General features: G+C 46.8%; 1 protein-coding gene, 1 long non-coding RNA gene and 1 pseudogene across 11 annotated transcripts; 2 read left to right on the top strand and 1 right to left on the bottom strand.

Moving 5' to 3' along the window:
- Positions 1-37,341: 37,341 nt before the first annotated feature.
- Positions 37,342-42,887, top strand: LOC109275789 (uncharacterized). Its single transcript, XR_002084374.2, has 3 exons — positions 37,342-37,659; positions 41,974-42,084; positions 42,367-42,887. It is a non-coding gene; the product is annotated as an uncharacterized LOC109275789 (long non-coding RNA).
- Positions 42,888-58,341: 15,454 nt separating this feature from the next.
- On the bottom strand, positions 58,342-399,971 carry NEDD4L (NEDD4 like E3 ubiquitin protein ligase). Of its 10 annotated transcripts, XM_053902769.1 has the most exons (32): positions 399,571-399,971; positions 293,487-293,560; positions 214,667-214,748; positions 211,980-212,018; positions 209,009-209,062; positions 143,133-143,183; positions 134,545-134,606; positions 134,269-134,371; positions 132,404-132,570; positions 124,527-124,659; positions 122,953-123,129; positions 119,688-119,762; positions 117,997-118,056; positions 112,736-112,867; positions 112,113-112,232; positions 110,831-111,028; positions 105,388-105,465; positions 103,821-103,875; positions 103,658-103,711; positions 97,895-97,953; positions 90,899-90,964; positions 88,927-89,156; positions 87,273-87,394; positions 84,862-84,932; positions 82,789-82,884; positions 75,783-75,856; positions 73,118-73,178; positions 71,845-71,904; positions 70,311-70,418; positions 68,968-69,064; positions 68,063-68,135; positions 58,342-63,322 (listed from the first exon to the last, which is right to left on the bottom strand). In XM_053902769.1, the coding sequence occupies exons 1-32, from the start codon at positions 399,616-399,618 to the stop codon at positions 63,220-63,222; spliced, it is 2,982 nt and encodes a 993-aa protein (XP_053758744.1). In that variant the 5' UTR covers positions 399,619-399,971; the 3' UTR covers positions 58,342-63,219. The 10 variants fall into 10 exon arrangements, with proteins under 10 accessions (XP_053758744.1, XP_019319477.2, XP_019319479.2 ...); XM_019463932.2 differs by lacking the exon at positions 103,658-103,711 and having other exon boundaries at positions 399,571-399,970; XM_019463934.2 differs by lacking the exons at positions 103,658-103,711; positions 117,997-118,056 and having other exon boundaries at positions 399,571-399,968.
- LOC128777172 (U4 spliceosomal RNA) lies at positions 201,967-202,085 on the top strand (annotated as a pseudogene).
- Positions 399,972-529,756: the final 129,785 nt, after the last annotated feature.

Here is a 529,756-nt window from a genome sequence, read left to right as displayed (position 1 = left end):
GATAGATTTCAACTACTCCCTGACCGTACCGTTAGGTCACCTCTGAGCAGCGTCATCGCTGCTTCTCAAATTGCAAGTTCGCACGGATCACCCGGGGCTCTTGTGAAAATGCAGGTTCTCGTTCAGTAAATGTGGGGATGGGGGCGAGGTTCTGCATTTCTGGCACGCCCAGGGGCTCCCCATCCAGCCGGGGACCACACTTGGAGAGAGCGTCACACCACAGATGGAAGGGTCCTGAAATGCCGAGGGGCCGGACCTCCTAGAATTCAAACAACAACGCCCTGTAGGAGCACCAGCGGCCTCTCTGCAAGGATTTGTGAAGTAGCTGTTTGGCCACAAGGAAGAAACCCCTGGGCGGCACCGGCTCCAGGCCCTGGAGTACCTTGGTGGCTCCCCCCGCCTCTCTTGAGGCCCGTGGGCCTCAACAGAAGATTTCTGGCTTCTTCTTCCGTGCGCGGGCACGGGCTTTTGACAAAAAAGAGAGCATACACGGGAGTTTTGTTTTGAAAAGGCATTAGGAGGAGAAAACACTTCAGTCAGTCACCTGTCCCTTCAGAAAACCCATCTCTAGCCGTCCTTCCGAAGTGATTCCCTGGCTACAGATGAAAATGCTCATTTTACTATCAGGCAGCCTGTGGCCTGCTTTCCCCATACAGATCCCACAGAGGTATTTAGCACAGGAGTTCTAGAAGGTTCCACAAGAGCAAAGAGGTGCAGGGTGCCTTTTGATCAGAATGAGTGTATGTACACACACATACATACCCACCTGAGTGTGGGTGTGACCAGAGCCCTCTGAACAGACCACGGTACTTTCTTTAGTAATAATTTGTAATTATAAAAATAATATCAACATAAGTAATAAAGAAAAAAAAATAAAAAATTCTAGAACGGTACAGAATGAAAAATCAAAGTACCCTGTAACTGGCTTCCCCTCTGGCTGGCTTTGAAGTTGAATTTGGAGAGACAGTCAAGGGGAAAGGATCTTCTCCGAGACTTTGCAGGTGACAGCTCATGGGGTGGCTCCCTCGGATGGAGCTGTCCTGTCCTCCTTTCGTGGATGCTTAGATTTTTTTCCCCGCAAAATGCCTTTATTGTTTATTGTAATCAGATTTCATCTGTTTGAAAACATTTGGAGGACCAGGGACAGAAGGGGATCCAGGGCTCCCACGGACAGACTTTGTGGGGTGGCGTGGCCATCTGTCCACCACCCAAACCCTGACCTTCTGTTCTATGATGAAAGGCTGTTTTCCTTGCACAAATAAAGTGAGTGGGCGCTCTTAACACTAAGGATACCATTTTGGGGCCTCAGAAATGCCCACATTCACGGCCATTGTTTTAGCTCAGTTTGCACACGTTGAATTTCTCTTGATTTTCCTATTTGCCTTCAGAAGTATGCAGCGTTAGGTCTATAAACACAACACTCAACCGAGGCACTGAGCCGGGACACCCTAGGGGGGCCAGCTGGGGATTTTGGACTCGATGCCTGGGGGGTGGTCATATACATTAAGTGTCTCAAGTTTCCTAAAGGGCTCAACAGTGGAGCTCTGTGACGGGCAGATGACAAAAATAAACGTGCGTCTCATTAAAACGAGATTGTGTTTTCAACAGCAGGTCTATCGCTAAGAGAATGGCAGAGATGTGATGCCTTCTTGCCACTGGGCATCGTGTTCTGGAGGGGTCTGGTTTGGGATGTGCAGATGGCTGGCTTGTGTTAATATTTCAGGTTATCTTACTGTTCCGGTGCCTCCCCAGCCACACTTCTGATAAGCCCCCTATTAGTGGAGGGTTTCAATAGATTCATAGTTAAAGAATGCCAAAAGAAGCAACAGTCATTTTCTAGTTGTAAAGTGCTCTCTTTCGTAAGTATCCACAGTGTTTTGTGTGTGTGCTGGGCATGTGTTCGGCTGGAGGCACGTGGGAGGAGCCGGCCACAGCCCGGTCGGGCTCGGTCCTTTCAAGTATGCTCTGTTCTGCTGACCTTGGGTGCAGAAGTGAACAAATTGGCATTTTCTCCCCCACTTAGATCTGCAGATGCCACTTGGGCTTAAATAGATTAAAGCAATATATCAAAAAGACGCAAAACCTCTTCTGCCTCCCAGCCACAGGGTGTGTTTTCTGACTCTTTGCTGTAGCAGCGCTGAAATCCTTCGAGAGCCTGCTTGCACTAAAACTGTTTGGTTAAGAGCCTCCGGCAAGATGGGTGCCATGTCTGCGTGGTCACGTGAGCACAGACTTGCACTTAGTGATGCAATGAACAAATATTTACAAGCGCTCACTGTAGCACCAGATCAACAATGATTCAAATTCTGCTTTCCACGAGAGGCCCCAGTGGTTCCAGCTAGAAATCATCTCAGAGGCTTTTGTCAAAATTCACATGTTCTTGATCGGATTTGCCCGTGAAAAGCCAGTCTGTCCGCTTCTATTTTAGGGGAAGGAAGTTTCCATCTTAGTAGCAGAAGCAATTCTGATGGGTAGCTCACCTCCACCTTCCTCTCCATTACATCACTTCCTCTTTCTGCGTCTACTTCCAGGAGGAGTGAGAAGGCAGCGACTGCTTCCCACTGGTAAGTAACCCACGGTATTGTCTCTGGCGTCTGCGTCAGTCTTGGGGGGCTGTCATAACAAGGGACCACAGACCGCGTGGCTCAAATAACAGAAGTGTATTGTCTTCCAGTTCTGGAGCCCAGAGTCCTAGATGAAGGTGTTGGAAGGGCCCCAATCTCAGGAGGTGCTGAGGAAGGCTATGCTCCGGGAGTCTCTCCTGGCCTGGCCTGTGGGCGCACGACTCTGGTCTTTACGTGGTGTTCACCCCACGTGCACATCTGTGCCCAGATGTCTCCCATATAAGGACACCAATCGTATTGGATTAGGGCCCACCCCAATGACCTCATTTCACTTGGTTAAGACCCTGTCTCCAGGGGTGCCTGACCGGCTCATTCAGAGGAGCATGCAACTCTTGATCTCAGGGTGGTGAGTTCGAGCCCCACATGGGGTATAGAGATGACTTAAGTAAATAAAAGGTGTAAAAAAAAAAAAAAACCACCACTATCTCCAAATAAGGTCGTGTTCTGAGATCCCATGGGTCAGGGCTTCAACATATGAGTTTTTGGGGAGACAATTCAAGCCATAAGTGTCCCTGTCTTTCACTTCCCACATTCCTGGCCGCTTGCCTGGGCGAGGAGGGGCAGGCCAGAGGAAATAAACACAGACCTCACGGTGGGGATCAGCCCCTAGGAACTATCCTGGTTCTCTTGGAGCCCATCCACACCTCCAGCCCTCATCATTCCCGGAGAAAGAGCTTCATCTGGGTGCCTCAGTTTCCTCTCCCACAGTCTTAGAGGAATCTCTCCCCTTCTCAAAAACTGGAAAAGTAAGCATCGTCATCAGTAGCCACTGAATCCAGGGCCCAAGGGACTCTCCCTGCCCCGCCCCCCCCCCCCCCATGGCGTGACCCCCACATCCTAACTGAGCAAACCATCCCGGTGCCCCCTGGCTGCCCACCGATTTCAAACCGTGCCCCACCTTAACAGTGCTCATTCACGTCCTTTCTAGAAGCCCCCCTGTGCCCACGTTCTGATACGCTGCGTGGTGGACTCATTTATTTTGTTCAGTGTTGATCTTCCCCATTGGAGTGTGAGCTCTGTGAAGATAGAGATCTTCGTCTTCTCTGTTTACTGCGGGATCCCTAACTCCCTGAAGTGCCCGGAACATAGTAGATGCTTAATAAATACTTGCTAAGTCAATCATGCCCAGATGTTCACGGAGGATGCTGTTTTCGGGCTGTGATTTGGATCGTAGCTGCTTTCCGGTTTCTCTGTGTATCAGATACACTTCCGTATACTTCATTCCTTTTGTTCATTTCGGCAAATTGGAGGATGAGGATTAGAGAAGACCCTCTTCTCCCCTCCCCCTATTAATCCCATGAGAAATGTGCTAACTCACCCGCCCACCCTCTTCGGCCTCGCAGCACCCCGAGGTCACCTCCTCTCCCATCCGGCTCCGGTTGGTTCTCCCCACAGGAGGCTCACCAGGTAGAGCGCTTACCTCACTTGCGGCCTCCCGCCTCTGCCAGCAGCCGCTCTCAGCCTTCGTCCCCCCAACACCCTCTTTCGGTGGGTCTGGAAGCGACCCGCCAAACCCCGGCCTCGATCCTGTCTCCCTGTCCACCTGCTGATTCCAGGATCCCTAGGGATCCAGAGGCACAAAAAGGTGGACTTAATCTGGGCAGGGCCACCTCCTTGCCCAATTCCAGGGGCCGCCGTTCACCCAGGAGAAACGGGACCCTTGTCCCCCGAGCCGTGCCACGGGCCCGAGCTGTGCCCTTGCGAACGGTCCCAGCTATATGCCTCCGACTCCGAGATGAGCCTCCCTCTGAACTCCAGACCCAACTATCCACTCGCCTGTTCAACGTCCGCCTCTGGGTTTCCAACTGGCTTGACCCAGAGCTGCTGCTCCCAGTTTCCCTCATCTCAGACAGCGGCAGCCCCAGCTCCCCTTCTAGGTCAGGCCCCGCACCGAGCAGTTATTCTGGTCTCTTCTCTCCCCCTCAGGCACAGCACGTCACCCATCGCCAAGTCCCATTCCCTTCCCTTTGAGTGTATCCAGAATTGCCTCTACCCCTGCCTTCTCGGCCCAAGGCTCCATGATCGCCCGTCTGGCTTTCTGCGGAGGCCTCCTGGCCGGTCTCCTCAATTCTGCCCTTGAGTCCACCTCAGAGCGGCCAGAGTGACCCCAGGAAAACCAACATCCTAAGATGCTGTCTCCTCAGGACCCCCCGACACCCCGACAGCTTCCCATCTCCTGAGCGTGAAGGTCTGATCTGTTGCAGAGGCCAGCAAGACCCCGCGCTCTCCCCCAAGCCCCCCGTCTCACCTCATCCCAGCGCTTGCTCACGCAGGTCCAGCAACACTGGAGTTGTATTCTTCGAACACTCCCGCCTCAGGGCCTTTGCACTTGCTGTCCCCTCTGTCTGGAATGTTCTTCTCCAGACACCCACCACCTTCTTCAAGTCTTTGCTCGAAAGTGATCTTCTCGGAGTCCTTTCCTGGCCACCTGCGTTTCAATGACTTCCCCTCCCTGATTCCCTTATCCCCCTTCAGGGCTTTATTTCTGTAGCTTTTAACACCATGTGACATAATATACATTTTACGTGTTTTAAACTTGCCTCTCTCCCTCGCACCAGAATATAAGTTTCCAGAGGGCAGGATTTTTCTTTTCCTGGTTTATTCGTTGCTGCATCCCAATAGCTAGAAGATGTCTGGCACACAGAAGACCCTCTGACGAACCTTTGTTCGCTGCGCGAATATCTCCGACCCATCCCTGTGGCTGTTCTCCTCTGACGGAGAGGCAAGGCATCATTAGTGATGTCAACCTGATCTGACTAAAATCTCCACCTTCCCTTGTGACCTTGGCATGAGATTGGCAGGGCTGAAGGAATCCCAAAGCAGGAAGGCGGTATGCTGGGACACATCTGGAAGTCTCTGGATCAGACTGGGGTCCAGTCTGGGCTCTAACGCTTAGCTGCCATGTGAGTTTGGCGAGTGATTTCATCTCTCTGAGCCCCAGCTTCCTCATGGGATAAATGACTATAATAATACCTACCCTTCAGGGCTGTGAAAATTAATTTACGTCTAAGAAATAACTGACCTAGAGAGCCATTCAATAAACCTGAGTCATTATTATAACGACTAAGCTTTCGCATATATTTTTAGCTCAGAACAACTATTTACCTGTAAATATCTCTCTTAGTTGTAATAGAAAAATGAGTTTTATAAATCATTTTACTCTTCCCTGGGAGAAAATAGCACCACACAACGTCACCTAAAATGACCCCCGGCTGGAAATGAACTAGATGTCCCCCTGTTGTTGATATTAAGAGAAAAATGAGAAGAAATCGTGCCACACGATGGGTTTATGTCATAGGCTTTTTCAGAGTTCAGTTTTTACAAGTCGTTTCACACTGTTTTTATCAGTCCCGTGCTCAGAGGCCCCTCCATTAACCCCAGCCATCCAGTTTCTTAAGGGGGGGGGGGGGGGTGAAGCAACCAAAGTTGTAATAACTTGGCTACACATCTCTTTGAAAAACTCTCACTTTCAAGCACCAGGCGCCCTCTCTGACTGGCAACGGTCCAGGAATTACCGACAAGCCCGTCTGCGTTGCCTTCATGCCATTTTCAGGTGAGCGTGGCTTTGATCATCTTTCTGGAAGAGGTGAATTTTGAGCAGGGCATCAAAGGAGGTGGGGGACCAGCAGGGAGAAGAAAGGAAGGGAGCCCCCATGGCGGCGGGGGGCGTCTCAAGAACCCAAGTTCAGAAGCAAGGAGAACACCGGCCTTGGGCGACCCCGAGCGAACCTGCCTGAAAACACAGGAGCTGTTCCACTGAGAGAGGGAAGGAGAGGCAGGCTGGGGGCATGAATGGAGGCAAGGTCTTTGCAGATTTTGTGCGGGAATCTGGGCTTGTTTTCGAGGCTTCACAAGGCGCCGGAGGCGTAGCTGGGGACCCAGCCTGAACAGCTAGAACTTGGGGAGTGTAGTGCTTGCCCAGGAAGGAGGTGGGAGAGGAGCAGAGAGGAGGGCACCTCACCACCTGAGGCAGCCAACACGCAGAAGGCACCAGGTCACCTGAGCCCCGCAGGAGAGCGGGAAGGGTAGCCACTGGCTGAGCTGGGGGCTTCCCGGCAGCCTCTGCTGGGCAGATGAGTTTCACCAGCGGGAGCCACTGTTTACCGGGAGTCCCGGCTACTTCTCAGAATCAAGAGGCCACAGAGAAGTTCACCCTGGATAACCAATTCACTTGGTGCTGCTGTGGCTCTCTAGGATGCTGTCCTGCTTTGTCATTGCTTCAGCCTGCCCTCATGTCTGGGGGCGCTGGCCATTGTCTGATCCTCAGGCTAGCGTTACCTAAAGAATAATCATTTTTAAGAGGCGAGCAAGGCATTTTTCTCTGAATTACTGGAACAATCCCTTCCACGCTTACCTTTCACTGGATGTTTTTTTTTCCAAAAACGTCTCTTGGTGCTCTCCTTATCTTTTCGACCTTTAGTCAAGAGTCATTTTCTCCGAGTATTGTCCTTCACTCAACAACGAGGTTCTCAGCCTTATCTGGGCACTGCAGCATCAGGGGCTTCAGAAAACATAGATGCTAGGTTCTACCCCACCCCACCCCCCCACCTTCTGATTGAATTCTTCTGGGGTGTAGCCCTTGCAGGGGGATTTCTAGACTCACTTTCAGTTACTTTGGGTGGCGGGATGTGATGCAACCCTACTCAGGAGACTGGCCCACAGGGACCCCTCGCTTATATTCAGGGTTCAATGTGTTTTTCCAACACCAGCAAGCAATTCAGCAACACCAGCTGGATGTCCTACTATTTAACTAAATTCTGGCTTTATCTACACGGAGACAGCATCGGATCCCACAGGTTAAGAGCTCAGCCCCACAAGACGGACTGTCGATTGGAGGTCCCAAAGCCCTCACCCCTGCCTCGGGTTCCATTCATTTGCTAGAGCGGCTCCCTGCCTGAACTCGGAGAAGCATTTTACTTACTGGATCGCCAGTTTATTATAAAAGGATATAACTTAGGAACAGCCAGATGGAAGAGACGTTTAGAGCAATGTATGGAGAGATGGGCGTGTGCAGTCCCCATGCCCTCTCCCGGGCGCCCTTCTACAGGTTCACCAGCCTGGAAGTTCTCCTAACCCCATCATTTTGGGGTTTTATGGAGGCTCCATCACATAGGCAAGATTGATTAAATCATTGACCGTTGGTGATTGATTCAACCTCTAGCTTCCCCGAAACACACCGCCCACCCCACCCCCCGGGAGGCGGGGAGAAGGTGGTAAAGGATGGGGCAGAAAGTCCCAGCCCTTTACTTACAAGGCTCGTTTCCCTGGAAACCACCCATCCTTAGACCGCCTATGGGCTTTCCAAAAATTACCTCATTAAAATAACCAAAGACGCCAAGGGTGGCTCCCCTCTCTTCGGAAATTCCAAGGGTTTGGGGAGTTCTGTGCCTACCAGAGACAGACACAGGGACAAAGACCAAATATATATTTCTTGTGCTAAATCACAGTATCACAGAGTTGCACGTAGCTATGGCCAAAGCTTATCAGGAGTACCATCCCGACCCTGCAACTTTCCCTGAGATATGATAGCATAAGTGACCAGTACAACACCCAAGAGGACACCTCTGAGTGCCGCCGCCCTCAGCAAAGTCATCAAGGAGGCACTCCAGGTCCGGAATTCCCTACAAGGAAGGCAGTGACTTGGGTAGAGAACATTCCGGGAAGCAGCCCACACTCAAGCTTATTTTTCTGAAATTTCCGGTTCCACCAAACTACAAGTGGTAGGCAAGCAATGTAAGCAGCACTTTCTAAAAGTGAGAGAGCGTCTTCTGCGCAGTAAGGCGCCGCCTGTGTGGCTGGAGATCAGGGGACCAAATGCTCACCTGTCACGAAACACTTGCTTTGTTCAGAAAGTCCCCCTTTGGGGTGAAATGTGTTGCGTCTCAAGCGACGAGGCAGACAGACTGCCTGGGAGAATCACCTCTGCCCTCTCCTTCCATGGATTGTTGGAAAGCTTGGCCCCAGGGGTGGTGGACCCGGAGATGTGGAGGAGAGATGGGAGCCCGACAGGAAAGCAGAATAACACCATCCTCCATGTGTATACAGCTGTCAATTCTTGACAGTGTAGACTATGCCATTTCAGCTTGATGACAGTGAGGGAGGACAGTCGTTCCGGCACCCGAATGCCTCCTTTCTCAAGATGATAGCTGAGTATGGAGAGGACGTTCAGTGAGTTGGCGGCGCTCATCCGTGGCTCAGCCCCGGGACCACCCCCTGAGATCAGATCTTCAGCTTCATCCATCGCTCCGCCTTCCAGGCAGGTGTTTTGGGTGATATTCCCCAAAGAGAAGCCTAAAGCCCTAGCTTCTCGTAGCCCTAGGATCCTCTAAGAAGAGTATCAAAGCAGGGGCGGGGCGGGGCGGGGGGGGGGGGGGGGGCGGGAGGGGGGTGGGGAGACTCACAAAGGAGACCACCCCCAGACCATCCTAGCTGATCTCTCCATTTTGCTGGGGTCCCACTGTCACTGCCCTCAAGCTGGCCTCTGAGGTCACTGGCTTCAGTGCTTCAGGTATGTTTATTGCCTTCACACAGGGGGTGAGACTCAGAGACCTCCCTGGATGGGTCACCCCATTCGTCAGCATTACATCTTCCAGGGAGCTTGTGAGATGTTTCCCCAAAGAACCTTAGTGTGTTCTATTTTTATCCTTTTATCTTTACTGCACAACAGCTGGAGGGAATTGCCACAGTTCATGTAAATATATGTTTATATTTATACCACGTATGGATACACACGCTGTGCAGTCGGTCCTAAGTGCACAGCACGCGAGTGGGCGATTCAAATGTCACTCTGCCTTCTCCCAAAGTTGTGAGCCACCCCTTTCTCACTTTGTCTAAAGCTGGGTGCTGGGCCTGACTGCCCGACAGTCCTCACACTTAGCCGTACTGGGGTCCGGGTGAGGGGACTTTGCCTTTGGTACCCTTCCTGCAGCTCTGATCAATGAGATCTCGGCAGGAGTCTCTAGGAGGGGCTTCCAGGAATGTTCTTGAAAGGGGATCAAGCTAGACTCCCTGGGAAGATGGCTGAGTAGGAAAAGCCTAAGCCCTCCGACAGAACATCCACATCAGTGTCAATAACCCAGAAAATGACCCAAAGAGAACACACTCTCCGCAGCCAAATGTTCAGAAGAGGCCACACTGAAGAGGCTAGGAAGGGCAGAGACTTGAGGGACTAGCCACAGGAGGGAGGGATGTGATGGGCGCCGGGAGGGGAGAGGAGCAGACCCCCTCCTGCCCAGGCCCAGGGGGAACCAGCACAGAGAAGACGAATCCCCATAACGTTTGGCTTTGAAAACCAGAGGAGCCTAATGAGCAGTAGGGCTTATCACCAGGAATTTTAAAACCCAGCAGCTCCGGGAGAGCTGGAGGTGGTAGGAAACTGAGTCCTCGCCCTTAAAGAGACAGCACCGCAAACAGCCCTACAGAGACACAGCATAGAAGCAGCGGTTTGAAAAGCACCCGGAGTATTCCGGAAGGAGATTTACTTACAAAGGAGATTTGTTTCCTAATCTCGGAGCATGTGCTGGAGACACAGGCACCTCGAGGGGACCGCTCCAAGAACAGAAGAGCTGGTGGTGCCATTCCCTCCCCCTGCACCCAGCCTGGACACAGGGACACCTGAGGAACGGGCTCAGCAGGAACAGACTCCCCAGACTTGCTAAAAGTGCGTGCCCTGCCCCCACGTTCACACACACACACACACACACACACACACACTGGAATATTACTCAGCCATGAAAAAGAATGAAATCTTGCCATTTGCAATATTATGGATGGAGGTAGAGAGTATGGGTGAAGCTAAGTGAAATAAGTCAGAAAAAACAAGCAAACAAAGAAAAAAAGAGACAAACCAAGAAACAGACTCTTAACTATAGGGAACATATTGATGGTCACCAGAGAGGAAGTGTGGGGGGAATGGGTGAAATAGGTGAAGGGAATTAAGAGTATACTTATGATGAGCACTGAGTAACGTAGAGAATTGTTGAATCATTATATTGTACACCTGAAACTAATACAACACAGTATATTAACTGTACTGGAATTAAAATTAAAAATAAAAGAAATAATAAGGGGATTGAGTTAGCAAGCAGCTACCCTTTTTTGTCCTTCAGCCTTCAAGTTTTCCTTCCTGGAGAATGAAGTTGATAGCTGGAGCCCTAGCAACCACATTGTAACCATGAGGACAGGAAGGCATGGCCATCCAGAGAACCCAAATTGCTAAAGACATTGTAGAGCCGCTGCCCCAGTCCTAGGCTCTTTGCCTCCTGATTGTTTTTCTAAATGTTATTTATTTTTGAGAGAGAGAGACAGGGGGCAGGGGAGGGTCAGAGAGAGAGAGAGAGAGAGGATCCGAAGCCTGATACAAGGCTTGAACTCATGAACCATGAGATCATGACCTGAGCCAAATCAACTGACTGAGCCCCAGGTGCCCCAGCCTCCTGAGTTTGTTATTAAAGGAGAGAAAAAGAAAGTTCCAGTTTGTCTCTCTCGCTTGTTACCTGATACATACATTTTATGTGTGTTTCTCCTATTTAAAAATAAGTTTTCCGTCATTCAAAGCAGAGGATCTCGTTAATACCTTCTCTTACAACTGCAGTGCCCAATTTTGGCAGTGCATTCGCATCACCTAGCGTGCTTTAGAAATGTCCGTGGCTGGGTCCCCCTCAGAGACTCCTGTGTCATTGTTCTGGGACTTGGCCTGAGCACTGGGGTTTTCAAAAAAACCCTCAGGGTGATTCTAAAGTGCAGCCAAGGTTGAGAACATTCTGCTGTTCTCTTTTCAGAGGCAAGAGGGACTGGTTGATTGATTCTCGTTGCTGTCTCATTAAACACTAATAAATGCCTCAGTGGGCCAGGCCTGTAGCTCCAGGATTCAGCAGAATTGCGAGGGCCTGGGCGGGCATTGGTGGTTGGGGGGTGGGGGGGGGGCGGTGTTCAAACACAGGCTGTGGGCCCCACCCCCAGAGTTTCTGCTTTAAGGGGTCTGGGCTGGGCCAGAGAATGTGCATTTTTGGCAAGGTCTTAGGTGATGCTGATGCCACGGGTCAAGGGTCACAGCTGAGGTGTGGTTTCTCTTGTCCCTATGCCTCCCCCTTTTGTGACTTTTTCTGGTTCTGCCGCCCCACTAGGCCCCAAGTGCTGTCTGGTTTGCTTTATTCTTCAGGCTCTATTGAGAGCAGAACGAAAAATTGGTTTCCTTTTAAAAGACCTTTAGGTGGCAGCACCCTAGACACCTATGGCAAGACTCTTCCCTCCTCATTTGTCTGAAACACCTCTGTTTCCACTTACATGTCACCTCCTCCAGGAAGCCTTCCTTTGAGCCCCACGTCTATGCCCTCAGAGCCCCTGATACCTCTATCTCCTTATCCTTGGGTGCAATGGCTTCATTGATTTGCTATTCTCCTAACGACGGAAATACGTCTTTTCTCCACATCCCCGGGGCCTGGCATGGGTGGGGACTCAGTAAGTATCGTCCCTGCATGAAGGGTGGGCGGGGGGGGGGGGGGTGGCTTCAGGCAGGTTGGGCCTCGAAAACAGTAAGGAGGAGCTGGGAGGGGTCCCAGCCGAAGCCAGAGCAGACAGAGGCCCCGGTGTGTCCCTTGTGACCCGAAGACGTCCCTGCCAAGCCCAAACCCGCCCTCTGTCCACCCCTCCCTGAGACCCTTCCCCGCACCCGCATGGTTGCATCCCTCCTCGTGTTCTCTGACTCCCAGCCCAGCTCTGCCCTTGCTTCTCTCTTGCTCACCCTGCAAACATACTTTGCTGTGTGGGCCATTTGCTGTTATCGGACTGACTTCAAGATTGGTCTTCGCCAGCAGCCCCTCTGAACCTAGTGTCCTCCCTACCTCTCGTCCCGAAGTTCCCAGCCGAGAAGGACAGCTGCTTTAGGGCTGTGGTTCTCGACGGCGTGGGATGTTGTCCCCATGGGATATTTGTCTGCGTCTGGAGACATTTTTGGTTTGTCAGAACAGGGAGGATTCTCGAGGCATCCGGTTAAACGTCCCAGGGTGCTCAGGACAGTCGCCAGTAACAAAGAATTCTCCAGCCCAGATGTCTGTGGCTGCGGTTGGAGAGACCCTGGGGGCGCGCTTCCCTCCCGCAGCCTCAGGGAGAATGTGGACGGCACCCCCGTGTGCCCGTGTGCCTGGCAGTTCTGGCTCAGCCAGCTGGTGTTCCGTGGGGTCAGTCAGCCTGTAAGTCACAGCAGTCCCCGGGCTGGGCCCAGAGAGCCCTGGAACTCTGACCTGGAGGTGATCGAAATGGCAACAAAGGGCAAACCTAAGAGCGGGCCCCAGGGCACGGAGGGAGCTGAGCCGAGTGGGGGCCTCTGTCCTTGCCTAAGAGACTGCCAGCCGCTGCCTTTGCAGGAGAGCTTCTTGGAAAAGAAGACCCTGAAATCTGGGGACAGGGCCGAAGGGAGGAACCTTCCAGCAGCAGAGAGCATCCCAGTGGCACCAGCTTGAGTACTAAGAGCACAAGCATCCATCACCACGAGGTACTGGAGAGCGGAGGGCGCCCCACAGGGGGGCCTGTAACAGACTAGACAGCGTGGCTCACAGTTAACTCCCGTGGCTTAAAATCAGAGCTCCTCGGGCTTTCCGAGGGTGGAGGACGACGCTCTTGGCCATCAGATGACAGCTCATCCTAGCCAAGGGCATCGATGCATACACTGTCATTTGTCGGCTTCACAGGTGGAAGAATCACCCTGATTCCACAGCTGGGCCCAGGATCCGTCCTTAGGACGCTGCCTGAGAAATGGCAGCATCTCAGGTTGGCATCTGGCACGAGACATCCACAGAGCAGATGTGCAGATGGTTAAATACAAGGTGTTTGGCAGGAAAAGAGGCCAGTGGATGCCAGAGACAGGCAGCTATGGAATTGTAACAGGACCAATATTGGCTACAATAAAATATTGATTGGTGGAAATATGGTCCAATGAGTGGGGACGTGGCCCTGGAGACACGCATAAGATTTTTTTTTAAGTTTATTTATTCTGAGAAAGAGAGAGAGAGTGCGCGTGTGCGCATGCACGTGCACGAGTGGGGGAGGGGCAGAGAGAGAGTAGAGAGAGAATCCCAAGCAGGCTCCACGCCGTCAGCGCAGAGGCGGATGTGGGTCTCGATCGCACAAACTGTGGGATCATGACCTGAGCCGAAACCAAGAGCTGACGCTTAACCGGCTGAGCCACCCAGGCCCCCCCCCCCACGCATAAGATTCGTAACTTCACCGACCACTTATTTATCTGACAAATATTTATCGCAAACCCACCACGTGATCAGCACTGCTCTGTGAGCAAGGATAGAGCGAGGTCCCTGTCCCCATGTGCCAGACCTTCTAGTAGAGACGTAGAACATAAGTAAATAAGAAATGTCAAGAAGGAAAGAGTGTTATGCTGAAGGCACAGGCTTCGCTGAAAAAACAACTTTGAATTGAAACAGGAATGAGGTGAAGGAACGAAGTATGCATATATCTGGGAGACAGGGTCTGGATACAGAGACCAGTAAGTGCAAAGGTCCTGAGGCAGGATTACGTTTGGCATATTTGGGGAACAGCAAGGGGGTAGGAATGGTGTGGAATGAGCCAGAGGAAGAGAAGGAAAAAGATGAGGTCTGCCTGAGAGGGAGGCATGGGATCTAATTCCCAGTAGGATGGGAAGCCATTGAAGGATCTCGAGTGGGAGAGTGACACAATCTAATTTAGGTTTCAAAAATGAATCAGCTTCCGATGGAGAAAATAAATAGGCATAGTCAACACACTCATTAAAGTAACAATCAGTCATATTCCGTTGCCTTATCAGATAAATGATCTACGTTTTCATTGGTCTTGATCAGAGGTCAGCAAACTTTTTCTATAATCAGCCAGATAGAAATATCTTAGGCTTTTTGAACCATATGGCCTCTGTCATAACTACTCAAGTTTGTCATCGGAGCATGAAAGCAGCCACAGACAACATGTAAATGAGTGAGCCTGGCTGCCTTCCAAGCGATGACCGTCCCAATTTGCTCGGAACTAAGACAGTCAGTTCCCAACTGGGCCAGTCTGGGCCAATGGGAACGGTTGTAAATTCCAATAAAACTTTATTTATTAACACTGAAATTTGAATTGCAAATGAATTGCACATGTCATGAGATAGTATTCTTCTTTGGACTGCTTTTTCAATAATTGAAAAACACAAAAATCGTGCTTAGTTCTTACAAAAGCAGGCAGCCATCTGAACTTGGATCCACAGGCTGGAGGCTGTCAACCCCGGGCCCTGATGAGCCATCAGCAAATTGCACGACCGTGAAAAAGTGATGGCCATCATGCCTGCCCACCTCACCTGTCCCTCCTCCCTCCTGCTGCCAGGGACGCCAGCCCCCCAGCCCCTCTCTAGCCTAATCTCGGCTTCCTAATCACACTCCTGCCACATCAGACAGCTTCACGCTCTTTGGCTGCTCCAAACTCTATCTCACTAGGACTTCACACATGTCAACTCCCTTCCTTGAGAATTCTTTCCCGACCTTTCCATCTGGAGAATGGATAGCCCCTGCTCGGAGTAAAGTCTACATATGAAGTCCTGCGTTAGACTTCCTCGTACATACCCCCTTTGTTTTCTCCTGCCCCAAAGGTTGACCAGCAGCCTGTCCTGGCTTAGAGGGAAAGCTCTACGCCAAGGGGAACACACAGCTTAACCGAGTCAATCAGTCCTGTGGCTCCGGGCTCCAAACTGGAGATACAGGGAGGAAGGAGTCACTTGTTGGCATGTAGAGAAACTGAAATGACACCACGCATGGCAGGCAAGTGGAGGCCGTTAAGTAGCGGGGGCCATTGAGACCCCAGAATTAGCAGAAGATATGAGAAAGTAGTTATAGATCAGCAGAAACGGTGGGTAAGGATGGACAGAGATATGATAACAGGGAGAACAGAAAAAGGGAACAAAGGAATCACCTTAATGGTAGAGGCTTAATTTACTTCTAATTTTTTTTTAATGTTTATTTACTTCTGAGAGAGAGAGAGAGAGAGAGAGAGAGAGAGGAGCAGGGGAGGGGCTGAGAGAGAGGGAGACACAGAATCCAAAGCAGGCTTCAGGCTCCGAGCTGTCAGCACAGAGCCCGATGTGGGGCTCGAACTCACAGACCGCAAGATCGTGACCTGAGCCAAAGTTGGAGGCTGAACCGACTGAGCCACCCAGGCGCCCCAGAGGCTTAATTTATTTCTAGAGCCTTGGGGGAGACCAGACACCCCAGTCCCTGGAGCACTCATGAATCCTGACTATCTGCCACTTTCTACGAGGCCCAACCTGGTGACCAGGAGCTTCTGGGTGATTCCCGTCCCTTTCTTGCTGTGTGGCCCCTGCCAAGAAATTTTCTGCACCTCAGTGCCTTATATCTAGCAGGTACTTCAGAAGCGCTGCCGTAAGAATGAATTGCTTGAGATAATCTAAGAAAACATTGCTTCTTGCAATCAAAATGTCCTGACACACGACCTACATTTGGGGGTAGTCTGCTGCCACCTCCTTTTGGTTTCGCATACAGCGGCCCTTTCCCTGTTTTACCCAGTCCAGCATTACCCCTGCCTCCAATTGCTGAGATGGCCTGAGCTCGTGCAGAGATGTAGACGAGACCTGGGAATTCTCAGGCGTAGGGCTCAGGGAGAGCGACGGTAAACACAGCATCCGGTGCATCCAAATAGAGGGAGACGACCTCCGACTTCTTTGCACCCAACTGGAATTGGAAGCCAAGTGGAAAAGCGCGTCAGGGGGCGGTGCTTAGAAGACAGGCAGCCTTAAGAAACAGGAAGGGCTGTAATGAGCTTTTGTCCGGGCCAACAGTGCCAGCGAAGAGAAAAGGAAGGCACTTGTTCTCTAGGTGGAACCAGATTAGTTCTTGCCTGGTCCATTTAACAGGCCAGCGGACACTCGCTAGAACGATGGCTTCCGCTGCTCCCTCCGTCCCCTTCAAGCCTTTGAAAACTGACTTCTCAAAGAAAACGCCCAATTCTGCTGTCAGGGAAGCTCTGAACGGAGTCAAGTGGGAACGCTGGGGTAGCAAACTTGAAACCCTTGGGGGCGCCTGGTGCTCTGACGTGCAGGGGCGTATCCTACCACGAGGGGGCAGTATTCCCAAGTGCAGGGCATATCCTACCACGAGGGGGCAGTATTCCCAAGTGCAGGGCATATCCTACCACGAGGGGGCAGTATTCCCAAGTGCAGGGCATATCCTACCACGAGGGGGCAGTATTCCCAAGTGCAGGGCATATCCTACCACGAGGGGGCAGTATTCCCAAGTGCAGGGCATATCCTACCACGAGGGGGCAGTATTCCCAAGCGTGGCCCCAGGCTCAAAGGGCGGGTGAACAGGAGGATATTCACTTCAGCCCAGGTTGGAGATCCACCTGGTCTCCTTCTGGCGCTTGCCTTTCTGACCTTCCACCAGCGGTATTTCCTTCCTAAAGGCCCCCGTGACACCCCACACCTACCTCAAAGAATCTGAGGCTCGGCTCTGCCGTTACCCATTTGCCCGTCTGTGTCCTCACTAGGTTGCCAGCACTCTATTCTGGAGGAAGCATCTTATTTTTAAATTCCCGGAGACTAGCATAATGCCGGACACATAGTAAGAACACGGGGCTGAATGTTGCTTGAATGAGTGAATGAATGAATGAATGAATGAGTGCATGAATGCCTTGCTCATCTGTGCATCCTACGCACGGTGTCTAAGTATTCTGTGTCACGTCCATCTTTTCTTTCAGGACACGTATGGTGACCCTGCCGTCTAAAGTAGGCTATCTTACGACCAAGCCCTTTGGAATTTTCGGAGGCCGTCTACTTTTTTTTTTTTTAATTTTTTTTTTATGTTTTATTTATTTTTGAGACAGAGAGAGACAGAGCATGAACGGGGGAGGGGCAGAGAGAGAGGGAGACACAGAATCTGAAACAGGCTCCAGGCTCTGAGCCGTCAGCCCAGAGCCCGACGTGGGGCTCCAACTCACGGACCGTGAGATCGTGACCCGAGCCGAAGTCGGACGCTCAACCGGCTGAGCCACCCAGGCGCCCCATACTTTTTTTGTAAACCCGGATGGGCTTTGGAACCTTTCCTTTTCCTTCAGAAAGCTTGGAAGGAAACCGGGATGTCAAAGAGAAGCAATGGCACACCTTGGGTGCGTGGATTTGTACCCGGCAGCTTCCTCCAGCCTGTCCCAAGGGAGGGGAAACTGAGAGCGGACATTCTGCGCTGGTCTGGGACGAGGCTTTGTGTGGTGGGCCAGGGGGTAGCAAGGGAGGAATCAGCCTGATGGCCTGGTGGTGTGAAAAGCAACGCCGACCGCACTGTGGAAGACAACCGGCTCACAGCCTACCCAGCTCCTTCCAGAAATGCAGATTCCTCAGACACCGAGTTGAAAAGTGCTCTACCCCATCCCCCAACCCCTGCGAGGGCCCCGTCAGCACTTCCTATGCTGTTCACCATGCTCCCCGGTTGCAAAGCAAAAGGAAAAAACCTTTATGCGCTCGGCACAGCCACCCGGTGTGCAACAAAGTGCCCTTTATCTATAGCCTGTTGGCAACTGTATCACCAAAATAAACGTGAGTGATTATTTTCCAAAAAGGAGTATAATGTCAAAGATTCAGTGTGTCTGAACCAGGGCCAGTGGGAACCAAAGGCCCTGTTCGCTCGGATGCCTGCTCTCTGGTTCTGTGATGGCGTCTAATATGCTGAGGTCTTAAACGTCTTCGTGGAGACCACTGTCCAGCTGCTAGATTGAGAGCAGAGAAGGGACGCAGCCTCCTTTGTGTCCCCAGAGCTCGGTACGTTACCAGACACAAAGTAACCAGTCAACCCACGTCTTTCCAGGGAACGGCAGATGATGTTGGGAGCGGGGGGAGGCGAAGGTGGACCCATCCACCAAATTCTAGAATATCACACTCGGGAGCGTCCCTTTGAAACCTAAAGGAGACAGTCCTCAGAGGAATAAAAGGAAACGGGACTTTACAGGGCCTCCAGTCCCTCGTTCGGCAAGTACTGCTTGACCTCTCTTTGTGCTTATTCTTGGCAGGCAGTAGAAACACCAGAAAACACCACAGGCATGAGGTGGCGAAGCCTGGGCCCAGCTCGCCCACAGACGAGTTGACTGGCCTTGGGCACGTCCCTCAACCGTTCTGGGCTTCAATTTCCTCATTGGAACAAAGCCGAAACTGGTGTCCAGTTTAACATCCTAGTGTCTTCTGATTCAAAAACCACACCAAGTGGAAAAATGAAGAATTAAAAAAAAAAAAACGTGGGGGCACCTGGGTGGCTCAGTCGGTTGAGCGTCCGACTTCGGCTCAGGTCACGATCTCGCGGTTCGTGAGTTCGAGCCCCGCGTCGGGCTCTGGGCTGACGGCTCAGAGCCTGGAGGCTGCTTCGGATTCTGTGTCTCCCTCTCTCTCCGCCCCTCCCCTGCTCATGCTCTGTTTCTCTCTGTCTTTCAAAAATGAATAAACATAAAAAAAAATTTTTTTAAAAAACCACACCAAGTGGAAAATATAGATTTAAGAATAGTGCAGGGGAAAAAAATGTGTCGAAGAGCCAGTTCACAAAACTTCCTCTGGGGACGCATGGGACATGGGACAGGCTCTAAGCGGCAACCAGCACATTCGCGGGTCACGTCGGACTAAGATGAAGCTCGTTGGCATGGCTCACAGGGTAAGACCTGTGTCCGGGGGAAGAAAGCACCTCAGCGCGGCCACCTGGGCCCTCTGCCGCCTCTCAGCTCGAGTGTGACCTTACCTGCATTGCCAAGTGGACCCTTGCCTCGTACAGCCTCTACTGGGAGTCAGGAAGTGTCCCCTGGGAATGCTTTGTTGGAGAACCCTGCAGGAATCACGTCCCGGGCAGTGGGGAGGAAGAGAGCAGAGCCACAGAAGGATGCACAGTGAGAGATTTGAGCAGCGGGGTGGAGGGAGACAGGGCTCTCAAATGGGGAGTGGGGGCGCCTAGGGGGCTCAGTCGCTTAACCGTCTGACTCAACTTAGGCCCAGGTCGTGATCTCACTGTTCCTGAGGTTGAGCCCCACGTCGGGCTCCGAGCTGACAGCGCTTGGGACTCTCTCCCTCCCTGTCTGTCTGCCCTTCCCTGGCTCATGAGCTCAAGCTCTCTCACTCTCTCTCTCATCATAAATAAATCAACTTCAGAAATAAAATGGGGAGTGGGTTTGCCTTCTGTGTGTTCCTTAGAGATCTATAGGAAACGGTTCCCAACCTCAGATGCAGAACTAACCCAGGCAGGAATCATAATGAGCCACTTGGTGAGCCAACGGAGGAGAAAAGATGTAGAATGTCCTTCCGTTTGCTTCCTGTTTAATTTTGCCTGAAGAAAATCTCAGGGCAAGTGGGAATGAGGGACAGGGGTGCCTGAGGCCATCTCTGCGTTGTCCCTGAGCCTGGGAATGGCCCACATCCTGAGACTCTGGGTCGGGATGTGCCACATCAGTTGGCCGGGTCACTCCGCGTCTGGGCAGTTAGGCGCCCCCCCTCTGGACCCCGACACTAACTCTGGGATGTTCCCTTCCTTCCACTTCACGATTATGGTGTTTCGCTGCTTTTGACTTTCTCTGCATTATGAACTCTCCCAAGGAAACACTGTCATATGAGTCATCTCTTAGTTGACAGGCTGTCCCTCAGAGTCCCTTGACAGAGCAGACAGGTGACCAGCTTCTGGGCTATGAAGCAGGAGGTTCTGTGGCGTAATCAGGGCAAGGAGGAAGGCCACAGGTAAAGGACAGACCTTCGGATTTAGGAGACCCATGTTGACCTGCGGTTGCCCTTCTAGAAAACTCCAGGGCCGTTCTCAGTCTCAGCTTGTCACCGGTGGAAGGAACCCCACGCCTGTCATCTTTGCCGTGTTGCACGGATGGGACGAAATAGTGTGCGAGGGGGCGACCCGTATACCCCAGAGCCCTCGATCATCACTTCCTCAGTGAGTGATCTTTCCAGAAGGACAGACGAAAGAATGTCAGTGTATTAATTATTTCGGGGTGGGGGAGGCTGGCTCTCCTCCTGACAGTGGATGATGCCAGGAGGGAAGAAGAAGAAGGTGGAAGGAGAGGCCGACCTCCTCTTTGGATGGAAGTTTCTCGGGACCTTGGAGCCGTTACAGTGTATCATTGCTGTATGGACTGCACTCCCCGTGGTGCCCTCCAGCAAGGGGCTTGGAGTTGTTTGGCACAGTTGGGCTCGTTGCTGGAAAGGATGTCAGACACATTTCACTTAAAAGTATCCGCAGGGCCTAGGGCAGAGCCAGGCACGTGGTAGCCTCTTAATACATATTTGTTTGATAAATGAATGGTTGAATGATCGAATGACCTTGTTTCTGAGGGTTGTTCCAAACCTTGCAGTTGGATTAAACATATACGAGCTCGTTTAGCCAAGTCTGGGGGAAAGAAGCTTCAGGCCCGCACAGAACCCACTCCTTACTTTAAACGCCTCTCAGAGAAGAAAAAGAGAAAAAAAAAAAAAAATGTGTTTCAAACAAGAACACCCAGCTGGTCCAATTTTCCCGGAAGCTGCTTGGGTTTAGAATGTTCAGATTCGCTATGGCAACTCACACCCAGTTCATGTGTAATTTCCTGATGGCAATTCATTGAAACCTAAGGAAAAAGAACCTCGCACGCGCATGAGGTAATCAGCCTCGACCGTGGTGAAAATCCGTGGAGATCGAACACGTCCTAGAATTTCGGGAAGGTCAGTGAAGCCACGTGAACGTTTATTAGAAGATTGCTTTTGTGTGATGCAGAGTGAGGAACCCGCACGCCTTACTTTTGCTCCTAGAACCCTGTGGTTTATTTATCCTAGATTTGACCCACTTTTTGCTTCCGCATCTCACATTTCGCTCACTATTCAACTCAATACGCACGGGTTGAACAACGACCGCTCGCCTGCCCTTGTGGTGGGTGCTCTGGGGAGCACTGCCCTATTTTTTATTGACTCCAGAAATCAAGAAAATTCATCCTCAGCTAAAGTATTGAACAACAGCGTGTGAGGGGCAAAGTCTGGGTGATGTACGGGCTCTGAGCGCCAACAGGCCTGAATTCGCTCCGGGATTCCAGACTGGGAACACACACTGCTATAACATAAACCTTCTTGCCCAAACCGAACGGATGCCAAGGCGTTTATCGAGCGGAGGGATGGCCTAACAGTAGCTATTTAGTGTGATAATGGCGTTTGACAGTTTGGACACAAACACCATTGTCACACTCCACAGCTCTGCTAAGGAAAATCTGTAGCCACGAAGGTGCTAACATCACCTCCACATTCCACCATTGCCCGTGGCCACCATCAGGGAAGCTTCCCAGCTCCACAGAGTGACCTGAGCAGAGAAAACAGGGGTCACGACCGGGGAGCGTCTTGAGCAACAGGAAGGCAAAGATGTCAGGCTTCTGTCGGGAACAGTTGAGCAACCAAAGGGACCCGCTGCCTTGTGCTTGGTTACCACCCCCGCAAAGGCCTCCCACCGGCAGGAATGAGACACCCTATGGAAGTGGATGGGAAATCTGTTTGCATCGATTTGCTAAGAGGGTTAAGAGCCAGAGAATCCCTAGCGGGAACTGATTTTAGGAGACAAAGACTCCGTGGAAGACCGTATTGTAAACTGTAATAATATGACCAGATCAATGGGTCCTCCTCAGCTCTTACCTCCTCGTCGATCCCCATCCATTGCCAGTAAATTCTGCAGTCTAAGGAGATTGGCATTATTTTGCATGGGGATGTGGCGTTTGAATGTGCTGTAATTTACTCTCAGGAACATATATCGGATGCGAAGGCATCCGATGGTGCTCAGGTTTTAAATCTTATTCGCCATGGTCATTTTCCACCATAGTAGTGGGTGGGAGATGAAGGGAGGTGAGGAGAGGGGGGAAATGGAGAGAGAGGAACTGTTCAATTTTTTGTTAATAATACTCATTTTCTAGCAAAAGGGAGCCTCCTATGAATAAATCCCTTCTGTTTTCCTGGGTTTCCTGTTAAAAATGGTTTCTAACTGCTATTTGAACTCCTGCCCACGATGGAGAAGAAGAGGAAATAAACCATTTTCACCTGATCCTTTATTTTCCCCCAAATGCTAGGAAAGGCAAAGGTTGGGGGCCGGTTTCTTTTTTCCCCCAGGATAACTGAGTGGTTACCATTTGGCCAGAACCTTGCTGTGGCCATAAAACTGCCTCCTTTTTAACAACTGAATATGCACCCTTTGGCATTTTTTTTCGTAAAAATGGCTCTTATTCATATGCAGACCACGAAATCACCCTCTTCAACCTAGAATGTGCAGTTATTAGCACATTACAAAAGTCTCTCAGTCTCCATGGGATTGGAGGTTGAACCCTGCCTCCTTTTTTCCTTACCTTCTTGAGTGTGTTGATTTGCTTACCCTCCTGCGAAGCGACTGACTTCTTCTGGTTCAGTCCGAGACTCTCACTTGCCCTGACAGGGTGCGGTCATTTGCAAGGTAGCAGGAATGTGCCACATGGCCCACTGGTAGCCCTGCTCTCTCCAGACGGCTTTGCCATGACTCACACCGAATACAAACTCTAGAAGTCCAGATGGCCCCAGTCACGCCAACTCTTGGCACTCTGGGCACAGCCATGGTGGACACGCTCTTGTCATGAACTATCTCGGGTTCCTCCCCCATAGTCAGGCTCATCTGCTCTGGCTTTGCCTGCGGGACTTAGAACAGAAACCCCCACTTCCCGGCCTCTCATGGGATGTTGTTGACCGTGACAAGAGACTCCAGAAATGTCCTGGCCTCAGTTAGGAAGAAGCACTGGGAGGTGAACTGGAAGAGAACTTGCAGAACTCTCCATCTGGCAAAGGCTTGGACCCATTTCACCTCTCAGGCTCTTGCAGCGGGGTCTGAGCGTGTCTCCAGTTCTCCGGGTGGCCCCCGTGTGCCTGAGGCGTCTCCACAATCTGCAAAAGACAGAGAAGGGAAGCAAGAGTAAACAGGGAAGAAGAGAGGAGGAAGTTCATGCGTTCCAGGTAAAGCTTGCCAAACCGCTTTCTATTTACCAAAACTTCTATTTCTTTGGTCCAAGAAATTGTCTCAAGGAAAAAGCCCTTGAATTTGGAGAAGAGATTTTCTTGTCTACCAATGTGCAGACAACCTGTAAGGTTGTCCACAGAGGCACTGTGTACAACAGCAAACATTACAAGCAACCCAAATGGCCAATGAGAGGAAAAAGGTAGGTAATATATGTAGAATATAATCTGGTCGTTGAAGGTGACATTGTAGAAAAACGGTTGCTGACTTGGAAAAAGATTCAAGGTATTTTATTTAATGAAGCAGGTAGTTTACAAAACCACAAAGGTAGTATGAGCTCCTTTCAGTGACAAGTGCATATAAGCCTGGGGCAAAAACATCAGATGTTAACCCTCGTTATCTCTGAGTGGTGGAATTCTAGTTTGGCTTTTTCGCCCTCCTTTTTGCTTCTCTGCCTTTGTTCATTTCTGCAATCAATGTGGTACTTTCATAATGAGAACACTAGAATTCAATTTTTTAAAGATTTTCTTTCTTTCTTTTTTTGGCGGGCTCTGTAATAAAAATTCCTTCTTGCAAAAACACTGTTCTGAAATTGGGAGGTTAGAGCTTACGGTTCTTTGGGGACAAGCTTTCAAAGTTAGTGCTGTGCAGAGAGAGAAGCTTCAGGCTAATTTCCTGGCAAGTTATTAGTGAAAGACTTTATTATGCAGAACAATTTTATCGTCTTATTGCATCCATCGAAAAACACGTATTTACTGAGTGCCTATTATGTTTTCAGCCTTGTGAACGATTTTTAAACATAGAATGGCCCTCATCTTTCATTATTTCTTTGTTTCTGTAGGAGCGGTTAACATGTCAATTGGCAAAACAGCATAAACAAGCAAGTAGAATGTTTTCAGTTTTTTTCAAATGCCATCCAATAATATACCATAATTGAAAAAATTAGCAGTGGTTAATGCCAGGATCTACTTGGATCTTTTTTTTTTCTTTCTTTTTTTTTTTAATTTCAAAGACATTTCTCATTGGGCAGCTTGAAAAAAAAATCTTTTGTTCTAGTATTTTCAAATTTAACAACTGCCCTTAAATAGTACCAGTTAATAAAGAACAGGATGTTTAGAAGCAGGTTGGGAAATGATTACACCTGTTACTTCCTGTAAAAAAAAAAAAGTAATGCATGAGGCAAAGACGTTGAATGTTATTCAGGGTAACGTGTGCAAATGCCAGCAAAGTTTTCTGCAGCTGGAAAGGCCCTGAGGGGGGCGCCTGGATGGCTCAGTTGGTTAAGCGTCCGGACTTCGGCTCAGGTCATGATCTCATGGTTCGTGGGTTCGAGCCCCGCGTCGGGCTCTGTGCTGACCGCTCAGAGGCTGGAGCCTGCTTCGGATTCTGGGTCTCCCTCTCTCTCTGGCCCTCCCCTGCTCGTGCTCTGTCTCTCTCTCGAAGATAAATAAAAAGCATTAAAAAAATTAAAAATAAAATAAAAGGCCTGAGGGATCCTCTTACTTCTGGAGAGAGGTCGCGTGTGAAGCATTCCTAAATGGCTGTCTATTAAAATTAAATTTCTGTGCAGTGGTCCCCTCTCTTGTTCCTCACCATCCCAACCTGGACTGAACGTCTAGACATTTTTAGTTGCTGTGGTCAATTCAGAATGCAGTTTTCCCACTGAGCCCGGGGTGTGAAACACAGGCTAGCCTGGGTTTGCTCCCTTTTTTATGTGATGGATTTCTTTTCATAAATGGGGAGGGCGAGTTCATTAAGGAAGAGGCCTTTGTAACTGTAACTATTCGTTATGCCTTGCGACTCCTTGCAAATTGTCTTAGATTCCAAAGTACCAGATAGACCCCAAAACTCGCCATTCTTTCTCACAACGGATCTGGGTGCGAGCAGCTTGTCTTTGCTTTTAGATTTTGTTTCCCACGGGCTGAGAATGTTCTAGAGCCAACCCCAGAGGACTGAGTGCTTGCTGGGTCTGTGAAGTGTCACCTCACTGCAAACCTAACCCATCAGCATTAAAACCAAACATTTCTTTAAAAGCAAAAGATAAATGGAGATGCTTTTTCTGAATTCCGAATTCACAATTACTGTCATTTCAAACAGACGTATTAAAGGCATCAGCTTGATTCTTTTAGGCTGTTATAGTCTAGATAAAGGCAAAGGAAGTCAGTATCACATACCTGAGCCTTGTCATTTTGAAAGTACATGGAAATTTTAAAATAGAATGTTCTTGTCAACAGAGAGCAAAGACCCATTTCTTTCTTTCTTTCTTTTTTTTTTTTTTCATTGCAATCCATCTACAAGGGAAACATCTGGAAAGTTCCTTATGCCTGCATTTATTATCCACATTTATTGCCCACCAGGAGTGAGGGAAGGATCATGGGGAAAATTCTCAGGCAAGTTGGGGTCTCAACAGGCTCTTTTTAAAGAGAATTGCGGAGGCTTGGGGATTCCTAGAAACCGGTTTTGTTTCTGTGCGAGCGTCCAGCTGTTTTCAAGGCTGTCCAGGGAACCGTAGGCTGGACAGAACGACTCTGAGGCTGGCGTTCCAGAAGCACCAGAACGAAACACGGGGAGCCTTGCTGGCATGCTAGCCCCAAAGCATGGGGAAGGGGTGGGATTCCTGGCCAAACCCCCTCATTCCAATTATCTTGCTGGTGGGGTCTTGTTTGAAGGTCTGGTGTTATTGTTAAATCAGACCATCATAAAACAGGAAAGGGCTCCGTGTTGGCCCAAGGACACAAAAGTCCAGGCCGCCTCTGGGCCCTCGACTCCCCCCTAGCTGCCCTTTCCGCTGCTGGAACCCCCAGAAAGGTGTCCGGCTTTCTCGGGCTTTCTGGAGAAACACAATCATCACTGCAGACAAACTCAAATAGGCTGTGGTTAGGTAACACTTGCCGCTGCTCAGGTGCCGTGCGGGGTCTTTGGAAACCCCTGGGACTCGGCACACCTCTGTTTCTGAGAATCTGTGGCCCCCCCCCCCCCCCCCCCCCCCAAAGAACAGCTCCGTTCACACAGGGGAGTTGTTAGGTGCTCGGGGAGGGGACGCTTACCTTCCAGTCTGTGTCTGTCTTGCCTGGGCCTGGGTCTGGGCCTGGGCCTGGGCCCTTCTCTGGCCAGTGGATGGCACCTTCCACCCCCCCACCACCCCCCACTTCTGCTGGGCTGTGCCGGGCCGCCTGGGCACAAGCCCCGAGCTTCTGTGGGTTTTAGGTCTTTCCCTCTCCCTTTATGGGATCCGGGGTTTTAAAGTAAACAGTTCTCTCTCTTTCTGATAAGTCACATTAAATTATTGATTGGGAGGCAGGGAGAGCATGACCTTAGCCCACTAAGTCATCGTCACCTTTGGTCAAGCACGCTAAGCCAGACCGGAAAGCCCAGCGCCCGCCTCTGTCCTGTGGCGGCGTGAGGTACGGCAGAAACGGAGGCCGTCGGGGAAAGCCGGCCCGTGGTTCCTGGTGAACACAGGCTTCCGCTCAGAAACCCCAGCGTTTTACTCTTTCCTTACAGGAAGACTGACGTTTATGACATTGGCGTCTCCTCAGATTTCTTAGCGTCAGAGAAGCCACTTGGTTATAGGAACCTATTAAATCAAAAGATATATTCTTGACTCATCCTACTTGGAGCTCTTGACCGATATTTGGCAGCCAGGCTCCTTCTCCTCTCGCCCGGGTCATCTCTGACGTAGTTCCAATCTATTTGTTCCCGCCAACAATTATTTATTAAACTCCTCCTTATCTGCTAAGCTCTGGTAATGCAATGGTGAGCCAGACTGACAGGGTTTACAGACTGGTAGGGGGGACAGTAAAGTCAACCACCGCGGGGGCTGCCGTCGGTCCTAAACGTAGTCTGTGAGCTGCTGTGATTCTTATTTTTAAAATTCGTTTGTTTTTCATCCCCGTATAATGACCGTATAGTGTTGTATCAGCTTCCAGTGCACAACATAGCGACTCAACGATTCTGCACGTCGCTGCTGTTACTTTTAATGCCTCTGATCATTTCTTTCCCTCCTCGGGCCACGTTGTCATTCTGCTTTCTTGAGCTGTTTGTCACCCTCTCTGGTAATAAATGCAACGTAAAATGACGGCTGGTTATCCCGGTCCGAGCTCGCGGCGATCTGAGGCACTGTGCGGCCTTAAGTAATAGGTGTTTTCCTTTCGCCCTCCCCTAACTCTTAGATACCCCCCGTTTCTTTCCAGGTGAAAGCGAAGATGCTGTGCCATCGTTTCCTCTAAGAACTGGTCCCAAGAAGTGACCCCAAAGAGCTGCCTGCTGCTGGGTCCTGCCACTGCTCCCTAAGTGCCTGGGGGGGTCCCCTCCCCTGGTGGCCCGAGACCACCTGGGGTCACCCTGCAAACTCACTCCTAGAAAAGACCAATCTTACCCAGGAGGGCTGAGGGGTTTGGCTGTGACCTTCCAAAGGCCGACACATTCCTATGGCAAAAGCCCAAATACTCATCCCGAGATGGGAAGCTTCCGGAGCCCCGTGGAAATCGCCAGGGCCTGTGCGCTCCGGCTTTGTTCCCCGGCTACGGCGACAGCGTGATATTGTTAAGTTTGTGTGGCGGGCACTGCCTGTGGTTAACTTGCTTCTTAGTTTTCAAATTGTTCTCCTGGTTGCAACGATCGTATTTCTTTTCAGAATCACTGTTGGTTTTTCTCCTTTAAAGGGAAACGGGTTCCCCCAGAGCCTCCCATGGAGACATTCTTTCAAAGGGCAGGACAAATCCCTCTCACTCCCGAGCTTCACTTCACCGCAGAAAACATCCGGGTCGTTTTCACCAGCTTCTCTGGTCCATGCAAGTTGCATTTTTGCCCTTTGCTTGGAAAACCGTGACGAAGACGGATGTTCAACTTTTAGATGATTTCCTTGAAATTCCCAGGCATGGCATTTGCAAGGATTCTGGACTTCAGAGAAAGGATAAATTATGTCCTATTTAGAATCTTTAACAAACTTCTTCCAGCAAATGACACAATCTCCACCTCAGCTGCCTTTAAAATTGACTTTAAAAAAAATTTTTTTTGTTTTTTTTTATTATTATTATTTTTAACGTTTATTTATTTTTGAGACAGGGAGAGACAGAGCATGAACAGAAGAGGGTCAGAGAGAGGGAGACACAGAATCCGAAACAGGCTCCAGGCTCCGAGCTGTCAGCACAGAGCCCGACGCGGGGCTCGAACTCACGGACCGCGAGATCGCGACCTGAGCCGAAGTCGGCCGCTCAACCGACTGAGCCACCCAGGCGCCCCTAAAAAAATTTTTTTTTAAATAAAAGGGGATGCATTCTTTTAAGATAAGATAGACTGAATCCTGCAAGGTTGAAGTTCAACTTGGCATGTCTGCCTCCCTAATGTTTGTACTCGGATACAGGCCACGAGACAGGGCTTCTGGAACAGTGAAAAACAGAAGCAGGTAAGTGTCCCCTGGCGGCAGCTGGAAAGACAGACCCCACCCCCTGTGGGTGACTCCGTTTTCTTCTCTTTTGGCCAGGAGCAGCAGACTTTTGGAAATGGAAAACAGCCTTCCGTTTGAGTGAAGAATGCCGAATTTTGCCGGGAGGGAAGCAGAAGTTTGGGGGCTGGAAATCCTGGGTCTCGTGTGAGATTCTTTGCCATGTGGCTTTCTGCCTTTGGACAAGACACTTTATATTTCTGGGACTCTAGTTTCCTCTCCGAGGAGCAAAGCTGGGAACACTTGCTTGTCATTCGCTCTGAAACCTTGGGTGAAACAGATGAATTGGTTTCTATTAATGAGTAGAGAAGAACAAAGATGGGCAGAGAGCGATGACAAAGGGCGTGAGCTGTTGAAAAAAGTGGCGCTTTATTGGACCAAGACAGGAAGAGACTGAAGGAGTCGAATTTACCCGGTGTGGGAAAGGACCAAGCACAGAGGGACGGGAAGGATGCCGAATTGTGACAGCCTCAGATTTACTATCTAGAGAATCAAAATCGTTTTCAGACCAGTGTCACGGTCCAGGGCCCCAGTGAAAACACACAGTTCTGACAGCGAGTACCGGTTTTATCACTTTAAGTCCCATGCAGGTCACTTTCTCCCACTAAAGGTCCCGCTCTCATGGTGGAAACAGGCTCAGAACTCCAGGAGGCGTGGGGGGCAGGAGCCTGTCGGGAGTGGGTGGAAGGCTAAATTAACACTAATTCCCTAATAGCATCTCATATGTAGCTCGTTTTCAAATTTCCCAAGTATCTCCAAACTCTTTTGTAGAGCTTCTTTTCTTTTCTCCTTTCTTTTTTGAAAACTACGATCTGGTCAAGACTTGTGCCTTGTCTTTGGGGTTTTTTTCCCCCTCACTGCTTATATGACAAAACTAATCTAGATGCTCACAGCCACTGTCAAATGGTATGTTTCCATGATAGTTTTTCCAGGCATTGGCCACTCCTCTGGGACTCCTAATGAGAGAGGCCCAGATGCAGACCCTTTAAGCCTTTTAAAAAATCTTTAGGGGAGTCTGGGTGACTCAGTCCATTGGGCGCCTGACTCTTGATTTCAGTTCAGGTTGTGATCTCACAGTTTGTGAGATCGAGCCCCAAGTCAGGCTCCATGCAGACAGTGTGTAGCCTGCTTGATATTCTCTCTATCCCCTCCCCGCCTCTGCCCCTCTCCTGCTCGTGCTGTCTCTCAAAATAAATAAATATTAAAAAAAAAAAAATCCTTCAACCTGGCTTCCTTCTGCCTCATGAAATTGAGCAAATACTCTCTAAGTAAATCTTCTATAAACATCAAACAAGAATCTCCAATGAGACCTCATTCACTTATTCATCAAAGAAAAACTTGTTGAAGGCCAAAATGGTCTCAGCACTATCCAGAATAATGCCAAATATTCTAGAGACTGGATATACAGCAGCGAAAACCAAGCAACCAACACTATCCACTGAAATACCTTCCCTTGTGGGGCGCCTGGGTGGCTCAGTCGGTTAAGCGTCCGACTTCGGCTCAGGTCACGATCTCGCGGTCTGTGAGTTCGAGCCCCGCGTCGGGCTCTGTGCTGACAGCTCAGGGCCTGGAGCCTGCTTCGGATTCTGTGTCTGCCCCTCCCCTGCTCATGCTCTGTCTCTCAACAATAAATAAATGTTAAAAAAAAAAAAAAAAAGTGAACCCTGAGGACACCAGGGAGAAGAGCAATTCCAGGCAGTGGAACCTACGTGGTTGGGTCACAGCAGGAGGAAGGTCCCTACGGCCAGCGTGGTAGGGAGAGGGGAGCGTCCGACGTCCCTTACCCTGTGGGATCCAACGCCGCCTCCGGGCAGACAGTGTTAGAACTGAATCGTAGGACATCCACCTGGTGTCTGAGAATTGCCTGGTGGTAGGGAACTTCCCCGCCCCCCCCCCCCAACACACACACAAAACACACTCATACACACTGCAAACTTATGGCCAGCATCTTAACCCCACGCTTCGGACAATCTCAAATGCACTCCAGGTTCAGAGTCTCTGCTACAATTTCTTGAAGGTCAAGGCCCGTTCACAAAGCAATATATATACTTGCATGGCTTCCTTGAAACGGAACCTTGGCAGGAAATCCTGAGCCATTGGGTCAGTGTAGTAACCCGCCCTCTGCCTCCCTCGAAGTCCAGGGTCAGGCTGAGAAGTCCGGGGGAAGATCCTGGGTACGTGTTCCTTTTATGCACTGGGGCCGGCGTGCTCACCCCTGAGCGTGTTTCTCAGAGACCCCGCTTTGAGGGAGAGTTCTCTAAGGGCCACCTCCCCCTGCCACACACACACACACACACACACACACACACACATCCTTTTGTGCAGGTCACTTTCTCCCCCTTCTCCTCTCCTTGCTCCCTACCCCCCAGGGCCTTTCCCCCCCTGGCTGGCACAGGGTGGCCTTCGAGAGCTTTGACCTCCAACCCCGGGTCTCCCCTGAGGTCTGTCCACAGCACCACCCAACCAAAGCTTCTCTACTCTCATCGTTTCCTCTTCAGCCCGCACCCCCTCACCACCTGGCACACTCAGGTTTTGATAGAATCAACCCAAGAATTACTCTAAATGAAAACGGAGTTTAAAGTGATTTTTTTTTTAATTAAGGTACTTTATTTGCCTTCCATCCTGGCTGCAGCTGCTTCTGTCGCACCTTCAGATGCGAGCGGAGTCGGCATGCGGTTTGTCTCGAACGACAGAGAGACAGAAGCCAGAACTCACTCAGCCAGGTGCCCAACTAGCTCTCAAGGAGCCCCCCGGTGAATTCGAGACAGGGCTTTAGAACTGCTAACTCACCCTGTGTTCGAGGTGACACGCACACGAACCCCGCAGCGGCTGGTAGGGACGGGACCCCGGGGTCAGAGCGGTGGTCTCGGACCAAGGCGCAGCCAGCCCTCCACGGGAGGGAGGCAGTCGTAAAGCCCGGGCCTGGGCTTAGGCCAGGTCGTGCATTCACAAGCACAGATCCAAGCATTGCCCGGCCGTCAGGCTGAGGAGAAGGGCTTAACTCAGCCAGCCGTGGGGAGCTGCCGGACCCAAGGTAGCACTGAGGAGACTTGATCTGCTAATGGTGGGCGCTGGGGATGATGGGAGGAACAGGGGGTTGTGGGTGTCACACGGGGCCGCTCAAGCGCTCCTGTTGTGAGCACGAGACATCCTGGGAGGCACAGGGCTTTGTGGGAATTACACAGGGCCGAGCACCCGCCGTGGGCACAGGGCACAATGGGAGGAATGGGAGGTACCTCTTTCATAGTCTGCTTGGTGTGTAAGTGGGAAGGGGAGGGAGGAGGCGGACGCAAGAAGCAGGAGTAAAATGAGAGTAGAGGAATTGGAAAGGAGTGGGCAGATAGCAGTCAGGGGTCTTTGTTCCGAGAAATGTACAAGTAGTGGTTAAGAGCAGGGGGTTTGTAGCCAGAGAACCTGAAGTTTTGAGTCCTGTGTCTGCCCTTTCCTCTCTGGGTGAACTTGAGCCTAAATCTCCTAATCTGTAAAGTTCAGATAGTAACACCTACCATTCCAGACTATGGCCGGGATTAAATGAGATGATGTACACAAAATGCTTAGTATGCAGTGGATAAATATTACTACTCTTATTAAGCAGGTATTACAGAAGAAGGCTTGAGGGGAGAGACCCTCAGTTGGTTTGGGGCGGTGGTGGGTGGGGGTAGAAATGGTTTATCATCATGGGCGACCACGGGTCTATTCCTTAATGGCTCCTGCCTTCTCTGCAGCTGGGACCTTAGACACCAGTTGCTGAAAACTGCCTTCCTCACTTGGCTAAGGAAGAAAGACCCTGGGGTCTGAGGTTTGGAGCCAGCCTAGAGGGCAAATCGGGGTATTTCCCTCAGCCCCGAGGATTCCCCTCTACCCGAGTCTCCCAAAAGGCCAGGGCAAGTTCCCGATGATAGAGGAAATACAAATCACGTGGGGGCACCTTACCTGTCTGTTGATACCTTTTTGGCCACAACCATTCCTCCTCCTGTTGCTCAGATAGTTCCTTTGGCCCTTGAGAGGGACAGCCTGGGAGCCCTAGACACCGTGTGGAGCCTTCTCAAACTCTCCCTGCCTTCTTTAGCTGCCTGGACCCCAGCCTGGACTGGATCAGAAGTCAACAGGACAGCCATGGAGCCACAGTCCCCAGCGCCGGGGTTGGGCTCTCCTCCCTCGTTCTGCCCAGGCTTCCCTGTCCCTGGTTAACTGGCCCAGAAACAAATTAATGCTCTTCCATTGCTTTACTTGGCCTGTGATAGGCAATCTTTTTGCACATCTCTCAGTTACGAAATACAACAAAACATCACACCCCTTCATCTACTCGTATCTTCCTTCCTGGCTTCTGTAAAGCACTCAGTTGTTTTTGCTTTGCAAGAAAATATGTAACTGTGATTGTTTCTCCGTGACAACAAGAAATTTTTTATCGCTAAAATAATATTTGGGTCCTTCTATTTTGTTTTCATGCTTCTGCATAGAAAATAACTTAAATTTTTTTTTAATGTTTATTTTTGAGAGACAGAGACAGAGTGTGAGTTGGGAGGCGGGACAGAGAGAGAGGGAGACACAGAATCCAAAGCAGGCTCCAGGCTCTGAGCTGTCAGCACAGAGCCTGTCGCGGGGATCAAACCCACAAGCCACAAGATCACGACCTGAGCCCAAGTTAGACGCTTAACTGACTGAGCCACCCAGGCGCCCGAAAATAACTTTTTATTTCGGTGACGAATTATAACGTACTCTTGGAAGACATTCGAAATGGCAAACTCAAAACATGCTGTCCCAACTATGCAGGTCACTCCGTTGAGGAGACACCATGACCAGCAATGACGGAGCGCTCGTGCGCACACGCGTGACAATTACATCCTATCTGCCACCTGCCGCCTGTCCAAGAGCAAGGACGACATGATTAATCCTAAAGGCATCCTAATTTCAGAGATGTTAAAACACGAGGGACAAAAGTGTGCTTTAAGAGACAAAACACAATTGCTTTTGCAAAAATATGATAGCTTGGCAACCCGTATTTTTCATTCAATATTCTCTCCTCAACATGCTTCCGTGTCAAGGAGTATCCGTGTCAACACTCTTAAAAAATAACCTTGGATTCCATTTTATTTCATGGTGTTCCATTGGCTGAATTTATTATTCGCCAAAACCCTATTTTGGAGTAAGTCAGGGGCTTCCTTTTTTTTTTTCAGAATTATTAACAATGATGCAAAGACGATCTTTACAGGTAAATAATTGCTCACAGCTTTTGTAATTTTTACGACTTTGATACATACTGTGCGATTAATGTTTAGTGTGATGTCACTCCTTGCTTATGAGATCTTAAGTGTTACACGGTGGGAATCACAAATTTGTTGTACCTATTGACAGTTTCTCCTCAATTAGAAATGTCAGATTTAGTAAAAAAAAAAAAAAAAAAAAAAAGCACACGATACCCAAACTTTAAAATTTTAAATTAAATTTTAATTTCAGATGAATGTTTAGTATACATATGTCCCATGCAATATTTGGGGCATAGTTATACCGAAACTTATTCATTATTTATCTGAAGTGCAAATTTAACAATATGCTGTATTTAAACATTTTTGTTAATGTTTATTTATTTGAGAGAGAGGGAAAGAGCGTGAGCAGGAGGGGCAGACAGAGAAGGAGACACGGAATCCAAAGCAGGCTCCATGCTCTGAGCTGTCAGCACAGAGCCTGACGCGGGGCTCGAACTCACAAACCACGAGATCATGACCTGAGCTGAAGCAACCTCCATTTCCTACAAAAAAAGCAGGGAATAACATCATGACTCTCCTCAGTCTTGCTACCTAAAACAGCAATGGGCTGATCTACAGAAAAGGTTTTTACGAACTGCAAAACTCCAAACTTTATAGTCTGAACGTCACGGTAGAAGTCCCATGATGCCAGAAACGTAGACATACTGAATCTTCCCGGGTTTGTGCCGCTGGGGTTTCTTCTAATAGTCACCTGCCCGGCACCCCCCATTCACCCCTTGCGCCCGCAAGTAGAAAGCTACTCCACAGGCCATCAGAAAAACACCCACGGCTCTTAGGAATGGTTCACCTGAAGGCGGGGCACGCAGAAGACCAAAGAACACTGGAGAAGTCATTTCCTCCCAAAGCTTTAAGAACAGCGTTCAAATAGATTCTTATGTTTGAAAACCAGGATTTTAATGAGACCTGAGTTTATGGGGTGTCTTCTTCAATCCAGGTTGTGTAAAGGGCAACAGAAAGTAGCCAATAACCTAGCTGAGAGTTTGGAACGAGGGGAAAAACAGATTAGTTGACTTAATCTCATGTGTATTGGCTATTTTTTAATATTTATTTTTATTTATTTTTTATGTAATTTATTGTCCAGCTGGTTAACATACACTGTATACAGTGTGCTCTTGGTTTGGGGGTAGATTCCCGTGATCCGTGGTTTCATACAACACCCAGTGCTCGTCCCCACAAGTGCCCTCCTCAATGCCCATCCCCCATTTCTCCCCCTCCTCCACCCCCATCAACCAACTTGTTTTCTGTATTGAAGAGTCTCTTACGGTTTGCCTCCCTCCCTCTCTGGTTTGTAACTATGTTTTTTCCCCCTTCCCTTCCCCCATGGTCTTCTGTTAAGTTTCTCAATTTCCACATGTGAGTGAAAACAGGATATCTGTCTTTCTCTGCCTTATTGTGGCTGAACTTGCGAGCAGGGGGAAAATCCCAGCTAGCAAAAGGAAGATAGGCTGTCAGCATTCTGGTGAAGCTGTGATATCCCAAGGGGGCCAAGGAGCGCTAAACACTAGGTTGAACCTTCACAACAGCCTGCAGCAACTGTCCGGCTTGTGAAAATTTATAAAAATGTGTATAATCTGGGGCCAGGCAATGCATTCTTAGCAGCACGCAAAGCCTAAGACCAAGGATTTCTAACATTAGAGGATTAAAATGATAAAGTCAAAAGACAAAAAAAAAAAAAAAATAGCAGTACAGCACTCGACTCCATTTCTTCTGTTTCCAGAGCATTCCTCGAAATCCGGATTGAATAATTCAACGTGAAAATTAGGAAGGGATACGAACACAGAGTTTACAGAAAAAACAAGCCCATGAAAACACGGTCAACTTCACTCCTGACTGTAGAATGTAGATGATGTATCAATTCTCGGTGAGCAGCTAAGCAAAAATTAAAAAGCTGGTCAACATCCAGTATTGGTCGGGCCGCTCGCAGCCTGACCACTCTCAAACACTGTTGCCAGAAGTGTTGATGGTCTGCTTTTTATTTTTATTTTTTTTATTTAAAAAAAAATTTTTTTTTTTAACATTTATTTATTTTTGAGACAGAGAGAGACAGAGCATGAACGGGGGAGGGGCAGAGAGAGAGGGAGACACAGAATCGGAAGCAGGCTCCAGGCTCTGGGCCATCAGCCCAGAGCCCGACGCGGGGCTCGAACTCACGGACCGCGAGATCGTGACCTGAGCCGAAGTTGGACGCTCAACCGACTGAGCCACCCAGGCGCCCCGATGGTCTGCTTTTTAAAGGATAACTTGACAATGTCTGTTAAAATCGGAAGTACCTCTCTCTTGGTCCAGTAGTTCTGTAACTGCAGATTTACCGCACAGATATATTCACAAAAGGACACGAAAACATGGATAGAAAAATATTCACCGCAGCACCGTTCATAAGAGCAACAAATGGAAGCAAACTATCTATGGGAGACTGGGTAAGTAAATAATGGAGCCCTATGATATGACAACATAATAGTAGAGCTATGTCATGTAATATTGTGCAGACATTTAAACCGAAAAAGGAAAAGACTAGAAATTCGGGTAAGGATGATGACTACTGCTGTGCTTCTCGAGTCCAAAATGTATCAGAATACATTTGGTATAAATAAAAAGGATCCGAAAAAAATACTTAGGTGCATGTTATATATGTATTTTTTGGGTGGAAATAGTTTACTTTTCCCTTTCTTCCTTAAAAGACACAAAGAACTTAAGTGATGGTGGGCCTGCGGGGAGTGGGCTAGGGGCGGGGAGGTGGGGTGGGGGGCTTTTGCATTTGGGGTTTTACCTTGCTGTCCTTTAATTGCTCGGAGGGTCAGAAGCAGAGCTCCAAGGCCTCTGAACCTGGCAACAGATGCAGGAGGACAGGGTCTCTCGTCGGAAGCTGAGAACAGAGGCAGCGAGACATCAAAGAACTAGGATCTCTGTATAGACAAAGGCCGGGTTGGCTTGATGTGAGAGGTCACGGTGAAGCTGCAAACACAGTAGAGGTGACCTCCAAGTGGAAGCAGAGGGCTTTGACCCTCGGCAGTGCGGGGGCCGCTCAGAGCTGGAGTTAGGGGAGCTTTAACTTGATCCAAAAGGGAGGCAGACAGCTCAGCGTGTTAGCAGTAAGTGTCGGGGGCGTCAGGGGGATGTACTTGGAGGCCTGACCTAGTCCTGGGGTCGTGAAACGGTTCGTCTAGGAAGCCATGTTTGGCATGAGCCGCTGAAGGAGGCGTAGGAATTGTCTAGGCAACAGCAGGGACTGGAAAGATACCAGGTACAGGGAACAGCATGTATGAACGTCTGAGACAGAGACCAGAAGGTGAGCCGATGGGGTTGGAGCAAATCCACTGGAAAAAGGCGCAGGATGAGGACACAAGGTAGGCAGGGTGCTCTCCCATGGGACTTGGGAAAGCAAAGGTTTAGGGTTCATCGTTATCCCAACAGCACTGGGAAGCTTTGGGCTTTTTCTGTTTTTTTGCTTTTGTTTTTGTTTTCGCTCTGGGAAGCTTTTACAGGGTGTTCATTTCACCAAGACAGGATCACTTAGTCAGCAGGGAGAAGAGGGGTGCGGGGAAGGATAAGAGAGGCAGTTTTGAGGCTCTGGTGAGGCCCGCTTGGGGGGGATGACCGCGGTGGGGACAAAAGAGCTGGTGCCACGTTGGGTAGAAGTTGATGGGTGTCCCTTGGGATCTCTGTTTCAAGAGGATGGCACCAGGTAGCACGACTTCCGTTCCGAGCTGCCTTGCAATGTGCTCGTGGGGATGGGCACCAAACGGGAAGGTGGGGGGAAAGATCCACAGATCTGAACACCGGTCGTGGGAGCTGCAGACTCTCTGAGACATCGGCTTGCAGCCCACATCCCCATCTGTGCTCCTGGCCTCCCTCTTCTCCCTGCTGACTCAGTGATCCTGTCTTGGTAAAATGAACACCCTTTAAAAGCTTCCCAGTCGAGCCGGAATACACAGAGAGGGTGATTATTTTTACGCATCAGCACTAGACTTCAGGGGTGACGAGCCACTAGAATGAGAACTGGTGCATTCTGGGGGGTTAATTGCCTTTGCAGATATTGATTACATTGCTCCCCCCACCCCCCCATTTGAGCCTCATTCTTACTTTTCACCAAGCGTGAAGGACAGGACTTTCCCTCGGCAAAATTGTGAATTAGGAGAACCTGAGTCCCCCGGCTTTTGAAAGTTCTCTCCTGCCTGAAGTACATCATCCCTTCCGAGTGGCAGACGTGGGAGGCCTCAGAGAGGCTGCCAAGGCCTGAAAAGCCACATGCACACCAAGCCTTTGAATATATGTGGGTGCTGTTGTGATTGATGACATCGGCATTTATTGCAATGTCCCACTGAATTCAACATAACTTTGGTCATTATGCATTGTCTTAACCAATAGATTGGAAAAGTCTAACCTGTTATTATGTGGGTGGGGGGTTCTGTGGGTTTTTTTTTAAGAGGTCATTAGACTTAAGAACTACTAGTCTAGGGAGAAGGATCTGGTATAGTAGGCCGATGTGTTATTCATTCCGTAAATAGTTATTTCACGCTTCCTGTGTGCAGAGCACCATGCTGAGCCCTAGAGATACTCATGAATGAAACACACATAGCCTCTGTCCTCAAGAAATGTACAGTCTGGTGGGAGACAGAGGTCAGTCAACAGCAGTTAGGGACTGGCACACTGGCGAAAAGCTGGTTTTAAGTAGCAGATTAGGTTGAGTTTTAGGACTCAGGGACGTGATGTCCTTCCTCCTTCCTCAGGGATATGGATGTTGAAAGAGGATCCTTGAGAGGGGTATAAACATTAACACAAAGGTCTCCGTTCCTGCTGGTGGGATTTCAGGAAAGCCATTTAAATAGCTAGACTGGAAGACAAATCAGAACCTTTGCTAAAAGAATAAAATATTGTCCAGAGTATACATGTTAATAACCAATATCATCAACATACTACCCAGTTAGTGTCTGATATTGATTTATAGGCTGTGCCTGTGTGGGGGACTCTGTCTCCATATATTTAAAGATACACATCTGAGAATTGCACCTGATGCTATTAGAATGTCAAAATAATGCTTACTGGGTCTGGAATGATGCTAGAGATTGGTGGCTATTAGCCGGTTGTTGGAATTTGAGCCTGACATGCACAGCAAGGAAAGCCCAGTGATAAAATTACCAATAATGGAAATAGAATCCAAAGCATTTTTTTTTTTTTTTTGGTGAAAAAGGATTTGGGACCTAGCTGGCTGGGAAGAGATAGCACATGACAGTAAAGCATCACGTGTTGCTGGTGGTAATAATACACGGTAGGGGCTTTCTTACTTAGACCATCAAGATCCTTCAAAAATCATTGAAATCGTCCTGAAGGGTATTCTTCCTAATTGATATGACTCAAAGTGTATTTTTGTCGTTAACGATTATCGTGTTGGAAGGGGTTCACAATACTCCCACTGGGGACCTATGTGCCAAGGCATGTGCTCCCGAGGGAGGCTCATCTGAGTACCATTAAGTTTGGCTTGATTGGGAGAAGCATCCAGACCTTCCATAAGCCTTCTGTGTCTGCATTCATCCATTGGGTTGGTGTCATAGCATACTTGAAGGTGAAGGAGAATGTTTCAACCAGTCATCGTAAGGCGGAGAGGCCAATTTCTCTGAAAGTCATACAGCCTTGCTGTGAGGCATCCCAGATCAGTGGAGGTCCGCTCTGGATGGTAGAGACTTTGCTCCGTGATGAGTTTCCCCCACCTGGCTGCCCTCAGTTTTCTCAGTGGTGACATGCAGAGACTGGTTGACATAAGCCTCCTGAAGCTCTAATATTGGGGTTTTCTGATTCAGTTACTCTGTGGCCAGTACAGTGCTCCTCTCACCCTCTCCTCCTAGCTTCCCTTCTCCTCCCATGAATATCGGTCGCATGGGGTGGCCAGGTTGGGCAGGGAGGATTTGTCACACAGAGAAGATCGAGATGCATTAGGATCCCTTAGCTGTTTACAGACAACGGGCCGTCGCTCGGTCATTCTCTGTCGGGGAGACAAGCCGTATCTTCACCTGTCCCTCGGGAGGGACAAACAGCATCGGGCAGGTAAGGGGTCAGTTCTGGCCCCTGACTTCACTCTGGTATCTAAGCCGCGACAAAGCAGAGTGGACGTGGCTAGAAAATGGCCTGACGCTGAACAAGGGTAACAGCCAGCTTTGTCTTTAGAAAGCTAAAGAGAAGTCTGCCTTTGCTGACCAGAAGGCCAGAAGACAGGGGCCAGAGGCCGTTACAGGGGCTCCAACACATCAAACCACCTTTGCAGGCTGTAGTGAGGGGAGGGGGGAGGCAAAGACGGAGACCTCCTCTCTCGGACCTCACGATCTTTTTGGAGAAACCAGACCCCTGCCAGTAGAGAGAGCATTAATCATTGTTGGCACCTCACCAGGCTGTATGCGAGAGAGTCAACAGGCTACCCGGGCGTGGAGATCAGCAAACCTGGGCAAGTGCCTATGAGCACTTGAGATTGACTCACGTGCTTGGATGTGACTTCCCCTCAATGAAATGCAAACATATCTTGGCACCAGCCTTAAGGTCATTGTGGATTCGGGGGCGTTTCTGCTGGCTTCACCCTGGCAAGACTGAGAGGTGGGTAGAGCTGGTCTCAGAGCTTCTCATGTCTCTTGTGGCAGCCACATTTCTTCTCCTGGGCAGCTCCCAGTGCCTTGAAGCTTCTCTACAGGCACCAGAAGCTTCTCTACTATCCACCCCACGCAGGCAACCCTCTTGCCTCTTGCCCACTGTGGAAACGTACTAGCTCGGGGCGCATGGCTGGCTTAGTCGATTGAGATTGAGAAATCGACTCTCGATTTCACCTCTAGTCATGATCCCAGGGTCATGGGATCAAGCCCCACGTCGTGCTCTGCGCTGAGTGTGGAGACTGCTTAAGATTCTCTCTCGCTCTCTCTCTCTCTCTCAAGGAGAGAGAGAGAGACAGAGAGACAGAGAGACAGAGAGAGAAATCTAGCTTTCTACAGTGTGGGCAAGGGTATGGGGAACTGGCACCCTCATCTACTGCTGGTGAGAATATAGACCAGTATGGATTGCAAAGCAAATTATCAGGTTTACAAAAGCCCATATCTTTTGACACAATTCTACTTTTACGAATTTCTCCTACAGATGTGCCCCAAATCGCAGTATTGCTCACATAGAAAAAGATTAAAAACATACCAAATATCTATTAGAAAGACACTGGTCAAATAACATAAGGTATATTCATAGAGAGAAATATTCTGGGGCCATTAAAATAATGTCAGATGTATTGGTGTGTGTGTTTTTTTAAAATTTTTTTTTCAACGTTTTTTATTTATTTTTGGGACAGAGAGAGACAGAGCATGAATGGGGGAGGGGCAGAGAGAGAGGGAGACACAGAATCGGAAACAGGCTCCAGGCTCCGAGCCATCAGCCCAGAGCCCGACGCGGGGCTTGAACTCACAGACCGCGAGATCGTGACCTGGCTGAAGTCGGACGCTTAACCGACTGCGCCACCCAGGCGCCCCAGGTGTGTGTGTTTTTTTTAAGAAACCTGTGAATCAGTCTCAGAGATCTATTGTTCTGCTCAAAGTGTTACTGAGTAAAAAACCCAGAATGCTTGGCTCTGTGTATAACCTGTTTCCATTTCAGTAGAAAAGGGAAAAGAGTTAACTATGTCTTTACTTGTCTGGCAGGATGTCAGAGAAGTTGCTCGTGGAGGTTGCCAGGGAGGAGGACAAGAGATGCCTGGGGTTTGGGGAACGGTAGAGACATCTCGGCTAAGCCTTCATCTCCAGAGGCCCCTGGTAAGTTCCAGTATCTGGGCTGAGAGTATGACCCATTCATCCCTTAGCACTTCAAAGTAGACTGAACATTGTTCCAGCAATAAAACAGAATGAGAAAGGATCAGATAGCAAATCTGGTAAGATTTCTGACACTACGGGGGGGTTGATATTAAATCGATGTGGCTCAAAACTGGAATTATAAAAGGCAGCATGCATCAGTTGGTGGGGGCTAGACGGAGAGAGGGCACATGGTGGGGTTACTGTGTATTTCCGTGGCATCCAGTGGCTCCCTGTTCCCTTCAGGGCACGCGGCTCCCAGGAATGTGTGTGGAAGAAAGAATCACCCTCAGAATTACAAAAAGCACCTGAGTCTGGTTCTCCGCTCTGCCACTTACTGGCTGTGTGACATGACTAAGGCAGCTCTCAGACCCAAGTGTCCTCATCTACAAAGTGGCTGTGGTGTTTGAATGAGACAGCATATGGCCAAGGATTTGTACATGAGTCTGTGAGCGAAATCCGTGCCCAACGGAGACAAGCGTTTCTCTACTTCTCCGCCTTTCCATAGGCTTTTGGATTTTCCCTCTGGTTTAAGGATATGAAATCACTGGCACCTTTTATTGTAAGCTGTCTTCTTTAGAAGTTGGTGACACGTGGCTACCAACTTTGTTTTAGAACGTGGTAACACGCATTTTCCCTTGGCTGGCACCGGTGCCCTCTTCGTCTACTGTGTACCCCAAGTTGACGATGTCCGTTTCCTTGCTATTTTGTTCATTACTCTCTTTTGCTAAATGGATGTAATTTGGCCTCCTCTCTCTTTCCCAGCGTAGGGGAGATGCTTATCTCTAACTGGGTGGCTGCTTTGAACCATTCACAGAGGCCTTCACTGAAAGTGGGGCCCCACGTCCCATTCCCAAGACAACCATTGTTAGTTCTCGTGTAGACGATGAACATAGACACAGGTATGTATGGTTTCGCCACATTTTAAATACAAATCCACGCCATAGTATCTAGTATTCTGAACCTTGCTTTTTTATTTCACAATGTATCTTCGAGATCACTTTGTATCAGTGCACAGAGAGACTCTTGACTCTCTTTCTTTGGTTGAGTAATAGAACGTTGTGAATTGTTAAAGGAGTTGGAGTTTTACAGAGGACCGGACATATTTCAAAAACGGAACCTTGAAAAATCTGCCCAAGTTGGCCTCAAGGGAGAGTAAAGGGAGATGATATATAGGCCAGCTGCAAACAATGATTTTGAGGGGACATTACGTTTACACCCCGTGAGACTTCTCCGTGGACCCCTTCCAGCCACCATGCATTCTAGGGGCAGGGTGGATCGTAATTTGTTTAAATAGGTCCCCGGATCCCTTCACTTGTTGCAGGTTCCAACAACACTGCCATGAAATTTCCTACCCCAACCTGGAGCCACGTGTTTGGTTTGAGTCGACCCGCAAGGAAATTCTCCAGAGCGCACCTCCGGAATTTTCTTAACCCAAACACAGCCCCTGCCTCTTGGAGGCCATTGTCCTTAGAACTCAAACCCTTTTGGCAGCTGAGTGCCCCAAAGCCAGACTGCTCCCCCTTGCTGGTGGCCTGAACTTGTTCGTCTCGGTGTGGGATTTGGGGGGCAGTCTCTTCACTCGGTCTAAGAGGGCTGGGAAAGGTGGAGTCCCAGGTCCTCCCGACAGGCCATTTCTTCCAGCGGCCTTGCTCTCGTCATTTTAGGGACCTTCTCCTCCCTCTGCGTCTTCAGGGGCAGAAAGCTAACTGTGGGTTCCCTTTGAGGTTGAGTTCCGGCTCCATGTTGCTTAGCGGCTCTTATGGAAGAAGGAGACGGTCTGTGACAGCCCAGGCTTTGCTTATGCAATAGACCAGAGTAAGAAACCTACAGGTTTGGTTGACAGAATGAGGGCCTCTGAATTCACTGATCTGTCTTGGGTGACACCCTCCGAGAAGCCACAGCAAACCCTGACTCACTGTAAGCACCTAGAAGAAAACCTGATGCCTATCTGAGGGGGAGCAAAGGAAAGTCAGCTGCTTTTCAGAGCTCGGAGCACAGCGGCCCCGCTCAGCTAGCAGGACGCCTGGTCATCTGACACTCGTCTGTCCCTGGGTCAGGCTAAGGGCAACACCAGGCGCTCCCCCAACTATTGCAAAAATACTTGAATCTCACAGATGCTGCGGACAGACCAACGAATGACTCGACTTGGTTCTGAGGCACATGGAGTCCATCTGAACGTCTCCCATGCTGGAGTTCATTCTGACGCTGCACATACCCAGAAGCAGAGGCAGAGAACTCCCAGTAACCTCCAGAAAATCCAATTTCCGGCGATGTGCGACAAAACCACTATTTAATAGATGCAAATGTCAGGCTTGGATATTTTTAGGCTTTCTTGTCAGTGCGTGAGTCATTTGGAGTGACAGATTGCTTTCAGGTGGGGCTGGGGGGAGAGCAAGGATCTTCTCCGAACCCCGTTCCTTCGCTGATTTATTGCGTACCTTTGACTCTCGTGAACCCTCTCGGCAATATTACAGGAAGCCGCCTGGCACTGACACCGCATCACAAATCAATTTACCAAATCAGTTAAACAGAACTGTGGCTCAGTTCCCTTTAAGGAAAAAGCAAGTACGAAGATCTGGTCGTGCCCTGTCTGCTCTGCACACGTTTCAGACTCTCTCTTTTTGGTGGCCCCAGACCCTGGAGGCTGTCGCTGGGGAGGCTCCGCTGGCCCTTTTGCCCGGGTAACAGGTGAGGGAGAGTGACAGTGTGACAGTGCTCGGTCACCCTCGCTCTCCTCTCTCTGCAGCGGGAGAGACGGTCTGAGGAGCCCAATCAGGTAGACCTGGGGTCTGTGACTTCCACAGCTGTGCCTTCAAGTGATGCCTCTCAGCTTTTGCTGCTACATCATTCGATTCACTTGGGGAGGTTTTTAAACTACCCATGTCTGGGGGCGCCTGGGTGGCGCAGTCGGTTAAGCGTCCGACTTCAGCCAGGTCACGATCTCGCGGTCCGTGAGTTCGAGCCCCGCGTCAGGCTCTGGGCTGATGGCTCGGAGCCTGTTTCCGATTCTGTGTCTCCCTCTCTCTCTGCCCCTCCCCCGTTCATGCTCTGTCTCTCTCTGTCCCAAAAATAAATAAAAAACGTTGAAAAAAAAAATTTTAAACTACCCATGTCTGGACCTCGGTCGCAGAGATTCTGTTTTGACTCATTAGGGGTGACCCCACCCGCACTGTCCTTTCTGAAGGGAAGGGGGAGGAAGGGAGGGAGAGACCACGAAGGATTCCCATGGGAGCCCATCGAAGGAACGGACGAATCTTGTTATCGGTTCGTCCCCAGGTCCTGGCCCATCACTTGGTACCAGAAAATACTCCAGAAAGAACCAACAAGAGGCTGAATGGATGGTTGAGAATGGGAACTAGAAAGCTTTGAAGACAAGCAGGAGGCCAAACAGTGTGGTGGGAAAACGGCTTCGGGGGGAGCGAGCTCTGATTTAGTGCCGTCATTTGCAAACTGGGTGCTTTGGGTAAGAAGCCCCCCTCTCTGACTCTTAGTTTTCTCATCTGCAGAGCAAGGGGTTCGGAGCAGATAGTTTCTAATGTTCCTTCTCTGTTTCCAAAGCCCTCTGAGTAGATGGTTGCTATGCCTACCCATGGCATTTGGCTATTTTTATTACACCATGTGATTCCAGTCAGCTCTGAATTGGCTTAAGCTAGAGAGCGGTTGTCCTTGAACAAGAAGTCTGGGGCCATCAAAAAGAGGTTGCTTGGTGACGGTTTGTGCAGCGACGACAGACACCCAGTGTAAGGGGAGAAGGCAGGGTGTTCCAGAACATTCTCTGAGGCCCATGGTAATTCCATGGTGGGTGGGTGGGGGTGGGGAGGGAACACACAAGCCCGGAGCATTTCTTTTCGATGTGAGCTGCAGGTATGCGGGTAGAAACACGGAGGCCCAAGCTGGCTTCAGAGACTTAAAAGTCCAGGTCGACTCTTCTCCTGACCCAACTCCCTTCAGCATTGCCCAACTCTCTCCAAACACTGCTCCATGGCTGTTTATGTGCAGATGAAGGAAAGCTCTCTGTTGACTCTATTTCCAAACCCTGCCTTTTGGAATTGACACAAGAAGAGGGCAAACTGCTCGCCAGGGTTGACCATCCAGTCAGCTGGCTCCAACCCCCTCTTCCAGCTTTCTGGCTCTGTCTCCTCAAACAAGCTACGGAAACAGACATCGATAACGCAGATAAAAAGCAGGGCCCCATGGGCTTTGAACCCCAAGGCCAAAAGGCTTATTGCAAACGGGTCAGCTTCTCTCTGTGGCTTCCAGCCCCCAGGGGTGAAAGACCAAAGCTCCCCTCCTTCCTTCCTTGAGACCCTCCCTGCTCACGGTTGGGTCCCCATGGGTGGGGGACCCGAGCGTGACCTGTACTTTCAGGGATGCTCCCTCGGTGCTCCAGGTGGCCAAAGCCTCAGGTCTGCTGTGGCCGCAGGGGAGAGGAAGGCCGTAGCTTGGGACACATGCCTCCATCAACGCAAAGGCAGTATTCCATTCCGGTTAAATGCGCAAGCTCTGTAACGAGAGTGCTCGGTCTCTCTCTTCCAAGTCCTGTGACCTTGGATGAGATTTTTCTTAATCCAGTCATCACTTTCCTTCTCCCATCTGAAAAATGGGAATAATGATGCACCCGTCTAGAAAGGCTGTTCAGAGGATTGAATGTGTTATTTCTAGGAGCGCCTGGGTGGCTCAGTTAAGTCTCCGACTCTTGTTTTTTAAATTTTGAAATGTTTTTATTTATTTTTGAGACAGAGAGAGGCAGAGCATGAGCAGGGGAGGGGCAGAGAGAGAGGGAGACACAGAATCTGAAACTGGCTCCAGGCTCCGAGCTGTCAGCACAGAGCCTGACGCGGGGCTCGAACTCACGAACCGTGAGATCATGACCTGAGCCGAAGTCGGCCGCTTAACCGACTGAGCCACCCAGGCGCCCCTAAGTATCCGACTTTTGATTTTGGCTTAGGTCATGATCTGGAGGTTCGTGGGTTTGAGCCCTGCATCAGGTTCTGTGCTGACAGCTCAGAGTCTGCTTGGGATTTTCTCTTCTCTCTGTCCCTCCCCTGCTCATGTGCATGCTCTCTCTCTCTCTCTCTCTCTCAGAATAAATAAAATTTTTAAAATGTTCTTTTTTTTTTTTAATGTTTATTTTTGAGAGACAGAGTGTGAGTGGGGGAGAGGCAGAGAGAAAGGGAGACACAGAATCACAAGTGGGCTCCAGGCTCTGAGCTGTCAGCACAGAGCCCGACGCGGGGCTCGAACCCACCCACGGTGAGATCACGACCTGAGCCAAAGGCGGAAGCTTAACTGAATCACCCTGGCGGCCCAAAATGTGTTATTTCTAAAGCAGCTTAGAGCACAGCCTGGAAGATGGGGTGTCTCAAATAAATTAGTGGTTCTCAAACTTGAACACGAATAAGGATCTCCTGGGAAGAGTGCAGCTGTAAATAGAGTCTGTAGGGCTCCATTTTCTGGGAGGCTTTGGGTGAGGGGTTCTTGGCTTTTGTGGGCACCGCCTGGTCCCTGCTGTGCCTGTATCTCCCAACCAGGCAGCACGACCCTGCTTCCCCGGCCGCTGGCCCTGGTTGCCTCGTGGCCTGAGTCTTCCCAGATGGCTGTCTCACGTGCCCTGCAAAGTCCTTCCTCTTGACCAATCGATGCTTCAGATTTCAGCTCAGGCAATATCTCTTCCAGGAAAACTTCCTTACCTGACTTTTGGGACGCACCTCCGGGCAGGGGCACAAGCCCTTATTTGCCATTGCCAAATTCAGTTTTTATAAATGTGAAAGCAATCTCAGTGGGGGCAAAAACCTCATTTGAAAATCTGCATTCCAAAAATACACCTGGCCCCAAGAGCTTCGGATTGTGCATCTGTAGCACATTTTGCTCTGATTATTGGCTTTCTCCTTTGCCTTGCCACTAAATGAAAATCCTAAGGGCGAATGTTTGGTACAAATAATGATCAATTAGTATTTCTGGGTTGAATGAACGAATGCATGCATGTTTTTTGTTTTTTTTTTTTGCAGGGAAATGGTCTTTCTTATCCTCTGTGGCATTCTGCACCACTCCATGATATTTGTGGTAGGGTTTGTAAAATTAATTTCACATGGCTCTTTGGTTCTTCCTCCTTGGGACCGGGACTGTAATTGGGTAGGCTGTCCCCAGGTTGGGATGGGTAGGGCCTGGGAAGAATGCGTTTCAAAGAGCTAGACTCTTCCATTCTCCATTTATTTGAATAGGGTTTTGATAAAGAGGGAGCATTTCTGGGGCATTGGCATGTCTTTCATAGAAGAACTTTCCAAGACTGGGGAGGACGAGTCGAAGTGTTCACTCCTGAGATCCTCTTTTCCTTCTTCTCCCCCAAGAGAAAACTCTACCTGTATCATACGAAAAGGAGAGGGGGCGCCTGGGTGGCTCAGTCGGTTGGGCGTCCGACATCGGCTCAGGTCATGATCTCGCAGTTTGTGGGTTCGAGCCCCACGTCGGGCTCTGGGATGAGGGCTCGGAGCCTGGAGCCCGCTTCAGATTCTGTGTCTCCCTCTCTCTCTCTGCCCCTCCCCCACTTGTGCTCTGTCTCTCTCTGTCTCTCAAAAAATAAATACAAACATGTAAAAAAAAATTAAAAAAAAAAAGAAAAGGAGAGGATACTCCACCAGACCCGCTCCTCTGGACTTGATAAAGGTCAAGAACTCCAGGGCAGGAAAGTGGGACAGACGCCTCGGCAGCTTCCAGCTGAGTTATTAGACAAGGAGAGGATGAGGAGGCCCAGACAGAGTTATGAGAGTTCTGGCTCCCAGTGTCCACGAGCTAAAGCATGCAGGCCTTTGGGATATACTGTGACAATGTGTTTACGTTCTAAGTAAAGAAAAATGGGAGAATTATTAGATAACTTAAGTCCAAATCTCACCTTGGTCCAAACTGCCTTTGCCCATGTGCAGACGTTGCAAACTCACATGCTTACCTGGGCCAGGCAGGTACTCTAGGTAATGAGTTAAGTGGGCCAGATGGAGTACAAGAAGGAGTGGAGGGGAGTGTGGCCAACTGGACGGTTTCGGCCCCTATTCAGCTCCCATCCATTGACGGCAGGCCTTCGAATTTTTCATGAGAAATTGGGAAACCTGATTTTTGGGCGAAATGTTCCTCTTAAAAAAAATCCTGGGAAGGCCAAGTAAAGTTCATGGGTAGTCAAACCCATCGCCATTTTGCAATGTTTGTTTCCATACGTTCCGGGTGCCGTATCTCAGGGAAGTCAGGTGATCTTGGGGAAGTCGGTGTGTGAATTCCTAAAATTTTCTGATCGCTCTGAGCTGTGTGGAGGCTGTCATTCTCCTCTGCAGCTCCTCACTCTACTCTCACACCAAAAGGCAGAGTGGGCTCCCCTCCTCCTTTTCCAAACACAAGGGCATTTTACCCGTGCCCTTGGTCAGCACCCAAAAGAGACCGCTGAGAAGCCGGCAGAAGTCACTTGCGAGGCACCTCTGCTTAGACAGCCCCATGTGGCCGGGACGCCTGCAGGCTTCGAAGGAAACGGCCATCTCTCGAGAACCACGCACAGTGTTGCTTATGCCATGAGGCTTCAAGATCGTGTCTGAAAGGATGGGAAGCAGAGCGAAAAGGCCACACGTTCATTCCCTACCGTTTTAGGCAACCGGAGGTCAAGGCGGCATGACTCTCTTAGACCATTTTCGGGTTTCAGTCTTTTGCTGACCGTCTCCTTGTTTCCTCTCCTGTTCTCTTGCCAGAGACCCCACATGCCTTTGTTTTTTTTTTTTGTTTTGTTTTGTTTTTTTTAACAATCAACCGGGTCTGTCTTCAAGGTCATGTGGTGGAAGACGCTGGTCAGCCTGGCCAACATTTGATTGTCATTTGGGGGGTGGACAGACGCAGGAAACAGTGAGCGTTCTCTGAACTGAAATCCACAGACAACCTCCAAGCTCGCTGCAACCAGCAGCTTCACCCCACTCCCCAGACCGCTGTCCAGCTCCTGTTATTCCAGATTTCTTGAGCATCCAAGGTGCGGAGGACACGGATAAAACCCTAGGCTACCCGGTTGCTTATGGTGATGTGTAGGAAGGAGACCATTACATCAACAACCACCACAAGAGGCAGAAAGGGGCCAGGAAGGATGGAACTCCATTTGGTGGGGGCGCCAGGAAAGGTTTTGCGGATGAAGCAACATCAGAGATGGACGCTGAGGTCCGGGTAGAGCTGGATGTGTGTGGGAAGGTCACTCCTTGCAGGGAGGACAGTGTGAACCACGACAAGAGGGGAGGAGTGCCCGGGGTGGGTGGGGAGACACTCTCTGGGAGTGAACAGAGGGGCAGGAAGGGAATGTGAGTCTGCAGCCTGACCCTGGCTTGGAGTGCTTGGCTGAGGAGTTGAGATTGTCATGGGTGAGCACCGGTGGCTGTTGAGGGATTTCTGCAGGGGGACGCGGTGACTAGCGCTGAGCCGTGTGCCAACTGGATTGGGAACTGGGAACAGGGCGAGGAGGAAAAGGGGTGTGCAGTCAGGGGGTTACTGTCCTCACGGGGAGAGAAGTTTCTGAGGCTGGGAAGGTGGAGGTGAGGGTGTCTGCACCCTCCTGAGCCGGTAAGGGTGTTCCTGCTGTCCTCTGCCCCTCCCCCTTCTCCCGAGCCCCCACTCTGGTCAGGTGTTTGCCCCTGACTCCCCCCAGAACCTCTGCTGTTGAGATCACCAGGGACGCCCGGACGGCCGCTTCCAGTGGGCATGCCTCAGTCGCTTCTTGGGGATCTTCCAGCAACACGGATCTTCCTCTACTCACGATGGGGTTACGTTCTGATAAACCCATCGTGAGTGGAGCGTATCATTAAGTCAAAAATGCATTGCTACACCTGACCTATGGAACATCAGAGCTTGGCCCGGCCTCCCTCACCCGTGCTCCGAACGCTGATATGAGCCTGCGGTTTGAGAACCAGGTGTTGACTGTCGCATGCGACGCGCCGACCCCGGCGCTGAGGTTGAAGAACAGGACGGCGTGTGGGGAAAGACGGTTGTCAGTGTGGCGGTCATTGACCCTCGTGCTCACTGGCTGACGGGGGGCCAGGTCACTGCCCCCCTGCCCAGTGTCACCGGAGAGGCCACCGCATGTCACTGGCCCGGGGCATGATCGATATTCAAACTTCCAAGTATGGTTTCCACTGAATGCCTGTGCCTTTTGCACGATCGTAAGGGTAAAAAATCAGTAAGTTGAGCCACAGTGAAGTCGGGACTGTCTGTAACGGACACACACAGTCTCCCCACCTTCATAAATAAGGTCTCTCCCTGTTTCTGGGACCCCACCGGCTCCCGGTTTTCCTCCCACCTCTGGCCACTCCATTCCTGATGGCCTCACCTTCCTGTCCTGGGACCCTCCTTTGCAAAGGCTCGGAAGGGCTTTAAATTCCGTCGACATGCTGACGGCACTTACGTTGGCATCTCCAGCCCGGACCCCTTCCTGAACTTCTGTGTTCAACTTTCCACTTGACCTCTTCTCTGGGTTGTCTAACAGATGTCTCACATTCGTATATTGCAAGAGGGCCTTGACCTTCCTCCCCTGTCCTGCTTAGAGTCTCTGTGTTTCTGTTCCTCGTCCCCACGTGTGTTTCCCCATGGAGCCACGTGGCTCACCCTCCCACCTCCTTGAGGTCTTCACCTTGACCCACCCCGTCTAGGCTTGGACCCTCCCACGCTGCCTTCATCCTTCCTCTACTCGCTTTCCTTTCTTGCCTTCAACGTTTAAGGCCATGTGCATTTTATTTGTGTACGTGTTTCCCATTTGTTTGCCTCCACTAGAATATACGTTTCCGGATGGAAAGGATTTTTGTTTTGTTTCGCTTTGAATTGCGGTATGCTGAGATTTTGGATGTGAGAGTTGAGGGCTCTGGGTCAGGCTGGGGGAGGAGGTAGATTTGGGAATTGCCCACACAGAGGTGATGACTTTAAGCCATGAGAGGAGGAGGAGGAAGACGAGGGGGAGGAGGAGGAGGAGGAGGGGGAGGAGGGGGAGAAGGAGGTGGGTGGGGTGGTGGGGGGGAAGAGAAAGAGAACCAAGACCAAATTATTGGGGAACATCATTCAGGGGAGGAGAAAAACCAGCATGAATAGTTAGGGGGAGAATAATCAGGAAGGTGAAATGTCATGGCAATCAAAGAGCATTTAAAGAAAGAAGAAACGGTTGCTAGTGTTGAACACTGTACAACAAGGAAGAGTGAAGACTGGGGAAAGGGGAGAAGCGGCCACCCCGAGACCTGCTGTCCTATTGCCCAAATACCCCGGATGGCCTGAGCACCAGGCAGGAGTACTGTGGGAACTGGTGGAGATTTTGTACATAGCAGAGCGGTGCAGTCAGAGCTTTGTTGGAGGCAGGCTAACAAGAGTACAGGTTGGCTGGCAAGAGGAGAGAAAGAAAGAGGACACATTCTAGAAGGGTAATTCAGCCATCCCAACTCGAGGAGTTCTGGAGTCCAACTTCAGGGTTGGTGGCTTCAGTGTTTAATGCTCGTAGAGCAAGCAAATGACTGGCCCGAGGTCCCTGGGGTCCTTGGGTTGCCCAGACCCTCAGGTTGGGTATGACCATCGCTCTTCCCATGTCACCAGCAATGGGTATTTCCCAATGCCATGGCCCAGCTTCCACAGCTAATATTTGTCCCTTATTGATCCAGTCGCCAGCCTGTTATTTTTTAACCGGAGTCCAGGGTTCAAAGGCCTGACTTCTGTTTAAACACTCATTACCCTGGGGAGGGCATGTCCCTCTGATAATCTCAACTGATGAATAAGCGAGGATCTTCTAAGTCAATATAGACAGTAAAGAAGGCAAGAGGGGGTGAGGACAGAGGGGGAGGGGTTAGGGGTTGGGGGTTGGGACAGTGGAAAGACCCTACTGGCAGAGGAGCCCTCAGAATTTGTTAAGAGAGCTAAGTAACTAGGACTGGAAGGACCAATCCCAAACCCAAACCCAAACCTTCTGTCACAAGTAATATTAAATATGTTGTAAGAAATCCTTTATCAAATAGAAACTCTAAAAAATATAACAACATCCTGGTGGTAGGGGTAGAGAAATCCTTCTTAGGGGTAGAGAAACCGGCCCTCAGGCTCTGGTCTGTTACGGCCTTTCAAATCTGTCGGACAAAGGGGGGTTTGTCTTGTCCCGGACGGTATCCGGAAAACACGCACTTGCTTTTGCGGGTGGAGAGAGCTCTGTCCTGTGGGCAGGTGGAGGCAGTGTGGCTTCCTTTGAGGGCCTGGGGTGGGGGCTGCTGCTGAGAACAGGCTGGCTTTTCAGGTGCGTGTCCCTTATGAATTTTACGGCCCGAAGCATGGCCCCCGCCCTCAAAAGTCCCCCTCTACTCGGTTTGCCGATGGCTAACGGCCATCGTTTCAATCTTTGCTCCTTTTCGTTTAAGCCAAGCAGCACCTCTGGAATTGCTTAAGGTGAAAATACTTCTGGTAGGGGTCATGCGTTCGGTCTTATCAATCATCTACATCTTGGTGGAAACGAGTGTGGTGGTTCTTCCCTCCGAGAGGTTTGGCGGAGGGGAGGCAGAGGGGCAGGGGGGCGCAGATCTGGCTGAATGGAGGCCTGCAGCCAGACGTTCTGGGCTCAGATCACCCCTTCGCAAGTCTCTTCACCTCTCAGTCTGTTTCCTCGTGCGCAACTTGGGCCTACTGACACCGGCCTCGTTAGGCTGACGTAGAGATCTATGGTAAGTACCCGTAGTCTTATCCTGAGAGTCAACCGAGGACTTCAAAAGCTTGGCAAATGGCAGCCAGGCCACCATTCCACGGGGAAATTCACTCTGCAAAGGGATGCCGGAGGCCGAAGATACACCAGGGCAGCATTTGGCTTCTTGTTCCCAGACTCCTTCACCTTTCCTCTGGGCACCACCAGAGATTTCCCAGCCTCCTTTGCAGTGGGCAAGTGGGGATGTCCCCCCTCCAGACCGGGCCCTCCTGCAGTCCTCCAACCTCTGCTTGTGGGCTACAGACGACCGTGCCCCAGGGGATGGTGGACCCATGAGGGGAGGTGCCTGAGTTCTGGGGGACTTTGGGAGCCGAGTGTCCCCTCTAAACTACACAGGGCCATGGGGAATAAGCCTTTATCTTAGTAAGAAGCCGCTGGGGGGTTCCTTGTTACAGCATTAACTTGCCCTGACTGATAAAACTCCTGTCTCCTTCCCTCCTCAGGATGCATTCACGAGGAAGGGGGTCGGGGGGCTGGGGCGGGGGGCAATCCAGACCACCCTCTCCATCTTGAGGCACTGATGACCGACTGCAGCCAAACGTGCCTGGATTTCAACCTGTAAGTTCAAGACGATCGCTGCATGTAAACAACAGGCAAGAACATCCTGCAAGGTGATTGCATCTGTTTGAAAAGTGGAGATTCTCATAATATATATGAAACAGGGGATACTATTTGGATATTAAACTGTTGTCTTTTTCATTCATGATGACCTATGGCTTCCCACCCATAGGCTTAATGGGTTTTATGGTTCTAAGGCCGTGTAGACACCTGCTAGAATTGAAAAAGTCACCGTAATAAGTCGCGTGCTTCCATTTCTATGAGATTCAGGAACAGGCGAAAACTAATCTATGGTGGAAAAAATTCAGAACAGCAGTTACTGGGGGATGGGGGGAGCGCACAGGAGTGGAGATTGACCAGGAGGCGACATGAAAGAACTTCCTGGGGCAATGAGAATTTGGGTTACATGGGTGCACGCCTTTGTCTAAACCCAGTGAATGTACACGTAAGATTAATTTCATCGTATGCGAATTTTACCTCTGTTAGAAAGGGGACAGCATATCCAAAATGGAGTCACTTGTGCCAAGACTTAATACCTGATTTAGGTGCAGTCTCATCCCCTCCCTGCACTCCCAGGAACGTGACCTTTAACCAGCTAACCTGGAACTTCCTGGGTCAGCACTAGGGGGTAATTCACGGAGACCCCTTCTGTTCCCCTTAGGAGGGTGACTTATCTGACACAATGCATTCTTTGCTAATAATGTCCTACCCCCCCCCCCCTTTAAAACCCTTCCTTTTTGTACCGCTCCTTGGAGCTCTCTTTGTTAGATTGGATGCTGCCTGATTCAAGAGTCGTTTAGTAAGGCCAATTACCTCTCCAAATTTACTCCACTGAATTGTCATTTAACGCCTCCAAAGGAAAAAAAAAATGCAAATGATAAATCTAGTTAATGACAGGCATGCTGAAGGAATTGGGGGGGGGGGAGACAACGGTCCCTGCAATTTACTTTGCAGGGCTCCAATAATCACCATGAATTAAAGGATCGGTAGAGAGGACTAGGGTAAGGCAAAGAGTGAAACGCAGCGGCAGAACTATGGGGTGGGGGTACCGTTGTTCACTAGAAAACTCTTTCAACTTTCCTGAATGTTTTCGTAACAAAATGTGGGAGGGGAAAAAAAGTTGCGCTTTGGGACTCAAGGCTGATGGTCCTTAGTACTAAGGAAAATGGCATTGCCACGCTCTGATAAGAGGCAGATTTTTGTTCATTTTGATAAAAATGCATTTATTGTGAGATAGAAAAAGCATCTGATAAGAGGCAGATTTTTGTTCATTTTGATAAAAATGCATTTATTGTGAGATAGAAAAAGCACGAGTGGGAGAGGGCCAGAGAGGGAGAGAGAGAATCCCAAGCAGGCTCCACGCTCAGCAAGGACTCCGATGTGGGGCTCGATCCCATGAACTGTGAGCCCATGACCTGGGCTGTATCGAGAGCCGGACGCTCAAAATGACGGAGACATCTAGGCACCCCGGTTTTTGTCCGCTCTTAAATCTTCTCTAATCCAGAGCTAAATCTAGACGATTCATAGTTTCTACCTTTGGCTTGTATTGTTATTCAGTCTCCCCAAGGCCAAGCAGGACTGAAAATGGTTAATATCTGAATTCTGGGAACTCTGTACCACGTCTGTGGCAGGATAATACTTAGAAATTGCCCCAAAGTACATCACCCCTTTAATCAGAGGGATGTGCCTCTCACACAAGGCTCTCTTCAGTGCTTCATCTATTTGATGTGGGAAACAACGGCAAAAGAAGACATTGAATTGCCTTACAGCTTACAGCCCACGGACGGACGTGTTCTTGAGGCTGGCCATGACCTTCCTCTACGAACTCAATTGCCTTGATGTTAATTCTTTGCTAGAGGCAAAAGGCAGTCTTAGCTTAACATTATCCCCACCTCCAGGATCCTGTTAAGTCTTACCATATAAAAATTCCTTGGTCTCTACCCCCCCCCCCCCCCTTAAGATATAGGTCAGTGATCAACTCCAAGCATATGGCCCCCTGATATACATCATGATGAAGGTTCTACTAGACAGTAGCAGATGACCCAGGCCCTTCAGGGTCCTGAGAACTTTGCTTCCAAAATTCCCGAGACTTACCCTCTCCCTAACCCCCTCCCAACTTGAAGGTATACAAACCCGCCACCCATCACAACCCCAGGGCAGCTCTTTCTGCCCAGGGGTCCCCATGTGCTAATAAAACCACCTTTTTGCACCGAAGAGGTCTCAAGAATTCTTCGACCGTTTGCTCTGAACCCCAAATCTCCACATCACGTCCGTGTTGGCGTGCTGTGTGCCGTGTCCCACACCCCTTCCAAGCTAACTTGTCTGCAAGCCAGCTGCACCCTTAGGGGGGAAACAGAGGCTCTCCTCAAACACTGGGGTGCGGTGAGGCAAAGCAGAAAAGCTTTGGGAGAAAACCGGTGCCCTCCTCTCCTGCCACTCTGGCCCCAAACCCCGGTCTCTGTCACTCTGTACCCTGTTCAAATAGGGAGCAAAGTGCCCAGGCGGCAGAACTGGCGATGGGGGCCTCATCCATGCGTGAAAACGGCAAGTTTGCTGGGCACCTGGCTGAGAGTGGGGTCAGGTCAGAACAGGCAGCTCACACTTCAAGAAGTCACTTAGGTGGACGCATCTCCCGTGGGGCTCTGCAGAGGGGCGGGCAGGGGTGGGGCTGGCGGAGTTCACCTTTTTTCCTGGTCTGGCCTGAGACAGTCCCACAAAGGGAAGCTTCCTTCTCACGAAGTCCCCACCCGTGGGCGTCCCCCAGGTCGTGACAGGGTCCTGCAATCTACTAACCAAGGAGACTGGGTCTTCAGTAAACTCCCCAGCGAGATGTTTTCCCGTCCAAGTCCCATAAAGACCTGCTGAGGGTCCGCCGCCTGAGTTCTGTGGGAACCTACCACTTCGTGTTCTCTCCGAGGTGAGGGATCTGCAGGTGGTTTTTGCGCGCTTACATCCGGGGACCATTGGCCGTGGCCCCTTCAGAGGCAAACCTCGGGGATGAGAACTCTCGGATCCCCGGCGCTGGGCACCGACGCTCCTACTGGGGGCTTTTGCCGTGACCGAGGGGCTCAGATCGCTCCTGGGCTTTGGCGCAGGTCAAGAGCTTATTAACCGAGCAACCGTGTAACAGATACACGAGAACTTCTTTCTTTATTCCACCCCTTGTCTTTTTCTCTAAGAAAGAACATCCGCAAGTCTGGAGCTGTGCCCCCCACCGGCACCTCCCTCCCTCGCCTGTGTGCATCCGGCCGGAGGAGGCAGGCCTGCCCAGCAAGGTGCCATCTGCTGCTAAACTGAAAAAGGACTAAATTATGTCCTGCTTGGATGTTACCTCCTGGCAGTCCCTGAGGGGACAGGCGAGGGCCATCAAGAGGAGGCTTTTGTTCTAAAAAGGAAACTTTTTTTTTTTTTTTAATTTTGAAAGAAAACATTTTTAATGCTGACAAACACTAAAGGTTTAGAAAAAAATACAGTAAAAAGGAAACGTTTTTGAGGAGGCTACCGTTTTCACCGGGAATTGACAGGAAATCTGGAATCTGATAGCATCTTTCTTCTGAGAACCTCTCTGGGCTTCATTACTGAGTCTTAGTAACTCACATTAAATTGAGAGTTGGTTGCTTAAAACCCAGAGGTAAAATATGCCCTGCTAGGGATGGACTCCTATGAATTATGCAAGTGTAAAGTCACTAATTCTCAAATTTAATAACAAGAGGACAGATGGCTCAGAACAGATGCGCATTCCAGCGAGTGTAAGCCTTGTGCTTTGGGCGGACTTTAATGATTTTTTAAAGGTGTGGGGCTTTGAGGGATATTAAGGGAAAGAACGTCCTATAAATCTGCAGGCATTTAAAACCCCTGAAACAATTAAGACAATGCGTTCACCAAGAAGCTTCAAATCAAATCAGACAACCCGTAATACTCGGTGTAGAAAAACGTTCCAGCTTCCATAATTCTTTATTAAATATTTGACAAGTTGTATCACTTCTTTACAACGACTTCATTTTGTCACATTACTCTTTTGCTGTCAGGAAAACAATCTACAATTTCTCTTCAGATCTCTTAAGAAAAATGAAAAGCAAAAAGGATTTGTACTTAAAACTTTTCCTGTATCAAATTCAACCATATTTTAAAGCGATTCTGATTGTGAAAAGGAGCGTTATCCGTAAGTTGTCTTTAAAAAATTTCCAAGTAGTTTGGTTTTTAGTCACTGTATCAAATAGTACTTGGCTTTGTATTAGGAGGTGGGGTTTATAATAAAAAGTTACGAAACATTGAGAATTCATTTGGAATGCTTGAAACTCTTTTCACCTTAAAAGTCACTGTTGTTTTCATGTTTCATTTGGTAATAAATCCTGAATTAGGGAATGACAGCATATTAGCATCATTTTCCTGGGGTGCTCTCAGGCTCCGAGGGTCAGAAATCTCAGGACACGGCTTGGAGAAAACTGTAGAAGGACTAAGCTCTCACTCCCTTTCGAAACCAGATTGCTCAAGAAAGGTGTAAAAATGCTATACAAATATATACATATATATTTGGACAGCATACGTACGTACGTATGTATATACATATCACATAAGTAGTAGTAAAGGGAAAACAAAGTCACGCGAAGTTAACATGAAGGAAACCGTGACAATCTAGGTGAAATCAGTCTGAGTAAGAGGGCAAGCTGGCTTATACAAGAACACGGATGTCTGCAGACACAGGGTTATGGTCATCAGAAAGGCTCTCAATGCTCTGACACAAGGTTGGGATGCAGTACACAGAGGTCTGTCGCCAATGTCGTTAGATTCCCATCGGAAACGTGAAACCGACAAACAAGACACGCACCTTAAACACGCGTTACTTTGCGTGTAACGCCTTTCACAAAGGACGGATGTCTAGGGAGAAGTTTTACTGGAAAATTTCATACAAACAGAAAGCGATCCTCTCCTGAAATAAAACAGTATACAAGCTCACGTCCTAATGCTACAGCATTGTTTCTGACACACTGAAAGCACGCCGGGGTGGGGATGTGTGTATGCCAGTGTATATACACTATTCATTAAGGCTTAGATAAATTTAAAAAAGTGGTCCAAAGTATATCACATTTTCTTCCCAGTTTTAAAATCTAAAGTACAAAGTGGAGTTTATCAGGAGTTTTAAAAACGCATCTCAGACCTGAAAGTGGCAGTTTTGACATGACTTATCAGGATGTACCCCAAAGCCTGAATGAGACAGAGGTAGTGCTCAGATCTCCTGGGGGCCAGGGAGGGAGCAGGCCAGACAGTTACTCTGCACAGCAGCACCCCCTACTGACGAGGCAGGAAATGACACCGGACAGCGGTGACCTCTCCCTGTCAGGACACGGGCGTGGAGTCAGCAGAAAAGAAAGAGGGTGCCTAGCACAGTGGGGAGGGGCTTGGGAATTGATGAACCCACGCTGTCTATAGATTTTGAAAGTTCGGAGGTGAGATACAAGACTTAGGAAAATGCTCGAGTCGGGTGTTAAACAATTAGTAACTGTTGGGGCAATCAGTAATTTGCTACACATGAACGTGGCTTTCAAGAGAGCCGATCTGGATCTGGCAAGATCAAACAGCAATGGTACACGCTGTCTATTTAACAATGTGAGATGTAGAAAGTGGTTCAAATATTTTGCAAAATCATTTCTCCGAATCTGTCACTGCATCCTTATGTGGGAGGAATAACCCATGTCAGACGCTTTGGAGCATCTGTCATCTGACCATCAGGAATAGCTCATGTTCGACCAAAGGGCCTTGTAAACAAAAATTAAAGAAGCATCTTACATTCTTGTGATCTGGTACAGAGTATAGAAAAGTCAATAACGGAAAATGCGTTAAAGCGGAATACAACTTTGAAACAGACAACTGCCTCATTGTCTCCCGTTCCAGAGGCAGCGGTGGAAAAGCAGCGCACTATGGGAAGCCAATCCAGACTTTCCAAATTCGCCTTCAGGCCAACAAGGGACGGGGATCGAAATCCTGTAGTTGTGATAACTCATGTCCATCATGCAGTTGCCCTGGAACCAGCTTCTTAACCTTGCGGCAAAATGACCCATAATAATGGTACCTTCTTCCGGAAACTTAAAACAAGCCAGACTCGGGGAATTTTTAAGAGAACGGGGGGTGGGGGTGGGGGGGAGGGACCGAGACCTTGGACTTGGGAGAAGGGCCACTGCTAGGGGGAACAGGAAGAGGTGGCCCACCCTCCCTGCCAGGCCTGTGGGTTCCAACGGTGCGTTTTCTTAACCACCACCTGTGACTCTGTCCTGGAGGCAAGGGACAGTGGTTGTCAGGACTTGGAGAAAACAAGATCTAGGACTGTTTTAGACAGAGTGAAGCCTCAAGAACTGCTGAGACTGAGGGAACCTCATGTGTGGATTAAAAGCAAAACAAAACAAAAACAAACCCCAAACCCAGCACTATTCAGCCGTTACTGCAACCCAATATTTAGTGGCAGGTGAACTGAACCGTCATTCACAAATACGTCATTCAAGTATTCAAAGGGGTCCAGTTCGATAATTCTTATCTGTTCCTGGTACAGGAAGTAGCTTAGGATGGGTTTTTCTTTCACATTTTTAACACTTTGCCTAATTTGCATTTACTAAATATTCTGATTTTTTGAGTATACAGTTTGCAAAATGACAGAATCCCAGTTCTTCAACTAGAATCGTAGGCTCTCTCCCCTATAATGACATGATCACTCTCAGAATCCATCCAAGCACTGGCTTTGGCGTGAGTCTAAAAAGAAAGCCCTCTGGACAGTGAGGGGTTACACAAAGGGGGTTTTTTGCCATGCGACACTGGTTATATTGACTGTAGGGGGGAAAAATCCCACAAGTAGATAAAAATAATAAGCAATGTTATTTTTTCTGATTACTCGACATCTAAGCTCTCTGATCACTGTTGGGTATTTTTAAATCAATAGGAAAGGGGAGCCAATCCTCAGCTCTGCAGAAATCCTTCTTCTCTCAGACACCTCCGACCTCTGCACCTCTATAAGGCAGTTAGTTCATTTATAACCACAAACGTTCCTGGTTTCTCACGAGCCACCCGGAGCTGGGGAACAATGAATTTCTTACACCAAAAGGTCCTTCTTCCGTAACAAACGGGGAGGCCCTGAAACCACAATTTTCTGTCTTTATCTACGAGTGGCAAGGGATCACATCTCTAGAGTCCCCCCACTCGCGACGGGGTTTAGAACAACACAGGTGAAAAGGACAGCAGGGCTGAACTGCCCCGCTGCCTCAGGCTTTCTCTCAAAACACCACGGAATCCCGCAACGAAGGCTCACAAGTGCCAAAGGATCCCGACGGCGCGGAACCCTCCCCCCGGGCCCCGCCAGCTTCGCAGCGCGACCGCGGGGGCCAAGTCAGAGAGTTCCTGCTCACTTTTAATCCAGCACAGAACAGACACAACTCAGGCGGTACACAGTATTGAAGCATGCAACGTGTCCTAGGTGACAAAACCCGGTGAGGCAGAGTGCGCATTAAATTAATCTTGCTAGCGGGGTAGAAATCACAAAACAATTGGTGAGGACAGGTGTGTAGGCTCAGCTTTACATCCAGGTTTTATACACCAGCAGCCAGATTCACAATGGACAGATATTGCACCAGAAAGATGTGTGCAGGGAGAAGAAATCATCATCACATTTAATGCCTATGATTTACAAACAACGACCACCCATCAACAAAACCAGATACGACCCCCAGGGAGGACATAAAGTGCCTTCAGAACTGGTGCAGTTGGGACAGAAACTGGTTATTTAGCTACCGCTAGCCAACGCGTACAAACGGGACACGACACAGAGCTGGTTTCCCCAGTTTCAAATCAAGCGAGTGTCGAGGCCCATTCAAATGTCTCTACGACAAACAGCAAAGAGTTTGGAAAAGGTAATGAAAGAATGGCTGTACAGCATCACGGAGGGTTAAGTGATTTCTCTAATGAGAAAGGACAGTCCGACCCTGCCTCCGATGTGTTCTAGCACACGGAATTACTTCTAAGGAATAACGGTGTGGTTCCTTCCTTCAAGCCAACACCAAATTTGTCATGCTATGTTACAATTCTCTCAGCCTGGAGCTATTACGCTAAATTTGCACACACACACAAAATGTAATATCCAGTTTGTTTTCCATTCTCTCAGAGTATGGAGAAAAGTAGCATTATGTCTAATGTTCTATTTTAAATTCTCTCAAAGTACTTGTCCATAGGTATCTGGACCAAAAAAAAAAAAAAAAAACAACAACAACAGTCTTTCAATTCTAATAACATAGGGAGTGGGGGGGGGGGCGGTCAAAGTACTTCAAAAATAAAAATGTCACTGACATTAAACCTGGTATGAAATTCAAATACAAAAAAAATATGCTCACTTTTCCAAGTACACGAGACATCTTTAATTGTAATGAAATAAAATCTGAAGATCGGTCTAAATCATTTTAAAAAGTAAACATGAGTTGTAATACTATACCTGTAGAGTGATTAATCCCATTCATTGTCATTATAAAGTATGTAAAATATTTATTAAGGGCTTTGCCTACAGAGGCACAACATAAATAGAATAAGTCCTCCTGAAATGTTATTAGTGTACACATCAACCAGTTGATAATTCGTGGTGGAAAATGCAGGAACGCGGCCTGGGACCGGGCTCCCGCGTCTGAACCTGGGCAAGTCGCGGGTGGAGGCCCCGCCCCGGGAGCCAGGCCGCCGTGTGCGGCCGCTCTTCCGCCTCGGTCTCTGCAAAGTCAGGTGTTGGGCAAATGCAAAAGTGCAAGCAGGACTCGCTCGATGAACAACCACCCCGAGGACGGGGGAGCTTAATCCACCCCCTCGAATCCTTGAGCGTTTTCCACGGCCATGAGAAGTTTCTCTCGTAAATCTTCGAAGGTTTCATACGGAGGTAAGTCAAGGCGATTAAAGCTGCAAGAGTAACAGAAAGAACAGGTAAAAAGGCATCCTTTTTGCCCTGCAGTCACAACGGCATTTCCTAGGTTTGCCTAAGGAGGCATCTGGTACCTGAGCAAGAGCGTGCAGAGGTCTTCACCAACCATTCTGACTATCAACAATAAATGCCAGCGATGGGGGCGCCTGTCGGTTAAGTGTCTGACTTCGGCTCAGGTCATGATCTCACAGTTCGTGGGTTCGAGCCTCGTGTTGTGCTCTGTGCTGACAGCTCGGAGCCTGGAGCCTGCTTCGGATTCTGTGTCTCCCTCCCTCTCTGCCCCCCACCTCCCTGCTTGTGCTCGCTTTCTCTCAGAAATAAATAAACTTAAAAAAAAAAAGGCCAGCAATGAAATCGTCCACGCCAAAGAGGCTGCAGAACCCACGGGGGAGAGTAAGGAATTTTCTGGGGTCACTGACATCCGTGCCAAGTTCCAAACCCTCGAACACAAAGAACTGACATGTTAGGGATGAACCAAAACCAAGGCTGAGTCTATTTCGAATGCTCTCGCTTATTCTTATTCTGTGCTAGCTCCCAAGCTAAGTGCTTTTCCCGGTGGTAACTCAGGTTGTTTTCATCACGGGCCTCTGAGGCGGGTAATGGTTTCTCTAGATTCAGGTCCTGGAGCAGAGAGGAAACGTCAAGGGGCCCGAGCTCTCATTCCCAGGAAACCAGGCGGCTGGCGTCTCCTGAATTCCAACGCTAAGCTGCCTGCTCAAAGCAAAGGCGAGCAAGTCATCGACATTTGGAGTGGAAAGCCGCATTTACAGCAAGCCTCCAAATATCTAGAGGCTTCAGCCTGGCGACAGGGAAGCCTTCAGACAAACAGTGGCCTCCGTGGGCGATGAGGCACACCCGTCTATGAGAACAGGTTCAGATACTGGCTCTGCGATGTGACCTTGGGCGAGTTACCTTACTCTGAATGCGCTCGTCTGCTTTTTCTGTGAAACGGGGAAACTGCTCCCAAGATGCCAGGAAGGTCAAACCAGAAGGCATGTAAGGTGTTCCTCGCACCAAGCAAGTGCCCAAAGATGGCGACCATAGTTCTCTGTCACTCACCTCTCACTGAATGCCTGCATGGGGCACAAGGCGTTAGAATCGGTACCCATGGGAGTGCCCTGCTGACACGTACCGGTCATGAAAATGGCCACATGCACTTGCCAAGGCTGGTGATGGCTGGAGTAAGAGTGAGTGAATGTGCAGCACGGCAGTCACCACTGTTAAGTACTCTTGGCCTACTACCTCAGTGAATGCTAGCAATCACCCCTATTCTAGAAAAGAGGAACGGAGGCACAGAGAGGTTAGGTAACTTGCCCAAGGTCACGCAGTAAGTGGGAAAACCAGGACTGTGCCCCAGGCTGGCTCCAACACCTGGCTCAGACCGCTGTGCCGCCCCAGCATTGAAAACTCCCTCCTGGCACTGACCTATGATTCCAAACATGAACAGCACGAGTCCTTATGTTTCAAAAACTAACAGTTATCAGCAGCCAGTAGAAGCGGACACACATCCACGGTGGGCCCTTTAGAGACCCTTAACATGTTTCACAAGACCCACCGAGCACTCAGACTTTTAAGTCGCTAAACGCCAAAGTTACAGCAGAGGACAACACGAGGCTTCTCAAACTGGACTTCTCAGAAACCCAGGAATCCTGAAGACTAAGTCCAAAAGGGTTTTCGGTTTGATAATGGTCTCAAACGTTACCTTCCCAGCTGTCACCACAGAGCTCCACGTTTGCAGACTGCACTTAGAAACAGCCTGTCACAGAGGCGCCCGGGTGGATCTGTCGGTTGGTTAAGTGTCTGACTTCAGCTCAGGTCACGACCTCACGGTTCGTGGGTTTGGGCCCCGTGTCGGGCTCTGTGCTGACAGCTCGGAGACTGAAGCTCTTTCGGATTCTGTGCCTCCCTCTCTCGCTGCCCCTCCCCTGCTCACACTCTGTCTCCCTCTCAAAAATAAGTACATATTTTTTAAAAAATGAAAAAAACCCCACCCCAAACCCCAGCCTGTCACAGAAGCTGACTTCAGTCTGACCCGCAGTTGGTCTTACACAGTCCGGGGCCTGTGATCCCTACGGGGCCTAGTGATGCATTCTCGAGGATCTGTGACCATCTTTCTGTTGTGTGTGACCGTTGCTTCCAATTATCGTGATGGTCATAGGAGTTAACGCATCTAACGTGCTCAGGACAATGCCTGGAACACAGTAAGTGCCTGGTAAGTGTCTGATGAGCCAGGAGCCTGGCTGGCTCTCACCTGCCACTGGCCAGCTGAGTGGCCTCCATATTCTCGGTGGGACCCGCTTCCTCATGTGGAAGACGTGTGGGCTGCCTGAGGTCATTTTTAGTCTCCAAAGAGTGGGTGGGTCTGTGAGTCTTTGAAAAGTATAAATATCCAAGCAGTGATCTTTGATGGGACAGTGAAATGAAGCCCTTTCAGTCATTTCATCTGAGAGGTTTATGAGCTCTCCGGGTAAATCGGGTTTTTATTCTGAAGCTTAATGGTCGATTTAACATTTTCACAAAACCTGGATGAAATCAGACCTATCTATAGCTAAACTGGACGGTGGCACTGCTGCCGTGGGCAGCCGGCCAAGTGCAGTCTGGGGGCCAGGCTGGGAGCAGAGCCACCCAGAGAAACAGGCCCACCCCTGCCCGCCGGTGCTGCCTGCAGCCTGCCCTCTTCTTCACCGGGTGGGAGTCTGAGCATCAGCATGCCGACGCCTGTCACTTGATTTCTGGGACCCACACAGGAGCAAAGAGGCTCCGCTAAGAGCCCACTGGGCTGCTTTCCTCCCGTGGGCAGACCTCCGTCCTCCCTAGGGAAGGGCAGGGGTTTTACACTCTGTGTGCCAGGGGCTCCCGGGGAGTTCTGAAAACCCCACAGCTCAGGCTACGCCCCAAACCAACTATGTCCAAATCTCTGGGGTCAGGACCCCGGCATCAGATTTTCTGAAAACTTCTACGAGGTTCCAATGTGCAGCCGATGCCGGGAACCAGTGAGTTCGGAGATCGTCTCTGGGCAGCACCATGTTTCAGATGTGATCCAAGCACACGGACTCGGAAACGGAAGAAAAGGTCAACAGTAAAGACGTCTGTCCACAGGGTCACGGAGGGACACAGGCCGGACGCTCGAGTATTTGGTTCTCTTCAGAGAGTCTCCAAAGAAAGCGAACTGCAGCAATAAAGGCAGCAGATCTAATGCCGTGGTTAGTGTGCAGATCCCGATTCTGGCGGAGCTGAGTTCCAATCCTGTGCTCTGGGAGTCTGTGAGCTGTGTGACCCTGGGGCAAGCGTCCTGGCCGCTGATGGGGATGCCGGCGTCCCGTGAGGCCGCCACCGAGACTCACCAGTGCCTGGCCCATACAAGACGGCTGTGCTGGTAGTTCAGCCCTTACTCCCACCTAGCTTTACCAGCCCGTGAGCTGGGGAGTTCTGCATCAACCCCAGTGGTCCCGGGGCTCAGCGCAATGCTGCCTGCCTTCCAGACGCAGGCTATCATAACCCAGAAAACTACACTGGGCTTGGACACTGTTTGGAATCCAAGCTCCAAACCACCAATGCATTCTCCCTCGAGAATAAAGGCAGAGGATCACGGCAATCACCGCTTCGGAGAGCCACCAGCTTTAGGTGGAGTCAGCCTGCTTCCGAGCGTCGGATGGGCAAGGACCACGTTCACTGCATTCAGAGCCCCATGACTGGTATAAGCGGGGAGGCTTTCTCTCCAGCAAAGGCAAGGGAATCGAACGACCTCCCTCGGCCAATTTTCCGCAAACGCGCTTTCAGGAGAATTGCCGCCTAGCGGGCACTTAGAGGGCAGGGGGGCGTTTCCCTATGATAAGCATTCCCGGGCGCCCTGCAGCCCCTGGCTCTGGAAGGCCCCCTGCTGGTGAGGAGAGCAGGGCTGTGCGGCCCACCTTTCCAGAGGGGCCATCTCCACCCGCTTCCTAAGAGCAAGACACGGAAGTCTGTGGGCGAAGCCGACGCCGGGAACGTCGCGCCTGGCTTAGCAAGAGCGCCCTGAGAGCTGCTAAGTGTCATTCTTGTGCCGAGGGTTTAGGGGAGCCTTCGGAGACGGCGGGGTCCCCTCCTCCCGGCCCCCGCATCCTGGAGGCTGAGGGCTGCTGCCTCGCTCCCACCCCCGGGGGACGCGGGCCTCTGTCAGACCTCTCCGGCCCACCAGCCACCGTCGTGCTGTTGCTCAATTCCAGAGCCTTACGAGGTACGGATGGTCATGAGAGGTCTTCTAAAACAGTGTTTCTCCAGGGAATTTTAGCGCAAGTTCTGGGAATAAAAACCATCTTCAGGTTGCAGTAAAAACCCAGTCTGTCAATGGGGTCTGAGAACAGCCATGACCTTGTACGGTGAATACACGGTGCAAGGTGCGATCCGTACTTCTGGAGTACTGAGGAAGGATGGGGTCTGGGGGCGACGCCCACCAGCTTGGGGGGTGGGGCCTGGGGACAGAGGTACCCGCAGGGGGGTGGGGATTGGAGGAGGAAACCCGCCCCCCAGCGTGGGGAGCAGTTAACCCTTTATATGCCAAACACACCGGGTCCATTCAGACCATGGTTTGAGCTTTACCAGCCATTATTCTAGAATCTACACTTTGTCCGCTATCCGTGGGCAGGCAACACGGCACTCTGTAACCTCCAGCCCTGCATCGGCCCCACCTGAGCGTTTCAAACACGATGTGTGGACAACTGGGTGTTTTTGTCACTCACCACGTGTGAGCTCTGGGCAGTTTTTCAGGACTCCCCCATTGCTCTATTGTAAACAGCTGAGGACCATTGGAACCTAGGCGAAAAAAGAGAAATAAATGCTAAGCGTGCTCAAGGTGGGAGAGCAAAGCTGAGGTGGGGCCTGAAGGAAAGGGAAGGAGGTGGGCGAGCGTCGTGCAGGAGACGGAAACACCGTCCTGGCTCCGGGCAGCACTGAAGCCCTGCTGTCGGGAGATACAGGGGCCTGCACAGCCTCGCACAGACCCTGCACCTCCTTCAGAATGGAGGGGCACCAAGTTTCACAGCAAGCCCCAGTGCAGCCGGCTGCAGCCTCTCAGCGGAGCCCGGAAAGCTTACACTTAAGGCATTGGGGGGGGGGGGGGGTGAACTCCAACCTTAAAGCAGAGCAGAAAGAGTGATTTCCTAACATCTATATAGTAAGCTCCAAGGGATTCTGTCTCCTGGAGGTAAGCAGTCCTTCCTTCAAGATACACCAAGATACGAAACGAGAGAGAGAGAAAAACGGGGCGCCTGGGTGGCTCAGTTGAGCGTCTGACACTTGATTTTTGGCTCAGGTCATGATCTCAGTCATGGAATCGAGCCCTGCACTGATGGCATGGAGCCTACTTGGGATTCTCATATTCTCTCTCTCTCTCTCTCTCTCTCTCTCTCTCTCTGCCCCCCCCCCACTTGCATGCTCAGTCTCTCTCTCAAAATAAGCTTTAAAAAAAAAACCAACACAGACAGACCAACTTTTTTCTGTACTAAACCCAAAGCCCTCTCCCCACGAGTCCTTTGACGGGACCTACGGGTGACACATTCTGGGAGGCAGAGCCGTGCGGGGCCGCCGCGGAAGCCTGGCTGCAAAGTCACAGGAGGAGAACTGAACCCATCGGTGCCCCGCTCACCATAAAGTTCGGCGAACCCATTCATGGGTACTCGCGACGTCCCGGTGACAAACTGCAGCAGCCGGATCCGCTTCTCCGCGTCCATGAGCAGCACGGCCTGGGAACGGAGGCAGAAGGTCGTTACACTGCGTGGGGCACCCGGCCTGGGCTGCGGTAACCCAGACAGGCCAGACGCAGTCATAAATACTGCAGCGTAAGACCGAGACCGCTGACTGAAAACAGAGTCTGTTTTTTATGGGCCCCAGAGTACGCCTGTGTGATCTCAGAGAACGAGAGATCGCGACGTCTCTTTCTTCTTCTGCCGACAGGTCAAAATAAATGAAATACAAAGCAAACTCTTTGGTGGCACGGAGCTCACGCTTCCGTGGGCGAGGCGTGCCAGCCCCCCCGCGGGCCGATCATACACCCCCAGTGTTCGAGAAGCGCCAACATCAGGAGGCCAGGTTAGGAGGGGAGATTTCAGACCCAGACAGATCCTCTAAAGGTAACATTTTAGAAAAAGAAAGGACAGCAGAGGCCAGGTCAGGCCTCTAGAAAAACCCGGGTATGCTACGCATCTGAATTATGACAAGAATTGTGTAGACAGGCGGACTGGGCTTTGAAGATCCTGCTTTTAAATTTTTCTCTCTCTTCGGTTGGTTGAGCGTCTGACTCAGGTCACGAGTCTGGTTTAGGCTCAGGTCATGATCCCAGGGATCATGAAATTAAAACAAGTTTTGGGATTTCTTATTTCTGGAAGTAAATAAACAAGCTTTCCCCCCCTGAAACTGTTCTTTAGAAGGCAGTTTATGGTCTCTTGCCTGGACTTAACTCACTCCTATTTCGCTTCTCTCCTCAGCTAAAGAAAAAGCAAACGTTGGCCCTAAGATAGTACATCAAATTTCATTTGCATCCTTGACTGAAGGATATAAAATATCAAAATATTTGTTGGAATTAACCAAGAAAGGGGAAAATGATTTTTTAACCAAAAATGGCATCTTGGCACAATCTCAAAGCATGCTTTGCCCCGAGAAGCTTCCCATTCTCATTTATACTTTGGTGGACCAGTTCTGACTCTCGAACCCAATTACCGACTTCATTGTACTCAGTGGGTTCCTCACATAAAGCCGCTTCAGTCAGGCGGTCAAGGAAGGACAAAGTACTTTGATAAGGATGGACCGTGTGCAGGATAACTGCTCACCAGAGTGATGGAAACACAGCAGGAAGGGCTGCTTTCTCCCCCCAGTGGCCCAAGTGCCAACAGAGTCTTGGGTTGCAGAAGCAGGACCACGGGAAGGCAGCACAGAGCCCTCAGGCCCAAGCCAGGCTGGGGAGAGGGACCGCCCCAGCAGCCACGGCCTTACCTTCCAGAACCACTGAATGACAGGGTGGTTTGGGCAATAGCCATTCTTATAGATAGAATGTTGTCTCCAGTCGTTCACGTCCACGTCGCCAAGGCCGCACATCAGCAACTAGGAGAGAGAAGGACCAGATGTGAACGGGCGCATGTGAAGGCCCAAGAAATCACCCACGGAGGAATGGCCTTTTCTCAACACCAGCACTTTGTCATGGGTAAAGCAGGTACGCCAGGAGCTCTTAAAAACAGGTGACGGGGACAACATTCTCCTCCACCTCAGGTAAGAGGCAGCGCGGGCAAGGAGGGGGACCCAGTTCTAACGTGTGTTCAGGCCACAGCCACTCACGGTGCAAATACTACTCCACGTCTGTCTCTTGCCCACCCCTCTAATCTGAGCTGGGTGTTCAGATTTTCTCGGGCTCCGTTTACAGCTGCTCATTACTCCAGCCGTCTTCCCTTCGGAGAGGTTATGTGTCTCCATATCTGAAATGTCTCCCAACCCACAGGAGGACTAGTGCTTTATGGCAGCCAGAGCCCCGCTCAGTCCACTTGCTGACCAGAGCTGTGTGCGTGTGGACCTGTCCTAATGTAGTGACCGGGGCAGTGACCGGGGCTTAGGGCTCGTCTTACTACCTGACCCCCCCAGCAGGAAGGATTCCTGGGCACAAGAGCACACGACGCTCCTGCAGAGGCACCAAAGAAAAATGGAAGGAGAGCTAAACCAGACGCCTGAGAATGGATCCTAGGTGTGACCGTGCCCAAACCTTGTTGGGTAAACGTGGGAGGTCATGAATTGCTCCCTGCCTCAGTTTCCCCACCTACTAACTGAAGGGATTACGACATATGACTCAACATCATCGGCCTTGAAGTTTCTATTTCAAGATAAAAGAACAGAAGGCTAGTCTATGAGAAATGCTTCGCTGGATGTGGTGGCCTGGACAGACGGGGGACAGCATCTCAGTGGACACAGTCTTCCTCCTTCTATTGCTGTGGGCAGAACGAAGGGTGAGAGGTTCCTAGTTCTCACCTAGGTCAACACAAAGAAACTGAAACAATCCTGTACCAATGGCCTCCTGCTACTGCCTTGGTGTCTCCCAAAGTTCTCCCTTACTCAATGTGCACCACGTCAAGTCCACAGAGACACTGTTCCACAGCCCCTGGTGCTCGCGTCCTGGCCAAGGCCCAGTTCAGCTACCCCTGTGTGGGCGGGAGGCCCAGCCAACGGGCCGTCTCAACCTTGACTCTCTCGACAGCAATTCTCCTTACCCTGTGCACCTGGCCACGAACCCAACTCAGCTCAGCAGGCCTCTACTTGTCCCGTGTCCCAGAACTGCCCTCTCCCGGGTGAGGAACCGACAAGGGACTGCTTTTGCTACTCTCTCCTCTAAGGTCGACAAGCACACCCTGTGAGAGACATATAGTGCAATCCATCTAAGCTCACTCCCTAAGACCTTGCGGACCAGGAAATAACATCTCATTGGTGAGGTAGTGAGGACCACTTTAAAAATACCTACTTTACAGAAAACGTTTAAAACACAAACCTCCAGCTCATTTTCATCGAAAATTTTAATCAAATCAATAGGAAGCAGTTCTGTGAATCCCTGAAAGAAAAAAAAAAATCACCGTCAACACCTTTTTCCTTGAAAGAGACAAATTTCACAGAAAAAACAAAGCAGCCAGGAAAAACATTCTTCGCTGGTGATTTATGTGTCAGCGATAGTATCCGGTGACTGTAGTTCCGACACGAACGGCACAGTCACAATAGAAACGTCTTGAAAAGCAGGAGGACCTAGAGGGTTCGGATATTTGAGTAATCTCAGAAACCCTTGGAAAATACGGGTTACTGGAGGCAGGCGAATTCCGGAAGCCATCTATGACAGAGCGATGAGTCAATGTGTCCTGAAACACCCGAGCCACAGATGTGCGAGAGAACGTGTTTCACAACAAGGTACGGAAGGCACAGAGAGGCGATACGAGAGGAGGTGATGTGATCCGGGACAGGAGAGAGGAGCACAGAGACTCAGCTCTGGCTCCCGGTTCGCACCGACCCCTGGAGGGCTCCAGAGCGGCCTGCTCCCTGCCGCTGGGTCTTGTGGGCAGCACCTGGTTCCTGGAAGTGGGATCCCTTGGGGCAGGGCCAGGAACCTGCCTCCCGGGTCTCTGACGTAAAGAAAGCATGAAACTCGCTGTGCTCTTGTACGTCTAACTCACCCTTTTATGCCGCAAGTCCCTGAATTTTGTGAGTGGCCTAGGGCTCTACTTGCTGCTGTGGGTGACCGAGCTGGGGCAGGCCAAGGAGGGCATCGCCTAAGGACTCTGCACTGGTTCGGTGTGCACCTGGGGCGTGGTCTCGTGTTCTCTTTACTAAAGCTGCTATCAAGGCTTCAAAAGGAATTTCGCTTTTGGTCCAAGTGAACCATTTTTTTAAAAAAAACGATGAATCCCCCCCACCCTCCGCTAGGGGCTCGGGAGCACCGCTGACATCACGGATTTGGATCTGAGGAGTGTCTGCTTCACCCTCTAACAGGGTGAACGCTGGCCCAAGACGGCTCGGTGTTAAGATAGAAACCCAGCCTAAGCAAAGGTGTTCTACGTGTGCCTGGGTGGAAGTCTGTGAGGAATTCAGGCGGAAGCGTAACAGGAGAACATCCGTGAAAAGAAAGGGTGGCCCACGGGGTGAGCCGCGCAGGCCTGACCTTTCTGCCGCGCATCCCCACTCCCTCGCCATCTTGCGGTGTGCCAACAGCGCCCCCGCGCCACCCCACGGAGGAGAGCCATCCTCTCTCAGGCGAGGACTGGCGGCCCAAGACTTACCTCCAAGAAGGCGTTCATTTGCTTCTGGACCCTGTTCACAAACCTCCACTGGATGACTAAGCTGCAGGAGAAATGGGACAATTTGCATCCACCCTCGTCACCACGGGCACACATTCGTTTCTTCACACCTTCTCACCGGGGGAGGGGAAAGTGGAGAAACCCCACTTTTGATGGGGGGCAAAGGGGAGGGTCTAGAGTTGATGCATTCGTTCTTTCAAGGGTGACTGGAACATGGGTGGGAAACCTAAAGCCTGAGCATTTCAAAAGTAATTCATTCCCTCCAACCAAGCCTTAGTTTACCAAAGTTGCGTATAAATGCGACTATGTGGAGAAGAGGGATAAAAAAGGCTGTGGAGTATGGATGTATATGCGGATGGTACACGTATACACACGTGAACTCACATATACACACATCCACGTATACATAAGCATGTACATATATTTTCATTTTATTTTTTTAAGAGAGGGAGAGAGAGAGTGCGTGTGCGCATGCAAGTGAGCGGGGGCAGAGAGAGAGGGAATCCCGCACAGGCTCCGCACTGTCAGCACAGGGCCCGACGTGGGACTCGAACTCACGAACCTCGAGATCATGACCTGAGCCAAAGCCGGAAGCTTAACCGACTGGGTCACCCAGGCGCCCCAACATGTACGTTATGTTTTTAAAAGGAGTACTCAGTACAACATATCTCGTGAGACAGTTCATTCTGGAAGCGCTAGCCAGTGTACTGGTTTTCGACGACACATAACTTACCAGCAAAATGATTTACACTAACCCTTTAATACCAAAATTTGGAGGCTTAATGATAAGACCTCCTTAAATAACAGAAATCCACTGAAACCATCTTCTCCGTGACAATGTTTAGTGCACAGCAGAATTTACTGTTAGGTGAATCCACTTTAGATTCCGGCTCAAGTCCTGGAAATAGCACGAGGACCTTATCGGAAAGGCTCTCCCCTACCAGATGGTACCCTGGCAACCCTGGGCCGTCGAGGCCCAGCCCCACTACACAGCCACTGCTTGGCCACATCAGGCTTCCCTGCACCTGCTGTACGCATCAGCCCGAGAGCCTTCGTGCACTGGGGGAACCCATGTGTCAGGGGGCAGGTGGAGATTTTAACCATCTTGTCTTTTCCCACCAAATTTGAAACTTAAAAGAACTGCAAAGGATGATGTACAACATGCATGACAATGTCCACACCCTCAGACATCTGACCCCAATCCCCTTCAGGGCAGTGTTTTTTTTTTTTTTTTTTTTTTTAAAGTTTTTTTAATGTTTTTATTTATTTTTGAGACAGAGAGAGATGGAGCATGAGCAGGGGAGGGGGAGAGAGAGAGGGAGACACAGAATCCGAAGCAGGCTCCAGGCTCTGAGCTGTCAGCACAGAGCCTGACGCGGGGCTCGAACTCACAGACTGTGAGATCATGACCTGAGCAGAAGTCGGACACTCAACCGACTGAGCCACCCAGGCGCCCCAGGGCAGTGTTTTAAAAAACCCATTCAAAGCCTGTACCTTCAAATGAAGACAATGGCATCCGCCAAGGTGTCACCCTGCCTGAGACTGTTCGAGTTCGGAATAAGTGTGCCAATTAATGTGAACAGGTAAGGACCGGAGTATCTTACTTCTAGTTTGTTTGTTTGTTTGTTTTTTTAAATTAAGCGCAGCAAGCTTTTAGCTTGTGAGGGGAGAAGTCTGCTACTTAACAGCGCATGGTCTGTCAGGGTCTCTAGGCAGAGGCTCCGACACTCTCCGTTTCTTGCTAATTAGGAAGGACAGGTTTTTCTTTGTAGAGGACGCTAAAAGATGCCAAGACTCTTGACCAATTCTCCAAGTTCAAGTCCTCTGACCGACAATTACGCTGAGAAGAGAGGAGGGAACCGGCTTGACGTAATGGAGTCCTGAATGCAGGTACGGGGCTCAGGCCACGGCCGCAACCGGCAAGAACCAGAACTAGGACCCGGGAACCAAACACCGGTCGGCTGCACTGACCCTCTTCCCTGCTCTGGGGCCAGCAAGGAGGATCCCGGACTTGCGTGCCAGAGGCAGACACGTGTACCAAAGAGGGAAATGTAACGTGCCCAATAGACAAAGGCCTTCTGACGGGCAGAAATGCCCTAGGATGACTTAACAGTTGGATTTCCAAAGGACTAAACACGGTGTGCCACCAACTGAGGCTGAGATTAGGTTAAGAAAATTATAGCTATCAGAAACAATTCATTATGTTTGCACATATGAATTTTCCTACCCATTTTAACTATGTTCTTACATTTTTATTATGGAAATGAGGTCGAGAGAGATGCAATATTTTATTTCTGGTTGTTCCTAATTTTACCCCACTGGCTGTTGACACTACGGTTCATCACTGCAAATCTCAATTTTAGACCACATACCCACGTACTCCCGTGGCGTGTCTGCTGTATTACTCGATACCGTATACTTTTTTCTCCTTTTGTGGCTCCTTTGTACAAGGCAGCTCACTGAAGTCATGATACAAGTCAAACTTTCCACCCTATAATTTGACTTCCCGTTAGCCCAAGCCAGAAAGGAACTCGTATTGTTGAAAAGTATGTCCCCGACACGCATGAGCTGTTTTGGCAAGGGACACGAACCAAATATGCCATTCAATTTAATAAAAAGAAGAGACTGTAAATATGTGTATACGTACTCAATATATTCCCTTTTGTTTTCATTTGTTACCATTATTTCTGACCCATTGGGCTTCAGATCCACTTGATAGGTCTGTAATTGCAAAGATAAGACAACGATCACCATCGTGAAATTATCCTGCACATTACTAATAACGTCTTTCTATAAAAGAAGATAAGCAAAATTCATTCGGAAACATTTCCCAGCAAATGGGCTCCGTGTACAAGAGATTATCCAATGAGGCTTTTATGTCATTGAGATGTTACACATTTAAAGATGTTATCATCAAAGGTGAATTATTTTGCGGTTATTTATGAGTTTTAATTGTTCTCGTACATGACCAACAATGGAGAGGAGCAACATTTTTTCATCTGCTATCATTCGTTTATCAAGAAATTAATTAACTACATTTAACAGAAATGACAGGGTACGCTTATCAAGACTACAGAGATCCAAGTTCGAATGCACTTTGTTTCTGAGAATTCGATTTTATAATCCTAAGAAAAGATGCATGGAGTTTCTTTCAAAAAGGCAAAGCACAGGGCCTTAAAAAAATAAAAGCAGCTTCAGAAGCAAGGCTGAGGGATGGATTTCCCTGCTGTTCTGAGAGGCCTTGGCCTTCTGTGTGCATCCAGACACATCCTCATCCACTGCCCGGGCAGGCTCCCTCCCGCAGGGCCACCCAGGATTTTAAGGGCAAAGAGGCTGGAAGCAAGCGTGGCCTTTTCTGCACTTCATGCCGGCCCTAACTCAACATCATGGCGTATAAAGCACTAACTAGCAGAAACCAAGGGAGGAGGGGACTTACTATTTTATAAATACAATGCTTACTCTTATAAAAATTTTAGGGGGGGGGAGGAGGAAAAAAAATACCACCCCCAAGTCCCATATTCAACGACAGCTACGTTGATGTTTTGCTGGGATCCCTTTCTGCCTTCCCCCCCCCCACCCCCATGCATAACTGGCTATTTCTGAGAATGAGCCAAGCCTGCGGAAAGGGTTTTCCAGAGTTAAGTTTCCAGGTCACATCCATCACAAGGGATAGATTGCAATCTGTAATGAAATCTTCTGCTTTGGCAGAGGTCCCCCATCAGTGAGGCCTCACCTCCAGGCCACACACACCCAGGGACAGACTGAGCCTCTCTGGCCCCGAAACTCAGACCTTGTTCTCTGGATTATGCACTTGATTACTGCTCTTGGTCATGATGAGATAGCTTTTTCAAAGCACGTTGGTCATCCATTTTCCTCTCTTTTCTACTTCTCTTTCTTCAGGGAGGGATCTGGTGTCTCTATCACATGACTGAACTCCATTTTCTACGATGTTACTTCAGCTCTTTATTGTCCGCGATGTGGATTTTAATTGTTACTGAAGTTTTAAGTTTTCTTCAAGCTCTTCCTTACTTCCCACTTTCCCCTTCTCCACGGCCGTGGTCCTGTCTCCCTGGTTCTCCCTGCAGTTGTCTGCCCGTCCCGTAAGTGCCACGGCAATCCTCGAGGATGGTGGACGGTTACGCGTGGGGTTGAGATGGGCACGTTTCTTAGAAGACAACCTTTTCAGTTCTTTGACCGCTCTCTAGAGGTCTGTGGACCGTATTCATTTATCCTGTATTTTGTAATAAGCCCCCGATGGCTTTTCTTTTCTCCATTTATTCCTCCTCGAAGACTGCACTGCTGTTCCCTTTCAGTGACGGAGTCTCCCCATCACATTCACACCAAGCAAGTCAATACATCCAAGCCCAGCCCTTGGGACTGAGAGGTCTCACGCACAGTTCAGCAACACTAAGGTAGAATTTTTTCCGGGGACTGCAGCTTCCAGAGAGTCCTAGAATGAGAAGATCAACCACAGGGAGAGAGAACGGGGCATGAAGAGGAGAAAAACACCTCTGGGGCCTCCAAAAGGAACACGTAGTGAGGAAAAAGAGCAGCCAGCCAGCAGGGCTGACTGGAGAGAAACAGTTCTTCCCCACTCTGCTGGTGGGAGTCTAATTACTTCAACCTTTTGGGAAGATCATTTAGCAACAGGCATCAATTTTAATGGGCACAGCATTCCCTGTCATAATACTTTTAGAATTTATACCACGGGGAAAAAACTGGTCAAATGTACAAGATGCATACTCCCAAGATTATGATCATTATGCTGCCTGTGTAGCAAAATAATGAAATAGCCTGCACGCCTAGCGATGGGGCCTGGTAAAAAAATGTACGGTCTAGGAAATGGAATTCGGTGTAGCCACTTTAATGGAATACATCGACATTTCCTGACATGGAAAGGTATCTGGGATATATTCAAAGCGTATATATGCACCGTACAATCCCACTGTGTAAAAATAAAAAACCTTGTGGGCATGTGCTTACAAAGAATAATTCTGGAAGAACATCAAAATTTTAATCATGAACCTTCTCCAGGTGAGAGGAACTATGGGTGATTTTTATATATAGTTATTGTAACGGTTTACTACTTAAATTACTGTTTTATAATCAGATACATGAATATAATTGTTGTGCAAAGGGAAAAAAAGAGAGGGATCATGCTGTCTGTGCTAAGTAAGGAGGTCAAGCAAGCAGTGAATCTGTGGGCAGCTGTCTGGTTTCGTGGTGAATTCTTTTTAATTTTTTTACTTTATTTTTTTGGGGGGAAGTGAGGGAAGGAAGGAGAGAGAGAGGTGGAGAGGGGGAGAGAGATAAACACGCAAAATTCAAAGTAGGCTCCAAGCTCTGAGCTGTCAGCATAGAGCCCAACGTGGGGCTTGAACCCATGAACCATGAGATTACAACCTGAGCCAGAGTCAGATGCTCAACCGATGGAGCCACCCAGGAGCCTCTTGTGGTCGATTCTGAGGGCGGGTGTCTCTGGGAGGCAGTGAGGGTGGTTTTCGGGTCTTGCTCCCAGAGCCTGGCAATCGGTGTCCGAGCCCAGGCTTTCGGTGTTCAATCTCCGTCCTGCTTGAGCTCCTCACAGACAGCACTTTAGTGGGTAGTAGGGGCTGCTGTTACCATTCCACTTTTTAAACCGGCTTCCAAGGGCCAGACGCAGTTGGCTTCCTGTGGTCCAGGCACAGCGTTAGGCTCGCCACAGGGGCTATCACTAAACTGTGCCAAAGAGGCACGTGCCATCACCTTCATTTTCTCACCGAGCGGGGGGACTCCGCAGGAAGTGGAGAGAGCCAGGGTGAAGCCTAAGTTCATCTGACTGCGAAGCCCACACCCCGGGGGTGGCACCTGCCTGACCCTCTGCCCGGAGATTTCTCGGGCCAGCCTCCATCTCTGCCCATACACGTCTAACCAGCGTCTTGAGCTGCTCTGTTCCCGGAGCTCCCCCCACTTCACAGTAAGTTCAGACACAGTGGCTCCAGGAGGGCAGGGACTAAATGTGCTCTTGACTACTTTCTCAGCCTTTTTTCATGCTCGACCCCTCAAGAGCCCCTTGAGACCCCCTCCCTGCCCCTTTCTTCCCATTAAAGCTTAATAAACAGATTCACAGTATACCTGTGGTATATACTGTATGGCCTTTTGGGAGCAAGGCCACAAACCATTGTAATGGCTGAGACTCTCTTGTTCTCTAAGAACTAGATTTTACCCCCTCCGGGGTGTTATCCCTTCAGTTGAGAATGTACACCTAACGTATGTCTGGCCCCGAAGAATTTTCCTGCAGGCTGCTGCCCATTCTGCTCCCCTCCCTCCTGCACGGTTTTGTTAAGAGTCCACCCTTCCAGCGCCTCTGCAAAACCACTGGATCAGATGCTAATTTGCGGAGCAGGTGATGAAGAATTGCTACTCGTTGCAGCTCTGAAAAAGTGACCGCTCCTGCGGGGTATGGGTGCACCTGTGTGCAGAAATGCATGGTTTATTCTTCCTGCTTGGCACAGGAGGATGGCCCAAGAACTGAAATTTGTTCAGTGGCAACATTCATAGGAGGCCCCAGAAACCAGCGGCTCCAAATTCTTGCCAGCCAGGGTGAAAAGACTGCACAGTAATGACAGCAGCTGCAGTTTCTTTCCATGAAACGACGGCTGCCACCCAGCTTTGCGGCCCGATGTTTCCAGTTGTGGAAGGAAAACACGGCGAATGGCACCGAGGCCGGCCCGCCGCGTGTGCACTCCGCTTGGGTGGTAACTTCTCGCCGTTGAAGAGAGTATTGTGTTTTGGCACAAGGGAGGCACGAGCTTCCTCTTGGGTTCCAATAAATGGCGACGAGTGGTGCCCAGTTTTGCAGAAGGCCGGGAGAGGGGAGAGGCTTGCACGTTGGTGGAGGCCCATGCTGGTTCAGTCGCTGTTTGGAGCATCCGCTCAGCACCAGACGCTGCGCGGGTGAGTACACAGTGGTGAGCAAAATGTACACCCAGTGCTGCCACCAGGCTGCACTCAATGCCGCCACCGAATCACACAGATAAACGCACAGACATCCGTGCTATGTGCCACAGGGAGACAGGGACATACTCTGAAGGATTATGGCCGGGGGTCAGGGTCGGTTCCCTTGAGGAAGGGAGGTTTGAGCTGCAGGTAGGAGGCTGTATGTTCCCAAAAGATGCAACACCATGAGCCAAGGTCCTGAGGCGAGAAGGGACCTGGTGTGCTCAAGAAGTCCAAGGAGACCAGACCCAGAGAGCATGAGGGACAGCTCTGTGATGCAAAATGCCATCTGAAGACAGAGAAAATGGGGCAAGGCCACGCAGGACCCTCATGGGGCCAATCAAAGAGCTGGATCTTTATCTTTCTGGCAGAGGAATGACACGATGACTGGTCCATCCCAAAAAGACCAGTCTGCCATTATAGGAGGCCACGCTGGAGAGAAAAGCCCAGCTAGGAGTCTACGAGACGAGACGGTAGCTTAGACGTGGGTGTTGGGGTGACGGGAAGGGAGGACAGACGGATCTGAGAAGTATTTCGGAGTTGGAATGAACAGGGCTAGGGGAGGGACTGAAAATGAGGGATGCGACCAGTACGTGGCTGCTTAATTCCCTCTAAATTTCTTCCCAGAATGCAAAATAGGGAACACGAGTTCCCCGTTAATCAGGTTAGCACTCTGAAAGGGGAAGGCAGTCGTTCAACAAACAGGGCACCTGATCTTTCTCCCTCTCATCTTGTGAGTCTGTTTTCATTACTGTGTTACTCCACCTGATGCAGTCCTAAAGTCAGAAGAATCTACCACCTCAGAGGAGGTCTGAGAATTGTTTTTAATGAATAATTGATATGAACTATAATGATAATCAGAACGTTTATTAGAAGACTACTTAAAAATCCAAACGTCTTGTGCTTGGTTTTTGTTTATTAGGTGGAAACAGTTCCAATTTACTGTAACCAAGGAAGCTTTCCCAGTGCATCTCTTTCTAACTCTGGCATAACGAATGTCTTCTGAACTGTGTTATTTAAGTTAGTCATATGGTTTTCTATAAGTGGATGTAATTTTTTTTTCAGTCGACACACAAGATTAAGTCTTTCTGGGTTCCTTATTTCTACTCCTTCCTTCATGTGTTAAAAACGAAAGGAAGACAGTTCCAGGATGAGGATCCACGTGTTTACCCTTTGAAAATTGGCAGTTAAGACCCTTAAATAGGTCCCGCTTAAAAAATGAAGTCATAGCAATTTCTTCTGTTTTCTCACACTTGGAGTTTCTGTTACTGATAACATTATTAACTAAAGAAGAGAAAAGAAAGAAACTAAAGAAAACTAGGTTAGTGCTATTCATTCATCTGCTTGGTTAGCATTTAGGAGACCTCCGCTGCATGCTGAGCACTGGAAATACCAAGATGACGTCAGGTTGAGGTCGGCTCACAGGACACAGTAGGTGGGTAACGATCAGGGGACCCGCTGAGAAGAGTTACAGGAGAGAGGGGGGTGAGAATGCAGGAATGGGGATGGCGGCGCACAGACAGCGATCAGGCTCAGAAGCATCTCTGGGGACAGGGTTATAGGCACACAATGGTTGTCAAGGTGAGCAGACAGAGGGATCAAAAGACAAGGCTAAAGGTGGGCAGCACTGGGTCACAAGCTATGCTTAAAAAAAAAAAAGGTTTTAATTTAGACTGAAGGTCACAAGATGGTCAACAAAGAATTTTTAAGTGGAAGAATTACAGGATTGTATTTGCTCTCTAAGGCTGTGAACCCAAGAGGGCAGGGACCTGATCTCCTAGCTTCACCTATAAAACTGAGCACAGCAATGTATAAAGCCAGAGGCATTTTTTTGAGAGCAGAGTATACTTTTAATAACCTCTGGAGCAGTAAGGGAAATCAATTTCATTTTCTATTTGACCATCCTTCAGACGGGCTCCACGTCTCATGAATTTCAGGGTCATGTAGATCTGGTCTGGGAGACGAGTTACGATCTCTGGGCTTTTGTGAAATGACAGCTACCAGGGTCGGATAATACTATTGAGAACACCTCCCTAAAAGCACCGTTATCACCAGGGACAAATCAATCAGATGTTTCAGGTTTAAGACAAACACATCCTATGGAACTTTAAGATGAAACTGAAGGTTCCAAGGAGGCACCTGTAGCTTTGAAATTGACCTTTATGATTAAGTCAGCCTAATGACCGTGTGGGCGCAAAGCAAGATGGGAATGTTAGAAAAACCTGAGCCTGCTGAGCCCCAGCAGACAAATTTCACCACGACGGCAGAACCGTTAGGCAGAGAGACCACCCCAAGGCCCCCCAGACATCAGCTATCCTGGTCATGTACTTACACCACTAAGTAAACACACTATTTTTCTGAAGTACTTAAAATTCTAAAACCAAGACCCAAACATTCACGTTCAGATTTGCTTTAGGTGAGAAGGTGTGCTTCATGCCCCAGAGGCCTCAGAATCAATCTCTAACTTTGCTGGAAGACAGAACAGGCAGGATTTGGGACTTAGCTTCCTGGAAGGACAAGGAGGTACTGATATACAGAGGTGCTTAATTAACTAATATCTGAAGCTCTCCGAGGTGGCCTCAATGGTCTAGTGAAGGAGTCCTGTCACAGCCCTTCTGTGAAGAAGCCAAGACCCTGAGAATCAAAGAGGGATTCCTGGGGATGCCAGCACCTACCTGTCCAAAATTTTCTTCATCGATACAGAACATGAGGTCCAGTTCAGTGGGATCATTTTCCAAGATCCATTTCAAAGAGTTGTAATATTCACTATCCTATGGAAATGACAGAGAAATTAAGTTCTCCCCAAATACCAATGCATTTGACTTCTTGAAATGATTAAGTCCTTCTAACATGAATCCATTCAGAATGCTCAAGAATTCTATTAGTCGCTAGCATGTTTCCTGCCCTGCTCCAAACCTCCTCTTCCCTTCATTTTAAAATACAAACAAACAAACAAACGTTTTGGTAGTAACAGGGGACTGCAGTTGAACCCTGTCCTCTGTAAAGCACAGAGGAAGCAACCCGCTCTGGGTTGGCAGAAATAAGATCATAAAATTGAACATGTAGAGAGCAATATACTTCCTACCTTTTTTTTTTTTTTTTTGCATTTATTTAGAGAGAGAGGAAGTGCAAGAGAGGGAGGGGCAGAGAGAGAGGGAGGGGCAGAGAGAGAGGGAGGGAGAGAATCAAAAGCAGGCTCTGTGCCTGTGCACTGTTAGCACGGAGCCCTATGTGGGGCTCGATTTCACAAATTGTGAGATCATGACCTGAGTTGAAATCAAGAGTCTGCAGCTTGACCAACTGAGCCACTCAGGCGCTCCAATATACTTCCTATCTTTTTTTTTTTTATTATGAAATTTATTGTCAAATTGGTTTCCATACAACACCCCGTGCTCATCCCAACAGGTGCCCTCCTCGATACCCATCACATACTTCCTATCTTTTAAGGGTAAAAACATCAGAGGAAAATAGGAAAGACAGAGAATGTTCTACTTAAACACCGATGGCTCAACACCCATTCCTGTGCTTTTGCTGTGCTCTCTGCAAGTCCTATAAGCAAACAGGAAGGCTGCTCCGGTGTCAAAGCCAGAACACAAGACCCAAGGGGCTTGGATTCCTCTCTCTGGGGCAGGCCCAGGAGCTGCTGGGGAAGGACAGGACAGGCTCGGAGAATGTGTGCCCCAACTGTCAACCAGTGGGATAAAATTTAGACTCTGAAAGAAATCTCTATATTCCTTGCCTCCACATCATACCATAATAAAAGCACAGTGCACAAGTTAAGGTAAAAGCTGAAAAGAAATGTGGGGCTGGTACTGCGGATAGGTCTAGCAACTCGCCCACGGAAAAACCAGCTGAGGGGGTGTAAGTGCACAGCCGGATCAGCCTCTCCGTTCACCCAGAGATTGATGAGAACAGCAACTCCCGCTGGTAGGTAAGAAGAACGTGGCTCGTACGCCTAGCTATGGAAGAGACACGGTCACCACCCCCCACAGCAAGGCCAAGGGCTTGCAGATGCTTTCTGATCCAGTGACAGAACGTGAGGGCAGAGCTGCAAATGTCCCAAATGGACAGAGCCTCCTCATGGCCCCCGTGAGTGTGCCGCACCCTGGCAAACTCCCACACCCTTGGAGCTGGGGGTGCAGGTGCAGGTAAATGTGAAGAAAAACAGAAGCAAAAGGTATGTTAGGACAAGAGTGTCACTTTTGTTTTTGCAGAAAAGCCTTTCAAACCCTAAAATGGTCGGCCTAGATACAGCGCCTTGTCCCATCATTGTCTAAGTGGCTTCTTCCCCTCTCCTCCGTCGGTCACTTCCACATCGGGGGTGACAGTAAATGTTCTTCCCTTCATCTACTTTTTGCCCCATCCCCTTGCCATTTTTTGAGACCAGAAAACAAAGGGACAGCGGATGAATCTCTAAACATCCACAGTAGCAATTTTCGATGGAAAGCAAGAGCTGCAGTGAGGCCCCCCGACAACCTTGGGATTTAATTCGGTCAAACCAGGTCCGGGTGAGCGAGGGAGCTGAGACGTGGGTCTACCCACCTCAAGCACCACGGTTACAGGAAATGTGAACAAGAGTTTACTTATCAGAAAAATTAGGGAGATCAATGAACTTCCTGAATAAGTCAAGAACGCTCCCCGTTCCCACTGAATGGCAACACCCACAAAACATCCCTGCTACTGCAACATGGTCTCAGCTACAGTTCTCGAAGGCACGTGGCCCCTGGGAGTGATCTGTATTTACTCACCACAGATTCCATGTCATTCAGGGTTATCTGCTTTCCCAGCATCATTTTGTAAAATGGTCTAATGAAGAAACCTACAATGTGGTGGAAAACCGTGGGTTAGCTCCAAAGCTTTGATACTGCTGTGCATCAGAGCGTGAAGTCCAAGATAAACTTGCCCTCAGGTTGAATGAGAGGCGGGGCCTGGCCTGGGGGGAGGCGGGGCTCAGGAAGGGGGGCAGTTACACCAGTAGAGATGGTACAGCAGGGAGGGGTCAAAAGGCTCCTGGGAGAGGAAAAGGTCTTCCTTAAGGCCAAGCAGGAGCCTGCAGAGCAAACAAGGCACAGGAACGGGAGGACCACAGAGCACCGGAAGGGGCGGGGCCGGGACTGAGACTAGCCAGGGGTGCGCCTGGGCTGGCGCAGGGCATCCTGGGGAGGGCAGGCCCGAGAAGGGAATGGCAAGCACAGCCGGCAGGGGGTGCTGGAGAGTCGGGCTGCTGCCTGGGTGGACCCAGCGGCCAGGAAAAAGCCAGCCGAAGATTTCATCTGCAACTGCTTTGGCAGTAATCGGGAGAAAACCGGGAAGGGGGCAAGCGGAAAAGAGGGAGACCACTCAGAGGCTGTGCAGTCTTCCAGGGGACGGGGGATGAAGGTCTAAGGTGATGACAGCAAGGCTCCCCCACCACTCGTGTGTCCCACAGGGACCCCAACTCGCCTTGCCCAAGGACAAGACGGCATCACCGACTAGCTCACGCGGGGCCCCCCTTCTCCCCCTCCACCCCGACCCGCTGGCCCATCTGATCTGCCACCGGCCTCTGCTGCAGGTTCCGACTCCTGCTGGAAACCCACACAAGGGTGTCGTGGGCTGACCTGCAGGGTGCACATGCTCTGCCCACAGGGGCACTGACGTTCTGAGCATCACCCCTCCACCCCCACCCCCACCCCGTGGGCGCTCTGGCTCTTAATTCCTGAAGTACTAGGTTGTCCCTTTAGCCGCAGTCTCCTCCACTCCCTGACTTGTTCCCGCTACTCCCTCCACTGAGCCTTGGCTCCAAAGTGATCCTAGCTTCTAAACACTTAAATCCTACGCCACCATCAAGGCTGTGTGGGCACAGCCTGGTAAACACTCCCTGACCCTCCAAGCCAGGCCACCTTCTCCTTGGACTGCTCCCCGTTCTGTCTGCTAGTGCCTTGACTCTTCTGGTCCCCCCACCCCCAAAACACACACAGACTAGAAGTTCACTGAGGTCAGGCTGGTATCTTCCACTTTCTATATTTCCCTGCAGCAACCAAGCATGTCTTCTCACTTGGCAGAAGGTAACTCAACTGACCTCTCAGAAGGGGGAAATAATCTATAGCATGACTCCAAGGTTGCAAATGAAAATATATTTATGCATACCACATATATGTTCATATATTTTACATATAATGACTGCAGGTTCCTTCCAATCAGAAAAAAAACTCTCTTTTCCCAACCAAAAATAAAATCTGAAGCGAGAGGATCAAAATCATCTAGCAATTACCAGCAAAAATATATTAAAGGAAAAAGTTCTAAGGGGACATCAATTATTTACCAGAATGTCTAAGGTTCCATAAACATAATTAACACAATTCTTCGGTAGAGAATCTCCTTTTCTACCGCAATTACAACAACCTCAAATCTTACTCTCTGCCTTCTGTCCTCAACTGTTTCACACCCAAATTGCTCAGAAATATTTCTGACTCTCTTTCTTCACCGAAGATTTCTGTAATGCCCCCTTACGGGCACTTTTGAGGTGACCAAATGCGAAAGAAGCCTCTACTGTAAGCCTACAGACCCAGCCAGGGAGGGAGCCGGACTTCTAACTTTGACGGTACGTTGAGTTTCTTCCCTGACTTACATGCTCTAAATAATAATGAGATTATTCTGTACCATCTGTTTCAGTAGTGATCCCAGGGTCAAGGTCTTCGCCGAGTTATGGCATTGCTTTGAAATTATTTACAATCTCTTCACATTCAAAAATAATAATTTGGGGACAAATGGAACAATAGCAGGATGCTGGATGGATTAGATCATTTTAATTAACTGTTCAATTAGCTTTTCCATCTGTCACCAAATCTACCTCTTGCTAAAAACAAAAAACAAAAAACCACAAAACAGTTGTTCTGGAAAAGAGAAAATGTCCAGATACAGAATGTTTTGGGCTTCACACTGTAAGTTTAAAAAATTTTTGTTTTAACTGTATAGATACTATGTCTTCAGTGCTCAAATTAGCCTGACACCAGGGAAAAGCATGTCTTTTATGGGCAAACCATAAAAACAATTTATTGAATTACAGAGAGTCAGTGAAACATTTGCTTAAGATCGTGATGTGAAAGATCCAACGCCTAAATAAGGGGCCGCAAACAGCCCTATCCTGTTTTGGTTACTTCGTGACATTTCAGTAACTTACCATCTAAAAGTTTCCCGTGAAACACTGCCAGACCAGCAACTCTTCCGATAAAAGTGAAGTAAGACAAATGGTCTTCATTACAGAGGCCTGAGTTGGGATTGATCTGAAGCGTGTAGTTGTCCCTTTGGGGAGGGAGAGAGAGGAAAAGTGCCATCATACTTTTAAAAGAGGAAATCCAAGAATCTGAATTCTCCTCTGCCATCCGTCATCACACGTCCCCAAGACACTTGCAAACGTTCTCTACCCAATGGGAAAAGGCATAAGCTAGAACGTGTTTAGTTAGCCCCTTTGTGACCGATTAAGGTCTACAAGAGGAGGGGCACGTGCCCTAACTTACACCATTAGAAACTGTTGATATTCGGCCATTTTTGCTGTACAAAAACGTCAACTTCATACGGGTCAGCCAAATATCTTGGGAGGATGAGAAACACCATATAACAGAGGGGCTGCACGTGGATTGCCAATGACATGAGTTCGGTGGCTTGCCTCTGTGAGGGAGAGAATTAATCCCTTTGAGAGGCTTTGGTTTGGAGATTAAAAATTTTCCAATGGTACCGACTCTTGGTCTGACCGCCCCTGTGCCCTGAAAGGCCCCGAGGGCACTGGTAGCAGTATTTGGCTCTCTCAACAACGCAAACCTCAAAATGCTCACATGTATCTAATCAACCTTCTTTGGTCTCAAAATCTGGAGGATCAGTGGCTTTCAAACTGGGCCCCACAGATTTCCCTGGGGGTCTCTGTGGGAATGTGGGTGAGAGGTAAGGGTCTCGCCTCCCCACACCCCGCCCTCCACTTCAATGGTTTCATCAATGTCACGCAGGGGCTTTCTCACGGGACTTGGAACAACAAGAAACAAAATGGGAAATTCCTGGCTACAGAAACCGAGGTCACTGAAGCTGCCTTCCGAAAGAGCTCCCGAGAGTAGAGCACCAGGTAGACGGTGTGGGAGAACTCAAGTCCCTCAGAGCACAGGCTGCCTTCCAGCAAAGTCAACAACTACTGTACTGGGGTCTCGCATCTCGCCTCAGCCTTTGGAGACTCCACAGCCTGGAAAAGGAATGGCTGGCCTTGTAAGTCATTAGTGTTTTTGATACCCGAAAAAGCAACTACATCTGCCTCAGTTTCTATGTTTGACAAGGATGAAATCCTAGTGCAAGGGAGAATCTGTTTCTTCCCTTATTGGGCCAGGACATGGTCCTTTGGATCCCGAAGAACGGGTCCTCAAAGTTCGCATCATTTGCCTCTGAGTACCGTAACTTCAGAAACCGTTCTTGTTCGTAACATGATGATGAGTTTCTGAAAACTGACAACGACAGATTCTCCTGAATCAACATAACGTTACACATGAAAATTGCCTCTTGCTCTTTACCGTAAGTACCCAGCACATTTTCAATTTCAATGACATGAATCCAAATGACAAGAGAAAACTCATTTTTAGGTGTTCACAGAGTACATTACTTCGCCACGTAGAGTCAGAACCTGTTCTAGACTTACAGGGGGCGGGGGCAGGGACTGAAATCAACGGTGTTAATTCATCTGGAATGACTGAGCCACATATTCTTCCATTAAGTTTCAATTCACTGCGAATAAAACTGTTTCAGTGGTGGTGGTGGTGGTGGGGGGGACACATCCTGAGTGCACGCGGCATACTTACGTCGCAGAGTACTCGAAAAGCCCATAGTAGGGGTTGAACATCTCTTTGGACAGTAGGAAGAACCACTCTCTGGCCACACCCCCATAGTCAAGACCCTTCTCCGATTCAAATTCGATCCACAGTCTAGCTTTTAGGACATCTGGTCTTTTCACAGACATGATTCTCCGATAGGACTCTTCAAAGATGTTATTTCTGTGAAGTTTCATCTCAAACCTATTCGGAATATCAGCCTACACGAAAGAAGAGAGCAAGCAGGTAATCATACAGTAAATATACACCTTACTTTCTAAAAGAAAAAACAACAACAAAGAGTAGAAATGACAACAGCCTTCAAATAAACAAGCTGTGACAAAGAGTTTCCAATGACGATCCTCCCCTTTGTGGATTTTCTTCACCCAGACAGCAAGCCAGCCGTCAGACTGGAGCCAGCAACACAGGAGGCACAAGAGACTACGCCGAGTAGAGGACAATCATCCCCTCCCCCCTTTATGAACAACTGTGGGGGCACTTCTCCACCCACCGGCAACTGAAATACGGTCAACTCTCGATATCGCTTCTGTCAAAAAAAGAGAGGTTAGTCCGGGTAATCAAAACCCGTAGAACAATCCCCACCCGGTCGAGGTGAGAGCATGCTCAACCCTGGTAGGGCTTCCAGCTGGTAGGTGTGATCCAGGATGCCTACAAGGCTAATTTCTGTTGCCACGAGAAGTGGGACCTTGATTATCATGCCACGTTCTGGGGAAGCATCCCAAAGGTCATAGTTCATAAATACGAAAATGAAAAAGCACTTGACTCAAGTTGTGAGTAACCGCTGCCTGCCTGGCAAAACGAGGGCCAGGGCTGGCCTTGCTACGACAGTGGATTTGCATCTGGCAAAACGAGGGCCAGGGATGGCCTTGCTACGACAGTGGATTTGCAGCGGGGAAGGGGGGCGTGCAGGAGATACCACGGTGGAAGTGCCCGAGTGAGACAGGCTAACATCCACAAAGTTCCACTACTATCAGGGGAAATGTAGGTTCCTCACAAAGAAACACTATGTAATTTTATGTGTGCATATCTGAGTCATTTCAAAGGCTAGTATCCATGAGCTACTTGAGTCGGAACGCTGGGAGAACAGAACCCCCAAGTGGGAGCTCCCCGTGGTGGAGACTGTGTCTCCTGCCTCTTTGCATCCCTGGTGCCTTGGCCATAGCTGGGGGCCCAGGAACACTGCGGTGACAGGAGTTGTGGCCAATACCCCCTTCTTCCCGAGGGAAGCCAGGAAATGAAGGCCAGGGCAGGACCCATGAACACACAAATTGAGGAGACAACAGGGAAAACCTGTACCAGAGAGGTGAAGTCAGAGAGTAAAACAGAAGACAAAATGTTGAAGAACTGGGGAAGGTGTGTCAGTAGAAAATATAATTTTGTAATTTAAAACCACCTGTACAAACCTCGTCGGGTTTCCTAGTTTTGTAAAAATCTTACAGGGTTTCCCAAGAGAGAGTTTTAGTCTGAAAATTACACTCGGTCTTAACATGCCAAACATCACAATTTAGTATGGTAAATTCTATTTGTGTTATAATTAAAACTATAGTTTTGAATTTGAAGGGAAGGATGAGAACATTTTTCTAAGTAGGGTCTAGGTTTTATCCCAATGACCATAGGCAAATACACAGGCTTCTCCAGGTTTTTTCGATTAGGTTCTGAATTATTTTATATCCATGACAATCATCTCTATCTTTTCACGTATTACATAAGAAATGACCATTCAGGTGATTTGATATGTAATACTAAGTTAGTCTTCACTTACCATTTCTCTTAAAAAGAAAATTCAGATTGAAGATCCAGGTGGATCAAAATGCAATGGAGAAAGGAAGGTGATATTTTTAGTAAACACATAAAGGTAACACACAAGTCGTTCTCACTGAAGTAACTTTGGTAACTTACAAATGACTAAAACAGCATTTTTGGAAGACATGTTGTTACTCACAGGTTTCTTTAATTTCTTCCTAAAGTAGTCATATTTCTGCTTAAATTCTCTGGAGTAAGGAACAGCCTGGAAGATAAATTTATAAATACAGATAATGTAAATAATACATTTGAAATTTTATGTATACTGAGCCAACATTCAGAGAATTTTATGAATCATAAACCTTAAAACTCTCGCTCTCGAGATTATCATTGAAGTTTATATAATGTCTACATAGCACATGGGAAAATTCTAGAAATGACTGAGGCTAATCAGCATTGAGTGGGGGGCTTTCACCCCTGAAAACAACTGTGTTGATATTCAAGAAATCATTTAGGGATATGCCCACATAAACCAAATACACTGTCCACGTGACTTTTGTCTAAATGGGAGTCAGGGTGTAATAATCTTTGTTTTCGTTTTTTTGCTGTACGTTTCGATAACAGTTATTGACTATGATTCTTTAACACAAAACCCCAAATGACCGTATAGAGGTCATTTTGAAAAGACTAATCATGCTTTTAAAAACCATGGGGAGGAAATAAAAGGAGAAGAAAGGCCAGTGAACTTATACTGTTAACAAAGAATATAAAATCACGTAGACAGCATTATGGAAAACTCCTTGATTTGGGAGTCAGAAGGTTTGCCTCTTACTAGTTCGTAGTCTTGGGCAGGGGTTTCTTTAAATCTGAACGGCTCATCTCTGAAGCCGAGTGATGGTACCAAAGGCATTGCGCTCGATAACTGACTTAGCTATTGTTACTCAAAAGTTCTGGAAATCTCTTCTGGCGAAGTAATAACCTTTTAGTGTAGTCATTTAGATACTCTTTACGTGCTATGTTGTAAAGTAGCTTACGATATGTGAGAGCCAGAGCCCTGACTTCTGGCTATTGAAAAGGCTTATAATTTTTTCATGAAGGAGAAAAGACTGGCTTTTGCAGACACGTGGGCATGACTATGACAGCCTCGTATCCAGAAAACCTTGCTGCTTTTTTAGCAAATAGTATGAACTTGGGCAAGAATAGTTCTGCTGGTATCATTTTGGCTAAGTTAATAAAATACACTGATCCATAGTAGGGTATCTCCAGACTCCAAGCCTTATACCTTACACTTTCGCAAAGAGAAGTGAGGAACAAAAGCTTCCCTCCTTCGTACTATTTTAAGACACAATCACACAAACAATAAGCCAAAACAAAAATAACCACTCTTATAGAAAACAATAATCATGTCCGTGTTCTGCTTTGTAATCCAACAGCGATAAAGACAATGCATTTATATATCCCAAGAACATTCTAAAGACAATTTACGGGACCTGTGGCCTTACTTTTAAGCTATTCTTCGTTTGATTTTCCATTGAACACTAGGTTTGACCACATATCCTATTTATTTTGGGCTGTGTTTAATCTGATGAAATCATGTGTGAATTCTGATTCTAGAAAAGGTAAAAATTTTGTCAATATCTGGACAGCCACCAATATGAGGAAAGGATAACAATGTTCTGAGATAAGCCAGTGAAGACGTTATCATATTTTTTGCTCCACCAACACTCTATCCCATCACAGACTAAGATTTTCTATAAAGCTTATTCATTCTTTGGTGGTTCCTTTGCTGTCTCATTCAACAGGTATCTCTTGAGCGCCTGCTCTATGCCAGGCATTCTTAGGTGCTAAGGAAATAATGGCACATCAACCAAAGATTTCTTCCCCTGTTCCCTCCTGGAGCTTTCAAGCTACTGTGAGTAACAGGGAGTAAGAAAGAAATGAGTGCATAGTGGTAAATGCTATGAGACTGAGCATCACTGAGAGAGAGTTCCTGGTAGGCTATTTTGTAGGGATGGTTGGGGAAGGAAGCTCTGAGGAAGGGCTATGTGGGCAGAACCCAGAGTGGCAGGAGGGAATAAACCATGACTGTGAGCAGTGAGTGGACTGCGCAGAAAAGTGTCTGGCTGGTGTTCTTAGCTGTGGTTAACTGTGACAGAGGGACATTAAGCTGAGAAGTTATGTCCTTTCATTATGTCATACTGGCTTTGGCAGACCTGACTTGTAAGGCAGACTCTAGCTCCAGCTAGCCCTGTGATGTAACTTCCCGACTACGGAATTTCTTCCCAGTTAAGCAGAAGAAACAGACTAGATGAAGTCGAAGGCTCTTCCATTTCCAAAAATCCGTGATTCCCGGCAACTGTTTTTGGGTTTTGCTTCCCTCCTGGGAATGTTACAGAAAGGCTTAAAATGTGAGTTCAGGAGTCTTAAGTGACAGGGGGGAACGTGTTTTAAGACGTCGCCCCCAGCCTGTGCTCTCTGCTCTCTTATCTGACTTGTAACCTGGGGGGCGCTGACTATATGTGGGTGGAAATAAGATGCTGAGATATTTCTGCTCCTATTGTGTCAAGTCGGTGCTAAATTTTTTCCTGTCCTTCTAGTCCAGCTGATGCTGCAGCTCCTTAAAGAAGATAACTCGTGTCTGACATGGAGACTGGTGAGGCCGGTTACACTTGGGAGCTCTGGTCCCACTTCTGATATTTTCTGGAACGAATGGCAACACAGTTAGCCTTGTGAGCTTCTGACAGATGGGGAATAGCAACATCTTCCCCACTTTCCTGAGGGGCTTGCTATGAGTTTCAAGGCAGCTGATTATGAAGTTCTCGGGGAAGTACAAAGCGTTACACAAACATGAGATGGTATTCATAAGAGCAGCGAGCATGGACAGCACTTGGTCAACGCTTTCGCTGGTGATGCTTGTAACACAGAGAGCATACTGACTTAGAGTAATGCTATGCTGAGCTGCCACAGACAGGGACCCCACCCCGCCCCCCACGCCCCTAATCTGGGTATTTTTAAAACTTGGGAAAAAGAGAAACTCCAGGTTCCAGATAAGCAGGAAGACTTAAAATTAAAGAAGCGGGCATTGGACGTGACTTGGTGCTTGGGCTGGGGCTTTATTCCTTACGCTGGGACACAGAAGTTGGCCTACAGTCTGTATGACCTAGGGAGTAAGAACAGAGTTCCCTGTTTAAAAATCTACATCTGACATGGGGACAAGAAAGCGCTACCCACCAGCCCAGGAAAGTTGTAAGGAAGCTTACCTTCTGTCCAGGACCACAAACGAGAGAAAAACAAAAAGAAACAGACCTGTAATGAATTCATACTCTATGCCTACACCAAAGCGGGTATGAAGTCCACAGTTACATTAACTGGGCCTGCATGATCCCAAGCTAAGAAGTTAACAGTAAATACAGGTCAGGACTTATAAATGCCTCATGGGTGGGGGGGGGGGGGTGGGGGAAGATGAGCGCACACACACAAATCATACACTGAATTGGTTATAAACTGCACTGAACTACTACTGAGGAAAGTCTACAGACATAACATGTGGGGGGATTTAGTGCCCCTATGGCCAGAGATAACAGAATCATCTGAAAGAGGATATGGAATATGCATCTGAAGAATGATCAGACGGCTGAGTATGAATAAAAAAATAAAAAAAATTAAAAGAACATGATAGAATAACAATAACTGAAAAGACCGAGCAAATTTAAAAACACCCAATAGAACAATGAGTAATTAAACACGATTACTGAAACCACAGACACAATGACCTGGGAAAGGGCTGATTATGAAAAGCTTAAAAAAGAATGAACTGGAAGAGCCAAGCCCACAGTACAGCCACAAGAGAGAGACAAAACACAAAGAGCGAAGAGGTGAAGACAGAACATAAAAGGGAATCACATACCCAGGAGGAGCTACTGGTACAGATAACCAGGAAGAACGGCAAAGATGGGGCATGTGAAGAAACAACTGCTGAGAATTTTCCAGGATGGAGGAAAGACACGGGCCCCATATTAAAGGATTACAGGGAGCCCAAAGCAGAATAAAGAAATCCACACTGAGGTTCAGGACAGTAAAATTATACAACACCAGAAGTCACAGAGGAAATTCAAAATTGCCAGAGAAAAGGAGGATTTACCCACCCCAAACCAAGAATCAGATTGATAACAAGTTTCTCAACAGTTACGGGGGCCAGAGGGACAAGAAAGAATATCTCCAAAGTATTAGGAAAGGAATTGTTAACCAAAGGCTTCTACTATGGCTGACCTACCATTTAACAGAGAGGGCAGATTAAGCCCTCTCCCTCAGACTGAGAGTTTCCCCGCTCTCGAGACAGTGCTGCCCGAGCAGAGGCTCTCAAACTTGAGCGGGCATCACAATCCCTGGAAAGGTTTGTCCAGTTGATTTTGCTGGCCCCCCCCCCCCCACCTCCCCCGCCAAAGTTGCTGATTTTCAGTAGCCTGAGTTGGGACTCCTAAATTTGCATTTCTAACAAGTTTCCACATAATTCTGATGCTGCTGATCTGTAGACAAGACTCTGAGAACCAGGAACTATACTTCATTCAGAAGAAAACCTGGAAACAGCAGGTGCAAGAACCAATGGTGGGCAAAGAAATTCGCTTACATGTAAGTGAAAGAAACAAGCACTAGCTGTTGAAAAAAAAGGTAAAATGTTAATGACTGTTTTCTAAAGTTTTCAAATGTCACTGAACAATGCAAAGTGAGTGGGAAGAGCGGCGTGAGAGTTCCCTAAATCTCATCCTACTCAGGAAGAGAGAGTGATTAATTTTGACATTAAGGGTGTTGGTTACAAATTTTAATGTAAGCACTAAGGAACAGAAAATACAACTTCCAAGCAAGTATAGAAAGTGAAAGAAAATAAAGGGTACTTTATCAATGTAATAGAAGGTTAAAAAAAAAAAGAGAGAGAGAGAGAGAGAGAGAGAGAGAAAACATAGCTAAAGAGGGGAAAAAGACATACCAGGCAAATACTAACGAAGAGAAAGTGAATGTCCTTGACGGACAAAGCCATGCTCACTGTGGGAGATTGTGACAGTCCTGTCTTGGTTAGAACAGCCAGGATAAAAAGCAGTGACGGAAACGGATAATATGCTCGATCTAATGGACATATAAAGAACTTTGTACCCAACAAAGACAGAATACACATTCTTTTCAAACACAGAAAGAACATTAATTAAAAAAAGGCAAGCTGACAAGGAAGTTTCAAATATCTGGTAATCAATATTTCAGAGACAGTATTCTCTGGCCACAATCCAATAAAATTAGAAAATTAGTAAGAAATGGACAGGCAAAAACCCTTCCATACTCCTGGAAGCTAACAGCACATTCTAAATAGCTTGTAAAGTCAAGGAGAGAAAGAAATCATGGAAATTACCAAATATTCAGAACTGATGACAACCAAAGCCAGGCGTCTACACTAAGTCGATAATTACCTAAATACACATGCTCTTACTGAAAGAAGTATCTCTACTACTAATGAAAGCATAAACACGGCTCTTTTGTTAATTAAAAAAAAAAAAAGATCTCTCTTTGGGTCAAATTTACTTGGACTTATGATGCTACGCAATTTTCAGTAGAAATCGGTAAGAACTGACAGCGTTTGAGTGAAGGCAGATGATCAGTAAAACGACAGAAATATCTCAAAAGGTTTCAGAATTATGTCGAAAGTCCTCTGTTGCTCGAAAACAGCATTGATTCTTGAATACCTTGTTTCTCATGACGTAGAAGAGAAAATAGGACTCTAACACACCTTCTTGTGAATGTGAAAATATCAAAAGGAAGCCATGGTAAGGCAGGTGTTGAAGGTACATAAAAAGCAGCTGTTTTAACTCAGGTATGATTGGGCACTTTGCGTCACACGGCAGCAAAGCAGCTGAACAAAGCCAATAAAGAAATCAACAAATTAAGGGGATGTCAGGTATTAAGGTGGGTTTGCATGATATTACCTTCTAGCATTTCAAACGGACTTACCTTTGTAATTTCAAAACATAACGTGAACTGAATCAGATTAAAGCCACAAAAGCAGTATCTTAAACACGCCTGCTGGCCTTTTAGCTCAGCACTCAATAGACTTCAGTTCCTTTTGCTCCTCCAGTTTCTAACAGATTCCCAAGCTTGCAATGCTTTGCTGACCCCACACACTTCCTGTAATTCCAAATTAGCTCCCCGCACTCCTATCCACATGGACCAAAGACGCTGGTACGTTCCCTGCAGACCTTGACCCATTCGACAGTCTGCTCACGGGTGTTCAGTAGCAAGTGACTGTTACTGCTCAGGGACAGGGGGGTTCTCGCTCTTCCTTATGAACACAGCGTGCGGCAGTATTTTAAAAGGGTGCTCTACCTAGCTTCCTCTCGCACCCGGCGTGTATGCGGACACTGTGAGAAAGTCAGTGGGTCAGCAGAGACAAAGGTTCTTAACCCTGCCAGCTCCAGAGGTTGGCTACAACCTCACCCAAACTTTTACAGACGTTCCGCGCTGGAAGAGATTCAGAATACAGCTTCAATCTGTTAGTGTACATTTACCCCGCCCCCCCCCTCCCCTTGGCCCCAAGAAAGGACAAAACTCTACAGATACAGGGCTCGGCTTCAGATAGAAGAGAGGACGTTTTGATTGTTATACTTTTAATCCACCTTTTTACAAAGGGGAAAACAATGTTTAGTTTTGGTTACCATTAGCAAAGCACTTTCTCTTCCTTTATAGTGAAAGCTCTTCGAAGAGGCAAATGCAGACGTACCCCCCCGCCCGGGAACTGCAGTGAGGAAGAGAGGGGGGCGATGCTAACCTAGTCAACCATACCAAGCCCAGAGCACCAGGTAAGCAGTAATATACAAGGAATATGTGCTTAGGGGCGTCTGGGTGGCTCAGTTGGTTAAGCGTCTGACTTAGGGCTCATGGTTTGTGAGTTCGAGCCCCGTTCTGAGCTGTGCTGACAGCTCAGAGCCTGGAGCCTGCTTCGAATTCTGTGTCTCCCTCTCTCTCTGCCCCTCCCTCGCTTGCTCTCTCTCTCTCTCTCTCTCACACACACACACACACACACACTCTCTCTCTCTCTCTCTCTCAAAAATAAACAAACATTAAAAAAAAAAAAAAAAAAAAAGAAAGAAAGAAGTATGTGCTTAGATGCAACCCAAGTTTTACACTGAAGAGTTAAGAGGTTGAGGATACTGACCGGACCAGTAATAGCTGGATTCTGCAGTCTTGGGTCTTCCCACTGAGTAATTTTGCTATCTGAAAATGTTAAAATAAATAAATAAATCAAAAATCAAAAATCAGCGTATTAGTTCAAATCTAGTCTACATCAAAAATGTTTTAAAAAGAATTATTTCTGGATTTTGCAAGAGCTGTCCAATCTCTCATACTGGTCCCCCAAATAAATCCCTTAGTGTTCCAGGGTTAGAAGAGGACCATGGTATGTAGCACTCCACCCCTCATACTGTTTAGTTAAAAACACGCCATCAAAAAGGCAAAACTAAAGCAAAACCATTTATTCACACGGTTTTTGGCAGGAAATCTGCCAAAATTTCAATTATAAACCCCTGTTCTCTCAAGGATTTATAACTTGATCTTGATGTTCCTTTAACTGAAAAAGGGCATAAGAGGTCTTAGTCCCTGAAAAGTGAAAACACACACAGGATTTGTCTCATTTCAAATACTCTTTTCTTGGCTTGTCGTGTTGAAAAAACCCATTTTCAATGAAGAACCCGACAATGAACCCATGAATAATCCATGACATGCGTCACCCATACGCACGCAAAAATCAAGGCAACTACGGTGGGCCAAAAAATGAGATCAGCTACAGCAGAGGAAGATTGCAGAGGAAGGTCTCCCTTTTGGCCAAGTTGGCAAGAAGAGATTTCCTTCTTCTGAGTCAATGTCAGCAAGACTGTTCAATGCTGCCTATACAACCACGTCGGGGGAGGGGGGGGGGTAGGTGATAATGTGCAGTAGCTGCTCTGAATCACTTGGGTTTTGTGACTGTGCATGATTCAAGATTTTAGGGATTACTGTGGCGGGGGGGGAGGGGGGGGCGGGGAGGGACTTGCGTGAAAGATACAGGGAGGGCAGACTAGGAGAAAATGGGTTCTCCCTGGAGTTTTAGGGAATCTAAGTTGGCTTAAAAAAAAAAAAAAGGAAACTATTTAAGAATACGGATTCTGTTTATTTCCTGTATACTCTGTAAGAGGACTGAGAAGAATAGCTAATAAACTCAGTTTTAATGACCATACCAGGAAATTTTCCAAGTCTGACATAACTATTTTAATAAAAGGAGAGGTAAAGTTTTAAAATGAAACTACCAAAAGGCATTCTGGGTCCCTCACCTCCTGAACGGAAGACTCTGGAAAGTCAAAGTTGCCATTGTGATGGAGAATGGGAGAAAAGAAAACCAAATAAACAGAACACAGCTGAGTAACGGCTCCCTGGGCTATAATCCCATCACCTGGATACTGTCGAAGCGGAAGTGAATCAATGAGCACCTACACGTGGTCCATCCAGACTGGAACGTCAAGCCACTGCCTCTCCCAGTGACCTCAAATCCAACTCTACTAAAACTGAACCCATCATCTGCCAGCACCCAAAACCCTTCCTGTGACTCTGTATTCCCGAATGCCAGTGTCAGTGCGCTCACTGTTCAAACCCAGCGCTGGCCCCACGCCCATCCCCCCTTGCCATTCTCCTCTGGTGCTCCCGAAACCGTCCCGTCTCACTGAAAAAGCTGCTTTCTGGAGGGCGCATCTCTTCCGTGGACTATTCTCTAAGCTTCCCTGGCCTCGGTCTCACTCGTCCCTGTTCAAGACCTCCTTTGTGGTTCTGCCAGATGGATCTTTCTAAAGAGAGGATTTGACCGTTGTCACGCCCCCTTCCAGAAAATGCCTCAGGACCTCCCTCCTGCCTGCAGAAGGGACCCAAGCTCCCATCCCTGGCGGGCACCCTTTGACCTATGTGCCACGCCAGCCTCCTCTGCACGCTGGCCATGTGCACCCTAAGCACAGTTCTCTGACCGTGGCAGAGTCTGCAATACGTTCATACGCTTGCATGTTCTCTCCTTCCTGGGGTCGCTCTCCACCTGGCTTTCCTGGATACATCTAACTCCTCATGTGGGATCCATCTGAAAAATAATCTGTCCCTGAGGCCCTCCTGCAGACATCCCAGAGCCCTAGTGCTCAGCCATGTACTGAGCAGGTATGGTCTTTGCTTCTGCATCTGCAAAACTGGTTCATTCCTCTATGCATCACTTTTGAAAATACCTCCTGGGACTAGAGGTATTTTCTAGAATAGAAGTCCCTCAAGGACAGGGGCTGGTGTTACTGATGTCTGCAGCCCCCTCTGCACCATGGAACACACTTCCTAGAATGTGACAGGAGCCTCGTATGTTATTTTTCAAATGAGTGAACGAAGCTGATGGCGAAAACAGATTCCCTCTTCAAACAGTCTAAGCCTTCAGAACCACGTAAGTTTCTGTGTGGTTATAATAAAGAACGATTTTGCAGCTAAGCATTGTCAATATTTGAATGTGCGGTGGCCGTTTGCTCATTTTTTTCTAAAACTTTTGAATCTAAACTCGCTTTTGGTCCTCCAACATTGTATTCCAAATAAAGGGACAAGAATGAAGGAGAAGAAGGAAAACCACAGTTAATTTATAGCTATGATTAACTGGTTTGGTAAGACTGGTGGCAGGAAAGATGAAGGCAGGATTTTACAGCCTCATTGGAGTTTTATTTTCTCTTCTAGCTTTGTATCCAAGACACCTGTGGCCATGGACTTAGCCGCTGGACACACCTGGTCTTTAAGAAGAACCACAGAATCCTTGAGAGAGGTAGAGATTCAGGTCAAGATTCTGCCTTAACTTTACTCCAGGCTGGAGACAGGGGCTACAGAGGTCCAGACTTGGTCTCTTCTGAAACTACCTCTTTAAATTTTTTTTTTTTCAACGTTTTTTATTTATTTTGGGACAGAGAGAGACAGAGCATGAACGGGGGAGGGGCAGAGAGAGAGGGAGACACAGAATCGGAAACAGGCTCCAGGCTCCGAGCCATCAGCCCAGAGCCCGACGCGGGGCTCGAACTCACGGACCGCGAGATCGTGACCTGGCTGAAGTCGGACGCTTAACCGACTGTGCCACCCAGGCGCCCCCTGAAACTACCTCTTTAAGATGGCTGAGTATTTTTAATCTTAGAAATGTGTGACTTCTTAAAAGAGTTTTATGAAGCAGAAAATAAATAGCCTCGTTACTCAAAAGACAAGTCTACTGCGGTTGTCATTCATGCACAGTCACACGTCCTGGTCAGGATGGAAGGTAAGAGGACTGTGAATCTCTCACAGGCTGTGTGCACGTGTAAAATGCTACACGTACGGATGACCTGGTTCCTGTCCTGCACGCAGGACAGCAAAATGAGGTGAACTTTGTTAGAAATCAGATAGGAGACGGGGCGCCTGGGTGGCTCAGTCGGTTAAGCGGCCGACTTCGGCTCAGGGCATGATCTCGCGGTCCGTGAGTTCAAGCCCCGCGTTGGGCTCTGTGCTAAGAGCTCAGTCGGGCTCTGCGCTGTGCTCCAGATTCAAGCTGTGCTGACAGCTCAGGCTGGAGCCTGTTTCAGATTCTGTGTCTCCCTCTCTCTCTGCCCCTCCCCTGTTCATGCTCTGTCTGTCTCAAAAATAAATAAATGTTAAAAAAAAAAATTAAAAAAAAAAAAAAATCAGATAGGAGAAAACTGCTTAGAAGGAGAGGCTCATTTGGAAGGTGATACATTCCTAAACGGCACCTACAAGGTGATTAAATGCATTTTGGAGTACCCCTGCTGGCCTGAGAAAGCTGCTTAAAAAGACAGGTGTTCCTGCACTTTTCACAGACTGCATTTTGGTGAAAAAGCAGACGGATTTATTTTAATGGATATGTACCCTACTTTATAGCCTGTGACTGAGCAAACCTTGACAAACCAGGGAGAAATGGCAGCAATGTTGCATCTACAGCAAATGAGGTGATCGTAAACATAGCTTCTGCTCGCCTAATTTCCACTCTTACTATCTGGTTTGGAGAACTTTTCTGTATGGTCGAGGCAGGGCAAACTTTCGTCTGAAGGTAAAGCACCACAAGGAGCACCTCTTTTTGTAGCTTAGATCAACCAGGCTCTGTGCCAGGCCTACACCATCCCCAGGAGCAAAGGGAAGTCTCCTGCAAGCTGTCTGTTCTGGCGAGAGGAATGTGGAGCGAGGGAGCTGTGCGTCTGGAGGGACCGGCGGACCCATTAGGAGTAAGGAACTGCCGAGGCATGCAGCAAAACCACCCTTTTCTGCCTCCCGGCAAACAGAAGGGGGTCAAGCCTCGGGCTGGAGGCACAGCTGCTTCTCTAAGGCAAGTTCTCTCCACCTGCTGACCAAGGACATCAACTTGCCCATGTCTTCACCACTGACCCTCCACGAATTAACATCATGTCACCATTTATCAAGCATCTACTACATACTATGGTAGGACTATGCACACCACTAGAAAAGCAGCCTGTGATCTTTACTGCTTCTAACGTCCAGGCCCTCTGTGGTAACATTTTTCTGGTTTGGGGGCCCTTGCATTAAGAGCGTTTATAAAATTCTTCTCAGGTTGACCTGAACATCAGATCACCAGCTAGAACGTGGCCACAAGGTTGTGTGAAATGTTCTGTGCGTAGCAGACCGAGGCTGTGTTACTGGTTAAGGCCTTATTTGAAGAGAAAGATCGTTATTATTCGTACCTACCTTTGAAAACTGAAACTGAAATGCATAAAAACTAAAAGAGAAATTATTTTCTGGTTTTGGTGGGAAAAAGAGGTTTGGCCCCTTCCTTATTTTAACAAATCATGTATGTGATGAGTAAGTAGAATTATAAAAAGCATATTAGAGAAAAAAGGTTAAAGCAGTTATGGTAGCAATTTACGCTCACTGTAAAATTCTGGAAAGCAGGCAAACCCTGGATACTTTTACTGGTCAAAGACAAAACTAAGCCTACGTACCCTTGAGATACCCGATTTTTACCAAAGGGTTAAAAGGGCAGCCCGCCCCCTGATCCATTTAAGACTTCCACTTTTGGTGTGATTGTGAGCCGCTGGGGTTCTTGCTTTGTTTATTCAGTTCCTGTGCCTCAAAGTGAAAGTGTACAGGACACTCATTCAGTAACCCCCAGAAGAGGCACAAGACCTAGGAGACAGTGGCACTCCCCATCCACGAGGAGTCCTTGTGGCCAGATTTCCCACCAGTGGCTCATCAGTGTAGTTTGGGTTAGTTAAGAGAACGTGAGGCTAGAGAAACCCGGTGTAGACTTGTGGTTCATGAACCAAATGAAAATAAAGATCAAAATACTACCAACTGCACACATTTGTAAATATAATTCAAAACTTCTTTTAAATATGTATTTTTCAGAAGTTTTAAGGGATACGCAAAAACATATATGCTCCCCTGGAGAACATGTCACTTCAAAACAACAACAACAACAACAACAACAACGACAACAAAAACAAAAAACCCACTGCCTAAAAGCAAAACCTTTATTAGTTTAACTTTTAGTTGAAATGAGAAACCACGCATTTATTCATAGGTGATGGAGCAAATACGCTATCATTTCAAGATACGAACTGTGTATGTATTAGTGCGTTGGGTGCAAAGAAGCATGCCATGAATAGAAAATAAGTCAGAATGGGCTTCTTGCCATAAGACCTTTGAAAGCAGTGTTTAAGAAACTTAACATGCTGCTTCAAGCACTGCTCACACAGATTTTCGACTCAATCATGACTTCTAAAAGCTTATTTTCTATTACTAGAGTGTATTTATTAAAAGCGCAGAAATCAAGGGGTTATCTACCCCCCCAATTTTTTTAATTAAAAAAAAAAGTTAATAGGCCACAAGATCAAATCGGGTGAAAGCCTGATGGGCTAGTTTAAAGCAAACTTAGATGAATGCACAGTACCGTACGAGGGCACTGATTCTCTGGGATCATTCTCTCCACATAACACCTGGCTGCCTAGACAAAGAGTGAAATGACAAACCTTTCACTATAATATTTGAATGACTCCCTGCCCCCCCATCCCTTTACCTGCAATGCCTATGTGTCTATAAAAGAGCCTACTTACTATGGTCAATATAAAACGTTCGGCCATCCAAGTGAATTCTTTCTTCCCAACCAGGCTGGTATTAGAAGGGGAGAAGGTGGGGGGGGAGGGGAGGGGGAGGGAGAGGGAGGGAGGGAGGGAGGGAGGGAGGGAGGGAGGGAGGGAGGGAGGGAGGGAGAGAGAGAGAGAGAGAGAGAGAATCCAAACATTAGCTAACAGTTCCAAAAATCAATGGCTAAATTTAAACACTCTAGGACACACTTTTTATTCTTCTCTTATAGGGGTGCAGTTTTAGGTTATAAATAAACTACAAACATTTCAAGTTAACTCTTGACCACATGTTCACTAGTCTTAGAAACCTTCACTCACTGCATGATGAACAGGAAACGGGTTCATATTTCAAAAGCCTCAAAGGGAAACTTCAGCATTCCATGCAACAGTCGAGTTTAGGATTGAATAAGCTCATTTAATTAAATGAATATTTACTGAGGACTGAAGGGAGGAGGAAGGTTAATTTAAAAATGTCAGAGAGATGCTTTAGCCCTGTCACCAGGTGGCTGAAAGCCCTCATACGGAGATTCTCTGGTGCGGGCTCTATTTGGACTCAGGAACTAAATGGATTTGGGTATTTTTTCCAAGGTAAGGCTGGTGTGCCCTCATTGTCTCAACTGTGCCTACTTGCTATCGGAAACTCAGGAGTCCAACAGATCAGGACAACACGTTGCCTTTCACGTCTTAGCTGTCTCCGGCACTCTCTGGGTTCTTTCCATCTAAACCCAGGAGCCAAACAGATTCGGAGAGAGTGAGGGATATTTGTATAAAACCTGCTGAGTAAAGACTGAGCTAACTTTTCTAGATTCAAGTTGTGCCATAACATACCACACACCGGGCCAACAGAAAAGTTCTTGTGTTTGGAAGATCACCATCAAAGAACTCCCAGCACCCTCATTCTAAAAGCGTCTCAAGTCCTTGCCCGCCCCTGCCTACCTTCCTGCCCTTGTAAGGCTTTTGGACTTGGGGAGGGCTGAAAAGGACGTATGGCGCAAGTTTCGTGCAAAACCCAAATAGCTCAACTCCAACTTGGGCCCCCAAAGAGAATAAACTGATAAAAAGTTAAATTTATAAAACAGTCCTCAACAAGGAAGAAAAACAAGAAAAACAGGGACCGCAGGCTAAATGACTTACAGAAACGGTCTGTGATTACTTAGGCCTTTTTCTCCCACTGTTTTTAATGTGTCCATCCCAGTGGCTAAATTCGCAGTAAGGACAGAACTCAGTGGTTGCTGAGTTACAGACTAAATGCGCACTGCTCAAACTGTCACGTGTAGAGAATGTCCCTTACATCCTAGTTACCGAGTCTACTTTCTACTAGCTGCTAATAATACAGAAACCTCTTTCACAAGTACTGGGCATAAACTGTATGTACTATCAGAATTCAGCCATTCACCCATTCCTATTAAGAAACTATAGACCAGCGGGACCCCAAAAGCCTGGACAAAGGGAAGGCCCACAGCGGCTCCCCATCAACACCGGGCAGATGAACGGATACACATTTTCGGACTTGTCCACGCGTCTCCAGTGTACTCACAGGAAGAGGGCCAAGGTCATTGGGGTTTAAAGAGGCCTTTGACCGCATATGAACTGGAAATTTCAGGCGTGGATCTTCCTGCAAAAAAAATGGACAAGGCAGAAGACGTTAAGAGTGGTTCTGTGTGTGCACTCACTGGTTCCTCCCCTTCTGGAGCTGTGTGTTCCAAGGCAACCAGGCCGCGTGCAGGGATCTGCACTCTTGCCTGCATGGGGGAGGGGAGGACCTTTCTTGGTGTAGGGAGGCTGGCTGACCAACTCGCAAGAAAGATTTTACTCTTCTTGTCCTTGGTGAAAGCAGGATGGTGAGAAGATTTAAACAAAAGGTTAAGCATTTTCCCTGAGACCTCGAGCAGGTGAAGAGGAAAAGTCCCCGCAGCGATGTTACCATGGAAACCAGAATGGAGGGCGCCAGTGAACTGTGAGGCTCTACTCTGCAGAAGGAATAGGGACAGTGGTTTGAAAATCTCTCGGGTCTTGAGCTCTGTGTGAGGGCAGCCAGCCTTTCCAACGGTGCCTGGGTTTCCTGCTGCCCGCCCTTCTAACTCCTTGATCTAGAGCAGAGAATCTGAATCTGGGCCGACGGTCAAGTCATGTTTTGCCCAGACGTAGATGGCCTCATCACAAAAAGTTTCATATCCCTACTAGAGAACTTTCCCGAGAGTCCTGATCAAACTCTGCAAATTAGACTCCCATTTACATCCTAATATTCAAAAGTTTGCCAAAGATTTTTCTTAAGGGGTATGGCTCATAAGATACTACAAAGAACCCACGAAAGAGAAATATATGTACCCTGACATCTTGGGTCGTGCTTTCTGACTTAGAAAGAACAGGCAGATGGATCATCTTGCAACTACCCTGCTACGAGCTGGGCACAGGATCTCTGTTGCTTCAGATGAGGAAACTGAGCAAGACAATGAGAGCATGCCCGGAGGCTCCGACCCAGAGTCTGGGAGCTGCCTCTCACTTACACAGACTCAACAAAAATGCGATGGAACGCTGAGAATTCCTATTTTCAACTCCAAAGATTAGAAAACAAATAAGACTCAGAATAGGACATTGTCAACCAAGTAAGCCTGAGATTGAAAACAAAACAAAACACCCAAAAACCGATTTCAATTACATTAAAACCTTTGTTGCTGTCAAAGTACTAAAAGGTTTTCTGCCTCAGCATTTTCCTAAGTCAACAAGAAAATGAAATAATCGGTATAAATATTGGAAAATAATAAAACTCACTTTGTGACTGATAATGGGTATGAAAATGTTCTAAAAATGGATTATGGGAATGGTCGCACATGATTGTTCAATGGTCTAAAAACCACTTGACTGTGTATTTTAAACAGGTGAACTGTATGACATGTGAATTATACCTCGAGCACGCTGTTAAAAAAAAAGTCCCAAGTCAACAATATAAACTCTTAGTATCTGGATTATAACAAAGTTATAGATAGATTTTTTAACTGGCAAAATCTACAAAAAAACAAACCCCAAATCGAAAACTAAAGCCAACCTTTGCTTTCTATTAACTATAGCACACTACTACGAACTGAAGAAGTAAATCATGTTAGCGGTTTATGATGGCTATGGACCCTGAACCTTACGGATATCCTTTTTTAAAGGGGAACCAGGGGCATGAAACAGGTCCAATATTCCCTTGTGTACCGGGACACATACAGGACAAACGAATACACTAAGAGTTTGGATTTATAAGGTCCAATTAACTGATAATTTGGGTAAATATTTGTGATAGGCTGAAACTTGGAGCTCTAAGCTCCACAAAAGCCACCCGCTCAGGGATAGCTCACAACCACAGGGCCCCCGGCCCCCCCCCTCCCCACCGCGACCCCCCTAACCCCCCCCCCCCCCCAAGCCACTGACTATGCTAGCTTCTGGACACCGCACACAAGACCGGCCGTGCCTTGGAATCACACACACACACACACACACACACACACACACACACACACACACACACAGGCTACTGTGAAAGACAATCGGTAAAAAGCTGGTGATTTAAAGCACACACAAATAGAAAGAAGAGGCTGAAATGACAGAAAAGTGCCAGGGGATGGGGGCGAGGAGCATGAAGTATAAAACTCAATCTCACAGGTCTGCTGAAATGGCCTTGCATAGAAACCCAGACTCGGTAGAATGGGAGGGTTAGAGGCCCTCGGGGTCACATTATTTCATTACACCATCACAAGTCAGAATGACGGCAGCAGTCGCTGCCTTCCACCAGGCTCTCAGGGCTAAATCTAGAGGGCACTATTGAGCCCATCCTCCCAGCACGTCCCCTCAACAAGGAGGTAGGCTCCCCAAGGTAATGGGGCAGGTAACAGCAGCCAAGGCCTCGCGAGACTGTGACAACTTTAGGGAGGACAGTAAGAATGCTGTTTCAAATGGTAGAAATAAAAACGAAAATAAATGAATAAAATACGCAAACCCCACTGGGTAGTTTCTCCCTGTCCCCAGGCACAGGAAAGCACATTATTTCACTATTTCACAACTCCTTCCCTCAATACAGTTGGAAGAGTTTTTAAACAGAAGGCGAAGACCATCATTTTAAAAAAGGGGCGGCGGGGGGGGGGGGTTTCCTAGCAGAATTATTTAGAAACTTATAAAATCTGGGGACGCTGGCTGGTTCAAAAACCAGCTGTGGTTTTTTTTCCTTCCTGGAAGAGGTCAGCAACCATGCCTAGGCTACGCTGAGTCTTATTAGTTTGGACCTGGGTAGAAAACAAACCGGCAACTTCATTAAGGTACATTCTTGCTTGCTACAAAAATAAGCCAACGCTTTGTCCTGTAAAAGGCAGAGATACACTCTTACATACATGCTTTTGGCTGCTTCCTTAGCAGAAGAATGAACAAGTGAAGTCCTCTCGTAATCTCCCCTCGGGCACTTGGTGGCCTCCCGCATGCGTCCCTGGCCCTGCTGACCCAGGTAGAAACAGACTGATGCTCACTGGATGTGGCCTGACTTCATCCTAGACAGACCGCTGGCAGGCTGCCTGCATTAGCTGTGTTTGTGAAGGCTGTGTTTTATAAATAGACTTCAAAGGGAATTTTCCCCTATCGATGCATACAAGGGAAACACTGGCCTGTGTCTTTTCATGTTGCTGGTTAATGCGGGAATCAAGTGCACACAGGCTGATGGGGGCAGAAGTGGTATCTTCATTATTCTCAACCTGACCTACCAGTTTCTCTTCCTGTTTCCATTGTAGTGTTCACATTCTACGAATAGCTACGCTGTTCTCTTTAAAAACAAACAAAGCCAACCCCACGCCAACTCCAAACAGATTCTAAGCTGAAAATTATCTTTCCCCTTCCCTCCATCTTTTATCATAATAAACCAGCAATGGGGAGAGTGGCTTCCACACAGAACATTGTATACAGGCCTTTGTTTGGGGGGGGGGGGGGTAGGCAGCCATGTGCCGGGGCATCTGACTGTAGGGAGGTAGGGTAGTAACTTGTGGAATTCCCAGTTGCTACCTTCAGGGTTTTCTACAGCGACAGCAGCGACAAAATACTGTTTCAACGCATTAAAATTTTAAATCGGTGCCATCAGTGAACACCAAGTATCTTGGGTCGAAGGGGGCAACTGGAAATTCAAACTGGGTTTCATTCAGCACCGATGCGGGCAATAAATAAAGCCAAGTGCTATTTAAAATAAGAGCTGTCCAGTGGCAGTCACAGGGCAGTCGTGGCGTGAGAGACTGAAAAGGTTAGGAGGCTGGGCTGCTAAGCTAGTTCAAATGACTCAAATCACAGCTTATGCTGGCAAGCCACAGCGGCTCCATACACTAATCCATCTACTGCGACAGTATTTACCCCTATTTCTGGAGCTCCCCTGGCTGGCCGAGGGCTGGAAAGCCCAGCGGTGTTGGAGTGAGTAGATCACCGGCAGGAAAGCCGAAGGTTCTGTGTCCACGAGGGCAAAGACCTAATACCCAGTCTCTATTGTGTCTATTTGGGCACCAAACAGGTGCCCATTGTTCACTCTCAATGTGCCCCCCCCCCCCCCAACCTGTACTATCACCTTCAGGCTAAGAGGCAAGTCAAACAAAGCAACACGCTAGCAGATGCCTCAGCAGGGATCAGGAGCTTACTACATGAATGTCACCAGATCTAAATGACAGATTCCCCTGGCAGGCCACTCCTGTACCTCCAAAGAGGAAGAACTTTTAGAGTGGTTCTCACTAAGGAGTCTTGAGAATGTGTGGGGAGCATTTCTGGTTACCCCCCCCCACCCCCCACCGGCAGGGGGACGGGGAGGAATAGTGGCTTCAGGCTTTTCAGTGACAGGAGCCACGGACGCTAGATGCCCGGCAATAAAAGGCACGTTCCCGCCCCCCGTGCAGAGAATGTCCTCGTGGAGACATGCTGCCTCACGATCCACTGGATTTTAGAGGGTGAGCCCTCTAGGGACTAAGTTAACATACACTGCGGGCAAAGTGTGAGTGACAATCCAGGTCACTTTGGTTCAGGTGTCTTTCTTAACACAATGTTTACTGCTCTACTGACTATACTACACTAAGGGTCTTCTCTAGAAATGGGGATTTTAAAGCGTGCGTTCACTGTTAGCCCAAGCTAACAACCACCCAAACTCAACCGGCTTTCACATAACGTCAGTTCTAAGCACGGATGACAGAGGTCAGAGTTAAGCTCTGTATCCAGAGAGTGAGAGAGGGATAGGGACAGGAAGGGACAGGGACAGGAAGAGGGCAAACCTCCCGCAGCATCGGAAATAGAAACAACAATACCAAGTTTGGTTTCCTCATAGGTCCAGAGATCACATGATAGAAACAAACCGCTCACTTCTAAAAGGACTACGTGTGGTGTTAAATAAGGCACCGCGAATTCAGCTGAAGAAATGGAAGAAATGACAGAGGCACGGAAAGTTCTACACAGGCACCTCTGATTAATCTCGTCATGCTCACACGGAGTCTTTCTCCTGGGGGATTCAGGGGCACGTGGAAGGGGAACAGGATGAGAACAATCAATTTTGACAAGATGCTCACAAGGAGGGGCCATCAGATTTACAGCCAAACTCCTCAGCGCATCTCTTGACCCATAATTAGAGGACAGAAAACGCAGCACAGAAGTGCGAGACACCGACCCGATGAGGACGGTACAAACTTAAAAGGACAAACCAAATGAAGATGATCACGGCCCTAAAAATGCAAAAAGAAACTGATGGAAGAAAAATGATTAGCATGCTTAGAAAGAGATTAGGATACCTGATACAAGGACAGCATCGCGAGAAGTGAGGCAGTAACATCAAATCGCTGGCACTGGGGGGCACGACCCTTTTCCCCAACTACGGCAAACTGTCGGGCTCAGTGAGAGATTTCTCTGCGAGAACTACGGACACCGAGGAAGGAAACCCAGGAGTCCATACCAGACCTCGGGAGGAAAACGGAACCAAATAAAAGCAGCAGCCTTACCCACGTTGTAGTCTTTGTGTTATGGTCAATGAAGAAGGGCCGGCCGTTTGGTGCTATCCTCATTTCCCAGCCGGGTGGCAGGAAGCTCTGTGTGACTTTGTGTTGTGGTTTAGGGGAGTTGTAAGGTGATGGCTGTGGGGACTGTGGATTGGAAAGGGTATCTTTCACAGCCCGACGTACGGGTGAATCCTTGGCACCCTAAGGAATAATAACGAGCATTAGAATTCTTACCACGAGCTAGCCCGGAGGGGTCAAAATGTACCTGGGCATCAACGAACGCCCGTCTTTGGAGAGGGACGAGGGAGAAGCTCCAAAAACCTGCTTCGGTCATTCATTTCACTTTGAAACCACTCTAACTTTCAAGTTTTTTTTTTTTTTTTTGGTTGATTAAACGCACAACGTTAAGTACTTATAACCGAGATCCGTGGACAGCTATTCAGCACACACCCAAAATCTTGTTCTCTGTTGAACACGACGGATGGAAGGTTTACAGAGGCTGAAAAAACGCATGCCCCTGCTCTTAACGAGCTCACAGTCTAATGCGGAATGGGTTGGCAGTCTTCAGAGCACAGAAAGAAAAACCTGGACCAACGGAGACAGCCACCCGGCCTTGCATGGCTGCTACCCGCTGAGAGCCCATTTGGACGAGATCACAGCCACTCCCAGTCATCGGCATCCTAAACCCAGGGGACGGACCCACGGCCATCTCTACGACACAGTCAAGTTCGGAGCTTCCAACATTTGCTCTCCGGCTTCTCTCACTCTGATACTGGTGATGTTAAGGGACGGCACGGACCCCACACACACAGGAGAGAAGCACAAGCAGGTGCCCAGCAATGGTTTAGGGACGCGAATGTGCATCGGAAACACGTATGCCCATACAATGACAGGCCCTACGGTCGAAAGGAAAGAAAATGATCAAAGCAACGGCTATGTTTTCAAACGCAATGTAAAGCATTGGTATTTGAAAGAGTTATTATGCAGTCAAGAGTGAAACACAGCAAGAATGGAGCAAGTTCGGAAGAGAGGCGCCCGCTTCCAGCACAAGGGACCGTGGCGGCAGCCGAATGAGAATGGGAATCAGGTGGGAGCCCACGGACGCGGACCAAGGCGAAACAGAGAAGCGTGAAGTAAGGCCGCACGAGAACACCCTGCACCACGGACACAACGGCTGATCAGAGAGGGGACAGGGGCTGCAAAACTCAAATCCAAGGGAGGCGAGAAGAGAGAATGAGAAGTCCCGGGGACAGAGCGACCCGGTTAGACGAGGCAGCCTTCTCACCTCCAGTGGGGCAGATAAGGTTACAGTCGGCGAGCTGAGGCTACGGGGCCGGCGGATCTGAGGCTCGATTAGGTGGTTGTTACTGTTTGTGGCGGATCCGGATGCACCATCTTCTGCGAGCTATTTTGGAGGCAAAAACAAGTTAGCTTCACAGGAGGATCCCCTGTGCACGTGATTGGGAGCGTGGACCCAAACAACAACACAGCCAGCAATAATGAGAGGTCTGGCCTCTTCGAGTGTGGAGGAAACGATCACACATAATAATGGGGGCAGGGATGGGGAAACACATCCAAAGGAAATAGAAATGAATCACTAGCCCAGCCTAAAAACCAGCCTCAGAAATAAAGGGGGCTGGGAGAGAAGCTATACTGTGATAGGCTCTTACTTTGAAAACATCTTTCCATGTCACAGCTTAAAACCGCATCTAGGGATGGACTGATCTGAGGACCGAATTCTTCCTTCGGGGCGGTATTATGCTGAGAGTAACACGTTTTTTGGGGGGAGGAAAGATTTTCTCAGACACGGGTTCTCTAGAACAACACATTCACATCGGGAACCCTGAGCTCATGTACACTTTGGCTCCCGTGGCCTGTGATTTTTAAGTTGTAGGACGATCTGCATACCTGCATGATAGGTCGAGTCCAGGTTGTGGTTCGATTGTTATGATTGACATAGTATGTGCGTCCCTTAGCATCTTTTCGTTCTTCCCAGCCTGAAGGTAGGCCCGGCGTGGTATGTGCATAGGCCACTGATGGCTGTTTGTGTAAGAAATCATTATTATTTAATATCTTGCATTTGCTTTCCGATCAGCTTAATAAAGTCATATACACCCAGAAAACTACTTGCTCTAGACCAAGTAAGTTAATTTGACCAAAACATTAGTGTCTGGAAAAAAGGCAACGGATTTCCAAAGGCTTCAAGTCTACTGTGAAATGAACCCCACGCTGCTAGGAGGTCCAAAAATCTTACCTACATCAGTTGTAGAGCCCCGAAGACTGAAACGTCAAGGGTTGTTGTTGCTAACGTGATCGTAAGAGAAATATACAATCTATTTCAGCTACTAAATTTTATTGTCAAACCGCATGTTACCCAGAGGGATTGTCCTGAACATTTTTTCCTCCATATAGTTGCCACGGTGATCTTCTCCTAATTCCTAAACTCTTCATCGGCTTAGAGCCCTTCCTCTATAGCTTTCAGGGGAAAGAATACAGTCTTCTCTCTAGGAGGCCTGTATTTGCACCAGGGCATAGAATCAGGAGGACTGACCAGGACAGCAAGTGGCCAGGCAATGTAGGTTAGAATTCCAGAGGGTCCCCATAACCGAGGCAGCGTCTGCTCCCGTCCTCCCCTACGGCGGGTCTCTCTTTGAAAGGAGAAAAGGGGCTCCTGGCTGGCTCAGTCGGTTAAGTGTCCGACTCTTGGTTTCAGCTCAGGTCATGATCTCACGGTTCGTGAGTTCAAGCCCCACGTCGGGCTGTGTGCTGACAGTGCGGAGCCTGTGTGGGATCCTCTCTCTCTGCCCCTCTCCTGCTCATGCTGTCTCTGTCTCTCTCAAAAAAATAAACTTTAAAAGGGTGCGTGAAGCACACATGGATCCTGGGTTTAGAGACACGTCCAGCAACAGAGTGACTGTATTTGGACAGTCCAAGTTAGATTGCAAAAGGACTCCGGAGACACTTTTGTCTGTAGGAAGCAGTCTGAGAAGTGCCCTCTGGGTGGAGACACATCGGAACAACAAGGATGCCTCAGTGACTCCTGGAGGGAGGAGACGGACGTTTGAGGTGAGGAAGTCCTGCGTGTACGGGGGCCGCATAGGAGATCTGTAACTGAGAAAGGGGTGCTACCCTGAGGGCGGGGGCTCAGAGACAACAAGCCAATCGTGGCTGCCGAGACTCCTGGGAGAACGTACAAGAAACAAGAGGCCAAGCATCAGGAATAATCTCTTTCATGAGGTGACAGAAGGAAGCTTCTTCTTTTTGGGAACGGTCTTCCCTAATTAGGATCTTGTGACCGACAGGTGTTTTACCAGGGGCATACGGGGGTGAGGATGTCAATCTTAGCCCATCTCTTAGCATACCTCCGCGTGCGCATCCGATCGTTCACGTCCACTACCAACACTGTGCCTTGGCAAAGAGGATGGTCAAAAGCACGCTCGGTGACACTGCCACGTAACCTGGGGACCTCGGTGAATGAGGCTGAATATTCTGCTTCATGAGCTTGATGGCACGTTCTAGAGAAAAACTACCTGAGCCACGGAGCAGCTGCCTCAGTGTTTATTCCCAAAACGTTGTTTACCGAGCAAGGCAAGAGTATTTGTAAGAGAACTTTCTGCTAAATCTGTAGCAACTATTTTCTTGGCATTCTTCCAGATTCGGTCCTGAAGGCTCTACGAATGGTTAATTCCAAGACTGTGACCACATGGGTTCTGGATCTAGGTGTGGGGCCACCACACGAGAGAAAGGGACATCAGCACGCAGACTCGATCCTTCCATGAGTATTGAAGACACATGACTTCACCTACAGCCTTCCCTACCTGAGGCACCAATTCAAAAGAGCTATTTCTACGGCTACTTTTCCCCGGGGCACTACCAAAACTGGACTCCGCTGAACTAAGTTAGAACCCACATTGGAACCTAAGTGGTCAATTCATATTTTTGGCCAAGTATGGGCTATCAATCTAACCTCCTGCTGCTTATATGACGACCAAAAATGCTTGGGTTAAACGGGAGACTAAATGGAATCGGCTTTCCTCCTCCCTACCGAGTTAATTTGTGGGAGAGGAAATCAGATAGGCACTCAGAAAGCTCTACTCTGGAAACCATCAGGATAGCGTCAAAGTTAGAGAGTCCCCAGAAAGGATACTTATGAGGAGACTCATGGAAGAACTTGGATGTGCTGTGGCTAATCTCAGAACTGAACTCTAAAGCTGCAGAACCTCCAGCACCAGGTTCCTTTCACAGTCCAGTTAATGGGACGAATCGGTTTCTGGAAACGAAGAGCACAGTGCAGGAGAGAACACTGAATTTGATTAACGTGTTCATTTCACCTTCCATTGAGAATTGAATCGGTGCCCTATCATCTAGTCCCATTTATGTGTGATGGTGCTATTAAATTCTTTCTTTATAGATTTCCTTCTAAATGACCTTGGAGAACAACTTGTGCCAGCAAGTCCATTTGTGACTCACAGCACTGCCCTCACCACAAGCAGCAGGGGAGGAGGCAGGACTCAGCTCTTCCAGACAGATCATGCAAGAGACCCAGCCCTGGAGCTGAAATCTGACTTCTGTTGTGAGAGAGAGAGAGTATGTGTGTGTGTGTGTGTGTGTGTGTGTGTGTGTATGTTCACATGTGCATGCCATATGACCTCAAGAGACAAGCTCATTAATCAAGAGACAAGTTATAAACTGTTAGCTGAATTTAACAATTTCACAGCTTTTCATCTGAAAATACTATTGTGTTTTGGCATTGCCCAATAGCCAGTTAACGATGGCTTCCCAGTGGCTCCATTTCTTTCATTAAGACGAAGAACTCAATTATGGATAAACTGTAAAAGTTTCAATATGCTTTTAAAGATGGCAAACAGTTTCGTACGATCACAGATTCTCCAAGGTTTGCTCAAACCCTGCTATACCGCTACCTCAGTGTATTTTTAGGTACGTTATATACAGAAAAGTCCAGAAGGACTGTGCTATCCCCCTCCTTTTATCTCAGGGAGGGTTCCTGCTTGGCCAGCTGGAAAGGGACACTGGTGTGTATCATTTGTGTATATACGCCAGTGTGTATTCATAAACCAAAGGGCTGTAGTTCCACAGGTGAGGATCAGGGCTTGTTCATTAATGCACTTGTTCATAAAAGCACTACCATGGAAAAAGAGGTACGGTTAACACAACATGGTGCATTGTGCCCAAAGGGTGGGGCGTGGGGGTGGGGCTGAATGTTCACTAACAGAGGAAGATTATATAAATTGAGGTGCATTCATATCACTGGATATTATTCAATTATTACCATGTCCCAGAGGAAGGACCGTAAGTGACAAATATCAAGTTGCTAACTGATGTGTGTAGAAGATCCCAGTTGTGTGTGTGCATGCACGAGGAGAGGGTGTGTAAAAGGGGGAAAAACTTGGTAAGAGAAGGAACTGGAAAAGATACTTTCAAACCTGTCTCGATTTCTAATAGCCATCAGATAAGTTGGTTTATTGCAGCCGAATGATCACCAGATACGTGGGAGGCATGAGGGTAGGTGCAACACTTGGGAATGACTACTACTCAAGCCCTTAAAAATAAACAAATCCGAACTCATATTTTTAATTCACTGCTGGACGAGGGGGAGGGCACAGGCAAGAAGAACACAGCAGTGGCAGGGGCCACAGGACCTCGTTCAGATGGGTCACTCTGCCCTGCCAGGTACCTCTCACCAAGGAGCCCAGTGCTCTCATAATTCGGTGCATCCTGCCACTTAATATCCTCAGCTATCACAACACTCCAACACTAATGGCAGATCCCATGGCCCATAAAATGCAAAAATGGATGGTAGAAAATGCTCATTAGCCCTGGATTCTATTAAAATTACTTAATGAAACGGTTCTGTCCACCTGGCAGCAATTCTGCTGGAGGCTGAGCCTGGCCACCTAGCACATGACTTTCACATAAATCACAAGCTCGCTAGCTTCCACTGGGCTTGGTTTTGCTGACTGCCCATTTGATTTTCCTGTGTGCAGTGCTGAGCGTTACATTCTAACAATATAACTTAAGTTGGTCTTTTAAGTCCACATCCTGCAGAAAACCAGCAATTGTGTACGTATTTAAAGGTATTCTCGGGCGCCTGGGTGGCTCAGTCGCTTGAGCGTCCGACTTCAGCTCAGGTCATGATCTCAAGGTCTGTGAGTTCGAGTCCCGCGTCAGGCTCTGTGCTGACAACTCAGAGCCTGGAGCCTGCTTCAGATTCTGTGTCTCCCTCTCTCTCTGCCCCTCCCCTGCTCATACTCTGCCTCTCTCTCTGTCAAAAATAAATAAACATTAAAAAAAATTGTTTTAAAGGTATTCTCAAGTAATAAGCAGTTATAACCAACCTAACAAGGGTGACACAATTAGGAAAATTCTTCCAAGAGTCACAGTAGCTCAAAGCATAAACTATAAGCTAGCCTGTTGTCTGGGATCATGCAAAAAACAGGCAATTAAAATACATAGTCCTGTTCAAGTTACCCATAAACATCAATACTAAAAATTATTTAAAATAATGAGCAAGAGTAACAGATACTTGGCTTAGAGAAACTAAATTTTAAATTTCTTCATTATATTCCCTCCTCTCTCTCCCCCTGAATTATACGAATCCTCGTTCCCTCCTGTGAATAGAGCTCCTTGTAGCAGAGCAAGATTCATGCTCACCATACACAAATCTAACCCAGGGTTTAAAATCTGGTACGGGGAGCGGACGGGAGAGGTTGGCTGTGCGCACATCTGGGAATCCACAGGGACAACGGCATGTAGTTCCTGTGGCTTCCCTATTCTCTTCCAACCAAATTATTTTGCTCGGGCATTCTAACAAATCAGAAAAGCTTACCAAAGTACAAACACTCAAGACAGAGATACATTCTAGTATATGTGCTGCCGAAACGAGCATGGCAGAAACACACTCCAAATGGTCAAATTAAATGCACTTAATCGAACCTTGACAGCATTCCTAACAAAACGACAGGGGACTAAAAATCGTCTCACCCAGTACCTGTGAACTACGTGAAAGTGAATTTCACACGTATAGCTCCGCGGCACAAAGAAGCTGATCTTACCCAAAAAAGAAAAAAGAGTACATTCACCATTGTGCACAATGTTAAAAACCAACCCACGGTTTTGTCGTGAATGTCTGATCTCAAGGGTATCATTACCGTTGGCTCCTCACCACCTGTGACAGTTGATGAACGCGCTCTCCTAGCTGGGGCACTTGGCTGTTGAATGACAATTTACATCAGTGAAATGCACTTAGGGAGACCACCCACTGCTTACTGAATCAGGAATCACTGGTGATGCAGCCAGTAAGGCAGGTGATGTGGATCTGAATCCCTGAAATCCACCCTATTCAAATAAAGCTGAGCAACCACTCACTGATGACCAGAAGAAAAAGAGAAACGCAATCGCCTTCCCACCCAGAGAAGGCTCCGCCTGCAACATGATTCGGGTAAACAGTGAACTGACAACCTCAGAAACGTGAGATGTATTATTCGAAAAAAATTGAAAACCACCATGGTTTTGCCCCTACTGTTAAATAACTAGCGGATTCTTCAATCTGCCAAACTCGTAATTTGAATAAGAGGCCACTGGTGATCAGTGAGTTTACAGCTTTACAGGGTACAAGGCAAGAGGGAGGAATCAATAGTTTTCAGGAAAGTGAGCTTTTTGGGCAAATAAAATTGAAACTGATTTTGAAAAGGAGAGAAAGTGCCATTAATTCATCAAGGAAAGTCACGGAATCATCAGATTGAGGTGGATCCCCTCTCCAAGGATATCACAGCTGATTATTCTGGTTTTGGGGGACGCCTGTACTAAAACCATCCCAGAAAGCATGCGCTTGTCAAGCTTCTGATCAACCAGCCCATTCTATGTGCACCACAAACTGAGTCTGCCGTGTTGATTATTCACTTAACCAGTGTACTCATGAACCTGTTCTGTTACCATTAAAGACTAAAACCCAGGCAACAATACCCTTTGTAGTAAAAATATACACGACACGGTAGATACCATGACTGCAAAAACTCTAAGTACGATCTTTTTTCCCTTTAATTTCGTAGAAAAGTATTAATGCCAAAAAAATAATCAAGGATTTGTATTACTAAAAACAAAAACAAAAACAAAAACAAAAAACCACACTGGATAAGGTCAGACAAGTTGAACATACTAAAACCACAAAACATTTTCTCCTCCAAAAGGAGAAATAGATTTACAAAAAAAATTGTAACGTAAACGCCAAATGTCTCTCGAGGCAGTCCTGGTCTGCCTTCCAGTTTGCACGTTCATTTTTATTTTTGTCCCATATTGGGAAACACAGGACATCCTTCCATATTTGCTGCTAGTTCTAAACACTGCAGTAGAGGGGGGAGCAGACTGTAGCCAGTTCAGTAGTCAGCAGAGCTGCGTTTAACAGAGAAAAGTACAGGCGCTTTGTGGGTTAAGAGCTTAGGCCATTAGTGATGAGAAAAACCACGCCCTGCAAACCGGGAAGAGTTCTTCCTGTTCCAAGGGATTCCTGTGTGACTGGAGCACAGTGCTGGGAACTCAGTAAGTTTAAAAGAAAAAAAAGAAACGAATTATTAATACGCTTTTGATTAAGTGGTAAGCACATCAGAAGTGGTATTAATTTGGGTGGAAAAGCAAAGCAATGAAGTTTTCAGCATTTCAGAGACTAATAGAGCTCTTTGTATTCGGAATCCACTCTCCTTGGGCAATTTGCTAGGAAATCATCCGGTCTCTCGTGTGCATAGAGAACCGATTTACACAGGAAAAACTCTTCCTCAGTAGCCCAGATGATTTCAAACACAAGCCCCAAGGGCCAACCGGATGGCTGGCAAGGGGCGTGGGTTACCGGTGGTAGATGAGCTTGCTCGGCAACGGTGTCCGTCACGCTGCAGGACCGCAACCTTGAGGACGGTTCTCTTTGCTGAAGGGGGGAAAGGACACGAAGCGTCGTGAAAACACAGGCCCAGAAACAAGTTTCGTTGGTTTAAAAACTAAGTCAGGCGAGCCTATTGAGTGTTCTTTCATGTGAGAAGATGATTCGGTGAGACACCGTCTCTTCTGGGCCATGAGAATAATCCCTCAAGCAGTCGGGTGGGTAATCTTATGTGTCATTACGAGTGTTTGCAGCAGACAGAAATTCTGACTGGTCCTTAGGAGGAAGTAACAGCAAAAGTAGGAAAAAGAGGCCAAAACAGGACAGGGGACTCAAAAGGCCAGGGTAACACTCTACTGCTTCTTTAAGAAATGGCAGTAGGGGTGCCCGGGTGGCTCAGTCGGTTAAGCACCCGACTTCGGCTCAGGTCGTGATCTCACAGTTTGTGGGTTCGAGCCCCGTGTTAAGCTCTGTGCTGACAGCTCGGAGCCTGGAGACTACTTTGGATTCTGTGTCTCCCTCCCTCTCTGCCCTTTCCCGGCTCACGGACTCTCTCTCTCTCAAAAATAAATAAACATTAAAAAAATTTTTTTTTAAATAAAAAAAGGGGGGTGGCACCTGGGTGGCTCGGTCGGTTAAGCTTCTGACTTTGGCCTGGGCCATGATCTCACGATTCGTGAGTTCGAGCCCTGCGTGGGGCTTGGTGCTGACAGCTCGGAGCCTGAAGCCTGCTTCCAGATTGCGTGTCTCCCTCTCTCTCTGCCCCTCCCCTGCTCATGCTTTCTCTCTGTCTCTCGAAAATAAATAGATGTTATAAAAAAAACTGGCACTAGAGGGGCGCCTGGGTGGCTCAGTTGGTTAAGCACCCTGCTTTGGCTCAGGTCATGACCTCATGGCTCGTGGATTGGAGCCCTGCATCGAGCTTTCTTCTGTCAGTGTGGAGCCTACTTTGGATCCTCTGTCCCCTTCTGTCTCTGCCCCTACTCTGCTCATGCTTTCTCTCTCTCTCCAAAATAAACATTAAAAGGGGCGCCTGGGTGGCTCAGCCGGTTAAACATCCAACTTCAGCTCAGGTCATGGTCTCACGGTCCGTGAGTTCGAGCCCCGAGTCGGGCTCTGTGCTGACAGCTCGGAGCCTGGAGCCCGCTTCGGATTCTGTGTCTCCCTCTCTCTCTGCCCCTCCCCCGCTCATGCGCTGTCTCTGTCTCCAAAATAAATAAAAACAAAAAATAAATAAATGAATAAATAAATAAAACTAAAAAAAATGGCAACAGGAAGCTAGCAGTCTTGCGTTTTGCTCTGGGATGCAACCTTGGGGCAAACTCTAGTGTGATGTGAATAGAGGAAAAAATACTGATATAGATCGTTCTTAAACATTACTATTGACAAAGGATCAGTTGGAATCTAAGGCCAAAAAACTCAAATGTGGTCTTGTGCTACTTCCGAAGGGTCAGTTACAATTTTAGCTTCTGAATCGAGTTGAAGTCGTACAGAACAGGAATGAGGGAAAATAGCGAGGTTCCTCTAAAACATCTAGTGTGCGATGTATAGTGTTCCTCTCACTCGTTTGTATTCGTCTATCTTTTTCGAAAAACAGCCAAGAGACCCCATCATAGAATGGCAGTGGGTTACACAAAGGCCAAGTATCTAAGTGGCAGCAGATTCGTCCATGGGATAAGTCTGTAGGTACTCGTTTTTAATACTTCAGTACTCACTTTAATGATAAGCAAAAGGGGGTAAGGTCAAAGAAAGACTCTGTGACAGCGACAGGGGCCTATTCAGGCCCTTCCACAATGGTTAGGTTAGCACGAAGGGTTCCTTCTTTAGTAAAAGTTCATGCTACTGTCCTTGAATACAGGGTGATCCTGACAAGCGAAACTGAAAAAGAGTCTCGTGTTCTCTTTCCAAGACATTCTCACTGAACAGCTGAATCAGACGCAACACCATCTTAAAATAATACGGACTCTTGCACTTGGATCTTAAAGATATTGTGTGCAAGTTCAGTGATTAAATGCAGGTGGTCCCTATACAAAGAACTAGAGATGCTCACTTAATACTCATGCTGAAGAAAACGAGGAGCTTTTTCTTGGTAGGCTACAGGTGTGCATCTGCTTAGGTTCTTGCATTGCTTACGACATTCCACACGTTTTCAATACACGGCTTCATTGCTTATGTTGTTTCCACAGCGACAGTTTTCACCAATTCAAATATCCCACATATAGCATTTTTCCCTGCCCTTTTAGTATTAGATTTTCATCTCAGTGGTCTGTCTCTTTCTGCAGAACATTTGCAAAATTTTAATATAAAACCACATTAACCGAGTAATCACTGCAACTCACATAATACGGGCCAACGGTAAAAACACCATAACCGACAGAGTAACGATCTTGTGAGCGCTTACTTGCTTTTACATCAGATGTAGTCCTCTTATCCGTGCACATTCAATACGGTTGTAATAATCACTATTTTTCTAGGATGCCATTTTCTGTGCAGTGACCACTGTCATTTACTGTTATACATCTTTAAGTTCAATTTCTCGAGAAACGTGGAGAGTTGCATTTGTTCTCAACTCTATTCACAGGCAGGTATTTTTCTATGGACTTTTCATGCCCTTCCACGATGTGTTATCAAACATGGAGGTCTTCATGCTCACTGTGCTGCTTCTCACTGGGGCTTAGCCCTATCTGAACTTTCTAGGAAGAGGCTCCCTGATGGTTAAGAACCCAAGTTCAAATGTTATCCTGAGGTCCGTGCCTCAGCTGCATGAGCTTTCTTAAGGATTCGTACTCTGGGACTTAGGGGACGTCTTCCGTCTCCCATCCTAACTCTGTCTTGGATGGGTCCCTTAAACTTCATCTGCGAAGTGAGAACGATAAAGTGGGCAGCAGGGTACTTAAGAGGACTAATTAAGAGGCCCGATGTCTCCCAGGTCCCCCTGTGAAATAACCACCTTTGTGATGGAGGCACTATTTACGAGCCTCTGGCTGGGAAAAGAAATTCAAGGTTAAAGGTAATATTAACAGAAATGGACTCTTCTTGAGTTCTTTACAAATCAAGAAAGATTCTCACCTGCTTGGACTAATTCTGTCCCCTGAGGAAGGGGGAACTTTGGAAAAGGTCACAGTTCTCTGGGAGCTGGAAGGACCTTGGTCATTATTTGCATACAAGAGTCTCTTAAAACGACAAGAAGTGATAAAATATTTGCTCAACTTCTCATTCAAACAAGACCATTACTTACGATCAAAGAACCAAACTGCTCCCCATTGGAGTCTGGAGTGATCTGAAGCCTTCTGCTCAGCTCCTCAGACAGCTCCTGAGGGCTGGTCCGGGACACTGGAGAGGACGGCGGAGGGGGCAGTGACAGACTGAGGGAGTCTCCAGTGATGTTCACTTCCTCGGAAATGGTCTCCCAAGGCTATCAAGGAACAAGATGCTGGGGTAAATGGTAGGAGCGTGGGATCCTCTCGTCACCTTGCCAACAACCACCACCACCGTGATAACTATAATTAACATTTACTGAGTATTTAAGGCGCACACAATCTTCTAATAACCCTGAGGAACATGTGACTACTACCCTAATTGACAGGTGAGGAAACCGAGGCACAGAGAGTCACCTGTCAAAGAGAACAGAGCTAGGAAGTGGCAGGGTCAGGAGTGGATCCAAGGGAGCCTGGTTCTAGGGGCTGTGGTCTTAACCCCTTTAAAACACCACCTCTCTGAGTGGTGACTTACTTCTAGTACTGGTTACTACATGGGTGGGTTAAAAATGTTCTCAGAAATTCATGGATGACTTCCATGGATTTTCTTTTACTGTAAGTGCTGAGGAGTCACTGTAAGAGCAGCAGAAATGCTATAAGCTGTAATTAAACAGTGGTATTAAGTAACTTTTAGTGAACTCATTATGGCATCATTGATTTTGCTTTTCCAGTGTTGATCACTGCAATATTTTTATGAATGATCTTCATAAAACACTGTCTAAACAGAATGGATTTCTACTAAGTAAACACAGTTGTTAAGACTGCACAGAAGTAATTGCTCCACAACTGGTAACTGCTAATTTGTTGTTCAATTCATAATCCCCCCCCACCCCCCGCCCCGTAATTTACCACAAACATTTAAGGGGAAAAATAGTAAACGTTTCTGAATTCACCCAAATTCCTATTTTCCCAGCAATAAATCTCTTTCACGATGTCAAAACTCCTTAGAAGTATTTGGTACCCAAACGTCATTTAATTGCTCACCTATGACAACCACATTGCCACTCACTAAGATACAGTTAGACTCTGGGGGCAGGTAAATAATAAGGTGAAAATGTCTTCTGTTTTTTTTTTTTTTTTTTTTTTAACATTTATTTATTCTCGAGAAAGAGAGACAGAGCATGAATCCGGGAGCATCAGTGAGAGAGGGAGACAGAGAATCCGAAACAGGCTCCAGGCTCCGGGCCGTCAGCCCAGAGCCCGACGCGGGGCTCGAACTCACGGACCGCGAGATCGCGACCCGAGCGGAAGTCAGACGCCGAACTGACTGAGCCACCCAGACGCCCCCGTAAGGTGAAAATATCTTCAGATTTCCAATGTGTTCTAGAAATAACGTCAGTCCCTTCTGTAACAAACGGGTACACGTATTCATCAAACTTGACTTTTCCATGCACTTCCTAAATTGATATCCCAACGGTCGTCAGTTGGCTGTGAGGCCACCATCTTGAATTTTTAGACAGCATTTACCATGAGAACATATCAGGACACAGAATCCACGTGGAGCCCACGGGAAGGAGGAGCTGCGGAGGGCAGAGGGTGCGTGGGGACGTCTTACCTCTGGGCCATCTCCGCCCTCGCTGGGCTCCGGCTCCAGGTCCTCACTGATGTGTCTGCGCGAGCGGAAGCGTCGGTGCGCGGCCTCCTGGTTGATCTGCCTGATGTTGCTGTCCGACTCGGAGGCCACATCCCTGGGAGCATGGGGCGAGGGGGAGAGAGAGACGGGACAGCCAGTGTGGGTATCTGGCGCCTTCTGCCACAGTCCCGCGCTCGCCAGAGGCCTCCCACCCACTAAAACGCGGCCGCCGTCGCGTCCAACACGGACCACTCGCTGGCCGTTACGTGTGGGAATTCGCCCAACACGAACTGGTTGGAGGATAGTTCTGGGTTCATCTCAGTCAAGGAGACAGCGCGTTTAAATGCATCAGCACAACGTTTTGAGTATTTCAGGCAAATAGCACAAAGTGTACTTTAGTGTTTAAGAAATCACAGCCCTCTGGGGCGCCCGGGTGGCTCAGTCGGTAAGAGTCTGACTTCGGCTCAGGTCATGATCTCATGGTTCATGGGTTCAAGCCTCACGTCAGGCTCTGGGCTGACAGCTCAGAGCCTGGAGCCTCCTTCAGATTCTGCGTGTCCCTCTTTTTCTGCCCCTTCCCCGTTCGCTTGCTCTCTCTCTCTCTCAAAAAAAAAAAAAAAGAAAAGAAAAGAAATCACAGCCCTCCATCTTTTTGCTCTAGTGAGAAGGCAGGCTTCTCAAAGGACAGGTGACTGACTTGGGGCCAGTCAGTGGTGGCCCCTCTAAGAGTCCAGCAATGACGAGGCGGCAACTTTAGGTTGGCAACGATTGGCCAAGGAGCAGAAATAGTACAAACTCGAAGCCGGGATCTGGAGAGAAGTGCTCCTGACCCAACATGAAATTTTTAACATGAATTTTTTTTTTAGCTGTGCGGATCTCATTTTGACAGAATCTCAGGATCATTCAGGATGACACTGTATTTCTCCCTATTAAACCACTGTAAAAAATTCACTCAGACATCAAGTGATCATTTCCCAAATCAAGTGGGATGTGAAGAACACAGCAACTTTTGTGTGTGTGTGTGTGTGTGTGTGTGTGTGTGTGTGTGTGTGTGTCATGTATCTCTCTTAATTCAGGATCTGAAAACATCAATTCAATCTTGAAAACTGCTGCAGTAAATTACAGGCAATCATCCTTTGGGAGAAATACTACTTGCCGGCTTTTAGAGTCGAAGTTTAAATGTCAAAATGTTTTGCGAAGAAAAATCAGACTCTTTCAATAAGACACCATATTCGGTTAACAGAAATGATGCTGCAAATTAACATTTCAAAATATTTAAAAATGTTATTTCAGACTAATCAAAACATAGTATTAATCAAGGGCCCTCCTTATAGATTCTTCCTATAAAACATGGTTTTTTTTTTTAAAATTTTTTTTAATGTTTTTATTTATTTTTGAGACAGAGAGAGACAGAGCATGAGCAGGGAAGGGGCAGAGAGAGAGGGAGACACAGAATCGGAAGCAGGCTCCAGGCTCTGAGCCATCAGCACAGAGCCCGATGCGGGACTCAAACTCACAGACTGTGAGATCATGACCTGAGCCGAAGTCGGACGGACGTTCAACCGACTGAGCCACCCCAGCGCCCCTAAAACACGGGTTTTAAAACATTCTAATCTCTCAAACTTCTGCTACACGCCAACAGAAAGCCTGCTGGCCCCCGTAATAGTAAATAGTTTGTGACTAGCAGCATTGTGTGCAAATAAATAGGGTACTCTTTATTGCCCCTTTCTGAGACAGTTTGAATATTTCCAACAAACACCTTTACATTTCTAACTTCTGGTAAACGCAGGTTAGCTTTCATGTAATCCACATTAGAACGATAATTACTTCTTAAAATCTGAGTCAGTGAAGTTTTGCTATTATCTGTGTACCTAATACATAAACTTTGGAACTCTCACAGAAATAACAATCTTGCGTATTTTCTAATTTTATTAAACTATAACTAGACTAAAAAATAGTACCTTGAGATACCTTCAGAGAAACTGACAAAACTATGGCTACAGAGATGACGATTAACACTAAGGGGCACAGAAGGATACTGATCCTTTTCTGAAACCACTGGAACAAAATGATAGAAACTGACACTTTGTCGGATAGGTGAGAGAATGGAATGTCGCATTTGTGATTTTGTGTTGCCACGGGTCTTTTTTGTTGTTGTTAATTTTTTTTAAGTTTATTTTTGAGAGAGAGACAGAGCACGCGAGAGCGGGGGAGGGGCAGAGAGAAAGGGAGACCCAGAATGCGAAGTAGGTTCCAGGCTCTGAGCTGTCGGCACAGAGTCCGAGGTGGGGCTCGAACCCACGAACTGTGAGATCATGACCTGAGCCGAAGTCGTATGCTCAACCGACCGAGCCACCCGGGTGCCCCGCCACAGGTCATTTTTATAGGACATTCAATTCTTCAGCACACAACGATTATGAAAAGTTAAGTTATTACAGAACAGAGAAATAGTTAGGAGGAAAATGACCAGAATGAAATTCTTTATGAAATATGTAAAATATTTTAGTAGTGTCTAAGAAGGCCAAGGAAACTTGATATCATCCTTTCCCTTTTATTAAGGATGGAAGCAATTTCCCTTCCTAATGACTGGCCTTAAAATATTTTATATACATCTATGAAAGACTTTCATCAGAATTTTAAATCTTCACTTGAAATATCATACATTCAGTTAGCATTTACTCAGTCAACGCTGAGTGACTAATGTTTGCATGCTGCGTGCCAGGGCCTAATACATACTTGAAGTGTTCCAGGGACTTCTGAAAGGTTAAGAGGAAATAAGGTTTTATTATTACCACGTCTGCATTTTGTATCCCTTAGAAGTATATAAAATTCCTTATTCTGGAAGGACTTACTTTAAAAAGTGGGGGAGGGACATTTAAAATCAATTATGCAAATCTCCCTTATGCCACATGCTCATATAATTAGTAATCAGCGTGAATCAGACACAACTAAATAGCATAGAGAGGTTACCTCTGATTTTGCAATTCCAACCCTGGGCTTTAATGGTCTTCACTGATGAAGTGAAAATAGTCACACAAGGGAGGCCTGCGTGTCATTAAGCAACTGAATGAGCTGAAACTAGAAACAGTCACTAATGGGAAGATGAACATTTAAAAATATTTCTGAGCTGACAGATTAAAGTAGAAAATTATTTTACTGGGGGCAAGAAAATATTTTAGGAAATAGTTATCTTAATTTTCTTCAGTCATTAATTTCATCTATCTATATTCTTCACTTGATTTAAAAAAATTTTTTTTTTTAACGTTTATTTATTTTTGAGACAGAGACAGAGCATGAACGGGGGAGGGTCACAGAGAGAAGGAGACACAGAATCTGAAACAGGCTCCAGGCTCTGAGCTGTCAGCGCAGAGCCCAACGCGGGGCTCGAACCCACGGACCGTGAGATCATGACCTGAGCTGAAGTCGGACGCTTAACCGACTGAGCCACCCAGGCGCCCCTAAAAAAAAATTTTTTTAATGTTTATTTATTTTTGAAACAGAGACACAGAGCATGAGCGGGGAAGGGACAGAGAGCAAGGGAGACACAGAATCCGAAGCAGGTTCCAGGCTCCCAGCTGTCAGCACAGAGCCCGACACGGGGCTTGAACTCTCGAGCTGTGAGATCATGACTTGAGCCAAAGTCGGATGCCCAACTGACTGAGCCATCCAGGCGCCCCTTCACTTGATTTTCATGGGCAATATGCAAGTGGCTAAAGACAGGATAAACCATCAATTTGTCAGGTTCAGTGTCAATTAAGATCAGTGTGTCAGATCACTGACACTCACCTACATTATGGACATTAGTACACACTAATGTGACGATGAGCCCAGTTACTGAAATGTGATTAAATTGTTGCTGAGACAGAAGATGTACAAAGTATTTTGCAAGAGAGGTAAGAGAGTTAAGTGTTTTGAGTCTCTAAAGCGCATCTTCATTTACAGCCTTAATTCCGTTCCTTCACCATGTTTCTAAAATTGTGGGTTATGGAGTAAAAACCTTTCCGTTTACATTTAAACAGGGTCAGGACAATTCTAAAATCAGGGGTGCTTTAAAAAGCTGCCCTCAGACTTGAGAGTGCGGGGATCACTCTGTGGTCAGCCTTCCACCCTTCAGTTCCGTATCCAGCCTCGCCGGTTCCCCAAACCGTGCGCCTATCATCACTTTGAGAAGCGATTCACTTGTAGTCATTCATTCCGTCACAAGGTACTTTTTTGCTGAGCTCCTACTCTGTGCCAGGCGCTAGGGCTAGATCTGTGAGTAAGAGAACATAGTCCGTGCTCACACAGGCCGCCAGAGTATTACGTGCTCCCTGCTACCACGGGGGAAGCAGAGGTCCTTCACTGAGAGCTGAACAGAAGCGCGGTTCTCCCAGAGGAAGGTAGAGGCAGCCACAGGAAAGGGGACGTTCTAGTTTTGTTTCGGTGGTTGGGCAGGGGGGGCATCGGGGCATCCACGGGGCCAAGAAGAGAGAGTGATCAGGAAGCAGCTGTGAACGGTCCAGCCACTTAATACACCGTAGGCTTAGGACTGTGGGTGGGGAATCTGGCAAGGGACAGGGTGGAGAAGGACCTTGTAAGGACAGCCGGAGGGCAACGAACTGTCAGTGAGGTTATTCAGGGGGTTGAAGTCTAGAGCACAAGCCTAGGGAACTGGGTAACACATGAGTCGCAAGGACAGTCTTAATTCTTTCCTTCAGCACACGGCCATCACTTCTCTGTCTCATTTCCTCAGATACAGCCTTTTAATGCTTTTTAAAAAAAACCCCACATTTTATTTATTTACTTTTGGGAAAGAGAGGCGGGGGAGGGACAGGGGGAGAGAGTCTTAAGCAGGCTCCATACGCGGCACAGAGCCTGCCTCGGGGCTCGATCTCACAACCTGAGGCAAAATCAAGAGATGGGTGCTTAACCAGCTGAGCCACCCAGGTGTCCCTAACAGGCACTTCTTAATATCAATTTCCCCCCAAAAGACTGTGGCAGTATTCTGTAAAAACTGAATTACGAAAATAATTAAGTTTGAATCAAAGCAATACTTTAGGGGGCGCCTGGGTGGCTCAACCAGTTGAGCATCCGACTTCGGCTCAGGTCATGATCTCACAGTTCATGAGTTCGAGCCCCAAGTCGGGCTCTGTGCTGACAGCTCAGAGCCTGGTGCCTGCTTGGGATTCTGTGTCTCCCTCTCTCTCTGCCCCTCCCCTAGTCACACTCTGTCTCTCTCAAAAAATAAACATTAAAAAAAAACAAACCATAATACTTGGCGAAATAAAGTTAAGGAGAAAGAACCTCAAACTCTCAAGACCGTTCGGGTGGGATGAAGAGGTTACTATGGAAACTAATTCTTCTTCCTTATCTAACTTTTCTCAGGATTTCTAGAAGACATGCCCACTGGAAAAGAGGCACTCCCCGGGCCCCACCTGAGCTCTGCCGACGTCCTTCCTGGTTCAGCCTCTTTGGCATAGCTGCCTCACTCATAGGGACAGTCATGCCACTGACCCCTCCCTAAACTACATGTGAACCTGAACTTGGATTAAGGGCTGCATTTTTCCCATGTCGTTCTGGACAACTGATGAGCCAGCACTGCACAAATGATCTCTTTTGTTTTGGGTTAGTTCTTTGGGCCAATGCCCCCACGGTAGTGTGTTTACAAAAACAATATGAAGTGTTGTCTCAGAAGTTTCCTCATTAGGGTTTCACAACTCTGGGAGGTAAGAAAGCAAGTATTTCCATTTATCCCAAAATAACAGACTTCAGTCTGCATGATTATTAATGAAGGTGAACTTTTTTCCATATATGCACTGGCCATTAGTATTTCTTTCTTTGCGGGCTGTTAGCGGTCACTTTGCTACAGTCGTAGGACACTCTGATCCCCACAGGGTGTTATGTGTTCAATAATGTTTAGCAAAGGAAGATAATGGTGCCTTGCTTAGGGTACTGCTACCAAGATTCTTGATTCAAGACTCCTGACCATTTACAGTAACCAATGTTACCTGGCGGCGGGGCAGGGGGTGTGGAGAGGGTCCAAGTTTTTTTTTTTTTTTTTTTAAAAACATTTACAAATACCAAGAGTAGTCAAGTGGGTTCAAATGGTTTCACAACAGCTATGTTCAGTAATCAAAGGAAAACAGTAGAAAATAAAAAAATAAAAGAACGAAACCATTTCCATTTAGATTTCTCTGGGGGGTACAAAATTACAACAAAGAAGAGTTCATGATCATCTGGATGTGTGGATATTTACGCTGTCCTGTGAATAATGAGCCGGGTCCAAAGCCGACCAAATGCATCTGAGCTTCAACGGAACCCACCTGGGGGCTTAGGAAGGACCGGCTATTCACGGATGCAGATCAGACAAGCTTTCTCTCCAACTCAAAACCTGGACTAGATTTCTTGGCTACCTCCCCCACCCTCAGTCGTAAACAGAATCTCTCTGTAACCTCCAAAGATTAAAGGATTATTGACAACACTATCACCCATCACACTGCTGACACCACTTGTTTAAAAACCATCATGAGGGGCGCCTGGGTGGCTCTGTCGGTTGAGCGTCCGACTTCGGCTCAGGTCGTGATCTCACAGTTTGTGGGTTCGAGCCCCGCGTCAGGCTCTGTGCTGACAGCTCGGAGCCTGGAGCCTGCTTCACATTCTGTGTCTTCCTGTCTCTCTCTCTCTCTCTCTCTCTCTCTCTCTCGATAATAAATAAACGTTAAAAAATGGGCTCCTGGGTGGCTCCGTCGGTTGGGCATCCGACTTCAGCTCAGGTCATGACCTCGCAGTCCGTGAGTTCGAGCCCCGCGTTGGGCTCTGGGCTGATGGCTCGGAGCCTGGAGCCTGCTTTGGATTCTGTGTCCCCCTCTCTCTCCGCCCCACCCCCGTTCATGCTCTGTCTCTCTCTGTCTCAAAAATAAATAACCGTTAAAAAAAAAATTAAAAAAAAAAACCATCGAGAGCAAATTTCCTTCAGAGTCTGGGTTAAAGAAAAAATGATCTCATTCAATATACTTGCTTTTATTACATACTGAAAATGATGTAATGCATTGACAATTACCCTCCTCATCTTGGCTGCTAGGAGCTCAAATTTCCCTCTTCCTTCTTTGAATACTTGTTTTGCCTTTTACTGTATGCTAATAGATTCAGGTCTTGCCGTATACTATGATTTAGAAACAAGCTGCTACAAATCCTTTTCGAACATAGTTGAGGTTTAACTAGTGTTTATCCTCTACCATCAAATACAAAATTGTTGCATGAACAAAACAGTAATCATTTCACTACGGCCCTGATGCTGGTGAGGGATTAGAATACACAGTAATGACTAATTCTGAGTCTGCAACCCTTGCATGGGCGTCTAGTTAGATCACGGGGATGATTTATAGATTTCCCAAAGAGGAAAAAAAAAAAGTGGCATTTCCGAATTAAATAATTAAAGGGACTAAAAGCCAAAAACTGAAGAGAAGATTGCACAGCCAATCTGTTTGCCGTTTTCCAATCTGGGTTCGTCAGGAGAGGAAGCTGAAGACCAGGGAAGTGATATAACTGCCATACGTAAGATAAATGTGGGGAAAATAACTTCAGTATGTCAGGAACCTATGTAAAAGAGTGTATCCACGTTGTCTAAAATGAATTAGTTCATACCTAAAATAGGCAAACCTGATCCAGGGAAAAGAACTGCTGCTTTATCGTGCAAATTCCGACAGCCTCTCGCGCTCTTTAAATGAAGAGTAACCCTGTTGTTCTACGTGTCCGCATGTAGGGCAAAACATCCTACGTTTTTCTGAGGCGAGGCGGAGTTCCCAACCTTGCCCCCAAGAGCCGCCACGGTCCAACCTCCAAGTACACGGACACATCCCCAGCCACGGCACGGTACTCACATTAAGCTTGGTCGGTGCCACTGAGTGGTCCGGTTGTTGTGGTTGACGTAATAGGTACGACCCAGATTGTCCACTTTCTCTTCCCAGCCGGGAGGCAGTGGAGGCGGGGGAAGCTCCTCCTGGTGCTGGGAGGCCGAGTCATTCGAGTCCACGACCTCCCAGCCATGCTGCGGAATAAAAGCAAATGAAGACCGTTGAGGTGGGCCCTTCACACACGAGGAAAAAACAAACGCAGTGTGCTCTGGGTCCCTCTTCCTTGCTCCTTCGCACCCTGGCTCTTTTGGTGGCTTCACATGCCACGTGGGAAGAAATTCGCAAAAAAAAAAAAAAAAAAAAAAAAAAGAATCAATTCCAGTAGAGTCTCAAAAAGAATTCGGAGCAATGACCAATTAACTGTGCTGCCTTCTAACTTGACCGCACTGTACAGATCAACCCAGCTTTGGGCGTGTCCAGTCTGTTGTGTTAAGCCGCATTAGCCTCTTTTCATGCTCATGTTTGTTATTTTGACCCGAAGGCCGCCAGGGCCGGACAGAACCATGCCAGCGACATGGGTCATGTTACAGCTGTTGTCTTTTGGACACCCCCACAAGGTAAAAGGGAGCTGGGGCGCCAAGCCATACTGCACGTGTGTTCTAACAGAGATCACGGCACGAGGGGCCAGGAGGCCCGGGCTCCATCGCTCCCCAGGGAGGACAGCGATGGAGGCAGGCGAGGCTCTCATTCTGCGTCGAGTACAATCGCGAGAACCGAAGAAGTCTGGAAGTTGCTTTCCACTTAGGCGCTCCCCACTGGCGGCCACCACAGAAACAGGCTTCATGGTACCAGAGTTAAGAGTGACATTTTTGCCACACATATTTTAGGCATTAAGTATTCCTTCCTGACATCCCCTAGTAAAGTCACTGGAAAATTGAGTAATTCACTGGTTAGTGCAGTTGGAGAGCTAGAAGAGTGTAAAAAATTCCTTGGATTCGAGATAAAAATCTGTCGATGTGCTTATGAAATCTTCACATTCGTACATCCCTACCACCCACTTCAACTCCTCCCCGTGCAGAGGGATGAAGGCACCCAAGTGAAACACTGCCCGGAAATATGAACGCTTGGCCTGCGGAGGGTTCCGATAACTTGCCCATAACACATAATTCACGTACCGCGTATATGCGACAGCTGCGAACAGATGTGGAAATTGGCCACAGAGGCGTCCTGGTTAATGGCCATTTGCAGAACGATACGGGAATCTAACAAAATAGCACCGCCAGGAGTGTGCGCTAAGGTGCACTGGGACCCACGACGCAGGTATGTGATTAAGGAGTTTAAAGGCAGCTATGCCAGGAGGGGGAGAAAGAGAAAATTCCTCTGGACAGCTACTTCCCAAACGGTATTTCTAGAGGAGAGCTTTTCCTAACACATCACCTGGGGGCCCAACACATTAAAAAAAAAAAAAAACAAACAACTTGGAAAAGACTTTCTAAACCATTTCATGCACTTTGAAGCAATTCCAAGCGCTGTGAGGAAATTTACAACGAGCTGAAAGTCCAAAGAAAGAAGGGAATGAAATATGTGCGCACAATTTCTCATCGGGGTGGGGCTATGAATGAAATACGGGTATGGCATTTTATAAGGAGAAGCCTCTTCCGTTATGGGTGCTGTAACATAAAATGAGAAGTTGACCTTTTTTTTTTTTTTTTTTTTTTTTTTAACCAAAGCCAAACACATCCGTAGTTGATCACAGATGCACGGACTCAGTAAGTGTTTTCATAGTTAAGCTCTATCCATTTTTATGTCCTTAAACTGCTAGGTCCTAAATAAGACACTAATATGATCTGGTGCAAGGAAAACAGACCGAGGCCTGTAGTTCTGCAACTTACCTCCATGTCCTCTCTCTGCTCACTGTTTTCTTCATCTTGACCTCCATTTTTTGGCATATAGGCCATTTTCAATCGCAAAAATCCCTTAACTCGAGATTTATGACTGCGTGATGGAAGAAAATTGGTTATAAAGGATACGACTTGGTTACAACTTTCATATTTACGATGACTTTTTTTTTTTTTTTACAAAAGATGCAAAGGGAAAAGAAGCCGAAATCTTCCTCTGAGAAAACCAACGACTGAAGCAGGAAGGACACCTGCGCCCCAAAGCCTCACCTTCTTGGTCTAAGGAGAAAATCCTTAAATGTATAAGGTCGCTCCATGGTCGGATCTTCGGTCTACAGGAAGAAAAAGGAAGTTTCAAAACTCCTGATAGTCTCGTGTTTTAGATACACCAAACTGGATTACAGAGCACACACGTTCACGTTCTAGAACGCGGGAAGGGTGAAAACGGGGTTGGGTCTTCACCCAGTACTAGACAAGTAATTACTTCAGAGGTCATCTTTATCTACCCAAGATCCACTAGATGTCACTATCAACACCCACTTTCAGGAGCCAACCCCAGCGTCAGACAGATGACAAAATTATAGTCGTCACTGCCGAGTGTAATTTCTAACTACAGGGTGCAGGCCTCAATCTCAGTGCTGATTGATTTCAGAACCAGTGGTCACTGGTACCTTCTTGTTCCCTGTGATCCAAGAAACCTAAAAATGGAGTTAACGGGAAAATATATCTGTGAAGGCAATTTTACTTTATTTTTAACATGAAAATATCATGTCATCAGCCTAAGATAACTGAAAGATTATCTCCTCCACAGAGACCATTCCAGGTAGTGCCATCAATCAGCCTCTTGCTGGTGCCTCGTCCATGAAGCTAGGAGTGTAACTGTGCTATTTTTAAAAGAAATCCGTACTCATTTTATTGTGCAGGGTTAGCTGGTCAAAGCAAGTAGAAAGTTGGAAAAGTGTTACTATTTCATTAATTTTTAAACACTTTATGTAGTAAAAATCCCAAATATCCAGGCTCTTTAATTAAAAACAATGTACAACACTGACTTTGGTGGCAAGGGAGACAAACCGCCATACTAAGATGTACTGACGTACTATATTGGAGGGTTGTGTGTGCGTCGATATTTGAAACATCCCAGGTTTTATGTCATCCGGCTTGAAACTCCACTGGCTTCCTACTCTGCTTATAATAAACTGAAAATGCTTTCCTACGGCCGTACAAGATTAAACATGCCCTGCCTCCTAACTACCCATTACCTCACTGTGAGCCAGTCTCTCTGTCCTGGCCTCATCTGTCCTGGTGCACATCACATCCAATCCTGCCCCGGCAGGTCCTTCTGCTACACAGCTCTGGTTCCAAATGGCCACGGCTGGCTCCACTCTGAACCCAGGTGTGAGATCCCAGGTCACGCTCTCAGACGCTGCATCACCCTTATTACCATGAGCCCCCCCCTTACCACCCTCTATCATAGTGTGCTGGTTTATCGTCCCCCTTTTCACTATCTGACATTATCTTGGTCATTTACTTACTTACTAATTTGTCATCCACCACTTCTAGAATTAAGCTCATGAGACGAGACGCTTGGATTTGCTCACCATTAAATTCTTGGTGCCAAGAACATTGCCTGGCTCAAAGCAGGCACTTGTACAAGCAGCTGATTAATTCGTCTGATCTACCATGAACTACTGAAGCCGTGAAAATTCCACCATTGCTGAAGGAAGTCAATTATATTCTCTCTAGACTGTCCTCTTTAAGGCGACACAGGCATTTTGGAAACATTTTCTAAAAAAAAGGTTTCCAGATGTATACATACCACTTATCATGGAAAATTTATTAATTAAGAATATTATTCCATTTCTTCCTTTTCTCATTTATTCCACCACAAAGAGCTTTAGAACAAAACCCACGTGGAAGATGTGCGGCTACAACACGGCACCTTCCCTTAGAGTTACAAGGATGTATTGCGGGGGCCATGGTATCAACCGGTAACTTGAACCTAAGGTAGAACAAATTCACGGACATGTGGAGATCACATTCCACGAGACCTAGGATGGAGGGCGGCGACTGATTCTCACTTGGGGATCGACGTGGTTTGCGGATATGTTCTCCAAATTCGAGATGAATGGGCAAGTGTGGACAGGTGGGGAATCGGGAGGAAGGGTGGTTCAAGCCGAGGAATTCGGCATGGGCAAAACCACGGGATGCTTAGCAGGCATGAGGAGTCGAAGGGACGCAGAGAACGCAAGAGACGGTGAACAGAGGAAACCACAGAGCCTAGAGGACTCCTTTGATAATGGACCCACCCACGCACTGTGTGGTTTAAATGACAACCACCACACAGATCGAGAGGCAGGCCTCCTAGGTCTGTGTCCTGGCTTCCTTACTGACACAGCTGTGTGGCCAAGTGCATAAAAAATGGAAATTCACCTCCGCGGAAATCCTTGCATGCGAACAAGATGGTGATCTTGTAGACACGGACAGGATTCTTCTTGGCATTACACAGGGTCCTACCTGATCCTATTTGCTGGAAAAAAAGCCCAGTGGAGACCCCCAGGACAGCACTGGGAGAATGGCATCTCAAACGGGCTGATGCCGACAGCATCACTAGCCAAAGTGGACACCACTGCCCCCTGTTCTGGGGGCACTGAACATCCCAAAGAAAATCTTTTGGATACATAGCACTCTCATCTTAAAAAGAGTAATTGCTTTCAGGAGAACTGTAGTTACTAAGACATACAGCGAGAGAAACAGCTCTGTGCACAAACGGAAGCAAACAGCCTTGCCGAAACCCTAGGCTCAAAACCTGCACGTGACCACCAAGAGCACCCAAGCCTTGGACTGAGCCCCCTGCAAACGCCCGCCCGGGGCCCCTGAGCACATCGCACAGCAATACTGGAGACCCAGAGTCTGGTCCAGCACTGCCTCCAGCCTAGTGATCACTGGGCAAGTTACCTCCCTGTCTGGGCTCAGATGCCCTCATCTGTAAAATCTAGGGAGTAGACAAAATGGTCTCTGAAGCCCCTCTAAGCTCTAGGACGCTGAATTCGATACATGTGAGCGGGAATCACTACCCTTCTACCAGCCGTAAATATAAAATATATAAAAGCCAAAAATACAAAAACTTATCATCTGAGTTACCTTCAAGTACCGCTGCGGCACCAAAAACGATACCACCACCCTGAAAAATGCTTCGCTCTCGAGAAACGGAAATTCAAAAGTTACCGTGATTGCCTAGAGCAGCACTTGACTATAATAGGAGAAATTCATGCTTTTAAAATAGCTCTCTCTACCCCAGTGTGTTTCCCATGGATACAGAGATTGTGTAGCTGAAGGGGATGTGTGGGCTTGGGGCTCAAAGGGCAGGGGAGATACAACTGAAAGACGAGTCCAGAAAAATTTCACAGGCGTTAACAGGCAAACAGCTGCCAGAAAATGTCCCTCTGTTGTTACTACAAGTCTTGGAGATGGCTGGCCTCTAAATAATTAGTAAAGGCAAGTTGTAAAATTTGAAGTCCTAAAACTTGAACCTAAAAGTCATGAACTTTTGGGGCGCCCAGTCGGTTGAGAGTCCGACTTTGGCCCAGGTCACGATCTCACGATTTGTGAGTTCGAGCCCCGCATCAGGCTCTGTGCTGACAGCTCAGAGCCTGGAGCCTGCTTCCAATTCTGTGCCTCCCTCTCTCTCTGCCCCTCCCCTGCTCGCGCCCTGTCTCTCAAGAATAAATACACGTCAAAAAAAAATTTTTTTTAGAAGTCAAATGAACTTTTAAACAACTGTCCATTGGCATTAACAAACAGATACAAAAACGGTAGCTCAAGAAAAATTGGCAAGAAGAGCAGAATTACAGTTAAATTTACTGCTGGTGCCTCCCCTACCAGAGCAGGACAAAGGGCGGCTTTGTCTCACCCGGAGGACAGATGTCAGGCAGGTAGGCCAACAATGACCTCCCTCAACTGCAGTGTCTCGCCAACCCCACGCACCTCCAGCGAGCCCCGCCGCCCCAGCCCACCGGGTGACACACAGTCATCGCGGTCGCCCGCACCTCTGCTGAGTGAGCCGCGGAGCAGCTGCGACGACGTGGTCTCACGGAGCTGGATGGAAACCTGGGGTCGCCCGTGCGCATGCCCTCCTTCTACAGGTGACAACACAGAGGCCCGGGAAAGATTACTAACTCGTTAAGGTTGTCAAGGCGACCGGCCTGTCTCCCACGTCCAAGTCAACGGTTCTGGAGAGCTCTTTTAAAGCCTGACCTTTGGAGACTCCCGTGAATACGGATTTATGTTTTCTTAATTCTTGGATCTGCACACAAGGCGGGACTACCAACCTTGTTTATTCTCCCCTGCTTCCTCTCCTTCCTGCCCGCACTCTTGTTCTCAAAAATAAATAAGGAGGACAAGAAATATTAAAGGTGAGTGGCAAATCCGGAATGGGAACAAAGGAAGTAGAGGGCCCTACCGTCCTGAACTCCCACGACCTTGGACTCTGAGGGCCGAGGATGAAAATGCATCTCAAGCCTCAACTGAGTTGCTTTCGTCTGGAAGCATCTGAGGAGTGTGAAGCACGGAGGCACCCATCATCAGAACGGGGAGAGGAAGCCTGTTTTCTCTCACACGACTACTCCTTACTCTTTCCTGTTGAGGGGACAATGACGGAGCGGACACTGGCCTCCTCTGGCCACTGTGCTGGATAAGCGAGGTAGCGACTCTGACGCACAGGGCACCTGGCCTCACACAACCCTCCCCGCCCCGCCTCTGTTCTGACTGCCTCCTTAGTTTGTCACCCTGGCGGAGCTCCAACTCAGCCCCTCGCCACAGCCCACGGGGCCCAGCAGGGCCCACACGTGCCAGATCCGAGATGCCAAGGTGCTTGTCAGTTACGCCATGCACCCCTGGGAAGGGTGGGTTCCTAAACCTGTCCGCTGAGAGGAAGGGTTGCTCTGACCCTCCAGTCTTCCTGGGGTCTGAGCATTTACAGCTGCAGGTGAGGACGACTTAGGTAAGCCACTCCTGAGATCCTGAAAGCACGATTTTACACTGCAAACCCCAACATCCACTGGCAATGAACCCAACATGCCTCTAGAATTTCATTCGGCAAGGGAAGAAGGTTCTTCAGCAAAAATCAATTAATGGGTCTAAAATATTTATTGTTCAAACATACGTGAAACAGGATTTAAATGATCAAAAATCATTTGTTAACCATCATGAGAGATTATACTAAGTTTGGTTCTGCTGCCTGGGATCTTCTCCATGAAGCTCCTGATTTAGAAAAGAGCTTCATTCAAAAATTAAGGCAATAATTTCTTAGACCATAATCAAGACAGATTTTTTTTTTTTTTTAAGGAATAAAGGTCCGTGATATCTTGAGGCAATAAGATAAAGCCTCACTCTTGTTTAAAATGCCCTAAAATAGTAGTCTCTTGGGTGGCTCAGAGGGTTAAGTGTACGACTTCGGCTCAGGTCACGATCTCTCTGTGGATTCAAGCCCTGAAATGGATTCTGTGCTGACAGCTCAGAGCCTGGAGCCTGCTTCGGATTCTGGGTCTCTCTCCTTCTCTGCCCTTCCCCCACTCATGCTCGCTCTCTCAAAAATAAACATTAAACAAAAATAAAATAAAATGCCTTAAAATAAACAAATGGGCATGTATGTGTGATAATTATCTATATACATGAGATATACATATATATCAGCATGAAGATATACGCTATTAGGTATTCTGCTAATACAGATTAAAAAAAAAAAACACTCTCTTCAATTTCTAGGATTTTAAACATTTGGACTTTTTCTTATTACCTAAATTAAATGATCTTGGTGTATCAGATGCATAGAACACAGATGCATGCCTCAGGTAGGGGGAGATGGCTGAATGCAAAATCACTAACTAAATCTGGTGGGGGTTTAGGAATCCCTCTAATAGCCAGAATTAGTATCTGAGGCAATGGGAATTTGGAATCATAAATTATTTTTTACCCAAGCCAGGGAACACTGTCTCACCTTCACATGTGCCCCCAATATGGTGCCACTTGCCACATGAGGCTTTTTCAATTTTAATTCATTAACATGAAAGAACGTGAAAGAACATTCTAAATTCGGCTCCTTAGTCACATCGGCCACCGTTCAAATGCTCAACTACCACGTGGCTACTGTAACAGGTGACAATGCTAGGCTACATGCGGAAGAAAGCTGCTTCGCCGGATTCTTCCTCAGAGATTAGCATCATATCCATCAGCAAACAGCTGTTGAAGGATACATTCTCTATCGGCTAACGGGCCTGCATAAAATTAATAACCAAACATCCAATCAGATACCTTCAACCTCGAAAGGGCCTGCGTGGGTTAGCAACGGCAAATGTCCCATCACATTACTGCTCTCCATTATCTTCTCTCATCACTGATGACACCATTTTCCTATTTTATCTAAGATTTTTTGATTTTGACAAATATTGACTCTACCGGCCATATACATAACCTGCCTTGACAACGGGCACGGAGCTATCAAGAAAGGAGCAACCGTTACTGACTTCGCAAAACACGTCCAAATGCTAACGTCCATTTCTCACACCCACGCTTGTGTTCCACAAAACAAAACGACACCGTGCAACTTTCCCACGAGTGCCCTACACATAGGGTCAAACGCACCCACGATGGCACCTCAAACCCTGAGCCCGAAGGCCGTGTCCATTCAGAATATGCTACTTGGGTTCTACCACCACTTAGAAGGTGAAGAATGCACCGCCATGCCTCTCCTTGGTTTCCTCTGTGGTCCATTTCCCAGACTGCAGCTGGCTCCACGAACCCAGTCGTCCATCGTTAAGGACGAAGACTGCTGCACTCCAGCATAAGCCAATCGTGGGGCAGGTGCAGAACCGGGCAGCTCCACTGCTCACCTGGCTCGGGTCACACACAAGTTCTCAGTGTCCTGCAGGCATTCGCTGTCTACCTTCTTCCATCGGCTGGTTTCTATTCCAGCCTCCAGCCCTGGCACCAGCTGGTCCTTTCGAAGCTCACTCTTGCCTCCACCCAAACCCAGAGCTAAGCTATTCCCTCTACTGAGGAACGCTGTTCCATTCCGAGCCCCACCCAACCTTTCCAAACCAACGAGCACTCACTCAATCACTCAAACGGGGGACTGTTGGAGCAGGTTGTTTAAAACATTCCACTCACACCTCTTCAAGAGTGTTAGCACCTCATCTGCCTCGACAGAGATGTGGTTCTTCTGTCAGGGACAAGGGTGGTTAGGGATAACCATGAAAGAACTGGCCAACCAACAAAATACCGCCTGAAAACGTCAGCGGTGGCTTCAACCTGAAGAGCACAGACAGAAGGCCAACGGATGCAGGAACACGTGAAGAGTCTTTCCGTGCAAACGTGGAGACCTCCACACCCTCCCCATGTGACTCTGAAAGGGCAACCAGGTTGGCGAAGGCTTACGTAGTCGGTCCCGTGCAACCCACGCGCCCTCTGCAAGTACCTGGGAGCTTCAGGTTTTTATACAGAATAATGTTTTCGTGACATCACTTTTCCTTCCAGTCTTTGGGAAGGGAACGCGCTCGAAACCTTCCTTCCTCAATAGCTCCCCTGAGTCAGTAAGAATAAATTGCTTGCTATCACAATCCTTTCACAACATCTCTTCAGAGCTTCCTGGGTAAGACACAGTCTTTCTTGGTATTTAACATATGGTAACAGCCACCATTTCAATGCAGCAGACTTGCACTAGGCAGTTTAAGTCACTTTGGTTTATAGACTGTTGATGCTATTTGCTCACAAAGTATTTAAAAAAAATTAACAAGGGGGAGCCTGGGTGGCCCTGTTGGTTAAGCCTCTGATTTCGGCTCAGATCATGATCTCTCGGTGGGTTCAAGCCCCGTGTCGGGCTCTGCGCTGACAGCTCAGGGCCTGGAGCCTGCTTTGGATTCTGTCTCTCTCCCTCTCTCTCTCTGCCCCTCCCCTTCTTGTACTCTGTCTCTCTCTCAAAAGTAAACATTAAAAAAAAAAACTAACAAAATTAACAAAATGGCCTTGGAAGGCAGAAACATTTGACTTACCCTCTCTTAGATACTATTTGAGTCACTTTGTGCTGCCCTATGGAAGAAGGAGCAGGAGGGGTGGGGACGGAACAATCTGGAAAACCGTAGCTGAAATTCGAGCCAACCTGCCTTTCCCCAAGGCCTCCAGGTCAAGTCTCCCCAGGCTACCTACATCGCCTCTGAGCACACAGAAGACACCGTTAGCCTCAGTCATCGGTCACAAACTCCAACTGTTCTGCTACTCATCTGAGCAGAGGGCAATGGCAACAACATCACACGGGCTAACTCAGTACAGTTTCTAAGGCTGCGGTGGGTGACGCCAGCTGACAAGTTCGCCCAGAACCAACAGCTTCTTTTCTCTGGTCTCCCTGCTGCCTGAGAAAAGCCACACACCCCAATCTGGGAAGCGCTAGCTTGTATGGATGTAGCCCAGGAGAAAGAGCACGTGTAATTCTACACAAAGACAACAAATGTCTGAGTGGCCCCAAAGGGTGGATTTGCAAGCAAAAACATTCCGGTGACAAGGGCAAGGGATGGACGGAGAAAGGGAGCTGTTTTCCATGATGTGACAAAGGAAGCCCAGAAGAGAAAGAGGCGGGTGATGCAGACAGGCATACTTGGATGACTCAGATACGCCCGATTTTCACAGTTAAGCTCTCTGCCATCCCCCCGAAGAGACTGCTTTCTAGAAAGGGCCAGGGTCAGAGTACATGCCCTTCATGTCAGCCTGCTCCACTGCCTTGGGGAAATACTGCTCTGAAATACACCCAGCCGGAAACAATGAAAAGCGCTGCTCACGGCATGCACCACGAAGCAGGTAATGGTCCTTACCGGGAGATGATTCAGGGGTATGTCCACCTGTCCCAGGAAGTCGTCTCGGGTCTGTGGAGAAGAGAGCAAAGAGTTAATGTCCCCATCCATCCACTGAGCGTCGGTATTCTTTAAAATGTTTAATATGTGGGGCGCCTGGGTGGCTCGGTCGGTTCAGGTCATGATCTCATGGTGCGTGAGTTCGAGCCCCGCGTCAGGCTCTGTGCTGACGGCTCGGAGCCTGGAGCCTGCTTCGGATTCTGTGTCTCCCTCTCTCTCTGCCCCTCCCCTGCTCATGCTCTGTCTCTCTGTGCCTCAAAAATAAATAAAACATTAAAAAAAAATTAAAAATAAAATAAAATATTTAATATGTTTCCTTAACATAAGGATTCTGTGTAAGTCACGGGATGAAACGTACAGCATATAGTCGTGGCACCGTAACAACGTTGTAGGGCGACAGAGGGTAGCTACACTTGTGAGCCCTGCAGGAGTGAGGTACGGTGTCATCACCATGTCGCAGACCTGAAACTAACGTAACGCTGCGTGCCAACGATGCTTCAGTTAAAAAAAAAAAAAAAAAAAAAAAGTTTCTTTATAAATAGAAAGGGCCAGGGCCTGACACTGGAGTGCAGCATCCGTGCGGATGCGTGCAAGGCAGAAGGCCCTGATGAGTGGCAGACAGACGTCGCCTGGGAGACAGGGAGGAGCCCAGGGCATGGTCCACCAGAACTTGAGCTGCCCCAGCCCCTGCAGGGTGTCTGTGACCCCCCAGAATGGAAACAAATCGGGTCTTGGAACTGGGGAGCATGTGATCAGTACGGGAAGGGACACGCGGGACCACAGAGGGTTTGGGGGCACAGCTGGCCCAGTTCACACAGGAGACAGTAGTGACATCTTGGGGAACATTCTAACAAATATTTAAGTGCTACAAAGAGCTTCCTGAGAGCTGAGAGTCCAGGGAGAGAGTAAAAGTCTAATGATTAATAAATCTTACAAATTACTTCTCATTAAAAAATGGCCTCAAACTTGCACTCTTATAAGTACACTACTCTGGAATCCCAAGTTCATGGATTAAGTTTGCTGGTTAATTTCGGGACACACCGTACTTCTTCCTGTCTCTGTCCTACCACACAGCATTCATCTTTCTGACGTGAGACCTAGATGAAATTCATTTGGAGGAGCTCACGAACCCCCTTTCAGACCCGGGAAGTCCTAACTCGGGTCCAGGGGACACTGGCCTGGACCACAGGGTGTTCAACAGGTCTCGCTGACACTACGTCCTGTAAAGGTGCTTGTGTCATGGCTTCGGACATTTAGGTGACCCTGGCGTAGAAGTCTGTTACCCTCTTATAAACACACGCAGCTTCTTACCATATTCGAAATGCCTAAAAGCTGGAAAGTTCTTCAGGTGAAATCCGACCCGTCCCACTGCTAGCCTGAGGAAAAGCCCAAGAGAGAATCCAGACCTCCTAACCCCAAACCCTGGGTTCTTGTTTTCACTCCTTGCTGGTTTACCAAGGAATTTTCTAATTCACAGAACCTTTTTTTTTTTTTTTTTTTAATGTTTACTTACTCTTGAGAAAGGGAGAGAGACAGAGTCAGAGCGTGAGCGGGGCGAGGGCAGAGAGAGAAAGAGAGAGAGACACAGAATCCAAAGCAGGCTCCAAACTCTAAGCTGTCAGCACAGAGCCCCACGTGGGGCTCAAACCCACAATCCATGAGATCATGACCCGAGGGAAAGTCGGACGCTCAAAGTCACCCAGGCGCCCAGAAACTACTTTTTAAACGTACTTGGAAAACTTCTCTTCTTGCATTTGAAAAGAAGCAGTTGGTAACCATGAATGAGATTTACTGAAATGATTTACTCCAAGCTCAGGATTTCCTTCTAGGTCATTTAAAAAATTTTGATTAACTAGATAGCTATCCATCTCCTCTAGACGACGCACAGCAAAAAATCAAAGTCACCACTGGCCAGGTGTACGTAAAGCAGGAGACTAGCCCCAGTCCTCATGATGCGATTCTCCTGTACCTTTTTTTTTTTTTTTATCTTGGCTACTTTGGCTACAACCCAGCATGCAAACACCTCATCTAGCACAAAGCTACAGGTGCCAATTAATGCTGTGGATCTCAACAAAAGTAGCCATCGGTAGAAGGTCCAGAAAAGGCAGACATCTTTGCTGCCCAAAGTGATGGGGAGTGTTCTTGCTCTCCATCTGACGAATTTAATTATAAAGCTAGTGTGAATGTTCAAAAACGAGAAGCGTGTTGACTACTGACCATAAACTGTTCGTCTACCTAACGTGAGTAGTGTGGTATTGCCACTTGCCCCCTGTCCCCTCCTGCTACCTGTGAAGGAAAAGGCCATGGGATACAACCATCAGAGGAAGACGGGCTCCCTTGAAGGGGCTTGATGCCCTCCTATCTCTGAAAAGCGACGCATCAATCGTTCACCTAAGTGCATCTTAATAACAAGTCGCAAAAACACCGACGTGCCCATGCTGCTTTGCTGGGGAGATGTTATTGGAGTTGTAAACTGGTCAAGTGCATGCAGCTTTGCCCAGGCACCTGCCGCTCAGGGCTATAGTAGTGAGGCAGGCGCTGCACTCGGGCCCCTTCGTATCAGAGTTTGGGCTCCAAACTAATACCCTGTCCTGCGTCTCACTAACTGTCGGGAAAGCAAAGCGGTACGCCAGCTCTGTGCTTCTCACGGGGACAGCGGCTCAATACAGTGTCGGTGGGAAGAGATTCTCATGATAGCAGTTTGAGGAGACTTTGTGGGGCTCTATTAAAATGCCCATTTGGGGCGTTCTCTTGGCCAATACCTCCTGTTCAGACTCTGCTGCTGCTTCCCACAAATGGAGCAGGTGACAGAATCCCCGAGGCACTCGCTGTCACAGTCAGCAGCTTTGCTTGTACCTTCCCAGGTTTTCGCACTTGACTTAATACACGATTTCTAAAATAGCCAAAGATGAAGCAACTTCCCGAACAGAGCAAACGGAAGGCTCTTTCTGGTTTACATCAAGGGTGATTGTAGTCAGACCACATTTTATTTTTTTTTAATGTTTATTTACTTTTGACAGAGAGAGACAGAGCATGAGTGGGGGAGGGCCAGAGAGAGGGAGACCCAGAATCGGAAGCAGGCTCCAGGCTCCGAGCTGTCAGCACAGAGCCCGACGCGGGGCTCGAACTCACGGGCCGCGAGATCGTGACCTGAGCCGGAATCGGACGCTCAACCGACCGAGCCACCCGGGCGCCCCCACATTTTAGATAAAACAGGGATCGAGTATGGGACAGCACATGGTACGGAGAAATTGGCTTAAATGTTTCACCAGTCAATGGAACATGATGGGTTTGGAAACCCAGCCCACCGTCGCCAGAACGATAGAAGCTTCAGGAGATGTAAAACATGTAGGCTAATGAGAACATACCAACTTTTTTTTTCAACGTTTTTTTTTAATTTTTTTTATTTGGGACAGAGAGAGACAGAGCATGAACGGGGGAGGGGCAGAGAGAGAGGGAGACACAGAATCGGAAACAGGCTCCAGGCTCCGAGCCATCAGCCCAGAGCCTGACGCGGGGCTCGAACTCACGGACCGTGAGATCGTGACCTGGCAGAAGTCGGACGCTTAACCGACTGTGCCACCCAGGCGCCCCGAGAACATACCAACTTTAAAACACACCTTCAGTTCCACAGGAGGGATCTAGTAGGGGATCGGAAAGCCTATCAGTGGCCTACATGGCGGCGAAGGGGAGTGTCTCAAGGACGCCGGACTGTGCTGTTGTGGCAGGATCCCCACCCACGGGCCCCGGAGAGACCATGTCTGAGGCCACCGCAACGTCCAGACGCTGCTGAGGCCACCTTACGCCAGTGTTGTGAAAATACAATAATCAAATCAATTTTTGGCAATTTCTATGACATAATTATTTCCATCAAGCATCACGCTGACTATGAGCCTATGAAAACCAAACTGATTTCAGTTCACACTGGCGTTTCTTGTGCTTGTTTGTAAGCGGTAAATGCTGTCAGTTTCAACCTTAATTGCCTGTCCTGTTCTAGAGGCTGAAAATGTGCAAGTCAGTAACACACTTATAAATGCTCCCTTCTGACAAGCCACCAAATATTTTCCAACCTAACGACAAGGCAAAATGGAGCCCCTGAAATGTGTCAATAGAAGGTGAAGCAAAAATCCATATTCCATTACTAGAGAAGTAAAATACATACACCTGACAATGTCTTAGAGCTTGCTCTCTAAATGACGATCACAGTATACTGAAGACTGCCCCTCTCCCCTTTAAAATAACTATCCCCATTTAAATATTTTATTAAAACTTTTAAAAAAATGTTTATTCATTTATTTTTGAGAGAGACAGAACATGAGCAGGGAAGGGGCAGAGAGAAAGGGGGAGACACAGAATCTGAAGCAGGCTCCAGGCTCTGAGCTGTCAGCACAGAGCCCAACGTGAGGCTCGGGCCCATGAACTGATATCATGGCCTGAGCCGAAGTCCAAGGCTTAACTGACTGAGCCACCCAAGCGCCCCAGGACAGTCATTTTTAAACATGAACTGCAACCCTGCTGGCAGCTCATGAGAAGCACTTTAAAAAATATATATATAATAAGGGGCGCCTGGGTGGCCCCGTTGGTTAAGTGTCTGATTCTTGATTTTGGTTCAGGTCGTGATCCCAGGGTTGTGAGATCGAGCCCCATTGTCAGGCTCTGCACTTGGCATGGAGCCTGCTCAGGATTCTCTCTCTCCCTCTGCCCCTTGTCCACACTGTCACACACACGCCTGCTCACTTACTCTCTCTCAAAAAAAAAAAAAAAAAAAAATTAAATAGGAGATAGAAAATATCAGTGCCTCGCATGAAAATGTACATACAGTTTCAAGACAATGGGTTCTGTTAACACACATGAAAGAACGTGTACTAAGCTATGATCTGAAATTAATTTCCTTCTGTGTGTTTGCCATCCCAGGTTTAAAAGCCACTCAACCTCATTAAATGGAAACCATCCAGTGCTACCAACTGCCTGGGGTTTTATCCTAGAAATTATTAAGTAGTGACTTCCAGGAAGACCATAGTTAGAATTTCTCAAGCCACACGGAAGAAACGTATTGAGGAATCAGAATATAAGCTACAGAAAAAGAATTTAAGAGTAAAGCTATAGTGTGACTAGTGCTGTGTCTCTTACAAGTTGAAGGTAAACCTCACAACACTAAGTCAAAAACAAAAACAAAACCCATTCACTTTCCCACTAACCCATGAAATGTGACTTCCCCGTCTGCTTCCTCCCAAAGCACGTGGCCCACGCTCCGGCACCAGGACCGAGTTGATGGGGGCAACAGGTTCTATTTTTCGAGAGGTACACACTCTGAATAATCTAAATAATGAACGGCTTGAGAGCCTTTTACAGAAGCTTTTATTTTTTTATTATTTTTTTTAATGTTTATTTATTTTTGAGACAGAGAGAGACAGAGCGTGAACGGGGGAGGGTCAGAGAGAGGGAGACACAGAATCTGAAACAGACTCCAGGCTCTGAGCTGTCAGCACAGAGCCCGACGCGGGGCTCAAACTCACGGACCGCGAGATCACGACCTGAGCCGAAGTCGGACGCTCAACCGACTGAGCCACCCAGGCGCCCCTACAGAAGCTTTCAGACAAAGGGTTACAAATACCCTAACTCCTCAACAGTTAGTGTCCGGGAGAGTCACCTGAATGTCAATTTGCATTTAGTTGTAGGTGCTGTCTCACTCCTCACTAAAGCATGAGGCTGGCTTTGTCGCCGCACGGAAGGGAGGAAGGACTGTCTTGTTTCTCCTTGCGCTTGTCCCAGACATCAGCCTCCGCCACGCGGACGGCGCGGCTGGGGCTCGCAAAGACCGAGTGAGTCTGGCCTCCACCCACACCACACACTGCAGAATCCGATGTGTCACCACCTGGTGGCCTCTGGCTTTCGGGGTGACTTGCCTTAAAATAGGTCACCGAAGCTGCCTTAATCCAAGAGTCAACTGGCATTCTACTAGAAATAAAAAGGTGCAACAATGAAACGCCCTCTGAATGCACACGTGCTTGCCAAAATTCACTCGGGGGGCACCAGAACGTAAAAGCAAACACAACTGGATACTTGCTCAGAAAGACACACGCCACGTTCGCGCTGCCCGCCCCTCTGCCATTTTAGTTTTCTAAGCTGAGGGACAAGACCTCCCATTCACGAAAACAGGGCAAGGTAGGTCCTGGAGACGCCAGCCCTTATTTATAAAAAACAAACGAGCCTTCCGTGTCAACGAGATGTCAGAGCAGGCCCACGGGACCTTTGCAGGCTCCTAGAACACCACACTGGGAAGGCGGGCAGAATTTAATCACGGCGGATGAATGTGCTATCGTGAAGAGTATTTATTTTAAAGGACGCTCTGCTCAAAGCTCAGACTGTAAACCAGAAGGGGTAAACAGAGCAAAGAACCACCGTACTGGCAAAGACTCAAGCCGGCTTCGCAAGAGCGGCGTGGCTTCAATCCAGGAGAGGCCGAAAAGTACACACCGAGCCGTGAGAAGGCACTCGCGTGTGGGCTCAGAGGGAGTTCCAGCTGCTGCGGGGACCCAGTCGTCACGGGAGGGGATGAGATGTGCTTAGTGTCCCCTCTTTCCTCAGTGGGCGGAGGTGGTTCAAGAACATTCAGTCCTCTTCCTGCTCTAAACAGAGGCATAGTCCAGGGCACAGGTCAAAGGAGGGCCACGGATTTCACAGCTCGTTGTAGTACAAGCACTTGATAATCTGAATTTAGGGCCCAATCACCTCTAGGGGTGTAAAAACTGGGAAAGAACTCTGGGGACGAGACGCACAAGATGGGACCTTGTAAAGGTGCAGAGACAAGGTGCCCCGGTTTCCTAGGGAGAGAAACTAACCAGCCTTGTGCGACAGAAGGCGAGGCACCCACAGAATTTGAAAAATTCTAGTAGTCACAGTGAAAAGTGGAAGACAGATAAAATTAATTCTAAGAATTTATTTTAGTTGAGCCCATTCCTCCAAAATGTTATCTCAACGTGTAACTGAGAGAAAGATGGCTAGTGAGCTATTTTACGTTCTCCTTTCACGAAATCGGTGCCCATCCCTGGACTGCAGCACACTGTGGTGTGGACCATCCACATCCCCGCTGCTCAGCAGCCACGGGCGGCCAGTGTCTGTGCAGCTCCACGAGGCAGGCACCACGTACCCCAGCTGCTGCTGCGTATCAGAGGCACGGATGGGATGCCTCGGGCCCAGCACAGAGGGAGGGACTCCATCTGCCAAGGGTCAAGGGCAAGGACACCTGCACAAAGGAACTTGAGCAGGGTCACGAAGTAGGAGTTGGCCAGGGGGGGACGGAAGGGGGTCGTGAGGGAAGGGTGTGCAGCCAGAGATGCCGGGCTAACGCTGTGGATGTGGGCACGTGGCAGGAAAAGAGAACAGGGGCCACTATGAAGGGAACGACTGGCAGGGACTGCATTTTAGAAAGGTCCCCTGACAGCTGGAAGAAGTGACTGCAGGGGAAGATGCCGGAAGAGAGAGGGTAGGCTGTCCGGATGAGGCGGTGCAAGGGTCTGGACCAGGCAGGTAAGGGGAAGGCTCAGTGTTAGTTCAGAAGCGCCCTGTTCCTGGACTCTCCTGGTCACTGTGGAATGAGGGAACGGGCAAGATCATGTATGCCAAGTCCTTACCATGGGGCCCAGAGGAGCACTTGGGAGCCAGTGTTAGTGTGAACCCAGCAGCGACAAGAACAGAGACGTCATTGACTTAATAGTGACACAAAGCAAATGCACAAGATGGTGGAGGAAAAGGCCCGGGGGGGGGGTGCGGTGTGAGGGGAAGGTGTGGCCGGGCTGCTGTCCCATCTCAGGCAGTGGGCTGTCTGCGGGCGCAGGGTCATTACCTGCACCGTGTGCCACCCTGATGTTCACCTCCTCTCCATTCCTGTTTGCAAAGAGAGGTCTTCTCCCTCATCCAGACAAGCTTAGTGACATACACCTAGGAGAACGGACCATCACCCACAATCATCTAATCTTCCAGGGAGGGAAGAGGCCACAGCCCGTCACCCTACGTAGTCTGGGGCACAGCCTGGCATCACGATTATCCCTTACAGCTGCTTCAGAGCTGCCCAGCCTCACCAATGACCCTGACAGTTTCTTGTAAGGAGAGTTTATCTTTGTAAATAATGCAAATGCAGAGAAACATCAGGCATTACGGTCGTTCCTGGTAAAAGTTAGTTGCTGAATAAACAAAAACATTTTAATGAATATAATCTGCTAAAAATAAGGTAAACATTCATACATGTTCTCCTTCCTACAAAGCAAACTGGCCTGAGACTGCATTTCAAAGTTAATTTAAAAGGAAAACGTGTGGGGCACCTGGCGACTTCAGCTCAGGTCACGATCTCATGGTTCGTGGGTTCAAGCCTGGCGTCAGGCTCTATGCCTACGGTTCGCAGCCTGGAGCCCGCTTCAGATTCTGTATCTCCCTCTCTCTACTCTCCCCCCAACCCCTGCCCCCCTCTCCCTCTCTCTCTCGGAAATAAACATTAAAAATAAATAAATAAAAGGAAAATGTGTCACTGGGTTCATTTAATGACACCATGTTGTTTAATTTTGTGCTTTTGATTTTATCCTACAACTTCCTAAGATTTCAATTGCCTGAGATTTCAGAATAATTTCCTCATTTCTTCTCTGAGGAAGTTTTAAAATCAAGTTTCTTTGCAAGCAATTTAAATAATAGATTATATGTATAAAGTAGAAAAAAAAAATAAGGCAGAGACACCTTTGGATTCTGCGGTTTGTCTCTGAACTCAGCTACCAAAGAACAGACCTGCAGAAGTTCACGACAGATGCCCTTAGTAGCCAGAACAGGGTCGTTGGGATATTCGGGAAAAGGGAACCTAAGTAACCTCAAGTTCAATGTCTGATTCATTAGCATGCTCTTCCTCATACATCTCAGGGCATCTGAAACCAGCAGTCGTCCATCTGTCGCCCGGCCAGCCAATGGCTCTGCAGGTGTGGGATAAGGTACTCAAGCAGACGACGAGGTTACATGGAACTCAATGTGGTCTCGTTCTTGGCATTTCAGCGAGTGACAATCCTGAACTGGAGTTCTACAGGTTTCCACGAGGACACTGACTGTTCATAAAGGCGCCATGAAGACAGCCTGGAGTTGAGCTTCGGCAATCCCAGGCCCATCCTGCTTGGTACTCTCTTTTCGGCACTGGCCATACTCTGGCCGCAATCACATCTCGGGCCGGGAGACTCCAGCGAAGCTCGCCGGGGGGAGGAGCTCCAGCCATAGTCTGGTAAAGGGCTTCGAGACTGCAAAGCGTAACAAGCTACTGCGTAGCTCTCCCATGATGGGCCAGAGACTATTGTCTGCAGGTTGAGGAACTTGCCCAAGGTCACTGAGCTGGTCAGTAGTAGCCAGAATGTGACCCCAAGCAGTCTGGCTCCGGAGCCCATGGCCTCACCAGCACAGTACAGAGCGGACAACTTCACGTACAAGGGTCTTAAGGAAAACCCTGCATAGGCTCCTCACTTGCCCTCAGGAAATCCCAGTTTGCTATGCTGTGTCCTCAACTCCGCATGTCCTCAGGGTGACACCTGCCAGGTTCAGTTCTTGCGACCTGCAAACTCCTACGGGACGGGACGTAATCTCGGATTTGTCACGTGCATATTTTGCCTATGTTCTTCTCTCATCTACAGGTCTTTTAAAAGATCTTATCTTCAATCAATCCCCACACTCAATGTGGGGCGTGAACTCACAACCCCGAGATCAAGAGTCACCCGCTGACTGAGCCTGCCAGGCGCCCCTCATCTATATCCTAATAAACAATGAAATGAGCAAAGTGTAAGTTTGAAAATTTTTTTTTTTTTCAACGTTTTTTATTTATTTTTGGGACAGAGAGAGACACAGCATGAGCGGGGGAGGGGCAGAGAGAGAGGGAGACACAGAATCGGAAACAGGCTCCAGGCTCCGAGCCATCAGCCCAGAGCCTGACGCGGGGCTCGAACTCACGGACTCACGGACCGCAAGATCGTGACCTGGCTGAAGTCGGACGCTTAACTGACTGCGCCACCCAGGCGCCCCAAAGTGTAAGTTTGAAAAGGAAATGAAACGGAGTGATTTTTATTCTTACTAAGCACCCCCTTCCTATCTTTCAAAGTGGGACTCTCAAACCGGAGTGTGCCCGCCTCTGTGGATACACAAAGACCTTCTGAGAAGTTGGGCACGGGTGGTTTTAAAGAAATCATGTTCTACATCCTTCCATATGTTCTCTTCCCTAAACCCCATCTGCCCGAGAAGCAGTGTCTTCTGCTGCTGCCTCTCCTTCCCTACCTGCTTTTACCTAAACCACAGCTCCCCTTCCCCTGCCTTCCAAAGAAAGGTTTACTCCTCACCCTTCCCGAAGCTTACCAGCACGCATTTGGCCGGGTGTAAAAAGCACGGGATGAAGGGAGGCTTTGAAAACGTACAGCCCCAGAGGGAGCAAAGAGAGAAGACAGAACACGAGAGACACATCTTTCACCACAGCCTGGGGGACAGGCTCCTTGAAGACACCGAATGGCAATGTCTCCCATATCTACAATCTGCCCAATTTTCCTTTGATTTGATTTTTAAGATGAAGTCAGATTTTTAGTGATAGGAAATAAGCCTCCTATGGCTGACTGTATTAAATAATAAGGAACGATCGTTAATTTTGTGGCAGATATTTTCCATAAAATGAGCCAGGTCTGTAGTTGCAAAATGAAAAAAATCCAAATTTTTCATACACTCAATACCCTAGAAATTATATCTTTTGCAGCTACTGGGCTAATAACTTACTGAGCTACTGATAAATTACAGGTGTCAAAAATGTATGAGAAAAAAATTTTTTTTAATGTGTGAGACACCGTTCTTCAAAATTCTTCGTAAGGTTCACTAAGCAAAAATGTCTGGAGACTACAGTTCAAGGCACATAATCCATCATAAGGTGTCAGGTCATTAACTGGGTTGTTATTAAAAAGTTTCCCTCAGAGCTCATTAAGTATTTAAAGCTTCTTCCTCTAAGGTACAGACAGGATTTTTAGACGGCAACGGAAGTGAAAACAAAAAACGAAAAGTTGAAAATGAAAATCACCCCCTTTCTATCTACGGTGTCGGTGAGAAACAGTCTGGAGAGGAAAACTTCCAAGCTTTGCCAAAAAAATTATGCAAACAATTACCGGACAATTTAAAACACGAAATGTGAAGGATGAGGAGAAACTTATGTTAATTGAAGATTCTGGCAGGTGTGAATTCAAGACCAGAGTGTGTCCCCTCTTCCGCTCCCTGCAAGATAAGGAGGACACAAGCCCTCCTTCCAGTCTCCTGGAGACAGAATAATGTCAACAGGTACCTGAGTTACGTCTTTCTGAGCACGATGGGCAGGACTGAAGTGTGGAGTTAACCAGGGGTTCTCCAGGCCTCGATGGACATTAGAATCTTCTGACAAGCCCTAACAAGTCAGGTACCCAGGCCTCTCCCGAGATAATGAAATTTCTGGCAGACGGGCTCAGACACACGTGTGCTTCAAAAGCTCTCCGGGTTACTCTCATCTGTGGCCAGGGTTGACAGCCACTGAGTAAAGTTCTCGGTTTTCCGTGTTCACGAGAGAAACTGCACTTACCTGCGAAACTGGCAGAACTATGCTGATGAGCAACCTGACATCGAATTGCAATCTTTCTAAAAGTTTAAATAGTTCTCCCTGCCTCTCCTCTTCTCCCCTCATTTGTGCCTCTACAGTCCTCCCACAGGACAACCGGCTGGGCCCATTTACGTACGTTGGTAAATTAACTCCGTGGGCCTAGAAGGTGGATGAGATAGGGGGAAGGGGAGGCATTTTGGCTGGTCCTGTTCAGAGACTTAGCCTTCTGGTCCGACAGTGCCGGGATATTAGTAAGACTCACAGGTGTACAAAACACAGGGATTTCACTGGTCATGGCCACGAACTACCTGCTTGCCACTCTGATGCTGTAAAAAGACGAATCCCATTTCAAAACAGAAATCAGAGAATGGGATTCTCAGGAGGGACCTCAAAAGTCACTTGGTGCAACATACATCTGAGGCTAGTGGATCTATCTGTCCCTCCCCAGCAGGCGCTCACTCTGCTTGGTTCTGACCATCCATGACGGAGCTCTCACTACCTAGGCCAGCAGAAAGGATAAGTGCATAACCAAATCACCACCAAAGGTCAATCTTCTCATCTGTGAAATGGGACATCTTCCATAGTCACTGGATGTAAGCGGGGACAGTTAGATTCAATAAATGTTCTTCGTAACTCAAGGTTTCTCAGTCTCATCACCACTGGCATTTGGGGCGAGATAATTCTTTGTCTGACAGGCTATTTTATGTTCTGTAGGGTTTCTAGAAACACCTCTGGCTTTTACCCACAACGTGTAGTGGCAACTCCCATCCCCCAGCTGTGACAACCAGATGATGTCTCCAAACACTGTCAAATGTACGTGTGTGGAGGCGCGGACAGGACCAGTTGAGAACCACCGTCTAATTCCACTTCCCTCCTCCTACACGCTCTGTAAGGTGTTCACGCCATCTTTGGACAATTCTGGAAAGAACGTTCTGGTAATCTGCCGATTTTTCAACTCCCCTAACGCGCCAGGGAGCTTCTGGAACTAGAACTTTCTCTAGCTAGAAAGTGTCAAAGCTGAGACTTGAACTAGAATCTCCGTGACTCAAACGCAGTAGATTTGTTTCCACAATATTGTGTTGTTTCCTAAGGGATAATCACTCTACGCAGGGAATGGGACAGCTCGATCACTTCCTCGAAGAAAGTTATCACGTCCTTATCCTTCAACTGGCTTCCCTTTCACCTCCCGCAGTATTTTTGTTTGTTGGTTTTTTAAAGAGAGGTCTGCAAGCAAAGCTACATGCACTAGCCTATTTTCCAATTAATGGGATGCGCCAAGAGCGTGACATAGTTCACTCTGCGGGTGCCAGGAAAATCCTGAGGAACGGAGGCTGAAGGCTGAGTCCCTGCCTGAGTTGCGCTTAAAAAAACAGCAGCAAAAACTATGCAGTTATCAATCAGGAAGGAAATGAAGCTCCGGGCCGAAAACATTCCCGGAACAAGGAACAACCAGCTGCACAGGGAGCTGGTGCCCAAGCCAGGGGTCCCAGGAGCTCGGGAGACAGAGTGTGAGCATACTTCAGATAAGACGGAACTAACATTGGAGGCACCCAAGTCCAAGTCTTTACCGATGCCTTAACACACAAGGTAAACCTAGGAGAGGGAAGTCGTGCCTCTTTCTAAGCATCACAGGGGACCACCACTCATTCGGGTGCCCACAGGCGGTGCGAGAGGCAGATGCCAATCCATGTGGCCCGTGAAACCCACCGGAACCACGATGAGCCCAGCAAGGCCGCCGGAGCAGGGGGTGATGGTAGGACTCCCAATTCTGAGCCCTCACGCCTCTCTAAGGCCCCACCTTCGTCCTGGCCCTGAAACCCACACGTGTGGCACAGTCTGCCTCGCATCAACTGACTCAAAGAAGAGGCAAGTGCTACCTCTGAGAAGTGCCCGGTCTAGAAGGAGGTCTTCTAAGTTACGGTTGTGGCTCTGAAGAGTACCAGGGCAAAGAGCCCTCAGAGGCGTGGGGGGGGGAAGACTGCCGGGTGCCGTCCTGGCTCAGGAACGAACTAGCCGGATGACTTCGGGCACTGAGCCTTCCCTGGGACCAGGTTCCTCACTCGGAAAACGGGGCTGTGACCACCTGCACCTCCTATGTCGTCAACGGTTACACAGCTCAAAGGTCAGTGCATGTGGAAGCCTTGTGCAAGTTACTACTAAACGCTGTGAGGCTTCTGCTACTAGTGAATATTTAAAACAATGAGAGCTGAGAAACGGGAGAAGTGGGGTCCCTGCCAATCCTGGCCAACTGGAAAGCCAACAGCTCTTTCCAGAAACTCGGTGGTTTCCTCAGTCTGGTGTCCGGTCAAAAGCCTTTTCTTGAATTGCCAAGAGTTTATAGCACATGCAGTTCGAGAAACCCTGCTCTATCCTGTGAGGGCAAAGACGGACGAAAGAGCTTTAAAAACAGAGTGAGCTCTTGTAAAATTAACTATCCCTTAAAAAAAATAAACACATGAAAATGAAATGTAACGTTAAGGACCAAGATGAAGGAACAAAGAAGACTATAAGCTTAGTCCAAGCTTAGAAATGGCCCCCGCTTTGTTATTCTAAAAAGTTGATCTGTTGTGAGGCTATTCAACTGGCGAAGAGTCCCTTTAGGTACACGCTGGGTGTCCAGAGCGCTAACCCCATAATCCTGAAGAAAACTAACACAGGCAGGATCCCAGGGCCACACAGCAAAACCCAACAGTCTGTGAAGGACCTGGGCTTGAGGAGGCACTAATCCCGGGACTTCATTCTCACATCCAGCTCCTAATACTCCCCACTAGCAGGGGCGACAAAGGGACATGATGAGTCCTCACGTCTCATCACGTTGTCACCACCCCCCCCCCCCACAAGTGCACAACGGTGAGCTCTGGAGGTCACCTGCAGGGAACAGCAAGCAGGGCATGGGGGAAAGTGACTGACAGCAGAGATGAGTCACCTCCAGAGCTGGGTTCGGGTCCAGGGCAAGATTTTTGGTCACCCTGAAGGTTCACGGGAATTCTGCATTCAACTCCATGATACTTCCGTGGCTTAAGAGTTATGATTTTTTTCCCCACAAAAATCTCTAAGGAAAACTATGGTTTCGTGATAGTAGGCATGTTTTAATTTTGTGATTTTCAGATATCAGCTTGCAATGCACGACCGCCCCCCACCCTGCCCCCCAACAACAGCAGAAACCCTGACAGAACTGTTCTGGGGCTTTCTCTCTGACCTGGAACAAAGTCCCTGTCCCTCTGGGCATCTCAAAGGGGAGGGATGTGAATAGATGTAATCCAATGCGTTATTACTATAACCGTGAAGACATTTAATAAAGGAGGTGCCTGGCAAGTAAACTGTCATTCTACGGTGTACTTCCCCCAAAGAGAATACCAGAAAGAGTCACAAATTGGAGACTGTCCTTGGGAGTCGGTTTATGTGTTCATGACCCTCACTGAACACAGGTCTATACAAAAAAGGCACATGAAAATATAATTACATTCCCACGTAATTCCTAACCTCCTCAACTCATCAAAGCCCATTCATCCAAGCCTCTGTTTCCTCATCTGCAAAGTGGGGATAATATAGACACTGAGAAGCGAATGTCAGGATAAGCAGTAACTTTTGTGGGGAGAAGAGAGATGTATCAAAAGCAACAGGTGGGAGGCAGGATTAAACCGAGATACATTTCTCAAGGGAACAAAGTGCACGAACAATCTTCTACGGAAGCTGGTGCAGTCAACCTTCCTAACTGCAGGACACGGCTCATTTTCAGCTGTAAGTCAACAATTAGCATATTAGCACATTCTAAGTGCTCCGCACAACTCGTCTCCCTTCATCCTTCTAACATCCATTTTACAGACGAGCAAACTAAAGCAAAAGAAGGCTCGGCAAAATTTGCCCAAGATCAGAGAGGTGCTAAATAGCACAGCCAAGATCTGAATTCCCACTCAACATGTATGGACATTCTGAAAGTCACCCAGCCTTGGTTGCCTATATTCAAAGTAAAACCTCCAATTCTTGTAGCTTTTCATTTTCTGCTGGATAAAAATTTTAAGTTTATTTATTTTGAGAAGAGAGAGAAAAGAAAGAGTGCCTGAGAGCAGGGGAGGAGCAGGGGAGGGGCAGAGAGAGAGAGGAAGAGAGAGAATCCCAAGCAGGCCGTGTGCTGTCAGTGCAGAGCCCCGTCTGGGGCTCGAACTCACAAACTGTGAGATCGTGACCTGAGCCGCAATCAAGAGTTGGACGCTCAACTGACGGGGCCACCCAGGCCCTCCGAGAGTCTCTTCCAAAGTGTCCACTACCCTAATCCCAATTTATCTCTAAAAGGGGCCAGTGCAGGGAAGGCAGCTGCTTATCAGTTTATGAAATACAACTTAATTACATCTGTTTCAAGACCTGTAAAGCTGTCAAAGTGTGGTTCAGCGGGGTCTACCACCCACAGAAAATAATTGGGGGCCTTTCAAAGGCACGGTGATGGAGACCAGCTTCAGAGTTCAGTTTTCAAAAAGAAACCAAAATACATTCAATTCATACAAAGGTCCCGGAAAAGGTTTTTGATTCTTTAGGACGTATCGCATTTCTTTTTATGCATCGTCGATTAAAAAAAAAAAAAAATCTTGGTGTCTATAGCAGCCAAGAAACCTATCACAGTCACCCATTTCAGTCAGACTTGGCCTCTGTCCCTCTCCCTGCAAAGGGGACTTCAGACACAAGTTGGCCACTGGACACAAAGGCACTGTGGGGTGACACCTTCTCTCATTGCTTCTCCTGCATGAGTGGCTTAGTGTGGAAGGAATCTTTTTACTTGAAATTCAAGTCAGGATTTTAATAAGGCAGAATCATGAACTCCAGAACAACTGTTGTTCGACCTAGACCAAATTGTGTTCGACCGCATGCTTTCCGCAACCTTCTCGCACACACGGATGCGTGTGTATGCGTGTGCACGCACACATCCGCACACCATAGTTGAGAAGCAAAAGTATATGCAAGCATTTGAGTGATCTGATTAAAGGTAAGTATTTAGAAGGCAACTGTCATCGTTAAACGTAACGGCTCTTTAATCCTCGGCCACGGTACAGATCATTATTAGCTACAGTCCGCAACTTAACCATTTATTTATTTCATTTCGAGTTTTACTGGACGGAACATGCTATGCTGCAATTCAAGAAGTCCCAGGGACGAAAATACAGGGAGACATTGTCATATAAAATGTAATTTAGAAGCTTGGTTTATATTCCGAGGTGAAATGGTATCCCAAGAAATGTTGAATTTGTCATCATGTGCTCGCTGGGTGGGACCAGACAGGACAGTGTTTGATTACCTGGGGTGGTAATGGTCAACAGAGCCAGTAAATAGACTTTTTTTTTTTTTTAAAGAAAAAAGGGGAGAGAGAAGGAAAAGACAAACTTTAAGGCAATGGTCTCAACACTTCATATGCATTAGCTCATTTAGTCATCCCAGAAAGCCTGAGGTAGGTACCATTATTAGCCCTATGCTGAAGATGAGAAAAGCGTGCTTTAGAAAAGTTAAGTAGCTCCAGTCGCCCATAAGCAGGGCCACGTCCAGGGAGCGACAGACCCAGCATTCAAACTCAAGCTTGCTTTATCTTTCCAAGCCGTCCCTGCAGATTGAGACTTAAGATGACCAGGGTCGCAGAGATAAACCCAACACCAGGCATCCCTGAATTCTTATCAGTGTCATGCATGCCCTTGGCAACACAGAGAAATCCGGGGGCCCTTTAAAACACATCCAGAAAAAATTACTGTCCTTTTTAAAAGCGTATTTCTGCATTTTCACTAAGACATGTAGCGTTCGTGCAGGTGAATTCAAATGACCCCAAACGGTGTAAAAGGACACTGTCGTAGATTCTACGGTAAGCTTAAGTTTCACTGATTTTATTCTTCTCTATCGCTGATTCGCAGAGCCGATTCCACTCGTGCTTGTTCGCACAGACGCATTATCTCTGGGTGGTTTCCCTTCAAGAATCTGAACTGCTATTTTACTGGAGAAAGAGAAACTAAAGAATAGACAATGCACCGTCGAGCACAACAAACAGGAAAGAACATACACAGGAAGGCACGCTTGCAGGAGGCAGCTCCTGGGAAAAGACCCAGAGACCGGAAAAAACGATGGGATGGGAAATAGTCAGACGGGGGTGGGAGGCTGGACGCGAGGATCCCAATATCCCTGGGGTCAAATGTTCCAGCGCACAGAGAGGTACATGCTGGGTACGCGGGCCCAGAGGCTCAAACGGTCGCGGCTTGTACCACTTTCTGGTTCTCAGGCTCCAACGCGACCTTCGTCCCGGGACTCATTTTACATGTACCTGTCTTCTCCTTCAGCAAAATCACAAACAACCCTGGGGCGGGCCTAGTTTTATGTGTCTCTGTCTTAGCAACAGCACCAACATATAGTATGTTCTCAATAATCACTGTTTAATTTCGGAGTAAAATGACCCCGGAGGATAGAATCTGAACTCTCTGGCTCTCTCCAGACGCCGTCCCAGTTGTCAAAAACAGGGTTGTAGCAGGCTGGAAAGAAAAAAAAAAAAAAAAAAAGGCCTGCGAAGGTATCAGGTCCTCATCCCTGGAACCCTGTATAGGTCACCTTATGAGGAAAAAGGTCTTTGCAGATGTGACTAAATGAACATGGGGTGAAATGATCGTGGGGTGGGGAGATTACCCCACAGCATCCAAGTAGGCTCGAAATGGAATCACAAGTGTCCTCAGAAGAGAAATGCAGAGGGAGAGCTGACACAGAAGAGAAATGCAGAGGGAGAGCTGACACAGAAGAGGTGGCGACAACATGACCACAGAGACAGAGACCACGGCCACCCAGCCACGTGAGGCGGGAGGAGGCAAGTGATGGATTCTCTCGCAGAAGCTCAAGTGGGAGCGCAGCCCTGATCTCCTCCTCCAGTGCGGTTAATACTGATTCTGAACTTCGGGCCTCCGGAGCGGTCGGAGAATAAATTCTTGCGTTTTTAAGCCACATTTGTAGTAACTGGTCACGGCAGCCATAGGAAACGCATAATGGGCAAAGACCAATCCAGAAACAAGTTTAGGAGGAAGAGAACTGAAGGTCTAGGAGGTGCCCTGCCCTTGGATCCACTGACCAGACGGTCCGGCAAAGCCTGGACTGCCTGGGGAATTCTGTTCTCACCCAAAGAAATTCCTGACTAACGGTGTGGTGAGGGTCCGTACAAACCTTTATTCTGGGCACCGCCCTCCCCCGCCCCCACCAAAATAAAAAGGTTATCTCCGTGGGCCAAACTCAAACTCTGCAAGAGAGATCAGGAGACCGTCTGAAGGTCTGCCCCAACATCATTTTACGACTTCATTAACAGGGTCGAGATGCACAACACTAAATTTCCCGTTCTGCCCAATGCTTTTCATCTGTACTCACACATCAGGAGGAACTTTCTTCCTGGAAACACGTAAGAAGCCATAAGCAAAAATGAAATACCTTTCTCCATTGCAAACCCCTTCAAAGGTCTGTTTAAAACAACTATTCCCCAACCACCCCCCATAAAACCTAAAGGATCCTTGGACAGAATCTCTATTTTCTGCCAGCAATTTCCTTGCTCAGTAGCTGAAATTCTCCCCTATTTTCATTGCCTCTCCTGAGTGCCCATGAACAGCCACCGCTGGTTGTACATCAACTTACACAGAAGTTTGTTACAACTGCCTTTCTTCAAAAGGTTAGGACACAGGCATATGCTGTAGCATCCATCACCATTCTGTGCTCCTTACATGGTCCCTGAAGCCACGAGATTACCTGAGCTATTTGAGACTATTGAGGGAATAAAGTTCTATTTCAACCATGGTTTCTTTTAAAATAAAGTTCCCCTGGCCATTCAAATACTTGAGGCTTTTGCTGTGGCTGCTGTGTTCCTGTTTGGTGTTTTAGCGCTATTTAATGACAGCGACCATCAGTTAAGAACAGAAGACAAATACACAGTGTGAAATCACTCCATGGGCTTTCACCTAGGATCTCAAAAACTGAAAGAAAAAAGGAACCTGGTCTAGTAGTTTAATCAAAGACACGACAATGAGAAGATCTAAGAAAAACAAATACTTATGGCACACAAGTCACATGTTGGCAGCTGCTGGTTTTTGATAAAGCAGCTATTTCGTTCATTTCAGAACTGTCGTATTTTTATTTAGCCACTTCCTAAGAAATCTGTATGAACAGCTGCTTGGCTAAAAACTAAGGCACTGAAATTGGAGCCATTCAGTGAAAAGTGTTTCCCCTCAACCCCACATGCAATTTATTCTAAAAAAAAAAAGGGGGGGGGGATCCAAAAATGAATCCGAATCAAACCGAATTCAAGAGTCTTGAGAAGATACCCCGCCATGAATTATGAAAGTCTTCTCATTGCCTTGGTTATCTAAATTAAGTGAGAAAATATTTCCAGAAGGTGGCAGGAAGGGGAACCCTTTAGCTTATTTTGAGAAAAAAAAGCAAGCAGAAAGCATGACATGCATTTCTGTAATGTTGATTCATTATCAGATTTCCCTTGTGGTAACGTAAAAAGTCGACATAAGGTTATGAAGTTCAGTACGGCCATTCACGTCACTGAGGACAAATGGTATATGAAACCTTTCCTAAGATCAAAATTCCCTTACCCAGAGTAAATAAAAGACTGCCGAAAATAAACAAATCACAACCCATTATTACACACCAGAGGATTCGGGAGTCAAAAGCACTAAGATTTTTGCAAAGACTAGGTTCTGTTAATTAAAACGTTAAATAGGTAAGAGTGTAAATAGAGAGAAGTTTATTATTACATGATCACAGCACAGGGCTGATGTATTCTTAAGAAGAGCTTTATTGCACACAACCTGGGTTATTAAAATCGCTGTGCTTTTTAATGACATGATAATTACCCCGTGTGCACGAGTTGTCATCTTCTTGCTATTGGAAGGGGGATGTATTATTATTTTAGAGGTAATTTGTTCTTTAAAACGCAGCTAGACTGGTACAGTAACTACAATGGCACTGATTTTGCCAAGAAGAGAACGGGCCGGTTCTCATCTTACCATCGTAAAATCATTTTATTAAGAAACATGATCCAACAGTTAATGAAGAATCCACGGTGCAACTATCCCACAACTGAAAAACAAATCTGAGCACCAGGTAATCAGTGACCAACTGTGCTCCGGTCAAGTACAAATTTTCCTGTCTTGTTTGACCGGGTTCTCTGAACCACTGCTCTCAAATCCCTGGACATCACGCAGCTGGATCAGATAAAACCCAGCAAAATGATTCAAGGGAAAAATAGGACTTTAGGTATCCCCTACCCCAAGTACAGGTTAGTATATTTTCGGCGGCCATAAGCTAAACTCCTAAAAGAGAGTAAAAAATTACATAGGTGTCAGTTCACGTGTTTTAAAGATGAAAATTCTATGGACAAAAAGATCTCGCTTTCCGGACTGAATCCTACTGTACAGGCATCCATCTTTCTAAGGGCACCGTGTGTAACGTAAGCATCCAAAGAATGCTGGGGGAGCTAACGTTCCTTAGGCTTATTTGTACTAGAGAGTAATATATAATGAATTCATTTAAAACCCAACGAGCGTTTAGTCACATCATAAAGCATTACGGCGAACAACACGAGGTATGAGAAAATGCCTAAACCAAGTCTTACGTCACAGGGGCTTAGAGAAAAGGAAGAGGGGACAGGACATCCACAGAAGTAGCTGTAACTACAATAGAGTGGAACTACATAAATTACTACAGGACAGCAAGGCTTGCGGGGAGGCCCAGAGAGGGGCCAAGGGGGCCCATGTGAAGGGGAGAAAGGCCGGGATGGGGAGGCAGCAGAAAGGAGCCCCCAGCCCCCAAGACACGGCCAATTCCTTGGAATGGGAAAACCCAGGAGAGCCCAAGGGAAGATGCCTTGGAGACCTGAGCAAGCAAGGCCCAGAGAGCCTCGAGGCATCTGGAGGGAAATGGGAAGTCACGGAGGCAGCGGTGAGGACGGAGGGAGAGGAAACTCACTCCAGGCCAGCTCATCCTCCAAGTCCAGGCCTCCCTGCGCGCTCTTCGAGGTGAAGGCCACTGGTCCTCACCGCAGGGGACGCTACCTAACACCCGCGAGTCTGGGTTCTCACAGTGCCTCCTGGGAACCCCCAGGTCTGTGTCCTAGCATGCTGCCTCTCCCACCTCAGCTTATAGGTAACTGACCGCCGGACCGCTTACGCAACCTAGTTTCTCAGTTGGCTCTGTCCCGTGTAAGAGGAGGACTTGGATTTTTTTTTCTTCCTAAGTAAGCAGGGAGAGGGTGCGTGCGTGCGTGTGTGTGTTGTTGTGGTTTGTAGGAGGGGCAGGAAAAGGAAAATTAAGTATTAAAAAAAATATTTTATGTTTATTTATTTTTGAGAGAGAGAACGAGAGAGCGAGTGCAAACAAGGGAGGGGCAGAGAGAGAGAGAGAGGGGGGGGGGAGACACAGAATCCTAAGCAGGCTCCAGCCTCCGAGCTGTCAGCACAGAGCCTGACACGGGGCTCGAACCCACCAACCGCGAGATCATGACCTGAGCAGAAGCCAGCCGCTTAACTGACTGAGCCATCCGAGCGCCCCTGGAAAATGAAATACCTTTTATCTTTGCCATCCCTAGCTGCTGGCAAACATTCACTACATCCAGGGGGCAAAATCCTTGAAAATTCCTCTTTATCAACAATTATCAATGGCAAGCTTTTTGTCCTTAGTTTCACCCAGTCATGTTTCAGTTTTAAGGATGGACAGATCAGCATCTTGGAAAATACCAAACATAAAAACGAGTGCTTTCTTAGGCAAACATTATACCACAGGCAAAAATCCATTCGCTGTGTGCCAGTAAGTTGGTACAGCGGGAAATTAGCCAGACTCTGTTATTTCTGGGGGCTCAGAAAGTAGTCAATTGACATGGAATTTGACTTACTTAAATCAGCCCATTAAAAAATGCGCCTATGGTGAAGGACTTCTTATAGCATACTCTCGCTGATTTTAATACGAAAATATTACCAATTGCCCAGGTTGCTCACTGCTTTTCAGTTCTCGCTCCTTCCTAGACACGGAGAAGACTATGCTTCCCAGGCCTCTGGCAGCCAGGCAGGGACAGATTACTAGTTTTGGCCAATGCCTTCAGACAAGAGGTGACAAGTGTCACCCCAGAGTGGAGGCTGGGAAGCGCTCTTGAGCAATCCTCTGCTGGGCTGGGTCTGCGTGACCGTCTGGATCGGAATGCCTGCCGACCTGGGCTGGCAAGGAGCACGGGTGAGAAGCAAACCCGCGGCGTGTTCAGCTACTAAGATTCGGGGGTGTGCTCATGCACCTCTCCTTTTCAATGACCATCACCGGCGGGTTTCTCAGTGGACATCCGGCGGAAAAACCGGGCAGAGGACAAGTCTCTACAAGACAGAGCGGTGCACGGCTGCAGGAATCAACGGTTTCTGCTCATCAAAGAGAACCTGGCTATGGTTTCAGTCCCTGGTCCAGCGGTACTAATCCTGCGCCTCAAAGTGACACTAATTTGTTTGCTCGCTCCCAACGGCAGAAGACACCGCAGACATTCTTTTCTCACACGTCATTTCTAATAGTGTTGCTTCATATAAACACTATTTTCATGGGCAACAAGATAAGGGATTACTTCTCTATTTTTAGATGCTCTACCAGCTCTGGGCCTGGCCGGCGTTGTTTATATACATTTGGAGTGACCTCCGAGTTTTCAGGCCGGCTACCAGGCCACATTTGCCAAGGGTGAGATTCTATCGGCGAGAGCAGGCATCGTGTGGATGACAGGGATTGACGTCTATTTTATTGTGCGTTTATGAAGCCCAAACAATCGGTCTGGATCTATTTTAGCTTGGCCCAACAATAAACGTGGACCTATTTTTATAATATTTTGTGCTAAGATTAGCAGAAGAAATCTGGACACCGTACTTCCCCTAGTGAACTTCCTGTTACTAAGCCGTATCATCAGTGGTTGGCCCGTTAGTCATTTCTTTGCCTATTCATTCAATCAACAAACATTTATGGCGCCTACTTTGCGCTAAGCACGTAACCCGGCTCCAAGCATCCAGAGTCTAATGCCAGCCTACCGGTTGGTAACACTACTAATTTATTAAAATGTCTGTCCGACCACTAGAGAGTTGGCAGTTAGGGGTATTTTGTTTTAATAACACAAACAGATGGATATCTTAGTTCTGTTACATGGGAACTTGATGGACAAGGAATGATGTTCCTGAAAGTCAACTCAATTAATTTTACCAAGGAAATTATGAATATCAATGTTATTATACATACAATGCTGGGGTAAGACTTCAGATTGATGACAGCCATTAAGGTAGAATTTCATTGAAGGTAGAATCTGAAGGGTGCCTGGCTGGCTCAGTCAGGAGATCAGGAGACTCTTAACCTCAGGGGCTGTGAGTTTGAGCCCCACATTAGGTACAGAGGTATGTCCTCACATACAGACACACATAATTTAAGGTAGAATCTGAAACCTTGTAAAGAGCTGTGCAGGTATTTATACCGAGGCACATACACATTTCAACGGATTTTATAACGCTGGTAGTCCTAAAATAGGTAAAATCCACAGAAGACCTTCTCCTGCCTTGGATACTAAGGACGCTTTATAAAGACTTGGCGGGGACGAGGTGCCAAGTAGAAGCTTCCTTCCCTCACGACTGCAGGCCTCTCCCGCTGCAGTTCTAGCACGCTCACCGTCCCCGTGTGTGGGTAGAGACATGGGCCTCTGAGAGCATGGCGGACTCCTCTTACGCCTTGAGAGGCACGCTCTTCGCAGGCTGTGTGCACAACACACTTCTGTTCGCAACCTTCTTTCAAAAGCCACTTTAAAAAGCAGATTCTAAAGGCGCCCGGGTGGCTCAGTCGGTTAAGCATCTGACTTCGGTTCAGGTCATGACCTCACGGTGCGTGGGTTCGAGCCCTGTGTTGAGCCCGCTTTGGATTCTGTGTCTCCCTATCTCTCTCTGCCCCTCCCCTGCTCATGCTCTGTCTCTCTCTCTCTCAAAAAGAAACAAACATTAAAAAAAAAAAAAAAAAGATTCTAGTAACCAAAATATGAAGAATTCAACAAATGGAATGCTTTGGGCTCATTGGTTCTCCACCTTTCTTCCTATCCAGACGGGACACTGGTATTAGCCATGCACCCCAAGGCTATAATCCAGGAGCACCCAGGGTTACCAGCGATTTCCTCAGAGAAAACTATTCATTTCCCACTGCCCCTCTCACTCAGCACCTTTGGAGATGCACCTGAGGATGAGGTTATCAGAGAAAACCCTGGACTGTGAGCTGCTTTATACACAAAGTGATCCTTTGTAAATACGTGCAATTTGCCGTCAAATTTACTCGGGGAACCGTTCACAAGTGAGGCAGCTCGTTCATTCTCACAGCTCATCTAGATAAACGCATGTGCAAATGAACTTAGTAGGGCTGCAGAAGAAAGGTGTCCGTCCTCAGAATAAAATAGCAAACACTTTACATTATACCTACGCTCGGACCCAAGATACGGTGCCTAATTATGGGCCTTTTCTTTTGTCTGTACACTTATTTTTACACCCCTGGATATGTGGTGTAAGGAATCAAGCGGAATCTATATTGAGCACATGGCAACACTGGCAGACTTTGTTTATCTGATACTTCTCTCTTCTAATTGGAGAAGGGACAAACCATGAGTTATCTGAGCCTTTCGGGGTTTTGGTAGCAAGACAGGAACATTTAGACCATGGAAAAAGTTATACAAGGAATGTTTGAAGTTTAAAACACTTTTCCTAGACCTTCCTGGTACTTTAAAATAAAATGTAAAACCCCTACGATGGTGCTGCTGATACCTATTTGGTTAGCATCCACCAGCGAGGTTTAGAACTAAAGTCAACAATGAATCCAAATTTCTTTTATGCTGCAAAGGGCGGACCGCGGTCTCTGTAGACAACACGCTGAAGGACAGAACACGGTTAAAAATCACTTTCTTTCAGGATGGAACAAGGTTCTGCCATCAAATTATTACTAAATCGTGTTAAAGTCCACCTCACAGCCTTACGTAAGCTGTCTGACATTTATCTCTACAGTTGATTGCTTTTATAATTTTATTTTACGACATGAAAATTTATGGGCGGTTTTCTTTCAAACATCCTACAGTTAAAAAAAAAAAAACAAAAAAAGAAAGGAAGAAAATAGAACCCAGCCTTTCAGCAGATGCTTTCTTTCTCTTCGTGGTTTGCCAGATAGATTTGTGTTCTCTTTTGTTCATGATATCTTAAGATACAGCACTGTATTTTTCAAAATAAACCTTGAAAGAACGAATGTGAGCTTTCCCCCAGTCTACTGTTACATTTTTCTCCAAGTCAGTAGGAGAACAGCAAGATCTCAGGAAGAACCACTTACTGGGTGGGCAAATTCGTCAGGCATGAACTGGCAAAGTTCTACCGTAATTCGATTTTAAAAGCTTATTTCCTTGTAATAGTCAAGATCATGTTCAGCTGTAAAGGAACCCAGAGTATGAACAGGACACCTGATTATCATTATTGCCTTGGTCTGTTTTTTTGTTTTTCTTTTTTTTAATGGTTCAAAGAGAATTCTTCCCACCATCTTTGTTAGAAAGAGCAAAAGAGCTCTATCCTTGGCTCACTCATTGTTCTTCCCAGCAAAATACAGGCATGTGCGCGCGCGCGCGCACACACACACACACACACACACACACACACACACTTATAAAAGGATATTCACCAGAATTAAAACCCCAGCACACGGCCTCAATTGTCTACCAAGTCTGAGGTTTTCTATTTGACAAAAATGCATGATGCATAAGGAAGGAAGTGGAAATACTCACTACAAAACTCATTTAGACTTCAGTTTCAAAAATATTTATAAAATCGAAGATTTGTGGGCAGCCTGGGAACATGAAAAGCAGTGTGAGCTGGGGTTTCGATTCTGTTATATAAACTCAGAACCTAATTAGTTTGTTCAGAAATGTCCTGTAGTACAGAGAGGAACCCCTGATCAGGAGGACAAATGTCACCCATGGTCTGGTGCCATCCTCCAGGGATGCCTACCACAATGCCACTCTGTGGACCCCACGATCAGGAAGCACATACTGGAAAAGCAATGGTATATTCTGCTTCCTCACCTCTTGCCAACTCATTTTACATGATGTTTACTATTTTTGAGACAGAGAAAGAGAGAGAACGAGTGGGGGAGAGCAGAGACAGAGAGGGAGCCACAGAAACCGAAGCAGGCTCCAGGCTCTGAGCTGTCAGCACAGAGCCCGACCCGGGGCTCGAACTCATGAACCGCGAGATCGTGACCTGAGCCAAAGTCGGACGCTCAACCGACGGAGCCACCCCGGCGCCCCTCAGCTCCATCTTTTAAACACAATCACTGACCAAAGCTTTGTCCTCTATTTATCTGTAAGTCAAGCATGCAGTTGTCTGAATTCTTTGGCAGTGGGCAAACAGAAATAAAGGAGAATGGAATTTCATGCTGGGTTGAGAGCTGCCTTTTTGATCATATAGACCTTTATTAAGCTCCTCAGCATTTGCACAAGATAAGTTTAAATGAGAACAAAGTTAAACCTGAACAGTGCCAAACTGTAAGGGTCCAGTAAAAAAGTTAAAGAAGCGTTTTAGAATAGCTCTCCTAGCTCTCCAATTAAGCTTCAGCCAAATTCCTTGTGTGTCCAAGTCCGTGCCAGTAAAAAGGTAATATAATTACAGTCAAAGGACGATGAAATGAGCCATGTATCCTTGGCCTTCTGGGAAAATCTCCACTGGTCCCCATACATGAGAATCCCCCAATGCAGGTAAATGCACACGAGGAAGAGCTCGCGTCTTCATCACTGCAGCCCCAACGGGTCACACGGACCTCAGCGATGCTAGCATTCGAACGCTTATTCAAAGGGACCCGTCTCGATTTGCAGTACCGCGTGCTGTAGATCAGCCACCAATTCGATACCCCAGAGCTGCTGGGACTATTGTTAACTTTGTTTTCTGCTGCTAGACGCCACGCTATCAACAGGATAAAGAATATAAACTATGCGGGCGCCTGGGTGGCTCAGTCAGTTGGGCATCCGACTTCGGCTCAGGTCATGATCTCACGGCCCGGGGGCTCGAGCCCTGCGTCGGGCTCGCGTCGGGCTCTGTGCTGACAGCTCAGAGCCTGGAGCCTGCTTCGGATTCTGTGTCTCCCTCTGTCTCTTATCTCTCTATATAAACTCTATAAAGATAATTTGTTATTTTCATAGAAGGCCTTTGTTATCTTTAAGACAGCTCCCACAGACACAAGTCTGTGACTAAATTAAATGCAAATAGGTAAAAAGAAAATAAAAATAACATGTTGGTTTACATAAACTATTTAAGAAATACTTCACATCAAACTCCTTTTCCAGAGACGGACGGCAGTTTCACAGATGGCAAACAAATGTCTCCTGGGGTGCTGACGGTTCCCCCAAAGTCTGCCTAGAGAGGTGTCTCCCACATTCTAAAGAACCTAGCACTTCTGCAGGGACACATGCAGCAAATGTTTGGAGAGCTCACCTTACATACTTCGATCAGCAAAAATAATTTAGAGTTGACTATATAAAGGTTTCCGTGATCAAAACGTGTATTCTTTCCCACCCTCGACTTTTAAACACATGGACGCCACGTGGGTCAGAGAGCGTGCCCACAGGCAAAGCGCTCCGGTATTTCTGAAAGGCACATCAGTGCTGAAGAACGTGAAGGTCTGGGAAGGGTGCACAGCTACCGAGAAGTTCGTTTTTATCGCAAGTGAGGAGACTGCACTTAATAAGTGTTCTATTTACTGTGTCATCAAGGTAACAGCTCATTAAATAGGCTGTTTGAATGAGATGTATAGGGTCAAGTGCTGAAAAGAATGAGGAAGCAGGCCGCGAGAAATTCAGCTCTCCTAATACTTACGTTCATTTCCACATTGTTTTCATAAAAGAGCTTAATGAAAAGGGTTTGATTTTTGGGGGAAAAAAAAATCATACGAAAACAAGAGGACAGGTTTTAAGATCCGTGTTTTAGAGTGGGAAAGTCCATTTTACTAACCGGACTAATCTAAAATTTCTCCTAGACGGATGTTAGAAACTTCCAGTATGACTGAATGAGAGTTGACTATTTATTGTATGGATTTCATAGGTCACCTCCAGGATTGATTTCTTTCTACCTTAATTGAGCAGTATCAGAGCCTGGCCTCAGGAGAAGACTGAGGGCATGGGAAGTAACCCAATGTCAGGGAAATTGACAAGGCAAAAGATGTCAATTTGCCTGGTAGATTTTTGTGTATTTTCCAACAATCCTAACAGACAATTTAGAACAGTGAACATCATTTATCTAAGGAGGTCCTCCCACCCCCAACCCTTCTGACAACAAAAGTAACAACTTCTAGTAACTCCTAGAATGTGGCAAAGTTGAGGCATTCAGGGAAAAACTTGATGATCTAAAAGGCCATTTTCCTGAAACAGACGTAGGAGCAAGGGCTGCCTTTTCCTGTTAAGGGTCTCAGGCGGATTTTGTTCATTCAGTCAGTCAGCAAGTATTTACTGCCTGTTATCTTCAATACACGGCAGCAGGTACCAAGTGACGTGATGCGATCCATGGGTAAAAACGAGGCGAAGAAAAGACCAGAAAGAACCAGCATGGAACCCAGAAAGTTACTGGGCATCTTCATCAACACTCTTTCCATTTATAGACTTCCTTCCTTCGTGATGTGGGTAATAATGAAAACGGAAATGTGTCAATGGCTCCAACCAGAAGAAAGTTAATTGGAGTTCACCAAAATGACCATGCCATCTTATGACTTCTCTTAAATTGAAAATATTGAAAATACTTCTGCCTATGACCAAACATTACAAAGAAACGCCATTACTATCAGATGTGAAGTCACGTTCATAGGCTTACTGGAAAAGGAAAACACGAAATCAGTATAAACTCAAAATATCAAGGGGCTCCTGGGTGGCTCAGTTGGTTGTGTCTGACTCTTGACTTTGGGCTTAGCTCATGACCTCATGGTTTGTGAGGGGGATTCTCCCTCCCCGCCAAACCCTGCTTGTGTGCGCGCTCTCTCTAAATAAATAAACTTACACACACATACACACACACACACACACACACACACACACCTCAAATCATCAAACCTTACAGCTATCAGGAAAACTGTATAAAGCTCTGGTAATTTACTGTAGTATGAGCTGGGATTTTATATTTTTTCCTTATTTATTTGAAGTAAACAAGAGGGTTGGGATTGGATACAAGGGCAGTATTTACTCTCATCATTAAGGCAAAACGTTTACAGGATAGGTCTTAACATACTGTTTTCCAACACAGGCACACACACACCTACAGACTTTAATTTTGGTAGAATTCCAAAAACGAATATGGATTTTCTAAGGTTTGGTATGCAAGCCTTATCTTTTCAGATAGCACATCCATTTCCTGAGCACAGGGTCCATTCCTTCAACTAAATAATAACGCTGCAGAATATTAATAAAATAGTAAGAACGCCATGAGGACCTGCTCATTACGGCTGCAGTAAAACTCTCCACCTGTGGGCACGTACAGTGCTACTTGGGTATGGCTCTACTCGTTGGTTATATAATGGAACAAATTAAAAAATAGGAACCCAAGGCCACGATAAAGCCAAGGGGTATCTGGCGAAAGGAGAGAAAAAGATTCCATAACCCTTGGTATATAATAATTCTCTCCGTGGAAAAGGACACGAGGGAGCAGAAGTACACGTTCCCCCTCAACAAAGGGGATGATTTCGTGCCCAATGGCAGTCCTGATGTTGTACAAAAAGAAATACGTGAAGACGCTTGAGATCTACTTCCAAAGAGCATTATGATACCCCGAGGAAATCTATTACCAGTGTAAGGATACCAAGTCCGGGGGCACCTGGGTGGCTCAGTCAGTTGTGTCCGACTCTTGATTTCAGCTCAGGTCATGATCTCAAGTTCATGATCTCATGATCACGAGTTCGATCCCCACGATCGATCCCCATGATCATGATCACGAGTTCGAGCCCCACGTGTTGGGCTCTGTGCTGACAGTGAGGAGCCTGCTTGGGATTCTCTCTCTGCCTCTCTCTCAAAATAGATTTAAAAAAACAAACCAACAACAACAAAAGGATAGCAAGTCTGTTATTTCTCAAAGCAAAGAGATTTTCCAGGGTTGCCTAGGTGGCTCAGTTGGTTAAGTGTCCAACTTTGGCTCAGGTCATGATCTCACTGCTCATGGGTTCCAGCCCCGCGTCAGGCCCTGTGCCCACAGCTCAGAGCCTGGAGCCTGCTTCGGATTCTGTGTCTCCCTCTCTCTGCCCCCGCCCCCTTGCTCTCCTTCTCAAAAATAAATAAACATTAAAAAAAGCTTTTTTTAAAAAGAGATTTTACAATCCCTGAATTAAATTGTCCTTGTCACTCTCCCTGCCCTAAGTGACTATGTTACAATTCCCTGATTGAGTCAGTAGAATGAGGAAGAGCCCATCAGAGCGCTTGCCAAGTTTTCGTGTTGAAAACCACCTAGCCACAGACCAATGTGCAGATCAATTCTCCTTTTCGCCATCAAGAGAAACTATAAAAGGTCCCAAAGTAAAAAGAAGTGGCCCACTGAATTCTTTCGGTCATCATTTAGCCTGCTAAATCTCGGAAACTTGGAAGTCAGTTTCTGCAACATTACAACCAAGAGATGCCTTCCCATTAAGTTGTGAAAAGGAGGATAATTATGTTTGCCTATAATGCTCTCTCTCCCCTCCAATGAGTTCAACTGCTATTATTACCACTCTTTCAGCACAAGATGAACCAATGTGTAGCACGTATTTGACCCCTGGAGAAGAAAATCTTCAACAAGTACTCTTGCTGTATATTTCTATGTCGTCGGTGGCCATAAAGAAAGTCTCAAGTATTAAGCTAATTAGAACAAATAAAGCATTTCAACAGTTTGGGTGGCGTATAATGTCAGGATAGCTCATGTATCCACAAAATAGATCAGAATTTACTGACTTTTAACTCATTAACTCTAAAACAGTTAAAGAATTAACCAATAGAACAGTGTTTACGAACTTAAATTTTTTTTTTTTGACCTTTATTCATTTTTGAGAGACACAGACACAGTATGAGTCGGGGAGGAGCAGTGAGAGAGGGAGACAGAATCCGAAGCAGGCTCCAGGCTCTGAGCTGTCAGCACAGAGCCTGATGCGGGGCTCGATCTCAAGACCGTGAGATCATGACCTGAGCTGAAGTCATAAACACTTAACTGACTGAGCCACCCAGGCGCCCCAAGTGTTTACTAACTTTAAAAAGTACTTATTGTGATGGTTCTACAAAAATAATTAGATATGAAGTGTCTTAAAAAAAAAAAAAAAAAAGACCCAGCAAAATAAAGAAATAAATACCAAGTTTTACCAGACCATCAGAATGCATCTGGACTTGAGTAAGAATTCTACCGTTTTGAGATGGTCAATTTCACAGCACACCCAATCTGTGGACAAAAGGGCATCGAGAACACAGGTTCACGTGGGGGTTTTGTTCTTCAAAACACTCCTGGGTACAGCATTTCACTGCTGAGTTGACTTCCCGGTGATCGCCAGCGTGATCCATTTACTGGAGACACAAACCACTTTACCACCGGCCAGCAGGCCCCAGCACCAGAAGCATATGATAGGAAGACACCCAAGTCTGGTGTTCACAGGCAATAGGAAGGGGAGAACTTCATCTGGGGAAAACGGGACAGCTTGGTAAGCACTTCGCACCTCCTTCTCCGGCGCTGTCCAATTAAGCAATCCTTTGCTTAAAGCATCTACTCAGAATTTTTAATACCCTGTGGATCCTGACCCTGAAAGATGTTAGCATGCATTCCAGGGACAGACTGGGTGCAGACGTGCTGTGTGCAGAGAGAGGAAAGAAAGCACAAGAATGCAAGAGCACAAGAGGTCACCAGCACCTAGAAGTGAACAGCCTGGTACCCAGTCACGCGGCAGGCACCAGCTCCCAATCTGGTTGCCTGTAACCTGCAGCTCCGCCGACGGGAGGCCTGCCGGCGTCCAGAGCATCCTTCTCTACGGCAATAGTGAAAAAGCAGGTGTATACTTAACAAGATATCCAGACATACAGGTTAGCCAGGTGGTTTAACTTGTAAGCGTCAATTACACAAAAGTTTTTCAGAGTGAGGAAATTAAGTGCTTGGCAAAACATCTTTCCTGAGAATAACGGATGAGGCAGAATCAGCCTGCCCCGGAGACCAGATGTTGCCACAAGGGCCAAGCACTGATGGAAGCTGCCAGCACTTTCACCTACGTCCAGTTCTTCCTTCCCCCATCACTGGTAAAACCAGCTCCTGTCCCCAAGGCTTTTTGCCCCACCAAAACATTTTCTCCTGGATAGCCACCCGCAGCAGTATATAATGCAGACAGATCATTCATATTTTTCCTCCAGTCCCTGAATTCGTCCTCTTGCTAATGCTAAGTTTACACTAACATGTTTTACCCTTCATGTCCAGGGCTGGGACATGAGAAACATTTGCTGAAAGCTACTTCCAGATGAGGTGGAGGGCTGGGGGGGGGGGGGGGGGGGGGAAACCGAGGAGATTACTCCAACAGAATTTCTCTGCAAGCAGCGTTAGACTTCATCTTGGCTAGGACCCAAATTCCCCCGACGGGGCCCTTGGTTTGATTTCCCCAGTAGCGGTGCTTGCCAGGACCGGGAAAAATGCTAAAAAGTATGCTGACGAATGGATGAGTTTGTTAAGGTTGAAGTATCACAGCCTGCGAAGCTTCAACAACAGAAACTCTGGTCTCACAGTTACAGAGGCTGGAAGTCTGACCTCCACGTGTCAGCAGGGCTGGTCCTGCGGACAGACGTGAAGGAGCATCGGTTCCACGGTGCCCCCCGGCTCCCGGAGGTTTGCCGCCCGTCTGTTTTTGGCGTTCCTTAGCTTCTGTTTCGTCACCCTGCCCTCTGCCTTCCTTGACGTGACATTCTCCCTACTTGTGTCCCAATTTCCCTTTTTTATAAAGACACCAAGCATATTGATTCGGGGCCCACTTGAATGGCCTCGTCTTAGCCTGCAAAAAGGCCCTATTTCCAGATGAGGTCACATTTTTATGCTGTTGGGGTTAGGACTTCGACCGCTCTTCCACCCCTAACAATTGGCCAGGTAAGCTACTCTCTCAAAAGGGATTTTTTATGGATCAAGTGAACGGTTTGTAGTATCAGCAGGGGGCTGGGGGGGACCGCCTGCCAGGACTTCCTTAAGAGGAAGGATTTTTTTTTTTTTTTATTGCTCCAAAGTCTCATGATCATTAAGGTGGATGCATGAATGGGGTGTGCTGTGGTCACAAAGGCTGTTCTCAAATATCCCACTTCTTCTCCTTCTAAGCAATGGCCGACATTCATTTCTCCAATGGGAAGTTGGGCAGAAGCCTTCATGAACAATGTGCAACGTGTGACATTCCTTTCCCCTACGGCAGTGACGGTGGAAGCAAACGTCATCACCGTGGGGACTCAGTGACCACAAAGAGCACTGTTCCCCAGCTAACAATTGCTGGACGTGGGTCACGAAGCAAGGGACTAAATCTCTGTGGTCTAATGCACTGAGATTTTGTCTGTTTCTGAAGCACAACCCAGCGCGATGCAGATGAGAATTCCCTATGTTGAATTCTTGCTCTGTTCCCTCGGGTTTCTCTTTGTTACGTCATCAAGAAAGGGAAGTCCGTCACATGCGTTCATATAAAGTGACAGGCCTAATGGCAGAATGTCACGTCAGTCTGAGCCACTCTGCCCAGGCCCTGAGAGCACTCACACTCAACCGGGGATCAAAACCCGCAAGAGAGCTGAACACGTCAAGCCACAGTCGGGTCAGCTCAGAAGGATAAGCCACACAAAGCAAAATTCGTTCGTTCATTCGTTTAGCCATTCGGTGGGTGTCAATTTTTTATTTAAATCAATTGATTTTATCCAAAATGTACGGACTTACTTTGTATTTAATTTCAGTCACTGCAAAGAGTATTTTATGGATTTTTTTTTTTTTTTGCGCGATTCATTACATTCATTTACATTTCTTGGAGTATAAATTTTAGTGGCATTTAAAATCAAACAGATGAATAAATGGTTCCCTTAACACCATGAGAAGTAGTCAATTCTTTTTAGAAAAAACTCCTGCCTCTACTCTGTGGTGGCAGAACCGGATTTACCAGCTACAGGACAGAATTTTAACCAGACTAGAAGACATTCCTTATTGCCAGGAATGCCATGAACAGATGGAAAAATAAACAAGCAGAAACTACATACTACTCATTTTGACATTTTGTTGGAATTGTAAAATCAACTTCACCTTTTAACGAAAAATTACGTTTCTTAAGCAATTTAAAAATGGCTCTAATGGGTCACTGTAGTGTCACGAAGGGGTGGGGTGGGGTGGTGCGTTTTATTCTCCAGCACAATTTTCCGAAGGTTAGGGAAAATTTTTGTTGACTTGTGCAGGAAACACCGCTCATCTTAGCACTGTATGCAGGCATGGAGGGCTAGGAGAAGAAAGGATGACCTAATGCCTGATGATTAAAAGAAACGTTTGAAGAAGGGAACCATGAGGTCAAAGTTAAGACAAAAGCATAATGAAAAGTAGGCAGAGTCACAAGAGGAAACAAAAGCCACCTCCATAGGGTTGAACATTCTGCACTCCACGGTAACACTAACAAATGTATTCCCCTGGAAGCCTTGCCATTTCCTCAGGGCTATTCATTCCTTCCAGATTAAAAAAAAAGAAAAAAAGGAAAAAGGAAAAGAAAAGAAAAAGAAAAAAAAAAGAATTGAAGCTGCAGCAGAGTTTAGAAAGCATCACAGAAGTGGAAAGTGGTTAATTATGACGTAACTCATTTTTTATTAATCTTTCACTAAGTTCCATTGTCTATTTTTTATTATTTTTAGAGACAGAGGGAGACAGAGGGAGACAGAGAGAGAATGAATCTCAAGCAGACTCCACATTGAGCAAGGAGTCTGAAGCAGGGCTCGATCCCACAAGCCTAGGATAATGACCCGAGCTGAAATCAAGAATCCGATACTCGACCGACTGAGCCACCCAGGTGCCCCTAAATTCCATCTTTCAAATGCCTCTCAAGTAGGCAGCAGAGAAGGAATACTGACTGGTTCTGCGTGATACAAGAACAAGCGATTCTGGTTTTCCTACTTCTGAATTCTTCTACAACCAACACGTATCGATTTTGGTTGGATACAGAGAAAAGACATACTTCATATAACTTAAGAGGACTATGTCTCAGATTCACCCCTCATTTCCAAATGCCTCTGCCCCCTGCCTCCACCTCTGCCGCTGTAACTGCCTACTGACAACACATCAGCAGCTTTCTGGAAAGGCTCCATGAGTCAGCCTGTCCAAGTGGTTAAGTCTATACAACTTACCACCCCCCACAGACCTCTATTTATGCCTACCTCCTTCCACCCAACCTGCTTCTGGAGTGCCCACCAGCTTTTCTTTGTTTATTCAAATCAAACCAAGAACCCTGGGGGGCGCCTGGGGGGCTCAGTTGGTTAAGTATCCAACTTCGACTCAGGTCATGATCTCACAGTTCGTGAGAGTTCGAGTCCCGTTGTCAGGCTCTGTGTTGACAGCTCAGAGCCTGGAGCCTGCTTTGGATTCTGTGTCTCCCTCTCTCTCTGCCCTCCCCAGCTTGCACTCTCTCTCAAAAATAAGTAATAAACATTAAACATTTTTTTAAATTGTGTACACATGAAACAAAACAAAACAAAACCCAAGAACCCTGGAGCCCCACTCATACCTTCTCTTTTCTCTACATGGTACCCTGCTCATGGCCCTGCAGACCAGGCCCACCCCATCAGTTCTCTCTCGGCTACACACGAGAACAAGTGGAAAACCACATCGTCAACAGAGGCACACTACAAAGGCCACGTGGAGGAGGCCTTTTCTAACTTAAAAGGCGATGCCCACAGCACCTCCTATACAGTGTAGATTCAAAGCTGGAACGAGAGTCCTGTTCGCAGAACACGTTTCGTGATGAAGGGGGCGGAATCCTGAGAACAATACTTGGCCTCGCTTCGAGCAGAGACCAAGAAATTCCGAGAGGCTTCCTCTCCAACAAAATCTGTGTACTTCACAATCAACAGTGTATAATGTGGTCTGTTCTAAACAGACTCTCAGTAGAGGCCTGACCTATTTACTATCTGGCAACTTTAAAGTTTATGATCTACAACTTTACAGAAAAAGTTGGCCGACTCCCGATTTAGAACATAAAGCAAATTCTCGTCAAATCAAGCAGTCAACTGTGTCCAGCATCCTGGTCAACGATGCCAAAACTTCGCCCTCAAACGGCACAGATGTCCTCCCAGGCCCTCGCCCCGACCAAAAATCCCGACATCCTAGGCAACAGCATCTCTATACATCCCTGCTTCTACCTCCTTCTCCAGTCTTTCCTCCTCTCACCCAGCACCTCATTTCCAACACTGGCCTACTCACCTGCGATTTTGTCTCCACGCCTCTTGCTAGAACCCCCTCTCCGTGCGTCTAAGTCCCGTGCGCTCTTCCAGATCCATTCACACCTCTCTTCCTCCGCAGCCCGTCGGCTTTTCCTCAGTTGTGAGACTCCACAGCTTTTAGCCCCATCTTCCTCCGGCTTTGAACGTTCACTACTTTGATGAGTACACGCTGTCCTGCCCGCCTCTCCCCTTAGACCGGAAGCTCTCAGCCGGGGCGGGGGTTGGGGGGGGGGGAGCATCCCCTTGGACTCCCTCACCTTAACTACAAATTAACCAACGTTTCTTAGAGTGAAAGAAGCCAAATATAGAGTCACCGTGTGAACAGTTCATTCCGAAAACCTCCAACTTCACGTTGAAACATTTTCAACTTCGTTTGAGAGAAGACAGATTTGCAAACATCAGTGGGGTGGGTGGAGGGAGGAGTGGGGCCCACTGAAGGGACAAGGGTCCCGTTAGTGGGGGACTGAGCAAAAGGGGAGGGAGGGCATCCTGAGCAGAGAGGCCGGGGGGGAATATGGGTGGACAGAAGTATGCTCTATCAGAGGATGTCTGTGGGGACAGGGGAGCCGAGCCCCACAAGGTGGGAAATGCAAACAGATTTATTGCAGTGATAAGAGACCGCCACTCTGGGGTTGCAGCAAAACGTGAGCCGATGTTTACAGTTCAGAAGACCACACTCCTGGGCTACAGTGTGCAAGATGGATGAGAGGAGTCAGTCTAGAGGTGATCAGGAGTCTCACCAGTTAGGAAACTACTGTCCCAGATAGGAACCTGGCCACAGCAGTGGTGGTGGGGGGGGGGGCGGGGGGAGGGCAAGACGGGAGAGGCAGAATGAGCAAGGCCTTGACACTTGATGTAGAAAAAGAGTTAAGATGCATCCAAAGTTCCTTTTTTATTTTTTTTTATTTTTAATGTTTATTTATTTATGTTTGAGAGAGCGAGTGAGTGCAGACAAGTAAGTGGTGGCCGGGCAGAGAGACACAGAATCCGAAGCAGGCTCCAGGCTCTGAGCTGTCAGCACAGAGCCTGGCACGGAGCTCGAACTCACAAACTGTGAGATCGTGACCTGAGCCGAAGTTGGATGCTTAACGGACTGAACCACCCAGGCGCCCCATGGTACGTCCCAAGTGTCTCATCTTCAATTGGCTTTGGTCAGAAGTCAGACCCCAAACTCCAGAACTGACTACATTATACGCGGGTAGTTGTGAAATACACAGGTTTCCAACGAAGAGAGAGCCTGTGAACTTTTTAGGTCTACCTGAGGTTCAATGGTATCAAAGAACCACATGGGATTACAGACACACTTCAACATTTTTTAGTCATTAAAAAAAAAAAAAAGGCCAACAACACTGCAACTGAAAGTAAAGCTAGGGAGAAAATATTTCCGAAGTTGCCAGTTTTTAGGAGGCACTGTGCAACATTTCTTAGACTAAGGTTTTTCAAAGTAGACCACGGACCTCCAGGAGTGCTTAGACAAATTGGAAGTTTTTGACCACAACCCACCCAGCTAATCCAACCAGTTAAAACATCACAGTGGCCCAGAAGTAGTTAAAAATAGGCGAGCAGAATATACATACCAATGGATTTCAAATAGCACATACAGAATCTCAAGATATAAAACATACTCCTAGGATATTTTATCATTATACATTTTATATATTTTAATGTAGGATACCCATCTTCATAGTTGCTCAAGGTTAAAGATAATAAAAAATGAAATTCAGGTTAATTTTTGCAAACCCTTAGAAGCAACCTTGGGAGCCGAGTCTGAAAGCCACGGGTCTTAATTACTTCATTTATACCCACTCGAGGGCAGGCCACAGATGCAAATGTAACTGAGGACCTACTCAGCCATTAGTATCTGGCAACTACCTACTAGAAAGGGATGAACGGTCACATTACAAGTCAGGATCTACCACGTTGCCTGGCCGACGACCTTTTCACTGCTACCAGCCTCCTCTGATGGGACACAGTCCCGCCCCAGAGCACCCACTCCAACCACACACCCCGTGCATCCCTCCCCGGGGAACCGAGCTCCTGACATTCAGGCTAGAGCTTGCCTCTTGCTGCCACCTCGGCGATTTTTCCAGAATTATCATCCTCGATTTTATTTGTTGCTTCTAGCTGGAAAGCATTTTTTTCATTCCTTTCCCACCAGATTAGAGTGTTCAGATCAAAGCCCCCAAGGACAGAGTGGGCCCAGAGAAGCCAAGGCTAACATGCCTCGCCTTCCAAAGCCAAGTACCTTTGCTTCTCAACAAGGGTTCTTACCCAGACCCGTCATGAACTCCCTCCCTTCTGACCTGGCTGCATGTCTGGCAGGCCTCGGGTAGCACAGCCAGCCTGGACCCTGGCACTGAGAAATAAATACTCTCCAGGGAAAAAAAACAAAGTTCCTCTACACAGAAATGTCTGAGCAATTGCAGGACACGGTCTACCGGATGAAAATGCCCTAGCACGACTGCATCAAAGTTCCCAACCACAGACACCCGACACGTTCCGACAACGACATACCCAGGGCCGGCGACGTGCGCGCAGTTCAGATCCACTTTGTTCGTGACAACGTGTGGCCTGCCTTAGCTGCATCAGCCTAAAATCCTTCTCGGGTCATTTTTGGGGGGAAAAAAGGAACTCTTGACATCTTCTAGTAAGGATTTTATTATCAGTCACGTAATCAGCCACATTAGTAAATCCTATCCTCTTCAAGTATGCCATTTATTCCTCCCAGAGACTCTAATGCAAGTGTAATCATCTTACACACTCAGAGGTGGACTCAGAAGACTGTAATGGCCAGGGGTCACGGCAGTGGCTGAAAAAGGACCTTAAATCTCACGCGTTATTTACAGAATACACTTCAGTGGGCTATTTTTAAGACTCCCAACAAAATCTAGACCTAAAGCCAGTGTTAGTTTTTGTTCCCAATGACTTGAAAAAGAATCTCTAACAAAACATTAGTAGAAGAAGCGTGGAAAGAAGCCCAAGACTTTAAGTAACAAGTTGTTGCTGCCAGTGCTGGTCCAGAAAGCGCCAGAAAGAGGACGGACAAGCTGAGACTCTGTCGCTGTTGTCATCAGCTGCCCCCAGGTGAGTCTAACGAACAGCCAGGGTTGCCAAGTGCGTGATGCTCAGTCTTCCTGCCCTCCTCCACCCGGTCCTTCTCCAAATCAAATACCTGTGACCCACAAGTCTGGGTCAGTTAACAAGTAAGGGGTCTGGCCCCACGGTTGTTGAGGTTGCAGGGACAGGCTGGCCATCGGCAGCAGTCCTCACTGCATGCAGGTGACTCAGGCAGTGGGGGGGGGCTGGGGGCGGGGCCCTGACTCAGCTGCCAGACTGTGACTCCCTGAGAATGAAGACAGAACATCAAGCTGCCCTACGACACACAGCTTCCCGCTCAGGATCTAGGACGTGAGCTGCGGATCGTTTCCAATTGCTCAAAAAATAGGAAATCCTTTGCTTGTCAAAAAAAATGTTTTTCTGGTCTAAAAGTGTGTGTGTGTGTGTGTGTGTGTGTGTGTGTGTGTGTGTGTAGGTGGTTAATCACATAACATGGAGAAAACGAGTTAACGTACGGAGACATGGTTTGCCATGGACACTGTTGTGATTTTAAACAGAACAACAGATTCTGCTTCCCAGTCAGCTTAGTTAAATCACATGTAACATGAATCAAATCACTGTCCAAACTGAAGTGATCCTATTTACTGAGGACCTACTATACGTAAGACATTTTATTTACTGTTCTAGCTACAAAGGCCTACAGAACATGGTAAATGAACGTTTCCCGAACGCCGAAACCCCCTGGCATTGGAGACGGAAGAAAACGAAGATGCCACAGTAAGCCATTCTTTATTATTTGGAAGAAGTCCCTCACTACTCACCTATGAAACCAGATTTTAACAGATTTTAGCCCGCGTCTCCGTGCAGGCCCAGGCTAATAACACTCCTCCTGCTGCGACTTCTGAAAGTATGACGCATTTCCTTGAACTAGCTCTCCCCTTCAAGCTGACTAATTGCACTCCTGAGAGCAAACCCCCCACTCCCCCTCCTCCTCCGGGCCCCTGCAGTTGTGTTTCAGCTGTCCGCACCAAGTGTATCCCTGAGCTATGTGGCCTGCTCCTCCTGTGCGCGGCCACCCCCTCCGGCTTCCGGGAAAACAGCTGCCCGGGGACTCGGCCACCCCACACGGCCACCCCACGCTCCCGGGCTCACCTACGGGAGGCGGCCCTGCTGCCCGGGCCAAGTTTAAACTCCCCGGGGGCTAGCGATTAAAGGCACTGTCCGTTTTGGTTATCGGCTGCTAACAACCCACCCGGCAACTCAGGGGCTTAAAACCACAACGGCCATGTGTTCTTTCTCACGCGTCTGTAGACTTGACCGGGCAGCCCGCGGTCTCTCCGGGGCTGTGGTCAGATGCGACCGGGGCGGGAACAGCCAACGCCGTTCGCCCCGTCCGTGTGGCATTTTGGTGCGGTGGGGGGGCGGAAGCGCTGGAACTCGCACGCGGCTAACGGGAGCCGCTTCTCATGGCAGCGGGATCCTCAAAGCACACATTTCCCAAAGACAGGAAGCAGCAGCCGTCGGTCCTTGAAAGGCTTCAGTGCGGAAGCAGCCCAGCCTCACTGTCACTGCATTCGCGGGGGACAGAGAGGCATGTGTGGGATCTTCTCTGCCGCATCGTCTTCCGTGTGTCCCCTGAGCAGGGTCCATGGATGGCACAAGCCAACCCTGGCTGTTCGTAAGACCATGGTCTCAGGGCAGGAGCTAAATGCTGCGCTGATGGTCACCCAGCGTACCATTCTGGTCCGGAGTAAAGCACCTTGCAAGATATCCAAGAGCAGAGGGTACGTGGCGGCAAAGCCGTATCAACGCGTCACCCAACTGTCAACCACACAGCGTCTGCACACTGGCACTATTAGTTGTGTCCGGAAAATGAACAACAACCCAACAAAAACAGCTCAAACTTCTCTCCCAACTGCCTCAAAAGCGAAGGTGGAGTCTGAAGATGTGGGTGGTCTCACACACACTCCTGACCATACTGTCTCTACGATGGTATCTCAGTAGAGACAAAATATACGGCATAAAATTTCGAAAGAAACACGAGAAAGTGGCTTCTCATCATCTGTAAAGGAGCGACAAGAGGAAGAGACCCTCTGTGAATCTCAAAGGTGACATTAGATCAGGACTCTTTTCTTCTAGAAATTTGAATAATTTTTTTTAATTTTCTAAGTTTTATTTTTATTTATTGAGAGGGAGAGAGGGAGAGAGGGAGAGGGAGAGAGAGGGAGAGAGAGGGAGAGAGAGGGAGAGAGAGGGAGAGAGAGGGAGAGAGAGGGAGCACGAGCGGGGGAAGGACAGAGGCGGAGAGAAAATCCGAAGCAGGCTCCACACTGTCAGTCCCGAGCCTGATGCGGGGCTCGAACCCAAGAACCGTGAGATCATGACCTGAGCTGAGGTCAAACGCTTAACCGACTGGGCCACCCGGGGGCCCTGATTTCTACTTTTCCCAGCAGCTCCTTTATTTCCCTAGGTTCCAGAGCAGCAGAGTTAATTCAAGTTATTTTTATCTACCAAGGTGCCTCCACGTTATTAACAATCAGACAAGTGGACACATTCTGTGGCGTGAATGGTCTAGGGATCTAGACTGTTCTTTCAAGTCATCTTGGACCACTATCCCCTTCACTCCCTGCACTCTCCAGCAGCACCGGGATCCCTTCTGTGCCTGACACACCCAGCCCTTCCCTTAGAGCAGGACCTCTGTGCCTTGTGCCCAACTGCACTCCACCCACGTGGCCCCCCGCCTCCTTCTCAGGCGGTATCAGCCTCCGTCAGCTCAAGAGGGGTTTGTCCCGGGCACCTTCCTTCAAGCAGGCCTCCCTATTATTCTGTCTCAGCTTCCTGTTTACTTCCTTTGGCATGCTTATGAAAATACGTAATTATTTTACTTATCACTATCTTCTTGCTATTTATAATAACTACAATAGCTACAACGTAAGTCTACGAGCCGTGGCCACGTCGTCCTTACTCAATACTTCCATCTCCAGAATAGTCCCTGGAATGTAAAAGGAGTGACGAAGGGTCACTTATCCTGCCTTTCAATGTTTATAAAACGCAAACCACACGCCCTCCCGGACGCTAAACTGGGGAGGCAGAATTAAATAATATTAATTTTCTGCCTGCGTTATCAGTAACCTGTAGCCTATTTCACAGCTATTACCTACTGACTCAGGTGGGGGACTGGATATTAGACTTCCTATTGAATCAGTAAAGAATTAACTTACAGATTTAATATTGTAATACCTTAGCCTAAAGTAAGTCTGGACCAAAAAGCTACCTATAATCTCACAGACCACTTTAAGCATCTTAAGAGTATATGAGGAAGGTCCATCAGAAGGAGAAAAATCAAGAGTAATGAAGCTTTAATATTTTTCCTAAGTTTGGGATTTATCTTCCACACTGGGGAGGGTGTCCAATTCTTGAACTGCAGTCCTACATTTGAAGTTGCAATTTGCTGACAATCTCATTTCAAGCACATCCAAAATTAGCAACTAATTCTTTACACACACTTTATTAATAGACTCCTGAAATTCAGAGATTAGAGAGCAGCGCATTCAGCGTAGAGAGGGGGAAATGTGCAAAAAAAGATTTTAATGTAATTCTTATCGATCAAAGATAATCAATAAGGGAAACCACTGAACTACATTTTTATCTTCCTCAAAAGCAAAATACACAAACCAGTGCGATTACATGACTGCTGAAGAAGTTCTTGATCCACAATCACCTGCACACCTTAATTTACGATTTGGCTTTAAAAATTTATAGAGATCTAAAGGGTAACCCTTTTTTTACTTTAAAATTTATTTTTTGAGAGTGAGCGGGTACACGAGCAGGGGAGGGGCAGAGAGAAAGGGAGAGGGAGAATCCCACACTCATCACGTAGGGCTCAAACTCATGAACCATGAGATCTTGACCTGAGATGAAATCAAAAGTTGGACACTTAACCAACTAAACCACCCAGGCTGCCCTAAAGGGTAACTCTTAAATCATGACAATTCTGTGTCGGTTTAGTGAAAATCAGAACTTTTTCAGAAATACATTCAGGGGAAAGGCAGCCATTACGAACAAGTGATCTTGGTTTGGCCTTTAAAAAAGAAAATAAACCACCCAAGCCTTTAAAGTCCTTTTAACTTAAGTCGTAAAAATAAAAGTGGCTGGCACCTGTTAGTCTAATGAATCATAAAATCTTCTTTAAGAATGCTTTTTATTGATTTTTTTTTCACAGTTCTTATATTCCGTACCGTAGAAAATTTACTAACCCTAAAGGAGAACAAAACCCAGAGAGCATTTAAAAAACTCAGATAAACTAAAAACGTGCTTGCCAATATAAATTTAGCGGATAGGTTCTCTGCTTATCCAATCCCTTACCATCTGTGGAGAATTTACATCTCCTCCTTCAGAGGGAACAATAAAGACAGCTAAGATTTATTAGGCACCAATCTGTGCCAGGAACCATGCTACACAGCTGGCACAGATTATCCTATTGAATGTTTAAACTTAAATCTTATAATAACCTATCTGATTCCAGACATGCTCCAAGGGGACAAAGAGGAGTGTTAACAGGCAAAGAGATGTGGGGGAGAAAGACACCAGACAAATCGAGACACTCAATTCAAAAAGAACACCTCAAATCCCTAACCTCAGCTATTCTTCTTTTATAAACAACCTTAACAAGAATACCCAAATACCTTCTAGTCCTTAGCAGATTGGACGCAGCCAATTAGAAGAGGGAGGAGGGCTACTGCAGTGACAGCCCTAAGAAGGGGTAACTGATCAGCAAGAGAGGAGAAATGAGCATAAACAGCAAATTTATCTCGTGGATCATGGGCGTCTTGAGAACTTTAATCACCAAGTCTTGAGAACTTATTACACCCTGATGTCATAATTAAAAAATATCTGGGGTGCCTGCGTGGCTCAGCTGGCTGAGCGCCTGACTTCGGCTCAGGTCATGATCTCGCAGTTGGTGAGTTCGAGCCCTGGGTCGGGCTCTCTGCTGTCAGCTTGCTTCCAATCTTCTGTCCCTCTCTCTCTCTGCCCCTCCCCCCGCCAGAGCTTTCTCTCTCAAAATTAAACAAAATAAATAAACATTAAAAAATATGTATTTACACAAGGAAGACTAGATTAGATAATACTCCATGGCTCTGAGGGTAACAGTGAGCCCCCAAAATTCCCGAGATATGCTCAGAGTGTTCTCCTTAAGAAGGCTTGAAAGAGTGCACTAGAACAGTGTGAACTCTGAGCAGCCCATTTGCAAAAGACTCCAAACGGCCAAGATTTAGCTATAGTTAATACTCTCCTGTGCCAGGGAGTGGGGTTGGGGGTGGGGGGAGCAGGAAGATCCATGGTCTGGGCTTTGGGCCACCTGATACCCAGGCTATGCTACCGCCTTCCTGTGTGCCCTTGGACAAGACGCCACACTTTCCTGTTTAAAATATGAGGCGCTGGCCCATGAAACCTTTCAGTCCACTCCCTGCCTTTTTAATCCTCTGCTTCAAACACTGTAGAGACCGTCTATTACCACTTCTCTGAAATTCACGAATACCAGGCAACTGGTCAACACTTTCAAGGGGAGTTTTCAAAAGGCACAAAAATGCACGCAGTCGGTATTTACAGAAGGAAGCTACTTCAGCTGCCTGGAGAAAAGTGGTATTTGCATGTAAGAGGTTAACAGGATAGACCGGTCTTGCCAGTCTGGAATTAGAGTGTCACTTTCACTTACTTCTTGCAGATGGAAACAAGGAGAAAAATTATCCCTTGCATTCTCCGCTATTTTGGGAGATAAGCTTTTTTTCCATATCCATTGCAAATATGCAACTGGAACATTCTGTTGTTCTTAATGCACAGGTGGTATTGCACAGCCTCATTTGAATTGAAGGGAAACTTATTTTGTGGGCTGCTGGCGGAGGAACATGTGATCAATGCACCAGATCAGCGCTGGCTTGCTAGGAACATCGAGATTTAGTTTGTTACTGGCATTAACCTCGTATACTAGCTGTTCCCGCCCTGAGTGCACGTCAGAATCATCAGGGTAAGTGTCCTCCACAACCCTCTCCCCCTCCAATCGATCCACGACGGGCCAGAGGATCCTTTAATGAGCCAGATAATGAGCATCAGTGAAATTCTTTGTATTCAGTCTGTATTATCCTTGGCAGATTCCATTCCACCAAGGGTCAACCTGTGAATACGCAGAAATAGCAGTAAATTAAAATAAACTAAACCTGATGAACAGTGGCTAGCCCTGGGCAGGAGGGAAATAATTCTTTCTGCTTTTAAATACCATTCTGAACGCAGGGTGGGAGATGAAAAACAGCCATTCGGCAGGCTTGGACATACTTGCCTGAGAAAACCTAGGAGGTTTTTCGGAGACTCGTAAGGCAATGCCCTCCCTTCTACAGATAAATATGGTTTAATCCCACGCCTGCCTGCACGACCTGCCTCCCACTTCCTCTCCTCTTCGCCTCCCCCCCCCCCCCCCCACTTCGGGTAAACCTTCCTGCATCTGTTTTGCTTGGCAACACACACCCGCATTCCAAGAGATGCCACCTGGCCACCGAGAGCCGATTGCAACATATTAGGCCAAACAAGAAACCTGCTCAAAAGGAAAAGCAATCTGCAGTGAGGTTTCTGGGAGCAAAGATTACTGGAATTGCAGGGCTCCACTGGGTAAGGGAGGCGGACTGGAACCACTTCACGCCCTACCCTGCACATGACCCTTTCACGGCCATGAGACTGAGAGAACATCCCCAAGCGTGTTCTCTCTAATGGCACTTTCTGCTCTCCGAGGACTCCATCGGCCCCTCCAAATCCAGAACCCCCGGCCCAGGCCTTAGTGGGTCAATTCAGAGCAAGGAGGATAAATTGGCTGCGGACTTCAGAACAAAGCATGGTGTCTGGTATTTCCCTCTGTTTCAACCCACAGCATAAGAAACATTCTCTTTCGGGAGCTGAGCCAAACGGGCCTCTATTTCCTTAGCAGCAACCTGTAAGTTCTCTCCCCATCTCACATCTTCTCCACGGACGTGGATCGTGTCGGTCTAAGTCCTCAAACCATCAAGGAAACACACGGTTGAACCAGAGAGCAAAAACAATGACTTCAGAAACTGGGGAAAACAGACGGACAAACCCCTGCTCCTGGACAACACCTTCTGCAGGGGCTGCCTCTCTGGGGGTGAGCCTCGCGGGATAAATGAGCTATTTTAAAGGCTGTGGATCTGCTCTGTAGCCCACACATTATTCATCAATGGACAATATGCCTTATAATAAACGCAATCTGCAAATCAGAAGCAGACTCCCCGGTGCAAAACTGCAAAAATAAATCCGCCCACGCCCTGGCATGACACAGGCAGCAGAAAGCGTCTTGAAATAACACTCGCTTGAGGAGAATAAAAGCTTCCCATTTTCTAGGCACGGCCACATGAAAATGACAGTCTAAGTATGAAGGTTTGACAGTCTAAGTACTAAGGTTGGACGAACTGCTGAGAAAATTGATGACTGCTCTTAGTATCTGGAAGAACAAAGGTTCGGAGGGGACAGCGGCACAGGCCAGAGCCCGGGCTCTGCCGCCTCTGAAGTGACCCGTACTACGATGGCCTCCCTGCTCCTGCCTTGCAGCCTCAGGACGGGAGCCCGTGCCTGGCATGGTCTGCGAAGATATAAATGGGGTCACCTCACTGCACTGGTCAAGCCCCTCCTTGTGGCCTTCCACCCCCACGACCTCACAGTGTCCCTCCATGATCTGTTCATCCCCCTGACCACTCTGTCTTCCAAATCCTTGCGTCTTCTCCCCGTGTGCCCATTCTGGCTACGCTGGCCCCCATGCTGGCACATGTGGACCTCAGGACCACCATACTGGCTCTCCCTCCCCCTCCCCACCGTCTGGAATGGTCTGCTCCCAGCTACCTGCCCGGCTTGCTGAGCATCACCTCAGGGAAGCCTTCCTTAGCTTCTCTGTGGAAAATGTAAACACAGCACTCTGCACCCCCTTTCCCTGCTCTTCCCTACGGCACTGATCCTCATCTAATATACCGTATTCCTCCTTATTTTGCTCGTCTGTCTCCACACTTCCTGAATGTAATCCGCATGAGGGCAAGGGGTTCTTGGGTGTGTTTGCTGCTGTATATACCTAGAACTTAGAATGACGTCTGGCAGGAAGGACCGGATGAATCCACGGTGTAAACACTTGTCTCCTCTACCGGCAACCTCACAGAGGATTTTTATCAGTCTCCAGACAGCCCAACTGGAGATTCCACCCACTTGTTCTAACAGCAAAAAGAAGTTCCATCTAGGAGACGCAGGCTTCTTAGGAATGTACAAATATTCTGATTCCATAAGTCAGAAACACAGGAGCATCTCCTTCACCCCAACATCAGCCCTAAAAGACTCTTGACAAAACAAAGGCGCTGAAATGGAGATCATCAAAGTCTAGAACATTGAGTGTTGCTCTGCTCTCTTACCAGGACATAGATAGTAAGCGCAGAACTGCATGAACTTCATTGCCTGGACCCTTAGGTCAGGTCTGTTCTTTAATGCGAAGGTAATACTGACTGTGGGAATGGGTATGACATCAGATTTTTCTAGCATCTGCATGAGAAAAATGAACCACGGAAAATCTTTCCCCAAAAAAGTCCTAATTAGTACTTGACTAAAAAGAGAGAGTGAGAGAGCGCACGCAGAGAAGATCCTAAACCTTTTTTTCCTTCTGGATTTTTCCTTCCGGGCCCAGGAAACTTTGACCTCCAAGGTGAATGTTTTTGCTTTCTTCCAGATCCCTTTCCACAAGCCATCTTGTCCATCAGTCACAACTACCTTTGGCTCTGGAGAGTCACAGAATGGCCTTTTCATGATTTCTGCCATGTCATGGTCCCCAGATCAATATGTATCTTTAATCCCTAAATATGGTCCCCTTCCAGGGTTCCCCAGATGAGACCAACAATATTGTTGTTGTTTTCTTATCTTTCTCAGTGTTCCTGGGTTAGACCAGGAGCACTCAGAGAGGCAAACAGGCCACTTCATGGGACCCCCACCACTGTCTTTCATTTGTGGGATTCCCCTCTTCTCATCAAAAGGATCCGCTCCTTGGGGACAGAGGTATCCCCCAAAGTCTCGGCCTCCTTCACAAGTTTAAAATGTTATGTCTCAGTCTGTGAGTTCGAGCCCCGCGTCGGACTCTGTGCTGACAGTTCAGAGCCTGTCTCCCTCTCTCTCTGACCCTCCCCCATTCATGCTCTGTCTCTGTCTCAAAAATAAATAAACATAAAAAAAAATAAATAAATAAAACGTTATGTGTAAAGTAAAGCATCTCCCTGCCACGACACGGTACATTACTTGTTCACTGAGCTCCCTAGAGATGCAAGTCTCAGTCTCTCAGGAACGGTCTCCAATTCTAATAACTGACTCTGGCATTACCTCTTAAAGGCAACAGTCTTCATTTAAAGTGCCATGGGAGTTTAGGCTACTTGACTTTCAAACATGAAACACCGAAAATTTTCTGTGTAAACTGCCAAGTAGTAAGCTCCAAGCTGAGTGGCGATCAAAAGTTAGGGGATTAATCCAACTAGAACGGGAACATTTTTAGAGTGCTCAATTATGTTAAATTCAGGAAGCATATTCTGTGATGTCAGTTTTCATAAGCAAAGAATAATGATATGTACAACTTGGTTTAGCTATTTCGTAGATGTATTTACTCAAAAGAAAATTTCAAGTTTAAAAATTCTGGGTGGGGCACCTGGGTGGCTCAGTCGGTTAAGCGTCCGACTTCAGCTCAGGTCATGATCTCGCGGTCCGTGAGTTCAAGCCCCGCATCGGGCTCTGTGCTGACAGCTCAGAGCCTGGAGCCTGTTTCGGATTCTGTGTCTCCCTCTCTCTCTGGCCCTCCCCTGTTCATGCTCTGTCTCTCTCTGTCTCAAAAATAAATAAATGTTAAAAAATTCTGGGTGACAAATGTACTCAAGGAAGGATCAAAGGAGCATTCATAATCCAGAAGGTCTAATGGCTGAGACCTAAATACAGCTGCGCGATCACCAAATTATTTTAACAGGAGCCAGTAATCTTAACAGGCCTTCTTTCCATCCATCCGTTCTTTGTAACGGGTACAGAGAGCAACCTCCTTAAAAAGTAGAAAATAAAAGCATCTATTTAGCAAGGCTTCTGTTTAGATTTGTAACTTCTTCTGGGTTAACTCCAATATTTCAAAACACAAGAATTCCAGTACCTATCATTTGCCTTATCGTTAAAAAAATTTTTTTAATGTCTGCTTCTTTGTGAGGGAGACGGAGAGACAGGGCACAAGTAGGGGAGGGGCAGAGAGAGGGAGGGACACATAGAATCAGAAACAGGCTCCAGGCTCTGAGCTGTCAGCACTGAGCCCGATGTGGGGCTTGAACCCATGAACTGCAAGCTCATGACCTGAGCTGAAGTTGGATGCTTAACCAACTAAGCCACCCAGGTGCCCCTCCTTATCATTTTTAAATGCTTAAATGTATGAAACTCATTCTAAAGTCCTATCCACAAATACCACCAGCAGCAGCTTAGGTGTGCTATTTGCAACCACAAGGCCTCCCAGTTTTATATAATGTATTTACCATTTTTTTTTTTTTTTTAAACACAAAAGGCACAGAGTGATGCAGCTTGGATGGTGAGCTCTTATGTCTTTGTCGTTCATCCCTCTGGGTTTTACCACCCGCCCTGTGCCTACTTCCCAGGGCAGAGGTGGGAGAATCAGGAGAATGAGGAATCTCTCTATGTTCCTAGTATTTACTACAACTTTTGCAACGCAGGCATTAACCTGTTAGCAAAATTATGTACGTACAGTCACAGACACTGAGAAGAGATACCGTGAGAGAAAATCATGTTAATCGCTAAGAAAAACATCTGTGGCTTTCCCGAGTTAATTTTTCTCACTGTTCAGAAATTTAATACTTTCATTTAGCGGAGTCTACCCATCTTGGTGATTCCCTTCTCTCCTTCCATGGTCAGGAGTGTTACCATCCTTCACAGATCTGATTTTTTAACTGCTTCTTATTCCATGGTGTGGAACAATTTATATGTAATTATTGAAACCTAGATTTAAAATCTCGAGCTTATTTTAGTGCTTGGTTTAGGTTTTAGATCCAATCATTATTATTCATTTTATTTAATGACTGTATCTACATGTAAGTGAATATGGTTAATCCGCATGGTGGAAATTGGGGTTATTTCCTGGATATGTTTTTTGTTAAGTCAAAATGGATACAAATTCAAGCGTAAGTACTACACATAATTAATACAACGGTTCCCGTGTCATAATGTAGAGTAAGGATCAGCATGTTCTTATGTCCAAATGTCATTTCAAACAGAAAGAAGGGGGGCGCCTGGGTGGCTCAGTCGGTTGAGCGTCCAACTTCGGCTCAGGTCACGATCTCACGGTTCGTGGGTTCGAGCCCCGCGTCGGGCTCTGTGCCGACAGCTCGGAGCCTGGAATCTGCTTCCGATTCTGTGTCTCTCTCTCTCTCTGCCCTTGCCCTGCTCACGCTCTGTCTCTCCCTGTCTCTCAAAAATGAGTAAATGTGGAAAAAAAAAAAATTAAAAACAAAAACAAAAACAGAAAGAAGGGCAGAGTGATGCTGAAAATACTCATTTCTTTAGCCTTTCTTCTGGGTAAATTCTCCAGTGCCTATGTAAATAATTAACAGAGGCAAGCCCTATAAATCAAGCTTACTCATTCCTGTTCAGGTTATGGCCCTACGATACATTAAAAGTGACAGGCCCCGCTTTAACTCCTGTTACCACCACTCAATGGCATGAACTGTCTTGGTATCTTTCTGTCCTCGACCTGACCCAGGCAGGTGCTTATACAAGAGCTCTGTGGAAGGGCAGAGGACAGGCAAGGAAGGAATTCATTCAGCTCAACGTTTGACGGGAAAGAGAAGAATTATTCATGCTGACGACTGCACCCCAAAGTTCTTCCACAAAGTTTCACACCAAAACACAATCTGAAACTTGCCGATCGCGATCAAGGAAATTCCTGGGCCAACACAGGAAGCCCATCACGGGCAGTCCCTTCTACGTTCAGTCTCTTGAACAAAGCCCCTCCCGCTGATCCACTGACAAAACTCCCGGTCATCCTTCCAGATCCGGTTCCAATCTTCCCCTCCGTGACATCGATGGTTCTCGTCCCCCCTGACCCACAGTGTCCCATCCCGTGTGTAAGCAACCTGCCACCTGCCGCCTATGCAGGGCCCGACGCTTCTGCGGGCTACGCCTCATGTCCGCTATCCCGTCTGCCATCTGGAAAGCTCTAAGAAGTGAGGCTTCCCAACCTCTTGGGTTTCTAACACCAAGTAGTAGCTGCACGTACAGAAAGGGCACGTGCAGTATTAGGAAACAATCACTTCACACTTGTGAGATACAAAGAATATTCTCTGTAACCGCAAAAATAATGCTCAACTTCCTCATCTTAAAGTCGAAAGGAACTGGCCGACATAATTCCTAAGGGAACACACAGCTCTCTAAGTTTATGAGTAGAAAACTCAAGCATGACTCCTGCACACGTTAGCTAGAAGTCAGTGCCGGATTACAAAATGCAGGAGCACCTCTTGCTCGTAGGATTTCAACGGAGGGTGCAGGCAGCCCCTGAGGCACACTGTGTTTATACAAAACTATTTTTACTGCTTTGTCCTTTATATAATACCCAGGCACCCTAATAATGCATGTGAATGTGTAGAATACCGTGCCAGAATTTTTTTTTTTACTTTTTAAATAAAATTTTTATAATGTTTATTTATTTTTAAGGGGGCGGGGGGAGCGCCTGAGCAGAGAGAGAGGGAGACACAGAATCCGAAGCAGGCTCCAGACTCCGAGCTGTCAGCGTAGAGCCCGACGCAGGGCTTGAATTTACGAACTGTGAGATCATGACCTGAGCCAAAGCTGAACCCCTTAATCGACTGAGCCACCCAGGCGCCCCCCACTCCAATTTTTTTTTTAAGCATGGTTTCTACTACTGTAAGAGGTTGAGTCAACTTAAATATTAAGACTGCATCAAAAGTTCAGAGTTTTATTACAATTTAGTGTCTCTTTTCCCCCAGTGGAAAATACAATCAGTGCATATCTACTGAACTGAATCTAAAATGAAGGCATTGTCACTGATGAGGAGAGTAAGAAAGAACCCCAGAGCTGTGCTGTCAGTGTGCAGGGTCAACTCAGCCAAAGTCCTTAGGGAAGGGGCAGGGAGTTGTTGGCTGAACAACAGAACTCCTAGCCAGAAGCTCCCTGCTTTGAAGTGCTGGTTTTTTGGCTGGAGCTTCAGGTACACATCTCGATATTTCTGCTGCAGCTCAGCTTTTCTATTCAATTCAAAAAAATCTGAATTTCCATTCAATTCCAGAAAAGCAGCTTTTTCCCCCCTCCCTCAAGAGTCAAGTATCTAATCATGTATTTTAAAAGAATATGAAAAAAAAAAATGTCAAGAAAAACACATGATTATGAAAGTCTCTCGAGGAAATAGATATGACATGTGGGTCATTAAATATACTTTAAAGGTCTATCAGTTCTGGATTGGCCTACAGAGAGAATAAGAACTGTAAATCTATCCAACTGTTTGAATCATCAAATGTTTACTATGCCTAGTACCCTCCCTACCCTTTCTTAGCCCTCCCCCCAGAAAGAGGTAGGTAACAGGATGAAAGATCACAGGTTGTAAGCAGATTCCTCAAAATTAGGAGATGAGGGCTGTAAAAGCCTCGTGACTCATTCTGATCTGTAACAAGTAAGTCACAAAAGCAGGCTGTGTAAATAAATTCCAGGGGCTCCACAAGGCAGATTTGCTGGGGGAAATGCTGGCCTCGTCTCCCTGGAGTAAATCCACCCTCCGTCCCCTGCCACTTTCTGCTTATCCAGTAAGGAGAATATGGCACAGCACTTAACACTAAAATAAACACAGGATGGTTTCAAAGAATAGGCAGCCGGGGCACCTGGACGGTTCTGCTGGTTGAGCGTCCAACGCTTGGTTTTGGCTCAGGTCATGATCCAGGGTCGCGGGATCGAGCTCTGCGTCCATCAGACTCCATGCTGCGTGTGGAGCTTACTTAAGAGTCTCTCTCTCCCCCTCTGCCCCCCTCCCTATTGAGTGCTCTCTCTCTCTAAAACGAAACAAAAAAGAACAGCTAGTTAAGGCAGGCTCCTCAAGGAATTGACCCAAAGGATCTGAACACTAAGTGTAGCAACGGCAGTCAATCTGAAGGAAAGACGACCCCCTCCAACCCAATTTCTGGTACTTTCATTCCAGGACCCCTCCCTTCCCACGAAGCACTTGATTCCAAAGTGTCAGAACAGTTCATGGTTCTAAAACGATCGGGGTATAAAAAGCAGGCTTCTTGAAATTCAATCTCTCCCAACCTCCGTACCGAAAGCCCGACTTCCTGTTACAACGTGGTGATGCCTGGAGACCACCAAAGTGTCAACTCAGGACAGCACAGAACCGGCGAGGACGTCAACCACTTACTTGGAGGCCACCTGTTTTACTTGTTTTTTTATAGCCCTCGGTACTCCAGTTCGCCCAAATAAGCTGGAGTGGAATAATAAACAAGGTTCAGAAAGGAACATTCATTGAGAACATGTATTCATCCACGATGCATAATGAGAAAAGCTAAAAATCTTTCAAGAACCTCCATTTGCCCAGAAAAAAATCACAGACCTCCTGAAATACATATTATAACTAACGTTTTCAACACCCTATCCCTTTAGGCCCTTTTAATCTTTAAACTGGAGCTGGGTGTATATAGCAGGTAGACTGTCTTGGGGTTCTCTTCTCTCTTGGGTAGGACATGGTTATATTATGATGCCTGGTGGAAATCAAGGCAACTGGATGACCAAAAACAGGACATTAAACCTCTCAATAATCCCCAGGCAATTCTGGAACTCCGTTTCCAAAGCTTCTTTTAGCAATTATAGTGGAAACTTGGATATTCTGGTATTTATGCATTCAATCAATAGTTTTGACACCGTCTGTCAATTTCCGGCTTTTTCCTCATTATTGCAAATGTACTGGTAGTATTATTAACAGCTAAAAAAAATAATAATAAAGCATTTAGGGCAGTAACCTAGCTCAGCAATAATAATATGCACTTAGGGGCGCCTGGGTGGCTCAGTCGGTTGAGCGACCGACTTCGGCTCAGGTCATGATCTCGCGGTTCGTGGGTTCGAGCCCCGTGTCAGGCTCTGTGCTGACAGCTCAGAGCCTGGAGCCTGCTTCTGATTCTGTGTCTCCCTCTCTCTCTGACCCTCCCCCACTCATGCTCTGTCTCTCTCTGCCTCAGAAATAAATAAACATTAAAAAAAATTTAAAAAAAATAATATGCACTTAATTATTTTTGTTAAAAATGTGCTTCATCATCTCAAGTTGTATAAATACATTGTCGTTGAGATTAGGCTCAGTTTTAAACCATCAACTGTACAGACACCCAACATTTCATTATGTTTTAAGATAATTCTTACGTGCAGTAAATTTCTTCTGGTATTGTGAACTTTTAGGTAGAGGTAACAATTTTCTTATTAACATGTGTTACAAAATTATAGATTAATTTCAATGCCTAGGAACTCTGGCACCAGGCTTAGCCAAGAGAGACAGCTGCAGCATTTATGAAAACCCTCTGAAAGGCAGTATCTGATAAGGCCTATTCCCAGATACTATCCTCATTTCCAAATCATACAATGCAGAGATTTTGTACAGATAACATCAGTGTTGCTCAAAAGCCTCAACCTTTAAGAAAGAAAAGTAAACTCAACCAATGGAAAAATCACAGCAAAATGATACAAAAATATAGCGTGTCTGAAAAGCCAAAATAGATGTTTCAGAGTTTCAAAATTCAATACAGCAAATACAACTCCAAGTCCTTTTCTACAATGCATAGCTCATGAATTCGATTCTTTTCAAGGACTGTCGTCACAGGTGGCGTTAGGGATCTGGGATGCTGATTATCCGACGGCCAGAGACTAGGGACAGAGGAGATGACAGCAGGAAGGACATTTCAAAGCTAGTTATTAAACACTTCCAGGTATGCCTTAAATCCATGCTGTGCCTAATGCTGATCAAAAACTGTTCACAGTCTTCCACATTTGTTGTCTCTTTTAAACCTCACCACAAACCTGTGAGCTTAACACTTTTACCCTCATTTTTTCACCTACGAGCAGGCTCAGAGAGGGCCTCTGACCGCCCCCCAGACATGTCAATCAACTGCCCAAGCTGCCTCTGTGGGTCTCCAAAGCTGCCCTCTCTCTGTGAAGCTAGTGCTTCAAGGCACCGAATGGAGACACCGTCTCCAAAATTTTCAGCAAAAACGTTACATCATTAGAAGCATTTAACTGCTTGTTTGGCTACATGGACTTTTAAATTGTGCAAAGGTATTTTTTTAAATTCCCATTATGCACAAACAAAGTGATCTGATATGCTAGTCTCCACACCTAATGACAGCATCACATACCGTCACATCAAACAGGAAAGCAGCACTATTTCACACGATAGCAGCGAAGGCTGAGAGAGGCAATGCTTCTGCAATGGGATGTCAGTGACAGTAAACGAAGGCATTCTTCAAGGTGAAGTGCTACAGAGAGACAGGAGATTCCACTGCAAGCATACTTGTCTGTGTGTAAAAACTCCTATCTGTGTCAACGCTGGGGGATGCGGAAACAAAACACCCATAAAAATAGTTGAAATTTTGTTACATGGTATCGGAATAGTCTCATGTGATCACGTGATCACATTAAGAAACTGTTACTATATTCAAGGGAAAAAATGTTTATAGGATCCAATCAGACGCCAAGGGAGCTGTGCCTGGGTGGCTCAGTCGGTTAAGTGTCGCTCTTGGTTTCAGCTCAGGTCATGGGTTTGAGCCCCCCGTTGGGCTTTGCACTCACAGTGCAGAGCCTGCTTGGGATTCTCTCTCTGCCCCTCCCCTGCTCTCTCTCTCTCTCAAAAATAAACTTAAAACAACAACAACAATAATACCCAAGGGCATGAAAAGAATACTAGCTTTTTTCTTATTCATTACACTGCTGTTGACATGTTTTTAAACAAGGGGGTGGTTTATACATATATTCATAGGAAAGTGACACCAGCTAATACTATTGTTGAGATTTTTCTGTACAGTAAAATCATCTTCTCTAAAAGAGATTCAAACTAAAATTACTCCCCCCGACCAACAGAAATAGTTGGGGTATTCCTTTGTCATTTATAGTAAAGTGAATGTTTAATCCCAACAGATTGTTATTATTACACTGCTTCTGTGAAGTGTAGGTCCGCTGAGAGGGCGCATGGAAAGGCAGAGACCCTAGGGTGGAAGTAAAAGGGAAACACTCCCTTCCCTGATAGTATACGTAGTGGGTGGGAGAATACCTGTTTTGGCCCCCCGACCCTCCTCCCTCTGTTTCCGTTAGAAACCATGTCCACAAGCAACTGGAGACAGCCTCTGAAACTTTCCAAGCGCCCAGTGTATTGTTGTTACATCCACAGTGGACCTTGGACACTTAACTTAATGGGATCAGAGAACTTAGCTGGTAAAATACAGAACCTAGTTGTGACTCTGCCTGAAACGGTGTTGAACAGGGGCACCCGTACTGGCAAAGAGTGATCCTACCTCCTCGGAAAAACTCGAATACAGTTAAGCAGTCTGTAAGCAAACCAAACAACTCAAAAACTAAGAAAAGAAGCTCTCCTTTATTTTTTTAAAAAAATTTTTCATGTTTATTTTAGAGACAGAGAGACAGAGCACAAGCTGGGGAGGGGCAGAAAGAGCCAGAGACAGAATCTGAAGCAGGCTGCAGGCTCTGAGCTGTCAGCCCAGACCCCGACATGGGGCTCGAACCCACGAACCATGAGCTCATGACCTGAGCTGAAGTTGGACCCTTAACCGATGGAGCCACCCAGGAGCCCCCAATAAGTTCTCCTTTAAATGACTGGTTCATAATGCCACAAACAGGATAGCTCAGTTCTAAGCCCTCTGAAAGATCATAACGGATGACTACAAGAAGCAATTCGACTTCAGTGCAAGGGTGGTGGGCCAGATGGAAAAACATCAGCACAAAGGGTTTCCGTGTATTTTTCTTCCCCAGGAATCTAGCTGGTTAACATTTTTTGAAGTCATGTTACATGTGAGGTTTACTCCCAATAGGATGTGTGGGAGCAGAGACATAGAAAAATACTCAACAGGATAACCTTGTACTAAGGTCGAAGGCACAGACTATACAAGATGAGCACATTTGTAAAAGGAATCCTGAGTGGTCTGCCCAACGAAGCAAGATTTCTCACGTCATTTAAAAACCAGACTGCAAAGGATTTTAGTCAATTTCTCATGTGACCTAGTAATAAAGTACCCTTTCCACCAAAGCAGCAGATATGTGAACCATGAAAAAAGCCTGGTGGCAGCCAGACTGCAGACGTCCAAGTGAATGTTTTCCCTCAAGATAAATAAGGCCAGGGTCGCTGCTGCCTACGCCGAACACCCCTGCCCATACAAAACGCGGACAAAGTGCTGAATGGGGCCGACAGGTCTGTTACGTGACAAGTTTTGTTTTTGCTTCATAAAGAAAAAAGTTGTTGCTTAGAAAGCGCCAGCTGCTGACCAACCATTTACTAATTCATGTATGTGAACAAAAATACACAGATATATAAAAATTCACATATGAGCTTTGCGCAGTGGCAGTATCGTAGCCAATGAGGTTTATCTGAGGCGCGATTATTGCTGATTAAAAATTCACATATGAAAACCACACCTATAAAACTGTGACCAAACTTGTTCTCAAGAAAAGCTCTTTATACTAGATCTTAAGTTTCCAAATTTGAGGAAATCTGTTTCCCACTTTAATAGCCCTTTCGAGGGCTAGCCCTTGTATCAACCCATAATTTTTAGAATATTCTATTTATTTTCTAATTACATTAGAAATCTCAAGCCAAATGAGACTTTATATAAATCCCATCTAATGTCGACATCCAACTACAAAATGGTTTAAGTTTTTGGCAATAGAACTGAAGAGTTATCAAAACTTTAGGAATGCAGGGTCGCTGGGGTAGCTAAGTGTCCGACCCTTGGTTTCAGCTCAGGTCATGAACTCACGGTTCGCAGGTTCAAGCCCTGCGTCGGGCTCTGCCCAGTCAGCAAAAAGCCTGTTTAGGATTCTCTCTCTCCCCCCGCCTCTGTCTCAAAATAAATAAAATTAAAAGGAAAAAAAAAAAAGCTAACTTTAGGAATGCGTTTTGCTTATCAAACCTCAGCTGGTAGGTGGTCCAAGTTCAGCATGGAACCGTGTCGCCCAGTGACGCCTACAACTGTTTGACACACTTTCTTGGGATGAAGGTCAGAAGTATTGTAATTTCAAAATGCTACCGAAATGTGTACAATTATATAAAAATGGTATTGGCTGAGTTCAAGACTAAGCACTTAGACATGTCCTAACAAAAGGGTTAGATATTAAAAAAAAAAAAAGTATGGAAGAGAACAGAAGAAGAAACATTCATATGATACCAGGAAAACTATCGTATTTGCATTTAGCATCTGATTACATCCTCAAAATGGTGACAGCCAATGATGGAGCAGTGTGATACAGTTTGCTTGAACAGCCAAAAACACTTCTGAACACACAGCAACAAAAGAAGATACAATCCCACAGTAATACTCAGCCATGAGCTTTGAAAAGTCACAGTATGCAACTAAAACCCAAACAAAATGTTCCCTACATGTTTCATGACCATGTCCTCCAAACCAGTCATCCCACAAACCCGGGGGGGGGGGGGGGTGGGGGGTGGGGGTGGGAATCCAATTCAACAGACAAGGAGCGTGTTGTTGAAACAGAGCACTCAGTGGCTGGTGATTACCAGGGAAGGGAAAGCTAACTGATGCAACGCTTTTCATCCCACTATCAACCATGAAAGCTGCAGAGTCATCATTTGCTTGGTGAAGTTAGCAGCTGTCTTCCCGCACTCCATTTCACGGAAAGGGAGACCGCAGGAATACAAGAGAAATAAAGGCCAAAGTCTGTTCTAGGGCGTCTGTTTCCACAGCTGGAGACGGGGCACTCGCTATTCTATACGCAGCGTCTGGCTTAGACACTCAAGTGGCCAGTGTTCAGCTGCACGGCCACCGCCACCTGACCATTAACAAGTCCCCAGGCAGTTTTGCCCAGCCCTGGCCCATGAGCCCATCTGCTTCAAAAACACACTTCTTACTGTCCCATTAGCGTGACTACTCTTCTGCAGTACTCCTTAATGGGACAAAAACCCAAAGACAATAAATTATATAACCAGGGCCAACCCTCCACAGCAGAAGGGCCATTAAGAAGAACTGATCAGACTTTACACGCACTTAGTTAAGAGCTGCCACTCAAGTGTTGCAATATTCTCTCACCTTTGTTAGACCTGATTATTTTTAAATAAAACTGTTATCGCAGGCTACGCGCGCAAGTGACTGGCTTTTAAATGCGTTTCCAATGTCAACACGTTGAGTCACCGGCAGATTAAAGTAATAAGTTTTTTAAGTTCTTTTATTCAGAAAGTGGAAAGGGGTGGGGGTGCAAGGATTGTGCGGATCTTCAAAACTTCTGAAGTCAACGTTATTCGACTTTTAGGATCTAAAGAAACGGTATCTTCTTAAACGCTAGCTAGTTTTATGGGCCTCTACCAAATACGGGGCTACAAATCATGATCTCAGAGCTCGGCCAGACATTGTTACATTGGCCCGAAGGAGGGAAACTCCCAGAAAGGAAGAGGATGAAGTCTGTTTTAATTAGGCTGCCGAAGAAGCCTTCTGGCTTGACTCAGTCCCTGCAGACCCGCGGTCACACCGACACGCACGCCAACTTACCGGGGCGCCAGCTACCGTGGAACCGGGGCTGCTGGCGTTATTCTCCTCGGGATTCTGGGGGGCTTCTTCCGGCCCCCGAGTCACGAGAATTCTGAAGTGCTGTTGCCCCGCGTTTTGATCCTGCCTGATCTTAAACGTGCAGCCCTGCCCCTGTGGCGTCCTTTCCACCGAGTTCGTCCTGTGGATTTCGGGAGCCCCCCTGCGGCCCCGAGGCGGCGTCTCCGGGTGACCCGGGTGGCCTCGCTCTTCCGTGGGGCTCCCGCGCTCCGCTCGGGGCTGCGTGGGGTACGAGGTGCTCCTCTCCAGCCGGATGCGGGGGTACCTCACCAGCCGGTCGCCCTTCGTGCCGGTGAAGCCAAAGTTGAAGTCACCGCCCAACCCCGGAGCGCCCGGTTGTGGCTGCTGCAACTGGAAGACGAAGCAGCGCTTCCCAGAGCTTCCAGAAGCATCCGGAACGTGCTGCAGGGACCAGCGCCTGGGCTCCGGCGCCGAAGGGCTGCTCTGGCCGTCGGCCCCGAAGGGCGTCAGCCTCACCTGGCGCACATCGGCGCTGGAGGCGCGGTGCTGGATCCGCAGCCCGCCGCCGCCGCCGCCACCCTCGGGGCCCCGGGCGGCCTCCTCGCGGCCTTCGCAGGCGGCGGGGCCCGGCGCTTGGCGGCCGCACGTGCCGTTGAGCTGCGGGCCCGGGGCCCGGGCGGCCCTCGGAGGCGAGCTCCCGGGGGGCTCGGGCTCCGGGGGCTCCGGGCCGCCGGCTCGAGGTGCCGAGCCCGCATCGCCGTCCAGGCCCTCGGGGGGCGCGCCCGCGTCGGGGGCGCCGTCGGCCGCCTTGCGCTGCAGCGAGATCTGCACGGACGAGCTGCGGGTGGGCCGCGCGTCGAGCGGGCCCAGGAGCTGCGGGATGAACATGGACGTGCTGCGCTTGAGCGCGCCCACGGCCTCCTGCAGGCCGCCGCCGTCCTCGGCTCCGTGCTGGGCGAAGGGGTGCGCGCCGCTCCTCCGCGGGAGCGTGTGGAATGCCATGAAAAAGTCGTCTTCCCTCTCCTGGTCTAGGATCTCGGACTCGGGGGCTGTGTTGCTGCGCCCAGAGCCAAAATGAAACCGAAGCCGATGGGCCATGGTGCCCAGGGGGGCAGGGAGGGAGAGGGCGAGCGGCAAAGGCAAGCCCGGCGCTGCCAGAAGTCAAAAACCGAAGGCACAAACTCCAAGAAAAAGTGTCCCATCTGCCAAACCGTTAGCACTGCGGCACCAAGAGCGACAGATAGCAGAAATAACCCAAGTGGCAAGCGGCATTCCAGGCATGATTGGATAAGAGCAAAAAGCTCTCATCCACACTGTGACAGAGGGTAGGATGGCCAGAACCACATGACCACGGTCTCCCCCTCCAATGCCAGCTTGTGGACTTAGTGGAGTTTTTCCCCCCTCTCCTGCTCTCTCTCTCTCTCTTTTTTTTTTTTTTTTAAACAGCAAGAGCCTGAAACAGCACCTTCCCAGCTGCTGCTTTTCCATCAGACAGGAGTGGCCCCAGCAGGGAGCTCTCACAGCTGACTAAGGCAGCAAACACAGTCCAAGCCATGCTGCTATAAATCTAAACCGCATCAAATTCACGGGACAGTTCTTTCCGAACGAGGCAGGGCGCTGGGACTCTCTAACCAATGCTCGAGACCGGGAATTGAACACATGAGCACACACTGTTATTTCCCCACCTCCCCGGCAAGCCAAATTAACGACAAGGAAAAATTCCCTGGCTGCAGGAAAACCCTCTCACAAGCATTGGATATTATGTTTCTCTGTTATTTATGATATCACCACATTACCACGATGGAATGCAAACTAATAAAAGGTACTATAAATATGATTACACACCCCACAGGACTAGTGTCCCTTTATGCTAAATAATTAGACCATGATCTACAAGTAACAAAATAGCTAAGTGGAGGGAGGCACAACTCAGAACGCTGTCAGTTAGCTCTCTGCCTCCTACTACTTACTGTATTTTTCATTGAAAAGGGCTGGGGGTGGGGGGTGCGATCTCACACATAATATGACTGTCAGACATGGAGGTACCAGGGACAAGGAGCCCAGCTGGAGAAAACATTCTCTTCTATGCCAGATGGGAGGGAAAACAATCACTGTCAAGCCCCCCCCCCCCCCATCCCCACCAGAAAAGGAAGGAAAATTGAAGAAGGGTGTGAATGTGGTTTTTGTAGGGAGTTAACTTAAATACCATACAGAAAAAAAGGCTGCCCGGAGCTGTTTTCCGGTGAGAAGTCAGCAGTATTATCACAAACATGGAATCTTACCATTTTTGTGCAGAGCCAAAATGGACCTAAGTAATAAAAGCCCAAGTTCAAAAAACTGTCGTCGGATTTGTAGTCAACTTGGATATATTCTGTGTGTTTCAAACTTACTATTTTTCGTGATCCAGAAACGTCAGTTAGTTAACAAAGAAGCTTATTTAGAAGGCAGTAGAAAAGGGGAGGGAAAAATACCAAGCTGTAAAGAGTGACAAAAAGTTTATTTTAAAATCCGCAAAGCATGACTTTGTCAACAGCTCTGGAATTGAGGGTGTAGAGGATTAACCCTGTGTTTACATGCATCCAAACCTGTTTTCTAAAGGCTTGTGTTTAAAAATGCCAAAAATGATCTCCATGAGAGAAATGGAAACTGGTTTGTTTAATGCTGAAAATGCCAAGTACCGCTACAGCCATGGATTATCTTAGCTGGATTAAGAGCCAATGAAGCAAGGAACACCACCACCAGCATTCAGTGCCTGGTGACTACACTGAAAACAGCCTGGGGCCAAGTTAGGGAGCAGTTACCATAAAGCACAATTTTGCAGACCAAGCGTCTATTCATTCACACCTGATTGCTTAGAGCTCTGCATTCAAAGCCCTTTCGGGTTTGGAAGGATAGTTTAGGGTCCACAGCAAGGTCATCTCAACAACAGTCACTGTTTTAGACAACGGAGATGGGAAGTGACTTTTTTTACAGCGAATTTCTCTTTTAAAAAGAAAAATAATCAACTGCAACGCATCTGCCAAGGGGCAATTTTTCCTCGATGCTGAGCCTTTTTTCACTTTGGAGAGGTGTTTTTATTCTCAGTACACGAGAGAATAAGGATTAGCATGTGGATGGATCTATGTCTCCACAGACTGACACTCTACTGAACACTGCCTGGTTCAGTTATTTGCTGGATGAGACACGGAGCGCCAACAGGCGCGCCCTCCTCTGAATCTCTCATTCAATTTAGTAAGAAAGTAACTTCAGACACACAAGCAGAAGAAGTGACTTCGTTATTCGGCATTGCCACCTTTCTTACCTTCTCACCTAAGGTAAGAAACGCTGAGTTCAACGTGAAGCCATCAAGACTCCATATATTCCAATAGAAAATGCACCAGTACCGTAGGCCAGAATCGGTTGGCTTTCCAATTTGAAGAATAATACCAAGGCCAGGAGATTAAATATCCTCCCAAGTCCCATCATAAGGCTAAAAGGCCCGGCTGTTCACCACCATCGGCCTGAGGACTTAGGAGGACAGCAGACCCCACCACAGTGCTACCCCTGGCTGACCTGTCTCAATTCGGAAAAGGCTCTAGAACTCGCTCGTCTCATGTGCAAAGGCAGAGAGTTAAAGGCATTGCATTTTAAGGCTCCTCCTCAAACATTCTATTAAGTTTAAGCTGCTCAAAAACTTGGGAGTTTCAGCTTAAATCAGCAGCAAGAAGGATTCATAAGACCACTCCTCTGTTTCAAGTTTTTGCTTAAGTTCTAGTTAGTTAACACATAGTGTAATATTGGCTTCAGGAGCAGAGTTGAGGATTCATCGCTCAAATACAACACCCAGTGCTCATCCCAAGTGCCCTTCTTAATGCCCATCACCCACCCACCTCCCTCCATCAACCCTCAATTTGTTCTCTGTAGTTCCGCGTCTCTTTTATAAGGTTTACCTTTTTTTAAACAAGAACACTCCTTTTAAAGAAATATACACAAGTTTCATGGAAAGTCAATTTGAATACAACTGACAATAGACTACAGTGACTTATGATACCACTTTTGAGAGTTCCTTAAAGGCTTACACAGAACATAATTATGTTCCTCTTCATAGCTGGAACATTTGGCTTGTGGGTACCTTATGAATACACTCCACTCTAGTTAGCTGATTCTGCCAAAAGCCTTGAAGCCAAATTTGCTTCTGAAATTTCATTTTTAAAATGAAGTCTCAGTCATATATATTATATAAATAGATATGTAATATGGCCATATCTCACCTATCAATCTATATATATATATAGAATATCTGTATGAGTTTCACGTTTCAGGCGTATCTTTGGTTCTTTAAAGGTACCTTCTATGAATTTCCCTTGAGAAGGTACCACTTTTCAAATACAGCTTAATTCTGCCTGCTAAATATAGACACGCTTTTTGCTATATAATGTTAATTAGATTTTTGCTTTCCCAAAGAGAATCACCATAGATTTGCTATTGAGTGGGTAAAAGGGTTGTAGTCTGGCTTATATTTAAAAGTGCCTGAAAGGTTTATTTATACGAGTGATGGCTTCTTTACAGATGTGCCTACTGTTGGATAGCCCCAATATAACAGCATAGGCGTAGGCTCTGATGTATCACTAGTGTGATTTTCATTGATACAGACTGTGATGAAAACATGCATATATACAAATAAATTTCCTGTCCTAGCCATACGAAAGTATTTGTCGGAATCATAAAACAGTAACAGGACAAAGACGGTCTTGGCGGTGGGGGTGCATATGTACTACTAGAAATACAATACAGATGATAGAATTCGAAGATGCTGCTTTAAAATTCAGTTTTTAAAAAATGAAGCAAAGATCGAGAGCTAGGACCCACTTACCAATCTGTTTTCATCAAATACTTCAAACAGGAGTCTGTGATTAGATGGGTTTACCTATAAAGGGGACACAAATATTATTTTCAAAAACGGGCAGGAATGGTTCAAAGGTTAAAAGAAGACAAAGAATAAAATGCTTTATTATGCACCCAGGTCACTTGTGTAATCTAAATAATTAGCTTCCCCTTTTGTAAATCCTGTATCTAGTAAGTCACGTTTTCTATTATTGATTTCTGTATTATTCTATGCCTATTCTATGCTATTCTGTAGGTGTATTAGCAGAAAAAGCTTTCAGCTGCAAAGGAAATTTCAAATAATTTGAGGGAGCTTCTAAATCTCCTCTACAGGGGCGCCTGGGTGGCTCAGTCGGTTAAGCGTCCGACTTCGGCTCAGGTCATGATCTCACGGTCTGTGAGTTCGAGCCCCGCGTCAGGCTCTGTGCTGACAGCTCAGAGCCTGGAGACTGTTTCAGATTCTGTGTCTCCCTCTCTCTCTGCCCCTCCCCTGTTCACGCTCTGTCTCCCTCTGTCTCAAAAATAAATAAACGTTAAAAAAAATTTTTTTTAAATCTCCTCTACAAAGACGTGGAGACCAACGTGACATCTTCACAAAGGTCTAGGCCTGAGGAAATCTCTTAAGCCTATAACGATATCGATAATAGCCACGACAAAAATGAAGAAAATAGCAAAATGAGCTATTTACCACTGCATGCTCATTTTGTAAGGCACTGTCTGCTTATTAAATATTAAAAACACATGATCTCATTTAATCCTGACAGCAACCTATGATGGAGAGCTGTTCCCCCAATTTTGCAAATAAGGAGCGAAAGTAACTTGCCCAAGAGCCCACAGCTGGTATGCACAGCAACTAAGGACCCCAACCAGGTCCGACCTGCTGGTCTCCAGAGCCCATGCTTTGAAATTAGAACACAGAAATAAAAGATGTCCTCACTTCCAGCAACCATGGGGTCAACGTCTGAGCTCTTGGGCTTTCAGTATGTTTTTGCTTCTCTTTACCAAAACCTCACCAAAATGGCAGGAATCATCATTCTGGCTCGATAGCCACTTATTTATGACCAATCACATGTGAGACATGGCGGTGAGCACACTTATTTACATGATCGCATGTAAATCCTGCAAACTACCCGATCAAGTGAGGACTTGTCTCTCCTACGGGAGAGGTAAGGAACCCACAGAGAATGCGTCCTCAGATGGAGTTCTAGGGTCACAAAAGTTGTGGGTGGCAGAGCCAGAGATGGGATTCAGGTCCACTGTGATGAAGTCTGGGCTGCTTCACGTGGGAAGTGGAACGAAATACAGTTTGAGAGGACAGCGCAGCACGGACTGCATTACGGGCTTCGGGCCCCGTGGCCTGGCCTCAGCTCAGTGATGGAGCAAGCAGATGGACAGGGGGTTTAGGATCTGTCTAGAAGCTCTGTGAAGGTCATGCATCCACAGGCCCACAGGCTGTTGCAGGAGCGGCACACAGTAGGTGCTCGGCAGAGATCTGCGGACTGAATAAAACAAAGCCCTCCTTCCTTGTTTATAAAGCCAAGAAAAATAGAATTTACAAACACCTATAGCCAAGATAAGTTGACACAATCTTGGATGGACTAAAATTTACATCAATGTGACCCAGGTGTTAAGCTAAAAGGAGTCTAAGTAATTTGGAGTTTTACAAGTGGAAAGCTGTATCTGAGACTTAACTAAGGGCCAATAACATCTATCTGGCCCCATTAGCTTTTCAGTCCTTCATAAAGTAATTTAAAAAGCATCTGGTAGAGGCTACACATAGGATCCACCGAGTATTAAAATATCGATGCCATATTTCAGCTCTGAACATAATAGAAAACAGATGTCGTATACAGAGACCTAAGTCTGCGCACATAAAATACTATTGTGATTGAAAGGAAAAAATCAGGACCAATTGTAACGGGTCTAATGGTAATATCGTTCTTTGCGAATCTACACCAATCTGCAGATCTCATCTGGAGCATTTCTGGAGTTAAATCAGTTTTTAATATAACAGCTACACAGACAAAATATATTTATTTTGAAGAGATTAAGAAAAAAAAAACCTTTCTTTCAATAGCTGAGCAGTTTAGTATTTCCAAAATTTTTAGTAGAAAAAATATAGGAACCACCACAAAAATTCCTTGAATAGTAATCTGTTAATTCACAGAATTAAGTTACTTCTACATATAACTCTTCTAGGTGTTATATACACAAGTTGAGGAAATTTTACCAAATACAGTGATATTTAGAAGTCCAAAAGCAGTTTTATCCTACACTCATCCATGCACACCACATATTTGAATTACAAAACTCTCCCTTCCTAACTGGGACAGGACTGGTAAAGTTTAGGATTCCTTTTAATCATGTTGCCTCTATTGCTTTATTTTATTTCTAAAATCATTCATAATCCGGGGTGCCTGGGTGGCTCAGTTGGTTAGCATCCGACTTTGGCTCAGGTCACGATCTCGCGGTTTGTGAGTTCAAGCCCCGCATCAGGCCCTGTGCTGACAGCTCAGAGCCTGGAGCCTGTTTCAGATTCTGTGTCTCCCTCTCTCTCTGCCCCTCCCCCACTTGCACTCTCTCTCTCTCAAAAATGAATAAACGTTAAAAAAAAATTTTTAAATAATCACTCATGATCCATGCCTCATAGAAATAAGCCATTGTTTTAATTATATTTTACCTTATTGTGAAAGAAACCTTTGAGTAGAAAAGCTAAAGTATGGTACTTAAATAACTTTCTTTTTACTTCTCTAAAATATCTCCAAATGAAACAAGTCTAGATTTTGCCATTCCAAGTCAGTCTTTGAAAATCAGGCCACGTGAGGTGGCTACCAGGGCGGGTCTCGAAAAGAATTTCACATAAAAATTTACCAGCTTCCACTCAATTTGAATCTGTAGTGATAAGCTATCAATCTAATTAACAGTAACAGTTATTACTACAAGAAAAATGGAAAACTTACTCTAAAATAAAATTCTTCATTCCACTTTGGGTTCAGCGTCTGGAAGAGAAATTATCTTGTAATATCTTTTACAGTCTTTGAAACATGAACAGTTACTAATACAAGGCAGTCCTTATAATTTGCTTGAACATTTTTTTGTGATTAAAAATAATAGCTAAGAGATCTTCAAAATGGCAATAAAAAGAAACAGTCAGTTATTTGAGACTATTCTATAAACCAAACTAGATGGGAAGGGATGTATTTATACAAAAGATGATTCATAGATAAACCACAAATTGCATGCTATGCATCAGAATAATGTCAGGGGCCTACAAAGAGCCATCATCATGAAAACATAAACATATCCTTCAAGAAATTCACATTGCTATCATTATTTCATCAAGAAGTTAATGAACTTTGTTCACTTCCCTCAACCTAGCACAAATCTGTTCTGGAGAGCAAGGAAGCAGGTGGCAGAAAGGTGAAAGTATTCACTATTTATGTAAACACTGAAATCTGAGGAATATTTCATAAAGAACAGTACTGATGATCAGATTATAGTACATGAAAAAAAACCCGCCAGTTAGGAACCAAAAGTGAATTTTCCCATTTCCCCCCCAGGTAACCAGTTTTTAAAAAATCTTCACCCCTCTATCCTTCAATCCTTCTGTACCCATTCCTCTGTCTGTCCATCTATCCATCTCCATACCCATCTATCTAAATATTTATCTCACAAGGACATGGAGAGGATACTTTTGTCCTCAGTATGGACAAAAGGGGGACCGCAAGCATCCCTTGAAACAGACACTGTGAAAGAATACATACATACACGTTCATGCATTTGGACACGCATAACACTCTCAAGTACATCTCTCAAAAACCGTATCTAAAACCTGAGACTGAAAAAATCACCACCTCACCGAAGTCTGTGTGCGTTTCTAGTCTGAAGGAGATTTGCCTTTATCCATCCACATCCTTTCACGCACTAGTACACGAATGAGCAGAGACGGAACACAAACGAAACGCACCATAAAAAACAACAAACACAGAATTCACACAACACCGAACTGGCTTCTTTCTTTTTCTTTTTTCTTTTTTTTTTTTAAACTCAGCACTTCGCCCACCCACAACTCAGGAGGGAATCCGATCCGGATCCGAAACGACGGGGCTTCGTACTTCTCGCTATGAATGGAGCCGGGGATGGTAAGGAGTGGCAGAGAGCAGAGAAGAAGGGAGAGGTGCCGGGCAGGCGGCCGCAGAGGCAGGGCAGGACCGGGCCTGCCGAGGGCTGCTGCGGTCCCCGACCCCGGCGGCCCCCAAATGCACGGAGCGACAGGCAAAAAGACAGGTGAGGGAGGAGCGCACGAAGGACCAGGCGGCCGGCCACGAGGCCGGAGGAGGACGGCAGTTCGGAAAACCGAGCGAACGCGCGCAGCACAGAAATACTAACCCGGAGGCTGCGAGCGAGCGAGGCGCGGCGGCCCCGGCTGCGGCGCTCCACCCGCTACCGGGGCGAGGAGGGAGGCGGCGGCCCGCCCCGAGCACGAAAAGCCATCTCGGTATCCCCGGGCGCGGCGCGAGCCGCTCGCTCGGGGGCCGTGGTTCCCCGCTCCCTCCGCGTGCGGGCGCCCAGCTCCCCGGCTGGCCCGCGCCGCGAGGCCCCGCCAGGCGGGCGCCCCCGCTCCCCGCGCTGCCGGCTGCCGCGGGGATAGCGCCTAACTCCGGGGAACAATGGCCTCCGCGCTTCGCGGGAGTCCTCCCGGCTAAGCGAAACCCCGGCTCCTGTTTGCAAAACAGATTTTTAATGCCGGTCACAATGCCAGGTGGAGGACGCTCAACGGTAAGCGGTGCCTTCTACATACACAACGACCCCGTCAAGGAGCTCGGGTGTCTGCACAATAGGAGGAGAGTTAGCGTTTTGTTAAAGCCACCGTGTTCTCCAGGAAATGCTTGTCACCCAAAGTAGCAGACGATCCACCCCACAGAGGTGATAGGGAAAATACTAGTAATGGGTAAATCCTGAAGCGAAGATGAAAACAGTACTTTTGATTTTTTTAAAAAACCTACACTTTCAATAAGTGCCCCCAAATACGGAGCAAAAGCTTGTATTTACACACACACACACACACACACACACACACACACACACACACACACGGAAACGTATAAATAAATTAAAATATAATTATGGAAACATCTGTAATGAAATCGTGTAAGATTTAGAAAATAGATACACATAAATGTATAGTTTGTTAATGGTTTCATGGAACTAAGCAAATATTTTACTTCCTTCGGTAATATAGGTTTCAAGTAAAACGATTACTTTTGTGTCTACCAATTTCACAAGCCACTCCACTCCATTCCATTAAATGTGTTTTAAATTATTTTAAATGTCTTCATGAAAAACAAGCCAACCAGAACGAACCCTTGCTCTGCTGTATTCTTTGAAGAAAAGATTGCTACCTGTAATAATACTTATTTTTAAGAATATTGGTTTTAAAGTCATTTAACTAAAAGCCAGAATGGATATCTTGAGATAATACTGAAAAGCTTGGTGGTCTATGTTAAATTTATAGATTATAACTGGGAGATGCTTAAAATTAAAATATTGCCAAACTTAAAATATCAAATTCTACACAGCCAAAGTACTTAATGCAATTGTATTAAATTATGACTTACATGAAATTTAATTAAGGATGGGCACCTACCTTTTTAATTGTTTTTGTCTGTACCAAAGCGAGTTCTCTGTTCTCATCCGCAACGTACAATGAAAGTTTCACATACGGATCACTGTAAGAAAATATTTCAGGATTTAGAGGGATGATACCTTTCATTTAAAAAAAAGTTCAAAAAGAAAGTAGACAAAACCTAAATGAAAATGCAAATATCAGTTAATGGCCCAGCTTATGTAAATTCTACAATCTAGACAGTCACATTTTTAACATGCCCACTACGGAAATCACACAGTAACATTTTCAACATGCCAACTAAGGAAATACACAAGAAAAGTTTCTATTAACAAGAGTCAATGATGCTTATTTAAAAGCAAAATTACCACGAAAACACATGAAACATACACTAACTTTTGATCTTTCCCATTAATTCAAAAGAACGAATCTGCCATATTTCTTTTCCTAAACAGATTCTGAAAAGATTACAAGAAAGATTATTAAAATGGCATATGAAATTTTCTCAGACTAGCAAAACCTAGCAAAAAAAGTTAGTTTGCATCTGATTTATATTCTGATTTCCACTATATAGGTAAAAATGATTGTTCCTTTAATAAAGGTACAACAGGCATTGATCATCTAAACCAACACCTATCATTTTCCAGAATCAAACAAAAACTCAAAACTGAAAGAAGAGTCCAGGAAATCAAAAGAGATTTGCCCAATGTTGTAGATTTCAGTAAAGCCTAGATTAACTGAACACTTTTAGCAAAAAGTATATTAAAAGGACTATTTACAGTAGACTTTCTCCTAAGAGTCTAATTAAGTCCAGTCACATGTTCTGAAAGTCTTACGCTGGGATAGCTCAAATCTAGTCAAGCCATCTACCACTCTTTAAGCGTTCAAAACCCAGGTTCTTCTGTTTCACACTGGAGGTCCTGAAAATCATAGATATGGCTCTCATGCATTCAACCCCCAAATTTCCACGCTTCTAATGACATGCAACATGATTTCTATCCAATTTGAAAATAATCCTTTAGTGGCTATGCCATGACTATTAACCCTTACCTTGCAACTTCTAGGATCTTTCCAAAGATTACCTAGAGCATCATAAAATACTTTAGGTTGATTTTTATTCAATACCTCAATAAATATGCCATGAAATCCTTTAAAGAGAGAGGTGTCATATAATTAAGTTTGGTAATAATAGGACTCCATATCCAAAACAGAAATCAAAAGTCAGTGACTGTTGGTAGATATAGTATTTATTACCCATAAAACGCATCTTAATGGAAGCTACAACAAATCTCTTGCAAATAAAATAAAATAAAATAAAAACCAGCAACAGAATCTGCTTGGTTATATTGTTATCAGTAAGTATTGTTAACATTCTAGTTTAGAAGATGGTATTAGTCATCCTTTGCCTCTTATCCATCAACGATAGATTTATTTGATTAAAGAACATCAAACCCAATGTACCTAGTTCTCCTTATCTGGACACCGTCAGCCTCAGAATAAAGATGACTCGAGAGCTAGAACCCAATCTAGGCCTCAATTCCCCAAGAGCACCTTCCTAATTAGGACCGTGGTCTGGTGATGAATCAGGAAGCAATTTCTAAGGTCGAGGCTCTCAGGCTTTAGCTTACCAGAACTGCTGGAGGGGAGGGGGTAGCAGAAACATGGATCGCTGGGCCCCCCTTCCAAAGACCCCTCCAAAGATCTGGTTAGTCTGAAGTGGGACCCTAGAATTTCTATTTCTAATAAAGTCCAAGGGATGCTGATGCTCTTCATCTAGGAACCACACGCTGAAAACCGCTGTTCCAGGTAGTATTAGAAAAGACTATTTTTTTACCTATAGAAGCTGATTTTCTATTTCCAGCCACCGAGCTATTGCTAAAAAAAGCTCAAGGAAGGTCTGATATCTCTGTTATCTCAAAAACAGGCTCTGAGTCTGCCATGAAGATGAATGTGTGCCCACGCACACACACAATCCCAGACCATAGAGAACACCATCAACACTGCTGACTCCCTCTCTTGTTTTCACGGCCCTTGGCTACCACGACTGCTGCCTGTTACCTAACTGCAGTAAGGACTTGAGCATTCACTTGAACGACGTGCACACTCTTCTACTAATCATTTATTTGCTCTGGTTTGAATCCCCCCAAATAGTTCACAGTAAGTGACGGGCGCAGTTGGGAATTGAGAGTGTGTTCTCTGAGTGGGACAAGGTCTCCCAGCTGTGACAAGAAGACCCGTCTATCCATGTCCCGAGTGCTCATCCAGGTTGAGGTAGGTACTAGGGTGTCGGGATGAAAGAGCAACCAGGAAGCTCCCCGGAAGAGAGTGCTGCACGAAGAGAGAGTCACAAGTGTGGGACTTGGTAACAAGAGATGTTTAAGGGGAGGGAGCACAGGGCACAGGAAGAGCCAAGTTCAAGGCTAAGCAGAGTCACCCACACTGGCTCCAGGTTCTTCCTCCCTTTCTGATGGTACAGCATACCCTTCATAGCAACAGACATTTAATGAGCACCAACTACCTTCCGAAGACTCTGCTAGGAGCAGACAGGAGTGAACAACAAAAAACGATTAAAACAACGAAGGTCATTAACGGGCATTTACACGTGGCCCTCAGCTGAGTGAGGATGACGGCGCTTTCCCATTTCAGCAAGGTGAACGGTACTAGAGCACAGAGCTGCGATATGGGACGGGGCATCGAGCGTCAGCACATGAGCAGGAAGACGCCAGAGCAGCCTGAACAGTAATCGATACCACCTCAACTGTGAGCACGAACGGCACCAGTGCCACCATTACAGCCGCCAGTCCCACAAGCCAAGCACGTCACCATCAAGCACCCCGTCTGTGCTGTCGCACGCGAGACGTGCGCGGTATCTCATCGGATCCCCGGTGCAAGCTTATTACGTTGTCACGTTTCCCAGGTAAGAAAAGGAGACGGAGAAATCAGGCTTGCCCGAGGTTACAGAGTAAGCAGGGGAGAGTGGGAAGGGAGGCAAGTCGTCTGCTCCAGAATCCGCCTCTCCGGGTGCGTGCTACGCAGCCCTGCGGCAATCCGCTGTTGCTGACCACCAACAGAGCCGGCCGGGAGGCACGTCTAGGGGCAGAAGTTCCCCAAAGTCTGCCAAGTTGGAAAACATTTTGTACTGTGACTGCTACGACGACCTAATTTTTATCTTTGCTGTTGTCGTGCCTGGTGGAAGATCAAGACGCCCGGGGCCGAGTGTCTACTTTGGGGAAGGCCACACCTGGAGATCTCATCTGCTTCTCAACACCCCCAAATAACCAGCTGGGTACCTTGGACAAGTCACTTTAACGCGCTGAGCCTCAGTTTTCGTTATCTCCAAAATAAAGGGGTTGGACTCAATCAGGGGTTTGCAAACTGCAGACTCTATCTACAGAGCCTTAGTTTTTGCATAACCCTCTCAGGATAACTACAGGCTACCAGTTCTGCCGTAATCTGTTTTCTCTATTGGGCTTCCAAGTTAGAATTTTTTTGGACAGTGTCCTGTAATTTTTTTAAAAAAGTTTTAAACTACTGGACTGTATGACCTCTTTTAGTTAGAATATTCTGAATCTCAGAACAATTCAAACTCACTTCTCATCACTCGGTATAACTACAGCCCATCCCATCCTAAGTAAACACAGCTAGATACAGGAGGAATAGGGAATAAAGCCTGAATCTCTACTAAGAGGTTTTCTCAGAGCATAAAGGGTGAAGCCCACAGTTTTGAGTTCAAGAAATCACTCTCGATCAACACTGGGCTGAATCTTCCGGAACATGTTACCAGCTTCTAGCCAATCTACCTGCTGGGTATCAAAAACATATTACCTAAGCAACAAGCACAACACAAGAGGCATGTGTAGGTGTATGTTTGTGCATGTGAGTCCAGGGCAAGGGAATGAAGGCCATCCGGGGTTCAAACAACACCTGAGTGTTTGAGAAGAAGCTGGTGGTGACGTCTGCTGTCCCTGGACGGCCTTCATTTCTGAACGTGACGTTCTGCAGGAGTGGAGAGAGGAAGAATTCCATTTCCAGAGTCTTTTTCACACCTGACTCCACATAAGCCCTCCAGTAAGGACAGCAGTTCTGGAAGACTCTCTGCCCTCTGAAGTTCTACCTCCATATATTCCCTACCTTTGCGACAAAAGGCTAATTGCGTCTGGAGGTCAAGGCTTAGTTAAGACTTACTTCTCCATCAGGACGTTTAGGAAAGACACCCAAGCAGCTCATCAGAAGCTACCATTAAGGGGCGTAGATATGGGGTATGGGTTTAGGGGTAGAGAGCTCTGGTTTTCATGTGACTACTTATATGCTGGTAGATGATTTTGTTGTTGGAGGTAACCATCAATACATAGGACTTTGAGAAGAACAAAACAGGGGTGCCTGGGTGGTTCAGTCGGTTGAGCATCTGACTATTGATTTCAGGTCAGGTCATGATCTTGAGGTTCGTGAGTTCGAGCCCCATGTTAGGGCTCCGTGCTGACAGCACAGAGCCTGCTTGGGATTCTCTCTCCCCCTCTGCCCATGCCCTACTGATGCTCTCTCAAAATAAACAAACTTAACACACACACACACACACACACACACACACACACACACACACACACACACACACTCTCACACACCAGAATAGGTAGGACATGGAAGGAAACAGGCAGGAGGACCATCCCTCCCTCCTCTGATGATGCTTCTTCTCCTGATGCCCTTGACCATTTCCACTGGAGTCTCAAATCTCAGCTGCATCAACTGAGTGACCTTCAGACAGTCACTTGACCACTCTTAACTTCAGACTGTTCACGCATGAAATGGGAACAGTTCAGAGGGTTATATTAGTATTAGCACACTCAGCACCAGGCACACAGTGTAAGTGCCTTACCAACAACGACAGCCATTCTAATCCTGAATCCGTGCTTTGCTTTCCTCTCTCGTGAGACTTCTGAGGTTCCCTGTTGCTCCTTCCGACCCCCCACTTCTGCTGTGATTGCTGATTTGATGGTCACTGACTACCTCCTAGTGCAAACTGGGGGCTGGCCAACCCTGACACACCAGGTTCCATGCCTCCTCATTATCCTACTGCGGGGTAGCCCCACGGGCATCTGGGTGGGGACAATCAAACTGCTCATCACAGTTACGGCAAAGCTCAGAAGTCACTCCTGGCAACTAGTTACTATCCTGGTGGCTGATGTTTAGGACAACTCAGGGCCAGCATGACCATTACTCTCCGAGAAGCTCAATCCTTGTGGACTAGGAGAGACATTCCATTTCACAAACCTTTGGCCTTCTCTGCACAGTAAAGTAGTTGAGGCACCACGTTCTTTCTTTTCAGCCTTTAAAAGGAGATGACAAACTGATAGGATTTAAACATCCTCTTTTACTGAGTGACTACTCTATTCCCAGGCAAGGAGACAAGCAATGAATATGAAAGACACCGTCCCTGCCCCCATCTGAACCGGACACAGAGAATTAAAGCAATGACTCAGACAGGGTGTGCCAGGTACCCAGGAATACAACACTCCACAGCAGTGGTTCCTGACCTTGTGCTCACCAGGGTTACCTGTCGTCGGGTGCCTGTCCTCATTCCAAGCCGCCCAGATCAAAATTTCTGGGGTTGAGACTTGGGATTCTGCATTTATCAGATGTCCCGCATGATTTCCGCGCATTGGTCAATGTTGTCGCCCCTCCCAGAGGGGCATCTGAGGCCAAGAAGGGGAAGAGCATAACCAAGGGTCCAGTGGCAGGCTGGAGCCGGGGGCGGGGGGGGGGGGGGGGGGGGCGGGGGGGGGGGGGCGGCAGCTGGAGAGTGCGCCCTGGCTCAAACCACAAGGAGCCTTGTATGCAACTAAAGAGCTGGCCACTGCCACTAGGGGTCAATCCTGGCTCCCCTTACTTGTAGCTCTAGGACTGCTGAAAGCTTATATAGCCTCTTTGTGCCTCAGTTTCACCATTTACCTAATGGGGATAATAGCAGTACTTGCTTTTATTACAAGGAGGCTGTCAGTAAGATTAAAACGGCAATGACACCTGCCATGTAGGAAGCACTCCACACACGTTAGCTGCCTCTGCCATGACGTCACTATTAGCACTGAGTTGCTGAAAGGGAAGATTCTCGATCAGACACATGACAAGGAGGTAAAGCAGCAGCGGGCACACCAGCTGGAAGGCTTCTGCACGAAGGACTGACAAAGGTCTAAACACAGCAAGCAGCAAGGACCAAAAACAAAGGACACGGAGCAGCCGGGAGGCGTGCTCCAAAAGCCGGGGTGGTCACTGAAAGCGGCGAGGAGGTCAGTTGAGGAGGGTTGCCAACTTCTAACTTACGGGCCTGGGTGACCGTGCGTAGTCTCAGGCTACAGACCAGTACTGGGGCTTTAATCCCTTACTGGGCCAGCAACATCACCCACCGAGGAGGGGTATGCACCCGCTGACAAGGCAGCTCTACCCTTTGGAGAGAAGCCCATGAATTCCAAGGGACCACCTATGACCTTGGCTTTCTAACCAAGGTCTTTCACACAGCTCTTGAAATTTTAGGCCATCATACAAGAGGCCCTGAATCTTTTGCTTCCTGCCCATGATGGTGCATTTGTGCTTAGGTCTGCAAGGGCTTATCAAACACTAGGGTCTGTCCTCAGAATCCTAAGGATTTAATGTTATTTACGTGAGGAGTCTGAAAGTTAGAACTGGCCTCCCGAGGTCCATGTCTGAATTGGGCAAACCACAAAATGCATCTGAAGGCTCTCAGGTTCTTCTGTATTTTTCACAGTATGTAAATTTCAGAAGAGAAAATGAGCCGGGAGAGTCCGGCTGCTCACTCACCAATAAGACCCCTCACATGTGCACAGATGATTTTCGAGGGAAAAAACTGAAAGGTGTTATCACCGTGTCTTGCACGAATCAGATACCAGAAACTGCATGAAATCAAAGGCTAGAAGATAGATCCTGTGAACTGGAATGAAATCTTTAGGAGTCTAACAAAAGCCGAGGTGCTCGACCAAAAAATTCACGAGCACCTGCTCTCTCCCGAGAAGTCACTAAAACACCTTGGTCGAAAAGCCCATCCTGATTTTGCAAAACTGCTGAGCACAGAGCATTGAAATTGTTGTCCCATTCGCCCCCAGCATGGAGCCCAGTGCTGAAAATTCTGTTTCCCCTCTCCTTGGGTCTCTTTTCCACTACTCTTTAAGGGACAGGAATTCAGAGACGGGTCTCATTCCACCTTCGTCACCATTAGGCAAAAACAAAACAAAACACTTATCCCAGCGAGGACAAGCCCGTTTCTCAGGGAGAGATGAAAATAAGACCACCTGGGTTTGCCTACTGCTCAACCTTTAGAGCGACCACGAGCGAGGACAGTTAGTCTGAGGCAACATTAATGGAGCGATGCTTGGCCCTCTCCATCTGGTGGACTCACATGTTCCATAACAAACAAGAATGTGTAAAGGCTAATCCTTTCGCACAGATTATTTACTTATTTTTGTCAGACTAAACAGTCTTTGTGGAGATCCATACGTTTTAAAGGAGGCAGGGCAGTGAGGAGGAGAAGGGGCAGGAGGGCAGGGTTGCCTCCACTGGGCAGAACATTCAAGATGGAATACGTTCGGGCTGCAGCCAGGTTGGAATGGCATGGCCTCTTCCCCCAGCTATAAAAGTGTCCTTCTAAGATACTTGGATATCAGAGGAGTGATGAGAAAGGTCTTCATTTTTCAACCATTTTTCCCTCCTAAGGGAACACCGAACTATAACCTAAAGGAAGCAAGAATTCTGTCCTGTAACAAAGAGGTTAAGTTCATTGAGGTCATGCTCCATATGCGATTGGGACAGCCTGTGCAAGGGTTGTGTCTATTTTCCCTAACAGCCAAGAACAGAGGTCTCGAGTAGCACATTATATCGTGCCATTCACCATATTTGTTTGGACTCCCTGAGGCATCTGACAGAGACTTAGCTGACCCAGAGAAAGTCTCATTGGAAAACGTATTTGCTGAAGATTTTCCTCATTCTTTTCCCCTGCTACTATTACAGCCAGTGTTGCGTAAATTACTGACATCTACAATCAAGAAACAGCACAAAATAAGGAAAGATATTACCTAGAAAGTGTGAGAGAGTGAAACACAGGAATTTAGCAATACTATTGAAACTGAAGATTTTACTCTAACAAATTGCCAGAGATGCAAAAAAGGGAGCACTTTCTGAAGAGGCAGACATCTTAATGTTCTACTACTGGAAAGAAATTCTTACAAGGTTTCTGGAAAGCAACATGGCAGCAGGTATCCAGTACCAAGAGTTGACGCCTTTGATCCAACTTATTTCTAAGGATTAATCCCAAAGAAATAACCGGACATGCAAGCAAATACTGACGTGCAAAAGATACTCACTACAGCATCATGTATAAAAAGAAATTAGAAGCAAACTTTCAGCCCAATAGGGAAGTGATTCAATAAATTATGGTGTAATCATGTGCAAGCATATGAAACCATGAAAATCAGGTCTCAAATAATGTTTTTAAAGTTTATTTATTTTGAGAGTGAGAGAGAGAGAGAGCACGCAAGACAGAAAGAGAGAACGAGGTGGGGGGGGGGGGAGGCAGAACGAGAGGGAGTCAGAGGATCCGAAGCTGATCTGTGCTATCAGCACAGAGCCCGATGCTGGGCTCGAACTCACGAACCATGAGATCATGACCTGAGTGGAAGTCAGACGCTTAACTGACTGAGCCAGGTGCCCCTCAAATATTTTTAAATGGGAGAAAATAATCATAGTCTAACACTAAGGAATAAGCAGGACCTAAAAACGTGGCTAATTCTACATACACATACAAACAAAGTAATGGAGGGGTCCCTGGGTGGCTCAGTCGGCTGAGCGTCCGACTTCGGCTCAGGTCGTAATCTCACGGTTTGTGGGTTCAATCCCATGTCGGGCTCCGTGCTGACAGCTTAGAGCCTGGAGCTTGCTTGAGATTCTGTGTGTGTGTCTCTCTCTCCCTCTCTGCCCCTTCCCTGCTCGTGCTCGGTCTCTGTGTCTCTCAAAAATAAATGTTAAAAAAAAAGTAATAGAGAAAACCATAGCTAAAGTTAATAGCTGTTCTCTCTAGATAAGTTTATGAATTATGCTGATTTTCTTCTTCATAGTTTTTTTTCTGAATTTTCTACTGTGAGCAAGTACTATTTTTATAAATGCAAAAAAGTTATGAAAATACCGATAACAGTTACACATATGCTTCAACCATAACAAACTCTTTGACGAGGCAGTGAAACCTGTAATTTCATTGCTAGTCTACATTTCAGTAAAAACCCAAAAGGGTTTCAAAAAGATTTTTTTTCTACCCAGAAAATTGCCTTAAATGGATGACTACTGAAGATTCTTGAAAGAATACGCATATACGTTCCAGTCTTTGAGACTTAATGAAAGGCATGAAAGGTACTTTGAAATACATCACTCGTTACCAATAATGGCAATGACTTACTCTGTACGTTCTTTCAACAAATACAAGACAGCAGTGGGGCAGTTTAGAGACCAATGAATTCTTATGTTGGCTCAAGGCAGGTTAAGAGAGGCATTACAATTTTACAGCTCAGGCATAGTCTGTGAAACCGCTGAAAAAGAATACGCTTTTCAATGCTTTAGTTGTGATTTTGTGGTTGGGAGCGATGAGGGACTTCACCCTATCCTACAACCTTTCCCATCTCCTAAGCCTTGAAATTGCTAGTCGGGACGGACTCTTGGTCCCGTGCCATCTACAACCAGTCGCGGGGGCGGGGGGCGGGTGTCTCAGATTGGGGTCCCCGAGAATCCTGAAAGCCTACAAGGGTCGGGGGGTGTAACTGCAGGCCCAGCTGTCTACCTCTAACACATATACACATAATTTGTTGACATCTCTGTAGACATGGAACAGCTCCTGAAAACATTTAAAAGAGTTTGTTTAAAAAAAAAACACAAAACCAACTATTTAAAACCAATGTTTTCTTACGTTCTAAGAGTATGACTATTGTTCACTGCATATAGTCACCAGAAAAAAAGTTTCACCTATAAATTGTAAATCTTCATACAGTAGCCTTTGTCTCCAGCATACTCTATTATGTATTTTCCCCACATACAGGCAACTATCAAAGGTTAAGAAAACACTTCCTTCTAGTAAAGCTTTAACAGAGTGGAGAGCAGCTCACGAAGCCATAAAGGAGGGACAACAAAAACAGCTCCCTTTTCAGAACCTGTCTAGTAAATGATTTAATTCGTCAACTAGTCACTGAGTGTCCACCATATGCAAAGGACTATGCAATGGAGGAGGTCAAAGAAATGGGGGGCAGGGGAACAGAGACAAAGAGTCACAGAGGAGATGAGGTAGTCTCAAAGAGGTAGTCTACCCCTCCCCTCCACAGAAAACAAAGTCAGACAAGAAGGAAGACACATACTGCAAATGCTGCCTTTATGAAGTTGGCCGTGCTTATTAAGAACTCAAAGAAGGGGCGCCTGGGTGGCGCAGTCGGTTAAGCGTCCGACTTCAGCCAGGTCACGATCTCGCGGTCCGTGAGTTCGAGCCCCGTGTCAGGCTCTGGGCTGATGGCTCGGAGCCTGGAGACTGTTTCCGATTCTGTGTCTCCCTCTCTCTCTGCCCCTCCCCCGTTCATGCTCTGTCTCTCTCTGTCCCAAAAATAAATAAAAAACGTTGAAAAAAAAAAAAAAAAGAACTCAAAGAAGTGGGGCCCCTGGGTGGCTCAGTTGGTTGGGTGTCCGACTTCAGCTCAGGTCATGATCTCACGGTTTGTGGGTTCGAGCCCCACATCAGGCTCTGTGCTGACAGCTCAGAGCCTGGAGTCTGTTTCGGATTCTGTGTCTGTCTGTCTGTCTGTCTGTCTCTCTCTCTCTCTCTCTGCCCCTCCCTGGCTCGCACTGTCTCTCTCAAAAACAAACATTTAAAAAAAAAAAAAAAAAGAACTCCAAGAAGCTGTAAGTTTTTATGATTATTCTAAGACAGTCAGAAATGCAGGGAATATCTTATGAACAGAGGTAATAACTTCCGGTATCATTTATCAAGTACTTCCTGGATGAATGGCATTGTATTTTGTGTCTTATGTATATACCATCTCTAATCCCTGAAACAGTCCTGGCAAGGAGGATGTTAGTAACCCCATTTCATGAATGAGGAGAAGATATCCTAATATATATATATATATATACACACACACACACACACACACACACACACACACACACATATGAAATGCTATGGAGCCATTAAGACGGTATTAATGAACTTGATTTAGTTGCCTGTGCTTTGTCTAAAAATAAAGTTAAAATTGTATATCATCACAACTATAAACGCAAATATAGCTACGACATTATAAATATACCAAACTATAAAACAGTATTTATTACTATATTAAGGAGACCGTGAGGGATTTTTTTTTCCTTCCTCTCATTTCTCCATAAAGTCCAAATAGCAGAGCTATGTTACTGTTCAGTTGGGATGCCGAGACTGGAGGTCACAGCCAGTCCCAGAGTGGCCACCGCCATCCCACCACCCCCACCCCCATTCCAGAAATGGTCCCAAATGGCAGCAACTAGAAAATTCAAGTTAAAAATATCATGTGTGTGCCGATAAAGTAGGTATAGAGGCATTTATGGCTTTCGCCTCAATCCCTGATTTAACAGCCACCTTCCTTTTTAAGCAACAGAGTAAAGACGTCTCAAAGGGCCTTGAAAGAAAGGTCTGGAACACCGTAAGTGGAGTGAAAGGGACTATCTTAATTCCCATAGTATCTATGCTCAGTGTCCTGTTGGAGAAGTCTGCTTCATCGTCATCGTACCAGCACGCGTCTTCCTGTGGGGCCCATGCCAGTGAAGCAATGTGTAATGACTAGGTCACAGCACCTTTGTGTTATCTCTTTAGGAGGGTCTTAAAATCCACTCTGCCAAAGGCCTCAACTGTTAGCCCCCATGCGCATCTAAGGGAGGGAGCAATTCAAATGTGTGCTTTTGAGAGACATTACCCATTTTCCTAACTGATGAGCTAAGACTTCACACAAGAATCTATCTTCTGAAAAAGTAATTCAGGAATGCGGGGGCACAGGCACCTACTCACATGCAGGGGGCATTCCGCAACCTAAGAGTGTTTGGAAAGTTGAGGGGGCTTACCGCCTAATGTAAGTGAATATCCCACAATAAACCATCTAGAGATCAAAAGATCTGCACTTCTCAGACTAGAAATGGACCAACAAAATTAAAACTCCTCTGACCGTCCTCAAGTAGTACAGTAGTATTGTCTTTCTTCTTTTTTTTTTTTAATGTTTATTTATTTTGAGAGAGAGAGAGAAAGAGAGACAGGGAGCAGGGGAGGGGCAGAGAGGGATGGAGAGAATCACAAGCAGGCTCCCAGACAGCATGGAGCCCGACATGTGGCTCAATTCCATGAACCGCAAGATCATGACCTGAGCCGAAATCAAGTCAGACGCTCAACCCACTGAGCCACCCAGGCGCTCCGATGTTGTCTCTTGATAAGCAATGACATTATGAAAATCTTCAGCCAAACAAGACCATTATATCGAACATAATTACAATTATCACTAATTTCAAGTGGCCATGACAGTTCAGAGGTATTTTTAATCATTGTCTTCAACCTTCATAACTAGTCACGTTTGTAACCTCTCCAGGACTAGCCCGGCATAAAGCAGTAGACAATAACCCAAACATACAGGGGCCCTAATTTTGAGGATCCGGGGTAACTGTAACCATAGAGTACGCACACTAAAAATACGTAACTCGGGTTCACTTTGTATAAACTTTAAATACTCCTCAGATGCTCTGGCTGAATACAAAACTATGAACTATGTAATGAATCATCTCCCTATTCCTCCCCTCCCCTGCCCCCAGCCCACCGTCTCAGATATGGTTCCATGAACAAAAATTCTATCTGGAAAACACATTTTTTTTACCTGAGCACCCATTTTTAAAAACGCATGCGCACACGCAAAAAGCCCTACTACTGTTATTTAAGAGAGTCTATGGTCTTTATCGTTAAATTATCTGTGGCATCTAATTCATTTAAAAAAAAACCCAGGAGAATGTCCATGCGTAATAAACCCATGTGATAGTATAGCCTCGCTATAGAAACACACTTTCAAATTTACCAGTGAAATTCTGTCATTATCAGTCTTCACCGATCTTAAAGATTTAAGTAGCTATTCTATGTATTTAACTGAGTAATCAGCATAACCCCAAAGCCATACGTTTTCAAAGACCAATTTATCTCTACCATGCTTGCGTATTCACTGACCACACGCTCCATAGAATTCATTCCTGCCTGCCAAAGTGTTATCAACTCTAAATGTTTATGTAGATAAATATACCTTTGTTTTGCACAAAGGGTAATGAGCTTACAGAACTCCAAAGAAGAAAAATAGACAGGAATTCCAAGTAGTTCAGGCAGAAACTCTCTGGGCGGGGCAAACATGTTAATAACAGGTGCATAAATGGCTATCAAGAAAGAGTGCAATCCACCAGGCTCTCCCACGTAGCAACAGAGAGGAGAGCCATATCCTCTCCCCAGTACCTTCCTCCAGGCTCCCGCTGACAGAATCCTGAGCTGGCTGAAAATAGGCTTCAATCTTGCAAGTCCTTTGGATCCTCAGTGATCGTGGGCCTAAATGCTAAATCATCCCCCAAGAAGTTCTTTGAAAACCATACAGTCCGACTCTTAGGATTTAAGCACCTTTTATAGTCTAGTAGAAATAGAAATTCGCTCCATCTATCAACCGTCCAGGCCAGAGAAGGCAATCTATGTGGGGCACCAAGTCACCACATAAGAACCCTTGTGGCACAGAGGATACCGCTCCGACAAAAAAATTAGGAAGTTGGCGAGATTTATCAAGGAAACCTTCTAACATTCCCCACGTGTGCTGCCCATCCTGTCACAAGATGGCTCCCCCTCGCCGCACCCCCCCTCCCCGTCTACACTTCACCTTTGTCCAGGTACCTACTTCGATCTTGCTCTCACTTGGCAGTCCCTATACTCTGATGGTGTCTGCCCTCCGTAAATATTAACCAGAGCAACTGAGAATACGTACACGTGCCCTGTCTGCCGTACGTGCACCATGAAGAAGACTCAAAGGCAGATGGGTCTGTTCTCTAGCACATAGCATCACCACACTGGCTGTGACCTGGGGATTAGAAATTCCTAGAGCAGAGATTCTCAAACCATGGCGGCCATCAGAATCACCCGGAGGGCTGACAAAAACACAGGCTGGTGGGCCCCCGTCCGAGTTGCCAATTCTGACCCAAGGTAGAACAGGACGATACTCTGCATCTCTAAAATTTGCTCATCTGGGCACCACACTTTGGGAACCACGGAGACTCCACTTTTCCTCTTTGTTTCTCCAGGATCCAGAAGCACAATGGGTCCATTCAACTCAGTTTTTCCCTTCCCACTATCCAATCACCCCTAGAGGGTGGGAAGAGGGTACAGCCTCACCTCTACTGGATGCCAAGGTCTTTGACACCCGACCGTGCCCTTGTTTACTGGGGTGTAGGAAGGGCAATCTACAAGGCCTACCTGTCATTTTCATTAGCCAGCCAGTACTGCTTTTTGTTTATTTTAGAGCAAAGGTGAGTGGGTTCTTGCCTGTTTAAAAACACACCATTGTCTAACGAGAAAACAGTTACAAGTACCGTGGAATAACACAAGCCTGTCAGACATTCTGTTCTAAAGGAAATAAGGCAGGGGAATCTGAGAGGTGATGCTTCGGTCAGCCTCTCTGGTCTTACATGAGGCAGGTAGGATGCGGACACCTGCTCATCTACTTCTCTCATGGTTCGAAAGAAAAATCAATCCAACTCAAACTTCAAATGAAGACTAAAGATACATTCTCTTTTTTTTTTATACATTAGTTCCCTTTACCCCCAAATGTATCTAGTAGCCTTAAAACACAGGTGCACAGACACGGAACGGCACTGAAATCAGCCAGTGTGGGACCAGACTTCCAGTGTCATCGCTCTTCAGGAACATTGAGGTCAACTCCTTGGCTAATCCCACCTGTGTCTTTGTGCTCGTGAAGGAACACCGCTGGTCCAACAGAGGAACTTGGAACTCAAAGCCAAAGCAGAATCAACACTGAGCCGTGCCAACCTGGGAAAGACAGCCAATTCTCAAGTAGAGAACTACTCAGGGAGCTCGGCCTTTATTAACTAAACAGAGGAAAGGATACTTTTAATGAACTCGGGAGAGCATTGGCTCCCACAGCACAGCTGGGCTACGCCTCTGCTGTCATGGTCCCCGCACGCTTCGGGACACTGGCACTGAAGGGGACACACGGAGACAGGTGTTCAGCACCCCTCTGGCCGCCACAGAGATGGTCACGGCCGAGACCCCCCGTGGTCTCAGGAACAAAGGTCGGGCAGAGGGAGGTGCCGTGTGGACCGGTAAACCGCGGGTCTGCTGAGAGCAAGCCTCGGGCAAACAGGGAAGCGTGTGGGGAGAAGGGGGACCCGAAGCCAGCTGTGTATTCTGCTCAATGGGTCCTAGGCACAGAAACACTAACCTCTCTACCCCGGAGCATTTACTCTGTGCCCAGCACTTTCTGCATGATCTTTCCTTTAACCTACTTAGTAAGAGTGTAGACTTCTCAGGGTGGGAGTGACCGCAGTCCCTGTCGTACCTCAGGAGCTAACCCTAAGTGCAGCTCTCGCTACAAGAATCTGTCTTTCTTCTCGCACGCAAGACTCTCTGAGAAAAGGGGTTCCTCCGTCCCTTGAGGTTAGCAGGAGACGTGGAAGCTTCTGAAGTCTCAACAAGCAGCCCCAAGAGTGGTGCCCCTTCAGTGACATAGCTGCCAGGGATGGGGAGCACCAGGAAAGCCCTGAGGCTGAGGTCTTGAACTTGGCACACACCTGAACACAGAAAGAAGGGAGTAGGTCATCTCGAACTATTCCCTGGGTTATAGGCTAAATCGTGCCCCACCCCCACTCCCACGACAAAAGACAGGTAAGTTGAAGTATCCCAGTATCTCAGAATGCGACCTTATTATGAAAGAGGGTCTTGGAGCACCTGGCTGGCTCCATCGGTTAAGCGTCCGACTTCAACTCAGGTCGTGATCTTGCGGTTTGTGAGTTCGAGCCCCGCATCGGGCTCTGTGCTGACAGCTCAGAGCCTAGAGCCTGCTTCGGATTCTGTGTCTCCCTCCCTCTCTGCCCCTCCCCTGCTCGTGCTCTGTCTCTCTCAAAAAAGGAATAAAATGAAAAAATTAAAAAGGGCCTTTATAGAAGTAATCCAGTTAATATGAGGTCATCAGGGTGGATCCTAATCCAACAGGATAGAGTCCTAGTTAAGAGAAGATTTGCACAGATGTGCACGTAGGAAGACGATGTGAAGACACACAGGGACAGAGGGACGCAGCTACAGGCTGAGACATACTGAAGATCACCAGCCAACTCCAGAACGGAGAGGAGGCACGGAAGGAGGTTCCCCCAAGAGCCCCCAGAAGGAGCACGGCTCTGCTGACACCCGGATTTCTGGCTTGCAGCCTCCAGGACTGTGAGACAATGCATGTCTAGGTTTTAAGCCACCCAGTCTGTGGTTCTTTATTACAGCCCTAGGAAGTCACCACTCCCTTAAAGCCGGTCTTTATCAACAACACTTGGAGCCGAATGTGTTCCAGAACGCTCACTCCTTTCTCGTTTTAGAAAGATGACTCTATTTGAATTCTGACCTAACGTTCCCAGGAGGGGCTTGGGGCAAGCCCCACAATCAAATGTTAGATCTGTGCAGTATGTATGAATAGTTCTATCGAGTGTTCTACATAAACACCAGTAACACTCAAATCTGCTCAGGTCTGGCGTTGTCATCAAATGAGTTTCCTACAAACTTACAAAAATGCTCCAAGTTGCCAGGGCTTGGAATTTTGGGTTTTGGAATTGCAGGTAAGAGATTATGGGCCTGGGGCGCGTGGGTGGCTCTGGCAGTTGAGCATCCGACTTCGGCTCAGGTCATGATCTCACTGCTCTGAGTTCGAGCCCTGGGTCGGGCTCTGTGCTGACAACTCAGAGCCTGGAGCCTGCTTCCGATTCAGTGTCTCCCTCTCTCTCTGTCTTCCTCCACTTGCGCTCTCTCAATCTCTCACACAAAAATAATTTTTAAAAATTTAAAAATAAAAAAGATTATGGGGCTGTACCAAGTTGTAGAACATTTAAAATACATGCCCTTTAAAAAAACAATTTTTTTAATGGTTTTTTTATTTTTGAGGGAAAGAGACAGAGTACAAGCAGGGGAGGGACAGAGAAAGTGGGAGACACAGAATCCGAAGCAGCTCCAGGCTCCGAGCTGTCAGCACAGAGCCCGACGTGGGGCTCGAACTCACGAACCGTGAGATTATGACCTGAGCCAAAGTCAGGCGCTCAACCGACTGAGCCACCCAAGCGCCCCAAAAATACATGTACTTTTAATGCCACCCTGCCAATCACGTTCAGACTGCTCACCAAAACACAGCTGCCTGTGAAATCCTGCAATCCAAGGAAACAAAAGTATGCCCTCAACTCTTAAATACTAATAATCTGCAAAGTCATTTTTAAAAAGTTTTCTCTCCAAGGCTAGTACGCATGTAAACAAACCACTAGACATTTGGCCTGCCCATTACACTGAGTTCTGCACTGTATCACCACACGGCCTTTCGAAGAGTTTGAAAAGAGAGGCAAAACAATGATGCTTCATGGCATTATCACAGGAAGAAAAAACAAGTATCAATAGAAAGAGGGCCAGATGATGATAATGCCTCACGCCCCCCAACGCTAGCAAGAGAGAGGAGTGTCACAAAGCACACGGTTTCTTCCCCCGGTTATGCAATAAATATATAGCCGATACTCACACTTGGACCTCCTGGGCCCACGTGTTGTCAAGAAGAAAGGGAGTTTATAGAAGAAACGACGCCTTCCCGGTGTTCAGACATCTTAAAATCCTCCCTTAAGTCTCTGTGTCAGGGGAGACTGGGTATCTATCGAAGGACTTCTAAAGAGAGCCTAGGGTACGTTCTAGAACAGTTAACAGGTATTGGTCCTACCTACACCACCATATGTCACAGAGGTGTGTGTTTGAGCGTTACGGTTTATACCTCTAGATGACTTTGTCGTACAGATGTTTCCCCTTGTCCCTGGGACCCTGAAGTAGGGTTAAATAATCATGGGGGGGAGAGCACACGGAACAAAGAGCACCTTTCCCATGAGAACTGTAGTAGTCGGAACCTCTATTACGCTCGGATAGGACATGGGATCCTTGTTTTACTTTATGCTTAAGAATTTCTATCAGGCAGTTAAGTGCAGAATCTAATGAAACCACTTGTCCCCACCATCCATACCTGTTTGATTCCCTAAATAGGCCGCTCTACTATCTTCCAAGTTTTCAGCCCCCTTACCCTTGGAGCACGCTCACTTATGGGTGACCATGCGTTCTCCCCTCCGAGGGAAACCCAGGTCGTCAGCACTGCCTCTCCCTCCTCTTCCCAGAACAAACCACCCTAGACCAACCAGCCTCTCCATGCTCTACATTCCCGCAATCGTGCCTGTTTAGACCTTCGCCCCTGAAATACGTGGCCTTCCTGTATCGTTTGTCCTTTCTCAAGTGTGCCTTAATTCTCTTTTACTATTTGCACTTCTCGCTTAAGACCACTACCTACGTTTTAGGCTTGTCTGCATTTGCCACCCAACGTCCCACAGAACAAATCCCTCAGTAAATATTTCTCGGTTGCCTGACTGCCTACCCCCTCGTTATTGAGAGGCTCACTTCGTCCCAGGGTCACACATTCGCAAACACGGTCTTGCCTGAGTTGCCAAAACATGGATTTCTCAGTTTGTCTCATACTTGATCATGATCAACTGCATACAGAATGTAGTTTCCATGTAAATCTCCTCTTCTTTACTTTCTTCCCTTTTTCACAAAGTGGGAGCCACGAGGTCATTCCCTAGAGTGCCCTCAGTTAGAGGCTCAAACACATTCAAAGAAACAACAAAATGGAGGGAAAAAAGTTTCAGTCAACCTCATTTCAGCAATCATGTTAACCGGTAGCAAACACGAACATCATGAGCGACTTTTGATCAACTAAACATAAAAACGTTGAACAACTAACTTACGGCATCAACACACACTTGTAAGAAAAACTTAAATATTGAAATCTAAGAGGACACAGAAATACCAATGTTTGAGGAGCAAGTTAGGGAGAAACAACAAACGAGTTAACTCCAGTAACCTTGATTAGATTGTTGACAATTACCAACTGGAAAGGGAGGTATTAAGAAATGTGTCACTAGTTCCCTACGTGCCATTATAAATTTTTATTCCAATTGTGTCATTTTTCATGCCTTTGTAGTGTGTCGCAGATTTTTACCCAATCCTAAAAAGGTTTGCTTTTTGAAACAGATGTGTACTGGGGTGCCTGGGTGGCTCGGTCGGTTGGGTTTCCGACTTTGGCTCAGGTCATGATCACGTGGTTCGTGAGTTCGAGCCCTGCATCAGGCTCTGTGCTGACAGCTCGGCACAGATTTAATTTAAAAAAAAAAATTAAAAAAAGAAATGAAGATGTGTAAGACTCCATATAGATGAGAATATCCACACACCAAACTGCCCTTACAAAAGGCACGTGTTGAGAAAACATTCATTGCAATTAACCTCAAATTTTTATGCAGCTGATGTGGACTGAGATACCATGAAACAGCGATCACACGAAAATAAAATCCAGTATATGCCACTTGTGGATGTAGCAGGTGTCGCCACAAAACAAGACCCGATCTGTCCCTTCACTGAGTCACTAGGGGACAAAGTATGCGAGGTTACCCCTAGCAAGGTGAACACACATATGACTTCCCCATTCTGCAGGAATAATATTCAGGAACTATATTGAAAAAAGCAGTTGGAAACCTTGGCAATTAACGTAAAGATAACAGCATGACTCCGTGTGAGTGAACACAAAACCCTAGCCAGCCACATGCAATCTAAATTTGAGAAACGGACTGTGTGGGGATAACTATGTATTCTAGCCAAATACCAATTATTAGCCACTAATTAGATTTATGCTCTGTATTCTGTAGTCCATAATTTTTGAGGACCTAAGGCTTGAGCAGTAGGCAAACAAATGACGAAATCTTCTGGCCATCCAAGCTCAGTGATTAAAAACACCTCCAGGATGAAATTCACTGCAAGCCCCAACCTCCTCTCCTCATCTTGTTAATGCAGCCAAATATTAACTCCACCACCCAAGTCCAACTCGTAGCAATCACCCAGCCTGAATCCGTTCTTTGTAACCTACAAGGCGAAGTCCGGAGAACGCACGGTCTGCCTGGCTCTGGTGCCTGCCTGTGCGATGCCGTCACCCATGTGCCTTACACACTTGGCCAAGGGGGACGATTTTCAGTTCTCCAAACATACCATGTTTTCCCCTCTGCTAGAAATGCCCTGCGCCCACCTTCCTGCACGTGACCCTTATTCAACCTTAAAGGTCAGCTCAACTGTCTCTGAGAACACTGCCTAACCCCAAACCCCACTCCTGTCAGGAGAAGTCAATCAGTATAGCAATCATTTACTTACATGTCCGTTTTTGCTACTGGTCTGGAAAATCCTTTCTAACAAGCCATCCACGTCTCGGTCACTCACTTGTGTACAGAACATTCCAGTTACACATAGGTCTGCAGTAAGTAATTGCTTCATAGGGTATCATGATGGCCCAAGAGCAGGTTAGGCATATGAGGTACTTAGGATAAATCTCAAGCTATCTGGTAGGCAGATCCTGGAAGATATCCATGACCATATCGTGGAACATGAAAAGCTCACAGGCTGAGCAACAGCTATCTCTAGCATTCTAAAGTCAAAGACTGCTAAAATAGGAATAAACTGGATGGAGGCAAAACAGCCTCATTTGCAATTCCTTGGTTATTTTTCTTCAGTCATGACTGAAAACAAAGAAATTCACTGGTAATGGAGAAGCCGAAAGTGAAGGATAATCTGCTCTTAGGGAGTTTGAACAAGAGGTAATTAATAAAGGATTAAGGCGAAGCAAAGCCACACAGGAACACGTAACTGCAGCACGCTGAACAATGAAAACCAGAGTGGCAATTAGATAGGAAACACCCTCAATGGGTAAAAACGTTTGCTTCATCAGTGAGGAGCTGTGCGGAGCGTCACAGAGCTATTCCTCTGTGGATATACCTCTCTGTGCAACAGAAGCTGGGAGGCTCAACTCTGACCCTTAGCAAAAAGCATGTAAGAAAGTCTCCCATTAGACTCTCCTCTTGAAGGAATGAGAGCCACCCAGCGAACCCCGTTACGCTAATGCAGGAAGGTGGGGCGAGATGACCTACAGACAACTCACTTCAAAGTATCAACAGCTCAGAAGAAACCACAGCCTCTAACAGACCAAAGTCAGGACTGGGAAAAGCCCATGGGGAGGCTCCTTTCACAGACCCTCCCCATTCCTTCATTCAACCAATTTTCACTGAATACCGACCATATGGTCTAGGCACCTCAGAGACCCCAGAGAAGAAACACTTAGAGTTCCCTCCCTCTGTGGAATTTACACTCAGGCAGGTGGAGATAGTTGGTAAATACAATAAAAAATACAACAGGGGCGCCTGGGTGGCTCAGTCGGTTGAGCGCCCGACTTCGGCTCAGGTCATGATCTCACGGTCCGTGAGTTCGAGCCCCACGTCGGGCTCTGTGCTGAGAGCGCAGAGCCTGGAGCCTGCTTCGGATTCCGTGTCTCCCCCTCTCTCTGCCCCTCCCCTGCTCATGCTCGGTCTCTGTCTCAAAAATAAATAAAAACATTAAAAAAAATTTTTTAATAAAAAATACAATAATAAAATAAGTAAATTAAAAAATTAAATAAAGTAAATAAAATAAAATAAAATAATAGCAAAGAAGAACGTGGCAGAAGATAACACACTTCAGAGAAAGGACTGATGCTGGGGCCTTTCGGAAAAGGTGATTTTGATTGAACGGTCACTTGAAGGAAATGAGAAATCATTAACTGGAGGTAGCGGGGCAGACCCTCACAGAAATCGACCAGTTGTACACTTGACAAAGATAGGGTAACACAGCAACGCAATGAAGGGCGTGAGCTCAGCAGGAGGGCACAGCCGGCCGCCTTCCAGTTCTGCCACTTGCAACTGGAAATCATTAGATGCCACGGTCTCTAGCAGCTAACATCCGTCAGTGGCCAGGCTTCCACACCCCCTGCCCTTAGCTCTTGGTCAGCTGCTGTCGTCCTCATCAGCGTGCAGACCGCAGGAGGTCCCCAGGGCTTCCCCTCCAAGCACAGCACAGGAACTCACACAGCCCGGAAACCGGAGCAACTCGGGACGTGTTGCCTCATGCTCCACGATGCTGGCTTATGAACTTCGGAAGTATGGACCACGCTCGGCAAGTGCCCTGCTCTGCACGTGGTCACATTCCTCTTCCCTCTCAGTATTTGGCCTCAAGTTTGCAAACGGTGACAGCTTACAAAGTTTGGTTCCCTAAGTCGCTATCATAAATCCCGACTTGAGAAAAAAAAAAAAGTTATTGGAGGTCACCTGGCAACTCCACTTGGCAAATGACAAAACCTGTGTCGTGTCAATGATACAGCAAGCCACGAGTTCAACCCAGGCAACCTAGGCTGCCCCACCTATTATAAGAATAATTCATTCTTAAGGCTCCACAGATGTGGGTATCCCTCATTTCCAATCAGACCAGATGATACTTAAATATGTTTGACAGGTGGAAATCTTTTTCCAGGAAGTATCTGTTCACTTTGCTCTAGGATGAATGACTGCTTACTCTTCTAGGCACAATAATGTATACTTTTCCACGCAAAGGACGTCTTAAAGGACTTTTAAAGGAACCACTACCCTAGAGCTGGCCACAGCTTCCACACTCACCCAAACCAGACCTACTGGAAAGCGTCAGGAGCTCCCATGCAAAAGAAAAACAGATCACCCATCCGTATAATGGTCACTCCCTCCTCCTGATTTCATTTCTTTAAAGACACTCACACTGCCTCCAATTACAGGATCTGTTCACCAGGTTTTGGGTCTCCCCCACCAGGCGGTAGGTCTCCAAGGGGAGTGGAAGGGCCAGGTGACCGACCGCACAGGGCTGTGCAGCCTGCCCAGCACCTAGAACCAAAGCATCCCCTCAGGTGCTCAGGGCGTATTTGTTGAGTAAATAAGTTTCACCTAAACCCCGGGGGGCCATTCAGACTTTTAACTGGCGCAGGCTCAATTTGGGAACATTTCATTTTGTTCTCTGCCCACACATCTCCCCTCCCTTAGAAAAAAAGCAGCAGAGCCAAATATAGATGTGCCCAAGCACAACAAAAGGGCAATTCAATGATGACGCAGGTAGCACCTAGGATTAGCCCAGGACCTGCTGCTCGAGGCAGGTGACAGGTGACAGGTGATGAGGCCGGAGGCTCCTGCCCAGGGAGGGGAGGGGGCTGCAGGCTCGGAATCTCACTGCCGAGTCTGTGGGTCTCATTCCTCAACAGGTTATTGATAAAGCGAGATGCTGGCTTTGTCATCAACACTCCCCCATCCTACGTCATGCTAAGAATCAAATTTAAATAGCAGTATCCCTGCAGAAGGAGTGATCTGTCATCTGGGAGTTGCAGCTCCTTGGCAGGTGACAGGGCCTCCGCGCCTCATCATGTTCCCTCTCCCTCTCTCTGACACGCACACCTCTCTGCTTTACATAACCTTTCTAGCCATTGAGTTCTTCTTTTTCTTCGGGAACAGAGTTCCACTGGCACACGCCGATGAAAACTCCTCTACCTTTCGTACGTGGCTTCCCAACAGTGAACAAAGAATTGAAGAGAAATCTTTTTTTTTTTTTTTTTTAAACCAGCTAACACGATTAGGGGACGTGTTTTCCTGGTCTCATTAATCTTACAGATCAATTAAGTCTTAATCGTCTTTGATTGCCATCTTCACTCAGCCCAGGGCGTAACGGCTGTTAAAGTCTATTTATAAAATACATCAAGTGAAAACAATAATGGGGGTGGGAATGAACCTTGAAAAAGTGTTAATGCAGCAAAAACTGCCAACTGTAGGGCGGAAAAAGGAGTACCTCTCAGTATGTAGCACAAAGACACTTAGTAAGTATTTGGTAACTGACAGACGGAAAGAATACGAGGAACCATTTTAAGGTAACGAACAAGACATTACACCTGTGCTAAACGGCCATGTCAAAGAGTTCAAATAGTCACACAAATAGACCAGACGCGACAGTGTCCAAAGAGAACACACCTCTTTCAGATACACCACTTGCTGATGAACACAGATACAAACCTCAACACAAAAGGGCAACAAGGGAGAAGAATATATTAAAATACCTTGAGGCCACCACCCCATTCCCTTTAACGAAGCTAGAAATCTAACGGAGTCGCTTAGCATGGCAGATCTTGGCCGGAATGAACTCCCGGACCTTGTTAATGGAGCCGAGGGTTCAAACCCCCGCACTGGCACATGCTCCTGGAGATCACAACGTCGGGACTCCACATGGCCTCGGCTGCAGAATCTATGCCCAAACGCCCCAATAACGTGACGGGGTTTCCAGGCACTGGCCTGAGTCACAGGTGGTTTACCTGCATGTGATCCCTTGCCTACAGCAGGCCCCGTGAGTAACAGTGACACGAGCAGGATGGCCCACATCACTGCAAGTCGTGCTTTTGTACGTACTCCTAGGAAGCTCCGTCCACCCAACTCAGATCTCTCATCTGCGTTTCCACCTAGTGTGAAATGACACTGTTAACTGCCTCTGGGGTGTGATGGTATGTCACAGGTCTCACGGGCCGTTCCAAAAATGTCCATGGAGGCCTCTGTGCTCTAGAAGAAAATCAATCCTTTGTTTTCGGGGATGATGCCCATCAGGCGTTGGTTTTTATTTTATTTTACTTTTTTTAAAGTCAAGTACCATTAACACACATTATATTAGTTTCAGGTGTATGACATAAGGATTCAACAATTCTATACATTACTCAGGGCTCATCACAGTAAGTGTCCTCTCAGGAGGTAAAATTTGCACTTTTCTCCCAGCAGCTACCTCTGAGATGAATAAGCAAGGCACAAGTCCCAGCTGAGAGGGCACACAGCCCGTGGTTACCTGAAAAGATCTTAGGATTATTTGGGCTGATCCAGTTTTGGCAACAACAGCAGGGCAGGGCGAGTTTTCTAAAAAGATCCAGAACCTCCGGCTTTTGCAGGAGTCGGAAATAAAGTCCCCTTTGATTTCAGGGGGGCAGCTAGCTGGCAGTCTCCCCCAGGCCCGACCTGGTGGGCAGGTGGGCAGGATCGCATAGGGAGCTACCTGTGCTCCCGAGAAAACCAGGCCAAGCACACAGGGAGCGCAAATATTTACAGGAGGTCAAGGTGTACCAAGTGACTCTCTTTGGAATTCTGAGCCACTGAGAACATAGTTAAGGTATATTCTGGAAACACCTGAGAATGTGTGCTGCTGCCATCGCCCCAAAGGTGAATGACCTCAGAAGTCTCTGGGATCCCAGGGGTGAGATTAGCTGGCTAGCTCTGAGCTGACATACAGAATCGGGCATCCTCTACATTGCTAGGACATTAAATCATTGCTAGCTAACGCAAAACACCCGAGGAGGGAAATCACGAGGAAGGAAAAGATTTCGGCCAAGGTGGAGGAAATTACATGTAAATGACCTGAAAGTTGATTTGGACAAGCCCCACAGAGCACAGATGAGATTGCCAGGAATTAAGTTCAGACATCGTCGAAACCACCTCACCCGCTCCCCCCAATCCCAACACAACTGCCATAATTACAAAAGCCTCTGGTTTTTGTCTTTTTAAATATTTATTTATTTTGGGGAGAGCGCAAGTGAGGGAGGGGCGGGGGGGGGGGGGGGGGGCGGAGGATCCAAAGTGAGCTCTGGGCTGACAGGCTGACAGCAGGGAGCCTGATCTGGGGGCTTGAACTTACAAACTGCGAGATCGTGACCTGAGCTGAAGTCGGACACTCAACTGACTGAGTCACCCAGATGCCCCACAAGAGCCTCTGTTTCATCAACTATGTCTAAGATGTGGTCAAGAAGTCTACAGGGTTCCCCACCATACCAACCACTTTACGATAAAATGTTTATACTCCTCCAGCAGCAAATTCCTATCATTCCATTCCTGCCTTCATTTTGCTTCTTATATTCCATACTGACAAAACAGCGTCCTAAACATATTGTCTTAAATCAACATTCAGTGGCAAGACCAAAAAAAAAGTAACATCTGTGAAAATCATTCCCCTTTTCTCCTAATTAAATAAAGCATTTCCCACCCCCCTCCTGATTTGACAAGCTTACTCACATTCCTTTGGGAATTAAAGTTCACCTTGTCCTCCCCAAGATCATTGAAAGGAGGGGGCGCAATACCACACAGCTTCTTTAATTTCCCTTTTCTAGTCTGGCTGCTTGTTCTCATTTGTCTGATTGGAAATCTAACTCAAACACCTGCGGACCACAGACTTCTCGATGTGAAATGAAGTATTTTATTAAAGAGTAACTCCCGATCTGACTGTTGGCTTTGCCGTTTCTCATCATTGACCCATTTTTACTGAATTGTCTTAAAATTCCATCCATCTTACCATTTAACATGAGGAATGTTTATTTGAAAGTACCCTGGCTCATTAATAGAAAGGTGTGGCCTGCACACTGATACACACTAACTAGTTCGCTAACAGTTTATGAATCACCATCAAATGAGACAGTAAAGAAACAGAAAAATCACGTGTTAATCATGAAGTATATTCGTATGTATGAGTAGTAAGGGTGGGGAAAAGGACAGCAAAACCTAAAGGAAGCAGTTGAATATGGGCTTTAATTTTTGTTCTCAAACCAACCATCGTCATAATCATCATCATTAATGCATTCAGAATAAGTTATGAAAGCCAAAAATAAGGGGGAGAAAGATTTCTCTCACTACCGACAATTCAGATAAAACCATACATCATTCTCAAGCCAACCATTTCCAACCTAAGATGTTATTTCATCTGAAGCCAAGTACAGCTGGGGTCTCCTTCCTCTCCAGTGAGATTTCTAAGTCAGAAAGAGAGAGAGAGAGACCCAAAACAGAACAAGAACACCTGTTTCTTCCTAAAACATGGACTTCCGAACCAGAGAACATTCACAGAACCTGAGTGGTCTACATTTTCTATTATTTTTTTCAAAAAGAAAACAAAGGCATCCGTCGTGCATTCGTTTTGAGAGTAAAAAGTGTACGTTTTTCTAGTCAAGGCAGAGATAAGAAAGCAAAAGGGTTAAAAATAAGGAGAACTGACATCCTAATTCTTTCCCCCGAGTTTCATTCTTTGCCCACCATTCCATCTGTACAAATCAAGGGTAAAACTGATCAACTACAGCTAACCCTGAACACCGAAAACAAGTCATTTATCCTGGAAAATCTTGGGCTGTGTTAGAATAATGCCACTGGTATAAAAACGGCCCTACACGAAGATCAAACTCCGTGCCAACAGACGTTACACATTCACATAACACACATACAGTGGCGTCTTTGTTCTTACCTCTAATTGTCCTCAAGGCTCACGAAAAACAAGCCATCTGTCCTGCCGGGAAGCGTCTGCTTCGGCTAGCTTTGCGGTCACACGGCTGGGAATCTACCTCGACGACCCTTGGGCTCCTGGCCTCCTCTCCTTCCTTCCCCGTGATGAAAAGCTGCCGACACACACCTCTGCCCGAACTCGGGGACCACCAGGAAGTTTTCACACAACTGGGGAGGAATCCGGGGAGCTTGCTACTTATACTGATGATTCACTTCAATGACAGCTAGAAAGAAGTGCTTGTTGGTGGAAAAGCAGTCAAGCTCCACCCCCACCATAAGGATTAGCTAACTCCACCCAGCTCAGTAATTCGTTTCAACAGCCACAGAGCGCGGGTAAGGTAACGTTAGTTTACCTGCAGCCTGGCATCTCCAAGCGGCAACTGTCAAAGGGGGAAAGAAGGGCTGACGGTTTACCAAACAGGACAGGCAATAACCGGAGAGCACAGGGTGCTCTTAATCACTGTAACTTGGGCTGGGCTGTTGTTTTTCTTTTTTCTTTTAAAACTGTGTCCCGGTTTTCTGGGGAAGACGGGCCGTAGGGGTCTGCTCTTCACCTGCACAATGAACTTGGCTTCTCTCCAGTTCCTGTGAGCGAGGCTTCACACCAGGCAGGCTAGAGAGCACCTGGGCCCTCAAAAAGTTGAAAGCCTTGAAGGGGCAAGAGGCCAGGGCAAAGGTAACTGTGAGCCAAACTACAACTCCAAACAGAACTGATGGGGGAGGGGGGGTGGGGGGGTGGGGGTGGAGAGGAGGTGTTGATCTGGTGTCACAGGACAGACAGCACCACCCTATAAACCAATCCACCATGTCTGGTGTGCAAACCCAATTTCAGGTTAACCAGCGGGGGTGTCCTTGAGGTACAGACCAAAAGCACAGAGAGGGCCAGTGGGGCTCACCTTGGCACTTCTTCAGCACTGGGTCCCACTGGAGGGGTACAGTTTACCGCCCTTACCCGACTCCCCGAGACCAAGTAAAAGGTGTGCTCCTTCTTTGGCTTGCGACTGGCACTAAGCTCCGCCTCTTTGCTCGTGCCCAAAGCCAAGTGGAAACCCACTCTACAAGCCCAGCAGTTGTGGCTGGGACAGGAAGTGTCCCCACTTGTAGCAAAAAGCTAATTTTCTACATTAACTCCAATCTGGGGGCATGCTCACTCATGAAGCGTTCCTGGCACGTCAGCCAAGAACCTCTAAACTAGACTTTCAGGTTCCCACAGGTGCTCAAAGGCTGGGATTCCCGGAGGTGCTGGGACGAGACAGGTCACCAGGGGAGCCGGTGACCTCTCGTGGTTAGCAGCATCACCGAAGCCTTGCTGGGGAACCTGTGAACCAGGTTACTGCCAGAAACCCCATCCCCAAATACACTCTCCGCACACAGGCTGACAGTTCGAACCATTTTTAGTAGGAATCTCGAAACGACAAGGGGAAAATACCCTAAGCGTTTAGTATTCAACAGGTGAGGACACACAAGTACCACATTTAAGAGCAGCAACTCCATCTCTGACTACATCTAAAATTACAAAATTAATAAGCTGGCTCACATTTATACACCGGCTGGAAGGTTAAAAACCTAAGAACCACAGTATAAGAAAATACACCTTAGCAAGCTGAAGAAGTTACTCAACAGTTTGCCTGTTCCATTAAAGATAAAAGGCACCGGGGCACCTGGCTGGCTCAGCTGGAAGAATGTGCAACTCCTGATCTCAGAGTCGTGGGGCCCAGCTCCACGTTGGGCGTAGAGATTACTAAAAATAAACTTAAAAAAAAGATAAAAGGGGAAGGGGCGGCCTGGGTGGCTCAGTCAGTTAAGTATACAAGTCTTCGTTTTGGTTTGGGTCTTAATCTCACCGTTCATGAGTTCGAGCTCCACATCAGGCTCTGCACTGACAGTGTGGAGCCTGCTTGGGATTCTCATTCTCATTCTCTCTCTCTCTCTCTCTCTCTCCCCCCCCCCCCCGCCCCTCCCCAACCCACTCTCTGTCTCTCTCAAAATGAATAAACTTAAATATATACATATATAAAAGGTACCTATACTTCTCATCCAATGTTACCCAACTGTTACGGGTTGAGAATCGTGTCTCCCCCCGCCCCCACCCCCCATTCTTATGTTCAGGTCCTAACCCTGATTTCCTCAGCATGTGACTATGTTTGGAGACGGGGTCTTCCAAGAAGTAACTGAGCTACCATGAAATCTTCAGGGTGGGCCTCTAGTCCAGTATGACCTGTGTCCTTACAAGAGAAAACATGGACATAGGTGCATAATGGGAAGGCCATGTGAAGAGACGGGGAAGTGATGGCCACCTGCAGGCCAAGGAGAGGGACTTCAGGAGAAACCAACCCACTGACACCTTTGCTCTCACAAGTTCAGGCCCCTGAACTGTGAGAAAATGCATCTGTTGTGGTACTTTGTTATGGCGGCCTTAGCAAGTTCATACACCAATGCAAGAATCACGTAATTCAAATTATTAATATAAAAAATGCAGACAGATCTCAGATTTCTCATTAATAATACCATTCTCCCACAGCCATTTTAGTACTTTTACTCCCTCCCGGTCTACTGAGGCTCTGCCTTGAATAATGCACAGAAAACCTTATACTGGCTGAAGGGGCGGGGGGAATGACCCTTCCAACTCCAATTTTGCCACTTCCGTTTATGGTTAATCTAATTGACCAAGGGACCTACCTGCACATCTTTCTCCCCCAAACCCACAGAAATCAGCTTCTGCTCAACCGCCATTAAAACGCAATTAAATCTACCGACAACCATCTTAGCACTGAATTAAGAACTGTTCACAACGGAGGAAATGCTGGAAGGTTTAGTTCAAGTCCCTCTGTTTAGAGGAGGGACCACAGAGGCACCACAATCTAGGAATAAATGCTAATACAGATTCAACCCAAACATTCAGTCCTAATCCAGTGTTCCTATCCCCGCTCTCACTGTACTATTAACCGAGGATAGCCTGAAATGATCAAATCTATTATCTCCAAAAGGAAACCCACTGCCCTACAGAGCAGCTGTAGTACAGAGAGACCAGGATGCAGACACTGGCTAACTGATGGCGTGTGGCCAAGGTCGGTGGGTATGTCAAAAGGCAGGTTTTTTGAACTTGGGCTACACTTGGGGTTGGGTAATTCTTCTTTGTGGGGGCTGTTCTGTGCACTGTAGGATGTTCAGCAGCATCCCTGGTGCTCTCCATCCACGAGACAGAGCTCTTCCTGGGTGTGACAACCCAAAATATCTCCAGATATTGTTACGTTTCCCCTGGGAGGCAACGCTGAGAACCACTGGGTTAAAAGAAGAGGCCTTTGTGCAGAGCGAAGGAGGTGGTGGCCCTGGAGAAGGGGTGGCAGAGCCACTTCTGAGGTGCCATAGAAGAATAAAGGACAAGTGCTGTTGTAGACAGGGCAGGGGTGAAGAACAGCAAAGAGCGGTTTATTCTATTTCTCCCTCTGAGGGTTGCTTTTTGGTGGCATCTACCCCCCCGGCCCCCCGCAAAGGAGAAGACCAGGTCATGGGGCTGAGAGTGAGGGAATCACAGAGTCAAGAGTCAAGAATACTCAAAGTCTGGAACAACTGGAGAGCAAAAGGGATCAGAGCAGGGCTGAGTCGAGCACGTCGAGCAGCTCTAAAGTCTGATGGAAGACAGTCCCATAAACTCAGAGTGGCCCCATGACGGGTGACGCTGCAGGTTCCACCCCCCTCCCCATGCACGAGGATCCAGGAGGAAGGTATGAAGGCTGGTTGGACGAATGCAATGGGCATCCCTAAAGGGAGGTGGACACACATAGACTGTGGTTTCCCAGGCCACCGTGGTTAGCAGTGGACACAGTAACCTAGAGTTAACAGAAGCTAGAAACAAGGAATCTGCTACAGAATAAATAAAGATGAAGAAAGCCTCAGAAGAGGATCTCTCTGAGAAGGAGTTCAAGATCCTACAGACAATCTAGAAGACTAAATACACTCATCCCCTTGATTTAATAATCCCAATCCAAGGAATCTTTCCTAAGGAAATAATCAGGGATACAGTGAAGCAACACTGTACCTTCATTAAACTAAAAACTACAACCTTAAATGACCAACCGTAGAGAAAACAAATTACAGATACCTGTATGTTCACATCCTCGAAAAATACTTTTCAACCTGAGAAAACAATCAAAATTTAATTTTAAGAAACAGAAGCTGTAAAGCTATGTATAACACAGTCCGATTTTTTTTAATTTTACATATTTACATGTATACATTTTTATAGCTTGTGGGTTTTAATCTCCATTAAGGCAACAGCAGCAACTGCCATTAAGGCAACTATGAGACTTGCAAGGGAAAATAAATCATAAGGCAATAATTAGAGTCCTGGAGAAGACATAACAAAAGGAGTGGGCAGAGAGGAAAGGAGAGCCAGGAGCCAAGAGAGTTAAGGGTCAAGGGCTACATAAAGGTTGAAGAAGAGGGTGCTAAGCAAACGTAGTGTCTAGATTTGGTGAACAGGAAGTTGTTGGTGTCTTAAGACAGATAATTCAGTTCCACAGTGTGGACAACACGCAGTTAGCAAAGGGAGTGGAAAGGATAGTAGTCTTTCCTGGTATTTCCCCACGTACTTCCTGACAAGGAAAGGCCACGGGAGGGAAGCCTGTGAATGACCAGGGGGCGGGTCTACCAGAAGTCTGTCAATAGGAAACGCCGCTTCCAGTCTCACTCATATCCTTTGGGGACCTTTTGTTCCAAATTTAAATTTCGAAAATAATGTTTCCAATTCATGGCAATTCTTTATTCTGCATTGCTTATGATTAAATGTACATTTTCACGGCTCCCAGCAATTCTGACATATTACCAAAAAAAGTTGTCCGGTATGGTTTACTACACTTAGAAGACTGGGATGATTTGTAAGGTGGGATCTTACGAAACACCATAAAGGGTCACAATGGATCAGTATGTTCCAATGGAAAGCAGAGGAAGTACATAGAAGGTACATTTTAAATCAGTGTAACCAAAGGGAATAAGAAAAGTGTGATGGCCGATTTCATTCAAAATAAGATCTTATTATGAATACAAAATTTAAACCTCAGAGTAGGATTCCAAAGGCTTCTCAGCGCTTTTGTTTTTGGTTTTAATCTTAGCAGGACTTGCCACTTACTGAGATCATCTTGATTTTTTTTTCCCTTAAAAGCCACTGTGAATCTGCCCATGCTCTGCAGCCTTCAAAAGTCATCTTTCTAAAAACAGTATTACAATAAAATGTTCACCTTAAAATACTGGTTTAAAAGCACCATTCCAAACAATATTATAGCACTATTCCAAATAAATAATGTCCATGTACATATATAAATAAAGCCAAAGGACTAGAAGAAAAAAAATGGCAATTCTCTCTCTCTCTCTCTCTCTCTCTGCTTATTTGTTTACAGATGGATCAGTTTTATAGTTTATCTTTCCCAACGTCTAATTCTTTTAGAACCAGGAAAAAAGAATTTTAATTGCTGAGAATGTATTATCATTTATTTTAAAACAATGTGTAACCAAATGAAGAATACAAATGCTGGGGTGAAGAAAACCCAAGTTTCTCTGTTTTGTTCAAAATCAGCTACAGGAGGGGGGGAAAAAAACTGGGACACTTGGAGGGGGAGGAATACATTGAACGAAACAAAGATGAGATGACACAGGAAAAAATCTTTACATAATGCAGGCAAGGTTTGGGGATTATGACACAGTCTTGAATTTCCCCATAAGGTCGTAAATCCGCCTAACTTGGATTAGCTTTTTCTCCCAATGCTACAAAAGGAGACAATGTATAATTTACATATTTCACAGGTTAATACAATCGAGTCACTAGTGACTTTATCGAAACATCTGAAAAGAAAATTATGTCCTTAAGAAGGGGAAAGGTATCTTGAATCTTAGTTATAACTATCAGTCAGTAAACATTATACGGTGAATCTCTACTCCGCTCAAGGCACTAGCCAACACCCAATGACTGATTGGTATCCTCAAGCATTTATAACCCGACAGCTTACAGACAGTTCCCTGACTCGTGAAATGGCTGTGGTTCCGAACATTCATTATTTGAGGGCAGTTACTCAGGATCCTGAACATTTTCACATTGAAGAAATGCCTCAACCTTCACCATCCTGTCCAGTCCCTTTGGCTGCAGAGAGCACCTAAATGCCAAGGCCACCCGAAGTCCTACGCAGCCAGCACCTGACCCTCAAGTTCTCACTTGCCATCCTCTTCACGTCTTCACCTGGAGGTTGACAAGAGCTGACTCCAGCTTCTGAATCTGCCTCTGCACCTGTTCCCCATCTCAGTGGCCACAAGCCAGCTGGCTGTTCGAGCCGTAATTTCCTCAATGCAACTCTTCTCTTTATCCCTCACACATCCAGCCCATGAATACACACTCTCTACTAAAGGCAAGTAAAAGGAAAACACCAAAATATTAAGAATGATGTTCTTTCTCTGGCTGGTAGCTTTTGCCTTCTAATTTTTCACAATTGTTTTTCAGATTTAGAAAACTGTGTATGTACAAGCTTTCACAGGTAGAAGGGAAATCTCATTTTTAACATAAAGATATAATGCAATGCATAGTTATTAGCTTTCTAAGACACCCCAGGAAAGACATATTCAAAAACACAATGTTAAAATTGAAAGCTTCTATACAAAATACACAATAAATCAAATGAGACAAACCCTATTTCCAAGAACTCTTACAAAGCAGTGAAAAATTACCAACCGAAAGGAAAATGGACAAAGGATACACATTAGCACTTCTAAAAGAAGCAAAACAAATATATGAAGAGATACTCAACCTCACGGATCAAAGACGTGAAATGAGACACTTTCACCCTCCTAAGAGCCAAGACTAAAGGACGGATGAAACAGTACTACTGAGGGCGGGAACGATTGGTGCCAGTGGGAACCAGTGTAATATCTAGGAGGGTAATTCCCTGGTATCTCTGAACATCATTTAAGTGATGTCCTTTCATCCAGGAAGTCAAATGTGGCAATTTAACTACAGAAACACCAACACATAGATACAAACACCGGAAGAGTTTTGAAAACACGGTGTCCAAATGGTGTCAGAAGACATCCCGACCTAACAACTGGGAAGAAAAAACCATGTCGCGATCAAAAACCATTTTTGAAAACAGCAACTGACTTTCATGGAACTCTTGCTATACGACAGGCGCTGTTCTAAAGTCTGGAGGGCACCACTTACTTTGCTCCCCACTCTGCCCCTTGGAGACAGGTACTATGATTTATTATCCCTGCTCTGCAGGTAAGAAACCTAAGGCTGAGAGATAACAGAAGTTTATATTTAGATGCCCCCTGAGCGCACATTTCTACCTTCCTTCTTCCATACAGACCGAATATCACATCCTTACGGGTCCTAGGGGAGTAGGAAAGATGCATCACTTGAACAGAAACGGGGTGGGTTGGATGGGCAGAGCCCATCACTGTATGTACGGGTGGAGGTGTTCTCCGGGTGCCAGAAAGGCCCCAGTCAAGTGATGGAAGGGGCTGGAGAGACCCGGGGGCCAGCAATCGGGATGACCAATCAGAACGCCTCATTTCCCCTGCAGGTAAAGGCAGCAGCACTCCTGAGACTAGAAATCCAAGTAGATGACCAGGACGAACATACAGTAGTCAACCTGACAAACAGTAGTGACAGGCCACTCTGATGAGAAAGGAGCAAACAGGAGTCCCAAGGACAAAGGCCGGCAGACAACAAAGAATCCCCCAAAGGTGAAAAAAACGTGCCCTGTGAAAGAGGGCACACGTACGCAAAAGGAGCAGGCAGTGCTGGGAGTGGAAGAATTATAAATATGCGCAGGTAATATTCTCATCAAATCCGAGAGCGTATCCGGTGTCAAAACCACCCTAGACGGGTAAGGAGAAAGACAAAGATCTAAAGAAGCAACCGGGATTTTTAACTTAAAGCAAAGCACTATGCAGGTTCCTCCCTCGGGGGGAAAAAACGGCATGTGGTGGGCACTGAACCAAGGGTGGGTTTTTACACGTGAGCCGGCATGGAAATCCCTTCTCTCCCCACCCCTCCTGCCACCCTTATCAACCTCCACTCCCCTCTCTTAACTCGGACAACCAGGGTTTTCGTCTGCTTCTCTGTGCTCCCCCAGTCATACATTGGGGCAAACATACAGAGACCTGGTCATCGCCATCACAACTGGGTATTACATACTTTCTGAGCCTTCTTCACCAATTTCTCATAGAAACGCCTCCTCCCCCCATCAAAAGCCAACAGTCATAGAGCTCCAAGTCTTTTCTGCTTAGTGGCTGCATACTGAGCCATGGGGTACAAATGTCCCAGAAGTCAGCCGCTTTTCAAGTGAGGAACATTTGTATTTTCAGTATTTTGCCGCTACGTTGGTACAATGAACATCCTTATACATACGACTTTGTGTACACTTTTATTTCTAGGAGGCAGACATCTGGGAAAGAGGCTTAGAAAGGTATATTAATTGTTCGCTTAATATGCATTGCCAGTCTGCCTTCCAAATAAAGCAGGGTAATTCACATCTCCTTGCTAGCAACAAGTGTTAGTCTCCTCTATTTTTACCCATCTCATGGGTTTAAAGGAATGGCTCATTGTTGTTTTAATCTGCATTTCCCTAGCAAATGTGCATTATTTTTCAAAGGTTTGCTTTCTATGAATTGCATGTTCTTGGTCCATTTTTCCTGAGTTATGCTTTTCTTGCCAATTTGTAAGTTACTGGTATTATAGACAGTGACCCCTTTTTTTTTGCCATACATATGATAAATATCCCTCCCCCATGTGTCAGGCTTGAGAATATCAAATCGTGCTTAAGAAGTTCTCTCTCGCCCCAAGACTATGTACGTGGATTCTTAAATTTTCTTCTAAATTTGAACTGCTTGTAAATTTTTTAAGATTCTGGTATTTCTGATTATATGCAAGATAGAGATCTACCTACCTTGCCACCCTAAAGACTGCGTCAGTATACGAATATTACCTGCTAAATAATATATTCTTTTCTCAACATTATTACATATTAAGTTCTCTTACTTAATGGAACATAGCCTTGGATTCCCTATTCTGTTCCATTGAACGATGTATGTAATTCTTTATCAATACCACACTGATTTGGTCAAAAGGCCTTCTCAGTACATCATGGTCACTTCTAAGTCAAGTTTGCCCTCACTGGTTTTCTTTGCTACATCTGTCTGAGCTCTTCTCAAGTCTTAGGCATTTATTCTTCTACATCAATTTCAAGATTATTTCATTCAGTTCAAAAAGAAAAAGGAAAAAAAAACCCCACTGCTTTGGAAATTCTCAGTGGAATTGCAATAAATGTATTAATTTTGGAATAATAGGTATATATATATGTTACATATTTTTATTTCATAGTCTTCACTAAAAAGGATACAGGTCCCATGCTTGTTCAGTGTTTTCCTAGGTCATTTGCTGCTGCTGAAAAAGGGAATATGTAAACTTCCATTTCTAGGTGCTCCTTTTCAAAACAGAAATGATCATTTCTAGATTTTTTTTTTTATCCAGCTACCTTGACAATTTTTCCTATTGATTTTATGTGTATACATATACATTTCTTTAACCTAGAGATTTCTAAATTTTCTAGACATACAAACATTTCATTGTCTTACTACATTCAGTAGAACCTCTACGACAATGATAAATAATTATAAAGGCAGACATCATTTTAAAATTCTTAATTACAATTGAAATAGTTTTAGTGTTTTGCCATTTCAGGAAAACATTTACTATTGAGGTGTTTTTGTTAATATTGTAATATATAGCCGTTTTATGTTTAAGTAATTTGTTTTTATTCCTATTTTGTTTCTTTAGATTGTGTTATATTAAAAATGGCTGCTTAACTTGATCAATATGGCTTTTAGTCTCTCTTGAGCTGGTCTTTTCTCCTTTACTATGTTGGAGGTACAATAATGGATGACGGTGATCAAAGTTCCTAATAATCACCCTAGTGTCACTGGAATAAACTATTGATCATAATGCGTTAGCCTTTTGATGCACTCAAAAGTCTGTTGATGAATTATTTTGTATTTTCGCATTTACTTTTTTTAAAAAACGTTTGAGCGAGAGTGAGCGTGTAAGCAGGGGAGGGGCAGAGAGAGCGAGGGAGAGACAGAATCCCAAGCAGATTCCACACTCAGTGCAGAGCCTGATTTGGGGCTCGATCCCACAACTGTAAGATCATGACCTGGGCTGAAATCAGCTTAACAGACTGAGCCACCCAGGGGCCCCATGCATTTACGTTCATAAATAATATTGGTCTATACTTTTCTTCTTTAAAATTTGTCAGGTATTAAAATTATGCTGGTTTTCTAAAATGAACTACAAACCTTTTCATATTTGCTGCATCCCCTAACAGTAGAAATAACACATTTTCTGTTTTGTAAAGGTTAGATAAGACTCAGTTGGCAAATCGTGGCACCCTGGTGACTTTTTCCAATCGTAATTGTCAATCACATATGTAATCTCTCCTATACTAATCGGCTTTGTCACGTTTTCCATGCTTTTTGGATCAATTTTGGTCCTTTGCATTTTACTAAGAAATCAACCCTGTGTTTTTCTTTTTTTTCTTTTTTTTTTTTTTAATTTTTTTTAACGTTTATTTATTTTTGAGACAGAGAGAGACAGAGCATGAACGGGGGAGGGTCAGAGAGAGAGGGAGACACAGAATCTGAAACAGGCTCCAGGCTCCAAGCTCCAAGCTGTCAGCACAGAGCCCGATGCGGGGCTTGAACTCACGGACTGCGAGATCATGACCTGAGCCGAAGTCGGACGCTTAACCGACTGAGCCACCCAGGCGCCCCAACCCTGTGTTTTTCAAATGTGTTGCCAGAGGACTAGAGGTAAGCATTTCCTAGAGCCTTTTCCTTCCTCCGTATCCCTCATTCCCGTCACCTGTGTTTGCTCTCCCTTTTTTCTCGGGGTAATGAGGCCCTTTCAAGTAACCAGCTACGGGATTTATTTACCCTTCAACATTTGTTTTCTGCTTTATTAATTTTAACTTTTACCTTTGTTATTTCATCATTCCTCCTTCCCAGCTTTTTGTTTGCTTAGTTGTTGTTTTTCTAAGTTCTTATGATGCATACCCCACTATTTTTCATCTGCTTTAAAATTTTTTTTTAATGTTTATTTTTGAGAGAGAGAGACAGAGTGCAAGTGGGGGAGGGGCAGAGAGAGAGAAGGAGACACAGGATCTGAAGCAGGCTCCAGGCTCTGAGCTGTCAGCCCAGAGCCCGACGCAAGGCTTGAACCCGCGGACCGCGGCATCGTGACCTGAGCCGAAGTCGGATGCTTAACCCACTGAACCACCCAGACGCCCCTAATCTGCTTTAATAATGAAGGTAGCTTTCCCGTTCTAGGGGATATTCCCTTTCTAGGTGATCTACACTATTTCGACTTTCTTTTAAAATAAAGAAAAACACCTGAAACGAAAATTTCAGAGCCATAATGCAAGTAAGCAATGGAACTAAGTGGGCATGCTAAGAGCAGGAGATTAGTAAACCAGCAGGACAGGAGGAAAAGTCGTCCCTATTTCATTAGTACAGGCCCGGTTTAAACAAAATTCTCTTATTGTGTTGTCAGATTTTCACCCTGCATGTCACATTTTGGGAAAATGACTGGATTCATATACCGGTTCCAAAATTACCACCAGAAAAGGGGCACCTGGGTGGCTCAGTTGGTTAAGCATCGACTTTAAAAAAATTTTTTTAACGTTTATTCATTTTTTGGGGGGAGAGACAGACAGACACAGCATGAGTGGAAGAGGTGCGCAGAGAGAGAGAGAGACAGAGACAGAGACAAAATCCAAAGCAGGCTCCAGGCTCTGAGCTGTTAGCACAGAGCCTGACACAGGGCTCCAATCCACGAGTCGTGAGATCATGACCTGAGCCGAAGGCGGACACCCAACCGGCTGAGCCACCCTGGCGCCCCAGGCATCTGACTCTTGATCTCAGCTCAGGTCATGATTGCACAGTTCATGGGATCAAGCCCCGTGTGGGGCTCTGTGATGACAGTGTGGAGCCTGTTTGGGATTCTCTCTCCCTCTCTCTCTGCCCCTCCCTTGCTCATGCTCTCCCTCCCCCTCCCTCTCAAAACAAACAAACTTAAAAATAAATTTCCACCAGAATAAATGCTGCAGTCACTATACATTCAGCCTAGTATTAAAATTTCTATCTGTAATCAGAACAGTGTTTCAAATCCAGAGCCCCACAGATACTGCACCAACAAAAATGGGCTCTTATGTCACAACAGTGAACTTACCAATCCAAGAACGTGGCCTGATGCCTTTGAGATGCATCTTTCGGTCGGGCTGATGTAAACCTTCCCAGGTAATAGAAGAACTCATCATCCAGAACCCACGCCGTTTCCAGGTTCAGCAATGTATCATGTAAGCGGCAACCTCGTCTGTATGATTGTCTCAGACAGCAAATCTTAAAAATCGATGCCAAAGGGACAGAAAGAGGGTCTGCGTATCCCAGTGTGAGTGGCTCTGACCTAATTAGAAAAGTGTCTGAGGCCAGAAGCAAAACTGGTACTGTTTCCTTAATCCCCACTACAGGGAACTCTAGAAGGCTTACAAGGTCCCAATCTGGCCTGGGGAAACTGAAAAGGACACTCAGATAAAATCACATTCATTTATGCTCTACTAATTCAGAATTATTTTTATGATCTGGAAAGGTTTGGACTCAGGTTTCCATTTTTAGACCCTATGACAACAGGCAGAGAAGGAGGCTCAACCTACTTATGGGAACAAATTTTAGAAGCTCTGACTCATGTGTAAACAACCAATGTGCTAATCATTTATCTGTTGGTTAAAGCAAAGACTTCTATTTGGGTTGCTCACCGAAGTCCTTTTTGAAACCAAAAAGAAATTAACATTCTCTGCATTTAATTATTTCCTCTTTGTTCCTGAACGTTTTCCCCAGCGAATCCTAGTAAGTAAAAGGTTATTATTAAACCCCCATTAGAACAGGAACTGTTTGGTGGTAGGAACCACTTAATTGTTCCCGAAGGTCTTTCAACCAGCGAGGAAATGCATCCCTTCTCTTCAGGCGATCCGCACTGCTTCCGAGCAAGCGCCACGATTCCACCTGACGTGAACATCCAGTTGAAGCAACCTGCACATCCTAATCGACAACCCGATGGTCAGACGCTAGCACGTGCGTTGGTGCAGAAGCAAGGTCATGTGTATGACTGCACCCCGAGAACGTGATTGGGAGGTGGGCCTCTTGGAATCCGCTGGCTGGTTGTGCGCTAGAGGGGCAACCCAAGCACCTTCGTAGGTTCCTACTTCCTGTCATCTGAGTCCTGGAGGCAATGCCCCCGACACCTAGCATCTCCTAACCGCCTTTACCCCATTCTTCAGGGGGTGAGCTACTATGCCAAGAATTAGGAGTCACAGTTCACATTCAAGGCCCGGTACCGGCTGTAAACAAATGGTTTCCAGTTCCCCAGAAAAACCCTTACCATGGGGTATTTGGTCGGCTGTGTTCTTTCTGCATGGCACACCGCTTTTCATCTGTCAAAATTAAGTGGGATAATCTGTTTTCCAAGGTTCAATGGCAATCAGCTACGTGTTGTGCTTCAGAAATCATCTGGTTGGGCCAGATATGCTCATATTATCATCTGAAATACTTAAACGTCACTTTCTGGTGGAAATATTTCTAACCCTTCTTATTCTTAGCAAACAACTACATGCTAAGGCTCAAAGAGAAGGGAGGCGTACTTCGCAGCGCAAAGGCCGGGGGGTAGGGGCAGGCCCGTTGAAGAGGCTTCTGCTTGCGTAAGGTGGGGTGGGGAGGCTTGTGTGTGCACATCTCCCCCCATTCCCATCACAACACGGTGCCTGGAGGAAGGGGAGAGGTGAGCGGGGAGGCGGAGAGCGGGGAATGCAGGCACTCCTGCTGCCGGGCCTTGTGGGGTCAAGGTCACATGGACCATCTGACCTCCGCATGATCACTCAACGCCCAGCTTCACCAGCCACTCCGCTGTCGCCCTAGTGGTGTAGTCTGTCCCCCTGCCTCCCACCTGCTCTCTCTCTACTTTGTACCGTTTCTCCCGCAAATTTTAGCCAGGACGCCAGATCTCAATGTCGGAGTTCCTGCGTCAGGTATAGATGGATTCATCACTCCGCTGGCAGTGTGCGTCCTCCAGGGGCTGAGGGCAGTCGGTGGCGTTCCCCCTCTGCCCCCCGCCAGCAAAGCTCCTCCAACACAGTACGGGAGACTGGTGTTGTCCAAGTGGAAAACCTGTGTGATCGTTAAACCGACTTGGCCAAGCTCAACTATGGCGCACTGAGGCTGGAAGTTTTGGGGGATCCTGCACTCTGTGCACAGGAAACAACTTCAACTCTTCCGAGAACCGCCTTATTGCAGTTACAAGGAATGAAGGAAGCCTTTGTAGAGAGGTTGCTCTCTGAGTGGGGCCTCACCAGGTAAGCAGGGCTCTCTGTCTCTCTCTCTCTCCTTCACTCACACACACATACCCCACTGGGTGAAGAATGGCAGGGGAGGGGGGAATCAAACATATAGGCGACCTGGGCAATTCAGCTTGGGTGCAGCAAAACAGGTGGAAAGGAAGTGAAGGGAAACTGGGCTGAACCAGAATTACACTCTACCTGAATACCAGGAAAGGGGTATGGGGCCCGTTTTTTCCACAATACTGTCCTTTCCTTTCCTAATTACTCGTGATTTCCACCATTTCTCTGTGAGTCTTCAACTAATGACTAATGAAAAGCCCTGAGATTTCACGATTCTACTTCCTACTTGTTTTCTATTCTTATTCTATACCAATTAACTTATTCATCGTGTTTCCCTCTCCCAAATGACAAATCCACAGGCCCTACCTATCAGCTGCCTCTCCCTCCCCCTTCCCACGAGTCAAAACAAGCCAAGCTACTTATGATTATAAAACAAACTTTCAAATATTTTTACCAAAAACATTTCTCCTAAATATAACTTCCATTATTTTGAAAAAGGCCAAATATTTTTGCCAGGTGACTATATTTGTCTCTCTTTAAGCTCTGTTATTCCTTTGGCCATTTGGGAACACAATAAGGAGTACTGGCTCAGCGCTCTACTGTTCACATTTCTACCGACCCACGATGCTTAAGTACCAGCTGGAAGGAGCAGACCATAAAGCCACATTAGTTCCCTAACAGTTCGCGAAGAGAACTAATGATCCACACAAAGTACCAGGAAACACAAATAGGGCACAATACACGAGGATACCTAAAATTGACTCTATCTCACTTATCAGGTAGACCATCTCAGAATAGCTGGTGATTATCCGTCAAGTGATATTTATTCAATTAGTTTAACTCTCAACCCAAATCTCTTGTGTCGAGGTGCTCACAGTCTAGTGGATACACATTCTGCTTGATACAATGTTGAGTTCCTCTCTTTCCCTTTTTTTAGAAATGTTCTTCTCTTTCTTCATTGCATTCTATCCGATTCCAGGGTTGGCCGGTTTCATTTCATCTCACAGACCATGCGATCCCTTCTGCAGTGTTCTAGAGCCTTCTTCCTCTTGCACTTCTGCATGTGGCTCTCAGAAAGATGTACAAAATTTATGAAGGCTTTTGTGTAATGAATGTCTAACACTACAAACATTGTGGAAATTCTAAAAAAAAAAAAAAAATTTTTAAAGACTATTTAAAGTCAACCACCTATGCAATACCCATATATCGTGACCTGTCACCAGTCAATAAAATGTCAAATATCTGTAAAGTTCTGAGTAATTTTCATCTATCTAGATGCCTACACATTCCCTTGGCTGTAATGACCCCATGGAGCCCTGCCCAGAGGAAATGTTAAGGTTTCTATTAGACTGTAAGCATCTTGAAGTCAAGGGACTTACGCCTCTTTGTATTCCGTATAACCACCTGCCATATATACTCCCAGAGCAAAATAAACGCTTACTGCAAAGAAATCAATCATCCTTACCTATTTTGAAAATGTCTGAGTACATAAAAAGTGAAGTTCGGGGGGGCTACCATGATGAATCTAGTAGTAAAGTCAACTACGCCTTCAAACTCAAAAGAGCCTGAATTTTTATTAAAAGTCCTTCTTTGAAACTGGCTGTTTTCTACAACTGGAAACAATAGAAACAATGGCTTTTTCATAGCAGCTGATGTGAACTGCATTCCCTTAAACCAGGCTAAGATTCTCCTAGTGCAAATTTTAAAGTACTGAAAAAAAAAATTCTTTAATTAATTTTGCCCTTACAAATTGCCGTACATAGTTGTTATTTTTCACTAGTTTTTAGGGTCTGATTCACTAGGGATCTTCTGAGACAGTCTGGCAAGACTTAATTTATTTGAGAGATCAACTACCAAATGGAGAATTTCATATAATTATATAAAAAGTAAAGGGAATCTGAAAAATGTTTTTACCAGTCATAGTTATTTTAACGTATACTAATTTGGGTATCGCTAACATAGTTTAGAAAAAAAGATCATCTGCTGCTTAGTATAAAAAGCTGCCTTTAAAAGAAAACTACTTTTCCTTGTACATTTACCAGACAGAAATCTTTCCTCCAGGGTGCTAAACCTCAGCACTGAATCTAGATAATCACTTCCACTTTCCAAAAATTGACCTTCCAAAACTGAAATGTAGGAGAGACTGGAAACACTGAATCCAACGGTAAAGGATTTTTTTTATTATGCTAATGATTTCCAAAGTGTAGTCACTTTAACTGCCAACCTAGTTTGTGGATAATTTAAGGAGTCATTTCCAATTAAGGTTTTATTTAAGTATGCATGGAGGCCTAATATTATCAGTTACACACTTACACACACAACCACAGCAGCGGCAGAGGAGCTAATAATAATGGAAATAATACCAATGATGATGATGAGGGAAGTCTTACGTGGTGCTATATGCTACTAGCAAGAATTTTAAGCCCCTTAACATTGGTGAGCAAGTGCATAATAAACTAAAACTAAAAAAAATAATAATAATAATACCCAAATTAGCAGGAACAGAGCCATGAAATAAAAGCAAAGGTGCCTGCCCAACATGTGCCACATGACAGGAGACAAATCCAGAAGGATGAAGGCTGTGTATACGGGGGAAATGGAAGGCAGAACCAGCCAGGAACGACTTTGCCCCTGAAGAGATCAATTCCCAACCCTGTGCACAGAGAGGACGACCCAGGGCAGGGACCAGCAGACTGGAGAAGGGCACCAGGAGCGGGGAGTAGACTCTGTTTGTTGGGAAGGAGCCTGTACTGTCCCTGGTGATAAAACACAGCTTCGTCCCTTCCTGGCGGAGGCCGTCAGACCAGCCCTCCCAAAGCAGAGCACGAGGGAGTTACCTGGAAAACCAGTGAAAAACAGACTGATTCCGTATGCCCGGGCAGGGTCAGAGAGTCTGCTCATCTAACAAGCTCCCGGCTGATGCTGCCGGTCCGTGGACCACACCTGGAGCAGCTGCCCTGGAGGGCAGCCCAGCCGATGGTGGGCAGAGAGAGAGAGTTTAACAGAAAGGCCATCACCTGCTGGGCAGGGCACAGGCCAGCTGGGCTCATGCTCTCCCCTCATTTCCTGGGTCTCCAGTCCTTCACCTGTAGCACCAGGAGGAAGAGTCCATCTCTAAGGTCTCTTTCTAGCTTTACATATTTGGGGCACAGACTGTAGCCTGAAGAGCTTACACCTCCTAGGTCAGGTAGTGAAGAGGAGGGCAGAGCTTCAGGCAACGGGAGGTTACCCAGCAGTTGCACTTGTCCCAGACAAGAATTTACATGCTGCTGTCATCTTATCCCTTTATCCCTCGTGGAATGCCCAGACAGAAATATAAAATGATGTGTGCACAAGGCTATTTACTGAAAAACAACGGACAAGTCTGGGAATAACCCGAATGTCCATCAGTAGGGGATCGACTGAATAAATCTAATACATTCATACCAGGGTGAATATATTAATACACGAGGAGATGTAAAAGAGATCTAACAGATGTAAAAATACACGAGGAACTTCTCTATAGACTGGTCAAAGTTCTCTATATGTTGATACTAAGAAAACCGCAAAAACAAAAACAACACTAACAATATATGAAGTTGGTATCGCAATCATAGAGAAACATGGTCTCACTTGACTTTAAAATGTGTTTTTATTGTACATCCCTGGTGGGATCTAAGATAAAAAGAATTGTCAAGAAATATTAAACTGTATCCAATAGTAATAAAGGTGGCAAAATTTTAGGGGTGCCTGGGTAGGTTAGCATTGAAGTGTCCAAACTTCAGTTCAGGTCATGATCTCATGGTTTAAGTTCAAGCCCTAGGTCAGGCTCAGTGTGATAGCTCAGAACCTGGAGGCTGCTTTGGATTCTGTGTCTCCCTCTCTCTCTCTGCCCCTTCCCCGCTCATGCTCTCTCTCTAAAAACAAAACAAAACAAAACAAAAAACAGATACTAAAAAAAATTTTTTTTTTTAAATGGCAAAATTTTAGGAAGTGTTGAAGTTGGGTTATAGGATTTCATTATGCTCTTTGCCATCATGCAGTTTTCTCTATTTTTGAATAATTTTTAAAAAATCAACTTTCCAGAAGTGCCTAGGTGGCTCAATCGGTTGAGCATCTGACTCTTGATTTCAGCTCAAGTCATGATCTTGTGGTTGTGAGATCGAGCCCCGCGCCGGGCTCCTCACTAGGCTTGGAGCCTGCTTAAGATTCTCTCCCTCTCCCTCTGTCCCTCCCCCTGCTCACACTCTCCCTCAAAAAATAAATAAATAAATAAATAAATTTTCCTAGTAACCTTTAATATTAACACACATGCACACCAAGTAAGAATGTAAGAAAGAGCACAGATGAGCAGCAAAGCCAACTTTAGGCCAAGGTGAACGACAAGGTTCCTAATATAAAATGTACACACAAGCAGGCAAGCGGGGGGTGGGGCTGACCCCACTACAACATAACATAGTCCACATCTGTAAGATTTTACTGTATTCAAATACATTTTATAGGATCTCATTCTGTGTTCACAACAAAATTTCCCGTGACTGTTTAGCACATTTATAACTAAGGTAATTGACTCAAACTGGTTCAAACCCATGTTATCCTATCTCCAAGTCCAGGGCTTTCATACGCTGTTCCCCAGTACCCACACCAACAGAGGCATGGGGTGAGGGCCATGGCCTAACAGCACTGCCAGCAATTTCAAGTCCAAGTTTAAAAATTCATGCTGATTTCCATTTCCTTCCAAATACATATGGGTTGAGCACTTTTAGTGATTTGTCAAATGGAATCGACCCACATGTATACTTTGTACCTTTATGAACCCTGGAAGCACAATTCCTTATTCCGGCTTCAGAGGCATTCAATTACACCAGGCTGCACTGGGACAGTGACATCTGTCACCCGGATGCCTTTGGAGGCCCAGCAACAAAAAGAGACACGTCCCATTGTCCAACTAGCGCATTGCTGGTAGCATTCCCAGCCGATAATATTTCAATCGGCACCTACAAATACACTTTCTGTTGATGTAACTTTTTAACCTGAAAATTCTGTCTAGTCTTTTAAATATACCACCTAGAAATGAGTCAGTGCAATGGCAGGCAATTAAAATCACATAACACGGTTTGCAATTGCTCAAGCCGACTCGGGCGCATTCTGGAAAGAGGCACTTCATGGCTATCCTGAGCAGAAAACTGCGAGGTGAACGAGGAACTCAACTTCACAACAGCCTATTTCAAGCGGGGGAAGGTGAGAGGACAGTAACATTTATGAAATGGTAAGGTTTTTGTTTTTTTTTTAAGAACAGTTTAGACTTATAGCATTATTCTAAAGGTAGTACAAAGACATCCCATATACCACATATCTGGTTTCCCCAACTATTAACATTTTACATTAGTATGATACATTTGCTCAATTAATGAATAGAGGTTGATACATTAACTGAAATCCAGGCTTTATTCAGATTTCCTGTTTTTCCCTAATGTCCTTTTCCTGTTCCTGGATGCAATTTTGATTTTTCTTACAATTTAAAATTCACCATAGGAAGACGATTTAAGCAAATATAACAAATGCAAGCATAAAAGACTAAAACAACGCTTCTCAAAGCAAGAAAAATTCAAATATTGGATGAAACACCAACAAGATCGGCTCGTCAACAGACCAACCTTGACCTATATATAACTCCAGTAACCACCGTCTTAGAGAACTTGCCAAATAGGGAGTGAATTTCCAGGTGTGAAAAGTGAGCTGTGGTATGGAGAACACCAATCTGAAAGTCAGGTTCCGATACTAAGGCTGGGTCAGTCATGCTAATAAGCCTATGTGTCATTTCAATCAGGTCCACAAATGGCTTGCTAGGGTCAGAAACCTACAAAATACTTCTGTGGGTACTACAGGGACCCAAAGTATGTGAGCCGTTGCCCATCTCCAGTCCGTTTGATCCAATGAAGGAGTTAAGTAAAAAGCACAGAAAGATGATCTTAAAAGATTTCAAAGAGCAAGGCAAGATGACAGCCAATGTGGAGGAAACGAGCACGTGATTAACTGAAAGTGAACTCACTAAGGGCTTAGGCAAAAACTGCCGTAAGAACTGAAGCAAGAAGGGAGAAACCGTGTCAGAATGATTATAAAAGGAAAGCCAACCTTTCCGGGCTAGAGTTCATCTCAAGAGAGAAGGTATTAGACGAAACTGACTCTTGAAATCCCCTTCGGCGTCTCTAACTCCGCCATTCCTTTTCATTTCAGTCTCCAACAACGCAGCGAGGTTAGCAGCAAGGATACCCTGGCCTGTCATCAGCCACAGAGGGCCTTAGAGGACCACAAGCAAGTCTCCCCACCAGCTGCCACCGACAGAGAGCTTTTTCCTGCCTGACAATGAACAGGAATCCTCCGTTCAGGTGGATGATATTAGCAAACTACTAAGTAACTACTAAAAAAAAAAAAAAAAAAAAAAAAAGATGTTAAAATAAGACACTTTGCCAATTAACTCGAACTTAAAAGAAAGACATTTTACTATCTTGAAGCTATGTTATATAAACCACATGCTCCATTAATCCGTTCATTCAACCAGGCCCAATTGAGCCCTTCTGCAAAACAAGCCAACAAGAAGCTTTTAGTCCTTTATGGAGAGGCTACAGAGATTTCGGCATTTCTGTGGCATTTTAAAGTTTGGACATCCCTTTAAAAGCAAGGTTTCTCAACAACCGTGGCACTGCTGACACTTTGCGTGGACACGTCTTTGTGGTGCAGGGCTGTCCCATACACTATAGATACACTACAAAAGGCTGAGCAGTATCCCTGGCCTGTCCCCACGAAACGACAGTCAAAAAGGTCTCCAGACATTGCCAAGTGTCCCCAGCTGGCAAAATTGTCTCTGGTTGAGAACCTCTGCCTTAAAGTAATTCGTGACATGTATAAATAAATGCAACATGGTTTCAACAGTAACATGAGATTTCAATGTGGATTACGTGACATTTTAAGAAACCTTTCAGAAATCACCAATCAGAAAACATAATCACAAAAAAAAAAAAAAAAAAAGCACAAGTATGGGTTCCCCTCCCCGCAGCTGTTAGGAAATCAGTACTTTTAAAACAATAAATAAATGTAACGTACAGACTTGCTAACTCCCCAGAAGCAAGGAATCTGGGTTAGAAATCATCTTCAATCCTCCCCGTTCTGGGATTCGAAAGGAAACATCAGACTCTACACACGGCAGCAAATCGGACCGAGCACAGGCAGAAGGTGGTCTGGGAAAGACGCCAAAACGGGACACCTCGTGACCACCGAGTGCCGCCCCAACCTACCACATTCCCACCTCAGAGGACCACGGGCGCACCGCCCGAGAGTCATTTTTGCCACCAGCGATGAAAACAGACCCCATTCCCCACAAGAAGATTAAGGCCAAGGAAAGAGGAAAGAGCTCATGAAAGTATGTGCCTTATAAATGCCTCAGGCTGATGTCTGGAGGTTTCCAACTTGTCACTCAGCTTCATTTGGGGGCGGAGAGGAATACTTCTATAAACAACAGGACGAGTAAGTTCTTAAGGGAAACCCGAGAGAACGCAGGTTTGGTGCCACTGGCTTCTTTAATAATTGGCTGTAAAAGCTGTTTCTTAAAAATCATTTAAAAAAAAAAGACATTCCTCATTTTTGTGGTTACGGAAGCTCTTTCTTCTCCTCTTTCAGGTGTCAGCGTGAACATGTCAACTCACCACCGTAACAGATTTAGGTCGGAAGAAAACGGCTAACTCTACCCACCCTGTAGGGGGCAAGGCCACCCCGATGCCTTTTTCTTTCAAGAAGCGATGCCAATGGATAGTCTCTCAGAAAGAAGGGAGCGGATGGCCGCCAGGGTGGCTTAGAGACCCAGGCAGTCGGCACCTGGGCTGGGAGATGTTGATCGCCCAACACCCCCACCACCCGCACAGTGTGATCAGCCCTCCCTGAAGCCGGCTCCGCGCAAAGGCTCGCCAGACGGGTCTCTGGATTGCGGGAGGCGTCCGCCACGCGGTGCCCTGGGCAGCCGCCCCCTTCCGCTGACTGCGGTTCCATGACTGTGGTTCCACCTCCTCTGGCTCACACCCAACTCCCTCCCCCACCCCCAAGGGGAAGAGCACCCATAGGGAACTGGTTGTGCCCGGTTTCTACAGGTGGGCAGATGGCTGGCAGAGAGAAAATCACAGGGGAGGACCAGGGAGTTCAACCCGCGGGGTACTAACCGGGCTAAATGTTAATCACGGCATAGGGTCGTCTACATTAAAGATCATTAACCAGGCGCTCGGGCCTCTTGGCAAAGAATGAGGGTTCACAAGCTGAAAAAAATGCATTTAGAGCAAGTAGCAGCCTCTTGTTGCCAAACACAGCGTTTAGGTCATTTCAGGAGAAGGGCACCTCAATGGCACAGAAGGAACAGAAGCAAACGGGGGGGGAGGGCTTTGGCGAGGGTGGGGGGCACACTTCTTCCTCTTCTTCCAGAGCGGTTCTCCACCCATAGCCGCAGCTTATTTCCCGTTCTTCCTCATCCCTTACGAGGGGTAACCGTGACCTCACATGCAAGGGCGTCTACAGGTGAGGAATTCTCAACAGGTCAGGTCTGCAGAATCCGTGTCTCCAACTGTCCATTTCTAGGGGGCAACGTCTCCTTTTAAGGTGATGGTTTAGACTCTACAATTCCGAGCCACGCAGAAAAAGGACGGCGTTTCCCTACTCATTCATTAAGCTGCCCTGCCTTTCCTCCCACGTCCAAGGGACCCAATGCCACGCCATTCTCAAGCAAAACAAGAAGTCGCCATCAAGCAAACAGGGTCACAAGTTCAATTTCACACATTACCAACGGCCACGGTTTTGAAGGCTTCTGACAAGTGTTCTTTCTGACATGCTTCAAGCGGCTGCCCAGGGGCAGGCTTACCGCCCCCCCCACCCCCACCCCCACCCCACCCCCACATACACCCTCCTCCACCGCTCAGCCCAGCACGGGCTCCGCAGCCAGCCCTGGTCTGAGGCAGCCTGAGAGTCTCTTGTTCTGGACTCGCCCAAAAAGAGCAAGCACCACCCTGCCTTTCCATTCCAGTATTACATAAGTCAGTTTCCCTCCAATTATCTATTGGCCACAAAGCATTATTTGTGACCGAAGGATGAAGAAAAGAGAAGAAAAGGAGAACCACACTAATTCCTGCTAGCGAGAGGAACCTGAAATGGAGACGCAACAGATTCCCGGAGATTCATTTCTATATGTGTTTTTAATCACCTTTAACCTGAGTACTCTAACTTAGGGTCAAGAGAACAGAAGTGCCAGTTTTATTTCCTCTTAAAGGGGATACCCATTTATATGTCTGGAGGCTGGCAAATGTGGGGGCAGAGATTATCAGACACTTGATTGACAATTCTGACAAGTTCCAGATTGAATACCCAGCCACAGAAGAGCAAAATCATTTAACCCGTGTGAACACGAGGGAAAACTCAACTTAGGAGTCATGGGACTCCTCCTCCCGCATTTCCTGTAAAGGTTATAAAACAAATAAGGGAGGCGTTCGTTTAGCAGGAGATGAGCCTAAAACAACGAACAGGTACACCTGTCCCACCGTGGCCTAGCTGACTGCACTCACCGTGTTTAAACTGAACAATGAACTCTAAAAAGAAAAAAAACGTTTCAAAATAAAAAATCTAGCCTCACTTCACCTGGAGTTCTGTACCAAATTCCCGAACTCCGCACGACAGATCCCTTCGCTGGGTCTATTTTTGACATTTCAGGAACACAGTGATGACAAATGCACTAATTTATTCATAAAAGGGGGGTTGCAGGAGAGCAATCTCTAGAATAGTTTTTCAGAGCGCTAAAAAAAAAAAAAAAAAATAGGTCTCACGCCAGATGACACAGGTTAAACACATACTTACAAATTTTTACTGGATGTGCTTTGATTTTGGAAGCAGGCGAAAAACGTTTAAGTGACACGAAAGGAAGAAAGAAATCAAATAATTCCCCCAATCCTGGCAGATTTAGATTAAAGCTACCAAATCCATTAGGAGAGAACGTTCTCCCGACGTGAACCGAGGAAAACGGAATCCTTTGTGGCACTTACCAGATTCGGAGCAGGAAGACCTCGCTTTAAAAGGGGAGAGAGACAGAAAGGCTGGTCTAGATGCAGATGATTGTCTGTTTCCCCTAACAACAGCAGCAGCGAGGAGAAATCCTGGTCTCTGCCGGTTCCCGTTGACAGGTGATCAGCAGCCCGGAGCTGGAGGCACTGTGCCGTGTTTGGTTGGGGGGGTGGGGTGGGGGGAGGTTTCCAGGGGAGGGTTCTGGAAGCAGCGACCGCCCAGGTAGGGCCCCGCTGAGAGCCACCCACCAGGGACACCCTCGAGCTGTACCGGCTGGTGCCGTGCTGAAGCCTGTCTGGGCTGGAAGCTGTTGCTGCTGCCTGCGCCTTGATCGAATCAGGAGCAAATTCCAAAGTGGGGAAGAGAGGAAGTTGCTCGTCTGAGGCGGCGGAACCAATGACTATAGGAGGAACTTTGTGGATTCGAGAGACACCAAGCACAGGACACAGCCCCCAACGCTGCCCGTGCGGCAGAACTGCATCGGGAAAGTTAAGAGCCGATTTCCAGGAAGAAGGGCGCACACCTAGCCTAGCTGAGGTGACCGTGCAACCTGAGGAACCCTAAGGCACACAGTGTCCCTTCTTGAAAATTAATGGCGTTTTTCCCCCCTAAATGTTCATGCCGATGTTGAAAGGACATTCAAGAAAATGAAGGAATCTTTCTGGGTACTAGTGTTTTAAGTAACTGATCAATTGCCCTCCTCTGGATGGAATGAGCACGTATTTTCATCACTAGCTTTGGATTCCGTCTCCACCACTTTACCAGCAGGGGGTCCCTGGGTTAAGTATGACCCGCCCACTTCTAGCTTCCTCATCTGTTTAAAAAAAAAAAAAAAAAGGAGACTTGAAACCACCTTCACAGATTGTTGTGAGGAATGAGATCCTGGGGGTGGGGGGGGTGGGGGTGGGGAGAAACCCACAGTCCATAGTCAATGGGCCTGTGCCCCATCCACGTCCCCATCTCCTCTAACAGCTTGTGGCCCTAAGTCAACCACAGCCACCCCCTCTTACCTACCTTCCATTTAAAAAGCGATCCAATGCATACCCAACAGCAAAAGAGGTTTCTCCTGTTCTCTCTTAACCAATGTCTCCAACAGGTTAGGAGACCAATGTAAAAACCATTCTAGCACTCAAAGGTCAAAGCCAGATCATGTGGCCCCTCAGCCCAAACCCTGAGAGGTAAACCAACTTGCGGCCCAAGTTAGAAGAGGTCTCTGACCCTAATTCCTTGGCAACATCCCACTGCAGAGCCAAGAACACTTGGCGTGCTCACTTCTAAGAGTCAAGAATGTGGAGGGGGGAAAAATAGGCACTTAACTGAGCTAGAAGTCTTTTTCCTTAATGCTTCCTTTGAAAAGGCAGTGATTTCTTAAAATGGAATTCGCAAGTTGCTTATTATTCTACTCTTTGACAACAGCTCAAGGAACCCTTCAAGGCAAGTAGAGACCTTCAGTGGGAGGGGGAGCCCCAGAGGCCCACTGGGGCCAAGAAGCCGCCACCACCATCTGGTGGTGGCTCTTGAATACTGCAGTCACGAACCCCACACCATCTTCAACCCATTCTTCAAGAAGCGGGCTGGTGTCCGAATTTCTGCTTTACTGACTTTCTGAAAGTGAGTTTCGCTGCTCAACTGACAATCGTGCTTTCACACCACACCCGCTTTCACACCACAACTTCTTCCCCGCCTTCGTTCTTTTTCCACTGACTTCTGATCAGGCCGCTAAACACAAGAGGGAGGACCAAAGTTCGGTTCTTCCCTATGGCTCCTGTCCCCGGTTCGACACCTGGTGATTGGTTACAAAGGATGAAATTCCCAGAGGAAAGAGAAGCAAAGAGAAAACACTGAGAAAAGAGGAGCAAAGAGCCGGTATGTTCCCCGCAAGGTAACAGCCAAGAACCAACTGGAAAATACGAGGCAGGCATCTCTACCAAGTAAAGAGGCCAGTTGTAGACCCAGGACGTAACAAAGACGAGGCAGCACAGCCCTGGCCAGTGAGCAAGTCTTGGGTGGGTTCGGGGAAGTTGTTCTGTGCCGCTGGAGGACAGAACGTGCTGGAAATTGGCTCACAAAGAGCAGCCTAGCAGGTAACGTTTGGAAAAAAAAAAAAAAAAAATGCTCCCAACCACTTCACTCCTCCAAAGCCTTTATCAATCTCTGGTGAATAGATTTAGGTCCGGGAGGCTCTCAGAAGCAGGTAACAACTTCAGGGAAAATATGCCAGAGGAAGCGAGGGCCCCGGAATAGAAATTGGAAATTTATATTTAAGTGGCATCACTGGGATATGCTCTAAAATGATACCAGGGATTTCTAAGCAAGTAATAGGGGAAGACCGTAACATATGGGTTTTACACGCAGCTGTACAAAGGCCTGGGGACCAGCTGGCACATCTTTCTTCGTATAGTAGCAACATCTGCTTGGAATAGAATAGAAGAAAATGTCTCCTTTAGTTACAAACGAAGATTGGAATTTTCAGGACTTTATTTACTACGTAAAATGTCCTTCCTTTTTTTTTTTTTTTTTTTTTTTTTTTTCCCCTACATCAGCCCAGTAGGTTATTTGCAACAATTCTAAAATTAAGGACCTGACTGACATTCACTTCAATTTTCTCTAGGCATACCTTGGAGACATTTCAGGTACAGTTCCAGGATGCCACAATAAGCAAACATCAAAATAAAGGAGTCAAATGAAGTTTCTGGCTTTCCAGTACGTATAGAAGTTATGTTTATACGATACGGGAGTCTATTACGTGTGCAACAGCATTACATCTAAAAAAAAAAAAAAAAAAAGGGACGTACCTTAATTTAAAATTGCTTTATTGCTAAAAAGTGCTAATCACCATCCGAGCTTTCAGTGAGTCACAACCGCACATCACAGATCACCATAACAAATGTAACAGTGAGGAAGTTTGAAGTATTGGGAGAATGACCAAAATGTGACACAGGGATGCACAGTGTGCAAATACTGTCGGAAAAAATGGCGGCGAGTAGACTTGCTCAACGCAGGGTTTGCCACGAGCCTTCAGTTTGTATTAAAAAAAAAAAATCTATAAAGCACAATAAAGCAGAGCACAATAAAACAAGTTATGCCTGTCCTAGGACTAATTCAAGAGGTATGTCTCAGTACATTATTTTCCAATCAAATGTACACTCTCACGTATAAAAGAGCGCACGTGTAAGGTAGCTCACGAGTATTACTATTAGCTCTTTCCTAAACGCTTCCATGGATATCAACTGGCAAAAAGATAAAATGAGATAAAATACCCTTTATCAAGAAACACAGTCCACATAGAACACCCCCCTCCCCCATGACACAGGCCTTGCTGTCTTTTCGGCCACTTTACTTTAAAAACTTCGGTGACCCGTCACAAGCACAGCCCCCGAGGTCCCACAAGCTGCCGTGCTGTGATGGAACACGACAGGATCTTTAAAACAATCAGAAATCAAGCAAGCAGAAGGACAATTCCATGCATTAACGCATCCGCCCCCCCCCTTTGTAAATGACCCGTGTTCTAGGGCCATGCTGAGCTCAAATGAGCCGCTTTTGACAAACTCCCCGGAGGCCCAAAACTCTGTGCTCTCTGGCTCCTAGCACACCGCCTTGGACCTGAATAGACAGTTAGTAAATTCCACTGAAAGACAGATGCGAGCACCCGTGAGTCGTATCCCCCGCAAACTAACCCGGCAAAAAGCGCAGTCACTGGTGTTCGACTAGGCAGGAGACAAATGCACCGGAGCACGTCAAGGCAGCCTAGTAAAAAACCATTAAAAGTGAGGGGTATGCTGTCAAAGGGCTAACATGAATCACCAGACTGGGTAAGCCGGGAGTCGGGACACCTGCAGACTAACCCTAATGGTGCCATTAACTACCCTCTTTGCTGGACTTGAGGCCACTTCACGTATTAACCTCGCTTAAATCATCAAATGTCTCACAGGAAAGGAGTAGGGGAACTTGCCCACCATCTCCTCTCATTATTAAATCAACAGGTACCTTACACCCAGTCGGTAGTGCTGAGGACAGGGAATCATTTGTGCTCCTGAGCCCCAATTTAATCTCTTGATCTCGGAATGGTGCTATGTAAGGCAGGTCCTTGTTCTACGGTTTCTAGATCCAGCCTCACGTAGTTAAGAACCCAGGCTTGAAGGCCCAGCTCGGATGCTGTCTCATTCAGCAAGTATTTAGCAAGCTCCTACCACATGCCGAGTAGCACGAATACCACGGGGACACTAGGGCTTCCGGGATGGAAGGGCCTGGCCTCTTACTGCCCGTCCAGGTCTTATTTTGCTGAAGCCTTCAACACCTGTCATCTGTGCACACGATTAACTACTTAGCTTTTACACGGAGTTCTAGATTGATGTAATTGTTTTCTAATGAGCCCATCTCACCAATAAAACTCTACGCTGCTACAGAGGAAGGCCAGTGTCTTCCTTAGTAATTTACTAATTATCTTGGAGCCAGTCTTCTGACAGCCTCAGCCGAGGGAACTCAGCTGCAAAACCCAAATAAAGCGAGGGAAAACAGCTTCTGAACTCTGAAACAGCAGCACCATCACCGGGCTCTTGGGCTCAGAGCTTCACTTACTCCAACACCATTCTGAACAAGCTTCATTATTTTGCTTCCCATTACAAAGATCAAGTTTCTAATCTCATTAAAGTGCAGTAAACAGCAGTGCTACTATAAAAATCTAAACACACCAATAAAAAGTATTCATTGATACAAACAGCAATTAAAAATCTCAGCCATTATAATTATCAGCCCAGTGAGCAACCAGTTCATCATTTAAAGCTCTTTTTTATCATTGCTTTAATTCTCTAGAAGGTACAAGAGGATGGCTTCAACAATTGGGGTAAAAAGGTCTATTCTGAGGCTCAAATCACAGGTTCTCACCCAGTAAGAGGCATTTTTATTTTCCAAAACTAAAACTTTTCCAATTTTTACAAAAGCAATGTAGATTTTTTTTTTAAGTTCATTTATTTTGAGAGACAGAGAGAGAGAGAGCATGCGGGAGAGGGCAGAGAAAGAGGGAGATAGAGAATCCCAAGCAGGCTCCATGCTGTCTGTGCAGAGCCCAATGTGGGGCTCAAACCCATGAACTGTGAGATCATGACCTGAGCCGAAATCAGGAGTCAGATGCTTAACATACTGAGCCACACAGGTGCTCTGCAATGTAGATTCTTTACGGGAAAATTATACATACAAACACAGGAGAAGGAAGAAAACCTACACCTAGGAATCCCTTTCTCTAATGCTATATACATTAGCATGTTACCACCCTTTCAGATTGTCTATATTTCTGTTTATTTTTAGGTTTCTTACAAAAAGATGGGATCAGGGGCACCTAGGTGGCTCAGTCAGTTAAGCATCCGACTTTGGCTCAGTCACGATCTCACAGTTCGGGAGTTCGAGCTCCACATCGGGCTCTGTGCTGGCAGCTCAGAGCCTGGAGCCTGCTTCCGCCTGCTTCTGAGTCTCCCTGTCTCTCTGCCCCTCCCCTGCTCACACCAGGTCTCCCTCTCTCTCATAAATAAATAAATACATAAATATTGGGAGAAAAAAAAAAAAAAGATGGGATCAAGGGCGCCTGAGTGACTCAGTGGGTTGAGCCTCCGACTCTTGATTTCAGCTCAGGTTGTGATCTCAGGGTTGTGGGATCAGCCGGCATTGGGCTCCATGCTGCTGGGCGTGGAACCTGCTTGGGATTCTCTCTCCCTCTGCCCCTCCCCCTGCCGACACACAGGCTCTCTTAAAAAAAAAGGGTGCTGGGGGGGGGGTGTCAAATTATACAAATCAATCTGCCACTTACTTTTTCACTGAATGGTATGCTTCCTTGTCATCACATATCTATATCATTTTTAAGGGTTTCTTACTATTCCTTTTTAGAGACCTACCACAGATAAACTATTTTAGATTGTTTTAATGCTATCTTATGATAGACAATGCTTTGTAGGGGCCAAGGGAAGACTGCCCCAAAATATGGCACTTTAACATGAAGATTATTTTGAGTTAAAAAGCAACCAAAACCCAACATATTCAGGAAAAGTTCTTTACCTCCCCCCATACCTGTCCAAAAAAAATTTAGACGAAAGACCTGCTCCAGGAACAGAGCTATCACCATAGATAACTACATTATTCTGTGAACTAGGTTTGGTAGACAGGGAGCAAGGCCTATTTGATCAAATCCTGTGTCCCATTGTTTGTTTTTTTTTTAATTTTTTTAATATTTATTTATTTTTGAGAGAGAGAGTGAATGGGGGAGGAGCGGGGGGGGGGGGGGGGTGACAGAATCTGAAGCAGGCTCCAGGCTCTGAGCTGTCAGCACACAGCCCAATGCAGGGCTCGAACTCACAAACCGTGAGATCATGACCTGAGCTGAAGTCAGAGGCTTAACCCACTGAGCCACCCAGGCATCCCTGTGCCCCATTGTTTCTAAGATGCCCAGCAAACATGTTTACCAAACATTTACTTTTTTTTCATCTCGTTGGCATTCCTTCCGTTTGAAGTCCCAGACCCCTATCCCCTATCTCCTTAGTTCAGAATGACACATAGACCTCATTGAACCTGAATGCCTTTGGAATTTCCACGTCCATGTGAACTCCCTGTAAGTATGCTACTAAATTTGATTTTCTCCTATTAACCGGTCTTGTGTCAACTTGATTCTTCATCTGCCCACAAGGACCTTGAAGGGGACATGACGTTTTTGCTCCTTGACATCTTCCTCATAGCCAATTCTTTGGATATAAATGTAAAGTATATTTTATAAAACACATGCATTATACGTATGTATCCTTAGAATATATATCTAAGGATGTAATACATTCCTATTTCCTTAGGAGGAGTTCCTAATGAAGTATGTTAGCTAGATCATCAGGCATGTACACTTTTCTCTATGGCTGATAACATTCAATAATACACTTACTCAGAAAAATTTAGAGAATATAAAAAAATAACCCCGATATTAAAATATAAAATTAAAATATAAAAAAAATAACTACCACCCCGATACGGTGTTAATATTTTGTCGTGAGCCCATTCCAACCAACCTTTCCTATGTGTGTACGTTCTTCTTTTTCCCAATTTTAGAATAGTTTTGCCTAAATGAACACTTAGTTGGTTTTACTGCAGTTTCTAGAGAATTCCCCATGAAATATTCATGCATCTGCTTTCAATTTAATAGCTTGAATCCAAGCTTTCAATAAGTCCTATCATCGACCAAAAGAAAGCCAACCTCAAAGTAGGTGAGTAAATGCTTTTTTCGTGGTCTTCCTGAGGACCGTGGCCCCGGAGACAGTATTTCAGATTGCCCTGAGAACTGCTCTGAAGGCTGATTACACACGCAAAAGGCGGAAACAGGTATACGTGCTTGTGAGCAGGTCTCCAAATATTTGCATGTCACAAGGTATAATTTGGTTGTAAATATTGAGGTTTACTGATTTCCACACAGGCATGTGAAAGACCCTTAGGTGATCTTAATACTTTTCTATCATTATCTGATTGTTCAAAAGTATTGCCTGCATGTTTCTGCTTCACCGGTTTTCTGGCTCTTCTTGTTTCTGGTGTCACCTTGAGGTCACTTGAGAGGGTCACAGAAGGCTGACAGTCACCTACGGCAGTTCTAATGCACACGATCAAATTCAAGATCGTTCCGTTCTCTTGCGTGGCCCATAAGGAGAGAGATGGAGGCAGAAAGCAAGGACAGCACAACGGTGAGGAAACTGGAAAAGGCCAAGAAGAGAGAAGATGGAAAACTGCCCCTCCCACTTCCCCTGGGTTGCCGGCTTCGCGCTGAATTATCGCCGCCTTGAAAGTCACACAGTCAACCATTAGTTACGACCTATGGGTTGATGTAAAGAAAAAAGCCAAAACCCTTGGCCAAAGAGATCACCCCAGGCTGACCAGAATGTGCTCAAGACCCTGGCCAGGGCTTGATAGCTCCTATTGCCTGAAGCGAGTAAGCATCAGGTTCAGGTATACCTGTCCGGAACTTGGCCAGCCAACTGCAGGGCCCAAAACTCAAACCAGTCCAGCTGACAGGTTCAATGTGTCCAGCGCCGATAGGCAGTTCCTATCATACTGATAGACATACTGATTCATTGTCTGCTCTGAGGTTCAATGCTCAGAAGTAGCTTTCTTCCCCTGGTTGTATAATTTCAACGACACCGATGTAAAGGTCAAACCTGTGGTTTTGGTGTTGGTCAGAATGGAGGGAGAGATACATCCCAGAGCATTCCAGGGTTTGCGGCTCGGGTGGGGGGAACTAGCTGGAGGGTGCTGAACTTTTCAAGACAAAAGATCCTGGTGCCTTTCAAACAGCAGGCTAGGCAGAGAGAAAGGCTTTATAAAGTCTAAAAATAGGCACCTGCAAGCAGAATGGTTTCTTTCCTGAGAACAATTTTAAAGATTCCCAGGAGGTGTCAGGTGTTGAGTAAATATCATAGGAGAATAAAGGCTTTCTGAGCTGAGCTGTAGGGGAATTGCAAAGCCTGGCGAGGGCTTCCTTCGCCTCCCCCGGTGCCCTGGACAGGTGACATGAAAGGTCTTTTGTTTCCATCCCTGCTGTATAACAAAGGGGCCTGGGAGAGAAGGTCAGGGCTTGGTTTCTGATGCAGGAGAGCAGTGCGGAGAAATAACTTAACTCCCCGCTTCTATCTGGCCACAACAGAGAGGCAGGCAGACTATTAGACCACGCTGCTGTTTTCATTAGAAGGACAATGAATGAATTAACCCATTTGCAACACAAACGACAAATAGAGGTAAATAAATACAGATAAGTTGTGGAATAATAAATACAGATTGCTATCCACAGTACAGGCTCAAGTGGGCATTAACTCAACTTCCATCATTCACAACAAAGTGCAGGAGGTCAGTAAGCCTGTCCAGCACCCTGTCCAGAAGTGTGATTGCTTGGAAGGTCAAGAGAAGACTATGGATCAGGTTAGTGAAGACTGATGCGGACAGGAGATACCATTCGTCCCCTGGGTTGGCCTGCCCATTGGATGCAGGTCCTGGCTCTGGCTGGACCACACCCCACACCCCCACCCCCACCCCCGCCAATGGCTCTTTGTCCCACTCTTTTTATTTTGAACTAGCTCATCGCCAAGGACCCATCTTTTATCCCTCAGAAGACATCTTAAAATCCCTACTATGCAGCTCTCTCTGGATTAAGGGAGTAGCAAAGATGCACCCAAGAAATCAAGCAGGCCTCACACACACACCCAACTCTTTAGAAAGCAGCAACGCGGCCGCCCTGAAACATCCTCTTCCTATTCTCTCTGCCAGAACTCAGACCAAAGATCAACGAATCATACGTTGGGGCGCAGGGAGGGAGGGTTTTCTGATTTGCTAATGTGGTTTCCCTCTCTGCTTCCAGAACAGAAATTCTGTTTCAGAGCAGAATTCGGCTTACAGAGCGTTTCATCATCTCTGAATATCACTAACATACATTCCTAGCTCAAGTGTCTGGTGATGTGACTTTCATAATTAATCTTAAAATGTACTTAAGAGGGGCGCCTGGGTGGCTCAGTCGGTTAAGTGTCCGACTTCAGCTCAGGTCACGATCTCGCGGTCCATGAGTTCGAGCCCCGCGTCAGGCTCTGGGCTGATGGCTCAGAGCCTGGAGCCTGCTTCCGATTCTGTGTCTCCCTCTCTCTCTGCCCCTCCCCCCTTCATGCTCTGTCTCTGTCTCAAAAATAAATAAACGTTAAAAAAACAAAATTTAAAAAAAATGTACTTAAGAGAACACAGAAATCTCATGGCACACAAGAAGGAAAACAAAAGTGGTCCCGCCTTCCGTACGTTACTCCGCTACAAAAAATATGAAGTACAATGTTCATTTGTAATGAAGTGACAGAACCCAAATCCTAATCACAGGTTTTTAACGTTGAATTTCTTATCTATTCCTTTTCTGATTTCCAAGAACCTGAAGAGAGGAGGTTTCTTCCTTCCTAACCCTCCTTCTCAAGTCCCCTACCACTTGTGCAGCTCTCTGCTTCGTTCCTGCCCCCACTGCCCCCAGCTCCCCAATCTGGTTGGGCAACTTCTCTGAGGAATGAGTGCAAAAAGCCAATGGGCAGAAGATGAAAACAAACCAGTCCCCCAAAGTTCCTCCTGGTTTCTCAGGCCCTTCTAGAGCCACCTCATGGGAAACCAACTACTGCTGACCAATGAAGGCCCATCAGCCAGAGACAGGGAATGGGGTGCTTTCTAGAACCCTGAAGGCACCAGGCGCTCTGTCCGACCTTCCTACATGGGGGGGGGGGGGGGGGGGGGGGACCCTGGCCACTGTCTGCTGCTTAAATTCTTCCCAAGCTGGTATCAGAGATCAGGCTCTTGCATGAAGACAAGCCTGGCAGTGTAAGTGAGAATTCTCAGCCTGGAAGGAGAGCACCAGGGATCGGAGCCTTTTACTGCATGAAAACCATTAGTGCAACGTCATCATTTTCTGGTGGTGTGAACCAATGGGTCCCAGCTCTGGCTGCTCATTCCAGTCACCAGGGGCAGGGGGCTGTAAACACTGCCCCCCCCCCCAGATGCTTCCCAGGCAGGGAGGCAGTCTCTACCAGCACACTCTGGTCCAGCCCCAGCTCTGCCATTTACCCACTGTGCCCTCAGGCAAGGGGCCTCACCTCTTCTGATCCTCAGTGTTTCTCATGGGGGGGGGGGGGGAAGCAGATAACACCTCCTGAGACTGATGTGGTGATTATGATTTCACCTTAACATACAAAATTGCAGCGTCTCAAAAACACAGTAGGTCTCAAACTCCGCTGCTTCCTTTGAAAATGGTGGTTAACGCGGGACAAAGTTCTATTGGGGAACCTCAAGGGGTAAGGCAGGCGGGAGGGGCGGTGAGTCACAGAGCTGGAGCTTGTCTTTTAATGTAAATGAGAGAGTCACTCCGCTACAGTACAGGTCAACATCGAGGACATTCCATTCCCCTGTCCACAGGTCAGGGGTGACCCAATAAAAGGCAAGCCCCAAACTTTGCCCGGGGTCGTCCTCTCTCTGCTGAGAATGAAAACTCAAGGCGGCCATCAAACAGAAAACCCGGCTGGGAATAGAACCAGCAGAACAAGCAGCCGAGGGGAGAGAGAAGGCGGGAGGAACAGAATCAATGCCGTTGTCCCAGCCCAGGACCCAGCTGGTGTCAGGAACGTTTCTGTTACTCTGCATCTTTTCTGACTGCATCAGCGGGGAACGCCTATTCTGTATGCCTTTCACTTCACACAGGTGCACGTGTGTCTGTTGGAGAAATGGACAGAATCGGGAAGGCTGGTCTCTGGGTGACAGGCATCGGTCACGTTGATACATTTTCCTAAATTGCTAGAGGCTCGACCACCCACACGTCCTCTAATGGTTTAAAGCTCGCCATTTGCTCACATCCCTGTCCACGTACCTCACTATCGAATTTTTTCAAATTGAAGTTGACACACGGTGTTGGGTTAGTTTCAGGTGGATAACACAGCGATCCAACATCTTTATACGGTACTCAGAGCTCACCATCATCCGTGTACTTCCATCCATCACCGCATATGTCATTACGGTATTATTTATTGACTACATGTGCTATTAAAAAATTTAATCTTTGGCAACATGATCTTTGAAAATGGTATTTCAGTGGATTTTCTAATTTGCTGTTTCTTTTATTATCGGTGAGGTTAACTGTTGCCACGTTGCATCACTGATATTCCCTTCTCCCTGAACTACCTGTACCCTCTGATCATTTTTCAATCAGCTTATTGGTCTTTCTATTGATTTGTAGGAGATCATTACACATTAAGGAAATTAGCTCTTTCTGTGTGATAGAAACTGGCATTTCCCCCAGTATGCTCCCTTTTGAACTTCACGGCATGTTTTCTGCCATGCCTACATCTTTGGAGACAAATTTATCAATCTGGTTATTCCTACCTTCGCTCATTTTTTTGTCGAGACGAGACTGTAAACTTTTTTTAAAAACTCTTGAGGTTGTGGACACTGTTCCTTTTTAATTTTTATTAAGTAATCTCTGCACCCAATGTGGAGCTCGAACTCACAACCCCGATGTCAATAGTCGCATGGCCCCCCCGATCGAGCCAGCCAGGTACCCCGGACGTTGTCAGTTTTAACATGTTTGTTGTAGGAAAAGATACTAGGCGCTTTTTGAAATCTGGTTCCAGAGACCCTTGCTCACTCTGAGCTCAGTAGCAGAAACTCACAGGGAAGGGAGCCTCATCTGGGCCACAGATGCGTGTGATCTCACCCCGCGTCCTATCACAGTCAAGGCCTCCCTAACCTTTCCGGGGGCATCTCCCATGAACCTGTGCTCCTCGCTGAACCCCCACACTGCCCTCTAATGCAAGTGCCTTGAGAACAACGGCCACCACTAAGGGCAATAAGTGATTGGCACCAACGGCACTAAATAAACCGTAAGCAAACACGGAACCCAACCCTGTCTCTCCAGCAAGGTGCCCTATGGGAGAAGGGTGAGCAGGGCTTGGCCAAAGAACACCTTCTTGTACTCAAAAAAAAAAAAAAAAAAAAAGAAAAGAAAAAAAACAAGACTCCACGAAAAACGTTTCTGGAATACACTATGTCACTCCTCCAGAGACACTTTAAAAACTGACCCAGCTCCTCTAGGGAACTTCTTGAACCACCACCCCATGGGCCCAAGATCATCCTGGCAACACCTCCAGCAAGGCCCTCAGCTCCATATTCAAAACCCCCCTAGAAGGCTGCTAGTGAGAAACCAAGAGCAGGAAAGCCCTGTGAGAAGGGGAGCCAGCTAGGACACCTCAGGCCCTCCTTCCCACAGGAGGCCACTCCACAATATGGCAGCTCCTGAGACAACGGGGACACGCCTCCTCCTGACACACGCGATCCTGAAGGCCGCGACACACAGACCTACCTCCTTTAGGCAGCTGTTGCTGCTTTTACAGCGAATGTCCTTCTATAAATGAACTTGGGATTTCTCTTGACATCGGAAGTTGACATGAGTGAAAAGGGCTAAAGTTGGAAGTAAAATATTTTTCCAAAAAAAAAAAACAAAACACAACACACAAATTTTTAGGTTAAAAGATGCTTTGGCGAGCCTAAGTGAGCCTAAGTAAAACTGAAGGAGCGATCTGAAAGGATGCCCGCAGGTACCAGGAACAGCCAGCTGTGGGTAACAGGCCCCTGAGCGCAGCAGAGAGACTCCACGCGAGGGCTGGGTCACCTGGAGAAGGTGCTAGAGCAAGAGCTGCCGGCAAGGGGGCGTCCTGCAGGCGAGGAGCCGTGGCTCAGGGCACAGGCGATGGCACCCACCAGCCTAGAGCGCGCTGTGAGACGCTGCCGCTGATACGGGCCCACTCCCAACATGAGCACACCTGTCTGGGCACCTGCTGGAACCAAGGGTGGCCGGCACAGTACAGGCGACCTCCATCTGGAGCGTTATTTATAACGAGGAGCACGGTAACGCAGTAAGCTTCCTCCGGCCAGGTCGCCCATGGCGGGGGGGGGGGGGGGGGGGGGGGGTGTCCCGGCACAAAGGACAGGGGGACATCCTTCAAAGTGGCTTCCTCTGCAGCTGGCCCAAGACTCAACAGGTGGAAGGCATGGAATTCGAGCAAGCAGGGACCCTAACTAAGTTCTTCTCCTGAGTGCGTGGAACACTTAGGAGCTCAAAAAGTAACCAAAGACTCAAGGTCAGAGCTGCACATGTTCACCTGCGGCAATCAAGGCCACTGAAGTCACCTGGGCCCAAAGGAACTAGGAGGTCATTTTTCAAGCCAAGTCCTGTCTGCACTGGGGCCTGAGCAGGGCAGGGGCGGGGGGGTTGGCGAGCTGCCCTTGAGCACAGCATCTTTCCAGCATTCGCAAACTCCACCTGGCCGCAGAAAAGATCGACAGAGATACACAGGACGAGCTGGAAACCTTTCCACAGTGCACTGTGGACTTTACAGTTAATAAAACCACACAGCGTGAATCTGTGCCCCCCTGTGACACACGCACAAAAAATTTCACAGGGCGGGGGGAGGGGCGGTTGCTATGCTCAAACTGCCACAGTTGGTCCGTCGTGGGGGCGGGGTTCGGGAGGCCCAACAAAAAGGGCTTTTATTTCCTGCCTCTTGCAGTTCCACTGAGATTTCCACAATAAACATGAATCATTTTCCGGATCACTTAAACATGCAAATTTAAAAGTAAACAAAAGCGCTCACATCAGCCTTTCTCATTATTATACTGGAAAACGACCTCTGATGTGCTGCCCATGCGCAGTGCTGGGTTTCTTTTTTGGGGGGTACAGAGGGAACACAATAGGCCCATCTCTTCAATGGACTCTCAAGCTGTTCTCTTCGATACGGACGTTCTTAATATTTCCACCCGATGTCAGGCCCTCACCGTACGTATAACCTCCATGAGGCACAGCCACACTTCTTTTGCCACCCTGTTATTTGGGACAGTCTGGTATACTCTGAGATCCGAGCCTCAGAGTCTCCACAAATGCCCAAGAGGATACAATGAAGCAAGAGAAAGGCCGGAGGGAAAGCTGGGCGAGGGTGTGAACCGTGGGGACGAAAGCGTCCCTGGTGATAACCATGGTCAACGTCATCAGGTCTGCTGACCATCTCTCTCTCTCTCTCTCTCTCTCTGTAACCTGGGGAGCTGCCATCTCTCTCTCTCTCTCTCTCTCTCTCTCTCTCTCTCTCTCTCTCTCTCTGTAACCTGGGGAGCTGCCATCATGTTTCTCGGGCTTTCTACCCCTAAGGTGGTGAGGAAGTACCAGTCCATTTCAATAGCATTAAGAGGGTTTTTGGATTCCTGGTTTCTTCACCTGCCTGCTTCAGAGGCTGGTTTTGTTCAGGGGGAGGTGCCCAGAAAAAACAGTAGGGCCTTGTATTTGTAGAATACAAATTATCAGGGACTGTCACATGAAAACATGATCTCACAGGGACAGTCCTAACAGCTCCGAGAATGAATCTCAAGGTCTTCAACTGAAAAGAAAATAAACAATTTTAAAATCCTCTCAAACTGACATTTTTCTCCCTAACTTTTCTCCCTGGTGGCTCCCATTTCTTCTGTCCCACTGAGAGCATCAACAGCTTTCCTCTGGCTTTTGTTTCCTGCCAGTTAGCTGCAGACCTTAAGAAACGGCAAAGGGAGAGTAGAATGTTACTGCAAAATGAGTAGAGAAACGACCTATGCACGCCATTTGCCTCTGTGGGTGTCTGAACCACCCTGACTCTGTTTAAGTAAGTCCTTTGCTGAAACGTAGGCAGACTGCCCACGACAACTTTAGACTCTTTCCCCTGCCCCTGACAGAAATTTATCAAAACATAAACACACACACATAAACACAAAACAAAAACAAAAACCTCCAAGCATACCTGAGTGCAAATGTGTCAATTTTGCATTTAAAAAAATATTTTCAAGTGCTGTTCCTGTTCTTTCAGGATTATTACCAATCTGAAAACTAACACTGTACGGGTGCATCATTACAAATTTAGTCCTGGGGGTGGGGGGGGGGGGGGGTGGTACCTGGGTGGCTCAGTCAGTTGAGCGTCCAACTCTGGCTCAGGTTGTGATCTCACGGTTCCCGAGTTCAAGCCCCATGTTGGGTTCTGCAGTGACAATGTGGAGCCTGCTTGGGGTTCTCTCTCTCCCCCTCTCTCTCTGCCCCTCCCCTGCTCGCTCACTCACTCTCTCTCAAAATAAATAAATAAACTTAAAAAAATTAGCTCCAGAAGAGAGGAAAAGAGGAAATTAGCTCCAGAACAAGAAAAAAAAATTTTTTAACCTCTCTCATGTTTTCTGAATGTGTTTTTCATGTCATGAGTTGCTCTAGTAACTTCTCTGTAGTGCTAAAAACTTCTAAACAACCTCCAAATTATATTGCAAAGTGTGTTTTCTTCATTCCAAAGCCAAATACAAATATTTTTGAGATGATCTATACCTGTTTCCCATTATTAACATGGATACAGGTAACATTTAAAATAATTTTTCTAGGGGCATCTGGGTGGCTCAGTCGGTTGAGCGTCCGCCTTCAGCTCGGGTCATGATCTCACAGCTCGTGAGTTCAAGCCCCACGTCGGGCTCTGTGCTGACAGCTCGAAGCCTGGAGCCTGCTTTGGATTCTCTGTCTCCCTCTCTCTCTGCCCCTAACCCACTCGCATTCTGTCTCTCAAAAAATAAATGAACATTAAACAAATTTTTTTAATACAATAATTTTTCTATATTAACAATGTCAGCCTGGAAATCCCTTTCTTATTTTATTTATTTTTGAAAGACAGAGAGCAAGCACACACGTGTGCCCAAGGATGGGGGCGAGGGGCAGAGAGAGAGGGAAAGGGAGAATCCCAAGCAGGCTCCACGCTGTCAGCACAGAGCCCAGTGCGGGGTTCCAACACAGAAACTGTGAGATCTTGACCTGAGCCGAAATCAAGAGTCGGACGCGTAACCTACTGAACCACCCAGGCGCCCCCTGGAAATTCCCTTCTTAAAGAAAACAGAGTGCTGAAGTTCTGATCCCTCAAAGTGTGAAGCTAAAAATGCGTTATAATTCATTTTCTCTATGAATGCTGTCTATTCCATAGTGGAATACAGTACCCCTCACTGGAAGAATTTCCTTTCTTCCCAGTATCAGTTATTTGTTCCTTTGCAATTTGTAGCATTTTATTTTGATGATGCTGCAAGTTTAGGAAATTATTTGGCAAGGAAAGGGAAAAGGGGGATATAAAGTTAAAGGGGGAAATGCTACTCAATTGCCTACTTTAAAACTATGTAAAAAGTAGGAATTGCTTAAAGTAAAATCATTCTTTCCTGTGTGTCACTATTTGAGAATGACTTCAATACCTGCTAAAGCAAACATGTGGGTTAATTTTAAAAATCAGACAATTCGGATTTAAAAATCAGAAAGTTATCTCAAAAATAAATAAAAATGTTTAAATAAATAAAATAAATAAAAATCAGAAAATTTAAAAGAACGCCAAAGGGGTGCCTAAGTGGCTCAGTTGGTTAAGTGTCCGACTTCGGCTCAGATGATGATCTTACAGTTCGTGGGTTCGAGCCCCACATCGGGCTCTGCCGACAGATCGGAGCCTACCGCCTGCTTCGGATTCTGTGTCTCCCTCTGTCTCTGTCCTTCCCCCGCGCTGGCTCTGTCTCTCTCAAAAATAAATAAACGTTTAAAAAATTTTAAAAGAAAAAGAACTCCAAAGGATTATCAGATGTGAATACCATTTTTACAGTCCAGAATGAAAATGCACCTGAAGATATGGCCAGCAGAGGGAGCTCTAACTCCCCAATACATCCCTGTGGACACAGGAAGAGCCCTCCATGTAGCCTGTCACGGTCAGGGATGCTCACGGTTCTTCTCCTCCAGTGAACTTCACGTGGACCGAGGAGTTAAGGATGAGGAATTCCTTAAAGTCTAAAGCATTTGTAGCCACTTTAAAGTAAGAAGGAGCTGGATATAACATATGTGTGCTGGTTGAGAATTTTTAGATTCGTAAAATTTCATACTGTAAATCTGCATACTGTAAAGAAAGAGGACCTTAAAAATACATACAGAATAAGACAAACAAGAGGTGAAATGAGAGGGTAGGGGAAATACGGGTGTGTATAAATCACCCAGAGAATACACAAACAGGAAAAATAAACTCAGCCTAGTGGCAGGGAGGGTGCCAAGAGCCAAGGGGCTGAGAGCAATGTGCGATGGTTTGCCAAGTGCATGCGGAGAGGAGGTAATGGCAGTCATGGATTTGGCGGCCCTGGGCCAATGTGGGACCACAGCAGGGTACAGAGGTAAAGGTCCAGAGGAAAGTCCCAACACCACATGCTCAGTGCACCCGTGGGCAGCTGCACAGGGTGAGCAAGCAAAGCCAAGAGCCACCAGATCTGACCCAAGGGGGCAGAGGCGGGGAAAGCTGCCTGGGGGTGAGCTCACGGGGTCGGGGCTGGGGGGTGGGGTGGCGCGGGCCTCTGGTGTGAAGGACAAGAACAAGTCAGCTGTGCAAAAGAGGGAGAAGGTGGTCGTCCTGGGCACCAGCAAAGGCACAGAGGAGGAGGAGGAGTGTGGCCTCTGAGGGCAACTACGGGACTCAGTACGGCTGCTTGGGAAGGTCAAGGCCAAGAGATGCGCTGGAGAGGCACACAGAGAGCGCTTCTGTCAAGGTTAAGCAGCTGGGACCTTAATCCACAGCAATGACTGATCACCGAAGGGTTCTGCCAGGAGCAGAATGAATTCTGCGTATGGGAGGGGGGATGGGAGGAAGCGGGCAGATATGAACACCACTGGGGAAGTCCCCTACACAACCACTGAGACCAGGCTGGGGACTTCGGGGAGGCATGAGAACCAGGGACACGTCCCAGCTCCCTAGCTCCGATGCTTAGGGAATCAGTGGAGCCACCGGCTAAGACAGATCATTCCAGACAAAGAACAATTTCAAATATAATACTGTGACATTCCAGGCCGAGAAGCAGCGTCAGGGCAAACAAAAGGTCCTGACTTACATGGTCTCACCAGTCACTCAAATCTGATTTCTAGGACAAGATGGTTTGACTCTATTAAATAACCAAATAAAATCATGCTACGAGGAGCCAGGAATCCATTCTGGAAGAAAGGAATTTGTAAATTTCTTTTTTTTTTTACGGTCTCGACTGTCTAGATACAATTTAAAATCACTTCAACAAAATTGAAACCACCGTTCACAATGAACTCCCAAGAGTCCACAAGTCAGAGACGGAGAATATACAGACCCAACACTACCATTTTCTCACTAGCAAAAAAAAAAAAAAAAAAAAGAAGAAACTTTGATCAAGTGTTAAGATTCACCTCATTTTGATTTCCCAACCAGTTGCCTCCAAACTTGAAATGTAGCATTTCTTTCAAATGCTTCTCTATTTTCTGACCATGAATGCTTAATTTCAAGCGTCTAAAAATAACAGGCTTGAAACAATAATCAGTCCTTCAAAAGGGAAGCACAACAGTGTACCTCGAACAAGGAAGGGAAGAAATGCAAACCACCCTTGAAACATTCACTACCTGTTCCTGTCCACACGCCAGAAGGAATGCTGGGACACGCTCGTTAAGGGGCAAGGCATAGTTTATATCACTTGTGTTGATAATATACAGTAGAAATGCCAGCTCTTTTAATAATTTACTGAGGAGTTACGCACTGCAGATTCCTTATTAAACATTACTTGCACTAAGGTCCTAAGTCTAAAAAATATTCCGGGGAAGAAGAGGCAATATTTTTATTGCAATATGCTAATTTAAATTATGTGACTGCATATTTGCTTGATATAAACTCAACTTTATTATTCATGTATGTATATACAAAGCAGTAAGAATCGTTTTCTCTAGGACAAAAAAAACATTTTTACAATTGTAGTCACTTGTAGATTTCAAAATCCACAGTGTCTCTCTAAAAAGTTCCATAAGCTATACTGTATGCATGCTTCCCCTTGAAGAGAGGAGAAAAACAAAAACTCCTGCTATATCTAGAAACCCCACTCCTCCACGCCCAAGAAGTCAATACTGGCTCAATTCCTGTCTGCCACTGACTAACCAGCAGCTCTATGTAACAGTTTAATCTGAAAATCATGACCAAATAACACTGGCACTCCCAGTTCTAAATATATATATATTGTAGAGAATCAATAGCTTATGCTCTCAGGGGTTGGCAAACTGGGGCCCGTGGGCCACTGGCAGACAGCCACGCCTATCCTATACTCTGTGCTCTCTCAGGGACAGAAAGTCCTACTGAGCCTAAGCTCTTTTCTATCTGGCCCTTTGCAGAAAAAGGGTGCCAGCCCCAATTTAGATAACCACCTACAGTACTTAGAGAAGGCTCTACTTCCCACGTAAGAACCTGCCAGCTCACGTGTGTCAGCCATCTTAAAAATCTTACCTTCCAGGTCCCCCCCCCACAAATGTTTCTATAATAAGGAGAAATAATTTTATGAAACCTAAGACAATGTTTCTTAGAAGATGAAGTATTACAACATAGGAGATTTGGATCTGAGAAATCTAACACTTGGGGATTCCAGAGAGATGTATCCATTGTTTAAAGCATAACTCTTAGGTATTATACCAGAGTGTTTTCACCTTCAGTAACAGCATTTTTGTCAACGAAGATGCAGAGTGGGCCTGGAGGCCACTGTTCTCAGGCCTCTCCGAGGCCCAGCCACCGAGAATGGGTTGGCCAGGCACTTTCGCTGCCTAGAACATGGGAACCACTGACTGACAGAGGGACCTCTCCCACCCGTTTGGTGAGGCAATGGTAGTGGAGACCCTCGGCCATCCCAACGCCGGACCTCCCCTCACACGGTACCTTCTGTTTTCCGAAGGCCTGGCTGTTAAGTTCAACTTTTGAAAAATACGTATTTTCTTCACTGTTTTACATATTCAGGACTGCTTTCGTTTCTGACTCACGTTGGCACATTGCCTTCCTTATACTTTAGCTTCTTACACTCTCTCCTACCTCCCCCCAGAAAGGAAAACAGTGAGACAAATCTAGAATGCCTTGGGATAAAGCAAGGGTGAAGGAACCGGGGTGAGGGCCAGAAGGCATGAGAAGAGGAAGGAGCAAGGAGGGGTGGGCTGCTGGGAGGAGGAGCGAGGAAGGGGCAGCCCCCCCCCCAACACACCCACATCCGCAGACATCACTTCACCAATCCCCGGAGGCGCCCCCTGCGATTACATCGGTTGATTAAAACACTGCCCATGGCTCTTCAGCAGCTTTAATCATTCAGTTTTCTCAGGCTCCACTCTGGCCAGATGAATAAAATTGATCAAGCCTCTACTCTGTGCTGCGTGCCCCTCATCTTCCTGAAACACATCCAATTTTCTGCCTTATACAGACTTAGTGACCAGACAGCATCAGTCTGGACTCCGACAGCAATGAGGGCAAGGTGTCCTGCAACTTTCCCTTGCACTCTGTCGGACCTTTGGGCAGAGCAAAGTCTCCTTTGACGGGACTAACATATTCGTGCGTCAGGAGTGAAGGCAGGGCCGTCTGGGTGGCTCAGCTGGTTAAGCATCTGACTCAATTCCCACTCAGGTCATGATCTTGCAGTTTGTGAGTTCGAGCCTGGCATCAGGCTCTGCACTGACAGCCAGGAGCCTGCTTAAGATTCCCTCTCTTTCTGCCCCTCCCCCGCTCGCACTCTTTCTCGAAATAAATTAATAAATTAAAAAAAAAAGAGTGAAGGCAAAGCAGGAAATGCTGAATGAGAGATCCACAGGAACACATCAGAGAATGGTACGTAAGTGTGGCCCGTCGGGTTCGCTCCTCCGTTTACCAGAACTGGGGTGACACAAAGACCAGTTTATGCGGATATCGTTTTAAATTATCGAAGACATTCCCTGCACAGCACGGCCTTTTCGGTGATTCGAGATTGTTCTAAATAATATTATGACACTGGCTGCGGCAGAGCAGGCCTTAGGGCCTAACGCAGAACACAAACAGGCCGGCCCTGCACGCCGACCCATTTGCCACTTCTGACGTTTCCCTCTGGGGAACCGCGTGGCCCGAATGGCGTGCGGGCCACCCCTGACATACTTCATTGGGACGTCACGTATATCCGTGCGCTCGGGAGACCAGGAGGTAAACCCGGACGCACGAAGAGCTGTGTCCTTGTCACAGGGCAAGAGGAGGTTTTTTGTGGGGGAGGAGGAGGGGGAGATCCCGGCAAGTCCCATCAGGGTTCTGGGGTGGTCGGGCGGGACATTCTCTGCGGCTCTCACAAGAGTAACCGTGTGAGCTCTTAGGTGCAGGGGTTTTAAGGCAAATACTTTTCGGCCCAGAGGCCGTTAGTGGTGACGCTGTGATTCTCAGAGGTGCCCCAGAGAGCGAAGGCTGCTAAGGCGCGCATCACAGACGCGGTCTCCGCAGAGTGTCAGGTGCCCTGTACCCACCTAAGGAGGCGCGTGTGCCACGGGGAAGGGTGGGGGGACAACCAGCTTTACGTGCTCCAGACCAGCAGCGCGGAGGTCAAAACCACACACGGGCCCGTCCCTCAAGGGCCCTCGCTATGCCAGTGGAGGCAGCCAGCTGCACAGAATACGACAGATGTGGGCTCCTTGGGGGGCCAAAAGGTCACGGCCCCATTTAAGAGTGTATCCAGCAGATGGCTCCAGCTGTGCCACCTCGTGTTGTCTAGACTGCCGACATTTTCCAGAAACCTTGGGAATCTGGATTTTTGATACGAAATCTCCCAAATGCTGGCTCGGGATTTTTACGTGCCTTTAGTGTTCCCTGGACCCTTCATAAGCACATGTGTGAGTTCAGTCTAGTCCACAGGGACCAACAGTTGGCCAGTTCTGTCCTAATGATGTTCTAGAAGTCCTTACAGTGTATCGAGGGGGCTCTCAAGGTACCTGGAGCCTCAAGGTCTCCCCACTGAGTAAAGTGAAACTTATTTTGTACAAGGTTTTAAAAAAAAAAAAAAAAAAAGGCAAAAAAAATCCTAATTATTTGGAGAGAAGGTGATTTAATAGCTAAAATTTACATGTGTACAGTGTATAAGCCGAAACATCGCTCACCCATTTCTTGCCGGTCACCTGGGGGAAAAAGTAGTGACAGTGGGCGAAACAGACTGGCCCCACATTAAACCCGGGATCCTATTTTAGCACCACTGGTTACAGGACAACCAGATGCCGTGTTCCTCCTCGGCAGACAACATCCCATTGCCGTCCCCAGTGTGGACACCGAATTTGATCAAGCCTTTCCATGCAACTGCTCATATACAGGAAACCCAGGAGAAGGACACTAAATGCTACAACAGGAAACAATCAAATGTGATGAGACAACCGGCTGACGATTTCACGTTCATTTAAAAACGGAAAAGGGGGGGCGCCTGGGTGGCTCAGTCGGTTAAGCGGCCAACTTCGGCTCAGGTCACCATCTCGCGGTCCGTGAGTTCGAGCCCCGCGTCGGGCTCTGGGCTGATGGCTCGGAGCCTGGAGCCTGCTTCTGATTCTGTGTCTCCCTCTCTCTCTGCCCCTCCCCCATTCATGCTCTGTCTCTCTCTGTCTCAAAAATAAATAAAACGTTAAAAAAAACAAACAAAAAAAACAGAAAAGGGGAAAAGGATACTACAGGAACCGGATTTTAAGACACCTAACAACTAAACGCAATGCACAGTTCTCCGTTGAATTCTGCTCTCAAACGGCCCAGTTGTAAAAGGCATTGTAGGGACAGCTGGGGGGATTCAGGGAATGGAAAAGGTAACAAGAGTCCTTTAGGCAATTATTGGTAATTTTGTGAAAATTGCATTGTGGCTATAAAGGAATACGCTGCTTTCTTCGAGATGCAGGCTGATGTATTTAGGGGCTGGATGTCATGATGTCTAGAATTCACTTTTGAATGCTTCGATTAAAACAAATTGATGGGGCCCATGTAGCCAAATGTCAACAACTTAAATATAGATAACTGAGGCGAGGTGGCGTCACAGAGCTATCACACCGTGGCAGTAAGTCCCCATCAGTCTCAGTCACTAGCAGACAAGGATTTTTTGCCGCATCTTTCCAATGCCCTTGGGTTCGTGTGTGTTCTACGTTTTGAGTCAAAAGAAAAAAATGACCGCAACCTCCACAGGTATAATTCGACGCTAAGAGTTCCATGCACAAAATACAGAAACGAGAGTCTTGAAATCTTCCGTAGGAAATTCTACAGTGAGTTTGTCTTAGCCAGCATAGCTCAATTTTAAGGATCCACTTTACGGTTTTAGATGATTCTAAGTAACCTCAAACGAAGACTGATCACAATCAAGGAGGAAAAGGGGGAAGGTGGACCTAAAACTTGTATTAAAATGACCCTATTCAGTTACTGCTTAAGCCTATGACAAAAAGTTAGAGATCCTGAGATACAAGCTTACCTGAAGAACACAGTTTGAAACTTACAAGTATTCTAAGTTTAAAAAAAAAACAAAACAAAACCTTAAGATCTTACTTAGCAAAGTGCATCTCTTCTAAATCAAATTACCTTACGGCATTCACTTAATTCTAAGAGCTTGGTCAGCCGCTATCAAATACAATGGGCAGTTCTTGCAATCTGCTTTTAAGAAGTATTCAGCCAATCGATTTCAGGTTTTAGAGAGACCGGAACAGTCATCTAGTCCAATGGCTCATCCAGTGGCTCAACTTTTGTCATTCGTCAGGAAGAGTATTAACCTGCCATCAGAAAGAGCAGTCAAATCTGATAAATCTGGACAGACAGGGGTGGGGCCGAAGTAAGGGGCAAACCGGACCAGACAGGTTGGCATGAGCCGTCACAAAAGGACTTGAATCCTACACCTTAACAGGAGCCTGGGACTTTATTCCACAGGAAACTGCAGATCAAACCATGCAAGGAGAGGAGTTATCGGCACTGGATTTCCAATGCACATCTTGAGGTATTCCCCGTAATTCCTTTTACCCCGCTGCTAAGAAACGATGACGCCTCTTTTCATATAAAAGGTAAAAACTCAAGGCTCGGGCGTGTCTGGCTCTTCTAAGATTTGAAGCCTCATCGCACTACCAATTTTTAACCTCAGATCCTCTTAACAGGCTGAGAAATGCAATCTGAATCCATTTCATTTTTTTTTTTTTATGCAGGGCTTTGGTAAAAACAAAACAAAAACAATCAAAATGAACGTCGCTGACATTTTCCAAACCCAACCTCTTCCCCTTCCAAACTATATAACGTGTATGGGAAAGAGTGAGAGCAGCAGACATTGTTGACGTAAGAGCGCAGTTTACTGGTCAGCGTGCAAGTCTTTCAGTTAAAAGGCAATTTGCCCAGTCTTGTTCTTGGGGTTCTGGAGGGTCAGCAGTCAAAGGGAGAGGTCTCAGTCTCCTGCGAGTTTCTAATCTAGTAAGACACAGACAAGTCAAATATTAGAGCGTTCACACAGGCACAAGGGCAACCACTCGGTGCGACTCCACGGTCAGGTGAGAAGGGGCCCGCAGGTGAGATGTGCTTCCCTCCCACACCACCAGCGACTGGGCAGGTGTCAGTGCGTGTGCGCGAGGTTGGCGTGACGGCTCGGATAGCTAACCCTCCATTAGTCATCTGAGGCACACAGAAGCATGGGGATGTTTTGAAAAAGATTTCATGAGGGGCGCCTGGGTGGTTCAGTCGGTTGAGTGCCGGCTTCGGCTCAGGTGATGATCTCGCGGTCTGTGAGTTCGAGCCCCGCGTCGGGCTCCGTGCTGTCAGCTCAGAGCCTGGAGCCTGCTTCCACTTCTGTGTCTCCCTCTCTCTCTGCCCCTCCCCTGCTCATGCTCTGTCTCTCTCTCTCTCTGTCAAAAATAAATAAACACTTAAAATAATTTTTTTTAAAGACACAGATATTATCCTTGCATCAACTTTATGTATTTTTAACAACTTCTCTAGTTGCTACTGTAGTTAACTTCACGGGATGGGAAAAACTAAAAACGGACATGAAGATAGGACGGGAAATAAAGAGGTTTGCCCACCAATGGCAGGGAAGGGCTTGTGCTGGGCGAGCAGGAAGATGAGGTGAGCTGGACAGAACGAGGCCCTGTTACAAGAGTCGCCAGTGTCACACTGAGGTCCTGAGGCCAGACGGTGACTGTGGGCAACAAGCAGGGGGGCTGACAGGATGAAATGAAATTTTTTTTTTAATAAATTTCTTTTTTTTTCTTTTTTAAGTTTATTTGAGAGAGAGAGAAAGAGAGCACAGCGGGGAGGGGCAGAGAGGCAGAGAGAATCCCAAGCAGTCCCCACACTGTCAGCGCAGCGCCTGACGCAGGGCTCGAACTCACGAACCATGAGATCATGACCTGAGCCGAAACCAAGAGTCGGACGCTTAACCGACTGAGCCACCCAGGTGCCCCTGAAATGAATGTTCTAACGCGAGGACTCTGGCCACAATTAACTGTCCCCAGAAGCCACCACGGCCCTCATGGCTCAACCTCACAGGGTCCCCATCGTGAACAGAGCAGGGGGCAGGGGGCCTGTTCCAGCACTACAGGCACGTGAGACCTGGGCAAGCAGTAACCTTTCTGGATAAAGTCGTGTCAACCACAGAACAGACAAGTCGCACTGGAACGTCTCTAGTGTCTCCTCTATGTCTGAAGTTCCAAAGGTCTTTGTTCCCCCAAATCTGGTTCAAATCCCAGGTCTAAATGGCTCTAACCTCATTCTGCTACTAGTCCAATAACTCCACCCAACACACTACAGAGAGCAAAGGAAGAAAAGAGCTGATTTCAAGACTCAGGATCATCAGGCACCATACTCAAAATGAAAAAGCTAAAGACCCAGACAGACCAGGCTGCTGGTGCTTCCAGAAAAGGTACAGAAATCACCAAATTCACCCCCATCAGCAAATCTCTCAATTCTGATTATAACATGCCAAAGAATACCCAGTTCTAGTAGGAACAAAACAACACCTTCATGTCTCCCTAAATTTGGGATGTTTTTAAAGGAATGTATTAATATGAATACATTGGGATTTCTTTTTAAAGGAATGTATCACAATGAATACATGTTCCCAAGCTTTATTTTTCTACTGAGAAAAACAGACATATCAGAATCCAGCTCCCCCAGGAAATCGATCCGTAAGGAGGGCTAGGAACCTGCACAAAATATGGTCTCTGGACTGGCTGTGTCAGCATCACCTACTCCATCAGAAACTCGGGAGGTGGGGCCCAGCTGTTTTAAGGCTTCCAGGTAACTGATGCACGCCTGAGTCTGGAAAGTGCTTGCCGAACTCGTCAGAAGCCTACAAAAAACAAAACCCAAAACACCAAAAACCAAACAAACACAAAGCAAACATACCTGGCCCCAAAGATGTCCTTTTTGGCGAGATCAATTCCAGAAACAACCTTCACTCTGAGAATACGTGACTCGCCCTGTTGGAGGGAAAAAAAATTAAAGAAGTTTAAGAAATGGACCTTCAATGGGTCACTGTCTCACCCAATATCCAAAGGTAATGATTTCCTCTTTAGACCCGTACTGGGACACAGCACCAATCGACTCGAGCACAGGTGATTCCTCCTTAAGCTGAAGTTCAAAAGGTAACAGTCCAGACTTAAAATCCTATGACCCTAGAAATTTAGAGCATTCGGATTAATTAAGCCTAAGTTTAATTCAAACTACGTCAGGCAGCTCAAAGATGTGGGCCAGTGAAAGACGTCCCAGTGGTACCAAGAACATAAACGCACATTTGAAATCACCTAGATAAATGCCCAGGTGCTTTAGGGTACTGTAAATTTAATAAATAATTCCTCCGGGGAAGTTTATACATTTGTGTGCGTGGCCCGAGACAGAGAGAAATTTCATGTTGTACAATATTCCCTCAAAATGACAGGATCACAACGTTGGTACGAACAGGCGAAAATAATCCTTTGGCTCCAATAAAAAACCGAAAACGAAAACAAAAACAAAAAACAAAAAGCCTCACCCTAAATGGAAGTCTACTCAACCCATCTCAGAAATCATTCATTCCTTCACCGGCATAGTCATTCATTCCAACATGTCCTAAGCAGTTCCTGTCGCACTGGCCGTTGAACAAGGTCTTGAAATATGGACACGAATATGCTCCAGGTCTCCTAAGGGGGACGGACAGGCAACAGTGCAGGACCCTGTGATGGCCCCAAGCCCAAAGGCACAGGCTGGAGAAGTAGTTAGGGGCTAAGACGCTCTGGCGAAAGGAGATGGCTTGTGGGGGGTAAAGGGGGAGGGTAGGCAGAAGTCTAGGACTGTTCCCAAGTTTTTGCTTTGGGTCACTGAGTGTCAACATGAACTGAAAGGCAGGAAAAAGTCGAATCCAAGGTGTCTACGAAACAACCGGGTGGGGGGAGAACAAAGAAAACGGGAGAGACGTCTGGTGGGGTCAGACTGGGGAGCGATCGCAGTTGGTGGTTGTAGAGCCACGGTCGGTGGTTACGGCTAGAGACGCAGAAGCACATGCCCGGGAAAGGCGAGGAGGGGAAATGCCAGGGCTGGAGCCCCTGGGGACACGGGCAGCAAGGGGCAACAGAGAAAGTCATCTATCCGTGTGCTCAGTCATGACCTGGGTGAAGGAAAGAAAATCCAAAAGCTTACGTACACGACGTCCAAGGAGGCAGGGTAAAATAAAACCCAGAGAGAGGAGGACGAGGAGCCCTGGCCAATTAGCGGCACACTGGGCGTGCGTGTGTGCCACGGGGACCGTGCTTGAACCAGGATTCTCCATCCATTCGACCATCCCTCCAACCATCTACTCCTGACACAAGGCTGCCCCAGACACACATACACCGCAGAGAGACACAATCGAGTTTAAAAAAAAAAAAAAAGGTTGCTCAACGTGTGTGTGCTTAGGATCCCCTCTGAAATGAGAACTGTACTCAAGTTTGGGTTTCACGTGCTTGGCAGGCTTCGTGAGAAGACAGAGACAAGCCAGGGACCTTGCGACAGCACAGCAGTGTCTCCGAGTGCTTACCAAAGCCTCCCCGTCAAGTGCCCCTCAAGGGTCAAGTGCCCTTCCCTCGGTTCCCCCAAGCAGGCACTGACTGCCCTGACCCTCCTCTCTTACGCTCACATCACAGACCAGCCATCAAGGACTCTTTGTCAACACAGGGGTTATCTAGCCTGAGGCTCTCTGGTTTCTCAGGGCATGTGGCACCCCCAATGCCAATGGCATCTCTCCCTGCTCGACTCGAGGAATACCACAGCGGAAGCATTTTGCACACATGGATCAAAATTCAGTTAGCACCTCTGTAGCGTTCACGGGACACCTGGCAAGAGTTCACGGCCCACGAGTGCACACCAACGGACAATCATGGGTAAAAAGAAAATCCTTGGCTAAGGGGTTGAGATTTTACCCGCCAGGGAAATGAGGAACCACTCACAAGAAATAAGGACGGGGAACAGCTGGAGAGGAGCACACTTTTTCTGCCTCCCTGCCTCCCCTCCCCCTCATCCCAGTTCTCTGCCCTTCCTCCCCCCCCCCCCCCCAAGACAAAGACTTCCAAACAGCAATTCTCCCCCGAAACCACTGGGCAGAGAGCGGACCTCGTCTGGAACCCACGGAAGGCGGACACTGTCAAGGCCAAGTGCTAAGTCTCCAGGGCCAGCGCTGGGTGTCGGCGGAAGGAGACAGTGCATCTGGTCTCCGAGGCAGAGACGACCTCCACCACCAGCTCAGGTAGAGCGGTAGGCTTGCACTTGGACTGAGCTGGGGAAGATAAACCAGGAACTGGGTCTTGGATGGAAACCAACATTCAGTCAGTCACAGAGCAAAAGACAAAAATTCTGGTGAGAAACTGTCTCTGTCTCACAGCCCCTGGGATTCTCAAAAATCCTGGGCAGTGTCCTGAACTTTCCACCGACTTGACAGGGGGCTCAAAACTGCATCTTGTCTGGATTCTAAGGACTAAGATATAAGCCCAACTTACACGCGGTTCCCCTAGGTTTATATCAACATTGGGTGAATGTTCTTACGCTGGGCAGACCTACTTTCCAAAAGCATACACTTTAAAGTCAGGGAACATTTATAGGAATAAATGAATAAAAATAAACTTCACTAAAGGAATAACTAGAATTTTCTTCTTATGGAAACTGATTTATTCATTAAGCACAAGTGCCTGTTCAGAGATCTAAGGACACAGCAATACAGACAAACCGCCCTACCCCCACCCTGTCCTACCCATCTTTCTAGTGTTCTTGAAAGTACACTGTTTACAAGGGCTCTCAACTACATGGGGACACAAATTGGGGGTCTGAAGGACAAAGGGTAATACATAACATATACTTACAAATTTTGTACACACACCCTTTTCAGTAAACAAATTCTCATTTAGGAATCAATTCCAAGAAAATAAGCACAAATCTGTGCATGGAACGAACCAAAAAAAGAACTAAAAGAATAGTCACCGAAAGATCACTTTTAATCAGGGGAAAAAAATGCAGAAGTCCCTCAAAAGCAGGGATGTGGGGCGCCTGGGTGGCTCAGTCGGTTAAGCGTCCGACTTCGGCTCAGGTCATGATCTCGCGGTCCGTGAGTTCGAGCCCCGCGTCGGACTCTGTGCTGACAGCTCAGAGCCTGGAGCCTGCTTCAGATTCTGTGTCTCCCTCTCTCTGACCCTCCCCCGTTCATGCTCTGTCTCTCTCTGTCTCAAAAATAAATAAAACGTTAAAAAAAAAATTTAAAAATAAAATAAAATAAATAAAATTTAAAAAAAAGCAGGGATGTGCATGGGAATCCCAAGCAATGAGCTACAATACTGTCATTAAAAATGTGTAAGATTATGGGGTGCCTAGGTGGCTCAGTCGGTTGAGCGTCTGGCTTCGGCTCAGGTCATCATCTCTCGGTCCATGAGTTTGAGCCCCGTGTCGGGCTCTGTGCTGACAGCTCGGAGCCTGCAGCCTGCTTCGGATTTTGTGTCTCCCTCTCTCTCCGCCCCTCCCCCACTTGTGCGTGCTCTCTCTCTCTCTCTCTCTCTCTCTCTCTCTCTGTCAAAAATAAAACATCAAAAAAATTTTTTTTTAATGCGTAAGATTCTGTCACCACCTTCACTCATTCCACGAATGTTTACTAAGTACCCACTATGTGCCAGACATATTATCTGTGGGTATAGACAGGAGCAAGACAGAGTTCATGCCTCAAGGAACCTACAATCCTGAAGGCAGACAGAATATAAATATATATCGCAAACAAGCAAGAATTCCTGATGGTGTTAAGTCCTTTGACGACACGATGGGAGCTAAATAAAAAGTAACTAAGTAGAGGAACAGGGGAAGGAGGTTAAAGGCTGGTGGTCGGGAAAGGCATCTCTGGAGAGCAGACACCTGAGCTGAACCCAAAGGAGACAGAGGGTGATGCAGGCGGTGGGGATTTTCATGCAGAGGTGACAGCAAGTCCCAAGGCCTTGGGGAGCAGGTCTGGCATTGAAGGGAGAGGCAAGAGTGGAGGGAGTGGTACAGTGGGGCCAGAAACCTGAAAGGTCAGCTTCCATAGAAAGCATTATTCCAATCATCTCTGGAAAGTTTTAAGCAGGGGAGTGACAACAGTTGACCTGACTTTTTAATAACTGATTTTTTGTAAAGTTTATTTCTTTATTTTGGGGGAGGGAGAGAGAGAGAGCATGCAGGAAGGGCAGAGACAGAGACACGGGACTCAAACTCATGGATCATGAGATCATGACCTAAGCCAAGAGCCAGACGCTCAACCGGCTAAGCCACCTAGGTGCCCTTTGACTTGAATTTTTAAAAGACCACCTTGGTTTGTTGTGCAAGATCAGACTACAGGGGAACAAGAACAAAACAGACCAATCAGGAAGAGATCTGGCAAGAGATGGGAGGGGTTCCCACAGGACTGAGATGGAGAGGTGCCCATGTTGCAAATAAACAACTTGGTTTATAAAAGAAAGTTTCAAAAATGGGTTACACAAGGAGTACCTTGGGTGGCTCAGTTGGCTAAACGTCTGACTTCGGCTCATGTCATGATCTCATGGCTTGTGGGTTTGAGCCCTGAATCGGGCTCTGTGCTGACGGTGCTTGTCTGCTTGGGATTTTCTCTCTCTCTCCCGCTTCCCCTGCTCATGCCCTCTCTAAAAGTTAAACTTTTTTAAAAAAAACTGGCTTATACAACTGAGTTAGAAATAAGCAAGGTGGTCACCAAGCTGTTTGCCTTTTCCACTCAGACTACATTTCCCAGCATTCCTTGCAGTTAGGTGGTCACATGACTAGGTTCTGGCCAGTGGAACGTGCACGGATATGATGTGTGCATTTTCCAGACCTGGCCCATAAGACCCTCCCATTCACCCTCCCTCCATTCTCTTCCCCTGGCTCAACGGAGAAAATCTTGAAGGCAAGAAGGGGAAAAACTCCGTGAAAGGAATGTAGAGGGAGGGAGCATCCCTACCTCATCCTGCCCGCTTCACCATCACCTACTGACCTTGCCAGGACAGTGAGCTGGAAACAGACCCGTGCTGTTTCTTCCCACTGAAAACTGCAGGTTGCTTTAGCAGTTAGCTTCGCTCATATACGATACAATCAATTTTCAATAAATAACCTATTATGCATATATGCACAGAGAAAGCCGTCAAAAGGACATTAACAGTGATTATCTCTGGATACCGGATAACTTTATGATTATCTACATTTTTTTCCTTTTGAAACATTAAATATTTTTGTCTGGAAATTAAATTTCTGTAGAAATGCCAAAAAAAAAAACCCTAAGAAAAATTTAAAATCACAAGCTTAGGAATTTTCTGTATTTCTAAAATAAATAAGCCTTCTTTTGTCGTAATAAAAACCTACAAGTTATATTTGCGCAAACTCACAAAGGCATATGCAGCTGCACACCTGGGAGATGTGAAAAGGACACTCTTACGTAATATGCAGGCAACAGTTGGGAGATGAAAAGAAGAGAGGGCCTTTATTGAACACTTACTATTTACAAGCAGCTGTCAAAGGAAATTTCACCTCCCTCTGAGGCTATGGGGCAGGGGAGGAGGAAAGAGAATGCTACTCTATAAAAATAGCTTCTACACATGAGTTTTAGATCTTCAGCAAAAACTTCTTATCTCTGTTTCCTCTAAATAATAAGTGTGCATACCGATCAGCAGCCATCGTAGTTCTGTAAGGAAACACATGATCAGGTGTGTGACTCATTTATCAGATGCAATGGGTTCCAAGCCGAGCAAATGGGACCTTCTGAAGCATTTTATGACTTTCATAAAACCTACGCATCACATTTCGGTCCCTGGTTATGACTCTGGTAGAATTCAATATTTAACTAAGGCGGCTTAGGACCACGAAGGTATTATGTGGAGTTGGACCGTGCAATGCAGAGAAAGCACAGGCACAGAAGAGGTGAGGCCAAACAACCAGAGGTATCCTCACGACGCTCAGGGTCTCTTCCTGTGAACGTTCATCTATTGCTTTTGTGTTGTTATTGCACAACGGGGATGATCCTATGCCCTTGACGTGTGTTTTTCTTTTCCACTTCGTTGCCTAATTCTTCCTGAAGGCCTAAAACGAGATAAGGAGCCCAAGTCCCGGATGGGTGGCAGAGCGGAAGTCCCCGCTTCTGAACAGGTGGTATTCCAAAGGTTCATGCTTAAGATGGTGTGGTTTCCAGCTCAGACACCTGCTCATATAAACGGTGTATACGTGGTTTCCAAATTTCCGTGCCTACCCATATCATATACATAATCTGTCAAATTTGCTCCTGTGATAAAATAAACCTCAAATCCCAACTCAAAGTAAGCTGCTAGAATTGACCTTTTCTCCTGTGAATCTGCTCGGAGAAGGTAACTTTGTATATTTTGTCCCTTAATCTCCACAATGGCGGCTGATCTCACTCCCAAAAGGGGACAGCTGTGTTAGGAAATAGTATTCTTTCTCACACATCTCCAGTGAGCCCAGGTATCACATACACCAGCCATTCAAGCGGACAAGGATAAGACCTAGGTCAGGGACTTGTACATCTTTGTCATTCGCCCCTAAATTAATTTATGTGTTTACCTTCCATATTCTGCAGTGTATTTGTAGTTCAAACTATTACCCGTAAACTTTTCAGGCTCACAGTAAACACTCCCTGGTGTAAAGGGATGATCAGTATCTTTATGCACTGAAATATGGAAGTTTCACAGAGGTCAATTAACTTCAGTTGCTTTAAAAAAGTAAATAAGCTTGAAGCGCCTGGCTGGCTCCATTGAGAGATACTCTTGATCTCAGGGTCATGGGTTCCAGCCCTGTGTTGGGCATAGAGCTTACTTCGACTTGAAGTGAAATTAAATAAGGTAACGTACAGAAAGTGCCCCCGCTGTGCCTACTACACAGCAGATAACCGTTAATCTTCCCACTCCTGCCTGCTCTTGCTTTGGTTATGAGCCAAGATCCTATTTCATACCTCGTTTTAAATCTACTCTCCTCCCTGACCTCATCCCTTATTCCTGTCCTCTTCAGCTCTGCCTTTTCCACCCTGATTCCTACTCTCTAAACTCTCTCCCCTCTTCACTCCCTTGATGGGTCCCCCGCCTCACACGGCTGCTCCCTCTCCTAACTTCTTTTTTTTTTTTATGTTTACTTGTTTATTTTTGAGACAGAGAATGCATGAGCAGGGGAGGGGCAGAAAGGGGGGGGGGAGGAGAGAAAGAATCCCAAGCAGATTCCACACCGTCAGCGCAGAGCCTGACACGGGGCTCGATCCCACAAACCCGTGAGATCATAACCTGAGCCGAAACCAAGAATCGGATGCTTAACCGACTGAGCCCCCCAGGCACCCCTACCTCTCCTAGTTTCTTGCATGCGTTCTCTCTCTCTCTCTCTCTCTCTCTCTCTCAGTTCTCTACTTCAACCTTCTGTTTATTCAACGAAACTGTGATGAGCACATCATGTTCACGCATTGTGCCAGCAAACAAGAAGAACACAAAAGTCATCAAGACAACTTCCTCTCTGCCCTCGAGGGGCTTACAGTCAATTGTGGAGGTCAGACATACCCATACCTATCATGCACCTGTAACACAGGGGTGGGACAGAAACCTAAGATATGTGTGGTGAGGACAAAGACACGGGATGTCACAGGAAAGGAGCCCAACACTGGACCGCACGTCCACCTCAAGCTCACATAGTCCTGTTGACGGCAAACGGCCCCAACTCACAGTTCCATCCTCTGGATCTGCCTGCCACGGTCAGCCCCACACAGAACATCCTCAGCAAGTGCAAGTCCCAAGGCTATTGGCTCCTGAGAAAACTGTAGAAGCTGCAGACTGTGCATACCCTAAATTCCTCAACCTCCGCCAGATTATGGCTCTCATTATGCCACTGAGAGAAGTTCACGTATGGGGACCAGGAAAAGGATGGCCTCACGGAGCAGACTTGTAATTCTAATGCTCAAGGTGACAAACTTCCAGAAATCAGACTGTGCGGTTTTAACGTACGCCCGCATGGGGTACCTGGCTCGGTCAGGTAAGTGTGTCCAACTCTGATTTCGGCTCGGGTCGTGATCTCACGGTCCATGAGATTGGGCCCCGAGTCAGAACCACCCGGATAAGCTGCTTTTGTTGTTTTACACTGACAAATTTGGGGGGCATCTGTAACACAGCAATGGAGAATCAAGGCATGTGGAGAATCCCATGTAATAATTGCAGTCTAATTTATCTCTCGGCTAAGTCAAGGTTTTCTTATGTACTGGGGCAACGTTCAAGACAAGGAAGATACCAGTGAAAAAGTAAAGACTATTGCTTATGTTTTCTATCGTGTAAAAAGCAGTGGCCTTTATAAGGTAGAATTAACAGAACTTAGTGACGTGTTCAATATAGGTGCAGTGGCTGTATTGTTTTTTTAAGTACAGAACCAGCACCCTATAAGTACAGTCGATATTTCAAACTGAGACCACTCCCGAAAATTCAGGATACATGATCATCAGTATGAATTTTTTTTAATGTTATTTTGAAAGAGAGTAAGCACACACACACGGGGGAGGGGCAGAGAGAGGATCCCAAGCAGGCTCCACGCTGTCAGCACAGAGCCCAACGTGGGGCTCGATATTCGTGAACCATGAGATCATGACCTGAGCCGAAATCAGGAGTCAGACACTTAACCGACTGAGCCACCCAGGCGCCCCCGAATTTTTTTTTAATTCTGGAAAGAATAACAACATTGGAGAAGAGCTGTGAAACTTCTGTCTGCCTTTAAAACAACTCTCAGTTCACCCCTTCTTCATCCCACAGCCTCAATTTATCACCAATAGTGGGAGGATTCAACACCCACCACCGGAACCTCAACTGCTCCTTTTTCCGCAAGCTACTGGGCGTCTATTATGCGCCATCCCGAGTAGCTGCTGTTGATGTGTGGCAGCTTCTCTCCGTCCTAATTCGCCTGCCACCTCATTAGTCCCACCTTCCTCACTGCCCCTGCCCGCACAGCACCCGTTCATCCCCTCCGGTGCGCTCACGTCCGTGTAGTCAGCGAGCCCCGAGTGCTCACCCCGCTCTGAGCACGGTACATGGAATATGGAAACAGTAAGACAGAGTTCAAGCCTACAGGACTTTCCCTTCTTGTGCCGGGAGAACCACACACACGCACGCACGCACGCGCGCGCGCGCGCGCGATCACAAGATGACGTGGTCAATTAATAGCAGCAGTGAATGTTAACCCGCAGGAATTCAGAGGGAGAAATTAATGCAGGTGTAAGAGGCGGGGAGAAGGAAATGGGCCGGAAAGTTGGGGCAAGCCTCAGATGAACAGACATTTGAGCCAGGCCCCGAAGACCGAGCAAAAGGGAGGAACGTATCTTTCGGACAAAGAAGAAACATGAGGGCACCTTGAGAGGGGAGGGCAAGGGAGAGAGTGAAAAAGACCCCGGAGTGTGCGGATGATGAGGCCAGAACCGTAACCAGGTTGCTCAGGCTTGCGCAGTATTCATGGGGAAACGTATTCAGAGGGCGAGAAGAGAGGTAAACCCCCAAGAGGCGTTCTTGGTCGCTTTAAGAGAAGGCGATGTGGATAATACTTGGAAGGAAAGGGCACGTAGGAAACTCAGATAAGGGCTAAGAGCTGACGGCTAACCACAGAGGGAGCCAGAAGGAGGCCTGCGGAGGCGAGCAGTGGGAGGAGACGGCTGGACGAGGGAGGAAGCCACATCCACTGCTCCACAAACACAGGACTGTTGCTGCAGAAGCACCTGTCAGATTCTGTCGGGTCTCTTGCCACAGCTTAGGCTGACTCCTGCAGGTGCGGTCCCCTCCCCACTCCTCCTACAACTACGTGCAGTTTTGACCTGTGCCTTCCAAGTGCTAGCTTTGCATTTCTTTCTTTCAGTGACAACGGACGTCTTTGTTTCTGACTTCTGAGTAGAGCAGGGCCGTGGTATTCTGTGTGGATAGCGCTAACCTGCACCATTTCACCTGGAAAACCAATCTCTAAAGAAGGGGAGAAGGTGGGGCCGGCGGTAGGTTGAAGTGTTCACGGCGGGTGGTGGCTGGGATCGGTCACACGCTAAGGGACATTCCCACTCCCATGGGCCTCAGACCAAACAGGACTCAAACGTACACCACAGCAAGAATGCAAATTCTTCCAGGTGTGGACAGATTCTCAGAGAGGCTCTCCATGAGCAACACTCAATTCTTGGATGCCAAAAATCCACAGTAATTCAGTGATTGTGCAGACAGGAAAGGAGGGTGCCACTGAGCAGTGTCCATGAAATGAATGAGCTGGCAAGAGTTCCAGCTCAAAGGACATAGTCATTCTCTTCCACTAATTAAAAATTCTCTTTTTACCAGAAGAGTTGGTAAAGCTCCATGTAAAAGGTCTTCAAAGAATCCATTTATCAATGGTTCTTTTGTTCCCCGACCTCGAATCATAAGACAGGAAACATGTTTAAATTCCCCCAAGATCACTAATGCAAGAATTATCTTATGTTATATAGTTCTAAAAATGATCGTAATAAACTGCACTTTGTTGAAAGCCAAAAATCATAGCTCAAAATCTGAAATTCTGTATTTTCCATGGCGCTCAGAAACTGTGACCCTCTCCCACTGGAGTGAAGAGCCTGGGTTTCTTGGTGGAATGTGTAGTCTGACTAGAAGGCACTGGAAAAACTCTGGGTTTCAGGCAGTGGGGGCTACAAAGGGCCCCCAAGAACACCATCCACGGAGTGAATTCCATGCTCCCAGGTCGGACTCTCCCCACGTAGGATCAGAAACGTGACTTGCGGGGGGTGCCTGGGTGGCTCAGTCGGTTAAGTGGCCGACATCATCTCAGGTCATGATCTCACGGTTCACGAGTTGGAGCCCACATCAGGCTCTGTGCTGACAGCTCGGAGCCCGGAGCCCGCTTCGAATTCTGTGTCTCTCTCTCTCTCTCTCTCTCTCTCTCTGCCCCTCCCCTGCTGTGCTCTGTCTCTCTCACTCTCAAAAATAAATAACAAAACATTGGAAGGAAGGAAGGAAGGAAGGAAGGAAGGAAGGAAGGAGGAAGGAAGACAGACGTGACTCGTATCCATCTGTGCACCAAGGGCTCCCAAAAGCTCAGAGAGGACACATATGAACAGGGCTGATAACTCATTTTAGTGTTGAGTTTTAGATTTTATAGTGAGGAGATGGCCCACTACATGGATCTGAAGCCTCAGGACGGGCATGTTTACTCTGCTGGCAAGTCGAACAAATGCACATTATAATCACTCAGAAGCCTGCCTGGTGAGAACAAGGCTTAGTTTGAGTATCCAAACGCATGCTGAGCTCATCTCCCCAACAGGGTGACCCTGCCACTCACAAGTGCTCAGGCTCCCGGGCTCCGGACCGGCCTTCAAACAGCAGCACCCAACAGAAACCTCTCCAGGCTTTCCGTCTCCCGAGCTCCAGCCCACCCAGGCCCCTCCCGCTCCCAGGCTCTGTTCCCACCGTGCCACACAAAAGGACGAGGCTCCCCCTCCGCAGACTGCAACCAAACTCCACGCCACCTCCCGGAGATGGCACCCAAGTCGCCTCCACTGGAGCTGTGGCTGTTCCTCAACTCTCCAACCACATACTTCCAGACCATTTCTTGGTTTGCTCCCACAAATACCTTATTTGCTCCTGGCTTCATCCTCAAGAGGTTACTCTCCCCCGACTCCCGGACAGAGATGAAGATCTTCTGACGTAACATCCACTCTCGTGCTACAGCTCTGAAGCCTTCCTGCCCTCATGCTTCTGACTCCATTTGAGGCCAGCGGGAAGGAGCCTGGGAGACCCAGGGCCTCGAAGCAGCAGAACCAGAATGGTGCCAGGGACATCCTGGCTCTACAGCTTGTCCTGAGCCACCTCCCAAAGTGGCTAAGAGAACCTGCCAACATCCCAGAGGAACCAGACACAAGGGGTGGGCAAGTGTCCCAACTCTGAGGGAAAAGAAGCTATGGATCATACTATGAATCATGCAGCTTGGGCTGGGGACACCTTTACCCACTGCCAGAGCCACCAAGTGGCTATTTGGTTCCTATCTCCTACTTGTCCTTCAGCCCTCCGCGAACACAGCACGTTTTCTGAAAATGTCTTTCCAGGGGCTCCTAGACTAGTTAGGTCCTCCCACAAAAGGTTCCACAGTGCCCTGGATTTCTTCTCTCATCCTCTGTTGTCGTTGCTTTTAAAATCAGCTGTCATGCCAAAGACGATGCTCTCGGAAGGCAGGGGCTAGAACAGTGGATCACAGGGGCCGCAAGAATAATGCTCCATGTGCAGCCGGTCAAAGCCAGAGAGCCAGAGGGCAATCCCTCGGCTTGCTTAGCACGGCTGTCCAAGACTACTAAAAGAGCTCGGCACCCCCCATGTCCCAAGGGGAGTAAATGACCGGGTGAAAAAATGACATCAATCCAAAGCAAAGTTCTAGAGTGAATTACCGAATAGTTTGCGAGCATTTAGGACAGGAAAACAACCTACAGGTAGGGTTTGCCAAGAATAAGACACGAGAACTTGTTTCCTTTTTGCTCCGGGGTATGCTGCATACCTAGCGGAGAGAGACTCTGGCCAAACCACGCTCATATCCTTCCAGACAAGATGACGACAAGAGGGTGAACGGATACTGAAGTTGGGTGAGGCTTAGTTGTGCACAGTTGTTAACTCCTGTCTAAAGCATCACCATTAGAAAACTCCAGGGAGGTGGGGGCGAAGGGGCGTGTTATGTCACAGGGTTCTAATATTAACCCCGTCCTGGGCAACATGGTGAGCCTGGAAAATTTGGATGAGGATTCTGATGGCAGCTACAAATCCAATTTGCGGCTGATATGCAAGTGGATAAAATGTCAGAAGTAGATCAGAATCCAAAAACATTTCATCAAAATGGGTGATGGGCCCAAATCTTGAGGATGGGAGTTTTACAGTGGTGCGTGTGCTCAGCTGCCAGAGCCAATGCAGAGGGCAGGAGGGAAGAGCATCAGAAGTGGGGGGGGGGAATCTTTGGGGTTTTGGGGTATCTGGTTGGCTCAAGGGGTGCAGCACGTGACTCTGGGTCTCAGGGTCATGGGTTTGAGCCCCACGCTTGGCACGGAGCTTACTTTAAAAAAAAAATCTTTGGGGTGGATATAAAAATGCTAATTCGAAGGGGCACGTGCACCCCAATGTTTAATAGCAGTGCTATCAACGATAGCCAGATTATGGAAAGAGCCCAAATGTCCATCGACTGATGAATGGATAAAGAAGATGTACACACACACACACACACACACACACACACACACAGGAATACTACTCGGCAATGAAAAGAATGAAATCTTGCCATCAGAGCAAGACAGATATCCTAATGTATGCACTCATGTGGAATCTGAGAAACTTAACAGAAGACCATGGGGGAAGGGAAGGAAAAAAAAAAGTTACAGCAAGGGAGGCAAAACATTAGAGACTCTTAAATAACAGACAACAAACTGAGGGATGCTGGAGGGGAGGGAGTGGGGAGGATGGGTAAAATGGGTGACGGGCATTAAAGAGGGTACTTTTCACGATGAGCCCTGGGTGTCGTATTCACGAGATGAACCACTGGGTTCTACCCCTGAAGCCAAGACTGTCACATTGTATGTTAACTAACTTGAATTTAAATTAAAAAAAAAAAAAATCTTTGGGGTTTTATCTCAAGCTCAATATGACTCAACGCTGTGACAGTAAACCGCTTGTATTATTCAAAGTCCAGAGCAGAGAATGCCGTCATACTGTACCCTGGGCCAGCATTATGTTCAATTCCAAGCTGCATGACTCAGGGGGAAGACTGTTGTTTTGCTGTGTTTGGGGACAAAATCTACACAACAGAACGCTAAACAACCATAGGAATGAGAATGCGCTCTACATGCAGCTTTGCAAACCCAAGCTGTGGTGTCACCTGTGCAAAGACCAGGTGGGGAGCACCTCGTGGGGTGCAGCACCCTCCACGTGAGGAGAAAGGAGATGTGCCCATACGTCAACACAAATATTTGTTTGCGTGTGCTAAACTCTGTGAAGACACGGGAAACTGAAACCACTGACTGATTCTGAGGACAGAAACTAGTTGCCTAGGGCCAGAGGGGTGGGAGACAGACAGACACATGGACAGGTCTCACGGCACAGCCTTCTTGCTGCTTTTAATTTAAAACTCTTTCAACGTATTAACTCAAGAAAATGTTTTTGAGAATCCAGGATAGTTAATAAACAAGCAAATGTCACATGATGACTTAAGAATGTTTAACCTGGTTTAACAACGACAAAATACGACCAGATTCGTTCCGTTCTGTCGGAAGGGGGTGGGGTGGCAGAGGCCAAGTCATTTACGAGGCTGCGGACCGGCAAACCTCAAACCAAGGAGTGAAGGCTGCAGGAAGGCAGGCGCGCCTTTTGGAGGGAAGGAAGTTCTGGTTGCTAAGCCCGGTCAGGGGCAGAGTAGCTGGCCCCCTGACGCCCAGAGCCGGCCGCTTAGCACCAGAGCGAGAGCAAAAGCCTGCCACTTGCCAGAAGTATCATCAGGTAGCAAGGACGAACCAGACGGTCTGTGATGTTCCTTCCCAGCTATGAGATGGGAGTTTAGACGACCTGCGCAAGAGGAACCAAGAACTCAGACCAAGGGGATTTAGGCAAGATCACGCAACACTTTCTATACACCTGCAACTTCTCCAAGACAAATAACAGTAATTACAATCCCCGTCTCCCTCCCAGTGAAACACAAAAGATTACTCGTAAGTCAGAATGCCTCTTTCCTGCCACCAGGTTCAAAACATCATGAATGAAATAACCAACAGAAAAACGAGAGCACGTGGAATCGGTGTGTCTTTTGGTTCTGCTTGTTGTTCTTATTCTACGCCTGATGCCCAAATTGATTTATGATGGCTAGCTGGCTCTATACCAGATGTTTCAAACTCCTTTTATAAAGAATAGCAAAGGGGCACCTGGGCGGCTCAGTCGGTTAAGCATCAGACTCTTTTTTTTTTTTTTTTTAATTTTTTTTTAACGTTTATTTATTTTTTGAGACAGAGAGAGACAGAGCATGAACAGGGGAGGGGCAGAGAGAGAGGGAGACACAGAATCTGAAAACAGGCTCCAGGCTCTGAGCTGTCAGCACAGAGCCTGACGCGGGGCTCGAACTCACGGACCGTGAGATCATGACCTGAGCCGAAGTCGGACGCTTAACCGACCAAGCCACCCAGGCGCCCCAAGCATCTGACTCTTGATTTCGGCTCAGGTCATGATCTCACAGTTCATGTTCAAGCCCCACATCAGGCTCTGTGCTGGCGGTGTGGGGCCTGCATGAGATTCTCTCTCTCCCTCACTCTCTGCCACTCCCCTGCTTGCTCTCTCTCTCTCTCTATAAATAAACTTAAAAAAAATAAAAATAAAAACAAACAAAAAAGAATAGCAGAACTTCTAGGATGGACTCATCACTAGACATGTTCCAAGAGAGAACACGATGTAAAAGGGCACGAGCTCACCGGTACGAGGGGTGGCCGAAGTCAGCCGGGTCGCTACAAAAAGCTAAGTGGGACCAACACAGAAAAGCATCAGCCACCGGCTCCAAGAGAGTGTTGAGATGACACCTAGGGAAAGGCTGCAAACGGAACTGAGCCGTCCCCTTAGAAACTTCCAGAAGCCACCACCCAGGGCCACACACCTAGGAGAGAGCTGCAGGTGTCAACCACAGGACGGCGGATGCTGGGGTGACAAGGCAACCATTCACGGCCAGAGGCCTTCCTGGGCAGCCCCTTACTTCGAACCCGGCCTAATTCCTCACCCCACCTGCTGTCACCTTGTGTGGCTGAAAGCCAGCCACACACCATGAGCAACGTTCATTCCGTACTGGTAATAGCGAAGACGAAATCTTCACCGTCACTGGCTCCACATATCGAGGGAGACAAGCATGCTAGATTATCGTTTTGCACTGGGCAGAATCACCTGCTTGTTATAAGGCAGAATTTACGGCCTTCAACGTGCAAACGTGCATTATCAGATTTAACGTTTCCGCCAAGCCTCATTATCCAGCAATGCCATTTTATTACAAATCCCAACATTAATAACTCATTAACATAGTGGCTGAGAAATTCTATTTCCTGGCTTATTGGAATTTTAGCTCGTGTTTAGAAAAAAATAATACTTTTAAAATAGCAAGGTTATATTTTTCGGTTTCCTCAAAGAAAAAAAATAAGACTAAAGAATTAACTTTGATTTTTTTTTTTTTTCCTGAGAGCCAGCGAGTGAGCGAGGCGAGCGAGCACAGGGGAGGCGGAGAGGGAGAGAGAGAGAATCCCAAGCAGGCTCCACACTCAGCGTGGAACCCGATGCGGGGCTCAACCCCATAACCCCGGGATCGTGACCTGAGCCAAAAATCACGAGTCGGGGATGCTTAAATTGACTAAGCAACCCAGGCATCCTCCCCCCTTTTTAAACTTAAACTATCAGAGTCAAGCTTTCTAACCTTCTTCCAAACTACAAAATAATCTCAATTACTTTATGGGTTTACACTGCTTCAAACGAGATGTTTAACTATCCAACACCAGAATATTACAAATGCTATTTCCCCTTCTGGAGGGGGAAAAAGAAAACCAAACAGGAATGATAAGGTATCCTTTAAACAACAGGGTGCTAGATCGACACAGTGTGCTACTTCTCGGAAAGATCACCTGAAACACAGGTTTTTTTAAGTTTATTTATCTGAGAGAGAGAGAGAGAGAGAGAGAGAGAGAGAGAGAGAGAGAATGTGAGTGGGGGAGGGGCAGAGAGCGAGAGAATATATGTATCCCAAGCAGGCTCCTCACTGGCTGCACAGAGCCCACCGTGGGGCTTGATCTCGGGAACCGAAAGATCAAGACCTGAGCCGAAATCAAGAGTCGGAGGCCTAACCAACTGAGCCACCCACCCAGGGCGCCCCTGAAACACATTCCCTTCACCGTAATATTTTATGAAGTTTGATTATTTTTGAGTCGTCATCATATGGACTTCTCCCGGGAGGAGAGAAATTCCTAAAGGATGGCAGCTCTTGTCCACAGTGCTCATACCCCTCTACCTGCACATCTGCACACACTTCTCCCGGGTCAGAACCGCGTCCGACGCACGGGAGGCCCCACGGGCACACCGCGAACGGTATTTGGACTTAACCCATCCTGTCCTGGCAGCAGCTTCCCTGCTCCAGATGGTGGTTGGGACTTTACCGGGTATTAAAAGGAGCTGTGATCGTCACATCGCTCCGCCCCTTGTGGGTACCGCACGCACCCTGTGTTTCCCTTCTCACCCTGCGGGGCTCTCGTTCTGGAAGGGAGTCCTACTCGAGAGAACGGCGGAGGGTTCCACGTGGCCTTGCTCCAGCCCTGCACCGACCCAAGTTCATTCACCACAGAATTGTGCAAAGCAACGACCGATGATGTACAGTTTTCACCTCAGGGAACTTTCTTTGGACTTATGGCCCCTTTTTAAGGCCCACATTCACACGTTCATGTTTGTTGTGGTTTTTTTTTTTTTTTAAGGATTTTCTACCAAATTTTTTATTCCATTCTTTTGTCCATCAACCTCTGCTGGATGCTGTATTTCCCTGTTATTTGAAATTCATGTTGAATTTCAATGCCAAGCACTTGGTACTTGGGTTTTGACTCTTGATGCTTGATGTTGTTTACAGACTTGCCTTTCCTTCACATCTCCCAACGTGCGCCTTAGGAGACACAAATGTCAACCTCTCCCCCACTAGTAATTTAAATCTCTTCAACGACAGGCCCTGGGACACACTTTGTACCTTTTACAAAGCCTCTGCTATTCTTTAGGCCCAGCTATAAAGAGCCAGTTATATTTATGAGGGTGACTTTTTAAAATTATTACCAAATGAGAGACTGTAAGGAAGACAGACACCGATTCATCCAGAGGATAATAAAGCTTCTGATGTAAACCATCCCAACCTACGGGGCGTGGACCCAGGCGCCTCCTGCGGCCTGGACAGGCTCATTTCATCTCCTCTCCCCCAGAACCCCGAGGACAAAGGAAGAACATGAGCCACCCTCCAAGGGCTGCTCACGGTCGGTCACAGGGCGCTAACACCAGTCACACGACCTGTGCATCTCCCACCCTGGACAGGTGCTAGTTCCCTGCACGATTCTACGCAGGATCATGTACTAAGAAGCCACAGGACTGGCATGGAGCATCTTCTTGGAGTACCAATTTTTCTGGAAGTCTCCATGGGGAGGACCGTGGTTCTCAGAGTGTGGACCCCTGACGACCAGCACCAGCATCAGCTGGCAACTTGGCAGAAATGCTCAGGCCCCACCCCGACCTCCAGAATCAGACTCTCCGGGCTGAAGCCCAGCGATCTGTGTTCGCAAGCTCCCTGGTGATTCTGAAGCACGATCAACTGAGAGGAACAATGTCATATGAAAACGAGTAAGGAAGCACCATGGAGCAAAACGAGCCATTTGCACCGGTTTTAAAGATTTCCTTGCAACTGGTGGCTTCGGACTCATCCGCAGGGACAAGTGCAGCGCCCTCCCTCCAGGGAAAACTCAGAGGGGGATGTGTGCGGACAGCCAACAAGGCTTCTACAAGCAGAGGACTCCCAGATCTGCGTCTCCAACCCAACCCCCTTCCTCCGGCAACCCAGCCCTGAACCTCCGTCCCTCCCCCTCGCTCTCGCGCTCGCTCTCTCTCTCTCTCTCTCTCTCTCTGAGAAAGCAATGCTGGCAGGAGTGACTGGGGTCTACTCGGAAAGCTGAACAGACCCCGTGTTCCTCAGTCCTCTGCTCCAAGGCCTGGCAGGACCCCACTAAACTCTCACCAAGAATCCCTCCTGGAAAACTCACCCACCAAACGTTACCAAAGGTTCCTCTGCGGGGCGAGAGCAGGCGAGGCTTCCACTTTGGGTATAATTTTCTATCCTGTCTGCGTTGTTTCACTTCCCTTTATTCTCCCAAAGAGCATTTATTACACTTCCAAAATAAGAAATTAAATTGTTTTCGTGAGGAAGTAGAACCACTTTATTCATGCCTCAATAGATTCTTTTTGTGTCACCCAATATGTACTGAATCTTGCTGATTCCATCCTTCTGTCCCACGGACTAGCCTCGGTTTCATCCAGTAGGATGAGAACGGTATCCCTCGCACCATCCCTCTGCCTACGGCAGTGACCTCATGCCCTTCCCAGGTCCGGCCAGGAGCGCTCGGGCACCCTGGTCACCGCGGTCCAGGGCTCTCCCTTGCACGTGGCCCGCCCTCCACGTGCTCACGTGGCCTCCTCTTTGCTCTCTCATACCACTCAAATTACTATTCACACCTGACCCTATGTGCCCAGGGCTACTTAAATTTTTTTTTTTTTAACGTTTATTTATTTTTGAGACAGAGAGAGACAGAGCATGAACAGGGGAGGGGCAGAGAGAGAGGGAGACACAGAATCTGAAACAGGCTCCAGGCTCTGAGCTGTCAGCACAGAGCCCGACCCGGGGCTCGAACTCACGGACTGTGAGATCATGACCTGGGCCGAAGTCAGACACTCAACCGACCAAGCCACCCAGGCGCCCCTGCCCAGGGCTGCTTAAAATACCAGTAAGCCTAGTCCAGGCTGCCCCTCTGTATGTGGCTTGCACACGCGCGCACATACACACACACACACACACACACACACACACACACACACAGTCCGGAGAGGCCAACCCCAGTCTACAGCTGTACCCCTCACAACCATCCCTTAAATAACCAAGCCGCGGTGAGTTCTGTATTTCCACACCGGTTCTGGCCCTTCGTTCTGGCCCTTCGTATTTAGCAACCGTTACTACGAACCTGCTACGCACTGGAAATTTAAATTCGAAGTTACTACAACTCACCCCTGACCTGAAGCAAAACCATGACACGGGGGACATCAGAACAGAAGGAATAAGAGTAAAGGACCTGGACGGAAGGGTCCCCCACCCCCACCCCCGGCAGCCAACGGCACCCTCTCCGTGCCAGTGGTCTGTGTGTAGAGGCCCCATCAGTTTGAGAATCAGTTTAGGCGAGCATGTGAGGAATGCACATTTGGCAAAGGAAGGCCTCCAAAGAGTCAAGTTTAGGCAGCAGAAAATGACACTCTAGAAAGTTATGAAATCCCCTGTAGGGGTTTTTAAAAAGTGGATTTAGATTCTAATCTCTCTGCCTGGCGGAGGTGTGGCCTGAATTCCCTAAGAGTCAAAGTTCAAAGTCGTCTGTCTCCCAGCTGGGGGAGCCTGGGACTGCGGTGGCTGGCGGCGAGCTTACCAAGGGCAGGGGAGGGAAGTGAGGGGGAGATGGCAGCGGGCAGGGCATCACTCTGAGCCACCACCCCTGATGAACGGAGGCCCCCAGAGCGGAAACCAGTGCCCTGGCCTTGCCGCCTGCCAGCCCCGGGGCACAGTGGGACAACGGCCAGCAGGCGGGGCCCGCCAGCTCACGGACCGGCCAGTCACCTGCAAGAACACCAGTACCCTCGTCAGGAAAAGAGGGGTCCTCTGTTCCCCCCTACTCCTAAGGAAACAAAGCAAAGCAGCTCTCTCAGATCTACAATGCTTTGTCAGGCCACATGGTTGGTGCTTTTAATTTTCTCCCTTCACGCACTGGGAACAAAGGCCTGGAACCAGTAGTGAGAATTTTATCAACACAAAAGTCGATGGCCCAGGCCAGCAGGGCACACAGCAGGTAAATGGACAGGTTGATTGCAGAACGGAAATGCACCAACCCCTTCACACAGAATGCTGTGTGATTCAGCCATTTTCGTGTAATTCCTCATCAGAATCTTTTAGCAAATGAGGAAACCTATAACACCTAAAACAAAGATCTGCCTTTCTTCCATAAAGTAATCTAATAATTCTATTCAATATTCAATACTAGGAAGAGACTCACTCAGACAAAATGCACTGAAATAAATTACCATCCCCAGTAAAGCTTCATTTCTCACTAAACAATTTAAGAGAAACACTCACAGATGCACATTTTCTTCCTCCAAGAAAAATTCTCAACTTTCACAGTGTTCGTACATTCTATGAGAACGTGTGCAAGCAGCAGAGAGGGGCGGAGGGAGGTGGGGTGGAGGGGGGTGGGAGTGAGAGAGGGAGGGAGAGGGAGGGAGAGGAGGGAGAGGGAGGGAGAGGGAGGGAGAGGGAGGGAGAGAGAGGGAGAGAGAGGGAGAGAGAGGGAGAGAGGGAGAGAGAGGGAGAGAGGGAGAGGGAGAGAGGAGAGGGGAGAGAGGGAAGAGAGAGAGAGGGAGAGAGAGGGAGAGAGAGAGAGGGAGAGAGAGGGAGAGAGAGGGAGAGGGAGAGAGAGGGAGAGGGAGAGAGAGGGAGAGGGAGAGGGAGAGGGAGAGGGAGGGAGAGGGAGAGGGAGGGAGAGGGAGAGGGAGGGAGAGGGAGAGAGAGGGAGAGAGAGGGGGAGAGAGAGGGAGAGAGAGGGGGAGAGAGAGGGAGAGAGAGGGAGAGAGAGAGGGAGAGAGAGAGGGAGAGAGAGAGGGAGAGAGAGGGAGAGAGAGGGAGAGAGAGGGAGACAGGGAGAGAGAGAGAGGTAGAGAGAGTGAGAGAGAGGGAGAGGGAGGGAAAGGGAGAGGGAGAGGGAGAGGGAGAGGGAGAGGGAGAGAGGGGGAGGGAGAGGGAGAGAGGGGGAGGGAGAGGGAGAGAGGGGGGAGGGGGGGAGAGGGGGGGAGAGGGGGGGAGAGGGGGGGAGAGGGAGGGAGGGGGGGAGAGGGAGGGAGAGGGAGGGAGAGGGAGGGAGAGGGAGAGAGAGGGAGGAGAGGGAGGGAGAGGGAGGGAGAGGGAGGGAGAGGGAGGGAGAGGGAGGGAGAGGGAAGAGAGAGAGGGGGAGAGGGAAGAGAGAGAGGGGGAGAGGGAGGAGAGAGAGGGAGAGAGAGGGAGGGAGGGAGAGAGAAAGGGAAGGAGAGGGGGGGGAGAGAGAGAGAGAGAGAGGGAAGAAGAGAGAGGGAGGGAGGGAGGGAAGGAAAGAGACAGAGGGAGGGAGAGAGAGGAGGGAGGGAAGGGGAGGGAGGGAGGGAGGGAGGGAGGGAGAGAGAGAGAGAGAGAGAGAGAGAGAGAGAGAGAGAGAATCTCAAGCAGGCTCCACACGCAGCACAGAGCCAGACATGGGGCTCGATCCCATGACCCTGGGAGCATGACCTGAGCTGAAATCAAGAGTCAGATGCTCAAACAACTGAGCCACCCAGGCACTCCAACGTTCATCCGTTTTAAATCCACTCATTTTCTTAAAGCCCTGCCCCCCAAAGCAACATCTGCATTTAAGAAAAACAATCAGGCCCATTTAGACTTGTTCCTTAAAAAGTTCCCGACCCTGAGGTCTGAACAAAATCCTTCCAGAAAGAAGAAAACTAGGCCAAGTATGTTAGAGAAGAATGACCAGCTCAGGAACCTCGAGGTAACGTACAACTGCCCTGCGGAAGAATGACCAGTTTTAAAGCCCCAGCAAAGCCCCCTCCCCCACCAAGCAAAGTCTTACCAAGGGGCATCAATTCCTCACATGCGAAACCTCTCCTACAAATAGGCTACACATCACAGGTGAGATAAAGCTGGAAAACCCAAGGCACCAGCAGTCCCGAACAGCGTGCGGAAGCCTCGGCTGCCCCTGAGGTGACTTTCCACGGCCAGGTGGCAAGGTGAAGGGACGGCAACTTGAACTCGACGCCCAGGAAACTGCCTCAGGTTTGCTCCTCTCCAGAAACCCGTGCGCTTGTCCCATCTCACCTCCTGTGGCAGGTGCCTCGGGAACCCGGCCACCTGGATGCCAGATTCTCCGAGCCCTGCAGAGCAGCCTCTTCGGGAAACGTTAGGGCTGCGACCCAGAGCGCTTGGCGGGGTAGCCTCGGCTGTGTGCGCGCCTCCGCCTCCGGTCAATGTTTCGAGGCACGCCCTGTCTTGCAGCAATGCTTTCCACGGCCATCTCCCCCGGGCAAAGTCTTCCCCTCCGGCCACTTCCAGGTGATGCAATCGCACCACTGGCTGAAGGTTTCCCGGAAACTGTCCCACTCGAGGCAAACGCATCAGGTTGCTTGTACATAAGGAAGCATCATATGGTCAAGGGACACGTACAGGCTTAACCGCCTTCTTAGAAGCCATCAGATAACGAAGTCTTAAAATACCCAAAAGGACTCACCTTTCTTCTAGGAGAAATCCAATAATCCACGGCACACCGGTCTCACAAAAAGCGTAAAACTCAGTTAGTGTCATGGGCTGAACCGTATGGCAAGGTCCACCTCTCCCCCCAAATCCATGTTGAAGCCCCAACTAGCTGTATCAGAATGTGACTAGATTTGGGGATAGGCCCTTAAAGGCGTGATTGAGTCACAAGGAGGTGGTTAGCATGGCCCTAATCCGACCTGACTGTTGTCCTTGGAAGAGGCAATGTGGACACACAGAGACGCCAGGGGGCACACACACACAGAGGAATGACCACATGGGGTCTTTCCACAGGCCAAGGAGAGGGGCCCCCGAAGAAACCATCGGCTGGCACCTTGATCGTGAACTTCCAGAAACAAATTTCTGCTCTTGAAGCTCCCCCCGGCCAGTGGTATATTTTGTTCTGGCAGCCTGAGCAGACCAGCAGAACTGGAAAGAGAAATCGGGAGTTAAGCGACCAATTAGTTAAGCGAGACAACAAGCGTGAGAAGAAGTATCAGTCAAAACTGACTTCAGATGGATGGGTGACTCTAGGGGAAAAGGGGTGAACTGCTTACCCTCCTGCTTACTCCTTCCCCGGGGGCTGCACACCTGGACAGACAAACCACATGGTCCATCTGGCTCTGTCCGCAGGGCACAGCAGACGTCACCAGGCCCAGGAGCAGACCTTGCAGGTGAGGTGGAGAAGACACCTGACAGGGTGGAGAAGGTCTGCTGGCAGAGAAGACGAAGGGGAGCGAAGAGAGGCCCCATGCGTGAAGAGAGGACATTCAAAACCCCGGCCGAGAAAAGAACAACAGAAATCTGGCCGATATGCAAGAGGAATCGAGCCCACAATATATAATTAGCAGCGGCGCATTTGAAATATTGGCCAATCTCCCTCATCCCTGTATTCAAATAAAAACATGACTTAATCTCTCTTCATTTAGGCAAAATTAATCATTTCAACAATGTGGGGGCGCCTGGGGGGCTCAGTCAGTTGAGCTTCGGACGTCGGCTCAGGTCACGATCTCGCGGTCCGTGAGTTTGAGCCCCGCGTCAGGCTCTGTGCTGAGAGCTCGGAGCCTGGAGCCTGCTTCGGATTCTGCGTCTCTCTCTCTCTCTCTCTGCCCCTCCCCCATTCACGCTCTGTCTCTCTGTCTCAAAAATAAATAAACGTTAAAAAAAATTTTTTTTGAAAAAATAATTTCAACAATGTAATTTCTGCAACACCGAGCACCCAGAGCAGTGCTGTTAATAACCACCGTGATAATTCGCGGACAGGAGCACTGGGGTTCAGGGAGAGAGAGATCTAGAACAGGCCCAAGATCGCCAGCATGCGAGGAAGAGGCTAGGTAGAACACTCTGGACTTTCTACAACGGTGCTTCTCAGCTGGGGCTAACCCGGCTGTAAACGGGGAACCGGGCAGCGCGCAGAGACGTTCTCATCGTCACGGCGTGGGGAGGTGCTACGGGTACCTGCTGGCATCTACACAGAAGTGTGGCGCCCTAAGCGGCTGCAGCCACACCCCGCCCCACTCCTCCCCCCTCACCAAGACCACCGGCACCCCCTTTCTCCTTCATCCTTCCCCACAGGGCTCCCACACCTGTGCCGCACCTGAAGCTTGGCTCTGCACAGAACACGGGCCCGGGGAGAGCAGGGGTTCCCCCCACACTTCCCAGGGCCAGGGCCGACCGCTACGCCAGAACTCTGCGGCAGCCTCCAAACCCGTGCTCCTCTGGCCGTCAGTAAGAGCCCCCTCTTGCCACGATAGCTGCAGACCACCCGGCCCATGGCTCAACACCCTTGTATCCTATCCCTTCTTCAAAGGTGACACTGGAACCTGGGTCGCCATCTTCCTCTCTGGCCCAAGTCCTGCATCGTCCCAAATGGCGTCAAGGCCCACGGCCACGGGACACCCTCGGTTCCTACATGGCCTCTGAACCCCAAGCATCTACACCCACGTTCCACCTCAACCACCCACAGCCAACTCCCTAGAACTGCTCTGCCTCTGCAACCCTGACCCCAGCGTCCCCCTCCCCCAATTTCCGGTCTTCCCAGATCCCTCTTCTGAGGGTCAACAGACCAACCACATTGAGCTGAAGTTAACTCAAAAGTTCTAAAAACCCACCGTTGAACACAACAACCCAGACGAGTGGGTGAAGATATATCTCCAAGAACAGTCACCCAGGGAAAGACCAATTCACTAGACATCATCTAATGGGACTGGGTAAATCCACTGGACTCAGAACTGTCATTACCATTGCTATCATCGTCACACGGGTCAAGGTAGGCCCCTCCCGCTTTGACATAGCTGCATTTAATGCTCACGACTCGGTGGGCTTTACAAAGAAGGGAAATGTTGCCCGTGTCATAACATAAACTGGCCAGTCATGCCCCGAATGAGGAGTTCGGCTGGAATCAGACTCCAGAATCTGCACCACAGAGGAAGGTGAGGTGGAGCTGTGTCTGCCGATACGGGAAAATGCCCTTGATGTGTTATTCACAGTAAAAATAGAAGCGACGTTGGAACAGAGCAGAAGTTGATGCCAGATCTAATTCTTTAAAACGACACGCAGTGCTGGCTACTCCCTGCCTCCTCAACTCCAAAGCCACCCGTCCCTTCTCTGCTCTGGGACACCTGGCCTAGCCCCCTCCCCCCAAACTGCATTTCCCGACTCCCTTTCTAGCTGGTTCCCTTGTGAGGACCCAGAGGAGGGGGCGTCCTCCTGTCTGTCCCCATCTTCCCGCGGTCAGCGTTGCCTGCCATCAGCAGTGACATCCAGCACTGTCCTTGAGCCCCTCGCCCCAGAGGCTCCGTCCCCACTAGGCCTCCTCACGCCCCTGTGCTTGGGTCACCCCGGATCTTCCCTGGTTCCTGCGGCCCTCGGGGTGGTGCCTTTTTCCTGCAGATACCCGTTCTGGGTTATCTCGGGGGGACCCCCTTTTCCTTCAGCCTCTACACCTGTGAGTTCTCCAAGTCAGGGCCCCGCGGTTGGAGCCTGAGACCAATGCACCCACTGGCGCCCAGGTGCTCCACAGGGGCAAGTCCCCAGCTCCTACCTCACCCCAGGGGCTCTTCCCAGGTCCCTGGGACACAGGCCTGGAAAGACAGGGTGTCTGTCTCACAGGCAGGTCTGCCTGCCTGCAGAGAATGGGGTTCACAGATCCTACGAGGAACTGTTCACACTTGAGTCGACTGAGGAGGTGGCTCATTTTTATTTCTTTTTCTACGGTTTCCGGGGGTTTTTTAAATTTACCTTTATAATCAGGAAACTCAATCGATAAATGATTTAAAAAGAAAGCAGAAAACCTACCTTCCTCTGCGAACTCCGTTTAACGTTTCAACCAGATCAGTGAGACGACCTTAAGGCTAGACTGGAAAATAGGAAGACACTGCTCTCTGTATAGAACCACAGTCGTGAATTGGGGCAGAATGTTTTCTGTTCTGGCCAGAGGGAACAAAATCAAAAGAGATCCCAGATGCCATCACAACAGTAACAAATACACACTGAAGTCCCCACTACTTCTAAGCAGAAAGCTAGGACTCAACACCGCGAGTGACAGTTTAGACACTCGACATCACACCACAGAGGAAAGTCCTCTTTTGGAGATCGACCAACTCTCTCCCTGCCTAGGCGTGCCACAACAGAGCTTCATGGTACTAGACCAGCACCTGAGGATCTGGAAGCTGGCCCTCGATCCCGCCCTTCTCCCTTCCCCAGACAGCTGTGGCTTGCCGGTCCCAGAGCCCACGGCTGTGACTGCTCCGTAAGGACCACCCACAGGAAGGACCAGCTAGTTCCCACTGCCTTCATTCACCAGACCATCCACAGCCTCCCCGCAGACGTGACACAGAACACAGACCCGGGAAGTTCCCGGAGGTCCCGGAGCATAACTACCCTGCTGCACTCTCTCGCGTTGGCTTAATTCTGATCCCGGAACAGCACCGCATTATTACCGGCACCGGGTCTGCGAGAAAAGAGATCTTTCAAGTCTTCCAGAGCCTGCTGTCATCGCTGCAGCTAAGGACGAAGTCCGGAAGGTAGCAAAGCTGCCTTTTTGAGAATACTTCTGAGAATTACTGAAATGTCCAGTTCAGGAGATACGACGATCGATGGTGTGTCCCAAACCCTTTTTGAGAGATTAGGCAGCGCTGGTCTATCTAACAAGGTTGAGTCAAGGGTTGCAGGTGAAGTCAATCGCGGAGAGGTATTTTTCAGCTCTGTAACCTTGGGCACATTACTAAGCCTCAGTTTTCCTATCAGCAAACAGGGATATGATCCTCTATCTGGAAGCGTTGAGATGACACTTATATAAAAAAGCCAGGCCAGTCAGCTGGCACACGAGAGGGTGTCAGTACATGTCATTTCCAAGTCAGGACCTCTAACCAGGAACCGGCACATTCCGCCTCTTCTCCATCAACAGGGTGGTTTTCAATTCTGATCTAACCATGTAGTCTGGTCTCCCCTCTGCCAATCTCCGTGTCTTTTTTTTATTTTATTTTTTTACTTATTTCCTATTTTTAAAAAATTCTTTTTAATGTTGGTTTTGAGAGAGAGAGAGACAGACAGAGCATGAGCAGGGGAGGTGCAGAGAGAGAGGGAGACACAAAATCCGAAGCGGTTCCAGGATCTGAGCTGTCAGCGCAAAGCCCGACGTGGGGCTCGAACCCATGAACTGTGAGATCATGATCTGAGCCGAAGTTGGAGGCTTAAACGACTGAGCCACCCAGGCGCCCCTCCCAATCTCCGTTTCTGAAGACTCTGCCTGTATCCAAATATTGGTGGTTTGATAATCAAACGCCTGAGATAAAGATTCCTCTTACGTAGAGCTAAAACCGTTAGAAAAAATAATGAAAGGTGAAGCCTATCATTTTCAAGCAACTTCAGTTGTTGCACAAAAGGTATAAAATTAAATTCTCATTTCAAGACTACATTATCTGGGCCCCAACATTCCTTAAATAACTGGCATTAGAATGGTAAGTGGAAAGATCTTTTCCTGAACGCAGAAACTTGGTTAAGCCAATAATGAGAAATAGATTAAATGCAGTTGTTTCTACAAGAGTTCAAGGTAAAATGCCCAAAACTCCTTTTATATAGCTTGAGTTTAAAATTCTCCCACTCAGAAACCATCTGAGGTTTACAACATGTGTGAGCCCATGTGCCAGGCTACAACATGTCAGAGGAATCTGTAAACATTATTTCCTAAACACCCCAGTAGGAAGACACAGGATTTTCCTTCTGAAAACTGAACAAAATTGCAGACATCAAGTCAGAATCAGAATTTAAAAGTGGGTGATTCAAATTCAATTAGAAATTGGGGGGGGGGGGGAGGGGCGGGCAACCTGGGTGGCTCAGTCAGTTGAGTGTCCAACTTCCACTCAGGTCACGATCTCAGGGTTCGTGGGTTTGAGCCCCGCCGCGGGCCGGCTGTGATTAGCGCAGAGCCTGCTTCGGATCCTCTGTCCTCCACTCCCCCCCCCCCCCGCCCCCCCCCCGCCCCCCCGCTAGTTCTCGCTCTCAAAATAAATCAACTTTTGAAAAGAAATTTTGTAGGGGGCAAGAAAGACAAACCCGGAGGCTGCCTGCATTGCACTGCTCTGGAATCTGCCGTGACCGTGACCTCACACTTGCTTTCACAGATCGATGCCCCGTGAAGCAGCCTGGAATGTGAGCACCGAGCCAGGCTGACCAACCGCAAGAGCAACCTCCAGGATTATTTCATTTTCAATTTCAAATTCAGGGAAATTTTCAAATATCCCCATTAGGTACATTCAATCTAAATGATAAATATATACACAAACACACACACGTTCACAATACTAGTCACAACACACACTTATATACACCCATCACACTAGCCTGGAGGGGAAAGTACCACTTCGTATCAGTTATAATTATTTGTACAGGGAAATGGGGACGTGCTTGCACATTCAGAGTAGGAATGATGAGACCAGAGGAAACCATCACCACGTGAAGTGATCTAGCGCTCTGCCTCATTTCCACGCTACCCCTGATGGATTAGAGGAATTTTATTTTATGCTGTAACTCAAGGTTGTTTATTTCGCCACAGCCCAACAGACCCTACTTGCCTTTCTGTGATAATACCGTGCCTGAGCTCGTACTTTCTCTAATCTGAATAATTTATAGTGTTTTCTCCCATAGCCTCACGGTTGAGAAACAGTCAAAGCTGCTTTTAAAATACACCACCATGGGGCATCTGGGTGGCTCAGTCGGGTAAGCATCTGACTTGTTTTTGTGTTTTTTTTTTAATGTTTATTTATTTCTAAGAGAGAAAGAGAGAGCTAGCAGGCAAGGGGCAGAGAGACAGGGAGACACAGAATCGGAAGCAGGCTCCAGGCTTCGAGCTGTCAGCACAGAGCCAGACGCGGGGCTCGAACCCATGAAACGGGGGATCATGACCTGAGCCGAAGTCAGACCCTTAACCGACTGAGCCACCCAGATGCCCCTAAGTGTCTGACTCTTCAGTTTGGCTCAGGTCATGATCTCACGGTGTGTGGGATCGAGCCCCACGTCCGGCCCCGTGCTGAGTGTGGAGCTTGCTTGGAATTCTCTCTCTCCCCTCACTCTCTGTACCTCTTCCACTTGCACTCGCTCAAGCTCTCTCAAAATAAATAAATAAAAATAAAACGTACCACCACATCCCCACTAAGGTGAAGGCGCCTAACACGAGCAGGGAGGAGAGAAACGCCCATCTGCTGATGAGCACTAATCAAGGCATCAGTCACCTATGCCAAGACCATCTCCCCAACCAGCCCTTCAGGAGAGTGTTAGTGTCCTCCTCCTGCGCAGGGGGCCCGGAGGAGAGGACAAGCCTAAGGAACCACGGCAGGGTAGCTGGTCCTTGAACCCAGGTCTGTCTGCGCACAAAATCCACATTCCTCCCCCAAGGTGCTGGGTCATCGGGATCAGTTACCACCAACGTGACAGTCGTCAGCAGCATGACAAAGTACTCAACGGTTCCCCCAAGGCCTGCGATGATCTCAGAAAAATAAGCAGTGACTCAGAACAAAGGCAATTCCACCTGGTTCATCTCCAGCGGGTGGCGGAGAGCAGCACAATGGATCCCTTCAAGAGCAGAACTTTGCCACAAAGCGGGGACTGGATGGATTACACGAGGAAGGCATTCCTCCCCGAGACAAACACTGAAAATACACTACTAAAAATGGAAAGCAATCCTTTGCTCGGAAGTGGACAAAAGGATCCATTGATTACTATACAAAGGAACCAATCTGATTGGAATTTTTACAGCATGCAACACCAACCTGCATTTCTGTAATATGACGAGGGAACATACCGTCTACTTCCTCACGCTGGCAGTCCTTTGCAGGGCCAACGGTACGCTTTTTATGAGCCTTGGGAATTATGACTTTAATCAAGTAAAAAAAAAAAAAAAAAAAAACCCACTGGTGGAAACTTGAGCAGTTCCTTGATCTTTGCAACTGAATCTCCCCGTTACACATTTGCCAGGAAGCCCTGTGGGGCCAGCAGGTGCAGTCACCTTATAGCTGCGTCCACCTTCTGGAGGCTCCCACCTGTTCCTCACCTGGATGACGTGCCCGGCTCCTAGCGTGTGTCCCTGCCTCTGCTCTTGCCCTCCTTCAGTGTGAGGAAGACGGGACAGTGTGAGGAAGACGGGCGGGGGAACCGAAATATAAATCTGAAATCAACACCCTGCGCAGAACTGCATCTCCAGGGGCCCTGACGGTCCTCAAAGCCCCAACCTCGCCTGTGTAACTCACCAGCCTCACTCTGTCCCTTCCATCCCATAACCCTGTGTTTTGGCCATAGCGCCCCCTCTTCTGGAAGCTAGCAAGGAAGCAGATGCGCGAACACAGCTGCTCGGAGGCAGTGCTCCTTACACACAGCTGCCTCTCCTCAGCCAGACCGACGCAGCTCTACCAGAATGTGGAGTGACTTTGCTATCGAGGAACTCAGACAACAGACGTCTTTCATCTGCCCCTAGCAACCACCGGATTTAGGGGGTTTTCACTTCTTTTTTTTCTTTTTTCTTTGATTTTTTTTTTTTTGACAACAAATACGGCATTACTTGCAATATACTTTTTATTATAAAATGGTAAGATGTATTTATTATAAGATGGTAAAATGAATGGATTACCCTCTATCAGTCCCTTCCTCTCCATGTCATCAAAACCGAGTTTCAGTCCATTAAGGATTATGTCCCTGGAAATAAATGACTGAGGGTACTGACAAAGGTAGTTGAGAGTCTCCTGTTCGGTCAGGGAATCCTATTATCTACTCCAAATCATCCTCTCCTCCCAGCTCGCCCCTAGGAAATGTGTAGCTCTTGCCTTATCAGAGAGAGTAACGCAAGGCAGAGTTTAATTTGCCGTTAAGTGACTGCTGTATTAAGCGAAAGTCAGCGAGTGTGAGCGGCTCAGCTTTTAAGGGCTACACAGGTGATCTGAAGGGAGAGGACCGAGGACAGGAGAGCAGTTACCGGGCTCCGGTGATTTGCGGCTCCTGTGAAACCAGACGGTGAGGTCTCGTGAGATCCTGGCATCGTGCTGTGTCAGCCATATGGCACCTGGTCCTGTCCCTTAGCCAAGGAGCAAGAAGGCAGGGAATGGAGACACTTACTTCCCACATGTAGTAACTCATCAAAAAAAGTAAAGGGACTTACTTCTCAGGCCAGGTAAGTATCAGAACCTCAGACGCGCACCTATGCACGTGCTGCGCCCTTCCGCTTGGAGCATCTTTCCCCACACCACCCCCTGCACGCACCCTAGCACCCTGCGCCCTCAGTCAACACGATGATGGCAGAGCTGGTGGCGGTGACGCCATCATTTATTTCCTCTGTGATTCTGAACTCTGCCACTAGTTCGTTCTGAAGAGCTTCAGGGAGATGGGGGGAGGTGGGGAAAAGGGGAGGGAGGGGAGAGGAAAAGGGGAGGGAGGGGAGAGGAAAAGGGGAGGGAGGGGAGAAGAAAGGGGGAGGGAGGGGAGAAGAAAGGGGGAGGGAGGGGAGAAGAAAGGGGGAGGGAGGGGAGGGAGGGGGCCCAGAGGGGAGAAGAAAGGGGAAGGAGCTGAGAAGAAGGGGAGGGGGGAGGGAGGGAGGGAAGGGGAAAGGGAAATGGGGAAAGAGGAGGGTGGAGAGGAGGGAAGGGGAGAAGGGGAGGCACGGGAGGAGGGGGATTCACCCCAGCAGTGTTACAGCATCACCGTTCGCGGTCGTCTAGTTTGGTGTTTTTCAGCGACATGGCCCACAACACGTGGTTATGGAATCAGTGTAGTGGCTCCTATTTAATGAAATCGACAGAACAGAGGAAATGAGCAGCACTAAGCCAGAAAGCGTCGGAAACCAAGGAAGAGAAAGGAGCCATCCCCCAGGGGCCCCAAGGTCAGAGGGAAGCCAAGGGGATTCTCAGGGCAACGTCAACACAGGGCTCTGTCCAGACTTCACCAGCACAGAACGCCCGGCGGGTCTGCGATGCTGAGGGAAAAGCTGGGGACCCTGAAGCAAACGAAACACAGCACAAGACAGGAGAAGGCAGAGTCGTGCAGGGACGGTGTCACAGCACAGTCCCCGGGTCACAGTCCGCACAGAGTCACCGCAAGGGAAACACGGAAAACCCACGTGACTGGTAGGGCACAGAACCAGGACCCTACTGCATGAGGGAGGGCCGGGGCTGTGTGCACGAGAGAAAGGGCAAGCCCCGAACTTCCAGAACAGGAATCCAGCTGGAAAAGTCAAGTAGAAGCAACCAGATCGTGTTGAGGACACATGGAAACACACAAGCTCCGAGAAGCGGTCACAGGAGATCAAAGTGGTCGCCTCTGACAAGTGGGAAACAGACACGCATCTCGAGGCTCTCGCCCTTTCCCTCCACATTGTCCTCACCCCTGTCCACTGCAAGCCTCTCTTCCCGGCTTTCGAGGCCTTTCCCAGAGAAAGGACCACATCCCACCGGTGCCCACCTTCTCCTCCCTCCTCCACTCAGGCTTCCACAGAGCCCTAGGCCAGCACACCCTCCCTGCCCTGCCCTCCGGAACCTCCTGTTCTTACAGGGGAGCCCCCCCCCCAACCCCCCCACTGCTTTAACGACAAACAACTCATTTCTCTGGTCTTGCAGATGGGTTGAGGGTACGATCTGGAGTTTGGTTACCCAGTTTCCTATAATGACAAGTGAAGCCACAAGAGTCACATGGCCCACGAGTCACACGGGGTGCAGTTCTCTCACCAGGCTAACCCCGGGGCACAGCCTGCACCCTTGAGGGGAACTTGCACCCGTTGGGGTATAACTCTCCTAAGAGTCAAGGTGCTCTTTGCTTTTTGAAAGCCACCAAATATTGCCTCATTACTGAAAGTAACTGTTTTTGCCAGATCAGACATCTTATTACCCTTGAATTCAACGTAAACATAAAGTCCCCAACTTACAGTTACAATGGTTCTCACAACGGTCCGACTTAGGATTTTTCAACTTTAGGTGGAGCGAAAGCCATACACATTAGAACATACAGTAGAGGGGTGCCTGGGTGGCTCAGTCGGTTAAGCGCCAGACTTGAGCTCAGGTCATGATCTCATGGTCTGTGAGTTCGAGCCCCTCATCGGGCTCTATGCTGACAGCTTAGAGCCTGGAGCCTGCTTCAGATTCTGCGTCCCCCTCTCTCTCTGCCCCTCCCCTGCTTGCTTTCTCTCTCTCTCTCTCTCTGTCCCAAAAACAAATAAACATTTAAAAAAATTAAAAAAAAAAAAAAAAAAAGAACATACAGTAGAAAGCCTCCTTGCAAGTCTGAATGTGGATCCTGCCCCGGTCCACCAACATGCCCCACGACCCTCTCCTGTGACACTGGAGGGAGGGAGGGAGTCAATGGAAGAAAATGTGCCCAAAGGAAACTAGTAGAACAGAAGCTGGGTCTGGAACAGCGTCTCCTCACACGCCCAACATCTCCGTGGTTTATTTCCTCAGCTTGTCCGGGTCCTTCTGGAACGCCCTTGCTCCTTCGCTTTAACCTAAAAAGTTTCCTTAAATCCCTATTCCGTAAGCCCTCCCTTTGCTACTTCAGACCCTCTTGAGGTCTCCCTCTGTGACTGTCCACTGTGACCACAGGCTCCCAGCCGTCCATTCTCCTCCAGCTTCCTGCCAGCAAACAATCACTTCAGGACCCAGAACCTCACCCCACGCCCGGCTTGACTTCTGGGGGGAGAGGGGCACCGAGGAGCGCACCGACAAGCGTCTGTGCCGGTCCCCGAACACGCAGCCCGTTGGTCGTTAGGACCACTTTGCCAGCAGCTTACTCGGGAAGAGTCCTCCCCACTCAGGGGCAGGACCCAGAGGAAAATTCTGCCTTGAAAGCCCACTTTCTCTGTTCGCATAGAACAATCCCCCCTTTCTTTGCCAAGTGATTAAATGTAGGAAACTGCTTCCCACGGAGAGCCAAAACTGGTATTAGCATCCACAATGAAAACACACGAAACCCCCTCAGCGTGTGAGCTGCTCCCTTCACTACTGACTTGCTTTACCTCTAAGACACAAAAAGCTTCAAACGGAGTCCACATTTATAATCTCCCTTGGAGTCCCTAGTGGATGCAGGGAGTACTGGGTTTCCCAGTCCAACAATTACCAGTGTTTAGCCATGGGGGTGGGGGGGCAGGGCAAGCGCTTAGCTCCTGGCCAAACGAGGGGCATTTATACCAATGAGCCAAATGAAAATCCAGTGTCGTCGTCAGGAAACGGGCGAGGACTCTCCGAATAACCTGGGATGTCCCTACAGCGGACCCGCTTCCGTTACTCCCCTACTCGGTCTGGCTTCACTCTCGCTGTGTGACCCAAAGACGAACAAAACAACTCTACAAATCAAGGGGCGAAGAAACATTCAAGTCCATGCACCAGGAATACCAATGAAGAAAACTTTCTAAATGTGTTAATTCCAGAAGAAAAGCCAAGAACCAGTGGGGAATTTACTAGAAAGAGGTTGGCTGCAGCCAAGTATGCCAAAGGTTAGTTTTTGCAGAATGCCTCGGATGGAGACTTGGAATTTCACACTCTGCACTAACAGAGCTTCTGGGGAAAAAAAAAGAAAAGAAAAGAAAGTGATGTTTATCTCTGAGTTCAAGGTCAGATGGCCTCCACCTCAATGTTAATTGATAATCAGAAGGGCAAACGAAAAAAGAAGGCACCACAAACACAACGCAGCTCTGCCTCTCAGAAGAGGCATAAACGCTCATGTTTACAGCAAACTGCAGTTTAAAAAGCGCATTCCCTGAGTAAGAGAGTGTCACTAGACTACAGCACGAGGCACTCAAGACACTGGGAAAATCAACCACATCATCAGTCCTTCCCTCCTCGTCTCTGGAAAGGCTCAACAACATTCACTTCTCGTTTATTCATTCATCCCACAGCACTGATTGATCACATACTACTGTTGGAGGCTCAGTCCAGACAGGCATCACAGAAAGGGGTCACCCGATGTCAAGGAGCTGGAAACACGTAAGCAGGCAGTGGGACACCCTTGATTTGAGGACCCAAAGGGCACAGTCCCCTCAGGACATCGCTAGTTCCAAGTGGGAAGAGAAGGACATTTCGAAACTTCACTTGGGAAATGGACTTGCTTTATCTGAGCGACACGGGGCAGCAAAATTAAGAATACGAAGTTCAATTCTCTATACCTGACAATCTTGTCCCCCCAAAGAGGATAAAATTAATACTGAGACTTGTTAAAGGAACTCGCACTCTACGTGTAAAGCACTTAGAACACAGAATAGCAGAGTGAGCGCTTAAGATGTTAGCATTTTAATCATCATGAAACATACATAAGGTAGACTATGTGCATGAAAGGAAAAAGATCACGTTTGCTTCACTATGAGTATCAGTATATTAAGGACTTGCAGTTTAGTTTAACTCCCTACTTAAATATATGCACTTTTTTCCATGTGTATGCACACACACACACACACACACACACACACACACACACACGCTGGTTAATGCTGAGACCATACGATCTAAAGTAAAAAGATCTGAATTCAAGTCCTGACCCAGCCACATCATCTGGCACATCAGTTGTCAACAAGCTTCTTTATGTTCCTCTGAGCTCCAACCTCATCTATACAAGGGAAGGGACATCCACCTCCCAGGGGCAAGATTCAATGCGGGGCCAGAGAAAACCCTTTGTAAACACTGGGGCTGGGCAAACATTAGACAAGGGAGAACAATAGGCACAGAAACTTCAGGAGCTCATTCTCCTAATTAGCCCTCTCCTCAAAGCTTCAATGTATTCAATAAACAGTAGCACTTCGGCATAAAAACCCATGAGAATTCCATCACGGTCAAAACTCTGGATTCTCCCAAATAAATCAGGAAAGACATCCGACTCTCGGCGGTTACTCGCGTTCCATTCGTTCACTCAACAAATGTTTACGGAGCACCACACATCAGACATGTAAGAGGGGGAAGTCGTGTAACACCGTGAATAGCCAAAATCCGCAGAGAAAAGTGTCCCTCCATCTGGTTTTGGAAGGCACCACGTGGTTTCTAAAGCCAGGGCAAACCTCCTAAATGTGACTCAACTCGTACTGCTATTAGAGTTTAATGACTTTCTTTTTTTTTTTTTAATGTTATTCTTTTTTTTTTTTTTTTAACGTTTATTTATTTTTGAGACAGAGAGAGACAGAGCATGAACGGGGGAGGGTCAGAGAGAGGGAGACACAGAATCTGAAACAGGCTCCAGGCTCCGAGCTGTCAGCACAGAGCCCGAACGTGGGGCTTGAACTCACGGACCTCGAGATCACGACCTGAGCCGAAGCCGGTGCTTAACCGACTGAGCCACCCAGGCGCCCCACAATGACTTTCTAACTGATTTGTCTCATCTCTTAATCTATTAAGGTTCATAAACCTCTCGCTACTACGTCTGTTAAAAATCACTTTTTTGAACTTTGACATTTTTCACAATAATGAGTCCAAATCACAGATACGCTCATCATCTTCAAGAAACAAGTCAAACCAAAACAAAGCCAAAAACCCAGAAAATAGTATCAACTGCTCAAAGTCCTCGACCGCTCGGAAAGGCACCTGGGGTCAGTCTGGGCACCTGCCATTTGCCGAGCACCATGTACTTAACTCACTCTTAGAAATTTTGTAACGTTAAATCCTATCATAATGCCACCTGACGGATGAGGAAAGTGAAGACTATGATAGATTCACTAAATTACTGAGAGCACTCGCAAACAGAGTAACCATATCAATGCCCTACCTGACAAAAATTCAAAAGGAATGACCCTATTAAAGTACTTTTTGCTATGCTGCAACCCAAAAGGAAAATATTCGCTCCATCATCGTACTATATATACTAAATTCACATCTGCAAAATAATCATTTAAATACCACCTCCCTTATATCCATCCTATGTGGCCACCCCACATTTAATTCATCCTATGAAGTCCCATAGGTCTTTCTTTCCTCATTCCCTTTCCAGTGGGGGGCAAAAACCAAAGGAGAACAGAGAATCAAAACCCTTTTAAGTGTTAACAGCCTACAAGGGGGGATAAGGCTGAAAGGCTTTTAGAACTTCCAGTAAGGGAGAAGTGAACCTAGAGACATGGCCAACCAGCCACAGATCTCATTTCCAGCTCCTCCGTTTACCTGGTGCTTTCAGAGTTACTTAGTCTCCATTGAACCCTCGGCTCCAGCAATGAGAAGAGAGAGCAGGGAGGAAAAGGAGGCAGGGCCAATGGAAGGTTCTGCTGGTAAAGAGAAGGAAGAGGGCTGGTCTTAGAACAGAAAGTGTAGGTTTTCCCCCATCTTTTCAGAATATATTTGCACGAGAACGTGCCTCGAGTGATATGATCAAACTTGTGAAGACACACGTTCAAATACATTGGTCTTCCCACAACATTCCAACCTATCCTACGTTTCCAAGTCAACACGGGAGACCAGGAAGCATTTGTTCGTAAAATAACACGAAACAAAAATTCCAAGAGCACGGCTTGGGGTAAAGCTCTACAGTCAGCAGTTCAGCCAACACTCAAGCAAGCACATGACAGTGAAGCCACAAGTGCACAGAATGAATCTGGCCTGTTGGGGGTACAAGGTCCATTTGGGGGGTTGGGGCTTGCCAGTGACAAATTTTCCAAGAGTTACATTAAGAACGCACACGTACACAGTTTAATGTCCTCATTGGTTGGTCCTCTCTTCCACTAGGATCCTCGCTTTAAACCTGTAACACCTAATGGGCCAGAGAGAAAAGTCAAAACTAAGTCGGGCGCGTGGCTCAAGCGGAGAAGCTTCCAGAAGGGAGGAGAAGATGACGAAGCAAAATGATAAGCCAGATGAACTAGGAGTTTCCTTTCTTCTACCTGATCCCAGGACATGATGCACACAGCTACTCTTGAATTTCAGGGCAGCGCACGCCGAAGCCAGAGGCTAAGGACTCCGTTCCTCGTTCTGAATCAACTGTTTTGTTTCCCTACTGTTGGTAACTGAGAACTGAAGGCCTAAGAAGCCTGAGCTACCATAGGCGTGGCCTCCTCGGTTAGACTCTTGTGGAATGAACCACAAGCGACTGGCCAGACAACTTTTACGGGGCCTTCTCCATCAGCAATCTGGGCTGAGCCAAGAACACATATACGTGTTCAATAAAACGATCAAGCACACGGATTTCTTAAACGCTCACAGGTGTCATCTGAGTCGCGTACTAGAAAAATCTAACCCCCTGCAAGAAACCTCCCCTTCCGGTAAGAGAAATCTTGTCCATGCATGACAGGAGCTTCATAGCTCGGAACGAACCGCACGGTGTTAGATGTGCACAACAGACCGGGTTACTGTAGGTAGGAAATCATTAACGGAGTACAGTGTTCTCCCTGATCCAAAGGCCTCAACCAACCAGGAAAAACAAAAGCATCGTTGCCCTCGACATCCAGGAGAGACTGCCTTTTACGCTCTGGCATTTCAACGTGTTGTTCAGCCACAGTACAGTGACCAGGGAAGGTTTTGATCCATGGAATCCCAGCACTGTATCGTGGTAACACCCAATACTGTCAGGCCATACCGGTCTCCAAACCTAGAAAGCCGAACCCAACACTCAGAAGATCTGTGGCCATGGAAAAACTACTAAACCTCTCTGTGCCTGAGCTTTCTTCTCCGCAAAATAGGTTATTACCAGCTCCCCTCGTACAGGTTAATACACTCTTTTTCAAATGCTTGGAATAGTGCCTGGCACAGTAGATGCTCAAGTGTTTTGTGCTGGCTACTGGATGAGGAATACGGGAGATGGTGAGAAAGTAGGTCTTTGATAAACTGGGTAGGAGATGGCGCCGTCTAAGGAGGACGGGCGAGACTCGGGGGGATGGGAAGGGAGTCACTGTGGGAGGGACCAGAAGTAGTTCTACTCTGGCTGTGCTGACTTTTGAGACCTCACCGGTCATCCAGCAGAAAGGTCACAGAGCTCGCTGGCTCTCCACGTTACTCGTTCAGAAGCAAGGAGTCCACGAGGACAACACAAATTCGAGACTCGGCAGCTTCCGGGGAGCGCTTAAAGCTCGGGGCTACATGGAACATCATGAGGCAACGCGGAAGGAAAAGGAGGGTGCAGGCAGACCGCTGGAGCCTGCAAACGTTCAGAGGTCTAGAAGCCAAGGACGAACCAGATGGCGACTTCGAAGGAATGATGGGTGATTCGGCAGAAATGCAGACCAATGGGGGACACGGGGAACAAGAAAGGGCCTCAGAAGGAGAGCACCGATGTCTCAAATACATCCCCAGATTGACAACGGAGCACACGCGGGTCTGACCAGAGGTGGGTCCCTCGCAGGGTTGCCCAGGACAGCGGCGTGTGGGCACGGAGGCCTGGCGTCCCCCCACCCAGGGAACCTCCCTGGGAGCTGTCACAAGTAATCAGGGTGGAGACTCTACGCGGAGCTGGTCAGGGTCTCAGGTTGGTTACAGGTCTTCGGAACTCTCAGTCGTGAAGTGCCAGATTCACGTAGAAGCCTGGGAATGTGAGACCGTGGAGTAGGATGCTTTAGATCACGATTCTGATCCCGATCAGGACGACGGCATCTAAACAGGGTTGTTAAGATGAGGCGGGGCGAGGTCACTGGAGCCGAGGAGGTCAAGAACTTGCGAGGCCAAGTTCCTGGGTCGGGGGATCATCAACGCGTGGGCTGAGGTTTCCACGCACGGTGAGCGGGGTGGGGTTGAGGCGGCAAAGAGGTCATCCGTGAACAGGGGGCGCTGCCCAGGAAGCAAGGACGGAAGCAGGCGGGTGAAGGGGTGCTCCAGTTGGCGACGCAAGTTCCAACGGGGCTCAGGTTTTACAGAGGGAAGAAGATGGCTTGGTGGGAAACAGCGATAGGGAAAAACTGCTCCTTGAGGAGACTGGAAGGGAGGCGGTGGCCTCCGGGGACAGCCAGTCTGGTCTTCGTCAGGGCGAAGGAGTAAAGCCAGGGCAAACAGTCACTTACATGTAATCGATGGCGCCACTTTAAGTTGGGTTGGGGGTGGGCGGTAAACCAGTCAGGTAGAGCCTCCTAATCCCAGGTACCCAAGCAAGGCCTCACTTGAGCAGCTGCCTACAACGTGAAGTCTCCCCCAAAAGGCAGGCTGCAAGGAAAAAGGTGACAGTAACTCCAGATCTCACCAAAGGACGGCAGCAACTGAAAACAGCCAACGCTGTCACCAGCCTGTTGACCTTTACCACCCCAGGCCTACAGCAGGATGGCCGCTTTAAACCAAAGTCAGCCACCACTAGAGGGCGACACAGCCCAAAGACCTGACCAACTCCCAGGCACGGATTTTAAGAAAACAAAGCTGTAAGCAGGGGCCAACTCTGGTTGAAATTTAGCTCAAGTTCAAACGTCACTGGAGCAGGGAATACTATAAAAACACAAAGGACCACGTGCATGGATATGTACAGAAAAAGGTCTCAAAGGCTTTACACCAAACTGGGGAACACTGGCTCACCTCTCTGGCAAAAGGAAGAACAGGCGGCTTTGGGGGAGACGGCGCGGAAGGGCTCACTTTCACCTTCTCGTCCACGGGCTATGTTGAGTATTTTTCAAGAATGTACTCACATGCTGTACCACTTAAAATACATTCAAAATTAGAAGGCAGAAGTTACAGGCGGAAAGCCTATTACAGACAGCAAACTTCAGGAAAAGACAAAGCAACAGAAGACCCCATTCACCACAGACAGACGCTTGGAACCACAGTACTCAGACAGGATCTAAAATCCATCTCATCTCACTCTATATTCTGTCCGGGAGGAAAATAATGCCCCGGGGGGGGGGGGGGGGGGCGGCGCCTGGGTGGCTCAGTTGGTTAAGCGGCCGACTTCGGGTCAGGTCACCATCCCGCGGTTTGTGAGTTCGAGCCCCGCGTCGGGCTCTGTGCTGACAGCTGAGCCTGGAGCCTGCTTCAGGTTCTGGGTCTCCCTCTCTCTCTGCCCCACCCGTGGCCATACTCTTTCTCTGTCTCTCAATAATAAATGTTAAAAAAAAAAAATTTTTTTTTAAAGCATTAAGTAATTTGCTCCAAATAACAGAGGCAAAATTAAAGTAACATCCAAATCTCACCTAGGACCCTAACACGTGGGAATCCTGTTTCATCGTCTATTAAAGACGTTAGTGTTTAGTGTTCATTCACCAAGTCTGTACTTCTCTGAGTCATTCCCACCTCTTTTCTTCCCCTCCAAAACCAAGGGTTGGTGGGAGGGGCGGGGGATGACACTTAGAGATCATGTACCTGAAACAGTGTAAGTCTTCCTTTGGTTAAATTTAATTTTAACAAATACTGGTTGATCTCTTCATCTCTTGGTGGAAAACACCACGATCACTTGATTAGAGTACATAAACACTGAAAACCTACCTGGTCCTCATCTTCAAATTACCTGCAGTTTCTTAAAACAGCATGAGCAGAATATGGCAATGAATGTTTAAGCACAAAGGGACTCAACAGGGGGTGAAATATTATGTTATTGCACCAAGGGAACATCTTCCTGAATTTGAAGGTAGGAAAGGACGTGTTTTAAGGAGCATCTGCTGAGGGGTGCCTGGGGCTCAGATGGTTAAGCGTCTGACTCTTGATTTCGGCTCAGGTCATGATCTCATGGTTCCTGAGATCGAGCCCCACGTCAGACCAAGCCCCACCGTCGTCAGTGCAGAGCCTGCTTGGGATTCTCTCTCTCAAAATAAACAAACTTAAAAAGAAAAAAAAGGGGGGGACCGTGCTGAGCACTCTGGGCTGGGCATGTGCTAAGGGCACTTTAAGCTCTTACTCTATCCTCAAAAATCCGATGTGGTTACCATGATGAATTTCCTTAAAGAGGGAGGGAAGCCACAGCTGGCCAATGAGGAGCAGAGTCAGGACTGAAAGCTAGGTCTGCCCATCTCCCCCTTCTCTAGCGGTAGCCCTTGGCAAGGAGATCAGAGGACAGACACCCTCTTTACTTCCCCTGGTATGTACCTCATTTTCGCCCCAGCCCCTCTCTGCCCTTGCTTTCACAAGATTGACATTTTTACTTGGATTCTCCAATGTGGCTGATATCAGTGTGGGCAGAAAAGGGGGCATGGGCCCAGATTCTGAAGACAGCAGGTGAGGCGCGGGGGGGGGGGGGGGGGGGGGGGGCGGGGGGGGGCGGGATCTGGAGGCAGGCAAGGGTCAGACGTGGTCAAGAAGATTTCTTCCTCAAGGGATCAGCAGAGATCTTAAAAGATCAGCAATCCTCTTATAGGAGGACTAAGTAAGAGTAGACAAGAATAGACCTTGTCTCTCAACTCGGGCTTCTTAGAGAATCACCTGTGCAGCTTCTAAACACACCCACCAAGCCTGTCCTGCCTGCCCCTGACCAGTGATATCGGGACCTCTAGGCACAAGCCCCAGGTCTTCGATAAAGTTGCAAACCTCCCCAGTGATGCTAATGTGCAGCTAGAATTTAGAACCACTGGGCCAAACCAACCGCTAAGAGGACTGAAATCAGACAGTAACAAAAGACAGGCAGGCAGGCCGGCCTGCAAAGTCTCAAAACTAGCCCAAAGTTAGCGGCATGCACTTGTTATAATGCCACACAACTTAGCTTAGTGACCTTCAGCAGAATTTTTCTGCAGCTAGGAGAAGAAAACGGCAAGGTTCTCCAGGACAGCAGATCAGTGGGGTCAGGAGTTAAAGAGTATGGAGTGAGTGCAAAGGCACTGTGGCAGCAGCTGATGAAGGCAGCCCTGAACATGGAGGTGAGGCCACAACACAACTAACAGAATCCAGGGAGAGTCCAGACTGGAGCAGGCAGGGAAGTCAGAATGGCCGTGACACCTTTACAACAGATAAGTCACACCTGCCCTCTATACCCCCCAATTATCCTGGCATTTGGGAAGGTCTCCCGGGTGTTTGAGACCCCTGTCCCACCGAGACCACGGAGAGAGTAGGACAAGAGAAAGGTGGAGCACAGAGGTCAGACCAGAGAGGGAAGACTGCAAAGGCAACAGTGGCTTAGAAAGCCCATCCACAGGGATCTCAAAGGCCCTTAAGAGGACGCAGGGGCCCAGGCAGTATGTAAACTGAGGAAAGGATACAGAGGTGGGGCCCCAGGAGAGTGTACCAAGTGGAGTGAGGTGAAGTCAGGATCTGCAAGAGAAGCCCTGGCCCAGAGTGGGGGCCAAAGGTGATCTGGAATCAGCGCTGGAAGACGGGAAGCACGTTGGCAGGAGGAGAAGCCTTCGTGGGAGAGAAGGAGCAGCGTCCTGCCTAACAGTTATTTTAGGGGGAAGGAGCAGTAGTTTCCTCGGCTGGAAAATTAGGAAATCAGCTTCCCTTCTGGCCTAGTGGCCTATGGCTGCATAGGTATTTCAGGAAATTCTGGAAGATGTGGTGAAGAGATTGTTTGACCTAAACCAACAACAACGAAACAAAACCAAGGGGTGCCTGGGTGGCTCAGTCGGTTAAGCGCCCAACTCTTGATCTCGGCTCAGGTCATGATCTCAGGGTTCGGGAGTTCGAGCCCCGTTGTCAGGATCTGGCAGTGCAGAGCCTGCTTGGGATTCCCTCTCTCTGCCCCTCCCCTGCTCATACACACACACACACACACACACACACACACACACTCTCTCTCTCTCTCTCTCTCTCTCTCTCTCTCTCTCAAACAAAAGAAATTAAAAAGAAATACAAGTTTATAGAGTGGTGAACAGGCCTAGAAAAGGACAGAGTAGTTATGAGAACTCTTTTTTCACCAAAGGGAATTACTCTGTCCTAAGAAAAACATGTTCTGACTATGCAAACTGTTATTTTAGCACATTGATGAAGCAGAACCGCCAGTGAAACCAGCAAATGAGACGGAAAAAAAATATAAAAAGCCAAGTTTGCTTCGCCAATTCAGCTTCCGTGTATCCGTATATACGTGTTTCAGGCAGCACACGCTCAGTCACCAGCCTCACCCTACACGCAAGGGGGGCGCGAGGAAAACACTGGACACGCGGGTGATGGAAAGTGCACCGGGCAGAAGCCAAGAGCGCGTCCAGGTTGGTAACGACACGTTCCACGAATACATCCGTGTGCTAACAGAACAGACGTGAATTTATAAAGCATATCAAGTTGTAGGTTTCTTGGAACTTTTTTGTAATTCTTGTTGTGCTCCAGGGAACATTTCATGAATGAGAAGCAGTGAGCTAGTTAGGGACATCAGAGGACACAAAGGGCTGTGGGGGGGCACAGCCTCCAGCGTCAGGTGTATTCCTTTGGCTCATTCATGGTAAGTTTGGAGCAGCTGCTGGGAAGGGAAGGAAAGGGATGCGGAGGGGGGTGGAGGGAAGAGGATAGGGGAGGGGAGGGGAAAGGGAGGAGGAGGGGGTAAGGGGAAAGGAGAAGGGGAGGGGAAGAGGAAGGGGAAGGGAAAGAAGAAAGAAAATAAAAATGCTTGAATGTAAGAGAGGCAGCTATTATCTAGAGGCTGAGAGAGAAACGGCTTCTACTGACAGCATTAATGAAGAAAGGAGCATTCTTTCTGTGCCCCAGGCAAGGACGTTGGGGTGACCAGAACCAGAGTCACATCCTTCCAAACAATCAGAGGGAAACATGCAAAGCTAACTGTAAAACAGTAATTTTTCATACTTCCAGGCCCCGTCTCATGAGCACATCATTTCATCCTTTTCACGACGACGGGATTCCCCAACAAAGAGCAAAAAATGCCTGATGGCTTTCCTGTAAATAAAGATTGACATACAGGAGCAAACATCCAAACTCAAAAATGTACTTCAATCAAATTCGGGAAGGATTAAAAAAAAAAAAAAAAAAATCAACTGATGACATATTATCTGCAACGTAAATTATTCTGGTTGGTAGTAAGGATAGGCTGTTTCTCCTGCTCAGAGGCTACCTGGGCGTAGATAAATTCCTACATCCTCAACCACTTATGTGCTGATTTCACTGAGTATCTGGAACCATGACCTTACTTGTACCTGGAGAAAGCAAAGCTTTTCTGTAGTTCTACACATGCTTTGCACTGGAAAAAATCTAAGTTTCTTAATTCTTCGCTCCTTCCTCAAATATTTCCTGGGCACTGGTTTTCTCCCAGATACGGAGGCTGGGCCAGACTGCCTTCCCAGCCCTGGAACCCCTTTCTCAGGGAGGGACACCCAACCGCTGCTTCCCCTTCGCTGGCGCTCCCCACCCCGCCAGGCAACAAATGCCCCTGGAGGGTGGATAAGGAGCCAGGGCGCCAGGCCGAATCCCTTCCTCTGGTTCCATCTGACCCGCCACATAGAGACCTTCCCTCTTCCCTCGACTTGGGGAGGAGACCCAAGCCCATGATGGCGCTGACCATCATGGTGAGGGGGTGTTAAGTCTGCCCAATTCTGCATTAGCAAGTCCACTGGCCGGGCCCTGTGAGCCCCCTTCTCCTGTGTCAAGCTTTAGCACTAGTAAAGACGAACTACAAATTCTTCCGCTATTTCCCTGACGGGGTGTATCTGCCGGATGCTCTTGAACACTAGCACTGTGCTGATGTGCAGGCCAGAGTTCAGAGGTGAAGGAGGTGGCTCCCAACGTTCAGTGCAAACACCTATCTGGAGAGAATTTTTTTTTTAAGTTTATTTATTTATTTTGAGAGAGAGAGAAGAGAAGAGAAGAGGAGGGGAGGGGAGGGGAGGGGAGGGGAGGGGAGGGGCAGAGAGAGAGGTAAAGAGAGAATCCCAAGCAGGCTCCACACTCTCAGTGCAGAACCTGACGTGGGGCTCAAACCCACAAACAGAACCATAAGATCATGACCTGAGCCAAAATGGAGAATTCTTGCTTAACTGACTGAGTCACCCAGGTGCCCCTTGGAGATACTATTTTAAGATGCAAATTCCTGAGCCCCGGACCCAAAGACTGGGATGAAGCAGGCCCGGGAGGGCTCAGGCATCCGCACCTCAGATAACCACAGCTAGACCAAAACCACACTCGGGAGAAATCCTTGGGGGAAGTTCACGGCTCTTCCCCTCCGAGCTTAAAAGCACAATGTGTTAATAATAAATCTGAGTTTCCATTTCTGTAAAATGAAATGATCTTACGGTCAATTCGGTGACCCACAGAAAATGTTCACAAGACGGGAAGACGGCGGGTGAGAAATGAAAGCCTGAGCTTGTGCAAATAACCGGACAGGACAGCTCGTCACCAGCTCAGACGCCAGCCTGAGTCACCCGCAGCCCAAGGAGGCGGGCTGCGGAAGGCGGCTAGTCCTCACCCGGGCACAGAGACCCCGGAGAGGAGGCACAGCGGTTCTCAGGAGAATTTGGCCGTGCTGGGTGTGATCAACTTACCTAAAAATCATTGGGTCTAAACGTCTTTCTCCTCCCACAACCCCGGATCTCCAACCCGAGGGTGCAGTTCACAAAGGCAGCGTCGTCTGGGGCCTGCCAAATACACACACACAGCGCTGATATTTCTAACCTCTTAGCAGGGGGAAAAGAATCCTATTCCAAGATCTGTGATGTCAAGATCGCACAAAAGGTCAAGTCAAAACTCACAAGTCTGCACGAATACCACTCACGGATGTGCTCCCACTTATCTCCGTTCACAGCTTGCGTCCCCGCCGTCCTATCTAAATCGCTGGACGTCACGTTAAGGACACAACTCCCTTCCAGTTAAGGAGCGATGAAGCCGAACAATGAAAGTGTAAGTCATTCCTGGGGTGGCTCAGTCGGTTAAGCGTCCAACTTCGAGCTCATCGTTTGTGGGTCCGAGCCCCCGCATCGAGCTCTGTGCTGACAGCTCAGAGCCTGGAGCCTGCTTTGAATTCGGTGATTCCCTCTCTCTCTGACCCCCACCCCCCCGCTCACACTCTGTGTCTTTCTCTCAAAAATAAACATTAAATAATTTTTTTTAAAAAATCTTCCAACTGATTCTGATAGAAACAAGCACCTTTACCCTACAAATACTGGCCCAGCAGCAAAACTGTCACTAGAAGCCACGCGTCAGCTCCCGAGTGTTAGAAGCTTGCGAGAACACATTTGCTAATCTGGTTGAGGAGCTTTCACCACGGAAGGGTCACTCAAATATTTGTTCTAGAGAAAGCTCAGCCCTGGAGGTTCAAGAATAGCTTCTGCCTGCTCCTCGCTAGTAGGTCGGCAACCGTTGACGACACCCGTCGCGGAGACGGCTCCCCGTGACAGAGGCAAGCAGATGGGACCTGGCACCAGCATGAGTGTGTGTGTCCTCACGGAGAGTGAAGAACAGAGCAAGGTGCCAGGGCCCCAACCTGCAGTCCCGGCCCCGATGCCTCCAGCTGGGTCCCCGGGCAGGTGGATCCCTGACCCTCTGGCTCCCTCCACCCACTCTTGCCACCCCTCCCACCCCCAAATGGCAATACAGTTGACACGCAACAACCAAAGTGGCTTTTTTTAAAGTGGATGATACCATTCCCCTGCTTAAAACCTCTCAGTGATCTCTCACTGCGTTTTGAATACTGTCCAAGCGATCAGCCGTGTCCACGAGAGCCCTGCCCAATCTGGCCCTTCACAGCTTCCTCTCTTCCCAGCCCCCACCCTCCAGCCACACAGAGTTCACTGCACTTCCTCTAACCTGCCAGACTTTCCCTGCCTCCCCCTGTCACCGCGCCCCTCCCCTTCCCCTGCATCTAGGATGAAGTGTCACTTCCTCATGAGGTCCTTCCCAACCCATCCCCCCACCAAAATAAGTAAAACTCAACTTGGGAGCCCCCTCACCTCATTCTCCTATGGAGGACCACTTTCTTTCACAGCCCTTTTATGATCTGTAACGCCTTTATTCCTGAAAGGCCTGTCCCCAGCCAGACCTGACCCTCCACGAAGGCATGGACCCTGCTCAACCCCAATGGCAGACTCATCGCTCAAAATGGCATGTTGGGGCACCTGGGTGGCTCCGTCGGTTAAGCATCCGACTTCGGCTCAGGTCATGATCTCATGGTTTATGGGTTCGAGCCCCGCGTCGGGCTTTGTGCTGACAGCTCAGACCCTGGAGCCTGCTTCAGGTTCTATGTCTCCCTCTCTCTCTGCTCCTCCCCTCCTCGTGCCCTCTGTCTCTCAAAAATAAATGTTAAAAAAAAAAAATTTTTTTTTAATGGCATGTTAACTTAGCACATGAACTGTAGGGAGTTCCCACTTTTAGAATCATGCCCATTTTTAGAAACCATGTGGTTTTACAACATGAATATTCAAATATATACGTCTGACTTTACTGCCACAAACTGAAGTCGACTTGAAGAGTGAAGACAAACAGGAACCACCACCAAAGTTCCTCACTTAAGCGACAGGAGGTGATCTTTGTACCAACACAGGACTAACTCTCATTTCAGCTGAAGCTTGACTGGTCCTCAACCAGAAGCCGGTGTGGGCTTGCCAGCTGGTTGAGCAGGAGAACCCGACACCGAACAAAGTACCACAATTTTAAATTTTTTTTTTTAAACGTTTATTTATTTTTGAGAGACAGAGACAGGCAGAGCGTGAGTGGGGGAGGGGCAGAGAGAGAGGGAGACACAGAATCCAAAGCAGGCTCCAGGCTCCGAGCTGTCAGCACAGAGCCCGACGCGGGGCTCGAACCCACGAACCGCGAGATCATGACCTGAGCCGAAGTCGGACGCTTAACCGACTGAGCCTCCCAAGGGCCCCCAAATACCACATTTTAAAGTGAGAATGGAGGTCTGTCGGTAGAAGGTAAGCATGTCCCTATGCAACATACACATGGACGACGCTAATAACTCAACACCAAGTGACAAAAGCACGAGCTGCCTCAGAAAGGACCTGTGAGGACAGGAAGGCAGAATCGTGGCATCTAAGTTTCATGTTAAACAATGTAAAACAGGTGACACCCTCCAGGATGGCTACAAAGACAGACGGTAAGCAGTGTTGGCGAGGACACGAAGAATCAGCACCTTTACCCGCTGCTGGTAGGGACGTGAGTTGAGACACCCAGCCTGGCAGTTCTTTAAACAGTTAAATGTAGAGTCAGCGTTAAGACCCAGCAATTCCACTCACAGGCGTAAACCCAAGAGAAATGAAAACACGTTCACAGAATAACTTGGACGAGACTATACGGATGTTCCCAGCGGCCCTATTCGTGACGGCCAGAAAGTGGCCACAACCCAAATGTCCGTCAACTGATGAGTGGATGCCCACGACCCTAGAGGGGTCAGCCCTGTTTCCACCTTTAGGAACCATGAGGTTTTACAATACACTATATTCCATAGCATGGGATGTTTTTTGGTAGCAAAAGCAAGAAAACAGTGATTCAGGCTGCGACATGAAGGAGCCTTGAAAACATTATGCTAAGTGGAAGACGCCAGTCGTGGAGGACCATCCGCTCCAAGACTCCATGTAGAGGAAATGTCCAGAAGACACGGATCTACACAAAGCAGATTAAGGGTGGTCTGTGGCTGGGGAGGGAGTGTGTGGGAGGACTGGGGAGTGGGGTAATGTTGGGGGTAACGGAAATGCCGTGAAACTGTGGTGATGTGAAGTCACCTCTCTGTGAATCTACTTAAAGCCACAGAACTGTAAACTTTCACTGGGTGGATTGCATGGCAGGCGAATTCTATCTCTGTAGAGCTGTTTTCTAAAAAGAACAAAAATTCTAAAAGAACACATTCTAAAAAGAATGTGAGTTTCTGACATTTAATTCATTTAAAAATACTGGTGAAGGTAATAACAGTAACAAAGAAATGCTTTCGGTGGCAGCTGTATCTTTCTATATGTGTGCGTGTTCATGCACGCGTACAGGCACGTACTGGCCAAAAAGTCCGTTCAAGACTGATTTATAGTCCAGAAAAGGACAATCAGCGAGGTTGAGCCTCTTGTAACACAACGTGAGTCAGGAGGGGGCCAGGTGACGGTAGAAAGCCACCAGCGACATCTCAGCATCTCAGAAGCTTATAGCAAAGGTTTCTTCCTCAGTGCAGGGCCATCTGGCGTCTACGTGAGTCCGGTCCGTGCAGGTGCTGACCTCACTCGGGGACCCAGGCCCACCACTCAGCCGAGCGGCCCTGCGGAACGTAGCCAAGAGCCCTCGGCTGAGTGTTGTCTTGGCTCAAAATCAACAGGAGTCTCACGTGTTCACCTTCTAATTCATCTCCAGGTGGTCACATGACCACATCTGAACTCACTGAGGCAGGGAGATATAATTCCACCACCTATCCTAAAAAAGAAAGGTCCAGATATGTGTGAGCAATTGTAACCACTACCAAAGACATCAAATCTCAAGGCAGGGGCCTTGCCTTCTTCTACCCCTTAGCACTCAGCCACTGGCTGGTGCTCACACTTCTTCGCCGTTGTTAATGAACTAATCCAAAGTTCATCGCTATTTATTTACTTCTATTAAAACCTCTTTTTAAAAGACCCCCAACTCACCCAGCGCTACCTTCCTTCGGGTATCGTTATGAGCGCTCGCCATGCGAAAGACACAGTGCTAGAACCTTCCCATACACTACTGCAAATGCACACTCTCCATCAACCCGATGAGATACGTATAATTATCCACTTCTCACAGCTGAGAAAACTGAAGCTCTGCCAATTTATGTCATAGGATAAATCTGACAAAGCTAATAAGGGACAGAGCCAGGATGTAAGCCCAGTCAGTCTCGGCTCCAAATTTAATCTGTACGACTCCACCATTTGCTGATTAAAGTAACATTTGTTAATCGAATTAAGCCATCTTCAAGAAATTTAATTTCAGATTTACATAATCTGTTTCTCTACAACCACACACCGAAACGATTCTGCTGTCGGAAGCTACGTTGAGGGATCTACCCAGAGACCCAAACCGTCTCCCCGCTGACAAGAACTGCACTGTGACCCTAGACGTGAGGTGCTCCGTAAATACGTGCTCAATAAAGGACGCAAATGCCTATCAAAACAAAATACAGACTTCTCAGGCCCACACTGACCAGGACGTCAGCTACCCGGTGCGTCTTCCCATTCACCCGGCTCCAACCGAATCCCGTGTGCCTACAGACCCCGCTCGGCTCGCCCCAGGTCGCTGAGTTCTTGGGGACACGCTTCTCACCACAAAGTCCACTCCTCTTTGTCCTTTGAAAGCCGTGCCTGAAATCAAAACTCAAAAACCACGGAGACCAGCCCCCTGCTCCATCAGTTCCAATGCTGCCCGCTCTGTCCTCACTCCAGTTCCAGATACAGGTATCCGATCCCTCTGATTTTGCTACTAATCCTCCTCTCCTGTTAGGAGCAGAGCTGTGTTTCCCGAAAATTCGCGTTCTGAAGTCCTAACTAACCCCTGCACCTCAGAACGTGGCTGAATTTGAACACAGGCTCTTTAAAGAGGTGATTATGTTAAAATGAAGTCCTTCAGGGTGGCCCTAATCCAACATGACTGGTTGTTCTTAGAAGAGGAGGGAAGCCAGGGGCGCCTGGGTGGCTCAGTCAGTTTAGCGTCTGACGTCAGCTCAGGTCAGGATCTCATGGTTCGTGGGTTCAAGCCCCGTGTTGGGCTCTGTGCTGGCAGCTCAGAGCCTAGAGCCTGCTTTGGATTCTGTGTCTCCCTCTCTGTCTCTCCTCCACTCACTGTCTCTCTCTCTCTCTCTCTCTCTCTCTCTCAAAATAAAAAAAAAAAGGGGGGAGGGAATCTGGACACAGGTACACAGGAAAAAGATCACATGAGTGCAAAGGGATTAGACGGTGTCCACAAGCCAACGAGACAGCTTAAGAAGACACCAACCCTGTGGACGCCTTCATCTTGGACTTTCAGCCTCAGATCTGTGAGAAATAAAGGTACCTTGTCTCAGCGGCCAGGCCGTGGTCCTTTACCACGGCAGCCAGAGCGGGCCAACACATTTCCTGATCTTCTCCTGCCAGGACAGTCAGGAAGCCCAGAGTGAAGGGTTTGGGGCCAAGTTCAGACCCCGCCCCAGCCCCTTTCCAGTAGTGTGACTTCTGCCACCGGCCAAGACGCTCAACGAACAACAGCTGTGGCCCCACCTCCTCTGCAAGATCGTTGGGGGTTAAATGTGACCAGGAATTTTAATACTCTAGTTCTAGGGTAAGAATCTTGTTTAAACACTTACCACCTGCGGGGCACTGCTCTCAACACTTTACATACGTTACATTGGCTAATCCTTGAAACAACACCGTTAAGAAGGGTCCTTCATTAGCCCAAAGTCCCATCTCACCTGACAGGCAGGAGGACAGGCCCTCTGGCCGGTGACCACTGACCCAGACTCTGCCACCCCCGAGCGCAGGGTCTGGGTCTTGCGCTCCCTTGAACCCACAAATCCCTGGCGCTCGAGAGACTGAACAGAGGGGGACTGTAACCTCCCCAAGAGCAGCAGTCTTCAGGGATTTTTGTCGTTGTTGTTACCTTTGCACACAGTGATAGATTCAAAATTATCTCCAATACCTACAGACACATTAGGCTTCTAGTAGGATTTTAAAAACCGCAACGGGAGGTGGAGGCAAGACTGCAGAGCGGGTACAAAAAGGGACTTCCCCAACCGCAGGATAAATTCCACCTGCCGTTGTGGACACAGGCTCCCAGTCTGCAAACTGATGTGGACGGTGTCCCGAGGGCCTCAGGCCATCTCTGCAGCAGGAATGCCCCCACACAGGCGGTGTGGCCAGCTGAGGGCCACCTGACACCCGGGATCAGGCCTCTTTCGCTGGACACCCATCAACAGCCAGCCTAGGAACGGTTTTCCTTCTGCATGGCAAAACGGACTTCGCTCCACGGCTGGCTGCTGCAATCATTACTTGCTGGGTGTTCTAGAGTTTTCTTTTTCAAGACAGTTCCTGAAATCTCAACGCTCTGGAAGGCTGGCCCTGGGAAAGGCAAAGTGCGTGCTTTACGAGCACAGCCAACATCACAGAGTATGGCCCCCACCAGGTAATTTCTTGTGGGCTGGCTTTCGTATTTTTTTCCTTCCAAAAAGCATCATGTGAAAATACGCACACTGTAGAAGACACGTGTCAGGATTCTTGCTGGAAGAGTGAATGGTGTATATTGTAACAACACGCTGTAATGAAGATGTACAAATACTACATATACCTGTGTACGTGGTAAAATATGCGAGCAGGCAGTCCTCAATTCTTCACAGTAGGAGGAGACCATACAAATGGTCACACAAGCGGCGCCTGGGTGGCTCAGTCGGTTAAGCATCCTTGGTTTCGACTCGGGTCATGGTCTCTCAGTTTGTGTGTTCGAGCCCCGCCTCAGGCTCTGCACTGACAGCAATGAAGTCTGCCTGGGATTCTCTCTCTCCTGCTCTCTCTGCCCCTCCCCTGCTCGCTCACTCTCAAAATAAATAAAATAATAAGCTTAAAAAAAAAAAATGACCGGGGCGCCTGGGTGGCTCAGTCAGTTGAGCGTCTGACTTCAGCTCAGGTCATGCTCTCACAGTTCGTGGGTTCGAGCCCCATGTCAGGCTCTGTGCTGACAGCTCGGAGCCTGGAGCCCGCGTCGGATCCTGTGTCTCCTTCTCTCTCTGCCCCTCCCACCGCTCATGCTTTGTCTCACTCTGTTCCTCAAAATAAATAAATGTTAAAAAAAAAAAAAAAAATGACCATAGAAGATCAAACCACGCTAAGTGACCCTGGTAATTACCAGGAAAAGTTGCCATCGTCTCGTGACCCTTAAACGTGTGTCAAAACATTGATAACTCACTGTCACTTATAAATGTACAGGGAAAAGAAAAAAAATAATCAAGCTAATCTTTCAGTACAAGGTCATTTAGCACATTAGAAATTAAAGTGTTTGATTTCTTTGTAAAAAAAAAAAACCATATTGATAGTTGAAAAGTGCTGTCATCCTGAAGCGTAACTTAGGATACAAAGAAAGCATCTTTACCTTCGCAAATTGTCATACTCTTGGAGGTGAAATTCAAACAAGAAGCAAATCAAAATGTTTACTTTTAATTGTAGTTGGTTAACATACAGTATAATATTAGCTTCGGCGAATAGTATAGAGATTCAACACTTCCATACGATACCCGGTGTTCGTCACAGCAAGTGCACACCTTCATCCCCATCACTTTTTCACCCATCTCCCCCACCAACCTCCCCTCTGGTGACCATCTGTTTGTTCTCTGTATTTGAGTCTTTGTTTCTTTTTTCTTAAGTTCCACATATGAGTGAAGTTATACAGTATTTGTCTTTCTCTGACTTATTTCACTTAGCATTATTTCACTTAGCTTTATACTCTCTAGCTCCATCCGTGCTGCTGCAAGTGACAAGAATTCGTCATTTTTTATGGCTGAATAGTATTCCACTGTATAAATACACACCCCATCTTCTTAATCCATTCATCAGTTGACGGACACACTTGGGCTGTTTCCATAATTTGCTGCTCTACACAGTGGGGCATGTATCCCTTTGAATCAGTGTTTTTGCATCTTCTTGGGTAAATACCCAGTAGTGCAATTGCTGGATTATAGGCCAGTTCCATTTTTAACTGAGGAACCTCCATATTATTTTCCATAGTGGCTGCACCAGTTTGCAATCCCACCAATAGTACAAGGGGGCTCCCCTTTCTGGACATCCTCACCAACACGTTTCTTGTGTTTTTGATCTTAGCTGTTCTGACAGGTGCGAGGTGATACCCTCACTGCGGTTTTGATTTGCATCTCCTTGATGATCAATGATGTTGGCCACCTGTAAGTCTTCTTTGGAGAAATGTCTATGCATGTCCTCGGCCCATTTTTTAATTGGATTATTTGCTTTCGGGGTGTTGAGTTGTAGAAGTTCTTCATATATTTTTGATACTAACCCTTCATTGGATACATCATTTGCAAAGATCTTCTCCCATTCGGTAGGTTGTCTTTTAGTTCAGTACTTCCTTTGCTGTGCAGAAGCTTTTTATTTTGGCATAGTCCCAATAGTTGATTTTTTAGCTCCCTTGCCACAGGAGACATATTCAGAAAAATGGTGCTATGGCCGATGTCAGAGAAATTACCGCCTATGCCGTCTTCTATGGTTTTTACGGTTTCAGGTAAAAGTAAACACTCTGAAGAATTCAGCGGCATTTAAGCACATTCCAATGTTGTGTAACCACCACCTCTGTCTAGTTCTGAAATATTTTCAGCACCCCAAAAGGAAACCCTGGACCCATTAACCACTTACCCCTCCCTCCCCAGCCCACCATGACAACCACCAATCTGTATTCTAGCTCGATGGATTTACCTCCTCCAGGCTGTTCATATAAATGGAATCATACAGTACATGATCTTTTTACACCTGGCTTCTTTAACTTGGCATGTTTCCCAAGTTCACTAATGCTGTACCGCGTGTCCGTACCTCATTCTTTTTATGACCAAGTAATAGTCTGATTGTATTTATAGATCACGATTGGTTTATCCTACCATCCATGGACGGACACCTGGGTTGTCACCACCTTTTGGCTACCACGAATACTGTTGCACTGTAGTCCATGGTCCTTCCCAACACCGTACTTCTCTTCTGCACTTTCCATGTTGGAAAATACCTGAGAGTGCCTTTAACGTGAACTTTGCTTTGGTCTGGAGGCTTCACTTCCTCTCGGGTATCTTTACTCCCTTCTTCACAACCCCTTCCCTTGTTTATGTGGATAGTTCACCCCCCTCACCTTGCCCAGGCTGCACGCCCCGTCTCTCCAACCGTGGCTGGAAGAGCAACGTTCTCAGTAAGAAAGAGAAAGCTAATTCTTCTCCAACTCCATGTAGGTTATGAATATCACTTTCAACATTTTTAACTTGTTTGATGCAGGTTCACCTTCGGTGGCCATGTCCCTCTCAACCTGTGGTATTTTCACCAAACGTCCTATTGGTTTACTGCTGGAAGACAAGAAGGCAACCGAACTACGACTTTGCCACCTGTGCGTGTACAGAGTGACATGTGTAGTGGCCAATCACGGACGGACTTTGAAAGAAGGGGGGTCACTGGTTACCGATCACCATGCGCACCTGTTATATATACGTGCAGCGACTCGTGGACCGACCCGCTAGCCGCAAAGTTTGTGTACTTTATGCGATCAGTTAACACACTGGGGGTAACTGAAATTTGAACTGTGTTGTTGGGGGACTGGTATTTTTAAAAGGACGGTAACTGAAATTCCTAATATCAGCGCTTTGCAAAGTGAGGGCTGCCCGTATATGTGGGCATGTAGTAATACAAACATATATGTGCACATATATAAGCACAACGCGTATATTACTAATTATAGTAAACGGCTTGAGGAGAAGTAGCATTGCAATAAATCAGGGACACCGTTGCTACGCGGAGAAAGAAACATGCAAGGTGCAGGGCCTCCCCTCCATTCTATTCGCCTCGTTCTGGGTACACAGTCGCTGAGCACCTACTACGTGACACGCCAGGACAGCCCCCCCACCCTCCCTGCAACTCTTCTCATTCGTTGTGATCTCAGACACCAAGTCATGAGCTGGATATGAGCGTGCACACAAGGGCTGAGCAGCTTAGAAACAGCGACTGCTACAGGATCAAAGGTTTAGTTACATTTTACACATTTTATTTTACATGTCACATTTCTAAGAAGGAAAACAAAATGATGTCAAAATTGGTCCTATGAGAGAGCCCGGAGACTTCTCTGGAAGAAAAGTGCACGATGTTTAGCGTACAGAATTTTGTCCTATTTTTCAGGGGCCAATTTTGTTCACTTTCTGGTTCTGATCGGGTTGCAAAATAAGTGTCAGGTAGCTGAGCTGTTAACGCCAGTTGGATTTTTTTCTTTAAGTCAGATTTCCTAGGACCTATGCCTCTATAAATAGATAGGCCACAGTTCTCCAAGAGCTCAACCTCCCCTTGGTGTTAAGACTGCCTCTCGCACAACAGGAATGTCATCAGGATGGCAGCAGCAATGAGAGGGGAAGTGGAGGCAGAGGGGGGAAGGGAACTATATACATGATCCTATTGCAAAATGAATTACTGGAACCTTGAAAGAAAAACAGGAAAAAGGATAACATCATGTAGGCTTGGAGTTACTTAAGTAGATACATTAAAACAAAAACAAACAAAAAAACACGACCAACAAGGAGCACATCGCATAGGCTCTAAAGTCTCCTGGCAGACAGATCAACACTAGCTGCTTAATAAATGGGTTAACCATTTGCTTCTACACCAATTTAAAATAATGCCCTCATTCATTTCATCATGAATAATTCACCCACTTTCCAAGAAGCACCCAACATGATCCCATTCAACAGAAAGTCTTCCACACTGGCTCCTCCCATTCTCTTGGTTTATCACTGACCCTTGCGATGAAGTAATTGACAAGGGCAGAAACGAGCATCTGAAGAGGTTTGAGACGACATCTGCCCTAGAACGAAAATGCATGTAATAGGGACTCAATTTCCATTTGCGAATATAGTTTCCTCTTTCAGGATATCATCCTGTAATGTATCGATTTGAGAGTATGCAAAAATCTAATTTGTAAACGGAAACTCGCAGGACCTCAGAGCAATGAGCGACACAGCCGCCTGTTACTCAAATAACACTTGACACTGGGTAAACCGAGAAACACTGATTTGAAACCTCAGCCCTCATTACCCAAAACAAAGCACTGGCTCTTTCCATGACCAGGCACTCCAGACACCAAATGCAAATTAAACCAACAGAACAAAAACCGTATTCACACAGCACAGATTGCAAAAGCCTTGTTCTAAGTTCAGCCATTCACAGACCCTAAGGAGGACAACACGGGGAGAGAAACACAGCTGGGTCGCGCTGAACACGCCGAGAAGCCATGCTCCTTCTACAGCCAGAGATGTCTGATTCCACTTATCCAAGTCGCCTTAATATTTTTCTTCGTCTTGGTTGGCTCTATCCTGCTGAAAATATAAATTTCACCTAAATTTCCTGAGATTTGCATGAGGTTGCATTCCCGGCTGGCACTTTTTGAAGCCATTAACTGAACTTCCTAGGTCTAAAGTCAGTGGTTTCCTTTTTTCACCCTGATCAGAGCTTCCTACTCCAACATTCACTTGCATCACCTCCCACATCAGCAAGCGGGGAGGAAAGTACTCCCTCCAGGGTTCGAATGCAAGTCAAAAAACAGGGTTCTGTTCTAGGCCTTTCCCATCACCAGGGAGAGTCTGGTTCATCAGAGAGGCACAATCTCTTCCCCAGAAGAGAGATTTGGAATATTTCGGCCAACCTCCAATAGGCCAGGACAGAGAGGTACTCAGGACCAGAGCCCCAGGCAACATTCTTTGTGTGGGAAGGGTTCCCAAGTCCTACCCATAAAACCTGGGTTTAAGATAATGGGCTGGTGTGGAAAGATCCTTTGGCGTCTGTTCAACAGTATCACCTTGGCAAAGTCCCTTGACCACCACTTAGCTCTCACAAGCAAGTGCCAGATCATTTTCATTGTACTCACTCATTACTCTGGCCTGCAGGGAAACTAGCTTTGGAAAGCAACAGTCTATAACACTATTATCCAAGCGTACTATTGTCCTCCTTCCAAGAAGAACTTCAGAATCAGCCAGGATGCTAAGGGGCCTTAGTGACTCTGCTGGCCCAAGGATGTACCCCACCTCCAGCCCCCAGGTGCAGGCTGGTGAAAGACTCCAGCATCTATCCCCATGAACCCGCGGCAGCCTGCAGGACGTGGACCCTTCCGTGCCTGAGGACGCATCACCCCAGCATGCCGCTTTCTTTGTCCTGGCGGCCAGGAGACTCCTAGTCACGGAGACTCCTAGTCACCTCAAATCCATTTTACGTGTCCCTTCCTTCCTCATTCCATCAATCATTCTCATTTTATTTGGCCTATACTTTCATTATAAGCTGTCTCAGATTACTTTCTATGACAGGCAAAATACTGAGCAGCGGATATGGAATCTTACCTCTCTTACTTGAGGCCAGCTGTCCTTCAAGAGATCTTTCTCTGTCGTGTGTGGGTACTAACATAACCACTCAAACCATCCCGAGGTCACAAAACTCTAAAGGGGCCACCTTCCAGGTCTTAGGGTCTACTTCTGATGCCCAGATTGGGTTCTCCAACTCTTTCAATGTACCAACCAACCGATGAAGCCAGCCTCCTGACTACAATGTGGACAACACCCCCCCCCCACCCGGTACCATGCAATATGGTGGCCTTGTTCAATGCATACGTGAATATTCCCTTTAACATGCGATTGTCCTGAGGCACCTGGCTTGGCTCGGTAGGGACAGCATGTGACTCTTGATCTCAGGGTGGTAAGTTCGAATCCCATGCTGGGGGCAGAGATTACTTAAAATCTTTAAAAAAAAAACAAAAACGAAACAAAACAAGAAAAAACATGTGACTGTCCCGAATGGTCGCTTGGTGACCTGGAATATTACAATTCTGTCCTCACAGAGAAGAACACTAAAAGAAGCAAGCTACTGGCTGGTTCCACAGCAGACATTGAGTACTTGCCCGTGAGAACCCAAGCATGCTTAGTTTTCCATAAACAGTTTAACATTTATTACTGAACAATAATAAGTGCATTCAAAAACATTTTCCTGGGGCACCTGGGTGGTTCAGTGGGTTAAGCGTCCGACTTCGGCTCAGGTCATGATCTCGTGGTCCGTGAGTTCAAGCCCCGCGTCGGGCTCTGGGCTGACGGCTCGGAGCCTGGAGCCTGCTTCCGATTCTGTGTCTCCCTCTCTCTGCCCCTCCCCCGCTCATGCTCTGTCTCTCTCACTCTCAAAACTGAAGAAATGTTAAAAAAAAAAAAAAAAAAAACTTAAAAAAACATTTTCCAGATGCCTACTGTGAGCAAGGCACGGTGCTAGGAGCTACCAGGGAAATAAAAATGAGTAAGACAGCACGGGTGCAGGCCTTAAGGAAGCCTCCTTACAAGCTACTGGGGTGGAATGAAGTCAAAATAACCGGAATGTGGACAAAACTATATCCCAGATATTCAAAGGCGACCCCAGTGGCAAATACCTGCAAATAAGTTCACTTGACTCCATCATATTACGTGTCCCAATTCGGGGGCCAAAAAGAAGGTCATCGCCACAAGTAGAACCCAAGCTGGACAGGAAGATTAGTCAGGACACATAATCTAATGAGAGCGACATCGAGGACATCGGCTTGCGCTGTGCTTTGGCATTTACTAACAACCTCGGTGGCAGTCACGTGAGCAGGGGATCCTCATCCCTCCCAGGAAGGAGAGTAACTTGACAAGGTTTCAACTTACAAGGTGAGTCCTCACCAGCACCGAATCTGCCAGCCCCTTGACCTTGGGCTCCCCCGCCTCAAGCTGTTAAGAAACACACTTCGGTGGTTTATAAGCCACCCAGTCTATGGTATTTTTGGTATAGCCGCCCGAACGGACGGACTGGAGAAGAAATCTAGAACAAAGGGTATCCGTTTCCTTTGGTGGGGCTCCAGAAATGATTCACGGAAGGGTATGGGTTTGTGTGAAAAGACAGAGGATGAGGATGGTGACAGCTGACAGCTGTACGTCCCTGAAGGACAGGTACCGTTAGGATCTATTTTACAGTGAGGAAACGGGGCAGAGTTCACACAGCTGGGAAGAGGCGAGGCAGGGCTGGAACCCAGACTATCGGCTTGGGGAATCGCTCCCAGCCAGTCGGGAGGAGGCGTCTGCATTTGTATTCAAGGCACCCCATGGTGAAAGGCCCAGGGGCGGAGCATATCTGGGAAACAAAGGAAACACAACATGAAGAGGGGACAGAGGTGGGGGCAAGGCTCCGGAAGGGTCTCCTAGGCTCTTACAGGCCCAGGAGCCTGAGCCTCATTAGGCAACAGGGGGCCTGAAGGGAGATACCAGAGTGACATCTGGTGTCCTGGAAACATGTTTGTGGCCATCGCGTCCGTCTTTCCCACGCCAGCAGGACGGAGGGACACTGACTAACCCCCACAAATGTCGCTGGCCCCTCGCGATCCCCACGTACCACCAGGCCCCTGAGAATGTCCCTTTTTACTTCGAGCCGGGTCCTCCTCTGGACCGTGACCTGACAAGTCCCCTCCCTGCTCACGGCTCCGCACCCTGCCTTTGCCAGACTCCTCCCCACTATTCTAGGACTATTTTCCGGATCAAACTAAGGCTCTGGGGGGAAGCCACTCACTGGTACGGCCATTGTTTCATGCTTCTAAATGTTTCCTGTACGCCTCCAGCTCATAGCTACCCCAGGTGAGTATCTGCCACTCATCTCTTACGCTTCCCACCTGCACATCTCACTTCAATGTGTATCCATTCTGTAGTTAAGGTTCCCCCGGCTCAAGGAAAACTTCAGATAACATGCCACACAGCCCACATATAGAACGGAGAATTCCTACTCCTGGGCTGGAAGCAGCTGAGGATAAAGCTTGAGGCTCTGACCTTTTGTCTCTGATGACCTTCACCGATTCGATGCTGATCCTTTGGTCTGGGTACAGTATTAACTAAACACACGTTTGCGTCAGGTTCGCTGCTCACCCATCGTGGGACTGGAATGCTTCTCCCGCTTGGAATGGTCCCCGCATAAAGCCCCTGCCTGCCAACTGCAAATTGGCCCCGGGAGGATTCAGCAGCTTCTCCAACATTCTAAATAGCACTCAGCACAGAGCTGGCACTAAAATATTATCCCTGACGGCAAGTTACAATAGCTGCATTTCCTTCCCATCAGAATAAAAGCCACAGAGCCTGTCATAAGTCTCAGAAACAAAACAGTCATCATGCACTTTTTTTTTTTTTTCGGTAATTTAAGGAAGAATTCTAAATGGTTTGCCTTTTGAGGTGCCAATGGTTTGATCTGAAATTTTACAAAGCACTGACCTTAATGGTCTGAGATGAGAGCCTTAAACGGCTACCGTGAAATGTATAGAGGAGAAAAATCTCTAATCGCCACCTGCCATATTCTTCCACACGCCAATTTACCACACTGATAACGATTTTGCAAGGCTAAGAAGAATCCACATCCCGACACACTGCATTCCATGATTTATGGGCCTTCGGGGCAGATCGACTGCCTTCTTCCCTTGTAAAGGATACACCCATTGCAGCAAGTGGAAGCACGGACCTGGTTTCTGAACTTACTGGCGTCCTCGTTTTAAACGGACAAAAGAAAGACCACAATGTGAAATCTACGATTCACGGTAAAGCAGGGGTGAGTTTTCCATAAGGACAACCACAGAATGACCTACCATTAAACCACCCTGATGCACTCTTCCAAAATAATTCTGCCATGTTTTCGAAGACGTAGCTGTTGGCTATACAGCACTCTTGCAGAGGAAAACAGTATCAAAAGTGGAGCCATACGCTGATATTGGATTCTACCAAGGAGTTCCCATTGGCAAGAGGCGAGCTCGTCCCCGCAAACGCCAAGGGCCGGCATTCCCCAAACCTAAAGCCTAGAACTCTAGACCATGTAAGTCAAGAGCTTTGCGGCAGAATTTAAAGTGTAAGGCACATATTGTTTTAGGTGCCATTACGAGAAAATGCTCAGAAGAAACAAGAAACTATGGAAACCGTTACGGCGAACTTGTAGAGATGTCAAACCCTCACTGGGGATTTCAAGCCCTGCAGTCTCGAAGGCCGGGAAGAGGAGGATTCCAGGTGATTCTGGCTGACCTCCTACCACAGATGCTCTCCCGAGGCCTCTCCCTTCTGCCTTCAGGCCAGCGAGTCCCGCCCATCCGCCCAGGCCTGCTCTCACCCCCACTGCCCCTTCACCATTCCCTGAAGGGACCCCGTCCCTTCTCGGGCCTTCGCAGCTGTGCCTGTACTTAGCTACCCACAACCCATCCTTTCACCTTTCAAATTCCTACCCGCCCCGCAAGGCCGGCTCAGACACAGCCCTGCCTTCAGGGGCAGGTCCTCCTTCCCGCCCCAGCCTGCCCTGGCCTCCGTGAGAGCACAGGTGTGCAAGACCAGGTGAGTGAAGCCACGTGTGAGGCTGAGACAGTGAGCAGGTGTGAGCAGTAGGGTCCACCCCTGACTCACGTCCTGCGGACCCTGCGAAGCCAGCCCTGAGCAGCCAGGCCCTCAGTAAGAACCTGCTGAATACCTCTGCCCCAATACCTCCGTGACCCAGCAGACGAGCATGGCTCGAAGCACAGTAAAAACCAGCAGACAACCAGTCTCTCGGGAACGGACAGCTGAGATCAGCAGCATCACGCCGGGGAGAAGGAAGGAAGAGGAGGAATAAAATAATGATCACCTCACGGCACCTTAATTTCTAGAACATCTAGGAAATGTCAGAATCTACGTGAACACACGATCCTTGGGCACCTGACATCCCGATGACACGCGTAGCCCCTTCTAACCTGTCAACCCAGCGGTCAGGAAAGCCCTAGAAGACACCTACGTAGAAACCACCGCCAAGCACTCATTTTTAAACTCAGGCCACGAACAAGGAAATCCCGTCTTTGTATTTTTCTTGTAGGTGTTCTTTCTAGATATTCACAGAAGAGGGAGAAGCAATAAAGCCGTACAACCCTACACGTCTCGTCCACACACTCAGACATCTTCACGGGCGAAAGGTCTGCCTTCAAAGCCGCACCCTGACCGCCTGGTTTCTAGAGCCTCCAAGACCCTCCCCTCCCCAGTCTGGCCTCCCGCCATGAGATCCCCAGCACTCCACCCACCAAGAAGAAAGTCCACTTGGTGGAGGGGGGGGGTCCGCAGAGAAGAGGACAGCAAGATGGGCCCCGAAGGGCAATCAAGGATGAGTAGAGTCCATCCGGTGCACAAGGAAGGCACAGGGGCGTACCAGGCGGGGGACGGGGCTAGAGCATGTCAGGTGCATAAGAGTACCCGGTGATATGGGAGTAGCGGTCCAGTGAGGCCAGGGCGGCCAGAGGTAAGGGCGCAGGACTCAGAGGGGGCTGCAGGTGGGAAGGGCCTTGGAAGCTGGACCAGGAATGGTGCCCTTATTCTACAGAAAGTGCAGAGATGTGGCTCAGGCCACATCTGTGCCATAGGCATTCCTACCTGTGGCAACACGGAGGAAGGATGAGAGAAGGGAGCCAGGCTTCCCGAAAACCTTACCACAGTCCTGCCTCAATGGCTGTGGGAGCGCCCTGGATCGGGGCTGTGCGTCCTTCTCTGTCATCACGTGGGACATAAGGCAATTTTTAAGGAATGGCTCCCATTTATGGAGCCACGGTGATGGTAGGAGTTCCCCAAATGTAACCCAGCTTAGGTCTTATAGATCACTCATCTACAAAATTCCATTTCCTTCAGTGGGTCAAAATGTTTATTATGTTTTGAGAGCGGACAGGAGAATTCCCCACCGGCGTGATTTACACAGTGCTGACCTCTGCATTGTGTCATCAGACAACATGAAACCACGCCTCCAAAGAGGGCAGGGCCACCACCCGTATCACATTTCTTTAGAGATGACAACGTTTCTTCACATGAACTACTGGCCCTGAAAAATGAACACACACACACACACACACACACACACACACACACACACACACACAGTGGCTCGAGCGTATCCCCTTTCACTTTGGGTGGGGTAGCCGGGGGTTTTGTCCCCCAGCCTGGAGATAACTATTTGCTATTCCTGCTTTTCAAGAAAAACTTGCTAAGCTACAATACCAGTCTGTCTAAGGGACCAGGACAATTATGAAATGTTATTACTAACCGACTATGCTACAGCAGAAAGAACATCTTACACGTTTCTCACCAAACCTCTTGCTATTTCTCAAGATCACCATGAAATAAATATACTTGTTGAAAAACACCTATGTGAAAGCACCGTGCCAGACATCATGAAATCAAAAAAATAAGTAAGTCACTGTATTTAGCAAAATCCGTGTTCCCAAGGGCTCACAACCTATGGAGGAAACTACTCCCATCTCCGTTGCACAGAAATGTCCTTTTGCCTAAGTGACGCTGTAGTACAAACCCTCCCATTTACCTTAAAACTGAATCTGAACCTATTTCGGAAACACCATTCAAGAGAGGGAATATACAGATCTTTTTCCTTTGCCAACAGGGAGGGGACTTTTTTTTAATCTGAATTCTTAAAAAAATTTAACGTTTATTTTTGAGACAGAGAGAGACAGAGCATGAACGGGGGAGGGTCAGAGAGAGGGAGACACAGAATCTGAAACAGGCTCCAGGCTCCGAGCTGTCAGCACAGAGCCCGACGCGGGGCTCGACCTTACGGACCGCGAGGTCATGACCTGAGCCGAAGTCGGCCGCTTAACCGACTGAGCCACCCAGGCGCCCCTGAATTCTTAAATTCTACATAAACTGAAATTCTGGCAATTTGTACTGCATGTATCTGAAGTTCTATGGCGTTTATGCTTTTTGACTGCAAGCTCTTCTAGTCGCTGCCGCCCCCCCGCCCAGACATCTGGTGGGTGCAGTGCTGGGCCAGGTGGCTGGTAGAATCCTCTCTACCCTTCCAAACAGGGCAGGAGCATTTCCCATAATGTTTGTACCTCGTTATCCCATGTCAGTCTCAGTCCTCCTCCCACTGGTCTTGACCCAACGTCTTGTCCGGCACCATGATTTCTGCTATGCCCCTGGGGTGCCTGGGGCCTACGCCTGTAGAGACCCACCAGCCCCAGCTCTGCCTCCCAACCCCAGATCTGAGATGCTCGGCAGTCTTGGCTGTGTTCTACACACAATCCCCCCACCCTCGGCCCACCAACTCCCCACACAGAGATCCGACCCGTCTGTGAGCGGTGGTCCTGTCATCCGTCACCCCTACAAACCCTTCCGGTGGTGTGGTCCGCGTTGTTATCTCCTATGTTGCCAACACCCTCCGGCTAGTCTCCCCAGATTAAGATCTCAGTCTGAAAAGGGAACACAGGTGGCAAGCCGCAGTGCCCTGCCTGGATGCCTGTCCTGGGCCACCACCACCGCCACCACCCCTTCCCCCCGCCCCCCCCCCGCCCCGGCCGCTTTTACCCACATCTTCAACGTGAAGCAGACACACAGCAACAGAGAACACCTAATGCAGAATCTCAAGTTCCAGAGATGACATATAACTGACGAACCTGACAAGCCATACTTGGAGCCAAAACCCAGTGGGGTAGGGGTAGTGGGGGGAGTTAACACACCTCCTGGGGCCTGAATCTCCTAAGAGTGAAACAAGCCCCCAGTAGTATGTAGCTGCCAAGGGCCCTTTGATGTTCTCAGGCAACATTCACGACAACATCACGTGCTTACTTACATGAAGACAAAGACTCAGGCCACGGTGTGTTGGTAAAACACAGCCTGCAAGTTCAGGAAACAGATCCGAGAGGCCTCCAGTCAGACAGAAACCTGGCTCCCCCTCTGACTAGCCACACAAGCACGGGCAAGTTACATAATCTCTTCGGCACGCAGATGCCTCACGTGTCCAGTGGGGACAAGGTTAACAGTTATACTTCCTCTGGAGTGAGGGTGAAAGGGTGAATCACGTCAAGCCCTCAGCAACAGTACCTGGTACAGAGCGAGGCAGCCCGTGAACAGAACGGCTGCCAGCTGCTGGTCATTCTGCACTGGGCACCAAGTGCATCCCAGTCCCCATCAGGTAACGGGCACACATTCTCAGCTCACTTCATTTTACGAAGGAAGAAACGGAGGTCCAAGAAAGTTCAATGACGTGTCTAAGGGCAAAGAAGTGCCACTGACCTCAAAATCTAAAGAAACTCCAAGGCCTGAGCTCCATCTCCCCTGCTGCACTGACAGGCTCTGGAACCTTCCTTCACTGTGCCAAGTTCTGATCACCACACTTGAAGAAAGATACAGACAAACCGGTACCCAGTCAGGGAAGAGCAGGGAGGATGGTAAAGGGCCCTAGTTCCAGGGGGAATCGTACGGGGGAGCAGGACGGTCTTGGAAAGGCTCAGCCTGGTTCTCTTTTGGCTAACAGGATGATTAAAGCTCAGTGTGTGAAGTTCCCAAGAGGACGGATCTGCCCCTGTTTTGGTCTCCTAGGGCTACCGTAACAAAATGCCACAGACTGGATGATTTAAGCAACAGGAATTTCTTTCTCACTGTTCTAGAAGCTAGAAGTCCAAGAGGTGTCAGGCAGGTTTGATTTCTTGTGAGGCCGCGCTCTTGGGTTTGCAGACAGCCACCTTCTTGCTGTGTCCTCACGGGGCCTTTCTTCCGTGACCCTTCCAGCTGTCTCCTCCTCTAAGGACAGGAGTCAGATTAGATTCAGACCCACCCTAATGGCCTCATTTGAACTTAATCACTCCTCTCTCCAAATACAGTCCCCAAATTAGGGCTTCAATGGGGGAGGGGGAGCTAATTCAGCCCATAACAACCCCCAAAATAAGGAAGACCTTTTTCCATCCATGACTGTCCTCCAAGGATAGAATAACGTGCTTCAGGAGGTAGCAAGTTCCCAGTCGGCAAGGATAACCATCGGCAAGATGGCCAAGATAATCCCTTCAGGGAGAGGTCGCCTGCTTGGATGTTAGGCTGCAAAATCTTTAGGCTCTGACCTAAGCTTTGAGAGTATATAGAATCAGTGTACTTTAGGTGGTTGTTCTGCTTTGTTTCTGATATTTATCTATTTATTTTGAGAGAGCGAGCACATGCATGGGAGTGGTGGAGGGGCAGAAAGAGAAGGGGGGAGAGAATCCCAAGCAGGCTCCACGCTGTCAGTGAAGAGCCTGATGCGGGTTTTGAACTCGCAAGTTGTGAGATCACGACCTGAGCCGAAACGAAGGGATGCTTAACCGACCGAGCCACCCAGGCACCCCAAGGTGGTAGTTTTTTAAACGACATACCTCTGTAGGAAAACATCCTACAGAAGGAACAAGAGACAAAGTTGGAAACCACAAATGCAATGAATCATGGGTCTTATCTGGATAATATCACAATGATGGGAAAGGCTTGTTCACCCAAGAAAACGGAAGGAACCAACCGAAGTTCACAGAAGGTCATGTCCCAGAGAAAAGGAAAACGTGGCACCAGCTGGGCTCCACACATGCATGACCCAGTGACAAGGACTTCTATGTTCCCCACTCCTGTAGAAACTGCTACTTAAAGCAGTAGCTTCTACCGGGCCCCTCCACTGTTCACATACGGTTTCGACCAATCTGTCTTGAGAGCTGTGGCCGATGACCACCAAGGAGGAACACAACCTCAAAGGAGGAAGAGGAATAACAGGTAGTCCTAAAATCAGGAACTGAGTCATGGCCCAGGAGGAGAGCACAAAAACCCACAGGTCTTACAGTCCAAAGGCTAGTCACTCCTACTGGGACCTCTTATCAGCAATGGATAGTGTCTCCCATTACCTATTGCCTTCCTGAAATGCATTTCCAACCATTAGAACTTGGGACCGCCAAAGATTCAAGGTCATTATTTTAACCATCATTATTTTAAACCGTCTTATGCAGCACCCACAGCCATTTCCAAAAGCCTTCTTCAAACTCAGCAGCTCGTATTGGTTACATTTTCTCCCATTTTTTTTTTTCCCTATGACTGATAGAATCATGAAACAAAACCTGAATGGGTAAGACAGCAACATATGAAGTAAGCTTTCTCTGAGGCCAAATCCTCATAGAGCAAAGGAGAGTATTTTTTCTTACTACACTGTGAGGTAGATGACAGTGGGGCCTCAACTGCTTGCACACATCGTATCTACAGCCCCTGGAACCTAGTCCAGCAAATGAGTGGAGCTCAAGAAATATTTGTTGAATTTAAGAGTATCTGGTTTTGGGGGTGCCTGGGTGGCTCAGTCAGTTAAGTGTCCGACTCTTGGTTTCAGCTCAGGTCACGATCTCACGGTTCATGAGTTCGAGCCCCCATGTCAGGCTCCACACTGTCAGCGTGGGATTCTCAGTCTCCCTCTCTCTCTGCCCCTCCCCTGCTCGCTCTCTCTCAAAATAAATAAACATTAAAAAAAAAAGAACATGTGGTTTCTATCCCCACAAATCAATTGAAATATCTCACAGCAAAACATCAAGTAATAAGAATAGAAATACGCAAGTTAGTAGGATCAAGATAACGGCCACATTCGAACAGATATCACATTTAGTTTCCTCCCAGCCAAGGTAACAATGGACAACAAGATTTTGCCTACACTGATTTCTGGAGAAAAATCATTCCTCTAAGGAATTATACAATGGACACCAACTAATATAATAAACAATGTGTCCATCTGCATTTATCAAAAAATCGTGAAGTTCATAGGATGCTTTCACATGGCATCCGTTAAGAAAAGCTGAGCCCTTCTAAGTAATATTAGAGAACCTCGATGGCCTGTTTTTAAAGCAAGACATTTTCACAATCAGTGGACATAAATCCCTGAATCTCACAGAAATGGTGTTAGCCAGCCTCCACCTCCACGATGGACCGCATCGTTTCGGCGCCTCCTGAGGGGGAGGCGAATTCACACCCTCGCACGGTCACCTTGCACAATAAGCAGTCCTGATCTAGACTCAACAGGGTATCGTGGGAATGACCAAGTGTGACTTCTGTGATTAGGTCACAGGGCAGCCCTCACCTGGCTCTCTTGGAGCTCACCTTCCGGGGAAAGGTAGCTGCCATGCCACGAAGTCCACGTTCAAGCAGTCCAAAGAGAGGTCCACGTGGCAAGAAACCGAGGCTTCCTGCCAACGAGCAGGCCTGGGAGGAAGCCTCCAGGGCCCTCTAGCCGCGGTCAAGGTACCACCACCTCAGGAGAGACCCTGAACCATCATCACCCAGCCGAGCGCGACAGCATCCCCTGACCTGCGGGGACTGTGAAATAATGATGACCATTGTTTTAATCCGTGGAGTTTGGGACTAACTTCTTCTGCACGATAAATGAATAATACAGATTCTGGCAACTGGAATTGATGTGCTGCTCTAAGAAAAACCTGACATGTGTGAGCGGCTTTGGAAGCTGGCAATGGAAGGAAGCTGGAAAGGACTTGAGTGTTAGCCAAAGCCTGAAGCGTCCTGAGAAAGCTGAGCACGGTCCCCGGGGTCTTCCAGGAGGCTGTGAGGGGTGGTGTAAAGCGAGGGGAGGGTCAGAAGCTGGAATAAAAGGAATCCTTGTTACTTAGAGAAAATTTGGAAAATTTAGCCATGCTGTTGCCTATGGTAACGTGAAAAGTAGAAACATATGTAAGGAAACAGGACCCACCTAAGGAGACATCCACGCAGAGTGTTCAAGGTGGGCCATCCATAAAGCCTTTTTAACTACGCAAACAAAACAAAACAAAACAGAACACAAGCCCTGGGAGATCCACTCAGGCCAACAAAAAGGCTTCTGAGAGGTAAAGCCGCTGTCCTCAGCACTCGGCAGAAGCCCAGTGTAGAGAACAGCTGTTCTCTCCCGCGGATCTGTGGGTGTAGCTTTTGTCTAATAAAGTGAGCCCCCAGTAAGATTCATAGGGCATCCACAACATTCTTAAAGGAATTATACTAGCAGAAACAGCTTGAACTGATAGGCACAGAGACAGTAGAGAGTAAAATTCCTTCAGCCAGCAGCTGGCTGAGAAATCTACTGAGCTAGAAACAGAGGTTTTTATAGAAAAGGAAGAACAATGTGTGACACGACTGTTTTAAGATGCTAAATTTTGAGGTTGCTTAGCACCGTATGTTAATAATATACTTTTTCCCCAAAGCATAGAATGAACCGTTACTCCTCTATTTCCCTTGGATTCAAAAAATGGCTTTTTGATTAGAAATGAGTAAAGTAAGTGAATTTGTAGACAGTCTGGTTATACTGAAAACATAACAGGCACGTGACCCTCTGTCCTGTGTGATATGGTCCCCCTCCCCATCCCCCCCAAAAAACCTGAAAACCAAGACTCAAGAGTTATACGAAAACATTTTTAGCTAGTGAAATTGTTTTCTTAAGTTAGCATACCCATATAGTTCAAAAAAATATGTAAGATGATACGCCACAAAAACATCCCTCTCTCACCCCGACCTCCATCCTGACAGCCCCCACCCCCATCCCACCCACACACAAAACCCCACAGGAAACCACTACTGCCGGGTTTCTTGGGAATGCTTCCAAAGTTTCTTTTTACATGTAGAAATGTGAAAAGCTCATCTGTTCTCCCTTCTGACACAAGCCATTATCTGGTCCCTACTGTTGTATATCTTTAGGGAGCTTCGGATTAGCTGGAGAGCTGTTCACTCAAGCCTCTCTACTCGGACAAGCATCTGGATGATGACTCTTCTACAGCGCTGGATGTGCTTCAAGTCAACTGTTTTCAAGGACTTAAAAGTGAAAATGACAGACCTATGGAATCCAACAGCTCAAACGGCAATATATATATAAGCAAAATCGACCCAAAACCAAGGAGTATACCCCTGTGCTCGGATGGTTATAAACAAGGTAAAACCAAAAATGGTTAGTGGGAATCCCAACCATCCCTTGTTAAGGAACCAGCTGGAAAGTTTTCTAAACTATACGGTATTAACAATGCAAGTGATTAACAAATACGCTGGTCTCCATCTGACCCCTACGGTCAGGTTCCCGAAAACTCTTAAGAGAATCTGGTTGGTTAGTGTAAAATAAAAGTCTCTCTTTTTAATGGAGGAAAAAAACAACCGGTTGCAAAGATTCATAGCGGAAGAAAGCTACGTACACGATTACATTTCTACTTTAACAAAGAGACTGAGTAAATAACATTTTACAGGCCTTCTCAACAATGGGACCTAGAGTTTCATTTGCCTACATTTCCCTATTTCACATTACTCTGTTTGCCAAAGTCAGGTTGCAAACTCTGAAGTCGACTCAGACTCCTGGGCTCTGAACCCTGCCGCCTCTGCAAGGCCTTCGATCCTCGTGCCTTTCTAGGCTTGCCTCATCATCTTGTACTTACCTCCCTCCTTCCAGCCTCTTCCTTCTGCTGCTGAGCAGCGCAAATTAATTTTCCTGAAGTTTGCTTTCACAGGTCACTCACTCCCAGTTCATCCAACCCCCCGGCGACCCCCCCAATGCCTGGAGACCCAAGTCCATGCTGCTGACGGTGGCACCAGCCCCCCACAAACTGGCCCAACCTCACACATCCAAGCACCGTTGGCATTGCTGTCAGTCCTGTGGCCCCAGAAAGATCTGCAGGGTCACTGGCCCATACACCCTTACCCCTGCACTTCCACTCACATGGGTTCCTCACCTCAACCAGGTAACCACTGTAATGGGCTGAACTGTGCCCCGCCCCGCCCCCAAGTTCATATGATGGAATTCTGATGCCCAGCACCCTCAGAATTTGACTGTATTTGGAGAGGGAGCCTTTAAGGAGGTGATTAAATTAAAATGAGGCCATTAGGGTGGCCCCGATCCAATCTGACTGGCATTCTTATTTTAAAAAGAAAGAAAGAAAGAAAGAAAGAAAGAAAGAAAGAAAGAAAGAAAGAAAGAGAAAGAAAGAGAAAGAAAGAAAGAAAGAAAGAAAGAAAGAAAGAAAGAAAGAAAGAAAGAAAAGGAAAAAAAAAATTTTGGCCACACAATGAGACGTTAGGGATGCACACACACAAAGCAAAGGCCATGTGAGGACACAGGGAAAAACGAGGCCATTTGCAAGCCAAGGGGAAGAAGGCTTCAGGAGAAACCAAACCTGCCAGCCCCTTGACCTTGGACTCCTAGCCTACAGAACTGCGAGACAATAAATTTCTGTCACTTAAGCCAACCAGTCCATGGTGTTTTGTTATGGCCGATCTAGCCAACCATTCATACCCTCCTTCTATATCATGCTAAACCTCACCTGATTTTTTTCTTCATTTGAAAATATGCCACAATTTAAGCATACCAACCGTATGGCAAACCACACGTACCGTATAATTCGCCCGTTTAACGTGTATTAATGGTTTTTGGTGTATTTACAGAGTTACATAAACATCAAAACTAATTTCAGACCACTTCGCCACCTGAAATAAAAACTACACCCATTTCCCTCTACAACTACCCCTAAACAACCATGAATCTATTTTCTGTCTCTATGGATTCACCTACTCCAGACATTTCATGTAGATAAAAGCATACAATATTGGGCCTTTAGTGACTGGCTCCTTTCCCTTAGCACAATAGTTGCAAGGTCTACCCAGGCTGTACTAAGTATCAGTACTTTCATTGCCAAATAATACTTTATTGGATGGATATACCGCATTCTGTTCATCTATTCATCAGTTGACGGACACTTTGGGTAGTCTCCAATACGGAAGCCCAACTAATTTTTAAGTCTTACTTCCTCCCCAGCATGTGAACATTACAAGCGGACTCTCGTCACTCCCAAAATCCCACGAGACAACATATAAATCACTTAGGTCACTATCCAGTGTCACACTGCTACACAATAAGCATTAGCTATTATCCTATCATGAACCACTGCTGTACTTCCTGTACCTACAACCGGTCAATTGTCTTCGTTCAGTCAATAAACATTTGTTAAGCACCTACTACATTAAGGCACCTACATGCACATGTCCAGTTAACAGAACAGATGCCTTGGAGCACCCCAGTGGCTCAGTCGGCTGAGCATCTGACTTTAGCTCAGGTCATGATCTCGTGGTCCGTGAGTTCGAGCCCCACATGGGGCTCGCTGCTGTCAGCCTGCCAGCACAGAGCCCGCTTTGGATCCTCTGTCCCCCTCTCACTCTGCCCCTCCTCCCCTGCTTACACTCTCTCTCTCTCAAAAAATAAATAAAACATTTAAAAAAGTTAATAAAACGATAAAAAACAAATAAAACTGATGCCTTATCTAATCTTATAAATCTTAATCTATTGTGTGCTACTTTCTATAGTTGACCCTTGGACCCAGGTTTGAACTACGTGGGTCCACTTATATGAGGATGTTTTTCAACACAGTACTGTAAATTTATTTTCCTTATGATTTTCTTAGTAACTTCTTTTCTCTAGCTTACTTTATTGTAAGAATACAGTATATAATACATGCAACATCCAAAAAAAATGTGTTAACTACTAATAGCCTACTACTGACCAGAAGTCGATTAAGTTTTTGGGAAGTCAAGTTACATGAGGGGGGGGGGCGGGGGGCAGTTTTGCAGAGATTTTCAACTTGAGTGGGCGGGGTGGGGGGCTGTCAGCGAGTCAACTATACTTCAGAATTAAGTTCCTCCTAAAAATGAGTATAGTCTTTGGCTCATCAAGAGAAACTGATAGTAAACGATATCTGAAAGGAAAAGAATGTGATGAATAAAAATGCTTCCCACAGCCTCTTTTGTAATACGGGAAATACCAGAAATGACCCAAGTCCAAAAATACATAATAGACAAATAAATACAAGAACATCCATATAATGCAGTATTTTACCATTTTCTAAATATTTAAGTAATCTCTACACCCAACATGGGGCTCAAACTCACAACCCCGAGATCACAAGTCACATGCTCTTCTGAGCCAGCCAGGCGCCCCAATATTTTATCATTTATGATGTTTACTAAAGTCTTCTTTTAAAAGAACTGCTGATTTTATAAAAAGGTAATGTAAAAACTGCATCCACAGCACCATTTCAATGTGTAAAATATTCATTAGAAAACTAATAGAAGCATTAAAAAATTGTAATATCCATCGGCTCTGGTTGTTTGATTTTCTTTTTTCTTCTTTTTCCTCTCCCATTTCTCCAGCTATGAGAACGTATCTCTTAAAAACATCAGGCTGTTTAGAGGCGCCCGGGGTGGCTCAGGCGGTTGAGCATCTGACTTCGACTCAGGTCATGATCTCATGGTGCGTGGGGCTCTGCTGACAGCTCAGAGCCTGGAGCCTGCTTCGGATTCTGTCTCTCCTCGCTCTCTGCCCCTCCCCCACTCGCACTTGGTCTCTGTCTCTCAAAAATAAACAAGTGTAAAAAACTTTTTTTAAAAAGAAACATCGGACTGTTTGGAACTGGAGTTTCTATCTAAATCTGAAAGCTCTGGAGCGAAGGAGTCAAGGGGATGGGGCGGTGAAGAACACACGGGGTCCTGGAGGCACATCTAGGCTGAGAAGTTTTTTGTTTTGTACGCTTCTCCGTGTATTGTATCTTACAGTAAAAAGGTCCAAAGATGTTTAAGGTATGCTCCTTAAAGGCAGAAATCATCACAACTTAAGTCATCACGTTTCCCACCTCCTTTGCACATATTACTACCACTACTCTACACCTAAGAGACACTATATGCATTTAATAAATGCATTATCAACCAATTCTGACACTGGAAAAACTGTCCCACTTAGTCTCCTGTGACACATAACTTGCTGTTTCTGCTGTGATTTTTTTTTTTTTTTTTTTGAGCAAAAAATTCTATGTTACAAGCTCCCCCCCTCCATGAGACCACCACCTGGTGTTTTTACAGTGTGCCTCTTACCTCTGTAATTCAGAGATCAATCTGCACTACCAACTCCTGGAAAAGTCCTGTCTCCCAAATCACAGGTCACCAAGTAACACAGCAAATATGACAAAATGTAAGAAAAGCAGAATGTACAGGAACAAGAACGAAGAATGGAATGTACAATGCTAAGGAAGGAAATCAATAAATTATGAATACATTTCCCCACGCTAAAGCTAAAACCACTTCTCAAAGTCCAGATAAACAAAGAGCTGAGATTTCGAACTGCATTTCCAGTCCTAGGTTCCAATCATTTTCTGTACCGTGCCTTTCTAAAATGAAAGAGGTGGGGCGCCTGGGTGGCTGTGTCGGCTGAGTGTCCGATTTCAGCTCAGGTCATCATCTCGCAGTTCACGAGTTCGAGCCCCACAGCAGGCTCTGTGCTGACAGCTCAGGGCCGGGAGCCTGCTTCCGATTCTGTGTCCCCCTCTCTCTCTGCCTCTCCTCTGCTTGCGCTCTCTCAAAAATAAAACAAAAACATTAAAATGAAAGAGATGTTTTTTTCACTCTTAAAATATAAATAGCCTGTCAAATACAACGGGAGATCATTAGATTAGGAGGTTAACCACCAACTCTGAGTAAGGTGTCACTGGGGAAATAGGGAATCTGGATTCAATGCCTAACACATTTGCTAGGGAGAATGGCCTGGAAAAAACAACAAGTAAAGCAGAGTCAGCCAACTCTTAATCGTTTAGTAATTAAGGTAAATACTCAGAGACAGGTACAAGGGTTCACGTGTACCAAGCAGGTTCAGAGGAGGAGTGGAGACAATGAAAATAAACAAAGCTTGTAGTTCACATCAGGGCGGAGGAAGACACGACGCTTTATGTCTGTGTTTTATTTTGTCTTGACTGTTCGTTCCAGCATTCAGCTTTCCACATGCGTTCGAAAGTCCCTCTGTACGAATAACAATAAATCCCCTGCTTCAAAACACCCCAAAATTTCATTGGTGAGCCCTTTTCAGTTATCTGAAGCTTGGACTCCATTTCCTCAAACACAAATGAGTTGCCAAAGCTGGTCCACACCTGCCTTTTCAACTCACAGTATAGCTGAAAACATCAGCGGCTCTCAGTCTCCGAGAGCAGCAGAGAACAATGTTATGGTAATAACTGATACGTACAGCAGCCGTAAAAGCCCAGACGATCTGCTATTCCCGGAGCTGTGACGCTCAGGAGTCGGCCTGCTCACATGTCTCAGACAGGGGCTCCCTCCGCCACCACTCCCCCACCCCAACCCTACCTACTCTCCCCACCTCCAGCCAAGTTTTGCTTTTTAAACTGCCCTGTAGGATCACTGCTCTCTCCTCCTGGAACAGGTTGTGAGGGGAGTCTGGGGAAAAAAACAGTTGCCTCTGGTCGCCACCAACGGGGCGAGCCAGCCACCAGAACTTTCCATCACACCTCACACAAGGTAGCTGGCCGGGACAGCCCCCCAAGCTCCAATGCCCACTCTATCACTTACTGAAGGACTGTTTTCTTTTTCCTTTTTCTTTCTTGCTTCCTTATACTTGAGGGCTAAAAACAAACCAAAAACTCCTATTTACAGCAGCTCGATATGGCTCCTCCTATCACATGGGTGGCTCTCTCCAAACGAGCAGCAGGTACAGGCATGAAGCACCCCTTGCTGCGCCCCTCTCACCCGGGCTCTGCTCTCTGGAGTGACACAAGTCTCCCTCTTCTCCCACAACCCCTCCATGACGTGGCTCATGCTAACGAATACATAGCTTCTCACACCTTTCTAGACCAAAAGTGTCTGTAGGGCAACTGGGGCAGCTCACAGAAGGAATCCCACTTTCTTCTCCACATCGAACCCACAGGCTTCAGTTTATCCAACATCAGCAAGAATCAAAAACCTCCAAGGCGACAGGTCAAACCTAAAGCTTTTACCAGAACTCAGAAGAAACCTGAGTGAAACACTGCTCACCTGAAACCACTGAGAATGTGCGGGAGCCAGCTGTCCAGGTGGATCTCCTCCACCATTTAAAGGGAGCACCGGACCCCACGCCTTCTCACTCCCCAGGGGCCACCTCTCTGCCTCATTCCCATCCCCCTCTCCACGGACACAATCTCTCAGTATTTAGATACTCTCACCTCGACTAGCTTAAAACAAGCATAACTTCTATAACCCCACCCACAGCCAAAGGGCTCCTCAAATTCTACACACACACACACACACACACACACACACACACACCCTCATCCCTGAACCTCACCAGGCCCCCAACTCCACAGACTTCCCCAGGGACCTCAGGCACTGGAGGTGGCCAAGTATGTAAGATCCCAGCAGCAGACTACGCGCCTTCCTAGCTGTGACCAGGGGCAAGTCACAAGCTTCTGGGCCTCGGCTTCCTACTCTGTATAATGGGCATAATAGTACCCACATTACAGGGTGTTAAAAAGGATTATTTTTAAAGTCCTGAGCGGAGGGCCTGGAACACCGTAAGCACGGTGTCTGTTAAGGAGATGAGAACGTGTATGCACAGGGCCATTTACTACCACTCGGATCATTACTCCCTTTCCATTCCCAGAAGCTTTTCTTCCAGAAAGCTCAACACCACTGCCTCCTAAAGACAGAATGATCTTTCAGATGATCCAAGCACCTCCATTTCAGATGTGAAGAAATGAAGCCAGGCAAGAGACACTAAGTCGCTTGCCCCAGGACCCATCCTAATTAAAGCCCAGAGGGGAGCCAAGACTCGCAGGGAGATTGCTGCATCGGCACCCCCCGCGGCACACTCAGCAGGGTAGCATTCATCCGCGGTGACCCAGGTATAACCTGCACACACCCTGCAGGTGCAGGAGTCTTCGTGCATTGCCACTCGCAGCCCCAGCCGCTCCCCCAGACCAGGCACAAGAACACCTTCCGGCCGCGGTAAGTGCACAGTACGTTCCATCCACTCTCACAATCGTCGCTCGCTCAACCTTGCCACAGCCATAGGGCATCGTTCTTTTTCCTCAACGTAGATGGGAAGCGGTGAGATGAACGGACCCATCCAGAGACGAAGGCCAGCTTCCCCCAATCCAGCCAGCTTTTCATTCCCACCGTGTTGTCGCAGGTCCCGAAAACCAACGGAGCAAGAAGGAATGTCTGACCCGACCTTGCTCGTTCACGCTCATCCTCCTGCTCTTTCGCGGGGCCAGCGCCAGCCCTGTCCCCCACCGGACCAACCGTTCTCACCTCAAAAAGAGACCCCCCCCCCACTTTGTTAAGCCCTCATTTTTATATTTTGTTTGAAGACTGGTAGAAGATAAGCAGAGCAATTCTAGAAATGCCTCTTTATCAAGAGACATTGTGAAGTCAAATCAGACTTTGTGAAGAACAGCCCCACCGGCTTCTGAAGCCCTGGAACAACTACTGAGACGCCCCCCCCCCCCACCCAGTGTTCCTTCATCCACCACCACCGTTGCCTGCCCACCCCACGACAGGCCCCAGAATACAGGTGCCCGTGAGACTGTTCTGTTTCATGCTAATTACCGCAATCCCGAAACACTGTTTCCCCTGCTTATATTTTTTAGATTAAAAGAAACTTAAAGGTCACCGAAAAACACTACTTTTTTCAGGCAAATTCGCTCGAAGTTTGAGATAACTGACCTTTTTAACAAGCTTTTGGAAATCAGATTTTAAATTAGGAGCTTTCTGGAGCATAAATCTGTATTTGGTGGAGAACAGGCAGATCCTGACTACAATACTACCTCTAATGGTCCCATCCAACGCTTCAATCCATCTTGTGGTTTAATTTTCTCTTAGGGAGAAAAAAAAAAAAAAAAAAAAAGTTTCTCAGTCTCAGCAACACTACCATTTCAGTCCGGATAAGTCCTCACTGTGCGGGCCGCCATGTGTGGTAAAGCATTTCACAGCATCCCTGGCCTCTGCCCGCTAGATGCCAGCAGCCCCTCCTCCCCAGGTAGGACAACCAAAAACATCCCCAGTTGAGAACTAGGGTTGCAAGCAAAAGATCCCCAGGAAGCCAAAAATGGAGCTCCATGGAGAGGAAACAGGCAGCAATCCAGGACCACATTTTAGGTGAAGGTTAAAGTGACCAGGAAGAGCTTCCTGGAGAAGACTCCAAGCCTGGGTCACCATCGGAGGCACCTGGGAGCTTTTCAGAGTACAGATGCCTGGGCCCGTCCCCACCCTTCTAACTCAGCAGCTTTCATGGTGCCTAGGAATTTAATTTTGAAAAGAATTCCTGGAAGAGAGCCATTAGCAAATACTGAACCACACTTAACGACAGGCGCATTCAACACCCAGGACTAAAGTGTACTGATGTGGATCGTGGCCTTTAAAACCGATCCATACAGGAAATGGACAGAGGGCATAAATAGGTAATAGAGCCAGTAGAGTAAAATGTTAACTGTAGAATCCAGAAAGTGGGCACATGGGTGGACATTCTTCCCACTTGTCTGTAGACTTGAAAGGTTTTCATATTATGATGTTGGGGGGTAGGCCAAAGCACGTCTGGTGGATCAGTGGGATTTGAAAAACCACTGATAGAAAGGGAGTCCAACTTCTCTCTCGGTTGAGAGACACAGGCCTGATCTAACCGCTCACTTTACCCATTCCGTAGTAAGCCAAGGTACCTAAAGAAATTCACAAAAATGGACCCAAACCTCAAACAAAATTTTTAGAAGTCTGCTGGCCCTTTTCTCTCTGTGCCCTGAAACATTTTCATGGAGCATGAGAATACAAAGCAAAACAAAATTTACCATCTTGCCTAGTTTGTTGAGTTTTTCTTGTTAACAGCCCCAAGCCGGAGGCACAGCTCTTCACGGGTTTCTCAATCCTTCACCGTGCCCAGTTTTAGAAAGGAGGATGTCCTATTGTAGATTAAGGATAAAAGGGTTTGCTTTTCATAAGACACTAGCCACTAACTCTGCCTCCCTACACTGCAGTTTATACAACTCAAATTACCGTGACCGTGTCAGTCTGGCTTCATCCCAAAATACACCATCCTCGGCTCACATTATTTGTGGGCTTCTCAGCTTACCAAGAAATCCTGACCACAAAAAGTGGACAGGTGACATTTCCACTGAACCACAATTCAAGCAATCACGGGAAACGCTCTTGACTAATTCAGCGCACACTGTGTTTATCAAATGGCATAATCATCTCTCTTGGTCTCAGCAATGGTTATTTTCCACAGTACTTTGTGCCAACCTAATGATTACTTCGTGCAGCTCGACAAGAGGAAAAGCAGTAATGAAAGACATGATCAACTACCGGAGAAAACAGTCCTTAGAATAACCTCATTCCTTTTATCCCCTTTCGTTCTCTTCTACAGGAAATCCCTGCTACTCGGATCTGTGGTCCTGAGACTGTTTGACAAATGGGACCTGTACAAAACATACACCCTCCCAACAGAGTGATGGGGAAGATGAGTCCATAATAGAAAGCATTGGAAACAAGGAAGATCGTTACCGAACGAGGAAGAGGTCAATCCAACAAGAGGATATAACATTTGTAAATATTTATGCACCTAACATAGAAGCATCTAAATACAGAGGGCAAATACTAACAGACCTAAAAGAGAGGAATGGACAGCAATACAGTAATACTGGGGGACTTGGGATACTCCACTTACATCTATAAATAGATCACCCAGATAGAAAATCATTAAGGAAGCATCAGCTTTAAATGACGTTATTAGACCAGATGGACATACTGAACACGCCATCCAAAGCAAGAGCATACCTTCTCAAGCGCACAAAGAAAGCATGTGAAGGGTATGCAGATTTATTATGTCCTAACAACTGTCTGCCCATCCAACTCTTCACCAATAGAGAAGTCTCCCTTTTCCTGCCCTTCCTGCTTTCGTATTTCCCAGCATCCTCTTACTCTAAGCCAACCATGTGTCACACACTGAAACGTTTATAGCCAACACTGGCTGGGATGTCTTTGCATCTTCTGTGTCCTTGTCTGATATTAGGGCTTGGTCTCCTGGTCTTAATACACAGCACCGTTTCCTCCCTGAAGAGAACTAGCATAAAGGACAAGAATTTGTGTTAGTCTTTAAAACAAATTATCCTTGTTTACTCTGTAATCACCTGATTACTCTGTAATCACCGCTGGGGTCTCACAGCCTCCATCAGACAAAAGTTTTTTGGTAGCCTCAAATTACCTAAGAACATCTCTATAGCTTTCTTCCCCCTCATTGTGCTACTCAAATTTTTTTCTTCACATGACTACTGGCATATGCAATTCAGTGATTTTTAATTGAGTCACAAAGCCAGGCATCTATCACCTTTAGGGAATCCAAACAATTAGCACCACACCAAAAGAAACTCTATACAATTTACAGTTACACCCTATTCCCTCCCTCCTGCCACCAGCCTCCCGCAAACACTAAGCTACCTGCCGTCTCTATGGATTTGACTATTCTGAACACTTCCAGTAAATGTGTGGCCTTCTGTGCCTGGTTTCTTTCACCTACTATAATGTTTTCAGAGTTCATCCACGTTGTACCATGTATCTGACCTCTATTCCTTAATGGCAGAATAATATTCCACTGCACAGACAGAACACATTTTGTTTATTCATTCACATCCTAGCACCCTTTGTTAGAAAACAATAGACCATAGAGAACAAACTGAGGGTTGATGGGGGGTGGGAGGGTGGGTGATGGGTATTGAGGAGGGCACCTTTTGGGATGAGCACTGGGTGTTGTATGGAAACCAATTTGACAATAAACTTCATATATTGAAAAAAAAAAAAAGAAAGAAAGAAAGAAAACAATAGACCATAAATGTAAGGACTTACTTCTGGACTTTCAATTACTCTGTTGATCAATGTGGCTTACCACTGTAGCTTTGTAGTTAAGTTTTTTAAATTGAGAATTCTGATTCCAACTATGTTCTTCTTTTTGGAGATTGTTTTAGCTATTCTGAGTCCCTTGCATTTCCCTGTGCATCTCAGGATCAAGTTTGTCAATTTCTACAAAAAAGCCAAATGGGGTTTTATAGGGATGTCGCGGAATCCGTAGATCCATTTGGGAATACCGCCACATTAACAATGTAAGTCTTCCAATCCGTGAACTTGACAACGTTCCACACGTCTCTAAGGTTCTGTCTGTGTTTCTATTCTTTTTTTTTCCTCACACTGGAAAATCGCAATGAACCTGCCTTCAAATTCACGGATTCATTCTTGGGTCAGCTCAAATCTGTTGTTGAGTCCCTCTAGTGAATTTTTCTTTTCAGTTACTATACTTTCCAACTCCAAAATTTTTAATAATCCCTACCTTACTTACATCCACTATTTGGTGACAAATCACTCCATTTTTTCCCTTTAATTCTTTAAACATATCTACCACAGCTGATTTAAACATATCTAACATATCTGATCATAGCTGATCCAAAATCCGGGCTTTCTCCAGGACAGTTTCCATTAACTGCTATTTTTTTCCCGTTTGTATGGGCCACATCTTCCTTACTTTCCAAGATATCTTGTAATTTTCGGTTGAAAACTGAACATTTTAAAGAATATGTTTTAATTCTGGAAGTCAGATTCCAGAATTGTTGTGGATCCCAGAGTTTGTTGTTGTTACTGTTTAGTGATTTTCCTGCACTAATTCTGTAAAGTCTGTATTTTTGTCCCACGCAGCCACTGAAGTCTCTGCTTAGTTCACTTAGTGGTTTGCTAATGACTGGACAGAGATTCCTTAACTGCTCTGAACAAATAACCTTCCAGCCTTTACCAAGAGCTTCTATGTATGTGCTGGGATGTGCCCTCAATGCTCTGCCAGACAGTTTATAATTCTCAGTCTTCACTTCTGCTTGCACAGAGCGTCAAGGTCAGCCAGAGGTGAGAAGTTAGGGTCTTCTCGGGTCTTTCCTGGGCACATGCAAAGCCTTGTAAGTTCCCAGAAATATGCTGGAGCTTTTCAAAGTCCTTGATGGACATTTCATTCCAAGGGTTTTTTTAGTATATTTTGGTCAGTTACTTTTTGGCCCTGACCACCAAGATCATGTCAGGGGGCTGTGATTAAACAACTGCATCTGATTCTTTCCAACAAACGCTCAGTGAGTAGAGCCCCTTACGCAAAGTGAGCTCGGAGTCAGGTCAAGTGAAGACAGGCTCTAAGAATGAAGCTTTCAAGCAAGCTGCAGGCAAGTCCAACAGTGACTTCTTTGGGAGTGGGCCTTTTAGGGAGTTCCAAAGTTCTGTTCGGCCCCATCCAGTGGCTGCTAGACTACCGTTTTTCACAACTACCAAACTTATAAGGCTGCTAGCTTTCAAGGCCACTATGCAGTTGGGGTAAGGGAGGGATGGGATTAGCACAAGTTAAAACATCACCGCTCACTGGTTCCTGCTGAGAGAGCTCATTGTTTTTCTTGAACAAGTATTCCTCAAATGTTGCCAAGTCTTTAAGTTCTGAAAAAGTTGGTATTGATAGCTTTTGCCGTTGTTCTCAACGCATTTATGGCAAAAGTTTTCAGAGGCCCTTACTCTTTCACTCTGGAATTCTAGGGCCCTTCTCTTTATTTGTGCATGAAATCTTAGTGGAACGTTCACCATCATTTAAAACTCACTATTACCGCATGACCCAGCATTACAACATTAACACTTCCTGTTCGTGTTCTGAGCAATTTGCTACTTCTTGAACACAATGCACAACAAAGATGGGGAAAATTTATCATCACTGCTTTCTATCTGGTCAAACTTCCTTCCAGGGGAATCCCTACGACCACATCCCCACACTGAGCTTAGGAAAGAGAAAAATGATGAGAAGATGGAGTCCCCATCATCATTTTCCCACCCTGCTAGATTTACACGGACTTCAGCTTCCGAGAGCCCATTCCCGGCGTGGTGGTCCGGAGTGCAAGTCTGTCACTGCTGGTGCTCAGCGACTTGGAAAGTTGTGGAAATAAAGCCTTAACAGTTGTGCTCACCGTATGCTGTTAACACTTGCTGAGGAAGGGCGGAGGGAGGTCATCCCAATTCCTGATAAACCATTCTAGGGAAGAGTAACAAAGAGTTTCAGAGAAACACATCCTTTCCAAAAGGAGAAATAAAGATCCAGTGCTCTCAGAGGCCCACCCCACTGTCTCCTACAACTAGGACATAACCATCACTTCAGTGCCAAACCTGGTTCGGGGCCATCCGCCTCACTGACCTCTCTTAAGTGTCTACCTTTCCTTGATGAGTAATGGAAAAAAAAAAAAAAAGAGAGAGAGAGAGAGAGAAAGAAAAAAGAAATAGGAAGTTGGGAACGGACATCTTCCCTTGTAGGTTTCCTTTCAGTCTGTCGTAGAATTCTAAGGCGATGCGTCGCACCTAACACAAGACGGTAATCAGGGGTGCCTGGCTGGCTCAGTGAAGCATCCAACGCTTGGTTTCAAGCTCACGTCATGATCTCACGGTTCCTGAGTTCGAGCCCCACGTTGGGCTCCGTGCTGGCAGCACGGAGGCTGCAGAGGATTCTCTCTCTCCCTGCCCTTCCCCTGCTCTCTCTTGCTCTCAAGATAAATAAACTCACCCCCCCCAGCCCAATGCCCCACCTGGACACGGACCGCCTGCGCTCCCTGCTCCCCGCTGCCTCCCCCAGCTGTCATCTAGCATCTCTGCACTCCCAGACTGGCTCCAAAGTGCCGACTTCCCTGGTCCCCTCAGTTCACCTCCGATCTGCGAAACACCGTAAGACCTTTCTTCCTCCAGCTTCCACTAGGCCACAGCTCCGCTGGGACACGAATTAGATATTTGAAAGGACAATCTATGTGGGCCGTCACAAAAGCCCTGAAAGTGCTGCAGAATTCCCACAGAGCTACTCTCTTTACTCCCTAGCTTAGACTCACTTCTTGGCTAAAAGACCCTATTCCCTGGGAACTGTAAGTTTACCAGGAGGTCCAGGTGTACCCCAACAGCCCCCAGGGCCCCTGCCCGGTGCGCTAGGGGCAGCAGGAAAGCCAGGCGTGCCCTCACCAGCCCTCACGGTGACTCACCCCACCTGACCCCCAGCCATTGCTTTAACCAGAAAATGTCAACTTAGATCACTTCCCGATAACCCCTCAAATAGGCACAGCAAACGGGTATCCAAGCAGGGATACTAGGATGATACCCTATCATCTCCCTTTATTGTCACTCTTCACGGCCTGAGATCTCTGTGATATTAGATGCACATATGTGTGCTCAAAACTGGGCTTAAACATGTGCAAGCGTGATATGTGAATTTGGACTTTCATCCAACCAGTTGTTCTCTCTTGGCAGAAACTGAAATGCATTTAAGTTCACTTTAAAAGAAAGGGCCTGAAAATGCTTACACTGGTGAGCACATCAAGGATCATTTAAAGACAGCACATTCTGAATCCACTGTGGGTGTGGATGAGGGATCTAAGTTTAGAAACCTCACAAAAATCAACCCAATCCCCAAACAAGCTTGCGGCATTCAAAGAGAAAAACGCTCTCTCAGCCAGTTACTGAATTTCTTAGTGCCTAGAAATCAACATCCCAAGAAAAACCCCAAACCACCTAACTTCTATGAAAACGGAGGCTTAAAAATGGGATTTACAAAAGCCTTCCAAAAATATCATGAGATGTAACAGGAAACAAACAACTGAAGTAATGAGGCGGGGCGGGGGGGGGGGGGTGGATTTGTATATATTTCTATTGTACAAAAATTCAGTAATTTCTGCCTCCACTTTTGTTAAAGATTTATGCTAAGTTTCTTTCCTGATACTAACTCTACAAGATCTGCATCTTAGAGAATGTGCCTGGTTCTTTCCGAATTCAGCACCAAGAACTTTTGGCATGGCATTCCAGCCACCCTGGGACTCTAAACACTTACTTCAACAGAAAGTCATCATTCAACACCTTCTCAGACCTTCCCTACTGGAGGAGTTGCCATCAGAGCCCATATCCCGTTACACCCAACACCCTGAGTGGTGGGCAAGCATGCTTTCCCAGGGGATAAATTATATTTCTAGAAACGGCCTCAAAGCCAACCACAGTGAGTAAGAGGAGTGTTGGATGCAGTTAAGGCCATTTTGATGAGGTGTTACTGTAAGGTAATGAGGCTGATGTGAACAGTAACCTGGCTGAGAAGGCAGTGTTGACAGAGTAAGGATTACCAAAAAATTCACTGACCTACAGTTACCCTGTGAAGAGTCAAGGCAAAGGCCTCTCAAGAAACCACCTTGAATGGCAATACTCATTCTGTTAAGAAAGTAAATTGTTCCTTATTTTATTGTCATCTCCAGTTAAAAGCAAAGGGAGAAAGGAATTATTTTCATTTAAGAATACCAAAGCTATTCTGGAAACTTGTACAACTCCATGTATAGCTGAGGTACCAGTTATGGATTTCTGTTTGCCTTGAAAAAAAATATAACAAAAAAAAAAAAAAGAGAGAGAGAGAGAGAGAAGAAAAAATATAACAAAAGCATTTACTACTTGGAAAATCAGCAAGGTCATCTGATGGTGAGAGTGGACAAAGAGTTGCTAAGGAATGGCTAGAGGAGACTGAATGGTGTTATCTTATCAGGGAATTTTTCAGTCCCGAACTATCTTTAAAAGACAAGATCTGTGCAAGATCAAACAGCAAGAAATGCTTAGGATGTGGTTGATGTAATTGACAAGCTCAATGCAGCCACATGACTGGAGCCAGGTGAGAGTCACCCACATTCTGACACGTCACAGCAGAGCCAACAGAATACAGCAGCTTTCCAAAGAGGCTCCCCCACCCATCACAGGAATTCCCTCCCAGCTTGAGAGCAAGGACCACACCTTGCACAGAAAGCCTCCAGCAACGATGACCTTCATACCTTAATACAAGCACATTCTAGATCATCTACACGGCCACTTCATGTAGCTGCGTACTCTCGCTGATTTCTGGAGCTTCCATCGGCACTTGTATGCGTGGTCTAGATGGCAACAGTAGTTCCCATGGTGTCTCCAGCTAACTCGACTTTAAGTCAACGATGCCTTTGTGCTCTAGCACAAAGTACAATAAAAGTCTGAATAACGGAAGTAAAGGAAAACAGGATAAATGATGACCCCGCCCCCAACTCCACTGCCTGTGGCAGGTCAGGAAAAAAACTTGTCTTAGCAGCCAGACTTCCTAAGCACAGAGGATGGCTGTGGTTTTAGCCAAACAGCATCACCTATCACATTAAAATCATAGTTCAACTGAATTACGGTGGGAATTAGATTTGTAATGAATCTGTGTATTGGTTCTCATGATCACTATGGTGATGCACGTACTATAAACGTGTTTATTCCTTTTTATGTTTGGACACATTTTAAGAAACGTTATAATAAAAAATAATTTAAGGCAACACATGGAGCCCTCACCAATGTTTTCTCTCTAAAGGAAGTCTACTTCACAAATGCTTTAAAAAAATACTAGATCAGGGACGTGTCGGGGGCTCAGTCGGTTGGGCGTCCCACTTCAGCTCAGGTCATGACCTCACAGTTGGTGAGTTCGAGCCCTGTGCCGGGCTCTGTGCTGACAGCTCAGAGCCTGGAGCTTGTTTCAGATTCTGTGTCTCCCTCTCTCTCTCTCTTTCTGCCCCTCCCTGGCTCACACTGTCTCTCTCTCAAAAATAAATAAACATTTAATTTAATAAACATTTAATTTAAATTAAAAATTTTTTTAAAAATATTAGATCATGTTGCCTGCGGTCTTCCCATCCCAGAAAAGGAAACACAATTGATTGTTCTTCCCAAGGCAAGCAATATAGAATAAGGTCTTCCTCACTGGGGCATCTCGGGCCAAAAAAAGCTAAGCCCAGTCAGTTAGGCACTGACTAATGTTAACAATATAATGAACAGACATTTGTTATTTTGATAGTTATGTCTCGATATTGAGCTAAATTTAGAAGGGTTCCTTTCACTGATTGTGCCTTCGGTTTATTTGTCAAAACTTCCTAGGACTACTTTTGAGTTATGCAGGTGAACCTCAACAAGGGATGTGAAAGGCAGCAACTATACAAGCAAGTTCAATGTTGAAAGTGGTATAATCCAGGCTAGCAACTGCTTGCACCAAGATGGCGGCCAACAACCAAGTATGAAGCCCTCCTGTACCCATTTGCCCTCTGATTTTTCTATCAATCTGTACCATAATGAAAACATGGACTCTCCAACATAAAGCTTGCGACTCTGCCACTGGCTTGCCCAACTCCGTGACGGGAACACCCTTCAGGGCCCTCTTAAGCACCTGCTTTCTAGCAAGACTGGCAACAGATTCGAAGGTGACAACCCCCCAGAGCATTGGCTGGACTCAAGAGTCTCATCTGTTTCAGGATAACAGATCCAACGGGTGAAGGACAAACTTCGCGCTCACCGAATGGTCCCAACAGCCCAAGCACCAGGGCACCGTGTGGCTTCAAAATAATAAGATGACACAGCACAAAGCTGTTTTAAACAGACAAATCATGTCCATAAAAGTTCCTATCCCAATTTCAGTGACGCAGTCCCCTTTCACATCACCATCCAAGACTGTATCTTCAAAAACATAACCTTGAAAATATCAATAGTACGATATTATGAAGAGTTCAGCTAGGAGAACTCGGTCCCAAATCTCTAACGTCATGAGCTACCCAGGAAGGCTGCCACATACATCCAAAATCTGGCCGGGAGCTGGATAAGAACCAAAGTGGGCAGCAGCCGACAAAATTAGAAACCCCGTTAGAAAATTAGCAACCGTACCCTGAGCTACCAAAAGCTGTCTGGTCATTCTAGACCACACACTGAAACAAACGGGCTCTCTAAAGGGCTCCTTACCTCTGGCAAATCAGTGTATTTTTTTTACATTTGTCTTTAAATCCAGAGCAGTCCTAGATGACCCTCCAAATTCCCCCTCTTCGTGTTTATCCCTTCCCACAGGGATACTTAGTAATTAAATTAGTAAAAGACAGCCAGCAATAGTTCATATGCACAGGGAATAAATAGGGCTTGGAATGCCAATTTTTGCATTTTATCTTACCGTAAATTAACAGTATTTTTTTTTTAAAGGAGAGGATAGTACGTGTTCCCATATTTAGATCTGCAGGGGGAAGCCAACATCTAAATGATCATATTTCTGTGAAATCTTCACTGTAAGACCTTCAGGATCGGAAAACGCAGAGCTATTCGATCCTATGCGGAGCGGAGTATAAATAACCACCTTCCTTCCTGCCTCCTCCAGTCTGGAGCCAGCACTACAGAAAAAGAACCCCCCAGCCCGACGCGCCTCTTCCTTTGCAGCACCGTTCGGAATAAAAGCAGCAGGGGGAGAACTGAGACGGCATGTCTGAATCCTACATCCAGAAGACGGGGGTTCAAATTCGGACTCGGGAACTTACTAGCTCCGCGGCTTGGGTCCTGTTCCCCTCTAAGCCTTCATTTTGTCATTGGAAAAATGTGAAAGATAGGACGTACAACAGCTCATGACTGGTCCATGGGTTAAATTATATAGCCCCATGTACAGCTGGTAGGCCTCGGAGTGGGATTGCTCAACCCTGGCAATAGTGGCATGGGGCCTGTATTTCTTCGTTGTGGGGGACGCTGTGTGCCTTGTAGGATATTTAACAGTGACCCCGGCCTCTCCCCACTGGATGCCGGGAGCACCTCCCACGTTGTGACAACCAAAAATATCACCAGGCATAGCCAAATGTTGGAGGGGGGATACCCCCCAGTTTAGAACCTTTATACAAGGTATTTACTAAATGTGGGTTTCTCCCTTCCTCCCATCCATGTAGCCCTCTGAAACAAGAAACCTGGGTGACTATTCTAGACTCCTTCCTTTTTCTCACCTCATCAACCAGTAACCAATCCAATGCGGCCTGCCCCCTAAAATGCCTCCTGCATTTATTTATCCCCCTTGCTGGCTTCCACTGTCATGATCACCATCTCCACCCGGCCAGCTGCAGGACCTCCTATGGTTATTCACCTCAAATCCACTCTCCCCTTGCTGCACAGCAAGCACCAGAAAAGCACAAATCACACAGGTCTCCCAGAGTGCCTCCAAGGATGGGGGACCCAGTTCCTGGACAAGGTTCCTCCCTGAAGAACTGCCCTGAGACACCAGGGTGCTGGTTCCACCCACGGTCTTGGGAGCCAGACTGCTTCGATTCAAGTCCTGGCTCTGCCTCTTACTAGCTCTGTGACCCTCTGGGCAAATCAATTAACATCTTTGTGCCTCAGTTTCTCTCCCGACCCTATAAAATGGAGAAAGACGTACCCACCTCAAATCGCTGAGGTGAAGACGAGGCAAGTTCGTTTTTGTTAAGACCTTTCTGTCAGCACCGAGCATGTAGAAAGTGCTCGAATTTTGGCTGTTCGCTTATCTTTATCTAAAACTCAGCTCAGAGCTCACTGTTCAAGGCTGGATACCCCATCTTTTCCACCTATCTTTATGCCCCAGACCCAAAAGCACTGCCCTGGAGAGCTGTTTCTGCTCCTTCACGGACCACCACGTGTGATGGTCGTTTACGCAGCTGTCTCAAATCGGTCAGAGCCTCTCACCATCCCCAGCACAACATCAGGCCCCACGAGTGTGCCCTCCATCCAAGACACCTGCAGATCAGCCAATCTCAGCAGATCAGGTGCCCCCCGCCCCCCCCCAAAAATCATTTTTGAGATCTTCCTGAACCCTAATTTGTTCATGCCACCAGAGGTATTACCCCTTTTTTCTAGTCCATAGGATTAACTTAGAATTGGGGAAAATGGGGAAGAGTGAAACTCTAAGTGAAAAGATCTCCTGCCTCTCCAAGTCCCAAAGAGGCAAATACACTCCACAGAAGGGCGCAGACTCGCCTTTGAGCCTTCAACACCCCTGGGCTTTATTTTCCTCAGATTCTTAAAAGGGCAGAGAAACCGTAGAAACTATCCTCATCCGTACCAGGGCACCAGCCTGAAACGTCATGTTGCAGACTCCACAATCCAAAGCGCCTGGCAAAGAAGGGCACACACAGTCTTTGTGGCCCGGGAGTTAAAATCGCCACAATAATAAGCCCGGTAAGCTGAGAAGCTGCTCCTTCCTGGAGCGACAGGGCCATTATGGAACTCGGATGGGCCAAACCACCTCGTCCTATCCTTACGACTGTCCATTAGCGGGCCTTCCGGTCCCTTCCTGCAATTATCAACCTTTTTGTGTATTGACACCAACCTCATTCCAACAAGCCTGAAGTCGCTTTTAAGAAGATATACAATTTAAGACAATAAAAGTGTTTCAAAGCATCAGGGCAATGGGACGGAGAAGGTCAGAGGACACCAGGAGGTCAACTGGGGCTCAACCACGAATTAGAACAGTACTTCTGAAGCTCGGCATTCCACTGAAAAGGTGAAAAACGTCTCTCAATTCGCCTCTCTGCTGACTTACATTTTTTGGTTGTGATTTCATTTAGTAGGTCTGCATCCCGGTGGTGCTGGCTGCCCCGAGGCTGGCTCCTGGGCCCTAGGACAGCTATACTACCTCCATGTTTGGTGCTGACTCATTGTTCCTGTGCCTTTTCAGCCCTAGGGAAATGTACACTCATTACCCACCCTCCCACCCCACGTCCACCATTGTTTGGCTTCGCTGGGCAGGAGGAGGAAACCACTGACCTCTTACCACCTCACCTCCTCGGCCTGAGGCAACCGAAGGGTCACCGATGCCAACACAACCAAAGGTGGTTTCCAACAGGCCCAGAAACCCCAAAGCAGTGACCACACCAAACCCACTGCGAAGGCAGACTCCCTTTCTGCGTCAATCTCTCCCTCTCCACACACAAATACACCCTGGTGTCTCCCAACCTCAGAAAAAATCCTCCAGGACCCAGCCCTTGCTCTGCGGCAGCCACAGGCCTCCACGCTCGTTCACAGCAAAATTCCTCCAAAGGGTGGCCTCCCCAGGGCCTCCGTTCCCACTCCTCCTGACACAGCTCCTACCAGGGCCACCAAGGCATCCGCCTCATCCTCCCGTCACTTGTCCCCCAGAGCGCCAGCCGCCCTCCTCGCCCAGGGCCTGGCCTCTCCTCCACCCCAATCCTCACCTTCCCCAAGTTCACGGCCTCAAGTGTCAACTAGCCCATCCCCACCCTGACAGCACGGCTGGGTTCTAGATGCTCATATCCACCTGCCTGCTGGCGTCCCCCGGATTCTTAATGGACACGTTACTTTTAGCCTCATCAGCACAGACCTTTTTGCTCTCCCGATTTCCCCGCCCGCTGCTACACCAACATCCCAAGTCTCTCTAACGGTCCAGTCCCAGCCAATTCCTCCAAAACCTATGGCCGGTCCCTCCATTCTGCCTCCTCCTGCTGTGCCCCCGCTCGAATCCCGGCTTGCCACACCTCCTACCCAACCAGTCCCGGAGTTCCCCGACTGGCCTCCCTGCCTTCATTCATTCCTGTCCTTCCAACAATCCTTTCTCCTCCAGTTACTTCAAGCCACAAATCAGATCCCTCTACTCCTCTGCCGAAAAACGCTCCAACGGCTTCCCACTGTGCCGAGGAAAGCCCAGCCCTCCACAGTGGCTGTCCAGGCCCTCCTGATCTGTCCCGTCCCCCCTCTCTGACCCTGCTGCCTGCCAGTCCCCCCGCCAGGCTCCAGCCACTCTGGTTTTCTGCCATTCCCCCAGCTCCTCCAGCTCATTTTCATCTTGGGGCCTTCACGTTTGCTACTCCCCACCCCCACCCCCCCCCCCCGGTCTGGAATATTCTGTCCCCAAACCTCAAGCAGCTGACAGCACCTCAATCTCAACTGAATCCCTCTCCCATATCTCCAAGGACACCGTAGGTCCCTGGGGAGCACCTGTAAACCTACAGCACCTGGGGTACACTCAGCAACCCCCCAACAAGGACAAACAAAATTTGCAAAAATATGTCACGGCCTCTCCATGATGCAGGGATGGCAAATGCTCAAAACACACACCACCTTGCCTCATTATCGCAACCACTCAATCCACATTTATAACGGGCCTGATCCACGCTTAGCTGGGTCTTCTTTTAGGGAGGGGGATGCTGATGCTCCCTTGGCCCCTGCCGCGGCCGAGGCCTGGCTCTCCAGCTGACAGCATCAGAAACCAATTCCCATGTGTGTGTGGGGGGGGGGGGTGCGCTCAGTGTGAGATCTGGCGGGAGGCCAGGCCCACCTCCCACCACTGAAACCGAAAGTTTAAAAAAGGAGGAACAAACCCTGCATCCCCCTCCCGCGGCAGCAAGGGTCGCCGGCACGGGCCTGAGACTGGCCATCGGGGACGCCAAGAGGCAGCGAGCAGGTCAGAATTGGTGCAGCAGGCCCAGACCGGTCTCCTTAGAAAGTCCCGCTTTCGAGGCTGGCCTCCCGCCGGTGTCTGGAAACTTGAACGGTAAACAGTTCCTTCCGCAGACGGTGCAACATTCCCCGAACGAGACGTGTGCCTCACTGTGCCCAGACTGTGCCGGCCACGTGCTTCACGCCCAATTCCAGGAGTCTGGAAGTGCGCGTGCTAGGCGGAGGGCATCCCACAGCCAGCCCCCGACAAAACCCGGGGCTCGGAGTCCCTCGTGAGATTCCCTGGTGGACAACGTCCCACACACGCTGTGACACACGCTGTCACGGCTGCTGCTGGAGGAACTCTGCACACGCTGCGGGCCACCACTGGGAGAGGACTCGTGGAAGCCGGCGACCTGGTCTCCCCCAAACCTCACTCCACACATCTCTTCCTTTTGCCTTTGCTCTGTGCCCTTTTACTATAATAAACCATAACTGTGAGTACGACAGTTTCTGGGTCCCTGTGAAGGAATCACTGAGCCCGAGAGTGGTGGTGAGGACCCCCGACACAGGTAAGCAAGAGGAGAGGGACGCAGCCACGGCAAGGGGGTTGCCCCCACGCGGCACCCAGAGACGGGTATGGAACGGTGTCAGAGGTGGCATTCAGTGTCGGGGGGCCCCGGGTCCTTCACTGTGATTTGGGGTGCCCAGCCTCCCTTGGCCCCTGCCTGTCGCAGCCTACGCCCGGCTCTCCAGCTTGACAGGTACTCCTGTGCCATCCAAAATGCCTTCAATAAATCCCTTTCTGCTTAAATTAATCAGAATCGGTCACTGTTGCTTGCAATCAAGAGCCCTAACCATAACAGATTGTGTATAAAAAGAAGTGCTATAAATAAGATTGAAATGGCGGAGTCGGGGGCAGGCGGAGGGTCCTGTGAGCCCCACCATCCCAGCCTGGGGAAGTTGGGCATTCTGACTAGGCAGAGCAAAGGCAGAGTGGGTTCAAGCGCCCAGCCGTCCGTTGGATCCAAACGGTGTGCCTCTTCATGTGAGGCTAACTTCAAACGGCTCTGAGGCAGAAGCGAAGGGGATGAACAGGGCACGGAGACCATTCGCTAGGACACAGAAACTCCCAGAACCAGAGACTTCATCTAGAAAAGGTCACGGGCTGTTGTTACCAGGTCAAGGTATTGACCGGATGCACAAACTCAGTACCAAGTTTTCACAGGAGCAATATTGCCAAATACCCAGATCAGCCAACACTAGCCTGTGGCTGTTCGATCCCTAGACACCCAACCCTGAAGCCCCAAACTCACACCCAAGCAGGACCCAAGAAGAGGCAGTTTGCCAGGACCAGCCGCATCCAGGTGCAGCTGTAGAGGGCAGGGACCCTGGGAGAGTCTCACAATGGGCATAATCCAGCAAAGCCATGAGCTGCCAGGCTAGCGGACCAAGCCAAGGATGCCTTGCTATTCCTGATCCGGCGACCAGCACGCTGGGAGTTTTCCTATTTTCACCCTCTCCAAATGGGAGGTTTACGGTAGCATCCTACTCTTTCTTCACCATTGCAGGCTGATGTTTTGGGGGACCCGACCTATTTAGCCATACCATCACTGGACCATTAAAACCAACTCCTTTCAGGGGTAAGAGAAGGGACAGTGTATCACCCAGAGATCCTTGCAATACTCAGGTGAAAATATGGGTTGCCTCTCTAGGGAAAGGGAGCATGTGATTTCAGGAAGCCATGGGTATTTCTGAAGGTGAATATATCTGAAGGTGGATGAATTATCCAGTGGGTGGACTGTGGGGCCTTCATGGGCTTCACCTCAGCTCAAGGGGTAGACCCTTAGAGCAATAAAGGTAACCCCATCCCCTCCTTGCCAGCAGCTGGTTAAAAGATGAGCAGATCAAAGCCTCCGTGGCCAATGGGACACAAGACATTGCCTAGGTATTTCTGGGAATGAAATGTCTTTAATCTTAACAGAAAGACCCAGGAAGCCATTCTCTTTCCTCTGCAAGTAGGAAAAAAGAACATAGCTCTGGTTGCCACTCTCAGACCAAGAAGGTCTCTGAAAAGGGTCAGGCCTTAGACCGTGGAGTAAAGAATGGAACTTGATTCCTTGATGACGTCACCGAGCTGGCACTCCTCCTTACTGTCCAGGTGGCTGCTTAACAGACACAGCATTAACTGAATAAGAAAGATAACGCCGGTCTCCATGACAACTATCAATAATCTACCATAACGCACAGGCCACCACGATACACAAATTGAGATTGGCCAACTCAAGCACTACAATTCTGAGATACCCGCAAACTGTAACTTTCGGGGGAGGAGGGGGGGTGGTATGAGTGCAGGGAACCCACCACCACATTATACACACACGTCAACTGCAAGATGCATCCTCGGGTCAGAAATATTAAAAGCGGCAGCAGGGAGAGGGACACACAAAGACAAGTGTCAGATCAGACATAACATAGTATTTGTCAACTGCACTCTTTTGTTCGGGAAGGGACCACCATGAAATGTACTCAGACGTACCGATCCTGGATGTACGTTACAAGTCAGCTCGAAGGCAAAATAAAGAGCTGCTTCCAGATACTTAGATAGTCGCACAGATGATCACAGCCGTGTCCAAGTACCTTTTCGAGATCTAAAACTATTCAGTACCGCAACAAGACTGAGTCAAAACCCAAAGACGCAAAAGGAGAAATAGATTTCAGTTTGGTTTTTATGGCACACACACAGGCCCCAATTTCATTGTGCACACAAAAATTTCAGAGAACGTAAAACACAACTAATGATCTAAATTACTTTTATGCAGCTGTGATGCACAGAAAGATGAAAATCCAAATTTTAAGTGTCCGTGACGGACAAAATGAAACCTCTGTACTGCGAGTGAAAGTAAGTCTAATTTACTCATTCCCCACCCCACGCCTTTGTTTTGGAAAAAAGTCCACTCCTTTTTTCACCTATCCCGCAACTTTCCACGTTGGTAGGGAGCTCCTAAAAGGCAAGAGTGGCAACGCACCGACCTTGATATCCTTAAATACAAAGCACACAGCAGGGCCCTTGATGAACATATGTTCATCACCCTATCAGTATCTGTTCTGAACAAGTGCTCTCATTTTTTACCCAAAGCCTCTTGAATTTGCTTTTATATTAAGAAAAAGTTCACCGTAGAAATATAGAAAAATATAAGTAAAATACAAAAAGATGATGAAAATTACCCATAATCCCTTTACTCAAAAATAACTGTTATTATCTTGATATGTACCCAGTTACATTTTTTCTATGCATAAACACATACACACATGCACGTGTGTGTGTATATATATACATGTGTATATACATGTGCATATATATGTATATATACACATGTATATGTGTGTGTATATACACACACACACACACACACACACACACACACACACATATATAGTTTGTTTTTTTCACAGTAGTCTTCACATCCAGCACAAAGCCCAACGCGGGGCTTAGATCCACAACCCTGAGATCAAGACCTGAGCTGAGATTCAGAGTCAAATGCTTAACTGGCTGAGCCACCAGATGCCCCTCTATGCATACGTACTTTTAACCACAATAGGACTGTATGGCACCCCCCGTTTTGTAACCCACTTTTTCCAACTATATGAGTGACATCTCCACATTATTAAATCCTCTCCAATATCTCCCCAACCCACCAGCCACCCCCATGGGTGGTGCACGCTCTTCTCTACCTCACTTCTCAAAGGAAAGGAAAAGCTCTTACTCTGAGTTCAGAGTGTTCTCTTCCACTATTAACAGTCGGCGGAATTAAGACACCATTTCCAAAGGCAGACAGCACGGCACATACCAATTTCTCGATTATGGGGATAAACATACTCTACAACACAGAATCAACCCAGGGTTCAGCTCCCTTCAGAGAGTGCTTCATTCAAGAGCCACATCCGTTTATCCTCTGGAGTAACTAACAAATGGGGAGGAAGTACAGACGTGTAAAAACAACCCGACTGTAGTTGCGTTTGCATCCAATTATCACACACAATTCACGAAGCACAAAAGGAACCGGAGAATGATAAAAGGAAGCAAATGGAGTCCCAGTTTTGCTTTTTCTTGAAACCTCACACTCCTTCCCCTTTCCAACCCAAACCGCCGAAGATCAAGTTGGCGCAGTGATGGCACCTGGAGATGAATCACTTATTGAGAGAGAGAGAGAAAAATGGAGCCTTAGAAAAGGAAGTCAACATACACCGGTTCTAAAGGTAGTCGGGAGATTGGAGAGTAAGTAGGTGGCTCTCCAAATTCCGCGAGGTACACACTGAGCGCTTACTAAGCAAATTCTCTAAATAGCTTAGGCTTGCTTTTGTTTTCTGGAAGGGGTGGAGGGAGGACCACCAGACCGAAATAACTTCCAGCGTTTAAAACAAGACTTACGCACGTTGAGTAAAACTAACCCATTCAGAAAACATCTTCATTTACGCAGGAAAAACTAATAGAGAAAGAAGATCTTCACCTTCTACGTCACCTCTGACCCAAGCCCGTCTTCACTAGAGCCCTCACACTGGTGACTTCCAACAGGTGCCAAAATGTACATTAACGCTTGAAATCTTACGGATCATGGAACAAAACTAAGTTTGCATTTTAAGACGTCAATTCCTAACAGATGTTCCACGGAGGCCCGCCAGGTAGGAACGTGCATCTTTCCAGCCACGAAGGCCACCTCAACGCCTCACCCGCAGCGCAAGGCCAGCTTTGCAAAGTGCCCTCAAAGACACGCTACAAAACAGGACCCGGAGCTTCATCCAAGGAGACCGGGAAGGCCAGGCCTTGAATGCCGCTGAAACTGGGAAGTAAAATGTGCAAATCGTGCTAACAAAGGCCAAGACCGAGGCTCACAAACACAAGTGAGCCCTTGTGACTGCACAAGGTCCCCCCTCAGTCTGGAGGCAGCCAGTCCCGCGCAGAGGCAGAAAAAGCACACGGCCTCCCCCCGGTGGACAGGAGGGGGGTGGACACATACCTGAGTCACTCCAGTGCACCTGGGAAGCCATGGTCCGCCACAGCTGACATCACAGGTGATGGGACACCACCCTGACCTGTGATGGCCAGTGCATCCCCGTCATGGACCGCTATCCCCACAAGCCACTCTAAGTGCCTCCTTTACAGGGCGGCTTTCACATCGCAGCATTTTACACTAAGAACAAAGTCACTTTTCAATGGCCCCTTTTTCTTGAAGAGGCGGCATAAAAATACAAGATCTCTCAGTGGATCTCAGTGACTGCCAAGAAGTCACCCAACACTGAATGTGGTGACAGCGAGGGAATCGGATAGTCTCACCATCAAACTCGGCAAGTTCTGAATCAATACAGGACCTTGGAGTCAGGGACAAAAAGTCGACCTGAGTGTCACGTCTAAGCTAGTTACCCCAGATACACTTATGTAATGTGGCTTTCCTCACCTAAAGGTATTACGGTAACAGCCAGCATTCAGGGCCACTCAGGATCAGAACAAAACATTACAGCTATAACGAGGTCCTATATATTCATAAAAGAAGTGTCCCGGATCTTTATACCACCGATTTTCTCTCTGCTAGAACCTGAGCTACAGTCTTACCTCAGGAATCAAGAAGATCTCCAGCAATCAAGCACCCAGGAGTGGCGAGAATTACTAGTTCCTTCTCAAAGCCCATGATGGCCGTTCTGGAACAGTCCATACAGAACCAGCATTATTTAGAAGTCCCTAGGCACCCAAGAAAGGACACGGCAGTGTTTCTCGGAAGGACCATTTCCGTGTGTGTTTGTGGGTACCCCCCCCCTCAACAACCAGCACAACCAAGTGCCTTCCCTCTTCTAAATTTAATAGGCTCTGGAGAAGGGCGAACCTTAGAGAAAGGATGATGCTTGAAACTGATCACGTTGACACACATCACTTTAGGTATTGTTACCCAACTAATTTTTTCTTTTTTCAGTTTGTAGGAAGATACTGGTTTCTTAAATCTACGTGATCTTCATCTCTAAATTCGGCTCCCATTTCTACGTTCCCCCAACAAGCAACTCCCAACCAAGGGTAACATCATTAAACAGTACAAACATTGCCACCTATAGTCAGAAAGTGAGATCTATTTGTTTATACGGTGACCTGGAAGAGAAACAATACAAAAACAGAAAGTAACATTCGGTCACCCTTCTCCCAGCCTCCACCAAGCCTAACATCCGCATACTTATTTTCATCGTTACAGTATGCATATATCATGTTGATCCTCTTTAATATGGATTGTCAAAAGATCATGTAGTTGGCTTTATTATCGATTAAATAGATCACTAAGGCAAAAACACGTCAAAGACCCACCGCATCAAGAACACTTGAAAACCCTCCTATTCATCCAGGACCCCAAATTCAGAGGCACCAATAAAGTCTGTTAAAACAGATCTTCCAACTCAAAATAAGAATTGTAAGACGATCTCGATGTCTCGAAACTGATTGGTTTCTCTACTACCATGCTGCTATGTTTAAGAACTGCACCATGCGGGAAGGCTATTAAACAGGCAGTGAGCATAAGGTTTCTCCCCTCAATGGCGTGTGACATCATTCTCTAATGCCCGGGATTTCTCCCTGGAGATTCCTCCTGACTACACGTCAAGCATACTGATGCTCCCAAAATCACAGAACCACCCTGCAAGGAAGTTTCCTGGTGATGTGGGTCCTCACCGCACTGAGAAGATGCCCGGCTACCATTCAACCTCTTCCCTTTAAATTCTGCCATGGTAGGGGCACCCGGGTGGCTCAGTCGGTTAAGCATCCGACTTCGGCTCAGGTCATGATCTCACAGTCCGTGAGTTCAAGCACCGCGTCAGGCTCTGTGCTGACGGCTCGGAGCCTGCTTCAGATTCTATGTCTCCCTCTCTCGACCCTCCCCCGTTCATGCTCTCTCTGTCTCAAAAATAAACAAAGATGAAAAAAAAATTTTTTTTTTTTTTTTTTAACAAATTCTGCCATGGTGAAGAAACCAGGATTGTCTGACGATTCCTGTTTTAATGCTGTCCTTACCCCTTTGGGCAAAATTATTTTTATTCCTTAAGGAAACTGCTTTTCAGTAACAGGAGAATTCAGAACATTCTGAATAAATAAAACTGAAGAGGATATAAAGTGTCGATTTCTACAAATTCCATTGAACTCCTGAAAAAAAATAAAAAATCTAACGAGAGTAGAATTTAAGACAATGTGTTGTATTTGCCCGTTTATAAAACTGCTTTTAGGAATGCCTGGGTGGCTCAGCTGGTTACGATCAGACTTTGGCTCAGGTCATGATCTCACAGTTCGTGAGTTCGAGCCCCACGTCGGACTCTGTGCTGACAGCTCGGAGCCCGGAGCCTGCTTAGGATTCTGTGTCTCCCTCTCTCTCTCTCTGTCCCTCCCCTGCTCATACTCTGTCTCTCTCCCTCAAAAATAAATAAACATAAAAAAATATGTAAATGAAAAATAGCTGCTTTTAAATATCACAATAAAACCTAGGCCCTTTTAGGGTTTTTCTTAAATGTTACCAATCATGATGCAGGCTGTCACCGGGGTAAGCCTGTGTCCTGGGCACGGAGCACACCAGCCAGCACTGCTAGGCCTGATTCAGGCATTTGGACTTGGAACAAATGGGCAAGTCTTATCTCCCTCTACAAAACTGCTTTTCAGCATCCACCCTGAGATCCATACAGTATCTAAACTAATTTCCAAAAGCAATCTTGTGATCGCTTTTGCACAGCCTCAGAGACAGCATGCAGGGTTTCCCAAGTGATCTCTTGAAAACACACACGGACCACTTTTGAAAAAATTAACGACTCCTCTGAATTACTTACAGATGGCTATTCAGGGGGCCTCTCTTGTGGGCTCCCTGCTTCTTCTCTGCCAATGTCCAGTCAAGACCATTTCCCACGTGCTACCCCTTTTCGCAGTAACAGAAAGGCAAAAATCTGACTAGCAACTGTCTTGAAAGTGTTGAATGACTGGCGTATTATTTGAAACTGACGGCCCAGGATAAGTTATCTCAGGTTTCTAATCGGAGTCACGAATTCTAAAACACCCTGAAATAAGGATGCTTCATGAAATTAATGGTATAACACGGTGTGACAGCAGTTTTTTTTTCATTCTTTCTTAGTGGTACGTAAAATAATGGTGCATCTTCAAGTTGGCAGCCTCTTAAAGAAAACAGACCTGCGCCAACCTTCAGTGCTTGTTATGAAGGAGGTAATTATATGCAAGCGAATAAGGAGAAGCCCAGAATAGGGTGTAGGGGACATCTCCAGGGCGACGCCTAGGACCCACTAATTGTTGCCAGGTGAGAATGGAGCCCCAGTGAGGTCAGATTTTTCCCATTTTCTGTAAAAACTCCCAAGTTTTAAAACACAATGGAGACCATGCTAAGAAAGCCTCCCGGTCAATGCAGACCTAGAGGTCATTCAGTTAACCTCAACAACCCAGCTATGAAGACCTTTCAAGATAACTTGGAAGGGAGGAAGCATGTTCAAAGCTAGGGCTGTGTGATCAACAGAACGGGGTTCAGGGCCCAATTCCGTAACTGCCTCGCTGTGTGGCCTTATACAGGTCACTTGACATCTCTGAGCTTCCATTCCTCACCTGTAAATCTTAGCACGCCTCACAGAGGGTTCATGAGGATTGAATGAGACAAGTACATCAAGGCCTAACATGGTGCTAGGTATAGAGAAAGCATATGAAACCGTCGCCAATTACGCTGGTTTGCATAAATTACAGACCGAAGGTGTCAAAGGACTATCCCACGTCAGCCTGGCCTTCATTTCTATGCCATTTACCTCCCCGTAACCACCCCCAAAATGCCACATCTAATAAGAAAGCTGTCATTGAGACTTTAGTATTTCACCCAGCAAAAATCTCTTCCATAAAGGATTTCCAAAATCTTAGAAAGGATGTTGTAACAGAAGATTTCAGAAGATCAACAGTAACACTCCCAAGTAAACTGCCAAAATGTGCTACGGGATTGCCATTAAATAAACAAATACACAAAGCAAAACAAAAAACTGCCAAGGAAGCGCGCCAGACGCAACTGGTCCAACCGTTCGGATTCCCAACCCAACCTGAGGCTGGGCCCGGAATCACAAAATTTGGCCAATCTGCTCATCTAACACCCAAAGTCCTTCACCTGACGGCAATGTCAAATTTGGCTTCCTGAAGGTGACCCGATTTAAACCAGTAAATAGGAGTAATAACTCACTGAGGAACCTCAGCCGGAAAGACACAAAAAATAAACAGCACGTGCATTCACACAAGCAAAGTCCACATTTAATCCCTTCCGTTCTACAAGCTGGAGAGACCTAGGAGCAAGGTCCTCCGTCATGGCATCCACTGCTTCAGCAGCAGCACCTACAGCTAAAGAAGCTTTCTGAGAGGGGACACAAAACCCGGGTGCCCTCCAAACACACAGTGCTCTCCCATCAACTTCCAACGAAAAACACAAACTTTAACTTCTAAGAAATGTGCCAGGTAGGGACACCTATTTTGCTAAGAGGTGCGCAAGACAACTGCGTGGCAATCAAAACCTCCTCCTGTGTGATGTCGGGCAGCACATCGAGTGCCCGAACTGAGGTACACCCATATTTAATACGCCTGGAAAAAACAGCCTCAGCCAGTCTGCTTTCGGAGCCTGTGAAGATCTGTCATTTGTTTCCTTACCCAGGCTAACTCAGAGAGGCCAAACAAACTGTGCAAATGCCACAATTTGTTAATGTTCTACGAAGGCATTCCCTGATTTTCCAAAGGGTAACCTGACAGTGCAAAATCTCCCATAAAAAGCAAATACCGTAGAAATGGGAAGTCATCAAAACAGCCCTGCCTTATTTTCTCACTGGCGGGGGAAGCTGAAAAAACACAACAGATGTGAGTTGCCTTTTGTAATACAACGTGCAGGGGGTGGGGGTAGGGGGCGTGGAATCTCAATAGTTCTAGCGACACAGCCATCACTCAATAAAATGTCTTCGTCACCTCGTGCTGCTCCCCATACAGCCCCAAACATCCCTCTAGCAACATGCAGGAATGAACCCAGTCATACATATACACACAAACCCCAATGCTGTTTGTATTTCATCCTTCACTCTCACACTGGACACCAGTTAAGAAGATCTGTGTTAACTCAAGCGGCAAGATGCACTCTAGGCAGAAGGGGACACTGGATGTACATGTAAAGAAAGATTAAACAGGGATGTACACAGCATTCCTTGATCCCGTTAAATTTCCCAAAACACTCTTAATAGTAATATATTTTTTTCAGGGAGCTTTGAAAATCATGTAAAAAAGAGAGAGAGACCAAAGATGAAATGCAGCGGTCTTCCCCCACAATACCTCAAAAGCCCTTTGTTTAGGAATGTCTGTATCTCAGCACCTTCCTAAAAGCTCGCTGCCTGCCATCTACTGCTGCTCATTAAATGGAGAAGTGGAGAGTGAAAGGGGAAGCTGCGGCAGAGGAGCCTGCCGGGGAGAGGAGCACCCCCTGGGTAAAAGAAAACAATGGTCCTTTCACCCATCCCCAGGTGACTGCTCCAAAAAAGGAAATTATTTTACCCGAGCACAGCATGGCAAAATAACCGAAAACGTAAATCACACATGATTTGCATTGCGATCATTCTTTGATAACATACACACCACAGCAAGCTTTACCTAGCTGTTAAGGAAAAAAAAAAAAAAAGCCATACCCCCAAACACCCTCCCCACCCCAAGATAACTACTCTATTACACACTTACAAAGCACGCGCGCGCACACACACACACCCCATACCAGAAAGCTGGTGAGAGAGAAGCCATAACGTGGGCAGGTCTAGATAATAGCCTTCCGTGAACCCCACCCCCAACCCCGGAGAAAGAGGGGACCTCAGAAAAGAAAGGAGAGGAAGAAAGAGAAAGCCAGAAATCCTCGGGTTTCCAGGCATCAACTTTTCATGAAATGAACAACCAGGATAGGAAATACCTCCCTGCTGAGTAATGCTTCATGGGTTGTAAATTCACCTCTCGAAAGGGGAGCCAGACCTGAGCGCGCACCCCGCCAGATGGCAAACCCCTCCTACCTGCTCCATCCAGCCTGCTGGTCACGCCGCGCCAGCGACAGGCCTCCCACCCCCCCCCCCCCCCTTTTTGGCCGCGCAACACACCAATAAGAGCCGAGCGTGGCTGGTCGAGAGAGGGCTCAGCAGCGATTTACCAGGATCGCTTCGAAAAGGAGGAGTGGGAAACTGCGAGGAGTGAGGGTAAAAACAAAGCTCTTTCCAGTCGAACCGGCAGCCTTGGAGGCGTGGCTTATCTGGTTTGCTTTATTAATAAAAGAGATCAATTGAGCTTTTGTCTCTACCCCGGAGGTGCCGGGCTTTAAATCCTTGGGAGGAAAGAAAAAGGAAAAAAAAAAAAAAAAATGGCAGGGCTGCAAGCTTCCCCCAAGTTTCCAGTAGCACCTGCCACCACGCCAGCCGTCCTCCCCCACCGAAAAGACCCCGAGATCCACTCTCCTGGTTTCGACTCTGCAAGGGACAGACACACCCAGCTCGAGCGTGTCGCCTACTCCCACCGTGATAAGCACACATTCATCAAGAGCACTTGCTGACTCGATCGCTGGAAAGTTCCAAAGGGGAGACAATTCAGGCTCCTCCGCGGCCCCGGGCTCCCCCGCGCGGCGCGGGCCCCCAGCCGAGACCCAGACGTGACATACATCATGGACTCCCGGGCTGGAGGGGCGAGAGGCGGAAAGTTGCCCAACAGCCCGGGAGACGCTGCTGGGAGAGGAGGGGGAACAGGCGGCCAGAGAGGCGCACGCGCCTTCCTCCCACTCCCAAAGCAGGGAGCAGCGGGGCGAACCCCGGCTCGAAGGGCGTAGCGCCGCTTTATTTACAAACAATGCGCACGGCTAGGGTTTGGGGGCGCAAGCGCCGGGCGGAAGGGCCCGAAGACCACCCCCCCCCCCCCAAGTCGGGCCCCAACCGCAGAGCACACCCGCCTTTGAGGTTCCGCCGCAGGCGCTGGAGACGCGCACCCGGGGGTCGGCCCGATTCCCCACCCCCTGCCGGCGCGGGACAGGAACTCCCCGGGGAGTCCCAGGAGGGAAGGGACACCGCTCACCTCATCTTCCGAAAGTCCGTAGATCTCCTCCCCGAGCCCGGTCGCCATGGAGCCGGCGCCCCGCGAGGGCTCGGAGGCGCTCCCGGGCGGCTGGGCTGCGGCGCGGGCGGCCGGTCTTCTCTCCTCCTCCGCGTCCGCGCCCGGCCTGCGCGCGTCCCGCCGGGGGAGCCGCCGGACGCCGGCAGGTGAGGGAGCCCGAGCGCGCGCTGCGGCCGCCGCCTGCGCCGCTTCTTCCCGGAAGGCTGCGGGGCCGTACGGGCTGGCGGTCCGGAGAGCGCGCCGTGCAGCGGGCGGCGGCGCGGAGCCCGCCGGGCTCTCCCTCCCCGCTCGTCCGCCCGCAGCACTCCGCCCCTCTCGGAGCCTGCTCTCCGATCTCCGGAACCCGGCTCGCCCGCCCCCTCGCTCGCTCCCTGCGGCCCCCGCTCTCTCCGCCCAGTCCTCCGCCTCCTCCCACCCGGCGCCCAGAGGGGACCCTCCCCGCCTCGCCGGGGCGGGCACACGCGCCCCCCAAGCCAATCACAGGCCGGACTTGGGGGCGGGCCGCGGGCTGCGGGGTGGCGGGGCTCTGCCCCCACGCCCACCCCACCCCCCAGGCCTCCAGCGTGGCTCTCCCGGGCTCACCCGGCCGCAGAGCGGGTCAGCCTGGGGCGTGGGTTTGGCCTTCCGAGCTGACCCACCCTCCTCTCTCGCTTGCCCTCTGCTTTGGGGAAGGGGCGACCTGGGCATTTGGGGGGCGGCAGGGGGTGGGGAGGCTGAAGGCATTTTCCCCGGGGGGGGTGGGGGGGGGAAACTCCACTCAGTTCATTCTTCTTCCCCACGGGCTTTTTACCCAGAGCCCTGAGCTCGCAGTAAATGTTAAAGGAGGAAATATGGATGTTTCTAGACCCCTTTAAATAATCTTGACCACCCCAGCAAGCCGGACTTGACTACGGTGTCAGTTCCCTGGAGCCGATCCGCCGGGCCTGGCCGCCTGCAGGGGAGAGGCCGCCCCGGTGTGGCCGCGAGTCGCCACTGCCTGTGTCAACCTTACAGAGCACAAAACCAACACAGCGCCAACTCTGGGTACACACCCACCCACTCGAAAACCGACAGCTTGGTTCTTTGAATAAAAGGCAGCTCATTTGTGAGCTGCAACGTGAAATATCAAACTCAAGTTTAAGGTTATCCTCTGCATATGCAAACTATTACGATGTCTTATTAGCCACCGTAAGATTTCTTCCCCGCTTCCAAGCTACTGTTTCTTCTACAGCAAGCAGTTCATTTTAATCCTGCAGATTTACAAGAGCGCCAGAGACTACTTTAAATAAATGAAAGAAATTCATCACTCGACCTTTTTTCCAGGAAGCCTTTCCTTAAATTTAGATGGTAAGTGCAGTTGGGAGTTAAAAAAAAAAAAAAAAGAACAGGCCATTTTCCTTTGAAAAGAAACCTCGGAATGCCTACTTGGGTATTTACTGGGTGCTTTTAGAATTTTTCAAGAAGGAACTCACGTGATCCTAGAGAATCGTTGTGCCTGTTCCCAGCTACTTTACTAAAATATCTGCCGTATGCCCTGCTAGATCATTTTCTGATCTAGCAGGAAGAAAATGGACATATCCAACCTCACCTAAACTCTTTGCCTCCCAATGACATTACACTGGCTTAAAACAATGTGCTCTAAGTATAATGGGTCTCAAGGCTTAGCCCCATGGAGTTAATACCTCTCAGAAGACTTCTTGTCCAGGAATCATGGGCCATTAAATCAACAGTACTTAGATACCACAAAAACCCAATTGAGGGGGGAAAAAATCATCTTTACCGAGGAGCACTTAAGACAGATCTCTTCATTCTTTGTACACAGCCCCAATTCTAACATGCTCTTCACGGAGCCTGAGACTCCTATAGGATTCACTGCTTCTTTACCTCACTAGCCAGGCCTTTGTCAAACTTTGTTACCTTTATAGGGGGCAGGGGGCGAGTACTCGATTTTCAAGTTTTCTAATAGAGAATTGAAATTTCTAACAATATTCCTACATCCCGGAGGTACATAGTTCCAAGCGTTATCCCTGGGGGAGACCATAATGTATGGGAACTGTAGAGGTGGGTCATATTTCCTCCCTGGTTCCTGCTCCCACACCCCCACCCCAACGGCCTACACCCACCCCCCGGCACTCTTGGGTCATGTCCTTGGCTTTCCCTAAGGAAAGGCTATTAGAAACTACAAGAGGAAACTTGCCATATGTCATTTATTGTAGGGGTGTTTATAAAACTGTGATTCATAACATCATTCGATGACTCCTGTAAGAACACTCGTAACGTTTCAGATCTGTGAAGAAAAGTTTCCTTGGGGCACCTGGGTGGCTCAGTCGGTTAAGCGTCCGACTTCAGCTCAGGTCATGTTCTCACAGCCTGTGAGTTCGGGGCTCACGAGTTTGAGCCCCACACCAGGATCTGTGCTGACAGCTCAGAGCCTGGAGCCTGCTTCAGATTCTGTCTCCCTCTCTCTCTGCCCCTCCTCCGCCTGCACCTGCTCACTTGCACGCGTGCTCTCCTTCCCTCTCTCTAAAATAAACATTAAAAAAAAATTTTTTTTTAAAGAAAAGCTTTCTTTCTTCCAAGGGACTGGGAAGCTTTTACATATGGATGACAAGAACTATTTCAGATGATTATTTTTCTATTTACCCTGGCCACCAGGAAACAGAACCAATCTTCTGGCCTTAAGCCATAAAAGAACCCATAAAAAATGAAATCAGTCCCCTTCGTAATTACGTACCAGCTTTCCCCCAGTGCAATGGTTCTGTATGCTGGATGCACATTGTTACCATCTGGGGAGGTTTAAAATTACCCAGTGCCCAGTAACAAGGGCTCAGTTGTTAGTATAGGAGACCATGATTGCATTGGTTCAGAGTAGGCACACAGGCATCAGTAGTTACAACGGCTTCCCTGGTGAGGCTAATGTGCATGTTAAGTTGCGAATGATAGCCTCTGCCAGCGGTTCCCAAATTTTACTGCACATAGGAACACCGGGGGAGATTTAAAACTATTATTCTCTACCTTCTTCTCCCAGCCACTGATCTAACTGGTGTGGGGTGCCACGTGGGCATCAGGAGTTTTAGAGGCTCCCCCCAGGGTTTGTCAAGTACGGCAAAATGTGCGGACCTCTGGCCCAGACTACTATTCCTATTCTTCACATATTTTCTATGATCTTGATTTTTTAACGTAGAGACCATAGCAGATTATAAACATACTCAAATCCTCTGTGGAATGAGGTAGGATGTAAACGAATGTACTTAATGTGACTAGAGTTGCTGATGAGTCCTACCTGCTAGGGCTCTGAAGTCTCAGAATAGCAATCCAGTGTTTTGGAAAGTAGTACTGTGGGGAGAACAACCCCTAAGAGAAACTCTCTGGCATTCTCATCCAAAGCAAAATCACTCTGGCATCCTCTGGTCAGGTTCCCATCTACCCAACATAGATCCTGACTTTATGTTGTTCTCTAGAATTGCTTCCATTTTGTTCCCTTTGGAGGCTGCCTGTAAAACATTGAAGATTTGATGCTGTGGGTGTTTGGTAAACGCTCTTCATCAGATCATCAGAAATGAAAAATTAGCAAGAACAATTTTAAAGTACAACGGGTGATCACAGATAGGGAACATTTTCCTGTGACACCTCTTTACAAATTTTAGCTTACTGTGCCTTTTTTTAATTTTTTAATTTTTTTTTTTTTTTTTTTTTGAGAGAGAGGGAGAGAAAAACGCATGAGTGGGGGAGGGTAAGAGAGAGAGGGAGACACCGAATCCAAAGCAGGCTCCAGGCTCCAAGCTGTCAGCACAGAGTCTGTCGCAGGGCTTGAACTCAGGAATCATGAGATCATGACCTGAGCCAAAGTTGGACGCTTAACCGACTGAGCCACCGAGGAGACCCTAACTATGTATGTCTTAATCAAGCCTAGGAGGTACCCAAAGCTGAATAATCCATAGTGTCATATATTTGCATAAGTTTCATAAAAATAGCACAACAGTTTTCTACTCAGTTTTGGGTGACTTGGGTTCTTTAAAAAGAAAGCATGTGAAATAGGCCTTTTGAAAATGACCACGTACCTGTAAAAAAAAAAAAACTGATGTCATCTTGGAACTTAGCAGCATTCATGGACACATAGAGAAAACTCACAAATTTAAGGTGTTTCCGATTATACAAGGAAATAAACCATCTTTCAAACTTTGGACAAGTATAGAGGTGAGCAGCAAAGAGGGACTTGTAAATAGCTAATCTTTTTGTACAAAAATAGCTAAGCTTCTTAAGAATCACATCTTGAACACCTGTGTGCTGTTCTAAAACACCTGCGTGCACTCTAAAAATATCTGGGACATAGATATCGGATTCCTAATTTTTCCCAGTCTGACTCAATACTTGCCTCTTAACTGGCTATGTTACCTATTTTCCTTTTAAAACAATATTTCTAAGATACCTAAATTTGCTTCCACATTTTTACTGTATTTTTCCTTACTTTTAAAGGAGTCTTTTCATTGAATTGTGCTAATGTTGTTTTTTTTAATTATTCTATTTATTGGGATGTTCATCAATGCATCTCCTTGTTGCTTCTTAGACATTCTTCTGACATCACTTTCCTTCTTCTTGAGGAACATACTTTTAAATTCTTTTAGTAAAGGCCCACTGGTGATAAACTCTCAGTTTCTGTTTATCTGAAAATGTCTATATACATAGAAGATGGTAAAACTTACCTATTACAAGCAGACTGAATGTGGTTATGGAATGTGGAATGTTCTTAATGTGACTATTCTCACTGATCTTACCCAACCCCACCACTCTAAAGTCTGAAGTTCATAAATTATTCTGACGGTAATGGGGGGGACAAAACAACCCTTAAGAAAAACTCTAGTCTTACCCAAGTGAAAATGATGGTCTCATTCTCTGCACTTTGAAGATGCCGTTCCTCTGATTTCTGGCTTCCATTGCTGGTGATGAATGGGCAGCTCTTGCTTCCTTGGTAGGTCATTTGTCTTATCTTTAGCTCCTTTTCATTCTTGGTGTTCTGAACATTCTATGATGTGTCTATATGTGGCTTTCTTTTTATTTATCCTGCCTAGTATACCTCGCACCTTCTCTGTGGATTGAAAGTTTTTCTTGTTTGGAAAATGCCCCACTTTCAACTCAGATTCTCCCTATCTGTCCCTCTGGGATCCCAATTAATCACATGTAGGCCTTCTCATTGTATTGTCAGTGTCTCTTCCCCCCTTGAACATGTACTTCACATTCTTCTCTGTGCTCTATTCTGAGTGCTTTATTCAGAGCTCTCTTCCACTTTCCTAAACCACCATTTGGTTTTCTTGTGTTTTGGTTTTAGCCCATCGATTGAGTTTTTATTCAATAACTATGTTTTTCATATCTAAAACTGTTTTTCTTATCAGCCTCATCATTTTGATTTTGTTTCCCAACTTCATTAAATAAGTCATGACTAAGTTTTATGCCTTACTAATTCTAAGATCTGAAAGTTTGGAATGTGTCTCTTCTTTCCGCGGACTCTCACTCGTAGGGAGTGAGTGACTTCATTCCATGTGTTTGTCATAAACTAACACGGCTGTGGGCTTATTTAATCCTAGTCTGGGGGAATCCAAGATGGATCTGTGTTTGCTTCTGCCAAGAACCACTTTTCTGACTTGTTTCAGAGTCACGCTCTCATACAGAAGGCTCGGGTTCAGCCACTTGCCCGAAAACTACTCTCCCCTTGATTGTGGTGCTGATGCAGCATTTATTCGCTGCTTACTGCTGCATTCTTTGGTTTCAGCTAACTTTTTCAGGCTGGAGGAGTATGACCCATTCACTACGGTTCAGCGAATACTCACTTCCTCACCTCTGGGAGGAATACATGTTCCTACCCCAGGGATATCACACTTGACCATGTGACTTACTCTGTTCGCTAGCCTAGGGGTAGAAGGCACAGGCGGCCAGTTCAAAACAAAGAGGCTTTGCAAGTTTTGCCACTTCTTCTGCGCTCCCACCGTCCACCATTGAGAACGTGACATCCCAGCTGAGGGTTGCTCCTAAGCCTGGGTCTCAGAATGACACAAAGAAACAGACCCGAACCTTAACCTCAGCCTAGAGCAGCGTCACCCAACTTAGCTGCCCGTACGCTGCGTGTATTAGAGATATAGGTTATCGTAGCCGCTGTGGTTTTTGAGTTTTTGCTATGCACTGTTATTGCAGCCTAAGCTAAAATGCGGAACCTCTGGGGACTAAATAACTGCAAGCCTAACAACCCGTTTTAAAAATCAAGACAGTGGGGCCCCTGGTGGCTTAGTCAAACTTCTGACTTTGGCTCTGGTCATGATCTCCTGGGTTGTGGGTTCAAGCCCCGTGCCGGGCTCCATGTTGCCAGTGCAGAGCCTACTTGAGATTATCTCTCTCTCCCTCTCTGTCTCTCTCTCTCTCTGCCCCTCCCAGACGTGTGCTTTCTCTCTCTCTCAAAATAAATAAATAAACTTGAAAAAAAAAAATCAAGACAGTGTATAGTAGGGAGACCCTTCTGAGCAGCTAGACCAGCATCACACCCAGCTGAGAAAGCTGTTCATCTTATTTACAGACAAAGCACTTGAAATTTAATATAGTTTTTCTGCCTAAAAGAGGCAAGTTTTGTTGTTTTAAATAATGCCTTTACGATCTCATTCGTGCCTGGTAACTTAGTCAATTTTAAAATCAGAGACCAAGCTCTGATTTCCTAGAAACTGGAGACTGTATTAGTTTCCAATGGCCACTGTAACACGTTCTTATACGCTTGGTGTTTTAAAACAACAGATGTCTGTTCTCTTACAGTTCTGGGAGCCAGAAGGCTGAAATCAGTATCAGTGGGCTGAAACCAAGGCTCCCGAGGTTTGAGGGGAGGATCTTCTGAATAAGGTTAACATTCCCAGATTCTGGAGGCTAGGACCTAGACTTTTTGCCTTTTTTTTTTTTTTTTTTTTTAGTTTATTTATTTATTTTTGACAGAGAGGAAGAAGTGATGATCGGCAGAGAGAGAGGGAAAGAGAGAAAAATCCCAAGCAGTTTCCACACTGTCAATGCAGAACCCCATGTTGGGCTTGAACCCCAGACTGTGAGATCATGACCTAGGCTGAAATCAAGAGTTGGACAATCGACCCACTGAGCCACCAAGGCACCCTGGACCTAGATATTTTTGGAGGCAGTTATTCAGCCAACCACAAAAAGTATGGTGATAAATTTCAGTCTAAACTTTTCCAGATGACACAAATGCTCAATTATTTGATCCGACTTTTTTGTAGAACGAGGAATATTTTTTTCCTCCTTACGTTGCATTTTCATTTGCCAGAAGCAAAATAAATTATGTCCTTCAACTCTGTGGTAGACCATCTGAAACGGCTCCTTTAATTAACAATTTTAACAAGTTCACTGATTGTGTTTTTTAAAAATGTATCTGAGTGGCCTGAAAAATCTCTACTTACTTTAAAAGGTGAAATGTCTTTTCATTTTAGAACTCCTTTACCCTGCTGGTAACCTTTTAAAAGAGTGTCTTTGAAATGACATTCTTTACATTTATTATTTTATTAAAAACCGGTAGATTGAGACAAACTCATTGGACACCTCAACCAAGGGTGCCAAAGATTTCTCTAACAATGTTGAAATAGCTTTCTGCTGTGTGCTGGAAGAAGGACGAATTGGAGGAGTGGCATTGGGATTATTTCTAGAAGGATCTAGTTCCCAAAGGACTGGAAAAGAGAAAGACAATTTCACAGACTAGAAATCTTGAATTACCCGTGTTTTCATACTTTATGAGTTAGGGCTTGAGGCAAATCCAACCAGCTCACACAGCTATTAGCGGGGAGCAAACATCTTAGGTTTTTCTCCACAATTTGTTTTCCGCCTCTCACCTCCAAATGCAATCCCTACGGTGCTCCCTGCCATCACTTCCCCCACTTCTCCTCCTATCTCTTTCCAGTGTTGTGTGCTGTTCGTTCAGTATCTCTGGTCCAGTCGTAATCTGATCCTAAACAGGGAGGACTCCTCCACCCGCTCTAGGGTTGGCTCACCTGTGTCTCCAGAACCCAGCCTCTGGGAACGTCTCACCATCTTATCAAGTTGATGCCATGGATACCGGTAAGAAACTTCTCTGCCTTTCCAAGGAGAGCAAGACTTGAGAGCACAGGATTGGAATACCGGAGAGAAAAAAAAAGCCGAAGGTTTGACAACAGACTCCGTCGGCAAGACTGTGGAGACACAACATTTTCACACATTCCTGGTGGGTGTACGAAATAATCCCTGTGAAGGAGAATTGGTCCGCATCTGGCAAAAATACACCAGTACAGTAATCCAGTGATCCCACGTGTAAGACTAACACCCTTGGGAGAGCACGAAGTGTTGTGCATTTGAAACATTGAAAGATTAGAAAATGACCCCCATCTCTATTGATGCCCTTCAAGAGACAAGTGGTTGAATCAATTATGGATACGTCCACACGATAATTGTAAGAATGGAATTCTATGTAATTGTATGAATAAATTGGGATGCTCTCCGTCCGCCGATGGGGCGTAATCTCAAGGATATGTTGTTCAACTAAAAGGGAGAAAAAAGCCAAGTGCAGAACCCTGTTTCTCCTGGGCTACCATTCGTATGCAAGTAGGAAGACACGCCTGAGTCCAGGAGCACAGATAATGTCACCAAGGGCTCTGACGCTCGGTTCTGCTTGCCTGTGCTTGTCTTGGCTCTGCAGTCTGGTTCTTTCCAATGACCAGATTGCTTGCAGCCCAGGCTAATCAATCAACGGAGGAAGGCCCAGCCTGGGTCACAGGCCCGCCCCTGTGCAAGGAGGAGAAGGGGACAGAGTGGTGACATCCCCGCCAGGACCGTATGGCATGAGGGCGGGGAAGGTCCCTGAATGAAATGGGGCCACTGAACACACAAGGACAAGAGAGGCCCACTCCAGGCTCAGAGCTCTAAGACAACGGGAAGAGACCGTCTCAAAGTTAGTCCGCGTTTCAAAATTCTGTGAAACAGCTGAGCCTCCTTCCCTGGGGGGGGGGGGGGGGGGGGGGGGGGGGGAGTATCAGATGGAAGCAGATGTAAACATTTCTTAAAACTTCATATCCAAGAACTCATAGCAGTTTATGGAATTCATTTTGGGGCTGCATCACAGTTTGCTTCTGGTTTCTCCACTTGATCTACTAGATTTTTCTGGGAATCCGAAGCCTATTGCCTGGAAACAAAGCAGGAATTGAGAAAGTGAATTCTGAACGGGGAAGGTAGAGTGAAAACACCAGGACTGGAGCCTGTACAAGGACAAAACAGCTTTTGGTGTTATGTTTCACCCCCAGGGAGCTCTCCCTTTGCTTCCTTGTGTGGATGCCACTGGAATTCTCTGGGGCCGGCTGTAATGGAGAGCTGTAAAGAAGGGGCAGGCACTGCTTATTGGAAGAAGGCTAATGACCTCAGAAGCTCTTTAGGACAAGCAGAGAGCTTCCAGCGAGAGCCTTGTAACACAGGCTGCTGGCTCAGTCTTAGCATTTACAGAGACTGGCAAAGCTTCCAGAAGAAAGCAAAATTTCTGGGCATGCAAAGAAATTGTGATGGCTAAGAAGCTCAGATTATCTGGAGTCTTCCCTCACCCCCCACCCCCCCGTTTCAGTAGGAAGGGCATTCTTGTAGAATTGTCCAAAAACAGTTTCTCTTCCTTTCTTACCCTTTCTCCTAAAACCAGACATCTTGGCATCATGTGTAGAGAAATCTTCTGCTTCCCATGGTTGAAAGTGAACCTGGGGAAATTGCCTTGTTACCTTTTGAGAAATAATTCCAGTAAGCCCTGCTAGCTAATGCCCACTCACTCCACACGGTCCCCAGGATTTGCTCAGTGGAGCCTCTACTCCAATCTATATGAAACAAACAACACCCCTATTCTCCCAGGACAGAACTTTCTCATAATTACAGAAATTCAGGTTCTTTTTCAAAAGACAGAGATCTGCCATTTTTTTTTTTAAACATCGATTGCTCTTTGTTAAAGTTACAGCACATTAAAAACACATTCCGTTCCATTTTTTAGCTTACCATCCAAATTTCATACTGTAAGTCACTTCTCTGAGGCCTGTGTCATTGTGCATCTCTTTCTTCTTTTTTGTTGTGTTCCACAGATCCCTCCGTCCATGCACCCATACTGAGTGAAGACGTTGGTGACCGATTCACCATTATTCTGTCCACCTCAACACCGGGGCTATAACGTGCCAAGGATATGATGATCGGATGGGGAGATGGCCCGTCCAGGCTCCTGGCTTCTCCAGTCCTTGAACTCCCTGTTTCGAATTGCCTTCTCCTCCACGTCTCCTAGATTTTGTCAACACTCCACACTGCTCTGCCTCCAAAACACAGTGATTCAAACACCCTCTCATCAGAGACTCCTCCCACCCCACTTTAGGCTCCCACGTGTCCTTTCGCATCATCAAGATCATTGTCCCCTCCGCTGCGGGCCACCTCTGAAACTCTCGGGCTTCGTGCGCCACCTTCCTGGTCTGGCTGAATTTCTAACCTCTCTTTCTCTCAGTTGCTCCCGAACTGTGTCCCCCTCTTTTCCCTGCTGTTTCTGCTTTATCCCAGCCTGAACCTGGGTAGCTGAGAATCGCTGGAGAAAGTAAAGAAGCTCCCGAGTTTCCCCGCCCTGTGAATTCCCAGGGGCCAACTTTAACTGTGCTCCCCTGTTCGGGACCTCCCTTCTACCCCCTCCCCCTCAGGGGATGGCTTTGCTTCCTGGCTCTAGAAAGGGTTCTAGGAGAAAACAGAAACCATCAAACGGGCTCCTCACTATCGCACCTGCAAACATCTCCTCATCCACAGCCGGGTCCCACTGTCACTTCCTTCCTTCTGTTCTGGATCAGTCATCCCAACACTGCAAGGGAACCCCTGGCTCCCAGTAATCTCCTCTCTCGCCCACTGGATCCTTTCCATCAGCATTTAAATTTTCTTCCAACCTAAAAGAACCCAACCAACCAACCAACCAACAAAAAGACAAAGCTCTCCCTGGACTTCACATCCCTTTCCAATTACCAGCTTGTCTCGATGTTTCCCTTCACAATCAAAAGTCTACACCTGCTGACAACACTCCCTCCCAACCATTTATTTCCTGACTCCGCCAGCCTGATTCTCGTTAATTTCAACAGCGGCATGCCAGTGGATACTCTTCCATCTTTTTTATTTGTTCTCTCCATGGCATCCACACAAAGTTCTCTTCTTTTCTCTGGAAACTTCTGGGCTCATTGACGCACACTCACCTGGTTTCCCTTCCACTCTTCCAGCTTCTCCTAGTCTGTTTCCATCACATGCTCTTTCTCTTCTAGCCAGTGAGCTCCCAAGGTGCTCCTTGCTGGGCCCTCTTCTCTTCCTACCCTTTATGAAGTCCCCTGTGATCCTGTTTTTTCCTCTGCTTTCAATTACTATATTTTCACCAAAGACTCCGAAATATACATCTCTGTCCCAGGCGTTCTGTCTGATTTCCAAACCTGGGCGTTTGCTTTAAAAAAAAAAAAACAACTGCAAATATTGGGTGCTGGGCTGGCTCAGTCAGTAGAGTGGGCGACCCATGATCTCAGGGATCTGAGTTCAAGCCCCCACATTGGGTGTAGAGATTACTTAAAAAAATAAAATCTTAGAGAAAACCAAAACCCTGAATGTATGTATATAATCCAACTGACTACATAACTACTAAAGGATGTCTTAAATTTTAGGATGTCCCCACTGAGCCTAGTTTCTCCCCACCTCCAACCATCCCCCAAATAAACTCCAGACGGAACAGGTGGTAGGCTCAGAGACCCGGAAGTCTGAGTGTGATATCTGCATCTAGGAGCTGTTGGTGATTCTGCGAGGGTATACATGCTGGGAAATGACAGAAGAAAGTGAAGAAAACATTTTAAACAACTACTTAAACATAAGCCTACCGTTTTCCTGCCTCACAGAGAGGCTGAGCCAATAAATCAGACGGTATTTCTGAAGGCCAAACTGTATTTATAAATTCCAAATACTCGGTTGACTTCAGGGTGCTTTTATTATAATACGCCTCCAACCAAATTCCCCTACGTGATAACTACACTGTGTAAATGCTTGATATAGATGTGTTTTTATGTAAGACTACCCTTGAAAATGGTAAATCTCCAGCCCGGAAAAACGAAGGGTCAGATTAAAATGAAGGAAACCTATAAAATCACGAACGCGTGAGAGACAAGATGAGTCTGTTCGTTAAATTCCAGAACACCCAAGAGCACATTCCCAGAGGACACCCGTTGAAGCGTAAAATAAGTCGTTTTATATCAGACACCCTGGACAGCGAGCTTCTGAAACTTAGCCCCAGAAGTGACGCAGCCTAGAATGAAGATAAACTCAAGAAAATGTTTAGTTAAGTGAGTGGACAACAGACTTAGAAGGGGGCTTGTATCATTTATCGTCACAGCAAACACCTACTGAGTAACACAACCTGTCGGGGTCCTCATCAGGGCCCTTCAACGTTTTGAAGTTCACACCACGAGGGCAATTACAGCGTCCCACGGCATGGCCTCCTTGTACCGTTCTTAGAGCACTGGCTTGGGACCCAGCAGTCTGACCTAGTACGATGACCTCTTTGTTCTTGCCCTTCAACTCCAGCATTATAAAGGACATTGTATGAACGATTTATCATGCTATGAATGCTCCGAGTTTAGACAAACCATTCCTGTCTTTCTCTTCAAGAATAAATACGATCCTTTTCCTATTTCGTTCTAAGCCCAACTCTGTGAACACACATATACCTGTATGCTACAGATACGTGCACCTTTTCACATCTCATTTTCTGACACAAATAAGCATGAAGATATAGGCAGCAGCCTGACACATATTTTCTAGATTCACAGTCTCAAAAGCCAACTATGCACACTGACCCCTCCTAGACATCACCCAGTTATGGAGGGGTTGTGAAAAATCTCAAAACAAAATTCATTTCTTGTTTAATCTAGTTTTGCAAAAAGATGCACACCAAATAGAGCTCAGGAGCTGGGAGGGATACCGTCTCAGAATGAAATAAAACAGGGGCGCCTGGGTGGCTCAGTCGGTTAAGCGGCCGACTTTGTCATAACCGACTTTGGCTCAGGTCATGATCTCGCAGTTCCTGGGTTCGAGCCCCTAGTCAGGCTCTGTGCTGACAGCTCAGAGCCTGGAGCCTCTTTCGGATTCTGTGTCTCCCTCTCTCTCTGACTCTCCCCTGCTCATGCTCTGTCTCTCTCTGTCTCAAGAATGAATAAACGTTAAAAAAAAATTTAAAAAAAAGAAGAATGAAATAAAACAGTGTAGGAATCACAGATCCAGGCATGAATTAAGACAGCACTTCAGTCTCCCCCTTTTTATTCATTCAGGATATAAAACATTCCTGCTCATAACTGAATTTTGTGATTCCTCGTACACACTGCGTTTCAACAGCACTGGGCAAGGAAGAAGAGTGTTTTTGCAGTGGCTATAAAATCATACAGCGGTCAGTTCCCCCAGGAATCAAGTGAATGACTATTATCAGTTAACAAAATCATTTGATTAAAAAGCAAGTAATGGCCTGAACTGCCTGCAAAACATCATCAATTCCCAATGTTTGGGGAAAGTAGTCTCTAAGAGATACCATGGCATTTCCAGTAAACAGAATCTTCATATTTATTAGCTGATCAAAATAAAACAAGACTTCTGCATGGAAAACAATCATGGATTTAGTGTATTTGGTTTGGAAGGAGGCAGAGATCTAAGCCAGTTAGCAGAAAAAACCGTGGTTGGAGCACATAGCCGAGCTTCTGGAAGAGTTCTTTTATTCTCTCCTGAGAAAATGCACTTGGGAAAGCTTTGTAATGTAGCCCATTACGAACCTCACTTCTATCATAAAAGACTTTGCTGGACTTCAGTTAATCTGCTTGTTTATGACCTGCTTAGATGCCGGCAATTGAAGGACAGGGGGAACTGAGATATTTCCATGGCAACGATTTTTATGAAGGGCAGAAAATGCCAGAATTCTTTCTGATGACCAGACTGTTCTGAAATAAAGAATTGATCAATAAAGGTATTCAAGAGTTGTTTTTCTTTGACCCACACAATGTTTCAATGATTAGTTAAAACTGAAGATTAATATCCAAGGCCCCTGGCCCCTAATTAAATATGTCACTCTATATCCCATCCTCCTAGCTAGAAATAAGAGGGCCTGATAGCAATGTCATACAGAGGTAGTTTTAAGATTATTAGCTCCTTTAAGATTTATTAGCTTTTAAGATTTATTAGTTTTTAAGATTTATGTAAAGTGTGTTTTGAGGGAGTAAAATGAAAAGTATTACAAGATTTTATAGTGCCATTGTCACGGCTTTGTAAAAAAAATCAACATCAAAATCTAATGTCCTTTGCTCCCGTTGGGTCTGTAATTTATGGATTCTAACTCTTATCTAAATTTTTTTATTTCAGTGGCGACAAGCTCATTTTCAAGTTATTTCATCAGTATTGCCTGAATCCTAGTTTAAGACACACACGCACAACCAGTCAGCTGCTCGCAGTCTTGACCTCGACACAGCCCCACTCTTGCCCGGGTACCAGGCACCCCCAGTTTGCCACAGCCACAGATCTCAGGCGCAGAGACTCATCACGCCGTCCTCAAGTTCAACCCTCCTCAGAGATGAGCCAGGCAGACGGAGAGGTGGAGCAGTGCCCAAGACTGTATGTATCAGAGCTGGGGAGAAAGCGTTGCCCACCGACAGGGCAGGGAGAAATGAATGAAATGTGGAAAGTCGAGGAGAAGCAAACAGTGGAAAACAGGAAGCTGACGGTGCCTGAGCAAACCCCCAAGGCGTTGTCCATCATGGTGCTTTGAACTGGGGCAGAGACACAGTCTCCACGTGTGAAGGTGCAGACGGTTCCTGCACAAAGACAAGGTCGTTCGTGAACTTGCACGTCTGACACGCTTAAAGAGTAATATAACGGAAGCTGAGAGAGAACCGGGGCGAGGGGACGCTGGACCCCAACCTAGTAACAAATATTTTGGTTCTGTAAATAGCTACTATATTTTTGAAACTTAAAAAAAAAATCATGACATGCCTGAGGACTAAAACAAGCATTCTTGGGAAGAATGAGACAAACCATTTAAAAACCTTGACTCACCCTTACGATACAGGAGGTGTGGTCCCCATATACACACAGGGACACGCAGCCTCCAAATGAGGGAGCAGCTATAGTGCAGTCAGTGACCAGAGGTCAGGTGTGGGTGCTGTGTGACCTTGGTCACCTCACCCCACTTACTTTACCCAATGTTTGTTTAGCGCATGGTCCGAGGGAGCACAGGAAACATAAAGATGACTGATTCTCTGATTCCTTGTTGACTCATTTCAAATGAGGTCCTTCTGTAGCCCCAAAAATTTGTGATTCAAATGTCCTTCACTGAGGATCAAGGAAAAGTTAAGAAGTGTTCTCCTCAAAGGTATTTATCACATTCTGAGACTGAGCGGTGATGAATCTAAAACTTGATTGGGGCGCCTGGGTGGCTCAGGTCATGATCTCACGGTTTGTGAGTTCGAGCCCCGCGTCGGGCTCTGTGCTGACGGCTCAGAGCCTGGAGCCTGCTTCTGATACTGCGTCTCCCTCTCTCTCTGCCCCTGCCCCACTTGTGCTCTGTCTCTCTCTGCCTCAGAAATAAATAAACATTAAAAAAAAATTTAAAAAGAAAATACCAACAACGGGAGCCCTACCTCCATGATGCAGATTTAAGCCAATCAGGGGTGGGGCCTGGGCATCAGCGCATTTGAAAATCCCCTGCGTGATTCTAATGTACAGTTTAGGTGAGAAGGGCTGCTCTCCATTCATTTTCAGGACAGTTAGTCCTCATTGGGTTTGAATATGATGATTCCTCAATTTAAAGCAGCATTTTTAAAAAAATTTTTTTTAACGTTTATTTATTTTTGAGACAGAGAGAGACAGAGCATGAGCAGGGGAGGGGCAGAGAGAGAGGGAGACACAGAATCCGAAGCAGGCTCCAGGCCCCGCGCTGTCAGCACAGAGCCCGACTCGGGGCTCAAACTCATGAACCGTGAGATCATGAGCTGAGGCTAAGTCGGACGCTTAACCGACCGACCGAGCCACCCAGGCGCCCCTAAAGCAGCATTTTTTAAAAGCTATGCAAATACCCACAAGTGTGCTCCTTCAGCCCTTGGGCTGCCACTGGCCTCCAGCTGGCTGGCTCAGGACACAGGAACATTCCTCCAGCAGGAAGAGGACAGGTCATTCGTGGGTTGTTTTTTTTTCTTTTGGCTTTGTTGCGGTGTGTTGCAACTCAAATAACCACCATCATCCAGTCTTGATACAGGAGAGCGTTACCGTTTTATATTATTTCTCCCTTTTCCTTCAGACCACGAGGTCTGCCATCCACCCGGCCTGAAATCCACCTGACGGCCGAACTCACTCTCGTAACATCCCCAAATCAGGCGGGTAGGATACAGAAATCCGAGTGGAAGCTGGCAACATCGCCCTGATGGTGACATCTGAAATGATAATGAATAAAGTCCGCACAAGTGAAAGTCCAGTAACCTTAGAGCTGTGGGTTTATAAGACCTGTCTGAAGGCTGACACACAGAAAAACCATAGTATTTACAGCTTGTACTTACGGTGGCTAGGATTTTACTCCCCAAAGGCCCGGGAGGCATGTAGTCCCAGCCTGAGAAATTGATTCCCTTCCTCCTCTTCCTCAGGATGCTCCATTATTTTGCCCTGGTGATTTTTATAAAAGTTTATGATCCATTTCACTAAATGTGAATCAAATGGTGAAACTTGATGGCATCTGCAGAGGAGCCCCAAGCTCTTTCTATAAATGTGTGTACATTTTCTCTAGTAAGGCGTTAAAGTAACACCCTGGAGAACGAAAAGAATACCACCACAGGCTCAGCGAGAAACACGTTTCTGCTTTTCGTCTAAACACTGTGTCCCACACATTTTCAGAAACGAGAAAAGCTAAGACATCGACGTACTCCACCTTTCCGGATGATCCCTGGTCCTTATGTTTTTAGCGCATGCTTTCTTAAAGTGGACTGTTTTCTTGGGTGACCAAACAAGGAAGGACCGTGGAAATAATTCCAGCGGGCAGTTGCAGAAAAGCAGGAGCCAGCTCACGCTCTGTGCCCGCATTGTGGTAAGCACCACACTTTTGTTATTTTATGTATGTTTCACAACTATTATTGTCTCCATTTTACAGAGGAGTAAACTGAGCCCAGATAGGTTAAGTAACCTGTCCAAGGTCACACACTGAGATCAGACCTTCGTTGCCAGTAGCAAGGCTGACCAGAAGTTCCGGCTGGCCCTCCTGCAGACAACAACTAAAAATAGCCCGGATGAAATATATATTTAAAAAAATGCTTGAGGGGCGCCTGGGTGGCTCAGTCGGTTAAGCATCCGACTTCAGCTCAGGTCATGATCTCACGGTCTGTGAGTTCGAGCCCCGCGTCGGGCTCTGTGCTGACAGCTCAGAGCCTGGAGCCTGTTTCAGATTCTGTGTCTCCCTCTCTCTCTGCCCCTCTCCTGTTCACGCTCTGTCTCAAAAATAAATAAACGTTAAAAAAAGAAAATTTTTTTTTAAATCCTTGAAAGCATATAACAACTGACTGACGAAAAAGCAGCATTAAGCTAAAATCTAAGTAAAGGCAGAAATCCAGATAAATAAGCAGAACACTGAGGATGCCTTTTCACTGACAGTGTGTTTTCGAACTTGAACTGCAGTTGTCGAGGCCTCTTGGATAAAATTCACAAAAGACAAAGCCTAGACGTCTAGTAGGACATCTTCTGCACATTAAGTTGAGATCCTCATAAGCTATACCCCTAATGTCTAATGATGAGCCAGAAATAACACAACCCTTCCGTTCTTACTCCTAAGGAAAGTTTTCTTGGACCTGAGTATATCAGGAGGAATTAAACCCCCGGCCCAGAAAAGCTGTGGTAGAAAACAAGTTTTTCTGTGGGTCCGTGGGCCAAATTCACATCCCCTGGGTATTCCAGAAAATGTCAAGCTACGACTTCCATTTTAAAGTTGTCCTAGATGGTTAGTATCTTCCAAGAGCCTGGCAGAAGCAAATGTAAATTTCAGAGGACCATGCTTTTGTCCTTGGCCTCAAGCAATTTCCTCGAATAATTTCTTAAGGAAAATGCGTAGTTCACAGTAATAAACGAATGAATGAACACACATTCAAGTAAACTAGATGCCAAGAGGGAGAACCAATAGAAAACACCAGGCAGAACAGACCTGTAAGATTTCAAATGTTGAAATTACCCCAAAGAAATTGTTCTTAAAGGAAATTATTTTTAAACATACTAAGCCCACTCTACTAGGTGAGACACTGACAAGTTTGAATGTATCCTTAAGGAATAGGAAACAATAGTAAAACAATGACAGATATTTTTGTTTTCTTTTTTTATTGAGATATAACTGGCATATAACATTGTGTGCGTTTAAGGTGTACAACCTATTCATCGGATACACTAATATGATATAATTGCCATTGTTGTGTTAGTTAACATTATGTCACGTAAATGTAATTTCTGTGGGGTGCCCGGGTGGCTCACTCAGTTAAACGTCCAACTCTTGATTTCAGCATAGGTCCTGATCTCACGGTTCATGAGTTTGAGCCCCATATTGGGCTCATGCTGACAGTGCAGAGCCTGCTTGGGATTCTCTCTACCCCTCCCCCTGTCTCTCTCCAAAGAAATAAACTTTAAAAAAATACATAATTTCAAAAATACATACATCATTTCTTCTACTAGTGGGAGCAATTAGCATAGCAGATTTTATTTTATATATTTATTTTTTTTTAACGTTTATTTATTTTTGAGACAGAGAGAGACAGACTATGAATGGGGGAAGGGCAGAGAGAGAGGGACACAGAATCGGAAGCAGGCTCCAGGCTCTGAGCCATCAGCCCAGAGCCCGACTCGGGGCTTGAACTCACAGACCGCGAGATCGTGACCTGAGCTGAAGTCGGACGCTTAACCGACCAAGCCACCCAGGCGCCCCAAGCATAGCAGATTTTAAAATGAGAACTCAGAGAAATAAAATCAATGATCGAAATTAAAAACTCAGTGGACATATTAAGCAATGTATTAGGCGTGGCTGAAGAAAGAATTAATGTACTGCAAGATTGGTCTGAAGACATTATGCAGAACATAGCGCAGAGAGATGGAAAATACAGATGGGAAATTAAATGATACAGAAGACAGGGTGAAAAGGTCTCACGTTTGTCTAATCAGAGTTCGAGAAGTAGAGGAGAGCAAGATTGGGGCTATAATATGGAGCCTGAATTTAATTTGAGAGCAACAACCATTGAACGATTTTTAGGTAGAGCACTGAGTAGGGTTGTTATAAAAGACGATGTTGATTCACAGCTCAGAGGTGTCCGGCTGAGGGGGCAAAGGGGCTGAAATGTGGCCTGTGTTTCATTTACCAGGACACTGATGAGGGGTTGCATCTTCCTGAAGATAGGTGAGCATTTTTCTAATTTCCGCAGACAGCATGTCTGTCCACAGCCTTGGACCTGGCGTAATGGGTTTCAAGTTTTTCCTCTTTGGAGGTAGTATAGAAAATGGGTTTTCCCAAAGAGGAGCAGTAACAGATCAGTTTTTCCATCATTTCTGCAAAGGTCAGATTGCCAGACTTTTCTTCTCCGTATGCAGCCAAAGGGTCACACTGGTAAGAAACAATAACGCATCCATGTTTATTTATTTCATAGGGATGGATTTAAGCCATTTTCGTCCTTGATCTGGACTCTGCCTTATGCTGAGATCTGTTACTGTCTTCCTCCATAGCAGCTTTCCCTCTCTTCTCATCCCTCCCGAATACATTGTGGGTGGAAACGAGAATTTATTTTCTTTTCCATCTTTGCGGAGTATTTAATGCGATATGGGCATGACTTTATGTTCTGGAGCATGTAAGTTATTTTCTTTAACTATCACCTCCAAGAGATGGTCTGTGTTCACGTCCTCGTGCATTATTTGAAGTCTCTGATCAAAAGAGAAATTTGATATTTCACCAGCTAATGCATTATTTTACATATGTTTTAGTGATGGCTGTTAATGGCTCAGCTTCAAATTACAAGAGAGGGACTCTTAGGGTCGAGATAGTTTACAACCCTCAGAATAGGAATTAGTGGTAGAAAATAAAGACATTAATGTGGTACTAATTATATGGAAGGAAAGTAAAGCAGGAAGTTGGACGTCCCTGTGGCGTCTGTTAGGACAGAGAAGCTGGGATCTGGGTAAGGAGTGGGTCCCTCTGTAGTTGAAGTTAGTGGAAACAGGGTTAAATCTGCACGGTTCTGGGTCTTGGTGGAGGGATTTGAGAAATGTCTACTGAACTAGGCTAATTAGAGGACACCAAATCTTCCGGATCACTCTTGTGAAAGATCCAGGGCCCAGCCCCTACGCATGAGATCAGAAAGGCAGCAAGCCCTTGCTTGTCGAGAGCCAGCATCAGGAAACCAAAGCATCTTATTTGCAGCAAATCAGAACAAATGTACAGCATCTCACGCGGGCTGCAGGGGAGGGAGAAGTTTCCACTGAAGAAGGGATGGTAACTTGAATTAATTACATGGCACCCATTAGCACTGAATAAAGGTAGTGCATGGTTGGTATTTTCTTATTTAGGATGCTCTCAGCTGCCCATTTTCTCCCTGTGAACACGGAAAATATTAATAAAGGCTTTCATAGAATCACTTTAAACTTTGGAATCCAATTCTCCTTTTATCATAAAGCTGAAGGTGCTTACCCTCCTAGTTTTCTTTTTTATGGGGAAATCCTGAATCTTGCTTACAGTTGAGGTCTTATTGTATTTATATTTATAAAAAACAGCTTGTTAAATCCATCACTAAGATATTTATCGGCAGGGTTGTCCTGCTCTACTCTGCCATCCCTCTTCCCCAGAAACAACAAAAGGATAAGCTGAACCGATGACCGTTGTGTTCTGCACCAAGAGAAGTGATGGTGAATAAGTCACAAACTCTTCCTTTAAAAAGGGCACCTGGCTGGCTTAGTCGGTACAGCGTGCGACTCTTGATCTTGGGGTTGTGAGTTTGAGCCGCGTGTTGGATGTACAGATAACTAAAAAAATAAATAAATAAAAATTTGGGACACCTGGGTGGCTCAGTTGGTTAAGTGTCTGTCTCTTGATTACAGCTCAGGTCATGGGATCCTGCCCTGCGTCTGCTCTGTGCTGAGCGTGGAGTCTGCCTGAGTTTCTCTCTTTGGTCTAAGGCCATACCACCCCGAACGCGCCCGATCTCGTCTGATCTCGGAAGCTAAGCAGGGTCGGGTCTGGTTAGTACTTGGATGGGAGGTTCTCTCTTTGTCCCTCTGCCCCTCCCCCATCAAAAAAAGAAATAAAATAAAATAAAATAAAATAAAATAAAATAAAATAAAAATATATAGCACTGAAAGGGAAATAGACATGTAAATAAATAATATAATTCATTGTGGTGAGTGTTCAAATAGATTATTGAATATATTTGAAGCACAGTGGAAAGCGTAATTGATTCGTTTTTAAAGTATTTACACAGATACACAGATATTTGTACACAGATATTTATAGCAACTTGATTCATATTTACCAAAACTTGAAAGCGACCAAGGTGTTCTTTATCGGGTGAAAGGATGCCATGAAAAGACATGAAGGAAACTTAAATGCCTATTACCAAGAGAAAGAAGCCAATCTGAAAAATTTATGTACTGTATGCTTCCGACTATGTGACATTCTGGAAAAGGCAAAACCAGGGAGACAGTAGAATCAGGGGTTGTTGCAGGGAGGGAAGAACAAAAGTAGGGCACTGAGGATTTGTAGGGCAGTCAAACCGCTCTATATGGAACTATAATGATGGATACATGTCATTCATTGTACGTTTATCCGAACCCATGAAACACACAATGCCAAGAGTGAACTTAATGAAAACTATGGTCTTTGGGTGATAATGATGAGTCAGTGTAGGTTCACAGATTGTACCAAATGCACCAGTCTGGCGGGAGACGTTGGTGACGGCAGAGGCTGTGCATTCACGTGTGTGTTTGTGGGAGTGTGCATATGGAAAATCTCTGCACCTTCCTCTCAGTTTTGCTGTGAACCTGAAATTGCTTTTAGAAAACAATTAACGTTTAAAGCATTTACTAAGTACCCACTGTGTACAAAGCACTACGTTAGACATTGAGAAAGATGAAGGACTAACACAAATTCTTGTACCCAGTCTTCGTGTGAAGCCAGCCTGAGAAGAAAAAAAATCTTTTATAATCTCCTAACAGATCCTTCTACTTTGGGCCCCCTGGGAGAGAAGAGAAATGGAGGAAAGAAGCCTGTCTGCCGGCACTTATGGCCCGAAGAAGTCTCTTACTCCAGGAGCTAGGATGTGTTGGGTCAGGCAGTTAATGTCTCCTGATGTTCCAGAATACTGCAAAGACACATGGCCAAATTAGATTCCTTTTTTTTAAGTTTATTTTTTGAGAGAGAGAGAGAGGGAGACTGGGGACCCAGAGTGGGCACCGCAGAGAGCCTGACGCGGGGCTCGATCGCACAGGGCTAGAACTCGTGGGGCTCCAACTCCCGAAATCATGAGATCGTGACCTGAGCCGAAGTCGGACGCTTAACTGACTGAGCCACCCAGGCGCCCGAGGTTCACTTTTATCAGAGATCCCTAGCAGGGCTTTCGGCAAATGTTTAACCACAAGGTTTGCATTTTACCAGGAAAAGAGTTGCCACAACCTCTCCTCGCTGTCAGATTTGCTGATCAGAGGTCAATAGTAGCTTTGAGAATAGTTATTGATTTATGAAGTCAGGTATTCCTGGGTCCTTGCCAGTCATAGATTCCATTCCTCACCCAGATTAACTGGTATGGGGTAGTTACCACCTGGAGAAAGGAATTCTTCTAAACCCCGTTGTATAATAGAACTGTAACAACAATGCGTGTTGCTGACATCTGATTTCATTCAACACCCAGATTAATTGCTTTTCAAAGAACATGTTGACTTTGCCACCACCTTAGTCAGTATTTACTTTGGAATCAATAGCTCGAGTCAAAACTTTAAAGGTGGAGCCGAAAGCCTCCAGATTAAAGAAACGCTCGACAGAGAGGAACTGAAGCAAATGTAAGGAGAAAACCGAAAAATCACACATTGACTTTTAATGGCAACAACTCTGCTTTGGAAACTTGAGCCCGGATTCCTGGTGAAGCCAACACCGGCCTGACTCTCAGGGTTTTCTTTTCTTTTTTTTTTTTTTTTTTTTTCCAGAAGGAAAATTAGACACCGGGTGCCCAATTCAATGAGTTGTGCGATACGTACAGTTGCTTTCCTGAAATAGGAAGTAAATGGTAATAAAACGGGTGACTCACGTTTTTACTACTAATACTCAGTTCATTACAACAGCTTGTTAACCAAAGCCTCCGTTGATGCTCGAGGAAGCCGGTCCTCGGAAAGTTTAGGTCAACTTTGTAGGACTCTGGGCTGTCTGTCCTCCATCTACTCGGTAACCCTTCGTGCCGCCCATGGCTCCATCGTTAATGGGAACATAGTGTAGACCAATGCCTCTCAAATGTTACCTGCACGCAAGCCCCCTCGGGAACTTGGGAAATGAACATTTGATGCAGGAGGTCTGCAATGGACCCGAAATTTTGCATTTCCGACCAGCTCCTGGGGGTGTCGATCCCATTTGGCCTGCGACCATACAGAGCAAAAGGGCTGTAGATGTTATGTGCTCTATGCCGCTCTGCCCCAGCTCGTTATTGTCGTCATCCGTGGTGCCCTTTTCCATCTCACTGTATGTGGATTTTGAACTTGTTGTGGTCTTATACCAAGTATTGAATCTGCTGCAGGCTCTTGCCTTCTGAAATAATGCTGGAAAGATTCCTTTATTATCTCTTGGGGAGATTTTGAAAGTGTCTTTAGGCCATTTTTTTCTTTAACATCATTCCTGCTTACTGTTGAGACGTGTCACCGTGGACTGGGACTAAGGACCGAAATCTGACAGCTGAAGGCAAAACACTGTCCCGGTTTATGGGAAAAAGAGACCAGGTCTTGTGAATATATTTTGGGTCGATGCTGAGATGTATTTTTCAGAGATACAGTAGAGAGGAAGTGTTGTGAACTTACTCTCGGTTCCTGGACTCCAGTGTCCCTCTGTCTTTGTCCCTCCGCCCTTCCCACATAGTCGTGTGAGCCTGGGCTCCAGCCCCCTCGACCTCGTGTCCTGGATCTGTAAAGGGATAGGTTGAAAGAGATAATCTGGAAGGGCTCTTAAATTCCAAAGCTGTATGGTTGGTGATGATTACCACGTTCCTGCCTAGACTGCCTATCACAAGATGTGATGGAAATGTTTATCAAAGAAAGGTTTTGTCTGATCAAAGTTGTTTCACATGAAGTGCCTGGCTCAAAATGGAAGAGTACAAATGACAAGACTAACATTGTCCTCTGCTCATGTCTTTGCATTTTCCTCTTTTTCAGTTAAATAAATATTTTTATTGAGATGCAATACATATAATGTAATGTTAAAGAAGAAGAAGAAGAAGAAGAAGAAGAAGAAGAAGAAGCGTTTGCCAAAGAAACAGAAAGCCATTTATCCAGTTGGATAACCAGGAAGACTTTGCTGAAAAGGACTGGTAAGTATAAGCCAAGTTCTGGCTTCGTCAGCTTGCTTGTTGCTATAGCAGTTACAGATTAGAAGATAGACAGGCTGTGTGACGTTGGGCAAGTTACCTCACCTCTCGGAGTCTGGTTCCTCAACCAGAAGAATGATGGGATCACACTCACATCCGTTTGGGTCGACTGATCCATACGATAAATGGAAACAGTTACAAAATTCTTGAACCCAGTTTTCCTTTCTCCTTAGTCATCCACGTCTAGCTGTGATGGAGTAGATAGCTCCCCGACCACACCCTCTGGCCTTATGCACGGAGCAAGTATAAACTCCTAAAGACAAAGACAGATTTTATTTTCCACGTTGCCCTCCGTCCTTTGAAGAGTTGGTGCAATGAACGAATGAATGAATGAATGGGCGATTGCTACCACAGGACAATAGGGAACCATCAGACTCCCTGACGCCAGGCTGCCTCCTGTCTCCAGCACAGAAGCTGTTGCCCAGAGGGCATCCATCGAACGGCACTTGGAGATGAGTCAGGGAAGGGTGCTGTTAGCAAAGCTACAATGGTGCTAAGGACCCCAAGAGGGAAGCAAAATTAGCAGATTCGGGATCCTCTGTAGTTTTTATTTCAATCCCTAACGCTACATTTTAATTTGATTTGGGGATTTGGGTTTCATCATAAGCGATTCCACAGGGGAAAGAACCTGTGAGATTAGAACACATATGGGGCTGCCTCGCTGGTTTCAGGAGAAAAATCCAATCTTGCAGGGAGGCTATGAACGTTTGGGAATTGTGGGCAGATATAATTAATAGAATCATAAATGTTAGCGCAGGAAAGATCCTCGCAAATTAGTCCTACCCTTTGTTTGCTATTCTTCTCAAAGGCAACCTTGGAAGGCGGAGAAAGGACAAGAAAATTCACCACAGGAGCGTTGAGAAGGGCAGCGAATGCCCTTTGTGCATTTACTCTCGTTTAGGGGCCTTGGGTAGGGCCAGGGATGTGCATTTTTAGCAGCTGCCCAGGCGATTCTCAGATACCAAGTTTGAGGACGTGGCTTTGAGCGACTACCAGTCATTCATGCATTCATGCGGATAGATTTCAATTTCTTTCCGTACGGTCCATTGTGTTTAGTTAAGATGAAGGAGAAGATACTATAGTTAAATACAAGAGGGGGTTTGGGAATGCGCTGGAGGGAGGTAAATTTGGGGGGGGAGAAAGCAGCACAAACGGGAAGGCAAGGCAACGTGCATGGGGAAAAACCTTTCTACCCAAGCCTTTCACTGTTAGCTTTGACGTACAAGTACTTGAAAAAAGAGCTCAGAATCAAAACACCCCTTTAAAGATGTTTCCAAACAACGAGGAAATGGAATCAGTCTTTGATTCACCTAACCAGATCAGCTCTTTAAACTTCTTCCACGGGGGGTGAGGGAGGAGGAGGGAGGCCCTTGAAGACATTTTCTAAGACCAAACCTTCCACAGAACTGTCCATGCATCTGTGAGCGCGGCCAGGAGCCTCAGCCCGCGTCTCTTGATTTCTTCCTCCTACTCCTCGTGGAGACAGATTCCTGAAAGGAAGAAACTTCGTCAGACATCCAGCCGCCCTCTCAAAAATCACACGTTGTGTCTTGAGAGCAGTATCGACAGACACCCTTTCAGGTTAGACTTTTCCAAAGGCCTGGCAATGATTTGCACACAGAGGCCTCAGGAATTTGGGTATTTAGGGAGAATGAGCAGAGTCCCTCTCTGGGGACTAGCGCCACTCAAGGAATATAGAGGACACGAAATGCAATGGAGCCAGGACTTTTGTAGCACGAGGAAATAAGTTCTGCCAAGTGCAGCCCCACCAGCGCTTTAATTGCAGCCTTAGGGGACCCTAAGCAGAGGACCCAGTCAAGCCATGCAGACCCACAGGGACTGTAAGGCAAATGTGGGTTGTTTAAGTCACTAGGTTTGAGGTCATTTGCTCTGCGGGAAACCGGTACACCCGGTCATGCTGAAGTTACCACTCTGGAGAGACCGTATGGAAAGGCCACACAGAGATAAACAGACAGCCCCCAGCCATTTGCCTCTCCCCAACATCAGCCACCAGACTTGTAAATGAGCCTTCGGATGATTCCAGTTCCCAGAGCTTGAGCCCCCTCAAATGATGCTGAGTAGAGCAGAGACCAGCTATCCCCACTGAGCCACGCCCAACTTGTAGATTCATGAGCAAAAGTAAAATTGTTGTCGTTTAAAGCCACTAAATTTGGGGGTCACTTGTTATGCAGCCACAGTAACTGGAACAGATATGGGTGATTTTCTAGATCGGCTCCCCACTTAAATTTACCTGCTGGTGCATTTCCTTGACTTTCTATATATTTTTTGCCAATGGCTTTTCACCTCTTGGTGTTGGAGACCCATCAGATCTTGCTTTCTGACTTCTGGACCTCGGTCACCAGTCTGGCGGTCTTCCCTGTGTGTCCCATCCCTTATATGCTAATCCCACTTTGATCCAACAGAATCATTCTTAGAGCACAGGTAAGATTCCGACAGCCCACAACACTCAGTCTTAATTCTTCTTCGTATTTATTATAATGTGTTCTCCTATTTCCGTATCTATTAGGCCCATCAGACCATGAGGTCCTCCAGATCAGAGCTTTTGTCATTCTGGATCTAACTCAGGCTACGCATGCTCAATCTGCTGAATGAATGTATGAATGAAAAGATCTAAGTTATTTTGCGGTGTAGAAATTCAACATCCGTATGGTAAGATCTTCGCCCATGAAGAACTGCCCGTCCCGTGGGAAAATACATTGCCCAAGTTATAAATGCAAGGAAAGAGTAGTATTGGCTTGCAAGGCTGCAGAGAAGAGGAAAATCTTGAACTTGACATCAGGAAGAGGCTCAGGGGATTTGGGTGAGAGGAAAGGAGACAGGAGGGCATTTCAAACCAGGAGAACAATGAGAAAATTATGTAGGGGTGAGGAGGATGAGCAGACTGGCATTTTAAGGACCATATAGACACGCTCCTGTCAGAAGCTCTCTTCTGGGGAGAAGTAGTAGTCTTAGCCTGTTGCTTCTACTGACGTTTCACGGCTACTGGATTTCACCAGCGCTCGTTTATTTGCGTGGTTCCAACTCCGTAGTCTATATCACACTGAGTATCCAGAGCTTTCGTTAGCGGAGACAATAAATTGGTGGAATATTCATTAATCTATACGTACATTCATTCTGTATCACTCCACCCCGGGTGAAGCTCCAATTCATTACCATGCAGATTAATTTGGCATATGAAGCAAGGTCGACAAATTGCAAAACCAGAAAACTTCCATTTCCTGAGCACTGAGGGCTACGAATAAAGTAGGATACCACGACCAAAGCCTGCCCACACCTCTTGGGACTTAAAGTTCATGTAATCCTAGGTATTACAGTGTTAATCATTCTGACCTCGCCAAAGCCGGTTGTGGCGTAGTAAGAATAGCAAGTGTGTGTGTGTGTGTGTGTGTTCACTTGGAAAAACCTGAGTTGCATGGTTGTTATGGAAACAAGTACTACACAACTTATGTCAGAGGTTTGCCATGATATAAAAAAGGAAACAAGTCCATCGTCATGGAATCTAGATGTTCAGCTCGGTGGCAAAGCAAAACTCCTAAAGTAGGAAGAGTGATCAGGCCACACGGCCGGGGCAGCAGAAACGATTCACCCGAGGAGGAACATGGGATCGGAGTGGAAGGGCCCAGCAGGTTACACGAGACAGGGAGGTACGTCCTTACATTCAGATGGCAACTAACCAGTCAGGGTAAACTGAGTCACGCTGCAGGACCAGCTCCAAATCGTAGGGGCTTAAAACTACAGAAAATGTTGGTGGCTCAGCCTGCTTATCTGCCATGGGTCATCCGAAGGGGTCTGTCCTGCTTTGCCCTCATAAACACACAGGCTGAGGGGAGCCCCATCTTTGTGTTCCCAAGACTTCCACGACGGTCAAAGCAGAAAACAGTAAACGCGGTATTGCGCACTGGCTTTAAAAGTTTTTGCCTAGAAGCGACACGCATTGCTTCCAGTGAGATTACGTTACCTAAGCAAGTCAGTGACAAGCACACTGACATACCCCAGCTGGCCTCTCATCCCGGGCACTAGTGACATTTGGCCTGGAAACTTCTTTGCCGTGGGGCTGCCCTGGGCATTGTAGGATGCAGCCCAGAATCCAGACGGGCTGCTAAGAAGTGCCAAACGTGGTCACAGAGGGGAATGGGGGAGAGTCAGGGTCGACTCAAAGGCTAGATCACCCAGCAGCCAGCCTAAGCCTTTCTTTCTCTTTAGAACTCTCCTGCTGGGGCGCCTGGGTGGCTCAGTTGATCCAGCATCAGACTTTGGCTCAGGTTATGATCTCGAGGTTCGTGAGTTTGAGCCCTGCGCAGGGCTCCGTGCAGACAGCTCAGAGCCTGGACCCTGCTTTGGATTGTGTCTCCCTCGCTCTCTGCCCCTCCCCAACTCGCACTCTGTCTCTCTCTCGCGCTCAAAAATAAATAAACATTAAAAAAAATTTTAGAGCTCCCATGTTGCTGCAGCACCATTCAGCACACCTTGACTCAACGTCTCTTCATTTGGGTGGCCCTGGTTAGAGACAAACCCTGGCTGACCCATAATAGCTGCTAAGTGTTTGTGCAGTTAAAGAAAGACACCATGCTTTGGAACCAGCTAGCTGTGGGAGGAGGAGGAGGATGAAAGGAAACTCGTTTTCCATCGGGCGTATGAGAGGATGGGGAGTGCATCTACTTTGGCTGCCTCTTGAAATCTCATTAAAATGACAGTGGAGGGATTTTTTTAAAAAGACATCAACCCACAGGAACGGGGAGCATGGGACAGGAGACAGCAGCAGCCATACTTTGGAAGTTGGGGAAATGACTGGTAAGGAAGCTTCACAAAGCCAAAAAAGGTGAATTCTAAGCTGACAGTGGGGAAAATAAAGACCTACTCTGGTTTATAATATAGAATGACTGCTGCGAAAATCCCCAAACTGGCAGCAGCAGGGACATTTGAAACTGAAGGAAAAAAAGAGGTGAAGTAAGGAGGTTGGTCTGAAAGTCTGTTGGAAAGCAGTCAGATGCAGAGATCTGCCCTACTCTTTGCTCATTGTGCAGAAGACTCAGGGTTTGTCTAACCCAAGCATGCTGAACCCTCCTCTCTCCTCCTCGGTGATACCAGAAAGATAGCGGCCAGGCCAGCACCCTCCTGACAGGAGACTGGGAGAGTCAGCAGCAAAGACCAGAGTCTGTTGTGAAGAATCTCACCATATGGGGAAGAAACACCTAAAGACACAGATGATATTAGGTTTCTCAATTAAGTGGTCCAGCCAGATCATTCCACAGTGAGGTTAATCGTTGATAAACCCCAGAGTTTTCTCAGAACATTTTAGTCCCTACTCTTACATTTTAATCAACAACCAAGGATTATTGACTGTTAAGAAAGCCTCAAACATGACAAAGACTGAAGCAAGCAAACGAACAAAAAAGCAACTTGGAGGAAACAGAAACTGTACAGGTAGAAGAAAACTTATTTCAGAAAATCTCTCTGTATTCTGGGGTACCTGGGTGGCTCCGTTGGTTAAGTGTCTGATTCTTGATGTTGGCTCAGGTCATGATCTCATGGTGTTTGTGAGATCGAGCCCTGCAATGCAGTGCCTGCTTGGGATTCTTTCTCCCTCTCTCTTTGCCCTTTCCCACCTCTCTCACAATAAATAAAAAATACACACTTAAAACTCTATCAGTATTCTTAGAGAATTAGGGAAGATATTGTAATCATGAAACAAGAACAGAATGTTATCAAAAGAGAACATTCAGAGAACAAAAATATTTGATAGAAATTTGATAGAAATATGAGGGCATAAGTTTAAAACTCAATGGAAGGGTTAGAAAATAGAGGTGGAAGCATTTCTCAGGTAGCAGAGTAAAAGGAAAGAGTTGGGAAGGGGAGGGAAAAAATATAACCACATTAGAGAATTATTGCAAGATGTCTATCATCTGAATAATAGAACGTCTAGGAAAAGAGAACAGAGATAACAAAGGAAAGATATCATCAATGAAATAATTCAAGACAATTTCTCAGAGCTGGAGGGCATGGATTTCCAGATTGAAAGGACCAATCTAATGTCCAGAACAATGTTTGCAAATAGACTTACAACCTAGGCACTGTATCAGGAAGTGCAAAAACACTTAGGACAAAGATGAAACCCTGAGACTTTCCAAGGGCAAAAGCAGATCACAATAAAAGCCATGCTGGAAGCTAGAAAGATGTGGGGCAATCCTTTCACAATTTTAAGGTGAAATTATTTTTTTAAAATTTTTTTAACGTTTATTTATTTTTGAGATAGAGACAGAACATGAATGGGGGAGGGTCAGAGAAAGAGGGAGACACAGAATCTGAAACAGGCTCCAGGCTCCGAGCTGTCAGCACAGAGCCCGACGCGGGGCTCGAACCCACGAACCGCGAGATCATGACCTGCGCAGAAGTCGGACGCTTAACCGACTGAGCCACCCAGGCACCCCTAAGGTGAAGTTATTTTTTAAACTAGAATTATGTTCTCAGAAAACCATAAATTGTGAGGATACAATAAAGAAATTTTTGGAGTATAAGGTCTCAAAAAATTACCTCCCAAGAATATTTTCACTGGAAACTCCTGGTGGTATGCTGCCTAATATGGTAGCTACTTGCCACATGTGGCTGTTTAAATTTACATTCATTACAGGGACACCTGGGTGGCTCCGTCAGTTGAGCCTCCGACCTCGGCTCAGGTCATGATCTCACGGTTCATGGGTTTAAGCCCCGCATCGGGCTCTGTGCTGATGGCTCGGAGCCTGGAGCCTGCTTCGGATTCTGTGTCTCCCTCTCTCTCTCACCCTTCCCCGCTCATGCTCTGTCTTTTTCTCTCTCAAAAATTGTAAATAAACATTCAAAAAAATTTACATTCATTACCATTAAATGTGATTTAAACTTTCATTTCTTAGTCACACTACTCACATTTTATAGGCTCCGTTGCCAGCTGTGGCTGGCGACTGCCATATTGTACTGTGCAGATAAAGAACAGCCCCGTCGCTGCAGAATTTCTGTCGGACACTGCTATGTTAGAGGACACGCTCCCCCAAAATGAGTGAGTAACCCAAGAGAGAAAGATGTGAGCATGTAAGAAAGAAACCATCCAGCACAGAAGAGAAGCACCAGGAATTTCTAAAATACCTCTTGTTAATTGAATGCCTTGAGAGGTGATCTGTGCAATTGGAAATATGCTTGGAGTTGATTAGTGCTAAGTACACAGAATACAAAACGAGAAAACAAACAGGGCATTATGCCCGGCGGGATTTAATGAAACACCGGAGTCATTCACACCTAAGCCTTCCTGACGTAAACATGATTTCTTTGGCTGGGTCATTCCAAGGCTCTTCTTTAAGATGAGTCCTCAAATGGTGCAGCTTGGGGATGACCACGTAGCAGAGCTCGGAGGAAGCAATCTGATTGGCTGTGGGGGTCAGGGGTCGAAGCAGATTTAGTAGTAGGCTAACTAATGACCCGCCCTCACCCCCACCCCAGAAAATGCCCATGTCCTAATCTCCAGAATTAGTGACTGTGTTACCTTATATGGCAAAAAGGACTTTGCAGGTGTAATTAAGTTGGAAATCTTGAGATGGGGGTTATCCTGGATTAGTCCACATGCGCTGGTGTGGAGGGGAGACCCTGTGAATGCACAGGGAGAAGTGGCCATCTACAAGCCAAGGGGAGAGAGGTTCCAGGAGATACCAGCCCTCCAACACCTTGATCTTGAACTTCCGGCCTCCAGAACCGTGAGGAAATTAATTTCCGTTGTTAAAGCCGCCCAGTGCGTGGTATTTCGTTACGGCAGCCTTAGCAAACGAATACAGTTTTCTCTAAAAAAAACTGGCTATGTCAGTAGGTAGTAGGCTGAATGTGGATAGCATTTTACATGAACTGGAACATCAGTCCATTGTCTGTGGGGGGTGGGGAGTGAAGTGGCTGATGAAGATTTTAAAGGTGCTAAGTCCCCTCCCCTGAGCCACCCCTTGCCCTGCCAATGGCAGTCCTTGCCATTTTGTTCTTGCCCATTTCCTCTCCTTCGCCCAGAGTCACGGGCCACATGTCACAGTGTTGTTCACCCATTCTTTCCAAACCCAGGAGGGAGAGGTACGATAGCAGAGTCCGGGGACGTTTGCATGGTCACCCACCCGGCAGACGCTCTGTCTGCTTACTAACACCACCCATTCCTGGGATTACGGGTTGCTTTTGCCTGGTTTCTCACTGGGTGTTTGTTTCTCCGGGTTCTGCTGCCTCCTTTCCAAACAAGCTAACGCTTTTTCTCTCCAAAGCCCTTGAATCCTGAAGAAACAAGATTTTGTGAACTAGTTTTCAAGACATTCTCTCTTTTATCTGCTGCCTCCTGCGGGACAAATTCCATTTTATGCAACACGCCTGTCCCTTCATGTGGCTGATTTCAATCCCCACAACTACCCCACGGGCCAAACTTTGCCGTACAGCCTCTGATTTTAATCCTGCTATAGCCGGTTGCCCCATAACTCTCTATGGTCCTGCTTTTCCCTGTAGGTGAGGCAACCCTATCCCTCTCCCCGCTGCGGGATACAAGACAGAATAATAGGTTCTTACATGGACATGGGAGCCCCCAGAGGAAAACAAAGACCCCAGAGAAATAGTTCCAAGAGCTTACATACTATTAAAGAGTAGTGATGGTAGAAAAGTAGCTTCCATATAGGAAGATAAGAGTTCTTTTAACAAGGTCTATTTGTACAGATTTCTTTTGACCTTGACTCCCATCTCTGGTGATAAGAATGTTTCTTTCCTCCTGAGGAAATCTTTCCCCTGGGAGTTTTCTCTCCTGCTTTCAGGGAGAAAGGGGGAGGTAAGAATGCCCTTCCTGCCCGTCCTATTTTTCAAGTGTCTTTAGCTCAGAATAATCTTTATGTCAAAGTGGCATATTTTAGGATGGCACATTTTGCCACCCTTCAGCATCATATTCTCAATTTTGCACCCATCATCCTTCCTTCCTGCCTCTCTCTATCCTTTCTCCCTTATTACTTTCCTTCTTCCCTCCCTTCTGTAAACATTGGCCTGCTTTGTGCAAGATGGATATTTCTGGTCAGTCACTATTAAACCCCCCCATTGACCAGGGTGGTACAACAAAACACGGTCCTTCTGTTTCTCATGAAGTTACAGGGACAAGGGCTACTGTCACAGCGGGTCCCTAGCCACTTGCGGTCCTTTCTCGATGCTACTGTGGACTCTTCATCATCTAATCGTCATCAGGATGGTGTTTTCCAGGGAATTTGGCTATTTTTTTCCTGATTGATTTTCCAGGCAGGGACTAGAAGAGTTCTGCACATTTTGGTGTAAGTAAAGGCAAGAAAGGTTGGAAACAAAAAGAAGTAGGCTCATAGCATCTATGATATATGTAGCTACAGGTGACAGAAAACACTATTAACCGTGGACTCAACAGTGAAGGCATCTCGTTATCTCACTGAATGAGAAGTCTGGGGGAATGCACACCGGAGCCGGACGGGCAGGTCAGTGATCAAGAAGCCAGACTCGTCCATCCTTCCTCCTTTTCTCCCTCCTTCCCTCTCTCTCTCTCTCTCCCTCTCTCTCTTTAAAGTTTATTTATTTATTTTGAGAGAGAGAGAGAGAGAGAGCATGAGCAGGGGAGGGGCAGAGAGAGAGAGAGAGAGAGAGAGAGGGAAAGAGAGAGAATCCCAAGCAGGCTCTGCACTGAGCCCTACTCGAGGCTCTATTCCATGACTGTCTTGAATGGAAACCAAGAGTCAGTCGCCAACTGAGTGAACCCACCCAGGCTCCCCAAGAAGCCAGGCTCTTTCTGTCTTTCCTTGTCCACCATCTTCCACGTGTTGGTTTTGCATCTTTGTGCTTGAGGCCTCATGACTACGAAATGGTTGCTGCAGCTTCCAACACTGCAACAGAACTCCAAAACAGGAAGCAGTGGAAGAGGGGCAGCAACTGACAATAAAAGAACTTTTCCTCAGCTGTCTCCCTGTAAGGGAAAAAGTTTTGCAAAAGATTCTGTCATACATCTCCTTATAGCTCCTTGACCCGAACCGGGTCACATGACTGCCTCTAGCTGCAAGGATGGTCAGGTAGGTAAGTGGAGATCTCACTTTTCAGCTTCTCCGGAGGAAGGAACTCAAGGAAGAAAGAGGTTGGGATGGCTATGTGTCAGACACACGTGTTATAACTGACCAACTAACAACACATATTATTTTTTTAAGTTTATTTATTTATTTTTAAGTAATCTCTAACCCCAACGTGGGGCTCAAACTCACGCCCTCAAGATCAAGAATCGCATGCTCTACCGACTGAGTCAGCCAGGCACCCTGACCATATGCCCTAACCATAACTCTTGACACTCAAAAGCTCTTAAATCACCAACATTCTGAACTTCACCTCTATTCAAAGTCCTTAAGGCATCAAAAAGTAGAAGACGTCATACAATTGGAGGAAAGAGGTCTCTGGCATTGCCCAATTCCTCTCCTTACATATTTGCCCAAGCCCCACCTCAACATTTTGTGTCCATAGCCACCTGGATATGGGTGATTTGTGCTTAGAGAAAAAGGCTGTGCATATGCTCAGAGGAGCCTGGATGGCTGCAAGGGGGATCCATGATCTCCTATGCCTGGGCCCTTATTTATCAGGCAGAACCCCACTGAGCTCTGTGAATCTATGATGAGGACCTTGGCCGTGATCTGTGAGTCTGCCCTTCCTGAAATACAGACTCAGTGTCTAGTCCAAGCAGAAATGGTCTCAAGGGTTCACATAATACACTCAATCGATGCAGTGTTAGACTAGAACTAATTGAACACTTACCAGTAAAGAGAGATCACATTGATCACGACCATTTTGGCCCCACACAGTGCTTGGAAGGAAGGCTCTAGAGGCAAAGGCTTATCCTGTAAAACGTCCGGCAGGTTTTGAAAAGGAGGAAGAGAAGAACATAAAGCTTGAGGAGGTGTTAATAAGTATTTCCAGGATGGCACAAAGGTCCTCCTGGGGTCAGGCAAGATAATGGCCTGAGTGACCTCAGACCTTTTAGGTTTCAACTGTCCAGGGTAAAAAATAATAATGACAAAAATGTTTATCATATATTTCTGAAGATGATATTGGTGACTCACATCGGTAGGGTGCCTTCTACTTATTTTTCCTGTAGAAGCAGGAGATTTGTGTGGGCTGTTCAATCTCTCCCTGTACCCCCCCTACTAGAAGAGACTGTTCTTTGAGAGGATTGAACAGGGTTAGAGCAGACCGTCTTTGCACAGAGAAGGTAAGCGGTCTGCCTCCTTCGTAATCCCTTTAAGCCCTTATTTCCCTCAATCATGCCAAACATTGCGTGAGGTCCCTGAGCCTAAAGAGCATGCTCTCCTTGTCCAGACTTGTGCTCTGTCCCTCGCCCCCTTCTCCAGAATGACTCCTCTATGATCTGCCCTCAAGCCATGCTGCTCCTTCCCATGCCTTCCCATCCCTGGATGAGCTTCTTCAGCCCATCTATGTAAAATCAAACCATTTGTATGCATGATTTGTATGCACTTGAACTTTAAAGACTTTGTATTTTTTGTGACCATGCAAGCCTCTTTCTGAGACCATGAACCCTTCCAGGTCAGACACTGAATCTCAATCATGATGATTATAGTGCTTGCCCCAGAGAAGGTACCCATTAGAGATTTGGTGGATGAAGAAGTAAATGTCTCTGTGCTAGAGAAATTAACCCATGTGGAAGCTTGATTACAGTGTGGTTTGATCCCAACTTTTTTTGAGTTTTTTTTTTAAAGTTAAAGTGGGAGTATCCTGGTAGTAATGATCACTTTATGACAAAACAATGATTTTGAAAAGGAAAAACAATGTTAGAGGATTTACACTATCCAATTTCAAAAGTTACTATAATGAAGTTATAATGAATTAAGACTGTATAATATTTATGTAAAGATAGAAAAATCTATGGAATAGGGGCACCTGGGTGGCTCAAGTGGTTGGCTCAGGTCATGATCTGATGGGTTGTGAGTTCAAGCCCCACATCTGGCTCTGTGCTGACAGCTCAGAGCCCGGAGCCTGCTTTGGATTCTGTGTCTCCCTCTCTCTCTGCCCCTTCCCCAGTCACACCCCACCCCCAAAATAAATAAATAAATATTTTTAAAAATCAGTGGAATAGAAAGGTGCCAAAACATTTCAATACTTCTTTTCAGCAAATGGCACTAGGACAATTGCATATCTGTATGCAAAAAAAAAGAAAAAGAAAGGGAAATTTAGACACTTACCTCCACCATATACAAAGGATTTTAGACCAAATGGAAAAGTGAAAGCACAAATCTTCTAGAAGAAAACATAGGAGAAAGTTTTTGTGACTTGGGTTTAGGCAAAGGGTTCTAAGAGCAGTAAAGGGTTCTTAGATATGCTTAGATATAGCATTCATGAGCCATGAAAGAAAAAAATTGGTATCTTGAAGTTTATTAAATTTTTAAAAATTATGTTTCTGGGCACATGGGTTGCTCAGTAGGTTAAGCATCTGACTCTTGGTTTAGGCTCAGGTTATGATCTCACGGTTTTATGACTTCAAGCCCCACATTGGGGTCTGTGCTGACAGCACAGAACCTGCTTGGGATTCTCTTTCTCCCTCTCTCTCTGCCCCTTCCCTGCTTGCACTGTCTCCCTCTCTCAAAAATAAATAAATAAACTTAAAAAGTTTATGCTTCAAAAGATACTGTGAAGAAAATGAAGACAAGCCCAAAAGAAAATATCTGCAAATCGTATATCTGACAATAGACTTGTATCCAGAATATATGAAGAACTCTTACAATTCATTAGGAAGATAAACAACCCAATTTAAAAATGGGCGACATACTTAAATAGATATTTCACCAAAGAAGACATACAAATATCTAATAAGCAAATGAAAAGATGCTCGACGTAATTAATCATTAGGAACAGGGGAGTTGGAACCACTTTGAGAGGCCACCGCATAGCCACTAGATTGGCTATAATAGAAAGAGACAATACCAAGTACATAGAGAAGCTGGAATCCTCATACGTGGCTGGTGAAAATAAAAAATGGTGCAGTCATTTTGGGAAACCATCTTGGCTTGTTAAAAAGTCAAGCATACATATACGTGGCAAATTTACCCAAGAAATCTACCCAAGAGAAATGAAAAGATATGTCCATGCAAAGACTTGTACATAAATGTGCAGAGCAGCATTATTCACGATAGCCCCAAACTGGACCTCATTCCAAAGGTCCATCCACTAGTGAATGGATAAACACAAGTGGCATATCCACACAACAGAATACTATTAACCGATAAAAAAGATACAATCATGGTGCATGCTACAACTTGGATGAATCTCAAAAACAGTATTCTAGGTAAAAGAAGCCAGACACAAAAGACCAAATAATGGGTGATTGCTGACATTGGATATGAGTTGATCATTTCGGAAGCTGGTGGTGAATATACGGGATGAACTATTCTCTGTAATCTTGTATATGCATGAAATTTTCCTTTACAAAATTTTTTAAATGCTCCCAATCACTGTTTTGTCAATCACGTTCCAGAAATACTAAATCTATTTCAGACTTTATCTGTCATCGCTCGTTGCACTGCCTACTATTTTCATTGTTATTTTCTTTCTCTCCTCCCTTGACCATGTTCATCAACATGAACACACACAAGAGTGCCAAGTGCCTTATCCTAGTTATTCTCAGCTTAGAAGTGGTTATTCCTCTCCTAGGTCATTTCTCTCTCAATGCCACCTTCCCTCACTGTCTTCTGTTGTTTGTCTTTCCCAGAATGGGTGCCTGCCGCTTCCCAGATACCAGCTGCTCACACTTGGCCCAGATGATAATTTCTGCTTCTTAGCGTGTATCTGGCTCGCGTGTCCATTTATACCTGGTTGGCTCTACAACCTTCAACGGTGTTTTTGAAAACCATTCCAGTGAGCTTCTTCCATACTTTAGAAATGCTGTACTTAAGCCTCCTTCCGTTCATATGAGGACATCTACTAGGCCAGGTTTTCTTTTTATATGTGCATCCTTTTGGAGGATGGGTGTTTTATGGCATTTTATGAGCATTTAGCTCCACCGTTTTATACGTGCTTCCAATGACAAGTGTCAGACTCTAAGTCTATTGGACAGATACTACATTTACCCTGATGAAAAACCAACAGTTCTTGCTTGCGGTAGGTGCTTTGGATGCAAATTCCTTTTTTTTTTTTTTTTTAGGTTTACTTATTCATTTGAGGTGGGGGGGTGAGAGGGCTTGCATGCACAAGTTGGGGAGGGGCAGAGAGAGAGAGGGAGAGAGAGAATCCCAAGCAGGCTCTGCACTGTCAGTTCAGAGCCTGACGCTGGGCTCGATGCCACGAACAAGCAAGATCGCGACCTGAGCCGCAATCAAGTGGACGGATGCTCAATCCACTGAGCCACCCGGGTACTTCCTGGATGCAAATTCTCATTTAATTGACGCTTCACGACAACCGTATGAAACAGAGTTCGTATCTCCATCTAATGGATAATAAAATGGAGGTTTGGGGAGGTTGAGTAACTTTTTCTTAAGATGGTATAGAGAGTGTGTAGCTGAGACAGGATAGAACCCAGACTTGTCGGACACCTAAGTCTATGCTAACAACACGGACAATTCTGTTTTCTTATCAGCCTTGAATGGGACCCACCCCAACCCCGGGGGTTGGGAATGAAGAGGAAGCAGAAGCCCTAAACTTGGCACCTCACTTTTCTACTACACTCTTCAGGTAGCTAGAAGAACTGAAGAAATGGCTGGGGAGCATTCTGTAGGGATGGGCAGCCCCAAACACCCCACCGGGGCTGGGAAGACACAGCTGTGGTTTTTTGCTTGTTTGTTTGTTTGTTTGTTTTCACATGTCTTCTTCAATTTTGAGGGAGAGCGAGACAGAGTATGAGCAGGGGAGGGGCAGAGAGAGAAGGAGACACAGAATCCGAAGCAGGCTCCAGGCTCCGAGCTGTCAGCACAGAGCCGGACGTGGGGCTCAACCCTGTGAACCTCGAGATCATTACCTATACCAAAGTTGGACGCTTAACCAACTGAGCCACCCAGGAGTTCCTGACACAACTGTGGTTGGAACTCAGGTTTCTGTGCCTCTAACATGGTTCTCCTTCTGCTATAATATGCTGTTTCTCAAAGAGTTATCTGAACTAGGAATGGCATAGTCAAAGCATGGAGTTACAAGGCAACCTTGACGGTTAATATCTGAAGATTCCTTGTGTGAAGGGGAGGAGATTCTGGGAGATTCTGATAATCCTGATGAGAAGGTCAGCCGTAGTCACAGGCAGAATGACTGGTAGGATGATTTCAGATGTTCATCCAAAGTAATTTCCTAGATACATCCTCGTGAGATTCCAGAATAAGAAGGAGAGTCAATCGTGAAAGCCTCTAGAAAGAAAAAAAGCAAATTACTTAGAATCAAAGTCGTATTGATATCAGAAGATTTTATTCACAACATTGGATAGTAGATGTCAATGGAAGAATGCCTTTAAAGACTTAAACCGAGATTCCAGAATTCAGGACTCAGCCAAACTATCAATTACCTGATAGGTAGCCCTTTGGGAAAAAAAATATATTTGTAAGTATAATAAAAGAATATTCATTTTCTGTTGATACTGAAAATATTACCCTTCCAGTGGCACAGGTATAAAGATGTAAAACCACTGTTTATTCTCTGCGGATGGAATCTCACTATTTTTTTTCAAATAGTGAAGAATATTTGTGTTATCTGATTATGTATTTTTTATACTTTTGTTATATAATTATAGTATTATAAATGTCGCTTACTGGCTCGTGACACATTGTAGAAATTTACATATACCGAAAGGGATCATAATACCGTAAATCTTCGTATCATACAAATAATGCCATAGCTGGCAAAAATTGGAAAGTGGAGTGAGGTAGATTAGAGAATGGTGAGGAGATCTCACAGAATGGGGAGAAAGAGATAATGTTGAAATAAAATAGAGATTTAATTCTACCATTTAAAGTTATTAAGTTTTGGGGCGCCTGGGTGGCTTGGTCGGTTAAGCGTCCGACTTCGGCTCAGGTCATGGTCTCACGGTCTGTGAGTTCGAGCCCCGCGTCGGGCTCTGTGCTGACAGCTCAGAGCCTGCAACCTGTTTCGGATTCTGTGTCTCCCTCTCTCTGTGACCTTCCCCCATTCATGCTCTGTTTCTCTCTGTCTCAAAAATAAATTAAAAAAAAATTAAAGTTACTAAGTTTTGAGAGACTGATTATAGAAACAGACGATGGCCAGACCATACATAAAAACAGAAATTTCGGGGACACCTGGGTGGCTCTGTTGGTTAGCATCTGATTCTTGATTTTGGCTTAGGTCATGACCTCATGGTCGTGAGACTGAGCCCCAGGTGTGATTCTGCATAGAGCATGGAGCCTGCTTAAGATTCTCTCTCCCTCTCCCTCTGCCCCTCCCCCATGCACATGCACTCTCTATCTCTCAAAATAAATTTTTAAAAATATCAATCCATCAATCAATCAAATAAAAATAGAAATGTGATCCACAACCTGTAGCCCAGGCAACCAACCCTTTATTTATGATAAGGAAGCCAGCCCACTATTAGTCAGGCTTGCAGGAAGCCACATTCCTAGCTCTGGTGACAATGCAGGGTCCTAAACAATTAACTTCTGTAGCAATCAGCCCAAAATGGCCAGGCAATTAATAACTGAGAGCATCCCTGATTTTTGTCCCCTCTTCAACTTTAAGACCACTTCGCCCCTAACCAATTGCATAGGATGCCCCACTTCTAGTTGGCCCACCTACAGCTTCCCAGACTAACAGCCCCCAAACTGGGCACATCTGAAGCCTTCTCTGTTCTCCACTCTACAGCTTCTCTATTCCTCTGCCTACCTTTGAATCTCTGTCAAAATGCCAGTGATGTTGTCTGACTCCCTTGCTACAGCAAGCTCAGAATAAACCCTTTGCTCTTCTCATTTGGTTGGTCTTCTTCTATTTCCATGAAAATACAATAAAGCTTTGGTGAAGGAGGAAAAGGAGAGAAGCAAAATAACTTCCTCATTTTCACGATGAGAAGTCCAGAGATGCTATTTAGAGAGATACCACAGGAACTAGGGGCATGTCGTATTATTTAGAGTTATGGGGGTAACTTCCTCATGATTTACAAGAGCGAATGGTCACAAATAGCTCTCTGCTCTCCTGAGAAGGGGCACAGGGAATGGGGACAAGAGAGGAGGACGTTTTGTTTTCACTCGAGAGCCTTCAACAACATTTTAACTTTTGTTTTCATATTGATTCATTACTTTTCTAACAAAATACATTTCTGGATTGTTGCCTTTTATTTCTCTGGATAAGGATCCTACTTTTTTTTTTGAGAGAGAGAGAGAGCACACTCGTGAGCATGAGCAGGGGAAGGGTAGAGGGAGAGAGAGAGAGAGAGAGAGGGAGAGAATCTCAAGCAGCCTCCATGCCCAGTGCCAAGCCCAACTTGGGGCTCAATCCCACCACCATGAGATCATGATTTGAGCTGAAACCAAGAGTTGGATGCTTAACCAACTGAGCCACCCCCAGGTGCCCCTTAGCATCCTACTTTTAAAATGTAGATGCACCTAAGGAAGTCAAAGTCCATGGCACTGACCTTGGCCGGGAAGACCCAGACGATGGGAAAGACATGAAGGGAGAGAGTGGATAGTCCCGGGTGGAGACTAGGACGGACCCGCGAAGGGGTGGGGTGTTGCCCCATGGGCGTGGTGTTGGGCCACAAGGGTAGGCATGCAGTCATGGTCATGTAAAGGGATATCAAGATAGTCAATTATTCCCGCTCCACACTTTTCCTGGGGATATTTGTTACCTCCTCCAGGAACAGACATGCAGGGGAGGACCCACGACAGTGACTATGGTTGAAGAAGAAGGGGTGAGTCTGCAGAGACAAAGTTAAAAAAAAAAAAAAAAAAAAGGAAGATTCAATCCCAGGCAGCAATGCAGGAATTGATCTGAAATTTTCAAATCGGTGTGTTTTTTTTTAAGAAAAAAACGTTAATCCACTTTCACTTAAAGGTCTAAGATAAAACCATCTGCTCTGCTTTATATTTTCTAAAATTGTGATTACTTCAGTGTCTTTGATTATTTCCTTTTGGGTCACTTGTGGGGGTGGGGCGGATGACGAATACTTGGGTAGCGTCTGAAATGTTCGTTGCAGCCCTAAACTAATGATGGAGTCAGTCTCAAGCGCTCACTAAGGAAGAGGAAGTCACAAAAGGCTGCTGTATTGTTGAAGATGCTCCTGGCTGTTCATACGGAAGAAAGGACCCCACGTGGGTACCGTTGTTATCTTTTAAATACCCCAAGTGGATGTTTGTTATAGTCCCTCTGTAAACACAAGTGAAGTAAATGGTCGCACTGAGGAAAGGTCCCTGCACGCCAATGCCGTAAGCTGTTTGCACGACCTCAAAACTAAGACTTTATTTTCAGCATTGGGTGTAGAGCTGTGAAGGACCAATCAATCACTTCTGGCCTCTATGACCTTTTTTTTTTTTTCCATTTATTTTGTGAGAGAGGGAGAGCGAGTGCAAGTGGGGGCGTGGCAGAGAGAGAGAGAGAGAGAGAGAGAGAGAGACAGAATCCCAAGCAGGCTCTATGCCATCAGCGCAGAGCCTGATGCAGGGCTTGAACTCACGAACCGTGAGATCATGACCTGAGCTGAAACCGGGAGTTGGACACTTAACTGACTGAGCCACCCAAGCACCCCCGGTCTGTCTGACTCTTAAACTAAGATTCATACAGATATTCATTCAGCCCTGGTGCCATTGCTTATAAGAACGCACCAAAGCCCTGGCTATGAACAGCGTGCTGCCCTTTCTGGTTCCCGTGGCTCCGTTGACGCTCTGACGTCCTTTTCCCCACCCCACTACTCGGGAGCCTGGCAGGACTTCACTAGGCTTGGCCTCTTGGCTCTGGGGTGCCTGCTACGGCCATTCTCAACTCCTACCAAGAAGTTTATTGAAAACACAGCCACTTTCGGAGATATACGATAGAAAGGGGTCCAGTTTGGTTGCCAACCCACTGGGATCTTCAGCAAATCCCTGAGCCTTCCTTTGCCTTGCTGGTAAAATTCCACCTCCTTCCCATGTCTACAGAACTTTTCCTGGTATACTCTCTAATTTGCTCATAAATCCTAGATGCCAAAGAAGCACAGAATCCCAAAGGTGAAAAGAAATATAATTGAAGTTGTACAAATAAACCTTAAGGAGAAGCACGACGTGGAAGCTTATCTTCCTACCTCTTTGGTGTGATTTTGGGGAATTCAGGGGGCATTTGCTGACTTTGCTGCCAGTAAAAACCCTTCCTTCTGATTATGCTGTTGTTCTGGCTTACTGTTTCCTACTCTTTTCAACGACTAGACTCTGGGGCAAATGTAACAGGATTTCTAATAGAACTAGATCAAATACAACACAAAGCCTGCTTTCTGTGAAAAGGCAAGTGGGAAAGTAATGGTTAACTGGCGAACTGGGATGGGGACTGTTATCAATTCTTAGATGCTGTTGGCAATCTGTAAGGGAGCAGTTTCATTAAGTTTATCCTTTCTTCCCCCCCCCCCCCCCCCCGCCCCATGACAAATGTGTGTGGACTACAGACTCCATAGATCTGTCTGCCTTAGGAATTGCTGTCACGATTTAAACACCAAGATCCACCCCAGCAAAATGAATGCCCCGTCTCTTGCCTTTTGCAAAACGTCGCTCGGTCTTAAATCAGAGTCTCACATGAATGCCTGACCGGCAGGACTTAAATTAATCATGGAAACCTAGCTCGGAATGTCTTTTTCTGCTTTCCGGCCTCTGCTGTACCCAAGACCCTCTGGTTGAGGGTATGAAGAGCCTTGAGCAAGGCAGCCCGCAGTGTGCCTTTCCCTGTCCGGGCTAGAAACTCAGAGATGATCGTGGCGTTCACCTGTCACTGAAGACTCCCGGTCCAGCTCAGGTGATTGTCCTGTACATACGTGGACATACTATGTTTCTGCGTGAGATGCCACGAGAACACGCGGGAGGGAAAGAGTCACGGAGCGCCATAGAAAGTTCTGTAAACCAGGAGGTCACGTCCGCGATCCGAGTCAGGCCTGTGAGGGGGAGGTGTGGTGCGAGTATGACAAAGGATGTGAGACACACAGGGACTTTAGCAGCCACTGCTGTGGGACAAGGGGAGCCTGAGGGGACATGCCTGGCTGGACGCTGACCGAGCCCAGGGTCCAAGCCGAGGAAGACATTGCAACCAATATGGGAGGCCCCGCACCCCTGCTACCCAGCTGCAGGGGAGCCGAGTGGCAGGTGTGTGGTTGTTAAGAGCTGAGGGCTCAAAACCCAGCTGTGCCAGCTCACTCTGTGGGGTCAAGTCGCTCAAACTAAGCTTCCAATGTCCCCCTGTCAGCCTCATATACACGCGGGAGCTTCTAGGCTCTGTGAATACCGCATGCAGCTACATCCTCCCTCCCTCTGCTTTACCCTTGTGGTGCTGCTGCGGTCACTTTGATGGAGTTGTGCCCAAGCTGGAGAAAGCAGGCAGCCCACAGCCATAAACGGGAAGGAGGCCAGATGCCCCGCTGCCTTCCAGCTTTTGAACACACTTCTAAATATTTCTGAAGCTGCCTCCAGCTTCCTTGAGGGGGCAGGAAGAGAAAATGAGGATCTCAGCATCCGCCTTCCCCTCTGCCTTGCCTGTCCCCCCCCCCTTCTCCCCGCGTTCTCCTGAGGTGACAGGGACAGGCTTTCTCCCCTCCCCTCTGTGCTGATGGGAACCCTCTAGTCTAAAACTCTATGGTGCCAGGGGCCAGGCTCCTGGAGGAGACAAAAGAAAATGTGAATCACGTTTCTCAACAAAACGTGGCTTGTGACACTATGGGCGAAAATCGTAGTTCAGATGCTGGAACCTGAACACTGCCTCTCTGTACCCTCCTGTTCTAACGCCCCCTGCACTGGTTGGATCCCACCTCCCTCTCCTCCCGAGATACATGTACAGACAGGTCAATAAACACAGGCACGCACGCGAGGAAAGCACCGTCATGTTTCTTCGAAACAGTAATGCTATGAGCTCAGAACCTTCGCTCAGGTGGGATCTGGTAAGGAGGTGCTCTTGAAGTGTGTGTTAGAGACCACCACACCGCTGGGCAGGAGGAAGACTGAGCATTTCAGGGGCCACCAAAGGCATCCCTGGCTTTCATCGCAGCCTGACTCCGGGCAGGCGCTCGCACACATCTTCGGATCTCTCCCGCCTGCCACGGAGGGGCAGAAATGCAAGGTGAGACACCAGCCAAGTCGGGCCCACGCTCGCCCAGCTGACCTGCTTGCTCCCTCGACACAAGCTTTCCCTCCTGTATCCTCGCTGCCCCCTCAGTTCCCTGACCGCTGGCCCTCTGTGAGATTTTTTTTTTTGACAGACTTTTAAACAGTTCATCTTGGACAATTTCAAATTCAGGTGTTGAATGCGGTATGCCGACCGCCTGCGTACTCATCACCAGCTTCAACGGTGATCAACTCTTGGCCAATCTTGTTTCGTTCGAACCCCCCTGTGGCCACTCTCCCTGTCTCCAGATGACCTGGAAGGAGACCCCAGATCCCAGTAGATCACATCACCTCTGGAAGCTTTCTCGTATCCCCTGCGGCGATTTGCCACCTCACCTAAAATGCATGAGTCTCCCCCTGGATACCTAGACCACATTCATACACAGTTAACATGCAGCTCAGAGTTTGTAACTCTAATTCCAATTCCCACGTCACGTCTCTCTAGGATTGGTGCATGGCTCTTCAGTAATGAGACTAGTCATCCCATAATTTCTCCCTTTGCACACACACAAAAAGTCAGGGTCCCAGTGACTTTGGAAGAAAAGCTTCTAAAGCATTTTGATCCTGTAAAGGATCCTCGGTAGCTTCTCTTTAGTAGTTGAAAGTCCTGCCTTCCTCCTTTCCCTACTTCCCCTGCGCTATTTACCTAATTAGCTTGCTTGACGAGATATACACATTTTTGGTAAGGTTTTCTTGAACTAGAGAGAAAGTACATATAACTTGAACCGGCTTTTTGCCTCTAATTAATCGGGAAGACTGAGACGGCAGGAAGAGTCAAAGGATGACTGCTTCACTTTGCAGATGGGCTTGAAGTGGCTCCTGCGTAGGAACAAATCTTCTTACATAAAATTATAGTCTCTGCTTTTTCTAAATACCTCCTCCAACAGAAGTTGTGTCATGAGAGTCGGTAATAAAAGCCTGGACTCTCATTTCCTGTAATGGTAGAGGTGGCTAAAAATTCACCCCCTCACTCAGGGTTTGTTTGGCATAAGCACTCTAGAGGCTCGCTTTTCGGTGGAACGTTCCAGTGTGTCTAGGGTGGTGAGCATACTCACTTTGTAGTGACGGACTTCAGACCACACGCTACCCCAAAACATGGCGCCTTGACATGTCAAATATATTAAGCTTAAGGAATATGACAAATGGCAGGGGCAGGAAGCGACGTCCAACCTCCCCCTGATGTAGGTCATAGACCCTCACGTGAGAGGCACGCTCCCTGTATGTACCCAGAGAAAAGGAACATCCTTCCCTCCAAGACCAAGGGACTCCGAGAGGGATCCAGATGAATAGCCTTTGCTAAGTTTCTTCAACTTACCGCATTTAGTTCATGCCTATTTATCCTGTCACATTTTCCTACCACTTTCCACTCTTCATCTAACCTAGTGTGAACATTCAGGATTAACCGTTTCTTTAGGGTTTCATTTCCTTAGGAAGGCTCCAGTATCATGTGAAACTTATATGAAATAAATGCATAGGCTTTTCTCTTACGATGCTCTTTCATTCCAGAGCCTCAGCTGAGAACCTAGAAGGGTGGAGGGAAAAGAGGTTTTTTTTCCCTCTCCTCCTCAGTTCTGTATATAGCCCTTGCTAGTGTAAATATAAGCTCCTCTGTATCTCTGTTATTGGCTAATGGCTGGGCAGGTGAGCTGCCCTAAGTGTTTAGCGTTGAAAATACGACATATTCCCAAGCAGGCTTGTAGGTTTCACCGTTGAGTGTTGCCAACAGTTTTCCAACACATATTTGCGGGCAAATATTTTTATTACTAGTATTGCTCAGAATAAAATGTAACGTGCTCATCCAGAAATTGCATTTTATGAAATGATAACTTTACGTATTAACACGAACCATGTCAGAGAAGTACATTTTCTCCCATTCTACAAGGCATTCTCATTTATTTTTTTCATCTAAGATTTTTTTCCTTCTACTATTATGTAAAAGACAATTTCTAAATCTTAACTCCTATTTGCCTTTTGGGTTATTTGTTGGTTTTAGGACCAACTACAAGTTGGGTTCCTGATCTTTTTTTTTTTCTTAGAAGTAGGGATTTTTGGAAATATTAAAGGTCATTGCTAGGAGAGAAAATGAAGGCGATCTAGTGAAGCCCAGATCCCTAATGTAATGGATGGAAAGCTAGGGCTTCCAGAAGTTCACTCTGCCGGGAGAAGTCCAGCTTCACAATCTGCCCATTCTGACTGCCATCAACTCTACTAGGCCCCCACAATCTGCTTTTAAAAAATGATTTCTGGGTGATTTCAGCATGATTTTATAGTTCAGTTGCCCTTTAGCTGACTTAAACTGGGATTGCACGCTAAAATATATTTAGCTTGTCTATGATTCCCTTCCCTTTATGGAAATAAAATGTGAGAGAGTCAGGAGTAATTGGAACAATGGAAACTCTGGGGGGTTAGAGCCAAGTTCAAACCTCTCTGTATTCCCTGAGCATTTGCCTTTCAAGGGAGAAAGGATCTGTTCTGTACTTAACTCTGGTCCTTTGTCAGGGGGAAGGGCAACATCCATCATCCTCCTTCATTGACTGAGCCAGTGCGGAACATTTGATAAATAGTGATCGATTGCTGGGTGGTGATGGCAAACAGGGGTATGTGTTCCAGGTTCCATTGAATGCTTAAGACCTAGTGATCATAGATTCTGGTAAAGAGCAGAAAGAGCTCCAGAAAGAGCATTTGGTAGAATTCTCATGTTTTGTAGACAACAAACCTAAGGCTCGGTCAATGATGAGAATTGCATGGTGTGGTCCCACAACGCAAGCAAGGGTGGAGAAGAAATTGTACTATATGTCATGGAAACACACAAAGCAAGAACACAGAATACAAGACATTTCTTACTACTCTTTAACTGATCCCCTTATGTTAGTGTTTCTCAGCTTAGGGGGTGTCTGCCTCCCATGATACACAGGGTGGTCTCAGTTGATGTGGATAACTCCTACAATGTTGACTCCCATGGTGACAAAGAAAGGTCTTCCCTTTCCAATGCTCTTTCCAAATCCCTCTGATTAGTTAAGGAGAAATGGTTCTAACACTTGCTGATCTCCTTTTCCCCTTGGGCTCAAAGTCCAAAGAGGGCAGTAGCTGGCTGGAGTTTAAGAAATAACAGTGTTGCTTTAGAAAAAACGTATTGCGGTGCCTGGGTGGCTCAGTCAGTTAAACGTCGGACTCTTGATTTTGGCTCAGGTCATGATCATGATAACCGTTCCTGATAACCCTCTCTCTCTGCACCTCCCCCACTTGTGCGCTCTTTCTCAAAATAAATAAATAAACTTTAAAAAAGTATTTGTTTTTATAGTACCTTCAATTTGTGGCAAACAATATTGGTTTCCTATTTATGGAAAGCTTTTCTTTCTTTCTTTCTTTCTTTCTTTCTTCATTTATGTATTTATATTTTATGTTTAAGTAATCTCTATACCCAACATGGGACTTGAACTCACGACCCTAAGATCAAGAGTTGCATGCCCCGACTGAGCCAGCCAGACACTCCGGAGATCTTCCTTACCTTTCTTTTAAAATAAGTTAATTTAGATTTTACGAGTGACTAATTCACAGAAAAATGTCTAGTAAAAAGAGTACACGCAGCATGAAGATAAGGCCACATGGAAAGGTGGCTGGGGACATGACTGGGAAACACTCCACTAAGTAGATAAAAATGAGCCTGGAGGGCAAAAGTGGAACTTAATGCCGATCAAGTGACAAATATCTGTGCAGGAACTGGCTCATGACTTTAAGGAGCTTAAAATACATTTGTGAAAACAAGGCATTGTCTCTATGAAGTATACATATGAGAATAGAATTAAACAAATACATCCCACGTCCAAGTGGTGAGCAGTCAGGGAAGACCAGGTCTTGCCTCTTCTCTTCCATTGGAGGGAAATAATTGCTTTGAGCACAGGGAAGGGAGATATTTCCTTTGAGCTGGGCATAAGGAAGATGCCAGGAAGGAGGTAGGACCTTATCCAAGCCTAGAAACATATGATTTTTAAAAATAAAGTAGGAGAGGAAGAGTATTCCCAGCAACCCTGTTGTTTCCAACAGGTTTTTCAGGATTCTACACAGAAGCCTATAATCCAAATTCCGTTTTTCACAATGGAGTTGTTTTGTTTTTTTTTTTTTACTATTTTTTGGAAGTGTATAAGCACACATTTGCATATACTCCAATGTGATAGACACAAATTTAAACACAATGGAGACTGCCAATGTTTTCACTGTGCCGAAGGGCTTAACTATTTTGTGCTGACCTCAATCTCTTTATTATATGCTTATAAATGTAAATAACGCACCGAGGATGAAAGTGAAATAAAGTTTGTCTCTAATATGCAAAAACAAAATAGATTTAGTGGTTTTAAAACTTTTATGTGTCAGGAATGAGCCCTGAGATTTTTGAGTTTCTTCGTATTTATACCGTTGAACATTTCATGCTATAAGATATATTTGGAAAATATCTTTTTTGAACAGCAAAAACTTTAAGTGGTTGAGAAAGCTCTTCATTAACACTTTCAAAATTAAACAATCACCAACTAAGGATTATGAGCTATTCTTAGATACGCTCCATGCTTCAATGTTGAAATGGAAATTTCCTATAACTCTACCCTCAAGCTTCTGGAAGACTTTACTTACGTGGATCCTGAGATTGCAAGACAAGCTGTTAAACTATTACCATTTGCAAAACTTAACGGAATCGAAATCCTCTTGATACCAAATGACAGATATAAAAAAAACCAAAACCCGGGAATAAATAGTATGCTGATTGAGTCAGGAGTCACTGTTTTAAGAAACAAAACCAATACTGACCATCTCAGGCAAGAAGAAGAAAAGAATATTTATTACAAACATGCTGGAGGCTCAGAAAATCAACAGGCGGATGATAAAACTTATCTCGGGGAATGGCAAAACGAACAAACAAACAAGGGGATTCAGGAGGGTCGGACAAGCAGAACCCAGAAGAAGTTTCACTGCACACAATGCCCCTGAAATTGCCTCCTATTGTCTATGCGTCTGGGATGCTTGCTCAAGATTTAAACTCCCAGGGGAAGGCATCTGAGAGAGTGGGACCAAATCATGTGGTTCTCTGGGAATAAGGAGGAGCTAATGGCTCCTGTCGTTGGTGATAAAGTGATCATGTCACCACCTCCCACCAGCTATCCACAACAGAGACACCCCAGGGAAGAAGGGGACTAGCAGGTGGAAGAGAGGACTGGATGCTGGACGACCCAAAATGACAATTATTCACTACAGATGGTGAATCTGATAAAAGGCCAGAAACTGTTAACTATAACTCCAGAGTTCAAAGTTCTTTGTTTATTGAGTTCACCAAACGAATGCGGAGATCTTGGTCTCTGCCCCCCAGGCTCCATGGACAAAAGACTGATTCCGGGGCTGGAGCAGAGCAGGTGCAAGGTGGCCAGGAACAGGGCTGTCCCCGGGTACGTGGAACATCAGGCCAGCAATTTCTGCGGGCTGTCTGTCTAGATAAAATTTTGGGTTAAAAAATGTATTACAGGGGCGCCTGGCTGGCTCAGTCAGTAGAGCATGTGGATCTTGATCTCAGCGTTGTGAGTTCAAGCCCCATGTTGAGCAGGGAGCCTACTTAATAATAAAACAAAATAAAGAAAAGAATAGAATAGAATAGAATAGAATAGAATAAAACAAAATGTATTACAGAATTCATGAGACCACATAAGGTATGGTGATTTATCAATGAAGGTTTAGACTAACTGAGAGGAAAGAGGTTGTTACCTTTGTGTGACTGTTCGAAGTACACATGAAGATCCTTCGTGGGATCTAGGTTATTTGGATCTCCTCCTATTTGCCAAAAGTACTATCCTTGGCTAAGTTTGTGCAGCTCACAAGACAAAAGGTAACAACAGTGATAACTGCAAGAGCCATGGGTCCTCAGAACCTGTTCTTATTGAAACAATATAGATTTTCTTGCCTCTGTATCCTTCTGATACCATTCGCTCAAGATCCTGCCATCATCCGTTGAGCAGTCTGTGAATGCTGGCCTCCGGTGGCTCAGTCAAAGGTAGTTCTATGCTTTGTTGATGATGCTCAGAATGCCTAAAGCGTGCAGGGAAATGTAATCAATTTTTTTTGTTTTCTGGCCACGTTACACTTCCCATTCTGAATCTTATAGAATGTGGAACAATGTAGAGTAACACGTCCTCCTGTTGTGTCATCTCTTGATCTTAACCAAGGCATTCCTGGAATGTGCTCTCCTTCGACGTTGACCGCACCCCTGCCTTCCACACACCACCACCAGCAGGAGTGGGGGTAGGGGGGGTCCCACGAAGGGCTCACGGGTGGAGTGAGAAGACCGGTTCCGTTTATGCGAGGAATGCCTATCTGCACTCCAGCGCTCGAGCGCAGCGTAAGACTCCCTCGAGGGCAAGGAAGGATGTAGGGCGGAAAGGCTCACTGGCGTTGCGAAGTGTAGTGAAGAGTTAACCTGGCCCAAAGAGAGTTCTGGCCTTCACCTTCAGCTTCTGGGAGACGATCTTCTGGCCCCGGAATGTCCTACCTGTTGGGAGCCTTTGGCAATCTAACAACGGGATCTTTGGGCTGCAGCGTATCAGTTCTGACCTTGAGGTACTAGAGACTAAAGTTTTAGTCCAACCTCCGGGAAGGGCTAGAGGCTAAAGGTCAGTGTGTGGGCAGTGTGTGATTGAACATGAACACAAACTTCAGACACGAAAGGCTCAGGTCAGCTTCCCTGGTTGGCAAACTCCAGATGTACCGTCCTACATATGGCCTGGACAGGGTCTCTCCACAGAGAGAAAATGACCGGAGTTCCGTGTTTGGATCCCTCCTGGGCTCTTTCTTAACATGCTTCTCCCCTTCACTGACTTCAGTTTGTATCTTTTCCTTGTGATAAACTGTAACCATGAATATAACAGTTTTCAGTGAATTCGGAGTCCTTTTATCAAATTATCAAAACTGAGGGTGATTTGGGGATCCTCCTCAAACTCGTAATGGGTGTCAGAAGTGAGGCCAGTCTTGTGCGGGCTGTTGCCTTAGACCTTGCAGCTTGGTTAACTCTGGTCACAGAGGAAGGGTCTCAAAAAGCCTCAGCGGGGATAGACAAGGCTCAGGTGTTGGTCAGAACGTGGTGGGAGGGAGCTGATGCCCAGGCTCAAGCCCAAGAGCCTGCAGTGGGCAGTAGTGGCCCAGACCTCTGAACTCTTTCTGTGTCCGAGTGAGTGAAAGTCACCCCAAATGAGCATGTCAGCACCATGCTGGTGGCCCAATCTTGAGTGATCCCTTGGAGGAAACAAGGGGACAGCAGACCGAGGTTGGGAACGCGCATCAAAGGGAAGAAAGCTGATAGTGTACTCTCCCCAAGCCTCCAGTGCTGGCCCAGGGAGGTCCTAGGAGCCAGTGGAGACTTAGACAAGTTCAAAGATGGTGGTCTTAAAGCACCTGGCCTCCTGAGGCCCTGGCCTGAAACATTCCTTTATGACAGAAAGTAAGAAAGTGTTCCAAACAGTCGTGGACACATCATGAGGACAAAGGACCCAGCATGAAGAGTCTCCCAATCTTAGCACAAAAGTGATTAAGCACAGTAATAATTTATAAACCATTGAAAAAAATTGGAATTCATGAATCTAGGTAGATAAGAAAGGAAGGAAGGAAGGGAGGGAGGGAAGAGAGGGAGGGAGGGAGGGAGGGAGGAAGGAAGGGAGGGAGGAAGGAAGGGAGGAAGAAGGAAGAAAGAAAGGAAGAAAGGAAAGGAAGAAAAGAAAGAAAAGAAAGGAGGAAGGAAGGGAGGGAGGAAGGGAGGGAGGAAGGAAGGGAGGAATAGAAGAAAGAGCAAGGAGAACCCTCTTTGGCTCACAAGGACTACAGACAAACTGGTAAATGTGAAGGGAGTGCTGGGTCGAACATGTCTTCCAAAACACATTATTTCCAAAGCACCAAGGTAAAGACTGGGAAAGGCAGGAATCCTGAGTGAGTGCTAAATCTAGGGGGATATTTTGCTGAGGAGCAGAGTATACATTTAGTCTTAAGAGTGTCTCCCCAGGGAAGGTGTCATAATTACAAGGGAAGAAGGGAGACGTTACAGTACAGTGGAAACATCAGACAACACCTAGACTGAGAGATCAAAATTAACACTGCTAAGGAGAGACAGAGGGGCGTCCTGTACCTCCAGGTATGATGCTCTGAGAAGGACACAGCATCATCTGCGTGGTGTTCCAGCCAAGGGTACATAATCTCAATCTCATTCCAAAGAGACATCAGACAAACCCCAAATGTGCCATGCCCTATTTTTTTTAAAAGGTCGGGGCGGGGGGTGCGGTAACTATACTCTTTACCGATGTTAATGGTATAAAAGAGAAAGAAAGAGCAAATGCTCCAGACTGGAGGCGACCGAGAGACAGAACAACTAAATGAAATAACTGACCCTGGACTGGCTCGTGCAGTAAAGGCGACGGGGAGGGGAATGTCATAAGGGACATTATTAGGTTAACTGGAAAAACCGGAGCAGGGATGGTAGAGTATTGAATCAATGTAAATTTATTTATCAAGCTGATAACTGTATCATAATTACATAATGGAATATCTCCATCCTTAGAAACACGCACTCAAGTATTCAGGGGTAAAGTGTCATGACGTAGAACTTGTCCTCAAATCCTTCAGAAAATAATTGTGTGCATGTGGAGAGAGAGTGGGGAGGGAGAGAGAGAGAAAAAGAGAGAGAGGAGAGAGGGAGGAGATCAAATGATAGAGCGCAGAGGGTAGAATGTTTAAAATAGGTGAATCTGAGCAAAGGATATACCAGGAGACTCTATGACATTTTTATGTTTGCAACTTGTCAAAGTTTGACATCATTTCCGGATAAAAAGCTACAGTGTTTTGCATTCATCAAACCACCCTGAAACAATGGATCGCCTTTGTTACGCATAAAAATTACTGACTCAGGGGCGCCTGGGTGGTTCAGTGGGTTGAGCCACCGACTTCGGCTCAGGTCATGATCTCACGGTTCGTGGGTTCGAGCCCCGCGTCAGGCTCTGTGCTGACAGCTCAGAGCCTGGAGCCTGCTTTGGATTCTGTGTCTTCCCTCTCTCTGCCCCTACCCCATTCGTGCTCTCTCTCTCTCTCAAAAATAAATTCAAAACAATTACTGACTCATATTTAAATCTAATATCTGCCTTACACCGTTTGTACAAGATTTTGTTAATCTGCTCTAAAACAGAAGAGGTTTGACATCCAGGGATATAAAGGCATGATCCTGGGGAAAGTATGTTGAGATGCTATTGGAGATGGCTGAAAAGGCTGCATTAAAAGAGCATTCGCCCAAGTCCAGACCCACGCATATACAACAGATATGTGTAGACTCCCACAAACCAAATGTGTTATGGAGAGGAACACAGAGAGCAACAGAAACTGTACGTGTAGCATTCGTAGAGTCGAAGATTTGGAAAAATCCATGAGAGATCATCTGAGTATTAATATGAGTATCTTCCACTAAGATAAAGGTCCCTTAGGGAGACTGATGCCTCCCTAAGACAACCCGTTTCCACCTTTTGCAGTCCCAATTGTCAATGTCATTCATGTGTCTGACTCAAATCCTTAGCTTCCTGCCCTCAAGGGACAGGCGGAAAAGAGAACATTTTCACTTCTAACAATTAAAAAAATCTCTTAGGAGAAAAGGCACTTTATAAATCCCTAACTTAGAGACGTATGTTCTCAGAGTTTGCTTGCCTCCTATGGAAAATGGGCGAACAGTAGGGCGCTGGGCTGGCTCAGTTATAGAGCATGTGACTCTTGATCTCAGGGTTGAGTTCAAGACCCCTGCAGGGCGTGGAGCCTACTTAAAAAAAAAAAAAAAAAAAAGGCAAACGGCACCGACTTGCCCTACAGGCATGTTATGTAGATTAACTAATGAGCCGAAGGTATTAGAAAACTTAAAGTCAGGCTTCAGTGAAAAGAAAACACTTCTAGTACAAGATGGGATTTGGGGCATGGGGGTGGGTATGGGGGTGGGGGTGGGAGTTGCCAGCTAAAATAGCTTTGGGGCAGTGGTTCACAGCCTGACCGCTCACTGGCTCCCCTGGGGGTATTTTAATATCCCAGGTGCCCAGGTTACACCCCAGACCAGTTAGTTCCGATGCAGCCACCAGTGTTTTTGTGGCTTCCCTGGTGGTTCCACTGCACAGCCCGGGCTGACAACCACAGAGCACCCAGGGTTGTTTCCTGCTATTAGTCGCTACTCGCCATGGCTTCTATCTCTCTCCCGCCTCCCCACAAAAAGGACTGTTGGCAAGAGGCTGTGCTGGAAGGTTCCAGAGGGTTCTCCCACTCACCAAGTGAGGAGAGATCATCTCTGGGCCACCATGACTGTTTTGTTTGTGGACTCCAAACTAGCAGCGCGTCCTCGCACAACTCCGGGGGGCGCTGTTCTCCCCAGCGGATGCGACAGGCTCTCTTGTGAATAAAACCCATGACTGGTACCACTCGGAGTTGCGCAAGTGGTTAGTTAGCCACGGTGCAGGCGCTGGCCCAAATTAGATGAATAAGTAAGTTCACATTGATCTTCCCTCTGAGAAGAAACGGGCTAGTGTTCCCCCACCTGGGGAATAGCACGAGGTCAGCCGGACTCATTGCTCACAAGGCCCCCAGTGGACGTGCTTGTGTTACGCATTGGTCACGGGCCTCAGCTGGGCTGTATGGGCGGGCCCTACAGGAAAGCTGGCGAGTGAGAGGCACAGCTGCGTGTCCGGTGAGTGCGAAGAGGTGCTGGAAAAACACCCTGACGCCCCCAATATCTCACTAACTTTGCCACAGGGCCCCATCTTCCCACTGTTGGCTTTTGATATAATAATTAATGAGAAATATATATTTGGTCATTCGGAAACATCTGCTCTTCATCCGCAGTTCCTGAGTGTTCGTCTAGCGGAGGAGTGAAATGGGCATCTTGTTATTAACGAAGGTGACTTCTGGATCCCGCCCAGGGGCGGGGCTGGTTGCCAGGAGGACCAACCAGTGAGTGGGGGGGTTGGACCTTTCATGCCCACCCTGTCCCGCCCCCCGGGGAGGGGAGAGGCGCGGCAGGCTGAATCAGGCAATGGCCACGACTTCATTAACCATGACTATGTAATGAAGCCTCCATAAAAACTGTAAAGGAGAGATTTTATTTCCGGAGCACTTCTGATCTTCAAGCCCGAAGACTCCCACGGGCCACCAAGCTGGCCCCAAGCTCCACAAGGACAGAAGATCTTTCGTTCAGGACCTCACTCTCTCTCTTCATCTGACTCTTGATTCGTATCCTTTATCCCATCCTTGAACAAACCAGTAGATGGGTTTCCCGGAGTTCTGAAAGCTGCTCTGGCAAATTAATGGAACCTAAGGGAAGAAGCCAGTTGGTCAGAAGCGCAGGTAACAGCCTGGGGCTTGCAACTGGTGTCTAGAGTGGGGTGGGGGCCGTCTAGTGGGACTGGATCCTTAATCTGTAGAATCTGATGCTGTCTCTGGGCGGACAGTGTCAGAATTGACTTGAATTCTTGGACACCAACAGGATGCCCGAGAATTGCTTAGTGTTTTGTGGGGTGGAACCCTCTCCCCTGCCATGTTGGAACTGGGTCTGAGAACCCTAATAGAGGCTTCTTCTTTGGTCAAGAGTTTGCAGATAGCTGTGACAATGGAAATATGATCTGGGCAGGAATCTAAATTAAGGAACTAAATATTTTAGTGCAATTAGTTAATAATATTAATGTTTGCAGTGCATGGGACTCTGGAGGGAATGGCAGCATAAGAGTTGTTTTTGATAAGGGGCATGAAGGAGGGGAGAAAAATTTTATCCCCTGTCATTTTGCATCAGAAGAATTGAGGGGGGCCTCGTGGGTATAGTGGGAATATGTGGGGGGGGGGAGTGATGAGAAGGGGGACCAAAAAAGAGGAATATAAAAAAGAATTCATTTACTTTACCATTCTGTCTAGTGCCATCCTGACTGGATAGTCTCTATTTTATTTAATAAGTACTTTTTGAGCCTCTGTTTAGCCGCGTTTTTAGTACAGAGGATAAAAGTGAACCCTCCTTTTGGGTAATTTGTAGTTTAGCATCAGGGACGTTTAGGATGATTTAAGCTGCGAGTATTAGAAAACCAAATTCAAAATGTCTTCAACAATAAGGGAATTTGTCATTCTGTGCCTCTCTCCCCCACACACACATACAAAATCTGGTTTGGCATTTCTAGGGTTAGTCATTAATGTCATTAAGGACCAGGTTTCTTCCATTTTCCTCCTGTGCGCTCCTCCGTGCTTTCATTTCAAGGTCATTCTATACACTTCACAAGATGACTGCCATAGCTCCAGGCATCACCAGGAGACCCCCAGATATCCACGATTTTTCCTTCCCTACATGTCTTTTCTTTTTAGAGTGAATAAGCCTTGCCTAGAACCACACAGTAGATATCGCCTTGTGGCTTGTTAGCTGTGATTGCCTTAAACCATGCTTTACCTGAGACATGGGGGAGGAAATGGATATCAGGAGAAACTCAAGGCTCTGCTGGGTGTGAAATGGTAGGTTATTGTGACTAATTTGCATGTCCCTGTTGACTAATATGAGGGTAGGGACCATTTCGTATGTTACTGAGTCATCACATTTCCCCCTCCTGGAATGTCATGCTTATTCTTTTGTCTTCTTTTCAGTTAAGCTTATCTTATTGATTTGTAAACGTTTTTTTTTTTTTTTTAAATATGAAATTTCTTGTCAAATTGGTTTCCATACAACACCCAGTGCTCATCCCAACAGGTGCCCTCCTCAATACCCATCACCCCCCCCCCCCCAATCAACCCTCAGTTTGTTCTCAGTTTTTAAGAGTCTCTTATGGTTTGGCTCCCTCCCTCTCTAACTCTTTTTCCCGCCTCCCCCATGGTCTTCTGTCAAGTTTCTCAGGATCCACATAAGAGTGAAAACATATGGTATCTGTCTTTCTCTGTATGACTTATTTCACTTAGCATCACACTCTCCAGTTCCATCCACGTTGCTACAAAATGCCAGATTTCGTTCTTTCTCATTGCCACGTAGTACTCCATTGTGTATATAAACCACAATTTCTTTATCCATTCATCAGTTGATGGACAACTGGGTCCTGGGGTGCTTGGCTGGCTTAGTCAGTAGAGCATGGGACTCCTGATCTCAGGACTGTGAGTTCAAGCTTCACATTGAGTATAAAGATTACTTTAAAAAAATCTTTAAAAAAAAATAAAAATTTACTAGGTACTAATCCTATGTAATTTAATGAATTATAAGTGGCTTCTTCCGGAGGGCTTTGTCTTATCTATATATGTAGGGTGTCCTTGATTATAAGAAATTTAAAATAGTAATTTAGTCAAACAGTAGTAATTCGCATTATGATGTATGTGTTCTTATATAGGGAGGATATTTTCCTATAGATCATCGATGATTTCACTTTTCAGATTTAAGCTTTTAATACACCTGGAATTGGTTTCTATATGTCCTAGGGGCCCAGTTTTCTTTTTCCCGTGGATAGCCGATTCACCCAGAGCTGTTTATTGATCGAATAGGCCATCCTTTCTCCAAAGGTGTGCAATTCTACCTCTGCCACAAACCAAGTTTCAAATATGAGGGGATCTGTCTCTCTATTCTCTTCGGTTGGTTCTACATTTTTTTTTTTATTTTTAAAAAATGTTTTAATGTTTATTTTTGAGAGAGAAAGACAGAGTATGAGCAGGGGAGGGACAGAGAGAGAGGGAGACACAGAATCTGAAACTGCCTCCAAGCTCGGAGCTGCCAGCACAGAGCCCGATGCGGGGCTCGAACTCACAAGCCTTGAGATCATGACCTGAGCTGAAGTCGGACCCTTAATCGACTGAGCTACCCAGGTGCCCCATGTTGGTTCTACATTTTTAACCATTTTCTCTTCCTTGTATGAATTTTTAAGATCAACTTGTTAGAGCCAGTGAAAGTCCTATGGAGATTCTTTTTTTATTTTTAGTTTTATTTTTTATTATTTTTGGAGAGAGAGAAAGCCTGTGTGCGGAGAAGGGGCAGAAAGAGGGGGGGAAAGGAGAGGATCCGAAGCAGTCCCTGGGCTGACAGCAAAGAGCCTGATTGATGTGGGGCTTGAACCCACGAACCATGAGATCATGACCAGGGCTGAAGCTGGATGCTGAACTGAGCCTGAGCCACCCAGACGCCCCCGTCCTGTGGAGATTCTTACCGGAACTCAATTTATGAATTACTCTTGGAAGGATCTCCATCCTCATGAAGTTTTATCTTCCCATATATGCGCATGACCTATGTTTGCTTATTCAGATATTCCTGTGTCAGTTAATAACAGATCTGATATTTTCTATTTTGCTTTTGTTCATCTTTGAGATTTATTCTTAGGTGCCTTACAGTTTTTATTGCTATTATCAATATACTTTTTAAGTGATTATCACTGGTATCTGTGAATACTATTGACTTTTTTTTTTTTTTTTAATTTATTTAAGAGAGAGAGAGAGAGTGCACACTCTAGGGCAGGGGAGGGGCAGGGGGGGCGGAGAGAATCCCCAGCCGGCTCCTCACTGTCAGTGCAGAGCCTGACTCGGGGCTCAGTATCAGGAACTTCAAGATCATGACCTGAGCCGAAACCAGGAGTCAGCTGCTTAACCAACTGAGCCACCCAGGCGCCCCTACTTAGACCCAAAACAGTTCCCTCTTCCAGTTTTCAACCTGGGATGATTTTGACCACCCTTCCCCACACCGGACCTCTGTAGTGTCTAGAGAGCCTTTGGATCTTCATGGTTAGAAGGGGGGATACTACCAGCACATACTGGGTAGAGGCCAAGGATGGGATAGCCAGCCCCCCACAACAAAGAGTTCTCCAAGTGCAAAGTCCTGATGAGGCCAAGGTGGAGAAGCTCTCTTCTCTCCCCTTTAGTCACTCTTGCTTGTAGCTGTTTCTTTGGGTATTCACCTCCAGATTTCTAAATAATTTTTAAACTGCAACTTTTTTCTTTGCTCTCTTTTTTGTTTAAATGTTTTTATTTATATTTGAGAGAGAGCACGAGTGGGGGAGGGACTGAGAGAGAGGGAGACAGAGAATCCCAAGCAGGTTCCATCCTGTCAGTGCAAAGCCCAACATGGGGGCTTGAACTCACAAACCTTGAGATCGTGTCCTGAGCCAAGGTTGGATGCTCCCCCAACTGAGCCACCCAGGAGCCCCATCTTTTTTGTTTAAAAATTTTTTTTAATGTTTTATTAATTTTTGAGAGAGAGAGAGACAGAGTACAAGTCAGGGAGGAGTAGAGAGAGAAGGAGACACAATCCAAATCAGGCTCCAGGCTCTGAGCTGTCCGCACAGAGCCCAACACAGGGCTTGAACCCATGAACTACGAGATCATGACCTTAGCCAAAGTCAGACGCTTAACTGACTGAGCCACCCAGGCGCCCTGACCCTCTTTTTTGTTTTAAAAGTAGCTATCATTGCTTTATCCTCAAATCTCTGCCAGAGATTAAAATCTTCCAATATGTTGAAACATCAAATAAACTATCATTTGCATTTGTTCTTGGGGAATCCCTTCATCCTCTTGTGTGCTCTGTGGGACTTCTGTAGAGATATTAATCTGGGACTACTCCGCGCTGTAATTTTGGGAATTTGTGTCATTTCTCCCCTGTGTTGGATTATCCGCTTGCTGGACCCCTGTCTTGTACTTCTGTGATTTCCTCCCTTACACTGAGCAGAAGCTTCAGTGTTTTTACAAGAGATAAATTTCTTTCTTTCTTTCTTTCTTTCTTTCTTTCTTTCTTTCTTTCTTTCTTTCTTTTTTTTTTTAATAAAGTTTACTTTTGAGAGAGAGAACGTGTGCAAACACAAGCAGGAGAGGGGCAGAGAGAGAGGAGACACAGAATCTGAAGCCGACGCCAGGCTCTGAGCTGTCAGCACAGAGCCGAACGTGGGGCTTGAACTCATGAACCATGAGATCATGACCTGAGCAGAAGTTGGATGCTCAACTGACTGAGCCACCCAGGAGCCCACAAGAGACCAATTTCTTGACTCCTGAATGATCTGCAAAGCTTCTTATTCTGTACTCCCTGTCATTTAAGGTTGATAATTTGGTTCCATATAGAATTGTGGACTAGAGGTCATTTTCCTCCAGAATTGCAAACGCTGTGCTTCATTGTCTCCTGGCTTCCGGTGTTGCTGATGAGCCAGTCTGCTGAGTTCCTGACGCCCAACTCTTCATGGAAGATTTTTGGGGTCTTCACCACGTAGGTTTTGCAACTCCATCATCCTGGATCTTGATGTGGATCCTTTTCATTTATCAGTCTAAGCACACAGATGCCCCATTCCAACTGGAAATCATGTCCTTGAGTTCCGGACATTTTTCTTTCTTTAATTCATTTTGTCTGATATCTTTCTTTACGAAACTCCTAGTTTTCAAACTAAAGGTTCTTTTGTATTATGAACCCCTTATCACATTAAAAATTTTTTTTTAATGTTTATTTACTTTTGAGAGAGAGAGACAGTGCACAAGTTGGGAAGGGGAGAGAGAGAGGGAAAGACAGAATCCAAAGCAGGCTCCAGGCTCTGAGCTGTCAGCACAGAGCGTGACACGGGGTTCGAACTCACCAGCTGTGAGTGAGATCGTGACCTGAGCCAAAGTCAGATGTTCGATCAACTGAGCCATCTGGGTGCCCCCATCAGTTTGTTCTTTGTAGTTAAGAGTCTGATTTTTGGTTTGCCTCTCTCTCTCTCTCTCTCTCTCTCTCTCTCTCTCTCTCTTTTTCCCCTCTGCATGTTTGTTTTGTTTCTCAAATTCCACATATGAGTGAAATCATAAGGTATTTGTCTTTCTCTGATTTACTTTGCTTAGCATAATACTCTTAAGCTCCATCCATTTGTTGCAAATGGCAAGGTTTCATTCTTTTTTATGGCTGAGTAATATTCCATTGTGTGTATTGTGTGTGTGTGTGTGTGTGTGTGTGTGTGTATACATACATACGTACCCTATCTGCTTTATCTGTTCATTAATCAATGGACACTTGGGCTGTTTCCATAATTTGGCTATTTTAGATAATGCTGCTATAGACATTGGGGTGCATGTATCCTTTTGAATTAGTATTTTTATTATTACTATTCTTTGAGTAAATACTAGTGCAATTTCTGGATCATAGGGTGGTTCTTTTTTTTTTTTTAAACATGTGTTTATTATTGAGAGACAGACGCAGAGCATGAGCAGGGGAGGGGTAGAGAGAGGGGGAGACACAGAATCCGAAGCAGGCTCCAGGCTCTGAGCTGTCAGCACAGAGCCCGACGCGGGGCCTGAACTCACGATCTGTGAGATCATGACCTGAGCCGAAGTCAGTTGCCCAGCCAACTGAGCCACCCAGGTGCCTGGATCATAGGGTAGTTCTGTTTTTAACTTTTTGAGCGACCTCCATACTATTTTGTCCGGAGTGCTGACAGCTCAGAGCCTGGAGCCTGCTTCAGATTCTGTGTCTTCCTCTCTCTGCCCCTCCCCTGCTCGTGCTCTGTCTATCTCTCAAGAATGAACAATAAAAAACTTTGTTTTTTAATAAATAAGGTTTGTTTTAATGTTTAGTTTCCTTATACTCCTTAGATCCTCTCTTTTTTGTAACTACTCTTCACTATTAGGGAACATGAGTTCAAAATCATCCTTTGAGTGAATTTATCTTTTGATTGTTCATTGTGTTGGCTTTCTTAGATTTTTTCATAGAGTTTGGAATTTTGGCTTACTTTTAGTGGGAGGGTTCTCTCTCTCTCTCTCTCTCTCTCTCTCTCACACACACACACACACACACACACACACACACACTCATTCACTCCTAGTTCCCCTCTTCCTTGTCGATTTTCACAACTGCCTTCACCATTCCACATGGGGCCCTGTCCAGACTCACGTCTTCTATCGGCAATGAAGATGCTCGGAGTATGCTTCCCCAACATACGCCACTTTGGCACAAGGATTATTTTGAGCTGAAGGTACTTGAGAAACAGCAGACACAGGAAAAGCTCACTGCCCTCCCCCTTCCTATCTAAAAGCAGGGCATAAATTACCCTTGGCCAAGGTAAGGGGTCTCTGTCTGTAAAGGGATCTCCCAGTCCTGAACCAGGAAAAGGAGGACGACTTTCATCACGATGACCTTAATCACCAAGACAACTCTCCTCAACGAAAGAACCCCAGCTCGAGTCTGTTGAACAAGCATTGCTAAATAACTTCCATATCCCTTTATTTTCCCCATGTGTTTACCTTTCCACAACTTACTGCCCTTAGAAGCCCAACCCTCTTCTTTCTAGTTACTTCTCTACCATTAACTTATTATCCTTCGTTAAAATGGCATGTAATCCTGAATTCTGACTTCCTTCTTCTTTTGTTTTCTTCCTTTTTTTTTTTAGCTTAAAACAACACACATGTATTTTCTCGCAGTTCTGGAGGTCACAAGTCTGACATGGATTTCATGGGGCTAAAATCGAGGTCTGAGCAGATCTGTGTTCCTCCTGGAGGCTCTAGAGGAGAATCCGTCTCCTGTGTCTTCCACTTTCCAGAGGCGGCCTGAATTCCCTGTGCTCCTCGTTCCTCCTCCTCCTCCTCCTCCTCCGCTTGAGGCCTCTTCCTCCATCTTCAAAGCCAGCGAGGCTTTTCTCCCCTCCCTCAGACAGGGATCCTCCTACTTCCTCCTTCCGCATTTAAAGGAACCCTGGGATCACACTGGATAATCCAGGTTAACCTCCTTCCCTTTTTAACACTTTTTATTTAAATTCCAGCTAACATACAGGGTAACACTAGTTTCGCGTATACAATACAGTGATGCAACACTTCTGCACAACACCTGGTGCTCATCACGACAGGTGCACACTTTAGTCCCCATCACCCAGTTCCCCCACCTCTGCGCCCTCCCCTCTGGTAACCACCCCTATAGTCAAGAGTCTGTTTCTTGATTTCTCTCTCTCTCTCTTTTTCCCTTTGCTCGTGTAACTTTCTTTCTCAGTCACATTTCTTTGTGAACTCCCCTGACATGTGCGTAATTCTATTTTTTTTTTTTTTTTGTCTCCTGTCAATCTGTCTTTTTTCAGTTTGATGCACGGGCTCCACCCACTGAACCAAAGACAATAGAGGAAGAATTTTTTTTTTTTCCTTCCCTACAGTAACATAGAAATACGGCTCCATAAAAAAAAAAAAAAAAAAAGAAAAAAGAAATACGGCTCCATATGATATTGAGAATATTTAAGATCAGTCACCAAGCCTGTGGTAGCTCGGTTTAATTCCAGCAAAAAGGGTTTGTGTTATTTTTGGGGTCTGTGAGAGGGATTTGTTTGCTTGACCAAACTTCAACCAGGTGCCCCTGGCTGTTTCCAGAAGTAAGCCCAGTTCTCTACGAGAGTCTCTCTGCCCCCATTACAATCGCTTTTTGAATAAAATCTATTTTCACCTCTTTAAATTCTGTCCAATTGATGATTTTTCTTTGACGTCTTTTTTTTTTTTTAATTAAAAAAGTTTTTCATAATGTTTACATATTTTTGAGAGCGAGAGACAGAGTGTGAGCAGGGGACGGGCGGGGGGAGACACAAAATCGGAAGCAGGCTCCAGGCTCTGATCTGTCAGTACAGAGCCTGATGTGGAGCTCGAACTCATGAACTGTGAGATCATGACCTGATCCGAAGTCGGCCGCCCAACCAACCGAGCCACCCAGGAGCCCCCAGGCTTTGTATTTTTTTTGTTTTTGTTTGTTTCTTTTTGAGAGAGACCGAGCGTGAGTGGGGGAGGGGCAGAGAGAGAGGGAGACACAGAATCCAAAGCGGGCTCCAGGCTCTGAGCTGGCAGCACAGAGCCCGACGCGGGGCTCGAACCCACGAACTGCAAGACTATGACCTGAGACGAAGTTGGACGCTCAGCCGACGGAGCCACCCAGGCGCCCCAGGCTTTGTATTCTAAAGTGTCTGCAGGATAATTTCCCAAGTGATTTCTTGAATGTGGACACTTCAAAATCAACATGCCCAAAGTTGAATTCCTCACCTCTCTTTCTTGCCCCACACCTAAACTGCTCATTCTGATTCCTACCAGTGATTGGCATCACCATCTCCCCCCCGCCCAATCGAGAAACAAAGAAGTAATCTTGGGTTCCTTTCTTCCCTCCCTTCTCACTGCCACAGTAAGTCACTCGCTTCCTTGTCTCCTAAGTCTCCTTACACCTGACCATTCTCTCCATCCCCCACTGCATTCATTTTTTTTTTTTCTTTTCAAATGTTTATTTAAATTCTAGGTAGTTAACCTGTAGTGCAATATTGGTTTCAGGACTAGAATTTAGTGATTCATCACTTACATGCAACACCCAGTGCTCATCACAAGCGCCCTCCTTAATGCCCATCACCCATCTAGCCCATCCCCTCCTACCTCCCATCCAGCAACCTTCAGTTTGTTCCCTGTTCTCTATCACTAAGAGTTTCCGATGGTTTGTTTCCCTCTCTCTTTTTTGCCCCCTCCCATATGTTCATCTGTTTTGTTTCTTAACTTTCACATATGAGTGAAATTATATGGTATTTGTCTTCAAGGTGGCAGGTAAGACCGTAACTGCTGAGCGTACATATGCGGGTGAAGCTGGCACCACGATGCCGTGCGGCTGACTATGTGGCCCATGGTGACTGCAAGTGAGTGCGAAATCTAACAGGAGAAAGAGTCTCGGGTGTGATAATGAGAAGGATTGCTTCCTGCAGGTTCTGATTCAGATCGTCCTTGAATCTTCCTGTTCCCTAGCCTGGTAAACTCAGTGGGACATCTTTATTGGAGCAGAGCCCAAGTTTCCAGTTCATAAATAAATGAGGAAAAGACAACATCTTAATGCCCATTCCAGGGCGAAAATATTTAGCCACTTTAAGCATCAGAGAGTAAGAGGGGCACCTGGGTGGCTCAGTCAGTGCAGCGTCCCACTCTTGATTTCGGCTCGGGTCGTATCTCACAATTGGCGAGTTCGAGCCCCGTGTCAGGCTCTGTGCTGACAGTGCAGAGCCTGCTTGAGATTTTCTCTCCGTGCCCCTACCCTGTGCTCTCTCTCTCTCTCTTACAATTAATTAAAAAAAAAAAAAATCAGAAAGTGAGAAACAATTTCCTACCTCACTGTATGGGTTTGGAGTATAAATGTGAGCAATCTGGCGTGAATGCAAAAAAAGAGAGAGAGAGACTTGTAGAGGGTAGTTTGGGATGACCCAGTGAAGTGGGGGAGCAGCCTGACGGATGCCCTTGGTTCGAAGGGAAGACACAGAACAAAGGAAAGTTATTTGAAACCTTTTCAAAAGGGATAAGAAAAAGAAAGTGGTTTTCAGCCTTGTTTCAGGTCGCCTGTTTCCTGGAGAAGCTACAGAGAGGTCTTTACCTTGGAAAAGCCTAAGTGCAGAACCACATCAAATTTGGTATAATTTGAAATGGTCCATGGAAAACGTGAAACAAATCTGTCCGTTCTCGGGGCTCCATGAGTTACAGGGTAGGAACCTCTGACTGGGAGTTAATGGGAACTCAGAGGAGCTTATCTGGGCCAGAGCGGAAACACGTTTCAAGAGCGTAGTTAAGCCAAACAAACGTGAAGGACCCAAGTAAAGATTGTGAAGGGCAGAAGTTGGAGCTCAGAGGACATCAGCTCTCCAGTGTGCCTTGGAGAAGCTTCAGGAACATCTCCACATTGGAGGCTGTTGAGGTTTAGATGGCAAAGCTTTTGCCTTTTTTTTTTTTTCTTCTTTTTTTGGTTAAGAAAGACCTTGTTCCTTGAGAAATTAGTTATCGGTTGCAGAACAAGATGACCAGGGGCGGGGGAAGGAAACCATGATGTTACGGTCAGCCATTCTTTCGGGAAATTCCAACACTTCCATTGCCTGTGGCTTTACCGACGGCCTATTTAAGATAAACAGATGATTATATTTGACAATAGATCCTAAAAGATTAGGACTTTGATTAAGTAATGGGGTAATTACTACTGCTTGGGAACTTGTGCTACTGTCACAGAAAGATGACACAGAATTCAAGCACGATCCAAGAAGAATTCTGAGTAATGTGACCTTCAGGTTTGAGATGTTTTGATGTGCTTATTAGCTTTAAAAAACCATTTTCCACGAATATTGATAAAATAGTCAAGCCTCCTTCGTGGAAACAATTACTGAGATGAGCTTTTTTGTGTGCAGTGTTCTCCGGCGGGGAAGCTGACAAACTTTCAGAGTCTAAGAAAAACCCTCCTCTTTCTTGTACCTTACCTTCTGCATTTGTAGAAGGGGAACATTTATACAGCCCCAGGGCTATAGATGACCTCGAGAAGGTTACCTAATCAGTCTTTAGGCAAGTCCCCCAGAAAAACAACTCTGACATCCCTTAATGATCCATTCAAAACCACTGAGATTCTAGAACTGAAGATAGCCACTGTTACTGCCTTGGGACCTTCAAAGGTTGTGCCAGAGCCAATAAGCTCTGTCCATGGGCGACACTTGGACCAGACCACTGTCTCATCTGGCTGCGTGACTTTTTCTTTGTGACGTTAGAGTCAACTATGACATTGGTCCCCTTAGATACTGGCTCCTCCTTGTGTTATCTGGTGTCTTAACTAGGTCCTGACTCTGGATCCATTGTTTCCCACCAGTATCTCTTCAGCTTTTCCCATTTCAGTGCCCACCGGCCTAACTTCTGGTTGCCAGCAGCTGCCTCTTTGCACGAGGACTTCCTCAGGCTGGCAGAGTTCTCTCTGCTTAAATGTACAGCTGGCGGGAAGTGCAGAGGAATTAATGACTCAGGAGCATTCAAAAGAGTGGTTGACAAATATTCCGGCATCTTTATTTACCTTTTGGGTAGGACCACTCCGCGATGCATGCTCTACTCTGCTTTCCAGAGTTCTCTGGAGACAGTGAGCTCAATTGTCTACACATTAGGGACTTGCTTGATAAAGTACACCCTATGGGCTGCCTTCTCTTCCCCATCACCCTTACCCATCTCCCTATTTGTGTTTCCTTGGACCCTCTCCCAGTGAAACTGTAACACTCCCAACTCTGGTCTCAGAATTTGTTTCTGAGAAGACGAAGACAAACTCAGCTTGTCTAGGACAAATCCTAACTCATTTGCCCCTCTATCCTCCAATCATACGTAGTCACCCCCGAACTATTTCCATCTCCCCACTTGGGCAGGCTACATACCTAGGAGTCGTCTTTAATCCTCTTTTCCCTCACGCCCCATATCCAACCAATCAGCATGACCTATTGGGCCTACTCCCGAGATAAATCCCAAATTTGACCACTGCTCCTCAGCACCCCTGCAATAACCCTCATCCAAGTTACTACCATCTCATACCATACCTGGTACAACCACCCCTTCCTGCTCCCCTGCTTCTCCTCTCCACCCTACAGCCCCCTTCTACCCGACAGTCAGCGTGATCGGCAAAAGGATAAATCAGTCGTGTTACTCTCCTGCTTAAACCCTGAAATGGCTCCCTTCGCCACCAGAATAGATACAGAACTCCTAGGCCATAAGCTCCTGCCTGCCTCTACCACTCCTTGTCCTACATTCTCTTTAGTATACTTCCTCCTTCCCATTTGTTTACACACATCTAGCAAACTCTTGCCTTAGGCTCTTGCGTGTGCTGTTTCCTCTACCAAATGTTCTCTTTCCATGTATTTGTATTCATTGTTGTGGATGCTGTTTCCCGCCGAGATCCCTCTTCAGAAATGAAGGACTTGTTCCCCAGCTGCTGTAAGTGTTGCCAGCAGGCAGCCCTGGGCTGTCCGTGCCCTTGGGGAATTACCCCAGCCAAGAGAGCCGCCTCTCCCAAGGTCATGTTTCCTTTTTGGAGCAGTCCACATCTAATGACTGATTGTTGCAGAGGCATAAATGCCTCTCTCCCTTGCCCCAATTTGGGGCAACTCTGAAAGGCCATCTCCGCTCCAGAGACCTTCATTGGGACTGTATCAGGCTCAGCTTGTCCCTCTGCCGATGCTGCTTCTTCTCTCTCTCATTCCCTGGGAGTGGATCCCAAGCACACATCCGTAATCAATGCCGTGTGTGCTAATTTCCATCCAGAGTCTGTTTCTCGAGGAAACTGTCCAGCAACACTCACTCAGAGGTATCTGCCCAGTGTCAGCTCTTCACAGGCCTGACCACGCAATCTAAGGCTGTATCCCACTCCTGAATGAGCGAAGACAAGCCCTCATGAAACATTACGGGATGCCCTGTGACTGCAGTAAACGCTGAGAGGAGGTGCAAAGCAATGGGTGCAGTTAGAGATCACAGAAAGGGGACACGAGGGAGGCCAGATAGGTTCGGGAAGCGTCACAGAGGGCTCGGACTTCCCATGGTTCTGATGAATCCAGGGTTGACATATCAAGATTCTGGACTCTTCCTTTCTCTCCTCTGGCTAGAAATTGGACGAACCTGATTTCAATCCTGTCCTTCGATAGGGGTGAGCGGTGGTCAATTGGATGGCACTGGTCCCTGACCGATCCATTAATGGGTGACCACGTAAAGGGCATCTTGATGGTGACCTCACATCCTTCACTTGCTGGTCAGGGGAACTGATAAAAAAGAATGGATGAAAGGCTTTTTTGCATGTGGGAATCAAAGTGCTATGGTAATGTAAGCAAAGCAGGTTTCTGCATGGGCGAGAGAACCAGCTGCCTCCGCCTTCCCCCAGCAAATGCTGTTCAAATGCTAATCCCAAACTCAATTCCCCTTCCCCTGCAGCACACTTCCCGGCCACTTCTCCGGTAGCATTAATTAGTGCATACTGAGAAATGCAAGCTCATTTCGGCACCAGCCCAGCAAAACAATTAAAAGAAGGGCTCACCAACTGTGAGAGAATATCCTTTCATGCAATCCCACTCTACCGATGAACTGGTGGGTTATTTGCTTCCTTCCTTCCTTTTTTTAAATCAACCACTGATTTGTATAATAATCAGCGAAAAGTATTTGTTAGATAACCGTGTTTAAAACAGGAAAGTTACAGCACTGCTCTCTTCCGTTACCACTGCCCGTTAAAGAGGGATGGAGAAATTATTGATACTTGGCAAATGGTCCGGTTACCTAAGTTAGATTAAGAAGATTCATGCCTCATGTGAATTTGCTAACCACCATCGTATTCTATTTGAGAGGGCTCATTTTCATAAGCTGGCACAGAACTTGCAGAAAATGCACAGGGTGCGGCTCTTATGCCCCACCCAGCCCTACGGGCCTGACAGCATGTGACTTTCGAGGATGGGAGAGCTGGCCTCAGTCGGGTCTTGGGCTGACAATGGAAAGTGTGCCGTGGCACCCGAAAAGGCTCTCGGGGCATCTGAGAGCATTCCCGTATTTGTTCAGTGGGTCTAGGCTGCCGAATACACACTTTTCTGCGGAACCTGGACACTTGGTTTCAGCAGACAAAAGGAAAAGCCTTCATCCCAGCTGCCGGAGCGGCTGCGGCAGGAGGGGGGCCCCTCCGGCCCCTGCAGCAGCCCACGCGGTGCTTGGCTCAGAAGCCTTTCCAAATCGTTGCTGGCAGAACTGACCCCCTGGGCCACAGGGCCAAGGAACGCATTATCTCCCATATGTGCCAAAGCAAATGAATTACTAACGACGTGGCTGGATTTCTGATCTCGAAGTGCTTTCTCCAGTGCCCGGAGCTCTACCCCAGCGTAAAAGCACTAAGGACTTTATGTTTCCAAGTAACGTTTCCTTTCCACAAATTAAAGCTACTTAGCATCCGTTTGCGCAGAGTCTTCGTCGGGTCCGTCACCGAGGTATGGAAGCGAGGTCCCGCCTCAAGAGAGGGCCTGAGTGCCCTGAGCTCTCGCTCCTCGAACTGGTCAGCCACCTGGCCCAGAACGTAACCCGGGAAGAGACAGGTGTTCAGGGGACACATATTTGCATTTCTCTGATGGCCTTCGAGACGGAGCTGCTTTTCACGTATTAATTGCCTTTTGTATCCTTCTGTTGTGGATGAAGCCCTACGGTTTCACAGAGAAACAGAACGTAACCTCTGTGACAGCAGGGCATCTACGTTTCCTGAAGTGTGGATGAAAGGCAAAAACTGAGCTAATGTTATTGATGGTGTTGGATTCTTAGGACATACGCACTCGGTGGCTCGTTACGGAAGTCGTGTTCTAAAGGTTGCGTGGATGCGGATGAATTCTAATTTGAACAGAAGATAAATTTGTAGAGAGCACTTCCTCCAGGCAAATCTGATCTAGACTATGAAAATCCAGATTTAGAGACAGATTTGTTCAGGGCTGATTATTTGCTTTACAAATGGTTCACCATAGGGTTCCCTTATGTAGTCAGCCCCCTCATGTGGATTTAAATTAGAATCCCCTCCTAGGACACACAGCGTTAATGGCTGTTATATCTGATGCATAAAGAGAGGTAGGCTTCCTAAAGTATGTATTGTTCTCGCCGTTTTAAAGATGTCTGTTGAGATGGAAATAGTACCGGGGGTATTTTCTCTACTTTTCTCTCCCCTTTCAAGCAATAAAGGAAATAGACACAGAGTTAATGTTCTGTCCTCTGGTAGGCCCGAGATTATTGCTGGGACCAACTGGGGCAATGACACAGCCGGCTTCCCAGCTCAGCGGCCATCCCGCCCTCCTGGAAGACAACCGGTGAACACGTGGCTTCCTTGACAGTCCGGGGTAATGATGATCCGATCGTCTTCTCTTCTCGCTATAGTTCTTCCACCCCAGCTAGCTGCCCCTGACGTCCAGGGTCACTCCCAGGATGTCATGAGAGGCACGGTATAGAAAACAACTCGAACCTGACCTACAGTTGTAGTGTCTTCCAAGGCTCTCCCTGTTATCCCCTGGCAGATTTCTGGATGGTTCTTTGCCTCCCTGTGCCAGCGCCTCCAGAATGCTGCCTTGCAGACCTCTTTGTTGGTCTCTCCCTTGCCCTGGATAGCAGCCACTTTTCTTGGAATGGAAAGCCTCAGAGGCTAAGCTGGCCACCGAGACTGTTGCAGATGCTAGTCCCTGAAGTTGGACAGGCTCCTTGTCACCAGTGGGAAGGTGTCTGGGCAGCTTTTACCCCTTCTGTAAATGCTCCATTGCCCTGAAACTAAGCAGCTATGGTTCCCCAGGACCAAGAGGTATGATAATTTCCACAACTTTTCAGATCATTGTGAGAAGTAAGCCCACTGACCAGATCAAAGGAGGGGCGCGGATCAATGTTTTTGCAAGAGCAGGTGTCTGACAGGCACACTTGGGAAGTCACAGCAGACAATTTATTTCCTAGCGTGCAAGCCTCTCCCCTGGCTCCCCATTGGCTGAGTGCGTCAGAGGTTACAAGCCTTACCAGACCTCGCCTATGCCCATGTAAGGCAAAAAGTGGTCTGATCGGAACAAACGTACATTTCCCGAGGTGACACAGAGACTTTGAGTCCCTCCTTTGTTCTTTGGCACAGGTGCACTGCAAAACCCATGAAAATAAGCCCACGAACAGAGGGGAAGAAGAACCAGGTAGCGAAGTGTCTAAGGGTTTGGGACTCCATTATGGGATGGGGTGGGGGGGAGAGTTCATATATATTTCCAATAGGTTATAAACCCGTCAACTAGACAGCACAGCTTTTATTTGGTATTTCTGGAAACGAATCATCTCCCTTACTCTTCACATCACGAAATAAGAAATTCTCTCATTCGAAAGTGACGTATAGAATATACTTCTCCCCGGATCTTCCAAGAATTCGTTTAAAAATGTCCTTTTTTGGGGACAAATTTTCCATTGCTTGAAAAATGCTTTTTAATACCTTTAATCATTGTCTGTATTTTTGTTCACCTTCACAATTAAAATAAAAATAAATTCTTTAATATCCCTGATGAGAAGTGTGGGTTCAAATTAATTTTTCTACTTAGTGATATTTAGCCACACAGATACCATTATTATTAGAAGAATTCTATTGTTCGTTTGGATCCCTTAAATATTAAACTGTGTACATAAATTACAACTATTCCATTCTGTTTTGTTATGTTGGTCTGTGCTTGTGTTTTAGAACAAATCTCTAAAATATCCTTTTGATTCTTTGAGTATTATAATAAAATCAGTGTTCAGATAAAGCTAGCCGTCTCTCACTGTTCTTTTTATCAATATTCCCTCTGTTTTTCGAAATGAATTTTTAGGCTTATTATATTAAGGTCTGTAAAGTATGCAATTCGAATTTTAATCAGAATACTGTTGAAACTCTGATTTAGAATTAGAATTGCTATATTGCCTTATTTCCTCTCTCTTTTAAGAAGCATGGTATTTTGCACTAATGGCATTAGATTCTCAACTATTTTATATTTTTGCTTGCCTTTATGAAAATCGTGCCATTTTAATTATATTTTCTTTTTGCATAGTACTGAGGCTTGGGTTTTCTTTTTGTCTACATTCTGAACATCCTTTTCTTGACTTTTGCGTTTATATTTTTTAGTAGGCTCCATGCCCAGCATGGAGCCCAGTGAGGGGCTTGAACTCAGGATGCTGAGATCAAGCCCTGAGATCAAGAGTCAGACACTTAACCAGCTGAGCCACCCAGGCATCCCTCATATAGTACTGAAACGTGAAGATGACTTTTATAACCAGACATTTTATTGCACTATTAAATAGTCTTCACTAATGTTTGTGTTTACTACTTTGGGTTTATTAGGAATACATTTTTGCCAGTTGAAAATAATCTTTTTATTTCTTCTTCTAGGATCTTAAACTCCGGAGCTTCTTACCAGGTCCCAGGACGTCACCCACCAGCCGTAAGCAATGGAAAAGAGGAAGCCTGATGCGGAGAACTGATTATCGAGAGATAATGGGATCCTGAAGGAAGGAGTGACCCAGAAGTCAAAAGAAGGAAGAATTTCAAGGTGAGGGGATTCGACCCAGAAATTCCACTTCTCAGAATCTCCCTTAAAGAAATAATAACGCAATATGGGCAAAGCTTGCCAGGTGAGAACGTTTGGAGTAGTAGCTCTCCAAGTCAAAATTTGAAAACAGCCTGCATGAACGACAATTAGGAAATCGTTAAATAAATCATGGCACTCTCTGTCACGGAATAGTTTGGGAGCATTAAAGTACAATGCGAGGAGTATCTGACCAGTTACCAAAATGGTCATGAGTTATTTATTGAAAAAGCACGATGTGAGCGGTATGTAATGTAAACCACAAACATAAATATGTATGCACAGAAGAAAGAATGGAAGGATGTGTTTCTTGTGCTTATCTCCAGATTGTGGCATTATGAGTCACTTTCCTCCTTCTATTTTCTACCCTGAGCATGTGTTACTTTGTGATTAAAAAGAACACTGCTGTGGACTGAATGCATGTGCCCCCACCCCCACCCCAATTCATACGGTAAAGCCTAACTCACAAAGTGATGGTATTTGGAGCTGGAGCCTTTGCCAGAAATTTAGGTCAAGACGGCAGAGCCCTCCCGAACAGGACGCCCACCCTTATAAGAAAGGACATGAGAGGGATGATCTTTTTCTCTCTGCCACGTAAAGATATAGCAGGAGGGCAGCCGTCTGCAAGCCAGGAAGCAGACCCTCACCAGACACCGGATCTGCTGGTGTCTCCATCCCTGTCTTCCCGACCTCCAGAACTGTGAGAAATAAATGTTGAAGCCATCCAGTCTCTGGTATATTTGTCAGAGCAGCCTGAAGGAATTAAGACAGGCACCATTTTTTTATTACCAATACGAGAAGAAGAATGAATGAAGAGGAGAAAGAGTCTGAGTCAAGTGGCAAAGAGAAAATAGACCACAGGATTTGGTCGTTAGAGTGAAGGCACCAGCATTTGGGTTAAGAGTTATGCATGTGGGGGTGAAAGCCCTGTGCCCTTGATCAAGTACCTGAACTCTGAGGTGGGCAGTCTTACACAGTAGCTAAAAACCCACTGGACCTGCTATAGGTAATTTTCTTTTAGGGGATGGGGTGGATGTCGTAGATTAAAGATGGCTGCAAGTTCTTTGCTACTCCCACTGAGAGGTAGAACTGAATTCACCCCTCCTTGAATCTGGGCTGGCGGTAGTGACTTCCTTCATCAGTAGGATGCAGAAGTGATGTTCTGGAAACTTCAAGGCTAAGATCATAAGCTTTACTTTCTCCCTGGCCTCTCTGAATACTCTCTGTGGGAGCCCTGAATGCTAAGAAATTCAAGTAACCTGAGACCCTTATAGCAGAGAGATCTCATGTAGGCGCTCCAGTCAATATTCCCAGCTGAGCCCAGCCCGCCTTAACCAAAGCAACATACCAACAAGAGGAGCCATCTTGGACCCCCACCCCAGCCCATCCAGCAACTACTAAATGACTTTTACAGATGACACGTGAAATAGAAGAACCACCAGCCACACCCTGCCAGAATTCCTGACCCACATAATTGGGAAAAACAATAAAATGGTTGCTGTTTTAAGCCAGTACATTCTGGGTTCGCTTTCTATGCAACAGTAGATGACTGGAAGAGTGGGGTATCTATTTTTACACGAGTTGCTCTTCATGTGAGAAGTAACCAGCCTCCCTTTCTCAGTGAGTTTCCTTCTGGCATCCACAGGACTCATCTGGGCTCCTGACTGGGCAATCCCAGTAAGAACAATGCTAATTTTCACCCGTCTCAGCCTCTTAAATCACCCTTACGATGTTCTCCTGCGAACACTTCCATGCCTTTCTTCCGCAGCAAGTGCCTGCCAACCACTGTGATTGAACTTTGACATTAATCACAGGCATTCGAACCCAGGTGGGAAAATCCTCTGGACAGAAAGGGCCCTGTGAGAATGTGAAAGAGAATTGGGGACTGCATGCCAGGGGGGCCACAGTTCGTCAACGGAATGGAATAAGTGCTTTCATTGCCCCCACTGTAGAGACCGTCTATCTCCTTTCAAAGGTATGATGTGCCGTCCTGGTCCCTGAGCTCCGTGAGCTGCGCTGGTCCCCAGTGATCATCTACTCCCACCCCCTCGCTTTACAAAAGAGGAAACGGGTCTCAGACATGCGAGGTGTTCTAAATCCTGTGGCAAAGTAGCAAAAAGCCTAGGCCCACCTTTGTGTGTGTGTGTGTGTGTATGCATATCTTCATGTGCCTTTGCCTAGTGTCTGTATATGGTGAGGAACCAGAGGAGAGGACAGAAAATCTTGATTTTTAACATAGATCAGTAGGGTCATTCACCTGCTGGCTTATTAACCCACCACCAACAGTAAGTGCTGGAACTTTCTCCCTCATGAGCACTGATCAATAAGCAGTGACTTGGGACACCTGGTGGCTCAGTCGGTTGAGCATTCGACTTCAGCTCAGGTCGTGATCTCATGGTTCATGAGTTCAAGCCCAACATCAGGCTCTGTGCTGACAGCTCGGAGCCTGGCGCCTGCTTCCGATTCTGTGTCTCCCTCTTTCTCGGCTCCTTCCCTGCACACTCTGTCTCTCTCTTTCTCAAAAATGAATAAACATCAAAAAAAAAAAAATAGGCAATGACTTATGTGACAAGTGTCAGTAGAGCCTGAGTAGAACTGAGCCCGAGATGAAAGGAGATACTTAAGAGCAAGAAAAAAGCCCACGCCCCGCCCCCCCAAAAAAAACACGGGTGGGGGAACACCAGCCCCTGCAGCTCGCTGGCCTTAACCCTGACAGCACCTGTTACTTTAAGACGTTTGAAACTGCTATGAGGATATTGTGTTTGCTGGGAACATGCTCTCTGAGAAATCTTGCTCTGGGTACGTGCCTTTTGTTAGCCATATGTTGTTTTCTCTTTGCAGTATCAATGTGCAGTTCTTTGTGTGAATAACAAAGAGTTCCATGAGGAAGGAGTCCATAGGTGATATTTACAACCAGGCTAATTTTCTTAATGAAACTGTTGTGAGACTTCTCTTTTCGAAAGTCTGTTCTCCTGGCTGTTTGTATAGTTTGTCACGTATTTTCAGTTTTCGTTTGCCTTAATTCCACTACTAAGACCAGACAAAAATTAGTAAACGTTTTATTCTTCCGGTCTTTCAGATTCTCTCTGACCGTATTTATTTTTATTTGTTTAATGTTTTATTTTATTTTTGAGAGCGAAAGAGAGAGAGGGTGGGGGAGGGGCAGAGTGAGAGAAAGAGACACAGAATCCGAAACAGGCTCCAGGCTCTGAGCGGTCAGCACAGAGCCCATCACGGGGCTTGAACTCATGACCCGCGAGGCCATGACCTGAGCCGGTCGGATGCCCAACCTACTGAGCCACCCAGGCGCCCCTCTCTTTGACATTTTAGATCAAGGGGGATCTACAGCTACCTGTCTCTGAGAGGCCACATTAATTCAGGGTGCTCAGTGCGCTCCCAGCTGGGGTTCGAAGATGGCTGTGCACACTGGTTTAAAAATTAAAAGATTCGAGGGGCGCCTGGGTGGCTCAGTCGGTCGAGCGTCCAACTTCAGCTCAGGTCATGATCTCGCAGTTCGTGAGTTCGGGCCCCGCGTTGGGCTCTGTGCCAACAAACAGCCCAGAGCCTGGAGAATGTTTCGGATTCTGTCTCCCTGTCTGTCTCTCTCCCTCCCCTGCTCATGCTCTGTCTTTCTCCGTCTCTCAAAAATAAATAAGTGTTAAAAAAAAAAAAATTTTTTTTAATTAAATGATCCGGAGTGAATCTGATCAGTGCAGACAAAAATAAAACGTGAATGGTCCAGGAACTGGATGAATTCCGTTCCACCTGTTGCCTCTCTTCCACATGCCGTTTACGTGGCTAAATGATGGGTTTGTTCTGTTTGTTCAAACCTGGAGTTCATTTTGTGGCCCTGGCATTTTGCTTCATGTTCCAGACGACATCTGTCTCGTACAAAATCTCAGCCAGTTCCTGTGTTACCTGGGCAAAGGAGACCATGTCAAATGCCCTCAGAGGCCCATAAATTGATTCTGGAAACACCAACACTGCTCTCTGGGGCTTCCCCTGGGGACGCATGATCCTGGAAATAAATCCATGTGAAAAGAATAAAAGAGCTTGGAGTTTTGTCTAAGGCAATGATCTTAGATGAATTTAATGCAAGAGAAGAGGCTGTGGAAATAAAGGCTCTACGATTATTCCTGCCTGCCTCATTTCTTAAGAGTCTCTCAATTGTGCAGAGAAGTTGTATCGTACCAAGCTCTGTGAGCCTTCACTCCTGGAGTAAGTTCATAAAACAATTCTGGCTCAGTGAAAGCGATGCTCCTACCCATTACCGTTTTATACCAGCGCGTATGTGTACATGTGGGCTAAGTAGACCCGGCTTGTTCCCGCAGACACTCGAAGACGATTGATCACGACCTACGTAGAACTCGACGTTGTCAAAACAACAAGTTAAAACATCGAAGGTAAGAATCCTCAAGGCTGGAAAATATACAGTCGGCGGCTCCTTCTGGGGGAAGAAAACGTGGTGTGACATTTGTGCAACTATTTTAAAATGTAGGCAGGGATTTCCGAACCCAACTTTTGGGCGCAATGACTGAGTCTTGGAAATGCTCTCTACAGCGATAGGAACCGCTAGAGATCTGAGGGATGCTGGGGCCCAGGCCTCCCCGGAGAAGGGTGCTATGCAGAACGAAGACGTGCCATGGGCCTCTCCCAGTTAGGAGAGCATTGGCAATGGAGTGTTGGTCTGAAGGCAGGTGCCTGTAATATGAGGCATGGTTGTCACTGAGGGAGACTCTAGCTAGAAATCAAATCTACTAGGGGGTGCGGTTTCGTATGGGGGCAGGTGACGAGCAGAGGTACCGGTAAATATTTAACAACCAGCTCTTTGGAAGAATACACACGTGTGTTTGATAAGTTATACTGACATAAAGGATGTATAGCACACAATTTATAAGTCATACTAATATACACAATCCTCCTCGTTACTTATTTCACATAGTCGTTTGATTCTCACAGAAAGTATTCTTGTTCCTGCCAAATTCTCTTATCACAGTCCAGCTCTGGTTGTAACTCAGTCATCATTTGGTAAGTGGAGTTGCAGCCTAAACCCCTGTTTCTCCGCTAAATTTGTTGTCATGAATTCTGATAGGCGATCTACTGTTAAACTGTCTCTCAGCCTTGTAAAATTGTATTAATTAAACTAAAATCTCTCTCAGCTTCACTGCAACATCACTGTTGTTTTGGCAGCTTGGGTGTCAGCATCTGAAAAATAATTTTGTTACACCAGTAAAAGGTACGATACCCATTGAGGGTTAATGTAAAGTTTTCTGTGAATGGTTTCTTCATATAATTTTAGAACTAAACTTAGTGTTAGGCTAAAACACTCACCTTATTTTTCAGTTTAGACTTCTACATCACTGTGAGCTGGGACTTCATTCATTCATCATGACGTGAGCGACTTCTCTGCTGAGGCAGGTAGGAGATTTCAACATAGGAAGAATATTTCCTGGCTATTTTTGTGCTATTCGTGATGTAACCACTGTAGACATGAGGATTAAATTTAATCCTCAATTATTCCTATTTTCTCATTTTAGACTTTTTTAGGTCTAGACAATGGGCAAGACAATAAATCAAGTCCCAATTTCTAGCATTGGCCGATGTCTTTAGTGTAAGCGCTTCCATCACGGACGATGTCGAGCAATCAGGAATGTATATTAGAGCAACTTTTCTAGAATTCAACTTGGCAACATACCTGTTGAGTCTTAAAAGTGTCCATAGCCTTTGATCCTATATCCCCTCTCCTAGGAATATATGTATATATTTTTAAGTTTATTTACTTATGTTGATAAAGGCAGCAAGAGAGAGAGAGAGAGAGAGAGAAGGAGCACGAGCAAGAGCACATGTGCACACTCGCGTGTACGTGCACAAGTTGGGGAGGGGTGGAGAGAGAGAATCCTGTGCCAAGCCAGACCTGGGACTCCATCTCAGGAAGCCAAGTGTGAGATCACGACCTGAGCTGAAATCAAGAGTTGAACACTTAACCGACTGAGCTACCCAGGCACCCCAGGAATATTATGTTATAGAAATATTCAGAATAGTACCTAAGGGAAGTGATGGAATTATTGGTTTTTTAAAAAAAATTTTTCAATGTTTATTTATTTTTGAGAGAGAGAGCGTGAGCAGGGGAGGGGCGGAGAGAGACGGAGACACAGAATCAGAAGCAGGCTCCAGGCTCTGAGCTGTTGGCACAGGGCCCTACACAGGGCTCGAACTCACCAACTATGAGATCATGACCTGAGCCAAAGTCCAATGCTTAACTGACTGAGCCACCCAGGTGCTCCTTAATTAGTTTAATTGTGGTAATAACTTCACAATGTGTATATATATATATACATATATATATGTATATGTATATATATATATATATATATATATATATACACATTTAAACCTCACATTGCAGATCTTAAATATATTTCATTTTTATTTGTCAAAAATGAATAAAACTCAAAAAAGAAAAATATATTCAGAGATGCCGCAAAGGTATTTATGTTAAGGATATATATTATTTGTTGTAGCAAATGATTAGGAACAACCTAAATGCCTAATAATAGAGCTCTATTTAAATTGATTATATGTCCATTCTAGAAGATACTATCCTGTCACTGAAAATCATGGTTTTAAATAATATTTAAAACCATAGGAAGGGTTGGGAATGCAAGCTGGTGCAGCCACTCTGGAAAACAGTATGGAGGTTCCTCAAAAAAATAAAAATAGAGCTACCCTACAACCCAGCAATTGCACTAGTAGGCATTGATCCACGAGATACAGGTGTGCTGTTTCGAAGGGACACACACACCCCCATGTTTACAGCAGCACCATCAACAATAGCCAAAGTATGGAAAGAGCCCAAGTGTCCATTGATGGATGAATGGGTAAAGAAGATGTAGTGTGTGTATACACACACACACACACACACACACACACACACACACACACAATGGAGTATTACTTGGCAATCAAAAAGAATGAAATCTTGCCATTTGCAACTACATGGATGGAACTGGAGGGTATTATGCTAAGTGCAATTAGTCAGAGAAAGACAAAAATCATATGATTTCACTCATATGAGGACTTTAAGAGACAAAACAGATTAACATAAGGGAAGGGAAGCAAAAATAATATAAAAACAGGGAGGAGGACAAGACATAAGAGACTCATAAATATGGAGAACAAACAGAGTGGTTATAGGAGGAGGTGTGGGAGGTGGGATGGGCTAAGTGGGGAAGGGGCACTAAGGAATCTACTCCTGAAATCATTGTTCACAATATGCTAACTAATTTGGATGTAAATTTTAAAAAGTAAAAAATAAAATAAAAAAACAACACACAGGAGGGGCGCCTGGATGGCTCAGTCAGTTGAGTGTCCGACTTCGGCTTAGCTCGCGATCTCTCAGTTCAAGCCCAACGCGGGGCTCGAACCCACGGATTGTGAGATCATGACCTGAGCTGAAATCAAGAGTCAGAAGCTTAACCCACTGAGCCACCCAGGTGCCCTAGGAGCCTTTTAAACTGTGAAAGAAATAGGGGCGCCTGGGTGGCTCAGTCGGTTAGGCGTCCGACTTCGGCTCAGGTCACCATCTCGCGGTCCGCGAGTTCGAGCCCCGCGTCGGGCTCTGGGCTGACGGCTCAGAGCCTGGAGCCTGCTTCCGATTCTGTGTCTCCCTCTCTCTCTGCCCCTCCCCCGTTCATGCTGTGTCTCTCTCTGTCTCAAAAATAAAAAAAATGAAAAATAAAAAAAAAATAAACCGTGAAAGAAACAGATGCACAACAGAGGGGAAACTCATCCCTTTAGCGGCACCACCTTCCCATTCAGCAGCTGTTTAGGTAATGTTGAAGGATCCAGTCTGTCACACGGGACTCCACGTCTGAGACAGTCACAACACTTACCAAATGACAGTAGGAAGCAAGGTTCAGTATCTGAAGAGTAATAGCATTTTAATTCTTAATGTCATTTTCTGCCATTACAATCGATATTTATTAGTCTAAAACCAAAAATGACATTCTGCTAAGGGCGGTGAGAAGAAGCCAGAGAAAGGGTTTTCGAGAAAACCAGGACTACCATGTGACCGTCACGATTCTTGGCCATCTTCCTTCTCACTTTGCTGCTCTTTTGCTCTGCTATTATCCACTCACATCCTGATTTCACCCCAGCACACTCTTCTGTCTTTGGCTCTCAAGATTCTTCCCCACCCTATTTCCACCTTGATTATAATCTATCCCCTACCATTCTCTTTAGAAGATGTTTTTATCTTAATGGCTATGTCAGCTCCTCAAAAGCTAGCGTTTTGCTATTTGCTTGTAACCCCCTAGGTGCTTGAACCAGAATTAAGCAAAGAATTTACACTGGAAACATCTTATGGGCTTGAATTGATTGGACTCTCCCTTCGAAGGCTGATTTAGGATTATACATTTCTCTGTGGCCTTATGTGATATTGGTAGTGTTCTGGGGCTTTCCAAGGAGCTGTCAAAAGGACCAGGCCCATTTACTGTAACCCAAGTTTGTTGGGTTGTTGTTGTTGTTGTTGTTGTTGTTGTTGTTGTTGTTTTAAGTCACATTCAGACTTTTTGCAAGTGGAACAAAGACCCTCACAAGCCACACCTCAAATAATTGACTCTTAGGGTTTATTTATTTTTTCCCATTCAAAAAGCTGTTTCCATGCTCCCAGAAGTAGAAAGGCGGTGGGGGTGCCTGGGTGTCTCAGTCAATTAAGAGTCCAACTCTTGATTTTGGCTCAGGTCACGATCCCATGGTTTGTGAGTTTGAGCCCTGCGCTGGGCTCTGTGTTCTATATAGCATGGAGCCTGCTTTGGATTCTCTGTCTCCCTATCTCTCTGCCCCTAACCCTCTTGTCTCTCTCTCTCTCAAAATAAATAAATATATACTTAAAAAAAAAAAAGAAAGAAAGAAAACGAAAGAAAAGAAAAAGAAGTGGAAAGGAGGAAAAGGCAAGAAAGAGGAGGGGCGGGGGTTTCCCTACTAAATGTTATAGATGGTGGCAAATGTGAACCAGCATCCTGGACAGAGAACATAAAAATACTTGACTTGTTAAAGAGGCAATTCATGAAGAAAAGCATCATAAAGGAGTTTAGGAAAGTCAGCACTAAAAAAAAAGGGCAATAGAAAAATCTATCCCAGTGGAGAAAGAAGATAAGCAACTTGAAACTGTAAGAAGAATTGGTCTTCAACAAGCAGAAGTCTTTCCATTACTATTCCCTGGAATAATGTCAGCGTCCCACTGACAGATTTAGAAGTGAACTTGGCCAAGACGTGTCTTCTCCCAGTTTGAGTAGAAGTGGTATTAAGAGACATCCGGGGCCTAACCCACTTATCATTACATTTCTAGTGATTCATACGGAAATGAACGATACTTAGGAACAATCTGATGTTGATGTTCTTGGCAGAAAACCAGAGTCTCGTTGCAAGCTGCTTCCTTGGGTGGGTCTATGGGCAGTGAATGGAGGTCTGCGTGGTTGGCCGAAGAGAGGATCGGATCTCTGGGACCCGACACTAATGCCCCGACGAGGAGTCTTGGCATCTCATGGATTCTAGAAAAGATTGTGTTTGCCAGTGCAAACTGGGGTCTGGTCAAAAAAAATTTTTTCCCTGTGGCAATGGAAGCAAGCTTATTGAAAAAAAAATCATTGTGTCCAAAACATAATTGGTAGTACTACTCACAGCACTTTCAAGGGACCAGACTCACACAATCTCCCTAGACTTGATTTGCTTGATTCTCATATCAACTCTTTGGGTAGGAACTATTATTACTCTAGACTTAAGGATGAGAAAACTGAATCTGAGAGAAGTTAAGGAATGTCCCCAAGATTACACAGGTGGTAAGTGACAGACCTGGGTCTTCACTCCAGGTCCCGTAGACCCATACCTCGGCTCTAATTACTGTTGCGATGCTAAAATATAAATTCTTAAAATTTAGAAACTTCAAAATCAGGTTGTTTTTAGGGCCCCTGGGTGGCTCAGTCAGTTGGGCATCCAACGTCAGCTCAGATCATGATCTCGTGGTTCATGAGTTTGAGCCCTGCATCAGGCTCTGTGCTGACAGCTTGGAGCCTGGAGCCTGCTTCAGATTCTGTGTCTCCCTGTCTCTCCGCCCTTACCTCCCCCCCACCCCCCAGCCCGTCTCAAAAATAAATAAACATTAAAAAAAAAAAAGAATTTCTTTAAAAATCAGGTTGTTTTTATGACTGCTTACCAACAAATAACGTTGCATGCTCCTTCACACCTCCTTCCTCAAGAACTATGGTTTTTATTATGCATTAGTGTTGTTGTGTAATGTGGAATACTTTCCTAGGGCTGCCATAACAAACTGGTTGGCTTAAAACAACAAAAATGTATCCTCTCACAGTCCTGGAGGCTGAAAGCCCCAATCTAAGTGTCAGCAGAGCCTGCTCCCCCTGGAGGTTTCTGGAAGAATCCTTCCTTGCTTCTTCCAGCTTCTGCTGGTTGCCAGTCATCCTGGGCCTTCCTTGGATGTAACTGTAACACTCCATTCTGCCTCCGTTGTCACATGACCTCCTACCTTGCATACCTGTGTGTCTCTCTGTGTCTCCAAATCTCTCTCTCTCTTTACAAGGACACCAGCCACTGGATTTAGGGCCCACCGAATGCAGCGTGACCTCACCTTAACTCGAATGCATCTACGAAGGTCCTGTGTCTAAATAAGGTTACACCTTGAGGTCCCAGATGAATGTGAATTGGGGTAGGAGAGGCACACTGTTCAACCCGGCGCATGATGGAAGAGGTTTACCAGCTCTCCTGGCAGCCTGACTGGTCAGTGCTACAGCCGTGGACCGCTACGTTTTGGAGCATTCCATGATCTCAAAGGCCAAGTTACAGGTCAAAGTGGCCTTCAGAGCTCAAATGAACAAACAGTAGCCCCTGGAAATCTCTGAAAGTGGTGGGTCATGGATGAGAATTGGCTTAATATCTCTATTCTATGTTTCCTTCCAAAAAGTTCCTGGACTCTCCTCCAGCTCTCAGGCCTTCAATCTAGCAACATGTGTTATTGCTTCTCCATAAGTCTATATACTGAGAATGCCTTCTGGGGGTGATTATTTGACCCCAAGAATGTAAACCGTCACCTTCCATGCACATGAAGGACACAGGAATTTGAAATACAGAACTTCTTCCCAGCTGAGAGCACAATGGTGCCTCATCGAATAGAAAAGGCACCATCCAGAGGATCAGGCCTGGAATAAACCACTCCATCCTTCCCCCCCCCTCACCCCCAACCATTCAGCGTTGCATTGGAGACGGGTCCTTGATGAGACATGAGGTGGCGTCTCCCAATCAAATTTCTCTTGCAGGGAATCTATCCCTCAAAGGAACAGCAAGACAAGACCCTGGCAATTAGTGGGAGTGGACTTCTTCATCCCCTGCCTTGTTTCCTCTGTTCTTTCTGACCTCGATTTCTCCCTGTTGAAACGTTCATGTCCCTGATTTATGGGCTTAGTTCTGCCCCAGCTTCTGAACCAGCTGTGGCCAGAGAGAAATCCTATCAGGTGCTTCAGTTGCACCTGAAGGAGCTGAGTTTGGATTGTGTCCCTAAAGACTGGAATCCTGTTCTCACCCCGCCAAGGGCGCTTCAGCCAGGAACCAGGTCAAGCCTGGCGGTGTTCACCCTGGTTACCCTTGCAGCTTTCCCTAGGCTCATTCAGGGCTGACTCTGCCATAAATTTGGGATTGAGCCTGCCTTCCTCTCTCTCTGTCACCTCCATCAACTCTACTGAGTACCCCAAGCTCCCTCCGGACTCTGCTTCCTTTCTCCCTCACTGTAGCTTGGAGTCAGTTGTCTTGCCAAGCCCTGTTCTGCCTGATTTACACATTGGACAGTTGCCTGGCTTTCTTATTCCACCCACTGCGCGGGGCCTGTTGGAGCTTCTGACAACGGGAACCATAACCAAGTGCCCCAAGGCCCTGCACTCTGGTTTTTCTCGTTGCCTTCGCCTGCACTGACTTCTATACCTCCCAAGGGCCCGCCAGCACTGGTCTCGCTGATGGGGCATGGGACCCTCTTCTTTTGCTATCAGCTCTGTGTTACTGTGATTCCAAGAGGCCCCATGTCCCAGAGCACTGCAGTTCTGGAATCCTGAGGACACGTCACTACCTCCTGGGACTGGCTGGAGGGAGTCCAGCATTGAACAAGCGAGGGCACTCTCACCCCCGGTGTGCTAAGCTCCCAACCTCTTCATGTGACTCTTTCTTTGATCTCCCTGCAGCAGATTATGGTCTCATCCTGCTTCACCTTTTTCAGGGATGTCCCAGCCTCACCTGAGAACAGTCTCCCTACCAGACCCCCTCAGTCTTTTTTTTTTTTTAATGTTTATTTATTTTTGAGAGACAGAGAGCACGAGCAGGGGAGGGGCAGAGAGAGAGGGAGACACAGAATCCGAAGCAGGCTCCAGGCTCTGAGCTGTCAGCGCAGAGCCCGACACGGGGCTCGAACCCATGAACCGTGAGATCATGACCTGAGCCAAAGTTGGACGCTTAGCCGACTGAGCCACACAGGCGCCCCAGACCCTCAGTCTTGATGCAGAACCTGAAAGACCCCAAACTAACTCTGCCTAGTTTACTCTAGGTGGGTGTATCTACTCCTGAAAGTTGATTCTGCCTACTATATCGTGGATTTCCTTCCATGTCTGTACATGTGCTGTGTGCCTGCCCTGTGCCGAAGCCTGAATTTTACAGGCCCTTGGAGTTTACAGGTTAGGTTATAACAGTTGCTCAGGGCACCTGGGTGACTCAGTCGGTTAAGCATCTGACCTCAGCTCAAGTCACGATCTCACAGTTTGTCCCACATTGGGTGAGCTCGTGCCCTGCTTTGGGTGAGCCCTGCTTCTCTCCCCGCTCCCCACGACTGCCCTCTCTCACTTGCGCCCTCTCTCTCTGTCAGAAAAGAAAAAACAGTTGCTCAGTCTTTGATTCTGTACTGCCCCATTGATGAGTATGTTGGCCATTTTCGCTGTTTTCATGGTTACAAACTGCCCTGTAATTCACATTCTTGTACATACATCTTCGCACATTTGCGCAAATGTTTCTGTACAATAAGTCCCTGAAGGAGGTTTGCTGGATCAAAAGGAATGCGTTCCTAAAGTTTTAAAATCAGGTTTGCTGAGATATAATTTACATACAATAAGCTGACCCGTTTAAAATGTTCAATTTAATGAGTTTTAACAAATTACACACACACACACACACACACACACACACACCTGTGAAGATCTGTATCTGTGAAACCACTAGCATAATGAATATACAGAATATTTCCTTCACCCCAAATTTTCCTCTTTCCTGTTTGCAATCTGTGACTCCATCCGCTGTCTGCTCCAGGCAAGCACTGATCTGCTTTCTGTCACTATAGATTGGCCTACATTTTCCACATTTTTTAAAAAGTGGAATTATACAGTGTTTGACTTTCTTTGAGATTTATCCGTGTTGTTGTACATATTAGTAACTCCTTTTTACCGATAAGTAGTATTCCAGTGGATGGAAAGAGTGGTATGGGCATGCCACAGTATTTTTATATTTCTATCTGTTGGTAGATGTTTGGGTTGTTTCCAGTTTTAAGCTATAATGAGTAAAGCTGCTACAAATATTTTTGTACATGATATTGTGTGGACACATGTTTTCATGTTTCTTGGAGTGTAACGTGGGGTCATATGGTAGATGGATGGTGTTTCTTTTGTGTTTTTGGTTTTTTTTGTTTTGTTTATTTGTTTCAAAGAGAGAAAGAGAGTGGGGAGGGAGGCAGAGGGAAGAGAGGGAATCTTAAGCAGGCTTCTTGCTCAGTGCGCAGCCCGACCCCGGCCTTGATCCCACAACCCTGGGATCATGACCGGAGCCGGAATCAAGAGTTGAACGCTCAACCGACAGAGCCACCCAGGCACCTGATGTATGTTTAATCGCATAAGAAAGTAGCCACTTTCCAAGGTGGTTGTACCATTTTCTCATTCCTACCAGCAGTGTATCGTTAAATTTCTGATAGTTATTACCAAGTTCTTCTCCAAGGTAACTTTACTAACACTTTCCAACAGTAAATAAGAGGACCTATTTTCTACGCTCTCACCAACATTGTTGATCATCAATCTTTTTCATCTTTGGCAATCTGCTAATTAAACATGTTGATTCATGCATTTATATAATTAGATGAGAATTCCAGCATCTCTCCGTACCTGTATTTGCCATGGCACCTTGCCCTTGTTGAATTATTTTCATATCCTTTGTCCATATTTCAAATGTGTCATTCATGCTTTTCTGGAGGTTTTTTGTCTTGTTTTGTTTTTTACATTAGGGCTGTTACTAATATTATTTATATTTAGATCTTTGGTCTGGCTGGAAGATGTTCTGAAATAAGGAGCGAGGTGGGAATCTATAGGAAGACTCGTTAGACAGGCCTGAGGTCTGGTCCTGCCAGAGAATAATCACATCTCTAAAGCCTGGGAAATTGATCTTTAATTTACCTTGTCTTGCCATGAACAATCAGGAAAATCCAAGAGCCATTTTGAACAAGTTACTTAGACTTGGTGAACACTAGGCACAGACTCAGAATTTCCAGAACAGTCAGCAAAATTCGGGGGCGGGGGGCATAAAGACTCCCCGAGAGCAAGAGGGTGTGTGCTTTTGGGACCAGGACAGTGGTATCATAGGCATCTGTATCTTCTCACGGGTAGCATGTGGGCCTGGAAGGCCTCCATCTGGGACCATGCTGCCCTGAATTCCACATGGTGTGGCCCTGCTTTTTTCAGACACATTTCAGTATTACTCACCTTTAGAGAACATTCATACCTTTGGTTACGTTTGTTGGCATCTTTCCATCAAGTACATCAGGCTCTTACATTGGAGCCTGCTGAATTTTCTTCCCAAATGGCTGGCTGATCGTCCACCTATATATACCACTTATGGCATCATGCATTTTTCCCTCCTGATGCTGGCTCTCATTTTGCAAGCTGTATGCCATTGGCCTGTTTATTACTGATACCCCTATTTTTCACATTAGTTTGCTTTCTTAGCTATTACGATTGCCGATAGAGCAAGTCCCTTCTTTCAGAAAATTCCCAAACATCCCACTCTTGCACATTTGTTCTTCTAGATATACCCTGTCATAGAACCAATTCTTGGAGAACCTTTTCTGGTAGAACACTGATGAAGCATCTATAATCAGTTGGTAATAAACTCATAAGTGCTTGGCCACAGAGGATTCTTTGGTTTTTGCTACCATACCAGGCTTGGGCAAAAGCAGGTCGGTGCCATCAGGAAGGTCAAGCCTGGCTTGAAGGTGGGGGATACTTAGTAGAAGGGGATTAAATTCGGAGAAATCCTCAATGGCTAGAAAGAAAAGAATGTGTATGGTCAAAGTGCTGGGAGCCAGCAACAGAATTAGGAAGCTAAGTTTTTAGAAGTACAGAGGCCAGGGTTCTTGGTGAAGGATGTGGGCACAGATGTGTCACAAAGCTTAAGACATAGATTAGATTTTTCTCTTCTAAAGGCTAAATCTCAAAATGCGATCTGTGTAAAAGTTATTAAAGCAGGAGTAACAAACGACATTTTGTACTTATAAAAGGCATTGAAGCCCAAACTTCCAGCTCACAAATAGGCTGTGTTTATGCTGGATTATGATCCTTCACAAGGGGCTGTGGGGCCCATTTTATTTCCCCATAAAACAGATTTAACAGGAAATGGAGGGAGTCCTAATCAATGCCCGATGCTTGATTATAATTTTTTTAAATGTTTACGTGTTTTTGAGAGAGAGAGGGACAGAGACAGAGCATGAGTGGGGGAAGGGCAGACAGACACACACACACACACACACACACACACACACACACACACACACAGAATCTGAAACAGGCTCCAGACTCTGAGCTGTCAGCACAGAGCCCAATGCAGGGCTGGAACCCATGAACTGCGAGGTCATGACCTGAGCCGAAGTTGGATGCTTAATGACTGAGCCGCCCAGGTGCCCCTAACCGATGCTTGATTTTCCAAAGGAATTATTGTAAACACCGTTATTGGCAAGTGTGACCGTCTGAGTTCCTTGATGACAGCAGACGGAAGTCGACTCTGGAAAACTTAAGTGGGAAAAGCAGCGCACTGAAAGGATCGCAGGTAGTGTGTGGAATTCATGGGAATCCAGGGGGATAAGCTTGGGAAGTGGGTTGGAACTAAAAGCCCCAGCAGCTGGGAACACTGCCAACATCTGAGAGGGACTGTCTGCTTCGGACACTGCCGCTGCCATATGGGCCCCCGCGTCGGGACATTCACCACAGGCTGCTGGATCCCTTACTGCCCTGGCCGGTGGTCATCTCTCACTGTAGTTTTGCTTCACTCCTTACGGGTCAGAGGCCCAGCTCCCAGAGCACGATTGGCGAAGCGTGGACTAAACACCCACGCTCTTGTCACTGGCAGGAGCAATTAGAGGCCGTCTCTGTCGATCTCTGTCTCCCTAAACAGGGAGCGGGAGCTTCTGGCCTCATATTGTAGCACTGCTGCTGGCCAGGATGGGTATTCAGATACAACACGCCAAGAAACAATCGAAGGAACAATGGAAATTTCACTGCAACTGAAAAAAAAAATCTGTCCGTTACTGGATAGGATCATGCTTCTAAAGTTTTCCTAAGCCGATTAAAGAAGGCAAAACGGTACTCACTGACATTGTACTTGGCATCGGCATTTTCAAACTGCGCTGAGCAAATCATATTACGCACATCAACCCAGTCACGTCTCCTGCAGGTTTCCTTAAAAGTGAGGGTAAGCAGAACATCCTGCTTCCTTCCTCTTCTTCTTTTTTTTTTTTTAATTTATTTTTTGGATGCTGGAGACAAACATCTTTATTAAAGATACTACCAAAATTTTGGCAAACATTTCAAAACAGATTTGTAAACATAATGCTTCCCTTTTCAACTGGCAGCACTTTGAAAAGACAATACGAGAAGACAACACAACTTGCATCAACATTAGTTCAAAATCCTTATGTTTTTGACCACATAACTTACGTTCCCACATGATAAAACAAATGATAGTTTAAATCAACGTCAACAGATAAACTCCATGAAATGAAAGTTTGTGGTGTTTGATGAATCACAGTATGTTATGGTTAAATATATCTGTTCTTTCTTATATTCCTGGCTCCCAGGATGAAAAAAATCTTTAAATACACATTGCATGTAGGTAATAGCTTCTTTGCATATCTCTCTTCAAAAAAATACTTTATAGCAGTATATAAATAGCTCACCTACATGTTTAATTTTATAATTTTGCCCCCAAGCTATAGATGTTTCTTTTTCATAACATACTGATTTTGCCCAACATTAATAAAGCTGACAAACTTTTGAAATGGAAATGCTTTTGTCTTCCATGATAGAGGTAGCAATTTGACAGGAAAAAAACAAACAAACCCCTACGGTAACACTCATCTGTTGTTTAATCTGAGCGTTTGTCCTACTTCCTGCTTTCTTCTTGTACCGAGCATCTTAGATTATGAACTGCAGATGTGGTGGTAGAGTGCTAAGACAGGTTTTTAAAAATACGTATATCAGGGGGCGCCTGGGTGGCTCAGTCGGTTAAGCATCCGACTCCGGCCCAGGTCGTGATCTCACGGTTCGTGAGTTTGAGCCCCATGTCGGGCTCTGTACTGATGGCTCAGAGCCTGGAACCTGCTTCGGATTCTGTGTTTCCCTCTCTCTCTGCCCCTCCCCCACTCATGCTCTGTCCTTCAAAAATAAACGTTAACAAAAAAAAATACACGTATCAGACTTGCTACGTTCAAATGTCTGTGGTTTCCGTTTCAGACAGCCATCTTTGTGGAGCTCTTATTCCAACAATTCAGGGCATTATTCAACACTCTGCTCCTACACATGTGTTGAAAGAATCACCTATGACATTGACCACAATTTTAAAAAAGTGTTTAATACCAGTGTTGACAAAGTGAAGATAAGCTCCTGGCCGGTATCACACAGCCACGAACAAGAATGCCCCACAGCAACACATTGTGGCATGAATGGACCACAAAAATGTCATGTTGACATAGTAAGCAAGCTACAAAAGAACACAAAAAATATAATGCCAGTCACAAAGAGGACAAAATCATGTACATCCAGATGATACAGAGTTTAGTCAGATATGCATACATGGTAAAATTATGGAGAAGACTAGAGGAATATTCACAGTAATGGTTTTCCTGAGGGGTGGGAGTGGGGGGAGGAATGTGAGCAGAGAGAGGCCCAAAGAGGCTTTCTAAATAATATAAATGCTATTCTATCATTGATGTAAGATTTAAGCTGAGAGGTGACAGTATGGGCGTTCGTTTTAGGACGGTCCCTTGAGCCCACATATGTGTTTATATACTCTTTTGCATGTGGGTCAGCAAAAAGATAAATAGATATATCTAAAGATACCCATCCCCTGCTAAGAAGAAAGAAAAAGATAAGGTCAGAAACTGTTTTATATTGAGGTGATGGTGAAAGAATCCTCACCACAATATTATTGATAAATTGGAAAAAAAAAATCAGAAAACAAAATCTGTTAAATTACTGTCCACATGTTGGATAATGACAGCTGCTGTTCAGAAGTCTTCCAGAAACCTTTACTAACGTGGGAAAATAGTAATTTAATATTATTGTTACATGAAGCAAGCTGTATGTCATCTCAGTTTTGACAGAGGGACATGTATAAGGCAAATAAAAGACTAAAAAGAAACAACATAATATTTACAGAGCGTTGCTACATAGCGGCGAATTTTATTTTCTTTGCTCTACAAATATTTTGCCAAATGCAAATGAACGTGATTTAGTTTTACAATGAGGGCAAACATCATTTACAGGGAAAATCAGTAATCAGTTAAACACTCTTAAAGATATGTTTATGGTCCCAGGACACTTTCTCTTTCCTCCCGGCTGCCTTCCTTTGTTTTGTCGGGCATGGCTCTACCCCTCTCCTCCTGGTGCGACCGTCAGAGCAGGCCCCGCTGCCAGCTGAGGAAGCGGGTCTGTGACCAGACGGGCACGGTGTGGACACGGGGCTCAGGCTGAAGCAGCACTGGAACATTCTGGGAGCTTGGTGCTGACAGCATGGTTCCCATGGAACCTCCTCCCTCCACTTCTTGGGAGAAGGGAAAGCACCCCCGTGGGAGAGGAAAGACAAGCCCCTAGCCCTGGTGGGAACCCCGCATGCCCCAGGAGCCTGCCTGTCATGGGGTCGTAGCCTCTCCTCCCCTAGCCCCACAGATGGGGGGTGGGGGGCGGCTGGGTACTGGGGTCAGGGAGGTGATGGTGCCCACTGCACAACATCCTCCTAAGCTTGGTGAGCACATATCTGGCGGAATGCTGGCTTTCTTCTTTTGAATGTGAGTGTGTAATTTTCCTGTGGCTGCTGTACTAAATCACCACAAACTCAATGGCTTAAAATAACAGGACTGTATTCCCTTATAGAGCAGGGCTGGGTTCTTTTCTGGAGGCTCTGAAAGAGTCTATTTCCTTGTCTTTTCCAGCTTCATGAGGCCACCCACATTCCTTGGCTCGTGAACCCCCTTCCCCTACCTTCAATGCCAATGATGTTGGAGCTCTTTGATGGTCTTCCGTAGTCACATGACCTCAACAAGGAAAGCCTCTCTTAACCTTGATAACCTCTTAACTCTCGATTACCAACTGGGTAATCAACTAAAATCTCCCCATCTCAAGGTCTTTATCCTTAATCATACCTGCAAAGTCCCTTTTCCATGGTAGGTAAACATTCACACATTCTGGAGATTAGGATGCGAACACCTTTGGAGGACCATTATTCTGCCTATCGTAGTGGGTTTACTTGTACCTTCTTTTTTTTTTTTTTTTTTCTGTAGGTTTCAACCTTAGTCATGACTCTAGAGCCACAGAAAAAGTCCCACTCAGCATCATACATTCTTCCTGCAGTACAAGAGATTTTCTTTTTTTTTTTTTTTTTTTTTTTTTATTTATTTTTTTGGGACAGAGAGAGACAGAGCATGAACGGGGGAGGGGCAGAGAGAGATGGAGACACAGAATCGGAAACAGGCTCCAGGCTCCGAGCCATCAGCTCAGAGCCTGACTCGGGGCTCGAACTCACAGACCGCGAGATCGTGACCTGGCTGAAGTCGGACGCTTAACCGACTGCGCCACCCAGGCGCCCCTACAAGAGATTTTCTAATCGATGATATCTCTTCCGTGGGGTTGGCATGCGGGATACAGGGGATGATGCACGTTGCCTGGCACACAGTAAGGGCTCAGCAAATGGTGTCATCATCGCCAGTTACCATCCTTACATAGAAAGATCGTCAGGGCCGGCTTCATGGGTGTGCAGCCTGTCACACAGGCTACTCTCGGAAGAGCTCTGTCCTTGGCTTAATGCTCTGCTGTCACCATTTTGAAGTTCTTAGTACTTTTTCAACACAGCACCTCACATCTTCATGTTGCGCTGGGCTCCATAAATTACGAAGCTGGTCCTGAAGATTATTCATCATTGGAAATCCACTTACAGGCTATTTCCTGAATCCCCAGCTCTTGCGGAGCTTCTCGTAAAGCTCTTTTCTTGTTAAGCATGGTCTTCATTTGAGTTCCTCAAAAAGAAAATCCAGAAATAAGGATTTGAGGACAAATAGTTTACTTGGGAGATAATCTCAGAAAGCACAATGAAGGGGGGAGTAGGGCAGGGAGAAAGGGTAGGAGGAAAGCAAATAAAGGGCATATTAATAAGAGGGTCACTGTAGGCGGGGAGGGGGGGGGGACGCGCAGGTGCACCTAGGACGCAGTCCTGCTGAGGGACCTCGGAGCCCCAGGCAACAGGTATCTCAGAATTGTTCTTTCAAGGAAGTGGTGAGGAACCAGGGCTATTCCCATCCCTGGGTGGTTAAGTGTTGTTCCTGAGGAATTAATCCCCCAGCTCTCCTAGTCTGCCCCAGGCACGGGTCTAAAGCCCTCCAGCAAAGAAATAGGACTTGAGATAGGAAGCCATTGATGTATTTGGGAAGTGAGCCCCATGCCTGTTTGGTCCTGGGTGTAGCCTTTCACTTCAGAATACACTGATTGTTGAAATGTCATGGTCTGAGTAGCTCTGAACGAAAAGGTAGGATCCTCGAATCTTAGTTCTGATTCTGCTGCGTGGGCAAGCCAACTCCCCCATTTCCCTAGGCCTTTTGCGCCATCTGTGACAAGAGTTGGATGGCATCTAAATTCCTTCTATTCCCAATGTCCTATTCTAAGTTGTCTCTGTAACCAAGAATGTTGGGCTTGGGGGAGGAAAAATGCCAATCCACTAAACAAGTAACTCATTAAAATAGAAGAGTCTCATTAATTTTTTTTTTTTTTCTGGAGAACTGAATTCTTAAAAATAGGGAGGCATATTGAATAAGAGAGCAGGAGCAGCTGTTCTGTTTTTCTCTGAGGATAGAATGAGAGGGACTGGACTTAAATGTTGCCAAAAGGGATTTATTTAAATTAGACATTTAACAAGTTGTGAGACAATGCCACGTGTTACCCGAGGAGATTTTGGAAGCTGCTATCTAGAGAAATGTTTAAAAGCATGCGTTTTATTTTTATTCTTTGAAGCGTACATATATGTTTCCATCTAGGCTTTTGTATGCATACTACACCTCCTCATAAAATGAGAAAGGATAGCGAGGTCTTTCTAGGAGAAAATGGCAGACAGGAGGCACTTATCCTCACACACACCCCACTGTGGCCATGGCAGACATTACTAATCAAGCATTGCTCTTTTCCTATCCAAGCCCAGGCAAGTCCTCATAATTTATCTCAGCACTGTGATCTAGGCAGCCACTACTAATCAATCACAGTTGATGAGTGAGTAGAAACCTATCTGCCCTCTCAGGTCTTCCATGATTCTGGGGTCTCGTCCCATGGTGATGGTTACAACGATTTCACTTGCCTTCATGGGTGACTCAGAACACTTTGTGCAACATCCTATGAAAATATAGTGTTCCTGAGCTTCCTCAAATATGCCATCCATGATGCTCCTGCCGGAGAACTTCAACACTTAAGAATGATCTCTTTTGGGGTGCCTGGGTGGCTCAGTATGTTAAGCATCAGACTCCAGCTCAGGTCATGATCGCATGGTCTGTGGGTTCAAGCCCTGGGTCAGGCTCTCTGCTGTCAGCATGGAGCCCACATCGGATCATCTGTCTCCTTCTCTCTGCCCATTACCCACTAGTTCTCTCTCTCTCTCAAAAAAAAGACAAAAAACATTAAAAATTATCTCTTTTTATTAAAATACAAATTCTAGGACCCCTTCCTCAGAAATGTTTACTATTAAGGGAAGAGGTCAAGATCCTGCATTTTACCAGGTGATTCTGATGCAGCAAATCACATGATTACTCTCTGGGAGCCATTGCCCCAGAAGGTGGGAGGCAAGTCATAGGCTCACAGCACTGGTTCAGGAAGCTTTGTGGGAAATAAATGCTCTATATTTGCATGCTCAGTTCTGGGTTGTTCCTCTTTGGTCCCATCTAGAGTTCTACTTCCAGGCCTGGGCTGGGCTCTGCCCTCTCTTTCTTGCACAGAAACAAGCTCTTTCTGGTGGCTTCCCTAGGCTGTTTCTCTATTTGGAATTCAGATCAAACTGAAACTCCAAAAAAGCCTTTTATCAAGTTGATTGATACCTGCTCAGTGAAACTTGCTGTTTACTTTCCTGTGGTTTTCCTCTTAATTGTCCCTAATATTTCAGACATGTATCATTGATCTATCCCTGGAATTTCCTTGTATGTGGTTTTCCTCGACTCGCACTTGATTTTCTTACAGGTGAGCATCAGTTTCACACATTTTTGAGCTCACTCGCTGTCAGTTTCAGCCTCCTACGAACTCAGTTTTGCTGATCACCTTAACAAAGAAGGTTGAAAACAGGGACGATATTCAGAATATTTGACAACTGGTCAGCATCAAAGTATAGTCCGAATGTAAACGACTGGCAGAGACCCTGCCAGTCAGAGGAGACTCTAGCTCTAATCAGCCAGAGGAGCCATACGTGTCACACCTCTTATGGTAGGCTGAATAGCAGCGACCCAGAGAAGTCCCTGTCCTAATACCCAGAACCTGTGAATGTTACCTTACAATAAAATGGGATTGTACAGATGTGGTTAAGCTGAGGATCTTGAGATAGATTGTATTGGACTGTCTGGGTGGGCCCTAAATGTAATCACAAGGGGTATTAAGAGGGAGCACGGGCAGATTTGGCCCTAGAAGCCAGAAGGTGGTGTTATCACTGGGGCTAAAAGGGCACAGGAGGCGACGGATGTAGGCCACACTAGAAGCAGAAAAGGCAAGGAGACAGATTTTCCCCAGGAGGAACCAGCCCTACCAACCCTTTAATTTTAGTCCAGTGAAACCAGCTTTGGATTTCTGACCTCTAGAACCGTAAGGAAATAACTTTGCATTGTTTTCAACCACTAAGTTGGTGCTAATTTATTACAGCGGCAACAAGAAGCAAAATATACCTAAAAATATCGGTTCGAAAATGGCCCAAGCTGTGAGAAGAGCCATATTCTGGCCGGGCTGGACTGTGGACTACAGTGTAATATGGCTTCAGGGAGAGGCTGGACCTGAGAGCCTAAGACCCGCTGGAAAAAGAGGAGGGAGAGCGTGTGAGGAGTGGCACAAATCCAGATAGGTCTTTGGCGGCCAAAGTCAAAGCAGCACTTCGTCCACCCCTACACGCATCCTGTATGCAACTGGAATACCCCTCCATACTGTTTAGGGTGCAGCCAATGTACCCAAGCTGGGCGCAAATGCTTGCTTGCCTCCTTTTTTTTTTGGGGGGGGGGGGTAAGGGGAACACAAAACAAAGTCAATCCATTCCCCTCCAAGTCTCCAATCCCTTTCCCATAATGCACCCAGAAATCTTCCTCTAATAGTTGCTAGAGTCTAGAAATGCTATAAAAGAAAGCTGGTTTCATGCTCTCTGAGACTCTCCCTGTGGGGTTCTTGGTGGATTCCCGTTGCTAACAACCTTTCTGCTGATGCTCTCTTGCCTCTTGCCTCTGTTTGCACTCTTCACAGTTGGTAATGGCATAGACATTTAGATCAGTGGACCAGAAGTGAGAGGCTAGAAGTAATACCCTTACATTGATAGTTCACTTGTTTTTGCTCAGGTTGCAAAGACGATTCAGCGGAGGAAAAAAACAGCCTTTTCAACAAATGGCCCTGGCAGAACTAGATAGTCATAAGTCAAAGAATGAATTTTGACCCCAGTCTCCCACCATTTACAAAAAATTAACTAAAAAATGGACCATAGGCCTGAGTGTGAAAGATAAAACCGTTACACTCTTAGAAGAAGTCATGGTATCTTTGTGACCTTAGATGAGGCAGTCGTTTCTTAGATAGGACACCTAAAGCACAAGCAATCCAAGAAAAAATTAATACATTAGAATGAATCAAAATTAAAAGTGTGTGTTTCGAAGGATACTATCAAGAAAGCGAAAAGATAACCCGGAAAATGGGAGTAAGTATTTGCAAGTCATGTATCTGAGAAGGGACTTGTATCAAGAATATATATAGAAACCTCTCAACAATAAAAAAAATGATAACCCAACTTAAATATGGGCAACGAATTTGAACAGACGCGTCTTTAAAAAAAGGTATACAAATGGCCAATAAGCACGTGAAAAGGTACCCATTAGTCATTAGGGAGATGCAAACAAGATCGACAAGTTCACCCTCGTTAGGATGGATAAAATAAAAAGAAAACCTGTTAGCGAGGAAGTGGAGCTGTCAGAGCTCTTATCCATTGCTAGTGGGAAAGTAAAATAGTGCGGCCACTATGGAAACGGTTTGGCAGGTTCTCTGCTAAATACACAGTTGCCATGTGATTCTGCAATTGCACTTCTAGGTATATGCATTGAAAATGTATATCCACACAAAGATTTGCGCATTTGTACTCCTAGAACCGTAATTTATAATAGCAAAAAAGTGAAAATAACCGGAATGCCCATCGATGGATGGATGGATAAACAGATTGTGATTTTTCCACACAACAGAAAGCATTTGGTCATCAAGTATGAATCCGTGTTATCACATGATGAACCTTGAAAACACCGCGCTAACTGAAAGAAGCCAGACGCAAAAGGCCGCATAATGTACGATTCTATTTATGTGAAATGTCCAGAATAGGTAAATTCATGGAGACGGAAAGCAGATTAGGGGTTGTCAAGGGCTGTGGGGAGGGAGAGATGGGGAGTAACCGCTCATGGGTATGAAGTGTGCGGGGGAGATGATTAAAATTGTCTCCAACTGGATAGTTTTGATGAGTGCACAACTCTGAAAGTACTCTCAAGACCACCAAATTGTATTGCTTAAAAGAATGAATGTTATGGTATGTAAAGTTCATCTCAATATAGCTATTTTAATTTTTTTTTTAATGCTTATTATTTATTTGAGAGAGAGATAGACTGAGAGAGACAGAACGTGAGCGGGGGGAGGGGCAGAGAGAGAGGGAGACACAGAATCCGAAGCGGGCTCCAGGCTCTGAGCTGTCAGCGCAGAGCCCGACGCGGGGCTCGAACCCACGGACCGTGAGATCGTGACCTGAGCCGAAGTCGGACGCTTAACCGACTGAGCCACCCAGGCGCCCCTCAATGTAGCTATTTGTAAGGACAGAGAAATTGGATGGTTCACAGAATTATGGAAGGGCTGGAGAGCGATGCTCGGGGTGAAATAGCTAGAAACGCGCCCTAGAATCTGCTGCAGAATTGGTCTGCCAAGCCCATTCTGTCTTGGTCACTGCATCCTAGAGGCCACACGAGCCGTGCCTTGAGCACACTGTTGGCCCAGGAAGTCAAACTTGCTGCCGCTCCAAGAGTGTTCCCCATTCAGTCTTGGGTGGAGTATCCAATTGGAAGATTCTAGGTCACGTGCTTATGCCCAGTGGCAAAGCAGACTGGAAAAGTGAATATCTGTAGCTTCCATGACGGATATTAGACCACCAAACACATAAGTGAAGAACCCCAAACACAAAAAGATGCGTCAGCTGCTAAGCCACCAGAAAAGAATGGCAGATGACTCTTACAGCATCACATTTATTTTTTAGCTTCTCCTGAACTTCTGCAGACTAGAACAAAACAACCTTAATCATAGTTTCTCTCCTTTTTCCTGATATGACTTCCTTGCCCCTCAGCTGTCCCCTGATAATTGTCTATCCCCAATCTCCATTTGCTGCCAGCCTGTATTTCAGCTGGCATAGCCAAGACATTAGCTCTTAGGGTTTCATACTGTTCCAGAGTATTTAATTTTAATAGAAAACGATTGAGAACTAAAAAGCTTTTATGATGGCAAAATCTCAACAGCACAGTGGGAAAAGAACAGGCTTTGGAATAGGTCTTGAATAAGAATTTCAACTCTGATCTCCAGTGAGTTTTTTGCTTCCTGGGTCTTAGTTTCTCCATCTGAAAATGGGAATACTGTTTCCCTTCTAGGGTCAGCATGAGTACTAAAGGGGGTCATGTTCGTAAAGTCCCCAGTACTCTGGCCAGCACCTAGTAGATGCTCAGTAAATAGCTGCTGACATAGTAGCCCATCGGTGATACTAAGGTACCTTGAGAACAGATGCATGCTTGAATCTGCTTGATCACTGCCTGAAGCAGGCACCTTAGGAATGGTTAGGTCCAGCCGTCCCTACCAGAGCATGGAGACCAGGAGAGAGGAAAGGACATCCTGTGTGTTCCTGAGGTCGTTTCTGACGATGGTTATGCTGAGTATGAAGGCTCTTGCCCAATCTGTCTTTTTAGGCTCAGAATCAAGCCAGTGCCTCTGAACTGTCCAGTTTTCAAGACCCTATTCGGTTATTCCAATTCGGTTAACTTTGTTAGAAAATAGTGTGAGATTCTGTGAAGGCAGTCAAAGCATGTGCGTTTCACAGTGGCCCAGAGGGAGGGAGGAGTCAATAGATTCTATCTCAAGAAATAGAGGGCTTGGGATATTGTAAAAATAAAGCTATAAAGATGGTCTTTCAGAGAATGAAAGCCTACTACTAAATGCTCTTAAATCATGTGTTTATCCATTCCAATTCATATTGAATGGGGTTGAAACTACCTTCCCCCTTGCTTCATGTTTCCACGTGGGGAGATGCTGGGGCTCAGGACACAGTATCCCAATATGGCACCTTGGCATATTGAATATCTCAAGCTGAAGGAATTTGAGAAATGGGAGGGGCAGGAAAGACTCTCTGACCTTCCTCTGAGGCAGGTCATAGACCTCATGTGAGGGGCTCCCCCCCCGGGATATACCTGGAGGAAAGGTGCACCCTTATTTCCCAAGACAGAGCAACACCCAAAAGAAGCTGAACACGTCTTCCTGGGTTTCCCCCCTTTCCCTACACTGGCCTGACACTCCTTGTCTTTTCATGTTCCACCAGTTTTCACGTCCAATCTTCATCAAAGCTAGCATAAAAACAGTCAGTTTAACCATTTCTTCGAGTCTTTGTCTCCTTATGAAGGCTCCCATGTCACATGGAAGCCATACCCAATAAGTTTGTACGCGTTTCTCCTATCAACCTATCTTCATCATTTAAATATGCAGACCCAGCCCAGGCTCTGAGAGGGTCAGGGAAAACTCTTCTCCTCCCCAGAGACAACCATGGGTGTAACACTCGGACTCCTTGCATCTTTCTGGTCACGTTTCCTTAGGAGATACAGATGCATGCACACACGCATGCATAGAAATACATGCATATGTACATATACATGTGCTCACACAGACACACACGTATACACATACATACATATACATGCACACATACATACGTAACTGAGACAGAAACTTGAGCTCGGGATGGAAGTTTTTCTCCCTGTGTACCAGGGGGCTTACCTCTCCAGCTGTGGGAATGAACTTGGCCTAAGCAGGAGTAGTAGATTTTTTAATTTATTAAAAAAAAAAAATTAAGTTCCTGTATTTTGAGTGAGAGAAACAGAGCACATGAGAGAAAGGGAGAGGGAGAGGGAGAGGGAGAGAGAGAGAGAGAGAGAGAGAGAGAGAGAGAGAGAGAGAGAGAATCCCAAGCATGCTCCGTGCTATAAGTGTGGAGCCCGATGTGGGGCTTGAACTCACAAACTGTGAGATGGTGACCTGAGCCGAAGTCAAGAACTGGACACTGAACCAACTGAGCCACCCAGGAACCCCTGTAATCTTTTTTTAAGCAGGCTCCATGTCCAACATGGGGCTTGAACTCACTATCCTGAGCTCAAGACTAGCAGGTTCTACTGACTGAGCCAGCCAGGCGCCCCTGAGGAGAAGAGGAATTATAATGGAAGACTGAAAGGGGAAAATACAGAAGGCTTCCTAATGGCTGCCTCCCTAGGCCTACTTTCTGACCAGGCACCCGCTTTCCACCCAAGGCCTCCCTGGGTTGGGACTGAATGCTGTTCTTTCTGGAATGACCAAGGACTTCCTCTCAGAAGCAGAGACGCTTCCTGTCTCCTTGGCCACATTTCTGCTCTGAGAGCAGGGTGCTCCTGTCTGTGCCTTCTCACCACCACCACGTCAGCTTTCAGGCCTGCGGACCCTTCTTCTGTCCCGTCCTCTGGCCCCAGCATCTCAGAGCCCACCTTCCCCACTGGATCCCAGCCCCTGCTTCCCACTAATGCTTTTGAGCCTGCCGGCTGTGGGTCCTCCCTGCTTACTGCTTCCCGCGAGGTTCTGCCTTGGCAGCCTTGGTCCTGGTTTCTCCCCATCCCCCTCCTCTCTAAAGTCCTGGCAGACGAAACTAGAACAAAGGGACCAAAGGGAAGGGGTAAGAACTCTGGAAGAGGCACCTGCTGTCATCTGCCTTCTCCTCTGGGCTCTGGCCTCTTTGAAGAGCTGTACCCATACACTGCACTGTTAACATTCACCCGCTGATCCGTAGCACACGGCCTTCCCTTCCCCACCATCTGTGCGCCAACATAACTGCCTGGCTGTGCACACTGCAGACTGTAAATAAACCAGTAGTCTCAACTTCGGAGGGAAAACCAAAGCACAGAAATTATGTTAATTCCGTTCCTAACCCATTTACATGCATACATTAATATGAATCATGTTCTGCTCCAGCTGTTTCATTGTTACAAATCATCTTTGGTGATAAAACCATTAAGTATAAATAACCAAACATCTCCCCTTCCAGCCGCACCCTTCTACAACTGCCAACACAATCTTGCTCAACTACAGTAAAAATTCTGGTAGAGCGATCTGGAATTTAGAGCACACTCCCCCCACCCCATGATGCAATTGCCCTAAAATGGATGTTAACCATGATGTTCCAAAGAAAACGTCAGGAATGACGGGCTATGGTGTGTGGACCGAGCTGGGGGTTATTTTAGAAGAGCCTGAATCCCAAGCATTCAAGTTCCTACGCTCATTAAGATCAACACACATCACATGCTATTGAGTGTTGGATTTTACATAATTGTTGAGCAGATGGGCTGTAGCCATGATTTCATGCAAATGTAAATTATCTTCGAGATGAAAAGTGCTTGAGAAAGATACACCAAGCTCAAATTTCCAAACAGAGGGGAAACAACGGCTCACCAAAGTCCCATTATTTACTCAGCTGCTTTTGAATGCAATTCTCCTAGCCAATGTTTTGAAAAACCTATCCCACAGTCTCAGGAACAGGGAGAGGTAAAGTATGCGGCCTGGGCTCCTCTCCCTTTCCCAGGCCTCGACAGCCAGCCAGCTGCAGAGACAGGAACTGTGCTTTTCCTTGGGCCTAATCCAGGGACGTGAATATTCTAATTCTTTCTTTTTCTTTAACATATTTTATATTGAGGTATAATTACATACAATGAAATGCATGGCTCTCAGGCGTTCAGATGGATGAATTTTGACAATTGTTTATGCACGTGTAACGAACACCCAAAACAAGATACACAACGTTTCCATCACACCAGAGAATTTCCATCCCTATCCTCAACCGGGCAACCGTTGACTAGTCTTTTGCCACTGTAGCATTAGTTCTGTCTGTTCTAGAAGGTCATATAAGTAAACTCCTACAGTAATAACCTTCTTTGCATGTAGCTTCTTTCACTCAACACAACATCTTTGAATAATTCATTCAGGTCATTGCATGTAGTCATACTTCTTTTTTTCATTGCCAACTTAATGGGGAAAGGAAAATATTTTTAATAATATTGCTAGGGCAGCCGGATGTATGTGTGGAAAACAAATTGAATGTCGATCCCTATCTCACTCCATATACAAATGCTAATTCAAAATCAAGCATAGGCACAAAACTGCTAGAATGAAGCATAACAACTTAATGACCTTGGGATGGGCAAAGAGTCCTTGAACAGAGTACAAAAAGCACTAACCGTTAAAAATAAGTTAGACTTCACCAAAATTAAAAATTTCAGCTCAGGAAAAGATACCATTAAAAAAAATGAATAGACAAATTAGACTGGGAAAAATATTCTCTGACAAAGGACTCATTTCCAGAATACATAAACAATGCTTACAAAGACAACCTAACTAAAAATGGCCAAAGACTTGGACAGATACTTCACAAATGATGCATGAATGGCCAATAAAGCCACAAGAAAAGTGCTCAAAATCTTTAATCATTCAATTTTTGAAATTCTTGCATGAAATTCATCTGGTCAGTCATTCAAGGCTTTTTTTTCATTCCCTCTTTTACACGGGAAGGACCAGACAGAAAATGCTAAATGGAAACAGATTTTGCAGTTGAAGACTTAGTCTTCCAGCCCTCTCAGTCTACATGCTTTCTGCTTGCCAATTACAAGGCATTTTCTAGAACTGCTGAGGCGAACATGCCTGAAGCTGTCAGAGCACTCTGCACAAGGGACAAATTCAGAGAGCTCGCAGCCTTGGCCCCACCTGGGAAAAGAGGCAGGTGGCAGGTGGGCTGCAGGCAAAGCAGGTCTGCGTAGGAGGGAAAGTGGTGACAAGTGCGTGGGCACTTCAGCACAGGGCTAAATTCTGCCCTGTGCGAAGTTCAAGTTTGGTGCAGCTTTTTTTTTTTTTTTTTTAAATTTTTTTTTCTAATGTTTATTTATTTTTGAGACAGAGAGAGACAGAGCATGAGCGGAGGAGGGGCAGAGAGAGAGGGAGACACAGAATCCGAAGCAGGCCCCAGGCTCTGAGCTGTCAGCACAGAGCCCGATGTGGGGCTGGAACTTGTCAACTGCAAGATCGTGACATGAGCCTAAGTCAGATGCTCAACCGACTGAACCCACTCAGGCGCCCCTGGTGCAGCTTTTAAAAGCAGAATGAAATCAAGATCTCCAAAGGGCTACCTTTTCATTACTAACCATTTAAAAGTGAAAACACTGGGGTGCCTGGGTGGCTCAGTCGGTTTAGCGTCGGACTCCTAGGCTCAGGTCATGATCTCTCAGCTTCATGAGTTTGAGCCCCACATTGGGCTCTGTGTGGACCCTTCAGAGCCTGCTTGGGATTCTCTCTCACTTTCTCTCTCTCTCTCCCTCCCCTGCTCATGCACTCTCTGTCTCTCTCAGATACAATAAACTTAAAAAACATTGAAAGCGAAAACATTATAGCCTCAGTGTTTCTTTCATGTGAGTGGACTTTAGCTTTTTGAAAGAGTAACATTCGTAATTTATCAATGCAACGACTTACTGAGCACCTACTATGTGTCAGGCACTGTTATAAGCATGGTAAAAGAACAACTGCCTGGCACACATCATCGGGAAGCTTGAAAGATGCGCAATAGGCTGTTTTCACGGAGAAGGAGTTCCCACTGTATGAGGAAACTGAATAGTGAAGGAAGCTGTCCCTGGCTCCACGGCATTTAAAACAGATAGAAATCTGCTGCTGTTCAGTATGTGTTTTGTGTAGCGCTTTGAGCTTGGGGAAATGCTGAGATAAAGGACATTTTACATGGATCTTAACTGGAATCAAAATTAGATTAAATTCAGGTGAAAATAGTCTCTGCCTTTTAGCTCCATTTTAAGGAACGTAGCAAAGTGGAAGAGGAAGAGATACACTGAGAAGGAGGGGGGGCTGGGGGGCCCGGTGGTTGCACTGATAGGGCTGACAGGGCGGAGCCTGCTTGGGATTTTCTCTCTGCCCCTCCCCTGCTCACACTCTCTCAAAAATAAATACACTTAAAAAAAAAAAAAAAAGGAGGAGGAGGAGCCGGGGGGGGGGGGGGGGGGGCTCCTGAGAACGGTGTTCATTGGACAGCATGGAATTTAAAGGGGCACAATGACATCTAATTCCACATCATTCCGGTGCGTGGGTTCCCACATAGATAAAGCGATCAGAGAACTGATTAAAAGCCAGTGAAAATGGTTAATAATGTATTTTTGTGTGTAACCCAATATACCCAGGATATTCAACATGGTATCAGTATGAAACTCATTAAGGAGGTATTTTACATGCCTTTTTTTTTTTTGGACCAAGCGCTTTAAATTAGGTGTGTACCTGTCCTTTGCTGCCAAGACCATGGAGAGCTCACTGCTATTAACACACCTCTGCCCTCTGCTGGTGGCCCCTGATTCTAGCGCCTCCCTGGCCACCTTTGCTGCTCCATTTCACAGCGGGACCCTCCTTCCCTATTCTCCCCCAAAGCACTGCAGGAGCCCAATGGTCATTTGCAACCAGACTTCCCTGAAGTGTTGCTGAGGAGACAGAAAAAAGAAAATGCAACCAAAGAGCAGCCGATAACTTCACGCAGTTGTGGCTTTAGGCGGAGCTTCCAGCCCAGACCCACCCTTGGAGTTGCTAAGCATGCTTGGTTCTCAACCTACTTCCCAGTGTAAGTGTCACCGCCCCCATTGCTGTGCATGAAGGTCAGAGAAACTGATGTGAAATTGCAGAGAAAAAAAAAAAAGGGGGCGTTTCTTCCTCCTCCCTCTGTCTAAAGTTCACCTCTCCAGGGTCTCATTTCCTGATCTAGTGTCCCATTGCTAGGATTGACAGCAGGACCGGCCGCAGAGCTCTTCCTCCACAAGAGCTTGTATTATGGCCTTGAGTGGGACAAATGAAATTATACCAGACAGTGGTCACCCAACATCTCTGTGTTCTGAAGTATTCAGACTTCAATGACCCTGCATCCACGATATGCCCACTTCCTTTGCATAGTCTTTCCTTTCATGCGAGGTCAAGTTCAAGTCTGCAAAAACCCTCCTGTTCCCATGGAAACTCAGACTTAGATCTCCTGCTTGTTCAAGAACACACAACTCTCAAGAATAGGCAATATCTTACAGACACAGAGCAATAGAACTCCCTGCTGAGAAAAATAAAATCGCCTCTAAGAAAATCACAAATCTCTGCTGAAAAAAAGAGAGGAGGAGGAGGAGGAGGAGGAGGAAGAAGGATAAGGAAGAAGAAGGAGAAGGAGGAGGAGAAGGAGAAGGAGAAAAAGAAAGAAGAAAGAAAGCGTCAGTTTATGAAACAAGAAAAAAGCTTGACTTCTCAGTCTGAGAAATCTGTTTTTGGACCACGTTACCCAGCCCAGGTTTTCTCCCCAAAGAGGTCCGTGGCTAGCTCCACGTTTGCTTTATGCTCAGCAAGGGGCTTTTTCTGAGAGAGGGACAGCCTGCCCCAGTGGGAAATTTAACGTCCACCTCTTAGGAAGCAGAAACCACTTCTAACTTGAAAGGGATGCTTTTACCAGCTACCAAACCCATCAACGCTTCAAACACCGGAACGTGGTTCTAGTCGGCGCAGCCTGTTTTGTTGGGGTGTGACTCAAACCCAGTGGTGTGCCCTGTATTCTTGTGCCCCCTCCGTGGGATGACTCAGCCATCGTTATGAACAGGAATTACTGTGCTGTTCTAATACGACGCCTTCAGGGAAACGAGGCCGGGCGGGTCACTTTGCCCTGCTATGACATGGCCCCAGACAATTTTCCCCGGAGTTCTGTCTCCTGCTCTGTAGGGTTTACATTTCTTCCTTTGGCTTTTCAGTCGTATTTTTTCTTCTCGCCGCTCTTGGTCCATCTGCTCCCAAGAGCATGCATTTCCCCTCCTCATCCTCGTTGTGGGCTGAGAATCCCGACAGCAGAGCTTAGGAAAGCTATTTCTAAATTAAGAGGGTGTCTATTCTGAGTAAGGAGCTCAGGGTCTCCCGTCTGAGTAGAAAACACGTTTAGCCTCTTAATTTGTTTCTCTTTTTCTCACTCCTGTTGTTGTTATTCACCCATCTATTTATTCAACGCATATGGATGAAGTGGTTCGGGCTTAGGCACTAACACAATGGTTCCTATCCTTGGCTGCGCATCGGAATCACTTAGAGAACTTCCAAAGCTCCCAATGCCAGGCTTCCACTGCCAGAACATTCTGAGGTAACTGGTCCCGGGTATGGTTTGGGCGTCAGCTTGCCAAGTGATTCTAGTGTGCAGCTGGGCTAAAGGACCCCTGCTCCAAAGGCTAAGTGACTTTTTTCAGTGGTCTTCTGTGTCAACACCCTGTGTGAACCCATCATCGTCCTCTCTCCATGGAACCTGACAGCCGTGCCCGCCTCCAGGATTGAATAGTGTATAGAACACATGATGAGAAAGACGAAGCCCTTGGACCCGAAAAATCCGATATCATTGTGGACAAGAAACTGTAATTGGCCATTGACTTGTAATCAGATCTTAATGTTTAAGAAATCTGAGTTTCTTCATAGCGCAGAATTTCATCCTGAGCTACGGAAGACGCACTTGTTCTGACCACCATTTTCTCCTTCCTCTTCAGCACAGAGGTCTGATCTAAAAGTCCAAAAACGAGACTTGTAGTTCTAGTGTGCCATTGCTTACTGTGCGACCTCGAGTAAGTCACTTAGCCATTCTGGGCTCTAGATGCCTCATTTTTAAGCTTTCCCAATACATGCCATACACTTCATTTTATAATCACAGGGTTGTTGTGGCTACTAATTAAGAAGGATGGTCAATGCATGTTTTTTCTGAAAAAAAATTCAACAGCATTATCACGAGGGAACATATCTACCGGGAGTTGGTGTCAGCCCTTTGCCGCTGTTCTCTTTGCCACGAGTTTAACTTTAGTTTCGGTCTTTAAAATCAGATACAGAGATTATTAAGACTTATCTTGGAGTCTCTCATTAGGCACAAATGGTATGATATGGGGTAGATTTCTTTTGCATGAAATCTATTTTGGATTAAGATTGGGAAAGTGGGAAAAGACACTGAAAAAAAATTTTTTTTAAGGGAAGCAAAGCCCAGGCTTCTGAATGGAAGATAAAGGTTTCCAGGAGCCGCTGAGGGTCTAGACAGTCCACCCCATGGCACCTGCTACATCTAAGGGAGACACACCCAGCAGTGAGCACAGCACTCCCCCAGACTGCATTGCCAGAACACAGCTTTGTAATGCGACTCAGGTTGGGGATGATACAGTCTATCAGAAACATGCTGTCCCGAAGTTCCACCTGTAGGAGGACATAGCTCTCACGGGCCTGGGGAGGCTAGTGGCAGATTAACATGCACAGTGCCAGAGGACCAGTCCATTTTTTGATATCTAAAACAAGACAAAACATAACAAACATCAGGAAGAGCCCTGTTGCCTCAAGAGCATCCCATTTTCCTTCCTCCACTCTTCGATCCTCAGGCCCCAGGCTTCTCTCCCCGGTCCACACAGCAGCCGGGACTTCTGCCCCAGGGTGGAGCCTGGTTTCCATGACACAAATGGGGACTGGAGTGGGGCGAGCGACATGGCTGGGGAGAGGCTTCCTGGGATGTGAAAGAGAGGCGATATCGAAGGACCCACACAGGGTGGGGTGGGGGACTGAACGCAATGGGAGGAAAGAAGTGGACCCGTGAGGGGACCCCATGGCGGCCACCCGTGGACGCTGCTCCCATCTCCCTGTATCTTCTGACCTACCGCAGCCCTCCCGCTGGGCCCCCTCCCACCCCTCCCACCACCCTCCCCCTGCGGCTGCCAGCCAGTGAACACTACCAGGGAGTCAAGCCCGACACCAGGCTCCTCATCTGCCTGGCTGTGACCCGTCCTCCCTGATCCTCCTCCCTTCCCCCTCTCCTTTCACAGGCGCCAGATCAGAATCCTTCTCTAAAGGCTCTCCCTGCCTCCTCCCGCTCCTTGTCCCCGTTAGCATTCACACACATGTCCCTGGTAAACCTCTTGCACGTCTTGGCATCTGCTTCCTGAAGGGCCCAAAGTGACACAGATCCTCAGGGATGGCCAAGCAACTGTCTATGGAAGGCTATCCCCTTGTGCGTAGGACGAGGGGTCCTTTCCCGTCTGCCCACTCATCATCACCCCTTTCCAGTTGCACAAAATAAAGAGATACCTCTCACCCACACGGAATCTTACTACAAACACTGCCCCGGGGTATTAAAAAGGCCCCAGCCATCAAATGAGGGACGAATTTGAAATATCAGCGTTGGCTTCCTTCACTCAAGATACTCCTGGAGGGGAGGCCAAGGTTTTCCTTGACTCCTTCAGGGTCCCTGGCTGATCTAAAAATTAAACTGATAAAGCCAAATGAACAGGAGAAGAGCGTACATGTGTATTTAATGCAAGTTTGAGGTGACTTGGGAGCTTTCATAAGGATACAGAGACCCGAAGAAATGGTTAAACCTGAGAGTTTTTATGCTGGGTTTGAAAAAAAGCGCACAGTCGTGGAAAGATAGGACAGGACAGAGCATGACACAGTGTAAGAAGCTGGGGAAGGTTAGTGAGGCCTGTTTGTTCTGATTCCTCTGCTCGCTCCCTCTTGAAGATAAGGACGCTCCTTTCCTCCGGGTATGTACAGAGAGGGCATCTCTCACATGAGGGTCCATGGCCTGCTTCGGGGGGAAAGTCAGAGAATCTTTCCTGCTCCTGCCACTTGTCAAACTCCTCCAGCTTAAAATATCCACTGTGTCAAGGTGCCTTGTCCTGAACCCCATCACTATGAACGCGCGATCGGTCCAGTCTTAGGTATATTGCTGTTAGGGGCCAAACCCTAGAATAAGAAATGGAATGTTCTGGCCCATGCCATCATGTTCTTGTTTCATATCTATTAAAGACTGGGGCAGCAGAAGTAATAACAATTTTTATTGAAGTCTTTCCCGGAGTGGCCATGAGTAGGCACCTCACAGACCTGCAACTCCAGATTGCTCAGTTGATTAAGGGTTCTGGGAGGTTACCGCTCCAAAGCCATTGCCACACTGCCCATGGGCTGCCCTCCACCACCCACTGGGTATGGCCAGGGTACCGAGGCAAACCTGGTCCCGGAAGACCCAGCTTTGGCTCCAGAACTCTCTGATGTCCTTGCTGATCTCTTATTAAGAGTGCCTGGCCACCTAGGACATTTCCACCCTCTCTCTCCTTCATGTGGCCTCACACTTACGTTGCGGTCTGAAAGGTCTCTCTGCTTTCTCCAGAGCACCCCCGGCCTCCACCTGCAGTCATCCTGGTTTCCTCTAATAAAGTTTTCGCATCTTTGAGCCCATCTTGCCACCTGCGTCTTGGAGAAACCATATGACGCACCTCGCTTCTTCCACCATAACCCACCCTGACCCTGTTTGCCAAAGATGTACTCCTCCATAGATGGAAGCCCAGGATGGAACCCTTGGTTTCACCCAGGCACCCTGTTCTTGGGCTCCGTGCCTGAACTCCCCATCTCTCTCACATCTAGGAATCAGAAACGCAAGGTTGCCCTCATGGAGGACACAAGTTAACAGGATGATGTGAATTAAAAAATAAAGTCGGGGGGCACCTGGGTGGCTCAGTTGGTTAAGCGTCTGACTTTGGCTCAGGTCATGAGCTCGTGGTTCATGAGTTCGAGCCCTGCCTCGGGCTCTGGGCTGACAGCTCGGAGCCTGGAGCCTGCTTCGGATTCTGTGTCTCCGTCTCTCCCCTCATGCTCTGTCTCTCTCCCCTTCAAAAATAAATAAACTTCAAAAAAAATAAAATAAAAAATAAAACATACACACTAGCACACAGCACAATATAAGCACCTAATAAAAAAAAATTATGTATTTTACTTACACTGATAAGCGAGAATTGAAAGTAACGGTATTCCTGGTTTTCCAACATTTTCTGAGCATATTAGGAATGAAAATATGCTTCCAAAGTGAGAGTAATTGGCGTCAGAGCAACTTGGTAAATCCTGGTTAACCTTTTTTGGTGTACTTCCCAGAGAGCGAGAAAAATGAATGACTCTGAGGACCGGGTAACAAATCTTTCTGCAAGTCAGAAGGCTTTCAATTCTCTACCTTGAGCGAAATTGGAGTACTTGACTGTCAACTGATAGATGAAGAATATGATTTTTGGCATCTATGCCTTAGAAGGTGCTCAAGGAATTGGGTGCTACCATTCTACGAGAAATCCTGTGCTCCTACCTACTTATTTGTGTAAGCCAGCATTTGCCAGCACTGGAAAATCCATACAGTGAAAGATAAGAACACAGTTTTTGCTAAACCCCGCGCGAATGAGTCCGTTGGAAAACAAACACACACACGCCTTCACCTGTCTCGCCGAGAGAGACATTTCAAGTACAGGTTTCCTTTTCCTGTTTCATTCCAATCCCTGCCTCCCTCTTCGTATGGTCTTCTCCTTTGCGTGTGTCCAGTCTAGTCTCCCTCTGCCTCCCTTTATCAGAATCACTGCGAATGCCTATAGGGCACAGGTAATCCAGGATAATCTTCCCATCTCAAGATCCTTGACACAATCACATCCGCAAGGACATCTTTTCCAAAGAGTGTCACATTTACAGGTTTTGGAGATTAGGACCTCCTGTCTTTGGAAGCCATTATGCAGTGAGGTGACGTTAACCTGGCTGCAATAAGCTGTCCGTTAGTGACTGCGACTTATCCACTGTGTGGCCCCTTGTGCTCGGTCTCTGGGTTCCTAAATGTGTTGTGCTACCTCCAACTACCAACAGCACTCCACTTGATGGCCCCTCAAACTCCAGGTGTCTGCCCAAGATAGGAATCTGGAGGAAAATGTTCCAGCTACTTGTTATTAGAGGGAGGTGTGGATGGAAATAGGATGATGGGTTCCAGAACTTGGTCTGAGAAGGGATGCTGTGGGTCCATAAGGGGAGAAAGGGGAGGACTCCTCCATCAAATACTCTCTATGCCAGGTGTGGCATTTTCTAATAGCAACGAGGGGTTCTTGGGAGCCCAGAGGGTGTCTATGTAGAGGTGCAACAATTTTCTGGGCCATGGGACAGCTCTTAAAGGGGCCCAGTTGGGCAAGACAATCTGGCGAAAAAAGAGGGAAGAAGGGGACAGAGAGAAGCAGAGGGGAACATGAGCTCCTGCTTGTTTTTTGAATGCTGTTGGAGAAGAAAGCCAAATAATGAGATAGGTTGCAAAATCTTGGCAGAGAACAGATGCTCCCTGAAGGAGCATCTGTGTGGTGCTTCTGACCAGCAGATCCGAGGTGCAGTTATTTGATGCAATGGTGTAGTTATTTATTCAGTGTCTACACAGGGCAGCCACAAAAATGGGCTGCTATTTTTGGAAACTTCTCTGTGAGTACCCTGCGCGTGGTAAGCCCCCATTAAATATTTGTTAACGCGTTGGTGTTTCCATTCGGGAAAGAAGGGCTTCAGCCACATAAGGCATTTTTAACTTTGGGTAGTTGGTTGATTCCAGATTTTACTCTGTCCTGGCATTGGGTATGCTAAGAACTCTGTGGCTCTAATTCGGGCAGCTTCCCATCGTAGTTAGATTAGCACTGACCTCTTTTGAACCAACGCCGATGGTGGATAAAGGGTTTTCTTTGGGTTTAAGAGCATCATCTGCATCTATTTGGGGTGTCTAGTCCATTCTGAGGCAGTCGATTCAAACAAATGACTCTGTCCTTTTCTTCCTTGTTCATCTTTTTTACTTATTTTCTCAACCCTTCTAAGCCATTTCGGCTTTTCCTGTTATCCATTCTTCACCCCCACGTCCCCTCCCCATATCCATATATACACACAAGCACAGAGGGTGCTGTCCTCATAAATTGGTGCCGGCTGCAAAATGGCTAATAGGCAATTATAGTTTCTTCTTGAGAGTCAACGGAATATTAAATATTAAGAGTCGGATTGGGGACATGTGTCTGGGTAATGATTTTGATCATGTCAGACCTGGAAAAACAGCGACCTACTGTAATGTCAGGAATGTCACGTCTTTCCTGCCCCTGAGTGGAGTGTGTAGATGTCCCTGCTACATCCCCCAGGCCCTTATCATTTATATCCACCAGCCCGCTCATTTATTCATTTATCTGAGTACCTAATGTGGAAGGCAGTGTGCCGCTGCTGGGAGTGTGGTGCGGAAAGAAGGACGCAGGCCCTCGTGGAGTCGGGAGTGGATCAAGGAACAGACATACAACAATCCCACCCTCCGTAGAGTTCAACCATGACAAGCGTACTGGAGGAAAGGAGTGGGGCATAATGAAAAATTCCCTGCGGCCATAACAGTCTGACCCCAGACCTTGGGTCCCACCTGAAGGAGTGGGATCCCTGTAACCATACTCGCCCAGGTGCCACGGCTTTTGCTCTAACCCTTTTAATTTTTTAATTTAAATTTTAGTTAGTTAGCATACAGAGCAATATTGGTTTCGGGAGTAGACATCAGTGATTCATCGCTTACAATGCAACACCCAGTGCTCATCCCAGCAAGTGCCCTCCTCAGTGCCCATCACCCATCTAGCCCATCCCCCCACCCCCACCCCCCCCCCATCAGTCCTCATTTTGTTGTCTATCTTTAGGAGTCTTTTGTGGTTTATTTCCCTCTCACCTCTTTTTTTCCCCTTCCCATATATTCATCTCTTTTGTTTCTTAAATTCCACATATGAATGAAATCACATGGTATTTGTCTTTCTCTGATTGACATATTTCACTTAGTATAATGCATTCCAGCTCTATCCATGCTCTGACCCTTTTATGAAACACTAGGTATGAGACCTACTGGGTGCCAGCACGTGATGCGGCTCTTCTCCTGACCCTGAGCCTCGCCAATCCTAGATGTGTCTAGCCTGTGCCGGGCATGGCCTTTGCGTTGGGATCTGGCCCTTCTGGGAGTTCAGGAGATTTCTTGACAGGGTTTAGCGGGCATAATGAGGTCAGTTACTGCGAGCAGGCTGTGGTGGGTAATTAAGGACTGCACTTTGAAGCAGGAACAGGAAGCCAGCTATCGAGAAGGGCCTAGTGTGAACGTAAATTTTGCTGGGTTCTTAGTTTCTTTCAATGAATACTGCAAAGATGGCGGCCAGTGGCCCTGCCTGTGCTCTGCACCTCGACCCTTGACCACAGCTAATAGAACTGCAGCTGAGAGACAAAGTAAACACCTGAAAGACCAAGGTGGGCCAGGGGAAATCAGTGTTCCGGCCACTGGGTTGGGCCAGAAGGGGTACCCATCCTGAGGTGGACCAATCAAAATGTTTCTCCGCGGTTTTCCAAATTGGAGCTAAGGAGACGATCCAGCAGTCAGGCCCCGGCCCTACGGAGAAAACTGATCTGCAGGAGGAGAAAGTAAGAGAGAAGAACTTGTGAAGAATCACAGATAAAGTGGGGGGAGAGAGAGCGAGAGAGAGCGCAATTATTCCCAGTGTTATTTAAATCCCTAGTTCTAGGTGTTTCTGAGGCCCATGGGAGCCCCTACTCTTTTTAAAGAAAAAAAATTTTTTTTTTAATTTTTTTTTTTTTAACGTTTTATTTATTTTTGAGACAGAGAGAGACAGAGCATGAACGGGGGAGGGGCAGAGAGAGAGGGAGACACAGAATCGGAAGCAGGCTCCAGGCTCTGAGCCATCAGGCCAGAGCCCGATGCGGGGCTCGAACTCACGGACCGCGAGATCGTGACCTGAGCTGAAGTCGGCCGCTCAACCGACTGAGCCACCCAGGCGCCCCCCAAAATTTTTTTTTTTAACGTTTATTTTTGAGACAGAGAGAGACAGCATGAACAGGGGAGGGTCAGAGAGAGAGAGAGGGAGACACAGAATCTGAAACAGGCTCCAGGCTCTGAGCTGTCAGCACAGAGCCCAACGCGGGGCTCGAACTCACAGACCGTGAGATCACGACCTGAGCCCAAGTCAGACGCTTAACTGACTGAGCCACCCAGGCGCCCCGGGAGCCCCTACTCTTAATATGACTTCTTCAATTCCTTAAAAAAAAAAAGTTTCTTTTTCAGTAAATTGAATTGAGTTAGGTTTTTGTCACTTAACATCCCAAACAGCCCAGCCGGGCATGGGTTATCTCCTGCAGGGCTAGAGGTAAGTCCAGGACCCCCACATAGCTCCAGGCAGCTACACCAAAAGACTCGGGGACACAATTCAGCAGTCTCCCCATGTCAGTAATTAGTAGTTCAGAAAAACAATGAGAAGGTATTATTTTGAACAAACGAACAGCTCACAAATATCCCAAGTTGACCTTCACATTTTTATTGTAATGCTAATGCAACACAATTTAGCAAATATTTCTTTTGCAAATTTTTATTTGTTTTTGAGAGACAGAGTGTGAGCAGGGGAGGGGTAGAGGAAAGAGGGAGACACAGAATCCGAAGCAGGCTCTGGGTTCTGAGCTGACAGCACAGAGTCCGACGCGGGGCTCGAACTCACGGACCACGAGATCGTGACCTGAGCTGAAGTCGGATGCTTCACCAACGGCGCCACCCAGGCGCCCCTCGCAAATATTTCTTAAGCATCTGTTAAGCATCTAGAACATAATCCTGTTCTAGGATCCCTAGAGAAGGCAATGGCAAAAAAAAGAAAAAAAGACAAAAATCTCTATCCCTCATTCTGGTTGGGGATAAATGAACTTGAACATGTATAAGCACATATCTAATCTAATTTAATTTAGATGAAATAAATTATATTCCTTTTAGCTCTTATATAAACTGTATGTAACCTATAAAGCCAAAATGCATTTACAAATTTTTTTTATAAATTTTTTTAATGTTTACTTATTTTTGAGAGAGAGACAGAGTGCGAGTGGGGGAGGGCAGAGAGAGAGACACACACACACACAGATTTCGAAGCAGGCTCCAGGCTCTGAGCAGTCAGCACAGAGTCCGACGTGGGGCTCGAACTCATGAACTGTGAGATCATGACCTGAGCCGAAGTCGGACGCCCAACTGACTGAGCCACCCAGGCGCCCCTGCATTTACAAATTTTTTAAAAAGCTATAAAACTGATCAAATTCAAATGAACAACACAACTCCATGTGGCAAGTTACATTATTGTGCTAAAATTAAATGGACTTCACTGGGTTTAAATACGGAAAGATATAGTCTGGAGTCTGGTTCTTTATTTAATCTTTTCCTGTGTTTTAACCTCAGTAATGCTGATGATTAAATGTATTATGAAGAATTGCGTATCTATATTCAAAAGTTTGCTGGTTTAAGATTTAAGACTTCACACTTCCACAAGTATCTTGCAAGCCGACTTCAAACGCCAGTTTTAGTCAGGGCTCGCCTGTAAGAGTGAGAGAGAGAGAGAGAGTATGCATATGCACGTGTGGGAGGGGCCGAGCGAGAGAGAGAAACTCAAGCAGGCTCCACACTCAGCGTGGAGCCAGATGCAGGGCTCGATCCCAGAACCCTGAGATCATGACCTGAGCCAAAATCAGGAGCCAGATGCTCAACGGACTGAGCCACCCAGGCGCCCCACTCTGTAAAACTAGCTTATCCATCCGAAGATAAAACTAGCCAGCTTGAGTTATTAAACTCAGCATCGAATGGGTAGCTGGTCCGTATATTGCTGGTACTAAGAATAGTTACTATCACAGTTATTCCTAATGAACTCTTTTGACAATAAATATGCATAAAAAAGTACAATAAGCGTCTTAGGCTGTGATTGACAGTTGTTAATACGTAGTAAGTACCAGGAGCTGTTCTGAATGAGCTCATCGACTCAGCCAAGCCTCCAATAACCCTTCAAAACAGGTACAGTCTCATTTTACAGATGGAGGGAAAATGAGACACAGGAAGTTCAGGTAACTTGCCCAGGAGCGGACATTAGAGTACGTGACACAGAGCTGGGGGTTTGAACCCGGACAAGTCTGGCTCCAGAGGCTACAGTCTAAATCCCTCCATGACACTGCCGTTAACCGTGGTGCCATTAACTGCCACAAGGTAGGTTCTTCATAATCTGGTCTGATGATTATACTCGGCGCCCCGTCATGACTCCATTCCCTCACCGATTTTCTCTCTCGGAGCAACTGAGAAGTGTCCATTTACCCATCAAAACTTTTGGCCGTTTGGCTTTCACTGGCCTAGAGTAGATAAATAATGCAATTGCACATTTTGCACTGAAATCACATAGATCAGGGACCAGCAAAGGATGACCCGTTGGCCAAATCTGGCCTGTTGCCTGCTTTTGTATCAAAAGCTTGATTGGAATACAGCTCTATCCATTCATTTAGGTCATTAGTATACTGTCACTGGCTGCCTTTGCACTACAGGCTGGGTTATGTACTTGCAGAGAAACCACATGGCCTCCAAAGCCTGAAATATTTACTATCTGGCCCTTTACATAAAAAGCTCGATGGCTTTTAATTTAGATGAAATAAATTATATTCGGGTTATTTTTATCGGCTGTCCTCAAAATGAGAGTGTATAATTTCTCATGGAAAATGCAGAGGACTTGGATGCCAGTTTGAGAGACATCTTTAATGTTATTTATAGGAAATGTAGGCTTTGAGTATTGTAGTGGCTCTGAAAGGCCAAGCAAAGGGAAGCATTTCTTTCTCTTTGGAGGAATTTGTAAACTGAATGCACTCACCAGCTTGGAGGGTGAGTAGCTCTCCACACAGAGTGGCCACATATCCCCATTTGGACAAGGACCTGTGCACTCTTGTAATACCACCTCCCAACACATGTAGGACAACATTTCCTACTCCCTCCTCAACATTGTGGTTGAAGGGGGCCACGTGACTCCTTCTGACCAGAGAGTGGTGAGCCTGAGTGGTGGGTGCCGTTCTGAGCCAGAACATTTAGTTGCCAAAACCCTCCTGACCTCTCTTCCTACCACAACAATGTCACAACGATATCTCTTGTGACATTCCAGATGGTGGATACCCCATCAGCCCTGGTTCCTGAGCGACCATATCCCCAGTGGATACTTATCAGCGTGAGCAGATAATAAGCCACCCAGGTGCCCCTGAAGCCTTTATTCTTTCAAGGTATGGAGATCTGCAGGCTGTCTGTTACCACAGCATAACTCAGACTATCTTGACTGATACAAAGAAACAATCACATGGTGACTAAAAATGAGAATTGTCTGTGCATACTTATGGCCCTCTTAAAAACCACACCACAGGGCGCCTGGGTGGCTCAGTCGGTTGAGCGACCGACTTTGGCTCAGGTCATGGTTTCGCTGTCCGTGGGTTCGAGCCCCGTGTCCGGCTCTGTGCTGATAGCTAGGAGCCTGGAGCCTGCTTCAGATTCTGTGTCTCCCTCTCTCTCTGCCCCTTCCCCCACGCTCACTCTCTCTCTGAAATAAACAAACATTAAAAATAAAAAATAAAAAATAGGGGCATCTGGGTGGCTCAGATGGTTAAGTGTCTGACTCTTGGTTTTGGCTCAGGTCATGATCTCAGTTGCATGGGTTTGAGCCCCACATCAGGTTCTGCACTGACAGTGCAGAGCCTGCGTGGGATTCTCTCTCTCCTTCTCTCTCTCTGCCCCTTCCCCACATGTGCTGCCTCTGTCTCTGTCCCTCTGGAAATAAATAAATAAACTTAACATATATATATTTAAAAAAAAAGCTTACATGTATGGCAGCCATGGACAGAATAGCCCACAGCAGTTTTCTGAGAGCTGGAACATCATTATTTTTTTCCCACTTCAGAAAGCTGAAGACCAGAGAAGATAAATGCCTTTTTCCGGCCAACAGGAAAGTCCCAGATCCAGGATGACTCCCAGTCACGTGCACATTCCAGCCAGCCTGGCCACCTTCCTGCCTCCCTGGGATCCAAGATAGCAGCACCAGTCACCCTGGCAACTTTTCTTCCCCTCAGGCCAGACCTGTCAGTGACTCCCCAGAGCCTGTCAGGCCTTGATGATTATGAACTTGGGATGCCTCTCGCTCACCTAGATGTTATCACCTGACTGGTGACAGATTAATTCCCCAATCATCTGTGTGAGTTTTTTCACTCAATAGTCAACCTCTCACCCTAGTTCCTCATGGCGGTGAGACTGTCAGAGAGCTGAGAGGTGGTTTATTTCCTCTCCAGGGCAGATCCTTCAGACTCTGAGAGGAGTTCCTTGGGGAGGGAACATGCCCTCTGTAGTAATGTCCTTGGCTGCTGTCACAAACTGTCACACACTTGGTGACTTAACACGAAAGAAATGTATTTCCTCATAGTTCTGGAGGCCACGGGTCAGTAAATCAAAGCGTCAGCAGGGCCTCTGGGAGTTCTCTGGGAGTTCTGGGGGCGAATCCTTCCTTGCCTCTTCCCGTCCTGGTGGCTCTCGGCATTCCCTGGCTACCTTGGCTCTGCCTTGTCTTCACATGGCCTTCTCTGGAGTCTCAAATCTCCCTGATGCTTGTCATTGGATTTGGGGTCCATCTAGACAATGCAGGATGATCTCATCCCAGGATCCTCAGCGTTTTTACATCTGCAAAGACCCTTTTTCCGAATAAGGTCATACCCACAACTTGCAGGGATTCAGAGGGGGCCAGCGTTCAGTTCCCTCCACTCATTCCGTGGAGTGTCGTGAAAACTTCTTCCCAAGACGAGCGTGGAACGTAAATGAAGTTTGTTTTCTGCCCGTTTGCCCCTTTCTTCCCGGTTTGTCTCCTCCTGCTTCTGCCTACTCTCCACACCCAAGGACACTCGTGCTCACCGACTAATTCGGTGTAAGGTTTTAGGGGATTAGTATGTGCTTCCTCCACAGAGATTTGCAGTTTAAATTTGAATAATAGAGGGGACAATGCCGGCACCAGTGTGAAATTTTTCCCCTTGTAAAATGTTGGATGTTGGTGAGGGGTATATTTCTGGATGGGAAGAGGGAAACGGGGTGGCCAAGTTCCTTCCAATGGTTGCAATGGTTGCACTCTGCAGATTCTATCAGATTCCATCGTGACGTTAATTTCTGAGGTAGACTCAGTACACAGGTCAAATGTGGGCTTGGGTTGAAGTTGGGAGGTTGTGTGTGTGTGTGTGTGTGTGTGTGTGTGTGGATAGGACAGAATTACTACCCAACCTCAACAAGCCAAATGCTGAAATCAGGAAAACTAAACCTAACAGGGATAATACCAATATTGCTAATAAAATATCATCACTTAGTTAGTGTTTACAACTGTGCACGGTAATAGTTTCTTATTCATTTTCCCCATTTGATTTCCAAAATCAGGTATACGTGTTCAGGATGGGGACAACTTGTATAAAAGTGGTTTTCACAGGGCACCAGCCTGACTCAGTTGGTAGAACACATGACTCCCTATATATATATATATATATATATATATATATATATATATATATAATTTATTGTCAAGTTAGCTAAAATCCAGTGTAGTCTTGGCTTCAGGAGTAGATTCCCGTGACTCCTCACTTACATACAACACCCAGTGCTCATCCCAACAAGTGCCCATCCCCCATTTTCCCCACCCCCCAACTCCCCACCCCCATCAATTCTCAGTTTGTTCTCTGTATTTAAGAGCCTCTTATGGTTTGCCTCCCTCTCTGTTTGTAACTATTCTTTTTCTTTCCCTTCCCCATGGTCTTCTGTTAAGTTTCTCAAATTCCACACATGAGTGAAAACATACGATATCTGTCTTTCTCTGATTGACTTATTTCACTTAGTGTAATACCCTCCAGTTCCATCTACATTGTTGTAAATGGAAAGATTTCATTCTTTTTCATTGCTAAGTATCATGTATATATATACACACACCACATCTTTTTTATCCATTCATCAGTTGATGGACATTTGGGCTTTTTCCCTAATTTGACTATTGTTGATAGTGCTGCTATAAACATTGGGGTACATGTGCCCCTATGAATCAGCATTCCTGTATCCTTTGGATAAATTCCTAGTAGTGCTATTGCTGGGTTGTAGGGTAATTCTATGTTGAATTTTGTGAGGACCCTCCATACTGGTTTCCAGAGTGGCCGCACCCGTTTGCATTCCCACCAACAGCGCAAGACAGTTCCCATAGAACATGTGACTCTTTTTTTTTTTTTTTATTTTTTTTTCAACGTTTTTTATTTATTTTTGGGACAGAGAGAGACAGAGCATGAACGGGGGAGGGGCAGAGAGAGAGGGAGACACAGAATCGGAAACAGGCTCCAGGCTCTGAGCCATCAGCCCAGAGCCTGACGCGGGGCTCGAACTCACGGACCGCGAGATCGTGACCTGGCTGAAGTCGGACGCTTAACCGACTGCGCCACCCAGGCGCCCCTAGAACATGTGACTCTTGATTTTAGGGTTGTGAGTTCGAGCCCCACGTTGGGTGTAGAGATTACTTAAAAATAAAATCTTAAAAAAATAAAAGTGGTTCTCATGAAAAAATGTAAAGGTTTCAGTCGCCCACAAGCTTAGTCAATGAGTCACTATGTGTGGCTGCAAAAGGGAGACACTAAATTAAGGTTGTTTTCATGACATTGTAGTGACCATATTGAGGGTGCTAAATAGCAGTTTAGCAAGAATCTCTCTCTTATACCCCATTAACTGAGTTCAGGGTCTTCAGGGACACAAGATGAAGGAAGTAGCTTCCAATGTTACAGTCACGTATTTGTGGACAGAATGTCTTCACTGAATCCTGGAGGAGGCTTAAACATTCTGGAAGCGAAGCTCGAATCTCTCTCCCTTTAGCTCTCTCTCCCTCCGTACACCATGACCCTGGAGTGGCCACCTCTGCCTTGACCCCTAACCTTGACTTCCTCCTGGGCACCTGGAAGGCCTCCTGCCACCAGTATGGCCTAGCCCCCGAAGTTATAATTCTTGTACTCCTACTCCAGAGCAGCTGTCTCCTTCTTGCTTGCATCTGTCTTTATCCTCCAGGATGAGGACCAATGGAGAATGGGCAAATGGAGGAAGAAATAAAGCCTGTAGGTCAGCGTTTGAAGAGAGGAAACCAGAATGGGGGCAGGAGTTGACCCCTAGGCCAGGTGGAAACAGCTGGTGGAGATGGAGATATTTAACTTAGAGAAGACTTTGGGGGTCCCGAGAGCAGAACCCAAACAATGATAACCATACCATCTACTGGATAAACTACTCGGTTCCAGACTCTATTCTCCATGCTTTATCGACATGGTGCTTACTTACTTTAACCTTCACAGGAACCTTCTGAAAACTCAGTGCCCCTCTTTAAAGATGAAGCAAATCAAGGCAATGAGAGTTTAAGTAACTTACGTGAGGTCCAATAACTAAGTTAATGTCAAGGCCAGCATTCCACCCGGGGAGGTCTAACTCCACTGCAGCACCATCAAGAGAGAGAAGAAAGCAAAGACATCTATTATGTTTCACACCAGAAGATAAATGCAGGGACGAAGGGCCAACATTCCAGGGAGGCAGATTTTTGGCTCAGTCTAGGGAAGGATTCTGTGTAACAGTTCAGGCTGCCCGGGGAATGAGTGGGAGGCCCTGCGGCTCCCTGCGGCTCCCACCAAGGAGCATCCAGGCAGGAGCTGGGCGACCATCTGCCGTGGATATAATAAGGAATTCCGCTCTGGAGTGAAGGTTGGGCTGGGGGAATTTGATAAGAGGATATATGTGCACTAACTGATTCAAGACAGCTTTAAAAAAGCCTGACATTCTGTGCTTCCCCAAACCTGACAAACTTTTTTGCAATAGCAAATCCATAGCAGTCCACCTCTTCTGCATCTTGCCATCCAAACCAGAGAAGAACAGTATTTGCCCGGGTTCATTTCCTGAGCTGCTTCTCATCTTCTCTCTCTCAATTAGGATTAATTTTATACTCGTTGTATTTTCTTTTCCTTTACCATACACTGAAGAAAAATAGAATGCTTAAACTCCCATTAGAGCATTCCTGAGACATGAATACATCCCGAATTCTCCATCCCGGGATGAATTATTTCATGTGTGCCAAATATCAATTCATACAACTGTATTCTACAATAAGCTTTTGGTTTCTCAGGCTGTGTGTTCAGAAATCTGGTAGAGGAACTTCTGGCATCCTCTGCTTCATTATGATTCCCCATTTTTCATCATTTTAATATCCTCGTTCTGAAGGCCTACGAACGCTGACACGGGGGAAAATGCAATCTGAATCCAACGGTAACGATACGACAACTTCTAACGCTTCCCTAGTACTTACTGTGTGCCAGGCCCCCGGCTGGGGCATTTGCAATATACTAACTGATTTCAGATTCCTAACTGCCCTGTGAGGTAGGTACTATTCTAACTACCCCCCCCATCTTAAAGATGAGGGAGTAGAGGCATGGGGAAGTTAAGTGATTTGCAAGGAGTGGGGCTAGGATTCAAATCAGGGCAGTTGGGTCCTATTACCCCCACCCTTAATCCACACTATCCTGCCTCCAGGTGTGGACCCGTGGACAGCTGAAGGACCCTGGGTGAGTTGTCCACTCCCTGAGCTGTGGCTTCCTTGTCTGTGGGACACAGCAGTGTTCAGGTGCTTGGCAGTCTCCAGCTCTGAGGTCCTAGGAAGCTGCATTTCTAGGTTGCAACACTGTCCTCATGAGGCTCTATATCTACCCTTGAGCCAGCCAAGAACCCTCAATTCGCCTTATAGGGGAGACTCCGTAGTCTGTTTTCAGAGTGCTCCAGGCATAAAAATGACCTTATTTGACTCGGAAATCTATTCCATGGTGTGGCGGTCTTTTTCTCTGTACCAGCTATAATTCATTTCTGTCATTCTTATATTCCCTCATTCGGCATGTATCAAAACACCCCCTATATCCTTCTGGAAAACAGTGTGGAGGGTCGTCAAAAAATTCTAAATAGAATTACCCTACAACCCAGCAATAGCACTACTAGGAATTTATCCAAAGGGTACAGGAGTGCTGATGCATAGGGGCACATGTACCCCAATGTTTATAGCAGCACTATCAGCAATAGTCAAATTATGGGGACAGCTCAAATGTCCATCAATTGATAGAGGGATAAAGAAGATGTGATATATATGTATACACACACACACACACACACAATGAATGCTACTCAGCGGTGAAGAAGAATGAAATCTTGCCATTTGCAACAATGTGGATGGAACTGGAGGGTATTATGCTCAGAGAAACAAGGCAGAGAAAGACAGATATCATATGTTTTCACTCATGTGGAATTTGAGAAACTTAACAAAACATGGAGGAAGGGAAGGAAAAAAAGAGTTACAGAGAGGGAGGCAAAATGTAAGAGGCTCTTAAATACAGAGAACAAACTGAGGGTTGATGGAGGTAGGGGGTTGGCGGGTGCAGGGCAAATGGGTGATGGGCACTGAGGAGGGCACTTGTTGGGATAAGCACTGGGTGTTGTATGTAAGTGATGAATCATGGGAATCTACTCCCGAAGCCAAGAGCACACTGTATACGCCATATGTTGGCTAACCTGACAGTAAATCATATTTAAAAAAACAAAAAACAAAACACTCTCCACATCCTAAAAGCTGTTTATTAGCATTTGCTAACTTCCATTCAACAAAGTATGCCGTTAATCGGACACCTTAGATTCATTTATTCATCTACCCAATACACACGTACGTAGTGCCTACAGTGTGCCCATCAGTGTGATGGGCTCTGTGTTTACATATTTAGAAACCGGATTTTGTCAGCTATCTTAGGGTTGTGCTAGCTGCTGAAACAGATGACACCTCTCTCTGTTTTAGCAGCTTAACCGATACAAGTTGATTTCTGGTTCAGATAAAATGTAGAACCGGTTCTGACCCAGGTTCTTTCCCTCTTGTGGATCCACCTTCCCCTGGGGCACGAGAGTCATTGACACTCAGCTGCCTGATAGGAAATGAGCCAGAGTAGGGAAGGCACTCCTTTCTCCTAGTCACCTTTGCCCAGAAGTTGACTTATCTCCTCTATCTACACTGGTGAAGAGGTAGCCGTGAGGTTGGGGTGGGTAGACAGGGGTGGGGACTGAGAAATGTCACCGTCGTCTGGCAGCCTCTTCCCAGAGGGCGGCTGTTCTGATGGGTGGCAGCCAGCATGGCCAGTCGGGGGCAAGAACCACAGGATGCGGCCAGCAGGGACGGCGAGGCTCGGCCGTGGAATTTCCCCAGGCAGGTATGCCCTGTGTCAGTGATGCTGACATTGATCTACCGGTCTTTGGCAACCCTTCTTTGGAAATTACTTTGAAAGCAGTTTGGGAACAAAAGATCTCTCTTTGTAAATCCTTTGGTGGTGGTGGCAACGTGCGTTCTTTGTGGGCTGATTTAATTCTTGCAAATTAGCCATGAGTCATTCAGAGTCAAGTCTGGAGCATAAAGCAGAGGCTCCGTAATGCTGTTTTGAATCAAAGTCAAAATGTATCGATAAAGTGAAGAGATTGATTCTCCTGAGGGCTGGCTGAGTTGGCCCTGAAAGCAATTCCCTGAGAGGAGCTGAGCTCCCAGAGCATCTCCAGCGAAGGTAGGGCCGTTCGATCAGGGCACCAAGAGCAAGACAGCCTTTCTTCTTCACGTCAGAGGATCTGAATAGTAAATGCGTAACTCGGGACTCTGAGTTTCCTCATCTATGAACTGAGAAATGGGGGGAGTGAATTAGATCACCCCTCACCTTCTTTGAGGGGCCGACATTTGAGATTCTAAGGATAAAGCTTTCAAATAGTGCCTTTCATCTGCATAGGTCAGTGTCAGAGAGGTTGTTTTAAATACTGCCTCATTATTGCTAAAACTTGGCTTGTGTTTCTGGTTATTGACACATTGTATGTTCTAGAATCAGAGAAACCCAGCCGGGAAGACCAGCCATCAGGGTGCCTGTGGGTTACATGTGACACTGGACAGGCCTTGGAACCTCCGTTTCCTCCAATATTCACTGGAAAGATAATAGCCCCCTCCCTGTGGGAATAGTGTGAGCTTGAAAATAAGGGAATGCAGAAGCTTACTTAGCACAATGTACTTTCTGGCACCAGAAAGTGCCGGTCAATGCTCCTGCTGGGACAGGGTCATTTTGATGGTAACTGTCAGCCTTTCCACTCACAGAACCTCTCTGTGACATCCCTGCCAGTAATCTGCTGGAGGGACCTGTCAGCATATCCCTCAAAAGAGCACTCACTGCTTCCCTGGGCAGCACCCCTCTTTGGACTGGGCTGGTTTTAAACATTTATTTCATAAAAAGTAATAATAATAAGTGCTACTTTTTGTAATGTTTATTTATTTTTGAGAGAGAGAGACAGAGTGTGAGACAGGCAGGGAGAGAGGGAGATACAGAATCCAAAGCAGCCTTCAGGCTCCGAGGGGCTTGAACTCGAGAACCGCAAGATCATGCCCTGAGCCAGAGTCAGGCACTTAACCAACTGAGCCACCCAGGCGTCCCAGTAGCTGCTACTTCTAGTCCTTGTTCCCAGTTCTCCTTCCCAGGGCCTGCGATACAAAGAAGTCTCTGGGTACCTGGGTGGCTCAGTCGGTTAAACATCCGACTTCGGCTCAGGTCATGATCTCGAGCTCTGGGGGTTTGAGCCCCGGGTCCGGCCTTGTGCTAACAGCTAGAAGCCTAGAGCCTGGAGTTCTGCATCTCCCTCTTTCTCTGCCCCTCCCCGCTTGCCCTTTCTCTCTCTCTCTCTCTCTCTCTCTCTCAAATGTAAATAAACATTGAAACTTTTTTTTTAAATAAAAAAAAAGAATAAAATTGACTTTTAGCTTCAAAAAAAAAAAAAAAAGAAAAATAAAAAAAGAAAAAACCAAAGAAGTCTCTTCCATGAGAAAGCTCTCAGATGCTGAAAGCCAGCTCTAAACTCTGCCCCTCCCCTCTCTCCAGTGTCCTCCTGTTTGCACTTTCTCAGTTGTTCCTCTTATAAAAATGAATTGTTGTTCCTTCACAATTCTGACCCCCCCTTGAATAGGAACTGGCTTGTCTTTGTTTCCCTTAAGTGGGACACACGGATGTTACAGTAGGTGTGTTTGGGCCTGAGCCCAGCAGCACAGGAATGTCTCAGGGGCTCAGCCTGGCCTGCACGCTGGAATTGGCTGAGAGCTTTTAAGAAATCATATCCCAGACCATTTACGTTAGCTTCCTCGAGAATTGGACATCAATATGTTTTAAAGCTTCTAGGTGATTCTAATACGTAGCCAAGACTTAGAAGCAACGTTCTAGATGCTTGTTCCTGTTAATGTTACAATATACAGGAACAATTATTACAATCTATTTTGTAGATTACAAACATTACAATATTTGTAATCTTGTATATTACAAGATTACAATCTATTGTACATTACGATATTACAATCTGTTTTTGCTAGGCTCATTCATCACAATGTTGAGTCATGTAGGCTACTGTTAAGAATTGCCACATCTTTTTCAACTAAGTCAAGGATTCCCCAGTTCTTTACCGCGTACTCGATTTTTTTTAATACTCAAGTGCAAATACTTTATACAGATGAAACCTTTTCTGGTTACATTTGTCTCTTTTGCATAACCCAGAAGTTAGCGAATTTTATGTTATGTTTTACCACAATTAAAAAAAAAAAAACACAAAAAACTAAAGTCTGGCTCTAAAGACCTTCCTCCAGTTATCATCAAATGCCTGAGTCAGGACACTTCCGATATGAACTATTCAGGCCGCAGCATAGAGAAGGTGGTGGAAAATTGTGAATAAAAATAAGTAAATGAACCTGATGCCAATCTCCCATGTGCATCATCATTTTCCTCTGATCGACCAGATCATAAGAGATCTCATCAGTGCCTTAGTCTGCTAGGATATTAGTATGTCTATTAATCTATCAGCTTAGTTGCCTATCTAGGAAGGAACTGAGGTTGGCTTTTCATTTTGAAAAAACACAGCAGGAGGAAGGCGTCAGGACCGGGCTGCCCAGCGGGTGTGTTCAAGAACTCCACCTGGGGTCGGCAGCAGCCTCCAGACCGGAACAGACACCTGGAAGGGTGTGCCGGGTCCCTCATGACAGGTGTACAAATGGAACGAGGCATTCTTCGCTTATTTCCGTGCAGTTGATGTAAAACACCCAAAGAGAGCCGGACCATTACAGTAGGCGATTCTGACAGTTGAAGGAAGCCGGCTCTGCGGTGTGGAGCTCCCTCTAGTGTTTGCTGGGGTTCCCTTCTCGGGTCAGAGAAACAGGCTGTGAAAACTGTAGTTTGCATCTCTGTAACACAGTTACGTTTGTCATGCAATTTCCAGCGGCTGAACCTGTAACATTCTACTGAAACCGTCCACGTGTTAATATGAAAACATCTAGGATTACTTAGATGAACCATCTACCAAAAAAAAAAAAAAAAAAAAAAAAGGAAAAGAAAAGAAAAGAAAAAAAGAAAAAGAAAAGAAAGAAAGAAAATAGAAACTACAGTGCTTTTTTTGTTTGTTTGTTTTTAGTTTTCAGCTTCCCAAGCCAGTGTTC

This window comes from Panthera pardus, unplaced genomic scaffold (genome assembly GCF_024362965.1).
Source record: "Panthera pardus isolate Hobbes unplaced genomic scaffold, ASM2436296v1 HiC_scaffold_15, whole genome shotgun sequence".
NCBI classification, from domain to species: domain Eukaryota; kingdom Metazoa; phylum Chordata; class Mammalia; order Carnivora; family Felidae; genus Panthera; species Panthera pardus.
Note: the sequence above shows the minus strand (reverse complement) of the source record. Positions and strands in the feature narration are given on the sequence as shown.

Coding starts and splice junctions, on each gene's coding strand:
- NEDD4L (XM_053902769.1), bottom strand. CDS start 399,618: ATGGCGACCGGGCTCGGGGAGGAGATCTACGGACTTTCGGAAGATGAG. Junction 134,372..134,544: donor TTTCTCCTTAGACCAAGAAG/GTGAGGCTTTGG, acceptor TCCATCACGCAG/TCATAAATCTCGAGTTAAGG. Junction 119,763..122,952: donor AGCAGTTTGGTTCTTTGATC/GTAAGTAATGGT, acceptor TCCCCCCTTCAG/CAAAGAGAACCGTCCTCAAG.